This window comes from Hoplias malabaricus, chromosome 8, assembly GCF_029633855.1.
Source record: "Hoplias malabaricus isolate fHopMal1 chromosome 8, fHopMal1.hap1, whole genome shotgun sequence".
In the NCBI taxonomy this organism is placed as follows: Eukaryota; Metazoa; Chordata; class Actinopteri; order Characiformes; family Erythrinidae; genus Hoplias; species Hoplias malabaricus.
In genome coordinates, this window is record NC_089807.1 from 29,575,834 (window position 1) to 30,120,331 (window position 544,498).

The 544,498-nt window shown below is 38.0% G+C and overlaps 13 protein-coding genes across 18 annotated transcripts in view; 10 read left to right on the top strand and 3 right to left on the bottom strand.

Annotated features, from left to right (window-relative positions):
* Positions 1-1,801, top strand: part of csmd1a (CUB and Sushi multiple domains 1a) — a 603,150-nt gene extending 601,349 nt beyond the window's left edge. The window contains exon 71 of the mRNA XM_066678438.1: positions 1-1,801. This exon is cut by the window's left edge and continues 1,440 nt beyond it. The gene's annotated coding sequence lies outside the window, so the exon portion shown is untranslated.
* A 112,638-nt stretch (positions 1,802-114,439) lies between these two features.
* myom2b (myomesin 2b) lies at positions 114,440-151,873 on the bottom strand. Its single transcript, XM_066678872.1, has 36 exons — positions 151,770-151,873; positions 149,757-149,862; positions 149,097-149,154; positions 148,576-148,730; positions 147,683-147,769; positions 144,342-144,430; positions 143,030-143,080; positions 141,600-141,764; positions 141,032-141,193; positions 140,144-140,285; positions 139,266-139,465; positions 139,118-139,171; positions 137,282-137,409; positions 136,085-136,268; positions 135,108-135,282; positions 133,799-133,920; positions 129,210-129,397; positions 128,922-129,048; positions 128,306-128,484; positions 128,045-128,159; positions 127,255-127,417; positions 126,649-126,755; positions 125,986-126,030; positions 125,147-125,283; positions 124,674-124,818; positions 124,491-124,553; positions 123,369-123,436; positions 122,993-123,106; positions 120,794-120,881; positions 120,659-120,697; positions 119,737-119,842; positions 118,376-118,539; positions 117,431-117,467; positions 117,253-117,275; positions 117,100-117,155; positions 114,440-115,713 (listed from the first exon to the last, which is right to left on the bottom strand). The coding sequence occupies exons 2-36, from the start codon at positions 149,840-149,842 to the stop codon at positions 115,285-115,287; spliced, it is 4,251 nt and encodes a 1,416-aa protein (XP_066534969.1). The 5' UTR covers positions 149,843-149,862; positions 151,770-151,873; the 3' UTR covers positions 114,440-115,284.
* Positions 151,874-155,137: 3,264 nt separating this feature from the next.
* rnaset2 (ribonuclease T2) lies at positions 155,138-163,537 on the top strand. Its single transcript, XM_066679058.1, has 10 exons — positions 155,138-155,366; positions 158,594-158,665; positions 158,767-158,821; positions 158,963-159,012; positions 159,095-159,152; positions 159,510-159,574; positions 159,705-159,818; positions 160,193-160,238; positions 160,826-160,900; positions 162,116-163,537. Exons 2-10 carry the CDS (start codon positions 158,598-158,600, stop codon positions 162,329-162,331), a joined length of 747 nt encoding a protein of 248 aa, XP_066535155.1. The 5' UTR covers positions 155,138-155,366; positions 158,594-158,597; the 3' UTR covers positions 162,332-163,537.
* Positions 163,538-183,654: 20,117 nt separating this feature from the next.
* On the top strand, positions 183,655-245,793 carry rps6ka2 (ribosomal protein S6 kinase, polypeptide 2). The gene is made up of 21 exons (XM_066678551.1): positions 183,655-184,031; positions 208,685-208,801; positions 209,222-209,303; positions 216,052-216,132; positions 216,516-216,595; positions 221,469-221,575; positions 224,003-224,040; positions 224,132-224,274; positions 225,448-225,518; positions 225,634-225,722; positions 228,875-228,939; positions 230,366-230,468; positions 231,963-232,093; positions 234,166-234,291; positions 234,502-234,591; positions 236,486-236,644; positions 238,641-238,802; positions 239,091-239,167; positions 241,867-241,984; positions 242,098-242,235; positions 244,645-245,793. Exons 1-21 carry the CDS (start codon positions 183,933-183,935, stop codon positions 244,768-244,770), a joined length of 2,202 nt encoding a protein of 733 aa, XP_066534648.1. The 5' UTR covers positions 183,655-183,932; the 3' UTR covers positions 244,771-245,793.
* A 3,796-nt stretch (positions 245,794-249,589) lies between these two features.
* Positions 249,590-274,748, top strand: sft2d1 (SFT2 domain containing 1). Its single transcript, XM_066678963.1, has 8 exons — positions 249,590-249,742; positions 255,553-255,639; positions 260,808-260,890; positions 265,246-265,327; positions 266,324-266,359; positions 266,487-266,545; positions 269,615-269,644; positions 273,026-274,748. Exons 1-8 carry the CDS (start codon positions 249,677-249,679, stop codon positions 273,063-273,065), a joined length of 483 nt encoding a protein of 160 aa, XP_066535060.1. The 5' UTR covers positions 249,590-249,676; the 3' UTR covers positions 273,066-274,748.
* Positions 274,749-276,853: 2,105 nt separating this feature from the next.
* On the top strand, positions 276,854-279,463 carry prr18 (proline rich 18). Its single transcript, XM_066679174.1, has one exon. It carries the CDS (start codon positions 277,112-277,114, stop codon positions 277,862-277,864), a length of 753 nt encoding a protein of 250 aa, XP_066535271.1. The 5' UTR covers positions 276,854-277,111; the 3' UTR covers positions 277,865-279,463.
* Positions 279,464-290,245: 10,782 nt separating this feature from the next.
* si:ch211-130h14.4 (uncharacterized) lies at positions 290,246-307,772 on the top strand. 3 transcript variants are annotated; one of them, XM_066680031.1, is made up of 12 exons: positions 290,246-290,521; positions 293,476-293,631; positions 296,582-296,695; positions 297,234-297,360; positions 297,688-297,803; positions 303,176-303,280; positions 305,700-305,786; positions 306,711-306,814; positions 306,908-306,968; positions 307,129-307,277; positions 307,350-307,449; positions 307,547-307,772. In XM_066680031.1, exons 1-12 carry the CDS (start codon positions 290,501-290,503, stop codon positions 307,589-307,591), a joined length of 1,185 nt encoding a protein of 394 aa, XP_066536128.1. In that variant the 5' UTR covers positions 290,246-290,500; the 3' UTR covers positions 307,592-307,772. The 3 variants fall into 3 exon arrangements, with proteins under 3 accessions (XP_066536128.1, XP_066536129.1, XP_066536130.1); XM_066680032.1 differs by having other exon boundaries at positions 303,179-303,280; XM_066680033.1 differs by having other exon boundaries at positions 296,600-296,695.
* An 859-nt stretch (positions 307,773-308,631) lies between these two features.
* tbxtb (T-box transcription factor Tb) lies at positions 308,632-314,165 on the top strand. The gene is made up of 8 exons (XM_066679486.1): positions 308,632-308,975; positions 309,841-310,105; positions 310,592-310,726; positions 310,935-310,996; positions 311,127-311,188; positions 311,571-311,747; positions 312,337-312,469; positions 313,078-314,165. Exons 1-8 carry the CDS (start codon positions 308,773-308,775, stop codon positions 313,346-313,348), a joined length of 1,308 nt encoding a protein of 435 aa, XP_066535583.1. The 5' UTR covers positions 308,632-308,772; the 3' UTR covers positions 313,349-314,165.
* Positions 314,166-330,001: 15,836 nt separating this feature from the next.
* pde10a (phosphodiesterase 10A) lies at positions 330,002-474,579 on the top strand. 3 transcript variants are annotated; one of them, XM_066679545.1, is made up of 22 exons: positions 330,002-330,115; positions 424,676-424,807; positions 442,963-442,991; positions 446,916-447,036; positions 448,407-448,456; positions 449,661-449,801; positions 450,243-450,398; positions 452,403-452,453; positions 453,845-453,903; positions 454,602-454,653; positions 458,314-458,456; positions 460,011-460,103; positions 461,952-462,138; positions 462,997-463,139; positions 464,636-464,719; positions 465,508-465,658; positions 466,340-466,495; positions 468,445-468,617; positions 471,006-471,117; positions 471,226-471,306; positions 471,437-471,525; positions 474,142-474,579. In XM_066679545.1, exons 1-22 carry the CDS (start codon positions 330,037-330,039, stop codon positions 474,263-474,265), a joined length of 2,406 nt encoding a protein of 801 aa, XP_066535642.1. In that variant the 5' UTR covers positions 330,002-330,036; the 3' UTR covers positions 474,266-474,579. The 3 variants fall into 3 exon arrangements, with proteins under 3 accessions (XP_066535642.1, XP_066535643.1, XP_066535644.1); XM_066679546.1 differs by lacking the exon at positions 330,002-330,115 and adding an exon at positions 386,325-386,805; XM_066679547.1 differs by lacking the exon at positions 330,002-330,115 and having other exon boundaries at positions 446,885-447,036.
* Positions 474,580-478,484: 3,905 nt separating this feature from the next.
* Positions 478,485-487,035, top strand: LOC136706088 (uncharacterized protein C6orf118-like). Its single transcript, XM_066680013.1, has 10 exons — positions 478,485-478,514; positions 479,602-480,242; positions 481,675-481,797; positions 481,988-482,047; positions 482,441-482,553; positions 482,655-482,713; positions 484,052-484,302; positions 484,406-484,459; positions 485,971-486,032; positions 486,151-487,035. Exons 2-10 carry the CDS (start codon positions 479,610-479,612, stop codon positions 486,194-486,196), a joined length of 1,401 nt encoding a protein of 466 aa, XP_066536110.1. The 5' UTR covers positions 478,485-478,514; positions 479,602-479,609; the 3' UTR covers positions 486,197-487,035.
* A 2,800-nt stretch (positions 487,036-489,835) lies between these two features.
* Positions 489,836-497,585, top strand: pla2g12b (phospholipase A2, group XIIB). 2 transcript variants are annotated; one of them, XM_066679281.1, is made up of 4 exons: positions 489,836-490,197; positions 492,374-492,462; positions 493,423-493,588; positions 494,525-497,585. In XM_066679281.1, exons 1-4 carry the CDS (start codon positions 489,873-489,875, stop codon positions 494,641-494,643), a joined length of 699 nt encoding a protein of 232 aa, XP_066535378.1. In that variant the 5' UTR covers positions 489,836-489,872; the 3' UTR covers positions 494,644-497,585. The 2 variants fall into 2 exon arrangements, with proteins under 2 accessions (XP_066535378.1, XP_066535379.1); XM_066679282.1 differs by having other exon boundaries at positions 492,374-492,450.
* A 160-nt stretch (positions 497,586-497,745) lies between these two features.
* oit3 (oncoprotein induced transcript 3) lies at positions 497,746-512,174 on the bottom strand. Its single transcript, XM_066679920.1, has 9 exons — positions 512,035-512,174; positions 508,587-508,961; positions 508,384-508,497; positions 507,223-507,345; positions 505,729-505,851; positions 505,439-505,599; positions 504,038-504,456; positions 503,455-503,554; positions 497,746-498,392 (listed from the first exon to the last, which is right to left on the bottom strand). Exons 1-9 carry the CDS (start codon positions 512,108-512,110, stop codon positions 498,234-498,236), a joined length of 1,650 nt encoding a protein of 549 aa, XP_066536017.1. The 5' UTR covers positions 512,111-512,174; the 3' UTR covers positions 497,746-498,233.
* An 8,313-nt stretch (positions 512,175-520,487) lies between these two features.
* The window catches only part of mcu (mitochondrial calcium uniporter), a 94,257-nt gene continuing 70,246 nt past the window's right edge, over positions 520,488-544,498 (bottom strand). The window contains exons 3-9 of the mRNA XM_066678909.1: positions 540,530-540,593; positions 531,635-531,805; positions 529,790-529,894; positions 529,515-529,675; positions 528,143-528,346; positions 526,715-526,831; positions 520,488-526,172 (exon numbers count right to left, since the gene is read on the bottom strand). Of these exons, the coding sequence (XP_066535006.1) occupies positions 526,092-526,172; positions 526,715-526,831; positions 528,143-528,346; positions 529,515-529,675; positions 529,790-529,894; positions 531,635-531,805; positions 540,530-540,593 (903 nt within the window). The 3' untranslated portion in view covers positions 520,488-526,091. The remainder of the gene's footprint in view (positions 526,173-526,714; positions 526,832-528,142; positions 528,347-529,514; positions 529,676-529,789; positions 529,895-531,634; positions 531,806-540,529; positions 540,594-544,498) is intronic.

Sequence of the window (544,498 nt, forward strand, 5' to 3'; positions counted from 1 at the left end):
GAGGAATGCTGCACTTTGGTTAAATTACTGTTTTGTTTTTTTTCTGTTACTTTTTTCTGTAATCACACATTGTAGGCCAATCACATTCATCATCTGTTGATGCCTTTATGAGATTTTCCAAGGTGATTCTTTGTTTTTGTCATCTTCCTTCTCTTTTTGTAACAATTCATTCTTTGTCTCCTCCACGAACACCCCCCACCCCCTCTCTCACACACACACACACACACGCACACACAAACCACCATCACCGCCACCCACTACCCCGCACACACTTTTCGAAGCTTCAGCATCAGTGAGAGATGAAGATGAAATGTCCTCTGGAAGAAATACTGCCTTATTAATAGATTCATAAGCATGACAGGGCCGTTCTGATCCCCAGTGACCTGTATCATCATGTAGTTAAAGAGTCTAGGGCTTCTCGGGTGCATATTCACTGTGATTTTAATCTCATCCATTTGTTGGGGGTGTTTTCTGACCATGTTGACCATGTGCATGTTCTTCTTGTAATTGCTCACTTTTTTTGTTTGCTTTAATGTTTGTTTAATCTGCAGATCACCTGATGCAAGGTTTTAATGGCGTTTTAGGGACACTGTTAAAAATATAAGAATAAAGTCATAATATTTTGAATCTAAACAGTAAGAAATATTTACCAAAAAAGCTTTTTTTATTATTTTAAAATGATACTTTATTTTATGCAGTTAAATAATATACATTTTTCTCCAATAAAATTCTACTCATGAGATAAAGGATCAAATCGATGACTGAATAAATCAGATTATGCTCCATAGTTTGTCCTCCCCATATTAGATATGAAGTAGTAAAATAAAAGTAACTCTTGAGTATTTAGTATATACTAAGATGTGGACATGTTGACAGTTTATTCCAGGGATATAATGGCTTTACAATGACTATATTTTCACATAATATTATGATTTTTTTTTAAATACAGAAAATTCTTTATATCCTCAAAATAGTATGACTTTTTCTGGAAATGCATTATAGTCTATTTTTCAGCACTGTCTCTCAGACACCGTCATATAGTTTTTTTGTTTGTTTGTTTGTTTGTTTTTTAAAAACAATGTCATATGCACTGGCGCTCAACCACATCACTGGCTCACTATTGTACTACGTTTGCTTCAAAAACTCACAGATTTTCACACAGATTGTATTCTTAAAGAGTGTTGGCACACAACTGTGTAAAACCACTATATCTTGATAAAGTTTTCCTAAAATTCCTAGGATTCCGCTGTCAGATGGAAACATGTTAATGCACAAGTCTTTATCATGCTTTGTCATGCAAGTTCAAGTGGGCAATCCATAATGGTCTCTGATGGTCTATCATGGTCTTAGTTTCCGTCCCCCTTCTCACTATGAGCTTCATCTTATGATAACTGAGATAATCCACATCTTGCCTTTCTTCAGGCTTGCTGCAATAATGTCAATTTTTTTGTTTATCCATTTTTCTCCACCTCTGTAAAATAGTTTACCAACTTGACAAGCTGTAAAACTGCGTTCCCCCATCACGCTCTTCACTCCATCATTCTTCTCATGTGCTGCTGACTTGAAGTAGGTGCAAAAGAAAAATGTTTTTTTTGTACAGAAATATATTTTTTATGAGAAATTTGTAAAATTATTAAATATGCTGTACTTTTTTGATTAAATGTAGGTAAAATTGTTAAAATAAATGTTTTTACTGTATAAAATGTAAATTAATGGTTTATCTACCTATAAGTATATATCTATCTATGGTCAAACCATTTTCCAAGCCAATGTCAGTATGTACGAGCTTTTATGGCATATCTCGCTCGTATGTGTTCTTTGACGTGAGAGAAAATGAGAAACCCTAGAGAACTGTACTACAGATTGTTAAAAGACACATATTTTGAGAAATATTATTTCAGATAAATATTAAAGTATTTTAAAATATAGACGCACTTTTCTTTCCATTCTACCTCATGTTGTTCCAGGCGAGTAACAACCAGGTACTGTTAATACAACCTTTTATCAAACAACTTCTTAAACAACATTATGCCTCTGATCTAATACCAGCGAGTTTTATTCTCATTCGTTATCTTACTGTGTACGCATCTCCAAATGTTTCTGTACATCTTTCCACTCTATAAAATCCCCTTTATATTAGCTGCGCTCATTGCTCACATAGACTTTCAATGATGAACACTGTATAATCTCCATAGAAAAGGTTTTGAATAGAATGGGATGCTCTGGAGTAGCTGCACAAAAGTCTAATGTCACCCTGCACAGTGCCAATGAGAGTCTGCCAGTGGGGTGTAAGCCCCTCAGCAACAGCCTGTGGAGCACTCGCACTGTGTCCTCTAGAGAGCTGGAGCACCATTCAGTCCATTTGGTATTAGTTTCAGCAGTGTTTATGATCCAGAGCTCACCAATTATCATCAGTACCTGACCTCACTAATGTTTATGTAGCTGAATGCATTCAAACTGTCTTATAACTGCAAAGATTTCCTTAAAGATGTAGGGTTCTTATGCTTGATTCGACAAGAAACCCTGGTCAGGAAGACGTTAACAAACTGGTGGCTCTGTTGTATCAACTCTGTTCTTCTGCACGTACTGAAATGAAACCAAGGCTCAGAAGGTAAAGTGAAGACTGTCCACTTTAATCCAATTGTATTTATGTCCAGCTGACTGGCTTCTTGATGTTGCTTCATTCATTTATGCCCAAGAAGGTCAAAGTAATCCTTAACTGTTAAGACATGCAAATCTCATTATAGAGTAAGTTACCGAGTAGAATTTAAATATGGGTATCACTTACAATTCGAGCAATACGTATGCAAGGTTTAGGATCTCCTTTGTTCATTAAAGCCCAAATTACATATTTCTTAATGACTACAATATTCATTCATTCATCTACATGAAGTTTTACCTGTATTAGTACACACATATATAATTTTTGTGAAAGTTTCCTTATTAAATTGCAGTATAGGTTGAAGCAATACACAAAATACTGTTTTTTGTGCTGTAAATTTAACAATACACATTTCTTAGCATATAATAATTGTGCTTTTTATTATCGACAAAGAAGTTGTGTATGATTTTCATTCAACAAAGTTCCGGTTTTATGTCATGATGAATAAAGCATTGTTCACAGGGAACAGAATTTGGAGAAGTAGCTAATTTGGGTTTCCTGAACAAGGAAGGGACCAAACGGAACAAAATAGCATATCTAAAATATATGTTTTGAAGCATAAATAAAGGCAAAATCCCTTTTCTTGCAGGTTGTTCCTGTAATATGAAACATGGAGAGTGAGGAACTGTGAGCTCAAATATAACGTTCAGCATTTCCAGTGTTGGCTGAAGTAAGATATTACCCAAGAATAAACCTTCTCTGATTGTTTATTGTACTAGAGTCCAGTGCAGCCCTGTGACAGTAGAGTGACACAACGGTGCCCTTCTTCTGGAGAGATTTTACCTATTTTTCCTGCGCTAAACAAAACATTGCCTCCTGGGTTTATATGTCATATTTTAATAGTCTTGGACATGTTCACTATTCTAAAGCATTAAAGTTTTAAAGGTCAGGCTTATCTTTAACAAAAAGTCTCAAGCTGATTTAGTTTTACAGTACTGTAGGGCAGTATTCATAGGACTTAAATATTGCTTTTCTAGATCTCCAAAGCACTTTAAATATTTGCCTCAAACACCACCAGCATGCAGCCGCCCTGGATGATGCAAAGGCAGCCAATCCACACCAGTGCACTCTCCGCTGGCACTCACCACACATCACCTGTTGGAGGAGACTAGAGTAAATGATGCACAGAACATTATTTTGTAAGACAGTGGTGTGGACGTGTGGCAGCCTACAACTGTCTCACTAGTCTACTGATGATGTGACAACAAATTCTAAAGTAAACATTTGGTGAGGCCGTGTTGCAAGGTTTTTGACAGGACAAGCAACAGGAGCACAGCCAACCACAGAGAATCATTTACAAAAGAGCTGCAACTAGGTAGGTACTAAACATGACATCTTTATTGACTATTTGACACATTAACCAGAGTCTAGACTGATTTAAATTTTCTTTTTTTTAAGAAAATATAACTAAACTGAAGTCATTGCAGTCAGCACGGTGGTGCAGCAGGTAGTGTTGCAGTCACACAGCTCCAGGGTTCTGGAGGTTGTGGGTTCTAGTTCCGCTCCGGGTGACTGTCTGTGAGAAGTTGGTGTGTTCTCCCTGTGTCTGCGTGGGTTTCCTCCGGATGCTCCGGTTTCCTCCCATGGTCCAAAACTACATGTTGGTAGGTGGATTGGCGACTCAAAAGTGTCCTTAGGTCTCAGTTTGTGTCGCCCTTTTAAGGACTGGAGCCCCCTCCAGGGTGTGTTTCTGCCTTGTGCCCACTGATTCTTGGTAGGCTCTGGACCCACTGTGACCCTGAACTGGATAAGCGCTTACAGATAATGAATGAATGAGGAAATGAAAATTCTTTGGCTTTGTTTTTTGTCATGAACTACAAGCGTCAAAATTAAAATAAATTATGTGTTTAGATTTTCATTTGCACTGCAGTATTCAACAGATGAGAAAAATAAAATGAAACTGAAAAATGGATAAATAAAATTCTAAGTGACCATTTAAGATCTCCGTAGGCATTTTCACTGACAAATAGAAAATGAAAACAAAAAGTGACACCTACTACAAATTTATTTTTCATTTTCCAGTTTGCCTTTTACTATTTTAGCCTGAACAACATGAAAATATGTTGAATTTTAATTTTGGCAAGATATACCTTCCATACTGGTTAGCTAGGTGAACACATACAACTATGAAGAAAACTCCTGTGGCATAAAATATCATAAACAGCAGCTAATGTTTACGCCATGACAAGGCTATACACAGGATTTTGTGTATGCAGACAAACCAGCATAACACAAACAAAGCCCTCCCAGTCACCATAATGCTGTCAAATTAAATCAGACACTCTGCACTTTAACCTTATTGTTTTATTTCCAACGTGTTGGAGCACGGGGACACAACAGCATCACGGGCAAATTACTTGTAGTCTGCACTGTATGATCAACAGTGCACCTACACATTTAAAAGACTGCTTTAAATATCCCTGTTTAATCTCTCTGGATTTATTACAAACAAACCACTAGGGTTCTTATTGTTCTGCTCTTATTGAATTTGGCCTTTATTGTGTTCACAGTTGTTTATGCATCCTACATATTACACTTCCTCTTAATTACTTTAAACTGACTTCTCCCAGCTTTAGCCACTGCATATTTTCCTCACCAGTCAATGGTATTGATCTGAGGTAGCCTCCTTCTGCTGCAGCTGAGGGACCCCTGCTGATTCGTTCTGACTCTATACAGGTAATCACATACTGATTTTAAATGCCAGTGATACAGGCTTCTCAGCATGTTTTGATGAGTTGAGCAGCTTGTTATTATAGCTTTGTTGTAGAAAGACAAGGTTCTTACAAGTTGTAGCTGAAGATAAAGTAGTCCATAAAAAGTGTCCTTAAAGCTACATAATACTTTATTTATTATTATTATGAACAACACATGCTTTTACTCTGTCAGGGCAATTGAAACAAATGTTTTACTTGCTCAACCTGAATTTGCCATTGCTTCTAATGCCAAGTGTCAGCTAGGTTTGTATAAAGCCCCCAGGCATTGGACTGTGGATCAGTGCGACTGTGCACTCAAGAGCTAATCATCCAACATCAGCACCTGACCTCACTAATGCTCCTATGGACAAATGCCAACGAATTCTCAAAGCAATATAAAGCCTTCCCAGAAGAGTTTGAAGATCTTACTGCAGCAAAGAGGGACAAAGTCCATATTAATACCTTATTGATTTCAGAAGAAACATTGGAAAAGCAGGTATCCACAAACCTTTGGCCACATAATGTTTTGTTGTATCTGCAGGCATACAATGAGGAATTTAAAATCCTGATCTAATCATTTTCATAGGAGGTTACCAGAAATAAGCCCTTTGGTTCTTTAATGAAATAAAATTATCTTTTTTTAAATAAATACAAACAGGACAATTCTATTAAATTCAGATTTTCTAAATCATTTTTGCATAGCAGTAATATGTAGGTTTTATCTAAAGACTTAGAAGGGAGGTTTCCAGACTCGCAGCTATTGCAGTACACCTTGATAAATGTTTAATTAGGTCCCTGTCAGTTGTCATTAGAAGATTCTGTTGGCATCGAGTACCATGCAATTTCCCCATGTTTTCTTCAGTTATGTATTTGGAGAGAAACGCGGTTATTGTCTGAAACAGTATTTCATGTTTAAGCAAGAAAAGGAGAGTGTAACATTGTGCATTACAACTTCTGCCCACTGCTAACTTACTTTCAGCGTCCAGAAACAATTCTTCCAAACATGCATCTTGAAGTACTTTATTTTTGGTCTGTTTTAATTGACTTAAGATGTCTGCAGCTTAGGTTTCATTTGCTGGGTTTCTTTGCGTCTAAATCAACTCATTCATTCAACGAGTCATGTAATATACTGAAGGAGTGAAATGTAAGCTCTTGTAAGCACACACTAGTGTGGTTGTTAGGCACTGGGTGTACAAATCTGATAGTTTAGTTGTATTTTGTCACGTTTAAAAGAATGCATTCTAACCAGAGTTCAAAACTCACCACTTCGTTCCACATTAAATCGTGTAGCAATTTATATTACGGCCCTCCGATCCACATTAAACAGTGCTATAAAAGTGTCAGTGGTTTTCCCCACCCATCTAGGATAGGTGATTTGTCATAATAACATTTCTCGAAATACTTGTAACATCCCGATAGCAGCCAGTAAGTTTAAAGATCTGATGACATAAAGAAAGGTATTTGTTGTGTATAAGCCAAAAATAGCTAACTAGCAACTGTAAATATTTCATCCAATCATGTCTTTCGCACAGAAGAAGGATTGCATTTTGTGTGTGTGTATAAAAGTTAATTGTAGTTATGTAATGCCATCAGCTAACTATCTGTCTGTGATTATCTCGTGCGTAAACTACACTGTAGTGAGCGAGAGCTGGTTGATGGTATTTATCTTACGGGACTGTGACTCCATTGGCTGCACACTGAATGATGGACAGATAACTCTGGCTGCTAATTGGCTAAATAAAGGTGACTTTATTTCCAAGGGAGAGCTGCGTGTTTCTGTGTGTTTCAAACATAAGTGAACTTAAAAATATGTAACAAAACGCGTCCTGTATCAGTTCAAAAGGGAATGCATCTTTTAGAGTCCAAATATGAGATGATTCTGTATTTTATGGGATGGTTGGCAACGCTATGTGTATGTATTCTCTCAAGAAAGCAATACAGACCAATAACCAACGTCTGTATTTCAACCGTTGTTGAAAATGAATGAATTGGGTTGGCTAAAGAACATTCAGGGGCTCTACAGCTCCCTAAATAAGGTCTAACGACATCCATGTTTATAGGTACGACAAAGATTATTCTCTCTGCAGCGCTCTCTCTGTGTTTACTAATCTTCACTTTTAAATTGCTTTGGAAAGACTGCTGAAAGAATGGGGTGGGACTTTTTAGGAGGATTTTTTTCCAACCCCATTCCACTCACCATACAAAATCACCATAGTTTAAATCAAGACTTTCTTAGCTTCTTTCCACATTAAAGTTCCACTTTAAATGGTTTATATTTACATATAATGTCTGCTCTATGAGATATTTGAAATAAACCTGCCTCTTTTAATGTAAAGGAAAATGCTGGTCTCATTCCTCTGGTAATGCATCATTTGCAACACAATGCTCTAATTTTTTAATCAGACAAATCATTGAATTTCTTTGGTGTTTACATATTCTTTACCTAATTACTGCAAATGTTGTATAAATTCAGGAAAAGTTGTTATAAATTTTGCTAGCTCCTGCAGTGGAACACAACAGAATATCACTAAGTAAACATGTTGTTATTGATGCATTCACTCTCATTTAAAATGTAAGGAAATGTTAAAGTATTCCAAAGTATTCACAATGTGTTACTCACTTTGAATAATATAATGGTATACATTACCTACTACGCCTTAGGGCATGCATTTTGTATTCTGTAGTGGAATACAATTTAAATGTAATCCTCCCAACACTGTATATTTTTATGTATGAATTTATTTGATTATTTGTGCCATTATTTTTAGTAAATCTGACTCAAATCAGCTGAGCAATCAACACTGAACTATCTCATGATGTTTCCAGTGGCTTTGCAGGGTAAGAGGTGTGAATACATATCACAGAAGAACATACTTTGTTGGCTCATTCACCTGTATGACGGCTGTAAGTGTTCATGGCACACTTTGTTGATGATGCCACTTTCTTGTGATGGGAAACATCTCATTCCTGGCATGAGGAGGGGGGAAAAATCTATAATCAGTGTAATCAGTGGTGCATATTTAATTTCTCCTGCTTAGTCCATGTTTGCTGATTGTGGCTCCCATCCAATTTCCTGCTGATGTCCTCTCAGGCTTGTCATTAGCCGTGGTCGAGGGGCACACCTCTGGAGCTCATTAGCTTTAAACGCTAAACACTCGTTTCTACATAATCATGAGTAAACACAATCCACCCTGTGAGCTGCTCTGAGCCTGTTTACACCCTTTTGCCATTCCTGATTATTCACTCAATGTTCCTTTAATGCCTCAGCGAAACAAACCATAGCTCTCATTAGACAACAAGACTTGTAAATTTACTCCACAGTCAAGGGGCCTTTAGCAAAGACTTGCATCAACATGTGCAATCAGTTCTATGTGAAAAACAACACATTTACTAATTGAATTTGTATCACACAACAGAGTATATTTGACAAGTTTGATCTTTAGCCTGAGGTTTGATCATTCTGTACACTTTACTGTGGGTGCGGAGGCTACATAAACTATATTTACAGATGTCTACAGATACCCTTTGTTGACAAGTGTTCAGTTGCATATGCAATTTGTATCATCTCCATAGTAAAGTTCAGACAATAAAATGGAAAACCTACCCTCCTCCAAAAGTTACATAGTGCAGTGTCTGCAGTGCTGAGCCCAGAGTAGCAACAACAGAGGCTCTGTTCTCCATATTACAGGTCAGTGATGCAACTACTCTGAAAGACTATGAGATTCATATTTATAGCAACACACAATGTATAGTTTGTATACAAATAAAATATACATGCATGCATACATCACATATGCATAGCCTACATAGAATTTGTAACATGAAAACCTGACCTGGGTGACTTGAAAAAGTGTTTTAATCTTGTGCAATATTAACTGAATAAAGAGCAATACATTTAAAATGAAATGAATCAAATACTATTTTGATAAAAATAAATACATGCAATACAATACGTGTCAATAAATATATATGTAAATATAAAATATATAAAACAAGCAGAAAACATTTAAAAATCAATTATCACAAACTCTGCTGTAATATTAACATTTCTGTACTGAAAATATCTGCCCTTGCCTTTGTTACAAGTCCTTCTTTTCAGGGGACTTGCTTTTATTTATTTATTTATTTATTTATTATGTTTTTCCAAAGAAGTCTGCAGGGAGACCTTCTCCCCCCTGTAAAGTTCAGTCTTAGGAGCTTCTCATATAACCCCAAGCAAATGCAATCATGTTAATGTCTGTGCTCTGGGGTAGCCAATCCATTGTTTGAAAAAACACAAAAAGCTTATTTTTTGTATTATATTTTATTTCAATTTTCATTTCTATACTTTGAATCCATGGGCAGGAGTGTAGCTAAGCATTATTTCACATTGGATACAAGAGTGGTGTTACAGCTTTGATGATTAATTTTTGTTTCTTGTTCATTTATTTTCCTCCCCTATGTGACCTTATATTTCCTGACAAGTGTAAATATTATTTTTAAAGACTATTTTGTCTAGATCTTAAGTGAATAAAGAGCGCTCTTTTACTGCCACAGCATTGGCAGGACTCTGACACCTCTGACATATTTTTTTAGACTGAAAAGAATCTAAAACAACAAGACAAACTTCTCTGCTAGTATCTAGATGCTAAGTGTGCTGAAGAAGGCACATTGCAATGCTGTAAAATTCATTTTTCATGTAACATTCATATACTGAATTAATGAAATATTAATCTGAATCTATACAAACTTTTTTTTACATGAAACTTGATTTCTGAAAAGTTACTTTTAGTACATTGATAGTACACTGAATTAACAATACTTTTACTCAAGTTTGGTTTCCGACTACCTCTGCTTTTGTGAGGTTAGAATGATGACTTTTATTTATGAGTTTGTTACAATATTAATTTTGATTGTTCCGGAACAGGGCAAGAGGTCATGAACCACGGCGCATATCTTTTGGCTCATATCTCAAACAAAATCCACACTCAGCTCAGCTGCAGTACAAAAACTGCAAGGATTTCTGTTCCAATCCAATGCAGTGAAGCATCCAATCAGTAGATGCACATGGAAAAATAAGGGTCCACTGGAAAAAAAATGTGACTGTAGGAGGTGTCTTCTTAGTTTTTGAATGAAAAGGCAGTGGCCTACTTTCAACTGTGTCTGAAAAGTTTGCTATTTGGGAGAAGCTTTAGCAAAACTCGCTGCAGGGAAAACTTGTGCTTAAAAACGTTACTTGTAGCTATAGTGACAGTTACATCTGGTGTTCCTCATAAAACCTATCACACTTTGGCACGCTGGAAGAAGATCTGATTTTACACACTTTGACACCTCAGTTTGCCTTCCTGTCATTCACATGCTGCAGCATGCAAAATTGAGCTTCAGCATTTATAATTAAAATTAAACGACTTGCGTAAGTGCTCCATTAAAGAACTGCATCGGACTTTCAGACTCTTGTTTTCCATGAAGCTTCCCCCTAAATGAGCCACAGTGATAAAGTAAGCCCCCACCCCAACCTCTCTCTCTCTCTCTCTCTCTCTCTCTCTCTGTCCACTCTCACTGCAGATCAGATGACCACTCAGCATGACTGGCCACTGTGTGTCAGACTACAAATAATAGCTATAATTTTAACTGTTGCTGTCACTATGATTTATGCAAGCTGTGGTTTCTCAGGCCCCGTCCACACTTATCAGGATATTTTTAAAAAGAGGTTTTGGCCTGCGTTTTGGCCTCCCATCCACATGAAAACAGTGTTTTAGGTCACTGGAAACTGAGGTTTTCAAAATTGCTCTTCAAAGTGGAGATTTCTGAAAGCTCTTGTCAGTGGTGTGGTTTTTATGGGAAAAACAGGGCTTTTTGAAAACGCTAATGTCACACAGCATGCTTGTCTCTGGCTGAAATTCATTAACCATAAAAATACAATGTATACATGCAGATAGCACTAGATCTCAGATTTGCACATATGAATTAAATATAAATAACATAGTAGAAATATATAATGCACCATTAAGATCTAGAGTCAGTAATTTTATGACTTACGTAGTGCACTACTTAGGGAGAATGGAGTGATTTGGAATTAAATTACTGTGTTTTTCTCTTGCTTCATGTATTTATTTATTTATTTTTAAATGTCTCTCTTTAAGAGGCACAAAGCTCCCCTACTGGTTTGGTATGGTAATGTAACCATTTCCATATTCGTGGACAGGAATATTTTCAAAACTGAAATAAAAGGTATTGTGGCGTTTACATGTTGAAACAATCCAATAATTTACATTGGAATCAATCTAGTCTGAATTAATTTGTTTACATTTTAGACTGGATAGATGTGAATGGCTTTATATTAAGTCTTATCTCTTCACACTGGTGAAAGGATCCAGGAAGTAACATTTAGTTTTACAAAAGTTTTATTTACAAATAAAATGTATTTATATGTGTGTACAAAAGTAGTGTCGCTGAGACACAAATCAAGGATTCTGTGCTTGTGGGTTCAATTCTCACCTCAGGTCATTGTCTATGAGGGATTGTGTGTGTTTTCCCTGTGTCTGTGTGGATTTACTTCATGAGCTCTAGTTTCCTCCCACAATCAAATAAATGCCTGTTGGTAGTTGCACTGGCTGTGGATTTGGCCCACGTGTCTGCTATCTGGGTTGTAGACTCCTCACAACTAGAAGATGAATTTACTTCTATACAAGATATTACTGTCAGGATCTAACTGTCCGGATCTAAATCAACATGTAGTATTTTTACTAAATGGCCAAGTCACACAAAGTTTCTTCTAAAATCAAGGGTATCAATCAGTCTTTGTCAGTCTCAGTTTTTTGCCAGTGGTGTCTCCAGCACACCATTGTTGGAATACAGTCACAGCGAAAACAATGAAGGACATACGTTATATTTATTTGGGCAGGAATGTCAGCTTTCAAACTGTAGAAGTATGAGCAAACTGAGAGGATTCCATACAGAGACAAACTCAGCAAGGACACCAGGGACTGGTACCTAAATAACTGTTTTTCTTTATATGACCAGACCGTAAAGCTTCTGAACTTGCATTGCTGCCTCCAACTTTGTACTGGGACATTACCCACCACCTTGTTTAGGGTATAAGTGTGTCCACCTGTGAACAGTTTCCAAACAGTAAATCCCCTGAGTGATATGGATGGGTGCAGTTAAACCCCACTTCATCTCAACCCCAATGAATTGAAATTGTCCCACAGAATTCAGTTTTACTGCTCCACATCCCAGTGCTAGAGGGCTTAACTCTCTAGAAAATGCTTGCTTGGTTTGGGCATGGCACATTTGACAACTGTTCAGATACTCCGGAGTTATCCCATCTTTAGGCAGTGCTTTTTTTATGATGTGTGTGGTGTGTGTGTGTGTGTGAGAGAGAGAGAGTTTAAAGTGTTTTTTTTTTTTTTTTAGAATAGTGTAGAATGAAATTTAAAATATCTAATATTGTGTCAGGTTTTCAGCAGAAAATTATAGGCTGAGATTCTGTCTGTTAATTTCTGCAGAACAGGGCATTTCACACACTAATTACTCTGAATTAATTTGTTAATATCTGGCCATCTATTTATGAAGGTTATTTACCAAATTCACCCTTAAATCATATATCTATGCATTTCTGGATTTATTTTCTTTATTTATTGTGAGTAGTTATTGGATGGTTCCTTGCTGGGCTGGAAAATCATATCAGTGGTAAAGCGTAAAAGGAGCTGTGGCAGTGGCAAAAGAGGTGCCATGACTTACATCCATCACCAAGAAATCACAGGGTCAGATCTTCTTATGATACACCCAAGGATTACAATGAAATGTCAAAGACATGTTCCTTCTAATATTCCCAGTGCTGCTTTTTATGATTATATCCCCAAGCTGTTGTGTTAGGCTTTGGAGAAACCTTTAATGCCAGGGTGGAATCATTCCTTGATGGTTCTTTTCACAACCTTGAAAGGGCTCTTTTATGGAGAAACCTGAATACCCCAAGCATTTTTCCCCTCATAGGAGTATTGGAAAGGAAAAGATTTATGGTCTTATAGTGCTGCGTCACATAATTCTTTTCTGAGGCATACTTGTCAAATCTAATCTTTCTCCTTGACTATGTGGAGAAAGCAAAAATGGACCCTTTGTTGCTCTGGATATCACCACATAGAGAGTGTAGCACTATAACCCTTGTTAGAATTCCTGAGTAAAAAGCTATTATATTCATCTCTGCTCACTTCTTTAGTGTTCGTCTGAAATTCCAGTTTCCAGAGCAAAGTCACACGTACATGTTCATGTACTTAGCTGTGCTGACTGTGAGGAGTTGTGTTCCCCCTGTGTATGTGTGGGTTTCCTCCAGGTGCTCAGATTTACACCCACAGCCCAAAAGCACATTGTTGGTAGGCAGGATGACATGGTTGTTGACAAAAAAAGGGGGACAATAAAATAGTGTCATATTGACCGTTTTGGTAATACATTTACTTATTAATTATGTATTGGGGAATAAGGGCATCTTCATCTTACATTTAAGTCAATCATATCTACTTAGTAATGCCTTTGCTGTGTTTAATTTCATTTAGTTTTGTTGCTGTGCTGCTTTGTGACTGGCCATCCCTCTGACATTGGAGCTCAAAAGACCCAACATTTATTGATACTGATGTAATCAAATATGGGTGGCATGTTGACACAGCAGTTAGTGTCGCTGCCAAACATCTCCAAGGTCCTGGGGTTGTGAGTTCAAACCCTGCCTCAGGTCACTGTCTGTGAGGAGTTTGGTGTGTTCTCCCCATATTTGCGTGGGTTTCCTCTGGGTGAGCAGGGCTTCAAGAGTCTGCTTCAAGAGAGGGTTCAAGAGTCTGAACAAAGCACAGATTCTTGTCTTAATTACATTTTACAAAAATCCTAATTCTTCTTCAGATGAGGTCTGTAGAAAAGCTTTCATTACAAACGGCCAATGAAATGGCACACTTTATAATAGTGCAGTTTATGGGAAGGCTGCTAAACTCGCGCTCTGATGAGGAGATATTTTCCAAAAATTCAATTGGTCTTATAAAAGAGAATATCTGGCAGCATCATTTCAAAAGGTTTATATCATACCCCTTTCCTAGAAGTGCATTAGCTTCTCCTTTTGAGTAGTGCTTCTCAACAGCATACACAGAGTGTCTTTCTTTAGACCTTTTTCGTGTCTTGGATCTCGCTCCCTTTGAACTCTGGAGAGTGCTAGCTCTTCCTGTGTGAAAATTCTACAAAGTTGTATAAGGTCATTGCAGCCCAAGAGGGTGGTGATGGACAAATTTCTTATTTTCTGCTAAATAATAAATTACTTCTGAATTCTGAGTGTGCGGCTTACTCACACCCTTAGGGACTAGTGTTGTCACAATACAAAAATTATGACTTTCAATACAATACCTGCCTAAATATCTCAATATCGATATTGAAATGATACCATGGCAAGAGTAATGTACTTTCTCTACAAGCTGAGGGCGGTTGGCAAAATCGCTGGTATCTGCTTGTTAAGTGTGACGCCACACGTGACCTTTGCCATTTCTGGGTCTAATTATAACATCTGTTCCGTGTCATAGATTCATAAGACGTGTTTACTGTTCGAATAAAGCAGAATGCCTCAGTTCAGGAATTCAGAAAAAGGAATAAACTCAACATAAAAGGAAGCAAACATGTCTTTGGTAGCACTTTTTGCTCATTCTGATTTGTGTGAACTGCCGTGCAGACCGACTGTGCTGCTCCATCTCTGGAGGAGACGAGCCGTGTCAAGGGAGCAGAGTCTCCCAGAGCTCCGTCTCCGGGAACAGAGAAGCCGCGAAGAGAGAGCTGTCTCTCCTGCTCACGGTCAGTCCCGGTGTTCTGAGTTGTGCTATCGGATGATTCTTTTCTATAAAAAGTAGGTTTGTGCAAAGGTTTGTTCAGAAAGTCGCTGGCACTAGTTGAGTTTTTTTGTTTTACCGTGCAACACTTTTAGAAACAGTGCCTAATTTGTGCCTACACTCCGAAGTGTGTAAATTATGAAAACGAGTGGCATGTTAACAAGCACAATCAGAGAAATACACTTGTGAAAATGAATGTGAACCTCATTCAATTAAAATAACACTGTTTACAGTGCTTTAGTTAAAGAATTGTGTAAGTTCATGAAACATTTCTTTAAAAGAAAGGAATAATGTCATTTGAAGAGGAATAACTGGGTTGAATGAGTGCAGCTGGCAGTCTACAGCTTTATAGTTTTTCTTGTTAGTTTTTCTCAGTCAACTAAAGGCATCATGACCATGAATCAGTGCTGTCCAGACGGGGTCTGAAATCAGACAACAATTTAAAGAATGGCAACGGCGGTTCGAGGTTGATTTATTCAGCAGCAGTATAATCTGCATTATATGGAAGCTTCTGTTAATTTAGTAGAGTTATTTTTCAATAGAGCTCATGTTTGCTATCAATCCTTCTTAATACAAATGAAGACAGGGAGTGATAAACCAAGCAGAACTGTGAACAGATTTAGAAGAATGTGTTAGGTCCGTGCTTTTACTCTTTGAAGTTTTTAAATAGTTCTTCACTCGTGACTTGTTTATGTGGACGTTATAGTGTCTGTAAGTAACTATCCACTGAGAAATCAAATATAGCCCAAATATAGACAATTTCTGCCAAAAAACCTTGTCAAATTCAGTTGTACAACAGAGTACAGGCCCTTATGATTTATGTGAATTTTAAAAAAGCACATTTGTAATTTATATTTTATATTATTTAAGTATAATAATGCTTTTGAATTAAATTCTGAATGGTAAGAATGGTAGTAATTTCATTGTTAACTGAAAGAGGACTACTTTAAACAAGACTTCTCAGGAATTTCTCAGCTGAGGTTTGTCAGTTAAGGTTTTTACCCACAAGCCAGGGGCAGACTGGGACAAAAAATCGGCACTGGCATTTTGGACCAGACCGAACCACCACATTCAGAAACACACATCGTTTTGGTCTTTTTGGTCTTTTGAATGTGTATACCAACTGTGCAATTCTTTAAAACCATGGGCCTTACCAACATTAAATACTTCCAGAAAATGTCATTGATTAACACTATAAAAATGTATACTCCACCATTCAGAGTAATGAACATCACATAGACAATAGGCACAATTATATCATTTTAAAAAGTGTGATTTTCTATCATTTCTGAACATAGTCCCTAACCACCTACATTAAAACTACATAACAGGTTTTTCTAGGACCAAAAATAGCTTAGCCTTGGTCTAGCCTACTACTCACCCCACAAACAATAATAGTATAATAATGAAATTAGAATGCTGCCCGCTGACTTACAGTTATTGTTTGTGAATGATGATTTTAAAACGTGTTCTCACATTTAAGATTATGTAGTTCAGGATGGAAGACATAAGTACTAACTTCTCATCCAGTCAGTGTACACATTGTCTTCTAAATAGCCGCTACTGCTTAGGACGTTATTAGCTTATTTCACCTGCGTTTACAATACAAACTAACTTGATAGAACATTAGCCAAAATTGTTTTATTGACACTTTATCATTTTATCCGATTTACCATGGGGTTTGGGTTGCTTTATCCTACTCATTACATAGCCAAAGTGTTCTGAAAGCAGTACAACATACTGCAGGTTCTACTACTTCGAGTGCCACTGCCAGACCACCGATTTCACGACTACCGTTGTCATCAGCCACGGGAGCTGATGAAGGCACTGCTGTGGTATGTATGTAATTTTGACACATTTGGCAGCATTTGCTTGAAGTTTTTTCTTGCAGTTTCTCTGCACTTTTTCTCCATCTCAGAAGATAATGTTACGTTCATCCTACATTGCACTGCACACAGAACCAAAGGGAGGAGGTGTTTTATGAAGTTTCTTCCCTCTTAAATATTCCACAGTCAATAGAGTTGTTTTATTAAAAAATCGAATTGTTTAGGAACCACTGCAACTCATCAAACATGTAAAGTTACTTTCTGCTGATTCCAAACCTTCTCTGGCATTAACAGCTGCACAAAAACTGTGTGCCGGGAGCATAATGGCATAGGTTTCCATGGCCGAGAGGCTGTATTCAGGCCATCCATCACCAAGCACAATCCCGAACCTCAGATGGAGTGGTGTAAAGCACACCACCAGTGGACTCAGTAGTAGTGGAATAGTGGTCTGTGGAGTGACAAATCTGGCTTCTCCATCTTGCAATCTGTAGAAAGAGCCTGAGGATGGCAAATGTCAAGAGAATGTTACCTGCCTGACTGCACTCTGCCATCTGTAGAGTTTGGTAGAGGAGTGATAATGCAATGGAGCTGTTTTTCAGGAGTTGGCCTAAGCCTCTTAGTGCCCTAAAGAAACATTTTGGATGATTATATTCTTCCAAATTTGTAGGAACAGGAAAAGGAGAAGCCCCTTTTCTGTTTCAGGATCACTGTGCCCCAGTGCAAAAAGCCAGGTCTTGTAGAAAGCATTCCCAGAAGATTGGAAGCTGTTGTAGCTGCAGGGGAACTAACTTCACATTTAAAAAGGAATATCATTTAAGCTCCTGTAGGTTTAATGTGCAAGTGTCCCATTACTTTTGCCCATGTAGTGTATATCTCAGATCAATTACACTGGTGCATTTTAGTCATGTTTAGTCAGTTGATGGAAAACAGCAGCTGAACTGTGCTCTTAATTCATTACTTAGTTTATTTGGTGACTATTAATCATTCACACTTGCTAATGAGTATATATTTTGTTTTTGTTATTATTGATTGTCTTTTGTTTGATTGTTTTGTACTTGGAGGGATGGAACGTTTTGCACTGGTTGTCCCAGCTTTGATGCAGACTTAGTGTTATTTCGCTTCTCTTAATGAACCTCACATCATAATTAAAAAACTGCATACTAATGGTTATGTCTCAATTTACTTCATGAAGGATATTCTACCCAATTTACAATTTAAATTCAAATTTACTGTTCTTTTTTCTATCCTATTGTAATGATCATAATTATATCTTTTCCCTCTTCATCATTAGTAGCTTCCTTCAGTGATCTCTGTGACACAAGGGATGCACTTAATATTCATATCATTACTGTCTCCAAAATGGTAACTAATCAGGTGAAGTAAAACATTATAAACCTTCAATAGTAGTAGGACAAAGATCTCTCCTTATTATTATATTCTTTTCTTAATTTGGACTGTATTCATTGTTCAGAAACAGAACAGAACAGAACAGACACACCATATAAACAGGGCATAGTATGTATGAATGTGTCATGTGGAGTTACAAGTTATGATCACAATTTAAAATATTTGTTCATTCATTAACATGTCCAACAGGAGAGTATTTTCTGTTTTATTTGCTCAGAAATAAACCTAAATACACCAGCAGAAATATCCAGTTATCAGTTCAAATACCATATCATCAATATGTGTATACACACACACACATATTATATAATGTGTGTGTGTGTGTGTGTCTGTCTGTGTATACACATATAGATTATATGCTATTTGGAATGAATTTGCTGACATCACAAGGAATTGTTTAATATTTTCAGGACATTCAGTGAAGAGTGCTCCTGGAATTTCTCCCAGCATCCTGGATGCACCTCTCTGACCAATTTTGTAGCCTGACACATGGTGTGCAGGCTGCATTTTAAGGAAGCTACACCAAATTTGTGGTCAAAAAATGGAGGCTGGCCCTTCAAAGCAGAGGAAGAGCACGAGTGAAAGTTCCATCAAACAAATCATCATTGCACTTGTCAGTTCAAATGAACGAAGAGATGCCTCATGAAATAAGAGCAGTATTCTTGTTGATGCTGCTTCCTTTCATTTACTCCACAGATGTGAGGTGCTCAACCTTTTCATGTCGACCTACTTCAGCAACATCAATCTGAATTTGACCTCAGCAAGATGGATCTTTATCTCCTTTCCTCACCTTTTTTTTCCATCCCCTCCCCCACCCACAGTTATAGCCCAATGTCTAGCCTTGCTGAGGTATTGTTAGGTTGCAGAGTGCTTCTCTTTTTAACATTTTTTTCAATGGATAGGGCCTTTCTCTTGCTGCTTTCAGTCAAACCCAAATAATTTCACAGCATATTTTCACCATTAATATTTCCTAGTATAGCCCTACCTCTAGCAGCTGAATGAATTACAGTGGGGAGGAAAGCATCTGAAGCTTAATAAATAAAGCCCAATCCATGACATGGTGATTCTATTTTTCTAAGCAACCCAGAGTGTTTCTTTTCAGATTCTGTTGGGTATGGCAGCCAGCAGATTAGAGCAAACAAGGAAAGTGGTGAGTAAAACTTCACCGCATTGCCTCTTTCTCTGCATAAAACAAGCCTGCAGAGTAGCCCACTGCAGAGTGCTGTAAGCCATTGTGAAGATTAAAGAAATCTAGGCTAGCAAAAAAAATGTAGACGTGTTGGAATAAATATAAGTAATGCTGATAATCCTGCAAGGGTGTTCTTGTTACTTTCCACAGAGAAAAAAAATGATTAAGACTCAAACTTGAGCTGCAATCAAAGCATTGCTTATTTTGTTTGAACGTTTTCATGTTGGAAATGTAGCCCATTTAGCATTCAGCAAGTTTGCTGAATCTGAGACAAGAGATTTTGTTCATTTACTTTTGCTTCTCTGCAAAACACACATAAAAAAGGATTACCTTGAACAAGCCTTAGAATGTCCAAATGCAGATTTGACTGTCAAGGTTTTCAATCATCAGCCAGTCATCTAAACATGTACTAAACAAAAATATAAACGCAAAACTTTTGTTTGTTTGTTTTTTGCTCTGAACTCAAAGATCTAAGACTTTTTCTATGTACACAACAGGCCTTTTTCTCTTAAATATTGTTCACAAATTTGTCTAAATCTGTGTTAGTGAGCACTAATCCTTTGCAGAGATAATCCATCCACGTCACAGGTGTGGCATATCAAGATGCTGATTGGACAGCATGATCATCACCTCATGTTGCAGCATAATCTTTGCACAGCCATTGAAGAGGTATGGACCAACATTCCACAGGCCCTCTGAACCCCCAGAACCCCCAACACTGTAAAAGTAAATTGCACCTTGATATGCCACACCTGTGAGGTGGATGGATTATCTCAGCAAGTATCTCGGAGTAGTCCAGACTAACACTGATTTAGACAAATTTGTGAACGGTGTTGGAGAGAAAAAGGCGTTGCACAGAAAAAATCTTAGGTCTTTGAAGTCAGCTCATGAAAAATGGGAGCAAAATGAAGTGTTTTGGGCTTTATGTTTTGGATCATTGTCTTGTTGGAAGATAAAACTCCATCCCAGTCTCAGGTCTCTTGTAGACTCCAACAGGTTTTCTTCCAGTACGGTCCTGTATTTGGCCCCATCCATCTTCCCATCAATTTTGACCATCTTCCCTGTCCCTGCTGATGAAAAGCAGGCCACAACCATGTTTGACTGTGGGGATCGTGTGTTCAGGATGATGAGCTGTGTTGCTTTTACGCCAAACATATCGTTTTGCATTGTGGCCAAACACTTCGATTTTGGTTTCATCTGACCAGAGCACCTTCTTCCACATGTTTGGTGTGTCTCCCAGTGGCTTGTGGCAAACTTTAAATGAGACTTTTTATGGATATCTTTGAGAAATGGCTTTCTTCTTGCCACTCTTCCATAAAGGCCAGATTTGTGCAGTGTACGACTGATTGTTGTCCTATGGAAAGACTCTCCCACCTCAGCTGTAGATCTCTGCAGTTCATACAGGGTGATCATGGGCCTTTTTCCTGCATCTCTGATCAGTCTTCTCCTTGGTCGAGATGAAAATTTAGAGGGACGGCCGGGTCTTGGTAGATTTGCAGTGGTCTGATACTCCTTCCATTTCAATATGATTGCTTGCACATTGCTCCTTGGGATGTTTAAAGCTTGGGAAATATTTTTGTATCCAAATCCGGCTTTAAACTTCCCCACAAAAGTATCTCGGACCTGCCTGATGTGTTCCTTGGTCTTCATGATGCTCTCTGCGCTTTGAACAGAACCCTGAGACTATCACAGAGCAGGTGCATTTATACGGAGACTTGATTACACACAGGTGGATTCTATTTATCATCATCAGTCATTTGGGACAACATTGGATCATTCAGAGATCCTCACTGAACTTCTGCAGTGAGTTTGCTGCACTGAAAGTAAAGGGGCCAAATAATATTGCACGCCCCACTTTTCAGTTTTTTATTTGTTAATAAAGTTTGACACATCCAATAAATTTCATTCCACTTCTTGATTGTGTCCCACTTGTTGTTGATTCTTCACAAAATTTTTTTATTTTATATCTTTATGTTTAAAGCCTGAAATGTGTCAAAAGGTTGAAAAGTTCAAGGAATACTTTCGCAAGGCACTGTATGTGGTGAGGACTTAAAGATTTGCCAAGTCCAAAGTCTTTGTAGGACTGCATTGTGGTCACGAAGCGGAATTATATTTGTAATATGATTCTGACTACTGTATATAAGTAAATATGCTCATAATAAAATTCAACTCATACGGCACAGAATTATCATGCCCCATAAATCTTTCCCATGTCACACTTTTAAACTTAGTGGCCTCAAGTTATCTTGCCTTCTAGGTTTGCACACTGTTGATATCAGCAAAGTGTGGGCTTTGAGGATGACTGCAGGGATTAGTATGCTATTATAGGACTATATATTTTAATAGCCCAGTTACCCTGTCTTACTACTAAAAGACCTATGTTTCTCCGGTCCTGTATATTTTAGTGTTTTTGTGTTGTAATAAACCAACTTTAGCTCTTTAGTACACTGTGGGAATGTTATGAATTTAATCTACATTCATTACACATTTCTAATTGTTTCTCTTGAACTGTAAGGTTTTGTTTATTTATATATTTATTTTTTACATATTATGGTCAAGCAAATGCTATCTTATTAATCATAGCATCAGTTTCAACAAATCATACTCAGTTAAAGTTAATTAGTTTTAAGAATTACTGTGTTATTTGAACTAGGCAGTAGTGTTCATTTATCAAAAGAAATGTTGGGCACTGATGAAATATTAAAAAACAAATGCTGTGGACTGTAGAGATAGCTAATTTTACAATGTCTCCTGGTGAGTTTATTTTACCCTAGGGGCAACATAGAGCTTAAAAGTTTGATTATGACATTTTGTGAATCAGTTCAGAAACTTTCAAAGTTGAAGTGCACCAAAGAATCAATTATTTTTCCCATTCCTGCAAATTAACCTGAACGAGGGTACTCCACAAGTCTTTGAGCTTTGTATAAATGCGATGTTTCAGAGCTACTCACTTGAATTAAAAATTGTGCATCAAAGCAAACATTTTATTCTTGGCTCCTAGGGGCCCTCCGCTGAGAGGACCTGGACTGTCACTTCCAGTGTTACCCTCGTAGTGATGTCTCTGGTTGAGAGCCACATCTTTAGACGAATCTGAAATTTGAGTTTATTGCTTGCAGCATTTGGTTTTGTGGTGGCACATCTTCCAAACAGAATGAGGTAGCTTTAGAAGTGTAATGAATATGAAGTAAGGGCCGGGTTGCTGTGATTAGTTTTAAACTGCAGTGATTCTCCTCCTGCTTCAGGGAGTGCCCCCCACGCCCATCAGTGGGACTTTGTGTCCACAGCAATGTCTCAGAGCACAGCAAGGATCAAGCCAAGTAATCTTCAGTTGATTCGAGCATCCTTCCCTTTAAGATTCATTTCACATGCCTAAATGATTAAGCGTGAAAGGAGCTTAAAGATTCACTCCATTTTTTTTTCACACAGCAAATATTTGCTGCTAATCTGCAGATGCAATAATTATCACTTTTTTCCACCACAGTAACTTTAGTCAGAAAAGCTGATTTCGAGAAAACCAAGTCTTTATTGGGATTTAGCCTATTAAACTTCTAAAGTTGTAGCCAACTGAAATGGGTCAAATAATAAAATGGTCACAGTGCAGTGTGAATACACTGATGAGCAATCAAGCACTATCAGCTGTGACAGCTGAGTAAACCGAGGACAGAGTCACAACATTCAGCTCTCGAACATGCCTAAGAATACAGCCAAGTTAGATTGGAGTCCAGTCTGCTGCAAACAAATAAATGTTCTGCAGTGTCATCCAGTTACTTATTGTGGAACATTCCTTGGAACTACCTCCAGATATCTTAATAATTTAATAAGAATCTCACTCAAGTCATTAGAGTCAGCCCATAATGAAGACAAATTAAAGAACAGATCTCAAAAATGTCTCTGTAGTTTATCCTAGAGTACAATGTGATCAGATGGAAAGACAAAGGGAAATATAGCTCAAGACTAAAGATAGATTTCTCATCCAAGCCTCAGAAGCTTTCAAAGTTTCGATGCTGTAAATAACTTTTAATCTTTATCTGAGCTAAAAGTGTCTCATATCTCCTCTTTTTGTGATTCTATTATTTCGAAGGTGTTTTAGGAGAAGCATCATTTAAAAAAAAAAAAAAAGCAATAATCATTTTTGAAAAGCATTCACACTTGTTTAACTGCAACTGACACGAGACAAAGTATTACACTGCTGTATTGTCCCTGAATAAAACAGATTATACGTATTAGCTTGTGTACCCCACATAGGTTCAGGAATATGAGTCAAGAATATGTAAAGAGCATTCTTAACAATCACAAGGCTGACTTTATTGGTCATTGGTCTTACTCTGTTGGAGCTTTCTACTTGTTTGCATCAGAAAACCTTAGAAAGCTGACCAGCAGAAGTAACCTAGGGAGCATAAATGAGATAGCAAGCTAGCTCTGTCTGCCTGCCATTTTTTTGTTGTTTTTTTGTTTTTTTTGTTGTCAAAATGACAGAATATGTTAGAGGGAGTCAAAAGGATTGTTTATATTTTGGATAGCTGGTATGCTGACCAACACAAATAGCTAACTACAATATTTTCTCAATTTCCAGACTTATAAATTGTTTTATTGCCTATTTAAATTATTGAATGTACTGTGTGTAGAACTTCAGTTATGTCATTCAAAGTGTTTAAGATGAAAGGCTTATTATTATTTATTTACTGTGTTGAAACTGACAGGTTTTAGTAGGAATTTACTTATGTACAATGCAATGTCAGAAGCTAGACTAAATTATACCAGTTTCTTGTTTGGATATAAACTATGTCCTGCTGTCGTAATTTTTTATTTTATTTCAACCTGAGCCATCTATCCATCTTCTGAAAGTAATTCTGCATCCTGATCATTGTTGTGGTGGGACAGGAGCCTACACAGAACCATTGGGTGCAAGGAAGGAACACACCCTGGACACCATTGCAGCAACCTGAGCAAAGTAATCATTATTATACATGCTCTGACTGCCTGAGTCACATAGGTTGGAAACATAAAACCTGCTTTAGAACAAAACACTGCTTTTAAATATGTTTATTATATTTAACTATATTATTTGCAGCTTGCTCCCAAATTTTAAATCTTAGTTACAGTTCTAAAGCCAGAGCAAGCATTCAGAGCATGGCCTTTTCTGATGAGAGAAACAGTGAGAGATTAAGCCACAGCCTCTTAAGTACTGCTGCCATTGACACAACTGCCAATTTTGGTGTCACAATGCTGAAATGCCAGCATTGATTTTATTCAGGGAAGGAGAGAAGCAGAAGCCATGCACAAATGCTTTCCAGCACCGAGGAACACAAGGCTTTGTTGCCTCAAATCCATGTCCTTATTAACTCCTTATTAGCAAGTAAAGCACCAACTTCCAGGGCAACAGAAATTCAATGAAATGTCCCTGCAATATAGCACCGAGGCTCACTCTTCAAGAAAAAGCTTAAAAAGCACAGGGCTTAAAGTGTGTGGGGAAAATGTATGACTTTGGGTATTCTATTAATGAGTAGTCTTCACTATGACTTTTCATTTTCTACTATAGGCTGATTAATTTTCTGAAAACTCAGAATGTAATTTGAAGTTGTAGTTTTAATGAGTATCATGTTAAGTTGGAAGAAATTATTTTATTCTGTGCAATCAAAAGCAAGGATGATGAAATTCAAAAGGGCTTTTCTTTCTAGAGGGAACACTACACATAAAAGAACTGGTCATTTGCATGTGTAATAATGTCCATACTGAGGTGTGAAGGGATGTGTTATTAATTTTGAATCAGCTGATTACCCGTTTACCCCAAAGAAAAATGGTGTTTAAAATGCCGTTGGTGTTTTTCAGAATTTTTGATGGATTTCATGACATATTTACAGTTTCTTTATAATTAGATTATAATTATTCATTCATTCATTCATTATCTGTAAGTGCTTATCCAGTTCAGGGTCGCAGTGGGTCCAGAGCCTACTCAGAATTATTGGGCGCAAGGTGGGCATACACCCTGGAGGGGGCGCCAGTCCTTCACAGGGCAACACACACACACTTAAAACAATGTATTGGCGGCACGGTGGTGCAGCAGGTAGTGTCTCAGCCACACAGCTCCAGGGACCTGGAGGTTGTGGGTTCGATTCCCGCTCCGGGTGACTGTCTGTTGGTGTGTTCTCCCTGTGTCCGCGTGGGTTTCCTCCGGGTGCTCCGGTTTCCTCTCACAGTCCAAAAGCACACGTTGGTAGGTGAGTGTGTGTGAGTGAGTGTGTGTTGCCCTGTGAAGGACTGGCACCCTCTCCAGGGTGTATTCCCGCCTTGTGCCCAATGATTCCAGGTAGGCTCTGGACCCACTGTGACCCTGAACTGGATAATCGGTTACAGATAATGAAAGAAAAAAATGTATTGTCACCAGTCTAAAGTAATGTTTGAATATCGATTTGAAATGATATTTTGATCAAAAATTAAAAACTGTTTAGCCTAGATATTTTGTGTTTAATGAGAAGAAAACATTTTAATTTTTTTTAATTATCCATATTTATCCATATTGTCAACATTACAAAAAACAAAAAAATACTGACAAGGCTCTTGTAGGGTAAGTAATGATAATGTCTAATACATAAAATGTATGTGATTCTGGGTTCCAGTCACCACTACAGCAAAGAAATCACTAACTACTGGTCCCTAACTTGTATTATACTGCACAATCAAACTACTGGAAATTGCTTTATAAGAAATGCTAAAAACATGCTTTGTTTAAAAAAGGGAAGCCTGTGATTCATACCTCTGCCTTTTCTTACTGTATGTGCCTGTGGCTGCAGTGCCTTAAATTATGCTAGTGTACTGTACAGAAGCCAGTTCCATTGGATTTGATTTGATTTGAAGCATACTGTAGGTTGGAGTAGTACACCCCTCGATGACCTGAAAGACATTGGTATTCAATGCTGTATTTCTATAGATGCCAAGGGCAAAGTTCACATCTTCTTTCAACCCAGAATTCCACTGGATATCGCAGTGGCACTGAGTTCAGTTATATATTTTCAACATTCAGCATATCTGTATGATCAAACTAATGTCTTGTACATTGAATCACAAGAGGACTGCAAGTGAATTGTCTGAATCTGTTGCTAAGTAGTCTAGTTGTATTCCAGTTTAAAGAATTCCTCTCTGACAATAACTACCTCGCTAAAATACAGACACACAGCTTGTGGAGACAAAGTCATTTCACAGACTGCAATAATAAAAATCAAGCTGTCAGAGCTTTATAAAAAATAATCACATTGCAGATTTGCGTAATTTTACATATGATTTTTATTTTTACATTTTAGATTGCAACTCTATGAAGCTATTTAAGCTGTAGCCAGATGAGTTAAAATAGCACTGCTCCCCAAATTGTCATAAAAGAGCAACCATTGCCTCATGAGCTGCTGAATACTCTTCTCATATTGGTTCATTCTCAGACCACTGACATGAATTAAGGTATAGTTAATGTATGTGAATTTGATTGCATTTAGCCATAACAGCATCCCGGAGGTAATGCACTGACATTGAATGATTAGTTAATTCCAGTTCATCCCTGAGGTAATGGATGGCTCTTCATCTCTCCAGAAAATGCATGTCTACTGCTCCACAATTTAATGCAATTGGCCTTTAAATGCAGATGTCCCACAGCTTCAGCACATCACCTTAAAAAAGTCGACTTCACTAATGATAAGGGCTGTCTTCAGAATTGTGGCCATACTGTTATATATTAGTGATTAAAGGTGCACTGAGATTTTACAAATTGATATAGCGTCCAACAACTTATTTCAATGTAATGGTGTAGTGGAGTAAAGGTGTCCTGAGCAGTCCTGAGAAAGAAGCCACACTTTGCTCTGGTTTGCTGTTCTCAACCTTGTTTTCACCCTCAGGATGATAGACAGAGACCAGCACTGTCCACAAAGCTTACTCTAAACAAGATTCCACTAACAAATATTCAGGACAACACAGAGTGAGACAAGACAAGAATCAGCACTGGACTGACTTTTCCACCACGGAGAACACTAATGGTGCTTTTCCACCGCATGGGACCTGCTTGACTCAACTTGGCAGCTCAACACGCTTTTCCCTGGTCGCATTTCCACAGTTTACATGTCCCATGTAGTACCTACTTGGCTTGCTTTGTACAAGGCATGAACAGGGACAAAAACAGCACTCAGTTCCAGGAACCAAGGACCAGATTTGATTTCTTTTCTCTGACTCCCTTCATCAGGTAAATCCCTGCTTCACTCACTGCTGTGTGGTGGCGGACTGAGAGAGCGGATTTATATGTTCCACTTTAAATGCAGCTGCAGTTACACACTGTATAAACCACAAGCCTGAAATTAGCATCTTACCAGTTCTTTATTTAGAGTTCCTGTTCCACCTTAAAAGCTCCTGTAAATGAAACTTCTAACGTTACTGTCACCTGTGTTGTTTGTTTTCCATTCAGGGTGTTTACACAGCGCTTTATTTACCTCATATTTTTTCCTGTGCTCTAGCTCTATAGCAGCTTGGTTTTTCTACTCTCCCGGCTGAGGGTGAATGTATGTTTGTATCACCTATGCACCAGTGAGGAGAGCTCGGTCGTGCCTGTAAACCATGTGTGCTCTCTCACACCATCTCTGTACTGATTTCACACTGACAGAAAATGACTACATTCTGAGTCCCCTGAGCACAGCATGCTTGGTTTGTATCCCTTGTGTTGGTGATTGTGTGATGCAAAAGCACCAAGTAAATATGATATTTTATTATTGTAATGTTCCATGTTTGTTGTGAATGTTGAAATGTATTGAGTTAATGTGACTTTTTCAGCTTTTGCACTCAGCAATGAGAAGTTAAGGTGTGTCACTTGCGCTACCTCTGCTGGCAAAATCTGGGATAGTGCACCCTTTAAATATGTTCCTTAACTTGAGAATTAAACTAGAGGATTTTTCAAAATATTCTTCCTTATTTCTGTGCACAGATAATGAGTGCTTTTAAACTGTATGGAACTGAGCTTCAAGGTATTTTTGGAGGTGCAAGTTGCCATTGTTCATAAGATATTTTTGAACCATAACAACCCAGTGATTTTGATGAGCAGGCCTCTCATTATATAAACCCTGGCCAACCTTGTTCTCCCTTTTCAGATGCTGCCGCAGGGAGCACAGAGCTTTGTTAAGAGAGCAGTGACTAACATGGCTGACGGATCCTCAGCAGAGGTCACTAGTGACCTGCGCTACATTATTATGTCTGCTTCTCTCCGCTGGTCCATCGCTGGGCTATGTGATCGAGCTGAACTCAAACTGCTCCTGACAGTAAATGTGAGTTTAAAAGTACCAAGGGCAGGCGTGACCTGAATAGCGATGTGAAATCAGCATTGATTAGAGGGCCTGAGACACACCACCAAAAGCCCCTGAACATGGAATAACACAGGAAACATCGTTTCTGTCCTCACATGGACCAATACAGTGCTACATTCATCCTGGCTGAATGAAAGGGTCAGAAAAAATGTAGTACATGCCCATAAAGAGCACATGTCACATGGCCAAAAGCTTGAATTACCTCACCATTACTCCCTTAGCTTTAAAGGGCCCATAACCTACATACGCTAGAATTAAACAGGATGTTTTTGTTATTGCGCATTGAAGATCTAAATGCTTTAAACTTATGTTTAAGGGGCTGAATGCCCTCAAGCCCAACAGAAATGCTCCAACATTTAGTCTAAAACCTTCAGTGAGGGGAAGTACTCAAGAGTTACTGTAAGGCAAGAAAAACTCCAACCTTCAACCTTCAGAGGCAAAGTTGGATGAGATGTTCACAAACTTACAGTGTATGTAAATTAGTTCTTTCCTGATTAACTACCCAGCATTAAAAAGCAGTCTAGGCTGAAAAGCGTATTTTGCACAGTGAACAGGTGCTGCTTAAACGCTGTAGGCTGAGTAGCAGGATATATGTAAATGTTTTTTTTCTTATGACATTACAAGTACAACAAATTCAAAACAGGTTGTTTTGAAGTTTAGTTTCCATTAATGGATTAAATGCATAAGCTCAGATGTGAACAGTGTGTTCTGAACTATGAATGTTTTTCAGTTATCTGTCAGCTTTTAATTATTGTTACTAATAATTAATGTCAGTGTAGCAATGGCTAAAGCTTATTTTATACACTGAACGATCACTGGATTAGGAACACCTACCTTGTATCTACACTCACTGTCCATTCTCACAGCTCCACTGACCACACAGGAGCACTTTGTAATTACAGACTAGTCTACCTGTTGTTCTGCATACGTTTTCATATCCTCAACAGTCTGTGTTGGTCCTTCATCAATGGACACAGCATGCTGTTGGCTAGGTATTTTTTGTTAGTGTTCTCATTTCTCATCTCTATTCTCAGTCCAGCAGTGACACTGAGGGCTTTAAAAACTCCAGCAGCCCTGCTGTGTCCTGACCATTGAAGATCAGTGTGAAATGAAGATAGGAGAATATACAGAACAACAGGTGGATTATAGTTATACAATTTATACAATTTCTAGAACTACAAAGTGCTCCTGACCATGGTATATATATATATATATATGTGTGTGCTGACAAAAGACCAAGGAGGACAAAGATGTAGCAATAAGGCATATGATGTATTAGGAGGAGGATGTATTAAGAGTCCAGCCTATGAACTGTTATTGGCACAGAACAGTTCCTGCCAAGATAATTTAGAAAAGAGGCATATTATATTAACTTCCATAATAAAGCACGGATATCTATAATCTAAAAATATCTAAAAGTTTTAAAGATGAGTTTTATTTTTTTATCATTTTTTTCCTGACAGTGACAATTTACTGCAAAGTACATAAATATAGGTGTAACCACTGTGGGATGACCAGGAGTCAGTATATTACTCTCAGACGCCTTTAGGTCAAGGCCTAACTTTTACTCTTCTGAGGCAGCAGTATCTCTTCACTGATGCAAAACCCTAATATCATGCGCCATTGAGCTTACTTTGAATTTGCCGCAGTGGCAAAATTGTTTGTAATGGAAAAGTTACCAAAAGTTGTTGTGCATGATGTCTTAGGAGTGGGTATGAAGACTGATATTTTCTCTCCCTCAGTGTAGAATAACACCTCATCACGACCATTACGATTCGGTGGGCAAGTGCTTTATTTCCATCATTATCACTTTATTGTTTTTCGAGTGCTGTCAATCTTGCCAAACAGCCACGTTCAAGTTGCGTGTTGGAGTTCGACCTTCGTCTGCCATCATTTATTAAGTTGGGGAAGGTCTGCTTTCCTCTCAGCTGCTGCTTCACAATCTTTTCAATGATGCAATAGCAGTTTACTTCTTCTCAGACCTCCCCCGCCCCTTCCTTTTTTACCCATCTCATAATGACATCTGTGCTGGTCTTCCATAACACATAATTCAGTATGACTGATGTTCAAAAAAGAATGTCACATCTGCCAGGCTTTTAAATTGGCCTCCACGTGAGGGAATTCTAATGAGGTATTGTGCTGCGCTCTCATGGCCCACGCCTGATGCAGATGAGAGCTGACATGCGTTGCTGGAGGTGGAGAGGAGGGCTGGGGTGGTCTCCCGCAGGCTTTGACAGACATACGGATGGACAGATTGATGTGAATCCAGAAGATGATCTGCTCGTCTGTGTGCCACCAGCACCGCCTTAACTTCCAGGACTTTCTATAGACATGCTGAGTACAAGGGACAATAAAAACAACTCAGCTTATGAGTGCCAGAGGTAGTGGCATATGCTTGAATTATGTCAGTTACATTTTTTTAAAATAAATAATTTCTGTGAATCATAGTCAGGTCACATACATTTTCAGAAAATTTGTCACTGCAGTGGTACCTTTTGCTGCCTCTGTGATGATACCCTCAAGGGTACATATTTGTACTTCTAATTAGGGAACATAATTGTACCTTATTCGACAGTATTATAATTGTAGATTTTAAAATAGTGTTGGTTTCATACACTCATGAAGACCACAGGCTCATGTGCAGCTGTTCTAGAGATTAAGATTATACTGGCAACACTTTTCTATGGTATTTATGCAAGCAATGTGTAGTACACATCACTCATTAGCAGAGGTGTCTACAAATGTTTTGACCATATGGTGCCTATAGCATGCATCTTGATATGATTCTTCAACAATGTTTGTTTACTTCCCTGAATCATTAATGAAATATTACATGAGAAATATGCTCCCATTTCCACTAATGGACTTTTTCTTTTCAGCAAAAAAGTACTGGAAAATACTTGAATTGCCTGTGTTTGACTAAGGCTCTTGGTGTTGTTTTTTGTAAAACAAAACAGTTTCTCATACTGTGTGATGGACTCTATAATTAAGGCAAAATTGAGATCATGTAACAGCTCTCAGCATTTCATTGCAATACAGCTCATGATGTAAACACTTGCATGCTATCACAGAAATCTTCCCATAATAATTCAATTTCCATTATTAGAAACACGCAAGTAGCAGTACATGCTGTAAATATGCTGCTTTCACAGTTTTGCTCCTCGCTGCTGTAATTGGTGTAATTGCTGTAGCGCTGGTGTCAAACACAAGCCGAGCTACTGCGTGAACCAGCGACAGCTCATGGCAGATATTAATAACACCCTATCACTTACACACCACCGCAGCATCTCCATGGCAACCCTAAATCATTACACACCCTCCGCTCCATTCCATGTTTGGAGAGAAGAGATTCTGTGCTGCGTCACATCACTATGGCCTATGACTACAGAGCCATTAATACTAGCACATGCTTAGCTGATTGTAGGCAGTAATTATAATTGCATATGTAGCTGCTGTGGAACTTATTTTACGCAACAACATATGTTGTTATGTTTTATGTTATGTGTTATGTTATGTTTTTTTTGCCTTTGTACAGCTTTCAAATTCAGACAAAACTGTTATATGTAAAAGAAAAACAAACAAACAAACAAACAAATAAATAAATAAAGGTGGAATACAAATGTACAGCAATATTAGCCTGCCACTAATTTAACATACCTAACTAATCAACAATTTTTAAAGATGTTCTAAAGAAATAAGCATTATTCTAATTCTTCATTAAACACTGTAATGAAACTAAACAGTTTAACTGGCAAAGAAAAGCAAAGCACTTAAGAAAGTAGGTGTTTGAAGTGTTCATTTTCTCTACACCGACATCCCTTCTTCATTCATTCTGTAACCGCTTATCCAATTCAGGGTCGCGTTGGGTCCAGAGCCTACCTGGAATCATTGGGCACAAGGCGGGAATACACCCTGGAGGGGGCGCCAGTCCTTCACAGGGCACCACACACACTCACACATTCACACCAACGGACACTTTTGAGTCGCCAATCCACCTACCAACATGTGTTTTTGGACTGTGGGAGGAAACTTTAGCACCCGGAGGAAACCTACGCGGACACGGGGAGAACACACCAACTCCTCACAGACAGTCACCCAGACTGAGCGGGAATCGAACCCACAACCTCCAGGTCCCTGGAGCTGTGTGACTGCGATTACAGTAGCTGTAAGACACCCATCCCCCTTGGGGATGCAACCCCTACACCACCCCCTTCTTATTGAGAAATTTGTCTCAAAATACCTGACAAATGCGTAAATGTTAATCCACAACTTAAACACACAAATTTGATTCACTATTCACAAATAAATATATCCCAGTGTGTGTCTCATGGTCTGCAATTTGTAAAAATACAAATTAAAATCATATTTTTTTTTTTGCGTTTTTCATTTTAATATATAATCATTTTAAATGTACATTGCATATATGTGTAAAGTAACAGTTTCTAGTTTAAAATGTATTTATATTATTTAAGTGTTGAATCTGCATTTGATCTGATCTGATAATTCAGCTAAAAAATCAGGACTGGGAAAATGGTGTTTCCAGAGGAAGCCACAGTGTGGTGAAAGCTGAGTTGAGGTTTGCTGTCATAGTGCAGTAGATGAGGCCTTCTTCACAAACTCCTGTATGTATCACAACTTCAAAATTGAATAACCTGCACACCTGAAAACATCATGACATTTCTCCAGAGATGCATTTTAAACATGGAGTTGCAGAGTGTGACTCGAGTGATCAACCTCCTGTACTAAACCTTTCATGCCTCCACTGAACCAATGCACACAATTCCTGCACAGAAAGTTTACCTTTGACAAACTCAAACAACACATTGGCCTGTGCATGGACATGTATAGTATAACCTGTGGTATGATAGATAGATAGATAGATAGACAGACAGATAGATAGATACATACATACATACTTTATTGATCCCCAGGGGAAATTCAAGGTCTCAGTAGCTTACAGACTTACAGACATCACATACAACAATCACTAAACTGCAATGGACTAATAAAGTTTAAAAAAAAACAAAAAAACAAAAAAAACCTAAAACAAATATCAAAATGAAATACCCAAGAAGTTGTGCTTAAGAATAATCAATCAATCATCAGAATGATCAAACATAGCTGGCAAGAATCTGTGATACTGTGAGCAGCTGAGGATGATCTCTTGAGTGCAGCATATGGTTTAAAAGTTGAAAAAGTGTGGATATGACTGCCAGTACACTATTTTCAAGTTTCATTCTAACAGAAGATGTGTACTGAAAACACAAGCAATAATTTTCCTTCCACTGTCATATTTTTATTAATTAAATGTATTGGGTTAAACAGATAAAAAAGGTCAAATTTAATGTATATATTAAAATGTCAATTTTGCATATTTCCTCTTCAGGTGGATTTTTATTAATTTAAAAATTGCTATATTTTTTATTTTGCCTTTTTACTTAAGTAATTGTTTTGTACACTGTTGATTATGGAAGGTTATCAGTATTAAAATAAAAATGAAAATGTAATATGCAAAATGGCAATAAAATTCTAAGTTTGAATTTAAATGTCCCTTTCGTACATGCAAGTTTTATCTCAAAATTACAATTGAATAATTCCATTTAAATTTGCAATTTCATAGACTTCTATTGACATTTATGTTTTTTAACTGAAGCTATATTGTGCATGTTTACAACAAAATAAACAGCATAGAAAGTCATTATGAATATTTGTGTGAATAATTCTGGTACACTTTAGTCACCACAGTGTACAAAATGGTTTGTCACTGGGGTGGTATATAAAGCTAACGTTAATGATACATTTTAGCCTCGTATGGTTCCAAATATATTAACTAGCACAAAAACGTGACTACGTAAAAGAATACTGAAAGGTACTGTATTGTACCTAAAACAGGTACAGCCCCAGTGACAAGCTTTTGTACACTTTGTACTTTGTTCAAATCTGTACTTAATTTTTTTAGTAAATTCTTAGTAAATGTTTGTTTCATTTACATGTGTAATCGAATACAGAATATTAATTTTTTTATATTTTCATTATATATATATATATATATATATATATATATATATATATATATATATATATATATATTTTATTTTTTTTTTAAATACATGTAATGGTATGCCATATTTGAGTCACATATTTTGGGCTAATTACAAAAATTTGCAAATATGTTTATAAATATTTTGCTTTTACCTATGTGTGTAATGTTTTTTCCAACCGGGATTGTGAACTGACAGGTACAATTAAATACTAATAGAAGTGTTACATAATTGAAACTATTAAAAGAAATAATGGTTAAACCATTAGGAACCATTAAGTGCTAATGGGTTACATGATGGAAACTATTAGATGTAGACACCATTAAAAACCAGTCTGAACCATTAAATTCTTAATGGAATTTTCAACCTTAAAAAACGCTGATTGAACGACATTTAGGTATGTTACTTCAACATTGAAATAACGGCTTTAAAAGGACTTCTTTAATGTGTTTTTTTTAGTCGTCTTTTCAATGTCTGTGTTTGGACGTCTTTTCAACTTTCATTTTCAACCTTAAGAAAACGTTGATTAGACGACAGTCAAGTACGTTATTTCAACGTTGAATCAATGGCTAAATGTTTACTGGGTTTCTTCTAAAGTTGCATTTTTGGGCTTGCTTCATCTATAGAGATCATGTCCAAGAAAATAAGCCAAACATGTAATAATTCCATGGTATGGAAGTCATGTAATTACTGCATCATTTAAGGTGAAGCAGAAAATCCAAAGCTGGTGAATAAGGTGCCAACAGCTGGTGTTATTACGATGTCAGCGACTTTGCAACTTCCACCATTTCCTCCTGGGGGATCCCCAGGCGTTCCCAGGCCAGCCGGGAGATAATCCCTCCAGTGTGTCTTGGGTCTACCCCGGGGCCTCCTTCCAGTTGGTTGTGCCTGATATACCTCCAATGTGAGGCGTCCAGGAGGCATCCTCATCAGATGCCCAAACCATCTCAAATGGCTCCTCTCAATGCGAAGGAGCAGTGATTGAGGGTTGGCCCAGCAACCTAAATTCGGTCGATTGTATCCGCAATCTCATTCTTTCGGTCATTACCCAGAGCTCATGCACATAGGTGAGTGTGGGTATGTAGAGTGACTGATAAATTGGTAGCTTTGCTTTATGACTCAGCTCTCTCTTCATCACGACGGTCCGGTACAGTGACCTATGGTCAACCTCACGATCCCTTTTCCCATGACTTGTGAACAAGATCCTGAGATACTTGAACTCCTTCACTTGGGTTAGGTTCTCACTCCCTACCTGAAAGGAGCATGCCATCTGTTTCCGGGAGATAGCCATGGCCTCAGACTTGGAGGGCTTTTCTGACCGCTTCACACTCGGCTGCAAACTGCTCAAGTGAACATTGGAGGCTTCCGTACGAAGAAGCCAGAAAAAAAACTTCATTCGCAAACAACAGAGATGCCACTTCCAGAGCCCCTCGACAGAAGCCTTCCTGTCCCAAGCTACACCTCACCACCCTGTCCATGAATATATGAGGAACAGGAGGTTTGACTATCGGACCTTTCCACCTTTCCAGCATCCTGGCATAGACTTTCCCAGGGCAGCTAAGAAGTGTGGTGCCCCAATAATTGGCACAAATTCTCCAGTCCCCTATTTTAAAAATGGGAACCACGACCCCCGTTTGCCAATCCAAAGGCACAGTTCCCGATGTCCATGCAATATTGTCATTCCGGGGCTTTGCCAATGCAAAGCTTCTTAACCACTTCAGTGACTTCAGCCAAGGAAATGGAATCTGACACCCCAGACACTTCTGGCCCTAGCCATGCACAAGAGGCTTGTCTCATGGGTTTAGGAGATCCTTAAAGTGCTCTTTCCAATGCCCAACAATACGCTCAGCCAGGTTTTAGCATACTTACTGGCTCCACGGGTAGGTCGCGGTAACCCTCTTCCAGGCAGTGTAAACTTAGTTGTAACTGTAGTACTCATATGTATGCTTCTTGGATCATGCTTGTCTGGATCTACACTCCAGACCAACGACATAGCCCTGGAAGTCATTAGACCACACAAGCCCTTCCACCATGATAAGACCCCGATCCAGGAAGGGTAGGTCGCAGTAACCCTCTTCCAGGCAGGGTACACTTAGCTGTAACTGTAGTACTCATATGGATGCTTCTTGGATTGTGTTCGTCTGGATCTTCACTCCAGACCAACGACATAGCTCTGGAAGTCATTAGACCACACAAGCCTTTCTGCCGTGACAAGACCCTGATCCAGGAAGGGAAAATGTCATTTTGACTAGTCGAATTTGAATTTGAGATAACTTTTAATACTAATTCTGCAGCCAGGTACCGGCAAATCACCTTCAAATCATCTTAGCAATTCAGTCTCAAAAATACAAAACACATTGTGTCCGGTATCAGTCCAATACGCAACACGGCTTTTAGCGTCCAAATACGAATGATTTTAAAGTATTTTATTTGACAACCCTAGTCTGCAGCGCAATTAGGGAAGTACCTCTGGACTTTAACGTTGTTAAATTTAGGGCACCTTCAAAAGCATTCCACAGTGATTCCCCTGCTCCTAACTGTCTGTGATATTAAGCTGAATTCACTGCTTGGGCAGCTTTTTGTTAGAAATTCTACATTAAATTTTGCGTAGTTTTTTGCACATTAAAAGTTGGCCCCACACGTCCTAAAACAACAGTGGCGGTGGCTTGTTCGCCTGCTCTCCACATTTGTGGATCAGGCTGCATTTGTATTCAGAATCCAAAACCCACGAGAGGAAATGAACAAATTCACGTCACGGAAAACACATGACTGACTCCACAAAGATTCAACAATTTACAAATAAATTTTAAATTCAAGACCTTGACTTTACAAATATATGCAATGTAACTTTAACAAATCTGTTTATTTTCACATAAAATTGTGATATATCTATGAAAACCAAAAACATGTATTTATGAATGTAACTGTATTTGTACAAATTGCAGACTGTGAGACACAGATTGGGATGTGTTCATTTGAGAATAGTGAAACGTATTTGATACTTGTGTTCAATTTGTAGATTAACATTTAGATATTTGTAAAGTATTTTGAGACTAATCTCTCTCCATAAGAGCAGTGCTGTACTCGTACCACAATTAAAAAATCAATCACTATCCAATCACAGTCCTCCACCGAATTTGGGGCGTGGTTCATGGATTCCAGCGGTGTATCTAATGTGATATTTATGTATAAAGATTTACTTTGATTCTTAAAGTCAGACAGCTTTATTGTCGTCACAGAATAAAATTTAGTTTCTCCAGGACACAGCGCTAACATTGTTTCTGTCTAAAAGCCAGTTCCCAGCTCTGACCTGCTGCTCTCAGCGCTGCAGCAAAACAAAGCCCTGTAGGCGGGACTGAGACTCCAGTGGCCAAAACATTGACTGAAGGACAGAGAACGCTGGCTGCTCGTTGGATTAATAAAAGTGACGGTCAATGAGTAGTGCGTTCTCTGTTTAGGGTTGTGGAATATCCGCCCCTCCCTCCGGCTGAGGGAGAGCAGCGTGTCTCAAACAAATAATCCGTCACGACAGCCTCAAATCGCTTCAGTTTTTAACGCGGACTGTTTTTTTGTGCGGAACAGTAAGAAATGGGTGTGTCCGGGAACATGAACTTGCACGCCGGGAATTAGTTCTGGCTGACTGGCCTGCCTTGGCCCATATGGTTACGCCCCTGGCGCCCATGAACCACAGTCTTTATTAAAGAAGCCTTGAAGAACCATGCTCAAATTCGGTAGAGGACTGTGATTGGATAGTGATTGCTTTTCAATTGTGGAACGAGTACAGTGAACATGCGTAACCACCTATAGGCCAAGGCAGGCCAGTCAGCCAGAACTAATTCCCGGCGTGCAAGTTCATGTTCCCGGACACACTCATCTGAAATGCAATCCGGGCATTGCATTTTGTTTGGCATGTTCACAGCGCCACACAGTGGAATAAAATACAGTTGAGCTGATAGCAATTTTCGGCGGCACGGTGGCGCAGCAGGTAGTGTCGCAGTCACACAGCTCCAGGAACCTGGAGGTTGTGGGTTCAATTCCCACTCCAGGTGACTGTCTGTGAGGAGTTGGTGTGTTCTCCCCGTGTCCGCGTGGGTTTCCTCCGGGTGCTCCGGTTTCCTCCCACAGTCCAAAAACACGTTAGTAGGTGGATTGGCGACTCAAAAGTGTCTGTAGGTGAGTGTGTCTGTGTTGCCCTGTGAAGGACTGGCGCCCCCTCCAGGGTGTGTTCCAGCCTTGCGCCCAATGGTTCCTGGTGGACTCTGGACTCATGAATGAATAATTGCAATTTTCGGTGGTTTGAATTCTTTAAATGGAAATCGACATGTATTGTTTTTATTCTGGTAAGAGACAGAGTGACATTAAATCAATGTAATGAATATTTTTTTTTATTATGGCACGTTTTCCGGACGTCTGTATTTAAAATAATGCATTTCAATAAGACGTTTATTTGTGAAGTGCCTCACGATGTAAAGCAATACAGCTGTGTACTGATTATATTTCGAGATTATTGTATTAAATTCTGACACTAATTAAGCATCTAAGTCTTAAAATGCAAATCATCATGTATTGTTTTTCAGTAAAGAGGGCAAGCAATATGAAAACAATGGAATAGCGGTTTTGCTTTTGATTTTGGCACGTATTCTTAATGTTAGTTTGGAAAAGCAATGATGTGTGTGGACTGCATTTCACATTGTCCTATTTGGCACTAATTCCTCTCCATATGTATGAACTGGAACCCGTCACCCATCCCACCTCCTTGGCAAAACCTGCCTATCTGAATTTAAATTCCATTAAGATCAAGTAAATTAAGGACATACCACACTACAAGTGGGCCTGGGACAGCAACTATATTTTCAGAGCTTTTCTTTGGGATAATATTCAAACTGAAATCCTGCATGCATAAACCCCAGCACTTCAAAATGTTGAAGTTCCCATAACAAAGCTAATGATATTTTTCTATTGTGGAATACCATAATAAGTATTAATTAAACTTCACCAACATCATCTGCTTGAAGTAACACAGCTCCTGCGCCAATTGCACTGGCATCCACATCCAGACTGAATAGCCTTCAAAATTCAGAGCTGTTGAAAAAGGAGCATAGCACAGTTAAATCTTTCTTTTTGAACACTTTTCACCTAAGATAGAATGTTAAAATTAGTGGTGTGCACAGTACACAGTTTATTAATTTCAATCTTCTTTAAATTATCACTGCAAACTGTTGGTGAACAAAACATACTTTATAACCTCCTGTACATTTTACTTTAGGAAATTAATGAATAATACAAGCATATGCTGTGGGCTATTTCAGTGGAAGTCTGTGCAGTATCTTCCATTTTTGGCATTCTTCCATCTTGCTTTTCAATTCCTTTTCTAGAATCATATCAAGAGCCCTTCTTTGGCTGCTTTTAAGCATTCCCCCTTCAATTCAGCTGTATTCTGTCTAATCATGCCCAGTGAATGAATGATTTTCTCTCAGAGACTACGGTCAATCGTGAAGGCACACTTGCTTTCACTCTTGCTAAGATTCGGAGATCAGAAAAAGGCCAACAGATGGCAATCCTCAGTAACAACACCACAAAATATGCAACAGTCCTGCAACAATTGCCTCATGTATTAGTCTGTGAATCAAATAAGCTTCCTAGCAACAAAGACAAAGGTACCTTTCTTCACCCTGCCTAAGGCATGCTCAGCTGTAATCTACTTTCCACCTCTATATAGAGGGAAGCAGCATTAATGATTACTGACTACACTTTATCCTTTTATTTCAGTCTGACGCCAGAGCCATGACTTGAAGGTTATACGCCCATACATGGTTATGGCCTTGACTTCAGCTAAGTAGAACACAGTATTTATTCTTATTTTTTAATAATAATCTTTTAAGGTGCAGAAGAATGGTTCTTTATTTTTTTTTTCAAATAAAAAAGGAAACCAATATTAAAATCCATGACCCCGCAATAAATCATAATAACGATTTCATGTGTACACTTAATATTCATTAGGTTACCTTTATTCTGCTTGAAGATGAGACATTCATCAATGCCATAGCTGAGTCATGGTGATGGTGTCTTGCATTCATTTCAGTAGGAGAACTACAAGGTGAACACCATGTCCAAAAGTGTCCAGACCCATGGACACTTAATCACTATGCCTAATGCTAAGCATCAGCTAGAGGGATATAAAGCCCTACAGCACTGGGGTGTTGCAAAGTACATTTGTATTTCCTTACCTTCAGGTTGAGATTCTCATATCTGAATCAGATAGCTGAACAAAGTCTATTCGTCATTGTCTTGTTGTGCACGAACAATCCAAAAAGCCACCAGTATTCAAAGTGCTATCAGATGTTATGAGGTAATGTCTAGCTCTGCAAGACTAAAGATCACCGTGCTCAATGCTAAGTGTTAGCCAGAGGGTACAAAACCCACCAGTATTTTCTGGAGATACAATACACATTGTGTCTGGAGCTACAATATACAATACCTTCTGAGGATTTATGCTTGATATCCAGAGCTAATCATCCACCGTCAGTATCTGACCTCACTAATGCTCACATTAAATTAATGCCTTCAATCCAGGCAACAATTTTCCAACATCTAATGTAATTCCATTGCTGAAAGGATTGAGGCTTTTCCTGCAGCAAAGAGGGGACCAGTATTGCCTTTGAATGAACATGAAATATACCAGCATGTTGTATCTTTACTGTGATCTGTGCATACACAGTCAGCCTGCACGTATAACAGATGGTTTCTGTTGACCTCGAGGACAACTGCAAGCTGACGTTTGCCATTCTGTAATGAAACGAAAGGCGCAGTTGGCCTGAAAACATGCTGCTCTGTTTTGTGCTTTAGTTAAGCATGCACTGAAGTGCAGTGACACGTGCTGAGGTCTCCTATATTTGCTTCTTCTGTTACAAATAATCTGTGTTTGTATATGTCAGTCATGTTATAGCTAAAGGTCAAAGTAAGACATCAAACACATGTAAGCATGGTGTCGATTCAAGACGGAAAGTTTGGTATAATAGGATTTACAACCCTTATAGCATATTGACCTGCCTCTTTGAGCTATGGATATTCTTAAACAGTGTTTTAATCACAAAGCCAAACTTTGAATTTCAGAAAGTTCCAGAGAACAAGAGACTTTGATATATGGCCTTATGAGGCTTTAATAAAAGCACTTACGTGACTTTCAACAAGTTGCACTCTTAAAGGAATATTCCCAAATCAATGGTGTTATGTTATTCTTGTGGGGAAAATAAAGTGTTCTCCTACATTATGTTATTTTGGAACCATTTATTAATACAAAATCACAATTAATGGAAATTAATATGTAATTTAATTAATATGTAAAGACAACGTTCTTGATTTAAAAAAAAACACTTTTTATAAATTTCAGAAGATGTTTCCTCACCAATTGCTAGCTCTCAGGTTTGTTTAAGTACTGGAAACTTGTTTGATGTGTTTACAAAGCCCTAGTGTCCAAAAATGAGTGTCAGACATGCTAGTCTTCCTCATACCTCATGCATGCATCTGCCACAGACTAGACCTGATATGGCATCACAATACGTTTTTCTCAAAATTTATCACAATACATCCTTTAAAACTGTAGACTGAATACACCCAATGTTCAGTAATATATTTATATGCACGTTATTTACATGTACAATATTTATATGTATGCACGTTATGAACATTACTTAAATTCACAAGGAAATATTTACTGGAACTGGAACACTGGAACAATAAAATTTTCTTACCACAAAATTGTAATGATATTTATGTCTTGTGTCATGATAACATTCTTAGGGCATTACTATGGCGTCAAAGTACGTTCTAAAGTACTGAGAACCAAAAAACAGAATCCATAACCAATGAATTACGTTTTGTAATTGAGAAAACTTTTTCATTAATATTGAAAGTTATAAAAACAGGTTTGTAACGAATATAATTGTTCTGAATATAATAGTCTATTTTGACTTTAATGTTCTTGAAGAATCCGTTTTCGCCTTCATTCCGCCTTCATTCCGCCTTTTCTCTCTTGCGCTTCTCCGAGTCTCGCTTTCGCTTCCAGAAGTTTCTCACTTTTGACGGTGTCGGGATCTAGCCAGTCATTGGCTGCTGAAGTTGAGCCCCGCCCACCCAGCCAATTCTGCACAACCTAACCCTGATTGGAAAATGACTCACTGACTTAACGGTGTGTGCAGAATCGGCTGAGTGGGCGGGGCTTAACTTCAGCAGCCAATGACTGTCTAGATCCCGACCCCGTCAGAAGTCAAAAGCAAGAAACTTCTGGACGCGAAAGCGAGACTGAGAGAAGCGCAACCGAATGAAAGAGAAAACGGATTCTTCAAGAATATTAACCTCAAAATATACTATTATATACAGAAATGTTCTGTTTACCAACCTGCTTTATAACTCTCAATATTAATGAGAGTTTTCTGAATTATAAAGCGACATTTATTGGTATTTGGTTCTATTGTTTAGTTCTCTGGACTTTAGAACCCATTTTGACCCCATACTTTACTACTTCAAGCTTTTAAAGAAGCAGAAAGAGTAAAAAGATCTTAACAAAATTCTTAAAGGCCAGAGCCGACCCATAATCATTGAGTGCAAGGTCGAAAAACTTCCGCCCTTGGGACCCAATAAACAAGGAACGTCCCTGGATGTTCAAAATAGGTCTAAAAGTAGTCTGTCCGTCAAGGACATATTTTAAAATCCATCTTAAGTTCTCAAGTGGTGACCAATCGATAACGTCAGTGGACGTCCAAAATGCGTTTTATACAAGAAATTTATTTCGGGACCAATTATTAATGTCAATGGACGTCCACAATACGTCTAATAGTCGTCTTTTTAATGTCTGTGTTTGGACGTCTTTCCAACTTTCATTTTCAACCTTAAGAGTATATTGATTAGACGGCAGTCATTACGTTATTTCAACGTTGAATCAACGACTAAATGTTTACTGGGGAGTGTTTATTTAAGAGAAGCAGCCTGATCTAAGGCATCGCACCCGATAAAAGATTTGGGAGCGGAGAAAATAATTTATTGTGAGGAAAACCATGTTAGGCTACGAACAATGCTCTCGCAAACGGGAAACTATTTCCCGGGAGAAAAATACATTTTGCGTGAAGACAAACCCAGCGGGTTCCAACAGCGAGCGAGGGAAAGTTTTGCTGTGTTGTGACAGGGGGGTCTCCATACCAGATAAAGTACATCCCAAAACACAGAGGAGACTATAACAAATCTTATATATATATATATATATATATATATATATATATATATATATATATATATATATATATCAGAGGCGATTACTCTAAGACTGCAAAGGAAGCTCAGCTTCCCCTAAAATGTCAAAAAATAAGTGATCAAATATATACAGCGCACTCAACTTTTGTTCAGAATCAGCTTCTTATCACTGGTAAAGACGCGGCTTTCCCGCAGCTTAACAGTGCTTTAAACAGTGAGGACGCTGAACGTCCACAGACTTCAATTGCGAAGCAGCGAAGGGCAGCGAAATGAGACGAGCCATTGGATAAATGCTGGGCTTTGTCCCGCCCATCGGACGCTCAGCGTCTCTGGGGGTCTATGGGGCAGTGGGCTGGCCTCGGCTAGCACGGACGCTCAGCTTCTGTATGATGATTGGATGATCTCTCTGAGGCTGAATCCCTTTTTGATTGACAGCGAAATGAACGAATCAGCGATCTTTTGGTGTAAAGATCCGTGGGAGCATTACATTTTCGTTCTGTTCTGAGTTGAACCTGAGATTTTCTTAAACCTCTTAGCGGCATTTTCTTTGCTAAAAACGACAAGCGACAAATCGAACTTCTATTTCTGGTGGGTTTTTTTTGTAGCTGCTTGTGTTTGCAGACTGACTTCTTTCACTCTTTCTGACTTCTATCGCAGTTTCTTTCCAGCGGGTGCTGCTGAGCTCCTCCACCGTCACAAAGCACTCACAGGCGGACACACTTCACATGGGCCAAGGCCGTTTAAGCAGCTTAGCTCTGCTGGCCATTGAGAGGACACTAGTCAAGTCCCTGGAAAAGACGCCTTGTTGGTACGACAGGGTCTTAGATAATTTTCTTGAAAAGGAACGGAGGGGAGAATTTACGTATAAATAAACCGACACATTTTATAGGCCGAAATTGAGCTTCCCCTCCTTGAAAGACCAGCATCCGCCACTGATATATATATATATATATATATATATATATATATATATATATATGTAATACATACACACAAGCACTTAATTAGTGAATTAAAACTATTATAGTTTTGTTTACATTCTCGCGTTCATGTGGTCGCCTGTTCATTTGCCGTAAAGCATGAGTATACGCACCTGTAACGTGCAGCTGGAATAATCTGGAATAGAAATGAAAGTTTATTGAGATCGATTACCTAAAGTTTGTCATCGTTATCAAGCAAAAATTAATCACAAAACATATTGTTTTATCGCTCAGCACAACCACAGATAATTTTTTTTTAAATTCAGCACACCTGCAAAATGCATTATTAAAAGGGAGATTAGTCTTTAAACCTGGAAAGCCCACGCCTGAGACTATGTCATGGCTGTAAGAGGTGTCTATGAGGAGTTTGGTGTGTTTCACCGTGTTCTCGTGGGTTTCCTCCGGGTGCTCCGGTTTACTACCACAGTAGGTGTGAGTGTGTGAGTGAATGTGTAACTGTGTGTGTGTATTGCCCTTTGAAGGACTGGCGCCCCCTCCAGGGTGTATTCCAGCCTTTCGCCCAATGATTCCAGGTAGGCTCTGGACCCACCGCGACCCTGAACTGGATAAGTGGTTAAAGACAATGAATGAATGAATAAATGTAGGAGGTGTGTAAGATTGTTAACAATAGATGTTGTAATGGTTGCATATTTAATTTTAGCCGGAGTGCCCTTTTAAAAGAGAAATTTGCAGGCATGCCAATTCATGCATTTATAAATTAGCCGCTGTGCCACTGTATTTAGACAACAGTTTTAGATTGCTTAACTAATCATTTTTATGGTCATGAGGTATGCAATAATAACTAGCACAGCTCTTCAATCCTCTGATCAATGTCTCCTCTCATGTTTTTAAAACAGGTTTAAATCTAAATGTAAACTACCTTGGTTTAGCAGTGCTAAATTACAGATCAAATATTTGAAAAATGCTTGCAGCCAATTTAATACAAGTATGTGTGTCTTCTAACCTGTTATGATATGCTTATTAAACGCAAATGTCATGAGAAGGTTGTATGAGTACACAGTTCAACCTGTTTAAGCCAATTTTGGCTGTGTGGGCACTTATCATTCCTAAGATTGACATTTGCTCATCTGATATGCCATATTTTATTTGATGTCCTTGAACAAGATTAATGGGCTCATTGTCTCTGACAGCGTGACACCGGTACAGGTACATCTCGATAAATTAGTATATCTTCCAAAAGTTCATTTATTTCAGTAAGTCAATTCAACAAGTGAAAATCATATTATATCGATTAATTACAAACAGAGTTATCTATGCTGAAATTACTGAAATAAATTAACATTTTGATGATATTCTAATTTCCTGAGCCCCTGTACCTTCAGATTTTCAGATAATTTTTCTACATAAGCTTTTTTAAAGTGGGGGAGCAACTGAACAACAGATTTTGAGATGTTGAAGAAACAGGTTAATGTAATGGTGAAAGAATTATCAGCTCCCTTTCAACATTTTGATAACCCAAAGATATAAATGACTGTTTTTTGACTGGTGGGTCTTTGAGTGAAACCAAGGCCTACTACTTTCTTGTGGTCACTGACTCCACAAGTTGTGTTTTTAAAAGGAGAAAGTAGTCTAAATCACATTAATGAAAATTTGGGCCTATTTATAGAAAAAAAATCAAGCTTTGAAAAATGTAACAAAGTTTCTCCCTCTTCCACTGTTAAAAGAAAACTATTGGTGGGAAAAGACACGGAGTAGTCAAAAAAATATATGCTTAAACAGACAAAAAATTAAGAATAAATTGTTCTAAATCTGCTGTTCTCAGAACAATGGACTGGTCCCAGAGCCAAGACCTCAATTTATTTTATATATATTTCGGTTTACTTATATCAGGTGTGCACAACTCAAATCTTGGTGGGTTACTGTCTACCACAGGTTTGTTATTTTCCTGTTCAGACACACCCAATTCAACTCTGATATTATGAAAGTGACATAAATCACGAGAAATAGAAAATACCACCAGAAAATATGAACTAGACTGAACTTTGGGGATGTAAAGAAGCATGCCTGTATGTTTTTTGAAAAACTGAAAACAAGTCTCCTTGGAAGCTGTAATAAAGGCAAAGAGTGGACACAATCAGTAATGACAAATCTGATATCAGATCAAGTTTCTATGTTCTGTTCATTTATGTTGCTGAAATGTGACTAAATTGAACTCAAAATCAGCTTTGAGTGGAAATTATATATTAGAAATTAAATAATCAAATACCTTGTCCTTTCCATATAGATATGTTTCTAAGCTTAGCACAAAAAAGTAAAGAAATTAGTGTTTGGTACATTATTTCTATTTTATAACAATGCTCCTTGACAATAACATCTTATGCCATTGCAAAGCCGTTTCCCTTTTAAATGGTGCCATATTTGTAAGGAACATGCATTTCTGGGATGAGCAGTAGAGCTTAGTATGTGGGTTGCTCCCATGAAAAATTAGTCAAATCTTTACTGCCAATGCCAAACAGCTTATTTTGCTGTTGCTATTGACACTTGTTTTGAGCTTCTGGTACCCGCAGGTGCTGCAGCACCTGTGAGCATGGGTCCTGCTACAGTGGTCAGTAGGTGTCTGCCATGTTTGACTGATCTGGATAGGGCCCATGCAACTTCAAGCTGGTGTTCCGCAAAGAAAAAAATAAACAAATTTGCAGCATTATTTGGAGGAAGCCAAAATCCAAAATGAAGGCCAAGTTCCATATAATGGGGGATGTCAGAGAAAGGCTGCAAAGTGGGCGTCCCAAGAAGATGACACCCCAAGAAGATTGTTTCCTCAGGCTGTCCTAACACTGGTACTGCAGGCTGTCTTCTACAGATTTGCAGTCAAGGTTTGCAGGACAATATGGCCGACGGCTCTCTGCCCAGACAATCCGGAACAGTCTGCACGCAGCCAATCTCCTGTCTCATCAGACTGCCAGGAGGCCTGCCATGACTGCCCTTCACCGTCAGGCCTGTTTGCGCTGGTGTCTGCAACACGTGCACTGGAACCTGAACATGTGGTGGAACGTTATGTTCAGCAATGAGTCCAGTTTATGCCTATGGCAGTTGGATCATAAAGTGTGTCAAAGTGTGGAGAAGACCCAGAGAATTCTATGCTGATTGCCGCATCAATAAAGTTACATCTTTTGGTGGAGGCAGTGTGATGGTGTGGGGCGACCTCTCCCTCACTGGAAAAACGAGGCTTTTCAATGCAGAGAGATTTTGTGATGAAATTCTGCAACCAGTGGCAATCCCATATCTCCACAGTCTGGGACCGAACTCTATGCTCCAAGATGACAACACACGCCCCCTCCAGAGACTACCTCCAGAATTTGGAGTGGAGATAGAACAGCCTGCCAGCTCCTGACCTTAACCCCATTGAACACTTGTGGGATCAGCTTGGGGGTGGGATCAGCTTGTTGGCTGACTTGTGATAAATGCTGGTTAAAGAATGGGATGCCATCCCACAGCAGTGTGTGACCAGGCTGGTGACCAGCATAAAGAGGAGGTGCCAGGCTGTTGTGGCTGTGTAAGGTTCTTCCACATTCATCTCCTCCTGTTTATCTTCTCCAAGTTAACTAATTTAAAACGGATCCTTCATTCCATGCACTTGTATTTATTCATTTTTTATTATTTTTAAATAGGTAGTCTAATATAATCAATTATGTTAGTGAGGGCAGTGCCTTGGCTTGAGAACACCAGCTTGTTTGAGACAAAACAATATTTAGTTGGTAAATATAGAAAATAAATAACACATACATAGAGGTTTTTCTTTGTATTCTTCTATTAGGTGGGGGGGCATTGTGGGCAAGGACATAAGATACTTGTTACAACTCTGCCAATAAGAGATGCAACAGTTGGAATAACAGCTTGCATCCATATTGTTGCTGCCAAATTAACAAACTTGAGACATCAGAAACGATTAGATTTTCCAGACCCAATATTTGCATTTCAGAGATTTTTATTCTGATTCATTTTTATCCTTGTGAGTTGCAGCAGTATTAAGGCAAAAACTGTAGACAACGGGTATTATACAATTTTGCATTTATTTTCTAAATTTATAATCTCTTTTACTTTTATTTAAACAATAAATGATTGAAATGATAGTTCTCAGAGTATTAAATACTCAATACTAATCAACAAATGTAAAAGACATTTTTTTTCATCTTCTGTAACATTTTCATCCCAATCAGGATCATGTTGGGTTTGGAACAGCCAGGAAACTTTGTGCTCAAGTTAGGAACATATCCTGGACAGGGTGCCAGTGTTTTTTAATAAAATAAATTTTACAGTACTTGGGCAGAGCCACCCAAAATTCATTGCAGTTACTGATTTGTATACGTTACATTTTATTTAAATTTTAATCTCTTCTCTATACAGAAAATGTGTTTTATAAACTGTTACTCACAAATATAAGTTAAGATGTTTATATTTTTCTTTGTTTTTTTCTCAAAATTTCCAAAAGAAGCAGATTACTATATCAGTACCAATAACACTGCAGGGGATCTCTAAATATTCTGATTCTCAGATGTTTTCTCACTTTAATTTCAGAATTATTCCCACTTTTTCTCAGAATTATTTCGACTTTAATTTCTAAACGATTCTGAGTTTGTTTTCTTTTTTGAATATTTTTATCTGAATATTCTGACTATATTATCGGAATGTAGTAGCCCTAAAACTGCATCGTAGTAACAGTTTCTTGGATTCTGAGTTTGTTTTCTTTTTTGAATATTTTTATCTGAATATTCTGACTATATTATCGGAATGTAGTAGCCCTAAAACTGCATCGTAGTAACAGTTTCTTGGCTGTTACATGTCTTTTTAGAGCCAAAGGTTGAGTTGCTTCTCAAAGTGAAAGACAAAACACCTAATTTTTTTTCAGATGAAAAGCAAGATTATTTCTCAAAGATGACATCTTTAAATGCTCAAGTGACACATTTGGTGGTCTGCTAGGTCTTGTGTAGTTCACGTGTTTTTTGTTTTTTTTTTGTATGTTGGGCTTTGATATGTACCTTATTCTATTGGAACTTCTTGTATTGATTCACCTCTATATTTCCTACAGAATATATGGAGTTATTGACTTAATTGTGGCTTTAATGAGGCTTTATAAACTGTTGGTATTGTACAATATTTTTTATTGTTATGTTTGCTCTTACCTAGATTCTTGCTTTTGTAACTGTTATGATTGTTTCTGTCTGTGAGTCTAATGCTTTGGTGACTTGAGCATCACTCATTATAACCGGATTAGTGTTTAAAGAAGGTAGAAAAATATGGTGACTGTACCAAACCCAAAACTCAGGTTGGAGGCAGAGCTGTGGAGTGTCCGCTGTGTGGATAAGCACCTGATTGAGATGATGGAGGAGCTGTAATTAGTTGCTGATTTGAAGGTGTGTAAGAACAGAGCTAAAGCTAACAGTGCTGTGGAGGACTACTCTACAACTGGCTTTGGAAGTATACTCTTCAGGGTAACTGAAGAAATTCATTCAAGTATCTGGCCACTCAGAGTGTCACTTGATGCACTGTTCTGGTTGCCTGCTAATTGCTGTGCTATCAAAAGTGAGATGTTGCCTAATTAGCTGCAATTCTGTTGATTTGAAAGGCTTTTTTTTGCCTGTTTCTCTGTAGTGAAGACAGGTGTTGTTGTGGCAGACTATAAGTACTCTATAAGATTTTGGAAAAAATATTTGGCTGTAATAAGATCAGAATATCAAACTTAATAATTTAAGTGAAACATGGGGTTCATCTCTGAAATACTGCAACACAAACAAAATGCACATATTATTTACATAAACTTAATATCTAGGGGTTATTCCACAAAGCAGGATTTCTCAGTAACTGAGCTAGCATACATTTGAGGACTGTTCGTTAGGAATTTCTCAGCTCTATTCCTATTGGACTGACTTATTTTGGCTTAAGTTATCTTTGCGGAACAGCCCCCTGAATTGAAGTCCTGTACACAGATATGAAATTTGTTTAATACCCAGTAGCACTTAACTCCAACACTTCAAATAACTTTATGCTGTGATGAAAAAGTTTTCATTGTGTAAAATTATTTTTAAACTACCTCATTTACTACATTAGTTGAACACAGAAGCTGTCCTTCACATCGTATTCTAATGCCATGAAGAATGATCATACAAGCGCTCTAAAATTACTTGGAATAAAACCATTTTGCATTTACTTCCATTGAAAGTTAAGAAGAGGATTTCCTTCTTCTGTAAAGTTACTATATTGTGAGATATGTGTTTTTAATTGGACAGTGACAATGTATTGTTCATTTTCTTCATGGATTGCAGTCAAGTAATCTTTTTGGCGTGTGCGCCATATTGGGGACTAGTTGTCTGGTTTCAGAGCACTAATGTAAACAGATGGGAAAAACAGATAAATGTATAAACACAGATCCTCTCCCTGTGCTGGACAACACCCAAGTTTTACAACACCCAAAAGCACAGAGCCAACCTCCTCTTTGTGTCAGACAAAGGGTATCTTACTGTGTAATAATGAGGAAAAAAAAGAAGAAAAAAGTCGTTAAAATCTGTTAGCTAAATGAGCTAGCTAGTTATGGGATGTAATGAAAAACAGCTTCTTTCTGAATCTGTTTATTCATACACATTATAAACAGGCTTCAATTATCATTTATTTCACTCGAGTTTTGTTTTAGTGTGTAAAAAAACTACTTGTAAACACATGTAAATAAACCAGCAGGTATATGATCTGATCCCGCTATCCCTGCGCTCTGAAAATTGAAAAGATTCTTTAAGGATAATATTTCATCGTGACTGTCTGCCTAATTATTTCTCTGGTTTGGCTTATAGTATAATAAAGTAGTTCTTGTCTGAAAGTTTTGCGTTCAGAGAAAGATGTATCCACCACAGCGAAGCCGAGGCCGAATCCCAAATGTCACTCCGTAGGGCACAGTTGGTCATAAAATAACGGTTTGTGCACCCAAGGTTGTGTGTTGATTTTTTCTTTATTTTTTGTGAGCTATAAATTTCATATCTGAAGCAAATTTGAGCATCTAATTAATGTCCGAATTATTCGTTTTATTATGTTGTATTCCAAGTCGGATTACTCAGTGATTATTCGTCAGATTTTAATTATTATGGTGTGGTTTAATTGATGAGGACCTGCAGGTTGTTGTGGAATGTTTGTAAGTTAAAATACACGTAAGATAATATAACTGCCGGCTTTAAGCTTGGGGTGCATTAGATTAAATCTCAGTGATTACCTTATGTATATAAATCTTGAAAATATCAATAGAATATCACTGTGTTATATTGAGTGAATTAATTCACAGGCCAACCTATCAATTTAATTAAATTAATTTTGGTTTGGGCGGCACGGTGGTGCAGCAGGTGGGTTTCCTCCGGGTGCTCCGGTTTCCTCCCACAGTCCAAAAACACACGTTGGTAGGTGGATTGGCAACTCAAAAGTGTCCATAGGTGTGAGTGAATGTGTGTGTGTCTGTGTTGCCCTGTGAAGGACTGGTGCCCCCTCCAGGGTGTATTCCGCCTTGCGCCCAATGATTCCAGGTAGGCTCTGGACCCACCGCGAGCCTGAATTTGGATAAGCGGTTACAGATAATGAATGAATTAATTAATAATTTTGGTTTGTAATTGTGCACTGCAGATATATACAATAAAATTAATATATTTGTATATATTTTATTAATTCATATAAACGTTCCAGGTTTCAGGGATACATAAAAAATGGAGAGGTATAGGGGTCTGTGATGCAGATTCTCTGTAGGGTTTTGCCTAAGGCCTTGCTTTTGGGTAGAGTCATTAGAGAGTCAGTAGAGACCCAGACTTTCTTGTTTCTTGTACAGAGTACCCTTCAGAGCATCAAGAACATTAAGTTTTCAAGAACTGTAACGTGAGTATATCATTGTTGTCTGGCACTTCATGAAGATGAGAATCAAGTATTTGCGACCATGCAATTTTGAGCCAGAATGGGAAAAAGTCCCATATAACAATTTTTAAAAAAATATAACAACTTATAACAATTTTTAAACTACATTTTTAATCGTCTTTTTGATGCAAAATGATTAAATATGTTATTGAAAGGAAAGGTGGTGTGACATATATTTATTTATTTATTGTCAGTTATATAAAAGCTTGAGAAGATTCTTGTTTCTTGTTTTTATTAGATTTTAGGGTTAGGGTTACTAACATTTCTGCAAATGGGATTATGGGTCAGGATAATTGGAGCAACAGAATCTGGGTTAAGATCAGTGCAGCCACCTATATTGTAATTATATTTGCAATTTTAGGAAATACAAAGCAGATATGAGGCCAATGCTGCAATAATTATGTAGAAATGTTCATAGTCTGGGCGCCACGGTGGCGCAGCAGGTAGTATCGCAGTCACACAGTTCCATGTCCGCATTCCCCGTGTCCACGTGGGTTTCCTCCGGGTGCTCCGGTTTCCTCCCACAGTCCAAAAACACACGTTGGTAGGTGGATTGGCGACTAGGTGTGAGTGTGTGAGTGAATGTGTGACTGTGTGTGGTGCCCTGTGAAAATGTTCATAGTCTTACCTTGTTTGTAGTTACTGATAGCTAACAGTTCAAGGCTGATATTTAGACATAAGGTACTCTTATTCTCCAAGCATGTTGACTACTCATAGGGCCCCTACCAGCTTGGTAGGTTTATGTGATATTAGAGAAACTTATCAAATAGATGGAATTGGCTGTGAAAAAAATTGAGAGAACAATGGATATAAGAAAATATATTCTTCAAATGAAAGTTTATTTTTTTTTATGTAAGTAGGTGCAAATGGTTTCAAATGTGTGATTTTTTTCACTTTAAACAAGTAAGCAAAATATTAGGGAAAAAAGAAATAGAAATATCAGCCACCACTCAGTGTAGCTTGCAATGAATATTACATTATATCTCCCGTCATGTTGATTGTCTTTATCACTATGTACTCTTAAATAACCCGTTATACCTGTTGTGATGCTTGATCCTAATGAGAATCATTGTAGAATGACTCTGCTCATGTCCTTATAATTACAACTGATAGTACATGTTCTGGCCTAAGTCTTTCCTCTGAGGTTAGGCCTGGGGCTGTCCTTGGGCTTATGGAAAGAAGCCCTTAGTATTGCAATGGGTATCTAAGAACAAATTTGAGTATGTTTTACAAAGTCAGATTTAATTAACACAATCACTTTTTATGAACTGATGTTGTTTAGCAACATTTCAATTTGTGTTTCAATGTTACTTAATAATCACTGAAGTCTATCCTCCATATATTTAATTTCTAGTCACAAGATATTAATTTTTCAATTTCAATAATTCTCCATATTTCTCAGATTAGATATAAGATTTAAGGAAAGGGGTGAAGTCTAATATTTAAAAGGCAAGAAATGAAAAAAGAATAATAAACAAATCAAGATCCAAAAAGACAAACTTAAGTTTATATTAAGTTTATACATTTATATTTGAATTATAATAATTATAAATATATAAATTATAATAAAATCAAATTACACTGAATGTGGGGCTCCTAATAATTGTGCAACCTGTCCCCATCTGTTATTTTCAACTGTTACCTTTGAGAAATATGAGATAATCAAGCATTGTTGTTTCAGTTGTTTAAAGGAAAAAAAAATCTGAAAATATCCACAGTTGTTTCTGTCTATATTTCCACTTCCCGAAAACTTAACACTGTGGTGCTGAGTATCCATGAAGCTATTAATAAAAAAGTCAAAAAGAAAAAAAAAATTCAAATCAAACCAATGAACTGCTGATGTTCTCAGAACAAAGGACTTGTCACCCTCTGGGAGTCCAGACCTCAAAATAATGAAAGAATTTGGGGTTTATTTGGATTATAAGAAGCAGAAAAATGCAAAAAACATCTCAGACCAAACCTTAAAAGTGTGGAAAATCTCTTTGAAACTTAAGTCAAATCTCCTGAGGAAAAGGAAACCTGTAAAACGACTGTGTGGACACTCTAACTACTAAATGTTCATACATTTGTCTTTTGTAACAATGTCATCCTGGGTGCAAGGCAGAAACACAACCTGGATTTGGTGCTGGTCTGTCACAGGGTAACATTAATTCACCCAGTCATTCAAGTGTGTGTTTTTGATTTGTAGGAGAAAACTGGAACACCCAGAGAGAACCCATGCAGACACAAGGAGAACACACCAATCTCCTCACAGTGACCAGATGGGAGAGACAGGGCTCCAAGACCCTGGAGCTGTATAGCAACAAGACAAACTTTAGTAGCACCATTCCATCAATAGTTCATTCATTCATTCATTATCTGTAACCGTTTATCCAGTTCAGGGTTGCGGTGGGTCCAGAGCCTACCTGGAATCATTGGGCGCAAGGCGGGATTACATCCATCAGTAGTAAATAACTGAAATTATATCAAGTTGTTGAGGCTCCTGTGCAATTGTCTGTTCAATAAATTGTTATTTACCAGACTGAAAATATATGAACTTGGAAATGAAGGGTGTTTTTTTTTTTTGCTCAGTAGTGTAAATCATATTTAATAAACTTGTACTGACATAGTTAAGTAACATTGTTTTAAACCATCTGTTGTTGCAGAAATAGAACTCTGACAAGTGTGCAGTAATGCAGAGGATACATGAGACACAAGATTTGATTATACACTGCTAGAAGTCTGGAATATCTCTATTATGTAAGTGTGAAATCTTAATACTGTGAGCTATTTATTTTTTTAATTGGGCACTCCCTGTTACCATGACAACACACTTTCTGTTTGAAAGCAAACATGATTTCATGTGCTTTATGAGAAAGGAATTAAAGCTGGATGATGGAGAAAACACAAACGCTTGGTAACTGGAAACCTTGCTACTGGCGTGTTTGCACATACACATTGAATGGCTGCCCTGGCCACTGGGTTATGTGGCACAGACTATCTGTATGGGAATCATGTCTCCATGCAGACTCCAGTGCAGCCAGAATATATCTTTCTGCCTCAGTTATTCATTCTGCCAGGCCCAAAATTGAAGTCACCTCATTTGGGGGATGGGGAATAGATGGGCTATATAAGAGTACCTCTCCCCACAGGCCACAAGCTCTCTTTGAAGCAGCAAAGTCTTGAGTAAGGTGAGTTTTATATATATATATATAACCTTCAGGATACCTATGAGATAATTTTCACGATACATAGTGCAACACCAGGACAAAGTGGACAGCTGTCTCCACTCTGCATGTCACACATTTATCTTCTGATTTTTATTTTGTTTTAAAAAAAAGTCTGTTTAAAGATCTTTTCAACCACTTTGTCATTGTACGTCTACTTTTTCCAACACAAAGCCTAAGGGAAGTGTTTGAACAAATAAAGAGACTGCTGGATGAGTCAAGTTTCATAATTAAGATTTATTTATTTTTTACTTCGTCTTTCAGAGCCTTCTGAGTGGTCCGAAGGGGATCATTTTTGAGCAACACGAGACACATTTATAGTGGCCCCTTGATTTTCTGTCTGTTCAATGGCAAATGAGAGTACAAATTTCACAAATAGGCAGTGGGAAAAAAAATAATAGAACAGTCTGTCTCGGTCTCCGGAGGATGCGGTGATGGTGTAAAACCTTGGGAAAAAAGCAATAAAAGATCCCTCAGATTAGCTGTGAGGTGGAGCTGAAATTGAAATTGATCAACTATAGCAGCTATGAATCTGAAGCCAGGAGGGAATAAAACTCAGGGGCTGGAGTACAGTATGCCGAGGATTTCCTAGGGGCTTGCAATTTCCAGAAACCTTGATATTTTGTTATTGGACGAGCAGGAGATGGAAATATCTGTGTGTAATAAATTAACATGAGTGGCACATTCAGACAGACGCTGTCTGTTCTAACCAGATATAACCTAATTGTAACGCTAATTGTGTGTCATTTTCTTGCATTTTGGTCCATTACACAATATCTTACATTTTCAGTTCTTTGATTTTCTGTTAAGATATGATATTTTGTATGGATAATTTGACAGAATGTTTATATGAAAAACATACAGAAACATTTTTTCCATTTATACAGATAATATAAAAACAGTTGCCAAGTTTTAGAAATGAAATACAAAAATTTAGCTGAATTATTTGCTCATGCTCCACTTCATTGATGAAAGCGTGAATAAAAAAAAAAGTAAATAATACATATTATTTCATGTTAATCTTTTCCTAGCTTATGATGACTAGAAATTAAGCATTTTAATAAATGGGCTTTTTTTTATAGCTGGATTACTCATTCATACTCTGTCAAGCTTTGATTGTGGTATAATTCTAATGATTTTTTAAACAGCCTGGGCATAGAGCTCATAAACATAAGGTGGAGTAAAGAAAATAATAATAATAAAAAAAACACACATTTTCTCAATTTAAAAAAAAAGGACTTTTATGTTTGCATCTGGTTGTATAACATTGTAGCTATATAATATTATACTTTGTTAAGTATTATTTTGCTGATCATTAGAAGAAAAATCTATTTGTAGCTTTCAAAGCCTTGTGTATCTTCAAGTTAACTTTATGCTCCCCTTTATTCAATTTGATGTCAGGCTTCACTCAACAGATAAATCATTATCAGCAACGAGCCCTCTAAGCTCAGCAGCTCAACCCATCACTTCTGTAACACCCAGATATATAGAGTTTCATTTTTAGCCTCTCTTCTGACAGAACCCCACCTTAAACACATTCCCTGAGTGGATGGAGCTTTTGTTGAGCCTTCTTTTTTCTTTTCAGAAGTTTAGAATGCAAATGAACTAATGATATATTTGCTCATTTCATCCCCCTTTACAGATCTAATATGTGATAATACCTAGCTTTTTATGACTGTTGCAACATTTAGGTTGATTCCAATTTAAAGTCCATTTGCATTCAATCACATTTTTTCTAGATCTATCTGAGAAGACCCACTCAAGCAGTAATGCTAAATAACCATGCTGTGATTTAGAATAAGTTAATACATTTATGTTTTGAAACAATGCTGTTCAAAAATCCCACTGACTTTAAATCATGACTCAGTATGAGGCCAACGATATGGTATAAATGTATTCCTATGTAAACGTATTAGTGCTGCTCTGTCTGATCCACTTAATGATATTATGTGCCGTAAATGACAATATCTTACTAGTTTCTATTTTTAATTTAATAAATATAAACATTTTTTTTTACTATGCAGTGAAACTCTTTCAGAGTGGTAAACCCCTTCCCATCTTTACTTCTGAAAGACTCAGCCTCCATGATATGTCACTGACTTATTGACAATTAACCTCATTCTTCTTTATATAATTATTTATTTATTGTGGTCATACATTGTATTCATAACAAATGGCTTCTGACCTGTGCTGCTTCTAATGATACTCTGTTGACTTAAGCCCTTAAGTAAATAGATTGCAGTCTTTCTCCTTTTTGCCCGTTTATAAGCAATTTGGATTTCCAGATTGATCATATCAAGAGTAATCATCTTAGTGCTTGTGCATTTCTGTAAAGAGTGCTAGTGGATTTGGGGGATTTCACAGTGTACAATATGGGCATTTTAGTCCCCTTCTGCAAAATATGGCTTTGTTTATTTTAGCATTTTGTGCAAAATCAATTTTGGATTTCTTGTGTCTTCCAACCCACCCACACACCTTTGTGACCTGTCAGAAAAGAGATGTGGTAGTATTCCCAAAGCAGAGCCCTGTGTTGTGGGGAACAATAAAAAGACAATGATGTCCCCACTTTGCTCAACCTTTTTTCTTCTTTTTATTTATTTATTTATTTATTTTTTATTGAGATCCCTTGTCCTTAAGACATTGACCCTCTCCAGCCAAGGAGAGATTGACCGTTGTTCCATTTAAGCCACATATAAGTACAAAACTCCTCCATATATAAAGGACTAGTGTAATTTCAGACTGACTTTCAGGGGAATGGTTCACAAGCTTTCCAGACATCCATTCTTATACCCTCAATAAGCCACAGGCCACACTGCCCCCCAAAATTGTAAACAAACAAACAAAAAAAAAAAAGAATGATCACCATCATTTTTTTCCCCAGCCTGTATTTTAGAGGGTTCCAGATTAAGCAACTTTGACACTTTGGGCCAAAGGCAAGGTGAAATTCTGCCCACATATAATTTAGATGTATGTTCTATGTCATTGAGCTAAACCCTGTGCCAGTGTACTTGATTCTTATTTGGATTCTGTTCGATTCTCTTGAGCTTTTCTACTTTACTTTCTGTCAAAACACTTGAAAAAAATGAAATAAGTATATGGTGTCCATTCTTAATTTTAATGCCTTGCATGTCAAATGTCTGATTGATTTATGCATTTGATTTGAACATTAATTCCTGACTTTATTCATTTGAAACATACAAACCATGGAGTTAAATCCATAATCTGCCTTCTTTACTCAATTCATTTGTCGAAACCGCACAAACCACAAAGTTTACATCTGTTATCTGCTTCTCGCAGTACTCACTTCAGTGCATTTACACCTTTTTATAGTTTTTCAGAAAAAAAATTGTGTTGGCCAAGAGAGAGAGAGCGGAATTGCACCATATACGGCAGTGGCCAGAATTAGGGGACGGCTGGAGTTAGGGGAAAGACTGATACATAGTGTACGTCACAGATAATACAACAAATAATACAGACACTTATAAGATGCTAAATCGACAGGGAACCTTGAACCTTGTAGCTCACTATGCAACACATACAACATGCTACATGAGTGTACAAACCGTTATTTTCTGACTGAGAGTGCCCTATGGAGGGTGTATAGTGAGACATTTGGGTTTCAGCACCGTCTTTGTGGCAGTATGGATACCATTCCCACTGATCACTCACACATATACTGTCAAATGCAAATAGATCCTCATTCCCTATTTAATAAAGTACATAAGTAATTAAACTAGAATATATGTGTAGCTTATCCCACATATGAATAAGTATAAATTATGTTGTATTAAAATTATGTGGGGCAGCACGGTGGCGCAGCAGGTAGTGTTGCAGTCACACAGCTCCAGGGGCCTGGAGGTTGTGGGTTCGATTCCCACTCTGGGTGACTGTCTGTGAGGAGTTGGTGTGTTCTCCGGTTTCCTCCCACAGTCCAAAAACACATGTTGGTCGGTGGATTGGCGACTCCAAAGTGTCTGTAGGTGTGAATGTGTGTGTGTTGCCCTTTGAAGGACTGGCGCCCAATGATTCCAGGTAGGCTCTGGACCCACCGCGACCCTGAACTGGATAAGCGGTTACAGATAATGAATGAATGAAATTATATATCATAAAGTCAGTAATTTCATGGTTTTCATAGTACACTACATAGGGAGTATGGGGTGATTTGAGATTAAACCACCGTGCTTTTCATGTGGTGGTTTGAGGTCTTTCTCTAACAGGTATTATCGCCTCCTACTGGACTGACATGAGAATACAGCTGTTTTCGTATATGTCTTGATGGGGATGTTTTCAAATACGGAGAGAGGAAAATCTGTGTGAACGGTACCTCAGAGCACAAAGATAGGGGGATCAGATTATTTACCTGTATACGTGGAAAAGGCTGAGACAAAGGAATTTGTGACTTGTGTCTGTAGTCTTTTACAAACTAAACCAAAACACGAGTGAAATAAGGTGATTACTGAAACTTGTAAATGATCTGCGTCGGAATAATAGTCAGATAGAAAAGCAGAGAAACACATTAGAGATTGATTGCTTAAAGTTTTCTATTAGATCCTATGATGAAGATCTTTGATTAGTTTTTTTTCTCCTCATTATACTACAGTGTGATATTTTACACCCTGACACAGAGAGGAGGCAGGTTTCTGTGCTTCTGGGTGTTGTAAAACTCTCTCCAGTGCAGGGAGAATGCTGTGTAAAAACAGTTAAATTAATCTGTTTTTCCCATTTATTTACATTATTGTGGTGCTCTGAAACCAGACAGTCAGACCCATGCCAAAAGCATTACGTCACTGCAACCCATGAATGTTTTACTGAAGCACCTGCACTAGTTTAAATGCAACTACCACCGAGTTCTGGTTGTGATATTGTGTCTGGTTGTGATATTGTGATATTGTGTCTGGTTGTGTTTAAAGCTGTCAGCTTGCCTCCTGTCTATTATTCTTAATGGGAAGCACCACATGCTATTGCTTTATTAGAACCACTTTATTATTAAGTGTCATTTTCACTTGGTCCAAGACGTTTCTCATGTACTTGGATTCATTACATTTGCAAAGACACCAGAGACTTTTCCTGGTGGAGTACAGACTTGAAGGTGGTACGTGCCACTGTTAGCCAGATGACGTGCTGATAGCAATGTTTACAATGAAAGATCACAACTAATCTCGCCAATAGACAGGAAAGATTGTCTTCCTCAGCAGCAGCTGAGAACTAATCAGTTGGAGCAGCCTCTCATTTTGCATATGGATTCACGAACCCTCCACACGGTCCACTGGGGAGGTGCGTTTGGCTCAATTGTTAAGACAGCAGGCTTTCAAATCATCTCACAAGGCTTATGTGGAAAACAAAGGGGGATGTGATTCACAGTGGACAATAAGGAAACCAGTTGAGTCATAAATGAGCAGGAAAAATCTTTTCTTCTTTGGATGAAGGATTCTCATTTGATGCTCTTTTTAGCCAATAACTGTATGGCAAATGGTGACCACAAAGATATGTCCCTTTATAATCAGTAAAGTTTCACCCATTTAAATTGTGCAAACATTATAATTTTCAAAGAAAAACATTAAATGAAATGGGATTATGTGGAGTAGACATAGAGAGTATGACCATAAAGTCAAAGGGGTGTAAAGGCCCCACACCTTTGGACTGTGGAACAGTGAAAGCATGTTTTCTAGAGTGATGGAGCTACTTCTAATACCTCTGGGATGAGTTTGAGCTCTGATCTAAAATTTCTCACAGCAGTATCTCAACATCTAATGCAAAGCATTCCCATAAGTGTAAAAATGATCAAGAATTTTATAAATACCCTTCATTTCAGTCAAAATGTTAGGATGATCAGACGTTCTACCTGTGGGCCGTATTGTGTTCCTTACCTGCACTGCAATCTGCAGATGGATTTGGCACATGACTGTATAGGGAATAGGGATTTCGGGAACAAATATCAGTTTATAATTTCACTATTACTGACTATAACGTCTGACTGGCCTCCTTAAACCAAATCGGTGGGCTCAGAAGGCCCACATAATTGTGCTATCAAAAAGAGGGCTGTGATGACAGTCTGAACCTATCATCTATTCCAAAGTATTAGAAAAGGAACAAGAGTGTAAATGTGCAGCATGAATTGCTAAGTGAAGTGCTGTGGGCCACATATGCTTGGAACATTATCATTTCAGCTCATTTGATGTGAGTAACAGATTGTCCAAAAAAAAAGTGAGTTTCTTCTGCTAGTCATGGGAACAACCATTTTAGGTTTGTCTGGTTTCCATAGGGACTGCTAGGCCAGCACCCCCTGTACTGTCAGTATACATCTGAGGGGGGATTGACTTTGCCATGTCGCACCTGGGAGAAGCTCGTTCTCATCGTCTGAGGTTCCATATCACTGTGAATCCAGCCTAATGGAATCATTGGATGGAAATGGGTTCTGACTAAAGGACGGGTGGGGGGAAATATTGATAATCACTTTTGTTTTCTCACTGAGAAGCATGACACCGAGCGAATCGCATTTTCTATTACCGGTCTCCACCTGGCTCTATTATAACTGGACAGCAGGTGATAGGATATGCTTCTGAGGCACAGATAACTACTGCTCACGCTCTCTCTCCTATATGCTCCCTCTCTCTTTCGCACTCTATCTCTCTCACTCTGTCATGGTGTCTGTTGAAAGGGCCCAGCATAGTCCCAAATGGGCTTCGGACATACCTTTCAAAGGTGGGGGGATAAAGGATTGTAAATAATATGAACCCCCTTATTGCCTGACCCTGACAAAAAAGGCATTAACTGTCAGTGTAATATGTTGGGTCATTTAATTTCCCACTGCTTTCTGGGTCTCTCTTTCTCCTCCCCACATTTTGTTGTGCTTGAGTAATAAAAGATGACTTAACAATTCCTTTCCTCTTTCTCTAACTCCCTCTGTCCCTCACTCACAACACCACACTCCCCCTGCCCCACACTAAAGCACATTTTAAGGTGAGCAAGTACATAATTTGCCTGACTAGACATTCAATACAGAGAAATCTAGGGATCGTATTATTTAATTTCACGTATTGTAGCCCGACAGCAAACGGCTGTGCCTTCAAAACTCACGTTCATTAATTTCACTTAAAGCATGCTCAGCGTCTGGAACAAACATAATAAAAATCAATGGGACTGCAATGCAAATATTCCTATGATGAGACGGAGCGTACTAAACAGATTCACTTTCTCTAACTGGTCACAGAGTCGGGCATATGATTGCGAGTGTCAGTGTTTATTAATCAGTGAAGAGCCTCGTGTTTCCTCTGGTTAAGGTGATTCAGAACTCATATCGTAACTTAGGGAATGATGAGGCTCTTTGGAAGAAGGGAGCACCCTCAGTTAATGTTCCCTTGAGTGTCTGCAGTGTGCAATGTGAATGAATGCAAATAAAATGAGTCATATTCTTTCTGCGTTCAGTAATCTTAACACAGGCAGTTAGCCATGCTAACTAAAAATTTAGTACTGCATTATTCAAAGCTGCAAATACAAAAAGTTCTGTCTTTACTTTTCATGTAGAATTGTTTTAAAAAATGGGATATAGTAGAATTTAGATATTTTTAATCATAATGCATAGGTATTCATTCAGAAAATTGTGTAAGAAACTGACTGTGATTGAAGTTTAACTAATTTGTATGTTCTCATTTATCACTTGAATTACCACAGAAGCTCATTTGTAACTCAAGCTATTTAGATTTGTAGCACTTTCGGTATGTGTGCTCTTTCATGCAATTTGCAGTTTCCTGAATTTGGAGTCACTTTCACCTTAAGTAATCTGTAGCAGCCAAAATAAGTAAGTATTACCCACCTATGAAGCAGATGGTGAGCAATATCCTCATCTCTTTTGATGCTTTTTAATGTATGGAGGTCACTCCACACTTGTAACACATACATGCTGTTTCTCTGCTGTGGCTCAGCCAGCAATGCAAAGAGAAAAATGCATGAGCCAATTTGGACCGAGACATGTTATGTTCTCCATTTACCAAGCTGCGTACAAACACAGGAGCTTTTTTCAGCATGCAAACAAACGAGAGAACTAGCAAACAGTGAAACATTCTCTGAAATTTATTTTTTTGGATAATAATCATGAGCATTGCATTTAAAGCCTAATTTCTACCAAAATCTACCAAAAAAAAAAAAAAGAAAAACTCTGAGTGTGGTCATGATAGTGTCACTGCCAAACAAGTCCAGTGTCCTGTGGTTGTTGGTTGAATCCTCACCTTAGGTGAGGTAGATAACCCAAATGACTTTCAAATTGATTTTTTAAATATTTTTTCCACATATTGACCTTTCAGAATGCCAGGGTCTTTAAAGCAAAAGACATATTTAAAACATAATTTTAAATCAAAGTACTTTGTCCAACCTCCAAAGTCCCACATTCGAGCCTTGCAGTATATAACAGCATATTGTAGTGTTCAAGTACACCTGATTCTTTTTATGTTCTTTATAAAGCACGTAATAAGGGGTACTTCAGGAGTGGGGAGGCGGGGACAACAGAGCTTTTGAGTATAAAGGCGAGAGAAAAAAAAACACACAACTGGTTCCAGATGAGTACACCTGAGTACTTCTGAAGTCTAACGCACACAAAGCCTGACCTTCGTGTGCAATAACACTGAATGTTGCTTTTAAGTAACAGGCTAAATGAATCTGCGTCATCTTTTTATATATTTATTTATTTATTTTAATTATTTAACAATTTTACAAAAAAAATGATACAGGTTTTCAACCTCAGTTGAATAAATCTTACTTAAAAACAGCCTTTGAAATCATCTTGATGGCTATTTCCTTTTTTCTTTGTTTATTCGTCTGAGGCGAATATTTATTTATTTATTTGTTTTGGCTTTGGCTTTGTTTATTTGCTATGCATTATTGTTCACCTTGGTTATATATATATATATAAAAGTCACGATCCAATCAGTCATCTCTTCACACATGTGATGAAATATATTATGAAAGCAACCTTGGTGCAATGTTGAGAAATAGGAGACATGGGCGATCTGAGCTTGACATGTGCAGTTCTTCTCTCAGCAGGGAAGTCACATATTGATTTTATAAAGGGCTTTTTATTTGGTTTCACAGGGTAGTGGCCTACACAGTCAGGGCAGTGTAGAGAAGAGCTTGAAGGTTGACAAGTCCTTCCCCACAGGTCTGTCCTGGACAACCTGGGTGTGCTGTCAAATAACTCTGTCCGTATAATCTTCAGATGTTAATCGCTCTGGCAGAAAAACAACCAAAGACAAATATTTCTGGCTCTAAAAACATTCCAAAATACTACAGGTCTAGCGCACACACAGCAGAACCGACGGCCTTGCCCTTCATATTTTTTTTTGTTTCTTTATCACATTAAATGTTCAGATCTGGCCACAGAGTTTAGACATGCAAAGTGGCGTGGAATCTGTGTGCAAAAATGGGCAAAATTATTTATATGGTTGGGCTTTTTTAGGTTTTGTTAAGAAAAAAATCTAACCATCTGATGTAACTCCCTGCAATAGATTGCTGTCACTGAAAGTGACCTTTTCAAATCTGTCTAGAAGTACACTGTATGGTCAAAAGTTTTGAACACCTGCTCACACACCAGTTAGGTTATTTTCAAACATTTAAGGTGTTAATAGATCATTTGTCCCCTTTTTCTACACTAAAAGCGTATGCTCTACTGGGAAAGCTTTATAGTAGACGCTGCACCATTCTCAGTGAAGATTTAATGGCATTCAGCCTCAAGAGCATTAGTCAGATCAGGTACTGGTGTTGGGCGAGTACTTTTTGGATCACAAACATCACTCCAACTCATCCCAGTGGTGTTGGATGGTGCTCTATCAATCCAGATAACACAGTTACTGGAGTTCACAGCCCAGTGTCTGGGGGATTTATACCCATCTAACCGATGCTTTCCACTGAGCAAGGTGACATTTAGCTCATGTACGGCTGCTCCAGAGTGTGTGTACTGCATGCTGAATGAATATATACAGCAATCTGCACATGAACAAACTGTGTTTTGCATCCTGGACCACTATTTACTATAATCTGCTTTCGACTTTCTGCTCCACATAGTAGTATGCAAAATACCTTATGACACACAGCAGTTTCCTTTAGGCACCTTGTGAATTACTGCAGTTATTTGTGTCCATGCGTTATATTTAACTCACCATATTGCATTTAGGGATGTAGTATGACGTGAAGACAGCTTCATGCTGGAAAATTTGGCCAGAGTAGTTACATCATCCAGGTATCTTGAATATTCAGCTTGGACACACATTGCAGCACAATCAGTTTACAAGCGGTATGTAATAAGTTATTTAGAAGAGGGTTTTCGTCTAAAAGAAGTATTATCGTACAAGCTGTCTATCACTTGACCCAATCACAGGCAGTGCTCTGCTGAAAGTAAGCAAGTGGGGAATGCAATTTTACAGTTTGGCACATTGACTCTCACTGGAGCAGGCTGCCACGAGTCCAGAACCCCAGGGAGCGAGCAGATCCCTGCAGTAGTTCTCCAAAAGCATTTGAGTCAGTGTCCTGTAAATAAACGCCAGGCCTCAGCTCCACCCTCTGCTTCAGGAGCTGTGGATGTCCGCACAGCTTGCCATTGTCTTCCACTTGGCCTGCTAAGAGCTGGCAAATATGCAATTAAGTGTGGCTGCATACTCCTGTGAATTTCAACCCCTCTCTCTCTGTCTTCCACGCTATCAATGCAGCTGCATTTCCACATGACTTGTCAGCTTGATTAGGAGTCGATGAAAAGAGATGAACTCTGGGAATTTCGATCCCTGCTCTTCTCCACAAACAGCCCTGCCGTTTTGCATTCTTGCATCATATCCAGATTTTTTTAAATGCTTGAGGTCCCGCAGCATGTCTCACTATTCAGCAGGATTTTCTGTATTAACTCTTTGGCAGGGCAGGGCACATCCTTAGCTCAACACAACACAAGTTGTTTTTAACCACGGTGCCCAAGATGGTCCCATAGATGAAGGAAAAGGTTTTGAGGTGCTCTGCACAAAACGAGAATCAAAGCAATTTGGGATTAGACCCAGGAAGATCCGGATCACTAATGAGCACAATAACTTTCAGGCAGGTGCTGTGTTTGTTTGGTTGTGGCAGCGTGGAGACCACTGTGTCAACTGCCTCCAGGCTGTTCCATAGGGGCTCTGGATTTTTATTTTTTTTCACTTGTGTCATGCCTTAGCTTCAGTATAGCCTGTAGCCTTTTAGCCATTGGTATGCTGGAGGTTCTTGGTCTCGCAGTCCCGCTACTCTTCCCTCCAGATGCTCTCCACAGTTCACCAGCCTTCATAGCTACACAATGCATCCCTTCCAGGCTTCTCTTGGAGCAGAGTTCATTTTTTTATTATTATATTTTTTTAAGGAAAGGGCTTTCTCTACTCTCAGCTCACAGCTGCACTGAAGAGAGGTAACAAGGCTAGAGGAAAATGCACACTTCCCAACTGGCTACAGCTTGCCAGACTCTTGCTGTGGGGTGGCACAGGCATCCAAAGCATGGCATTATCTCAAGCTTTCACCAAACAATAAATCGGTGGAAGTTTTATCAAAGCACAAGGCTTGGGTGGCTTTGTTAAAGCTTTGTCATGTTCAGCCCAATCCCATATCCACTGGGCATTTTAAAATATATCTCAAACCCTTTACTGTCATTAACATACAACATTAATGATAATAATAATAACAATTATAATAATAAAAATGCATGGTTAGAGGTAATTGGTAATTTGTAAAGAACCTGAAGTCTGGAAGAGCTAATAATATTTCATAATGTAATGCGCACCTTCTGTATCCGAAGCCTCTTGGTCATGGGTTATTTAAGCCTCACACAAAAGCTGGAAACTTCAATATTATGAACTTCAATTGCAAACGAAGAGAGAAGAATCAGGAAAAAGTAAGTTGGCCAACATGATTCCAGAGTGATGGTCTGATACCCACAGCTGTATGTTCTATGCTCTAAGATATTTAGTATTTAATCATAACATATTCAAGATTCAAGAGGCTTTATTGTCATTTCAATTATATACAGATTACAAAGTGAGACGAAGCAATGAAACAAAGTGCACACAGGCAGACAGTACAACACAATCTGCACAAGATCTGCACAGGTAGCAGCCACAGAATGGGGCAACACACACTCACACCTACGGACACTTTTGAGTCACCAATCTACTTACCACCGTGTGTTTTTGAACCGTGGGAGGGCACCCGGAGGAAACCCATGTGGAGACGGGGAGAACACACCAAATTCCTCACAGATGGTCACCAGGACTGGGACTTGAACCCACAACCTCCAGGTCCCTGGAGCTGTGTGACTGCAACACTACCTGCAATGTGCCGCCCTAATAATAACAATATATTCAATTTAAACAGCACATTTCTCATACCCGAGGCCGCTTTACAATTCACAGTCTTTAAAACATAAATATATAAATGATTATTGGGGGAGATGGATGAAAACACGTAAACGGGTAGATTTTAAGCTGATCTTAAAAGAAGGAGAATGAGGGACAGAGGCAGAGAGACTGCAGAAATGTGTTTCCTAATTTGGAAGCTACAACACTAAAGGATATGGCTCCAGCAGGGATTTTTGGATTTTTGGTAAGAGGAGGGGCATCAGTGGACCTAAGCATGGGAGAGTAGAAATGCAGGAGTTCAGCAAAATATGGGTTACACCATGAGTGGCCAAACTATCAAACAAAAAGAGCCAGAAAAACAAACACATTACTATCAGGAGCCACAAATACTGTATTTGCACAAATAGTGCACACAACTACCATACTTAAACAACTTCTTATGACAATCACAAACCGAGACTAAACTGAGTTGAACCAACGGACCATTTTACTTTCTTGCAATTTTCATTTTTCAAATCAAACAAATGGCCAGAACAAAATGCATAAATTTAATCCCCACAACAAGCTCTGCATTAACATTTAATTAAAACTGTGTCAGAGCCAAAGTGTTATATGTGTGGCGTTCATGTTTTGTATTATGTTCGGTCCATGGAATTTTTTGATACCTGTCTTTGCAATTTGATTTATTTTTATGATTCTGGGGTGTACTGTCACTTTATAGCCGTGCAGCTTCAGGCTTAGCCTGAAGAGTGTGTGTGTGAAATCTGTTAGGAGATTTGGGCTTGGAGCAACACGGTTTTCTTACCATAATATCCATTTTTTACTTTTTGATGCTATACTGACTGAGCATACACACAAACCAATGTATAGGGTTGCCACCATTTCCATGTAACAACATTTGGAATCGTCATTTAAAATAAAATGCACCATACCTTTGTAAAAACTAGACTTGATTTGCATGCCATTTCACACGGCTCCTTACAGCCACGGCCTCTCACATATTATCAAGAAACGGCAAAGTCGTTAGTTAGTGTTAGTGATGTGGGTTTGGGAGGCGGGTCTCCTAGTAGAGAACGAGATCTTAACTGTTTGCGTACCAAATACATTGAATAGACAGCTATATGTTTTATTATGAAAAGAAGTGCAGCAGTTGTACAGGAAAAGAGCGGCCTGTGGCTCGTGAACCACTGGTTGGCCACCCCTGGATTATATAGAATGTTTACAGAAAGCCATTCTATTAAGTGATTTCCACTACTTTAAGGTGCACACATTACTGAAGTTCACACACAACTTGAATAATAAAATGAAATGGGACACTCAAGAAAGTAAGGGCAGTATACCCAGTGCCAAGCGCTGGGTGGAAGGGTATAAAATCCTCCAACACAGGGCTGTGGAACAGTGGAAATTATTTTTTTTTTCTAGAGTGGCTACATATCATTCAATAACTTTTCCGTAGTGTTTTGTGTTTGTGATTCAGAACTATACATCAGAAATATTCTCATGGCTAAATGCAACTAGTTCCTTACAGCAGCATTCCTATAGTAGTGTAAATCCTTCCCAGAAGAGTAGAGGCTTTTACTGCTGCAAAGGGGACAAGCTACCAATGAAACAAAATTTTAATTTCAGTTAAAATGTTGGATGAGCCGCACACGACAAATTTTTGGTCATGAAGTACAGGTATTCTTGATTGTGAGTATGCTAGTATTGATGCACGCAGTCAAAGCACTGTTGTAAAGACTTTTTAGACACAAAGCACTCAATGGAAAAGGCAGGCCACTTATTCTGTCCCAAAATGAATGCTCACTCACTCAGTTATGTATTGTACCACAGGGGGTGAAAATTCTCTCATACTCATTCACAATTAGGGCCTGTTCCACAAGGGGGTATTATTGTTCCAGATCTAAACATAGCACAAAATGTAAGAAAAATTGTTTTTAATAGATTATTTCTTTGTTGTAACAGTGCTTCTTGGCAATACATCTTATACCATTATTAGAAAGTCTGTTAATTTCCCTTTTAAATGGTGCCACATTTGTAGGGAACATGCATTTATGGGATGAGCAGTAGAGCTGAATATGTGGGTCTGCCACAGGCAAACAGCTTATTTTGTGTGATGGTGTGGAGCAGCATCTTTCTCACTGGAAAAAGCGGACTTGTCATCATTGGAGGCAATCTCAATGCAGAGAGATATCGATATGAAATTCTTCAGCCAGTGGCAATTCCATATCTCCACAGTCTGGGACTCCAGAATTTGGGAGTGGAAAGGAAGGAATGGCCCGCCAGCAGTCCTGACTTCAACCCCATTGAACACTTGTGGGATCAGCTTGGGCGTGCTGTTGGTGCCAGAGTGACCAACACAACTACATTGGCTGACTTGCTTTTGGTGCTTGGGTTTATCAGTGCACCGAGCCTGATGACAGCTACCACTTGGACTTGAGGTACTTGTGCTTGAGCTTGATGTTGGTGATATACACAATATATTTGATGGCTGGAGAGTAATATGCAAGTGTTGTTCATGAGTTGTTATAAAAGAGGATTTACATATACGAAAAGTGACATATGCTCTTATCCAAGTTTCCTTATCCTAGTTTCTTAATGGTGTTATAGATTTAGACTAATGGAATTTTAGGATTCTTGCCAAAGTCCAATTATTGTTGTAGTGTTGTGTGGTGAACATCCTCAAGCTGGGAATTGAACTCTAATCTGCTGTGCAATGGACAATGCTATACATTTATGCAGGTATATTTGTACAGGAAAACCCAGGTACATTACACCACCACACATTTATTAAATCATAATTAGGTCATATGGTTGTGGTACAACTGAAATCTCTTTTTGATTGGTCTCTTTTCAATACTCATCCTCAGATGATTGAGGCTTCACCAGCGATAAAACAAGCAGTCTGCTGATAACTATGAATTATATTATTATTATATAACTATTAATATCCGGTAACACTTGTGAAGAGTTTTTTTTACCCACCTCTGATTCTAGATGATGGATATATCAGCATACATTCTGAACAACATGGAATATGTCTCTGCATACAGTACCTCTTGTAGAGACTGAGCTTATTTTGATTTATTCAGGCCTGTGAATACTGTTCAACATGAAAGCTTCATTTTCTACCCACACATTACCAGTAGCCACAAGAATTGCAAAGGACAGAGTGGACTACATTTCAGTGCCGAATACAGCAATATGGCTTGCTTTGATAAAGAGGGAGCCACTAATCACTTAATCACTTATAGCTAGTTATACAGATGGATCGCATTCAAGAATGTCATCCAAGAATGGCTAGCAGAGTGTTCCCTACAGGCTGCATGCAGAGTCTGGCTAAGCTAGGCTTGCCCAGGCTTGTTAAACAATAAGAAAGGCTTTTTATTATTTCTCTGGTCCAAGGCTCTGTGCCGGTGTTCATTAGAGTGACACTGACTTTTGTGCGGACGGAGTAGAAATGAATGAGTCCCGCAGGGTGTGAGGAGACACTGCAGGATCTCGCTGCTTGTGAAGTTCTTACAGGAATGAACTTAACCTCTGTAATTGCTATGATAAATTCTTACCATGTACAACTGCATGATGAAGGAGGCGAGAAGGGGGAAAGGCCAGGTTATTTTCCTCATCCTCTCTCCCACTTGCTCTTTCTTCTCATTTTCTGCCATACTTACTTGTGTCAAAAAGCAGAAATTTCAGCTTTCCAGAGAGTTTCACGGTGAGAATGATATACGCTAGCGCGCCTGACCTTTTATTACAACACCAGTCCTAATTGCATTTAGAATAATTACACCACATAATCACTTTCATTGAGATCATGAATGCCATAATTAGAATGTGTAATTGACATGGTGAACAGAACAATGGGGTCTCTGTGAACCTGCTGCTGATTAGGATGCTCGCACTTTTCAATGGCCTTTAAAATTCTCTGAGTAAGGGAGTCTAAATATCAGTTCTGTTTTCCTCGGGTAACAGGAAGAAGCTACATGTGTTTGGCATATTGAACATTGGTTATTGTATGAATGCTGAAGATTAGGAGTGGTTTGTTTGTTAGGGCATTCAGGCACTGCACCACCAAAATGAAAGGGGTGATATTTTTCACATTCTACCACACTGTACCTGTTCTAGACAGTTTGTCTCGCTTATGAATATCATAGTCCCTTCAGCAGCAGTTATTTTTTTCAGTTTTTGTGTGATTTGCTTGAAAATTACTCAGATTGTGCTGGAAGACTTATGTTTTGTTTTGTTTTTCCTGAACTGTACATCACTACAATACAACATGTGAGTTAGCCCTAGCCCTCAAATTTCATCATAATAACCTAGTGCAGTGGTTCCCAAACGTGTTCTGCCATGCCCTCTTTGTAGATGAGTATATTTTCACGCCCTCTTTTTCACCCCAATATTGACACATCTACACATCTTTTATTTCCAAGCTCCATTGGAATTTATTTATACATTCATACAAAACTGCCACTACTTATAAAAAAACACAAAAATAAAGTGATTTTCTTTAACAGTCATTGTTAAACATATCTGCTTCTAGTTGCTTACCTGCACAAAAAATAAATTATAAAACAGCTTCCTGAGAGAAAAAGCCTAAAACCTGCACATTTGCACCTATAATTCCCACATCTCTTCAGTGACTGGTATGAGCTTGCTTTGAGATATGCCTCATCATACTTGTTTTCCCTTTGGAAGTTGTGGCTTGAGAAGTCTCATCATCTGCTGCATGTTTAGCTCTCCCAAAGTTGTCCATCTTTTGCTAGCAATGCTCAAACATGCATAGCATATTTGCCTTGCCACTCTTGCCTCCAACTTTGGGAACCACTGACCTAGTGTACAGTATATAGATAAAGAGAAAGCTTTATGTATGTACTCAATATACATAGCCTGTAAACATCCTGACTCAGATGTCTCAAATCTGATTCCCTCTAACTGATGTCAGTTAAGTCCAGCAAGTGTTAAATATTTTAATCTAAAGTTTTAAGCCAATGTTTACCCATCACAACATATATTAGTTTGAGTATATTGCAAGGGATGCCTATGCAATGTGTAGCAATAGCATCACAATGCAGTATTTTGTTCATATCATGCACCTTTACCTTGGGTTTGTGAAGCGTAAGTCTGTCAGCTGGATCAATGTGTCAGATCAGCTGAAAACTTCTCATGAAAAATTAATGAGAGAAATGGAGAGAGTGAAAAGAAAACAAGTAAGAGGCCTTGTAGTTTGAGATGGTTTGGCAGCTGTCAGTTAGTTAGTCTGTGGCAGTTCGGATACAATTCCGGAATGAGTTCAGTTTGATGGACATACTTTTAAAGGGTCACTGTTGTCTTGACATTTCTAGCTGTCATGACCTGAGCAATGATGTCTGGATTTGGGACAGTTTCCCACTGGATTTGAGTGGAGTGAGCCAGGTTGGTCATATGTACTGCAGACTGATAAATCTTGTGTCCTTCAGCCATAGATCATTAGAGGCCCGTAAGCTTTATATATTTATATGGTCTGAAAAATATCACAATTTTTTTTTTTAATTTATTATGAATACTTAAAAAGTAGGTCCAGATCTCAGTAGCTGAAACCTGAACTGCAATATCAAAATTGTATAAATGAAGAGAGAAATAGATATTTCACTTACATTCTCAGAATACATGCCCTGCACCAGGCTTTCAGCAAGTTACCTATAAAATATTCCTCCATCAGGCTCACAAACATTAGACCTATACACAGTCCTGAGATTCATCTGCTCATGGGAGGGAACAAAAGCACAACTAATGTTACAGTATGTACTGCATGTTAAAGTTACATAGTGCACCACTGAAATATACCAATTTAGTGTAGTAGGTGAACACACCACACTATGCACTATACAAAAACTACACTAATCATAAAACATGTCCAGTCACTTCCTGTGTGGTTTGGGCACCCCTGAATTTCTAAATGAAAAGATCCACACAAAACAAATTTTTTATTTGATTTTTACAAATTGTAATGCATGACATTGTTTGCGCATCATTTGTTTGCAACAATATTTAAATAAAATATGTTTGTGCAAAAGTTTCATCAGCCATTTAGTTGATCGACTAGTGCCTCTTTTTGCAAGGTCTCAGCACTTGATTGACCCATTTATGCCTTAGGCCAAGTCATAGTATTGTTCAATATTCCAGAGCATAATAAAGAATGTGACTCTTCAAACCTCCCAGGGTTTTTGCTTACACTCAACAGCCATGGTAATATCTTGGTGCCTGACTGAGGAGCTAAAACAAAATAAAGATATTTTATTTTTTGAAAGCATGAAAGATATAAGACCATATTAAAAAAATGTCATTAAGAAATAGAATTTAAGGGCAGAGAGAACTGTGAAAACCATCTCTGAAAGACATGATATACTGTCAAGTTTAGCAAAACAAAATTACCCACATCACTGTCCAGAATGGGGTGCAACCTTGGCCTAATCGTTAGAGGACCGGGCTTTATACCGGAAGGTAGCTGGTTCAATCCCCAGATGTGCCCTTGAGCAAGGCACTGACACCCCTCAAACCCTCCCCGTGCACCAGGATGGCTGACAGCTGATCTGCATGTGTGTTCACAGCCCATAGTGCACTAGAGTGTGTGTGTTCACTGCCACAGATTGGTTAATTTGTGGGTCGTTGTACAATGACAAATAATTGCACATTATTATTTAAAGAAAACATAGAAAGATTTGACTAGAATAGGAATAGTGGCCAACTATGCAGAGTTGTGGGACACAAATAGTAGGGCCATCAGATTTAAGTCACCAAAGATAGAAAAAGAGAAACATTAAAATCATAACATGTGGTGTTTTGAAGTAATGTGGTTGTCTGTGGCTATTGTGGAGTGGGGGGAAAAGGATTCTAAATTTTCAAGAATCCTGGAAAATGTCCCAAGGTCAATGTAGAAGAAAGCTAATTGAATATCAATATTATAATGAAAGAGGATAATCTGTAAATAGATATTAAACATTGCAAGTCTATAATTTTCTCTGAACAAGAAGCATTCTGACAAGAAAAGTGGAAAATTAGGAATAGAATTGCCAATTTAAGAATAGAAAAACTTTTAGTGGTCTACACACAATGTTCAAAAGAGGTTTAGCTATAAAGCTCACAGAGCACATGTCCTGTGTATTATATCTGTACAAAATTTTAAATTCAGCAAATAAAACCTGTGCACTGCTTATTACCTGCAGAGCTGAGGGTAACTTAAAATATATCAACAGATTCAAGTACTTTAATGTGACCAAACAGTCATTCCCAAACTTCATATGAAATATTACCACAAAAATATTACCTGTTTTTTTGCAATACACATGACGTATCTATTTATTGTTTATTTCTTTATTTAAGATCATTCTTTATCTACCCATCCAGCATGCAGTAGTTAAGCCCCAACTGTGCACAAATAGGTGATAAGGAGTGTTTCAACAAAAGCTGCTTTGTTAATGAGGCTATAGAATTGAGCCAGTTGGAGAATACCTGTAATTCATGGACTTGGCCAAAAGTATGGATACCCATGCATTACAAAAATATGGAAGATAAATCATATTCTTCACATTACACTAAAATTACACTAAACTTGGACAAGAGAAGAAGAAATGAAGAGTCTGATCTAGGTAAAGGCTATAAAATTGTGTCCAAAGAATTTGATTTCCCTGTCCTCACAGCCAATATAATGAAGACATTTAAGGCCCATGAGACTGTAGGCAACCTCCAGGGCTCTGGCCTCGAGTGGAATTTTGACCCGAGATTGAAGAGAAAGATTGGTCGAGTGGTGGAAAGGGAATCAATGAAAGCAGACCTTCAAGCTCAAAGTGCAACCACTTCAGGTTGTAACCCAGGTTGCTGTCTGAATGAAAATTGGCTCCATGGTAGAAGACCCAGGAAGATCCCACTATTAAGAGACAAGAAAAAAAATCCACTGTCCTTCTGGAACAACGTCAGCTAGAACACAGCTTCCCAGACAACAGACAACAATAGATGCAGTTACATTTGTTCAGCTTGCAGTAGCTTAGCCTTTCCCATTCACAATGATGTGTTGAGTGTTTTCACTTCTTGCAATTCACTTCACAATTGTAGATGTCATGCAGTGGTTGAGGCGAAATTACACAGAGGGTGGATACAGGTGCAGAGGTCGTTTGATTTAAACCAAGTTGGGTGATGAGAATCAGTGCAGAAATGCAGGAAACTAAATATAAATATAACCTGGAAACTAGAAACAAGTAACAAAAGTAAAAAAAACTAACCCTAACCCTGAAACTAATGCAGACACAAACTGATGTTCCGAGCTGGGAACACAATTAAGAGCCCAACAAAATGATTAACCTATAGGAAACAATCAGGGGGCACAGGAAAGGAATGATTTCATGAGAACATGATTAAGGAAAGGCAAACAGACGATTAATGGAAACAAAAAATGAGCAGAAACAAAACAAAACATGGCATAAGCACTGAACATATGACAAGTTGCTTTAATGAGACATGATGATTGATTAGGGAACCTATAATTATATGAGTCATGGCAGAACGACTCCCACACACACACACACACACACACACACACTAATGCACACCTTGGCAACAAACAGATTTTTGTAGTCAAAGTTTAAAAAATAAAAATGAATACCTTTTGAAAGGTGTAAATAAATATATTACTATACTGCATAGCTTATATTTTCATTAGATCATGTGATGTTTTAGTCAGACCTTTCTCACTAAAGAGCATATCACTACAACTACATCTGGCTTAAGGCTACGTTATATAGAGAAACAACGGTCTGCCTAGAGAATATATTTGGAATAGATGGTACTGATCACTGCTATAGAACAGAAAAGTGCTGATGCACATTAAATTAAGTATACACTCTACTCAAGCAGTTTTAACGCAACAAAACATCTTTTAGTGAAACTTATGCACTTGGTTTCAGCCTACTCTTTTCACTAACTTGCTTTTTTCCATTTAAAAGATGTGAGGTAAAGTAGGATACAGCTGTTTGGGTGCTGGATCATTTCCAGCACTGCAGTGATGGCTGTGTGATAGCACGTGTTGTGCGGGTACAAGAGGATCAGACACAGTTATAAAACTTTGTGCTCACCTGCCGCTGTATTTGATATATCTACTTTATTGTTCCATCTTGTAGATTTGGTTGTTTGTTCTCATTGCTTCAGTGACAGTGACATGGTGGTGGTGGTGGTGTGTTAGGGTGTGAGGTGGTATGATTGGATCAGACACAGCGGTGCTGCTGAAGTTTTTAAACCCCTCAGCGTCACTGCTGCAATAAATACAAAAACAAAAAATCCACTACACCATTAATACCTGCTCTGTGTTGGTCTGGTGAGAGTCCTGACCATTGAAGAACAGGGAGGAGCAACAGTCAGGGAAAACGTTATATTATAAAATAATTTAGATACTCCTTAGATGCTGCTTATCTGAGCATGAATTCAAGGCAAGGTTAAGGAAGGATGGCATTACATTCTCCCTAAGCCTCTATTTGACTGCAGTATGTCCTATCCATGATTTTAACTTGTTTCAAATTATAAACAAAATTTGGAATATAGTTTAAGGACACCAGTATTTATAGTCCATTATATTTAAAACTAAGTTAACATATAATAATATTTAAAATATTATTGCCATCCAAAGAAAAACGTTTATCTCCAAAAAGTAACATTATAGAAGAAGGAAAAAACCTTTTTAACTTTCAATAGAAGTCAGTGTATAAATATTTTATTCCAACTAAATTTGTAGCATTTTTATTAGCCCATTCATCATGACATTTTCACACAGTGTAAAGGACTGCTGCTGGGTACTGCAATAATGGAGATACATGTTTATTTCTTTGGACAGCAATGATAATATATATAAATTAAAAAATTTAACATGACAATATAACAACCTTATAAAATATTGAATACCGGCACTTTAATTCATTTTCATCCTATTAGCAATTATCTGCAGACTTTGTAATTTGTTGTCACTGTCAGTTAAACTCATCTAATTATTAAGGACCTCAGCGAGCTGGCTCTGGTGTTTTAGTGTGGGCAAACCACCAGATTAAGGGCTCTCAAGTATGGAATATATTGGATTAGACAGGAACTCCTACCTTATCACATCTGTAGTTATATCATTAGCTACAGTAAAAAGACAGGCTTGTATTTGAATGACCTTAAGTTCCATTATGGTTGCATAACTTGTTTAGAAAATACTGTAATCTGGTGCTAGGATCAGTCACTGCTTATGTATTCCAGCTCAGTACTGACCCTGTTAATATCTTTGAGGTGTTTGTTTTGACATGTAGTGAGTGTTGGGCTGGGCATTTCTCCCTGTGGCTATCCTACTTAACTTTCCAGAGCTCTGTGCTCACCCAGCCGCTTGTTAGAACACTGACGTACGCAAGTGCCATTTTGAAATTACACACATGACTAAAGGTTAAATGCAAATGCCAATTACCTTCACATAATCATGAAAGCAGTAATTATCTTGTTCTTAGCATTGCTTCAGTGGCATGCAGAGATTGAGCAGGTCTGCCATGCTGTAAGTGTACAGTCGATTATTTAATGATTTTTTTTCTTCCTTTCTTCTGCTGAGAAACCTATAAGTTTAATGTCTGGTGGGAAAACAGCTGGAGGCCATGGCAGATTATCAGGAGAGGGAATTGGGTGCTGATGAGGATGAACTGCGACTCCTAGAAAGGCGCACTCTTCAACTGCACTACGTCAACATTTGCTTTGAGGCGGTGCCCTTTGTTTATTTCTCTGTGTGTCTATATATTTGCTCTGGCTCAGAGTTTGCAGTTCATGAAGGTGGCAGCAGTTTTCTAGAGACAGAAGTGAGCCCCCAGGGCATGAGTGACTCTCATGGCTGTGTTTTCAACCACCCCACCAACACCACCACCACCACCACCCCAACTACCCCCACCCACCACCCACCCACCCACTCAGCAGGCCATCCAGCCAGGCTTGTCCTTGTCAGGGCCATGCTTATGCTTCAGCTAAGGGTAATACATAAACATTACCATAGCCTGCAGATGTTTATATGCTCAAAAATGAGGCATTAACAAAAAACAAACATTACACACACATGCATTCATACACTTCCCCCCTCAAATTATTCCTAATGTATTCATATATGTATTAGTCCATTTTTATAACCAACATCACCTTACGGTACTTCTCCAGAGGCCTGCAAAAAAAGGGATGTAAAAAAAAAGCATTATGTAGGTGAATAACTGCACTGTGATAATGATACACTTTCAGGTGTCCCAGAATACCACAAATCTCAACCTCATTGAGACAACTCTGCTTTTGGAGGTGCAGGATGCTTGGAACCAAGACTCGAAACTGCTTCAAGGAATAAAACTGAAACAAAATCTCACCTTTAATTATTTTTTGTCTGTTGCTTTACCCCCACCCCCTTATAGCCGTAGTCCACATTATTTAAACACAATTTTAATAATTACTATTAACAAAGGTGTATTAATGTAAAGCTTACATCCAAACTGATAGAATTTGAAACATCATACTCATTTTCAAAATTTCCTGGTGTTATCAAGACAACCTGAGCTAAAATCCGAAAGCCTAAAATTTTATCACAACATGGTACATAAGTATGTGTTGCACAGATTACCAGGCATGTGTTGGTAGCTATGATTGTAATGATTGAATTTCAATAAACAGGGACTTGCATTAAACCTTAGCAATGATGTCATAATGCCTGTATGTGGAACTCAAGCCCTAGGCATTTTTTTCTGTTTTAAAGAGAATGTGGAAATCTGTTATCAGACCCTGCACAAAGCAGGAATGTTCCAAGTTTTCTTATCCAGAGTAGAAATGTTAATCTGGGGCTGGTCACCCAATAACAGAACAATTTAAAATGGTTTTATTCTGTTTCTGAGTCCTGCTTAGAACTGAATTTAGCAGCCCTACTTGTTCTGTGAGCCATCAAGCCTTGGTTCGAATGAAAGAGTGTGAAAATGCCACTGCACTGTCCAGAGCATCGAACGCTACCTCAGATTTTAAAAACAGACCAGCCAACCATAAAACAGGGGGTAATGAGTGTGGCGAGTGTGCCAGCCATGAGGCCTGAGCGTTGCCTGAGTGGATAATGCAGTTATTAACCCGCCGACATTGGTGAATATTAACAACACTCGAGCCGGAAATTAGAAAGACCGTTTCCATAACTCAAGCCTGCACAGCACGCTGCAAAGAGTGACACCCCAATGTGTTTCTCCAAGGGAGAACAACAGAAGACGTGTAACCCAGCAAGGGGTGGGGAGTGGGTGATGGAAATAACCCTTCAACATCCCAAGAATTCACAGCTAAAACCTGCGCTAGTGCCTGGTGTCAAAATCTTCTGGTGGGTACTCAGTGTGACAGAGCCCCAGCGATCCAGAGGTTAATGCAGTTTCTAAGCTGTTATTGTTTTTGTTTTCACCTCTCAGCCACAATGCAACTTGGGACATATCAAACAGAGAGGAAAATAATGATGTTCAGTCATAACAACTAAACAGAAATTACATTGCTGGAATCGCAAGGCATGTTCCACTGATCACGCTCTTGCGAGACTTCTCACAAGTTATCTTTAGTTAAATACAGTCTATCTGCCATGCACAAAAACAACACACTCAGGATCTCTTGGCAAGAAAGAGCTGGCTATAAATTTAAAAGTAACAACTGGAAAGAAAGTAGTAAAATGTAAATAAATATACAACATTGATTTGCAAATCCTTTTTAGAGAACTTTATAACTGAACAATATTTGAAGGCTTATCAGTCTTAATTAGTAGATGCAGCAGTAATTTGTGACGAGGGTTCTCCAAAGAATTAGTGTCCATGTGATTATATTTATTACAAAACATGTCCGTTTTAATGCAGTGTTGTCTAAAGGCTCGAAAGTCACGTTATGGACTGCAGATGGTGAAATCATTAGATTCCTTGAAATTGTAAACAGTGTTCAAATATTTTCTCACATTTCTTTGCTATGTCATGGTAAGTGTGGGACAAACAGAGAATAGGAAGCAAATGCTGAGGTGAATATACATTTTAATAAATAAAATCAGTCAACATAAAGGTACTAAGACACACGGAATGACTGACCACTCAAAAACACTTAGAGAAACCTTAAATAGGCAGGATAAGGATCACCTGTGAACCGAGTCATATGGCCTTACTCGGCCACAGGTGGAGGGCCGTGACTAAGGGTAACATGAGGGAGAGAGAAAACCAAACCTATATAGAATGGGGAAGACCCTGTTAGCTAATCAAACCACAGCACATTCTTAGTCATATAAAAGATCACAAAGTCTCAGTTGTTTAAGTTCCGAGAGTACCACAAATTTACCTGTGGAAAGGTAAAATTAGGGTTAGTTACTGCACAGTCCTGAGTCTCGCATCACCATCTCCCATATATTTTGGAAATAGTTGCAGACATGAAATTTGGAATTGCCATTGTATTTGTAAATATCTGTCAGTTTGGTACAATTATACACTTCTGGGTGCAGTTTTAAATTCTTGGGAAAGAATATGCTGTATTCCAAAGCCATCAATATGCACAACGCGTAATGTTAGAGATTGTGTTATTGTGGAATTTAAGCAAATTGTTTAAACCAGGTCGGGTAAGCCTGGGGCCACCTCAGCTCGCTCAGGTTGCCCTGGGCTTCGGGGAAACTACTAGGATTCTCAATGACTGTGAAAAAAATCATCTGTTTGACCCTACTCTTTCCCCAGAGAACCATTTGGAAGATCACCTCATTCTCCTTGAGGTCTTTATCCTGGGTGACATTACACAGGTCCCCAATAGGAAGAACACGTCAGTATTCCCACTGGCCTTGCCCACACTGGGTAGAGCTTAAGGCATGCAGACAAAAAGCTCACCTAAAATGAAAATTATCTTGAATTTAACAAGATAGACATTTCTATCAAATGACCAGGATTCTCAATGAAGTCAGATATTTAAGAATTTTTTTTAGAGAAAAGTAGCTCCACAGAATACGTATCAGCAGAGAATGCAGACGTCTCTTTTCAACCATTTCCCAAAGCCTAAGCTCAATAGTCTGACCCTGCACTTCCTCCAGGGGACTGGTGTGGTGTTCCCAATTTGGGGGAAAGCCTCATTCTCCTTGATGTCTTTTGAAAAAGCTCATTCACACTCACTCACAGAACAAGTGATGCACTCTGGCCCAGAGTGGGCAGAGAGTGAGGCAAATTTGGGCTGGCCAACTAGCTGCTCTGGCTACAGTGGATGGAGCCTACCTGCAGTGGATAATCCCACTGGCCCTGCCCACACTGACAGAAGGCTCATCCAAAGTGAACATTCATTCATTCATTATCTGTATTATCCAATTCAGGGTCGTGGTTGGTCCAGAGCCTACCTGGAATCATTGGGCGCAAGGCGAGGAATACACCCTGGAGGGGGCACCAGTCCTTCACAGGGCAACACAGACCTCACACCTGCGGACACTTTGGAGTCACCAATCCATCTACCAACGTGTGTTTTTGGACCGTGGGAGGAAACCGGAGCTCCCGGAGGAAACCCACACAGACACGGGGAGAACACACCAACTCCTCACAGACAGTCACCCGGAGCGGGAATCGAACACACAACCTCCAGGTCCCTGGAGCTGTGTGACTGCGACACTACCTGCTGCACCACCGTGCCCAAAGTGAACAATCAAATGAATTCAATAAGATACAGTTTACTATCAAATGCCTAGGGTTCTCAATGACGGTGAAGAAATCAAAAAGACAGATATTTAAAGTATTTTTCAGCCTTAAAAACTTAAGTGATTCTTAAGAGATGTACCACCATTTTAAAGAATGCTAATATAAGCAAGGATTTCTGTCTCTGCCTAGTCGGGGGAATAAAGGTGGAATGTTTCACCTAGAAAGACAGAGGAAGTGACAGGATGTGTCCCCACCCCCTATAGTTTTAGTCTTGATACTCGCCGTAGTAAGTATGTTTATGCTTGTGTTGTTGCACTAGATAATCAGAGTGAATGCTCAAAGTGTGGTGAAGTGGGCTTCAGGATGTGAGTGTCACAGCAGCAACCTGAAGTTTGAATCAAAAGCTGAGCATTTATTAATGTAGCAGCTTTAGGCCCACCCTCCCCAGACCTAACAAGACAGGTGAAATGCCCCTACTCCTAGCCAAATAAGTAACTGGCCAAGAAATTACTTAAAGTTTGTAACAAATTAAATATATTATTCAAATTGTTCAAGTGCTTTTCTTTTCTTGTATTGTTCCAATTTTAGTTCAATAGGTATTTGTTTTGTAGTTAGCTCTAAAAAATAAATAAATTAAAATAGCTTTTCTCATAAAAATCGGAAGGTTTCAGTCACAATACTATGTATGTCATATAAATACAGTCAGGGCCTTACTCCCAAAGAAAACAAACATAAATCCTCTGCAAATGTTTGAAATTATAATGAATTATTCCACTCTTCAGCCCAGGCTGGAACACAATTACAGAATATAGAGCACTTGTTATTCACTGTAACAGTGGAATTACTGTGGGTTTAATCACTCTCCGATCCAGTTTAAAGTTATGAGGAACTCAGTCTCTGTGAGATAGCAATGAGAAGAACTTAAGTTATCAGTCTGTAATGGAGGGACAGATACTAGAAGATGTCTGTGTGGCAGGGTACTTCACCTTAACAGGGCTGATAGAAGAACGGCTGAAGAGAAAGGGTCCACTTTTATTTACGCTTGCTCTGGAATTGGCACACACCAAAGCATTTCCCTCTATGGCAACCATTCACAGGAGATTTTGAAGCATTAAGTCCTCCACTACTGCGACATAATACCTGAGTTCAATACAGTGAGCAGCCGACGAGTCTGCCTGAACCTCACAAAAGAGAGAGCAAATATGTTTCATCAGACTATGAAATATTACCACCTTTGAATTTGTAGCACTGATTTTTTTTGCACTGAAATTATGCATCTGAATTTTATTGCTTTTGAATTTAAGTCTTCAGATTTCCACCTCTGAATATTTTGCTTCACAGTTATGCATCTGAATATAATTGCTCTTGAATTGAACTTGTGAATTTAACAGTGAAAAGAACACCTTTTCATATTATCTATTATCTCTTTATTTTCAAAGTGTCTCAATCTGAAAGGCTCACTAAAGACACAATATAACAGACTAGTGATATCCTGAAGATGAAGAAATTTTATTTTCAGTAATTTGTGCTGTTGATTTAACAAATTCATGCAATCAAAGAGAATCTGAACAAAACATTGTTTTTCAAAATCACTCACACCTACTACTTTATAGAAAAGAAATTATCTTATATTTCTAATTTGTTTTATATATTTTTGTATTTATTGTGGTTATATATAACTTTATACAAGCACCATGCTCACTGAGAAGGCATTAGTTTAAAAAAAGTTATTATAAACAAAGTTATTTAGAAAACAAAGGAATTTTGAAACTGCGGCAATAATTTGGTCTGGTCCAATTTTGGAGGTTTGCATGCAATCATATAAATTTTTTGTGTTGTTCCGATACACACAAAGGAAATAAACATGTATAACAAAATGTGTAATTGGAATAATTTTCTGGGAGAAAAATTTCAGGGGTGCCAACAGTTTCGGCCATGGCCATATATCAGTCACACAGCTCCAGGGGCCTGGAGGTTATGGTTCGATTCCAGCTCCGGGTGACTGTCTGTGAGGAGTTGGTGTGTTCTCCCCGTGTCCGCGTGGGTTTCCTCCAGGTGCTCACGTTGCAGGTCGATTGGCGACTCGAAAGTGTCCGTAGGTGTGAGTGTGTGAGTGAATGTGTGTGTCTGTGTTGCCCTGTGAAGGACTGGCGTCCCCTCCAGGGTGTATTCCCGCCTTGCGCCCGATGATTCCAGGTAGGCTCTGGACCCCCCGCGACCCTAAATCGGATAAGCGGTTACAGATAATGGATGGATGGATATATATATATATATATATATATATATATATATATATATATATATATATATACAGGGGTTGGACAATGAAACTGAAACACCTGGTTTTAGACCACAATAATTTAATTATATAATAAAATAAACAAGTCCTGCACAGTGGTCAGAGGGATTTTAAGCCATTCTTCTTGCAGGATAGTGGCCAGGTCACTACGTGAGGCTGGTGGAGGAAAACATTTCCTGACTCGCTCCTCCAAAACACCCCAAAGTGGCTCAATAATATTTAGATCTGGTGACTGTGCAGGCCATGGGAGATGTTCAACTACACTTTCATGTTCATCAAACCAATCTTTCACCAGTCTTGCTGTGTGTACTGGTGCATTGTCATCCTGATACACAGCACCGCCTTCAGGATACAATGTTTGAACCATTGGATGCACATGGACTTACTGGTGCAATTAATGAAGATTGGCCACCAGGCTGGTCCAATTTAGCCATGAAACCTCCTGCACTAAAATGACAGGTATTTCAGTTTCATTGTGTAACCCCTGTATATATATATATTAAAGCTATGGTGCCACATCAATATTTCTTCGTTTCTTTGGGGGATCCAAGGTACACACATGCAGTCTACCTTAGATTTTAATTAAACTACACAGTAATTTATTTCCCTTATAAGCAGAGTAGGTAAAGGTTTTGTCTGTGATTGGTTTGTTTAGATATCTTTGGTCTTTTGGCATTTTGGCTTAATCCAAAACCCAACCAGAAGCCGCTTGGAAGTTAGATGAAATCCAGCTCTTTAGGTGGTCTTGTTTTCTACTCCTTTGGAGTTTTCAGATGTTCTTACAATTGCATTTATAGAGCAGTTGCACCAACATTCATTTTAATCAATCCAGACAGGCCAAGTTCATGGCCTGTTCATGATCAAATAAGAAGTGTGTATTGCTCTTTAACTATTCATTTAGTTTACTAACAACATTTGTTGCCTTATTTTTAACTTTTTCTTATTTGTTAGAAAAATTTGTTAGAGGAAAATAAAAATAATAATTTTATATATGACAAACTACCAACAAAATCATTGATTTGGGAGAAGAACACGGCAGCACAATAGACTGGGGATGACTCAGCCTATCTGTCTGCCTTGTGATAAAGCCATTCATTGTCTGTTTGTCTTTTGGAGCTGGGTCCAATGCAGGCTTGCCTTAGATGACCATTACACTCTTACAATGTGCTTGTGGAGTACAGGGAATCCTCCAGCCGGGCAGTAAACTGATCCTAATGCCATTGCTGTTTGCCGGGAATCATGAAGATGCAGAAATCAGCGAAAATGCCTGGCTCAGGCCGAATGGGGTTTAGATAAACCATCAGTGGTGGAGGAGATCCTAGGCATTATGCAGCCAGGCTCTGAGGATTGTGTGGGAGAAAGTGAGATGAGAATGTGTAAGAGATTCCAGCCTCTGCAATATTGTGTTTGGGAAATGCATAAGGCCTTCACTTCTTTTATATATGACTTTCCTCTGGAAAAGAATGAATTGTGGAAGTTAGCATAGCAGTTATGCTTGATTGCTTCATCAGTAGGCTAATCCAGCAATGGAATTAGATTACCACTGCCTTTAAAAGAGCCTACTGTTGGCACACAATTGCCAATCAATGCCTTCTTTCCCCACAGCCACAATCAAGTAAACATCGTGTCTTCACACATTCAGTCGTGCCTTAATCTTTCCAAAGACATTTAGCAGCGGACTAATGTGATAGCCTAGCGTTTCATAGCCTGTGAGTGTAGCTGTGTTTTGGGACTGGGGGATGGCATGCATCTTTTAGAAGTGCGTATTGTTCATGTCTTAGAAGCCCCTGGCTTTGGAGTTCATGTTTGCATTAGAGACCATTCAAAGAGCAGCAACAGTGCACACAACTATGTGTATTGCATAATGTGCCTGTGCTATCGTGGCGATGAGGTGGTGTTGGGGAAGGGAAGGAGGCGGGTGTGTTTTTTGTTTTGGATTTCTAAGTAGGACAACTGGCTGAACGGCTGATTTACCCACAGGTTTTACTGCCTCTTCCTCTCACTGTCCCTGTTCACCAGGGCCTGCGCTGCACACACATACGACCCACATTTCTCTTAATCCACCGTATTGTTTTGCCTGTGCAGGGGAATTACAGCAGGCACGGTGCTGCAAAAACAATGGCACACCATAGTCCTCATATCCGAAGGCCCAAACACTCCGCTGTGCTTTTTTTCCCCTTTATATTTTATCTCCATGCTGTTGGAAATCGTGGCCCAGATGAGGAGACTCCACTCACAGGAGAGCTCATTATTCCCCCTCTTTCTCTCTGGCTTCCAAGGCCAAAGCATTCCCTAATGTTCCGCTTCATTTCAGTTTAAGGAGTTCAATGGGCTCGCGTTTGTCTCTTGCACCCACATGCCCATATTGGAAAATCTGTCCGAGTCATATTTAATTTTAAACGTGTTGTAATAGTCTAGGTCAACATGAGGCATGCTGCTCTCAGCAAGGGCGACCAGGGAAGGTTATAACACAGGGTAAGCTGTAACACTTCCACTTATCGTTAGTTATTAATGGAGGTTAAATATTCTTACAGATATGGTCCAGATCCACAGGTTTTTGAATTTAATTTCAAGTCTGAAATGTATGCTAGATTCCTGGCCTTTGCACAGACAATCTGGAGGGCAGGGAGAAAGATAACCTGGACGTGAATTTAATTTTATTTAATTCTCACAGGCCAAGGAAGACAGTCTCTTATCCAGAGAGACTTATCCTACTTCACAGGAAAGCTAATGTAGTGTTAGGTGTCTTGCCCAAGGACCTTTAGAGATAGCAGAAAATTATGTTTCTGGCAAAGAGGGGGTCTCAACCCCATGCATAGTAACAATGTTATCCACCAAGTGAGATAGAACTGTCTTTAAGCATTGGCCTTCTTTAAGAAGTCCACATTGCCTTTCATAAGCCTATTTTCACAACAATGAAAAACATGGTTCAGGGATTTACTTGAACTCCATTATTTCAAACATGGTTAAACAACAACAATCAAATCAAATAATCAAATTCTATTTTTATAGTGCTTTTCACAACAGAAAGTTGTCACAAAGCAGCTTTACAGACATATGAGCAAGCCAAGGGCAGCAGTGGAAAGGACAAACTCCTTCAGCACACAAGGAAGAAACCTTGGGAGGAACCAAGAACCAAGAACCTGTCCTGTACAGAACTAAGAGAGAGAGAGAGAGAGAGAGAGAGAGAGAGAGAGAGAGCAGTCTGTGGTTAGTGGTTACCAGAAAGCTAACTTAAAAAAAATAAAAGCTGTAACTATGGTAGTACGACAGGATTAATACAAAGTAGTGATAATATACCAGCTATAACACCAGTACAGAAAGAGTAACCTGAAAGTGAGTGATTAACCAAAAGCTTGTGTGAAAAGGTAGGTTTTTCAATCTGGATTTAAAGATTGAGAGTGCGTCTGACCCCCCAACAATTGTAGATTGTGAGAAACCTTGAGATCTTATCATGCATCATGTAATGCATGTTTCTGTGACAGGTCAGAGTTGATAGAGGCCAGTTCTTAGAAAGAGCATCCAAGTGTGACAAAACCCACTCACGAGCTATATTCTCGTATTAGATTTGGTGAAACAAAATTTGACCAAAACAGTACTTGAATAGTGGTAGAAGCCTTAGAAAATAATGTTATTAATATTAGATATAGCCAAAAAAAATTGGTTTAAATTGAATAATGATTAATATTCAAGTTCGTCAGAATATATCTAACATTTTGCAGTGGGAAATTGTCAAAGTAAGCCTTCTTCCTATGACAACTGATCCCTAGATATTTGCTGATGTAAGTTTTCAGGATTGAATTATGAACTATAACCTACAGTAAAGTGTTACTAATGTTTGTAGTGAAGCTGCTTTCTGTTTCCTGCACTAAATGTGAGATGTCATTCTCTAGACTTGCTCCTAGACTATGGAATTCCCTCCCAACTGTGGTTAAACAATCTCCCTCTTTGTCCATATTCAAATCCAATCTTAAGTCTCACCTCTTCTCTCTTTGATTATGGCCACCCTTCAGCCTAACCTGCTAATTTTAGGTTCCTTGTAATAGTACTGCTGGTTTGATGTTTCTTTCTTTTGAACCTGTATTTTTTTTCTATATGTGTTGAATGTTTCTATACCAATGATTGTAAGCATCTTTGTATAATAATAATAATAATAATAATAATAATAATAATAATTATTATTATTATTATACTGACGTAAGTGCACAGGAGGGGTATAAAATGTAATTGCTTATTTTTTCCTGATATAATCCAGTACTCTGTAGGTAATACTTTTTTTTTTATTTGACACAAACTAAAGGCAGCCCACTTCTACACAATGGATGTTTTGAAACAACCCCATGTATTTCCTGCCAGTTCCCTTTACACACCACAGAATAAAATAAAACACAGATTAATAAATAGAACAAAGCAATGGCACACTGTGCTGCTGTTATTATATTTACCATCTCAGGGAATGAACAGTGTATTTAGCATCGATCCATTGAACTGATGGCATTCAGTCATTGCCGATGTGAAAGTCTATGGATTCTGCTTTTCAAAGTGCTTTTTAAAACATGGAAGCACATAAAACAGGCATACACTTAAGCAGACACATTAACAAAAAGCTTCTTCAGAAACTCCAAAAATATTGCGAATTTACTTGCAAACTCAAAAAGTTAATAATTAGAGGGAGCGGAACCAAACATGGAAGTGTAATTAACATCATTCTGAATGAAAGCTGAATACTAATTGGTTTCAGAAAGACAACTTGTTTTTGTGCCATTCAGGATTAATTGGATATCAAATATGAATTACAACAAAGATATTAATTTCCTCTGTGCCGTTACTCAGCTTTGATTCTTGGACAGATTGTGTGCTTCGCTTTCCTTAATGCTATTCTTTGCTGATGCTTGGCGTGTGGCATGCGGATGAGGTGCTTTCTCTGGCTGATGAATTACTAAAGGACTTGTATATAATTGAAGAGGTGTTCATTCTTTTCCTTTTTTTTTTGGTTAGTTCTGAGCCTTCATCTGCTCTGTCTGTATTTCACAAGGGACACCAGCATTATTTGCATCTTTCACGTTACTCTTCAAACAATGTTTATAGCGGAAATGGTTCAGTTTTGGTTCCGTTTATCTGTGTTTTGGGTGCAGTTGAGTTGAAGGGAGGGCAGTTAATGAGGTCTTCCTGGAACAGCATTATAAACGATGCTGTTACATTGCAGGCTGTTTACCTGGATGCCCACTGATTGTGATCCTCAGCGAGTCGATATCGTTCAGCTCTGTCTTCCACCGGTGTGCTCTTGAGCAAAGCATTTAACCTCCGTATGCTCCAGGGAGCCTGCAATAGGATGGACACCAAAGTGGGATACTTGCTCCTGTGTTTGTGGATCTGAGGTTATAAATCAGATAAACTGAATAATAACCTTACAATACTTATTTAATAGATGGTTTTGTAGTGTTTCCTTTGGAGCTGATTCTGTCTGTTAAAGTGTAAATATCATTTATTGTCCTTAGAAGGAGAATAATGAGTCTAACACACCCAGAGACTAGTGGCCAATTAAAGGAAAAACCCAAACAAAGAGCGGGAGGTCTGTATAAAAATGCAGGTCAATTCAGAAAATGTAAAAGGAGGTTCATTATTGGAGCATAGATTTCAGGAGTTTGTGTCCAGTGTTTCAAGTGGAATCTGCACTTAGAATCATAGAAGCAACACTAGTAAACAATGGAAAGTGCACATGTAATGACCATAAATCTTAGTGCAAAAAATAAAAAGAAAAGAAAAACATTTTTCAGGGGAATAAGAATGTCAGCATAAGACATGATCCAGAACTAGACTGTCATTCAGAAAAACCTACACTTCATACCACATACCACATATTTTGTAGCATTTCTAAGCTCTTCCTAAATAGCAATACTCCTATATCTATGCAGAAAATCAGATCAATTGTAAGTCCTTAAAGATCTAGGGCAGGTATTTGTCTTAAGAAAATAGTCTTAAATGTGATTTCTTAACTTTTAACTTTTTTTATTTTGTAACTTCATACTTAAGATAAAAGTTAAACAAATAAAAGAGAAATAGTTTTTTCTTAAAAATCAAGTATACTAAAACATTTTAATGCTTTGTTTGACTGCATTTACAAACAATTTTACAATCTTTATGTTTATCTTAGGATTCTTTGTAGGTTTTTTTTAGGAAAGCTTTAGTGTATGTAACCCAGATGTACTCTTATGGCCCGGTCACACTGTTTTATCAGTCATTTCTATGATGATCACTCCAATAGGCAAACTTTGCATATGTGGATTCCAGGGGAATAAAATTCGCCTGCGAATTTCGCATCGAGTCCAACTGTGGTGAAATTTTGACCCACAAATGCTTCTCTGGCTCTGTGATCTATGACGCATCTGTCTGTGCCAACATGGAGGAAGCACTGATTGTAACAGGTTTAAAACAGGAGATATTATTCAACATGTTTTGTGCAGATTGCAAATTACAATTCAAATTCAGTAGCTTTTATCCAAAATACATACCTATACATAAACATAGAGCAGTGTCTGTGTCAGTTTTATAATAGTCTTTCGACTCCATATATGATATATGATATAATGATATATGAATGTATTTAGAGCTCTTACTGCTATGCTGGCATTATTACTCTGAAACTACCAAACCAAAATGGAGGACTGTTCACACTGCTGATTTCTGTCCCGACCTTAGCCTCGCCCATTTGCGAGGCCAAGAGAAATGCAAAAACACAGTGTGATCAGGCCTTTAAAGTATGGGCACTCCAGCTTAGAAAAAATCACATGCATCCAATATCAAGTGCAATAAAGTACTTCTTTTATACAGTTATAGCACATAGAACACTACAAACACATGTGCTGGTCTATTTTAATATGCTGAATTTGAATATGTACATATTGAAACCTGTCTGATGGGGACAGTGTCAATATCTAATGATATACAAAAATAATGGTATAAGACTGGGTTTTGTATAATGAACAAAGTGTCTCCTCTTGTTAAATGTTACATTTGTCCATCATCTTAGGAGTACTTCCTACAATCTCAGGCGAGGAAACATGTCAGTCAAACTGTCTGATGTTCAAAAATCAATGATCTTTTTTTTTTTTTTATACCAGTAGTTTAATCACACACACTTGATGTCGAACTGCATCATTGAATTCACACGATACCACAAAAAAAAAGCTTTGCCAGGCAATCAAATTCTGTCTGACACAGCAGTATGACTGACACAACCGACAAAAAGTGTCAAGACATGTGCACAGAAAGACTTTGACAGACAAGATTCGTCAGCCTTTAAAAGATTGGTGAAAATGGCACCACTGGCTTTTGGCTTGAGTCCTCTCACACAGATTGGCAGCCCACATCAAAATCTGTGCTTGACAATGTTCAGCACTTTCTTAAACTTATATTTAGATTTAGATTAGACCACAAGTTTATAATTAATCTACAAACTGCATTACTTGACCACATAACATTACACTTCTTCTAATTAGTGGGATATTTTTCCTGCACATGTTTCTCTCTTTAACTGATGGGAAATTTTAAAAGACCTCCTTCAATGAAAATCAAGTGTTTCAACATTGTTAGCAAGCCTGTGTGGTGGTTTATACAGTTGAAAGCCTTTCCTGACAAGAATAAGCAGTCAGTTCCATGGTTGTGTATTTATTTATTTATTTATTTTTTACTTTGAAATGGAAGTGTTCCAACATTCAGTGTTTCTAATTTTATTAATATATTTGAAATATATGTTTGAAAAAAATTCTGAATTGTAGACTCTGCATTTTCTAGTGGATTTCTAGATCATAAGTGAATAACAGGTGGAATTATAAGGCTATGAAAAGGGACTGAGACACATGACATAAACCTCATATGCCTCTCACTGTGTGTAATTAGTGCATTTTTGTAACAGTCTACATTTTGTGTGAAGCTGACCAGTAGACACTTGTGAAGGTATGTTTTCAAAAGAGATCAGTAGAATTAAGGACAAATGTGATCTCTCTTCACAGTGCTCTGGCTCAAAAGGGGCCTCATTAGCAGAGATTGTTCTGAACAGTTTGATATGAAACATGGGGATTAAGTGCATTTTAAGATGAATTAGTTTCACAGGAGTAACAATAAAAAACACAATATATTTGAATTTATGTTTTTATGCACAACATGGTACACTATATTGCCAAAAGTTGTGGACACTTAGCATCTATTTCTTCTAAAATTAAGGGTATTAATGTACTTCTGGAGAATGACTGTTCTCACAGTAAATCAAACTCCACATAATATTTGAGTTCATTTAGAAGCTTTGAAATTTTTAAGGTGGTATGTTTAAGTAAGAAGCTGACTGTAGCTTGTTCGTTGGTATAGTTTTCTGTAAGATTTATTCACTATTTGAATTATCACAGAAACTCATTTGTAACTTGAGCTGTTTAGTTTTGTAGCCCTTTCAGTGGGTATTTACATTCAGGCAGTTTTTGTCTTCTGAATTTGGAGTCATTTCCTCCTTCCTCCTACGTAATGTAACAGTAACAGCACAAATAAGTGAATATTACCTGCCAATGGAACTTGAATAGAGCAATATCTTCATATCATTTCATGCAATGTTTGGAGTTCTCTCTGCCATTTCTCTGCCATGGCTGAAAGAAAGAGGAAGCGCCTGAGCCATTTCGTACTGAAATACTTACTTTGTTTTCTCATTTACAGCTGCGTATAAACAACAAAAGTTCTTCCAGCGCGCAAACAAACTGGAGAACTAGCAAATGGTGAGGAAATGTGCCTCTGAATCTAATAAGAAAATGTTTTGGATTAAAATCACAATCAACGCTTTTAAAATCAAGTATGTCCCTCTTTACTTCTGTAGAAGAATTTATAGTGTTCTGGTAAAGCTTTACACAAATAGCACTGAGAAACTTACCACAAACTAATAATTAGATAAAAATAATTGCAAAACTAGTACGGTTTCCATCACAGCTCCAAGATTCTGGGGTTCTGGGTTCATTCCTCAAATTCAGTCAGAGTTTGGTGTGTTCTCCTTGTGTTTGTGTGGGAGTCCTCTAGTTCTCTGGTTTCCTCCCACAGTTAAAAACATACGTTGTTAGGTGGACGGTCTATGCAAATTCCACGTGTATGATTGGCTGAACATATGATGCCCTGCAATGGATTGGTAAAAGTGTGATCTAATTGTTCTGTGTAGCTTCAGACTAGGGCTGGACAATTATTCAATATAAATCAATATATATTGCAATATAAAATATTTCAATTACAATATGTTTTTAAAAACATTTTTAATATTTCAATATACATTTTTACAGCATCTCTCATTGACTTTACATGATGTTTTCTTTCATTCTTTGCACTCAATTTTAAAGTTAGCTTAAAAATATTTATATACTGACAAAGCCAAGAGTTTTATGTTTGATGGTGATGTCATGTATCTCGCTTGTTCCTGGCAGATTTCCTGTGGCATTTCTATTGTTCATATCCATATCTGAATTATATCATATTAATATTAGGGTTGGGCGATATGACCAAAAAAACCTAAAATAAAAGACCTAAAAAGCCTAAATTATTGCGATATACGATACAATACAAAATATAATGTCAAAGTATTAGTGTTTATTTTTAACACCAATAAGAACATGCTGTATTATCCAACTCTAATTATCAAATTGTATATCTAAGAAATAAAGATGCCCATCAAGTTTTTTTGCCCCGATCCTGAGTCTTTAAATATTGAGTATCTGCTAATACTGAGTCCCTATCTGATACTTAAATTTTCCTAGATAGTACTGTTACACAGTGCACACTTCAAGTAAGCTCACATTAAGAAACTGCCTGCATGCAAGCTGCTGCATAATTTAAACAAATGGTGTCTTCACAAACTTTTTTAAATGCACTCAGAAGGAAATGTGCATATCCTCGGCGTACTCAATATAATGAATATTGAATATAGTCATTTTCAAAATCATGTAAAAAAAATATTGTGGAATGTGTCGATATATCCCCCAGCTTTATCATGAGCTGAAGTCATGTTCACGCGCCTACGTCAGGAGCTCGCGCTTACGTAACAATATTGTGATATGGCAAAATCTTATCGAATTAAAAAGCATACCAGTATTATCGTGAATGATATTATATCGCCCACCCCTAATTGATATATATTGTAGGTAAGCAACATCATCATCATGATATAGATTTTGATTGTATCGTCCAGCCCTACGTTGAACACTCTGCCATCCTGATCAGTATGAAGACGTTTCAGAAGATAAATGAATAATACTATTTCCAGCATAGGAGCTAGTTTTCTGCACAGTACTGAGAATGATAGTGGTTTTAAATGCATGAATAAATAAATCTGAATTGTGTGTCAGAATAGTAAAGAGAAGGAAAAAAACAACAGAGCCAAGTCTGCACTCTACAATATGATTGATTCCCTTGGCCACGTATCAAAGAGCAAATGATCACCTGAAGTGAACACTGGCCATTAGGTCCACTTGTGGGATGGGGCATCCTGGGCACCTGGAGTGGAGTCCCTTTGTTCTTGAAGTGAGAACGTGGACAGATTGGAGAGGCTGTAACCACGGGCAATTGGTGGTAATGGGCACCTGGCCAGGACAGACAGGAGGACAGGCTGTCCACTGGCTGCTGCGAGGGCACTGTTAGCTCTGACCAGGGGGTGGCCGCTCAGAGCTGGAGGCTGTGGACAGAGGCAGGACTGATTGGAACTCCCCTGAAGGCATTGCTTGTTTGTTGTTCCAGCAGGTGTGGTTGGCTCTGTTTACCACAGCACCAGGAAGCACAAGCAGCAGGGGCCCAGTAGTAAATACGGATTAAAGCATGTTCACTTGCCGCATGCTGGAATCTGCGATAATTCTTCATACGTTTGGGTTTATATCAGCATCCATTTAAAAACCTACAGAAATGCTTTGAAGCAATGTTGATAGTTTTGTTTTAATTATACGAACTATATATATATATATATATATATATATATATATATATATATATATATATATATATATTATTATTATATTATTATTATTCATGTCTTCAAGGATGAAAAGCATTTAGACTCTTACAGTCAAACATTGGTGGCACACAAATTACCAAATGAGGTCAAAAGGTTTGAAGAAACCACTTGAAATTAAATATTCATAATTCAGCTACTTTAAGATGCTCAATTGTGCGCATACAGCTTAATCAAATGCACACTATAATCCTCATAGAAAAGCATGAAATTAAATGAGATATTCTGGAGTAGCTGCATGAGCCTAAGGTCCCTGCACTGAATGCCAAGCGTTGGTGAGTGTGGTATAAAACCCAGCAGCATTAGGTTATAGAGCAGTGAAAGCTCACCTCCATCCCATAACAGTAGAATACGCTGGAGTGTTATTTATGATCCAGAACTAGTTATTAATAAATAGTAACTGATCTCACAGATGTTCTTGTGGCTGAATGTAATCAAATCCTCACAGAACTGTTCCTAAAGCTCTTACCCATGATAACAGAAAAATAAGCTGATTTCCACAAATATTTGACCATGTAATGTTGGCTTATCTGCCAAACTAGTGTAAGCTTAACTTTCCAGATCAAAGCTATTGACTAATTTGGTTCATTTTGTAATTCTCAGTGCAGATTTCTTTATGGAATGATAGCATACTCGTATGGCCAGTCACAAGCTGCAGGTCTGATTATGGATATTTCATGCATCAACAGGTGTTACATAGTTTTACATCAGTAATGATGCCATTTTCCAGCAGTTTATTAATATGAGAAGTAATTATAACTTCATTTCATATCTCAAACATACTGCTGGGATCTATCCATATTTGAATACAAATGTGGAAATGAATAGAAACAGGCTATAAAAAGTACTTACTAGTGCTTGTATTCTATCTGCTAAGCATATGTCCAAGTAACTACAAATGCAAATCAGTTTTGCAAGTTTGAAGACTATTGGTTTTCACAGTTCTCCCTAGTGTCCAGTAGATCTCAATACTGCAGGGTTTATCCATCCATCCATCCATTATCTGTAACCGCTTATCCAATTCAGGGTCGCGGGGGGTCCAGAGCCTACCTGGAATCATCGGGCGCAAGGCGGGAATACTGCAGGGTTTATGAAACCCTAAACTTACGTGTTCATGTTGATTATTGTCTCTCATGAGTTTCTCATGACCTTTAGATAGAAAATAAAGTTGAGATATTCACTTATAAGCATTTATATGCTACTTCTCATGACTGCTGTGATTCAATAATCAGTCTGACATAAGAATAATAGAGAAGAAATCACAAATTTATCTTTAAATATGTGTAAGAACAAACCTAGGATGAGGGACTAGGACATCATGAGCTTTAACAGCTTCTTGTTTGAAGCAAACACACTTAATTAAGATGGCTAGAAATGTAAACTGCTTATGATGTGGTAAAGCAAAATAAGTAGGCAGTTTTTCTCTTTTTTTTTTTTACTCTTCTGAGGAGGCTTTACATTTGATGTTGGAACATTGCTATGAGCATTTGTGATGTCAGGTTCTAATAATCATCTAGGGCAATTATAGAAGCTGTGCATGTACTTCTGAATGCCTGAGACAACAAAAAATGCAACTTAAATATAGCTGAGCATGCTGATTTAAAGATGTCTTTGGACACTATTTGAACCAGGCGTAGTGAAATTGTTCTCACAGTGGAGATAGTAAAGGGAATAAAAAAATACTGTACTACCAAATTCCTAGGTGTACTGTATAAAGTGCTTAGAAACTGTAAATATTAGTGCTGCATTCATAGCCTTTAGAACAGGGAACTAGTGTGTGGTTTGAGAGACTACAAAGCCTTGGAGTTTCAGTTTCTGAACAGAAACCATAGGGGTGTTCAGCTCTTAATGCTGTAAGTAACTTTACAAGGTAAATTTATAGTATGGTCATTACCGGTCATGTTTTATGTATAGCATCATTACATCTCACATACATTACAAGGTTTCTATCATTTAAGCTCTTTTAGCAGTCACATACAGCCAAAACAAAGTGATACTAATTGCACCTTCATTAAAAATGCATTTTGTACCTGAAATATTAAAACAAGGCAATTTTGGGGTATTTATTTATTTATTCATTCATTTGACATTCATTGCTGCCATTTAGTGACAGACAAAGCTTTGCATACAATGTACTGGGTTCCTTTTATTTATTTTGTGCAAATTGCACAGTGGCACTCCCTAAAGGCAGGAAATTAAATAAGTAGCTGATAAGTAAAACACTGTAGCTGTGCACTGTGCCGTGAATTGGAGGGTTCACTGAACCCGAAATGGTAATTTACATTTGGTCCAGGGCTCAGGAAGGAAAACGCTCACTTTTTTAAAAATGGTTGTATTTAAAGCCTTTTCCCCACATGTGTTCCCTGGTTATTCTAATCGATTCTGAACTGACACAAACATTCCTCTTTAATACAATCATTTATAAATCATATTCCGCCCTCCCTTTTTTGCTCCAGCATTTGCTCCTGGATGTACAGCGTAAGGTGTACAGCATACACCTTAATGCTGACCCATTGTATTACAACAGGAACTGCTGTTGGACATAAAGCTGGTTACATACTTCATTAGTGTATTTGAGTAAACAGAACATAGATTTGACTGACTAAAGTTTTAGTCTGCATGCATTTTCTCTACCTAAATCTGGGCATGCTTTTACAAGGGTGGTGTTTTTTTGTTTGTTTGTTTGTTTGTTTTTTGTTTTTCTTGGTCACCTTTTGTAGGCCTACAGATATACACATAACATATTCAACTAAATCCCCCATCCAGTCAACCAAAAAATAAATAATAAAATAATAATAATAATAAAAAGACAATTCATACATAATAATATATACAAACACATTAATGTCTCTTAAATTAATCCATTATAATATACAATCCCAGGTTTGGTTAATGTACTTATGTACAGCCTGGGCTATAGTCGCAATAATTCTTTTAATGTCTGTTACAAGCTTCAGGTATCTGTGTTTAAGCAGAACAAAGTTATACATTGTATTTCCAAAACATTTTTACACAACTATTCTTGGTGATTTCAGCTACTTTAAAATGCAACCCTTTGTGGACACAGATATTCAGTTGTTCACAAACAGTTTGTATAAGCTTTATAAAAACAAAATAGAATGCTCTAGAGAAGCTGTACATCAACTTAAGGTCACAATGCCGAATGGCAGGCATAGACTAATGTTACATAAATCCTGTAGCGTTGGAATTGCATTCTCTGGTGTGATTTGATCTCCATTCAGTTTATCTGGGATGAGGTTGAGTGGCATTTATAAGCTAGAACATAAAATGCATCATCATATTTGGCCTCAGTTATGTTCTTGTGGTTGATAGCCAACAAATTCAGACTCAATACTGGTTCTCCTCAGGGCTATGTGCTGAGCTCACTACTCTACACCCTTTACACCCACGACTGTGCCCCCATACACCCCAGCAACAGTATCATCAAGTTTGTGATGATGTCACCGTGGTGGGGCTCATCTTGGGTAGGGATGAGTCCACGTATCGGGACGAGATAGAGCAGCTGTTAGGGTGGTGTAACGACAACAACCTGATCCTGAACACCACCAAGACAAAGAAGATGATAGTAGATTACAGGTGGAATACAACAGACATGTGGCCCCTGTTCATCAGTGGGGACTGTGTAAAGAGAGTGTCCAACTTTCGCTTCCTTAACATCAAGGACAACCTGACATGGAACATTAATATCACAGCAGCTGTTAAGAAGGCACAGCAGAGACTGTATTTTCTGAGAGTGCTCAGGAACAATCACCTAACACAGAAACTCTTGGTATCCTTCGCTGCTCTGTTGAGAGCATTCTGACCTACTGTATGTGTGTGTGGTTTTCCAGCTGCACAACAGCAGAGAGGAAAATGCTCCATAGGGTCATCATCATAACTCAGAGGATTATTGGCTGCCTTCTCCCTTCCCTGGAGGACTTGTATAGTACTTGTTGCCTCAGGAAGGCACAGAATATTCTCAGGGACCCATCCCATCCCAGACACTCCCTTTTTGAGCTGCTACCCTCTGACAGACGTCACAGAGCATTGAGGACCAGATCAAGCAGACTAATAAACAGTTTTTATGCTAGAGCCACAATTGCACAACTGCAGAATGAAGATGAGCATTACATTGATTTATAAACTATTCATTTATTTGTTTAGTGTTATAAATGTTTAGTGTTAAAAGTCCCATCTGTGTTAATCTTTGCAGTTTAAGAAAGAATTGCATTTTTTCAATTTCGTTGTATTCAATTCAGATACTCATGAACATTTTGTAAAACCTAGGACGTAGACTTCCCAGAAAAGAGAAGACAGCATTAATAACTTTGATTTCAGATAATGCGTCAGGACCAGGTGGACTGAGGGAGGCGGGCGCAAATGCTATAACACAGATTTATTTAACTTAACAAAGATCCTTAGACAAAGACAGAGAACTAGACAGGGATACTTGGATATCGAGAGACCTAGAATGACAATAGAACCAACAGACTAAGAAGAGATACTAACAGACAGACTAAAAAGAGATACCACGGTGCAAACAGACTAGAGAGGGATACAGACAGACTAGAGATACAAACAGACTTGCGATACAGACTAGAAAGGTACAGAAGATACCAATAGACTAGAAAGAGACGCCAATGGACTAGAGAGAGAGAGAGAGAGAGAGAGAGAGAGAGAGACAGAAACAGACTAGAGGAAGTTAAGCAACAATATTAACAGGCTAGGGAGAAATACAGACAGGTATAACGGTAGAACAAAGGTACAAACAGGAACTGCCAGACTTGAGGGGACGGACGAAGGGAAAATGTCCAACCACCAAACACTAACACAAGGGAACTTAAACACACGCCACAGACAAGGAACACCTGAGACAGATAACGAGGGGGCAGGACCACAAAGGAGGCACAGTGAGAGGGTGGAGCACTTGTTGGGTAAAACAGACACAGGACAGTACAGTACAGGGCCAGGGCGTGACAATATGTTAAATGAGCAAGTGTCCACAAACTTTAGTGCTTTTGAAAAGAATACCACTTGGTGCTGACAAAGAGTTAAAAAAGCAAGATAAACCTAGGGGTGGTACCCAGGCTATGAATAAATTAAAAATCCCTGCAAATGATTTATGGTACATGACAAAGTGTTTAGCTGTTCTTAATTATCTATAATGTATATATTTACTCAGGACTGTGCTGTGGAAGCAGGTGGTTTGGAGCAGCTTTTGTGATCCAGATCTAATCATCCAAATTCAGTAGTGTTTTTTTCCCCTTAAAAACATCCAGAATATTGTCAGAATAACCACTGCATTACATATTATCTTTAGCAATAGATTTCATTCCATGATTTTCTCCACTAGACTGCATTGTACGCTGGTAAGAATATCAGCCGTACTGAGTATTACTGAAGAGATATTCTGTTTCAAGGGTTTCTGTTTTCTTAAAAGAAAAGTGAATGGGGGAGGGTTTAAAAAATGTTTGACCCTTGTATGTTGCCACTATGTCCTCCTGCATTATTACAGAAATCATTCTCCGAAACATTGAGCTGGGGCTTCATTTTTTGCTGTTGCTTTCTGTAGAGCCAGAGCCACATTACTGGCACTTGATTTTTGGCATATATCCAATACCATTCGTGGATCAAATCTACTGGAACACGTCAGGAGGGTGCACCACTGAACCACTGTTGATTCATTTAAATTGGTTTGAAATGCAGTTTGAAAGCTACTTGTGCCGGCAAAGCCCAAAATAAATTCCCCCAACCAGACCAAAAGTTGTGTGCCAAGAAGGACTCGCCTGTATGTGAGTACAAGATGTTCTCCCTCCCAGCAAGCATATCCATGCCAAGGTGCTGTCTTTAAGACCCACTGTTTTACAGCCTTTTTATCTGTAATTGTCTATAAAATATATAGATGGGTATTAATATGTCCATGGGGCTAGCATACTTTGTGTGCCTTCCTCTATTAATGAGAGCATTTCCACATTATGATCGGCTCTTCAATATTCCAATCATATTCTCCTCATTTCCTAATTTCGTTCAATGGTGAAATTTGCTCGGGGCAAGGTTGGTTCTTTTGAAAGTGGTCCTCTTTATGCAGTTCAGAGGAAAACGCCTATAATTTGGGGACTCAACACAATTTCCAAACGTTTAGCAGGCTACCATGACAGTGAAGTTTTTAGGCAACGTGACTGTAATTTGAATACGGCCCGATATTCCCCCAATTCTCCCTACAGTGGCTGTTAGCACTGGAAGTTTTAGTGTCTGATCTTTATAAATAATGTATAAGAAAGGCTGTTTTTTCAGCTCCAGAAAAGACAGCGTGCCTACTCTTTCAGGTTTAGCTGATTCATGGAGCCTTAGACCTGCTTCTAAATGTGTAACTGTCTACATATTCTTACTGGATCATTTGGTGTGACTCTGTTTTGGGAGCGCTGCTCTATCAATAGCCTTTGGTCAAAGATTGCAGCCTTGATGTCTCATGCTGTGTTTTTCATGTCACAACTTCAGCTCGGTTTTTTAACTAATAGCTTTAGTGCAGCTTTCTGTCCCACAGTACACCACACACACACACACACACACACACACACACACACACACACACACACACAAAAATAGTTATTTATGTACTTTCAGATTTCCACCTTTTTAAATTCATGAATCAAGAGAAGGGACAAAGATATTCCCCACAGAAAAGTTTGTTAGAACTGCAAGCAAGTCTTGTTTGTAACTAAATCCAGTGATACATTCTGAGATTCTGCTTATGCTGTGCCTCTGCTGTAGTAAAATAAAATATATTTATCAAGAGAATAAAATTATCTGTGCATTTTTTACTAGAGGAAATGACTTAACTATATGACAAAGATGACAAAACCATAGTCATCTGTTCAATTTCCTGATTCATTTCCTACAAAGCACTTACTTCAAGAACTTTGAGAAACACACTTTGTTTAGTACAGGCTCTTCCATGACTGATTTATGCATATAATCTGCATATGCATCGGAAATTGCTCAGTCAGCATTAATGTACATTAAATACCCAGTTAGAAACAGCTACATACTGCAGTGTTGCTTCAGTGATAAAAGTATGCACATGTGCATTAATAAGTGTCATTTTATTTATTGAATTGTGTTTGTACAAGCACCTTGAATGTGAATGGAAAGGTGCTGGAAAAGTTTATACAGTATTTATGTCTGTAACTGAAAGAAACATTCAATTACAGACACCTTGCACCCAGTGATTCCTGGGTAAGTACTGGACCCACCACGACCCTGAACTGGATAAGCAGTTACAATGAAAGATATATGAATAACACCTCCTTAATTTGTAGCATCAGTTTTTTTTCTTTGTTTATGTTATGTAAAAATGAATTCTAGATGTTTCAAAGACCAAGGCTTCACACTTATTTACTTATTCAGTGAAACAGCTCACTTAAAAAGAAGGCAGCTGTTTGACGCATTTATACCACTGTATTTCTTCATACTACTTCCTTTAGTTAGGGAACATAATTGAACCATATTCTATTAAACTTGTAAATTTTAAAATGGTATTAATTTCATACGCCCCATTTCATCTTTAGGGGTTATATATATATATATATATATATATATATATATATATATATATATATATATACAGGGGTTGGACAATGAAACTGAAACACTTGTCATTTTAGTGTGGGAGGTTTCATGGCTAAATTGGACCATCATTAATTGCACATTGCACCAGTAAGAGCAAGAGTGTGAAGGGTTAATTAACAGGGTAAGAGCACAGTTTTGCTCAAAATATTGCAACGCACACAACATTATGGGTGACATACCAGAGTTCAAAAGAGGACAAATTGTTGGTGCTGGCTCATCTGTGACCAAAACAGCAAGTCTTTGTGATGTATCAAGAGCCACAGTATCCAGGGTAATGTCAGCATACCACCAAGAAGGACAAAACACATCCAACAGGATTAACTGTGGACGCAAGAGGAAGCTGTCTGAAAGGGATGTCTGGGTGCTAACCCAGATTGTATCCAAAAAACATAAAACCACGGCTGCCCAAATCACGGCAGAATTAAATGTGCACCTCAACTCTCCTGTTTCCACCAGAACTGTCTGTCTGGAGCTCCACAGGGTCAATATACACGGCCGGGCTGCTATAGCCAAACCTTTGGTCACTCATGCCAATGCCAAACGTTGGTTTCAATGGTGCAAGGAGCGCAGATCTTGGGCTGTGGACAATGTGAAACATGTATTGTTCTCTGAACCTTTACTGTTTTCACCACATCTGGGAGAGTTACGGTGTGGAGAAGCCCCAAAGAAGCGTACCACCCAGACTGTTGCATGCCCAGAGTGATGCATGGGGGTGGATCAATGATGGTTTGGGCTGCCATATCATGGCATTCCCTTGGCCCAATACTTGTGCTAGATGGCTGCGTCACTGCCAAGAGTACCGAGGACCATGTGCATCCAATGGTTCAAACATTGTATCCTGAAGGCGGTGCTGTGTATCAGGATGACAATGCACCAATACACACAGCAAAACTGGTGAAAGATTGGTTTGATGAACATGAAAGTGAAGTTGAACACCTCCCATGGCCTGCACAGTCACCAGATCTAAATATTATTGAGCCACTTTGGGGTGTTTTGGAGGAGCGAGTCAGGAAATGTTTTCCTCCATCAGCATCACGTAGTGACCTGGTCACTATCCTGCAAGAAGTATGGCTTAAAATCCCTCTGACCACTGTGCAGGACTTGTATATGTCATTCCCAAGATGAATTGATGCTGTATTGGCTGCAAAAGGAGGCCCTACACCATATTAATAAATTATTATGGTCTAAAACCAGGTGTTTCAGTTTCATTGTCCAACCCCTGTATATATTATACAGTTCTATAATGAATGATTACAAATATTCACCTCACCTTCTGGAGAAGAGAATATAATGTAGCTTTAGGGAACTGGACTTTAAAACAACTGTTGTGACCAATAAGGTACTTCTACTGCATCTGTTTTTCTGAGAGTATAGGCTGTCCAACAAAAATTAAATGATTTTCAACAAAAGAGCATGTTTTGAATCTGAAATAATGTTTAAAGTAATAATAGCACTGTTATGCTTCTGTCATCCATGTGCTATGATGACGTCACAATATGTGACGTACAGTACCTTCCCCACTAAATGTTGAGATGGGAAACCTTCAAATTGACACCCTTCATCACTGAACTTCCATTTTATGTTTCAACTGTGGAAACTTTGACAGCTCTATTATTTCACTGTACCTTTTACACATTAACTCACCTTTTAGCGGTTTATATGTGGGGCTGTCTTCAGTCAGTGGGTGGGATGGTGTAGTTTGGTGTGTACTTATACTGTATGTATTTTAGATAAAAACCGGATTCCAAAAAAGTTGGGACACTAAACAAATTGTGAATAAAAACTGAATGCAATGATGTGGAGGTGCCAACATCTAACATTTTATTCAGAATAGAACACAAATCACAGATCAAAAGTTTAAACTGAGAGAATGTATCATTTTAAGGGGGAAATAGGTTGTTTCTAAATTTCATGGCGTCAACAAATCCCCAAAAATTTGGGACAAGGCCATTTTTTACCACTGTGTGGCATCCCCCCTTCTTCTTACAACACTCAACAGACGTCTGGGGACAGAGGAGACCAGTTTCTCAAGTTTAGAAATAGGAATGCTCTCCCATTCATGTCTCATACAGGCCTCTAACTGTTCAATCGTCTTGGGCTTTCTTTGTCGCACCTTCCCCTTTATGATGAGCCAAATGTTCTCTACAGGTGAAAGATCTGGACTGCAGGCTGGCCATTTCAGTACCCGGATCCTTCTCCTGCGTAGCCATGATGTTGTGATTGCTGCAGAATGTGGTCTGGCATTATCTTGTTGAAAAATGCAGGATCTTCCCTGAAAGAGATGACGTCTAGATGGGAGCATATGTTGTTCTAGAACCTGAACATAGTTCTCTGCATTAATGGTGCCTTTCCAGAAATGCAAGCTGCCCATGCCACAAGCACTCATGCAACCCCATACCATCAGTGATGCAGGCTTCTGAACGGAGCGTTGATAACAACTTGGGTTATCTTTGTCCTCTCTGGTCCGGATGACATGGCGTCCCAGTGTTCCATAAAGAACTTGCTTAGAAATGGCTTCCTCTTTGCACTGTAGAGTTTCAGCTGGCAACGGCGGATGGCACGGTGGTTTGTGTTCACTGACAATGCTTTCTGGAAGTATTCCTGAGCCCATTCTGTTATTTCCTTGACAGTGGCATTCCTGTTTGAGGTGCAGTGACGTTCAAGGGCCCGGAGATCACGAGCATCTAGTAGAGTTTTACGGCCTTGACCCTTACGCACAGCAATTGTTCCAGATTCTCTGAAACTTTTGATGATGTTATGCACGGTTGATGATGATATCTTAAAAGTCTTTGCTATTTTACGCTGGGTAACACCATTCTGGTATTGCTGCAATATCTTTCTGCGCAACAATGGTGGAATTGGTGATCCTCTTACCATCTTGGCTTCAGAGAGACACAGACACTCTGAGAAGCACGTTTTATACCCAATCATGTTGTCAATTGACCTCATTAGTGTTAATTGGTCTTCCAGCTGTTCGTTATATGCTCAGTTTCCTTTTTCCAGCCACTTATTGCTACTTGTCCCAACTTTTTTGGGATTTGTTGACACTGTGAAATTTTGAATCAACATGTTTTTCCTTTAAAGTGTTACATTTACTCAGATTAAACTTTTGATCTGTCATCTATGTTCTATAACGAATAAAATATTGACATTTGTCCTCTCCACATCATTGCATTCAGTTTTAATTCACAATTTGTTTAGTGTCCCAACTTTTTTGGAATCCGATTTGTACATATTGCAGCTGCTTCAAGGCACATGTTGGCACTCAACCTGGATTTGTATAGTTATTCACTAGAATTTGACTTGAAAACTTTATTGAAATCTACGAAGGCCATGACCCACAGACATCAGAGCCTGCATATTCTTGCTTGTTTGAGGGAATTTTATCCTTCACACTAGTTCTCAGTAAGTAAAGCACATACTTAATGGGATTCTGCATGACTGACATTGCCAGTCAAGAACACATTTAGGCCTTGAATTCTTCACAGTTGCTTCAGCAGCTTGTATTGGGCCATTATCTTACTGAAAGTAGAATCTGTTCTCAATGAATTTAGTGTTATTTTTCTTAGATCAGAGCAGTAATGGTGCTTTTTTTCACTTCAGATTTCGTCCTGCTGCTGCTCTGTCAGCATTCACGTCATCACTAAAGATGAGTGAACCCTGTTCCACTGACAGTCACAAATGCCAGTGCCTCCGCCCCCATGTTTCACAGACGAGGTGACATACTTTAGATCGTTTTCTGTTTCTTTTTTCTCTCTTTTCTTTCTGTCACTCTTGTACATGAAAGAGTACAGGTTAAACTTCATCTCAGTGATCCATAAGCCTGCCAGATCTCTACTGGACTTTTATATGCTTTTTAGCTAAGTGTAACCTGTCCATCCTGTTCTTGAAGATTCTTGGTGAGTTTTATTTAATCTTGTGAGGAAGCCTCTGAAGTCCTGCTTGTGTATTCTTCTCCTTGTGCTTTGGTGTGATAAATTTGTGCCTACACCCTGCATACTATTCTTGTTCTAAGTTTTTCTTTCTTATATTTATATATAAGAAATATTTTCTATAATGCTATAGGCCAGTTCCTGTTGCTAAGCTCATCCGTTGATTTTTGTGTCTTTGTGTCATTATTTCCATCCTAATGTTATTGGTGGATATATATATATATATATATATATATATATATATATATATATATATATATATATATATATATTGCCCAGTGATTCAAGGTAGGCTCCGGACCCACTGTGACTTTCACAGGATTAGGAACACCTTTGTATAATTGTAGTTCTGCAATTACAGACTCTAGTCTGTTTCTCTGCATACTTTCTGATCCCAATTTCACCCTGCTCTTCCATGGTCAGGACCGCCACAGAGCAGGTATGATTTGGGTAATGGATCATTCTCAGTGCTACAATGACAACAGTAGTGGTGTTTGTGTGTGTTGTGCCGGTACTGAATCAGACAAAGCTTGGTTGCTTGAGCTTTAAACCCCTCAGTGTCACTCCTGGATTGAGAATAGTCCACTAATAAAAAAAATATCGAGTGGTGTCCTGTGTCTACTGATGAAGGACTAGAGGTCAACCAACACAAAGTGTGGCACAACAGATGAGCTACTGTCACTGACTTTACATCTACAAGATGGACCAAAGGAGTATGTGTGTCTAAAAGTGGACAGTAATTGGACACAGTGTTTCAAAACTCCAGCAGCCTTGCTGTGTCTGATCCACTCGTACCAGTGCAACACTCACTACCACACCACCACCATGTCTTTGTCACTGCAGTGCTAAATATTATCCACCACTCAGATCATACCAGCGCTGTGGTGGTCCTGTGGGTGTCCAGACCATTAAAGAGCAGGGTGAAATGGGGGTAAGAAAGTATGCAGAGAAACAGGTGGACTACTGTCTGTAATTGTAGAATGTATGGTCAGTGGAGCTGATAAAATGGACAATGAGTGTAGAGGTACAAGATAGGTGTTCCTAATCCAGTGATTGTTCTTTGTATATAAATCTATCACCAAGGGAAGTTTTCCGCTATATTCTGTATATGGACTTGGCAGTATATTTAGAAAGTACAGCAATCATTACATATTAAATGACACACTTAAACTTTAAAAGGGGACACAATTATTTTTCCAGATTTTGAAATGCTACAGTAGTTTGTTGTTTTTGCACGTTTAGGCTCTGATTCTTGTTTATTCTACTCTTTCAGCCTCGTGATGAAAAGGTTAACTAGCACGGATGCTTCTCTGATTCTCATGTTGATCGTCAGCAAGAGACTCCAGATGTAAATGGCACTTTTGAAATCAACTATAGACCTTTTGTTTGCTCTCCTGTGCATAAACTAATGATGCCGAATCAACTGAGCAGTGAACTGTCTGCCTTCTATCGCTCCTCTGAAAAAGGACTATGTATAAAAGGGCTTCATTTCCTACTAGGTCCAGCCGATATGAACAAACATACCCTCTAACCAAAGTTGACAGTGTGTGCTTTAAATTCATAGTCATTGTTTCATTCCAGGTCCAGTGTGCTGGAGAACAGAGCCAAAGACATTGTGTCACAGTCCAAAACACTTAGTAACAGCACTGTATATGTGTGTTTATGGTGCTCTCTTCTGATAAATTCTGAGCTAAACATTGTGTCCACTCACTGTCCAATCTATTAAACACACCTACCTCATTGGTCCACCTTGTAGATGTGAAGTCAGAGACAGAATCCACCACCAATGTAAAACCTGCTTTGTTGTGGGCCTTTATAGGTCCGGAGCATCAAAGAACAGGGTGAAAATGAGCAAACAGGGTATGCAGAGCAATGGATGGACTAAAATCTTAAACCCGTAATACTACAACTCACTTCTGTCTGGTCAGCGGAGCTGAGAGAACGGACAGTCATATTCTAAACATTATTATTTATTCAACAGCCAAACAGTTGGACAGATGTTGAACAGGACTAGTTGTAGTTTCTGCTGGATATGAAGGCAGACAGTGTTGATGGAGTGATTTGATTAAGTTTGTCATTTGAAGAGAGTTCCTCTGTTGAGACCCTGAACATGGATGGCATCCAAGCTCTGAAAGCAAGCAGTGCATGGTGCTCCGTGTTGTTTTAGCGCTATAATGTACCCCTCTGATCAGCAAAAAACACATCAAGCTAAGAGCCTGCTTAGCTTAAACAGTCTGAAGCCTCCAATGCGACCTACATTTTAAGTGCGCTCAGGAACGGCTGGAAGAACTCTGCCATCCTTCTTCCATTCCACAGGATATCAGCTTATGCAAGCTCGTTATTATCAAATAACACTGATGTATTGGCTGGCATGTGCCAAGTCTTTGGGCCGCAACCTCCATTTCTCATATCCATTTCCTGTCACCGTTATTAAAAAGGTTTCTGAACACCTATCACAGAGGAGAGAGGGTATTAACCCCTGGTTCCTGGCCCTACTCCAGCCACAGGACGTGCTAACGTACTGACCATTCGTTCACCCCCCTGATGCAGTATCCATCACAGTTATGTACTTGATGTCCTTTGGCTTTGCTTTTTACATTGGCTGGAATATGCTTCAATAGCTCAGTGTATCATAATTGCCTATGAAAAAATATTGTTGACCATGGTGAAATAGCAGGTTTTGTTGATTTTCGAAGTGAAATTGGGCTAATTCTACAGAGAAAACTTATACTGATCGTTCATTTGTTTTCAAAAGTATTTAGTTCAACTGTGAAACTTGACTTTTGCAAATGTTAAGGGACTTTTTCCTCAGTAAATTAATCTCTGCCATTACATACAAACCTCAAAGGAATTTGTAGAAACGTTGCATCCTCTTCCCTCAAATCCAAGGCTGAAATGCCCTTGAGCAAGACACCAAAGTACCAACTGCTCTCTGGGCATCAAGGTGGCTGCCCACTGCTCTTTGTGTGTTCACTGTCCCTAATCACTCTTTTCTGTGTGTGTGTGTGTGTGTGTGTGTGTGTGTTTGGGTGGGCGTTTTCACTGCCAAAGATGTGTTAAATGCAGGGGTCAAAAATCATTGTACTGCTGTACAATGACATTAAGGCATGTTTCATGTTAAAACTGTATAAACATGCAAGTCACACCATTCTCGAACATTCCACTACAAGGTCAGTATAAACTGTATAAATGTAACATTTACACAAAGCTCAGGCTTTGCAAGAAAAGATGGGTCAAGGCTCTCAACTCTTCACAACGATATTTTTTTTTCAAAAAAGAACATTTCTCAGTACAAGGGTGCAATGATTTTGGTCTTTCACCATCTACCCTACACGATATTGTGAAAAGATTCTGTGAATCCAGAGAACTCTCAGTCCATGTAGGGCAAGGCCAGACACCTCTTTTGAATGTGCAGGACCTTTGAGCCCTCAGAAATCATTGCATGAGAAATATGATACTTCTGTGATAAATATATCCACACAAGCTCAGAAGTGCTTCAGTAAACTGTTATTACATAACACAGTCAGCCCCTGCATTAAGATATGCGACCTGAAACTGATAGGCGAAGAGAAAGCCTTACAGCAATTCTATGCAGAAATTATGTTGGGTTATTTGGGCCCAGACCTCTTCTAGGATGGTCCAAACGACAGTGGAAACACACACTCAGTTCAGTTGTGTCTAAGTTTCAGATTGTTTTCAGGGAAACAAAAAACAGATGTTAAGTCCTTTATACTTAAGACGAAAATAACTATGTACACTAGTATCAGCAAATATCTTGCATGGTTTGACTTCAACTTTTCCCGTATAAGTCCATTTCAAGAAGGAAATGCTAGGCATTATTTTGCCTGAACTGCATGTTTTCATGTATGGTTGTGTGTGTGTGTGTGTGTTTGTGTGTGTGGTCGGTCTCTTTGGCACATTATAAAGAGGAGAATCAGACAATGGTGAAAACTGACTGTTGAGCAGCTGAAATCTCATATCAAGCAAAAATGGGCTACACTTCCACTTGATTCATTCTATAAATTGTATTATTTTCAAATACTTAAAAAAATTAATCAAAAAGTTGATTTAACAGCAGTAAACATGCCTCTGTTCCAACTTTTAATGTTAAAGTTGTTCCCAGCACTAGATGTGCCGACTTACACAAAACAATTAGTTTGTCCATGGGTATTGAAACTTTTTCAGAAGCATAAATGTTGTTTTATATCTCTATGCCACAATGAATTGGTCCACGAGATCTTCAATTTCTTCCAAAAAGAAGACAACAGGTGATGTAGTAACAAGCTCATTCAAAACCAACACAGCTTCAGCTGCACAAATTGCGCAGGCCGTCTGAATAGGCAGATGGGACAAAGGGTGGTTGTTAAAATGTTCTCAACTAGACACGGGTACTTTAATTCATTTTGGTCTTTCAGTCGTTGCTCTCTGGTTCAACAAAATAAGCCCTTTCCATTTGGTTTCATTATTGCTTCTTCAGAATATAGAGTAAGTTAAAGAATGCGGCCTGGTAAATGGGGAGGTGGGGGTGGGGGATCTGACAGGCTTTGGCTACAGTATTACCAAGTTCATTTCTTTCTCCCCTTTCCTGCCGTCTACTGTTGTATTTATGAAACTCCAAATTTTTTTTTTCTGTTGGCATGGTTCTCTTGCTCTGTGTGGTGGAAGCTTGCGTATCTTCAAAGCACTTACACCCACTCCAAGATTATCTGCAAGTGCAAATGCCTGGTGTACTCAGCAATGATAACAATAGCAAACTTTGTACTTCAAAGTAATCTCAGATTCTACTTATTGAAAAGGTTCCTACACGCAGGAGCACACTTCTCCCAGAAATGCTTCTCCACTGTATGGTGCAATAAATCATAATCTATGATTGCATATGGCTGGTAGAGAACTCGTGGCATGGAATATAGAACATGGTCTCTTAAAATATAAAAGGATTCATTTCCATCCATGGCCAGTGTTCGCATGTAGGTTCCTGTCAAAATGCAAGCCAAGTGGGCTTGCACCACATGCACAGTTATTAATAACAATCATCCGAACAGCTGCATTTCCTGACATTTCAGAGCCTGTATGTATGTTTGTTTGTTTTTGTTTTTAACTTTGGTGCGGTCATGGTCTCCATAATGCTCAGACAGCGGGCGATTTTGAGAGATTCCCAGTCATGCGATGACTTAGTGTATTTGGAGAGGTATTTTGTCCACATCGCATAGTCGTGTGATTCACCTTCCCACAGCAAATCAATGTGTAAAATTGAGCACCATAATTTGGTGTCTGGGCTGCTTCTCCCATTGGTTCAATGGATTTTAGTATGCCTGGACTGCTCCTGCTGAGGCACCAGTGCCACCATGTGGCCGAATCTCCATCAGTGGTGCATACACTGTCACTGTCCTGCCAAGCATAACAGGTGCAACAATAGTCAATTCTCTAACATTGCTAACAAATTTGTTATGGAGAACAAGATCTAGCTCGAGTGAAAATGTAATCGATATTTTTCTGTCGGTTGAAACGATACATCATGAAGCGACATCTTGTAAACATGTCTGAAGGGAGGATTTATGGATCAGTCCGAGTTGCCATAGAAACCTATGACTTCCAAGCAAATCATTTCCAGTGATTAAATATGCATGATTTAATTAAAGTCACATTTGAAATCTAAACAAGTTCAATTTCCCTACATTTTAATTATTCTAATCAAATTCCTATTGAAGTGTGATGATTACTGGAGCCATTTCATCAGCAAAAAATGGGAGCAGCTTGAAAATAAAATATTTCCATTTGTGACTGCTTTGGAGTATTAAAGATCTGCAATCTGCAAAAAAAAAACTTCTAAAGGCGGGGAAGGCAAATAATGAAATGGCCGAATGAGAGCATGGCTGAAATGAATGTGCTTCCCTGTGACAGTGTTACTGAGGCCATTCTCCATAAAGCATAACCCAGGCAAACAAACCAAACTCACATGCTGGGCACTGAATTAGGGTTTCCAATGTATTCCATGCAAGCCATTCTGTATCCATGAATTGGAGGAACAGCTTGCGTGTGGGCATGGCAACGTGGCGGAAAAAGTGCTGATGCAATTCAGATAGGGCACGGCAGCTCCTCTAATCGCTTTCGTCCTTTATTGTTGCCATGCATTCAGGCACAGTGTGCAAGTGTGCATGTGCGTTTGTCGGGTAAACAACATAAGCACAGCGTGGTGGAAGTGATCTACATCTTTTTAATAACACAAAAGCTGGAGGAAAGTCAAGGAGGAAAGGAGAGGAGAGGGGAGGAGACAGAAGGGGGGTGGTGTGAGGAGATTTATTTGGAGTGGAGAAGGGGGCCTGGCTATGGCCTGAGCAAAAGCCCAATAGCTCCGGGGCCATCCATCCCCACTTACAGCAAACACCTCAGGATTCAGCTACCTAATTGAAAGTGCAGCTTTTAAAAAACACTGATTTAATAAACTAAACATCAAAAGCAGGGCCATTTTTCACCAAAGCACCTCCAGGGAGAGACAGTCAAATTCATTAGAGGCCCACTCCCGTTTAAGCAACCCAGATGACAAACTGTTTCACAATGTTGTTGTTTTTTTTCCCCCTTATGTACTGGAAGATACACTAACTATAACCTGACCCCGTCTCTCCAACTTTCTACTCTCTTTATTATTTTCTTTCATACAAAACTCAAACAGTGTCCTTGGTGAAAAATGGCATCAACTTTTTAACGTGACTTTCATTATTCTGTGGCACAAGGATTAATCCCTTAAACTCTAATGCTGCATTTATATGTTGGCACAGAAAAAACAAATAAGAAAAAAAGTCTGCATTTCATCACAGTAACCAGCAAAGGTACATGACATGGAGGCATGCAGCAGTGTGAGTATTTCCATAATGATCTCCGGTTTGCTGTTGATCAACTACTACCAACATGTAAATGCAGCATAAGGATGGATAAGTGGGTACAGTCTTCAATTCCTTACCTTTTACATAGTAAGTACTAAAAAACGAAGCCCTACTATTTCTAAGAAAATGGAGTTCAAGGGGTTAATCTTTATTCTTTTGCTGCTGTGCAGCAATATGTTAGCTCAGAGAAGGTTGTTTACTTTCTCCTGGACGGAGTCGGGGACTTGATGCCTCGGCTTGGGGCAGGAGACTTGGGGGCCTGAGCCGGGGCTGGAGATTTGGAAGAGGAGGTGCTTGCGGGTTTGTCAGCAGTGGGGATTATGATGGGCAGAGTCGGGGGCATGATCCTCTTGGGCGAGGCTGTGGGCTTGATTTCTGGGATCTTGTCTCCGTGCTTGTAGACGCTGACCACGATATCCACAGACTCGCCGCCGTATTTGTTGACCACGGACATGGTGAACTTGCCTGAGTCCTCCAGGGTCACACCCTTGATGGTGAGGCTGGCGAACTTGCCTGAGTCCAGCGAGATCACGTACTGGTCACCAGGCTCCACCTCCTGGTCGTTCTTGGACCAGGTCACCTGTGGCTTGGGGTCACCGCACACTGTGCAGGTCAGGCTCAGGGTCTACAGGAGAGCACAGCAGAGAGGGGGGGGTGTAGTAGACAATAGATGTGATTTGTTCTCTTGCAAGATGTCCTCAAAGGATAAAGCAGTACTTTCAAACCAAATCACTTTTTATCACATCTGTGGCATGCTGTTGTTCATCCCTGGAAACGCGTTTCAGATTTGGGTCTGCATAAAAGTAATTTACTGCAAGAGTGACTTTCCTCAATGTTCCTCAGTGAAGCAACCTCAGACAAAAACAGAGGCTGAAAAGGTGCCAAATTTCCTTCAAACTGGCAATCCATATCTCCACATTGAGCTCATATGTAGTAATTCTCTCCTAAAAGCCTCTTCTTCTAAATTCATTTTTATGTATGGCATAATACCACATTCTTAAATGCCTCAGTTTGACTTGGTGATAATATCACACTGTACTTCTTGTTTTGAAATATACAGAAATATACATAAATTCTCTAGCTGCAGCAATAGTGTGTATTTCTGCTTATACTGTTATAGTCTGCCATGCAATCAAGTGCTATATCTTCTTTTTGTACTTGCTTGTATATACTGTGTACGGTACGACCTTGACCAAGTTTCTGTCCAAGTGCCTCTCAGTAAACTTTAAAGCTACCAATGATTGGTAGTAGCAAACACTTCAACCTGTGTTCAGGACAAGATATAAACAAGATTGCTCATTTGGACTCATAATGGAAATGTGGACTTAAAGAATAATGCACCTGTTTCAGAAAGAGTGTAGCATCTATAAAAAGTACTCTCTAGCCTTAAGGGAGTTCTCAACAGAGCTTTGCTTAACGTGAAAGCCCTGCAAAGGTCCTGGATTGCCGGCTCCTTGCCTTTTAATGCAACCTGTAAGCCAAGGACCTACCGCATTCACTGGATCTGAAAGAAAGAAAAGGCACTGGGCACTTTCCACTGCCTGCCATTCAGGCAGATCACAAACCCGCCAATATTCCTCCCGAAGCTGAATAGATGACATTCCCACAGTCGCCTCCCTGCTGCTCCCCAACAGTGGATTATGAGGCTGGAGACAAAGCAGGGAGGCTCTAAAGCAGGATAGGAGGAATACCAAGCCCTCCAGCACACACTCTCCATGCAGAAAAAGAGGAGATGATCCTCTGCCCTGTCCACAGACCACCGCACACCATTCAAAATCACTCCATAAAGAGGCCCTGTGGCACCTCGGATCACTAATGCAACGGCATCAGCACTGCAGGGCCAACTTAATGGGCTGCAGAATGCAAGCAAACACAATTTGCCCTTAGCTAGTAATAGGCAGCTTTCATTCCACTGAAAGTATTTTTCTCCACAAATCTAAATGATCCCCATATTTGTACATTTTTGTAATGTTTACATTTACACTACACCCATGCAGAGGTGAATTCAAACCTTCTTTTCCATGATGGTGACAACATCTGGCAGACCACCAACCACTTTCCCGCGATCTGCAAAAGAAAACATCACACCGCAGTCAGGCTGGGATATAATTATGTATTAAAAAAGACCCCACTAAGCGCCACAGACTTGAATGAGCATACTCACTCTTTTCAGCATATGCTTCCGCTCTGAAAGGCAAGAGAAGAATGGCGTTGTTAGTGGGCTCATTAGCGCACGCTAATATTTTACCCACACGATGACATGCAGCACACATGCTCTGCATTGCTAAACATTTGGGAGAAAGCAGAGAACCAAGCAGCCTCCAAAACAATGATTATCTTACTTGAGTCTCTGGAACTCAGCATAGGCATTATCATAGGCTAGAAGGGGGAGGAGAAAGAATAGACAGAAGGAAGATAAAAGTTAACCGGGGACAAAACAAGGCACAGAGAAAAGACTATTTGGTGGCTGAAGCCCATGCTACACATGCTTCACGCTTGTCCTGAAAGAAAGTTTATATCTCATTATTTTAATAGCTTTGTTCCCATGTGTTGTATGGTACTGCTCTTTCTCCTCCTTGTAATTACTGTCTCTGCACAGACCGCATGACCTGTCAGACACCACACAGACGTTTGGTTATATTTGCTGTCCAACAGTTTGTTTACGAACTGCTGCCAAAGCCAGAATCTGCACCTTTTGATACTTCTGTTGCCGTTATTTCATCCCTGGATTTGCCCGATTATGCTGCCTGTGTGCGCAGCTGCGGCACTGGCCTTTCCTTTCAACTGCAAATCCAAGCAAGGCCCAATGCAGGGACAACCATAGGAGACATTTTGCGGAGGCGCATACACGCATTGCCCAACACATATCAGACATAAAAAAGGGAGTCCTGAAAGGTGAAGTTCTGTTGTTCCAAATCCATGAGCAAAATAACTCTGAAGTAATAAAAATTAACAAAATATTGCCATCTGATATAGAGCTTAGACCTGGGATTGGCTGGATGAGGTTAATATTGTGTTTGGAAGGGATATTAAAACCCTGTTCCTGGTGTAGGAGTGTTGTTTAAATTCATTACTATTATTATTCAAAGGTCAAAGAGTGTATCCAATTAAAACCTTCTGCTTGAGTTTGGCTTTAATTAGACATTTTTCCTTTGCCTAGAAGACTGCCATTGAAATGCATGGTTAATGTTCTGCTTTTTTGCAAATCAATTGAAATCGGGATTTTAAAGGATTAAGAAACAAAGGGATTAAAGAAGAACAATGTGTTCACTCCAAGCTTTGCTTACCTTGTCCAGAGAGTTCAAGAGAGTGAACATAGGTCTTTTCATCGTCTCTCATTTCAAAGGTGTACACACCCTTATCCTTTTCAGTTGGCTCCACTATCTCCAGGCTGGCCATGGCTGGAGTTCCGCCTATACGCATCTTTTCAGAAGTTGTGAGTTTAGTACCCCTGTTAAATGTAATGAGAAAATTGATGTGTTGTTATACATATATATTCACAGGGCAAAATCAAAGAGAAATCAAACAATTGTGGTAAAAATATAAAATAGATATTCTTCCATCAATCCACTGTGGGTCTGAAATGAACGTGAAGCAGTTAGTAAGAAACGGAAAACTACAGAAAGAATGAGAACAGTTTCTATAAATCACCAAAATTAGGCATTTGAGATTTTATGGGCCAAGTAGTCTAAATTTGTAAGTGATATTAAATTAATGGGAATTAAACTTCTAAACTCTGGAGATGTGGAAAAATATCCCTGACAATTTAGTTAAATATCTGCCAATAAGAATGGAAGCTGTCATCCATCCATGAAAAATGATTTTTGACACTTCTGTGAAATTTTGTGTTAAAGACATTTTCTGCATTCTTTCAAATACTGAAGAATAACTTAAAAGTAATTTGACTGGAAATGTAATAGAAGATTGGTATATGGTAGACAAAATTTTGCACAGAACTGTGACATGCCATCATAAAATAAAGCTTACATTTTTGTGTATGAGCAAAAGTTATAGTAGATCCAGTGAGCAGTTTGCTTCCCAAATTATAACGACTAATTTGCTTGGTAATCTTACATGCTGGGGTCAGTGAGTGCACAAGTAATTGTCAAAAAATGGAATAAGAAATCCTTTTTCTGTTAATGCCTTCTCTGTGCACATTTCTCAGCATGCATTGGAGGGCAGAAAAGACCCAGAACAGGCACTTTAAAATGTTAATGCAGGGATTAGAAGACCCACATACAAAGAACAAAAGTGGCCTGCATTAGACTACACATAAGATGAGGGGCAGGCAAAACTGCTGGGAGAAGCTCTGCCCTCTGAGTTAGTATTCTACATGCTACCCAATGTCCCCCAGGGCCATAGCATTAGGTAACTGTAAATCTGATAGATTTGTTTTGTATTGACAGAAGTGCAGAATCCTAGCTGTCTCTTGTCACTCGGCCTGGGTAATTTCCCATAGTTCAATAATCGTTTTCTAGCGGCGCGCACTAAAGCGACACAATTATAGACAAAAATCTCCAAATCATGTTTACATGCAGAGCCGCTGTCATGCTCAGGGCTGTGAGAAAGCATGTGTATTTCATTTCCATGGGTATTTCCATCACACCATTTCTAGGATTTCACTTCACAAGTGAGAAAATGTGCATACTTGTGCATCCAGGTGATCTTCATTTCATCAGTATAGTATTTCATATGGCACTGAAGCATGATGCCCTCAGCGGTGCACTGGATCACCAAACCGGCAGCACTGGGCCCTGTTTAAATCAAAGAAAAAGAGAGAAAGATTCCCTAAACTTCAGATTGGCTCCAGGTTTCTGTTACAGAATACGTCAGACCCAGTTTAAGTTGCACTGGGGAGGTTTCCAGCAGAGTAACTGGTGATTGGTTTGGGAAAAGGGGATTAGAGCTGGGATTTGGAAGGAGGAGGTGGACAAGTAATACTCCCACAAGTCAAAAAATGCTGCTAATGAGTGTCTCACAGTGACCAAAAATATTGGAAGCAAAGCCACTCTATGGTGTTATCCCTTTAGTGTTAATCTGAACTAATAAGTTTAATGCATGCGCTATGGAGTTTATGGGACACTGGGCTATTTATCACAGAGCCTGAGAGCAAGTACCAGGTTCCACACTGTTTAAATCATGTATCATGCATTTATGACAACAGCCAAGTATGGAGTAAGCAAGGAAGTAGGAAAATAAGCTTTAACTTTGTCTGGTCAGTGCTTGTGCATGAGGTTTTAAAAAGGCATTTAAAAAATTATCTTCTTTTTGCAAGACTCTGTGAGCTGGACACTCAGCAAAACTACCTCAGGAGCTGAAGCAGTTCTCCATCATGACTCGGCAGATGCTCTGCAACAACACTAAAGATGATATATAGGAAATCATAAAAGACTTAATAATCTGCATTCTAATTCTGCTTAAGATAGTCACTCTTTGTAGTCTTTGTATTGATGGATGGGGAGTAAAATCTGGGATCAATCAGAGATCGAAGGGTGCTTACACGCTGAATGCTGACTAGTTTTAGAGAGGACATGCAGCAGAGCATGCAAAAATGCTAATCCTGTACTTACCAGCCACACGTGAGAGCTGGTTTATGATGTTGTCGAAGACTGTGGGTGAGAGTACAGGCAAGGTGAGGTGACTTTCTGTGAGGCAAGAAGTATTCTAGAACTTTTGCTGCAATTTCAAAGCAAGAGCGCTATTACCTTTGCCGGAAATATCAACCTGAGACACATCTTGTCCTCTGTCGTCGCTGATAGTTGCTTTGTACACACCAACACTCTTCTTTGAGAACTGGAGGCAGGATTCCAGGAAACAAACAAACAAACACAGTGTTTTTGCTGAAATAGTGCAGTTGAGTACTTTTTCTGTGGTACGTTTACAATCCTCTTGCAAGGCAGCTCACTTTTGGAGTATTATAAGTCCTGCGCTTTCAGGCAGAACTTCAACATTTCAATGAAGTTTTTAGGCAGCAGCAGTTGTGGAGGCTGACACCACCCACTGATAGATTTTATAAGTGTTATGGTTTTTCCTGAAGCACAAACTTCAGCTCATTTTGAAATGTAAGATTAGGTTTTTTTGGGGTTTTTTTTTGTCACTGCAAGACTGCAAGTGAATAATCAGAATCACATTTATTTATCACATTTATTTTATGCCAGATAAAGTCCTGGTGCCAAATAAATAAAAATAAATAAAATAAAATAAATAGACTGATGAACGTGTCTGAAAAAAATGGTCTTCGTTTCTTCCCCCTCTGACGGTGCGGAGAAGCACAAAGGTATGCTGAAGCTCTTATTTCTGTATTACTGTATTGTAGAATAGTTACATTGTCATAGGTCTACTTGTATTTATTTGTGTTTGATCCTTTGCTTTGTGTTAACATTCATTTATTTATTTTACATTAGTTTGAGGAGATCTGTAATTTAATCTAACAGTCTGTAAGGAACATTTTCTCAAGAGATCCCTTTCATTTTATTGTTTGTGTACAGTCAGTTGTTATTATATGTAATATTTATCAGTCAAGCTAGTAGCAGTCTAGTTAGTCATATCTGGAACACTAGTACTACATATTAAAATTTTTGGTAGCACAACGAAAAGCACACAGTACATATTAAAGAGTATTCCTTCAGAAATATGCCATCTTTATGAGGTGATTGATGCAGAAATGTTTGAGAATTGACAAGATGTAGGACTATATATATTAATCAAATACTGATTCTGGAAACCATGTTTACATTAATCAAACTAGGGAAATAATTTAGTCACTCTGCATTAAAGGTGGTTTTGTTGCAATGTAATCCAACTGTAAAACCTGCACCTTCAGATACCTCTTTCAGCAAATTTCAGTGAAGCAATAAAAAGAATGGCATGTGTGAATAAATGCATTAATATTTATTATAATATTTAACATCATTCCCAGTGGCAATAGAAAAAATAAAATATCATCTTTTCGAATATTGACCATCAGTAGATGTGTGATTTGTTATTGCTAAAGCAGCACTGCAGACTCGAAGCAGTAATATGGTCTTTATTTCTGTGCCTTTTTGCTTAAAGGGACACTCCAAGCAAAATGAAAAATTTAACTACCACTACATCTGTTGTAAACAACCCTTCCTGCATCCTACAACAGTACTTGAGACGTCTCAAGTATTTGTGGAATACCACTATTGAGACTGTGTTTTGAATTTGGGAGAGTGTTTTGAAAAAATGTTTTGCTTGTTGCATCTAAAGGAACTGCTAAGGGTCTGAATAATTTATTGCCATATAACTGTATTTACACAAATGAAATTGTCATTCAAAGAGAAAATGGATTACTACTCAAAGAACGAATGACACCTCAGACAAAGGGGGCAAGAACTAAAAGTTAGAAAAAAGTTATCGAAATAATATTTGACTGAAGTAAGAGTTACTACTATTAGCTTGATTGTATTTATTAGCTGATTAATCAATGGATCAATTATGAGGCTTAAAGTCAGAACTGGATGGTGCATTTGTCTATATTATTAATGTCTGGTATTGTAGTGGGATTAAAGAAAAGAAGAAGATATTCGATACAGTTGTAAATTACATAACAGTAAGGCCCAGTGATGGAGTCCTGTACTATAGAGTAGAGCATAACACAACAAACTAAATATTAAGCTAAGTTTTTTGCTGGAGAGTCCAGTTATAGCCTGAACCAAAACCTCAAAGCAAAACCTTTAACAATCCTGCAGGAATAATAAATCCTGCAATTGCTCTAATTGTTTACACAATAGGGAAAATTAACTTTGAATCTGCTACATGTTCCTCAGTGTTGCTGCAACACTACCTCTCATAATACCTTCTGTGTTACTGGCTAAGCCCAGTAAGAACAAAGCTATTTTATTTCTGTTCTAGCTCAGTAGGGAGTGAAAGCATGATCTCACCAGAGACAGCGGGAGTTTGCAGACTCCGGAGCCGAGGTCGGCGGGCACCTCGGGAATCACTTCCACATCATCCTTAAACCAGTGGAACACCGACTCCTTCTTCAAATTAGCCACCTGAGGGGAGGGGAGGACACACATCAGGCAGTGAGCATGCGATGATGGAGCAAGCAGGAAATATGGCCATGCCGCCAATGCCATCTGTCAGCCCAGTTCCTCCAGCGCCTCTGAGCACCGAGCGACCACAATGATCTCTTTATGACAGAGATGAATGAAGCCTGGCGCGGTACTCATTTGGATTGGCGCTGGTGATAACCCGGCCCATTTGTTTGAGTTTGGCTGATCTAATTGTAGAAAGGACGAGCATTACTTCACTTGCCTTGCAGATGAGGCTGACGCTGGCATCATCCCCAACCTGGACTGACAAGAACTGGCTAAAATGAGGTCCTGTGCAGAGGGAGATTTTGTTTAGGTTTCCTTATGCATCAAATTTAGGGGTTTGTTCTCCTGAAAATGTCAACAACTATAAGCTACAGGAATATGAAGGTATTGTCACAATCACATCTGTGGAATACATTATGGGCCTTAATTTCTCTCATCAGCATGTTCAAAGTTCTCTTTAAAGGAGTTTAATGCTTCAGTTTGACAATTTCAGAGAATCTACTTGAATAAATTCATATAAATGTTTAAATAATAGTTTAAATAATAATTAAATGTAAATAAAGCATTTATTTACAGTGTGAACAATTATTCACACTGTAAATAGACTAACAAACATTGGTTTGATGACTTTTTTAAAGACTCCTAAAGCAAAAAAGAATTAACAATGGCCTGCAATTGTTTAGGACTGTCACAATAATGACATTATATACATATTGTACAATATATGGACTTTCCCCAGGAGTTCCTTGCTGACCTCAATATCACCTATTAAGTTTACTTGCATGTTTGTTTACTTAACAATTAACTTCAGCAATATTTTAGCCAGTCGGTCTGTTCTGTTCTCTTGGACTCTCTTGTCTCTCTGTTCTGGAGCAGTTTTGTCAATTTTTTTGAAAACAGTGGTTTTATTTTATTTATATTTATTAAGATATTTACACATATTTCATATTCTAATTCCAATGTCTGAATGTTTTCAATGACACATTTTTTTGCTGAACATTCATTATTCTTTAAATGTTTGCAATTGCATTACTCTGCTATTATAATTCTATCAATGCCACAAAATGGGCTTATAATTTCAGAAATGGATAATAATTTCAGTTATGGCTATTATTTCTGGGACAATATATTGACAACAATTAATAGCTACCGTGACAGGCATACAATGGTTATATGAAAAAATTTTGATGGTGCTCTAAATATGTTATGTCTAAATTACAGAGCACACAATATGTGTAAAAAGAGAGAAACAGAAGAGTGTTACTAAACCACAGATATATTTGTTCTAACACTATCTGCTTCTTTCAATGCGAATTGAATCCCATGTAGAGTTCTGTACCCTCTTTCACACGGATGTACTCTCTCCTCTGGTAATCAGCCTCTGCCAAGGCTGCCTTGAAGGCTGAAGCAAAAAAAAAAAGAGGAAGATATTGTTAAGGGTTAGTGAGACAAGCCTGGAGGAAGAACTCTGTATCTTAGATCATTTCGGGATAACCCCCAACAGCAGCTCAATGTGGCTCACCTTCTCCAATCAGCACTAGAGTAGACTGGCCCTTCGCTCTTCCATCCTGGATCTGCACAGTGTATGTCCCTTCGTTTTCTGCGGTGAAGTGATCTAGCACCATCTCGATAATGCCTGTGGCTACGTCGTGACTCATTTTAGTTTGCTGGAGAAGGAGGGGAAAAAAGAAAAAAAAGAAAGACACACAAATACTAAAGTAAATAGTTCTCTTTGGTGCCTTGAATAGAGGCAGCAGCAATGGGTGGCATTTTTATATCGTTGTTTTGATGGATTGAAATCTGTTTGTTTGACTCGTACTGACATTGTTTGCCAGTCAGACACATTTGGAGTAGTGCTGTGCAAAGTAGAGAGTGCTAGGGTCAACGTAATGTAAAACCCAAGGAAGATCTTGTCGAGAGCTCGTCGATTTACGTTGTTGTCACCACTATAGCTGTAGCTGTCACTACCACTTTGCCTGACGTTTGCTTCCTTACCTCACAGTTGACAAGTTCCTTGTTATTGGCAAAGAATTTGTAGGTCACAGCAGAAGAGATGCCCTCAGTTTGCAGCCAGAAGCGCACACGACCTCTCTCCAGAATCTTGTATGCCAACTCAGTCTTCAGAGGGATAACTGAGGCAGAAAGAGAGGTGGCCATGGTAACAGCGTGACTTTTTTGTGCTGTCATATATTTTCACATACATGACCTCATATAATACAAAACAAAAACTCAGCTTGTGCCTAATTCACACAGTATCTGAAAGGTGTTGCTAAAAATTCAGTACAGTTTAAAAGTTTTAAGCACCTGAGAAAATGAGATGTAAAAGCTATGTATTGGGGAAAAAAAGAAACAGACTAAAAACCCTAATATTAGAATAAAACCAATAACATTATTACAGTAAGTAGTGATATTCTGTGTCTGAATGTTTTGGTTTAACCCTTTCAGAATGTATCCTCCAGTATTATTTGAGGTTATCATCCATTAACTAGTTTTACCAGTTGATACTGGTAACAAATTCATGCTATCAAGGAAAAAAAAAAAAAATATATATATATATATATATATATATATATATATATATATATATATATATATATATATATTTGTTTTTGTATTTATTGTAATTTCCTAAAATTTTATAAAAGCACCACACTTATTGAGAAGATAAAGTATTTAAAATAATAAAAAGAAGAAGACTTTTACACAGTACTGCATAAGAAACTGAATCCCTGCCCCTAACTCCTATATGCTTGTGGATATGTTTTTGGGCACTGCTGAAATTAGCCAGCATAAAAATAGCAAGATACAAATAGTTTCAGTAGTCTGTTACTTACTCGGGTTGCGGATGTCGTAGCTAAGTGCTAGCATTTTCTCAAGCTCTGAAATGAAGGGAAAATGCACATTTAGATGAAGAGTTCCATCTAAGACAAATTCTGCACTGATGATATAAAATGTATACTTTTACTTAATAAAACACACACATGTCACTTTCACCATATGCTTTCTTGACACATGCCAATACTGAAAAATCAAAATGAAAAAATTTAAGTTGGCAATGAGGTTCTGTACAGTATGTGTAAATTTAAAACGTTGTGCAATTTTTGACAAGCTGAGATTTACTATTAAAGCACATATGAGCACTTATGAATTGCTTTACACAAGGGCAATGGATGCCAAATGAATAATGGTCCCACAGAGAGCTACAAAAACCTTTCATCTAAAAATATGCCTTTGCTAACTACTGTATTTGAAATGCATTTGACAACCACTAAGCTGAAGGAAACTGTGACTTTGACTGTGTCCTTGGCCTTTCAGATGATGTCATTTGTTCAGGTCAACAGCTGTGTAAGTGACATGTTGAGAGTTACTGCGCCTGGACCACATTAATAAGTAAGAAGAAAATCATAAGATATTAACAGCACAATCCAGGGTTTCAGGGTTATAAACTTCATAATACATTATAATTCTTCTATAATTATTTCATTAACTGGCCTCACCTTCTGCTGTGATCTTGTAACTGGCTGAAGCTCCTTCAGTGTTCGTGACAGAGACAGAGAAAGTGCCAACATCATCTTTATCTGGGCTCTTGAACAATAGAGTAGAGCTAGACGGATAAATGTAAGTAAGCAATACATTGCAGGTAAGGGGAACACTAAAGAAACAAATGCAATACAAGTTCTTTCAAGCTTAAATGTCCTATTGAGTAGGGCCTGGCCAATTTGAAACAAATAATGAGTACTGTTTTTAAGAAAGAAAATAATTTTTTAACACAAACTGATAATCAAAACTGAACAGACTGCAGTCGTTTTAGATAAACAGTGTTTTACTGACTGTCATGATTCAGTTCTTCTTTGTCACAATTGCTTCCCAAACAGCAGTAAATATTATAGGACTGATAGTAAATGGTCCAAGCTTTCCCCCCAAGCTGTTAAATTGATTTATTTTATTTTAAACACACTTTTTCCTACCAGTTTAATTGCAGCAAAATACCCTCTGCTGGCTAGGTTTCACACCAATGAACAGTTCAATGCACTTAGAATAGACCAGTAACATTAAGTCCTAGTGGCAAGGAACATCTTTGTTTGCTTGTTTTTTTCCCTTACTGATTTCCTGATGTTTTGACAGAGATTCCTTTGGAGAAGTCTGTGATTTCTTCATAGGACTTCTTCCACACAAAGTGTGAGGTCTCTGTAATCTGGCAGCTCTCGAAAGAGAGATAAATGTCGCCAGTCTCCTCATGCACACCACACTTGATTTCCTGAGCGCCTGCACACACAAAGCACGAGAAGAAGATGGTTTACGCAAAAGATGGCTGAAATCTGACACTATGTAAAAGAAGTATGGGACGGCCATGTTGGATTTATGGTATGGATACGACTGGATTATGGGTTAGTGTGCTTCCCACATCTGACTCCAACAGATTAGTTCATGCAAGGCTCTCCCTGTTCTCCCCTGTGAAATGCTGGGATGTTCTCACTCAGACGACCCCACAGTGCACTCTGCTGGCAGAAGACCAAAGAACCTATCTTTCCTCAACTATGAATGTTTCAGGCAGGCTCGAGATGAATCATCATCTCGTCTCGTCCGGCAGCTGGTTTTTTCTTATCGGCAGCCGGGCAGACAGCTGCTCCCTGTGCCACTTCAGAGCACCTCCCATAATGGGTCCTACACAGCAGAGCATAGCTCTCTTGCTCTCTCTATCTCTCTGTGCCCCAGCATGAGCATCTCTCAATTCAGCAGTCTCTTTTTCCTTTGCCTGAATCCATCAGTTCTCACTTGACGTTTGTCCATATGAACAGTAGTAGTGAATATGGAGGGTGGTTTGGTTGTGTGTGTGTGTGTGTGTGTGTGTGTGTGGGTGGGTGTGTGTGTGTGTGGGGGTGTGTGTGTCACCTGGCAGGGCCTTTGCACACACTGAGTCAGAGAGAGCTGAAGGTTTGCCAATGCCATGGGCATTCTCTGCTCGGACACGGAACACATACGATGATCCAGTCTCCAGGCTCTTCACCTGAGGATGACCCATCATTAATGTCATTAATGTTAATAAAGCAACTCAGGACGACACAGTCCTCACGCAGTACATTTTGACTACATGATGCAAAGTTTCAGACTCCAGCAGACTATTTGTGGGTACAGTTTTTCACCGATTTTTACCTTAAGGTAGCAGTGGTTGACAGCAGATGCATTGGCCGTTGTCCAGGTTCCGGTGCCCTTCTTGCACATGTCCACATAGTAACCAGTAACAGCACTTGCGCCAGTGTAGACTGGTGCCTTCCACTCCACAACCACTGAGTCATCTCTGATCTCAGTGAAGCTCAGGTCATATGCTGGACCTAGACAACATATTCATATTTTACTGCAACAAGTAAACCTAAAGAAGTGCATGTCTACAGAAAACATGCCAAATCCCCATACAAGCTTTCATTGTCCTCAAAAAACAATTATTTGTCCCCTCAAAAAATCTTGTGAGAAAAAGAGGTTTGTGACTATGTAGAAACTTTTAAAGGTTTACTATCAAAGTTCTATACAAGTTTAGCAATGAATGCTATAAAAGAGGAAGAAACTGGCTTAAAATGAGTCGCACAATTTATAACATCAAGCAGGGCATTTGTTTATCTGCCTTTAAAGTTTTTTTGTATTTTGTAAGTTTTTTGTACTTGATCCCATAGAGGTTACTGCTATTGCTAGCGGGGGAGAAATTAAATGTTGAAATTACATGTTTCTCACTTACAGCCAATAAAAATAAGTGAAACATACAGCTATTACATACCTGGCTCAGGCATGTTCCAGGCCTCACATTTGAATGGTGAACTAACAGCAGATGGTTCACTCAGCCCCACCAAATTGGCACCATACACTCTGAACTGATACACTGAGCCACAAGTCAGATTAGGAACCTGCAAAAACATGGGATCAAAACACTAGCTGTCATTCTAACCTCCCATTATACAGTCATAAAAACACTTTCTAAGTACCCCCAATAACATCTGGAGGCCATGACAGCGATAACACAAACAAAGTCATGACACGGTTGGTGATTCTGCAGCGCCAATGATACCTTGTATGTCCTGTCCTTAATGGGTGGTACATTGACCTCTTTCCATGCTTTCTTTGCCACGTTGCACTTGTCAATGTAATAGTTGGTGACCTCTGCACCTCCGGAGTGGGCGGGACATTTCCAGTTGAGCACCATGGATTCCCCGTCGCAGTGGAGAAGAGCGATGTCATAGGGAGGGGATGGGAGCTCTGTGGAGAAGATAGATGACTAGCTCTGCGTCTCCCCATTACTCACTGTCCACAGCAGCAGGGACCGCTCCAAGTATAGTGGCTATCTCTAGCTTTTAATAAAGCCAATTCACAGCCATTTATTGTCTGGCTTGGCTTATAATGTGAGAATGAATCATGGCAGATTTGATGCATTACATCTGCTGTTGTTACCAATTATGAATGTGAATTTGAGCTAGAAGTAATTCAACTTTCGAAAGTTTGTTACCATAAGTGACTGAGTATATTTGTTTGTAACAGCTACACTGTTATGAAATACATGTTGATAGACTTTATAGTCTTTCTGATATATCAGCTTTATTTTCTTCACAATGTACCCAGTATGGCTGTGCTGCATTACTTCTGTTTGTTAAACTTTACATGGTATCAGAAAAGTGTACATTCTTCTCCCCAAAATGTAACTTTTCAATTGCTCAGATCTACTTATTCATGTCTTATTCATGTTGCGAGCTTCAAAAAAAAAACAGCTTGGATGCTAAAGTTTCACAATTTCATAAAACTAAATAAAATACCAAGAACTACATTACCCTTAATGTGGTAAATAAACAGACTTTAATTTCAAAACTTTTGTGCCTGTCATTTTTACTGTGGTTATGCATGGTCATTACTGCATTCCTATTCTTCTGCAGTGGTGTCGACTTTGATATGGCCTCAAAAATGAACCTTCCATAATAGGAAAACCTTATGAACTCGGCAGGACAAAATAATGACTCCACTAAAGAACTGTGATTCACACTCCCCTCTGTAAATCTGCTCGGATTCACATTATGGAACATGTCTCACTGCCAGTATTTGTATCCCTGTGAAATACGTTTTGTAGATAACAGTATTTCATAATGTCACAGTGAAAGTAAGCCTATTTCAGATCATTTAAGAATCTGACTTAGTATTAGGCAAGTGTGTCATGCTTTTAGCAGTTTGCTAAATGTTAATTCAAGATATAGGTCTGAAACATCAAACATATATTGAGACTTCAAACGTATTTTGAGTGATACACCACTTTTGAGGTAAAAGAAAACTGACAGAAATTAGATTTTTCTTGGAACTCTTGCTTTAAGCACATTTCAACTGCCTACGTTCCAAAAATAAAAAGATTCCCTAGTGTGCTGCAGCCAGTTCAACATATTGGTATTGTTCATGCAGTGTGTATCTCGCACTCGACAGTACTGCCCAAACGTGTTCTATAAAGAGCATCCTATGAGGATTCAGCAGACAGCGAGCGTTCGCCCACGGCCTTTATACAGACTGTAAAGTGTTTTGTGATCCACTGTACGCCACAAAAGAAGCACCATCTCTGTTACTTCTGTTTGTTTAAGACAACTTTTTGTAAAGGCTAGCTGTACTGCTTTATGTAAAACATACAGCTCTAGCTAAACAGTTTTCCTGCTCTAGTAAGCTGGCAATACTCTGCTTTTAGGGGCTTTAGAAATATCGACACTGCAATTTTTATCTATTTTAAAATTTATGAAGTAAAACTTACAAATAACACCTGAACACATTTTGGAGATGGCTTTCCACAGTGATGTTTATGTGTGGTACAAGATTAAACTTCCAATTTAAACTCTTGTGGTGCTCCGGTTCACACAACCTGCTCAGGGGATTGTGGACAGAAAAAGTGCTCAGAACACAAGCAGAAATAGAAATTTCTTCTCCACAAACTTTTCCTACTGCTTACCAGTATTCTTGAACAAAACTCCCCAACATATAATGCTGCCTTCAAATACAGATAGCTGAAACTTAAAGCAATCTTTCCCCAGCCAACAAACATCTTACAAGAAATGTCTGCGAATGAAAAGCTGGAGGTTCAGATTAATTCCTGTTTTTGTGTTCTTGTTGCTGCTGGCTGCATCTCGATTGTGTCTCAGCAAATACCTAGCACTACCTGCTGTATCTAAAAGCATTATTTGGGGAGGGCTCTTAAAAACATATTAGTTGTTTTTGAAGAAGTGCACAAACAAATGTGTTGGATTCACTTGATTCCAATGTGTAGCTCATTTCCAGAAATATAAAAGCTATCTAAAAATTATGGGGTGGAATTTGGCAGTTTTTTGCACTGTTAGTTGTCATTACCTATTCATTTCACTGTAGGTATGGCTCGATGGGCAGGTTACCTGAGTGAGATTAATGGCGGAGAGACATAGTGCTGATCTGCACATCTGTGATGAAAGTTAAAGAATGGAATACTGGAGATATTGCTGAACCTAGAGACACTGGAACAGCAAACCCCATCATCCAATGCAGTATCACCTATGGTTAAAGTTATTAAACTAAATAGAGAACGGAAGTGCTGAAAGTCTACAAGCTGAGGGTGAGAGTGACACAGAACGAACTAAGACCACAGTAAACATTGGCGCTGCTTTTCAGACGTGGCGAAAACTCTCTGACCTGAGGAAGTTCAGTAATAATGCTGAGTTGATCTTTTTACTATTCAGCATGTACATTATGTTGGTGGTTTGCTACCAAAATATTCAGACAGATTATAATTGTTGTGGATTTTAATGTTATCCTTGTAATGTAATGCAGTTTACCCTTGTGAAATAGTTTCTAGCTGTTGCACTAAAATTTGCTGGCTAATTCACTAATATTAATCGATTACGTTGTTAAAAATGTCTTTTTTTTATCCTCTGTTGACTGGTAAGTCAGTCTGACAAGTTCTCCTGACTTTTAAGCTCCTTAGTCTGGACAGACCTCTGTCCACATACGTATGGCCTGGGGGCATGAACTGGGTTTTAGTACTGGCTTTTTCTCCCTTTTCTTCTTGGCCTTCCAGGCACCACGTCTGACGCCTGGTCAATTCGGAAAGCATCCAATATGCGACTTGGCTATATATTTTCCATAGTGAAATACAAAACAAATATTGCAAGAAAACTCATAAATCGACAGCACAACCCACATTACAAAATGTTTTTTCTGCATTTTGCATGTAATTGCAAATTTCCAACAGACTGCTAACCGATTTCTCAAATTTTCCAAATTATAGTGGTGCTTTAAGGCATGCAGCTTATGTAAAGGCTTTAGAAACTTTTGGCGCATTAGGCAACATTTGGTTAATTTTAAAAATTAAAGAATGCATCATAACCATTAATGGAGTAAATAATAACCATTTATGTATGTCTAATTACTTCTGGCAAGCTGTAATGGCATTGCTTTATGCTTGCTTAAAACAGTAATCTAATCACTCATTACATCTACATTACTTTCTAAAACTCACATCTGTAGCATGACAGACAAGCATATGAGAATATCCAGTAGTCATTTACAGGCCTATATTTAGAAAGAAATTGCTAATCACAGTAAATGTAAATGTTATGTCACTCTCCCTGCCTTGGAAGAAGACAGGCAGGTATGCTGATTAAATTTACAAATGTGTGCTGCTGTTTGAAAATCCACAAATTGATGCCTGGAAACATTTAAAACTGCAAACTGCTGCCTCAAAATATAATCATCAGACACTTTCAGGTTTCAGGTGGTATACAGAGATGGTATATACCGTGTTTCCCCGATAGTAAGACACCCCCGATAGTAAGACGCAGTGTGGGTTTCAGGGGGGGTCGGCTAATGTAAGACGTACCCCGAAAGTAAGACATAGTAAACTGTATGTTGGAAAAATATAAGCCATAGTACCGGTACCTTTTGCTGCATTAACTGCGGGATGCGGACGGATCTGGAGCGGAATGAGCGGAGGGATGTGGAGGCCGCGGGAGCAGCAGTAATGTTGTCCGTGGTCCAACACGCAGCCTCAGTGCCCTCATGTGCAGCCGCTGGTGGCCGCTCTGATTGGCATGGCCATGGTTGTCATGGAATAAATCTGTTTTATCTTCCAGTATAACATATTCAAACTGTTCGTTCTTACCGTTTCTCATTGTTTTACATGTTATACATGGAAATACCGTCATGATACGGTTGTAACAAGACATTCTTGGCACTTGCTTTTATAAAACTGTTTTATGGTGAATACCATACTGTTCAGGTTGTTAATAAATGTTAATTTTATGGTTAAAACAAAAATCGACATTTTTTACCAATATAAGACATACCCCGAAAGTAAGACATAGTGGGACTTTCGGGGGTAAAAAGAATGTAAGACACTGTCTTACTTTCGGGGAAACACGGTATATATATACCTAGATAACATGTACCACATATATATATATATATATATATATATATATATATATATGAAATTTATTATATTGCATCAGGCAAATGGTTTTTTTTGGACAGCCCACAATATTTCAGTTATATGGGAAATCTGTCAAAACGAAATTATGCACCCATTTATATCAAGTAAATTCCATGAGTCACATCTTTCAGTGCAGCAAGCCGATCTGTGTTTAGTATGAGATGTGGAGAGGAACGTACTGAGAGCAGCTCTGACAGAGAGTGGTGCAGATTCCTGCGACTCTTCGCTGAGCCCCAACTCGTTGATGGCCTGCACACGGAAAACATAGGTCTCACCTGTGGTCAGACCATGGACGACAAACCTGCGGGAAAACAAACAGCTCGTCTAAGGCTAAATCCACATTGGCTTCCTGCTGCCAAGAAAGCCCACAACTCTAGACAGGCTTTTCAACACTAGGAGCTGCACTAGATGACAAATGAGGAATCATTGAGGATTCTGGTCTCAGATCCAGTCAGAGTTTCCCCTCAGATGCTTCACAGCTAGAAGGCTGTATCACACTCATAAAACTCAAAATGGTGTTACCTGAGGTTCTTTTTTTCGGACACATACTGGTGATGTATGAGTCTTTCACCAAAGCTTCACCCCGGGTCACTAGCACTGGCAATTTTAGCCAACATAAATCAATATATAGATGGCCACAGCACTGTAAAACTGTTAGAACATTTTACTGATGGTAACAAAATGGGAAAACATTGTTCTAGGACTATTTTGGTGTTTGGTTTTGTCACTTATTTGAAGAAAATACCTAAGGTGGGGTGGGGACAATTAGGTCAAAAAGTGCTAGAAACCTAAGGTAGACATTTTTGGTGAAAAAATCTTCCATATCCACAGGGGGCTCTAGACATTGGCCCTATCATCAGGAGATAGTGTATTCAATCTTCTTTAATGTCTTAGCCATTAAAGACCAGGAGTCCAAGACAGCTTAACTGGCCAATTTCTTTTTGTCAGCAGGACCCTCTCACTATCAATCAGCGTGATACACACAAATGCTGGCATCTGTTAACTGACATAACAATATTGGGAAATTAGTGTTCTCCTTCAAGCATGTTTAGTAGCTTCACATGTGCCTTCACACTACAGTGTGAGTGGGAATGTTCCTTGCTTATCGCATGTATTAGCAGCAACTAGATTATGTGGAATAATAAAACCCATAGTTATCCCAGCCATCAACATGTTAACATGTAAAAAATAACACAGGTCAGTATATCTTACTTGAATTGAAGTGCAGAAATAATAGTAAAAATGTATATTATTTTAACTGATACAAGTGTTTGTGGGGGGCAGAATTTTATATTGTTTTTTTAACTATTTTATTATTATTTTAACTGATTAAATAATAGAATCCACCACATTTCCATTTCCTCAAACACAATAGCATCAGATAGTAATGATCTGCTGTGCTTGAGCAGGGAAATAACAATGGAGTGCTGGACCTCCAGAACCAGAACTGATGACCTCTGTGCTACTGTGTTTGGATATGGCACATACTTTGTCTTATTGTTGGGCTTGTGGTTAGCAGACATCCAGTCCTTTGATCCTTTAACACATGAATCGATGTAATATCCAATGAGATTGTTGGGCTCCTTTGGAGGAGCCCACTGGATCAGAACAGAGGTGTCTGTTTCTCTAGTAGCCACCACCTGACCAGGAGCCGAGGGCACACCTGAAGAAAAAGTTAACCTTAGTTGAGGTGTGATGTCACCCAATCCTGAAAAGATTTCCTAAAGACTTATACCACATGCATTTGTAAAACTCAGAGAAAAATCTACAGATCAATTATTGATAACAACATCAAAGACATGCCCTGAGTAAAGCTTCACTTCTCATCATGAAACAATCAAGGTTATCTGGCCACATATGCAATAACAGGAACCAGGCTTTACTGAGAGGAATAGAAAAGCATAGTGATTTGAAAGGTTTTGATGGAGGACCTGATGGAGGACCTGATCAAGGACCTGATGCTGCAAACAATTTACAAAAAAATGAGCAAACAATTTACAAACAGAACAAAAATAAACAAACCACAACAAAGGATATTACAAAGTAAACTAAGCACACAGAAATAACTCCTATAGTCATAAATTGTGAAGCAGTAAAGATCAGAAAAGGATATTTCTGGTGAGTGTCTATATATAAGTTCTGCTGAGGAATGCATAAATGCAAAGTTTGGGCACCCCTGGTAAAATACCAAGTTTGCTGATAAGTCTGTGAGCATAGAGATCTATAAGGCTCTCAGCATAATAGTATAAATATAATAGCAGGGTTACTATATTTTTTTGACATATTGAAAAGAAAAAAGAAAAGGAAAAAACATACAAATTGACCTGTGCAACACATACAATTTGTAATTTGACTGAGGTGCCCAAATCATTGCATATGCTTACGTTGCATATGACTACATTCAAACTGAAATAAGGATGTCTGGAGCTAAATTATTCTTATATGTTGCCATTAGATTTTCTTACCACGCAGTTCCTGAGTTTTGATTGGTTTGGTGGGCTCAGAGGGGTTGCTGGTGCCATACATGTTGGCGGATAGAACCTGGAACAGGTACTCCTTCCCCTCAGCCAGGTCAAAGACTCCATAGCGTGGAGAACGCACCGGCACTTTAGTGTTCACTCTCTGCCAGGATCCGCTGCCCACCTGAGACTGAAAAAAGCCATCCAAGAGCAATTTGTTACTTCACACAGCAATACCAGCCAACAAACAAGAAATTATTACATTAATTTAGGCCTCTTAATCCCTTTATGGGTAATTGCATCTGTCTTTAAAGTGTTAATGTCCAGAACAGGAGCGTTTTGATGATGGCTGTGTGAATTTTCTGGAGTGGATAGTAAGAACGTTAGATTAAGCCTCTGGACTCTAATGGTATGCGTCCAGTTGCACTTTTTCTCACCACATTTCACCACATCTTATGGCTCTGCTCACCATGTAGGTATTTCTCTGATGTCAGGGAAAGAAAATAAAGATCTGCTATGTTCTAATCAGAATGAGATAAGGCCAGTGTCCTCACATGGTTAAACACCATGTGGTTTCCTTAATCAACAAAATATACTTTGACTTGACTCAGAACTGTCAATTCAAAGTGCTATAACCACTTCCACTACAGCTGAGGTAGTATTAACCACACTGTAGGATCCACACCCATAGGGGTCAGGGTATGGCTCCATGAAAAGCAGCACAGAAGCTATTTATAGCACAGTCACGTTTGTAACACTATTTTTAATGCTCCTTTAAACTTTGAGACAAGTAGAACGTCTGAAGATCAGACTTGAAAATGTTTCATTTTAAACTTTAAACAAATGCAGTTCCTTATATAAAGAATACGTTCTTAATCATGCAATAACACAATTCCAAATGAAGAGTAGAGCAAATTGAGAGTATACAGTAAAAAATACAATTTAAAAAATTATATTGTAGTAACAAGCAGCTGAACTTCTTTAATTCAACTCCAGTTAACACCTTGAAAAATTGTTTAACCTATTGTTTATGATGAGTTGAATAAAACGAGTTAAATCTGCTTGCTACCACAGATGAACCTTTGTTTACAACGTTTGTACTGTATCAGGTTAATATGTGAGTGATAAGTCTAAAATGTACAAATCTAAAGGGAAAGAACTTGTGATAGTTGTGTTTGGTCTAAGAGATGCATTGAGTCTAACCTTTTCAATGTAATACCACATGGGGGCTTTGCTGTGGTAGTCTGGGGGGCTCCAACTGAGCACAACATATGTTCGGTCAGTCTCTGAGGCATAGACATTGGAGGGGGCTCCCGGAGCTGTTCCCTCAGCTGCAGCCAGACCACATCAAACAGAATTACTGTCCTTGCCAAAGAGTGTGTTTACGTTTCTCTCTCTCTCTCTCTCTCTCTCTCTCTCTCTCTCTCTCTCTCTCACACACACACACACACACACACACACACACACACACACACACACACACATATGTACACTAACACCTCTAGGGAATGTCCACCCAATGTCATCAGTACAGCTTTCAAAGATACTGAAACACACCCACATACCCATGCACACACATTTCTGACAAGGCTTGATGCGTTCAATTCCATCTGAAAAAGTGCCACAGATGGTTGGACATTCCTTTCCTGATGGAATTATCATCAAAAACTTCATCATCAGCACATCACAGATGAGAACCAATTATGGGCTTTTTTTCCTCTCTTTTCAAAAAACAAATCAGTGAAAAGGACAGTGCACAGCAAGTGAAAACTGACGACCACTGATATATAATTGCATGCATAAGAAATATCAAAACCTATAAAGCTGATTAAAAAAAAATAACAACATTTTTTGCATTTGTTATATACCTGATGTACAAAAGTCAGGTATTTTCAACATTTATATCACAATATGTTTCTTAATTTTGGTATATGTGATATAATTTTGATATTGATATGAACAATATATAAGTCACAGAATAACTGCTAAGAGAAAACAAGAAAGATGACATCACCGTCAAACATAAACCACTTTTAGATTTACTTTACCAATAATAATAATAATAATAATAATAATAAATAAATAAATGTTGCAAAATAAATAATTGTATGTCTGTAACTTATTAAAAAAGAGTTTACATTCAATAAAATTGAATGTACTGAGTGTTGCATGAAAAAAGAAGTGTGACAATCCATCTTCTTAAAAGAACTGGCAGATTCTCCGAGACACTCAGTAACACTACCATCTAATTTCTTTATAAAACTGTATAAACTGTACCTAGGACTAATATTTAAAAAAAAAAAAGGAGATGGACCTCACATATAATACTGACTGTCTATCGTTTATTACTGTTTACTGCACATTGTTGTCTTTTTCTTTAAAGTAATAAAGAATTAATTCCATTATTTTTTAAGTAATCTTTACATTCCAACATTTTTTGCATGTGGCTAAAACTTCTGCACAGAACTGTGTGTATATATATATATATATATATATATATATATATATATATATATTCATTTATTTATTTTTTCCCATTTCCAGTGTGAACTTCAAATATGTAACAACTTGTTTATATTTTCTGTCAGAAAATCTTTATTGTTAAAACAAAGCCTTGTATCTCCAAATTATGGAAATACCACAAAGCAATCTGTGCTCTGTGAACTACAGAATTAATACAGATGATTTAAATATAAATTATTCATGATTTTAAGTTTCCTTACTTTTCCAGAAGATATGAGGATTTAAGGGTTTAGATTTATAAGTGTATGAGTGTATGACCATATGAGGTTTTGTCCTAAGGGTAATAAGTTATAAGAAATTTACATATAAAGCTCAACAATTTTATATATTTTCTTCATTATATAATGCAACACTTATTACACTTTCTATTGTTTTCAGGAGAAAAATAACTTTAAAGGTATATTTTCATGTTCCATGCAAGCACATCCAACGATCTACTTTAGAGGTGTTCTGTTTCTAGATCAGTAGTGATTTTATAAGGCTGTAAAACTAAGAATAATGAAAAATGCACACTACCTTCAAGATCATCATGATAGCTCACTATGTCAAGTTTTCCACCAAGCCTCGTGGCTGTTCAAATGAAAGTTACAAGAGTCAGTTTTATATACAGAATATACATGCAGTAATTGGTTTATCAGGTTTTATAAATATTTGTATTTTTTACCGTAAAGTCTCTCGAACTCTGTAGGGTCCAGTGCAGCAATGGGTTCAGACATCCTGGAAGGCCTGCTGATGCCACGTGAGTTGACAGCACGCACACGGAAGTAATAGGAGTGTCCCTCAAACAGTCCAGACACGGGGTACTTACATATTTTGATGGGAGAATCATTACACTGCACCCAGTTCTCTGTTCCAACCTCACATCTGTCAGAGTTCAAGTGAGCAATAAAGTGAAAAGCACAAGAGATTATACTTTTTTTTAAATGCATGGCCATAACCATCCAGACTATCTTATCATTACCTCTGTGCAACAGACAACTGAAAGACAATTACTTTGCACTTGTAGACAATGGTACATAAAGTACAGCCTATTTTCAACCTCAGACAAAGGTGGTAAAAGTGGAACACCATTTACTCATAATTGCATGTCTAAGCGTTTCTTTACCTGGAATACAAGTTTTGCAGACAAGATTGCATTTCTGTAGTGGCACAGGCTTAAGTTGTACAGGGAAAAAGAATCACTCCATATACTAACGTGTGCACAAAAGATTCAAGGGAGAAAAAAAAATATGATGGCATAAGGAAACTTTTAAAGTTTGTACAGTTGCGATAAAATAACTATTATCTACAGTAGCCTGTAGTTATCTCCAAATTTCATGGCTTGGATTTTAGGATGTGGAAAATTAATAATTATAGTGGCACCATAGACTCATTTGAACCAAATAACATTTAAGCAAATGTTACTCTTTGAGATTGTTTTTGAAAGGGTCTCTTCAATGCATGCAAACACACACTGGAAGTGAAGAACAGATAAAGTCACCTCGCAGCAATTAGGCTGAGATTCACATAATATTTATCAGACATCTTAGACAGACCAATCACCTATCCACAAAATATCCAATGATGGGACCCTCAGTGGTGGTGTTGGGTGGCTTCCAGGACACGATAACATAATCTCTGTTAGCGTCATGGATTTTAATATCCATGGGGGCTCCAGGGGCCAAAGGAACTGGAGGAGGTCCATCTGTAACAGAGAATTACAATGTAAGAGTCTTGGCGTTGTATGGGAGATGGGGTTAATTTAATCAGTTTGATCAGTTTATTTAAAACACTTTTACTGTTTCTCACATTTTTCCTCAAATCCATCAGCTATCAGGACAAAAATACAGAAAAACCTCAGTATGGCAGAACTGGCTATTTTCATTTCTGCAATAATAGTGCTATCCCATTTGGAGCACTTGCAGCCTTTTCAAAGTAGCGCTTATGTACCATTAATGCAACCTATAAAGAGAACTGCATTAATGCAGGTTAGGCAGTCTCTTTATAGCTGTTTAGTAAACCTGGTCTAATATAGTCAATTTTATAAAGTCACTGTAATTCATTGCAGACTTAATCTTTAATTTCTTATGATGTTTAGCCTTTACACAGTTTTAAAGGTTTTTTAAACATGCCTCCAACAAGCTCCAGGTTTTGGAAAGGACTGCAGGGATTAGCATGCCTTTTGCAACAGTTTTGTTCAATTTGGTAAATAACTGTGTTACTGTCAGAAACAATAAAGTACATTAACAGTTCTACTTTGCATAATGCCGTGTAGAGAAATTAAATCTATTACTTGCATTGCATAATGAACTGGCTGATCAGCTACATTTGAGGCAAAGGGTAAAATGTGCATATTTGTTTTTTATCTGAAATCTCACTTTAGAAAATAAGGTGAGTGAAGTATAACATGAGAAAGTTTGTTTCAGGATCATCCAATCCAGAGTTCTCTACCTTCCACATAGACATAAGCCCTGTGGACTGCGTCCCCTCCCTTAGTCACCATCCGGAGGGTATAAAGACCCTCATCATCCTTGGCAAGTTGGGTCAGTGTGAGCTTAGCAACACCTCCACCAGACTCCATTTTCGCCCACTTCGATTCTTTCAAAAGGAGCTCTGGAAGTTAATAAATAAAGAAATATATAGCACGAGTGCGCGCACACACACATGCACACAAAAGAATACCATGCCTTTTGTGAGTGTAAATGAAAAACAACCCTTCCTTTAGAATATGTTTGCGATCCAGAACAGAGGTGTAATTTGATCATGTTTTTAGAACAGCAGGCCAGAGCCAACAATGTGAGTCACAGAAATGAGAAAAAGCTAAGTTCTCTGCTTTCGCCTTGAGCTTGGTCTGTACCTTATGAATAACAGTCCATAGACAATATATAAAATCTCACAGGAAATTAAAATAAAAACTGTAAAACCATTCGGTATCTAAAAGCAAATACTAAACATGAATGCTCTTCATCTTAAACATGTAACAAATGCAGATGTAGAATGGTTTAGTTTTTTATTTTACCGTCTCTGTACCACAGGGCGTCAGGCTGCAGATTGGCCAGATTGGGGCTTATGGTCATCTTACAGGCCAAAGTCACACAATCTCCCTCTTTGCCGAATGTAACTTTGAATGTCTCCAGAAAGGTAATGTTGATCTTTGTGTATTTAATCTCAGGTAATATTGCATCTGGACAAAGAAGTAAGAAAAAATTACTTATGTTACTTTAAGACATACAAATCAGCACTGTAAAATGGGAGTAAATTAGTTTACAGTCCCTACTTAAAGGTTTGTCCTACTTTACATGTTAAGGTGGCTAACTGGTATTCAATAACATCTAAGGCACAAGAGATATCACTGATGATGTTCACTGACTTTATGTTTAAAAAAAACACTAAAGAAGGAAAGTAAATATGAATCTTTCATCTGTGCTAAACAAAACTATAAAATATCCTGAAGAAACCAGGCATGTCAGATGAACAATTCTTAACTAAATAGGTAACTATAAATGATGGTCAAAAAATATAACAGAGATTGGCAAAAGAATGAAAGAGTACAATTGTAATGAGTTGCCTCTATAAACAAAGATCGGAACTCTCCAGACTACTGTCAGTATGTTGTATGGTTCCATATTTCAGGTAAAGTTGTAAAATAAAAAGCAGGATATTGATGCCTTTGGTGGACACTTTTACAACACTGTGAACAACATAATAAACAAACAAATGGGTAATGTTTATCCTACAGGCATTTATTATTTTAGCTATGAATCACTTGGCAACTATTATAGGTAGAACTGCATAATCCTGGAAAAAGCTCTCTCTCTCTCTCTATATATATATATAGCATATGAAAACCTGAAAAACTGAACTAATGCTGCACAGTACATTATTCATTCATTCAGTCATTGTCTGTAACCGCTTATACAGTTCAGGGTCATGGTGGGTCCAGGGCTACCTGGAATCACTAGGCACAAGGTGGACATGCTGCCGTGCACTACCTCTTGCGTCACTGTGCCGCCCAGCTATACATTAATGAGGAGATTTTTGGAGGATAATACAGTTTAATACTAGAGGTTAATGTTACTTTGATTGAACATCTGATTATTGTTTTCATATAACACTCTTCTAGAAATCTAGGCTAAAGTCAGCTTACAAAGTTTAACTGCGATTGGTGGACCACTGTGTATGCAAAGCCTGCATGTCAATCACTAGCAACAGCTCTGTTTATCCAAGAATATCCAGGATGTTATGCCATGTATCTATTTGACAGATTTTCTTGTTAGATTAGTCATGGAAAATGAGAAATTGCATGAGAAATTGCATATCCTGGAGTGTGACAAATGCATCTGCACACATCATGATGACGATTCTGAAATATCGTGCAGCCCTAATTATGAGACTATAATATATATTTTATTATCACTTAAAGAATTCCCAAAATACTTTCAAACTCACACTGGTAAGATGTCCAAGAATAAGGAGCTGACTTCTCCTCCTCTTTGGGCCCTAAAAAACAGAATTTTCCGTTATAGGATTGTATTAAAATTATTATACAGAGAATGCCCTCAAATTAATGGAAATGCTGGGAATTCAGCAAATCGAGCAGCACATATTTGGAAATTTGAAATTCTTATTTATTTGTTCCTTTGTATATTTATTTATATTTTTCAGTCTGAATTATGTTCATTCTTAAGTATGAATATATATTTTTGTGTACTACTGCCCTCTATCTCCCTTCTCTGGCCTGGTGCCTGCCAGCTAAAGTGACAGATCTGTACAGTTTGCATCCCCCTCTGTCATGTTAAGCTACTCAGTGGCATTACATCTGGCAAAAGCAAAAGTAAGGCCTCACAGTAAACTGATGTTTACCACTGTGTATGATCAGGGACATATCACTGAAAAGGTGAAATTAGAGATTACTAATGATTAGGTAGAAGATATGGCAAAAAAAAAGTTAATGGACCATAACAATTTTAACTATTATCTCATAACAATTTGTATCTCATAATGAATTTAATTACCTAATAATCTCTGACTTTCAATAATGAGATTTTGTCCTATCTCAAAACTATGAAAGGAAAGGAAAATTTCTTTAATTTTGTTTCAAAATGGACACACTGAATTTTGGTAATAAATAATTGCTAAATACTCTGTTACTTGAAGAAATAACTGCCAGATGAAGCAAAGCTAGAATAATCCACTACTGAACTGCAGAAATATATCCCTAAATTTATAAAGAATTTAAACCTTGATAGATAGGATATTCATGACTGATGTACTTGTATGAATTTGGTGGTCAGCCTCCCCAACCCAAGTCCTGTAATGTTTTAGCACTTTTCCTATTACTTTTTCTTTCGTGGCATATTCTGCAGTCATGCTACACCAGCACTTTCTTTCAAGCAACTGGTCTCTGTTTCTGTTCTGTTTTAGCCTCTTACAAAACTTTTCCACCAACTTTTTTTGACATGCCTTATTGCATTTTGTCTTGTTTTTTCTAGTTGCCACTATATGCACACCACTGAACAGTTTTGCATGTCACTGGAGAACACAAACTGCCGAGATCTGTCATATCAGCTGACAGATGCCAGTGCTTCCTATCACCATATAGTGTGGGTACAGGGTGCTCTCCTACATGGCCTATTGTGAGGCCAATTGTGCTCTCTAGGATTCCCAGCATTTTGAACCTACAATCTCCAGGTGATAGTTCCCACACTTAGACTGCTGACCTCTCAGTAGCCCCCAGACATACATTTCTAAATAGACTTACTTTTGACAATCACAGAAGCCTGAGAAGAGGCCTGGCCATGGGTGTTGGTGGCTACGGCTGTGTACATGGCAGTGTCCTCAATAGCACACCTGTATGAGGAACACACACAAAGATACTGAAAGTTTTATATTGTACTTCCACTCCCAGACACCACCCCAGGCTCAGATCAATATACAGCCCAATCAATAACAATTTCAATCTCTTTCGACTCATTAATCAATTGATAAATCTGCAAGCACAGCACAGTGTCTGCTGTGACTGGAAATATGGTGTGGTAATTTCCTAATTGACATTTGGGCAGCGCATGAAATCCCCCCCCACAACCACCTCCAGTCTGTAATGGATAAACTGTCTATGATCTAGTGCTAAGAGGTTCAGGGGGACATTGGCTGTGAGCATCAGAGTAGGCAGGACATGGGCAGCAGTGAGGCGTGAATGGCAAACATGTGAGACTTCTCAAAGAGAGAGAGAGAGAGAGAGTGACAGTAATGTGACCTTCAACCCGATGCTACTATTTTAAAGCAGACCCTGCTCTCAGTAGCACTCAAACTTCTCAGACAACACAACTGCTTTTGTGCACACAATATTAAAAGGTTTCTTTACTTATAGGAAGAAGAATGCTGAATGCCAAAGCTGCCTTTAAGAATCATGTATCTGCCATGGCAGGAGCAGACAGGGGTCGAGGTTTGAAGCTGTACCTCTGCAGGATTGACATGGATACGGAGAAAAGCAATACGCCGCTCTTTAAGGAGCTGCCAGGCTCGGGTGACACTGAGCTCAGCACTTGGGCATGAACAGCTGACAGGAGCCCAAGACATAGGCGGAGTCCTAGGCCAGGGCTTGGACTAAATTAGAAAGATGCTCACACGTGCTCACATTTCTCCTGGCTTCCTTTTGTGGAAAGCTCAGCAGTGTGCACATACAATGGCCCATATTCTAATATCTGTGCTTAGGTGTTTACATCTAAATGAATAAAATTATAAGGATTTTGGATGACTTATCCTTAGCTTGTATTCTCTAGAAAGATGCAGTTTAATTTGATACACAGATTTGTACATTTCTGAAACATTTAAAACAAATTTCATTTGATGTTTTAACACATATTCTACATAAAAAAAACATCAACAATGTGTTAACCACACTAGTTTGATTCTTGACCTAAAATGGTGCTCACTGAACTATGCCACTAGAGGTGGTACGCCATGTTATCAGTTTCAGCAGAGCTTTCTGTACCCATCCATGGGAACACACCAGACTCTTCTGAGACATTCACCCAACGTTGGGATACATCCCAGGACATCATGGAGCTGTGTGATAGCAACACTAACTATAGTGCAACCTTGTTAAAAATAGGCTCTGTTTTTTGAGTGAATGAACAAGCTCATTCAGAGCACAATTCAAGTAAAATCATGTGCATTGTGTATTTGTTAAAATGGATTAAAATACAAAGCACTTGTGTCTTATATTCCTATTTTTGCATTTTCTCATAAAATAATGGTGCTTTGCTAGATCCAATAAATGCCCTGTCATTTGAAGATAAATATGTTTATTAATTAAAAGATACAAGTAAATAAAATAGCCTTAAAGGGTTATTTACCTAATTATTTTCAGTATATTTAATTAATACCTTATATCTGACAGTATAGCTTTAACCTGAGGCTTTATACCTAAATGTGGGCTACAGTTTGGCCAAACATGAAAGTTCATCCAACTATACCATATTTCCCATATTTGTCTAGTGTGTTCTCCTTCTGTAAAAACTTCCTTTAAAAGGATTCATTGCAAAATTAGATGTTAATCCAGAGAACAAATGTTAGAAGTTCATTCATTGTCTGAAATCACTTATCCAGTTCATTGTTGCGATCGGTCAGCAGTCTACCTGCCTACCTAGAATCACTGGGCGCAAGGTGGGAACAAACCCTGGAGGGGGCATTTTTGAGACACCAATCCACCTACCAATGTGTGTTTTTGGACCGTGGGAGGAAATTGGAGCATCCGGAAGAAACCCATGCAGACACAGGGAGAACACACCAAACTCCTCACAGATCACCCGGAGCGGAATTGTATGTCCCTGGAGTTGTATGACTGTGACACTACCTGCTGCACCACCGTGTACATTATCTTTGTATATAGAACTTTCTATGTAATGTTTTTGGAGTCCTCTTCTGGTCATTAATTTAATACCTAAAAATATCATATTTTTTTTATCAGAATTAAAGATATATAAGTTCACTATTAAAAACAAAGGTGATACAAATGTTCTTTGAGCAATGCCTTAGAAGTACCAATTTTGGTTCCATAAAGAACCTTTTTGCTAATATGTTTAAATTGGTAAAGAACCTTAAGGATTTTTAAACCTATAAAAGTTTCTTCACACATGCATTTCCTAAACAAAAAGGTTATTTATGGAACCAGACATGGTTCTTGTATGGCATCCCTCAAATAATATTTTGTAGCACTTTTATTTTTAAAAGTCCATCCATCCATTATCTGTAATCGCTTATCCAATTTAGGGTCGCGGGGGGTCCAGAGCCTACCTGGAATCATCGGGCGCAAGGCAGGAATACACCCTGGAGGGGACGCCAGTCCTTCACAGGGCAACACAGACACACACACATACGGACACTTTCGAGTCGCCAATTCACCTGCAACGTGCGTTTTTGGACTGTGGGAGGAAACCCACACGGACACGGGGAGAACACACCAACTCCTCGAAGACAGTCACCCGGAGCTGGAATCGAACCCACAACCTCCAGGCCCCTGGAGCTGTGTGACTGCGACACTACCTGCTGCGCCACCGTGCCGCCCTACTTAGGTTTATATCATCAAAAAAAACAGACTTTCTGAATCAACCAATTTGAGTCTGTCTTTGAAACACTTCAGTTTCAAAGTGGAATAACTCAGGAATGTGGTTCACAGCTTTTTTCTCTCTCTTAAAGGTGAGGCTAGCAGAAATAAATGAATGTTGATAAGTAGATTCCAAATTTGATATATTGGGAAAATATGGGTCACATTTTTGATACAAGCTTATGAAAAACTATCCTAATAAAATGTAGAAATGAAAGCAAGGTAGAATAAGTGTTTGATAAAGTACAGTCTACTTAAAAGCATGAGTAATGAATTGGTACTTCCTGTAATTTCTAGCAGAATAAAATAAAGCATGTACTACTTCTATGCAGTATGTCTCCAACTATGTTCTAACAAATTTGAGTCTATGAAGGAATATAGCATTCCATTCAATGCAGGGTCATTATTCAAGCAACAGACCCTGTTTTATATACATTTGGCTATGATGGTTTAAACTTGCTGGTTGAAATAATTCAAGCTAATGTCTTAATTACTTCATGATTGTCAGGCTGTGAATTCCAACGCTGCTCTCCACAAAGTACTTTCCAGAAGAAACGTCCAAGAGGATATCATCTTTGAACCTGTCCAGAATCAGAAAGACCACAATTATAGGAGCAAGTAATGTGTTTTGCCAGCTTCTTCTATAAAGCTTCATTTAATTCAATATTACTATACAGATTTCTTAGTGCAACTGTAGACCCAATTTAAGTTTACTGTACATTAAGCACATTACTCTGACAGACTCTAGCTGTGCATTTCAGAAGAATTTTGTCATTTCTTTTGCTTGGGTGAGTTGGTGGGGAGGGGTTCACAGTGTGCAGTGGCACTTTGATTCACCAATGTCAAGCCTGCTCTATTTTGTGTGTTTGGGTAGTGATAATGCCATGCTGACAAGGCCTAGTCAGAAGTGTTCTGTGCCCTGGACCCGTCAGTCAATACAGCCCTCGTGTGATGGACCGTCGGCAGCTTGGCTTAAGTCCACCCGACAGAGCGCAACTGAAGAGGAGGATTGCTTGAGCTTCCTTTGCACTTCAGCTGTATGATATCTGAGTCACGTAGAAAGCATCAGCCCATATTAGCTTCAAGGACAACACAGACACTGCTAAATTACAGCTCAAAGGTTGGGAATTGCATCATATTAATGATTTGATATTTTCTGAATAGTCATATGCAAACATTTGGGTGAACATGGTCAAATGACATTGTGAGTAAGTCTCAAATCTCCACTGAGAACACATTTTTGCACATTTTAATTAACAATGACTGTTAATTTGCTTAGCATAATTAACATAAGGCATATGTTTACATATGTGTTTGTAAAGTGTTTTGACTTCATTGAAAACACTGATTCTAAGTATTTCAAAGGTGCACAGTTCCATGGACTCACCAATTGACATGTGGGGTTGGGTAACCCTCCACAGTGCAGAACAACTTCACAGATGTGTTCTCAAACACGGTATGTGACCTTAACCTAACCAAAAACTTGGGGCCCCTGATCATAGATGACTCCCGGATGTACTTTTCTGGGATCTTCTTCTCCACCTGTTAGGGATCAAGGATGTGGCATTCTGTGACATTATACCACTTCGCAAAAGTTCTGTTTACAAAAGTGAATGTTTCAAGAACAGAGTGAGTTTTATACAGAAACAGAGATTACACTTTAACCTTCACCTAAACCATTGGCAGGTCCAGGTTTCCATTTGTCATTTTCATTTCTGAAACTTAATATTAGCTCAGTTATAAATTGTCAGACTCTAAAGCAGGTTGTAAGTGTTGATATAAAGGCAATTATACAGGCAGGATCACTGTAATTAGAAATGGAAAGCTAGCAGATACCTAGTGCTCAAAAATATTTCCAAAACTTTTTGCTTTAATGTGTAGATGCAGATATTTAATAAAGGATCTTACCACTGTCTGGATGTTTTTCTCTGTTCTATATTCATATTTCACATCTTCAACTTTAGAGCTAAAAGCATAGAGATTCACATTCATTAAAATAGACAAGCAAATAATTGTTAGTCCACAAAAACTGCAAGTAAACTGAATAGACTTTGTGAATACATACAATAATCAGTAGTCATACAATTAAATGTTTTCTTTATAATATTTATAATAATTAATTTTCTCATATGTACCCATCAAACATTTTCAAACAAACTTTTCTTTCATTCTGTTTTAGAATCTACCTATATTGGCAGTTATAATCTCAAAACGAGTTATAACCATGACTTTAACCCACAAGTTTTTTCCTGCTGCCTACATTATTTTTTCATGCTGTGCACATTCTTAATACTGCTGCTAAGTGGAAACAGTCTGAGAGTTAAAAGGCAAAAAAAAAAAAAGCTGCCATCTTTTCTATCAATAACACTTATCCAGTTGCAAAGTGTACATGCTGTGATTCTAATTTCAAAAATCCAGTTGAACAAAACAACATTACTATTAATATGCCACACATAAGGACTATTAACTAAAGCTATGTGACTATTATAAACTAACATGTCTTTCATGGTATGTCCCCACTGGAAAAAAAACTGGCGATATTTATTTACCATGCATGGCCCCTCTTACCTGGAGTACTCTTTGACCACATATTTCGACTCTTTGCTTCGATAGTCTTCAGTGAAATGCTTGTGTCTGGCAACAACTGCAGCCATGTCTGACCACCTTTAAGGACCTAAGAATAAAAAGTCTGTAGTAAACATGTGCCCTGCAAAAACAATAGATTCAGTAACATTGTGAATGTACTAAATGCAAGCCAAAACATTTACAACCAATGTTTGTAAGACATTTTATTCTGCTGTAATTTATATTTTTGCACAGTTTATGTTTGCGATACATAAAGCTTAACAAAAAGATACATAAAGAGTTTCTATAGCATAGAATTAGATACCAAAGGTAATATCTGTTTCAAAGAAGTTTACAAATACACAAATACAGTTTTGGGTTAAAAAGGCTATATTATGGTATGTATATAATGTTACACATGTAGATAAAAAATCATGTGTCGAATTTCCCTAAATTAATTGGTTTCTGGTGCTTCTTAAAGGGGGCAGCACAGTGGCACAGCAGGTAGTGTCACACAGCCCTAGGGGCCTGGAGGTTGTGGGTTCGATTCCCGCTCCGGGTGACTGTCTGTGAGGAGTTGGTGTATTCTCCCCGTGTCTGCGTGGGTTTCCTCCGGGTGCTCCGGTTTCCTCCCACAGTCCAAAAACACACGTTGGTAGGTGGACTGCTGACTCAAAAGCGTCCGTAGGTGTGTGAATGTGTGTGTCTGTGTTGCCCTGTGAAGGACTGGCGCCCCCTCCAGGGTGTATTCCCCGCCTTGTGCCCAATGATTCCAGGTAGGGTATCATTAGGCTGTAGATCACTGATTTAACACAAACACACAATAGTATCAATCCATATTGTTTCTAGATTGAAGATGGGTTTCTGAAGTTTGAAAAAAAAAATTTCACATTTAAAAACTGTTGTTAATACTATGAATATAATCGTATTCATTCAATATAACATACCACGCTGAAATTTAGTCAAACAGAACTATTGATAATTCCTTTATATTAAAACATATTCACCAGGTTCTTTAAAATGTGGATTGATTCATAGTTTATTATCATACAATAAATTATCACCATATTGCCCAGCAATGTCATGGGTATGTAAACAAAGTTATCTAATCTTCACATTATTATTCAATTATTATACAAAGAATAAATTCATTATGGTCTGAAGTATGGCACACTCCAAAGAAACTTGACTCAAAATTCATTACAGGGATGGTGACAGGTACCGGGCGTTTTTATCTTCAAGTGAAAAAGTGAAAATCTGATTTCACTAAGCTCTATTCTCCATTCTCAGAATGCCCTGCCCTCTCTGGTCTAAAGCCTGTCTCAGACCATCACAAAGACTATCTGAAAAAAGCAACATGTTGCTTAGCATTTCTTGAAATAGCCTTTTGTTCAATAAGGTTTTAGAAACTCCTCTGTGTATTGTCCCTCTATGTATTGTCATATCAAACCCTGAATGACTTTACTATTAGGTTATATGTGTCTTCTGTGTTAAACATGTCTCTATTAAGTAGTTTTAGACTCTTTGAAGGCTACCTGAGGCTTCATCATCTGCAAGTTACATCACATACAGCTAACAAAGATCCAGAGGGGCTGAAAACTGATACAAGACACGGGCAGCCACCGCACTTGACCCAGAGCATGTTTAAAAAATAAACGTTTTTTAAAAAAGAAAAGTAACAGTCTTAAAAATGAATGTGACAAAAATAGGTCACCCACTCCATCAATTATTATCAATACTGTCTATTCACACATGAATAGGCCCATTTGATTAATCAGTCAGCAGCAGAGCTAAAAATATGAAGTAATAGAGTCTAATTAGCAGCTCGTATTCCACCGTTATTATCATCATCACAGTAATCATCGCCGTCATTAGCGTTTAGGCAAGAGAGGGCAAAGAGGGGTGTTGAGAAATAGTCCCCAACATCCTTCAGTATTCAGCTTAGAGAGTTCCCCTCAATAATATCTATACATCGCCCGTTTTAATATTTCAATTGCAGTTCAGCGGCACACTTACCCCTTGAGGAGCGGGACGCACAGCCAACGGTTCACAGTTCAGCCTCAGCTCGCCCTGCTCTCAGCAGCGGGGCAAAACCAAAATATTACCCCAGCGGAATGCACCCCATACATGGACACACACACGACTATATATAGCATTTACACTAACTTCCCACATTATTTCTCAACCAGACACGACACGGAGACATTTTACAACGTTTACAGAAAAACCGTGTTAACGGTTTGTTTCTTGTGTGAACGTTACACGGGTCATTTAGTTGTAACCTGCTCCAAGGTTAACTGTGTTTCTCCTACACCTGTACGATCCATGACTGTACATTTCGGTCATTTTCACAGGGTTCCAGTCTGCACTACTGGGTCAATTTATCTGTTAATGATCTGAAGGTCTGATAATCCCTTTGTCGATTGATTTGGATATGTTAGGGGGGAGGCACATTCCCCTAATTCTAACTTTAAAGAGCCCATATCATTGTAAACTCAACTTCCCTCATACTCAAGAGAGCCTAGTGTAATATGAAATATACATTAAATATAATAAACATTTTTCAAAATGCTGTTCATTTCCTGATCCATGTATAAAAAATGAACTGACCAATATTAAATGAACATATATTTTGTGATGTCATAAAAACATATATGAATACATCCGTTGGGCTGACAACAGTTTAGCCCCTCCCACTCATTAAAATTAAGGAGGGTATGCTGCAGGAACTGCTTTTTGAGAAATACAGCCAATCAAAACAGAGATTACTCACTCATACACACACACACACACACACACACACACAAAACTTTCCTTTAAGTGAGCTCAGTGGGAAATAATAAAATTCAAGACAAATTTCAAGATACAGCATCCAAGATTTCTGCAAGGCTATGCTAATTTATTAAGGATTTAAATGTGTTGATGTGTTGAATATTAATTTTAAAAAACAACAATGAATAGCATTAGTAGTAATAATAGTAATAATAATAATAAAACATGCCAAATGCATGAAAATATTCATGCACATGTATTAATGTACATTTTAATCCTTTTTGTTATGTCAGTTCTTCCTGCTAGTCTCACATTAGTTTCTTGAGATGTGCTCCTGAAGACAGCAATACTGTCGAGGCCTATTTTTAACAACATATTAAGTTCACAGGGACAGTAAGGGCGACACAGGGCCAGACCAGAGGTCTGTATGCTATGAACTCTATGCCTGTTCTAGTGTAATTCCAAAATTAGTTCACTCAGCTGATCGGATTGTCAGACAAATAAACTTAAACGGTCATAAAAACTTCTCATATTAGTGAACAGGGATCTGCAGAAAAAGACAGAGCAACAGTTGTTGTTTTTTTTTCCTGCATGAATAATGCTTTAAAACAGCTGTCATGTTTAACCAGATATAATTTGTTACAACATATTCAAAATGTTAGTGTGAAATTGTGACTTTAATTGCTTCACGGCACTGTGAAAGTAGTGAGATTCACATAGAAGAGGCACTATGTCTCATTCAGATAAGTCTAAAATATTTACTGTTATTCATGTAATTGTTTCAGTTCTTTTTACAGTTTTTTTTGTTTGTTTGTTTGTTTGTTTTTTTTGCAATACAATACTCAATAGTGTCCTGGGAGTCAACTAATTTTAGCAAGTTGTAAACAACAAATGAAGAAATATTAAAATCATAATATTCAGAGTTTCACTGAACCATAACTAGATTAGAAATATCTACAAAATATCTGCATTCATGTGAATCAGACACATGAATGTACACACAGGCAGTGCTGGTGGGGTTTTTAAAATCAAATCAAATCAAATCAAATTTATTTATATAGCGCTTTTCACAACTGATGTTGTCACAAAGTAGCTTCACAGAATTCCAGTAAGACAAAGTTTTTAAACCCCTTAGTGTTATTGTTGGGCAGAAAATAGTCCACAAACTAAAATCATCCAGCCAACAGGGTCGTGTGTCCATTAAAATGGACTAAATGACGACCAACACTGTGCAGGAACAGATGTGCTATTGTCTCTGACTTTATATCTTCAAGGTGAGCCAAAAAGGTAGGTGTCCCTAACAGAGTGGATAGTGAGAGAATACAGTGTTCAAAAACTCCAGCCACTGATCCTCTTGAAACACACATTAACACAACACCAACATGTCACTGTAGTGCTGAGAATGACCCACTCCCAAAATCATACGTGCTCTGTGATAGTTTGTTGAGGTTCTTACCATTGAAAGGCAGAGTGAAATTGGGGTAAGAAAGTGTGCAGAGAAACAAGTGGACTAGACTAGTGTGTAGGTCAGTAGAGCTGATGAAACTGACAATGTATATAGTTACAAAGTAGGCATTTCTAGGTGTTGTTATTATTATTATTATTATTATTATTATTATTATTATTATTATTTATTGGTGGCACGGTGACACAGCATGTAGTTTTGCAGACACATAGTTCCAGGGACCTGGAGGTTGTGGGTTCATGCCCTGCTAAGAGTGACTGTCTATGAGGGGTTTGGTGTGTTCCTCTTGGGTTTCCTCTGAGTGCTCCGGTTTCCTCCTACAGTCCAAAAACACATGTTTGTAGGTGGATTGGCCACTCAAAAGTGTCCATAGGTGTGAGTGTATGTCACCCTGTGAAGGATTGGCATCCCCTCCAGGGTGTGTTCCTGCCTTGCACCCAGTGATTCCGGGTAAGCTTTGGACAAACCTCGACCCTGAACTGGAAAAATGGTTACAGACAATGAATGAATGAATATTATAATTATTATTATCATTATATATTAATACTCCATTTGGTATTTGGTATATTAAAATATCCATGTGATGTTTTTAATATAGAAAGCATACAGAGTGTCCTAAGTTGTCAATACCATAAACCTAAGGGACAAATCTCTTCAACCTAAAATCTCTTCAAGTGAATGTGGGCATTAATATAGGTCCACACAGACTGAATGAAAGTAAAAGTGTAAAGTTAAAGCTAGACCAATTTATGTTTTTTTAAGGGTTTTAATTGATGACTAGAGAAGGCTTTAATAAATTCTTACATTTTTTGGGATCATGCATTTGAAAAATAACTACCTTTTTGGTATTTAGTTTATCTAGCTCTGAAAAAAAGCATTAATTCCCAACATGGCTGTATTTGTACATTGACAACTTTGTTTTATTTCTTTCATCTTTAATCCACAAAGTTGCTTTAGATTGAGGCAAAAATGTATGTCTGGCCCACTCCCAGAAGAAGCAGCACTGAATTATTCGGAATAATACGAATTGGACATAGAGCGATGGGCAGTAGATATATTGGCATATAAACCATAAAGATGGGTAGTATAAAAAAAAAAATCTCACGTGACAAAGACAGCGGTGTTCGTTCACGTGATCAGTGTCGCGCGCAGACTCAGTGTAAAGAGCGAAGCTCAACGTAAACATGTTCAGTCGGAAGTTTACTTCAGGGTTGAGAGCGAACATTACAGAGCTCTTTGAGGTTTAAGGAACTGAGGAGTTTCCTCGACTTTTTCCTGTAGTTATTGCCATATTTTCAGTGGTCAAAAAGTTTGACTTTAAAACAGTGCGACGAGTTTATGAACAACCGTGTGTTCATTTGAACAGAGACACCCAGGTGAGTTAAACCATATTCGCTTCTTCTGATATTTTCACTCTGATTGAGCTAAAATGTTTAATCTGAAATCCTGTACGTACTAACTAATTGCACTTATCATTAGCTCATTAGCACTCACTCATTAGCATTAGCTACAGTTTCTCTCAATTTACTCAGTAATTCCTACAGCTTATACCTTGAGAAACTCCAACTGTGTATCTGATGCTTAAATATAAACTCAATTTTCGTAAACAATGAAAAAAATAATTACCTAATATTCAACCTGTGGCTTGTTAACTAATTTAAACCTTTATTTTAACGTAAAAATACGCACTCACTTTTTTTGTAAATATATACAAATGTTGATGATTTCACCACACTTCAAAAATGTTTGTACTGTGTAGAGGTTTAACCTCACGGTTTGGTACAGTTTACAACAGAGGGGGGTAAACAATTAGCTAGGTTTGTTTTGAATTTAATCTGACTAGAAAGTTACACAGTCCCCCTGATGTAATACAGCCTGTGGTGTGTTAAATAACGTTAGCATTTCAATGTGTTTATACACACACACACACACTGTCTTTGTCAAATCCTCCCCGATTTCATGAGTTGATAAGGTATTTGAAAAATGCTTGTTAATTTTCAGTTTTATTAAGAGTATGTGAGAAAAGTTAGAGAGGAAACAGAGTAAACCTCAGACAATTCATTTCATATTAAAAGATTTAATTTAATGTTATTAATTTAATTAAAGTTTCCTTTATTTTATTAAACAGGAGTAATATATATTTGATTTAAAAAATACAGGACATTGCTGGAAACAAACTTATCAATAAATGGTTCCCTGTTTTATAGTATTTTAATACATTTACTGCATAACTTGGTATCTGGTTGCCATCTTTGACTTTAATAATCTGAATATTGTATGTAAACGTTTACAGAAAAGCTGTGGTTAACTGGTGTGTCCAGTGAGGATTATAAGGAGAGATGAGATGTTTTTGTTTTGTAAAAGAGCAGAAAGTTTAAAAACCTGTGGGCCACAGTCTTCAAATATTCATAAGACACTATTAAAAATCCTCTCATCCACTTTAAACATTTATGTTTAAGCATTTAACAAAACACTGTAAAGCTAAGCCCAGTTTCAGTTTTTAAGTCATTGTGTTGTAAACACCTAAAGACACAAGTGTCCCAATCTGCTCTTAATGCTCCAACCCCTTGAACACATGAACCCTCATGTTCCTTTTGCTCACCAATCAGCATCATCAAAGTGCACACTTCCAGGAAGCCCTTAGAGCTTAGGGTGCAAAAAGGGATGGGGGGAGAGATGTGTCACTCTCTACGTGCTTCAGCGAGAGGAATGGAAACTAGAAAGATAAGGGAGGGTTGGAGAAAAACAAGACAACACTTACCATAACAGTAGTCCTAAACCACTACAGTTCCCACAGTACCATGCAAATTCAACCGCTTACAGCTTAAGGATTCTCTTTTTCTTGACTGACCATTGAAGACAGGTCTGGACTCCTGGCAGGCCAGTAAAGCACCTGCACTCTGATTATGAAACAAAGCTGTTGTACCACATGCAAAATGAGGCTGGGATTGTCTTGCTGAAATAACAATGAAAATCCTAGAATAAATGATGTAATTCTCTTAAATCACAGTATATGCCTCAGCATTAAAGGTATGTTCACATATGAAAGTCACCCATGCCATTACCACTAATGCAGTGACAGACATTGGCTTTTGTTCCTTTCACAAAAAATAGTCTGGATGGTCCCTTTTGTCTTTGGCATGAACAACTATATTTGTGTACTTCTCTAAAACATGGACTCATCTGACCACTGCACATTTAAACTGTCCTTTGGAGAAAAGCTTGCACCAAGAAAACATTTTCGCATGGATTTGTACATTTATCCCGATTCCACAGCAAACTGTTTTAATCAACAACAGATTCTGAGGAATACTTTTGAGATTCTGAGGTGACTTTTTCTCACTCACTGCTGTCTGAAGGTCACATACATTCAACGTTTGTGTGTGGCCTTGCCCTTCATGAACTGAAATGTCTGAGATGTTTCAAAAATCAGATCTTTTAACAATACTATGTACAGAAACTTTTCACTGGAGTCATGAGATAGGCACCTCCCTTCACCGGTGTTTCGCTGAATTAAACCTACAACACCTGGAATTCTCAAAAACGTGGTCTGTCAGAACCACCCCCTTCAAGCTCACTTTACAGACCTATCATTTATCCAACCTCTTGCTTGTAGATCCATGTCACCTTCCCTGGTAACAGTTAATGCATGCTTAGTGCAATCAGTTCCATGTGGACCCTATGCTCTGCCTCGACAACCATACAAGCGAAACTCCTACATTACACCGCTACCAGTAAATATACATCTGCTTCCCTGGCGACAGTGCATATTTTAAACCTCTAAGTACTTTCTTATCCACTACAACTGCCAAAGAGCAAAGCACTTGATTTTGTCTCCACATGTAGTGTCCCTTTGCAAAAACTTAACTAACACGCTGACAAAATGTTCTACATCACATTCCTTACACACAATTTACAGATTACAGGTATCCACTATTTTATTGAACAAATATTAGGCAAATATGAAACATTTGTGTGTTTTAATTTATTGTTAATTATTTAATGGTTGTATAGTTTTTATTTACAAGTCCTTAGATTTGAACACATAAAACAACTTTTGTTTAAAGCATAGCTAGATTGGTATGTGTAAATAAATAAATGATCCACATGTAAGAACTGTTGCTCTAAGGGCTTTGTGTGAAAGAGCCTTTTAAAGAAACTTGCATAAATTTACGGGGTGGTGATAGGAACCTGATGTTAACAATCTCTACAACCTTCTTATTCAAAAATCAAGGTTTTGTGTCCTTGATCATAATAATCTCTGGCGTGGATATATAACATAATCCATTCCTTTTCATGCAAAAATACATTTCTTCAGTCATCTCTTCAAGTCTCTGGTTCCTATCTGCACCACAGTGAACATATGTTCACAGTGAGTGAAGCCTTTTACATTAAACCACACTGGCATTGTTTACATTTGAGTCATTGATTTATTTAATAATTACTGGAAAAAAATAAAAATTAATTAAGTTTTTTTTGTATCTGCAGCATATAACAATACATTTATCTGATTAAAGTTGGAATGCAAGTATTGTTTGAAAACCTGTCATTCTTTTTTCAACCTTTCAACCAATTTTAATTAATTAATTTATTTATTTTGTAGGAAAATGAAGTTACTTGGAACCCTCCTGTTTCTAGGATTTTTTGTTGTGATCTCAGAGCAGATGCATTCTCAGTAAGCTGGATTAAATTTGTTTGAAACTATCTTCAGTCATTCTGCTGTACCCCATGAACCTAAATGCTATTTATATTATAAATGAACTATGCTTCTTTCAGGCGTAATTGGACCAAACTCATCTTGACACACCACTGGCCAAAGACATTTTGTACGGTAGGAAACCACAGGTTTAAAACTTCAAAAGCTTTATTAAATATAAATGTAAACATTTTCACTCGTAGTGTAGTCTGCGTACATTGTACTAAATGACATAATCTTACAGATTAATAACATGAAAATATTTTGATTTCATAGATGGAACACTGTACTTCAAATATTAGCTACTGGACCTTGCATGGACTTTGGTAAGTAACCTCAGTTTTTAAATACATGTTAACTGCTGGAGTTCCAAACCTTATTCAGAAGAACAATGTATTTTTGTCACAGGCCAGATGTGGGGACTGGCTGCAACACATCGTGGCACTTTAATGCAAGTCTAATAGAGGTATGTAAATGAGGGGTGTGTGGGTTGTGATCAGGTGTAAAATACATCTGTGACTGGAGACATGAAGAACTTAGCTGTTCATCTGTGTCACTGTCTTTTTTTAATAGAAAGAGTCCATCAAAATTATATACCATAAATATTCATATTAATGTTACTTTTGACTCCTGTATTTATTAAAGAAAAGGAGCACTACAAATGGTGTATGTCTACTTTGATTTGCATAATATTTTAGACCATTTTTTTCTTATTTCATCCTTGTCATATATTCAATATCTGTGCTTTGCCTTATGACATTTGTCATAGTCTGATAATACTTAATTCTCAAATTTTCATGTTGTACTTTTGTCTGATTTTCAGGACTTAATGCCTGAAATGAAAACTTATTGGCCAGATCTTCTTAAACCTGCATCTACAACATTTTGGTATGAACTTGTAGCCCATTTGATTAATATTAACCACATTTCTCGTATGTAATCTTCTGTAATGGTATCATTGTGAGATATTATAACTACCCCAACTTTTACATTTAAGCATTTTTTTTCTTAAACTCAGGAAACATGAATGGCTGAAGCATGGAACTTGTGCTGCTAAAGACGAAGATTTAAACAGTCAGCACAAATACTTCAGCAAAGCTCTTGAGCTTTACCACAAGCTGGACCTTCATGGGTGAGTGAACAGTTCTGGTTCTTAAGAATATTGAGCTCTCATGACAATTTAAGAAACTTTGTTTACCTTCTCTCAGTCTGAATTAAGCAGTAAGTATTTATCAGTACAGACTTTGTGCCATTACTTCATTCAGCTGTAGTAATTATCTGCAGAATTGCACACAGTACTGTTAAGAAAAACTTAGTGAATATTAATAAGCAGTTTCACCCCATGCATTTGCTACAAAAGGTTAGGAAGTGATTCTAGGGAAATTTTGCAGTGCTTTGTGCCGTACATCTTCATTTCAATTAAGTCATTGCCCAGACGCTGAACAGAAACCAGGTCAGTGTTTATGCTGGGCTTAAAGTCATCAAACCAATTTTTTCTTATTTTAGACATCTGAAGAAGAGCCAAATCGTACCCTCTGAAAACTACTACAAGGTGAGAGAGAGAGGCTCCTCCTGCCCACTGTGATTATAATATCAATGGTCCTGTTTCTTGGTGCAGATGAATACCAAGTAGAACTTATAAATATTGTAGTCTGAACTTTGACAAGAAATGTAGTGTGGTCTGTTCTCAGTTGATATTCACATTTTAAATAATGCAAAAAGTAGGCACTGACGCCATTCTAAGCACCGTGGTTCAGTTGCATGAGCTGAATCCTGTGCGTTTTAAGGAACCAGTTGATGCCCAATTTTCCAGTAATAAAATAAGAAAACTTCAGTGTGAAAACTCCAAGGTGATTTTACGTGATAAAATTTGATTACTTTGGAAAAATACTCATACAGGAACTAACTTGATAATTACCCAATGTTCCGAGATTGTTCTTTGTATGATCATCAGTTTGAGGAATTATGAAAACAAAAGCAGAATAGCTGACAATGTACAAAGATATTGTGACTTATTGTTCCTGTTTGTCAGGTGATCATACATAGCCCTTGGTTGTTCAGTATATCAGTCATGAAATTTCAAGCTGTGGTCACACATCATGTGTTGTGTTTTTTTTTTTTTTTTTTTTTTTTTTAAAGCTTCAAGAATTTGAAGACAGCATCTTAAATTCTTATGGAGTACAACCAAAAATTCAGTGCGTTCTTCCAGGAAAGGTACGAATTACACATAATATATACAACAGGCACCAAAATCATACTACATGAACACATTAAAAAAAATATTGACGAACATAAAAATATTCAAACTTTTCATAGGCTTTGAAAGTGGAAGGTTTTATAGAAAAGCTGCTATGTGCCCAGTAAGGATTACTGTAATTCTACTACTAGTATTACAGCATACCTAAGATTGTGAATGGTTGCCATTGCTAGCTTGTAGCTCACACAACGTTGGAAATTAAACTAATCTGGTAATTGGATAAGCAAAGGCATTATTAACTTAACTGATGTTGAATTTGGTTGTGAACATTTTTTTAAAACCCACATGACTATTATTCTCGTCACTTTTCAAAACTGTTACAACCTTTTACTGGAAGTCATGCTTGAGGAGACTCATCTGTCAAAATACTGTATTACACAACTGCCTTAGGTAAAAAAAAAATGTATCCAAACACTCCTGTTTATAACTGCTTTCAGCTACTTTAAGGACTCACTGTGGAGTAAAAAACTTAATCGGCCAAACACAGCTTGAATAATCAGAAAACTATTAAATGAGGTATATTCTCTGCATCAGATGTACATGAGTACGTACTATGCTCAGTACCAAGTATAAACCAAACATAACATGAGTACTTGTTACTAGGCCAGTTTTGTGCACTTTACATATGGTATCCAGGACCTGACAGATTTGTAGTGTGCTTCAGATGTAAAAGAAAAAATGGGAAAGCAGGTAAAATTCAGAAATGCAGAATGACAAGTTTTGTCTGGTCAGCTCTATTCCATTTGTGGATATATATTTGTGATTATACACTTATACCTGCCAATCAAGCCTGCAACACAGTCTTAACAAAAAGTTGGTATAAAGGTATAGTGTTAATTTTGTGTCAAATGTTTTATATAAAATGATAAATATCTGCAAAGAAATTTGAAGAATTAAAAGAAAATTGTATTTGTGAATGCAAAAATAGAAAAAAAATTATTAAAAGAAAAGGCAACTTTGTTACTCTTTGCATTTATTTGATACATTATTTTGTTTGCATTTTGCTGATAATGATTTGCCTCTGGAATCTCATTTGCTACTTTTTCCCCCCGTGTGAGGGTTTGGAAGACAGCATTCACCTTGAACCCTTAAGTTTAACTGAGTTTGAGCTGGTGTTGTGAATTAGCCTTAACATCATTAAGGTAAACTGATATTTTTTGTGTGTTTTTAAGGGAGAAGAGTTCCAGACCGTGGGCCAGATAGAAATCTGTGTTGATAAGCAGTTCCAGCTGACTGATTGTGAGAAGGCAAATGAGAATCTTCAGCTCAGTCAAAATGAAGTTCTGCCTTTTGACCGCCTCAGCCACTCTGGTTTCACAGTGTGTGAGCACTCTTTGCCAGTCTACTATCCTCCATTAACAACGACAAAAGACAATGGCCTCTTTTAAGGCCTAGTGATTTGTAACACTTCATGTTCCTGTGATGCAATGGTTTTGAAATTTTGTAAAGCTGTTTGATCTCGTACTTCTCCAGCCTTTGCACATGGATCTTGGTCTTTTAGTGAACAGGATTTTCCTAAATATATTGTATTTTCTAGAAACAATCAATTTAATGTAACAGTTTACACATATTGCAGTTTACATGGGGCATATATTTTGTATGATTTTTATAGGTTATTACTTGCAAAAAAAAATCTTAAATGATGAAATGATGCATCTTGCACTGCAGACATGATGCATACAACAATGACATTCTAAGTCATTAGAGCATTAATTTCAAATGATTGACTCCAGAGAGGGTTCATTTGGCAATGGTGCCATAACTCTCTTTTTAAGACTTTTTATTATTATATTGATTTGATTGTTAGGCTTTTAAATTATATTAATTTTCAAAATGTACATTTCACTATCTTTTCTTTACACTTTTTATGTCTTATTTGAAGTTCCATTCACGTATCTGACCACTAGGTGGCAAAGTAGAGTAGTTGTGTGAATACAAGCGTTTAACACTAGAGGTCAGCAAGTGGCCTTCCAATATCTGCTCAGTGATCAGGCAGGATGCATTTTTAGGAACCAATGGGAGAGAAGCTAAGGCATAAATTCAAAATTAAGTGTATGGTTAAGTTGACTTCTCCTGTTTCTGGACTAATATTTGTTATTTGTCTAAGGTGCAATCTTGATATTTTAGAATAATTTAATTTAACATCTATAAATGAAATGCTTTCAATATTTTATACAGCGTTTTCTCTGTCAGCCATTTCAAAGAAAGCCATACATATGTTTCTTGTCTGAAAGATGTTTCTATCAACACTCTCTGGTGTTGTTTCTATGAGTACAGGACTTTTTTACAGTACAATCAATCAGTTAATGCAGACCTGTGGGCTTTACATTCAGCCAGCACTGCCAAACCGATTAAATGCAGCAATAATCTCTACCTCTCCAGTGGCAATTATTAATGTCACCTTATAGAAACCATTGGCCACTGAACTTGTCGGACCTTAGTTCCGAAATGTTAAACTCTGCTGGGAATGTTGACGACTCTTAATCCAGGGTTTTTTTTCTACATGAACTTTCTAATGTACATTTTATTGTTTTTCTGAGGAAAAGTAAAATGTAACTTATTGAAAAGCAATGGGTTTAAATAAATGAACTATGAGCCAATTCATGTTTTTATTATATAATATTTCATAAAGAAATTTCATACAAGTGATCCCTTTAAAGTGTGAAATACAAAATTTAATGAAGACACATGGCCCTGTTCAGAGTGTGTTCCTGCAGTGTGCCCAGAGATTTCAGGTCAAGGTTGAAGTACATGAACCCTATCATTCATTTAATCATTTTCTGTAATCGTTTCATCCTGTTCAGTGGGTCCAGTGCCTACAAAGAATCATTGGGTGCAAGGCAGGAACACACCCTAGACAGTACCAGGGCACCACACACTCATACGGTTCCTCAACCTTTCACATGGACGCTTTTGCACAGCCAAGCCACCAACATGTTTTTCAGATCATGCAAGGGAATCTGATATGGGGAGAACACACCAAGCTCCAAATATAGGTGTGGTTTGAACATTGGTTTACAGTTTTCATGACATCACAAAAACTAATTAGGCATACGGCAGTTGGTAAGTGTTTTTTTTTTTGTGGGTAACAGTGCAAGGAAGCCAGTCAGGTCAGAGCTCATTCACTGGTATTCATATTCACGGTACAGTAACTAACAACCTGTTTCATTTTTAAGAAATGAAAAGGTTAAAAAGTGGTAATGTAAAAATGAATTATGACTGATTTAGGTGCATACATCAACATAATCATAAGTATACCTCGGAAGAAAATTCTCCACATGAAAAAGCTGTGGGACAATTAAGATCTCTAACTCCATCGTGCTTGTGAATATTCCAATGCAGAGATAATAGTAATCAGAGTAATCAGTCTATGGTTATGTAATCATACATAATTTAATGTAATATAAACGGTATTTTAATGTTCAGAGGCCCCATTTTAATTTTAAGGTTTCATATATATATATATATATATATATGTATGCATGTGCAAAGGGTATATTCTTTATTTTGTTTAAAATAATAATAATAATATATTGTAAACATGATCGTCATCGACATGGAAAATACCACCAAAGTAAATGTGCAAATAAATTATTTAAAATATTTTTTTCATGATTCCCTGCCTATATAGAAAATACAAACTAACTATTAATGGTTACATAAAATAAGGGCAAAAAAATGTCTTTGATGTGAAGCAGTTCCTAACTGTGACTGAGTGGTGCCCCCTTATGGAGATCATTTACATCATATAAATATATATATATACATTGGGTCTTACTCGTTTGGCCATGAGAAACTGCTTGTGCTACTAGGAATGTTCCTGATCATACCAGTGACATCAGTGATAGCAGCCTTTAATAGCACAAAAGTGTTTGGCCTTCACTGCTGGGCTCTTTTACTGCAGTGTCCTTGACATGTGTCATCAAACCACTGAGCACTCAGAAGAGAGACAGTTTATTACTCCAGACATCGTGCTGTTTGTACTCAGCAAAGCAGGCAGTGTATATGAGCACAGTGTGGAGCATAATCCCCTGAAGTCTATACGTTCTCTTTATATGGTCCTAGAGTTTCCTAAAGTTAAATCAGTCCTTGGCTGCCATGGTAACCAGAAGGCAGAACTGTCTCCTAAGTTACATCATGAGAAATCTACATATTGTATGTGTGAGGAACAAGTTGCTTTGCCTGATATTAAAAACAAAACAAAAATTACATTTTTAAAGGGACCCTGTCTCTAAAACTTTGTACTATAAGCCAATTATGTAATATCCTGGAGTACGCTTTAACATAAGCTGACAAAGAAGGATGGCAATAAAATAGTAGAATGTGCAATGTATCAAGCAGCACGGTGGTTTGCATGTCGTTTTGCTGCCACACTTTGGGTCTCAAGGGATTTGAGTTTTGTTCACTGTCTATGAGGAGTTTGTTGTGTTTTCCCTATGTCTGCTTGGTTTTCCTCCAGGTGTTCCAGTTTCCTCCCACAATCTAAAAACACATTTTTGTAGGTTGATTGAATATGTAGATTGAAAGTGGCCAATCACTGAAAATAAAAGGCAGGAGTTTTTTTCCCTAACATTTTTTAAACATAGCAGAAAATAAGGGAAATTTCCTATTTATAGGTGAACACAAAACAAAGGGGCTCAGCACTGAAATGGCTGAGAGAGACCTCCAAACATTGAAAAGCATGAAACAAATGAGGATTGCTTTATTCCTGCTCCATGACTAATATTGATTGTTTTTGCTGTTTCTGATTACTTAAAATGGAACTGACACAAAATTTGGGAGAGGGCTAACTGCATGAAAGTATACATATATTGAAAGTGCTACAAAACTAAACAACTCAAATTACAAATTAGTTTCTGTGGTAATACAAACCATTAATAAAAACCTTACAGACAAGTTAAACAGTACCGCTTTAAAATAAGACTACTGTTACATTTAATGTGTAGTAAATTATTATTAATTACTTATAATGCATTTACAACCTAATTAATAACATTAATAAATAGATAAACCATTTTAAATCTTATTAGTGTAGTCTTACAAATTACTGTATAACTTCATTTCAGAGGCACTGGATGAGCAGGTGTCCTCAAATATTTGTCCGTATGAGAATACAAAAACGGCTACAGTATCATGCCCGTCCAAGGGTGCCATAAAACCTCTTAAAGAGGCTTCAAAACACCCCTACGCATGATTTGTTAATACCAAATCAGTCCATAGTCCTTATATAGTGCACTTTGCAGGTCATTCAATTACTAAATCTAGATTTTAATAGTGCATTATATATTTTAATACAGCATCATTTTTACTTATTCATATGTGGGAACTGGAAATCTGGGCTGCATGTACATTGAAGTATAATGACTTTTGTACTTCGCTATAGAGGGAGTGAGGAGGTATTTGAATTTCAGCCAGAAACACAAAAGCTGTGTGACGTCAGCATTTCCAAAAATATCCGTTTTCTTTTGTCCATATGAAAACAGTGACAACAACAATTTAAAAAAATGGTGAAGAGGGGCCAAAATAGACAAAATTTCAGTTTTTAAAAATAAGCAAATATGTGTGTGGACAGGGCCTAGGGCTTTGCTTCAATTCAGCTGACTGTAAATGACAGCTGCTGTTACCATAACTTGTTTACATAACACTGACTATTTTTGAAGGCCCATTTATTTATTTTCCCCCACCTTAGCACTTATGCTGGCTTGTAGTCTTCAAGACCAGAGGCCTGCCATGTGATCCATAACTGAAATGGGTCATCGCTGGCCTTCTTCTTCTGTCCATTCAGAGGTAGCTAGATGCAGCCCACTGGCTTTTATGCCATGTGAGCTGATGAGAGCTGGGCGGGGAGATAATGGCCATGGCTGAAAGCTGCTCTGGCTGCCTTTTGAAATCTCTTCTTGCCTCTCACTCACAGCTGAGTAGAGATTAAAGATATACTGCTCTATATCTGTGGCCATGAAGAGTGGGCTAGTGGAGGCCAGCCATGAGTCATCTCCAAGCCTTGAGTGGACCCAGTGGGGACTGCCATGTGGGATCGGAGCCGGTTTGGGTCAATATGGGGTCGCTGCCCATTTACAGTGATTTCATCCCTTTGATCGAATACTATTGAAAGCCTGAAGCCGACCAGGGGCTCCTCAGTTTATTAGAGGTCAGTCAGTCTGTGTGTCTTTGTTGGTAGGCAATTATGTTTGGCTGTGACTATGACTGCATACAATTGTTTCTGCAATATGTCTTCACTGGTGATCAGATAGTCTTGTCACAGATGTTAATTTTATAATCTGTTATTTATTTATGTAATATGCCATGCATACAGACATTAGTCAGTGTACACTTAAAGCAGTAAGAAATCAGTCTGCCCATTTGCACTGTGGCTGCCTTGAAAATCATGTTATGTTAACTGCCAAAAACAAGCAGCACTGAGAGAAGATGTCTTTAAAAAACAAAGGAAGAGTTTGATTATATATAGTGATTAACGTAATGATGATTCTGGATCAAATTCAAATTGAGGACATAGCTGATTGTTGGTGTTTTTGATTTAATAAAATAATGCTGACAATGCATCAGTGTTCTCCCTGTGTCAGCGTGGGTTTCCTCCGGGTGCTCTGGTTTCCTCCAACAGTCGAAAAAATAAACAAATAAACACTCATTGGTAGGTGAACTGGCAACTCAAAAGTGTCCACAGGGGTGTGTGTGTGTGTGTGTGTGAGCAAATATGCGAGTGTGTGTCACCCTTTGAAGAACTGGTACCCCCTCTAGGGTGTGTTCCTTCCTTGTGCCCAGTGATTCCAGGTAGGCTCGGGACCCATCGCAACCCTGAACTGGATAAGCAGTTACAGACAATTAATGAATGACAATGCATCAAAGACACACAGATATTCACTACAGATTCAAAGCTCTTGGACATAATTAAGTTTTTAAATAATGATGCATGTACATAATTTCTTTTAAAATACAGCAAAATTGACACTAATAACTCTAGGGTGCTGAGGGATAATGAATGTTTATGAAGATGATTACAATAGGAAGCGGTGACCTGGCTTTGTGGTAAACATCTGTCGCAATGCTCTATATTTTTCCCTCCGTTATTTGACCTGGCTTTGGTAATCACAGAACCTAGAAACCCTTTAATTCTTCCTGTGCTGCTTGAAAATCTAGTTAACCTCCGCTAATCCCTCTGCCATGAAACTACGGACAACGAGACAAAGCTTTTTAGCTTTTCCAACAAATCCTTCATTGAACTAGAAAATGGCACAAATTCATCACATCCAGGCTGACCACCACCCTGTCAGATCTCTCTATAAACCCTCTGTGCCCACTCACCCATGCTTGCTTCATTGCAGCGGCAAATATTGGAAGATTGCTAGGTGAGATTCATCCTGAGCCGAAACATGAAAATGATCATATTTGAAGATGTGCAATTATAGTTTGGCAGTGGTTCTAATGCTGTTTGCGTCTTCGACTGTATGTGCAGGCAGAGAGATAAGAGAGGAAGTGAGTAGGGAGAGGTTTTAGAATGTCAATGAGAATGTGAGGTGTCCCAGCTTTTCTGGGCGGGAGAAGGGGCGAGGGAGAGAGAGAGAGAGACTGCGGCAGACAGACTGAATTAAGCAGCACGGCTCCTGACACTCTCCTGTCTGATGGATTACTCTCAATATGAAAGGAAGCTCCAATGTAACTGTCTGACAAGATAGCCCTTATATGCTAGCGACTGACACAGCACAGAGAAAAACTATACACTGCCCTATCTTATTTGCCAGCTCACCGTTACTGCTCCTTCTGCCACTTATCATGTCACTCATCATTTGCATACATCAAAACAATATAGCTAAATCAAGTTTGCGGAAAATGTCATATATGCCCATATACCAGAATGATAGATCAGAGATAATGTTTTGTCTGCTGGGGTGGTTGGCTTCACAAATACTGTTACAAACCTGCTATGACCACTGCTCTGCATTAATACTACTTTTGGATGACTACCACCAGAGCTTAGTTAGATCGTGGCTTGTCATATCCTTGAAATTTTATAACAATGACAGAGCCATCTGATGTAATGAGCCCAAAAGAGAGCATTGTTGGCCTCTCTGTGTTTGTGTGGATTGAATGGTCCTCCCCATCTAATTTTTAATCCAATGGTAAGGCAGGGGACATAAAGCACTGAAAGTATATTAAACTAAGACAATACAATTGTTATCATATTTTTATTAAAGGAGAAAATACTGATATGTGTGGCTTATTTTGACCATTATCTCGCCGGTGATTCAATAGCCCTTTGTTTGAAGTGCGCCCCTGAAAAACCTCCATTTCAAGTGGTATAGCCCTCTCCCTCTGCCCAACAAGAATTAAGACACCCCACCCCTATATACAAAATGGGTTTACCCCTTAGTGTTCTGGCTAGAACTGCATTACATTCCAGAGATTAGGCTGACACAGTGTAGAGTTCTGTTTCAACCTACAGATTGTAGCTTTAACTATTCATCTATGGGTGTGTGGATGAATGGTCATCAGTAGAAAAAAGAAAAACACAAAAATGTATTGCTTATTATTGATTAATAATAATAAAATTTTAAATCAAATCAAGCTTGGTAACGATCGGGATAAAATCTTGGCTCCAATGTAAGTTGGCAATACTACAGCTCTTGCTCAGTTTTGTCACATCTTGACACTTTCTGGTTTGTTTTCCTCTTCCATGTGGCTCTGTCTGTTTGTTGTCATTCTTAGCTCCGCCCTCGTTTCACTCTTACCTCCGCCTCTTTTGTCATTGTCCCTCGTTATCTGTGTCAGGTGTGTCTAGTTAAGTTCGTTTATTTAAGCCCTCTTCCCTCACTTCCTGTTATCGGTCATTTTGTTTCATTGTGAATTGTGTTTGTGTTAGGTTTTGTTCATGTCTTGTTCTCTTGCTCGTACTGTTTCCCAATTGTTATCGTAGTCTTTGTTTCTCTAGCTCGTTTCTCGTTGTCTCCTGCCTGTTTCCTGCCCCAGTCTAGTAGTGTTATTTCGTGTTTCTACTCTAGTTCGTTTGTTTTTGTTATCTCTCTATTAAATCCTGTGTTGTAGCGAGTGTGTCCGCCTCCTTAAGATCTACTCCTCACGCCCCCGTGACAGAATGACCGATCAAAATAAGGACGCAGCCAACACAGCTCTATCCCTGGGTGAGACCATAAAGACCGCGGAGGATCTACTAAACTTAAGGACTGATGATCAGCCTACTGTTTTGCAATCGGTCATGGGAGTACCCAGCGAGTTTGAGAATGGACTCAACTACAAGGGATTTTTATTACAGTGCCGGCTATATTTTCAATTCTTGACCTCTCCTCCTCCACCTGAAATTGTCCAGGTCCTTTTTGTAAAATCCCTACTAAGAGGAGAGGCGTTGCACTGGGCAGAAAAATTTATAAAGGTAAAAGCCCTTGAACTCACGGTTGAGTCATTTTTAAATCTGATTGAGGAGAGATACTCACAACCTGCTCCCGAAGAATTTTCTGCTGGAACCCCTGCACACGAGGATGTCTCTGCAGGAACCCCAGCTCCAGAGAATTACCCCCTCAGGTCCGGGGAGATTTTTGGGGGGGGGTTATGGACAGGGGCTGTTAGCCTCATATCCCAGGACATGGGAGATGAGGCTAACAGGGGCGCATCTCCGGGGGAACTACGGTCAAAGAAGTCCCTCGAGAGTGCGTCCAAACCCGCTAAATCCACAACTCCTGCTCGGCGAGCAGCACGAGCACCTGCCTCGCTGGGCGTTTCAACTCCTGCTCCCGTAAGAGCGGCACCTCCGGCCGCGCCTGTCTTCCTGAGCGCGGTGCCTCCGGGCGCGCCTGTCTTCCTCAGCGCGGCGCCTCCGGCCACGCCTGTCTCCGTGGATGACGTCGCACATCCCTCTGCCTCAGTGGACGTCGTCGCAGATCCCTCTGCCTCAGTGGACGTCGTCGCAGTTCCGCCTGCCTCAGTGGACGTCGTCGCAGGACCGCCTGCCTCAGTGGACGTCGTCGCAGGGTCTCCAGTCTCCGTGAGTACGGCTCCCTCAGCCGCTCCTATCTCTGTGACTTTGGCTTTGGCCGTTTCTGCCCCTGAGACTGTGGCTACGGCCGTTTCTAATCCAGTGACTGTGGCTACGGCCGTTTCTAATCCAGTGACTGTGGCTACGGCCGTTTCTAATCCAGTGACTGTGGCTACGGCCGTTTCTAATCCAGTGACTGTGGCTACGGCCGTTTCTAATCCAGTGACTGTGCCTACGGCCGTTTCTAATCCAGTGACTGTGGCTCCGGCCATTTCTAATCCAGTGACTGTGGCTCCGGCCATTTCTGAACCTGTGACTGTGGCTCCGGCCTTCGAGGCCAATCCCCAGAACTGTACCCAGGCTGGCACCTTGGACAGTCCCACAGACACATGCCAGTCCTGGGTACCACCCAGTTGTTTTTGTTCCTGTATCTGTTCCTGTCTTGATTCCTGTTTCTCTTCTTGTCCCTGTGCCTGTGTCTGTTTTTGTTTCTGTTCCGGTCCCTGTCACCGTGTTCATCTCTATCCCTGTTAATGTCATGGTCCCTGTTCCCTTGCCTCAAGTCCAGTTTCCTAACTCTTTCCAGTTCCCAGTTAGATCCTCTGTCCAGTCTAAATGTCAGTACCCTGTTTCTGCTCCCGTCTTGTCCCAAGTCCAGTCACGTTTATCTGCTCCTGTTCTGTCTCAATCCCCGTTCAGTTTCCAACCTAAGTTCCAGCATCCTGTATTATCACGAGTCCCGTCTCCTCTTTCTAATCTTGTCCAGTGCCCATTTAAGTCCAGTCCCTTGTCACCAGTTCCATTTCCTGTCTTGTCCTGAGTCTTTTGGTTTCACGTTTGTTTTGTTTCTTCTGGCCCCCTCCTGCGCCAGCTCCTGGGGAATCTAGTTTTTCGCGCTCCAGGAGTTGCGCGTGTTGGGTGGGGCGTCTGTCACATCTTGACACTTTCTGGTTTGTTTTCCTCTTCCATGTGGCTCTGTCTGTTTGTTGTCATTCCTAGCTCCGCCCTCGTTTCACTCTTACCTCCGCCTCTTTTGTCATTGTCCCTCGTTATCTGTGTCAGGTGTGTCTAGTTAAGTTCATTTATTTAAGCCCTCTTCCCTCACTTCCTGTTATCGGTCATTTTGTTTCATTGTGAATTGTGTTTGTGTTAGGTTTTGTTCATGTCTTGTTCTCTTGCTCGTACTGTTTCCCAATTGTTATCGTAGTCTTTGTTTCTCTAGCTCGTTTCTCGTTGTAGCGAGTGTGTCCGCCTCCTTAAGATCTACTCCTCACGCCCCCGTGACAAGTTTTCTTAATGTCCGTCAATTTTATTGACTGATTAGTTTTTAGATAAATAGTTAACAATACAACTTTCTACTTAATTGTATACAACTATTAAAATACAAAATTAATGCAGCTCAGGTGATTGAGTAGTTTTTTATTTTTATTTTTTTCTAAGTGTCATGCTCTTGCCCTGATTCTTATTTTCCAGCTTTGTTTCCTGGTCATGTGCTTGAGAAGCATGTACTTGTTTTGTTTTGTCCTGGTTTTCATCCTTAGCTCCGCCCTAGCCCTGCCATTTAATCAGTGTCTACACTTGTGTCTCCTTTGTTGCCTCCCCCTCTCGTTTTCCTTCCCAGGTGTTCCTTGTCTGTGCTCTTGTTTATAAGCCCCCTGTTTCTGTCTCATTGTTGGTGTACATTAACCCTCCATACTTATCTGGCCTCTGGTCTGTCTGTACCTATCTGTACTCTGGTCTGTCTGTTTATTCCATGTGTTCTAAGTCTTGAGTAGTTTGAGTGTGTATTCTATTTAGGGCTTTGCCTTACTGTATCGTTCGCAATAATATTGATAAAACAATAGATAAAGTAATAAATAAAAGTCACTATTGTGATTATCGTGATATTCTGACTTGTTTACGTAATGACGTCATACACGTAACATGGCATACATTCATTATGTGAATAATTTAAGCACAGCAACATGCACGGTGGAAATTTGCTACGCATTTAAAGAATTTGCTCCTATTTGCTGCTATTTTATACAATGTCAAAATCTTGGTAAGTTACAGTTGTTTCCAAAATAAACAAATGCTAATTTATTTGGTGTTCCTTCTGAATGTTTGAATTGAATATTAATTGAATCTAATAAATAATAATATTTATCTTGCTGTAATAGTGTGTTCTGGAAATTAATAAAAATATTTTCAGTGTTTTTTCACCAAGAATATCGCCAAGAATATCGTTATCGCCAAAATACCCTAAAATATCATGATATTATTTTAGGGCCATACCACCCACCCCTAATTCTGTAAGCTTTTTTTTTCTTTTTTTTCTGTCCCAGTTCCCAATTCTTTCTATATGTTCTGTGTGTTTAGCCTTTGTTTACTGTTGACCTTTGTAGTTCTGTGTAGCTCTGTTTTAGTTCCTTTGTTTGTTTGTGATCCAGTTTTGTTATTTCTAGTGTTTGTTTGTTAGCATTTAGCCAGTTTGTCTCTTGTTTATTTCAGTTTAGGTCCATTGAATAATTTCTCTGTTTCTTGTTGTTTACCTCTTCCAGTCTGTTATCTATATATTATTTAGTTCCCTGATTTCCTTTCTTTAGTCATATTAGGTTCTTCCAGTCTTCAGTGTTTACTTTTGTCATGAGTTTGTGTTAGTCTTGCTTGGTTCTTTTGTTTCAATAAATATGTTATGGCATTTGTGTCTGCCTCCAACAGTCCACACACCATTAACTTTTAGTAACCAAAGTTACTAAACTCACAGAAGAGATAATAATGAACTAAGTCCTAAATAGCATTGCCACACATTTCTAGGGTTTGGTGTGTGAGGGTGCGTTTGCTCTGGGTGCTCCAGTTTCTTCCCACAAACCAAAAGCTCAAGTTGGTAGGTGGATTAGATGTATGAAATTGTCTACAGATGTAGGTGTTTGAGTGACTGGGTGAATGTGTGCTGCCCTGTAATGGCTGGGCACCCTGTCCGAGGTGTGTTTCTGCCGTGCACATAATTCCAGGTAGGCCTCAGGTACTGTGACTCTGATCACGATGAAGTGGTTACAGAAAATGATTGGATGACTAAGTAAAAAGCTTTCTAACTAGATTTTGAATGCTACCAATAACATTAATGCTCTGAACTTACCTTTCCTAAGTTGTCAGGGTTTTATGTTATGGCTGAAATAATCACAGGTCTTTACTGCACACATCAGCATTTCCTGCAGTAGCTGTAATCTCTCTGAGCTGAAGTTAAATTACAGAGCCTTCTTATCCCTGAACTTCTAGATGATTAGAATGTGACACCCCACTCCTTTCCCCTGGCCGCACTGCTCTGGAGGATTACACATAGGCCTAGAAGGCAAGATAAAAACACTTCACTCTGAGGACACTGCTGTATGTTAGAGTGGAGTGCATAGAAAGGTAAAGACACATTCTATAACGCACAGTTAAGCGATTATTTATCCCTACCACAGACTCTTACATAATCTCTCTGCTGGATCCCTGGTTCTTTGCAGCTAATTTCATTCTACTAATTGGCTTTACTTTGTCTAGAGTCTAGATACAAGAGTCTGAATGTATTTCCCAAGAGACTACATTTGATTGCATAAAGTCATATGGCTATTTTGATAGGCTTTCTATGAAGACACATTTAGATATCTGGAGTGCTCTGTTTCATTTTATAACAAATGCAAAGGTTGTTAAACTGACCCTGAGACAATAATGATTTTTTTAAATAGTTTAAAATTAACGTGCCATAAAATAAGCAGAATAATACGCACCTACTGTGTCAAACCACAACACAAACCCATTGTTCTGCTTCGCCGACAGTGTCTAAAGACTCCAATTGAAATAACATTTAATATCGCCTTTTTTATGTCCGCAATGTCAGAATATATTTATGGCTCCCCTAATGAAGCCAGATGGTACAACGTCTGAGAAAGGTTGCATGAGAGTATTGTTGTCATTGAGGGGCCTATGTCCAGCACCGTTTGGTCAATTTTTTTGCTCAAATGCTCTTGATTCAACAACAGATATCTTGCACCTAGATAAGAACACAAAGACCCAAACACAAACAACTGGTTCAACATTCAAAACAGATTGTGATTTTAATATCTGGCAATGACACAGACATCCATAACTACCCTCCCACTGTAAGTGTGCATAGGATCGTATTTCCCCTCTAATTACTCGGCCTGATGTTGTAGTTGATGCAACAGAACTGGCTGTTAGTTTTTTCTTCTAGGAGAAGAATTATTTTTCACATTAAATATCGTGGTATTTAATATTATATGATTGGGAAGCCTCCTGATAACATATTGCAGTGTGTGAATAGGTGGCCATAGGTACACACGATAAAGATATTTATATAGATAGATGCCAAAGATATTGATTGTTGCTCTTTAATAAATATTTGGCCTAACATAAATATATCGTATGTTAAAACCTTACAAGGATAGTTTAAATTTAATTGAAAGGGGTTAACATACATAATCTTGGTTGTATTTTGTCTTGATATATTTATCATTTCCTCTTAGTTGTTAGTATAGTGAAAGCAGAAAACAACATGAAACTGATAATTGTACCATTGACTTGCATACTGCTGTTACTAGCAAACCACTGTATTCCTCTAGCCTGTATTGTAGCTACACAGTGTGTTCAAGCTAACTATAATTTAAAATTCCAACTTTTCTGAGGTGCAGCCATTTCTGTAATCTATAATGTTTCTATAATCTCCCCAATAAAAACATGAAAAAATCTGGGATGATCTAGCGTGATGGAGCACCAGTTCGTATATGTGGGATAAGTTGGAGTGAATTTTGTGATCCAAAATTAATAAGCCATTATCAGTACCTAACCCCACTGATGCTATCATGGGTGAATTCAATCAAATATTCACTGTAATGTTCCACTATAAGGTCTTCTCATTAGAATTTGTCAGTTTAGCAAAGGGCAAATTCGCTATTTCAGACATTTTGGATAAGAAGTGTGCCGGTAGGGCAACATTCTGCACAAACCTTAGCTAATTTTTATAGAACAGAATCGCCGATAGCACGACTCGTTAGAACACCGGGACTGACCGTGAGTGGGAGACACAGCTCTGTCACCGCATGGCAGCTCAAATACATCAGAATGAGCTGCAAATATGCTAAAAGTGCTGCCAAAGACCCTTTGCTTCCTTTTATGTTGGATGTATTCCTTTTTCTGAATTCCTGAACTGAGATCATATAATTGATTGAGGCATTCAGCTTTATTCAAACAGTAAACATGTCTTATGAATCTATGACACCGGACGAAGGCTAGATCACGTGTGGCGTCACACTTAACAAACAGGTACCAGCGGAATTTGTAGAGAAAGTACATTACTTTTCCTGATGTTTCAGGTTTTTGCCATTGTATCCTTTCAGTATCTGTATCAAAATATTTAGACAAATATACCTTATCAAAAGTCATAATTTTGGCAACATTAGTCTTTACACTGATTCTGTTCTCTATTGTGAGACATTTGTGATCATATCTCACAATCACACAACAAATATGAATCATGCAGAGCAGAAATAGACACCACAAAACAACTGGTTTCTGGCCTCAATTACTATGATTTAAAATCACACATGAAACTAGAGCTAATTCAAGGTTGTGAAAAGAAGTCATGATGGAGCTCCTGCCATGTGGCAACACTTCGTCACTGGTGCCAGCAGCTGAGTTTCTTTGACACATCACTGATGACGGTGTCAGATGAATGACTGATACTCTTAGTTCCCCTACAGCGCTTGACTAATATTCACTGCCTTACATGAAAAGTCACTGCTTGTACACCACATCACTACACCCAATATACAGTCACTCTGAGTAATACTAAGTAACCATCCACAAATATCTAGTTTTAGTTTCTTCATACACTGTGTACTAAATATGAGCTCCCTCATAATTAGTGAATTCAGCTACACTATATGGCCAAAACATTGTGGACTTCTAATCCAACATTTCTTCTGAATTAAAGGAAATAAATAGGGTGTTTTTCCACTTTTGATGCAGCAACGGCTTCTATTCTTGAGGGAAGACTTTAGATGTATAAATGTTGGAAACATTCTGTGCTATTCTGATGGTAGTCATCCAAATCAGCATTTTGTGAAGCTACTCCAAAGTATCTCCTTATATCGGCAATGCTTTTTCTATGGGGATTATATGTCACAATTATTTGCCACAGAGGGTGCATCTTAAAGCAACCTGGTTCATTAATTTTAAAGGCTGTCCCAGAAGAGAAATAGGTATTGTAGTGCAAAAATACATTTCCAGTGGTGCACAAGATCCGTAGTCCAGCCTCCACTCTTAGTAATCAAGCTTTTAATCAGTTGAATGAGGACTGACTGTGGTGAAATAGATGAAATATATGGAGCAGCAGGTGAGAGATTAACTTAGCATATCAGAGCTTTACCTGCTCCTGAAAAGCAGCACATTATAAGCAAAAAACGGGACATAAACAATCACATGAAAGCCTTTAAACATATTATAATGATCCAGTTCAACAATATATGGCCAAATATAGGCCAAAAATGGGCCTATAGACATTTAATCGTTTTATCTGGATTATGACGCTGTTGCTGTCTGCTGAAATACTTTTTTTTAAACCAATTATTCTGAAAAACTGAATATGGAACAACTGAGCATGTGTGGACGGGAATCGGTAGATTTTCAGCCTAGAAATTGAAATGTGATTGATTGATTCTCCTTTTATTTGTTCAGTACTGTAAGTGAACCCTGACCAAATATACAATATATCTGGATCACCTTCTGTGTGGTGCCCTTTATCTGCTGCACTGTCTAAAGTTGAACTTCAGCCATACCATGTAGTGTACACCCATCTTAAACATGATTTAAGGGAGAATGCTTAGCAATAAATCTGTGAGACTTTCATGAGTTTTTTTTAAATGTTATAATTTAAATAAACAGATTCAGCTATTATTGGTCACCATCGGTATCAGACAATCAGAAAAACATCCTACTTATGTAGGTTTATTTATTTATTTATTTATGTAATTTTCAGTTTCTTGTAAAAAATAAAAGGGTAGTAATTTTTATATTTACTGTGGTTAAATTCAGTGATTTAACTCTATGATATTTTAATATTTTTGAGCATTAATTGTTCATTTGTTCATCAATTGTTCATAATTGTTTATTGTTCAGTGCCTGTATCCTTCATTCTCTCATAATGCATACTGTAAAAAAATCCGTACAATTTACAGTAAAAAACGGCAGCTGTGGTTGCCAAAGGTTCACTGTAAAATGTCAAAATGTACATGACATTAAAGTATTATTTTTGGCAACCATAAATTTTACATCCAAGAACTGTTTTGTTAACAGTATTTTTCAGTTAAAAAAAACAGGTATACACCATAAAAACCCCATTGTATTTACATAAAAAAATCAATGTTTTGCCATAAAATTAGCATTTATATAGTGTGACAAATGACACAATGCAGACTAAGATATAGCCATACCGCATCCCATATTCAGATTTTAAGTATTGGGGTGCCACACTCCAGCAGTCGGAACACAGGCTGATGGTGAACTTACCTGACCAACACATATATCATCACAAAATGCACAGACACACACAGAGACACACACACACACACACACAGACAAACAAATACACTCCAATCACTCCGATTCAACATAAAATCAAAAAGTTTCAAAGACAGAGAAAAACAAAGAAACTCCGAAAATCACAGAAAATATGGGGCAGCAAGGCATGCTGGGAGCTCCCTGATGAGTTTCAGCTCCTCCGAGTCCTTGGACACTTGTACCGTCCCTAATGGTTTGTGTTTAACAGTGAAATAATATATTTTTAACATTAAAGAGGTGTAAAAAATGAGTGTTTTGGGTGATTAAAGTATCAGCCAAATTAAAATTTGGAGGAGGACCAAGCCCGAAACTCCTTCATTTCAATCTCACGTCCTGTACATTCCTATTACTACTCTCTTATTCATTTGACACAGTTGCTATGCTGGTGGGGCAAGGAGTCTTCTCTCTTTCTATCAAAACATAGAACATGTCTTATATATTTTGTCTAATATTATATATATATACATATATTTCCATGCACATTCTTTCTAACAAAATCTAAATAAGCAAAAGAGTAGTATGTTTAGATTTTAACTTATTTCTCATTTATTTTCCTAAAAATTCCAGAACATGTAAAAATGAGGTTCTAGCAGCAATTTGGACATTGTTATCCATTAATTCTGAATTCTCCAGGTTTCCCACTCCCAAATTAAATGATTCTTTGCAACTCTCTGTGATTTTTCTTTTTTAAACTCCATTAATGATTTAACCCCTTTTTCTCAGGTTTAGAAACATGGCACAGATTGTTTAGTTATTTATAAAAGAGTTCTGTGACCCTTCTCAGGATTGTTTCCAGCTTTGGTTTCCTCCCTCAATCCAGAAACACAAGTTGGTCGGTAAATTGGCAGTGTGATATTGTCCATAGGTGTGAGTGTGTGAGTGATGGGAGGAGTATCTGATGTCCTCCGATGGACTGGCAGCGTTGCTTGTGTCCAACAATTCCAGGAAGACTTCAGACCAACTGTGATCCTGACCAGGATGAAGTGGTAACAGAAGGTAAGCAAAAAATACTAATTCTGTAACATTTTGTACTCTATATGTTACATTTTGCTTCTTGCTGATGGTTCTGGAAAAGGTATTTCCAATTAATATCAGATCTAATTATTTAGGAAAGCATTCCAGCTACAGATTGTGACTGTAGGTTATGTTTAGGATTAGTTTTTTAAAGAGGGGCAATTGCTTTTTTTATACACCTGAAGAGAAATAATCTTACCATTTTACAATTTTGATCTAAATATCATGAAACTTAAAGCACATGAACTATACAGCACTGTATTGTATATGAGCATTTAAAAAGCATGTATCATTTGTTGGTTACAAAACAACAGCCAGGAATGTATGTTTTTTTTTTTTAGAGAGAGAGTTTTTATAGAGGCCCATCCTAAGTTTCTTCGGAAATGAAGGGAATTATATGGAGTGTGGTACAGTATCAGCTTTTACTCTTCTCGAAAGGTCTTTACACAAGACAATCAAATATCTACTATGATTGCATTCAAATATAAGAACATTAGTGAGGTCAGGTACTAATTATTTAGTATTTGTTCTTGAGCATGAACATGGTTACAGCTCATTCTCAAAGATACTGAATGGAGCATCGTCCGTCCAGAGAACACAGTTCCACAGTGTGTGATTTGTGATTTGTGTGTGTGTGTGCACTCTCGCACATGCGAGCAATGGATGGTCAGCAAGCAATGTACGTTAAAGTAATTGACTTCATTAATTAGAAAGTAGTTAGAACACTGAAAAAGTAAAAAGTAGTTGGTATACTGCTGTGGGTAATACATTTGCCTTCTACCTAGGAAAATGGTGGTCAGTTTCCTGCTTGGTTAAGCACACCTATATAAACCAACTGTATAATTGTGTCTGTTTAATGTAATAAATCTAATGGTAGAAAAACGTTCATACATTTCCATGTAATTTAGTGTAAAGAGGTTTTATTAAAAAGCCCATTTATCATAACATTTTACACAGACCAAAGGGCAAATTTATGTTGATTTTTTTCCCCCAAGAGCAACAATATGTTAAACATGAATTCACTGGATTATGTTAAGCACTACATTTTTCTCAGTTGGCAATGTCCTCATCCCCATATGCTTATTGATCAGCTAATGTGTGTTGTGCAATCACTGGATAATCCCAAAGCTATCAAGGTTATTTAAGGCCATTGTTTTGTGTGAGTGAGTGAGTGTGTGTGTGTGTGTGTGTGTGTGTGTGTGTGTGTGTGTGTGTGTGTGTGTGTGTGTTTTAATATACCATGCTAGATTTAGTCATGTCCGGACACACATTGATCAGCTTGATTGATTGACACAGGTCTAGCTGCCCTGGCCAGATGCATCTGTCACATAATAATGAATGGTCTCATTACTCTTCAGGCCAGTTCTTCTTTAACCCATTATAAGGGGATATATGAAGGTTACGCTTCTCTCACCGCGATCTTATCTAACATTTTAAATAGTATTTCAGACTTGTTCATTTTGCTGCTTTACATATGAAACCAAAGAGGTGCATATATACAACCCTAGTGCAGGCTGGCCACTGGAACTTATGAAGTCTTAGATGTTTGTGATAGAGTCATATGCTAGATTTTAAACATTACTCCTCATATGGCATGGGTTATTGATTTTCTGAGTGAAAGAGAACATTTTGGGGGACAAATGCATATATTTTATTTTCCATATATTACATTTTATATGGTGCAATGCCCATTGGGCACAGAGTGACTTTGTGGAACTTGGCAGCGGAAACTGGTTCTTGGTACATGGAATGTAACCTCACTGGTGGGTGGGGGGGAGCCAGAGCTGGTGGTTGAGAGATACCAAGATATAGTTGAGCTCACCTCTACACAGTGTTGTCTCTGAAACCAAACTCCTTGATAGGGGTTTGTCTCTCTCCTAATCAGGAGTTGCTAAGGGTGAGAGGCACTGGGCGGGTGTGGAGATACTCACAAGTCCTTGGCTGGTGGCTGTGAAGTTGGAGTTTGTCCTGGTAAATGAGAAGGTCACCTCAATGCGGCTTCGGCTCACAGACAGGAAAACTTTGACTGTTGTGTGTGCATATCCACCCAACAGCAGTTCAGAGTATTTGGCTTTCTTGGAGATAATGAGTGGAGTTCTGGAGAGGATCCCAAGCACTGACTCTATTGTTTTGCTGAGGGACTTCAATGCTCACATTGGCAATGACTGGGAAACCTGGAGAGGAGTGATTGGGAGGATGGGCCTGACTGATCTGAACCCCAACTTCTGTGCTAGTCATAGTTTGTTCATAAGGAACACCATGTTAAAACACAAAGTGGCTTGTAAGTGTACTTGATACCAGAGCACTTTGGGCCAAAGGTCTGTGATCGACATTGTGGTCGTGTCTTCTAATTTGAGGCCACATGTTTTGGACACTCGGGTAAAGAGAGGTGCTGAGCTATCAACTGATCACCATCTGGTGATGATTTAGATCTGATGGTGGGGAAAGATGCCGTACAGACCTTGTAGGCCCAAACGTATAATTAGGGGGTACTGGGAAAGGCTGGCAGAAGACTCTGTCTGGAACGATTTCACCTCAGAGAGAACCTCTCACATGTTCCGGAGGAGTAAGGGGGCATGGAGTCTGAATGGACCCTGTTCCGGACTTTCATTGTGGAAGTGGCTGCATATAGCTGTGTCAAAGAGGTTCTAGAAAACACTCAGGCAACGAAATTTATATATTTATTGGCATTAGTGTAGTCAGGTTTGTGGTGTTGGATTATTAGTTTTGGTTAAAAAAATATTATGCCAACCCATCCCTAATGTGTTCCAAGGAAGAAAGTCATGCTGCCCCACAGCCTAGTGCTTGGAGAGGCTTTATAGGCCTATCCCCGTGGGGTGCAGAATGACATCTGAATCATAATATGTATCATTAGATGCTTGACACTGGTCATGATGACCTTAAGCTTGATTGTGGCTGCTCTTCTTTTGAGATTACACAAGTCGTTTGCCAGTGTTAGCAATGAGTCAACAAATAAGAAGCTGAATTTAGTAAATATATAGGTGGTTTACCAATTTACTTTGAGATATATATTGTATGTATTGTATGTATATGTATTGTATTGTATTCTTTTTATTGTGTTTATCCCCAGTGTCTCCACATTTCTTAGTTGTCTCCAGTTCCACACTTTCAGTAAATCTTCCCTGATTGGAAACACTGCCACCAGCCTCAGGAGGTTGGAGGTGAAGACGTGCTATCTCAGAGACACCCGAGGCTAATCTACTAATTTCTTCTGAACTGCTGCAGATGCAACACTACTGAACAGTTTTGCACATCAGAGAATAATGCATCTGTCGGAGCTGACAGAGTTGGCTAGTACACTATACACTAAAAACATTATGCACTAATATACTGTATAATTTATAATATGCAGTGATGAGGAACGGGGCTCATCCTATACCACCCAGAAAATGAGGCCAGTGTTGCTCACTATTATTCCCCACCCTTGGATGACTTATGGCTGAGGCATAATCTGGATTCAAACCTGGGATCTCCTGGTAATACAGCCATTGCTTAGCTGTGCCAGAGTGAAGCCCAATATGTTGTAACTGATTCAATCATTTATTGTCTGCAACCACGTATCCAATACAAGGTCGTGTTTGTTAACACTTATTGCAGAAATACATTATGTTAGTGTACACCTCACCTACTACACTCTAAAGCCCTGCTCTGAAAGTTGACAAGATTATTACATTAGGTTTCAGACAGAATCTGCCTGTCTGCGACTGTTTTTGAAACACTGCTGTTGCTCAGCCATGACGTTGACTGCTAATTTTATCTATATGTCTTCTACCATATGAAAAACACCACAAAAATACAATTATAACATTAACACAATTATATATATTTGCCCGAGGAAAACATAAAGCCCCTACCCACAAATGTAGACATCGGGGTAAATTCCTGTCCTGCCCTGCCCTAGGTAACCTGCTCACAAGTGTGAACTCCCATCCAATCGTGATGCAGGGGGCGGAGTCTGTGGGAGTGAGAGACAGGGCCGTGCTGTGATTGGTCGGGGGAGTGGCTCGGTCACTGAGAGAGAGCTGGAGGTGTTCAGTACACAGTGTGTGGCTTAGAGTCAGAGTGCGGAGACTCACTCACCCCCACAGAGGTGAACACTGGACACAAAGCCTCTCTCACATACCTGCGACACGGAGCTTTGCAAACACACCGAGGACTGAGGCCGCCGGGCTTGTGGTTTTGGGTTGTCCCTTGCCCTCGTTTTCCCCTGTACCCTGTTCATAACTCCGCGTTATGGATTAGTAGCCGAGAGGCTACTGTAAATCCCCTCACTGTTTGTGCGGCTGGTCTGGAATTAAGCCCAGGACAAAGGTAAACTGCCTTCAGGAGGAGAACGAAGCGGAATTGTGGACGCTATGGACACGAACATGAGGAAATTCACAGTGAGGAGGTGGTTTTCGGTTTACCTGCGAAAGAAGTCCCGCTCAAAAAGCTCCAGTCTCTGTAAACTAGAGGTGAGTGAATGTCTGTCATCCTCGGCGTTTGTTTCTGTGATATGCTGTAACCGCTGTAAGTTACGAGTTTGTTCCATTACAACAACACTGCGCACTGCGAAACAGCGTATTCCCAGGTTGTTGTATGAACTCTGCTGTGTTTATAGTGCGGTCTTCAGCGGGACTGAACTGAACGCTGAAGATAGGGCTGGGCGATACCAGTACATGTTATCGTGATGTATTTGCTCATATTGTGATTATCTAAGCATGTAATGGATATTGCCATTTCGATTAAATACTTAAAGACGTATCTAATCAGAACGACAGCTTCTGGAGTTGCAGGGAAACATGAATATGCAATGAGTCCCTCTTTCTGTCCATACCCTTCAGTGACTGGACTGCAGCTTGAAAATCATGCCCCACAAGTTGATGTGATTGGGTACTTAGCTTTATGATGTAAGAAAGCAAGGTTGACTGAATCTGCCTCTTTGAGACTGTCTTTGATACACGACAGATTCAAAGAAGAAATTATTTATCATGGCTCTGACTGCATATCTGGGGGTGGCACAGTGGCGCAGCAGTTAGTGTCGCAGTCACACTGCTCCAGAGACCTGCAGGTGGTGGGTTCAAGTCCTGCTCCGGGTCACTGTCTGTGAAGAGTTTGGTGTGTTCTCCCTGTGTCCACACGGGTTTCCTCCAGGTGCTCCGGTTTCCTCCCATGGTCCAAAAACACACGTTGGTAGGTAGATTGGTGACTCAAGTGTCCATACGTGTGAGTGTCTGAGTGAATGTGTGGGTGTGTGTTGCCCTGTGAAGGACAATCGCCTCCTCCAGGGTGTGTGGGCTCCAGACCCACCCTGAACCAGATAAGTGGTTTTCTAGCACAAACAACAGCTCTTGGAAATGCTAACGCAGTTAGAAATGTGATTTTCACTTGTCTTTAAAGTACACAAAACAACTGCATGTTTCATTACACGCAATTAGATCTTTTAAACAAATAGCATATTAATTATGTACCATTACTGTTTTGCTGGTAGATAATATCTGGTCCTCTTTATTAAATATGTATTGCATTTCTACGGTTGCAGAATATTTAAGTTTTGAGATATACACTGCTCAAAAAAAAAGTCAATCACACTTCTGTGAAATCGTCCTGTCCAGTTAGGAAGCAACACTTATTGTGAATCAATTTCACATGCTGTTGTGCAAATGGAACAGACAACAGGTAGAAATGAGAGGCAATTAGCAAGACAGACCCTATAAAGGTCACTTTTTTCATTTTGTCAGTGCTCTCACCCCTAGAGGCAGCATGAGGCAGTGTCTAAAACCCACAGAAGTTGCTCAGGTAGTGCAGCTCCTCCAGGATGTGTCCGTCAGCACAGTGTCCAGAGCATGGAGATACCAGGAGACAGGCCAGTACACCAGGAGATGTGGAGGGGGCTGTAGGACTGCTACCACGTCCTTTGTGCAAGGAGGAACAGGAGGAGCAGTGCCAGAGCCCTGCAAAATGACCTCCAGCAGGCCACAAGCCCCACAAGCTTATAGCCCAACACTTTGCAGAGCGAATGGCATTTGCCATAGAACATTGGCACCCAGTGCTCTTCACGAATGAGAGCAAGTTCACACTGAGCACATGTCACAGACATGACAGAGTCTGGAGACGCCGTGGAGAACGCTCTGCTGCCTGCAACATCCACCAGCATGACCAGTTTGGAAGTGGGTCAGTAAGGGTGTGGGGAGGCATTGCTTTGGAGGGCCATACAGCCCTCCATGAGCTAGCCAGAGGTACCCTGACTGCCATTAGGCACCGGGATAAGATCCTCAGACCCATTCTGAGAATACATGCTGGTGCAGTGGGCCCTGGATTCCTTCTGATGCATGACAATGCTAGGCCTCTTGTGGCTGAAGAGTGTCAGCAGTTACTGCATGATGAAGGCATTAATACTATGGATTGGCTGTCCATTCCCCAGACATGAATCCAATCAAGCACATCTGGGATATCATGTCTCATTCCATCCACCAATGCCACATTGCACCACAGACTGTCCAGGAAGGTCACACAGGCACGTGGAGGCCACACACACTTCTGAGCCTCATTTTAACTTGTCTTGAGGAAATTCCACTAACGTTGGGTCATCCTGTAATTTGATTTTCCGCCTTTATTTTGAGTAGGATTCCAAATCCAGACCTCCATGGGATTTGAATTTGAATTTACATTGATAATTTTTATGTTATTTTGTTCTCAAAGCATCCCACTATGTAGTAAATAAAGATTTTCAACTGGAATATTTAATGTATTGATATTTTTGTGTTAATAACTAGGATGTGTTATTTTAGTGTTCCCTTAATTTTTTTGAGCAGTATATAATAGCACCACGCCTTACTGTAAAATTAAATCAACAGTAGAATTTTTGCTGTGTGTGTGAGTTTGAATGTGCTGTGTTTTGCACTGTACTGCATTGTCATGCAGCGTCCCAGGGCCCATTGCTTATGTATCTGTGCGAAAACCTCACAGAACTTGAGTTAACTCCTCCATGCATAACTGACATAGACCATCTATATTAAGTTCTTTAAGCTATTTTTGTCTCTTTCCTTTATTCCTTCGTCTATAGCACCAGAGTATTTCTTCCACAGATGCAGCATTGCTTTACAAGCCTATAACATTACAAACTGATCGTACATAAGTTCCGCCCGTTCATGTTGAAATTACAAATTAAATGTATCAAAATTAACAATGCTCAATGGCTTTGGAATCCACGGCAGGTATTTGCATAAAAGTACAAGAGTTCTAAAGAGGGATGTGCTGTGAAATCTGATATTGGGTCTGGCAAATAAGTCCTTTGAAAAATTATTATTGGAATGGCATCAGACAGATGTTTAGGTTTGGCCCATATTTGAGGATATATTAATTGTACTCTGGAAGAGCAGAATGTGTAGAAGATAATGGACATTTTGTCGACTGTTAGTTCACTACGTTGTATGAACTCAGAAGCCGTTCTTAATATTGTGTGAAAATTAGGATAATCTGGTGACTTGCTGTTAAATAATAATCTAAAAAAATCAGTGTAAGTGCACTCTATATGTCTAGAAGATGGTAGGCAAATTAATGAATGCCTATTATAAGATGCACCCATTGTTATACAGATTTTTAATTGCATGCCCAGTTTTTTAATCTCCATACAAATACGCATTTCAGTGACAACTGTCAGCTAGAGGGATATATAATTATTGGGCTATGTACAGTACCTGTCCTCACTATTGTCCTTGTAGCTGAATATCTTCAGATCTTCACAAAAATGTTCCAACCTTTAGTCTTCCCAGGAATGCAGACGTTGACTGCACAAAAAGTCCTTCACAGGGCAACACAGACACACACATTCACTCACACCTTTGTTGCACCTGAGTTGCCAATCCACCTACCAACATGTGTTTTTGGACTGTGGGAGGAAACCGGAGCACCCGGAGGAAACCCACATGGACACGGGGAGAACACACCAACTCCTCACAGACAGTCACCCAGAGCGGGAATCGAACCCACAACCTCCAGGCCCCTGGAGCTGTGTGACTGCGACACTACCTGCTGCGCCACCGTGCCGCCCTGCTCTGACTAAATGTGCATTATAATTTCCTTTTTTATTACTGCAGACTTACTGCTGAATAATGAAGAGCATTATTGTATGTCATTCTGTAGCAGCAATCATAAATCAAGTGTGCAACATGTGCGTCTTTATAATCTGCCTCAGAGGCAGCAGAGTTGTATTGTGTAACATTTTTCAGCTTGCTCTGAGGCAGCAGTTGTAACTTAAGTTATTCGGAGTCTGCCTAAGAGGCAGCAGAGTATTATAACATTCTGTAACTTAAATTATACTCCATTCAAGCAAAACAACAACAAAACTTTGTTGGTTTATAGCACAGCATTTAAAAAATCTCTGCCCGATCACAATTATTCCCAAATTTTGGCTGGTAGCGAGTTACATTCATTTTGCCTCAAAAGCAGTGTTCTCTCCAGAACCATTTTGACTAGTGATTTGGCACCCGAGCTGCCACCACAAATCTGACCTTTTGAGGCATGGACTCTACAAGACATCTATAAAACCTCTGAATGTCCTGTGGTATCTAGAACCAAAACGTTCACAGCAGACCTTTTAATCCTGCAGCTTGAGAGGTGGGGCCTCTGTGGATCAGATATTTGATTGGACTAAGATTTGGGGAATTTAGAGGCAAGGACACTTTATCATGCTAAAATTGGACACAGTGATGCAGAAATACTTTTGCAACTAATGGGTGTACTTAGTCTGCAACACTATTTATGTAGGTGGTAGGGCTGGCCCTAAATATATGGATTATATTCCGTTTATAATTTTGAGATTTGAATATTCGTTTTTTTTTTTTTTTTTTTTTTTTTTTTTTTTTTTTTTTTTTTTTTGGATAAATGTGGCTATCGATAAAGGCAACCCTCCACGCCTCATGTATTCATTCTTGACAACATGAGTCTCAAAGCCTAACATACTAAAGCAACCTATTTACAACAAAGTACTGCAAAGCTACAGTTTATTTTGTCACCTCCACGGAGCTCTGGTTAATTCGTGTATACTCTGTGCCCTTAGTGGCACCATGTAGTGCACAAGTTAATGAACAACTCAATGAGTGAAGCCATGCTGGGAGCCACAATGCATCCTTAATTTTATAGTGTTTGTTGGGTATGTATTCGGTTTCTAATTTTGAGATTTGAATATTCATTTTTTTGGATATATATGGTTATCGCTAAAGGCAGCGCTCCACCACATTCCTCCAGTAGTAAAAAAAAGAAAAACACACACACAGTGCTCTCCCCAAACCATCCATTATCAGGCTCATCATAATAAACATCTTTGTGCAAGTGAAGCCTAAAACTGTCATATAAAACAGCCTAACATGCTAAAACAACACAATGAAGGGAGGTGACGCTACAGTTCATTTTGTCAGCTTTGCAAATTAAAATACGCCTAAATGTTTGGACTCTGTGTATTTTGGCAGAACAATGTGCAGTGCGTCGTCCACTGTCTTGACTCCTCGTAGTGTGTTTTGGTGCCATCTCTTCCCGAGCTAAATGACTCGCACGCAAATACGGCTGTCCTTTTGATATAAACATTAACATGTTTCATCAAGCCAGGCTAATGTTGTCCATTGCATCTGCTTCTGATGCTTCATGTCCGATGTAGACGTTTGTGTCATTGGAGAGGGTTCAGCATCAGACAGGTGTCTCTAGCCACACAGAAAACTGCAATACACTGTGTTCTGACACCTTTCTATCAGAGCCAGCATTAAAGTTTTAGCAGTTTGTGCAACGCTAGCCCTTCAGTGTGATTGGACCAGATGGACTAGCCTTCACCCCCACGCACATTAACTGACAACTGACCCCTATGTCGATGGTTCACTGATTTTTCCTCCTTAGACTTGTTGTTTTCAAGATCTTCTGACAATGTCATCGAACCATCACAGTTAGGCCTTTGTCTAAGTCATTCAGATCCTTGCACTTTTCAGTTTTTCCTTCTTCCTACTCTTCAGCTTCAAAAACTGACAGTTCACTTGTGGCCTAATATATCTCACTCCACTGAAATGGAAAAAAATAATGTTATTGTTATACAAAGCGATCTCCCATCAATGCTTTTAAAGTTGTGGCTGATCAGTGTATAAACTGAACTGAGTAGATAGGAGATTACATGTGCAGAGTCTAGTGCCCTGGACACAGTCACATTTTTTCTACCTGAATGCTCAAACGTCTGCCAACTCAGATGATCAGCCCTGACATACCTGCCTGGCAGTATTAAAAGTTAAGGCATCAGACTGCTCGAGTTCTATTTTGATGACCACATTTCAGCTGCCGAAGAGGGAAATGAAGTGGGACATTTGCGTTATGTTGTGTCCAGTCTCCTTCAAATTAGAAGTACTGCATAAATGGATCTAATTTTTTTCTAGATATTAACACAGACATTCTGTAGTGTGAGATGTGTTTATATTGTGAACCTTTTGTTTTTATAGTATTACAATTCATCATAGCTCCTGTGCTGAACCTACCCATTAGTCAAAATGTCAATTATGGAACACAGTGGGACTGAAATATTTTGTCCTCTGAACTGTGGCTGCCTGCATAATTTGTTTACTTGGGACAAACATTCCATTAACTCTGCCCTTTCATTGTGGTGTCATCTGTCCACTGTGGATATTTACATCAAGGTGAGTGCAGAAGTAATGAGATTTTTGTGCAGAAAGAGATACTGAGAGCGTATCTGTATGAATGTTGATTAATATTAATGAGTTTCATCAGATCTTCTTCTTGTGACTGGTGATTATTTTTATAAATATATCAAGTGACGTGTGATTGTAACATTGAATATTCTACTATATAGAAGTTCAAGGCCTAACATGATGTAGTAACAACACCGTTAAATGTCAAGCATATAAAGGCTCAAATAACCCTATCCATCTGGAGGGTGTCCTTGTATAATGGATCATCCACAAGTTTGCTGTGTAATGGTTATATATAGGTATGTTCTATGATATCAGACTCATAAGTGTGGACAGACAACTGCTGTCAAATTACTTCAGCTTCTGTAGTATTTAGTATCTGACAGTTGCCCATAGTAGGAGCTCTGTGATTATTTTCACCAAGTGTGCTAGTGCAGTTAGGATGCTAGCTTTAGCCGTATACAACTAAACTTATAGTACAAGTAATTTCAGTCTGCAGGAGAGTTAACTTGCTTGTACGTAGCATCGTTTATGTTTTGGCTGTTGAAAAAGCTAATTTTAACTTTTAGCTATCTAGGGCAAAATGTTCCTGGTTTGGAACTATTTTATTTGTAATAGTTGCATTTTGTAAAGCTTTTTTCTTTTCTTATAGAGAAATCTGCCTGGAACCAGAGTTCCTAATATGGACATGAAGCCATCTACAGAATAAGGCATAGAGCTACATTAGTGCTTTCCTAAATAAATTGCATGAAATCATGTTGATAATATATTCATTCATTCATTCATTCATTCATTATCTGTAACCGCTTATCCAGTTCAGCGTCGCGGTGGGTCCAGAGCCTACCTGGAATCATTGGGCGCAAGGCGGGAACACACCATGGAGTCCTTCACAGGGCAACATACACACAGTCACTCACACACTCGCACCTACAAGCAGTTTTGAGTCGCCAATCCACCTACCAACGTGTGTTTTTGGTCCCTGGAGCTGTGTGACTGGAGCTGTATGAATTATATATATTTTATATAATTATAATATATAATGTATTTTTTTTTTTTTTACAGTAAGCATTGCATTAATTTAGACAATCACATTATGATTGTTGAGGTTGATAAAGTTTCAATAAGTTTGAGCAGAAGAACAATTATTAAATTAAATATTATTTTTAATTAAAATTATTATTATTGTTCAGCCAAGCCATAATGAGCTTTTTCAGATCTCATAACTTGACTGTTTCAGAGGAAGTCTAGAATGCCTAGAGACTAAAAATGATTCAGTCTACCTTAGAGGCAAGGCTGCCTTCAGGCCGTTTGATTGTAGAGACTTCAGTATTCAGCACATCGCAGGGCCAAACTGCTGATGTCAGTGAACCCGAGGGACTGCTGAGGAGAAGAGGGTAACAGAGCAAATCCTGTACATAGGTTGCTGCACTTGGAAGACTTCCTCCCACAGCAGAATAGCAATGAGTGGGACAAAATTGTATTATGGACAGTACTGCCTCGTGGTTTCTTTGTTTATATCTTTTTTTGTCTTGTGCGTGAGTGTGAGTATGTGTGTGTGTGTATACACACTATAGTGCCAAAAGTATTCACTCACCCACCCCTGATTTCAGGTGTTCCTATCACTTCCATTTTTACAAGTATAACATCAAGCAACTAGGCATGCAGACTGCTTCAAAAATCCTTGTGAAAGAATGGGTCACTCTCAGGAGCTCAGTGAATTCCAGCATGGTACTGTGATAGGATTCCACCTGTGCAACAAGTCCCGTTGTGATATTTCCTCGCAACAAAATATTCCACATTCAACTGTCAGTGGTATTATAACAAAGTGGAAACAACTGGAAACAACAGCAGCTCAGCCACAAAATGTTAGGCCACATAAAATGACAGAGCAGGGTCTGCAGATATTGATGCGCATAATGCCTAGATGTCATCAAATTTCTGCAGAGGCAATCGCTACAGACCTCGCAACTTCATGTGGCTTTCAGATTAACTCAAGAACGTGCATAGAGAGCTTTGTGGCATGTGTTTCCATGTTTGAGCAGCTGCATCCAAGCCTTACATCACTAAGCACAATGCAAAGCGTCGGATGTAGTAGTGTAAAGCATGCTACTGGACTCTAGATGAGTCTGGGTTTGGCAGTTGCCAGGAGAACGGTACTTGTCTGACTGCATTGTACCAAGTGTAAAATTTGGTGGAAGAGGGATTATGATGTGTGGTTGTTTTTCAGTATTTCGGCTGCTTAGTTCCAGTGAAAGGAACTCTTGATGCTTCAGCATACAAAGAGATGCTCACAACTTTAAGGGAACAGTTTGTGGATGGTCCCTTCATTTTCCAACATGACTGTGCACCAGTGCACAAAGCAAGTTCCATAAAGATATGGATGAGTGAGTTAGGGATTAATTAATTTATTAATGAATTTGGGATGAATTAATGAATTAGAGACCTTCTCATCCAAAATCTGTGCCTGGCCTGACCTCACACACACACACACACACACATATATATTACAAAACCCAATATCTATAACCCAGGCATTTCATCTTTTGCCCATTCTCTCCTCTGAGTGTTCATGTTCATTTCTAGGTACAGGAAAATTGTGCAGCATTTATCTCTGGTTAAAGCTTTATGCTTTAAATAATACAATTTTCATGGTCAGCATGAACGATAGGCACATTTGTGATTTTATTGTTAACATCCAGAACTTAATCAAACTGAAAGCATCATAAAGCAGTTTAATATCATCCTGTGGGCTATCTTCGTCTTCCCTTGGGATGACCGGCAGTATTAGCCTGGAATATTTCCATTTTGTTATCCAACAGCTACTCCCGTGTGGAATAAAGTTTACAGCCTTCTACTTCTTTGTCTCCATGGCTCTTATATGCTAATGTTACCTTTATTTGGCTGACATTGAAAACGGTATCCCTGATGTCCCTGGGAGGCCTGATGAGTTGGAACTATGTTGCTTATGTTTCATTTACCAAATAAATCTCATGTCTCCATATTTTTGTTTTTGATTTTTTGATCAAGTTTGAGAGCACCTGCTGTCCTCAGCATGTGAAGTTGTCTTTTTTTCTGCTATCTGCTATTTTTATCTGTACCCTTTATACATTTTGGCAAATAAATATAGTTTTCAGCCAATGCTCATTAGATGCAAAAACCTGGCCCAGACACAGCATTAAAGTTAGACAAAGGATTTTTGAGGGAATGATTAGCTGCCAGATCACGACTAAATCAGTGGGCGTTTGTGGTTAGTAGCTTTGAAGCATGAAGGATTATTTGTCCTGCACATTACATGATATTTTTCATCCATTATCTGTAATAAATCAAGAATAAAGCATTTTTAAATGCTTTGAATACAATGAAAACATTGAGGTATTGGCACTATGAGCACAGCCAGTCTGAAAAGACAAAGCTAAGTTGCATCTTCTCCCCCTGGGAACTATCTCATTCTTTATGACTTAAATCAATACAAGGCCATGCTGTTGAATTTTACCAGCACACACACACACATTTACACTGGAGCATTCAGACCACTCTAGAGTTATCAAGATTTAAAGAGCAACAATGAGAGAGAAAATGGTAAGGGTATGTCTTTCAGTGAGTTTCCTAACATCAGTATTACCCTCTTTCAGCATTTCACACAAGGTCATCCACATTATGTGGTAGATTTCTGGCAAGAGTCGTACCGTAGCATTCAATATTAAAGCAGCAGTGATAGTTCAAGGTTGTTCAAGACTGTCAGTTCCTATATATTTCAAAATGCCTTCTCTTTTATTTTTACAATGCAGTGGAGGACTGACACTGAACAAACTAAGCTACATGTCTAAAAGGATATCTTCTGAAATCAGGAGTATTAATACAGAATTACGTCATACCTGCAGTAAAACCCTCTACTCCTGTGGGAAGACTTTACTCTGGATCAGGGATTACGAATAGGCGGCCCGCGGTTCCAATCTGGACACAGATGCTGTCCTATCCGGACATGGACCTGTAACTGATAAACTATTAAAAGCTGTTAAATATTTAGCAGAGATTTTTTGTTTTTAATTTTGTGACTCTTCTAGTCGTTACAGTTCAGCTTTAGCGCTCCAGGAAATTACCAGACTAATCACCAATCAGATCTGTGCAGGGCAGGGCTCCAGACACCACTGTCCTGGGGCCAGTAAAAATAGCCAGAGGGATGTTGTAAAAGCTCTTTTGGGATACTTTCAGGACGACCGTGCTGTGTGAGGTAATTACGGATTGAAATTCTCATAACGATGAACGTGGATTCCCATCCTTTAGCTTAAAGAGCCAATCAGCTTACTGTTAATTGAAAAAGTCCCACCCTCTAGCAATAAGAACCAGTCAGATTGCTAGTTGTGTAAAGCAGTACGTCAACTGCAACTAGTCATTAGGGATTTACATATGCATTTTATTTTCATTAAATCATTGGGGGTTTATGTAAATTCTAATTGAAATGAGAAAATGACATTTATTTACAGTATTTGTTATTTATAATATTTATAAATCTAAATATATTGAAAAGTAAGGGTAATTTTGTTGTAACTACATAAAATGTTGCTATATCTACAAGGCTATGTAGGCTATGTAATGCAGGTAATACATTATATTTCAGACCTTGGCTTGAGAAAATTTTCTCTAATTGGGCCTTAATGAATTTTAATTAATTACCCCTGCTCTAGATGGGAATATTTCTTGTGAGGAAGTGAGGATTTGATTGAATAAAGCCACATTACAATTATTGAGGTCAGGTACCGATGAAGAATTGTTCTGGATTAAAAAATACAACTTCATCTCCTTCTACTGGTATTGAATTGTTCTATGTTTTACGTCAGAGAACACAGCCCCTCTGCAACACAGCCCTTTTTGAGGCTGGGTTTATACCACTCCAGCCGACCCTTGACATTGAGCATGGTTACTGTAGGCTCCTGTGTAGATTTGCTATAGGCAGTGATTTTCTGTGGAGATTATTAGAGCTCTGTGTACCTGCTTCCTTTGGTTTTTGTAGTGTTTATCAGTAGGAAGTAAATTCAGTCCTACATTCTATTCCTATAATAAGCTTGTGTGTACAGAATTGTGAACACGCCAAGGGTTTGTGTAGTGTCTACACTCATATGCAAGAGTGTGTAATCAAGCATCTGGAGTGTTGAGCGATATATGCTGAGTGGAGTCACTACACGTAGCACTTGAATGAGTCATGCGGCTACGCTGACATAGGTTGCCTACTGCTCTCAGCTGGGTCCAGCTATTGAAACTAAAGGTCAAGGAAATAAATCTTGCCCAGAGAATAGAAGAAAAAGGGATATCATTGCTTGGAATAAGTAATACATTATCACATATTCCAACACACCAAGAGCAATTGGTCAAATTAAGTGTGTACACTGGGAAAGCCTTAGAGGTTGAATTAACCTCAGTGTACCCTTAAACTCAATTGAGAGTTAAATGGATTGAGAGAGAAAGAAGGTTCGGTGGTTTCTGCTCCTGTTTCCTGTGCTCAGTCTGCCAGCCTTAGGCTGTGGACACACAGCTAAATGCAGCAGCTACACCATATTGCATCAGGCATGCATTACAAGCTACTGCACTATAGCTTTGTGCTCTGGGTCTGCATTATGATATCCTGGCAGCAAGCATCATGTCTTGGCTCAGACAATAGAGAGAAGCGAGAGCTGTAGTTCAGTGCCAGTTAAAGGGAAAGACCCTTAGCACATTAACACATAGCACATTCTGTCTATGGTCCTATGCTACTGTAACTTCTAATATATGACTGTGTGAAGATATTATGTGGATGGACTAAATGGATTAGTGTTCGACCAATTTATTGGCCGGCTGATTTTTGGCATTTTTTATATAATCGGCATCGGCGGATATATTAGTGCAAGAGGCCGATATTTACACAATGCACACAGGTAATGCTGTGGGCAGCTCCGTCATTCTGGCTGTTAGAGCGCCCTTTGCGTCCATTTTGTCATCTTACAGACAGACATCATTGAGCACAAGTACAGGAGTACAAGCCTCCAACCTGTAGCTGCATGCTGTCTCATCAGAGAAAACGGTATGAATTATTTTCTCTTCTTCAGCTCTCACTATTTGTTACTGGCTGCTCTTTGTAACATACACTCAATAATCTGCATAATAAACGACTAAGTTGATAGTTGTAACCTAGAAACCCAGCATTATTTAGCCTCTTATTTCGCTCATTGGTCGGCAGCAACTATAAAAAAAAACACTCATTGTTGTAACCGTCCGTATATCTCAAGTACTACAGGTCCAAAGTCGACAGTTAATGTACCAAATTAAAGCCACTGATTTTCATTGATTTAATCATTTTATATATAATCTCACTGATAAATAAGTATTTTTGTTGTTATTGGAAATTGTTATGAAAAAACATTAGTGACAGTACAGATTTTCAGATTTTTCACGGCGCCATATTTGTGTAATGTGTACATATCATACACCAATTGAACGGTCAGACTCTCGGGATCATGAGGATATACACTAAAATATAGGACTAAGTCATTAAAGCTGAAAAAATAAGATAATCCAAACTTCAGGTTTCTTCCTCATCAGTGACAAAACCGCTGCTTCTCGGAGTCTGAAGAGCCCACAAGTGGCTCACACACAGTTAGCACAGCAGCGCTTACCTTAGATAAGCCCCTTCAAAACGAGACTAAATCTGAGTCAAACTTCTCCATCAAACCATTCGCGAGTAATCGTCATGTTTGTGTCAAGAGTACTGGCCAATAAATAGTACACCTTTTAAAAAAAATAATTAAAATAACATGATCCCCATCACACCTACTGCCACGTAGCTTAGGCTTTCAGCTTTCCAACGACATGTTAATCAAGTCTGTAGGCCAATCATGGGCAGAGTTATAGGGATGCACACCTAAGGAGGAGGGACAAGCGCAGCAGAGCGGATATGTTTTCAGCGCCTAACAGACCCAGACACGGCGAGAGAGACTCAAACGGTTCTGTTTGGCAGCCACAAGCTCCACAAACAGTAATCAAGTCAATAAACATGTTTCAAACGTAGATTTCTTTTACTAGTTACATTTGCCCCACTGAGAACATTTAAATGCAGCAGGGGGTGTGGGGAAGGTTGACTTGCTCTACAGCCAATCAGAGTGCAGCTTTCGCCTTTTAACACGTCAGTCATTTAAAGGAACACTGTTCTCGGTGAGAAACAAGTGTAAACATCAGAAATAAACTCAGTACATCAGAATAAATCACACCATACCTAAGGGTTTTTAACTGTTTGGTGAGGGGTAAATGGCCACTTGGTGAGGGACAAGAGACTAGTTTCTCATTGAAAGTAAAGAAAAACACTAAAATGTTGACATTAGGTCTAGATAAGATATATACACTGTATTTTTGCAGTAAAAGTCATAATTTTCCTTACAGAGAGCTTGGTGTCTAGATAGAGAGGCCATCTGTCCACTGTCTGCTCCAGCTTGAATAACTTCAAATCAGCAGGAGGTATCAACTCCAAATTTTACCTGATGAAAGTAGACCCCTGAAGACACACTTTTAAAAAGAAAAAAGTAATGGGACTCATGAACTCTTCAGTTTATAGTCACTAACATTTTATTTTTTTTTCAAAAATAAGACAAGCTGCTAAATTTTTTTTGTGGTTTCGAGCACTTCATATATATTTCAGGACCTCTAAATGTTTTTGGTTTTTTTTACAAATTTGAAGGGTTTCTGTAAAAATAAATCATGATAATGCCTCTAGTTTATTCACTGCCTGAGGAATGGGAATATCGGCTTTACATATCGGCCATCGGCCACTACTGCTGTCTAAAAATCAGCCATAAACAAACTCATATCGGTCGATCACTACAGTGGACACACAGCAACCCTTCTGAAAAAGAAGGAGTTGCAGAAAGAATGAATGTTTATGATTTGCTATGAAGTGGAATAGCCACATCAAATCCGAAGTGCTTAATTGTCCTGCAGGTGTTTAAAATCTCCCGTAGCACTGCTGTGATTGATCAACTTGAATCTCTGTAACACACCACCAACACATGACACTGTAGCACAGATGAGTCCATGTTTCAGCTTGTTTTTTGGAAAAAGAGACATTGGATTCTACATGTCAAAGATAAAGACCATCCAGACTTTTACCAATGAAAAGTGCTCAAATCTTATGAGAGAATCAGAAAATGGTGACCACAGACTTTTGAACATTTCGAGTCTAGTATAAAGCAAGAAAGGTCAAAAATATACCCAATTGCACAACTACAACAATAAGTATCTTTCGTTCCCAAACGGTTAAAAAGTAAAATTAAAGTAAAGATGATGTCACTCAGTGGTAACATGCCTCTGTATATATAGGAACAAATGGGATTTAAAAGTTGAAAATGGGATACTACCCCCTGAAAATGGGATTTTAGTTTTTGGGCGGCATGGTGGTGCAGCAGGTAGTGTCACAGTCACGCAGCTCCAGGGACCTGGAGGTTGTGGGTTTGAGTCCCGCTCCGGGTGACTGTCTGTGAGGAGTTTCGTGTGTTCTCCCCGTGTTGGTGTGGGTTTCCTCTGGGTGCTCTGGTTTCCTCCCAGAGTCCAAAAACACATGTTGGCAGGTGGATTGGCGACTCAAGTGTCCATAGGTGTGTGTGTGTATTGCCTTGTGAAGGACTCGTGCCCCCTCCAGGGTGTATCCCTGCCTTGTGCCCAATGATTCCAGGTAGGCTCTGGACTCGCCGTGACCCTGAACTGGATAAGCAATTACAGATAATGAATGACAGATTTCAGTTTTTATTGCAGTTTTAGAAAATGCCCCAACTTTTCTGCAAATGAGTTTGTAAAAAAAAACAAAGAGATGGTTTTAATATTTTGGCTGATCAGTGTATACACCCTGTATGTTAATATACGAATTTGTGGATACTATTTCTAGTGAGTGATTTCCACCAATTGAATGTGCAGCCATAACTCTCAAATGTGTTCAGCTGTGCACCCACAGCCTATTTAATCTCCATAGAAAATAATGTACAATGTGTGATGCTCTGGAGCAGCTACATATTAGCCTTAGGTTTCCATGCTCAGTGGTGGAACTCAATATTTTGACCTCAGAAATTACTGTGGCTAAGTGCAGTCAAATACTTACAGCATTCCAACACAGATCATTAGGGGTGGTTTCCCAGTGATTAAGCCAAGTCCTGTATAACACAATATTTCGTCTTTGAAAGTAGGATATACTCCAGGACTAGGCTTAATGTTGTAAAGAGTGCAAACTCACCATTAATGTCAGTAATTTCAGAAGAAACACTGAGATCCTATCTACAGAATTTTGGCAATTTAATGCATTTTTCCATATGCAGCACACACACACACAACAGAAAAAAATGTACATGTGCACAAATAAGATGAACCTCAGCAGAGCCCAATAGACCACAGCTACAATACAAAATGCAAAACACACTTGCAGTTAAACATGTAGCTTATAAAGATGGAGAACCATCTTGAAATGAGATGAAAATTTTAATTTCAAATTCACTGTCAAAACCAGTGCTCTCTACTTTTATCCTCAGTAAGCCTAAGCTTCATATGAGACTATTCATTACAGTGTACTCAGAGTTAATCTGTAGAGCAGGGATCAGAGCTTTATTGACTTTCTCTAGTGTAAGACTAGGTCATTTTCCTGTTAGTGCTAGCTATGACAACTCCCCACCTTCGCTAATTCTGTGCTGCAAATAATGTCTATTGGTCTTTAAATGGAAGTGGAAAAAAATTAAGCTTATACAGAAGTGCACTAAAAAGACTGGATAAATGGACAAAGGTGTGAAAAAGCTGCAGAATGAAGAGGAAAACCTATGGGGGAAATTTCACAGATATATTTCACAGAGATTTTTCCTTTAAGAAAAAGCCTTGGTAAAATGAATGCAGAATTGATTTTTGAAGTTACTCTACACTGTACAAAGCATAAACTCTGGGTTCTTTTTTCTCTTTAAAAATGCAAGTCCCTGGACTATTGTATGAATGGTCTGATTAGACTAATTAAATTTAGAAGCTTGTTGTGTTTATCATATTCTCCTCATTCTCTTCTCATATTGGTTTTTTTCCTCATGTATATAGTTAAATATAGACATTCATTATGTGTGTTAAATGTCAATTAGTGCTGGGACAAAGTATATCATAATATAGTCTTTTGTGATACGTTATCAATACACTGGCTTGATATTTATATTGATATTGATTTTATTGATATTGATACTTGATTTTATTTAAATATGCAGGTGCTGTAAACAGACTCCACATTCAGTTTGACTAACCAGAGTCACTATTCCATGACTGCATCTGGCAGCACTAATCAAATTAATAGATTAAATCTGTGGTGGTAAAAAAAAAAAAAAAAATTGAAAGGCTCACTTCAGCTTTTGCAGCACTGAAGGCACAACAAAACGGACAAAGACAATGTGTATTGCAAGAACTGCATGGTTAAAAAATGAAATACACAATTAGGGCAAGAAATACGCATGGCCAGCACAGAACAGTTGTGCTTTATGGCAGGTTATGGCTATTTTACATTGGAATGATGAGCCACTTAGACATGAACAAGCTGCACAAGTGGTATGTGTGTATGAGACATGAAGTATTGGTTGTCAGATTTTGTGAAAGTGACATAAATAAATAAAACATAATTTCTGCCATTTATGAGTGGTTTTATTGTCTTTAGTTACACAGCTATTGTGATTCCCACCTGGAATCATTGGGCGCATGGTGGGAATACACCCTGGAGGGGGCGCCAGTCCTTCACAGGGCAGCACAGACACACTCACGGACTCTTTTGAGTCACCAATCCACCTACCAACGTGTGTTTTTGGACTGTGGGAGGAAACCGGAGCACCCGGAGGAAACCCACGCGGACACGGGGAGAACACACCAACTCCTCACAGGCAGTCACCAGGAGCAGGAATCGAACCCACAACCTCCAGGCCCCTGGAGCTGTGTGACTGCGACACTACCTGCTGCGCCACCGTGCCACCATGCTGAAATACTTTGTGTTGTTAAATGTTAACATGCACTTTCTGAAGCTTCTTCAGTTTCCATTTTAATTTTTTTAAATGTTTATACTCAATTTCAATCCCCTTAATTCCACCCATTATACTCTTCTAATTATCTGACACATGCTTCCACTGAGACATGTTAAGCCTTTTCGACCTGCTGCTGACACAAGTATTTGGCATTTAAACGCATTTGGAGAGAACAGTAGCTGGCTCTGTTATGTTAGTTAAGAAGTGCATTTGTTAGCTTGCATCATGCTCATTGAAGGGAGGAACAAGGTGGTGTGCACAGAGAGCAAGGCCTCAGACAGCATCACTAGAGATCAAACTCCCAATGACTCCCAGTGACAGGCCAGACGTTTGTGCCACTCGGGAGTCTTTACATTACTCAAACAAGTCCAATTACTTGCTTCCTTTTTCCTTTTTTTTTTTTTTTCTCCGACGCTGTTATATCACATAAAACAGGGATGACATGGCCTCCAGCAAAGACTTTGTCACAGATTTAGCACTCACCTGTTCTGCACTTTTGGGATGACTACAAATTAATGAGTGGTTAATTTACAGGCTTACCCTGCTGATCTGCAACAGCTGCTGAACTGGACCACTCTGTTCCTCACATGCTGTCATGTTCTGGAGCTGAGGGTAATTAATAAACACTTCTTTGTCCTCTCTAACCCATTGGATTCCAAATATTTCTCATCACTTTTTCGTCTTTGGAAATGATTTGATTCTGTAATTTATTCAGACCGTGAAGTCTGAAATCAATATACTGAAATCATGGTAATGTGATTTTTCCAAGAAGACCCCAGGGAAATTTGACAGTGACAAACACCCAAGAGGGCAAAAAGAGAAAAGAACAACTAATAGAAAACACACACAGTTGTAAACAATACACAATAACTGTAAAAAAAAAACATCCATAAAATAGCCAAGTGAGAAGGCAGCTGTTGATTGTGGGCATCCCCCTCTGATCTATCCTCCTTTATTTTCTACCCTATGCTTACACAAAGCTCCATGTGTGTCACCTAACATAAGTGGTAAGTGATGATCAATATTGTGTGACAGTTACCTATCCACAATTTGGACATTTTGAAGTACAGTAGGTCTTCAAAACATGTTTCATTCTTTTAATTCCATATTACGGCTGCACATGCAGGTCTTCTTTGGTCACACATTGATTGGTCATCTGGATAATATCAGGTCACTCTTTGGGACCATTAACAATAAATTGTGGCTTAGATCTTATCCATAGTTATGCAAAATCCCATTCCAATTCCATTAGCCGCCTAAAACACAACCACTGGCATTGCTCAAATAAACCCCCCTAACCAATCTGTTATCTGTTCACATTATGTAATGTGGTCCAGGTTGTCACATGTTAGATTTGCACGGATATGTCACACTCATGCTTTCCAGCATGCGTTTCAGAGTCAGATTTAATATTAGTATTGAATTACTGTAGTTTGAATTACTGTACTGTGCAGAAAAGAATATGTATTTAAACTTAATCAGTTTGCCATATGGCAAGCATTTTAATCAACTGACACACAGTAGAGTCAGGTAGACTATTTTGGGAAACTGAAATCATTTTCTAAATATGTCATTTTTTTTCTGATCATATGGATCCCTGCTGCAGACTGTATTTATTTTTCTTACCAAGTGCATATTACACGGTGAGGCACACCTGCCTTCTCAATGGGTGTGAATAATTCAATATGTATACGTGAAAGCTATAATGTTATGAGTTTTACATGAAATGTTAAAATATAATAGTAAGCAGTAACATTGTGGAACTACATTATGTACTCTATGGTTTTACTACAATGGTATGCATCAATTTCATTGTCACTCTGTGGCTGATTGTCAACCAGGTTTTTCTTTTTTATGTTATCATTTGGGGTGGCACGGTGGCGCAGCAGGTAGTGTCGCAGTCACACAGCTCCAGGGACCTGGAGGTTGTGGGTTCAATTCCCGCTCTGGGGGACTGTCTGTGAGGAGTTGGTGTGTTCTCCCTGTGTTTGTGTAGGTTTCCCCTCCAGGGTGTATTCCTGCCTTGCGCCCAATGATTCCAGGTAGGCTCTGGACCCACCGCGACCCTGAATTGGATGAGTGGTTACAGATAATGAATGAATGAATGTTATCATTTGGTCATGATTTTGATGATCAAGAAGTAAAACAGGAAGTGCCTCAAAATTTCTTTAAGGAGCTTCACGCCTTCAGAGAATGCTGTTTTACTGCTCAACGTCCCAGTGTCATAGGAGAACTTTATACTCCTCTTGCTGATGTTTGGCATTGGACATGGAGATGTTAGGCTATGTGGCTGCACCAGAGTGTCTTATTTCATTGGTGTTGCTTTTCCATTTGTTCCATCAGTGTTGCACATTTGAACTCGTGTTTGTAATGAGTACACTTTTAAAGTAGCTGAATTTACAAATATCCACAAATGTTGGACATATCCGGCTGGTTTCCCAGACGAGGATTATCTTATCCTTATCCTCCTTTTAATGGAAAATGACAATTCAAAATGCTGTGTAGTCCAGGACTAGGTTTAATCACTGTGTGGGGAACCATGTCTAAATGTACAAGCTATAGTCCCTTCTGCAGCTGTGCATCAGCCACAGAGTTTTGAAATTAAACCTGTGCACAAGCTTGAAAACGTAGATGCTGAATCTTGCCATTTATAGCGCAGAAAAAGTTTTCTACAAGTGAAATAATAAGCAGAGTTTTCCTGCTCATGGCAAGAATAGAAAGAAAAGAGGGAAATAGATTTTGACATCCTCATGTGTGCTGCTGTATGCCATCTCTCTAAAACGTGCATGTAGAGGAACAGCTGGCTCTGCTGCCTGTTACACAACATTTGTCTCTATATCCCTAGCATGCACTTTACACTCCAAGCCTCAGGGGCATCTAGGGATTCATTGACACACCATTCAATTGCTTTTGTCGAATCGAAAATCTTCAGCTCGGAACTAATCTGATTTAGATGTTAAAATATTTGAATGTCCTTCAATGACACATTGGTTTATTTTTTAAAAGCTCATTCTCAAATTGTCTGTCTCTGGGATCAGCAATAATGGGCTTAATGCTGTATCAGATGTAATTGTAAATGATTATGAATATTTTTTTTTACTTTCTTTTCAAGGCATTGTCTAAGAACAATATATTTCACTATGAATATTGTTTCATGATTTTGTTTTTAAAGCTCTTTGAATCCATTGGATTTTAATCAAATTCAATGAATACATTTCATTATCTGATACCCCAGCTTTGTGAGGGACGATTCTGTAGCAGTTGAGCCAAATTAGGTGGATCAAGTCCATAAGGATTTGTGATGTGCTCATTATGAATATTCTCAGTGATATGGCAAATTAATTTATTTAAAACGGTTCAGGTAATTCAAGCGAATTATCATTTGACTTGACTGTATTGTCAGGTTGTGGTGATAGGGAAAAACAGAGCTGAATTATGAATTATTCAACAGCTTTGTGTTTGAGATGCAGCTGAAATGCCGACACGGACGCAGGTGTCTTTGTACGTGTTGAGTGTCTGGCCTGGGGTTTTTAGATGGGTGGCTGTTTGTCTTTCTTCAGGTAAAACAACACGAGTATGGTAATGATGTCTTGGTCCAGAAACTAACTTAGTAGGTACTTTATTCCAATTTCCTGTGTACTTATTGTAATGGTAATTAGTAATATATCTACAAACAGCAATCTTAGTAGTCCAATTATTCACAAAGAGTGAAAGTCAACTTTGTCATTCCATCTCACCACAGATGTAAAAGTTGGGAAAGTAAGAGCTCTTCCAATAAAAGTGTACTATTTAACACAGGAGTGCAGTGTAAAAAGTGTATTTACTAAAAATGCAGACAATAAACAATACAAAAACTGTTACAGCAACTATTCTATCCTCATTAACTATACTTAACATTATTCACAAGACAGTAGAGGCTACAAGACTGCAAGTAAACATGCCCAACATATGGACTGTTCTTGTTTCCCCTGTTGAACGGCTACAACCATGATTTGCAGGCTGCTTCTACATTAAGTATAGGGAATGAGTATATTAATTTTGCTTACTACTATTGTTATTACTACTACTACTACTAATAATAATAATAATAAGAAGAAGAAGACGAAGAAAAAGAAGAATGCATTTTCATAGTTGTTGTTTTTTTGTTTATTTTGTGCATTGGATAGGGGCAAAAGTTTTCTGATTACTAAGTTGTCTATCAGATGTTCACAGCATAGTCATCATTTTATTAAATCAGCTGTCATTAGACAGCCAGAGTTATGCAATGTTGTTCTATGTTATTAATTTTTTAGTGGGGCGTGAGATAAGCCGGTTTAAGAGGGCTTTTAGCTGTGTCAGCCACAGCAAGCCGGTTTCAATCAGCTGTGCTGCTCAGCGTTGGCAGTTGCATGTCGTCCTGGACACATGTCTGCAGCATGGTAGTAAGGCACTCCATTTGCAGCCACTGCCCCCTCCCACAAACACACACACACACACAAGGACAAATACATGTATACACACACACACACACACACGAGTGCCCGCCCACACACACTGTTCACTCCACTCTAGCCAAGGACACACTGAGAGACATGAATATAAACAAGGATCAAGATGCCTGCATCTAATGTTTTTAGATATTTAATATATTTAATGTAAAAAATTCAGGTGTTTTTTGCAGCTCACCCTTACTCATGACAGATAAGGACAGACACTAATTATATTTAGCACATCTAAAAATCTGATTTATTTTACACACAACCACAGCAATAAAATTACAGGGAGGTATTATGAAACAATCATGTTTTCAGTCCATTAGCGCATTCATTTTAAGATCTCAAGTGCATATGAACTCACAAATTGTGAAATAATATAATCCAGTCAGATTTTTGTGGACATCCTTAGTCAGAAAACATGGGATTAAATGAGCTGTTCTTCATTTTTTACTGATCCTGATTTTAAGTGTGATGATTTTAGAATGGTACTACTGTGGTTAAACAGTGTTAAACAGACACAACAAGTGAGGACAAATAAGCATAAAATGATGAAAACAAGTAATTAAATAAAGAGGTTTTGTGGGTTTGCTCCTCACTGTCCGGTTAGGGTGTACAGTGGCTCATTATCTTTTAAGGGAACAGGTGCACAAACTGCTCATTCTGAACAAGGCTGTTTACAAGGTGAGAATGATGGTTTGTGCTATTTTGACCAAAGCTTGTCAGAAATATTTCATTAAGACCACAGAAACTGTGTTAGTGGCAAGGGAGTGTAATTAGTTCCCTTTAAAGCCTTTAAATTTATTTTTATTGTTCATTTTTTCAACCAATACAACAGTCTTCTGTTACAATCATATCTCACCCAATCCAAGGTTCTTACTTTGACCCTTCCTCATACCAAAAAAAAAAAAAGTGTTAAAAGTAAGTAATAAAATGTTCCCAAATCCAGGCAAACTGTTCGTCTCAGACTGATATAATATTTTCTAGATTCAGAAAACACATCAGTTCGCCAAAAGACATCAGTGTGGGTGGGGAGGTAGAGTCTTTTAGCTAAAAGTAGAGCAGAATTAACTGCATCAGCCATCTAAGAGTTGAGAGTGGGGTGCTCTCTCCAAACCCCAAATAATGTAAGTGAAGGATAAGGTTTTATGTTGCTATCAAAGGTTTCAGATAGAGAGGTGAAAAAAGCCCTGCAAAAGCTTCTTTTATCTACACCCATTCTGTAAAATAACAGAATGTAGTCCATCTTTTGCTTTTCATATGTTGTTACCTGCTTTATTTTTTCAGCATCAGGACCAGCACAAAGCATGTAATATTGGGTGGTGGATAATGATGTGGTGGTGGTGTGTTAAGCAGCCTACACACTAGACATGGCAAAACAGGCGTGGGAGACACATACACATGCAGATCTTGTCAGTCTAGAAGGTGTGTACATGGCTGGAGGAGGGAAAGAATTTGTATAGTTTGAAATCCAGCAGGAAAGCAGGCATTTGACATTAAGACTTTAGGCTAGTTGTTGTGCAACACTAAGCTGACATAACAGATACAAAAACACACTGTGCCAGGCAGCTACACTGTGAATTTTTCTTTCCTCTGCCAATCTGGCATCATAAAGAACTGGGAAAGAATATACTGCTTAGTTTACTGATTAGCATTTCTCCATCTCCATCTTCAGCCTGTGCCTGCCCTTCCCCATTTCTACTGGTTTATATCATATCAGTATCTGTTGCAGCAGAAGTTGAAATGGTTTTAACTTTTTTTTTTTTTTTTTTTTTTTTTAAACATACAATGGACCTAATGGAGCTTCAGTACTGTAATGAATTCAGGGACAGAATATCTAACTCTCCATTAGCCTGTAGCTTGTAAGCCCACATACACCTTGTTTACACTGCTCTGGTGCGTCAAGGCAGCGTGTAGTATGCCATTTGGTTTCACTGGGATTCGTTGATTGCGTCAGATGCTGCCGTGCAGTGCATGACCGGTCTGGCATGTCGACTCTGGGGGATTCAATGCTGCAAAATGTTTATGCAAATGAATTAATCTTATGCAGTACATCTGTCCCATTAGAAAATAGTTGGGGTTTGCGCAAGTGTCCACAACGCAATGTGTGAAACTTTTGTTCCATTTTCCAACTTTCCAATAGAGCATTGAGGAAAAGCTTATTACCGTGGGTTTAGGATTCCCTGTAGATTTTGATCTGTCCCAAAATTACAGGAAAGGTTGCAGAGTATGCTGGAGCCTCAGATAGGTTTTGATAGCACATGATTCCAATTGGATGACAAAGGGAACATCTAGGCTCACATGTGGCCAGCTGATGAGGGGGAGCACATTCTTATTTGTTACGCCAAAGCAGCATAAATATAGTATTATTGGGTGTTGTGCTGGTAAGATTTTTAAACCATCAGTGTCACTGCTGGACTGAGAATATAACAACCAAATATATCCAGCCAACAGCATCCTGTGACCACTGATGCAGAATCAGCTGAGCTACTTTTACTGATTTTACATCTGCAAGGTGGATAAACAATGTAGTTTAGAATGGGTGTCTAGACTGGGTTGTTAGGGAGCGCAGTGTTTAAAAACCCCAGCAGCACTGCTGTGTCTGATCCACAAATGCAAACTTAACACATAAATATGCCACCACCAAATAAAAGAAACTGCACGGCAGAGAAAGGTCCACCATGCAAATAGCACCTGCTATTTATGCCTTTATGGTCAATAAAGCTGCTAAAATGCACATTGAGTGTAGAAATAATTAAATGACTTTAGGGTTATGGCTGACCTCTATAGGTTTTTAAGCATGCTGTGTAATTTAGCTGTTGTTAATCACAATAGAAACCCCTTTCTTAATATGCACACAGGTTTATGGTAGGAGTGTTTGTTTGTTTCCCTGCAGTCTCATGACTTGTATCTGTACCATTTGTTGCTTTCGCAGGATGACAGCATTCTGAAAGAGATTGACATAAGCAACCATGTGAAAGAAGGCTTCGAAAAAGCTGACCCCTCTCAGTTTGAGCTTCTGAAAGTACTAGGACAGGGATCCTATGGGAAGGTAAGGACAAAGTGTTAAATATATTTATTCTATTTTGATTATTTTTTTTTTTAACATTCTACACATTTAAATATATCCCCCTATTCAGTATACAGCAGTTTAACCCCTTCCATTTGAAATTTAACTTTATAAAGAGCAATCAGCCTTAACATTTTTTAAATTTCATGATACGTGGCAGCCAATTAGAACTGAAGTAATTTACATGTCTCCGTTATAAGCCAATTAACTATTTAATTTTTCAACTCAGTTTGGAAAATGATCATGTAAACTTCAGAGGAGTAAAATACAAGCAATGGCTATGATATGGCATATTTATATACTGAAATATTGCATTAAAACATTTTCATTAATGTTTTCATTAAAACCCTTGCTTCTGTGGGTGTATATTTTTTTTATTATGTTTTTTTCCCTCCCACACAGGTATTTCTGGTGAGAAAAATCAAAGGCTCTGACACTGGCCAGCTCTATGCTATGAAGGTGTTAAAAAAGGCAACTCTAAAAGGTAAAATTAGTGCTCCAGTTGTGTATGTTACATTGTAGAAAATATGCCTCCTGAGCATGTGCAAGTGAAATGCAAATCTTTAAACTGGGTTTGTACAGCTATAAACACTGCACTTAGCTTTTTAGCAGTGCATGTGTTAACCAATGACTCATAACTGGAGAACTGAGGAGCTCTAAATCTGCTTTTTAAAGAGGATCTGAATCATTGTGGGATTAGCACCTGAGAGATCCTATGCTCAAGCACCTGGGCCATCCTGCAACGTGGCCACTTTTTCTGCAGGGCGGCACTTACTGGCAATTAAAAGAGATGATGTCCAGTACATATAGATGTACTTGAAACAAAGTACAAATATATTTAAAGGGAACATCTATGATTGTGGGGAAATGCAGTTTTCCCTTGTTGTTTACATTCAGAAGCTCTGCATTTTTTAAGGTGAAACAGTGTGTTTGTGGGGGAAAAAATAAGTGATGTTTGTATGTGACTGAAATTTAACTTAAGTGTAAGTTTTTATTAATTCTTTATTAATTAATTTTATAGAACTTTCTGTAATGCAGCTAGCCGTCTCCCAAATTTTCCACCTTAAGTGATTCGAACCAGCAAAAACAAGTCAAAAATATAGCCGCAAGCGACAATTCCCGGGGTCCAAGCTGTATTCGCTCGTAGAAGAACAATGTGCTAGCATATGAGCTGTCCTGAGATAGTAGGGGCTTTTTGGGCAGTGTGTGTAGTGTTTGTAAGTTGTTCCATGCTGTACTGGCATCTCTTTGGAGGTGTAGCATGAGATTGAGGAGTAGCGGATGACAGAGACAGCATAGAGCACAGAAGTCACTCTGGAGTTGCACCCTGGTTTCTCACCCTAATGTTCAGGACCCAAAAACAGCAGATATGATGTGGAGTTGCTTGTACTGCAGTCAGTCATCAGTGGACAGAACACACTGTCTGCTGCATGTGTTTGGTTGTGGACTATTCTCTGTCCAGCAGTAATCCTGAGGGATTTACAACTCCAACACCTGAGTCATACCTGCAGTATGGGTGTCCAGACAATTGAAGACCAGGGTGAAAGCAAGCAATCTTTGCAGAGCAAGAGCATAGCATATGGCATTTCCTGATACAGGAGCCACACTTTAAGATAGATTTTGTAGTGGTTTTAAATATAATCATTGGTGTTCTGGTATCTCAGTAGAGTAGGATTGTAAGAAGAAGGGGTAGTAGATGAGTGGGTGAATTTCTGGTCTGCAGACAGGTGAACGTGGGGCTTTGGTAACACAGAGCACAGAACTGACTCTGGAATTTCACCCTGGATTCTGACCCAATGTTCAGGACCTCCACAAAGCAGATATGATTTGGGTGGTGGATAATTCTCAGCACTGCAGTGATACTAACATTGTGGCAGTGTGTGTAGTGCTCTTATGAGTGGATAAGACACAGCAGTGCTGCTAGAGATTTTAACATCTGTGTCAACTCACTGTCCACAATGAGGTACACCTACTTAACTGGTCAAACTTATAGACATGAATTCAGACAGTAGCTCATACATTCTCAGCACTGTAGTGACACTGACATTGTGGTGCTATGTCATTTTGTATTGTGCTCTAATGAGTGGATCAGAAAGAGCAGTGCTGCTGGATAATTTTAAAACCTGTGTCCACTCACTGTCTACACAGTTACACACACATACTCTGTTAGTCCAGATTATAGATAAAAAAGGCAGAGACAGTAGGTCATACATTTTCAGTATATCTGCTTTGTATGTGTCCTGACCATTGAAGAACATGTGAAAGGGAGCAATGAAAGTATGCAGAGCAAGAGGTGCACCCCTCTCTGTAGTTTTAGATCTACAAAGTGCTCCTGTGGACAGTGGAGCTGAAAACACGGACACTGAAAATAAAATGAGGTGGTCATGATGGCATTGTTGATTTGTTTAGATCTGCTTTCAAATGTCTGTGTCCTCTGGCCCTCTCTGACTGGCAGGGGGAGGGGAGGGGGAGAGGTGACAGTCTGTGTGTGAGGAGGAGAAGGAGGGGCTGAGGGGGGATTCTGCATAGAGAGAATCTGCAGGATGAGATGTAACAGACATATATTTGATCATGAACTAGTGCTTGGATCAAAAGCCAATATGGACATATGTGGTATCATGAGATTCATAAGAACCTGAATTTGAATAATTATCAACAAAATGTGGAACTTTCATTACTGTGTGATTACAGCCTCTGCTTTAATAGAGCTGTGCAGCTTGCCTTTGAAACACTATAACTCACAAATGCGTTAGTCATATGTTATGAAAATGCAAAATCTCCTTTCCCATGGTCTTTGGAATATACATGTCTCATCTTGCTGGTACTGCATCTCTAGGTGGCAGTGTAATCAATTATGAACCTATGCAACCAGTTGTTGTTTAATTGTAGCGCCCCCTTTCTGTGCAATGCGGGCATATTTAGCAGAGTACTTCAGAGTAATGACATATATATATGCACCAAGTTGTGTTCGATTTAGGTGAAGTTTGTTGTAGTTATAGCTCAAAGAGTGCATGGAGCCCCGCCCATGCATATTTGTTAAATTACTGCCACAACAGCGTGTCAAAAGTTCAAACTTTTGTGAATAATTATTGACCTACTGTCTATACAGATTGCAAAAATACCAGTTGTTTATTGATAAGACAAATTTCCAGGGAGGAGTACGAAAAGCTCCATTTTCATATACCTGACTATTGTGGATAAACTATGCATTTTTTGACAATAGTTGCAATTGCAAAGTTGTAAGACACTATGCAGAGTATGCAATAAAGCAAACTGCTTGTCAATATGTTTATATTTCGCTGAGATATTCCATATTTTCATGTAGAAAATTTGAATTGCGCCCCCTAGTGGCTATCGTAATAGAAATTGTTATGTACTTAGGAAGTGCTGCCATGGACATACCATGCAAGTGTCATGATGATAGGACCTTGTTAAGGTCATGAAACAGCTGCTGAAATTTGATTGGTTGATGGCGGCCATGTTTTGTTGCATATGACATCATCGTCATAGAATCTAAGTCAGCTCATCACCCACTACATGCATACCAATCGGCATGTCAATTGGACAATCCTGTGAAGTGTAACAATTTTTTTGCTGTTATAGCGCCCCCTAGGCTTGCAGTTCCACAGCCAAGTACTTATGGCTTCCAGCCCTTATAGGGATCGAGCATGTGAAGTATCGTAACATTCGGAGAAAGCGTTTGTGAGTTATAGCTGTGTTTGTGTGATTTTTGGAACGTAAGCTCAACCCCTGTATTTGGGTGGAGTCTGGAAGCCAAGCAGAGATGAAATTCCAACTTTTTTTGAATAATTATTAAAGTTCAGGTTCTTAGGATTCTGCTGATACCACATATGTCCATATTGGGTACATTTCCAGAGACTAGGTCGCACTCAAACATATGTGCGATTTTGCATATTATGCAAATTAGATCAAAATCTAAGTAGGCGGAGCTTATGGGTTCTTGAGGCTTTTTTGTAGGGTCTGACCTGAGGAATTAGGGAAAAAAAGAATTTCGTCTCTACGCCACACGGGGTAGGAGATATAGGGAGCGACGCGTTCCGCGTCGCTATAGCGCCACCATCAGGCTGATCGGGCTGATTCTTTGCGCCTGAGTAGCGGGAGGGTTTACCACCAGTTGACCAAACGACAAGTCTGTAGGACCTACGGTTTGGGCTGCCCATCGCGTTTCATCGGAGAAGAAGAAGAAGAAGAGGAAACAGACCAAAAACAATAGGGCTCCAGCACTTGCAGTGCTTGGACCCCTAATTACCCACCCATGGAGCAGGAACAGAGCAATGTCCTCATCTCGGTTTATGCTTTTCAAGTTTGGAGTTCTCTCAGTTGTCAAAAAATGAATAAAAATTTTAGATGCACTGAGCAGAGAGTAAAGCCTAGCATACTAGACCAAGACAATTTGTTTTGTTTTGCTCATTTACATACACTGGGGCTTTGTAAACACAGACCAATTTCGAGCATGCAAACAGGCTGGAGACCTAGCAAATGGTCTGAAATGTATAAACATTGTTTATTGATTAAAATCGTTAACGTTACTTTTAAAGATGCAAGCAGTATTTTTATTGTTAAATTAATATTCATAGTTCACTTATCAGATGTATGTTCCTAACTTGCCACTGGTTATAAGTCATTTAAGCCTTAATTTCTCATCCTTTGCTAGTCTGTCCTCCTATGGCTTTTTACTAAATAGGCATTAAGTAACTGCCTTTTTTTTCATGTACTTCAGATTTAAAATGCCTGTTATTGCTCCATTTAAAAGCAATTTGAGAACAAAATGAGCTTTAGAACAAATGCTGCTTTTCCATTCATATTCCAATTATTGAGTCACACTGTAATCAGAATAAACAATTTCTCTGCGCCTGAAAGTCATTATGCTGATTCAGTGTTTGTTTCAGAGGCAGAATACTCCACAACCTGTCCGCAACCCACGTAACTTGTAACCATGGTTACGTCTCGTAGTTTTTCTAGCATGGGACTTGACTTCAGCTGTTACTTTTGTACAAGTTCTTTGTGTACTTGAGTGAAAATGACACCACTGGTGAAAATGACACAGACAGCAAGTGCAGCATTCTGTCAGGAACATAAGCAGAACTGTGCCAAGAAAGTGCTGAGCCAATGCCCGGAACAACCATGTAACTAGATTACACCAGCTTCCATTCGTGCTCAGCTGAGTTAGCAGTTTTAGTTGGAGTGGTTTTATATGGCCAAGATGCATTACAAATTTCAAAGCCTTGAAGCACATTCAGAATATTACAGGTATTCTTTATGCAGGTTGTATGCTGCTAAGATTGTAATTCCTGAAAAGGCAGCACTGGTTAGAATGCAGCATTATTAAGTAAAGATATTGGTCCTCAGCTTTAGTATGAAGCTCTCAGGACCACCAAAGGAATGGTGTGGTGAAAATTCAAACATACACAGTTTTCTTAGCCCATAGATAGATAAAACATGTTCTCGGTCTTTTTCTTCTTAAGTGGGGCTGTAAGGCTCTGGTTTGTAGTAGGGCTGAATTATTCTGGGCGTGCAATTACAATTTTTTGGACCAGTACTGGGCAGCACGGTGGCGCAGTAGGTAGTGTCGCAGTCACACAGCTCCAGGGTCCTTGGGTTGTGGTTTCAAGTCCCGCTCCGGGTGACTGTCCTTGATGAGTTTGGTGTGTTCTCCTCGTTTCCACGTGGGTTTCCTCCGGGTGCTCCGGATTCCTCCCACGGTCCAAAAACACATGTTGGTAGGTGGATTGGCGACTCAAAAGTGTCCGTAGGTGTGTGTGTGTGTGTGTGTGTGTCGCCCTGCAAAGGACTGGCGCCCCCTTCAGGATGTGTTTCCTCTTTGCGCCTAGGGTAGGCTCCTACCACACTTTTTCCTTCCACTGATCTTTTCATTGATATGCTTGGATACAGCAGGAGGGTGTCAATGACTGTCTTCTGGACATCTGTCAAGTCAGTAGTCTTCTCCATGATTGTGTAGCAGGTGTTTTGTGTTGATTATTCTAATTTTCTGAGAAAAAATTCTGGGTTTTCATTGGCTGTAAGCCATCATCATTAACATTTAGAGAAATTAATGCTTGAAATAGATCACTGTGTTTGTAATGAATCTGAATTTGCAGGGGTAGAGGTTGGGGGCAGTGGTTTAGTGCTATTATGGGTGTGTAATTGGGTTAAACTTAAAACCTAATACACCATGGTTGATGATTGAGGCTATAATAAAAAATGAGTGATAGGAAAATTCCACTCTTGTAAATTGAGATAAAAAAAAAAAAACCTCTCAACCCTGACTGTATTCACTCTTTTGTTCTAAAAATACATACCCAGAATTTTTTTCAACCTCCTCTAACCACATACATGTCTTCAGTGAGGCCAAATTGTGAAGGTGGTTTAGCCCTGTGAAGGACTGGCGCCCCCCAGGGGGTGTTCCCGCCTTGCGCCCAATGATTCCAGGTAGGCTCTGGACCCACCGCGACCCTGAAACGGATAAGCGGTTATAGATAATGAATGAATGAATGTGGTTTAGGGCAGTGTTTTACCTACTCTGAGAATTGGGCTTCCTTTCATTTTCATGTGCATAAAAGAGGCATTCCTTCATTCATTGTTTGTCCAAAGCCTACCTATTATCACTTAAACACAAGCCCTTATAATCATACTAATTACCTCCCAGTATTGTGTCCCTGAGACAGGAACACAGTCTGGACTGGTCTCCAGTCTGTCACTGGGCATCACATGCTCACCTAATCATTCACACACAAATATGAACAGTTTTGCATAGCCTTTTCACCTAACCAACATGTTTTTGGGTTGTGGGAGGAACCAGAACACCTGAAGGAAATCAAATCAAGGGGGAGTCTATGTCATAGCTTGTACAACAGCTGAATCTCAAATATTTTCCTCCACCCTATGTAATACACAGTTTAGGTCATACAGTAACATCCTCTGCAGAATAAAAGTACACTGTATGTCAGATAAAAACATTTATACTGGGCTTTAAGCTTCCATCTCCCTGTCTAACATTTAGTGCACTGTGTGGGTGCAGTAGTGTTAGTTTTATAATCTGTGAAGTGCACTATAAAAGGAGCCACATTTGCAAATGGCTCCAGGCAGGAAAACTACACATACAACGCTTACACGGTTTCCCACCTGGGTCCCTGTCATGATCAAATGATCCAAACTGATGTGATTTTACTCTTATGTATAATAACCACTTTTTTTTTCTTTTTTCTTACCAGTGCGGGACAGGGTCCGATCTAAAATGGAGAGAGACATTCTTGCTGAAGTGAATCATCCTTTCATAGTCAAACTTCACTACGGTGAGCAACATCTATTTATTTACAGAAAGCCAATGAAATATTAAAACAAGCCTTACTTTCAGGTCTGTACTTTGGAATTACTGACACATATTAATGCGACTGTTATTATATTGTTAGTCGCTATTATGGTCCCATGATATATTTGACATTTAAATATAAGCAGGTGTAATGTATTAATAAACAGAACAGCTACAAAAAACAGCACTCGCAGTATGTTACGATGACAAATACTGGTCATGAATAGTCATTATGCATCCCCAGAGTTGCTGTATAAATGGATTTTGTCTGCATGCGTCAGTCGGGCACATTTAGCATTCCAGCCAAGTGTGAGGCAAGGAAGAATGCTGCTTTGATGTGACAGTTGTGTTTGTTGTTTCCCGCAGCCTTTCAGACAGAGGGAAAACTCTATCTAATCCTAGACTTCCTCCGAGGAGGTGATCTTTTCACCCGCCTCTCCAAAGAGGTCAGTTCATCTGAGGCATGAGTTTTATTTGAAACTGTCTGCCAATATTATCTTATTATTAAAGTAATATAACAGCTAATTTTTTATAATTAATCGGGTAAAAAGGTAATAAATGCCAGAGAATGATACAAAATTTGAAATGCAACATGCATCCCTTGTGTATCTTTTTGGATGCTTCTTGGATCATGCTTGTCTGGATCTACACTCCAGACCAACGACATAGCCCTGGAAGTCATTAGACCACACAAGCCCTTCCACCATGATAAGACCCCGATCCAGGAAGGGTAGGTCGCAGTAACCCTCTTCCAGGCAGGGTACACTTAGCTGTAACTGTAGTACTCATATGGATGCTTCTTGGATTGTGTTCGTCTGGATCTTCACTCCAGACCAACGACATAGCTCTGGAAGTCATTAGACCACACAAGCCTTTCTGCCGTGACAAGACCCTGATCCAGGAAGGGAAAATGTCATTTTGACTAGTCGAATTTGAATTTGAGATAACTTTTAATACTAATTCTGCAGCCAGGTACCGGCAAATCACCTTCAAATCATCTTAGCAATTCAGTCTCAAAAATACAAAACACATTGTGTCCGGTATCAGTCCAATACGCAACACGGCTTTTAGCGTCCAAATACGAATGATTTTAAAGTATTTTATTTGACAACCCTAGTCTGCAGCGCAATTAGGGAAGTACCTCTGGACTTTAACGTTGTTAAATTTAGGGCACCTTCAAAAGCATTCCACAGTGATTCCCCTGCTCCTAACTGTCTGTGATATTAAGCTGAATTCACTGCTTGGGCAGCTTTTTGTTAGAAATTCTACATTAAATTTTGCGTAGTTTTTTGCACATTAAAAGTTGGCCCCACACGTCCTAAAACAACAGTGGCGGTGGCTTGTTCGCCTGCTCTCCACATTTGTGGATCAGGCTGCATTTGTATTCAGAATCCAAAACCCACGAGAGGAAATGAACAAATTCACGTCACGGAAAACACATGACTGACTCCACAAAGATTCAACAATTTACAAATAAATTTTAAATTCAAGACCTTGACTTTACAAATATATGCAATGTAACTTTAACAAACATATATGAGTGAGCCTGAAAGCGAGCAAATTTTATTTTCATGGTGTGCATTTTGCCTTCCATAATAATGCAAATTCAGCTTAGTCAAAAAGTGTAATTAATCATCTTTAGAAAGTTCTTGTGGTGTTGTGATCAATTTTTCATTACACCTAATAGTGTATTTTTGTCAGTTTTTGGGTTATTTACAAACACCTTAATTTTTCTTTTAAATGTGCAAATAATGAATTGATGTGTAAAGTGTAATTATAATTAAAGATTCAAACACTCTCCCACTCTTTTGTTATTTTATAGTAACTGTTGCATAGTATTAATATGAGAATCCTCCTAGCTTAATAATGACTTATTATTATGCTTTGTTCATTATTGCTAACATCAAAAATCATAGTCTTTAATATGCCTAAACCAAGACTCACACATGATTTTGGGTACATAACAATATTATCTCCAAGAACAAGACAAAATGATGCACTTGCAGCACATTTTCCTTGATAGAACTCTGGGACAATGGAAGTGATGAATAAACTCTTATTGCATGCCATTTTGAGACTTAATTTTTAGGTTATTTATTGTTAAGTAAATTAACAATTGGCATTTTAATATAATATAAAATTACCATAAACATACAAAAGAACAGGAGATTGTTTGAATTTTGAATTGCAATTATATCCCAAATATATACCCAAATAAAACATTTAAAAATTATTTGTACATTTAGACTAATACTGCAGGCATTTTGAGAATTGCCAGTTTTAATCATTTATTTATTTATTTATTTTTGTTCCTGTCAATAGCAGCATTATCCACAAGCTAATATGGTAACCCAGAGCTATCATAATCACTATATGATACTAGTTAGGGCTGGGAGACTCTGGACTCTGCTTTGTTGTTGTTGTCTATTTGTGCTTTTTTTCCCCCATGTCTTTTTTTGTATTTTTCCATACTTTTATCAATTATGATCACTGCAGTTTACATGCATGTTCTTTTGTTATATAATTGTTATATATATATATAACTATAGGTCTACTGTATAGTTGAGTTTTTCATGACCTCCTTGGCAAGAACTGTCAAGCTGAAAGGGTGAAGGTTATCATATAATTCCACTGAGAGATTAGCTCTGCGTGCTTGGAAGAGAACGTTAACTGCCCAGCTTACAGACCCCTGTGTTGTCTACAATCACCCTGATCAAAGGGGAAAGAAGGAGAGCCATACTATCCATTCAGAAAGAAGGTCACTTTCTGTGTTCATTGGGACTCCTGGCCATGGATGGCCAAAGCATCACTTTGAGCTCATGATTATAAGTCTTTGATAATACTGTCATTTGGAAGGCATAAGAGAATCATTTTGTAAAATACAGTATGGTACCGTATGTGTGTGTTTTACAACCATGACCCAGTGAAAAGACGATTCTCAAATGGAGATTTATAACAATATCAACAGTGGGTAATTAAAAGCATGTCTGACAGCTATTCCTCCAATGAATTGACCCACCTCTCTGTAATTGGTACCACCAGTCCTTTGCTGTAGGTCTCCCTAATAGACTCTTTGATTCGCCTGATTGCATCACACACCATTCCTATCATCCAGATCCAATAGAAAGAATATGATTCTAGGATTTGTGCCTTTCTTACTTCAAAGCTTGAATGAAAGGTGGGGCAGTAATAGAGCAGCTGATGAAAGTTACTCAGAGGTATATGCACTTGCAGAATCAACTGCAGTTGATTGAATATTACGTGCTTTGTCATCAATATATCTATTATTACCAGGAAAAAACATGTATTTACATTGTATTATTTCAGCAGTGCAATGATGCATGTATGCCTGTTTGTTTACTTGTCTGGAGGATATTCTACACTTGGCACTCTTGGTACGGTTGCAAATCTGTCCTCTGTCTTTTTATAGAAATATTCATTCTCCCTGAATTATACATAAAAGTGGTCTAAATTAAAATTAAATTCCAGAAGTCCTTCTGTTTGCATGATTATTATTGAGGGTTAACAGCTCTTAAACTGCTCCATGTCTGAGACTAAGCAACAATGCTTTTCAAATGTGCATTTAATCACTGCAGAGGGCACTTAATCTAAAGTGAAGTACAGAGTTAACTGGCCAAGAATAACTTGTTGCCTTGGTGATATCATAGGAAATGTTAAGAGATGTTTTCGAATCTCCCGTAACATTGAGCTTTCAGATGTAATGAGGATTGCTAATATTAGATGTTATTCCTATCCTCAACTGTCAAATCCTTGTATTCTCTTATTCTTGTTGGTAACCTTAACCTCTTTTTAAACAAAGGCTCCAACTTCTATGAACTCTATATATTTATGAAAATATTGATCGGATATGATTCTGATATTGCAGTGCAGCTAGGTATTCTTTTAATAACCCTAGGTTTACTTCACTATGCTATCTGTACCATCTTAGCATGTGCTTCAGAGACCTTGTTTACCCAGAATTCCTATAGGAGACCCCTTCTTTACTGTGTTGCCTTTGGTTTTGCACTCCAAACGGACCTCAGAGATGTAGCCTTTATTGCATTCTGAGCCCAAGCTGAAAAGTGCTGAGATTTTCAGCTCTTATGCGGTAAACAGTTCACCCCCAAGTGTTCCTTAAGGCAAAGCTTTCCTCCAGACAATGATTAATGGGAGCCATTGGCCATTTTCATTCCCCCAGCTAAATTGGCCACTCTTCTGTTTTTTATCAATACTAGCTTCATGGCTGGCAAAATTCTCGATTGGTCAGATTGTGAAAGCTCCTCTGATTAATTGGTTTTATCGTTATGATGCATTTATTTTTATATATATATATATATATATATATATATATATATATATATATATATATATATATATATTCTCATTCATTGCCTGTAACCCCTTATCCAGTTCAGAGCAACGGTAGGTCTGACGCACCCCCAGAACACACCCTGGAGAGCGTGCCACTCCATCACATGGCAACACACTCACACATTCATGCACACACTCACACCTACGGTTGCCATATCTACCAACCTACCAATTTGTGTTTTGTGAAATGTAGAAGGAAACCTATATAGACAAGGGGATAAGACACCAAATTTCACACATACATTCATTTAAGGCAGGACTCAAACCCACAATCCCAGGACCCTGGGGCTGTTTAACAGCGACACTGCTTTTTGTTGATGCTATAATACATGAAATGTATTCATGAAAGGCTTTTTTTCACTAAGTAAGAATCGACTCCAGTACACCTGCTGATTATGGGGTCTCCCATTAGCATTATTTCAAATTCAAACCCTATCAAAGTAACAGCTGTTCATTGGATGAACTCCGATAACTTAATATGGTGTGGTTCACAAATCTTGGTTTCATCGTCTTCCTCTGAGCTAAGGTATGCTTCAAAGGTGGTAGACGTGAATTAATTACTGCCTGTGGTGGAGTCAGTCAGCTGCCAGCAGCAGCTGCCTTGCTCCTGCCTGGAACTTGTTACAATGTGTGCAAGCCAATTTTCTCTTCTCAATATGCCACTATCTATCCCCAGATGAAACCAGTGCAGAGGCTAAATAAATCTCCCCGTGGTTAAAATTAGGTGCATAGGGAACTGAATGCAAACTCAGACAAAAATAAAATATCTCTCAGTTTATACCTATATGCTACAGCAATATAAAGAGTAACAAGGTCAGAAATGTCGCTTATCAAGGCTTGGTAGTAAACCTTCATTTATACTGCATAAGCCACCCTTTCCCATTGAAATGCTTTAAAAAAGGTCTGCTGTTCTGCTTAATGATTTTCAGCTTGTCTTCTTCCTGACAGGTGATGTTTACTGAGGAAGATGTGAAGTTCTATCTGGCTGAGCTGGCTTTAGCTCTAGATCATCTTCACAGCCTGGGCATCATCTACCGTGACCTCAAGCCTGAAAAGTGAGTGAAACTTTTAAAACATGCTGTATTATTGTAAAAACTTATTGTGCCTGCTTCCCATCTACCATGGACTATCATCCACTTCCATTTAATTGCACCTTATCCACAATGTCTCTGGCCTGACTGATTTCCACTATTAAGGTCTGGTTGTATAGATTTCTTTTTTTCTATCTGGGATCACTTAGTACCTTAATGTGATTTAGGTCAAGTGTGTGGTAATCACAGTGCTGATTATTTAAATGAACAGAAATTAAGATTTGGTATTATTGCTCATGGGCTCCCCTTGTGTTACATCGAGTAATTCACTTTTACAGCACTATCTTGAAATAGAGAATGGGGTGATCTTCAAAGGTTACATAGTGGTGGTTCTGCATTGCTGAGCCCAGAGGCTCTGTTATTTTCTATCACAAGTCAGAGAAACATCACATTTGCTGTAATTTTAGGGTAAAAATACAATTTAATGTTACTTTAATGGGCACATATGAAAAATTCACTTTTTCAATTCAGTAGCGCGTTCGTTTGGGGATCAGGAGCTTTTACCAACAAGCAAACTGTGAAATAAAACGACCACATCAGTTTTTTTTGGCTGCCTTAGAAAACGTGATTAAAAGAAAAGTTCTGATTTTGTGTTGCATCATATGTTAAGTGCAACCCCAGCACTGAAAAGAAAGAGACACAAACGAATATGGTTTAAAAGAAACAGAGGCTCTGCTGCTCTCTCTTCACTGAAATTGGTCGTTCTGAATAGGGCAGTTTAATCAGGGAAGAATGAGGCTGTTCTGTTAGAACCTTGTGGTATTTTGAACAAAATATGCAACTGATATTTCATTAAGAACCCAGGGAGCTATTTTCACCAGTTTGAAAGAGGATACTATGTGCCATTTAGGTATATTAGGTAAGTTTCCAGTACTTTTGAACTGTATCAGTCTTGGATCTTTAGTGCAACTGATGATGCCAAAATGGGACATTAAAAATGTCTTTGCTCATCAGTTACATAAGCTACTTGTGGACTTGATGAAAATGGTGCATGATTTTTATTATTTTATTTTTTTCAAATTTTTATCTATTTTTTTTTTTTAGTTGAACTGTCACTTTAACAGCCTGCCACTCCAATCCACAATGTGACAGAGTGTGAACTACAGGCTGTCAGATGAAATCCCCGATATAATTACAGTCAGAACTTCAGATGAGGGAATATAATCATTCTGATTGCTGGATTTTCAGTGGGGTGGGAAAATGCACCCCATCCAGGTGCTATGGAGCAGTTAATGTAGCACCTGTGTACAGCTGGATTTAGAAGCATTGTCAAGTCCCCCCCCCCCCAGAGACAACTGAAACCTACGCTTTCCTCCTGTTCTGGCAGACAGTAACACACCACACACAGCTTCCTTTTCAGCTGAGCTCTACAGTTTGCTCCAACAATAGCAATGCCAGGCTGCCTTATATTTTGAATTGGCTCTCAAGAGAGAGGATCAACGAGAGATAATGAAGTGGTGCTCATTGAGAGTGCAAGGGAGACATCTCCTGCTCTTGCCTGTTTTCCCTGAAGGGGACATGGGGGATGAGGAGATGTGGCGCCATGGTAGGGCTTGGTGGAGAGCTGGACACTCTTCTCAGCGTGCTGCGAATGATTAATGACATGTAGCTAAAGGCAACTCACAGAACACCAGACTACTGCAAACACATCTTCAATCATTCCAGCTCACAAGAGTCTTGCCCAGCGTACCACAATCAGCAGGGAGGGATGTTTATAAAAGATGTGTTCAAATTGCATCACCAACAGGTTGAAAAGAGGTAGTAGCTGGCTTTAGATGTCTTGGGGAAATGTGTGTTAGCCTTCACCCTCTCGGCTTGGTAGAATACAAATATATATATTCATTCATTCATTATCTGTAACCGCTTATCCAGTTCAGAGTCGCGGTGGGTCCAGAGCCTACCTGGAATCATTGGGCGCAAGGCGGGAATACACCCTGGAGGGGGCGCCAGTCCTTCACAGGGCAACCCAGACACACACACATTCACTCACACCTACAGACACTTTTGAGTCGCCAATCCACCTACCAATGTGTGTTTTTGGACTGTGGGAAGAAACCGGAGCACCCGGAGGAAACCCACGCGGACACGGGGAGAACACACCAACTCCTCACAGACAGTCACCCGGAGCGGGAATCGAACCCACAACCTCCAGGTCCCTGGAGCTGTGTGACTGCGACACTACCTGCTGCGCCAATCATTCAATAAATGTTATTACTATGGACTTTTTTCTTACCCAGTAGACAAATAATTATTTGATACTGCTTAAATTAATTGAAAAAACCTCTACTTGTAGTTCAAATAGAAGCTTTTTTTTAATGTTTCTTCCACAGATTATTATGGATTTAGTTTTAAAATAAAATGCTGCAAATAAATATATTTCCTTATTTACAGCATTCTTCTTGATGAGGAAGGTCATATAAAGATCACTGGTAAGCAACATTTCCTTTGTTCTTTGTTCCATCACTTGATCAGAATTTTTAAATTTTTTTTACTTCTGAACTATCTCTCTTCCTCTTTCAGATTTTGGCCTTAGTAAAGAAGCAATAGATCATGACAAGCGTGCTTACTCCTTCTGTGGGACCATCGAGTACATGGCCCCAGAGGTCGTCAACAGAAGAGGACACACGCAGAGTGCTGACTGGTGGTCATTTGGAGTCCTTATGGTGAGTTATTCTGGAGGTAAAGAAGGTTCATTGCTCCAACATAAAAACTGAAGGGGTCTTGGGATGTTTCCTCAGAGTACAGTGGATCTTCCAGTTAACCTCATTCAGAAAAGCATGCTTTCTTTGGACTTCTTAAGTGATTTATTTATTTATTTTAGATGGTTAATGATTAAGATGTTTGAATGATTCAAATAATTCTTTCAGCGTGCTCATTTTCCTTTTATAATTAATGACTGACTTCAAGATTTTTCATTGCAGCTAACTGCAGGCTGAAATTGCAGCATTCTTGAAAAAGCAGACCTTGCAGGTTTTTAGACACAAATACAAATTCAGCATTTATATTTTTGATTGAGCAGCACATCAGTGTTAGTTTGTGTTTTACAAAAATAAAACCATGGCTGACATTTTTTTTTAAATTTTGCACCACTGCAAATGCCTAAAAAACACTAAAAGCTTAGATTGTTGTTTTGCACCTAGCTTGGCTGGAGTTAGGACATGCCCTTCGAGAATCCTCATCCTCGCCTTTCAAAGTCTTGACGACTTTGTGGCATTGTTGGGCCAAATTACATTTAATGCTACAGCACTGCAAATAAGATCAACAGCTCTCAATTGCAACAACAGCTTTTAAGCAGTTAGAAAAAATATATTTCAAAGTGTTTAAAATGCAGCCAGTGCTTCTCATTGCTTATGAAAATGAATGATGCACTGATTGCAATAACAAACTGATGATTTATATTATGTTAGATTCTAGGTAGTGTTTTATACTGTAATCAGATTCTCTATCACATGTGTATTATTTGTACCAACATCCATAAACTGCTGATGTCATTCTTCATCTCTTTGAAGATGGCATTGAAAAGCGAGTGGATAAATTTAGCAACAGCTCCATCGCACTGAGCACTGGCCCACCTCCAAGTATCCACAGTACAGTGCTGCCTGAAAATGTGCTCACTCACACACTCACTCACTCAGTCACTCACAGGGAAAAATAGATTACATAACTCCAAGCAGGGAGATATCACCGACTGAGCTGTTGCAATAACTGTTGCTCTGAAATGATGCTGAGTATATTATGTTATTATAACGTCTGTAAAAATTAAATAAATATATATAGAAATAACCCAAGCCTTCCATCTTCAAAGCCTGACACAGCTTTTACTCTCTCCCCCACAGTTTGAAATGCTGACTGGATCTCTGCCTTTTCAAGGCAAAGACCGCAAAGAGACCATGGCACTTATTCTCAAGTAAGATAGTTTAAACATTATTGGTAGTTCTGTTGTAGTTTTATTTTGGTTTTTTTTTTAAATACTAAGCAGGTGCCATTGAGGAAGATCTGTGATTAATATTTCTCTTTTTCAGGGCAAAGCTTGGCATGCCACAATTCTTAAGCCCAGAGGTGCAAAGCTTACTGCGTGCGCTCTTTAAAAGGAATCCATCCAACAGATTAGGTACAGTATCTGAAGTCTCTGACATTTTCTTCATGACAGAGATATGTGGGATTTATAAGAGGCAGTTGCCATATCCTGCTATTTCTCTCTGTTTTTAGAAGTCGCAGCTTGAACTCTATTTTTTTCTTCAGTATTATTGATGGAAGATAATTATATGATGGAAATATGATTAACAGAACCAGAAATGAAGTGAATATTCATAAAGAATGTCAACATTAATAAAAGTATTTAACTGCTACGTTTATTCTGGCAGTTATACCTGATATTTTTTTGATAGCTGTAGTTTTGCTAGTTTTACACCAACAGGTAAATGTGTGACACACACAATACAGCACTCCCAACCCAACAAATATTTTTCACTAGTAGTTTATTATTCACTAGTTGCTCACTCCAAGTTATGCATTTTAAAAGAGGTGTCCTAACAGTATCAAAATGTTGATCTGATGATAAAAGTACATGGAAAAAATATTTAATTTGTGTTAATTAAAATGAAAATATGCACATCCAGTGGAATGGTGACTAGAGTGGTTTCAGAAATAGGATTATTATAGTTTAAACTCTAAATGTGGATGATATGGACCATATTCTACTATTATGCACAATTTGTCAAACAATCTCTATTCCATAGTCACTGGTCAGTTTGTGACCACAGAACCATTTTGGCCAGATATTATTCGTTGGAAGATAAAGATAGCACCAATTTAATACAATGTATAAAATAACTATATGCAAAAAACTGGACCAAAGGAGGAATCTGATTCATTGCTGTAACAAATCAAACCTGAAATGGCACACACTCCCACTATGTTATGTGATTTTTGTGGCTTTGTATAATTTTTGTCTGAGGTATTAAAATATTTCAATAATTTGAGTATGATTGCCTACTTTTGGTGCTTATTTAGTTATTTCAGTGCTTATTTAGTTATGGCAATGGAGGTAGTAATTAGGGCCTCTAAGTGGGTTCTAGGCAGGGAAAGGTTGTATGACAGTACTCAGCTTCCCCTAATTAGGGCTTACTTGGATGACATGATGACGCTTACGACTACTGTGTCTTGCACATGGCGGTTGCTGGAGAAGTTAAATGATAATCTAAAGTTGGTTAGGCTGATAGTTAAACCAATCAGGTCTACAAGTCTGTCAATTGTCAAAGGAAAACGTGTGCAAGAAATGTTTTTGATGGAAGGAAAAATTATCCCTACAGTACTGGAGAGACCAGTGAAGAGTTTAAGTAGATGGTATAGTGCAGCGCTAAAAGATAAAGAACAAGTTTTGGGACTAAAAGCTGAACTGGCAAAGGCTGTTAATAGCATTGATAGATTGTGTTTGCCAAGGAAATTGAAATTATGGTGTCTGAAGTGTGGCTTACTGCCTCATATCAGGTGGCCATTGACAGATTATGATGTTTCAATCACAGAAGTAGAGAGGATGGAAAGGGTTATGAACAAGGCCATAATTAAGTGGCTAGGGGTGCCGAAGAAGCAAAAGATTTCCTGGCAAGAGTTGTGGGCAATGGAGGCAAGTCATATTAAGTTTTTGCTGGGAGAAACTTATGACATCCTTCCAACACTGCAAAATCTTGGAAAGTGGGTAGGTGAAGACCCTAAATGTAGATTATGTACAGGGGTTGGCACACTGAAACATATTCTATCAGCTTGTAAAACTAGTTTGTAACAGGGGAGGTATACATGGAGACATAATCAGGTGCTAAGGAGTTATCAGAAAAAGCTGAAAGGTGTAGTCAGTGGTTGTGGATAAGGAGAGCACATATTACTTGGGGAAATGCACTGTAGAGATGCTATTGGGATTGTTGATGATGTAGCATGTAAAGTTCACATGGAACTGGTGGCACTGGACATGCATTAACGGTATCAGTGGGGCTAGGTACAGCCTTAGCCACCAGGGAGGCCAGTGTGCATTTACGGTTGTTCATGGTAAAGGGTAAGGTAGGACTGTAAAGCTAGCTTAGAGTGGGGTGGGATGCCAGACTTCAATGTTGAGCATTCTGGAGGTGTTGTGGGCTTAATTCAGCGAAACACCAACGAGGGGAGGTGTCTGCCTGATGACCCCTGGGAAGAGCTAGTGATACAGTGGCTGGTTTGGATACTCATGGGCTGGAAGTTGTTAAGGATAACTGGTTGCTGATCGGATCATAAAATGGCCACAGCAACCTTAGTGTTGAGGTGTAGGATTCAAAAGGAATTTTGATGTCTAAAGGGTAGGAAGAGAGTGTGGTGGGCCCTATGTGAAGCTCTAATGGATTGGCTAATGGATGATAGGATATTTTACATCTTATCTTGTGTATAATTATAATATAATTTCTATTTAAAAAAAAACGGTCACTACACCAAATAATATGGTAATAGGAATGTTAATTACAAGACAGACATTTCTAATTAAGTGGGCAGTACGTTTATGCATGTCTTCTGCCAGTTGCTCATATCAATGTAGACATCTTTCTGGGACAGACCTGGCAGGGACGAATCTTATTTATGCCTTAGTAGATGATCTTCCTGGTGAATGACTGCAGGCAGTGGCGTCTAGTCTCTGATATAGCTTGTTTTTCTAAACTGTGATTGAATTCAAGTCACACTCTACATAATTCATGAAGCGGAGAGAAAATGTGCATGAGGTATACTGCTGTGTGCAGTCAGCCCTGTGCCAGCCTCGCATTAGCTATCTACTCATGTAGAGTTCCTCATTCACCTGCTACTAATACTCCATTGGGAGAGCCATAGTGATAGAAAAACACATATTAGGCTAAGCATACTGCTCAGGCTGTGGGGATTATTATCAAAGCATTTGCTGTAGGCAACTGAGAAGAGTCAGCACAGCTATGTTAATGTGGCTAAAGGTAAGCAATAGCTTTTGGCATCCTTTATGATACATTTTATGCCTAAAACTTGTAGCCGTATCCTATAAAGTGAACTCAGTGAACAAGAATTTTAAATGTTAGTAGGCTAACAAAATCCACCATCGGTAAAGAAATCAGGCCATGAAAATTCATCATCGGTACATCTCTACTATCTGCATGGCCTCTTGATATTAATTGGTATTGGTAATTGATATGAATTTGATAACGATCGTGTTATTGTAGTGGGTGTGTACACACTAGTATACCGTTTTGATGTTGCCCCTTTTCATTTTATCTGTAGGAGCTGGGCCTGATGGTGTGGAGGAAATCAAAAGGCATCACTTCTTTGCAACTATAGACTGGAATGTGAGTGTCCATTCTTGACTGCTGGAAAATGCTGTTTCAGTCTAACTGCATGTTCTTCCATAAGGATCTGATCAAGATTTTAAAAGATGGAAAATTCTGAAGATTTCTTTCTTCACCTCTCACTATCTCTCACTCTCTCTCTCTCTCTCTCTCTCTCTCTCTCTCTCTCTCTCTCATACACACACACACACACACACACGCACACAGATATATCTTACATAAACCTCTCACAGGAGGCCACACTCAGGGTGAATTGAGGACTGTGTATAGATTAGGAGTTGTATTCTGCATGATGAAATTCTGCAAGAAAGCACTCCTCCCTGTCTTTTTCTACATCCCAAATTACTGTTCCAATTCTTCTCTGAAACTTCTCTTGTTAAGCCTTAAAAACCAAGCTGTTTAAAATGAGTTTGAAGATGAACAATATCACAAAAGCTCTGTTCCAGTGGTGCAATAAGCCCTGCTGTCCTTTAGTGACATTAATAATGGAATAATGGGCATGTGTATAGGACAAGCATCATGGCCACCAGATTTAAAATGTCTTAAGACAGGCATGCAAGTCAGCTCCCCAGCTGAGTTCATAATACAACTCATCTGAAGAGTAAAGAAAGTCTTTTTAACTTGCACATTATATTTCCCCACAGGCAAGTAGTATTGATAAATTTAAAACATGATCAAAACTTCTCAAAGTTTTCCGTTCTCTTTTCATTGTGTTGTCAGAACATAACCTGTTGAGATAAACTGGTATTGTATACATGTGTAATTCAGTAACCACATTCTGCTGATCACCTATTAGCCTTGCTCTTCTAAAGTGGTAAAAATTGTAAAATTGAAGAAGTGTCAAAATTCCTTTATCTCATTCCTATCTTCATCTGTGGTGGAAAAACAACTGATGTGCTGTTGCCTTTCATCTCATAAGTTTGTTCAGGGACATGTTCACCCAGGCCTCAAATGATAACTCCGAAGCTTTGCCGATTGCAGATAGGCATTAATGTAACTTAAACGAGAATAAGCTAAAACTAAATGCATGAGAGTGTTATATTTACTTAAAGATTCAGTCATTACGAGACAAAACTTAGGCCAATTCTGCACATGAAGAATCTGCTCAGACCCAGTTCAAACCCAATGATTCTGGAGCCTGGTCAGGCCTGGATTAAGTAGCAGTCCTTTAGATCAAGTTGTTAGTTTCGACCTCAGACAATACTTTTGTCTCTATTTTGTTTCACCTACATGACACAAGCATTGGTCTGTTACTGAGATAGAGGCTATTAATTTCTAAGTGAAAATTGTCCAAAGAAGAAATTACTGAGACCATGCTAACTGACATCTGTCCTCAGTCTTGTTCCTATCATTTAATCTAACCAAGACTTTAAAGAACATTTTTGAAATGCTTTTTCTATATGTCTCTTTCTATGTCAATTAACAGAAATTATACAGAAAAGAAATCAAACCTCCATTCAAGCCTGCAGTGGGCAGACCAGAGGACACCTTCCATTTTGACCCTGAGTTCACCTCCCGTACTCCAACAGGTAAATGTTAAGTGGAGCTATGCCATATGTAATTTATACTTAATGTTTACTTCAGATGTTTGTTATATTAAACATGTGATTTCCATAGACTGGACAGAACTGTTTCAGACATTACATCATAGACCTCTCAAGATGTGTCATTACTTGGTAGCCAGCAACTTCACTGGTTGTCAAAAGACTTTCATGCAGTGTCATTTCAGTGTGCTCAAGTGTTAGCTTGCTTGTAGCATATATGTAGAGTTATTTATATTTCAACACAAATTACTTCACAATTCAGAGAAAGTCACTTTTTTTAAAAATGTGCCTTACATTTCTAAATATTATGTATGTTTTATGTAAATTTGGAATATTTATGTCTGTGGGACATGTTTTGAAAATGACATAATGTGAGCATGTGGCTGCCTACAAAACCGTCACTGTCAAAACATAACATAAGTTTTTTCCCTCAGCATAAAGTAAAAAACAACAAAACTTTACTTATTGTCTCTTTCAAATATGCAATACCTTCTGCAGTATTGTTTAAAATTTTATGGGGTTGTTTCTCACCCAGACAGGGATAAAGCCTAGTCCTGGACCACACAGCATTTTGTATTGTGATTTTTCCATTGAAAGAATAATATAGTCAAAGAATAGACATAATCTCTATCTGGGGAACCACTCCTATATCTTTTATTTCCAGATTGTGTAGTCTGCCAAAAAGTCTATTTGAGGTTATATCCATAAAACTGATAAATTACCATTTATCTACAAAATGTAAAAAATGTCTGAATTTTCAATTTTTTCTTAATTTTCCTTGACATGTTTATGTAACATGGACATATTACAATCACCTCGTTGATGCATCTTGTAAATCAGTAAATGTCTAAATGCTGCATTCATTATGCTACAAGTGTCTGATCTTGTTTTACTTTTCTTTTATCAAATGAGACTATTATGCTTCACTGTTTACATCTGTTAATATTATTTTCATGATGTATCACCAAAGTGTAATTGACAAGAATGTTTTTGTGACAATGTATTACACTGCCTATAGTGTCAAAATAATAAGATATGCAACGTGGTGGCATTGTGAATTAATACCATAAAGCCTATCCAAAACCGGGTAAAACAGGGTAATCTCTGGACAAATTTGATCCTGCTGAAAAACTAATACATAATTTTAGGACAGTACAGCAGCATTTTATTTCCATTACTCAATAGACCTTACGTGTACGAGTTTGCTTGAATTGACTCTGATGTAATAGTTTGGGTCTGACAAGTGCTAATAACATTAAAGCACCAGTCATGGTTTGGCTTTCATGACAAAAGCCAGCAGCCAGTTCAGGAAGAGCCTCTAGGCCAGAACTGTACAGTGAGAATGACCTTCTGAAAATCAATTCATACCACTTGCCATAGATCAATAGTGACTTTCCATCCATAGATAATTTGGGTCCTAGTTGCCATGCTGAGTGTGAGTGGTTTTTTTTCTTTTTTGGGTATGTTGTCTGCCCTCAGATTCACCTGGCGTTCCTCCCAGTGCTAATGCTCATCAGCTTTTCAGAGGCTTCAGCTTTGTAGCCACTAACCTGGGGCCGGAGCAGAATATAACAGATACCAGACAGAACTCAGTCAACCCTATAGTACAGGTGAGCCTGACTACATATACATAACTCTCACACATACAATTTAAGCTAAATTGTCTTTTTGATCCATTCATGTACAGGGAATATTTGAGTATTCATGCATTTTTGTGGTTCTCAGTCCAGATCAACATTTTATTGAGTAGAAGTTGGCACCTTAAACTGTGTGTACATTTGCAGTTGATTTCCTTAAAGGAAAAAATATGCAATTGCTGTAAAAACAGAACCTGGGACTATTCAGTCTATTGACATTGCCAGCTAGGAAAACATTTTGCACTTTTGGATGTATTTTTATTTTTATTTATTTAACCTTCATTTGACCAGGCAAGTCATTAAGAACAGCTTCTTATTTACAGTGGCAGCCTGTTGTTCCATTAGGAAATTTGCAGTCTTGGCGTGCCCTCCAGATATATTTTATGTATAACTCACAGTGGGCACCTTCTGTAAAGTATGTGATCTTACTTTTGGCATATTGTTCCTTTGCTGTCATTTTCCTTCACACTTCTTTTCCTAAATCAGAATATATTCTCTCTGTTCCTTCTTCAGTGAAAATACATTTTTCATGGAACTTTTGCCATTTATTACCGTATTTGTTTTTGATTTTATTTCTCTGTTGTGGAGCGTGCATGAGGGCTAAGGAGGGTGATAATGACCATTGTTCATTTTCCTCTCTTTGCATTATTGTTTTTTAAATATCAAATCATTTTGTCAGGTCATGTCTGAGCTGTTTGTATTGTGTTGTATGTGGGAAATGTAATATATTTGTAAAATATGTGAAATATTGGGCGACAATATCTAGGATATTATCCACTCAACATTCTAAACCAAGCTGTACTGTGATTTTTTCTTCTAACTGGAACACAGTTATGTAAAATGAAGCACATTTTAAAGTGGTAAGCACATTGGTTCCCATTTTCCACTTAAACCATAAACCATAGCATTTCAGAATGTTCTGCTTTCCTGTTGTGCTGCACTGCTTCTGGTTTAAGACAAGTCTGCATTAGTATTGTGCAGATAGGCTATCCAAGGCTAAGATATGTCCTCTTAATGCATTATATGCCTCTTTAATATTGAAGAATTATTTACATATACTACCACATCTACGCTCTTTGCAGTTTCCAATGCTATTCCCTTTACTTTAGCAAAGGGTTAGTAGTTATTGAATTAATAGAGCTTCCTGACATTCACTGATTCAGGCTTTGGCATACATTTGTTGAAAAAGTGAGGATTTAAAACAGCAGGTTTTAAGATCATTGATGCTATTTTATCACTATATTTTTAGGACTACTCAGCTTGGTTTGTCATTTTAATATGTCTGGCCTTCGTCTCTGGTCACTGTTCCTTTTTCAACCTTGGGTTAGCATTGCAGACACAGCATTTCCAGGCCTTATTCCACAGAGGCTCACTTGAGCATTCTACAGAAAAAAAAAGAAAAAAAAAACATATTCCTATTGCATAAGCTGATCTGATTCTGCCAGATGGATCTTGCCTAGGTGAGTAAATCCACTGAAGTGTGGTGGTGTGAATGCTATTGATTTGGGAGAACACTCTGGTCTCTTGGTGACAGACAGGGCCAGATGTTCTGGTCTGACATTGTGCTGAGGTTGTCTGTACACTTCTGTTGAACATAAACAACATGGGAATTTAAACCTCTGCCATGAATCTGTATCGATTTTTAGCTTGCCAGACTGAGCCTTGGATTCCCCTACAAAGGCTTGCATATTCTCTGTATTATTTGTTATTTTTTTTACTTCAAAAAAGAGTATTGTTTTGCTCAAGTTTTTCTATTCTGTCACTTCCAGTGAAACAAGGAAAGTGTTTGGATTTGAACTTTTATAAGAATTGAATGCCATATTCCGAAGGCATAATAACAATGATCAGTGTAAAACTGATGTAAAATCCTATGAATATGGAAGGATTAGAAGCTTTTTTTCAGTATGGGATTTAAAAATTATGACATTGACTGATGTAAAAATTCATGTGCAAGGGCATTGTTAGCAGAAAGTTTAATTTTTTTTTTTTGATACAACGATTAACTAATCCTCTGTGTTTTTTTTTTTTTTTTTGCTATTTTCCAGCAACTTCACGGTAACAACATCCATTTTACAGATGGCTATGAAATAAAGGAGGACATTGGCATTGGCTCATATTCAGTCTGCAAACGCTGCATCCACAGAATCACAAGTGTTGAATATGCGGTTAAAGTAAGGGAATTTTTTAATAAAAAAAAAAAAAATGTATGCTTTGAACCCCTCTGTTTGACAGAAGAGCCTACCAGCAGCATTGAAAAACTCCCATAGCCTTTAATGGCATTAATAATTTAATTTTACACTTTGCATACACTGAGTCGTGATATCACAGTTGTTTTCTGAGGCAGTGCTCTGACAGTCTTTGGGTTGTTTTTTTTTTTTCAGATCATTGACAAAGCTAAAAAGGACCCATCTGAGGAGATTGAGGTCCTTCTGCGATATGGACAGCACCCCAACATCATTACTTTGAAAGATGTGAGTAAAGTCTAAAGAAAAATGTTTATGTACTATCAAACTTTCGTGTTCCCCTGGCATAAGTCATACATTTTAATGACATAATATGTGCTTTATTTGTGTCTGCTGACCAGTGTCTCACCCAGTACTTTATTTCTCATACTCAAATTTGCATCCCATAGCATAAATGGGAGAAAAGCCAAAACATAAAATATTGCATGATTATTATCTTTTTTATGTTTAATTTTTAAATCTGGGGGATTTTTCTTAATATTTATGTTAACAAATAATATATATATATATTATTTTTTTTCTTTTTTTTCTGGTTGTTCTGTGATGTCAATATTGAAAAGTAAATGAGCTTGGTCATGGCAAAAACTACCCAGATTTAGTTTTCCTTTTTTCAAATTGTTTGATAGTGAAGTTCTGTGATGACTGACACAAAATCAAAAATCTAAAATAAAAATAGGAGGGTACAGAGGGTTCAGGGGATATTTGAAATAACACCTAATGTAAGTCATACATGGCTGCATTTATGCCTGGTTTCTATGTGTGTTTTAAAGCAGCTGGAAATGTACTTCCATTTTTGTCAATTCTGTTTACTACATCGTTTGAACACAGCATCTGTCTTTCACATTGTGTGAAAAATTTCACAATGAATGGACCAGTAGAACAGCTCCAAAATTACATTGATTTCCATTGAACGTTAAGAAGGTTTTTCTTCTCCTGTAAAATTACTATTTTGTAGATGTGTTTTATTTTGAACAGACGGTATTGTAATCCATATAACAGTCACCTTAAAGTTTACACTTGAGCTACTATAATGCATGTCACTTATGAATTCCACTGGAATACAGGAAATTTAAAGCAACATTTATGTCTGTGGGAAAACGCTGTTTTCTGGTTTGTTTATGTTCAGAAGCTCTGCCTCTTTTAAGGTGGAATGGTAAGTTTAGGGGAAAAAAGTTGTTTGTATGTGGCTAAATTTTAACCTATATGTAAAAACTAATTTGTAACTCGAGTCGTTCAGTTATATGGCACATTCGATCTGTTTTTCCTTTCATGTTAGTGCCCTCCTGAATATTCCATACACTATTGTCTGTTGGTACTAGACAATAGTACCAACCTATGGAACAGGAATAGAGCAATATCCTCATCTTGGTTCGTGCTTTTCAATGTTCATGCTTGGTTCATGCTTTTCAATGTCTCTTCAAAAACCTAAAAACCTCCAAATGTGATGAGAGAGAAAGCCTAACATACTGGACATAGATGACGTTTTCATTTTATTTTTTATTATTATTTTTTTAACACATTTATAGACACTGGGGTCTAATACACGTATTTTCAAGCATGCAAGCATACCTGAGAGCTAGCAAATGGTGAAGGAAATGGTGTTTTTTTTTATTAGAATTATGACTATTGCCTTTAATGGGCTCACCACTGGAAATTCACTGCTCTTATTTGGTTGTAAAGTGACAATACTCAGTTATCTCCCTTTTTTCCAACATATCATATTTCTCTCGTCCTGTAGAAATTGAACCAACAACATGTTTCCTAAACTAGGTTTCATGTTACCCTTTTTTCCCTTAGAAATCACTAAGATATAACATGATCTATTTTAATTGAAGCATATCACATCACAGTGATCAATCCCAAAAATTTTGAATCAACTGAAGAAGCCTTATAGGAACCACATTACTTAATGTTCATTCAACTCAGGTGCCTCATCTTCTCCAAGGTTCCAGAACAGTCCAGTCACTAAACCATTTGTCTGAACATGATGTTGCAGTTGCATAAGCCCTGCACTCTACTGGCTGGAATCTCTGAGTCTGTGTGCAGTGCTGCAAAGGGCCAGGGGCTAGAGAGAGAGAGACAGCAGAGAGAGATTAGAGAGAGCTGTATTCTTTTCTTGCAGGTTTATGATGATGGGAAGTATGTGTACCTGGTGATGGAACTGATGCGAGGAGGAGAGCTGCTGGACAGAATCCTGCGTCAGAAAGGCTTCTCAGAAAGAGAGGCTTCAGCCGTGCTGTGCACCATCACCAAGACTGTGGAATATCTACACTCACAGGGGGTCTGTTTTTCTCACTCTCTCATCTTACATACCCACTTCATATATATTCATGTTGACATAGGACATGCATTAAAACATTAATATGACTTTGTTTTGTTTTGGTTTTTTTTGACAAAAGTATAAACAAATATTTCCAGTGTTTTCTCAGAACAACTAGATTGTACTTTGTACATTGTAAATAAAAATATATTTAGAATTTCATGCCTGAAATACACTTACTAATTGTTAAAATTTTGCCAGTGGAAATTATGCTCATTCTGACTTGATAAAATACTGCTCATCAGTCCATGGTCACAGTAGCCTGATTCTCCACTTCATGATGTACTATAGGAGGTATATCTGGACTGCTGGCAGGCCAGTCAAACATAAGCACCCTGTATTTTCAAAGGCATGTTTTGTAGCACATGCAGAATTTTGCCTGGCATTGTCTTGCTGAAATTACCATGAACGTCCATAGAATTTATAAATGGTTTCTCATTTCATAACAGATTTCATGATACTTTTTTTATGCAGTGGCAGTCCTTATTAAGACATGCATTTTTTTTATTCTCCCAAGCCCATGTGGCTCTATTTATCAGGGAATTATGACAGTTCCTTATGCAGTGCCATCTGAGGGTTCAAAGGTCATGCTCATTCAACACTGCTGTCCAGTGGACCCTTATGGACTGGTATTTCTTTAGATTTCCTGAATCATTACCCAGCAGCCTTTGGTGAATATTCTTTTGGTGAATAATCTTTTATAGTCACCTGCTCATATTGTAATGCTACAAACCAGTGTGAAATAAACTTTCTATGAACTTTTCACTTTTATTTTGCCCTGTCCGTACATTTTTTTGGAGGTGCAGGCATCAGGCTTTTTATTTGTTTGTATTTAAACCATACAATCAAGTTGGGGAGTGGAATCTTTGGAAATCCTTTCTTTGTACTTTTGTCACTTAAATAAATGTTTAAGAGAATTAACAGATTCTTGTGTTTTGAGAAAAGGCCCCAAATTACCCCAGAAATCCACTATATTCCAGAAATAATCTGAATAACTGGGTGCAAGGCAGGAACACACCCTGGACAGGGCACCAGTCCTACCTTCACAGCACAGTCACTTACACACTCACATAGTCACAAATGTGGTAAATATAGTATGGATTGTGGGAGGAAACCGAAGCACCCAGAGGAAACTCACACAGATACATGTAGAACAAACTACAGTCTTATCACAACCCAAGGACCCTGGAGCTGTGTGGCTACGATGCTAGCTGTTGTGCCACCATGCCACCCAGAATGGATTTATTGCTGTCAGTAATTCATGAACATGGGCCATTCAATTTTAGCCATTTGCAAGAGTTATTTACAGGAAATAATTATTAATTTCCACCATTATTGTACTCTGAAAACAACACAAGCTACAGCTGTTTACACCTACATACATTTACTCCAAAAATACATTTACACATATTTTGAGTTACTGCCTTTGTTACTTTCTGCAATAAGATGGAGTGTTAGCATGAATCATCTGAATGTTGTGAAATTAAGTCACCATTTGAAAAGGGATATTTTGGATCATGCCAGCTGCCAGTTACACTACAAAATTAATTAACATCCTCATTAATTAATCAAAAGACAAAATATCGTGTAATAGAGCCAATGGAAAAAATATACTTAAAAACACTGCTCTTCTTAAAATAATTTGAAAAACTTATTCTCAGCTATATTGACAAGATGTATATTTTCCTACAGTGTTACATTCTTTTTGTTTTTAATCAATTGTTAATTATGGCAGCATACATTATATAGAAATGAGATGATGAATTTATGATTCATTGTTATTATGATTTGTGTGGTTAATTTGTATTGAACTCATATGGTTCAATCTGTAAATGTGGTGTCCTTCATATCTACTTAGTTAGTAACAACAGCTTGTTTTATATATGGTATGCATACATGTATTGCATCACTATTTTTCAGTTCATCCTCATTAATGTGGCTTTATGTTCCTGTCAAGGTCGTACATAGAGACCTAAAGCCTAGCAATATCCTGTATGTGGATGAGACGGGAGACCCAGAATCCATCAGGATCTGTGACTTTGGCTTTGCCAAACAGCTTCGAGCTGAAAATGGCCTCCTCATGACTCCCTGCTACACTGCCAACTTTGTGGCACCAGAGGTATAGAAATAACCAATTACTGCTCTTTCTAGTGCATATCTTTTATATGAGAACTAGAAACAACAAAAAAATAACAGAAAGCAACAATGTTTATTTAAATTTCAAAGTTTAGTCAATATTCCAGAAAGTAGGGACTTTTTTAGATTGTCAATCATGAAGAGAAGAATTTTGCTTTTTCTCCATTTTCTCCTTTTTAATGCATATTACAAAGTCCTAAATGTGTGTGTTTGATTTGTATTAAGCTGTGCCTTGTTATGCCCTGACATAAATATGCATTGTGTTTTGCAGGTTCTGAAGAAGCAGGGATATGATGCTGCTTGTGACATCTGGAGTCTAGGAATCTTACTCTATACCATGCTCGCAGGGTAACCTGACCTTGAAATCTTCTATTTCACATTAAAAATATTTAATAACTATTTAATAATTTATTTTCTTTATAAATTCTCTTATAATTCTCAGTAAGACAAAGCTATAACATATAGAGCATTGTTTTATATTTTCATGATGCACTGTGTGTTTATATAATTTGAGGCATTTTTGTAGGATGGGTGTAATGAATCAAAAAATAAGTTATAATAATACTTAATACTGTAATTTTTTTAAATACAATTCTGCAAATTATAATTTTGAAGTAGGGACAAAAGAGAAAGTCAAACAGTCAGTGACAAGAAGTACAAAATGGTAATCTTACTTTGAAATACATATTAGAGGTATATTCACTTCATCCTAAATAATGAACTCAGTATATCAATATTTGCTTCACAAGTTATATAATACACATTAATTGTTAAACATGATCATTAGTTTTGTCACTGCAAAAATATCTATCCTTCAATAAAACTGCATTTTGTTAAACAAATAGGTAAAGTTTTATTGTAATTAATTATTAACATAAATCATGAACATTTATTCAAGAAACAAAAAGAAAGAACTAATACAAATATTTTTTACTAGGCTCAAAATTGACAGTCAAATCACAGAACAAAATTATTTTTTAGTAATGGTGGAAGCGTTATTTTTCACTGGCAGCCAGTTCACGGACTGATAAATTTAGGGAAATGTTTGTAGTGCTTAACATAGCGTTGCTTGCAAGTGAAATCATATTTGTAAAATGTCCTCTGTGGCAAGTACACATACATAGTAGCCATAACAAAGTGTTCTTTAGTGTATTTCAGAAAAGGGTAGTGACACTTTTCACAGCATGAACTTCACTTTTAGCTCAGTTATCACTAAAGTACAGTTGCTGTTTAAAACGTCTTGTTTTATTAGTGGCAATAATGATAATGGTTATTCATGCATTCATTCATTAAACACTTATCCAGTTCTGGGTCACGGTGGGTCTGGAGTCTACCCAGAATCACTGGGCAAAAGGCAGGAACACAACCTGGGGGGGGCACACACTCACACATTCACTCACACACTCACATCTATGAACATTTTTGAGTCGCCAATCCACCTACCAACGTGTGTTTTTGGACTGTGGGAGGAAACCAGAGCACCCAGAGGAAACCCACACAGACACGGGGTTAACACACCAAACTCCTCACAGATAGTCACCAGGAGCGGGACTTGAACCCAGGATCCTGTAGCTGTGTGACTAATGTGTGTTAATAATAGATTTAAAAAATCCATTTCCAGTTGGGACACTTAAAATGCAGTGAACAAAATGTCATTTTGTAAATTCTCTCAAACATTTAACTCACAGAAGTATATATTATATAGGATGTTTTTTTAAAGCAGTTTTTTATTTTTCTTCTTATTTTTTTTAATCTCTAGCAGAAAATACTAGAATGAGGAGCCTTGCCTGGCAGCAGATGTAACCCCAGTCTGCTGTGTGGCCTCACTATGCTACATCAGCCCCTCTCTATTAATTCCACTGGCTAAAAAAATAATGAACATTTTTTCCAGCATTTACTACTTCCAATATGGCTGGCATATTGAACAATGACCATAGTCAATGAGCTCACAACTTAAACTTTACAAAAGAGTTTAATTATCACTGTGTGTTCACTACATGTGTTCACATGGGGGCTAGCCGTGGCCTGGTGGTTAGGGAACTGGACTTGTAACCGGAAGGCCCCCAGAGCCGGCAGGTCATGACTGAAGAGCCCTTGGGCAAGGCACCCCCAATCCCCAGCCGCTCCCCAGGCACCATGGCTAGGGCTGCCCACTGCTCCGAGCATGTGTGCTTACTGCCCCCTTGTGTTCACTAGTGTGTGTTTGTGTGTAAATGTGTTTCACTGCACAGATTGGTTTAAATGTAGAGAAAATTTTTCTCTGTGTGCATGCACAAGTACAGTGACCTAATAAAGTGATGTTAATTCTAATAGAAGTGAAACACATTTATACACACACACTAGTGAACACTAGGGGGCAGTAAGCATATAGATATAAAATATAAACATTCACCACTGTTCTACCAGTATCATGCAACAGTGATTTTCTGTCTGTCAAGGCTCATGACTGAAGTTTGAACTAGTAAAGTCTGTAATTCTACAGACTTTCACTCTTTTTTTGTACCCTTTTTTCGTAGCTCAGATATTTTGAAGTGTGTTCTCTCAAGTCAACAGCTTGGCCTCGTGGGAGGGATTCGGCCTCAGAGCTGTTCATGCAACACCTGTCCATACTTTAAATAAAATCCACCACTGACCCATCTTGCCGCAGTACAAACATGTGAAAACACTATTCAAAAGCTCTCTCCCTCCCACTTGCCATTCATACAAATTTCTGCAGCAGGGTCGGAGGGATTACAGGGGGAGCCCGGGTCAAGTCTGCAGCCAGCACACAGAGTAACTGCGCTATCGGGAATCGAGCCACACAAAAATTTAATGTTCCTGTCTGTTTGTTGAGCTTTAAATCTCTGTGTAATCAGGGCATCTGTAAAGCCACATTTCATCTCTCTCAACCTGGCCAAATGCAGCAGCTAAAAATAACACCTAGAAAATGGGCTTTAACGGGATAATAAAGAGAAGTGTTTTCTGTAATCTCTCTCACCTTGTTTTACCAGAATGTCTCAAGAAAATGTGGTTTCACACTCAACTTTTCACACACTGTCTCCCAACAGATTTACACCATTCGCTAACGGTCCCGATGACACTCCAGAGGAAATCTTGGCTCGAATTGGCAGTGGCAAATATGTCCTTTCTGGGGGCAACTGGGACACAGTATCTGATGCTGCTAAGGTTAGAGCATACTCGTCTGTGAACTATGTAAATTTTGTATACGTGCTACATTCCGTAAATGCACTGTGATTTAAATTACTCTAATTATTATTATTTGTTCTGTTCTTTTAAAGGACATTGTAACAAAAATGCTACACGTTGACCCTCACCAGAGACTAACCGCCCCTCTGGTCCTCCGGCACCCCTGGATCGTAAATCGAGATCAGCTGTCCCAGAGCCATCTCGTTCGACAGGACGCACAGTTGGTCAAGGTAAATCTCCTTGTGGATGTCACATTAAATCTTTATGGAAACCTGTGCCTTATTGCAAATTTATCAGTCATATTCTGGTGGAGACTCTGTAGAGAGGAGTGTAGTCAATCAGCATTATTTGATGTAAAGAGACTGTTGTATTTAGTTAATGAATTGAATTAGGTTTGTTAAATAAGGCAGACTGTGCAGTGCTTTGTGCCTTTCAACACTGGGGTCCAACACTCTTATATGACATTTGTGTCGCTAGTGAAATATAACAAGGTCCAATGTCGCCACCACATGGATGTCTAAAAAATGCATCTGTTTATAATGTCTCTGATATAATCTAAAAGGATATTAATCCAAAAGATACCAATCTAAAAGAAAATAAACAAAAACATTTGACATTATTCCTGTAGATCAGCCAAGACATGTTTGTTGTGCAAATATTGATTCCTCAGTTAGGCATTGTTACAAGGATACAAGGATAATGTTGCTAAAATATCCAAGGTAATAGATCTGTAGCTAAGCACTTAGGGCATCTACATTATTCAAAAGGTGTTTTTCACAGATATATTCTTATATGTATATATTTTATCCAGAGACATCCAAGGTTGCACGGACCCTTTAGTGCAAACAATGCATTTGTAATATAAACACAACTTTGCCTTGTAGCTGAACGCTGTGCCAGCCTTTTTAGACACCGGGTGTCGGCCAATATAGACTTGCAGTTGTAGTAGTTTGTATTTGAAAAATATATATTCAGTTTGAAAATGAAAGATGAAAGACCAGTATTTTTTTATATCAATAAACAACAGAAATAAGCTACATGCGAGTGACAGGAAGTCAATATTGGCTCAAAAGCTACACTTTTGAACAAATAAATTTGAACACCCAATATGTATCGGATGATCAACTTTGGGGTCAATGGAAAATGTAAATGTAAATTGGATTTTTCAACAGATTATTTTTTTAAAACACTGTTGGAGCAGAACTAGTTCTACCAGGTGAAGCTGTGTAATGGAATTTGTAATTGACTGACTGAATCATTCAGTATAACATATCTGTATAATTTCCCTCAAACTGCAACAGATTGCACAGATTGAAATGTCATAGCCCAGATGTTCACCCCAAACTGACGTGACAGGAACCAGAATTTTGTAGCAATAACATATCATCAAGGTTGATTTGAACAGGATTGCAATTACTGAGTGGGCTCTGGGTCCAGCCAATTACAGGGGGTCATTCACTCTGGAACTCTGATTGTCAGCCTTGTAACTACAGGCTGTAGGGTGACTGAGGTACAATGAATTAGTTAAGCTTCTTTGCCGTTATTAAAGAACTGCAGTATTAATAGAGGTACCTGGTTTCTGAATTAAAGTATTTAAATGAATCTACTTAATTTTAGGGATCTAAAATGTCAGTATAAGCAAAATGAGCATTGCAAATTCTATCTTCTGCCATCTGAAGCTGATAACTCTCTGGGAGGGTAGGATGGATCCCACCCCATCACTGTGCTTAGTTATGTCTGTCAGATGATGTGACAGATCCTGGCTGTTTGCTTTCTCATCCAGCACAATAAACTACTTTAGTTGCTGTTGGAAAAGGCACTGTGGGCTAATCTCACATGTATCTCACATGCTCACCCCAACCCTTTTGAAGTGCAATAAGGGGAGCTCACTGAAAGGGTGAAACTTGTAATAACTAATATTTGGACAGAACCTTCACCAAAACTTGGTAATATATATATATATATATATATATATATATATATATATATATATATATATAGTCCAATATCCAACTCACATTGGCAGCTTGTAAAAGAGGTTCAAATGAATTCAGAAGTTCATTGAATTGGTAGAGATGGATGGTGCAACAAGGAAGGAAAAAATGTTCCTGAAATTATGCATGAAGATGTGTTCAGACTCAATAACAACTACACACAAATACACGATGAGTAAACATTTCACGGGTGAGCCTTTGTAGTGGAAAACAAACCAGCCACCAAGGACCATAAAGCAAGCAGAACAGAGCAGAGTAAAGTATTGTACCATGCTGTGGAAAAGCACTGTAACTGTAAGCATCCTTTTGCCCTTTATCCAGTTAAATTCAATTTGGATTGACAGTGATCCCAAAGCGGTTTTCAATGTGGTGAAACTGGACTTTAAGCAGTGTTCAGCTTCAAACTGCAAATGATCAGACATTAGCAAAGCGAACCTTATCATATCAGAGAGGCGAGCTAAGCCGTGCTGCACAGTGGAATATAGTGACAAAAAAGTGCACATTGGCACATACTCTAAGTCAGCTTGAATAATGCAGCATCTATAACAACAGATGTGGAATTGTACTTGATGCCAATGTGAAGGGTGTTATGTTTTTTTAGCAGTGTGATGGGTCTATTAAACAGTGTATTGTTTGCCCTCTTAGGGGGCGATGGCTGCCACATACTCTGCTCTCAACCGGACGCCACAGGCTCCAAAGCTCGAGCCTGTCCTGTCCTCTTGCCTTGCTCAAAGGAGAGGCATGAAGAGACTAACATCCACTTGCCTGTAGCCCACCTTCCACGTACAGCGTCCCCTACATGCTGTGAAGATGTCCGAGAGCCCAGCCTTGGAGAAGGAAGCAGGCAGATCACAAGGGCAGAGAGCAAAGGAAACAACATGAGCGCTGAAGCTGAGCAGAGGCAGAATTTCACAATGGATTTGACCCCACGTATGCAGATTCAGGAAGCTCAGAGTAACACTGCTGCAAATATTAATGCTGAGGTCATTAATATTAAATCTAAAGCTCTTGCTGGATTTCTTTTGTGTCGCTGCTGTCAGGTATAGCTCAAACAGTGAAGAAGGGAGCTGAGCCTGTGCATTGTAGTAATGGAGCAAGACGTTAGGGTCAGTCATGGTACTAATCAAGAGCACAAATCTTGTCTTACAACCTGGTTGTGGTTGTTCAGAACTGTCTGGAAAAGCCATTCCTGCTTGCTGCACATTAAACATAGTACTGCTTTGGTAACACTGCTGCCATTCAGGGGTGTTGATGCATATACTTTGTATGTTTTTGTGAGCATGGTCTGGATGAGTTCTGAATAAGTTTGTCCACATGTTGATTTTCAGCTAAATATGACAGAAAGCAAAGTATTTGAGGGTTAGCGCGATAAAACATACTAATGTACGGACACTCAATGTGCTGAGCAGATATACCAGCATTATCAACTTTTTGTTTTATTTATTTAGTTATTTATTTATTTATTTTTACTAGAACTACTAACATGCATGCCATAGTGATTTTAAGAATGAAACAAAGAAATACCGTACATACTTCTGACTTGCTGCAGGAAGCACAATAAGCATTTTGAAATGAAACATTTTGAGAAGTTTTGAGACCTGCTTTACCCTTACTGTGTAATTCTCAGTTTTAGAATGTGGCTTCCTCGTCAACCAATTCTTTGTCTTATCTGCTTTTTTTTTTGTGGACCTCTGCCATGTAGAGATGATTTATGTAGTTGCAAAGATAATTCTGAAAAAAGGCATTAATATATGTATTTATTTATTTATTTATACATCTAGGGAATTCAGTGGTGTTTGGCTGTATGTTTTGCTCTGTTTGTCTATATATATATATATATATATATATATATATATATATATATATATATATATATATATATATATATATATATATATATATATATATAGGATCAAATTTGTTCATCTCTTTGAAGTGCACTTCATAAAGTTTTGCTTGATTGGGGGAGGTGGTAAGTGCCGCAGCTTTGCACTAACCTTTCCTGGCAGTTCTTGATAAACAGTAGGAGGAATATGCAGAAAAATTCAAAAGAATAGAAAATGAGTACAGTAGAGAATGTAAAATAAATGGACAAAGGCCACTGAATATAACTTAAATATTCATTGGTAGATGTCTAGTACAATACATAACACACACATTACATTATATTATTCCATAATATTATGTCCATCTCCTTGTTTCTACACTCACTGTCCATTCTCTCAGTTCTGCTGACAATACAGAAGCCTTTTGTAGTTATACATTTACAAATTGTAGTCCATCTGTTGCTCTGCATACATTGTTTGCCCTATTTCGCCCTATTCCTTAGTGGAAAGGAGCCCAACAGGAACTGCAATGACACTAACAAAGTGTGAGTTAATGTGTGTTGGGGGTATATGTAGACCAGACATAGCAATGCTGCTGGAGTTTTGAACACCTCAGTGTCAGTAATAGCCCACCACTCAAACAATATCCAGCCAACAGCATCCTGTGCCCACTGATGAAGGACTGTGCAGCAATAGATGAGCTACTGTATCTAACATTATATCTATAAGGTGAAATAACAAAATAGTTGTGTCCAATACAGTGGACAGTGTGTGGGCACAGTATTTAAAAACTCCAGCAACATTTCTGTGTCTGATCCACTCATAATAGCACAACACACACTAACACACCACCATCAAAAGAGGGTCACTGCAGCGCAAGTAAACCACTGAAACAATACCTGCTATGTGGTATTTTTTGGAGGTTTTTAATTACGTCATTGAAGTTGATCATTGAAGTACATGGGAAAGTAGGAATAAGGTATGCTGTGAAAAAGGCAGACTACAGTTTGTTACTATAGAATTAGAAAGTGCATCTAAATGGGAAGTGGACAGTGAGTGTAGAAATAAGAATGTGGCTTTAAATGTTTGGTTGATCTGTGAGTATTCAGATTACACATCCAACATTGTATCAGTTATTGTGCAGAGTATTTATATTATTTTATGTGAGATGAGGCCAGTCCATACATTCCCCTTAAACTTACATGAAACACAGCTTTAATAACAACATTATGATGTCAGACTATATCTTTCTTTTATCCGTTGCATTAACACATGCCTATATACTTTCATAAGCATTTGTAGCAGTCCCTCATAATGAATTTTAGGGTAGGAGTGCAGATAAACCTTGATTTTGTATAATCTATAATATGCACATTCAGTACAGGTAACGGTAATATTTTTGTACTACTGTGAAACTACTTTTGCAAAATGAAGCTTTGCAGGATGAGATTCTGCTGTGTTTCCTAAGGCCTTGATGGGACTACTTCAAAAATAAAAATGTGGCTTGATTTTTTTTTTTCTTCTTTTTATGTACAAGAACTTGCTTTGAACTTTTCTTCAGACTGTAGGCTGCCAACACTAACCTGCAAACTAAAATCAGTGGAGTAACAATATGACCCAGGTACTTTTTTTTTTTTTTTTTTCAATGAAAAACTAGCAGGACTGCTTGGGGAGCCACATAATTTTTTTGCTTTGTATTGGCTTGCATGCCAACCATTTCTAAATAAAACATATTGGAAAATTGTGTTGTCTGAGTTTATTGTAAATTGTGATTTTAATATATTTTGGTGATCATTAATATTCATTCAGGTTATTAAACGAAATCCCAACAAAAACCTCAACTGGCTCACAGTTGTAGCAACGCCTGTACTATCTTTAAAATTTATTTGGCCATTACTCTCTCAGAAACATATTCACTCATGTTTAGGAACTGCGCCACAAAGTTTTCTATTGCATGCTTATCTGAGGTGCACAAAGAGCAGATGTATGGAGAGAGATTAGTCTCAAAATACTTTACAAATGCGTAAATGTTAATCCACAAATAAAACACAAGTCACAAATATGTTTCACTGTTCAAAAATGAACACATCCCAATCTGTGTCTCACGGTCTGCAATTTGTACAAATAAAGTTACATTCATAAATACATTTTTTTGGTTTTCATAGATATGTCACCATTTTATGTGAAAATAAATACATTTGTTTACATTTACATTGAATATATTTGTAAAGTCTCGAATTTAAAATTTATTTGTAAAATTTTGAGACCTTCCATTCACATTTCATCGGATCTAAATACAAATGCAGCCTGATCCAGCCTTGAAAAAAAAAATTAAACCCTGAATCGGTGCACGAACCCATGGCATGTAGTTTCACATGATACAATTAATGATCACGAAAATTATGGATCCAGAGCGAGTGGAACTCCGCTGTGCCCTGGAGGCTCCATCGTGTTACGGCTCGGACTCGTACAAAAAACTAAAGCCTTATGCATCTCAGTCAGGGGCTGCGTCATGTCTGTGAATGCGTTTAATAAATAATTCATGCATAAGGCTTTAGTTTAAACACTAATCACACTGTGGTCCTGATGTGGAAGAGAACTGAGTGTTTATTCCTGAAATCTATACCATAGTTTGACTTCAGCAACACACTGCATTCCACAGTTACACCGTGTCTGCTCCATTACACGCAGCGAATTATTCCGAGATTTTTTTTTCTCTAAATTCTGACTTTAATCTCGGAATCTTGTTTTTTTTTTTCAACGCTGTGGCCCTAAAACTCCGTCGTAAGGACCAGTCTAGAATTAGCTCATATAAAAACACACATACATCCAGGCACTTGTAGACATGGGGGATTCCGGTGTTTTTTATGGAGTGGTGCAAGGCAACCATGAACGTTTAATGGATATTTAGGGCCATGGCATTAAAAAAAACAAGATTGCGAGAATAAAATCAGAATTCGGAGAATAATGTTAGAAAAATTCTGTGAAAAAAAGTCAGTATAATTCCGAGATTAAAGTCAGAATATTTAGAGAAACACTGTTTTGGGTTATTATTTATTGTAATATGTAGACAGACACAGTCTGTGTGCTATAGAGTGAGAGGTGAAAGAACAATTCAGCTCCACCCAGGAAGCATGGGAGAGTCTCATAACCGTCCTGTCAAGACGACCTCCAGTGGCCAAGCAGGCAAACAACAACGACAAACACAAGTTTTCTTCAGCATACAATGCACTTATGCTGAAGCCATTGCTAAAATGTTTATTCTTAATCATATTCTTCATATTTCACAGTTTATTCGTACATGTTAATAAAATATACATAAAATAAAATACTGCAACCATTCCTATAAATGCTGCTCTAATTTGTGCTAGTTAAACACTTAAGTGGAAACCGCGAGTAGTTTGAAGAATATAGGGTTTAACATCTGATGTGCTAAAAATATGTTGTGTGGTAAACAATTTGGGTCATTGTATTTTCCTGCGTAGCCATCGCTGGCATGAATAATTCTGCAGTGTCCGTCTGAATCTCGTCTGTGTCCCTGCTCCCTCCCTACGTAGTGCACTAATGAAAAACTGAATCCCCAACGTGCTGTGTATATAAAGGAAATATTATTGAATGATTAACAAAGAACGATCTGAAATTCGTCTATTTTACGTTTCATGTTTATGTCTTTGTATATGAGTGAAAAAGCCAAAATCTTCGTAGGTCAGACGAAGTGCACTATGTAGTGAACAGGGAGGGAGGTGTCGGTTCTCTCGCTGTTCTTGTAACGGGCCTCGTCTCATTTCTTCGGAGGGGGTTTGAGGAAGTGTCAAAGTGCTGTTAGAAAGTGAACTCAACTGAAATTCACCATGGATAAACTTCGCCGTGTGTTGAGCGGCCGAGAGGACAACGAGGAGCTCGGGCTTACGGCGCAGGTTAGTTTACAGGCAAATACCGACCGAGAGTGGCTGCTTGTTGTTAAGTGTTGAATGTTATTGTTTTGTGAAACTCGGATACCTTTATTCGCTAATTTCATTTTAGAATGACCCGTTCCACCTTAAATCGAGCAGCAGATATGGGCTGTGACCTGTGAGCGGTCGCGTTACGTATCGACAATCTCCTGCCTTATTTAAGGTGGAACGGAGAATACGAACTTCAGTCGTGTTCTTGAATCAAACACCATTAAACGTAAGCAGTTATTTAACAGATCACTGTTACAGTGCCATTCTTCGGATTAACCAGGCAAGACGTTTACTGACAAAACTGTTTGTACACGAAAAACTGGCTTAAGCCTTAGCTTTTACCCAGCTCTAATTCGAGCCTGCTTGTAGCCTTAGCTGTAGTACAACCGTCAAACCATTAACACTGAGCAACGTTAGAGATAACGACCTCTTATCGACAAAAAGTGGCATTCTCAAAATGTCTGCTTGTTCAGAATGTTTTCCCCGTTTACAGCGAAAGAAATTGCATTTTTGTTGTGTATTGCATAGATGTATGTTTTGGGAAATATTATATTAAAGTTTTCAGGGCTCTTGGCCCTTTAAGCCTTTTAAACACGTAGCACTAGCTATATTCATGTATAATAACGCAATTATTGTCTGTTTGGTTTTTACTGTCTGCTTGATACTAACATACATTTGTGTCACTAATATTTCATGCTTTCAGAGGATGGATCCTAAGAGGTAAGGTCATAGTGTCTAGATTAGTGTGAAAACTAGGGTTGTGGTGAAATGTGCATACTTAGAGATTTAGTAATTTATTTAGTTAGTTTTTCTTCAAAATGATGTGCTATAAACAATTATAAAGAACGTCATTCAGATTGATTTGAAGTGAAATATTCTGTTCTAGAGATAAGCTCAAGCTCAGAATCATTCACAGTTTAATAATGGGCAATACTGAAACAGTTTCCTCTGAAACAGGAAGGAATATGAGATTTCTCTGAATATGCTGCTGGTTCATCAAATTTTTAACTGTAATTTTGGAAAAAAAAGTGTATTTAAAGAGAAATATGAGACAGAAGTCAAAATATTCAGAACATACCAATTTTCAGATTTGTATTTATTTTCATTGCATATAGTCAGAAAAAGCTAAAATTCAGTGATCATGGATTGGGTGGGCTGTGGATCCACTGCACCTCTGAACTAAATAAGCACCTATAGCCTGAATGAGTGAATGCATACAGTGATCATAGATGTGCTGTAGACCACTGTCACCACTGTTGTTTAAAAAAAACTGTGTTGGTAAGCTACAATAAAACATTGTACATCAAAACACTCAAAAGGAATCCGCTTACATCTCAGTGCATATAGAAATTGTACATGTTCATCAGTGCTGAGGCACAAACAATGATGACAATTTATCCTTGGTAGATTTAATACTAGATAGAAACTTGATTTACTGTCAAATAAAATTCAAAGTTACAGTAGTAGCCTAGGTTAACTAGATGAAACACCTTCAGTACTGTATAACCTATATGAATTACCAGGCTGTACATATTCACTATAGACTAAATGCAACTAGAACTTTTTTGGGGGGGGAAAATAGTAAGTCACGATCAGAGCAAAATCAAAATCACACGTTTATTCTAGACACATGACATGCCTGACCAGGATTAAGCTCCTACAGAAGATGAATATGGGTGAACGATGATGCACAGATTTGTGCATGAATGCAAGTATTTACAATTTATTTGAAGTTAGGTCTCTTTAACATATAGTTAAGTAACAAGTAGTAAAATGCATAACATCTGATGCTCTTCACTATTAATTTGAAGGAGGTTAGTACTTACTTAGCTGTAGCACATGCAGCCTAATAGTAAAGGAATGACCTTGTATGGTCTTATGAATAAGAGCTTTGATGAAAAATCAGTGTTTAATATCTGTTTTGTCAGTGAGTTTCTGTACTGAATTATATTTATGAGCAGCACCAATAAAATAAAAAGTGATGAAAATACAAACCCCATTTCCAGAAAAATTGGGTCACTTTCTAAAAATAAAATATAAACTGAAATCTGTCACTTGAAACATTTTTTAACAGACAGAAGGACAAAGATTTTCAGTATTTCCAACAACAAACTTTAATTATATTTGTTAAATGTGAAAATATTTAAAAAAATTATACCAGTAACACATTTAAAAAAGCAATACTAGGTCGCATGCCTTTTCCTCTTAATTGTATATTTTAATTTCTGGGAATTGAAGATATTAATTGTTGCAGTTTTGGAAATGCGGTGGCCGACTTTTCTCAACGTATACAAGATTGGAGCTTCTCAGCCACCTGTGATTACCATTGTCTGATTCTCCTCTTCATGAAGTGCCATGCATTTTCAATAGGAGACAGATCTGGACTCAAAGGATGTCAGTCAAGCACACAGTCTATGTCTATGAAGCCGCTCTGTTCCTGGGAAAAGACGGCAATATATGTTTCTCCCAAATATAAATATATACCTTCAGATCACATTTACCTTTAAAAAGCTGCATATCTCTAATACTTTGGCTTGTAGAATCCAATGTCTGTTTTTCTCAAAAGCAAGCTGAAAAGCTGAGTGCTTTTCCATGCACTTAATAATGAGATAAGAGATTTGTTGGTGCTGCCCTTATAGCTTTGACTGTTTCTATTTTGTATTATTATTATTATTATTTTTTTATTATTATTATTATTAATTTGAACAGGCATCTGTTCTTGAACCCAACAAGAACAGGGTGCTGGATGCGTTTGCAGCAAGAAGGAGTGGTGGGAGCGAGTGGTTTTAGATACAGAATGGCAAGAGACCTATAGAATGTGTACACACATTCTATGCTCTGATCTGATTATGATTATGATCAGTTATTACATTTGATTATCACCAAATTAATTATGCAGATGTATACACTGTCTTGTGTCCATCACAGTAGCAGGATGATGTTTGGGCACAATCACCAGCAGCTTCTGTCCTTTGTCTTTACGCACCAGGATTTCTTGACTCCTTGTATCTTTTTTTAGAAGTGGTGAACAATATATCATCAGCTGTTATGCTATTTGCCAATATGTGAATTTTGGATTGGATATTGATATTGCAATATTATCAGATATTACAGCCAATAACTTGGCACTTTTGTGTTTGTGTATATGCACTGATACTTGTAACTACACAACTACATCTGCTGTGTGGATATTTTTCAGTTTCTGCAGAGAACCTCCTGAGACACTATGACAGATTTTGTTTTATTGTCAGTTTTTAGGGTACAAAAAACAGCAACACTTAGTGCATGTGTACACACACAAACACACACAGCAGGTTAAACAACAGACAAATACTGCCAACCACTACATTGCAGGAGCCCTTCTAATATAAAAAAAAAATTGTGAAAATTGACATTGAGTCACTCAGCATCTCAATTTATTCCTGAAACACAATGTAAAATTCTCTCTCCCTCTCCCTCCCATTCCCCCAGAACAAACCAAGTGGTGCACTAACCTCTCTAGAAACCATTCATGTGGAACAATCTTTCATAACGTGTTAACAAACTACACCTAATAAACTTAAAAAATACTATTAAAGACTAATGTAGAAATACTAGATAAAATGTTTGTCCCATGGTAACTTATGATAAAATGTAGTTGTTTTACTTTATCCAGTGTGAATTTGCTTTAAATTAAAAAAGATAAAATGTTCAATTATTGGTGTCGGTATCAGCTACACCAAGGTGCTAATTATTGGTAATTGTATAGACTCAAATACATCAATACTGGTGCATCCTCACTTATTTCCTCACAATATTTTAAACTTTAGAGAGTGAAAGGCTTCAGTTCATTGTGGTCTTGTACTACAAAAATATTCTGTGAACTGACTGACAATTCTCTCATGAAATCTGGCACAAAGTGGTGAACCACGACTGATTCTTCCTCGCAAAGGCTAAAGCTACATTCCATTCCACAGAGTCTTTAAGTAATGTGGTTGTATTCATTAATCATGTGATATTAGCTAAGGGAACTTTTAGTTGGTTAAATCCCTTCATTTGGAATGCCCTGCCAAATGTCATTGTGTAAAAGACAGCCTCACATTGACAACCATCTCTAAATGCTCCTCTGCTTTGTACAATAGTCGGCAAATTAATGAGCTGCATCTGTGCATCAGAAGTGCATGTAATATGGGAATAAATGTTTTTTGTTTTTTTTTTGTTTTTTTTTATGGACCTACAGCAAGTTTACTATGAAACACAACGACTGATTGTTCAACTTCACTGTCTACTTCCTCTGCAGTGACAACTATTACACAATACTCTTAATGGAGTCTGAAGTTCCTTTCGAACTGAATGCTTTCACTCTCTGCAGTTGGGAATCTCAAATTCCCTACTGGGTTGAATGGAATGCACATTAATACTTTATACTCAGTCTTGTAGATCTCACCTAATATCAGTTGAACTTGTAAAAATGGAACCTTCCTAAAGAGTGATACTTAAAACATATAATTTTCACAAGTAGTGTCGCAGTCACACAGCTCCAGGAGCCTGGAGGTTGTGGGTTCGATTCCCGCTCCGGGTGACTGTGAGGAGTTGGTGTGTTCTCCCCGTGTCCGCGTGGGTTTCCTCCAGGTGCTCCGGTTTCCTCCCACAGTCCAAAAAAACACATGTTGCAGGTGGATTGGCGACTCGAAAGTGTCCGTAGGTGTGTGTGTGTGTGAGTGAATGTGTGTGTGTCTGTGTTGCCCTGTGAAGGACTGGCGTCCCCTCCAGGGTGTATTCCAGCCTTGCGCCCAATGATTCCAGGTAGGCTCTGGACCCCCCGCGACCCTAAATTGGATAAGCGGTTACAGATAATGCATGGATGGATGTTTAGTTTGTCAATGAGAACATTGAAAATGTTTTCTTTGGACTTCAATCAACTAAATAAAAATTAAAGTGATATAACAAATTCCATATTATATTTTTTTTTCTGGAAATGGCATTTGTACAGTGTTTGGTAATTTTGTGTACTTTTAATCATTTATATCACTCTGTCTTTTCCAAGTAATTGTTGTAAGAATTCTTCCTATAGTGTCTGGTTAAAGTGTCCTGAAGTCTCGTAAGCAGAACTTGTGAGTTAAAAAATACTCATTAAAACACACCTTTATCTTGCAATTCTTGGATATATTCATAACTGCCCCACCCAGCATTACATCACAGCAACTGGCAGAACTTATCCCAAAATCTTGAAGAAGCACATAGAAAAGAGGTTAAGATAATACGGCTTGATTATTTTTATCAAAGTAGGATGCAGCATCATTTATCAAAAGGCTGCATATGAACCTAGACATCTGTGAATAAGATAATTACTGTGCATGCCCCTTGCAAATTGTGTTTCTCTCTGCATGGTTTGTTTCTTCATTCCTTTGCTCAGTCTATGTGTTATGTAAATATTTGACTGCCAGTACATTGCCAATGTTTGTGTCCTACAACTTCCCTATGCTATTGCCATTAGTTCTCTGCATTTTCTTTGTTTTGATGGAATGTTTAAAAAATTGTAGATGTGTTTATTGTACTTGGATTACTGAAAGACTTCAGGTGATATTGTGAAATGGGCCTAGCCTGAACAGAAGTTCTTATTTGGTTCTATATGAGTTAGATAAAGATAGGGTATTACATTATATTGCTTTGTATTGTATTTTATTGTATTATATTATACTGAATATTTTCCCTTTGTGTCAGCATACTCCATTTGGAAAGAGAGTCCATTGTGTAGCCTGGCAGAGTTGCACCATGTGATTTCCTTTCATTGTTTTTCACAGGTTCTAGATGCCAGCACACTCAGTTACGGCACACGAATCAAGTGGTTTGCAATATGTTTTGCCTCTGGGATTCTGTGTTCCATCCTCGTGAGTACTATTTCCCCCCCTTCCCCTTTACCCTTTTCCTTGAAGCAGTAGAGGGCAGCACATACAGACCAACACATGACACTTTTGCCTTGCAGGAAAACAAGAACCTACCAGAATGGAATGTATCTACATTCCCATTTTTCACATTAACAGCATATCTTTTGTGTATTTATTCAGTTTGCAGTTTTACAGCATCTTAAATTCAAAGTTCATAAAACATTTTTAAAAAATCCTGAGTGTTTTTTCTCACAATTTACTATCTCTCTCAGTCTATTTGCCTGCTCCAAACTGGTCCAAGGTGTTTATGAAGCCACAGTGTCTGTAAATGAGTTGAAATTAAAAAGTGTCTCGGTTAGGTATGCTAGGCTTTCTCTCTCTGCTCAAAGAAGTAAAACGGCATTTTGGAGTTTTTAGACAATGAAGATTCCTCCAAACGTAAAATAGCATGAGCCAAGATAAGGATATTGCTTTTAAATTTAAGAGAGCTCTAACTGCATGAAAGTAATCACAGATCTAAAGTGCTACATAACTAAATAACTCGAATAACATTCCACCTTTAAAAGACGTAGAGCTTCCAAATGTAAACAAACCAGAGAGAACAGTGTTTCCCCACAATCGTAGGCATTCCCTTTAAGCACTGACTGCCAGTTACTACAAGTGGCAGGTAACCATTACTTTATAATATATCCAACCTTTTTAATTGTAGTCTTTACATCGTTCGTAGATTTACAAGGGTATATTAAAGGAACACTAAGTAGTATTTTTACAATAAAATCAAAGCTCAATTCACTGCTTCACTGAACTGACTGTATTAAGGAGAAAAAATCCTATGTCTTGGCTACTCTCTTCTCAGCATTGCAGAAACTGCATTAGGTAACTTTTGGTAGAGTGTAGTAAACCACCCCCTTTCTCCATTTCAAGACAGTGCTCTAAATGTGAATTACACAATGCAACTCTTTTCAACTTAAATATCATTATATTTAACATATGGAATGCTTAAACCTGAGGCAGGGATCTCGGGTCCAGCAGAGTTTGGTGATTTGTGCCAGCACACCACTATACATAGCAGTTGGGTATATTTGAACAGGAAAATTTTCGAACTGTAAACGAACTCAACTGTAGTCCATGATTCTTCACCCTTCTGATAGATAACACGCTTGTTTTATCAGGACCGTTTTTTTTTTTTTTATTTATCGACTGTATATTCATCGATGATCATAGATGATTTAGATCTTTAATACTAGTAAATAATAATGCTCCATCTGATTGCTATGCCAACAGTAACAATTCTTAATCGATGTGTGTTATCAGTTCGCATTCATAAATGGATTCATAAATTATCTGTGTATAATATGAATGAATCCATCCCTGAAATGCTGATACCTTTTATATGGCTTAAGCCCTGTGTAGTGAACAATATTTGTCCTCAAACCTCTACACACAAGTACTGTGCAATATGTCTAACACCAATCCAGGTATATTCAACATTCACCTGCATGTCTCCTTTGTTAAAATTCAGTGCCATATTATTGTACCAAACATGTAGTTGCCTCACTCACGCTGTGCAATATGTAAGAAGCACTAAGTCATTTGAGCCACATCCTGCATGTCATTGTCAGTGCTGGCTGATGTGAACAGCACTGTGTGTATGGGTACAGGCAAAATGATGGCATACATATAAAGTCCTGTTTGAGAAGATCGGAGTCAAATTATGGCCAAAAAGGAAATCAGATTTGAGTCACTTCAGTCTGATAATGTGAATGTAGCCTTAGCCTTTCTTTGTTTACTTTTAATACAAGTCAGACTTCAGAAGGTTGTGGAAAATTAAGGCAACACTGAGGCAGCTCTATTTGCAATAGCTGACTGCTCTCAGCAGCAAGTTTAGCTTCAAGAGCTCCTGTAGCCTGTAGATATCTGGTACTTTTACTCAGTTCCCTGGTTCTTAGTTTGTTCTTTCAAACAAATGGAATAGTTTGACACTAACCCTAACCCTATTTCATTTAAATTTACTAAGAACTATGACAAGATTTGATAGTTGTCCCACAAAAAAAAAAAAAAAAAAAAATCTGTAAGGCATGCTTCATTAAAAGAGCACTATGTAATTTTTGGTGTTTTTGCTCCTTGGACTCCCCCAAGTGTAATGCATATTTACAGCACAGTATTGAAATCAATGGGAAGGGGGAGGGGATTGTTTCCAATACTCTTGGAAATAAAGGTATGGTACAGACACATTATTATTTAATTCTATATGTATATAAGTGTGTAAATATCCATTTAAAGGTACTACAGTGGTTTCAGAGTCTGTCTGTGTTCCCTAAATGTACATTACATTCTTCTCCAGGAGCAGGTTTCATTATAGAACTGTGTAAAATAAAAGAACATTAGTCCTGGGAGTGAAATGGGGTGTATGAAATCAACACAACTTAAATATCTATGAATGTTATAGAATATGGTACAATTATATTCCCTTACTAACTGTAATGAAAATATACCCTTGAGGGTATGACCACAGTGACAATATATACATAGTGCAGTTTCTTCATTGCTAAGCCCAGAGTAGCAACGACCGAGGATGTGTTCTCTCTATTACAGGTCAGTGGAGCATCACAATGATTTTAATGAATTAATTTTTTTTGTTTTTTAGTGTAAAACACTAAAATCATAGTGTTTTACAGTATTTTAACCTCATTCTTATAAACTTTATGTTTATAGATTTTATTAAGGAAAACAAATGGCCCAATATAGAGGAAGTTTAGAGAAATCAAATAAAAAAGAGCAATAATTTCTAAATATTTTTTTTTATTGCAGACAATTGCCTAGAAGAGGCATTTTCCCTTACTGATTGAGCCACTGACTGAGTAACTGACTGACTCATAGTGTTGAAACATGCATGTGCGTGTAGGAACTGTTAGATCAACCATATTTCACAGAGAGAACTTAAGGTGGTGCCTCTGTACTGTGTGTTGTTAGTTCAGCCATATTTCACATAGAGCTTTTCCACCAACAAGGAACAGGAATGGTTTCCACTGACATAAACTGGTCCACAAACCAGAAAAAAATTATTCCCAGCTGGAACCAAAGAAGAGTAGGTTCTTCAGCATGAACTGTGTCTGAATAATAGAAAAATAAGACAGGAACACGCTCCGTTTGTGTGTGTTTCTGGGGCTGTTTTAGGCGAGACACCATGTGCACGGAAAGAGCCCTCGCTTTCCGTTGCTTATCTACATTTCTCCATTGTTCATAAGCTCAGTAGGACAGCTTGGAACTGAGCAACATTTACACATGTATTGTATCTCACAGAGAGAGGAGGACTGCTGAATTTGTCTTATTTCACATGAGTGTGTGTCTTTGCCTGAAATATTGTAAAGGGAAATGGTGAGGAGACATTTTGTGCCATTAGTGTGTTTATAAATCTCCATATAGCTGCACACAGCCTCCTTAAACTTCACGTGCTTTACTCTATCCTGTTACATTAAATAAATAATTAATTGTAATTCTTAAAATCAAGAAAATGTTCTTGGTCTTCTTTGTTCTTTGGTGTTAGATCATCTAGTACTTATTTTTAAATAAAATTATCAAGAAAAACACTGATGTCTGTGTTATATATTATGAACAAAACGTTCTACTATTTTCATGTCTGCGTTAATTAGTCCTGCCCTCCATATTTTCTGTACAACACAATCACTTTATAAAAACCACATGTAAACAAAGACATTGATATGAAGCACCAAAGCTTCTTCAGACCTTCCAATGACAAGGGTATGTATTTTGGGCTTTCCTGTTTTTGAAATGCCAGAAGCGCCTCTGTGACAATGGCTATATGGCTCATGGCGGTCTGGCAAAACTAGGCTTGTTTTCCCAGTGTAGACCTGTTTGGCTCGGTTGGCTTGTGTGTTCTGTCTGCCTCGGACAGCCTCCTGATTTAATTACATATTTTGTAATTATGCATTGTAATTGTGCATTGTATGCAGTGTGAAAATTTGGCTCTGTTAAAATTAAAATAAGCATTCACTCTGCTTTGTGCTTCCATTGTAAGACACTGAAATCTATTTTAAGCTTTAAATAAAATCCAACCCAAATTCCAAAGGGCTTTGATGAGACAAAATTGTTACAATTACTTTTTAAAGCCAGGTTTCACAGCTACCCGTGTTCTCTTCATATATGGAATGGGACCAGTCCAAAGCACTATGGTTACCTGTGCAACAGCCTGTCAAGTAGCAAGGGCTTGGTAGGTCAGTTGGCTATGCAAAATTGTCACCTGTTGTGACTGAATGAGTGTGCAAGACCTATCCAGGTTGTGTTTTCTGCTTTGTGCTGTTGCCTCTCTCAAACAGATGATGAATGGTGAGCAATCTGGCCCTGATTGGCTGCCGCAGCCTCATCCATTGACCATTGATGGCTGACGTGACTCCCTATTGTTCCAAAGAATGTCTAAAAAAGAACTGAATTGATGCAAGTATGTAATTATGGAGTATCTGATTAATCTGATTAATCATTCAGACCTACTAGCTCAAATAGTGAGGTTTTCAGCCTAGATACAAAAGTGCCTGAAGTTGGGGCTCTTCAAATGTTCTGTGAACTTGTTCTATTTGAGAGCAGCATAATAGCTAAATTTTTTTCTTTAACTGAGACAGGACCAACATCAGAGATTTTTGCTTGGCTCATATTTCTGTAGCAATTCTCATAAATATGTGGTTCCTAAAGTATGAATAGATTTACAGACCAGTTACAATACTTAAGTCTATTCTGCAACAGATTGTAATGAAGTGTAAGGATTTAAGTCAACATTCTCTATAGGTGTGTGTCTAAGTGACTGGGAGAGTGTGTAGTGCACTGTGATGGACTGGTGCCCCATCCAGGGTGCTCGCCCCTCCCCACCCTTGTCTTCAGTGACATGGTTGTCCTCACAGTTTCTTTGTGGGTGCAAAACTCTTTCAGTGCCTAGCAACTTGTGAGAATTTGAGGCAAGAAAACATTGTCAGCAAACATTTAACAGAGCACGGAAGCATCTTTATAAATAAACTTGTTTATAGAGCATTTTTATGCACAGTCACATTGCCCTTTCATTGAGTTGGTTTCTTTGTAAGCAGTATTGGTGTAAGACCACTAGGTGGCAGAAAGCTACTAGATGTCTGTAAATAAATTACTTTTGTGTTATTTCCAAACAGGGCACTGCACTGCTGTTTTTGCCAAAAGGATTGAAATTGTTTGCAGTATTCTACACTTTAGGAAACGTTGCAGCTCTGGCAAGGTAAGTTTGGAGTGATCAAACCATTCTGTATGTGTAGTTTTTGATGCTTCATTCATCCCATTGAACATACTTCTGCATGGAAATCTTTTGAGACTCAGACATTGCTGCAACTAGTAGGAGCTGCAACTAAAACTCTTTGACACCAGCTGCAACAGTCTTTGACACCAGTATGTCACCTTCACAAATTTCAGAACACTCTTTGTTCGTGTGACTCATGATGGCCGTGTTGGCATTTCCTGATTGAGGCTTTAATCATTAATATGCTGCCTTTGAAATGAGTAAACCAGCATTCTTCTGTCTGTCTTTTTATGACAGGCCACTGTGTGATGGCTTTCTTTTGTTACTGTTGCATAAGTGTCCTAAGGTATGCGAAAGACCTTCGCCATGGAGACACAGGTCTTCAGTGCAGGTGACTGAGTAAAACGTGTTTAGTGTCCTCAGTGACCTGCAGTGATGGACCTGCTAAAACCTGCTGAGCAATTAAAGTTGACTGTGTTTGTTTCAGGCATTTTAGTAATGACCATGTAATCTGAATCTGGTTGCATAAGTAAAATTGCCAGGATTATTCTCCTAAAAACATGGATCTGGTTTTATAACTCTATCCTTGGGAACTCCACAGGGAGAGAATATAATGCTATTATTTTACCCTCCCTCAAGTCCACCTTAGAAAACAATCTTATGCAACGTGTGAAATTTATGGAGTGTTAATGTCACTTTCTACAAGAAACCAGCAAGAAGAATCACACACCCACTCTCACACACAGTCACAGTGCATGGATGTGTGAAATCTAAGACACGGTGGTTCAGTTAAGTCTTAAACAGAGCCGGGAGACTTTGTGTACCAGGGATGTTCTTGTCTTCTAATGTTTTTTAGGTTGCCATGAGATCTTGATCATTAGCTGCGTTCAGCTATAGCCAGACAAGTCTGTCCGGTTTTCTCACATCACTCTGAGATCAGATGAGGGAGTGGCTTGCCCTTATTATGCCAATGCTCCACTTTTTTCTGGTCCTTATTTTCCTGACTAAGGCGCCCACTTTATTTGGGTGTCTGCTCTCTTTGACTGAAAAAATAAATAAATCCACAGAGTTACACGTAAGTGGGCCATCTTAGTTTGATTATGCCTGTTATTTAGCATTCAGAACAGACATCGACCTGATCAAGTTCATTAATGGATGGCTAATCTTGCCTCTCATTCCTTTACTGGTCTGTTTACTGAGAGGTCTCACAGCTCCTCTCTCATATTCCTAAACAACATTTTTCTACCAGTTACTCAGCAGCCAATTGTTGATCTATGTCTTGACCACTATGAATTTGTAAACTGATTCAATTACTGAATATTAGAATTCAGGACATCAGTGAACCAAATCATATTACTTCAGTGCATCCTTATTCGTTCAATGCTCTCACTGTTAGGATTACATTGATGATGCTTATCTCACCACAATTTCATTTTCCCAGAATGGGTGTAACACTGTTTAAGGTCGATTTACATTCAGGTAATATTTTTTGTGCACATTGATGCAGAATTAAATTATGGTAAAGTGTGTGCAAGTATTGTGTATTTTTCGACAAATTGTCAGGACAATAAAATTGTCAGAGCTATCAAGCGGCTGTCTCTGAACCAGGAGGGAAACTGAACAAGAGAGTCTGAGTTTACGGGTTGTTGTGTGGATGAGTTTTTAACAGGCTGTGTAAAAGCAAAGTTAATGCATTTTATTAAAATAGCATGTGTGGCGCATGCATGTTCATGACAAAAGAAGCAAACTAGCTTAATTGTAACGGAAACTGTAACAATCAACTTGTAGCATACATATCTATCTATCTATCTATCTATCTATCTATCTATATAATTTTTTAAAGGTTCAAGCTAAGGTGTGTTGAAAACTTTTGCTGTTGTTTGGATTTTTCTTCTTCTTTTTATTATTTTTATTTATTTATTTATGTATGCATGCATGTATGTTAAAGCTCCTCGCAGGATCTCAGAAAACATCTGTTTTCCCAAGTACAAAATTCGGTTGCACCAAGGCAGCTTATAAACTAGATTTGTCATCTACCAGAAGGTCTTTGCTGTTGTGACACAGCATTGCTTTATCCAAGATGTTTTGCTGTCTGTTTGAGTTTGGAAAACTTAACAACTCAGGATTGACCGTTACATTACTCTGTTTAGTGCTCTTTCACTTTTGTTCCTTTACCAATTGCACAAATGCAATTACATATCAATTACGTAAAGCTTTCATATCACTTGATGCATGTTATAAAACTTATTCCAGTAACATTCAAAATTTCAAGTTCAACGAACCTCATAAACACAGTGAATCTTCTTAAAATGTGTGAACCTTGCTGCACTGGTTGGAACACAAGACCTGGCCTTTGAGGCAATTATTTTAAATCAGTTACAGAGAATCCAGAAAGAAGTGTAATCATTAGCCACAATTAGAGGATATAAAAAAAAAGTCCCAGAATTCCCCTGGCACCCATTTTCTCTGGGCCATGTTCAAAGTCAGCCAGCATGTTGCCCATTGTATTATATACTTTTTTCTGATCATATATCATTTTTAATGTGGCAGTGTTGCAGTTTTTTCTGCATAACGTTCACCTGTTTGTATTTTATCAGTAACCTAAAGCTTGCATTTTATACTTCTTGTTAGTTAGATGTTCAGAAAAGCAGTGGGGACAGATGTGAGGTGAGTGGGTTTATGTGACGTTCACTGAGACAGACCTTACCAGAAGGGGAATTTCTGTGTGTAGGAAGCATTGAGATCAATTTCTGCTTCTTCTTCTGTCCAGTATTGTATATGGAATATATTGATTCTGATATTTAGAGAAAAGCTTTTTAGTAGACCTTGTGTAAATTTTCTGCTCTGCTAACTGCCTCATTTTGCCTTATACACTGACTTGGTAATTATTTTCTGTGAGATTTTAGATGAGCAATGTGTAGGTTTATGAATGGTGCATCTTGTGTTATCTTCTAAAGATTAGAGATGACTCCTAAGGCCAGGTAGTCTAGACGCCAGCTCCTGTGTGTGACGTAAATTGTGTCACTCCTATAGTGGCTAGCTCATGCATTAGACGTCCTCTGATCTAATGAGTGGTTCAGTTGGCCTGTGTGACTAATACAGTTGGGTGATCCTCAGCCCCCCCAGGGTCCAGACCTTTGTCTTCTGTTCCCTTTCAGTGTAGAAGATAAAGCATGAAACACTATGCGTCAGTGTTGATGCTTGCTTTCTTTAATCAGATTTCTGGAAGTTTTATAGATTTTTTTTTTTTTTTTTTTTTTTACAGTCAATCTCTTGTATTGAGTTTTTTTTTAAGCAGTTTTCAGACATTAACTTGCTCTGTGTAAAAATGGATAGTGAAAACAGAGCTTTAGTAGTAAGTTTTTTTTTTTTGTTTGTTTTTTTTTACTAGTACCTGATGGCATGGTGACCCAATTAATATTGGTATAAATATATTTGATTAAATATTGTGCAATATTTGCAGTTGGTGCATTAAGGCCATGCATTCAGTAGCCTTAGTTCCCAGTTGCACTTATGATACTTGGAATTTCTAAATACCACATGGAATCATCTCAAAACGTTTTGTGCAACTTTGTCCAAAGCATAACTGCTCTGAATATGATGGTTTTTTTTTTGTTTGTTTGTTTTTGTTTTTTGGATAAACGGACTACTATAAGCTATGTGCTATGTATTGCAGCCCTGTCACATGTTCGTGAGTTTGTTAAAGTGGTCTGCGTGGATAAAAAATAATTTAATTAACAATTGCTTGTCAGTTTAGTCAACTGTACACTTTAATCATACTCAATAAAAAATAAGGATGTTGCCTCCATATAAGCTGAAATTGTGTGTGGAAAAATTAAAGAGTAGGGAAAGATTCTGAGCAAACTAAGTTGTAACATTTAAACTGACATATACTTTATCCGTTTTATTTATTTATTTTTTTAAAGCACCAGTTTTGAAATAACAATATGGTAATCAACAGTAACTCTTCATTTGAATAGTTAGTTACATTATGCATAAATGGTTAAATGAACTTGGAATTATCTGTTGAAATGAATGTGATTAATCTGGGCAATCATTACTAATTTTTTATATTCTATTTTTCCTATTTAGATTTGTTCTTTTGTGTCTCTTGCTGTCCCTCAATAACCTTTCAAATAATAATTTTAAAAAATGCCAGGTCAAATTTCAAGAGCCAGTTCAGGTTGAGGGTACAGTAGTTTACTAGTTTACTTTCAAGCTTAGTTTACTTAAAATTGCAGCCTACTTTTTTTTACAAATAAGTTTAAATCCCTGACATGTTTACACTGCAGGCACAGCATTTAACCTCAATGCTTTTTTCTGTCTGTTCCCTCCAGCACCTGTTTCCTCATGGGCCCACTGAAGCAACTGAAGCGCATGTTTGAACCAACCAGACTCATTGCCACCCTTGTCATGCTGGTGATGATCAAGCCAACTTCATTTGTTCTTTTCCACATCTGTCTGTCTGTATTTCTGGACAATACTAAAATACATTGACCTCATTACTCTTATATAGGAACAAAAACAAACAAAAAAAGACCTTGCAGTTTAAACCTTTTTAATGTTCCTCTTTATATAAAAATGTTTGTTGTATCGCAGAATTCTCAAGACATATTCTACTTTTTCTGTACTGATCCTTCAATCTCTAGTGACAGATTCCCTTGCATTTGTCCCATAAACTCCCATGCAGAGACCCTCCTTTCACATTGACTCTTAACATTAAAACACGACCAGTCTATGCATCTATCTCCAGCTGGTTTGACCCCAAAGGAGCAGTCGACTCATCCTCATTAAAGCCTTGGCTGTAACCGTAAAGAGGCTGAGCTTAGGCTGCCTGTGTCATTCTACTTTTTTAAATGCAGTCACACACACTCAGCTGCCACGAGGTCTTTTGGAGAGCTTCTGCAATCAAAGATCAAAGTTCTAAAACTGCTTAAGAACCCTTGGCGACATTCAGAGTATCTGTAGAGGGTTTTGTTAATCCCAAAGCAGTCAAAGCTAACTGCATGATACTTTCCCTTTCAGTCTGTTTCAGGTGTCACTGTGAAAAGCCAGTAGGGGTTCAAAAATGTAATCTATGTCCCAGAGCTATGTTTACACTATGACAGACCTGTTGATTGAATAGACATTTTTTAAATGTTAAATCAAACAACATGGGATTATCCCAGATTTCAAATCCCTGCCCCAAATGAAGTGTTTTGAATTTACTTTTTAATGAATGCCAGCTGTTAAACACCACATGCTGTTTTTTAAAAGATTACTGATTAGTCTGCTCATTTAATACAGAGATTGGATTAAAACATTACAGTCTTACACTGATTGAAATGATAATTTAATAAATTTCACATATATTGTGCTATAATCTGTCATCATGTTTGTGTGTTTTTTGTTTTTTGTTTTTTTTTCCCTCCCCAGCTTTGCCTTGCCCTGACATTATGTTCAGTGTTTTGGGTAAGCAGCTTTGTATAATGCGATAGTTTAACAAGCGAGCTGATTTCATAAGGAATATTTTCCTAGAGCTGTTGGTGCTTATGACTGGAAATGATAATCCTTCTTGTTTGTTTTCCTTTTTCAAAAGTGGGATAAAAAGGCGCTGGCTATCATCTTCTGCGTTTTACAGTTCTTGGCTATGACGTGGTAAGTTATGTTCATCTGCCTTGATGATTTTAACTTAGGATTTTATTGTTATGATGTTCCAATGATGTTGCAGAGACCATGAAAACAAACATTTTGATAAAAAAAAAACAAGAATTACTAATTAAAACCAAGGAAGGTTTGCTAAGAGGAACATTACACAAGCAGGTTGTAAATACAGTTCATGCCAAGTCTCAAGAAGTATAACACTTTATGGACTTCTCCATTACAAGATTGATGCCACTTGAAAACACCTTAGTTAAGGAAATAGCTAAAAAAAAAAAAAAAGTGTTGCTTTGAGGCAAATCAAATTGCTGACCCTGAAGTTGAAGTGTGGGTTTGAGAATGTGGCTGCGTGCATGTTTATCCGTGTGTTGTTGTCAAGTGTGAGGTTGGATTTACCATGCTAAATCCAGTTAGAGGGGTAAAGTCATGAGTTGCAGGCCATGCATGTTCGACCACTCTGTACTTCGTAGCCCTAAATCTACTTGGCAGCAACTTCTCCTCTTCTCTGGGCCACAGCCACCTGGAAGCTCCTGCAGCATGCAGGCACTGATAAGGTCTTAATTAAGCCCTGAGGTTTTCCATTAAACCCATGCTGCTGTGCTCATTGAGCAGGTCTTGGTTTATAGCAAATGAAGCAGAAGAAACTAAAATTCCAGCATTTGCCCAAGCTGAGTGATAGGACAGGCACAACAGGTGCTAAAAAGCTGGGGCAAAGGATAGAGATACATTACTCATTAGAACTCGGAGCTGTCTATTCCTACACATTATAAAAAATAACAGTAGCAGTTGAACTGGACAACAGACATCTTATTAAACCATCATGTTTAGTGCCAGTAATTTAACACCGTCAGCATATACTCCCCTAATTTGAGATAAATTGTATTTTGTTGTTTAATTTGTCAACTGTCAGCTTATTTGACTTTCAAATATAAATTGTCCAACATGAACCAGATTTAAAGATATAAACCCATTTGTTTATGTGCTCATCAGACCTGATCTATCTTATTTGAATGTTTGTGCGTTGTGCTTGATTGGACATTTCTATGGCTGTTAGTGGTTGTAACCCAAGTTAAATGGAGGGCAATAGTTTGGTGCAGCAGGAAGGGCCTCTCTGCACACGATTCTTTCCTATAGCTAAGTGTTGTAGAGGACATAGGCAGATGGGCAGCACCTCCGGCTCGGTAAAGCAGCTAAGCATATGCTTTAGCCCGGAGAACATAGCTAATCTGATCTCTATAAGCATCTCTTGACCCTTTCCACTGGCTGCAGGCACAGCACAGGTGTGACACAACAGAGAAGCAGTGACTGCTATAGTGAGAGGCAAAAGGCTAATTAGGTTTTTTTATTTCAGTTCCTTAGTATATATGTGTGTGTGGTGCCTTCACACGAGTCAGTGGGCCAGACTTTATTGGCCATAAAATTGTCGTCATTTTCACTGACGATACTTTGTTGTCCCCCCACCCCACCCCCCCCCGTGCTGTGACTCATATATCCCTACCAGGCTGCCATGCCAAGTATGGTCACCATGGCAACCACTTGTCACTCAGACACACACTGTCTCACTCCAACGGACCATACACACTTAATGACGAGCAGAGGCTTGTAGCCGTTCATCAGCACAGGAAGCATGCCTTCAGGTTGTTCATTTGTAACAACAGGAATTCCATACATGCCTGGAGAGTGCAGTCTGTTAATAGAGCATCTTTCTAACTTGACCAGCTGTTTTTAACATTTAACCAGCCGGTAGCCCATAAAACAGAAATACCTGTCATAGTCTGTCATAGTTACTTAATAGTTAATCATATTTGTTCCTTAAAATGAGATTTTGTTTCCATTTATAATGCAGTGGAGTTTTCTATTGTGACATGAATTGGCAGAAGAATTATCACCAGAATGTATTTATTATGTTCAGTAATTTAATAACATTATTTTCACTTTAACATTATATCCACTGGGGTCACCTGAAACATTAAAAGATTTTCTAGAGGAGATGCTGATTTTTTAATTAATAACACCCCATGAAAGTAGCAGGCGTTCCTCTATTATTGTAGCCTCGCACTGTCATACTACAGTATTTTGATAGGAACCGGATCTTTTCATATTGCTGATGTTTGTCAATTTGTTTCTCATTGATATATCCACAATCATAGTTCAGATTAGTCTCATGAATTACTGATATAGCCAACATCTGCACTGCATTTAAAAATGTTGATAAAGATTGTTTGAACCATACAAATATGGCAAATATGTTAATAGTATTTTTAAAATAAAAGTATACTGCTAGATTGTGGTGATCTGTACCAAATTGTTTTTAGTATCTGCTACTGATACCAACATTATTAAAAAACTATAATAATAATAATATTAATAATATATTTAAAAATGTATTAGTAATACCTACATTTTTATAATATTCACTAGTGTACACTTTCTATTTCAGGGCATATTTGTATATTTATATTTTCATGTAGTAATGTGTTTTTTTTTTGTTTTTTTTTTAATTAAAAATGACTTAGACTAATGAGTGGTTCATAGGTGTTGTCTGGTGCTTTCTCACAAAAGGTGCTTTCTCATAACAACATAACTAATATTTAGTACTTTATTAATATGCACGTATGTATAGTTGTTGTGCTTACCAGTGGTTGTCCTAAAACCCTGGGTCTGTTGTGTCAATGATTCTCATTCAGTTGATCCTTTTTTTCTGTTGGGGTCTTTAAACTGATTGATTCTGGAGCTCTTTCAATTAGTTTTACTAAATTTAGTTGAAGGTACATTGGCAGCTAAGTATTTTATGTAAGTGTGTTACATTAACATTTTCAATTCATTTAGTAGTCTTCACGTAACCCTTGTGTTTTGGATTAACTGTGGTGTTGTAATGGATTATTTGGCTCTAAAACCTATTACTACATATTCCATAAATATAATTCCCACCTGTGTGGGGACATCCAGTTCCAAATTATATACCCAGTTATGCTGAGTAAAACTGAACAATAGACATTTTTTTTCTCCTCTTAGAATGTGCAAAAATACATTAAATAATAATGTATTGGTCTTTTTATCTTACAGGTACAGCCTTTCATACATTCCTTTTGCACGGTAAGCTAAACAACATCCTCTTCTTATTTCTATGTTGTAGAGGTTTTTTGGGCTGCTCAGTTTTTCTTTATTCTTAATTTATTTTTGACTTTACATTACTTAACTGATACTTCAAGTAGTTATATTTTATGGGCAGTTATACTTAACAGATGAGACTGGATACAAAGATACAATTCAGACCAATACAGAATAACCATAAATGGCAGTGTGTGCTCTCTGGGTTTATTTTTTGAAGAGGGTGGCTAACTGAATGAAAACATGTTATTTATCCATGGCTTCGCGGCTGTAGTCCTTCACCATATGGCACTAATCCTCTCCTAGAGCACGCAGAGCTCCCAAAGCCATGCAAATAACTGCTTGTTTTTTGTTGTTTTTTCCCCTCTTCCCCCTTGAGCCCCATAGCTCTATTTGTTTAAATCCTTGATACAGAAGTCAAAAAGCCACCCCTTCTATTCTGGGAGCTCATCCAGTTGTGGGCTTCCCTAGCGACACTGTTTAGGTCCCTGCCTATGCCCATGAGATGTGTGATTAGACAATGGGCTGTTGTTTAGGCTTTGAAGGGTCTCATAACTTTAAAAGTGTAGATTAGTTTTAAGAATGTACATTTACCAACCACAAAACATTTCAATTCCATGGGATCTTTTGCAGAAATAAAGTGAAAATGTAAAATGGTTCCTAAATATTTACTGTTTTTAAAAGGATATATTTATGAAATAAAACCTTTTATGTGGAGGTTCTTCAAAGCAGAATATGAATGTTCACTAGGGAACCAGAAGTGGTTCTTCTAAGCCCCTGGTAGCTTTACTTTATTACCTGAAAATGTAGTATTTCCAGGGTCAGTGGCTGTTTTTGTGGGGGGGTTTTTTAATGCATAAAGCAAAAGCTGGTCCCCATCTGCATTTGTGTCTGGCGCCCTCACCCAGCCTAGGGTGCTTCACTGTGTGGGCTCCTAATACGCTCTGACAGCCGTAGAGCTCCTGAACCCCACCCCACGCCCTCAACTCCTGGCTCACTGTTTGGGGAGCCATGAGAGACATAGTGGTGGGTTTTTATTAAAGAGAGTCCGCTTTGTCTTATAAGGTGTTCCACATGATCAGTGTGTACTTACGATATTAATGTTTTAAATTTGCCTTCAGGATCTGTATACTAGTCTTCAATAGTTAGTTGAAAAGGCCACCAAATATGGAACGAAGATACATTAGATTAAAGAGTGCTATTAGGAAGCTGTAGCCTGTGGAATAGCATATATATGATGCCAGATGGACCCAGTCAGCCAAGTAGTTAGTATAATAATGTATAATCTTAAAATATATGTTTTGAAAATAATCAGACTGGTCATTTACTTGCAATGATTAGCCATTTCTAACCCTGGTTGTGGATAATAATGTGTTTTTTGTTGTGTGTTTAGTAGAATTGGTGGGATAACAGTCATACTGTATACCACTGTATTTAAAAATGTGGACTGTATCTCAAAAGGAGGGTGATGTGTGTGCTGTGTCCAATTTCTGTACTGTCTATAAGTGCAAGGCCAAAGATTAAATTTATGTGCATTTAAGAGAGCCAGAGTGGCAAGCTTCAGTTCACTGAAAAATGTGGCGTGTTGTTCTAAACCACAAGTGCCTGTTAGCTGGCCAGCTATGTTTTAAACAGTGTAGCGCCTGTCTTATTTAGCTTATTTCCCACGTCCTCTGTTCTTCCAGCATCAGTCACTGAAATTTGCACTTTCCGAAAACCCTTAACTGGATGCGCGCACACACACACACAAGGCTCAGCACAGCCCAACAGTGCACCCCCACCCCACAGTAATACTGTACACAAAGTTAATATTTTAAGATGGTGTGATGGTGTGAAAAATATGGATACCGTCCATTGCTACTGTCCAGACAGAACTTTGAATAATCACAGCTTTTAAATGGTGACCAGAAGACACGCTTACATTTAATCATTTAATCAAATAGCACTTTACAGATACATTGAAAAAATTCAGTTGTTATTTTGCTGTATTTCTGAGGTTTTCCCCCTTCTGTAGTTTCCTGGAATTAACTTGATTGTTTTTTTCTTCCTGTGTTTATTTAAAATGAGACACGCCCTTCGTACAGCATCTACTGCTGTTTGTCTAGTGGCTCCAAAGCCCCTCGGTTAAGATCCTTTTCATTGGGTTGTTATTGGATATGAGGGGACTAGGGGCTACGTCACAGGCTGTTGTTCAGCTGGCCCTGTGTTTTTGTACATGGAGCTCTTTCTTAATGAGAAAGAAGCTTTGCTCCCCACAGCCCCCACCTTCTCCTGCCTAGTCCAGGAAGTGGCAGCATCACTGCTTGCACTATAGCGTAGCCCCCTGTGGTGTGATCCCTTAACGTATTTCTCTCATCCACTTAATGTGTATTAAGTCCGGAATGTGGTTTTAGTCCCCCAACTTTACATTTAGGCTTATTCAGCTCCATGTGCATGCAGAGCTGTCCTCAACACTATGCAGCCAGGGGACCCATTGCCCATGGATTTCATCAGAATAACCCGGAACATGATCATCATTTATTCATTTGCTGGTTTTCAAAGCTAAGCACTAAAACAGTTCTCTGATGTGGTAGTTTACGAATGTGCATTTGACCTGAGGGAGAGTGGTGGGGGTGGGGGTGGGAGGGATATCATGTAGCATCTGATGCATCTGTAGGGATGATGTCACCAACCACTTCTCCAGAAGCCCCTCCTGCACTCCTCCCTCAGCTGAATTCTCCTCTCTTCTTTTTAACCTTCACTGTTTTCACACCTTATCCTCATTGAATGCTGAGCACCGGTGTAGTCTGCATAGCAACACATAGAGAGAGGCAGGGAGGGAAGGAGGGAGGGAAGGAGGGAGGGAGGGGGGGGGCAGGGTGGGGGGCAGATGTGCATGCAGAGGAAAAGAAGGCGCCGTGACCTTGTTCTGCTGTTGCCGTGGTGACTGTGATGGTTGCATCATCCCTCAGCCTTCATACCTGGTGTGATGGGCGGTGCATCCCTTTGTGAATGTGCCACATTCCCGCCAAAACAGAATAAAATATGCAGCAGCTCCACCCAGACACAACAAAGAAAGGAAATGGTCCAAGCACAATTGAGGATTTTGTCCTTGAGAAAACAATACTGTACTGAGAGCTTAATTGAATGAGCAAATCACAGAATGTTTTAATATTTTTATGCTTTATGATTTTGTCTTTATGCTGTTATAAAGATCATCATTTAGATTATTTTTGCTTTGCTCATACTTAAATATTTTTAAGATGACCAATAAATAAATAAATTAATAATTGTGTGTGTGTGTATACCTGCAAGGTTTCTATTCAGTCAGTGTATGTATTTTTCACAATAAATATGGTTTTGTTTTGTTTTTTTGTCTCCTTTCAGGGATGCAGTTATCAAGTGCTTCACCACCTGTTTGAGCTAAAACTGTTTTTATCACTACTGCCTTAATATGATGTCAGGTTATAATTTACAAGCTAAGAGTATATATGTAAAATATTTTATACGGAAGATTTCCTCACTGCCTTCTCTGACTTAATCAATCATACTTTCGTTTGTACTAATGATACAGTATAAAAATCTATTGTAGTTTATGTAGCGTAATATTTGCCTTTAATATAAACATGAATACTAATTTCTTTTTTTTTTTTTTTTGTCTCATATTTTGTTTTTCATGGTGTAAAAGCCTTGGTGAGTGAATGATGTTTATTATAAATTAATGTGTATTTAAGAAGAATTCTCAAATGTTTAAAGACAGATGGCTTGGTGCCAGGTGCCTTATTCTGCTGTCTTCATTTCCAGGTGTGAAAGTAATAATTGTAAGCATTAAATCTGTTCATTTTACAGAATATTTCAGTCATTACCAGAGGTATTGGTTTAACATGTATTGCACCTCACCTAATAAACTCATTCTCCAATATCTCCATTCATATTTGCCATCTGTTCTGTAATGCATCATTTACCATCATGCAGGCTGCTGAATATGACAGTTTTTCTGCTCTTTGTTTGGATGAGGGATCTATGAGAATGCAACAGACTGGCTGTGTCTCTGGTATGATGGTATGATATGATGGCGGCTTGGAGGTTGTCTGTCTGTATAATATCACCTGCAGCGCTCTTTCACATCACCCACACACAGAGTAAATGAGCAAACCTTCCTGTCCATTTGGTTTTCCCATTTTTTCTGTCTTATGGACTCAAATACCCCTATACTTTATTTATTTATTTATTTTCCCCCCCATATGTTTCAATATTACGTTCACTGCCTCCCTGCTGTGTTTGATGTAAACATGACCTAATAACCCAGTGTGGTGGATATTTGTTGTTGAATTGCTTAGGCTGGCAGTCTGAGTCCACAGCTGCGGTTGCCATGGTTACGACTGCACATGCACCATATCGGGCAGCCCTCCTCCACCAGCAAGTGTCAATGTGCACATCGCCAATCACATGCTTACCATTATGCTGATGGGACAGTACATCCAACAGTTGGTGCAGCTTCAACTGGGTCCGCTTACTTTTTATGGGGGTTAGGAAGGTTTTAATAGCTTTACAGCAAGCCCTTGTTTAAAAAAAAAAGTGTCTTTAAAAAGCTTTTACATACTTGAGAACCTAATCTCAAACAAAGGACTCTCAGCATTCAGTGCACATTGTGTGGTCTTAATTTTACCAGTTCAGTCCACTTTCAGCATTTATGTTATGGTGATGACAATATTAATATACATTTAATTTAGAGAGTCAAAAATGAACATACCCCAATCAGCCATAACAATAACATCTCTTTTCTATACTTGCTGTACATCCTCTCAGCTCCACTGTCCCTACAGGAGCTGAAACTTTTATAAGAGATGGTAGTTCTACACTTACAGACTGTAGTCTCCTTGTTGATCCGCATACTTTGTTAGGTGTTATTTGGGTTGTGGATCATACCCTCTGCAGCGACATGGATGTGGTGGTTGGGTGATTGCGTGTGTTCTGCTAGTACGAGTGGATCAGACAACAATTATAAATTGTTAAATAAAGTTGTTCTTTGTAGATTATCCATTAACAAAGTTTATATGCTTAACAGAACTTTAGCTTATTGCTAAACTGAGAAATCTGTAAAGCATTAAAATTATTTAATGAAGATTGCCTCTTCTAATACGTCAAATACCATGGCTTACACAGCAAAACAATATATTATGCTTATTGATTTTACAGTTATACATTAACTATTTTTATAAGGAATACTTTAAATAGATCAGGGATTCTTCTAATTTAATATCATTTTCTAATTTTTTTAACCATAACACAGCTGCTTCTAGAATTTCTAGTGAATCATTGTTTTTGGTGTCTTGTTTATAAACTTTCATTATCCATGGTATATTATAATTGTATAACAATAATATGACACCAGTGATTACAGAAATGAATGATATGTTAACATAAAACAGAATAGTATATAAATAAATAAATGCTTTTTTTTCTGTTATAGAATTAACAAAAATTTCATGTTGTTCAGCTTTAGTGTGTTTGCTGCTTTCATTAGAAACTTATTGAACATGATGTTTTTACATGACCTGATCAAAGTGCTAGTATTAGGAGAATTACTTTTTGTTTTTGAATGTGTTTTTAGCAGTGCTTTGTGTCCAATTATGAATAAATGATGTTATGAGTTGCTTGTGGATATAAAGTCAAATGTTTGGTAGGGGCAGAGTTCTACAGCAATTTACATTATCACGTTGATTTTAACTCAGCTCACAGTGGCTGAGCGACTTCACAACTGTCATCATGAAAGAAAAGCAATAAAGGATGAGAGCTTCAAATCAATACCACAGTGGGGCCAGACTGTCTTTAACCTTTACAGGGCAAGCTCAAGGTCAGTTGTGTACAACAAAATGCTTAATGACTAATGAGGCTTAATTTAAAAATTATATATATATATATATATATATATATATATATATATATATATATATATATATATATAATTGAAATAAAGGAAAACAAAACACTTCTTAAAATTGTTAGAATTTAATTATATTAATATTTTCCTAGATTAAATGTTGGAAAAATATTGAGTATAGTTACACATGTTAAATGAACCCCAAAAACCAAATAATTTTTAATTAAATATTTTGTTGCTCTATGAGAGTACTGAGACTACATTTGTGGGGAAGCGCGGTTCTGAAGCTCTGCCTTTTTTAAGGTGGAACGGTATGTTTGAGGGGAAAAAAATGTCTGTAAGTGGATGAAGTTGAACTTTTCTGTATGTTTTAATTCACCGAATTCACTTTATTATTTTTAACTTGAGTTGTTTCGTTGTTTAGCACTTTTAATGTAATGCAGTTAGCCATCTCTCAAGATTGAAGTCATTTCCATCTTAAGTAGGGTGACCAGACGTCCTCTTTTACCTGGACATGTCCTCTTTTTTAGATTAAAAAAAATGTCCGGGCTGAATTTCACAAACGTCCGGGATTTTGTTTTTCTAGAGCTTACATAGAATTTCGAGAAGTGTGTAGTTCACAAACTAGTCCCGCCCTCCCCTACTCCGTTTGGTTCGCTTGAGTGAGAAGGGGGCGTGGTGAAGTAGCCTAAAATCTTCTGATTGGACGTTCTCACTGTAGAGCTACCGTTATTGGTCGATAACCTTCTCTGTAAACATTTAATTGGTCAGTTTGCATGTCAGTAGTCCTTGTTTACGTCAGGCAAAGCTCATGTACCTACCCTCATATGGAGCAGCTATGCCGAAACGTAAATGTAACTTCTCGGGTGAATTAAAAAAAATTCCCATGTTTTGTGTGTCACCCTAATCTTAAGTGATCTGAAACAGCAAACGTAAGTCAATATTACCCACCTATGGAGCAGGAATAGAGCAATATCCTAATTTCAGTTCCTGCTTTTCAATGTTCTGACTTATTTCCGTTGTCTAAAATCTCCAGATTCCTTTGCCATGAGCAGAGAAGGTAAGAAATTCAAGCATATTATTTTTTTAGAGATTTAATGACATTTAAATTTACAGTTAAATGTAGCTTTGTAAACACATTATATTGGTTTCAAAAATGAAAACTGACTGGAGAATTTGCAAATAGTGATGAAGCATATTCTGAATTTAATTTTTTTTTTTTTTAATTAAAATTTTGAACTTGGCTTTTGACTGAGAGATGCTTGATCTAAAGTCATTCTGTTTTCTCTTATATGTTAAAAATTAATCGCATCACTACCTTTTTCACGCCCATTTAGCTGGTGATGTCATTTTGGTAGATTGCCCCTCTGCCATTGGACAGAGGAGATCGTATACCCCGCCCCTCTCTACTGACTCTATAAATTTTCGGTTGCGCGCGTTTCTGTGTGAGATTTCAGTGGAGACGGTGAGGGGGTTTCGCGGAGACACATTTGACTCGGTGACATGAATGGACGATTTTCAAGGTGAATTAACGAACTGACCGCTGGCTTACGATTTATTTTACACGCAGGTGTCTTGTGGTCTATAAGATGCCCTTTCCGCCTATAAACCTGCATTCTCCGGGGAAGGAACTCTTTAGGAAAAAGAAGCCGAGCTCCAGCGCCGTCCCTCCGCCGTCTCTGCTCGGACACAAACAAAAAACAAGGGCGGAGAAAGAGGACGCCGAGCAGGACAGCGGTAAACTGTCCACGTCCTGGCCCTCGGCAAACCTGAAGCAGCTGGGACGAAAACAACAACAGCTACAGCATCAACAGGCGGCTAAATTTTCGGCAGAGAGTGCGGCCCCGCTCCCGGAGGCAGACGGTAAGATGAAGGGCTCGTCCTGGAATGGTGTGAAGCCGGTGAGCGGCTCGTGTGAGAGCGAGCAGCGCTCGAGCTCAGGGGAGCTGCGCTTCTCCCTCAGCCTCACCCCCGAGGCCGTGCTCGTCCTCCAGAAACGGAACCTGGAGAAACAGATGCTCGCCAAGCAGCAGAAATGCTGCGGCTCCGCGGACTTCAGACACCGCCGGGTTTTCCCCTCAAAGCGACCTCAGGGCGGTTCTCGGGGGTCGGCGCCGGCCGCCAGGCCTCCGGAGGGACCCGCCGACATCAGCGCAATCGTGAAGATCTCACTCCTTAACGAGCAGCACAAGTACGACGACGTGGAGTACGAGGAGGAGGACGGAGATGTAGACGAAACCGTGGTGAGAAAATGTAAAGAGTGGCTAAAGGGCGTGGAGAGCGCCGCCGCCTTCAGTAAAGTGGATAAACTCTCGGCGCTGCCGCATCTCAAGAGCTGCTGATCCCCAGCGGTATCACTGAGACGACCAGCTCCACAGGGACACGATTTCAGCGCGTAGTGCAGGTGTAGCCTGCTGGAAACGGCTAAAGATGGAGTCACATTCACAGCTTCATCTTAAATGTTGCCGCAGTTTGTTAGATAATAATGGAGGATCTACAAACTCGAACGAAAAGCCCGTTTCAGCCTCATACGGCTCCGTTACTTCTCTCTGTGACTCATTTTCTTCTCCACACGCAGCGATGGATGCCGAACTGTTGTTCAGTTTTTATTTCTCTTTTGCACTTGCTAGAGATGGGGGTCGATTCCAGAGAGTCGGTTGTCTGATTCGGATCTTTGAGAGTCGACTCAGAAGTTTGACTCGATTCTATACAGAGGCGTTAAAAGGTGGAGAATTAGATTCTCTGTTATTGCATTCTACGCAGCGTGCCCACTTCTCCAATGTTTATAACCATGTGTCAGACTGTTTTTATTTTGGAAAAAGTTTAAAACTTGGCTTTGGAACAATGAGTATTGCCACATGAAGGCTCAGATATAAACATCAGATACGGTGTAATTTGCTCGAGTTAATTATAATAATCTAGACAGTTTTGGCTCTCCAAAGTGTCATATTACGCTCTATGACAACTTGAGTTTTAACAGCATAAAAATCTGAACACATGAAGATAAGATGCAAGAGAACCTTAGTCAATTATTCAGCAATTTATAAATGTATTAGGGTCCCCACATCTTGGAAGAGCTAAGAATTTATATCATAGTATTTCCAGAATTTGAGGGTAAAATAGATTTTTCCTGGAAATATTCAGTTAGTTAAAGGTGATTTAAAATTTTGCCTATTAAATCGCCACAATTGCATAATTTGACATGCTCGTTGCACTTTTAATTTTTAATATTAGCTGCTAATGTGACCTACCATACTTTTGTAGGTTGAATGCTAATAAACACATTGGCATTAATGTTAGCATATTTTAGTATTTTACTTAGTCTGGGTTATGGATTGTACAATGGATTTTAATGTTAAAAGGGTATTGGCAATGCATTAAGTTAATTTGACATTAGATGAAGCCTGCATCATTCATGGAATTGTCCTGGAAAGCTATTCCGTAAAAGGTTTGTGAACCATGTTTAAGCATTTCATGTTGTATGTAATCGTTTTGCCAAATCTCCAACATTGTGCTGTTTGGAATCAAGGAAAAAATGGCGACTCGACTCCATTGATTCCCATCACATTAAATCGACTCTTCTGGAATCGAGCAGTTCTAGCTCTCGCCTCTTTATGCACTCAGGTCCGACTCAGTACGGGTCTCGAACAGGCTCGCGCGCCTCAACCTGGTTTGACGGTGAATGGAAGCGCGTGACACTGATTGGACGACGAAGCTAAGTGGCAACCAATAAGCGTTCACTTTCTTTGTGCCAGAAAAAAAGACTCAAAGACAGCGATATCTGACAAAAAAAGGAAAACACGAGTTGTGTGTGACACGTACGAAATGTGTTTAAAGAAAGCAGCTTTGTACAGTATTTATTTTAAAACCTTAAACTGTATTTGGTTTGTGTTCGATATACTGTCATTTTTAAAGGTTTATAAGAAATAAAGCATAAAAATATCTTGAGGTTTTGTTTTCTTTTCTCGTTAGAATTCCGAAAGCAGTTTCTATGGAAACGTGTGAAGGTGTACACAGGGGTTTGTTGACTGGAGAAACACCACTCGTTTATTTGGTCTTTGCTCCAGTGGGACGCTGTTATAGAGTTAAATGCTCACTGGCCACTTTCTACATATTTAAAGACACTGGAAATAGACTTCACTAAACGTCTCAATGGAGATGTTTGGGCTTGCCTCGGTTAGTCTTTAATTAGTTTTGTGTTGGGGTTTGGAAGACCGTTTGAACAAGACATTTTTTTGCTTCTTCAGAATAAAAGCGCATAGTGATCATTGCGAATAACCTGCTACATGAAGGCTCAATGCTATTTTCATATGTGGAGCGCTGTTGATGTTCCCATGGGCTTTAAAGTTTAAAGGAAATCAAAATAAGCTGAAGCTGTATGAAAGAGCACTGAAGCTCGAGCTACGGTCTCCATGGCAACATGCTCCTCAGCATACACTTGATGTGAGAGTAAAGGTTGATTAAATTTACATCACCTGAATCGAGCAGATAGTCTGTTTTCAGTACGATCTGGTATACAGATTGACAAGTTTAGACTTAACAACTTGACATACAGATTAGAAATAGATGCTGGTCAAATTTGTATTTGTTGATATATTATGGCATGGGTCTGAGGGCTTTAAGTGTTTTATCTTTACCAGAACAGCTTTTAACAGCATGATGTTAAAAATATAAGATATTTTTGACTCTATCTCTTTCCCCACACTATTAACATTTTTTGTACCTTCTGAATTGAAAAGTTATGTGCTTTTATAAATAGATATTGATTAATTTACACCAGGATACTTAACTGCAATTTTACAATTTGAAAAGCTACCTGTTTTGATACTTACCCTTACTACTGAAGCTAGCGCTGTTGAAATATGAATAATATGAAGTATTTTTGCATTTTGAACTTACTGTTATTAATGTGTGTATATATATATATACACACACACACATACTCCTCTGGGTGAGGAGTTTGGTGTGTTCTCCCTGTGTCTGTGTGGGAACACACATTTGTAGGTGGATTGGCTACTCAAGAGTGTCTATAGGTGTGTGTGCTCCGGACCCACCGTGACCCTGAATTGGATAAGCGGTTATAGACAGTGAATGAATGAATGAATGAAACAGTTTGAAAAAACATTTGAAAAACTCCTAGACACATTGAAGCAGCTGCCCAAGAGCTGAAGGTCACCAGGCTTGGTGCCAAATGTGGCCTAGAGAGACATAAAGTTGCGTTCTCTGCTGTGATGGAGTACCATCCAAACCTTTTTAGAAGTTAGTTGGAATTAATTTAATGATTCACTACACATCATGCCAAATCAGTAACTGACATCACTCTTTTTTTTTGCTGAATACCAACAAATCCTCACAGTAAGGTTCCAATCTCAGGTGTGGATTCCTTTTGGAGGAACAGAGTTATATTCAATTATAGAAGAACTGTTGATGAACAGGCATCCACAAATGATTGGCCATGTAGTGTATATAAACGTAGTGTATATAAAAGTGACAGATATAATCAGTAAAAACAGCAGTTCCCAATGTGGGGGCCATGACTTGCACTGAGAATGCATTTTTACTATGAAGTACTACAGATACACCTCTGTAAGCATTGCCTGAGATCTACTCGAATGCAATAGTGTATTTAATCACCATAGCAATGCAAAAAAATAACTGTGATGAAGAAAAGTGTCTTAGTGTGAGGTCACAGCCGTGTCAGCTTCTAGACCCCCACCCATCAATTCCTGAGAACACCATGCGTACTTGTATGGAACTGTTGCATAAACCTTCTTCTGTGCGAACCCTCATTTGTCATATTGTTCCCACCAATGCCTGCACAACTGGTCCACACATTTCCTAGTTGGTGTGATTCATTTTGTGTTCAAATGTGAACACCTCGTACTATGGAGCCATTCACAGGGACTCTCTGTGTGGGGTAGCAGCTGTGGAGAGTGAGGGTCTGTTCAATTGGCTTACATCATCAGCAGACTCAAAAGCTCAATACTGTTGTGTTCCAGTCTTTCAGCAGAGATGAACTGGAATGGAAAAAGTACAAACAAATGAGTGGTGAAATGGTCACCTAGGTTACAACCAGCAATACTCTCTTTCTCTCTGTCTACCATCTAAACTTTTTTTTCCAGTGGTCACTTCATCTTTTCACACATTCAGTTTTGTTCCAACCCCATTCTTCGTATTTTATTACTTCTGTTTGATATTACTTCTGTTTCATAATCACTGGTGTTGGTAATGCGTGGTCTAGTAACTGACCTTGTTCTCATGCTTTCCTCTCAGAGTGCAGAAATGATTAATGGTGAATATGGTCAAGCCATTGCCCAAATCACTCATGACCCCATCTTTATGTTGCTTAGAGACAAGATATCTACATGACCCTTTTATAACATATACATTGCTGTGGTAATGAAACTGATAAATGCCTGTTTTTTTAATGTCCTTTGTGAGTGTCTACAAAGCCCAGACTTCCTAAACAGGATGGCTCAGTGAAATATGGGATTGTAGACATTCAGGTGCTGCCAGCCGGCTGTCTTTTTTTTCCTGAGGAGAACAAAGCAGACACCGATGGAGTCTGTTTGCTTTCTTAATAAGAAGATCTACTGCAACCTTCTTGTGTAGTAACCTATATACAGTCTTTTTACAGTCAGTTTGGAGAAAGGAGAAATTGCTTGTCTTTTTGAATTTCTAAGTAAAAATGAGTAAATATTCTCGAGTGACCAAACCTTAATACAATATTTTTGTCCTATTTCTATTTATTTGCCAAGTTTAACATAGAGATGTAAAAATACAGAAATTTTGCATAAAGATTTGCTTAAATCTGCACAGGATTTTTTTTACTGTAATGTATTAATACTGTAATGCACACATCCTCAGCAAAGAGGATGTGTGCATATTTTCTTGAGTACTATGAGTGCCCATAGTAATTCTTAATTGGCAATTATACTGGTCTAGAATGCAGAACAACTTGGATAATTGATACATCATATTTATTTTATTTTATTTATATGTACTATTTTTCCTTTGGGACCTTGAATAAAATGATTATTCTATTTCTATTGTTCAGTTTTTTGAAAATTTGCCTTTCAAACAAATTATTCAGTAACTACAAATAAAGTTTTGCTGTTATATGAGACAATAACTGAGTAACAAACGAGGCTATCGGCTTTGACATTTTAATACAAATATTTCTGAGTATCTAATAAAATTTAAGCTAATATGCCTTGCCATTTTGCATGCTGAGATACCAGTCAGCAACATAAAAAGCCCCAGACCAGCATGAAATTCTAGTTGGTTGATGCTAGTTGTTTGAGCATAGAGGGCAGTCCAATATCATTAAGTTCATGGGATTTTACCAAACAAATACACAGCCCTCACCACATCCAAACAAAGAATTAGAGACCACAGTCACTTATGAAGGGATGTTACCTTGGAAACCCAAAGAAGGAAGTCCAGCTACTTCTTGAATAGCTTCAAATCTGTTTTGTGTGGTCCAGTGTCCTGCAGTCTGTTAAATGGGAAACTATTCTTGGAAGTGGTCAGTGTGCAGTATGAAACCTGTGCTTGTAAAGGATGCTTGTAAAATTAAACTGGAAACTAGCCTGGGCTGCACAAAATGTTACCGTGGCTGTTCTGTTCCAAGGGTGATGAACCAAAGTTCTAAGAGGACATGTACAAAGACAATATAGGGAACATCTAGCTATATTTCATTTCTTTGTCTAGGGCTCCAAGAACAGTTCTTTGTTTAGTTTCCCAAAACCCTGCAGCACCAAGCATATGTATCAATTTACATATAATCTCTAGTTAAGTCCTACAAAAAGAGAACACATTGCATCTGTTGCAGCATCACTGTACTAAGTTCTCATTTACACAAACTGATTCTAAAACATTTCCCTCATTTTTGAAGTTATAAATATTATTACTATGGATTGTAACTTAGTGAGGTGAGGTACTATCACTGGATGATTAGTTCTGGATCACAAAAGCCATTCAAGCTCAACTTAAACATAACAGTGTAAAGCTTCATCAACAATTTCAATAATTTCTTCTTTTTGAGTTTGTGAAACTGTAAAGTTTTGATTTAGCAAGGTCCTGTGTGTGGTCAAAATAGCTATATATGATAGAATTAACTAAACCTAAATGTGGCATGATGTAGAACCAGTACAAAGCAATTTTCAGCCAAGATGGTGGATGGTCTGGGTTTCACTGCTTTTAGGGAATTTCATGTGGACAACAGGACCACATTGGGCACTGTCTTGAAGAGTTTGGTGTGTTCTCCCACAGTCCAAAATCTGGCAGGTGGACTGGCTGTGTCCATAGTCCATGAATTTATTTATTTATATATTTATTTATTTATTTATTTATTTAATTGTTAGATTGGTTAATGTTACTTAATAGTACTGAGTACCAGAGTACCAATAAAATAGTAGACACTTATAGTAAATGTAGATGCATACTTCTGATATTGGAGTTAAGGAACTTAATAATTAATAACTGATTGCCATCAATTTTTTGAGTTCAGCTAAATTATTCAGGTTTACAGTGTACACACACGTGAGGCTTCTGTTTGAGGATGCTTAATTTTGAAGTGTGATAAAATGCTGACACAAAAAACAAAAAAACAGCTTTTCTTGGCACCAGCGTAGGTGAAAAGCTATTGCTATTTGTGTCAGATTTTCTGGATCCAAACACTGTTCATTTTAAATTCATAACCCTTCTGGGTCTTTATTGGCCTGATCTCACATTCTGCTTATTATTAGTACATTTTTTTATATGTGACTGTTTTCGAGGCAAGCAGATTTCCATATAATCTGTTATTTATAAGATCAGTTGATTGCCTTATTCTAAGCCATCTGGTACACTCTGTCACATTTATAACTGTAGGCATGCATTTTATGCAAAAGATCTTTTGTGGCAGCTATGGTTAGGAGATGGCTGTTGCTGCCCCTGCTGACCCCAAGGACAACTCATGATCTGTTGCTGCATTGTAAGCAGCAGTATTACATAACAACAGGAGCATTCTACGGGGGGTGGAGGGTATGGGGGTGCTATTGTGTGTTCTAAGCAGCCTTGTGGAATTGTTTTCTGGGAAGCTAAAAGAAACTGACGTGGAGAAGAGCACGACAGAACACTTTCTTTCTCAGTCTTTCCTTCACAGGTTGAAAGAAGGGAAATTGGCCCTTTCTTGACGTCTGTGTGAACACCATGTCTGGGCAATTTGAGCATGATTACTGGCCTGTTCATGGCCAATCAAAGCGATTACTAACTAATGGGTTAGGGCGGGAGGCAGGAAGTCAGATGCCTCTTGTTACTTAACCAGCTTATATGTGGCATTTTTTTTTCTTTTTTCCCTCGAAAATAGGCCACACTGATAAAGCTGTGATGCAGACCAAGAAGCTGTAGGCAAGAAAAACCAAGAAAGCTGTTCTGCATTGTCGCTACAGCTGCTGATTCTGACTACATTAAAAAATCTGTTCAGTCAGGTACCAATCAAACATCCTCTAGTCAAATTGTTCATCTGCCCTTTATAGCACTCAGACCCCCAATATTAAATCACTCGTTAATTAATAGTCGAAATCCTTTTGGACCCAGCTGTCTAAGAATTAGCACAGTCATCACAGGCACATTTTTCAAAAGCTATGTAGCAAAATTAATTTATTTATGTTTTATATCATTTTATGTTCTGAGCTCCTAATAGTAAATTAAAAGGACAATAGCGTGTCTTACATTCAACAAAAATGTTTGCTTTTTTTATTATCATGAATGTTTTAGATTTTAGAAGTTTAGTTTATAAGTGCTTTTTCAAAAGCAGCACATGGTTATTTCATTTTAATTTGTTAAGGTGGGATAAAATGATCATGATATTATTTTTAAATACCCAGCTGTAGCATTCAATAATGTGTAGGATTGAACAGGACCCTACATTAATTTTATTTTTTTAGTCCCATTTTTTCAGATCTTCAAAAGATTTTCAAAAGTTTCAGGTATTTCGGAATAAATATTTCTATGTTGCCATCTACTGGACAAATGTTAGTATAGCCATTCATTAATGAAAAAAAAAAAAAAAAAATATATATATATATATATATATATATATATATAAGTGCTTATGAGAAGAGATTCTTCTTGCTTTTATAGACATTTTAAAATAAAAAAATTATGTTTTAATACAATGTAAGAACACTTGGACTGCTTTAATTCGGAATTCATAAAAACTCCTAATAATCATTGTTTTAAGGTGTCACAGTGGTGTAATACAGGTAGTGTTGTGTCACACAGCTCCAGGGTCCTGGTATGGGTTCAGTGCCCCACCTTGGAAGACCGTCTGTCGCTTCCTGTGTCTGACTGAGTTTCCTCTGGGTGCTTGGGTTTCCTCTCACAGTCCAAAAACCACATATTGGTAAGTCTATTGGCCATGCAAAACCTACCACAGTTGTAAGTGTGTGGTGTTCTGTCCCCTCCACTTGCATTCCAGTCCACTCCATTCAATTATTAAAGTGAATTCATTCAGGTATGAAAATAATTATTGTGCAATTCTATTGGTATATAGTGTGTAGTTTTAAAAATGGTTATATATATTGTATAATAATAATAATAATGCCATAAATCCCAAGCAGAAATATAGAAACACATGCCAGGATCAAAAGGTCACAAGTAAAACAAATTATATTTCTCCTTCAGCAGGATTTCATAGTAAATTATGTTCTGTTTTCGCTTGGTTTTTGAAAATCAGAATAAGACTGAACAATTGACGGGAAAAAAATTATATTTTTTTTGTCCTGTGACTAATTTAAATTGTGATTAAATTTAGGATCTAGCACTCACTTTTATAAAACATCTTTATTATAAATTAAATGATTACCCAGAAAACAATCAGTCATTGAATCACTGTTGAAGTGCTGTCTGATGTTGATTCCACATCATATTTTCATTCATTTATTCATCCATTCATTCATTGTCTGTAACCGCTTATCCAGTTCAGGGTCACAGTGGGTCCAGAGCCTACCTGGAATCATTGGGCACAAGGCGGGAATACACCGTGGAGGGGGCGCCAGTTCTTCACAGGGCAACACACACACTCACTCACACTCACATTGGACACTTTGGAGTAGCCAATCCACCTACCAACGTGTGTTTTTGAGGAGAACACACCAACTCCTCACAGACAGTCACCCGGAGCGGGACTTGGACCCTCAACCTTCAGGTCCCTGTAGCTGCGTGACTGCAACACAACCTGCTGCCCCACCGTGCCGCCCCTATCATATTTTACCCTGAATTAATAATTAAATTAAAAATTCTTACAAAAATATTATATTTCAATACAATACTATTTCATTCATTCATTATTTGTAACCAATTATCCACAATACTATTTCAACCTTTTAAAAACATATTACTGCAGTAAAATATGTTAAATCAACCCTACTTTATCTATAGCAAGGACTATTTTAAAAAGCGAAATAAGGACAGAATGGTGAAAAGAAACTTTTAATAAATAAAATATCTTATGCAAATCCAGAGCTTTACACAGGGCCTATCTCAATCTGTTCCTACCAGCAATCACAACATGTCTGTTATCATCTATCTTTGAAGACACACACACACACACACACATATTTATTGGTTATGGTGGCAAGAGAGTGAGCAAAGAAGCCCAGGCATCTCTGTCCCCTTCAACTTCCACCAGTTTCTCCTGGGGGATCCCTAGGCATTCCCAGGCCAGCTGGGAGATAAAATCCCTCCAGTATGTCATAGGTCTACTCCTGGGCCTCCTTTCAGTTGGACGTGCCTGGCATCCCATCCAGGGGGCATCCTTAACAGATGCCCGAACCACCTCAAATGGCTCCTCTCAACGTGTAGGAGCAGTGACTCTACTCCAAGCTCATCATCTGATCATGGAGAGTACGCCCAGCAACCCATTGAAGAAAACTCATTTCAGCCACTTGTATCCACTATTTTGTTCTTTTGGTCATTACCCAGAGCTCATGCACATAAATGAGAGTGGGTACGTAGACTGACTATTAAATTGAGAGCTTTGCTTTATGGCTCAGTTCTCTCTTTACCATGATGGTCCAGTACAGTGACCACATTACTGTAGATACTTCCTGCACCTAACAATCCCTTTTCCCATCACTTGTGAACAAGACCCCAAGATACTTGAACTCCTTCACTTGGGCTAGGTTCTCACCCCCTACCTGAAGGGACCATGTCATCTGTTTGCAAAAGAAGTGGCATGGCTTCAGACTTGGAGGTGAAGATCTGTATACCGACTGCTTCACACTCAGCTGCAAACCACTCAAGTGAACGCTGGAGGCCTCTGTGCAAAGAAGCCAGAAGAGCAACATCAAGAAATAGGAGATATGCGTCCTCCTGAGCCCACGCGACCACAAAATTTGATCATTGACCTATGGCCCAACATGATGTGGTACCAAGTACACTTATGAGCAAACTTGTGTTTTAACATGGTGTTCCTTATGAACAAACCATGACTAGAACCTAAGTCCAATAACATCACACTGCTCGGGTTCAGATCAGTCAGGCCATTCCTCCAATCACTCCTCTCCAGGTTTCCCAGTCATTGCCAACATGAGCATTGAAGTCCCTCAGCAAAACCATAGAGTCAGTGCATGGAATCTTCTCCAGGACTCTACTTACTACCTAAATAGGCAGAATACTCTGAACTGCTGTTGGGTGGATAAGCACACACAACAGTCAGAGTTTTCCTCTCTGCGAGCCGAAGCCACATTGCGGTGACCCTCTCGTTTACCAGGACAAACTCCAACTGCACAGCTGCCAGCTGGGGACCTGTGAGTATCCCCACACCCGCCCAGTGCCCTATACAACTTCTGAATAGAAGAGAGACCAACCCCTATCGAGGAGTCTGGTTTCAGAGCCCGCACTGTGTGTAGAGGTGAGCCCAACTATATCTAGCTGGTATATCTCAAACTCCCACACCAGCTCTGCCCCACCTCACCCCTTTTGCCCCTGCTGTGTGCCCAATGGGCATTACACCGCACCCCTAATCTGTATTTGGCAGGTGGTGGGCCCACATAATCTAACCAAGTTGCCTTTTTGGGCTGAGCTCAGCTGAGTATATGTGGGCTGCCTGGTCACCAGGCACTCACCATCGGACACTATTCCCAGGCCTTGTGAGGGCAGGCTACACTTTTTTCCTTCTCCTCCAACAATTTCTGGTGCTATACATGATGACATGAAGAAATTCCATGTGCCTCATGCAGCAGAGCTGTAGCTTGCTGCTCCTGCTAATAAAACAGACCCAGTAACCTTATCATCATGTTTTTTTAAGATACCATAATCACTATTTTATTCCATTATTATCATGTAATGTATGTATTTCTTGAGCTTGTACGCTTGACATTCAATTTGAGAAAGCTAACGTCCATTCAGTGTCAGTCTTTTAACTCAGCAGTACGTGGTTTGCCTTTGCTTATCAGAGTGATAGGAATTACTTGTGGTAGTTCATTTTATACCTGTTTCATTAATGAAATCCATACTGGACTAAACTAAGTTTATTGTGTGTAATTTTCATATCCATGTACCAAATGTTGGTTTCTTTGAGACTTATTTAATTTTACACCAGACAATACACTGCTTAAATCAGTGTAGTCTTTCCTCACCAGGACACGTAATTCAGTTTCCATTGCAGAGAGTGCACTGACATCATGTGTAGGCTGGTGGTGCATATGAGGCAGAGATTGTGCAACCAGACACTTCTTGAGATTCATTCATTCAGTCATTGTCTCTAACTGCTTATCCAGTTCAGGGTCACGGTGGGTCCGGAGCCTACCCAGAATCACTGGGCACAAGGTGGAACACACCCCGGAGGGGGCACCAGTTCTTTGCAGGGCAAGACACATTCACATATTCCCTCACACACTCATGCCTTCGGACATGCCTCATGACTTTTGAGTCACCAATCCACCTTCCAATGTGTGATTTTGGACTGTGGGACGAAACCGGAGCACCTGGAGGAAATCCACATGGACAAGGGGAGTGGGGCTCAAACGGACAACCGCAGGACCCTCGAGCTGTGTGACAGCGACACTACCTGCTGCGTCACCTTGCCGCCCTCCTTCTTGAGATTTCTGATGATAAATAAAATTGCTATATTTGAAAAAATCTCTTTTCATCTTTTTGCCTTAATTTTGATTTTTAACATTATCCTTGCTGTAGATAAAGTTTGATTTAACATTGATTTACCAGTTGGTTATCATATTTTACTGTAGTAATACATATTTAAGAGGTTGAAATAGTATTGAATTTCTGTTGAGTTTTTGTTAGAATTGCAAATGATTCAGCATTAAATCAGGGTTCAAAAGTGATGTAGAATCAACATTAGACTGCGACGCTTATTCAAAGATTTTGTTGTTGACAGACACTGATTCAGCGTGAGTTCAATGACTTCTATATGGGTAAATAAATTAATTAGAATGTTCATATGAAGTGTTTAAGAAAAGAAACACAATTGCAGGCTGGTATGTTGATTAGGGGTGGACAGAGATTTTTTTTTTATGTTTTTGAAAATTCATTTGCAGTTGAAGAAAGAAAACGTAGTTTAGGTCTCAAAATAAACATAAACTAAAAATAAAGCAGTGTCTAAAGCTCAATTGTTTTAATGTAAATGGTATGACAACAGCGCCATTGGCACTGTAAACGGACAACTCCTGGTAGCAGACTGTGGTCGTCGTTCTTGTTCAGTAGTGAAGGTAGGGGGTTGAATATTATTCTTCTGCAATTCCTAAGGAGAAATAGTAACTATAAAAGTAATTATATAAGTAAGAAATAAGAAGAAGACAAAAGGAATACATGAACTATTCCTCGACTCCTGCTAGCAACCGACAGTGTGTGTGCGTCCTTAGTAACAGCGTTGCGTAGGAGTCTCCAGAAAAACCTCCTCGTGTAAAACCAAAAATTCCAACAGAGTTACAGCTTCTGAAGCAGTCAGTCGAAAGACTGGAGCCTGCAAGATGAAGGAAACAGCTGTCGAGGTAAATAAAGCACATATTTATATTAAACGAATGGAACGAATCTCTTCTGTCCAAAACTAGCTAATATTCAGCTGTGTATTTGGCATTAAACGTGATTGCTAGCACATTCTGCCGCCTTGTTGCAAACTGTCGTCAAAATATCATCGCATTAATTTTCACAAGTTACATGAGTTCTGTTTATAATAACACAGGGACTGTTATCTAACTCCACATGTACTTTAAAGGACTGACTATATGTCTTAACAAACTATTACTCGTACAGTAATGAAAACATTTCCACAACTGGTATTTAGCTATGTTAAATTATGAATATATTAAACGTCATTGGGCCATCATGCCACAAAAAGGACTACCAGCAGACAATTTGCCATCAAATAAATGTAAACAGACGTAAATTTACTTTATAAAATGTAGGTAGCTGGCTTGACATATAGTAGAACTATTCAAAGAGGCAAGAAAACATGCAGGAACATTTTTGTTACTTGGCAACAGTCAAGTCTTACTCCCGATGAGGCACTATTTTTGTGGGTGGAGCAACATAATCTGTTGTAATTTACGCTCAACAATAATAAATGGTGCCTGTAAAATTATTTTAATATTATACTAAATATCCCTGATTCAAGTACCTTATTCATTCATATCTATACTAATATTTATTACAACAGTACTCCCTCTGGTGTTACACTTTTTAAATATAAATCACAAATCATAGGCTGCTGTCTTTTATTGATACCTTTGATTTGATTTTTCAGAGAGTTTTGCAGGACTTTCCATAATGTCCCTAAGCCTTTAGAAAACTATCCTACTGAAGACCTGTCATGGAGCCCTATTTTACACAGTTAGCAATTTGTACCTTCACAGGTTGTTTCTGAAACAGGTATAAACCTTCCTTGCATACCTGTCTCATAAGTCTGTGCATTAGGAGGCAGCATTTTGACATGAATCTAACTGTAACTGCGTCATGTCTGAAAAAAAGAAAAAACAATAATCCTTTTAATGATACAATATGTTATGACATTGCCAGGACACTGAAAGCTGACAATCAGTATAACATAAAAAACCCCCACAAATAGTCGTATTAAATTATTTAATCTAATAAGCTGTAGCAAATTTTACACATTTATAATTTTTGCTAATATTAAAACATGCTACCATTCAGGTGACTGCCCTCTGGTGACACTCTGTTTGACTGCTGTTCTCCCCATGTCTTACTCGTGTTTGTTTTTTTGTTTGTTTGTTTTTTTCTTAAGTTGTTTAGTTTGTAACTAACTCTGAAAAATTCTAAGTGCAGTGGGTTGGCTGCTGAGCTGCTGTCAGCTGTGACTTATGACCGGGGGGTCTGATTTCTTTGCCTCTGCTTGGCAGTTTGCTGCTTTTCAATGCAAATGCTTGCTGACCAGGGGGGCCTGTCTTTGTTGCTGTTTTTTTGTTTTGGTAGCTGCCAACCTGCCTTCATCACTCCTTTCAGCTGGGACTGTTGACTGAGGGAAGCTGTTGTAATCTCTGCTGCTGATGCATGCAATGAGATGCAGAGTTTTTGTGGATGGCCTGGTTTTTGTGTGGTTGCTCTTGACTCTTGACTCAGACCTGGACTGTGTAACGAAGGTAATGGCAGCCTTAAGCTACCCAGTAAAATCCTTGGTTTGTTACAGTAGTTTACGTTCAGATTGACACGCAGACTTGACACTTGTGGTGTAGACATATTGTGACTTGCTCCCTGACCTACTTTTTGAAAGAAGGAGGACCATCATAATAGAAAGAAACTCAAGCATCCCTAGCTGTTTGACGTGTGTGGCTGGAAGAGTGCTTCCAGGACACTGGAGAGGTTCTGTAACGGGAGAGACAGATTCATGCACTGGTCCTATTAAATGTCATTCATCTAAAGGGGTATTTACATACTGTGGACTTGTTCCAGCACAAGTGACAGCTCTGCCTACATCCAGAAGGCTCTGGAGAAAGCAAAGCACATACAGAACAAAGCACAAGAAGGAAATAATTCCTAATGGCTTACACCATTCCTCAAATACATGCCATCAGAGCCATGTATGCCAGAGCGCACATGGACAAGTCTCTAAAACAGTCGATGGCCACAACCACCTCCAGTTGCAAATTCACAGTGTTCAAGTTCAACTTTTCAGGTCTGACCTTATAACCTAGAGGGCCAAAAGGCCATGAAAAATTTTCTCCATGATGCTGGGAAACCAGGTCCCTGCATACTGGCTGCAGCCTTGGCTCCTCCAACAAGAGCTGGACTATCTTGGCCAGACATAGTCCCAGATTTGACTGACAACCTGGGAGGTAGACCCTCCACTCACCATAAATAAGATTCCCCCTGAAAAGGAGATTTACACCCACACTTCAGAAAGAGAGAGCACAGAAGTTTCTCTGATAGAGATATGACCCACATTTAGAGGTGATGTATTTTTTTCTGCTTGAAGGCAGAGTGCCTATATGCCATTTACAGTTCTGCATCCCTTGAGAGATGAATTAATCCTCAGTACATTTCTTGAATAAACCAAGCCCAGGTAGGTGCCTTCCACAACTGCAGGGCTACATTGCATTCTGCTGTCACCATGTTGAGCCTGCAAATGCTGCAACAAGGGCACAAGCAAAGGGGTTACACCCAGCTCTGTAACTGTCCCATCATCATCGGGCTGAGGGGAACAACCAACAAGGTACATGCTATTAGGCTCAAAAACGGCAGAGGCATGTCATGAATTGACTAAATAACTATGCACATCTTCTATATACAACGTAACACACACACACACACACATATATATATATATATATATATATATATATATATATATATATATATATATATATATATATATATATATATATATATATAATTTCAGGGATTAATCTCCATTGTCTTAGTTAATTCCTTGCAAATGAATGGTTGTATCATACTACGAGGTTGTTTTCTTCTGTATTTTTTTACCTTTTAGCGCCATCTAGAGACATACCGCCGGATCCACCAGCTGAGAGACAGACTATCTCAACGCTACGCAGAGTTGCTGAGAGAAAAGGTCCTCAGACAGAGACAAGAGATTAAACATCATGATTCGGTTGCTCTAAAAAACAGAGCAAGGCACAGTGAAGAGGTATCTCTTTCTATATACCAGTTCAAGTTTAGTATCAAATTCAAACATTTACCTAATGTTGAGGTCTGGGCTAAAGTTTGACCAGCCCAGTGTTCTGGGAACAACACCTGCTTTATTTAATGTGTAAATATTATTGTTCCTTGTCTATTCTTAGATGTTTCTCACCTTCTGTATGTTAAGCCATCTTTTTACACCCATTGTGCCAAGAGCCACAGGCTGTAAAACACCATGCATAACACAGAAGGGAGCAGAGAGTTTCATGACACGATGCACATACACAATGGAATAGAGAGCCATTTGAGAATCATCAAGAAAACTACACCATGAACCTTTAGTGCAACATAGAAATATTTTATCCAAGGGAACACATTTAGTACTTATTAAGGGAATACATCAGGACTGAGCTCCGCTATTAACATGGAGTTCCCTCAAATCCACAAATCAATTGCAGGGTACGGCCAGTAAGTGGCAGTAGACAAAAGAGTTTCAACCACTGCATTCACTAACTGTGGTGATGAAATACTGCATATTGTGATCTAATAAAATATATACTTTATGTCATCCAGAGCAATTATTGACTAAGAATTGATTGTACTTTGTATTAAAAATTAACCTCCCAAGAAAGTAAAGAAGACCCGGTTAGACACATTGGAGGGAACTATTACAGTTACATTTAAAGTTGTGCACAATGTTTTTTTCTAAAAGTTTTAAGTTCTAAAAGGTTAAGACTAGGGTTTAATTTTTATAGCAATCTAGACATATTTAGAACCTTTGTTTTGAAAGATGCTTTCTTTGAGGATGTATGCTTCTAAATATTTTTATGATACCTATAAATAGAGAACAAAGCAGTATTACTACATTTAAAAATAAGGAAACTTAAACTACAGACTCTAACCTATAGTTACTCTAAGTAAGTCTAAGGTCTGTGTAATGAATAAGTGTGTGTTTGTAGATTGTGACTGTAGGAACAAAAACAAAACACCATTTTTATGCTCTTTAGTAATTCATTTTATATTAATACTACTGCCAGCCCTTTACATGGTGACAACATTTAAGGACAAACAGACAAACAGAAAGTCCTATGGACTGCTCAGAACCTAATCTTATTATATTATGTTACATTGAACATCAAGCAATTTATTTCTTTTTAATGTAAAGTTGGTTTTATACCTAGATTAGACTCAACATTAAAATGATCACTTCCTTGGCATTGTCTACTGCATAAACTTTGCTTACCTCATAGGTGCACTTTGTATTTCTGCAATTACAGACTGCAGTCCCTCTTTTACTCTGTGTTGTATATATAAACCACTTAACATATATATAATTATAAATCTAAGCCTTTATTTTACAATCTTTATTTTTAAAAATGCACAGCACCAGACTGAGATAGTATTGAAAAGATTAAAGTCTTCCAGGTGAGGCTGAGTGATTTAGCTTTCGCTTGGACACAAAGAGTTCCTGCAGACTGCTGTACCCTTAGATCTTTCCGTTTATCCAGGACAGTTGTATATGGTAATGAAATCTTCAATGATCTGACACCTTCCCCCCTCTGAGTCTGCACCTCAATACACAACTGGTAGAATCAAAGCCTTTCGCTTTGTACCCCTACCTCACTCAACACACTAATACACACTCACACGCCCCACTCAAGCTGCAAAACAAAGTATCACCATCAGTCTCCATTTCCACCGATTCATTTCCTTTCATCCCACCTTCACTCAGGATGTGGTGAACAATTTAAATGTGTTAAAAAATTTTATCCGGTTGACCTCTAGAGCCTAGTCCATATGAAACTGAAAAATGTTGGAAATGTAATCAGATAAAGTATTATATAGTGTGATATTACATACTTTTGTGAATGTCCAGCATAAAGCATATTAATATGAACAGATTCAATTTGAGTGCATACTTTATGCTTATATGTGGTTTAACTTGTATTATAATGTAGTAAAAAGCATTTGTCATTAGTACTGTGTAACTGTCAGTGGAATGCTCTAAATTGTTAAGTTTTCATTCAAAACTAACATGAAGTAATTCAAAAAAGGAAACATTAATGTGTAAGAGAAAATTCTACAGCAGCCTCAACAAATGAGAAGTATTATCTGTTGATGATTTTAATACTTTTGTGGAGGGTTGGATATTCATTTGGATTTTTTTTTTGAGCTTCAAACTTGAAAACTTTTTTTTTTTTTCTTTTTACTTTCCCTTGTACTTAATAGTGGTTTTAAGTGCCAGTTAAATAAATGACGGAGGGTCTCTGACGTGTGCACAGTACTGTATGCCTTTACCTACGCAATGCTTTGAAGTGCAGGTAAGATGCTGTTTAGGCTGGGATGATTGAGGAAGCCCCCTGTTTTAATATGGGGGCTGGGAGCTGTTGGTGCAGACTTGTGATTGACTTTGATTTTGGCCGTCTGGCCAGAGGACAATGAGGGTGAGAGAGAGTGGTGGTGGGAGGCTGAGGTAAGGAGTCGGGGGTTGGCAGCTTTAGACAGATCCTGTCTTATCAATCTCCTCCTATAAAAGTGGGGCTTCTTCAGTGGGCTGTAATTGTCTCCCCTAATGACCCACACTGGAGAGGAGGACAAAGGCAGTGCTATAAAGGACTTTATGAGCCTGCCGGTAGGAAACCTTTGGTGGAAAGAAAAAGAAGAAAAAACTACTGAGCAAATGAAACTGCCCCGTTGTTTCCTCAGCCCAGGCCAAAAAAAGCCCCCCAATCGAGACTCCACGACGGGGCAGGACTAAAGCAGGCAGAGCCAAGGCCACCTGCTGAGGCCTAATTGGTCCCTGCTGCAGTTAATGGCTTCCTGTGGCTGCGTGTTTACTTCTCATTTGCTTTGGGTGCTGGGTTTCCCAGCCCTGCCACAAGACGAGGATCCTCCAAAAAGTTGCAGTGTTCTCACCTTGCCCGACTCTTTTATTCCTCTTTTGATGCTCTTTTCAGTTGTTTTCTTTTTTACAGAGAACAGGAAAGCTCACTGTCCACAAGCTCCCTGGTTCAACCCTTCAGCATGACGACACATACCTGAAGGCGTTACCCAAAACACGCCATTACCTGGTGAATCCCCCATATTACAAATTTTTATGCAACACAGGATCACATCCTTTTATTACTATCCAGTGGTTATAACATGAATAAGGTATACAACATACTGCATTACATTACACCGTATGTGACGCAGCATTAGGAGTCTTGAAAAGGGATTCAATGTGATTTTCCTGCCCAAGCTACACACTGTGCTGTTACCAACTCGTATTATTAGTCAAATTTAGTGCTCACCCTTCTACATATTATATTAACACATATATACTGTTTTTATATTCATAATTTAATACAGAATCTGGCCTAAGCATAAATTATGGCATTTGTCATATTTTATGATTTTCCAGTACATTAAATTCAACAAATAATTAGATATTCACAACATAAATTTATTTGCTTATCATTCACAATATAAACGTATTTAGGAAATCTACCCAGCATGTCATTTGAACAGGTGGGGTTTAAACTTTTACATACAATTTTATGAAACATGTAGCTAATCTTGTGTCTTTCTCTCATTGTCATTATCATTGTTGTGACCTTACACCAAGAGATCCTGGAGCTTGAGAGACTCTTGACACAGCGTGGCTTTCTTCGGGGTCTCAGGGAGCAGGAGGTGTTCAGATTCTGGGTGGACCAGCACAAAACAGTCAAACTAGAGAAACAGCTACAGCAAATGGGTGAGTGGAACCAGACTGTGGTATTTTTTCATGTAGAAATTAAGCTCAAGTATTTTTTTTCCAGTAGTTCAGCAGGACTATACGGTATAGGGCCAAAATACATATATATATATATATATATATATATGTGTGTGTATGTGTGTGTGTGTGTGTGTGTGTGTGTGTGTGTGTGTAGGCTTTGTTATGGAGAAATCAAGGCCAGAATGTCTTACAGTATAACCCTAGTTCCTACTGAGGATTTAATCAGAAATGTTTAGCAGTAATGACCTATGAGGTATTTATAAAATGAATTTATGTCCAAATCACACTGAAATTGCATGTTGCCAGTGTTTTCCAGCAAATCTGCCCCAGTGCTGAAGTTGGAAGACTTGTTGAAAGAGAAGCAAGAACCTCTGCCAAAGATACAAATCTCAAATGATGACAGCCCAGCCCGAGATGAACATGTGAGCATGTGTCATACCTCATATGTATTCTTAAAACTAACGCTGTACATTTTTTACTATTAATTTTAGCAAAGATGTCGAATTGTTTTCAAGACTTGCTTTAAGGATTTTCAAAGAAGTTTGCAGGGGTACATTTTTCCACATTTCCAAACATATTCATTCTTGAGAATTGGCAGCTTCTTCTTGCATTCTTTTTTACAATTTATTATCCTTGTAACATCTCCTTGAGTGCTCATGTTCTTTCAGACCTAGAATAGAGTTGGGTTTTTCAGATCCTAAGTTAGGGTGGAGCTTCACAAAAAACCTCACAGATGCGTAGTTTGCTGTGTGAAAACCCTCACTTCCTAAATGTCTCTGATGGACTAAATCTTATCCCTGATGCCTGTGGTGAGAGGAAACCAACAGAAGTGTCTGATTTCAGCTCTGTGTCCTCTGCCCTTGCTTTGCTCTGTTGGCTATGCACAAACACACCTTCTGCTGGAAGCTTGTTTAGCCTCAGCCCCATGGGAAGAGATGGTAGAGTACTAACGCAGCAGTGAGATGACCAAACAGACCCCCCCACACTCACCCCCTAGCTCACTCTCTGTTCACCACAGCACGGACAAACATCACCCAGGAGTGAATGTCTAATTCATTTCACATACAAAAGAGACAGACCAATTTGGCCTGGGATGCCACATCATGCCTGAGCTCAGGACCTGTTGTGGTCTGTTTGGAAAACTTTTTCACAGATATAGTAGGCCCTTTGAGCCTTCAGACTGACAAATAATCATATATACACCATTTACTCTTTACCACAAAAGTAATTGATATTTTTACAGGTCATTATTAATCCAACAACTGCTTAAGGCCCCTAGAAAACCTAGGAATAGAACTTTTTGTGAGCCCAAAGAACTGGGTTGAGAACCATTGTTCTAAATGACAGTAGGTCATACAGAGTAAGAAAGCACATAATCAAGTCTATCTGAGATTGACACTAATTCTAATCTAATCAAGTGTGTGATGTTTTAGCTGATCAGCATAGATTATGCTAATCTTTGGGACATAAACTATGACAATAGCATCAAGCATTATATCACAATACTTTAAGTGATACAATACTACAGTTTTTTTTTCCAGCAACGTGTATACTAGTATTGAGGTTTTAAGTGTAAACTTGGCACAGGTAATTAACTGTTGGTAAAGTGTAGTGGGTAACAAGGCAGATGAGGTACATTTCCCCAGTCAGGAAGAAACACCACCATCGCTAGGCTCATTACACTAAATTAGGCTTATTATGACAAATGCCATAAATGTAAATTGATAAATGCTTAAAAATACTATTAGGAGCGTATACTCATGCAATTACGGTAAATTAATTTAGCCTACCACATGGGCTTGAGAATTTAAGCAAAACTATAATACGTTTAATCCAAGTGCTTGTGTGTATGTATTAAATATACATTAAATATGTTATAGTTGCCTGTTCACAATGTTTTGGGGTGTATTTAGTGTGGTATGGTGACTGCCTGTCAGAACACAAGCGCAGAAACTTTCCCTCGTGCGCAGGGAGAGCACTGTTTGTTGCCTGACGTGGTTTTTCCTCAAACTAAATTATTTTACCCGCTCGCAAATTTTAAACTGGATCCAATACCGTAGATCAGACTGCTGCTCTTAATAAATAAACACTCTCAAGTGCAGAATTTTTCCAGCCTTGCGCCCAGTGATTCTGGGTAGGCCCTGGACCCAACACAACCCTGAACTGGATAAGGATTACAGACAATGAATGAATGAATTGTCCCACTGTTACCAGCCTTCCACTGTTCTAATGGGTTAAGTGCAATATGTTTACAGTTCAGCACTTTTATTTATTTTCTTATTTATTTATTATTATTTTAAATAAATCTTCTTAATCTATCTTTGCCCTCTTTCTGTTTTTTTTTAAAGTTTGAAGTGGTAATGCCCCAAGGACGTTTTCATGAAACAAGACATAAATAGCATACATTTTTTTGTGGTAAGGAAATTGTTATTTTTCCAGTGAAATATTTCCTAATGAATTTGAGTGCATACTCTGTGCACATATATAGGTTATGTCTGGATAATAAAAATGTAATATTGTAGAGTAAAGAACATTTGGTGTATTCAGTCTATGTTTTTAGAAGGATGTTCAAAATTTTAATATTGTGATAAATATCGAGATTAATAAATACAGAAAAACTTAATGATAACATGATAACGTGATAACATTTTTGGCCATATCTCCCAGCTCTATCTCTTACCCAGTATATTATTTCTGATGATCAACCATTTTCGGTCATCGACAACCAGGGATTTCTGGGCCTTCTTGATGTGTTAGAGCCCAATTATGAAATTCCTAGCCGTTAGTGTATAACAGACACTGTCTTACCAAAGATGCACAACACTGTGCAAATGCAAATGCTCATGTTACTAATTTATAGATAGATAAATACTTTATTGATCCCAGAGGGAAATTCAAATTATTGGCGATGTAATGTGGGAAAATGCTAAATAAATAATGGACACTTCCAGAAATTAACAATAAAGTTTTTAATAAAACAAAAATGTTTAAATTAATAAGTACACTATTACACAATACTCCTAGTTGCTTAATACTAAGAAAGTATTCATATCGACAAGTACAAAAATACGCATACTTGTACTTGGTTGGGAAATGGTATTTATGCATCTCTAGTTTTTAATATATGCACGCTCAGTCTTCTTTGGGTGAGTAATTTTTGGCACTTCTTTACCTCTATCGATTCTAAAGATAGAGGTTACAGACCTTGACTTTTATAGTCTTTCACACAAAGACATTGGGTGGGGATATGTTTTTGTAGAAGCTTTTCCAAAGATTTCAGAAGGTATAAAAAGAGCCTCCCTTTGCCCGCTGATCTAAACTGTTTTGTGGCTTGTTGTCTACAGTGGCGAACAGACGTGAAGTGGTCGGTCACTCTGGTGGCTGGCAAGCAGTTAAAACATGTTGACTAGTATGTTTGTGAGGGAGTGTTAGGCTGCTTTTCGAAGGCTCTGAATGCTTCAAGCGTTAGGAGAGCTAGATGACTTGTCCGTCTGTACAAATTCTCTCCCAACCATGGGCCTTCTGCACTGCACTGCCCTCTGCTACACAACATTCCCCATTGCCCTGAGAAAAAAATAACCTTACCCAATGTTCCTCATTGGCAACTGAGCTCAGAGGATGGGCAAATCTCAGCTTCTATAAGTTACATATCTAAGGAGCCAACAGCCATTCAATATGTCTCTATTTATTCATTATGCTGTGTTTATTTTCCATGAAAGACAGTGAGTCATGATGTCTCCTTGACCTGTTGAATTTCGCACATATTTATTTCCAGGATGGACGGGCAAACATGGCCGATCCTTGCTTCAGTCTGTCAGTTGCTGAGTTGAGTGGAAAAATAATAAGAGGTGGCTTAAATCATGTGCTGAAGCCATACAAAACAAAACAGTGGTACAAACAACAAATGCACTAAAAGCTTTGTCAGGGAATTTATATAAATGTTGTTGTCCATGCAAATGGACTTTTTTTTCAGATTCAGAATTGTGTGCAAAAATCTGGGCACATCTAGTCAAATTACATTAATTATTGATATTCTAAATGAAAGCAAGTAAACAAATTTCATGCAAATTATATATGGCATTTTTATAGTGATTTTCATGCATATGTTTTGTTTATTTATAGTCTATCATATTGGAGAAAAAAGACAAAAAGAACAGATAATTAGGCCAGTCCACAATTTTGCAATTATGTTAACTTAAGTATATTGTTAGCTAGCAATAAAATAAGCAGATGAACACTGGGATGTAACCATGTTTTTCACTTAGAAAATCAACAAAACGTGATTTGGCAGGTGTTGCCTGAACTTTTGCATATGACTGTAAAGCCGTATCTTTGACCTCCTATCTCTCCTTCTGTGTGGATGGGCTTGATACTGTGCCGCTAGTTGCTACATGCTGATGTGAGTAAACTGTGTCCCGCTCCAGTGCACTATGGAGGGCCAGTTTGCACCCAGCAGACAAAGTGTGTCCTCACCCGGGTGCGCAGTGTTATCGGGCGTGAGCCGGCCTGTGCTGAGGCTACTCTTGAGAAATAGCACATCATTAGGAATATATTAACAGCCCAACGCTTTCTCAGAGCCCCCACACACAGCACCAGCTTGAGGGGAACACGTAGGAAAATAGATAGTGGTCACCTGGACAGTGGACAGATGGAAATTGTTATGGAGCACTGGAGTGGAGGATTAGCTATGGAAACTACTCAGAGATTATTTTGTAATTAACTGCATTTACGTTTATTTTACACTGTGTATTGACAGTTTAAACTGTACTTCTGGCTTTTATTTTTAATTTTTGTATTTTTTGTATTATTAAATATACAATTCAGTAAACTGTTCATAAAAACACCAATCATAAAAATACCAACTTTAACACTTGTAGACTCATACATTAAACTGATTTATTAATGGAAAGCAGGTCTTCCAAACACAAATTCAGTCTGACTTACGTATTGTGCCAGTCATTGACCACCCCTCATGTTTTTTTCCAAGTTATTTATTTAGATTTATGTTTAAGCATCAGGAAAAATACAGTAACCAGTAACATAAATGATAAACCAATTTATCATTAAATTACACAGAAGCCTCAACATTTTTCTGTTGTTTATGACATTCACTCTTTGCCTTTATTACACTTTTTCCTGTTTTCAGTTTTCTGTCCATCCAAATAATCAAAAATATATTTAGTAATATTATTGAGGTCTTGACTTCACAAGACTGTAGTGGCCAGTACATTGGTCTTTTTTATTTTATTTATCTCCCTTTTATCAGTATTGCTTCTTGAGAGCTCTACATACTGTCTAAATTGTCCTCTCACACAGGAATGATGCACAGAAACATTTTTTTCGGATATAAAAGGAAAATCAAAAAAACTAAAACTTTTAAGCTTGTTTTCCTCTGATCCCTTAAAAAATGAAAACTTCAAATACGGTTTATCTTACCAGGTATTGCATGGTTGTCCTGTCTATCCACATTCAAAACAATAATCTAAAAGTATAGAAAGATTGGCCTTCCTCATACAACTGGATTATATTATATCTAATTAGAAATATCTCCTGAAAAATTAACAGATTTCTTCCTGCCCGTTTTGAGTGTTTACCAAATAAATGAAAGGCAGTCCCTGAAGTTTGTAGAACAGCGCTTTCTTATTTTTTATGGGCTCTTGTGCTTACATTATATTAGGGTAGAACACACCAAAATGATATTTAGGACATTTAACTAAAGAAAAAATAAATAAAATAGAAAAAACCTGTATCATGGGTTGTGGTTAATGATATATTTGTGTAATGTGTTGTCCAGCAGGCTGCAGTCTCAGAGAGTGGAGGAGGAGTGAAGGCTGACTCTCTTCGTCTCCAGGGTAAACAGAGTCAGGAGCAAGACCAAGCTGAGCTGAAATTTCCCAGCGTAAGTGTCAAAACCACATGAGCCATGATTGCAGTAAGAGGGGCCATAGACAGGCAAACACACCTGCAGGGGTCAACCCCGAACGCCCCTCTTTCACTCTCTCTCTCACACATACACACACACAAAACACACCTCTGCAGAGTGTTTCATCATTTTCAGCTTTTACAAAGTCATGCTGATTAGCATCCACACTGGATCATAGTGCATTTGAAGTACCTCATTTGAAGTAAAAAGCAGTGTTACTGAGTATGCTCACTTTGAGTGTGGATTTCCTCTTCTTTTTGTTTTGGAGTTTTGGAAAGCTGTACTTGTAAAGGTGCTAGTGACGACTACTTTTTGACAGGTTTTAGGCACTTAGTTTCTCACTACATCATAGTAACAAAGTCTTGAGTAGAAATAATTGAATTACCATTTGTAGCTTCTGGAAAATGTAATTATAACCCAATAACTTGGGTTACTAATTGGGAAAAATATTTGTGCCAGTTCTTTGATCCACAATATAAGGCTTAGACAAACAAAGGCTTAGATCCTTTGTTTTGATTCTGAATTAATTGGTCTTTTTATTGACGTTATGGTGACTATCACATTTTATATGTTATTTTACCAGTACATTAACTTGAAGACATGAGCTTTAAAATGTTAAGAAGAAAGTGGTATATTAATGTGATTTCAACAATGGTAAATGTTTGTACTGTTGCTTTAAGAAAGTAGAAACCTTACTTAAAAAGGAAGATACATTTTCTTAAGTTCTTAAGTTTTCTGAGTATTCTGATCCATTCATCATGACATTTTTAATATATTAAAAAATGTCTTATGGACCTTTACATAATTTTAAGGGACTAATAGCTGTCTGCTACATTACAATCAAACAGAATCAAATGAGATTTTTTATCCTGACAGATATTGCAGGAAAATACATTCTCTTGGAATTGTGAGCATAGAAAAAGACATTTCCCTCTGGGAAAGCAGTTTTTATATCATACACACACACACACACACACACATACAAACCTGTGGAAAGTGAGAGCGGCAGATGAGAGAGAGGAGGCTAAGAGACAGGATTGAGCAGTTCTGGAAAGCTCTGCACACACATGCGTGGGGTTCATCATCTTCGCACCTCCTCGCCAGAGTGGACGTGGACAAACACAGCAGAGCCTGGCCGAGCAGAGAGGAGGAGAGAGTAAACAGTGGTCAGACAGAGCTGGACAGGGCCAGAGGGTTCTGAGTGTTCAGCCCACTCACACTAAATTCACTCTGAATGTAATATACTTAAAAACTTTGTTTAATGAATAAAATGTTGTTTACAGTAAGTAAACAGACAATTCTTGTAGAACTGTTATTTGCTAAGTAAATTTTGCATACAAAAATATCCACTTGGAACAGAGATACCACACATCCATCACTGTTTATAACATGAATTTCTCAGCATTGAGAAGGGAGAATAAACTGCTTAAGTAGTAAAACTTAAGATTACTACTCGTAAATTAGCTTTAGTGTTAATATATTCTTATATACTGCACCCTTAAATCTGTGCTTTGGTGTGTGTGTGTTTGTGTGTGTGTGTGTGTGTGTGTGTGTGTGTGTATGGATTGGGAAACAACCACGTAATCTTGTAAACATGTAATCTTTTCTTACCCAGCCTTGGTAAAAACAATAATGTTTCCCGTAACACTGGCCTGAGAAATAATCTTCATTATTCCCAACATAATTTCCGAGCTGGTATTATGACAGTTTAAAATATAACAAATTCCACTATACCTCCTGGATTTAGAAAACAATCTGATTAAGTGTTGGAACCTGTATTTAATCATAATGATATGACGTCCTTTAACTAAAAATAGCTGATTATAAAGCTGTGTAGTTTCCAGTAATTATTATGAGGTCCAGTGGTCAAGGAAATATCAAATTACACTTTTGCCATGTTTTTATTACACCTTTACCTTGTTTTTTATTTTTTTATAATTTTGATAAAACAATCAAGAATCAGCAAAACAGATCTGAACCTGACAGTACACAATATCAGTAGTGTACATAACCTACATGAGATATTGCATATGGAATATTCTGTGCAGTGTTGCTAGTGTATGTGTGTGTGTGTGTGTGTGTCTGTGTGTGGACTGTGGGTTGTAGGTGTGTGAGTAGTCACTTCCATCAACAGCCCTCTTCCTTACTCCCTCCCCCTGACCTTCACACGGTGCTGTATGCATGTGCCCTGTGTGGAGTGAGACAGTTAGGCGCTGAGGATAACACCCAAAACTGTGAGAGATGACATGCTCCTCATCGCCTCTGAACCCTCCACTAATACCCTGTTACCATATCAACCCAATGCACAAAACTCTACAGAGCTTCCTATGCAATACTGCAGAAAGTGTGGCTAAATCAGCATTTAAAGTTCACTTTATTGCTTTTAACTCAACAGGTTTTCTCACAGGAGCTCAAGGTCCCCATGTTCTCCACTCTAAAGCCTGGATTTATGGATACATTCAAGACCAATGTTCTTCTTTTGGTATGGTTGGCATCCTGCTTCATACAAAAAAATGTATAATGAGTTAAAATAAGTCAGGAATAGAAAGAGAGAAAAATTTTCTTCCCCCACCTCTCACAAAGAAAAAATAAATAAATTGCCTTCTCCAGTGAATGTACCTGTTTGAATTATATTAATTCAGAGATCATTTGCCAGTTTTTAAAGTTTCTGAAAATATGATCATGCTTTAGCACAAACATTATTGAACAAATGACCACTTAAACTAAATTTATTATTATTAATATTTTTATTTTTATCTTAAGGCTTACTCCAATCAGTGACAACTACAAAACTAACACATTCATTATTTTATTTTATCTTATTTCCTATGCATTTTAACAAGTCAACTGCTTATTATGTTTTATGATGATTGGATATCTGGGACAATAGAATGGATCACAGATTGCTTAGAGTATAGCTTAAGTTCTTTCACAGTAAACAGGTTAAAACCCAATGTTTAATTCTTATATACTAAATTAGTTATAGACCACAATGGACGTTTACAGTGTCATTTGTTACTGTGCTTTATATGCAAATATAGCACCTTTCACTAAACTGTCCCAAACACACTGTATAGCTGTCCTGTCTAATTGTAGTAGTCATAGATGTTTTGACCTGCTGGCATGTCCAGGCTATTTAAAGTTTTTAAGGGTGTTAGGAAGAACTTAACATTTTGAGGATGTGACAGTTTATGACAATGGTTACATATAACGTACTTGGCAATGGGAGTGACAATATAAAGAACAGAAAAAACTTCTGATTTTAAGGAGTTTGTATATTAACTGGATCAGCGGATATTTATAATTTAATCACAATTTAATAGCAAGGTTCAGAGAATCTTGGTTTGCAAATATGGATATATCTGAATTAATTTATTTTTCCTTGTCATATCTGCTTTTCAAACAGAAAGTAAATGAGCCTCTTCATAAATCAAAGGCAGCCACTGTGACCCAGCAGAAGCTTCACCTCATGCACAGGCTCTCTCTCTCACACATGGCTTACACTCAAAGGTCAGTGAACCCTGGATAGAAGATAGAGGAGAAATATTATGCTATTTTTAATTAATTTACATAATTGTTGTTTTTTCATTTCTCCATGATCAGATTGCTGGACAAAAATGGACTTGCCCTGCAATATGATAAAGGATTCAGCATCAGTGAGCTGGTTAGTTTAACAGAATACAATTACCTTAAAACACACACATGATTTAGTAATATTAGACCATCTTTATTGATACAGTTTTTTTGTTCCAAATGATAACAGATAAGTATGCTAATATGCAAGACATTATCCCAAAATTTTGCTTTTGCATTTGACTAAACAGCTGGAGCATGTGTGTCAAAGAAAAGTCTCAACTGAAGAACCAATATATTCTAGAAAGCCACTTTCTCCACTGCTGTCTCCAAAGGACTACTCAAAAACTGAGTATCTAGAACAAGAGAAACTAGTCTTAGCATCTGACCAGGACACCAGGTAAGGACCAATAATTATCAGTACACACATCTCAGTTAACCTGGATGATACTCACAGTATTTCTTTCTGCAGTTCCCAAAAGTCTAAAGACGCTAAGGTGAACATCAGTGGAGCCTCTGACCCAGAGGTACCTCTCTGCATGGAGGACATTAACCCTTATAGTGTTTCACAAGTAAACAAACTTTGTATTCTGAGTGTCTCAGTTATCTATTTTATCTAATTAGTGTGGACTGTATTATTTTTTTTCAAACTAATATTATCTGTTCCAGGGGAAAGACTTCAGTGACAGGACATGGACAAATTATGTGTCCTGATTTCAGCTCTTCAGCACTTCTGTTCTGAACACATTTTATTAATTTTGTCCTTTTCATTTTATTAATCAAAGAATTATGCTTTATCATTTTTTCAAGATCAGTAGCAAGGTTATTGTCTTTCGTATATAGAATTCATTTAAACTGTAAAAACCTTTACCCAACTGTTTACTTTAAAACACAATTCAGATGTTGTTATTCGTTTTAAATGGATTTCAATAAATGTTCAACAAATGTTCCACATTCAATAAAAGATTTTATATTTTCATGACACTTATGTGTGTTATTGTACTAGATATACAATATTATTAAAAATGTAATCAAAAACGAATTTTATTCCATGGTGGTGTCGAAAATATTAATGCTTGTGCTGTTAAGCTATTAAACTACTGTGTAGGGGATGATGAAAAGTGATCTTAGATTTTAAAATGACAAAGAAGACTACAGCGCTGAGCAAGTTGTAATAAAAATAATTTCCAGAACATAATGTGTTTTAAATGTGGCGATAAGAACTCAGGGCAGATAACTTGATTTTGTAATATTCAAAAATTAATGTTAATACCTAATTATAAGTAGATGTTTATATTGTTCTTGTGATATACCACTGCTTTTTATCTTTATTTTTTTTCGTTTGATTTAAACGAATATACTCAACGTCTCTGAATTCGGAATTGTCCAAATAGTTTTAGCACTCACTGACTCTGAAAAAAATTCCAGCGTAAAAAAACAATGTATTATACTTCGTATACAGATTTTAATCCTACTTCAACTCCTTAAATCCTTTATTTAAATTATTTGTTATCAATTTATTTACATTAACAGTCCTCTTTTCTGCAGAAATAATCTGAACTCTGAAAGTGCGGATCAATCACTAAGGTTTTCGTCAGGAGCCGAGGCTAGAGGAGCCGGCGATAAGCGCGTGTTGATTGGCTAGAAAAGATTAGCACTTGATCCAATGAGGAGTGAGGCGGTACAAATCAAAGCATAGAAAGAGCCAATCAGCGAGCTCTCGGCGAAGCCGCGGTCCTGATGGTCTTCTTATAGAGGAGCAGCACGGAGGCCCAACAGTGTCACCCCTGACCTCGCCACTCGGAGTAACCCTAGAGAGAGTCACAGGCCCAGAGATTTAAACCTGGTTCAGGATTGGTATTTGTTTTTGCTGAGGAGATCCACTGTGCTACACAATGTCGTCCTCGTCAACCGTGACAGAGTGCGGCGGGAAGGCCCGGGTTGACCACCTCCTTAGCGCTGTGCAGAGCGAGCTACAGGCGGGCAGCGAGAAGGGAGACCCCACCGAAAGAGAGCTGAAGATCAGCCTGGACGATATGGAACTGTGGCAGAAATTCAGAGAGCTCACCAATGAGATGATAGTCACCAAGAACGGCAGGTAACTGAGATAACTCAGCTGTGTCCACTTACTCACAGTGGTCACTTTAAAACAGCCACAGCTTATTTACATGTTTCCACACAAATATAGTACACAAAAACTGGCTCAACTGAAAGACAGTGTCATGGCTGTGTTTTATGTGTAGTATTTTTGTAATAATTTGTTTATATATGTAACAATAGTTAAATACAGTGTTCAGTTCGACCAATTTTTACACTCAGTGTAAACAAAACTCGGGTTTAACTGACAATAAATCATTTGTTATATAATTCTTTTACCAATAAATTATAATTTCATTTTAGTTATCGTTTTATAATATATTTCTTATTGATAATTTGTCACATAATACTGTTGATGTTTACTAGATCATGACCTACTGTGACTGTGAAATTCGTTAAATGGAAATGGAAACTAAATCACAATTTACATTTTGAAGTGCAGAATGAAGGCCTGAATAAATACCACTAGAAACATATATATTTTTTCCCTTTTGCCCTTTGATTTGTCCTTAGATTTTGTGCTCTTTATATTTCAGTCAACTCTGATCTTGAAGGGCACATAAGATACTCTCCAAAATTGCTTATATTCAAACTAATTTATAGGGATTTTTGAGTATTTTATTAAGGATAATGTCATTTTCATATATGGGGTTCCAAATATAATTGACATGATTTAATTTCAGTTGTCTGAATTTCTGCAGCTTTTTGTGTTTCAGTATCAAGAAGATAAAAGAAAGTAATTGGTCAACATTCATTCAGTCCACTGTAATCAGTCTTGAGAGCGTGTTAGTGTGTAAGATGTATTTACTCTGCATTGATCGTTTTTGAGGTTCTGATGGTTTATGTGTTCCCCTCCTGTGCTAAAGGCGTATGTTCCCCGTGCTAAAAGTCAGTGTGTCTGGTCTGGATCCCACTGCCATGTACTCCCTGCTCCTGGACTTTGTAGCGGCAGACAGTCACAGGTGGAAATATGTGAATGGGGAGTGGGTTGCCGGTGGCCGGCCAGAGCCTCAGGGACCCAGCTGTGTGTACATGCATCCAGACTCACCCAATTTTGGAGCTCACTGGATGAAGGCCCCTGTCTCCTTCAGCAAAGTCAAACTCACCAACAAACTGAATGGAGGTGGTCAGGTGGGCATTACACACATTTACACAATGCACAGAGAAAAAAACTGTTTAATTACAGCCTAAGGCTTTTTATTAAATAATTACAATGTAATTAAACAGACTACAACAATTTAGTTATTTATTCTAAAGATATAGAAGTGTGCACTTCTGCAAATAGTATGCTGGTAGATCCTAAAAAATTGAGCTAATTAAGTATTCATATTCGTACACACACACACACACACACACACACATTGATCATTTGTAGAGAAGGATATTGGGTGCTTTATTATAAAATGTGACGATGCATGCACAAACTGGACTGTCCAGTTGCACCAGATATGTAAGTTGGCATATTTGTTTTTGAGCTGAAATATGATAAAAGAGCACCACGCATTGTATTGCTACAAAATAAAATATGCTAAAATTGCATCAATGTCTTGTAAAGAAATTCTCATTTCCTTATAGGTTATATGTACTTTGTTCATTAGATTTCTTGTTTCTTTTCAGATCATGTTAAATTCCTTGCACAAGTATGAGCCACGTATCCACATAGTGCGTGTTGGAGGGCCACAGAGAATGGTTACAAGTCACTCTTTCCCTGAAACACAGTTCATTGCAGTGACTGCATATCAGAATGAAGAAGTAAGTAATTTCAAGGATTATTATTCATTTAATAATAAAAGTAGGCTTACTGTACTGTAAATCATATTGTAAAAATAAAATAATATATATGGCATGTTGATATGAGAGTGTATTGTAGGCTGAAACCTTTACTAGATTAACAGACACTTACATGTGAATAATGCAAGAATATAGAAACATTTTTTCACAGTTCACGTACTTTTTTCAGATCACTGCCCTCAAAATAAAGTACAACCCATTTGCCAAAGCTTTCCTTGATGCCAAAGAAAGGTATGAACTTTGATTTCAGCAGCTCTCCACATATCTGTGCTTTATGGGTTGTGTTTGAATATAGAAGTTTCAATGTTTGTTATAAAGAAGACATGTGATTTTTATTTCATTCATTTTTTGTGTGTTGTAGAAGTGACCACAAGGAAGTAATAGATGACACAAGTGACAACCAACAGTCTGGCTACACTCAATGTAAGTTAAATTTTACTTACAGTTCCCAGACTTTACGTCATGCTTTAAATCTATTCAAAAACGTCCATATTTTTGAGCAGCACTATAATTGCATGGCTTAGTGGTTTACTAGTAGCACATTTCTGGCCTCACATATTTTAGCCCACTTGTTTTTCAGCCCACTTGCTCTAAATAATCACTTTATAGACAATACATTCCTGAACAGAAATAAATGTGTTGTAGTAGGAAATCACAAAGGTGTGTGGGGTAAGGCTTTTCCAGGACCAGAATAGGAACCTGTTAACATCAGATGTTGTTAAATCCCACTCTTCTTTAGTTAGGTTCTTTTGATTATGTGCTACCACATGTTTTAAACGTCCTTTTCTCTGGATTCTGTTTGTAGTGAGTGGCTGGTTTTTACCAGGATCAGGATCAATCTGTCCTCCGGCAAATCCTCACCCTCAGTTCAGTACCCCTCTGTCCATGTCCTCCTCTCACGGCTGTGAGCGCTATTCCACGTTGAGGAGTCACAGAGCTTCACCCTACCCCAGCCCTTATCCTCACAGGACAGCATCTCCCAGTAAGAACACACACACTCACCCTCATAGAGTCAGAAGGCATGGGGCCATCTCTTTTGTGTTATTTTTGTGAAACTACTTATATGCAATTAGAATAATTGCTAAATATAAATATAAACTAAATATAAATCTAAAATAAATCACAGCCTTGGTTTCCAAAAAGAAATGGTTTTGCCCTTTTAGTTTTTTATCTGTGATTTTGCAAAGAACATCTTACAAAATCCAAACTAGTTTTATTTACTCTTGTTTTTTCTGGTTTTCCTGTAAATTCAAGACTAATTTCTGAAATTAATTAATACATACGCATCCACACAATCTTAGTGGTCGTACCTTGGCTGCCTTGGGTCCATTCCGTTAATGAGAAACTCAAACAAGTGCCACTGAACAGAGAATGTCCCACATTCCTTCAGCCTTTGTGAATGTTAAAGCTCACAGTCATAAACAAGAGCAACTCTGTTGCAGAATGCCTAGATACCTGCGTTGGGTCTTGTGGTGATTGTTTAGCTAATCAGTCTTTACCTTTATGAAGAACATGTAAAGTTTTGTTGTTCTGTCATGCTGTATCCTTATTTTTTCTTTTATATTTTTTAGCTGGATACTCAGATAACCCCTCAGCATGTCTGTCTATGCTGCCATCCCATGAAAATTGGTCTAGTCTACAGATGTCCTCTCATTCCAGCATGGTCCCCATGGGCCAGCACTCTCCCCCCAGTTCCAACTCCAGGTCAGTAATTATTTTGTGCTCACACATACAAATTGGGCCACATGGGTCGCTCAACCAGTGTAAGTGTGTTATCTCTTTACTAGTTGTTAGTCATACAATGGGTGTTGTCATTATCAATTATTCAGAATGTATATGTCATGAATGTGGTTTTCTCAGCCACAAATCCTTTTATTTTGTTATTTACTCCAGCATACTACAGCACCAATTGTAGAAACACACACCAAACAAATGAAATTATACATTTTTAATGATAGGATCTTAACATCAGATCAATAAACTAAGAAAACATGTAAATTCTGCTTTAACAAAGCCACAAAAATCTTTCCTAAAATTAAGTTGTTTTCATTCAAATATGCCAAAACAAAATTGTATTAAAGACAAGGAGAACTAATAGCAGGGTTGTATGCAGTCCAGAGGTGAGCTGTGTATGGGAAGTATCAGACAAGGATGTTGCTTTGAAACATGGCTTCACATACTGTGGACCATTCTGTATAGCTCTTTAGAACTAAAGTATGTGTATACTGCTTGTGTCTGTATATTGTTATAAATGTTATGCCTTTGGAGTGCAGATCATTAACATCCTTGTCACATCCTTCTCTTTTCTGCAGTCAGTACACTAGCCTGTGGTCTGTGGGAAATGCCCCCCTGACTCCAGTCTCTCAGACTGGGGGGATGGTTAGCAGTCTCAGCTCTGGATTTCTCCGTGGCTCTTCCAGCCACTATGGCAGCCTTCCTCACCCTGGGGCAGCTCCCTCTACTGGATCCCCTCTGTACGACAGCACTCCCACCCACGAAGTCCATGAAATCTCTCCATATGACAGTTCTACCCACATGCGGCTACCCACTGCCTGGACGCCCATTACACCCCCTTCAATATAGAGCGCTACACACTGATTCTCCAGTGATCCCTCTGGCTTTTGAACTAGCACTCGATCTATGCAACAGCACCAAAGAATCCACATCTGGAGTCTTCTGGTTATTTGCATCAAATTAGGCAGAGAAAAAAAATAAAGGGGAGAGCAAAGCCAATGTAAACTGTACATAGAACTGCAGACTTTTTATCTTTATCTTTGACTTAATAATATTTTGCTGATTTTTTTAAAATATTATTCTGTATATCATTTATTTATAATTTTCTAATGTTAGGCATGAGTCATTTTGGTTTTATGCACAGAATCATTTGTACAAAGTGTAAATGTCAGTATTCTTAAAATTGATTTATATTTGGCTTCAGCATTAGTGGGTTCAGCATGAATACTTGACCTAATGCTTTTTATTTGTAACATCAATTAATCTTTGCTGCACCACTGCTACAGAGCTAATGAAATGCCATTAAAAAAAGAAATATTTAACTGTGCTACATGGTGTTTAGTGGTGGAAACCAAGTTCACAAGCAGTAATGAGTCTTTCACATGTGTATGATACAGCTGAAATGCCAGTCAGCAACAATGTTAAAATGACCTACTTGTTTCTTAATTCATTGTCCATTATATCAACACCAGGTGCACTTTGTAGTCTTACAATTACAGACTGTAGTCCATCTGGTTCTCTGCATTTTCCTTTCACCCTGTTATTTGATGGTCAGGACCCCCACATGACCTACACATAGCAGGTGTAATTTATGTAGTGGATCATTCTCAGTGCTGCAGTGACACTGACATGGTGGTGGTGTCTTAATACGTGCCGTATAACGTGCTGTATAAGTGGATTAGACACGGCAGTGCTGCTGGAGATTTTTTATGCAAACTCTGAGACTGTAGGTCATCTGTTGCTGCTGTTTGTGTTGGTTGTCTTCTAGTCCTTCATCAATGAGAACTAGATGCTATTGGCTATGTTTTTGATTGGACTATTCTCAGTTCAGCAGTGACTCCTGAGGGCTTTAAAAAACTAGAGCAGCACTAACATACTGTCAACAACTGATGCACCACTTGAGTCTGTGGTGGTCCTGTTGGGTTCCTGACAGAAGAAGGGTGAATTTTAGCTAGGACAAATATGCAGAGCAATGGAGTGTAGCTGTAAAACTGCAAGGTGCCATTTTATGGTGAGGGAAGCTGATAAAATGAATGTAAAGACAAGGAGGTCATTTTACTATTTTGCCAGATTTGTTTATCTAATATTACTTCTGAAATTAATGCTGTTAATTATGAATTTTGCAGCAGTATCCAATTCAGCTTTACTAGGAAGGCTTAAACTTTATGATGTTTGAACAATGCAGTGTGGCTTTAAGTCTCAACACCGTATGTGAGGTCAGGTATTGATGTTGGATGATTAATATACTCCAAATTATTTCCAAATATTTCAGAATTCTACTGTTCCTCATCCAATGCGAGGGGGCTGCATAAGTTCTCTTTGGGCATGATGTCACATTTGGCGGTGAGCAAACAGACACCTGTATCAGTAATTAGGGGCACTTCTAAGTCAGTCTGGATAATGTCCTATATTTTTCTACTAAATTAGAACAAAACTGGTGACACATGACCCATACTGCATATTTTTGAGGAAAAAAAGTGATCCAATGAGAAATACCGAAGAGTAATGAAAATGAGAAGGTAACAGCTGTAATGATAAATGCTAAATTTGGAACTGGTATAAGGAGAATTGTTTCTAACCATATAGGAGTAAATTTATGTAAGAATCAGAGCAAAATCAGATTCTGATTTCTGATTTACGCAGATCCCCTCCCCCCCCAAAAAAAACAGTGATTTGGCAGGAGCTTCTGATCCTCAAATGAATGTGCTATTGCACTGAAATGTGAGTTTTTTGAGCATACTGCACCCAAACAAATATTATTTATTCAGCCATGCTCTTTTCTTCAGTTGTCATTCTCTACCAACATCAAGACAGGTAAAATGCACCTTCCAAGGGTACAAGTTTATTTTAGTACACAATTTAAGGTGGAATGTAAAATCTGAATAAGAAGCTAACTTCAACATTGTGTCCACACTCACAGTCCACCAGCATGCCAAGCAGGCTTTTACTTGGTGATGAGCTAGATCGCCAGTGAAAGCATTCTGCCTGCAACAACTTAAAAGCAAACTATACTAATACACACTAAAACACAAATACAATAAAAAAAATCTAAAGGCTTGATCAGCAGCAAACCATCCCAAAATTACTCCATGTAGTATTGCTGAAATACTGAAATGGGCTGAAATTTCTTGAGTTATTTTACTAGGGTGGTAGTGAAATGTTATCCTGGAAGATTAGCACTTTCATTAAATAATTAAAGTAAAAAATAGTAAAAAAATAAATAAAATAGTAAAATAATTTTACCATTTATTCAAGGATTCATGGAATTTTATTGTCACTTCTTCTATATATCTAGGACACATGCGAATCGCAATGTTGTTTTTCTCTCACCTTATACACAGATTTACAGAGAGACATGTAGGTCAATAATATAATACAATAAAATGTAGAATGGGTGGGTGGGGGGGGGGCTTGGGGCGGGGGAGTGTAGACTAAAATATCAAACGTGCAAATAGATTTTAATTTTTGTAAACAAACATACATTTATTTCATTCATTTTCCTTCACATTTGAAAGCACCCATTAAAAACTTCAAATGCAAGCAGTCAAAATGCAAGCCAAACTGAACCAATTTATATTGTTTTTATTAAAATACCCAACCAAATTCTTTATTCCATCATTCTTTAATTAACATGGGTATGACTGTAATTTGTCTACCACACTTTCATATACTCAAGCATTTTTAAATGCTGATAAATGTTTACTTTGACTCAAGTATATTTTTGGGCCTATACCTACACTCTGAAAGTTGAAAAATGAAGAGTACGAATGAATTCAGATATTTGCCTAGTACTGTACAACAGCAGAATCTGTCACAAAAAATGTCTATAAACATTCAATTGACCTAATAATAAAACTATGCAGTGTCCCATTGGCCCAATACGGATGCTTGATGTAAACTGAGCACTCCTTATATATATATATATATATATATATATTAATTTTATTAATTTTCATCATTACGTTGACATCGCTAAATGATACATCTAAATGATACATATATCTATATATCTATATATATATATATATATATATATATATATAATGACACATAAGACATGTATCATTTAGCGATGTCAACGTAATGATGAAAATTAATAAAATGCAAGTTTAAAAAGTATTAATAAATCGACCTAATTAATTTTAAAACTAACATTAAGTAAGGGCTTTGAAAAAACTGATTTATTCATCAATTCTGCCCTCTGTAGCCCTCCTAATATAAGCACACAAATTCTAGTGTGCTTCCTTACCTTAGGAGGGCTACAGAGGGGAGAATTGATGAATAAATCATTTTTTTCAAAGCCTTTACTTAATGTAAGTTTATATATGTAATGTTAGTATATATATATATGGACACACACACATACGCACACAAACACACGGCTGTTTAAAATGTTTCTTTTTGAAACTGACTCAGAGCGTTTGAAGTCTCAGTTCGCGATTCTTCTCAGGACTTTTCATAGTTCACTTTGGCTGGTGTCTTTCAGCTTTGTTTACTCGTCTGTTATGAGCAAATTCCACTCACTTAAGTGAGGAATTGCATCAATCTGAAGGAGCTTAGAACAGACAGAGTTAGTTTAGTGAAGCACCTATGAACACACACGAGAGAATGTCGGAGTCACATTTTTAGAAAAGATTATGAAACTGTCTCAGTGCTTTCAATTCACACATCTCTGCGAGGAACATCAATCCTAACCGTTTAATTACCTGCGTTCTTTTAGTTTTCCCCCCCTCTTGAGTCGCGATAGACACTATACTAAACGAGAACCTGTTTTCGTGGTGTCACGACTCAATTGTCCACAAGGTGGCACTGAAAACTAGTTTAGAACAAGAACATCAACGCTGAAGAAAGCGCAGGTTTGTGTATACTGAAAGCCAGAGGTTTTGTTTGATGTTTTTTTAGTTTTAAAGTTGTTTAAAGTGCTGCTCAAATCAGACATCGTTTGAACACAGACAACCACCTGACAAAACAGGAAGACACACACTCAGAATTCATTTATACTGTGAAACGTTTAAAGGACACATATGCTACATTATTATAACAACATTGGCTTATGTAAGTTTATCTGGTATTTATTTTAACCCCCAAGGCCGGTGTAAAATGTGATAAATATTATTATTTTTACATTGTCTACTGAATATTCAGACCTATATAAAATGAACTAAAATGAGTAAAAATAATTACATTCCAGAGTCTTTCAGCAGTTAAATAGAGGTAAATAATTAAGTAGTTAAACATTTGTGTTTAGTTGTGTTTGTCCAGCCTTTGTTCTCTGGCTTTTAGGATTAAACGTTTTTTCTAACTTAGCCAGATTATACATGTAATATCTGTTTTGACATCTGGCAGAGGTCATGGAGTCTCATTTCAAAACTTATACAGAATAAAATACTCTTTAAACGAGACATTTTTTTTAAACAAAATCCCTTTGTCAGGGCCTGTGTATATTGCCTTTCACCAACCCATAAACTGTGGGTTGTCTCCTTGTCTGAGTCTGTCCAGTTACATTACTGTACCTGTTTTTATGTGAGAGCTGAGAAATTATGTTAAATAGACCAAAACGAGCATGAGTGTGGAGGGTACTGATTAAAAATTCTTAAAAAAAACTCTACGGGAAAATAGCAAAACAAATGAAAATACCTGAAAACTGAGCTCCTGCTCTTCACCCCTTATGAAGGAACTGGACCAGATACTGGCTCTATAACAATCTGAACAGGACTGTTTAGACATGGGTTGAAAGATGTTGTTTTGTTTTAACCTTGTAGTATTTTGCACAAAGAATATTAAATGTTTAATTGCCACAGCACCGCAACCCTAAAATGGATTTAAGGCAAAGAAGATGATGATGATGATAATTACCACAGCATGAAACTGCATTTATAAGTGGAGAAGTGGCATTTGTCCCCTTTAAGCCATAGACCAAATATGTGTAAAATGTATTACTTCACTTTAGTGTGAATGAATAAATTAATAAAATAAAAAAAAAGCTTTCTGTCAAGTTCAAGTATTTGCTGAGTTTTATTATATTGCCTGTTTCCTTGGTTGTTTTCATTCATTCATTCATTCATTCATTCATTCATTCATTGTATGTACATTGTATGTAACCACTTATTTAGTTCAGTGTCGCGGTGGGTCCGGAGCCCACCCGGAATCACTGGGGAAAAGGCAGGAATACACCCTGGAGGGGCCACCAGTTCTTCACAGGGTGACACACACATACACGTTCACTCACACTCTCACACCAACGTATGCTTTTGGAGCACCAGGAGGAAACCCACGCAGACATGCTGGAATTCACTGAGCTCCTGAGAGCGATCCATTTTTTCACAAATGATTTAGAAGCAGTCTGCATGCCTAGGTCTTTGGTTTTATATTATCACTTGTGGCCAAGGAAGTGATTGGAACACCCAAATTAAATCATTTGGATGGGTGAGTGAATACTTTTGTCAATATAATGTAGCTAAAAGCCATAACAGTGTTCCACTGGTGAGAAACCCACTAAAAACAAGAAACTCAATAATGAAAGATAGTGTTAACAGCAAACCAGCAGCAAATTCACATCATAAATCTTCCTTTATATTCAGTGATGTTTACACTAGACTACAGTGGCAAAGCATCATTTTTCAGCACACCCATGCTACCCATCACTCCATTCCCTCCAGTCCAGTTTACTCTTCCTGTTCACTCCAGTTCATTTCACTCCTTCCGTTCACATTACTATTTAGTATAAATAATGACTGCTTTAGGCCACTGTACAGTTGCTTTTTTTAAACTTTACTTTTTGACAAAGTTACCATAGATGTTTTTGCAGCATCTTGGGTAGTATTTATATGAAACAACAAGAGATCAGACTATGAAAAACTTTATTGTGTATCTATTCTGAACCATGATAGTCTCAAAATAATAAGAGTACAAGAGAAAAAAATGTAAGAAACCATGGCCTTGGTCTATTGTCTATGACAGAAGTGCACACAGAGACAATATCACTTGTTGTACACTGTAATAAATTGCTGTAATTTGTACAGTAAAATCATACAGTAAAGTACTGTTTGACAGTTTTACAGCATAAAATTGTAGAACACAGTGCATTGTGGGATGCCACATAAATAAATACTGTATATTTTACTGTAAATTGTAAGGAAAAACAGGCAGTACTGTTTTCCCTCGGAAGGAAGTGGAGTAAGATTACTGTCTAAATAAATGTGTGCATGCTCATATCTTTAAAGTAAATTTCATGAAATTGAATATGGTTTGCCTGCTCATAGAGTTTTAATTATTGATAGTGAACATGGGAATGTTTCTATTATCTGGCATTATAATTCAACCACAGAAAAATACATTATATGTTATATTTTAGATTAGTACAAAAATTTTTTAATGCTCCAAGCACATAAGCTTCATATTGCAAAAGCAGGAAAAATTACAATAAAACAAAATGACACATATAAAAAAAGACCAAAGTAAAATTAAATACAACTCAGATGATGTTCATTTTAATAAATGTGTACTAATAAATATAGTTATCAGCTGAACTGAAAATTTATAATTCTACACACCAGTGGTTCCAGACTTGCATTCTTCATGTTTTTCACTTATTAAATTTCATACTCTATAAGGCAGATACAATATGAAGGTTTCATATGAAAGCTGGAACTTTCCTCTTTCCATCAGAGCAGTATTATTATGTAAGATGTGGACAACTAATGAGGAATCAGCATCAATTATAAACACAAAAATAAAATGCAGAAATTTGAAAGGGAATGGAAATTAATAATCTGCACAAAAATGTCATCCAAATGTAATAAATCATTCATCAAGTCTATGGGCTGAAAACAAAACCCATTCAAAATTGTGGGGGAGATTCACAAAGACTGCAGCTGGAGTCAGTGCTTCAAGAACCACCATGCACAGATGTAAGCAAGACACGGGTTTCAGCTGTCGCATTCCTTGTGTCAAGCCACTCTTGATCAGAAGCGTCTCGCCTGGGCTAAAGACAAAAAGGACTGGGCTGCTGCTGAGTGGTCCAAAGTTATGTTCTCTGATGAAGTTAAATTTTGCATTTCCTTTAGAAATCAAGGTCCCAGAGTCTGGAGGAAGAGAGGATAGGCATAGAATCCACGTTGCTTGAGGTCCAGTGTAAAGTTTCCACAGTCAGTGATGGTTTGGGGTGCCATGTCATCTGCTTGTGTTGGTCCACTGTGTTTTCTGAGGTCCCAGGTCAAAGCAGCCGTCTACCAGGAAGTTTTAGAGCACTTCATGCTTCCTACTGCTGGCCAACTTTATGGAGATGCAGATTTCATTTTCCTGCACACAGTGCCAAAGCTACCAGTACCTGGTTTAAGGACCATGGTATCCCTGTTCTGAATTAGCCAGCAAACTCGCCTGACCTTAACCCCATAGAAAATCTATACCAATACGCCAGACCCAACAATGCAGAAGAGCATCCTGGGCTCCAGTAACACCTGAGTAGTGCCACAGACTGATCGACTCCATACCACACCGCATTGCTGCAGTAATTCAGGCAAAATGAGCTCCAAATAAGTATTCAGAGCTGTACATGCTCATAAAGGGACACCATAAGCTTTCATTTGATACGTCTCCCATCAGTCCCAACAAGACGTAGCACGCCACACATGCGCACTATATCGAATCGATTGGCCTTCTGCTTTATGCTTTTTGCCAGTGAGTCCAGTGACATATTTTTGACAATGTTTTCTCAATTACCACTAGGTGTTCATAATCTAGAAGTCGCACCATTTGTTAAACTAGTGAACGAGGCTTGGCATTGCTCATTTTCTTGTATTGATACATTGTTTGCGTGACTATATGTTGTATTATGGTAGTTCGTTTCTGAAACAGCCCGAAGGGAACGTTTTTAGTGCAATATATATAGTGTAGGTACCCAAGTTACGGCCACTTTAATTACTACAATATTGCATATATATATATATATTCTTGGTTTGTCCCGTGGTTGAACTGGCTAACGTTAGCTAGCTAGTTTCCTTCAACATAAACCATCCATCCATCCATCCATTATCTGTAACCGCTTATCCAATTTAGGGTCGCGGGGGGTCCAGAGCCTACCTGGAATCATCGGGCGCAAGGCGGGAATACACCCTGGAGGGGGCGCCAGTCCTTCACAGGGCAACATAAACCATTCACCATTTAATGCTAATAGGGGGTAAAGGTTCGATGAACGCGATTTATTGTTTTTAGCACAATTGTGTTTTTAATAGTTATGATGGATATTTTCAAAATACAGAGAGTTAATAACAAGAAATAACCATTTTAATTAATTTTAATTGAATTTTAACGGCAGTTCAGTGAAGGTAGTAGAGTACGGTGTTCGGAGGGAAAAAAGCTTACGTCCAACGAGACACGTCGTTAGTTTCACATATAAACTCCATTGAATTAATTAATTTGACTAAAGTATTTTAAAAGATTTGTTTAATTCCCTTGTTAATGTTCCCTTGTCAAGCATATGATTGCAAACTGTGCATCAGTGACAGTGATACACTTTTAGCCTTTACCCAGCATGAGGTTGCACTGAAATGCACCAAACCAAACATTTAGTTGTGGTATCCCAGAGTGTCCACGTTCATTTAGGAAATTTGCTGCTTTTAAGTCTCATTTGTATAGGGATCACAAGGAATATCAGAAATCTAGAAGGCACTCCCAGTTTCATTTTACAGATTCAAAATGACTGCCATATAGAAGGAGATCAGTTTGAATGTGACTACATAAAAGGTTTACTTTCTCAATTGAAAGACCATTTATAACAGTTGGAGAGTTGGAGGAGGTACCTTCTGTGCTTAATGTGAATGAAGCTTTCTTTTTCAAAAATGTAACACAAGTTTCAAGCCAATCTGTGGTTCCCCTTATCAGTAATTCAGACAATTTTTCCAAGAAATTCATGACCTTGGACAGTCTCATATATTTGCAAAGCCCTCTGAGAAAATAGCATTACTTGGACTGGATGACACTACCATAAAAATGTAATCAAAGAACTTGAAACAGAAGATTTTCTTGTAGCCAGCAATAGGCTTCTACAGACAGAGCAGCGCCGGAAGACAATGTTCAAAAACAGTTTTAACTATGTTGAAACAGTGCCATTATACTTAGACTTGAACAGCTTTTCAAAAGATTCAGTCAACAAACAGTATGAGAATGTACATTCTCGTATCTCAACCCTGATATTATGCAAGATATTTGGGATGGACATGTATCACAATATGAATTGTTTCAAACTGAAAGATTTGTCTTTAGCTCTGATACTTTACCAAGACTCATTTGAGATAGTAAATCCATTAGGTTCAGGGAAGAAAAGCACAAAGTGCTTGCAGATTTTTTTTTAACTCTAGGTGATATCCTGCCATACAACAGATGCAACATTGATCGTATGCAGCTTGTGCTTTTGTGCAGAGAACAAGATTTTAAATATTTTGAACAAGAAGCAGTATTCAGTCCACTGATAAAAGATTTTAAGCAGTTGGAGGACAATGGTATTGTCTTGATGGATGGTCATGTTCTGAGAGGTGGTTTATGTGCCATGGGGGGGGGGGGGGGGTAATCTAGGCTCTCACAACATTGGAGGCTTTGTGGAAAATTTTAGTAAGAGTTTTAGAAAGAGTATATTTTTGTAGATTTTGCAACGTTGACAGAAATGTTTCAGTCAAATCCTTTGAGAACTGTCAATTCATATCAACAGAATATACAGGATGGCCAAATGAATGATAAGGATAATACACTTGGTGTCAAATTTGATTTGGTTTTCAACCAGCTTAGGTATTTTCATGTGTGTCAGCCTGGTTTACCTCCTTGTCTGGGTCATGACCTATTTGAGGGTGTTATATCATTCGATCAAGCAATGTATATTAATCATGTGGTAGCTAGAGAAAAGCATTTTACTTACACAGAATTAAATTTGTGCATCAGTCAGTTTAAATATCTTGGTATAGATGCTAATTATAAACCTGCTGAAATTAGCCCAGGCAGTGAGAATTGGTCCAGACATGCAGTGCAAAACTGGTGTCTTTTGAGAATAATTCCTTTCTTAGTTGGGGATAGGATAGAAAATCCTGAAGACAGTGCAGCATGGCAGTTGATTTTGCTTTTGCAACAAATAGTGAATTACATATGCACATCTGTTATTACGTCAGATCAGGTGGCATATTTGAAAGTTCTCATTAATTAATATATCGATTTCAGAGCTCACACAGTTCCAGAGCAAAGCCAATGCCAAAGAACCATAATCTATGTCTTTACCCTGCTCTCAACATTAAATTGTGGACGTTATGTTTCAAAAGCAAGCACACTTTTCTTAAACAGTGCTCCAATATTGCACAATTTTAAAAAATCTATGTGCAACACTGGCAGAAAGGCATCAACTTCTTCAGGCCTATTTCAATGCTGGCAGTATATTTCCTCCCGAGATTCATGCTGACAAGGGAACTGAATTGTATTCCAGTGACTACAATGACAAAATCCAAAAGGCAGCATTTGCATTTCATTTTGAATCCAGCAATACAATTGCTGTTAATGGTGTAACTGTGAAAGGTACAAAGTACAAAAAGGGCATGTATATTGTCATTGGGAGGGAGGATGATGGAATTCTGCAGAAACTGCACTAGGTAATTTTGGAGGATTGTATGAAACCAACCCCCTCCCTCCCCTTTGATTTCTGTACAGTGCTTACACAGTGTGGTTTTAATGATATTGAAATGATTTTGTTCCAGCACTAGCTGTTGGTGATTAATTTTTAATTTAATGCACATTTTTACAAAACAACATTGTTAGTGTTATTGTTGTTTTTACTTGATTTCCTCTATATTTAAGACAATTTGTTACAAATGTTTTTGCATTATTAAAAACGTATCTTCCTTTATTGGCAACTTGAATTACCAAGTATATAGTGCAATAATTGTAATTACAGTTGGTTATTGTAAAAAATATTTATAGTAATATAATGTATATTTCTTGCTTTCAGTTACTGTAAAAAAACGGATAAATATCTGTAAATATTTTACAGCAAATTACTATTTTTAGAAAACAGTATTATGGTGTAATTTTTCATTACAGCGCATTACTGCAATTGTACAATCTTTTAATGGCAACTTTTTGCCAGTAACTTACTGTAAAATTTAGTCATTTTTTTTACAGTGTAGCCCAACTTCTTAATCAAAATGATCAAAATGACACAGAGAAAAATATTAAGATAAAATGGTGTTGTCTTATATCATGTGAGTTTTTGTCTTTGCCTGAAATATTGTAAAAGGAATACCTGGGAGACATTTGTTGTGGTCTGTGTGTTTGGTTGGTGTGTTTATAAAATTACATATAGCTGCACATAGCCTCCTTAAACATGTGCTTTACTCTAACCTATTATACTGAGTAAATAAGTAATTGCAATTATTAAAATCACCAAAATGTTCTTGGTCTAATTTGTTCTTTGGTGGTAGAGCATCTAGTATTTATTTTTAATTATTATTTTTATTTATGTACAAGAAAAACACTGATGCTGTTGTTATACAGGTGCTGATTATAAAATTAGAATCTCATGAAAAAGTTGATTAATTTCAGCAATTCCATTCAAAAAGTAAAACTTGTATATTATACTCATTTATTACACACAGACTGATATATTTCAAGTGTTTATTTCTTTTAGTTTAAAGATTATGAAACAAAACCAAGGATTTTGAGAAACAAAACCCATTCAAAATGTGGGGGAGATTCACAAAGACTGGACTGCAGCTGGAGTCAGTGCTTCAAGAACCACCATGTAAAGGCATGGGTTTCAGCTGTCGCATTCCTTGTGTCAAGCCACTCTTGAACAAGAGACAGCATCAGAAGTGTCTCGCCTGGGCTAAAGACAAAAAAAGACTGGACTACTGCTGAGTGGTCCAAAGTTACATTCTCTGATGAAAGTAAATTTTGCATTTCCTTTAAAATCAAGGTCCCAGAGTCTGGAGGAAGAGAGGAGAGGCACAGAATCCATGTTGCTTGAGGTCCATTGTAAAGTTTCCACAGTCAGTAATGGTTTGGGGTGCAATGTCATCTGCTGGTGTTGGTCCACTGTGTTTTCTGAGGTCCAAGGTCAACGCAGCTGTCTACCAGGAAGCTTTAGAGCACTTCATGCTTCTTGCTGCTGACCAACTTTATGGAGATGCAGATTTCATTTTCCTGCACACATTGCCAAAGCTACCAGTATCTGGTTTAAGGACCATGGTATCCCTGTTCTTAAATGGCCAGCAAACTCGCCTGACATTAACCCCATAGAAAATCTATGGGGTATTGTGAAGAGGAAGATGCCATATGCCAGACCCAACAATGCAGAAGAGCTGAAGGCCACTATCAGAGCAACCTGGGCTCCAATAACACCTGAGCAGTGTCACAGACTGATCGACTCCATGCCACGCCACATTGCTGTATTAATTCAGGCAAAGGGAGCTCCAACTAAGTATTCAGTGCTGTACATGCTCATACTTTTCATGTTCATACTTTTCAGTTGGCCAGCATTTCTAAAAATCCCTTTTTTTTTGCATTTGTCTTAAGTAATATTCTAATTTTCTGAGATTCTGAATTTGGGGTTTTAATTAGTTGTCATTTATAATCATTTAAAAGAGATAAACACTTGAAATAAATGCGTAATGAATGAGTTTCACTTTTTGAATGGAATTACTGAAATAAATACATTTTTTCACGATATTCTAATTTTATCACCAGCACCTGCATATTATGAACAAAACTTTATACTGCTTTTTTCATTTCTGCATTAATTAGTCCTGTCCTCCATATTTTCTTTACAACACAATCACTTTATAAAAAACACATGTAAACAAAGACATTCATATGAAGCACCAAAGCTTCTCCAGACCCTCCAATGACAAGGGTATGTATTTTGGGCTTTCCTGTTTTTAAAATGCCAGAAATACCTCTGTGGCTATATGGCTAATGGCAGTCCGGCAAAACTAGGTTTGCCCAGTTTTCTTTTTTCTTTGTTTGTTGACAAGATGATTGACTGTTTTTGTTTTTAAAGGCCAGGACTATTTCCTTAAACAGATGCCATGTCACACTTACTCTTTTTTCAGCTAGTGATCTGTATTCTCCTCCTTTATATGTCTTTGTGATATTATTAAGTATCATATATTATTGTAGGGGGATGTTAATATGTTATTGTTAAGGACTGGCACCAAGGTGTGTTCCTGCCTTGCGCTCATTGATTCTGTGTAGGCTTTGGACCCACCACAACCCATAACTGGGTAAGCAGTTACGTATAGTGAGTGATGAGATATATTATTATATAGTATGTATTTAACAGTTACAACTAATAAACGTTGATAAAGCAAACCCTAGCTGCATTTAAAATAACAGCCTAGTTTGGTAGACACCACAAAGTGAGTTCAGAGAACAGCCCATGGTTACAGAGAACGAGGAACTGAAAGAAAATGTTAAATATAATTGTGATAATAATTAAAGTCAGTCACTTGTACATACACTCTCAGAAGAAAATAAACTGTCACTGTGGTGGGTACATATTCAGTACTTTAGGTACTATATTGTACCATATTCTGTATTAACTGTAGATTTTTTAATTGAAGTTGCACTGATTTACTATGCCCAGATTCATCTCCATCACTTCACTTTTGTTATTTCACACATTTCTGTAATAAACTCTTACAGATTTGTTGTACATTTTAGCTTTAGTGACAATAATGATTAGTATCTAATTTCTGACACATACAATTTATTGCCTTTATTACTAGTACTTGACCTTTACCATACTTTATCCCCATACTCTGCTTTGTGTATTTGTAATGATTAATGTTATTTTTCCTACCTATCATCACCACTCCCCTTTGTAAATTTCCACATGTGGGTTTTTGGAACCCTGAAACCTGATCCTTATGGAAATGAAAGCAATTCTTATACAGTATGAACGCTGTACAGTAGACTGTGCATATCTCCAGGCTGCATCTGGACAAGAGGTTTAGCAGAGTATGCTGCTAGTGCACAACAAAGAACCTCAGTAAGTCGATGTGGTTAAAGTCTACTTTCTTCTTTTTCTTTTTCGTCTCGGGTTGCACTTAAATGAGAGAGAGTGCCTGCTTTTGGCTGGCGTTGAAAATCACTGAGATTTTTTTCTTTTTTTGGTAATAATCCCATTAGGATCCTCTGAGAAACCCCCCTCCCTCCTCCTGTCAAAGAGCGAGCATTGACGCAAGCAGCTTTGACGTCAGCAGCTGCAGTGAGCGTGTGTGTATGTGTGTGTGTGGAGGGGGGGGGAATGCGCACATACACACAGACACTCATACACACACACACACACTCACGACCAGGGCATTAGAGCAGAGCAGAGCGCTGGAGGGAATTAGCATCTGTCCAATTCCCCTCATATGGGCAAAGGCAGTGCCAAAAACTCGCTAAAAACAAAACGGGTTTCACTGGCGTGATTCAAATCCCGGATTAAAGAGGGAATCCTAAACGGTCTGCGGCTCTGCACACAGGCTCCATTCCCTCAGCAGCCTGCACACCATTCTTCTGCTACTAAAATCCCCCCTCGTTTCTGAATAAACAATCCTCCCTCACCAATCGATGGCTGAGCTGCTGAGTGCAGCCTGCTTCCTTCTGCATCTGCACCTTCACAAACTGACTCTCATTCAACAGGTGAGAGTGCTCATCTCCGGCTCAGCAGCGACAACCCGTCCAATAACTGCAGGGTCGTTAAATGGTGGTCTTTTAAACTGTATTCGGTGGTCTCCGAGACTGAAGTGGTGGTCTACAAAGGTGTAGACTAGTAGTGGTGGTCTGCAGCATACATTAGGCGAAGAGTCCTAAAAACAAGCTGCACCTTATTAATCTTGCTGCCACAGTTTCTCTCCTTTTGACTCGCTCCTTTAGACGTGGGCAGCATGGGGAGGTAGCATTAACCCAGCACCTCAGGAGTCAGTGTTGGTTTGTGAGGTCTTTCTCTGAATGTTCTTCAAGTGGAAACACTTCTAGGTCTGAGCAAGAGGCGCCAAAGACTAGAAAGCTCGTATGCGCCACAACATCTAAGAGCCCTGGATAGCACTTCTGAGACTGGTAAGACCAGATGGAAAAGCACAGAGAGATACACTTATTCAGGGTTTTCTTTGTGTCTGTTTTCTTGATTCAGATGTGTTGGCTACCTCGGCTCCACTTGAATACAAGGCAGCAGCACATTTCCTGCCACGCAGAAGAGAGTAAAAAAAAGTGAACGACATTTGTTGTGTGGATGTAACACACATGTAAATATGCTCATGTTGTAAGAAGCAGTTGAACTGGCTTTGTCAGCTCAGAGTTATGTATAATACTGTAATATTGGTTCAGCCGAGTTAAGTCCATGGCTTGTTATCACACTGCAGTGACTGTTTCAGTGGAAAGCACTTAAAAGTGTGGCGTACTTTTAGAAGCCACACAGTTTCTCAGCGTGACACACTGCAAAGTCTGTCTTTTGTCTCGGCTCTTGACGTTGTCCCTACAGACGTGTGCAGCACGTGAAGCCCGCCGCTGCTTGCGTAAATTCTCTCTCTCTCTCTCTCTTTTTTTCTTTCCCTTTATCTTTCACTGCCGTCTGGCTGCGCGTGCGGAGGAGGTTTGCTGACGTCACACGCCTGAATTGATGGTGGGGGTGATGAGGATGTGTGTAGGGGGGGTGGTGATGGAGGAAAAGTGAAGAGTCTCCTCTCTCTCCCGCACAAAACTAGACCAAGATAAACACAGGTATCCGCCGCGCGCGCAGCAGCTGGAACAAACCGACAAATAACAAACAAACAGCAGAGAGACACGGCTCACAGAGGGCACGCGGCTGCAAGCTGCCGACCAATGACAGCATGCGGATGCGCTCGAGCCACCGCCAGCTCCACAAGTTGGCCGAAGAGCGCGAGGAGGACGCGGGTGGCGATGAGAAAGGCTCAACAGCAGCGCATAGGACTCAAGACGAGTCCGAATGGCGTGGAGGGATGAGTCTGCACATCTGTAACAGGTGTTCCCGACGCTCCAGGTGTTTCCGGCGGTCGAGGGCACAGGAGATAAACCGCGTGAGGAACAGTGGGCTCAGATTTGAGGATGTGTGTTGTGGCTCCCGTGTGTCGAGTGCTGACCACTGACCAGTGAAGAAATGTCTGAGCTGTGGTCTCCCCAAACTTCGCCGAATTCAGAGCAGGATTTTCCCTCTTTCCCGCTGCGCTGTAATCCCGGAACCACGTGACCGCTCACGGCTGCTTTCAGCTTGAGATCCGAGCTCCAATCCACGTTTTTGGTGCGTGACTTTATTCTGCGGGCTGTTTTCTTCCCCACTGTGGCAGAAGCAAGTCGCCCATGCGCTCACCTCGCTCGTGCGTCCGCGCACCTGCCCGCTCCCGAGGCTGCGCGCGCGCGCTCCCGCCTGCCGTTTTTTCCCGCCAACCGGGCCAAGCGCGCGCTCCTCGATTCGCGAGAGTGAGAGAGAGAGAGCGAGAGTGAAAGAGCGAGAGCGTCAAGAAAAAAAAGTCGCACGCGATTGAAGCAGTATCTAGTCGCCCATGTCGAAGAAACGCAAAACTCCAGACGACGAAGGAGGTGGAGGAAGAGGAGGAGATCTGGCGAGCGTGGATGTCCAAGGTACGAACCTACAGTCGTGCACGGTGCCGGTCAGGGCTCCAGCGTTTTGGTTTGTGTGATGATGAATAGCTCATGCACACACAGATAAGGACGAGTTAATGATTGAGGGCAACGTTGCTTGCGTTTTGTTTTCCTCTACAGTGTCCTGCTTAATTACGTCATTCAGAGAACTCAGTCAAGGAGTACTCAATGCTGAGAAAGGTGAGAGTGAGAGAGACAGAGAGACGAGCTTACTGCTTGAGTATAGGCCTGCATTCAACTAAGAGGCTTTAAATGTGTCATAGTTCATGGATAGTCATAATGTTATGTACATTTTTTATTTTGCAGGACACAAATATTTACGGATTTGACAATTTACTGTTTTTCGAAAAACATTGCAATTTAAAGGTGTGCAATTTCAAGTTGTAAATGCTGCTGTTTTAAATATAGGAAAATTAAATAATGACACAAAGCTCCTTAGTTGCCACCATGAGGCTAACTATTCAGTGTAATGCAAGATTGGTTAGAAAAATGGCACCTTTTCCAAATTGTTCAACCATGATATTGGCAGTGCACTTCACGGGAGATATTACGAGGCTCAAGATCGCGTGGTAAATGTCCCCCACCTGCTCTTTCAGAATGATACAATTGTTTTTTTCATTTCCTTGGTTTGTCATAATCACCAATCTGGCACAAAGCTCACTGCTGAAATCCAGGATTCTCACAGAGCAAGCTGTGTTATCATTGTTTTAGGGCCAAATTTGAATGACAACACAGTGTACTTCACCAATTGCGTCCTATCCCCCTCCTCTTTTATTACACTGGCCCTGCGAAAGCCCAATCAAGGCTAGGCTGTTTAGGGCCAGCACAAGCAGTCCTCTCTCCAAGAGTCTCTCTGTGTGTGTGTGGAGGGGGGGTCCAGTTTTACTGTTTACACACAGAAGCAGGGATCCATTGGCGGTGTTGTTTGATGCAGAGCCAGAATGCGAGTTTCCCTTGGCTGGCTTGGGCAAGGGAAGTGGGCACTTCCTTTAGCCTCTAGAGCATGGCATCTGTGTCCAAGTGCTGCACAGGGTGGACAGTCCGAAATGTCTTTGTCCAAAAACAAGGCATATTCACAGTCAAAAGTAGGTCCATAATGCAGTACATATGCTATTGCTCTGAAGAAATAAAATGTTGCCTGGCATCAGAGTTCATTTTAATATTTCCTTTTCATTTTTTACAGCATTGTGGAACAAACAGTTCGCACTAGGCATATGACATTGTACTAAGCAGTTTTGCAAGTGCTAAAGCTACTGATGCCCCTCTGTTTCGAGCTTGCATTTTTCTCATCTGACCCTTCTTCTCTGTGATTTCTGTGGCCAGAGTAAGGAGAGGAGGCTTAGAAAGAGGGGCATTGAGATTCATATCAGGGACCACAAAGGCCTTTTTGTCTTTGCTGCTAGAGTGAAGGCTTGACCTGTCCATGAGGGGAATTCTCCCCAGGTTGTAACCCAGTGCATGCCACTCTGTTTCCCATCAAAACAGAAATGCGTTAGCATCCCATCTCAACCCTTTAGATGCTAAATCAACCCGAGTTCCTGCATGACTGCATGAAGTTTGATTCCTTAAACATTGTACATAGCAACTATTCATTCTTTAAGTTCAGCATGTTCACCAAATTGACTGAAGATTTGTTGTAGTTCACTCTACAAATTTCAGCTTACTTTTAATGTGTTTGGTATATTTGGGGAAAATATAATAAAGTAATTAATGAAATAAAAGAAGCATTGAAAGCACTAACACAAAAGCATCACAAGCACAGAGTTTGCTTTCATGTGTAACAAATATATGTTGGTTATTTTTTCTACACTTAAAGGTTTTCTTAACCTGGGAGTCATGAACATTTTGGGGGGAATTTGTGTGGCCTCAGGGCTGTCATGAGGGTGGTTCTACAAAAATTACACAAACAAATGCACCATTCTCCTGGATGTTTTTTGTTGTTTTGATTCTACAACGCACGAGTAGTTATCCTGTGCAGATCCACCAACCAGTTATCATTCCTCACTAAACTTTTTACACAAGCCTCAGAATGACAAAGAATTTAAATTTGCGTGTGCTCTTGGTACTGCTGCCACATAGGGTTTGTGTGACTCACTGTGCATCGGCTGCAATTTAAAACTTGCTGTACCTTATAGAAGGATTAATCATCAGTTGTTTCCTAAACTAGGAGATACTGAAAGATATTCTTCACCCACAGATGAGCCTTGGGCATACAAAACTAGTCAACAAGAACATAAACTAGTTGTTGCATTGTGGAACATTAGAATAGTTTGAAGGAGAAACATGCATTAGCAAAAATGCAGCCGCACAAAGTAAATAAAGGGGAACACAAGGCTAAACAGACTGTGGTAGTCTGGGAGTAATCAGAGATATATGTTATACATATAATATATCAAAATTTACTGTCAGCCGTAAAGCTGCATTGAAGTACCAAAAAAAAAATCTTTTGCAATAGATTCTCAAAATTTGCAATAGATTTGCAATAGATTGCAAAAGAGTTCTCAAAATGGAGACTCCACTGTTAACTGCTAACACTGGCATTTCCAAAATGGAGCACCCTTGTAACAGGCAGGCTAGGATCACAGAGTGCACTTATAGACAAAAGAAAAATGATGACTGAAAGTGAGTAGAACATATTTTCGTTGGCTTTACAGAGAAGTTTATGTTGTATATTATGGAACATCATTTTCAATGACTAATCATATTTAAAAAAAAAGTTATAAATGTGACACTAACCAATTTTCCTCACCCATGCTGTCTAACTAACAGTCCAAGTTCGAGACTTAGTTTTTCTAAGTCTGTAATATTATTACATTTTAATTTCTGGAAAATGCATTTTTCAACAACCTTACGCAACATCGTTTTCCATCAAGAGTTGCATTAATTTCTGTGCAGGATCATGTATTGAAGCAAATGACGGGTATGCGCCAATTGCTTTAGAATGGGGTAAATCTCGATCTATCAGACGTAAGGGCGATTTATACTTCTGTGGTGACTCGACGCAGATCCTATGCCGTAAGGCTACAGCATACATCTCTCGAAACAAAAATTGCGAGGGCCGGGCGGACTGAGAGCGCCTTCGCCTTCTTTGCAAGGTCGCATACTTTATGCTGCAGATGCTCTGAGAATTGCCCTACGCTGTTGTGAGCATTTATACTTCTGTGTTGGTGTCTGCGACGCGTGCAATTACACCGCCACTGCACTAGGGCTGAATCTCAAGGAAAGAAACAAATACAAAGCCTGCATGTTTTTCCGCGTGCTCCCACTTCTCGTAGAGTTATTTTTTATTTCAGACTTTTTATTTCAGTTTAACTTTCAGTTATTTTTTTTATCAGACTTTGAGCCCAGATTAACTTCATGCAAATGAATCCAGCCACCCAATCAGAAGACAGCTGGTGCTTGCCTAATAGGTGCAAACACCCACATGTGATTTAATTGAACGACGCAGGGAACACCTCTGTTCACGCCCACATTCGGCCAGTTGGAGAGGTTTAATATACGTTCACCTCCGTCAACGCACAGGAGCCGTGTAAATGCAGTATCAAGTCCAATTTATTTGTACGCGTCGACTACGCTGTAGCATACAGCCCAATTTATACTCCTGCGTCTACCCTGTGGCATAGCCTGACGCACACCTCTCTAGAAATGTAACTACGCGCCCCGTCGTCGCAGACCACAACGACTGTGATTGGCCAGAAATCAGAGAGACATTGTTTATGCAGAACCGAAGAAGTACAGGAACACGAACTCCTCTCGTCCACACACAGACAGCAGCTGATTTATAGCGAGATATTTCCTCAGACATGGTGTGGGCTTCAGGGATGAATAAAAATACTGAATAATGGAAAAACACAGAGGTCTCCAGGAAAAACAAATAGCGCAATGAGGAGTGATACTACGCGGGAAAAACGTGCCGGCTTTGTATTGGTTATTTTCTTAGCACCTCATGTAAACTCTGCTCGGTCCCGTACAACGACCTACTCCCTAAATGGTGTACTTAAAAAAAATGTAAAAGTAATTCTACTGCACCACTACATAGTGTACGTCAGAGAGTAGAGGGATATGTTTGAGATTCAGCCCTAGTGTTTTGGCGATATAATTGCAGAGCGCAGCAGAAACCAACGCAGAAATATAAACACAACGGCGTAGGCTCTGCGTCGAGTCAATGTAGAAGTATAAATTGGGCTTAACCCCTCCACAAATGTAACTACGCATTGTGTCGACGCACACCGCCATGACTTTAATTGGCCAGTAGTCGGACAAACATTGTTTATACAGTACCGAAGTACAGAAACATGAACTCTCCTCTACACACAGACAGCAGCGTTATTCACAGCGAGATGGTTTCCTCAGGCATGGTGTGAGGTTTAAGGTCATAAAAATGTTGAACAAATGAAAAATACAGAGGTCTCCGGGAAAAATAAATAATAAATAAATAAATAATGAATTGGCCTTTAATGACCTTTTTTGCAATATTCTAGAATACTTTAAAATATCCATCCATCCATCCATTATCTGTAACCGCTTATCCAATTTAGGGTCGCAGGGGGTCCAGAGCCTACCTGGAATCATCGGGCGCAAGGCAGGGAATACACCCTGGAGGGGACGCCAGTCCCTCACAGGGCAACACAGACACACACACACTCACACCTACACCTACGGACACTTTCGAGTCGCCAATCCACCTGCAACATGTGTTTTTGGACTGTGGGAGGAAACCGGAGCACCCGGAGGAAACCCACGCGGACACGGGGAGAACACACTTTAAAATATATTTAACTATTTTCTTTATTTTTCCCCTCACTAAGAAGCATTTTCCTACGGCCACACAGCTGTTTATTCAAAAGCATTTGAGACCTCTTCAATTGTTGGAAATGCTCTTTCTTTGAATATTACAAATAGCTATGAGTTCTCTTGTTAATTTTTAACCAATTTGACTCCAGCAAGTCTTTAAGTGTCATCCTATCAAAGTCAATTAAGATTTATTTCTGACCACATTCCTTCTGCAGAGTTCGTGGTTCTCCACTATACTTTTAGGTTTTAATAATGCCTAGGTCATTGCTCTGCCTAATTCCAGACATTTCTGCAAGCTCCTGTTTTCTTTGCTTTATGCAGGGCAGTAATCTGACCCTTCTGAAACACAGTGATTAATGTATGATAGCAACAAGTCTCAGGCCTCTGCCTTTGGATCTGGCAGGTGCTTTGATAATAAGACTCAGTTCTTGTAAGAGTCTTTGTGCACATAAGTGTATGTGTAATGTTTACCATAAGTCTGCTGAACTACAAATGGCTTCTCCAGTGTCACCGAAGCTTTCTCAGGCCTAACAGAGCACATAAGCCAACTGTCTCAGAGAGAACCAGCTTCACAATTCCATCATTTATTAATTATATTATTTTACATTAAACATCATTATTCTTTTTTAATTAATATATTAATTTATGTAATTCCATATTCAATAGTTACATCAATGCTAGCCATTTAGACCCATCAGAAGTTACTCACTGCATCACTTAGGGTTAAAAGATACACTTAAGTGTCTTTCAGTGTTTTGCTTAATGAAAATACCATGCTAATACACAACTAAAGCATATTGTGGTAGTGGAAGAATAGTGTTGAGTAAAATGGAAAGTGGCCAGTTCAGTTTTAACAGGGAAAATAAAAAATGCTAATAGTGGGGTACAGATTTACACAACTTGGATCATGGCACAGAATAACCTGCCACCCACAGAGGTAAGTTATGAGTTGAAGCGTATCTGAGGTAATGATTCTAACACTTTCAGTGGCATATGCTTAAAGAAGTCTAATTTTGTCCCTCCACCTCATTATGTTTTAATTTATTGTTCATCAGTGTTTTCTACAATGGAGTTAAGGGCGACAGCGTTAAGAAAAAAAAAAAAATAAGATTCAGAGAATAAAGTCAGAATTCTGAGAATATCCTTGGAATAATTCTGAGAAAAAATCTCAGAATAATTGAGTATTTATTGTTTATTAAATGCATCCACAAGACTCGATGCATAAGGCTGTAGTTTATTGTACGAGTCCGAGCCGTAACAGGATGGAGTCTCATGGGCACAGCGGAGTTCCACTCGCTCTGGATCCATAATTTTTGTGATTATTAATTGCATCATGTAAAACTACATGCCATGGGTTCGTGCACCGATTCAGGGTTTAAACACTAATCACACTGTGGTCCTGATGTGGAAGAGAACTGAGTGTTTATTTCTGAAGTCTATACCATAGTATGACTTCAGGAACATACTGCATTCCACAGTTACACTGTGTGTCTGCTCCATTATGCGCAGTGAATTATTCCGAGAATATTCTCAGAATTCTGACTTTATTCTCCGAATCTTTTTTTTTTTTTTTTTTTAACGCCGTGGCCCTAAAACTCCGTAGTAGATTTCTTGCTACAGTGTCACAAATGCATTATGCAAATTTCTACTAGCAGAAATCATCTCATTGTAACAAATAAATCCTGACTGATAGCCACTATAGAAACAAATTAATACAGACCTGAAATTCATCTTCAGCCAATAATATTGATTTTGACTTTGATCAGTGGATATGTTGGCTGTCTGGCTCCATTTACATAAGCCAGCTATTTTGTATATATATATATATATATATATATATATATATATATATATCAAAATGAGGGTGGCGTGTCAAATTTCGGTTCTGTGCTTTTAAAGTCGGCTAAAATGTTCATGTGCATTCAAGAGAGTCACGGTCTGAAAACAGGTGGAGAACACAAAAGCCCAGTAGCCCACCGCAGTTGTAAGTTTACCGGTGAGTTTGGGTTAAAAGAGAGAGAAAGAAACCTGTAAACAGACAAAATTCTCAGAAAATCCTTCACTTGACTTTGTGCTCACAGTTATATGGCTTTATCCTCTATATATGTGTTTTGAGCCTCAGTTCACTGAAAAATCTGCTGAGATGTGCTAAACCACAAGTTCCTGTTAGCACCAGCTGTGCTTGTAAAAAGTGTACACCGTCTTATTTTGCTTGATTTCGAACTTTTCTGTTTCTTCAGCACCAGTCACTGAAATTTGCTCTCCCAGAAACGGGTTTTTATCGTCAACACGTGTGTCATTGTGCACTGTCGGGCTGTGTTTAGCTTTTTTAATGTAATTAAAAAATGTCCAAACTTTTGACTGGTACTGTACATTCACAATATGTGGGAAATGGCTCAAGACAAAGGAAACCCTCCCAGAGTGAGTGTGTCCAAACACTTGACTGGTACTGTATATATTTGGTTCATCTGAGAAACATTGTTCAGCAATTCTTGTCTTGTAGTGATGGTAGAGGACCTCAGTCAAGTTTTGATGCAATTATCCTTGTTAGTGGGCAAATTAGAGCATGGACAACTGGACAATGATGATCAGTTTCAGAGAGATTAATCACGGGCTGCAGAGAGCTGAACGGTGAAATAGATGTTAATGCGTCAGTGTTGTATACCCTTCAAATCTGAGTCAGATGTGGCAGCAGACGGGTGAGACTGAAGTTGGATTCTTATTCGCATTTTCTGCCGATAACACAGATAGCATACAGACGTGGACTAATTTGTGGGTACATTCTCACAGAAACAATGCTTCATTCCTTCTGAAAAGTGATGAAATTACTAGCAATATTTTCATGTATAAATTAATTTCTTTGGTATGTCATGTAGTAAAGCAAGGCATGTTTGGATAAAAAGGTAAATCATTGTTTATTCTACAAAGATATTTCAAAATGTCCTGAACAGATGTGTTGGCACACCTAAAAAAACAAAGATAAATGACAGAATGATAGGAATATTTGAAATACTTTTCTTTAATTGGTGTCTTAAGATCAGCCATATGGCCTTTTTAAATGGAGAAAAAAGTCACTCTGCTGTTTGGTATCATAGTGTGCACCTCACTGAACCTGGAACAAAGAAAGCAAAAGAGAGAATTTTCTGAGGCGATCAGAAACAAATTTCTGTAGCATGTAAAGCATGTAAAAGTATATAAGAGCACCTCCAAGGTGCTTGGTGCTCCTGTGATTGCAGCTGCAAGTATTATTAAGAAGCTTAAGGTCCATGGGACCTTCCTAAATGCGGCTGCAACAAGAAAATTCACCTTAAATTGAACAGAAGGATGTGAAAGTATGAACCAAGGAAAATTCTCCAAAGAGATACAAGCTGAACTCGAATTGCATTAGCGACTGATTGAACCATCGTTGCTTTTTAAGTGACAGTGGGCTCCATGTAAGAAGACCCAGAAGGACTCCAGTATAGAAGGAAAAAACATATATATATTAAAAAAACAACCAAAAAAAAAAAAAAACAGATGGGAACTAAATTGCATATTGGCAAGTCACAATGCTTCTGGGAGAAAATTCTATGGACCGTGAGAAAACGTGGAGCTTGTGAAAATGAAGTTTTCAGAGAAAGGAACACTATACCAACTATGAAACATGCATTATACACAATATTTCCAAAAGTATTTGCTCACCCACCAAAATTATTTAAATTTTCAAATCTACCTAGGAATGCAGACTGCTTCTACAAACAGTTGTGAAAGAACGTGATATGATGCCACCTGTGCAACAAATCAAGTCGTGAAATTTCCTCGCTACTAAATATTCCACAGTTAACTGTCAGTTTTATTATAACAAAGTGGAAGTGATTGGGATTGACAGTAACTCAGCCACAAAGTAGTAGGCCATATAAAATGACAGCACAAAGTCAGCATATGCTGAGGAGCATAGTGTGCAGAGGTTGGCAACTTTCTGGAAAGTCAATTGCTACAGACCACCAAACTTCATGTAGCATTCAGATTAGCTCAAGTACGGTGCATAGAGAGCTTCATGGAACAGGTTTCCATGGCTGAGCAGTTGTATCCAAACCTTACATCAGCAAGCGCAATGCAAAGTATCGGATGCAGTGGTGTAAAGTATGCCAACACTGAACTCTAGGGCAGTAGAGATGGACATGTCTGGTTTTGGCAGTTGGTAAGAGAACAGTACATGTCTGACTACAAAGTGCAATGTGTAATGTTTGGTGGAGGTGGCATAACGATGTGGGATTGTTTTCCAGGAGTTGTGCTCAGCCCCTTATATTCAGTGAAAGGAACTCTTAATGCTGCAGCATGCTCCCAACTTTGTGGGAACAGTTTGGGAAAGGCCTCTTTCTGTTCCAACAATGCAAGGTCCATAAAGACATGGATGTGTGAGTTTGATTAGGAAGAACTTGACTGGCCTACATAGAGTCCTGACCTCAACCCGATCTAACACCTTTGGGATTAACAATGAGATGTCACTGAAGTTCATATGCATGCAAAGGCAGCTGTGCGAATAATTCTGGCAATAAAATGTGTACTGGAGCTGGTTTGCTATGTCTGGCACGTGTTGTCTTGAACCGTTGCCAGGAACAATAAAATCTCAAGACCATCAAAGTATTCTGGAATGAAGCATCCTGCCAAGTGTCAGAAATCTTTGTTTCAGTCATAGGTCATGTGTTCTCTGACAGGATAATGACCCCAAATACCCAGGTAAAAGCACTCAATGATAGCTAAAAACAAAACACTGGACTATTCTGCAGTGACTTTTATGAGCCCTGATCTGAATCCTGTCGAACATCTATGAAAAATGAACATTCCTCTAGAGAAGACACCTTTCAAACCTGAGACAGCTGGACCAGTTTCCTCAGGAAGGCTGAGCCACACTACTTGTTGACAGGTGCAGAATTGTCATTCAGAGCTACATAAAGCAATGTCTTATTTTCCTTCATACATTCATTGTCTGAAACCGATTATTCCTACCCGGAATCACTGGGCACAAGGCAGAAATACACCCTGGAGGGAGGTGCCAGTCAGCACAGGGCGACACACACTCACACATTCACTCGCACACTCACACCTATAGACACTTTTGAGTAGCCTATCCACCTACCAACATGTGTTTATGGATTGTGGGAGGAAACCCGGGTGGACACGGGAAGAACACACCAAACTCCTCACAGACAATCACCCTGGAGCTTTGTGACAGCGACACTACCTGTCATTTGTCATTTGATTTGTAGCCATGATTAAACAACAACTGGCACAACAACTAAGCCACAAGTGACAAATCGAGTTTAGATTTACTCAGTATTATGCAAATAATTATGACACAGTGAAGTGACATTCTATACCAGGGGAAATAAATTACAATTCATTAAGATCCAGTTAGAGAATTTTTTTTCCCAAGCCAAGGTCCAGAACATAACGAACTTGAGTTAATTAGTGCCATATTTTTTTCACTTAAATAGCCTTATAAATATAGCATAATTTTATGTAGTTAACAACGGAATGTCAAATCAAATTACACTCTCAATTACATTTCAATATATTTCAACAAGATTTATGTACAATTATAAATAACAAATGCTCTAAATAAAATGCCCATTTCTAATTTCAAGTAAAATTTACAAATAAAACAATAATTTTGAAAAAAATGCATGTTTTAAATAAACTCCCTGATGACTTTTGTAGTTGCAGTTGACTTTACTGCTTTTCCATAACCAGCTGTCTGATTGGTCCATTAACAGCAAGCTGATTGGGTATTTATGCTAAAGGACGGGACTTTATCCATAAACAGAATCCATACTGTGTTATGAGAATATTTCAACCAACATTTGTTCCCTTATTTTTAATGTTTCTGGTTTTACCTCACACTACACTGTCATCCCGAAAGTGTCTCAGAAGAGCTTTTTTCATGTCCCTTGCGCTATTTTTACTGGCCGCAGGACAGCAGTGTCTGGAGCCCTGCCCTGTGTGTGTCACTCATTTGAGTCACAGTTCGCATCATAATACACAATTCTGATTGGCTGAGTAGCCTCACATGTCATATTCAGAAATGCATGCCATTAGTTTGTGTGTTTCCTGAAGGACTAAAACGGAACCATAACGACTAGAAGAGTTACAACATTTAAACCAACACTCTGGTCAAAAACTGTGGAAAACAGCTCTTTATAATTTATCAGTTATACAGTCCAGGTCCAGACAAGACAGTGTCTGTTTCCGGACCCGGACCACAGTCCATCAATTCGTGACCCTTGTTCCATACGATCAGCTGGTGTGATGGTAAACATGGAAGAGGCTCATGTTATGCCACTGAGAGTGGGGAAGTGGGGAAAATTCATTCATTCATTATCTGTAAGCGCTTATCCAGTTCAGGGTCGCTGTGGGTCCAGAGCCTACCTGGAATCATTGGACGCAAGGCGGGAATACACCCTGGAGGGGGCGCCAGTCCTTCACAGGGCAACACAGACACACACACACATTCACTCACACACACACTCACACCTACGGACACTTTTGAGTCGCCAATCCATCTACCAACGTGTGTTTTTGGACTGTGGGAGGAAACCGGAGCACCCGGAGGAAACCCACGCAGACACGGGGAGAACACATCAAGTCCTCACAGACAGTCACCCAGAGCGGGAATCACACCCACAACCTCCAGGCCCCTGGAACTGTGTGACTGCGACACTACCTGCTGCACCACCGTGCCACAGTGGGGAAAATTGTTAGTTTTTTTAAGAAAAAAAGGGACATGCTGTTTACTGCTTGCTGCTGCATTACTTTATGAGTGATGCAAGCCCAGCACATGTTGTCTAGCTCCCCACACCCACTCTGAACCAGTCACACGATACTCAGAGAGAGGCCTGAACAATCACAAGCAAGATAGAAAAGGTGTCCATTAGATATTATTCATTCATTCATTCATCATCTGTAACCGCTTATCCAGTTCAGTGTTGCAGTGGGTCCAGAGCTTACCTGGAATCATTGGGCGCAAGGCGGGGATACACCCTGGAGGGGGCGACAGTCCTTCACAGGGCAACACAGACACACACACACACATTCGCTCACACCTACGGACACTTTTGAGTCGCCAATCCACCTACCAACGTGTGTTTTTGGACTGTGGGAGGAAACCGGAGCACCCGGAGGGAACACGGGGAGAACACACCAACTCCTCACAGACAGTCACCCGGAGTGGGAATCGAACCCACAACCTCCAGGTCCCTGGAGCTGTGTGATTACGACACTACCTGCTGTGCCACCGTGCCACCCCCCCATTAGACATTAATTATTATTATTATTATACATTACACCCTCCCCATCAACACAGATGTCCTCCAGACATCACAAGTAGCTCATTAATCTGCCACGTCCTCTTCCTTTCCAGTCCAGGTGCACCCAAACCAATCAAAGGGCATGACCAAGAACAATGTGCCCCTCTTCCACAGTCCATACATTGTATGCATTCACGTGTGAGAACACATTGTTAGCTCATTCAACATATAAAGAGTCTATAGAGTCTATAAATGTTGTAATAGTGTATATGTGAGTTTGTATGTGTGTGCATTCTGCTGCTTCAACAGTCCATGAATGTCATAATAGTGTGTATTGCCCCTTTCACACATTCATGGTAATGCAGAAATATGCATGTATGAACACGACCACAGGCAACATTCGTCTCGGACCTTACCTGGACTTTGTCCTCCTTGAGCCCTAGAAAATGTTCTCAGTAAAATCTGAGTCAACGCATGTGAGAACGGCGGGGGAAATGTTCCGGAGATTCTCCTGTACACGGGCACTCTGCGCCACATCTAAAACATGTGTTTCATCTCCCGCTGCAAGAGCGTAACCTGAGACAGAAAATCTCCCACTTTGAGCTGCATGTGTAAAGGCCCACTCTGGGACCTCTCCGGACCCGACACTCCAGAGTTTCTCTAGAAATTCTCCAGAGTGCATGTGTGAAAGGGACATTAGTGTGTGTCTGAGCACTCTGCTGGTTCCACAGTCCATGAGTGTTGTAGTAGTGTGCATGTGTGTGTGATACTTAATATATATATATATTAGCTAGGTTATACACAGGTGAGTACAGATTGGTCTTGTCGTAGAGGGTTGGTAGGGTTCATTCGTGCCCTCATTGTGCATGCATTGTGCATACATCATCAGGTGCAAGCAGATGCGGGTACTGTCATTGCCTAAGAGTAATACAAGGTAACAGGCTGGGTTACCAAGTTGATCGTAGGTTGGTACTCTTATTTCCCTTCAGTTTTGGTGCTCTTATTTCCCTTCTGGGTTGCTGATATTCTTTTTTCATTGCCCCTACATTTTCATTTGTGGCAGCAGACAGAGAAGGTGACGTGTACTCCTCCTGAGGCACTTTCCTGTTGAGACGCCAGTTCCCCTGGAGCAGTCATCTCTGGCCCATTGTTCTGATCTACTGTGTAAAATCTGTCTTGCATCTCTCTTAACTGGAGCAATTTTTCTGATTCAGCAGTTTGACTATCATTTCTGTATCAACCACTGCAGGTGTTCTTCAGCTCTGTCATTGCAATAGGACTGTAATATTGGTGCGTAGCAGTATTCAGAGTCATCAGAATCACTGTCAATCTCTGTGTTGTCTCTTGGTTTTCAGAGTTTGTTTGTGCATGTCTTCTTGCCTTTGATTTGGCTGTTTTGATTTTGAACTCCAATGGCATAAAGTCATTATAGAACTTCTAGCTTTCTTGTCGTGATTTCTCTTACCTCTCTCAGCTGATTTCTTGGCATTCTCTCTCACAATCTCATAGGCCTACTGCATGCCAGATTTCCATCTCCTCATGTACTCCTGATAATCACTCGTTCCACCTTCAGGAGAAACCAAACTTAAATGAGTAGTAATTGAAGATATTGTCAGCTACTGTTTTAGCAGATTTTGAGGTTGTGGCATAACTATGCACAAATGTGCAAAATGTGTGAAATGGTCAAGGACCACCAAGATGAGTTCATAACCACCTGAACATCCAAGTGGAGGAAATCGATTGACACCAGCTGAAATGGCTGAGTAGTGGGAATGATTCTCTTACCAACTGCCAAAACCATTCCTCAGTTTCTTCTGCTTTAAGCAGTTACATGGACAAGAAACATACTCAAGAACATGCTGAGCATCCTTTTGTAGGAGGTGTTTTCTAGACGCCTTGGTGGCCCATCCCATAATTCAGTTCCTTCAGGACCATTTCCTTGTATTGCTCTGGCAGCACCAGCTGTGTCCTTGTCACTGTCTTTTGTCGTAGGATGCCCTTTTCATTAATGGTAAGTCGTTTTCACTCACGAAGCAGACGTTTGCTCTGAAGGCTAAGGTTTCTTAACTGCTGACCAACAGGGTAAATGTTTGACTTCTTGCTCTCAAGCACTTGGCGAATATAATCATCACCCCGTTGAGCCCTGTATATTTCTTGTGATGACATGGGCTCTCACACTGATTCATGTAGCTGTTCATGCTTGGTGGATATAGCAAAGGACCATGTTGCACTGGAATCCAGAGCCTCTGTGAACATAATTGCTGCTTGTACTGTATGAGGTGATATTTCCTCTTTACACTCCCTCATCATATTTTGAACATCCACAGCCATTCGACCCGTGATGCTCTCAACTCTCCTACCATGTGAGGTGTCCTCTCTTTTAAAGCTCTCACTGCAATGGTGTCGACTGGATCTATTTTGCTGCCCACAGCAGACACAATACGCCCTAGATAACGCACCTTCTTTCTGAAAAATTCACATTTGCTTAACTTAAACTAGGCATTCTTCCAAACATCGCTGGAATGCAACTGGGGCATTCATTACACCAAACGGGATCCTGATCCATTCATAAAGGCCCTAAGGTGTGGTAAAAGCTGTCATTGGCCTGCTCTGTTCAGCCCTGATGGTAGGGTTTCCCTTGGTCTAATAAGGAAAACTAGAAAAATAGTCTTTCTGTTCAGTTCCTGGTAGTCAATGCACAAGTGCCGCGTTCCATCTTTTTTTCTAACACAGACCACACAAGATGCATAAGGGGAGTGTAATTTTGTTACCCAACCCTGTGCAATGAGGTCATGTAAACAGTCTTTCATCTCCTTGTATAATGACTTTGGTACACTCAAGTAAGCTTTTGCAACAGGCTCAGTATCTTTTAATGAGATGGTATTTTGCAGTCTGCTAATACAGCCAATGTCATTCTCTGATTTTGAAAATGAATTGGACTCTTCTCTAAGCATGTTCTGCACCACTTTTCACTCTGGAACATCAAGATGGCCCAAATCAACTGGAGGATCCCACACATCACCAGTTGTCTTAGCTTTCTCTACTCCCGCATGGTTTGCTGCAACCTGTACTGATGGGTGTAATCCCTCTAATATTGTTGCTGGATAAAGTGCCCGAATTGGCTGTTCGGCTCCAATGACCATCCTCCCAGGCAGCATAATATCATAATCTGTGGGATTCTGCACATTAACAGTAATAAATACCTTTGCATCCTTCCCTAACTTAACTAGTGCCTCTGGGAATTCAAATACATCCGGCCATTGTGGGTTGACAGCAGGCTCAAACAGCAATGTGGTCTCTTCTGGTAATGATCGTGTCTGTACATGACACTCAACCTGAAGAAAGGCGATCTTTGGTACATTGACAGCTTGTTTTGTTGTCAATATCATATTCAGCAATTCGGTCAAGGCTTGTTCATTGCTCAGCTTAAGAAAAGCAATCCTAACTCGTTGAGCTAGTTGTTTCTTGTTAGCTGCACTGTCTGGTTTTAATTCACTGTCCAATCACATTAGAGCCTATTATTGGTTGAGCTAGAGTACCATCTCACATTACAAGTGCAACCCCGGAAACCAGCTTAAAAGTCACTTTCACCCAGCCTTTGTAGGGCATACTTCCACCATTTGCTGCCACTACATTCAGTGTGTCTTCTGCATCCAAATTCTCAGAAAGGTCTGACACCTGGTAAGTGTGCTGTTTTCCACTCCTCATCTTTGATAGTTACCTGCGATCCAGAACCCCACAGTGCTCTGACTATTCGATCTTGGATATAGCAATCTAACAGATATCTCGTTCCAATTAATGAAACCGTTCTAACCCATTCTGACCTTCTGTGAATTTTTGTGTGAGTTATCATACAAGAGGGTAATGCACATTGTGTTGCACATGCTTGTGCTGTGCCATTGGTTAGCTTGACATGCCTCAGTTTGGTCAGTTTCCCCTTTTCTCAACAGTATACCCTCTTGGGACATTACTACGTAGTTTGTCACTCCCTGCCCCATGGAAATGACAGCCTTTGGTGTAAAGAAACATGCCTTGCTTGTCTTTGCCCTTTAGCTCGGCAACCAGCCATAAAGTGCTTGCTGCAATGACATCTGAAACAATACATACAGTCTTCCACAACTCCATGTTGCTGACAATTGAAACACCTTCTCTTTGGGCTGCGACACAGTGGCAGAAGAAAGAATTCTGGTGGGGCATATGTTGTATGGCAGGTCCTGAGATATGGGGTGGGTAGAATGCCTGTGGTAGACTTTGCGGCTGTTGATTTTGTCCTTGTGCTGAAGTTTTGTGAGTTGTTGTTTGTGGGGAGTAACAGGGCTGCTGAATAGATTACTTGATTTGTGACACCCCTGCTCTGAGCTCTTTCAACAAAGCCATGCTTGACTTAACCTCTTTTAAGCCCAGAAAGTACATCAGGATTTATCTTACATTGCTTTGGTTGATTTCCCTTTTCTTTTTCCATGACAGACATAATTTCTGAGTGTGTGGAGTGAACAGCAACACGTTGTTGGGGGATAACCATCTTTCATTTGCTATGCCTCTCAGTTTCACAGGCACATACAATGCTCAATCTTTCAAGCAAAAGCTCATCAGAAATATTGCTCTTTTTTAAATAAGGCTGAAGATCATAACGTGGTCATTATTGAAGGCCAGTTAGAATAGTGTGGAAGAACATGTTCTGTACTAGACCTGGATCATACTGTAACCCTGACTCAGACTCCTTTTGAAGCAAACAGAACCTTCTGTCTCAAATCCTAGCTCACCAATCTGGCCTGATATTTTAAACTCCTTGTGCCAAGAGGGGAATGCTTGAGACTGGGCAGCATTTTGATACATGTTACTACTGGTGTTTTTCTGAAGCTCTTTATTTTTTTCATCTCCACCTCAGCCCTTTTTTGCAAAGGTGAAAGCTGCAACCACATCTCCTCGATCTGTTTTAGAAGTTTACTATGCTCTGAAGTCTGTTCTTTCTTTTCTCTACTACACACACCTCACTTAGACCATGAAGCTCTAAGATTCTGTCTCCAAGACAGAGCAAATATGACATTCCCCCATCCTTAAGGCTTTCCAATTCATCTCTGTGCAAATGGTCATAAATCAATGTAACAAGAGACATCCTGTTTTTACCCACCACACACCAAATCTGGCCCTGCATTGGTCAAAATGTCACACAGTTCCACCAAATCTTCTCCAGACAGATGGCACAGATCTCCCAAGGTTTCCAGCTGCAGTTTCTCCAACTCTGTAGAATCCATCTTTACTTATAGTAATGCATGCAGTAATTAAAGATGGAAGTGGCGTTCTTAAAAGAGCAGTAACCACAGGTCTCCCGTTACCTTAGACCGGTCTCCTGCACTTTATACTGACTACAAACAAACACCTCCTTGGATAAGTTGAGGGGATAAATGACGGATTGGCTCAGCAATCCTCTGTGGTAGCTAACCCACGTAGCCTACTCATCCAAGCGGTGCCCCTGAGAATGGGGAAGTGTGAAAAATTGTTAGTTTTTTTAAGAAAACAATGGACATGCGGTTTAAGGCATGCTGATGCATTACTTTATGAGTGATACAAGCCCAGTGCACATTCTCTAGCTCCCCACACACACTCCGAACCAATCACACGGTACTCAGAGAGAGGCATGACTAATCACAAGCAAGAGCTCATATGGAGGGGGGTCCATTAAAGTGTTCATTATACAGTATACATTTTAGTTTTTTTAATGCACGTTACACTCATAACTGCTGTTTCTTGTTTTCCCAGTTTTGCACACATTCAAGAATGATTTGAATAAAAATGAAGGGTGGGAAAAACTTGCAAAATATAGACTTTGTTTTGACTATTACATTTCCTTGTTAGAAGGTGGACATTGCAAATGCCCAGATGTGACAATGCAATTAAGTGGCCTCAAATACACCCACAAGAGTTAAACTTAGTGCTATTTAAGTGACTTGTCACCAATGTTGCCAACTTAACCACTTTGTCGATATAATTAATGAGTATTCAAATCTAGCAACGTTCTCTGGTGTTATTGGAGACTTTAGGTGAGACTGACATGAAAGCACATATTGTTCTGCATTTACGGTCCTCCATGCACGGCGGGTGCTACTGTGAGCTCCTCCCCATCCCAAAACATTCACTGGCTGCTTGTCGCCAGCTAGTGTGAACATACGGAAGGTCTTTGGTCTCTAAACCCACTGGACTCTCAGTGTTAACAAATATAACATAATTTCCTTTTACACACACATTTTTAGAAGTGTTAATAAGAAAAATATGTTAGTGTTAAAGAGTGTAAACTTGTTAGCACACCTGCCTTGTTAAGACTTTAAGGTTGTGTGTTTGTATGTTACTGCAGTTTTTCACTCTATATAAAGTTTGTTTGTTGGCTCCTCCTTAAATGGGATGATCCTCTCTGATGAGGTAAGCTCTGCTTTGCAATAAGCTCACTATTTTAGAAATAATTCCGATGAAACGAAGGAGCTTTGTTGGCTGAAATGTGTGAAGTAATTCCTATTATGTATATGCAGGTATGTCCAGCTTTGAGGATTCCCATTGACAAGAGACCTTAAAAATGTTGTAAAGTTGTTTTTTTTTACAAGACGGGGGTCACATTATCAAGGATAATTTATACGGGTGAACATGCCAAATATTTGCATGTTAAGTTGAAATTATGTGCGTTAACACAGGGAATCCAAAATGTTTTTAGTCCAATCATGACAAGGTCATTTTCTTTGAATGGGTGATAAATGGAAAACATGCAGGGCACTTATTTAACGACATTATAAAGCTTTCATTAAAAAAAAAATTATAAACTCCAACCCAAAGGATTAATTAATGGGTGACATTAGGTCTAATAGCTGTCCCAACTGAATAGATAACAGTGAACGGTAGACAGGTTTAGGTCTACTCCCATATATGTATTTTTAAATAAATATTTTCGTTAATGATTGGCTCTTTTTTCGCTGCTTAAAAGGCGAAGGATCGTGGTTATAAGACACTTCTGTTACCATAGTGTCTGTGTGGTTTGAGCTCGGGTTTATTACAGAAAGTGAACTCAGATCTGAGGGAGTGTTGTGTGTGAGAGCACAGACAGATCACATTGTGGTTGCCACAGCGCTGACGTCACCGCGTTGGCACGGAGCCGCGCTGTGTGAACCGAGTCTGTGTGCGTGTGTGTCGGGAAAATCACGTAATGCAGACATAAGCTGGCGAGCACACTCTCATTGTGGGGACTTTTCTTTCTTGTTAGGACCACAACTACCCATAAAGTTTTTACATTAAAAGATTATTTAAGGCTGGTTTAGTGAAAGGGTTAATCATAGTACACATGGTTACGTAAATGCTAAGTCTCACCGACATTATTGGCAGTATATAATGTCCCCAGAATGCTTGAAAGCAGCTTGTGTTTGTGTGTGCGTGTGTGTGTGGCAGCTTCATAACAGAGAGCTCTTTGACCGAGTGAAAACAGGAACAAGAGGGTTACAGAGTTTCTGAATTCCATTATTTGTTTGAAGAAGATATTGTAGCAAAAAAACATACATTTACAAATATGTTGTCAAATAGCATTAAAATGGTTGTGTAGTGAAATGCTCAAAACATTCATCATTTTAAAATCCTTTGCAGTGAAACATGTATCAGTGTAGTCTGCCCGGACATAACTGTTTAGTGTTGAGTTGCACAATAAGTTAGAAAGAAATCCAGAAGTACCTCCATATATCATATCATTATGGTGGGGGTATAAACATATATATTTATTTATTTCAAATATGTAACATGGTGCGGTTAAAATGTACTTCTCAGGTCTGAATTGGAACCATGCATAAACATAAACTTAAAATGTACGCCTTACGCCTTCATTTAGATTTGATTGGGTTCCTCATTCTGTTGTAGCGTGTTTTATCGCGATAAGCTGTAAGATCCGAGCGCAGGGGATTATGGTAAGTGTAGTGTGAAACCACGTCGGTAAATCTCATATCTGAACACTAGATGGAGACAAAGTTATTACAAATATCACCCGAAATAACCGCACGAATATCATACAGTTTTCACTGCACAGTTACATTTGACTGCACAAGTTTGAGCGCTATTGGTTAATACTTTTTAAGTACAATGTAAGGACACACGGACTCTACACAGCACACTTTTTTTGCAGATTAGATATGTATATTTATATATATATATATGAATAATTTTATTTGTTATACTGAATACAAAATATAAAAGTATGGTCTGTGCACAAGGGACACAATTTTTAATTTATAATTTCAAAAATAATAAAGCTGTTACATAAAATTTAATTTAGAAAAATTACAATTACAAATATATTCTTTGTAGAGAATGTTGACTTTCAGCTCATGATGAGCTAAATAATAAGCTGAGGAGATGGATCAGGTTTGTTTGAGTACTAATTGAAGGCGGGGAACCTTAGGACTGAAGAAATCAATTTATGAAGCTCATAAATTGTATCACTTAAGTACATGTTAATAAATGGTCTATTAAGCAAAATCCCAAATAAATAACTAAATGATGGTGAAAGAAATTTACTGAAACTGAGTAATATAACCATAATTGAAATATTGACTCAGATTCTGTAACCCATCTCATTTCTGAAGAGAGAATGAAAAAAAAAGAAACAACTGAATAAAAGAAGCACAATGGCAGTTCTAAGTCCTGTAAAAGACTCTGTAAATCATCCTACATCTTCATACATTATACATACAAAATGTTTATTTATTTATAAACTGAAAATCAAAAGGGACTAAGGGTAAAAAAGAAGGAGAAGCTACTGATATTTAAGTACTATAAATATTTGAAAAACCTCAGTTAAAACTGGATTTATTTACAGGTTTAATAAAATGTCTTAAAGCTGTGTCCGACCGGCTTAAAAATGTCTTAAGTCTCAATCCATGAAAGCTTTAAACCAGTAAGAGACTATGAGTGTGTGTGTGTTTCACAAGTGAGAATTCAGGACAAAACCAGCAGGATCAGGATCTCGTGTGTGTTTGTGTCCACAGAGTTGAATTAGTATGTTCTGGAAGGATCTGATGACCTCACACATTACATTCCTGTCTCTTCTTTGTCACTTTGCTCAGAAATCTCTTCTCTATTGAGCCTTTCTTTTCATTTAAACAAAATATTTTTTTACATACATTTTTAAAGATCAAGATTTGAATTTAAAATTATGAAACATATTGTGTACTGATACCTCCTCCCACTGTTTATGTACTTCATAAAACTTAAGTGTTAATTCATTTTTATACTGGCAAAATTAACATGAATCTGTATAATTTTGCACCACCAAATACTATATTAATTAAGGAACCCCAAATGTTTAGAAGCAGCTTCAGAGTTCATTGTGCTCAGTGCTTTAACAGAATATTTACTCTGTTCAGCCTGTGTTATTGTGTTTAAATTAATTTTGATTCAATTATGAAGTTAAAGAAATTACAATTTGTGTGGACCAATGTACATTCATGTATGTTCTGGTGTCATGTTTTCCAAATTCTCAGTCATACACTCTCAGAAATACACACATTAAACTGGCATTGTGCTATAGACCTTTTTTAAAATATATTTTTATTGTTTATATTAAAGATATACATCTTAAGAAAATGTTTGAAATTACAAGTTTTCCCTTGGGGAAATAAATGTAATGTCATCTTAAAACATACAACTGGATCTTAAGACCACTGTTGTATCTTTGTACACTTTAGTGAACGCACAGTCCCTGTATGGTGTTGTTTATCTGACAGTGTACTGAATGGTATTCTTCATCATGATTATGACATGACTGTGATGTACATTTTAAGTGAATAAAAGAGATATATCTGAGGAGTTTACATATGAAACTGTCCACTTTCACGAAGGCTGGAAAAATTAGTAAGAAAAGCAGGAGATTAAAACACTTAATTAAAAAGAAAAATTAGAGAAAACGGGATTTCAGTCCTGGAGCAACACGCATGCAAGACCTGCTAGACCACACTCTGATAGGCAGGAATTTAATGTGTCATTTTTTAGAGAAAAAAGAAATTCCAGCACCTCACTGTGCGTCTTAGGAGATCTGGGTGCCTGCTGACCTTGAAAAACCTTTGACTTTATAAAAACTGGGGAGAAGAAATATAGTTTATTTATTTATGGACATTTTGGTTTAAATATTTAAAAAGGAACGTCTACAAATGTGAAGCACCACATCTTTTAAGATGGAATGGTGTTTTTGAAGGGAAAAAAACGATTGATGTTTGTATGTGGTTGAAATATAACTTGTAATGTTTTTATTCACTCTTTGAATTACCACAAAAACTCATTTGTAACTGGAGTTGTTTAGTTTTGTAGCAGCTTTGGTAATGCTGTTAGTCCCTCTCGAGTTTGAAGACGTCTCCACCTTAAGTGATCTGAAACAGCAACAATAAGTCAATATTATTCACCCATGAAGCAGGAATAGAGCAATATCCTCATTTCAGTTTGTGCTTTTCAATGTTTGGAGTTCTTCCTGTTGTCTAAAAAACTCTAGATGCCTCTGCCATGAACACAGAGAGAGAAATGTGTGTGTGTGTGTGTGTGTGAGAGAGAGAGAGAGAGAGAGAGAGAGAGAGAGAGAGAGAGAGAGAGACTAAAGGCTAAAGCCCAGCATACTAGTTCAAGACCGTTTGTTTTATTTTTTACTCATTTAGAAATACTGGGGCCTCGTAAACACATAAGAGCAGTTTCTAGCACGCAAGCAGACTGGCGACTTAGCAAAAGATAAGAAAACATCTGAATTGTATAAAAGTAATATTTTCAATATTTTGATTAAAATGTTTAACGTCACCTTTAGTTTATCCTGCATTCTTCAGTACATTTCCACTTATTTAACTCATTAATAATATTAATAATATTTAGACTTAAATACATAATAATATGAGTGAGTGTCTTTTTGCTAAAGTCTCAGACTCTGAAGTTCAGCTTTTGCCCTTGAAGGAGACATATGAATTATGTAATATAGCCCTGTTGTAAGTGAAAAAATTAATTGGAGCTTTTTTCTTGTAACTACAGTAATAGCCACTGTTCCTCAGATCAGTAAATTGTGACCTGGTCTCCCACACTGAAGCTTAATGGCTCACCACTGCCCTGACATTCTCTCTCTTCCTCTCTCTTCTCTCTGCCTTTCCTCATCCCCTCTTTTTCTAACAGCATAGTGAATACATACCTTCTATCCTGATATAGTTTGTTTGTTTTGATTAGTTTTTTGTTTTGTTTTGTTTTAGTTAGAGTAAGACTATTTCCTCCCTTCATTTCTTTTGTCTTGTGAAAGGGATATTTAATTGTCTTTAAATATTAAAAATTAAACTGTCGTAGCCATTCTCCATTCAGGGAAATCACAGCTTGGCACAGTACGTTAAATGCTAGTGAAAAAAATTTGTGAGAAGTCATACCTGTTTAATTATATGTTCAACACATTATATATTTTTCAAGATTATATTTTATTTGTGTTTTTTTTTGTATATATACACTCAAATTCCAAAAAAATTACAACAGGCAGGCTTACGTTTTCCCTCTGTGTTCCCTTACCTTTTAATTCATTCATTTGTTGATTTATTTGTTTGTTGTTGGGTTAAGGGCGGCACGGTGGCGCAGCAGGTAGTGTCGCAGTCAGACAGCTCCAGGGACCTGGAGGTTGTGGGTTTGATTCCCGCTCCGGGTGACTATCTGTGAGGAGTTGGTGTCTGTGACTGTCTATGAGGAGTTGGCGTGTTCTCCCCGTGTCCACGTGTGTGTATCTGTGTTGCCCTGTGAAGGACTGGCACCCGCTCCAGGATGTATTCCCGCCTTGCGCCCAATAATTCCAGGTAGGCTCTGGACCCACCGCGCCCCTAAACTGGATAAGTGGTTACAGATAATGAATGAATGAATGTTGTTGGGTTTTTTTTTTAAGTTTTGGGAAGATTTTCCCCTATTATTACTCGCTGCCTGTTCCACCCATCACGAGTCCCCCACAAATGCACACAGTGCCATCAGCCATCACCACCAAACAGCTTAACAAACCAGAGGAGAATGATACCCGCCCAGACCTGTCACATCAGCTGAGAGAGATAGTGAGGCTGGGGCCATCCAATTAAACCACAATGCAAGGTCAGTTGTGATCTCTAGCCTCAGGTAGATGGAGCATCTACAAGCTTTTATAGGTCCAACAATTTTCTCATTATACAAATCTTAAGCAAAGCAGCTGTACTGAAGTTTCTTGGTCCATTTTGCTTCTTGACCTTAACATAAAGAGATCACTGCTGATTTTCTGAATTTTATGATATGTTATGCCCTGTAGGGGGTGAAATACCTACTATACTGAGCCTTGACATTCTGTTGCTCTGAAAAGACTCTTTTATACCTAGCTTTGTTCACATTACTATATTAAGATGTTTTTTTCTGCATTTGACAGTGTTTCTAGTGTAAATTGTCTTTGCTCTTAAATTGTTTGAAATGTGTTGCATGATTCAACAAATCAAAATGAATGTGTGTAACAACAATCCATACAGGTGAATTCACAAATCAGATTTTTTTCAGGTTTTTTGGTATTGGGTTTATAGAAGTTTGGAGTGTAGCTATATGTAGTGTAGTTATATAGACCTTTTTTATGGAAGGCATTTTGTACTCACACTGTGTCTCACACTGGAGCACATTTACTTTCGAGAGCTTCTGGAAATACCAAAGTTGGGTCTTTTAAGGAGGTATGTTCAATGAAAGAAAAACAACTTATGTTTGTACGTGGCTGAAGTTGAACTTGTATGTAAGTTTTTATTCATTGTTTGCATTACCACAGAAACTCATTTGTAAGGAAACAAAGTGTAAATCATGAACATCACCTTTAACTACGAATAAGTGACATATCTCGCCAACAACCTCACACTGCTGTATTTTGTGGTTAAAGTTTGCTTTCTTCTATTAGTCCTTTTTGATTGAATTAGTTTCTTTTTCTGCTCGATCCATTCAAGCTATCCTCATCTGCTTTGATCCACTGTCCTATTGGGACAAGCTTATGGCATCATTAACGTTGATGAATAAGACTCATGCCGCAGATAACAGGAAAATAGATTTTAGAAACTATGTGCATACTCCTGGTTCACACAATGTGTAAAGTTACTGTATATATGTATACACAGTCTTATAAGAATATTATGACCATATTCTTGTTACTTTACTCTTCATTCTCTCAGCTTCACTATCCATGCAGGAGCACACTGTAGATTTACAGTCAAAGACTGTAGTCCATCTGTTGCTCTGCAAAATTTCTTTGCCCCTTTCACTCTGTTCTTCAATGGTCAGGACCTTCACATTACAACCAGAGGTCAGGCATGATTTGAGTGGTACATCATTATCAGCGCTGCAGTGACACTGACATGACACTGACAAATTTTAATAAACATAAATCTGTAATATTTAAATATATATCTTACTGGATAAGCCCACACATATGGGATACCATTTGTCCATTGAGCCAAAACCTTTTGTATATTGCGTGCGTGCCCACACATAAATAAATTACATGTTTATATGGCCCTAAAAATTGATATATATCTGAAGATGTATAAAGGCAAAACAAGCAAACAATGTTCTTCAACCACGATTCGCACCATTGATCTGGTACAGTTTTTATGCCGGATGCCCTTACTGACGTAATGCTCCCTATTTATCCGTGCTTTGTGAACGGCACTGCAACACGATGCATTCCAGTGAAAAGAAGCAAATAAAAAATAAAAAATTAAATTAGAAAAGATTAAGCATACATTTAGTGGATCAATTAAATAATGTTATAAAAATGGAAATCAGTGTTTACCCACTTTGAACGTATGCAAACACTCTCTATATAGAGTGTTATACATATATATTTATTTATTTATTTAATATTATTATTATTATTAGTAGTAGTAGTAGTAATAGTAGTATTACATATTTACTTTTAAACTTTGATTCAGTAATCCATTTATATGCCTCTTTTGAAATAAATGTCCAGAATTTTAAACATAAACTTGGATGTTTGTGTGGCATAGCACATTCACCAAATGTGCTCCAAAACAGCTGCCTTTAACTATGTGTCAGTGCTTAATCAAAAATGTTAATTTGTGCATCTGCATGTTGTGTGCATTCTGAAACTGTGATTGCTGAGTGAGCTCGAATTTAAACCTGAGAGTGTGTGCAGACTTTTGACAGCAGCATTTCTAATATGCATAACCTACGTTAATATGTAAGAATTACAAGCAGGTACAGGAGTTGTACCATCGGTTTCAATGATCATTTTCCTAGGTGTAATGTGTCATCATACCCCATAATACTTGTTTAAGTTTAGTGCATTTTAATGCATTATACTGCCTAAGAAAAATGTAGTTGAGTACATTTTTTTTGCATCCTTTTTTGATTGGTAGGACTAGGAGTATTCTCACCAGTAATAATGGAGTAATAATAAAAAGTTCAAATTTATTTTAGTTATTATTAGTTATATTTGCTGAAATGTACTTAAATTAATTGATTATTTAATTAGCTGGCTGTGTCTTACCTCATAATTTCCAATCCAATTCAACTATTTAAGAACTTAACAAGAATGGAAAAATCTATTTTATTGAAAAATTATTTGTTACAAAATGTAACAGTCCTTTTGTAACAGTCCTGCCACATCTTGAAAAACCCTTTCAGAATTTGCATCACATTTGCTGTTGCTTCAGTGTAAAGTTCATTCATTATCTGTATCCACTTATCCAGTTCAGGTTCGCGGTGGGTCCAGTCCTTCACAGGGCAACGCAGACACACACACATTCACTTACACACTCACACCTACGAACAATTTTGAGTCGCCGGGGGAAACCGGGGCCCCTGGAGGAAACCCACGCGGACACGGGGGAGAACACACCAACTCCTTACAGACAGTCACCCGGAGCGGGAATCGAACCCACAACCTCCAGGCCCCTAGAGCTGTGTGACTGCGACACTACCTGCTGCGCCACCGTGCCGCCTTCAGTATAATGTGCTGGAAGGATATAGTGACTATTGTGTGGACGTAGTGGATGAAACTACAGAAAATGGCCTCATGAATTTTGGGTTTTTGGCTCCTGGGAAACCAAATGAAAGGAGAGGGAGAATTGTGGTTTCCTACCCTCTTCCAAAATTTATGTAGTGTAGTTTCTGCAGGGCTGAGCCCAGATTATCAACATCAGAAGCTCTGTTCTAGACAAGCTCTTTCACAGTCCTCGTTGCTGACCATTACCAATAAATCCCCGTTACAAAACACTTGGGAAGTAGAAATGGGAGTGTGATTTTGACACACTTTGGCAGGTTTTGTTTGGTCTATAGATATTGTGTTCTTTGGAGAAGGATGGTGCATATAATTTTTGCACCTACAGACACACACCAAAATAATCACCCTTATTGTGCCAAAACAAATCTGAATATTCTACATAGCATATGCCATTATTATTTTCCCCTAATTATTATGAGTAAACACAAGATAAGATGTAAAATATCCTATGCCAATCCATTAGAGCTTCACATAGGGCCCACCCCCTCTCTTCCTACTGACAGCCACACAATTTCTATTGTTCCAATCCTACAGCTACACCCTACGGTTGCTGTGGCCATTTATGATCTGATCAGCAGCCAACTACCCTTAACATCAACGGTTACTCACTGAGCCCACCACATGAGTACACAAACCACCCACTGCATCAAAAGCTCTTCATAGGGGTCATCAGGTAGGCACCTCCCCTTGTCAGAGTTTCACTGAATTAAGCCCACAACACCTCTAGAAGGCTCAACAGTGAAGTCTGGCATCTCAGACCCGGCTCGTCCAAGCTTTCTTTACAGTCCTACCTTACCCTTAAGCATCAACAACTGTAAATTCACACTGGCCTCCCTGGTGGGGAGCATTTCAACAGTGACTGGCATCTCAACAGTGCATTTTCCCAACTAGTCTCTGTTCTCCTTATCCACAACCACTGACTAGACCTTTCAGCTGTTTCTGATAACTCCTTCACAGCTGCCCTTAGTCCGGCCCCTGATGCCGAACTGCACAAGCAGGGATGTGGCAGACTTGGCTACAAATCCCAAAACATGTGCCTGCCACCCGCGTTTCCTCACCTCAACCTCTAAGTCCGCATACTTCCGCATCTTCCGTTCAAATGCTTTGTATCCTGCATCCTCAAAAGGAACTGTTAACTCTATGAAATAAACTAACCGTTTAATTTCAGAGTACAACACCATATCTGGCCTCACTGTAGTTAATGCAATGCACTGTGGGACCTGCAGTTTTTTTTTACCTACGTCCACCAGCAATTTCCAATCTTGTACTTCACCCCATCTAGCAATATTTATAGCCTATGCACGTTCTTGAATATGTTCCCCCTCACACACAAACCTAATCGCTTTATTGCTACAACCACTCATCAATGCATTTATGTGTAAGAGTTTTCTGTCCAACAAACATGCTAAAACCTTTAGCACCTGATTATGACCCCATGTATACCTCCCCTGCAACAAACTAACCTTACAAGCTGATGGAATATACTTCAGCGTACCAACCCCTTTACATAACCCACAACTAGGGTCTTCACCTACCCACTGTCCAAGATTTTGGTGAGTTGGACGAACATCATAAGTTGCTCCAAGCAAAACTTAATACAACTTGCCTCCATCTCCCACAGTTCTTGCCAAGTGATCTTCCACTTCTCTAAATTCTCCCAGCAAAGCCACTGGCCTTGTTTTGCCTGTGATGCCGCTGTTGCACACCGTGCCTCCTCTTCCTGATTGCAAATAAATCTAGTCATCATTTGCCTTTTCTCTGGTGATGTGGCCTTACTAAACGCTTTCCACGAATTACTGACCTAGGCCCGCTCTTCAGCATTGAACTTTGTACATTCCTCAGCTCTAATGAGCTCCTGAATTACATGTATCATAAAACTCAGTGAGACCTGTAGAATTTGCAAATGCAATGATCTGAATATTCAAACAACTATAACAGTAGTTGTATGAACTCAATTTTGTTGAGCCTTTGTTCCATCACAAGCCTTTGTTCCATGGTATTTATGAATATTGTTTGTGTGCATCTTTTATGAAATATGTCATGTCCTATGTAGACTGTTTGTATTGTGTTATAATCGATAATCACTCATGTTTTTACAGTAAGGAAAATTGCTGTAAATTTACATATCACCCCAGCCTTGTTCAAATTTGAACAGAGCTGTAATTCATTCATTCATGATCCAAATAATAATAATTCATAATCCAAAGCATTATTATCTCCTATTCTACATCTTTACTGAATATTTCACTAAAGAATATTTGTTTTCAGTATAAAAAATGTAAATCTTTGACAGTTGTAAATATTGTATTGTATTATATATACGTATTATTTAAACCTTTGTGTGTTCTTATTTCTCAGAGATGCAAATAATTTTAAAAATTGTTTCTCATTTTTTACTCTTATTGCTACATTCAGAGAAATATATTAATCTTCCCAAAATATTAGAACATATTATCACAAATGCCAGTAACATTATACGATCTTTATGCACTCAAATGGTCAATATTTTCTGACATCTTCATTATTAACTAAACTGTAAATATTCTAATTTAGTTGTTTTTTTTCCAGTGTACCACAAAATCAAATCAACACATCAGAGATTAAAAGTGTCAGAGAGCATATAATGCTGCAGAGAACATATAATGCGTTTTTTATCCAACTAATCTTCTGTAAGCCTATCATATTTATTTGTTCTGAAAGGATAATGTGCAGAAAGGGGCAGATTTATTGAGCTGATTTCACGTTTGCTCTTCAGTACATAATGATTCAAGTTATTTTTATTGTTCAGGACAGAATAAAATAAACAAAATAAAAATTTAAATAATGTAATATATATACTAAAGTTGGCTGGGATATTTGTTCCTTTTCCCAACATAATAAAATTTCTCAGCTTATCAGCTAGTGAAAAACATGTATGGTTATATATCAAAATAAGTAATAATTTTTAACTATATATATATATATATATATATATATATATATATATATATATATATATATATATATATATACACACGTATATATATATTTTAGATGGCCTTCATGGATGCAACCAGGCGGCGGCTATGTGAAACGCATACAAGCTTAAAGCCTCTGTTTATTTTTCTCTCTCTCTCACTCACTCTTTTTCTTGCTCGCCCTCTGGGAGGCTGCTGACGTGTGTCACACTCATCATCATAATCAGCTCTCAGAGTTAATGAGGGCAAAGACTGAGGTTGGGAGCGGTCTCTGTGTGAAAAAATTCCAGGTCACTGGTCTCAGTGGATGAAATATATATATATATATATATATGTGTGTGTGTGTGTGTGTGTGTGTGTGTGTGTGTGTGTGTGTGTGAGAGAGAGAAAGCATATGTCCTGCCGAGTGTCTTAAGAGGGTACCATGATGACGTGAAACAAAATGTTTGGGGAAAAATGTGTTAGATGTTTTGTAAGGGAGTAATTAGCAAATTATGTTTTGCTTTCTATAGGCCCTGTGTAATTGGAACTCAGCCCAATGTCTCTCTGTTTACACATTCTGTTTTTAACTCCAAAAGAAAACAACCTTACTGGAGCTGTAAAACCATAAAAATAATTCATCATCCATCTGTATTTGTTATTAGACCTATATGACTGGACAAAAATGTCATAAAAGTATATTTATTATTTTTCAACAGTTAAACTTGAGCTTGAGCATAAAACTACACGAATGCAGACGAACAAAAATGTGAGAAAGCAGTTTTCAGATATCCTCACTGAGGTCCAGTTAGAATGTCACAGTTTAGCTTGTTACAGCATGGTTGTAATAGCTTTTACTTGCCAATGTTGAGTTTGTCATTGCCACCTGGAGTTTTGTTTTATATATTGATCTGTTGTCTACTAAAATTGTTACTGTTCTTATGTAAAGCTACTTTGTGACTAAATCAACTATAAAAAGCACAAATATTTAAACTTTAATTGTTTGATTGCAGTCACTTACATTTTTGTTGTCAAATTAACTTACCAACCTGTTTTAATTTTTTTCGACAATAATAATTATATATAATTATAATAATTTCAATATTGACACATGGAAATGAAAAAATAAGATTTTAAGGAAAAAAACAACAACACTTGAATGCTTGTTTTTGTTTCTCTTTTTTCCTCTTTATTAACTGGGTATGTGACTAATCTAACAAGGTGAGTCACTAGTTTGTTGTGTTTGCAGTCCTTTTTGGAGATTTGGAGATTGATTGTTTTGACAAATGTTTACAGTTGAATTTCAATTGATTATATATTATATATAATATATATATATATATTTTTTTTTTATTTTTTATTTTTTTTTTTTTCCCCACAGAGTAGTTCATGTATGGAAATATTAAATAACAATATGCTGTATAGTGTGACTGTTAATTTAGAATATCTTTCTCTTTTGTAATGCAATATTTTTAGCCATTTTTGTTTTTACTTGTTTAAGTGTTGTTTTCAACATTAATTTATGATCAAATATGACACCCAGAACTTTGCTTTCATAGACCCTCTCTATTTCAACATCATTAATCCTAATTTTAATATTTTTCTTGATTTGTCGACTTCCAAATATTATAAACTTTTTTTACTCAAATTCAAAGAAAACTTGTTAATATCAAACCATTTTTTAAACATTTTAAATTCCCATTCCTTTCTTGGGGGGAAGCCTTCTAGAGGTGTTGAGGACAGCATAACACAGATGAAGGGAGGTGCCTACCTGATGATACCAGAGGAGAGCTAGCAAAGTTGTGGTTGCTGGTAATAAGAGAGTGGGCTGGGCCCTGTGTATAGGTCTAGAAGAACAATCACCTTTAATAATTATCTTAGGGAAATTGCTTCACTACATTTAACCCATCTGTGGCAGTGAACACACAAACACACACTAGTGAGCCATTGTTCATACACACTAGAGTCAACAAACACACAACCAGAGCAGCAGGCTGCCAATGCCCTCAGCGCCCAGGGAGCAGTTTGGGGTTAGGTTCCTTGCTCAAGGGCACTTCATCTGTGAATGAGGTTTTTCCTTCCAGTCCTGGGAATTGGACTGTCTGCCATCAAGTTTCAAGCTCACTTCTCTAATCTTAAGGCCACAGCTGCCCCAAATGAATCAGCATAGGATATTTTACATCTTATGCTATTTATAAATACAATTACATGTTACATGTTGAAAGGGTGTAAACATTACTGCAAATTGTAATTTTGGAGCAGGTCCTGTGGAACAAGTGGAAAAAAAAAGTTACTGTTGAAAAGTGATAAGAACATTTGTGAATATGTGACCTGGTGTGATCACATTTTTTTATAAATGTACATGTGCACAATGCTTATGATATAAATCAACATAGAAACAAAATAGAATAGAATGGAAATAGAATAGATGAGTTGATTAGTGGAGTTGGATTTCTTTACATGTATAGATTACTGAATTTACTTAAAAACATTTAAATAACACAATTTAAAGTGAATTAAAATAATGTAGCAAAATACAAAGTGCTTTGTGTTGAAAAAAAGTGCTTCAGTTTGAAATACAAAGGGAAATAATATCTGAGCCTAAATGTTCAATGCAATTTAGCATTTTTATCACAATTGTAATAATTAGTTAAAATAATCACTACTGTCATTAAGCACAAATATTTTTTACTCATAGTATCATGTGTCTTCTATGAGGCCTTTGCTTTTATTTCTTTTTAAATCCTTTTCTTGACATAGCCAGACTGTGCAGGAACTTAATGAGTATGTTTCACTGGAAAGATTCAACAAATTGCCAAAACTTATTAGTCATAGACCATTTTTTTAAATTATTTTATCTTGGAAATATAAATAAAAAAATTCCAGAAACCTTAAGACAGAATCATTTAAATCGTGTATTTAAATAAAAAATGTACAAAGACAACTTTTTCAAATTTACAGTGTTGACACTGAACTTTTTTAATTGCTTTTTAAAAAATATTTGCCCAATTTGTAATTGACGCCAGCAACATGTTCCAAAAAAGGTTTGACAGGGCATATTTACCACTGTGTTGATTCAGCAATTCTTTTAACAATACACTGTAAACCTTTGGGAAACAAGGAGACAAATATCTGCAGTTTTTAAAATGCTTATACTTTTTTGCTTGATATAGGAATTCAGATGCTCAACAGCTTGTGTCTCTGTAACAGTATTTTTAATTTCATTCATTCATTCATTCATTCATTATCTGTAACCGCTTATCCAATTCAGGGTCACGTTGGGTCCAGAGCCTACCTGGAATCATTGGGCGCAAGGTACGGAATACACCCCGGAGGGGGCGCCAGTCCTTCACAGGGCAACACAGACACACACACACACACACCTATGGACACTTTGGAGTCACCAATCCACCTACCAACGTGTGTTTTTGGACTGTGGGAGGAAACCGGAGCACCCGGAGGAAACCCACGCAGACACGGGGAGAACACACCAACTCCTCACAGACAGTCACCCAGTGCGGGAATCAAACCCACAACCTCCAGGTCCCTGGAGCTGTGTGACTGCGACACTACCTTCTGCGCCACCGTGCCGCCCTTTTTAATTTCATAATGTGCTAAATATTTCAATGGGTATGAACCAGTTTAGCACCTCTTTTTAACCATAGAACAATGCGGTTATTTTCGATGCAGTATGTAGGTTGGCATTGTCTCTCTAAAATATGCAAGCCCTTCCCTAAAAAAGACAAGGAGTGGCTGGCAGCATATCTCTCCAAAACCTGTAAATATTGTTCAGCATTAACAGTGCCTTCACAGATGTGCAAGTAACCCATGACTTATGCACTAATGCACTCTATACCATGACGGATGCTGGCTTTTTAACTGTGTGCTTATTACAAGGCACATGGTCCCTCTCCTCCGTAGCCTGGAGGATGTGGCTTCCCTGATTTCCCCAAAAAAACTTTTGGACTACAGAACATGTTTTCACTTCAGTCAATCTTAAAGCTTGGCTCTAGAGAAGGTGATGTTTCAGGTTCCTGTATACATGTGTTTTTTTTTTTTCTTTGTCCATCCATCCATTGTCTAGTTATGCTGGTCCGGGTCGCGGGGGGAAGCAATTAGAGTAAAGAAACCCAGACCTCCCTTACCAGTCAAGACAAATAATCTCTCCAGTGTGTTGTGGGTCTTCCCTGGTGAACATGCTAGAAAAACTTCACCAGGAAGGCATCCAGGAGGAATTTGGACCAGATGCTCGAACCACCTCAACTGGTTTCTCCCAGATGTTCAAACTCCTAACCCTGTCTTTAGGGAGAGTCCAGACACCCTGCGTAGGAAACTCATCTCAACCAATTCTTCCCATCATCTCATTCATTTCATTCATTACCCACAGCTCATGACTATAGGTGAGGGTTGGGATTGAATGGTAAATCTCACTCTTGAACAAGACCCAGAGATACTTGCACTTGAGACAAGATCTCACTTCCAACCTGGAGAGAGTACTCCACTCTTTTACGACTGAGAACCATGGACTCGGATTTGGAGGTGCTGATTCTCATCCACGCCACTTCACACTTGGCTGCAAACTGGAGGTCCCAGCTCGACGAACCCAACAAGACGATATCATCTGCAAAAAGCAGACAAGGGATCCTGAGATAACCAAACCGGAATCCACCAAACTGGAGAAATTCTCTTGATAAACATTTATGAACAATGGCAGCCTTGACGGAGTCCAACTCTTGACTGGAAACCAGTCAGATTTACTGCCAACCATACAAACCTGCTCTGTTAATATAGGGACCCTATACTCCCAGAACACCCCCTGGATCTGAGGTTCAGCTATCAGCTGGACTCTCTTCTCCAGTACCCTTGCATAGACCTTATCTGAGGAGTGTGATACCCCTATAGTTGGAACACACCCTTTCGGTCTCCCTTCTTAAAAAGGGGAACCACCACCCCTGTCTGCCAATCCAGAGGCACTGCCCCTGATGTCCATGAGATGCTGCAAGATCACATCCACTCCCGGGGCCCTACCAGCAAGGAGTTTCCTGACTACCTCGGCGATCTCTGCCTGAGTGACAGACAAGCCCTTCCCAGGGTCCTCAAGTTCTGCTTCTCTATAGAAGACGTGGTGGTGGGATTGAGAATATCCTCAAAGTATTCCTTCCACCGCCTAATGACGTACCCAGTCGAGGTCAACAACTCCCTACGCCCACCATATACAGTGTTGGTGGAAAACTGCTTTCCCCTCCTGATTCGCATGATTGGAATCTTGTTGGAGCTGACTGAAAGTCTTTTTCCATTTTCTCACTGAACTCCTCCCACACCTCTGTGACAGCCCTTCGATACTTGTTCCTTGAGCCAGCCAGGCTCAATAAGAGTGCAGGGTCACAGAGTAGCGGGGACTGCCACCATGACAGGCACCGACAACCTTGTGGCCACAGCTCCAGTCAGCCACCTCAACAATGGAGGTCTGGAATATGGCCCATTCGGACTCAATGTCACCATTCTACCCCGGGATGCAGTCAAAGCTCTGTCGGGAGTTAAAGATCTTTCTGACAGGTTTTTCTGCTAAACATTCCCAGCAAACCCTCAGCACATGTCTGTCAGGTCAGGTCTGTCCCACATCTTTCCCCGCTATCTGATCCAACTCACCACTAGGTGGTGATCAGTTTACAGCCCATTGGAGAGTGGACCCATGTTGCTCCTTCAGACGAAGCCAGGCCGAACCCCATTAGTAAAAGTCCAGCCACCAGGTGCTCGCAGAGGAACCAAATCCTACTCCGGGCGAGGGTAACTGCCTTTGTACTTTTTTTCATCAGGGTCTCATGGATCACTCTTTGTCTGGCCCATCACCTAGGACCAATTTGCCTTGGGAGACAAACTGTGTTCACAGACACAGTATAATAGGAAGTGTTTCTGTGCCCATGCAGTGATTTCTTTTTTTATTTATATTTTACACAATGCCCCAACTTTATTTGGAAATTGGTATTGTATTTACATTACTCAAAATACATTACCACCATTCATCATTTTTTTATTTGTTTAGTTGTTTAATCCTTGGTGTGGTGGCGCAGCAGGTAGTGTTGCAGTCACACAGCTCCAGGGACCTGGAGGTTGTGGGTTCGATTCCTGCTCCGGGTGACTGTGAGAAGTTGGTGGGTTCTCCCTGTGTCTACGTGGGTTTCTTCCGGGTGCTCCGGTTTCCTCCCACAGTCCAAAAACACACATTGGTAGGTGGATTGGCGACTCAAAAAGTGTCCGTGAGTGTGTGTCACCCTGTGAAGGACTGTTGCCTCCTCCAGGGTGTATTCCTGCCTTGCGCCCAATAATTCCAGGTAGGCTCTGGACTCCCGGCAGCCCTGAATTGGATAAGCGGTTACAGATGAATGAATGAATGAATTAGTCCTTTTGGATTATAATTTTTAAACATTTCTATTTCCTGAATTTTTGATGTATTTATTAAAAATGGTTAATTTAATTTGATCAATTTTACATGATATATTTGTTCAAACTTTGAATAACTATTTTATTTTAAAATATCCTGGTGCAATTGCTGCATTAAAACAGTTTGTTAGACTAAGTGTGAACTCTCCCTTTCGAACTCTGGTTTACAGTAAATTTGTTTCTAAACAAACTCTCATGCAGTATGCACTGTCCCAAGATGTACCAGTAATCGCACCATGAGGGAACAGAGTGGGCTCAAAACAAACAATGAGCTGAGGACAAGCCTTCTAATGACATCTCTCTGTAGGAAACCTGCTTTGGTTTATGCATTGGTGAAATTTGTACTGTTTTGACGCCTTTATGCATTTTATCACCTCTCGTTGTGTTTCCACTTGGTAAAACTACTTCACACACAAGCCGGATAAGTGTAATAAGCCCAGCTGACAGCTTTAATGACTGACTTGAAAAATAAAAATCATACATGCGTCACTTCTCTTTTTAAAACTTCTTTTGGTTCAATTGTAAATGTGTCAGTTTGTCTCCAACAAATCCAGGGCTAAAATTTAACAATGTATCATCTTGTTTGGTCCAGACCCAGTCTTAAATATGGATTTAACTGAGGCAAGATTCTACCTTCTACCTTCTGTAACAAAACTTTTCAACATTTCAAAGCAAAGCATAAGAAATATACCACAAATGCCAGTAAAAGAAGACAACTCCAGTTCTACAGCAATTACATTTTCTTGCAGTTTTGCATTTGTGTACTGCTTACAATGTTACAGTTTTATTGACGGTCATTTAACTGATGTTAACAGCTCTTGTGAAAACGGCTCTTGTCCGTGTGTCCACCATTAAAAATGGAACACAGGTCTGCAGCTCAAACATTCTCTTCCTTCACTTCAACCCCAGTGCAACATTCCACTCCCATTCTATCATTGAACATGCTATTCATAAATATTTATTATGTTTCATCATTTCAGCCACAAGGTTTAACCTATTCTTAATAAGTATTCACAACATAGCCTGCTGTATGGGTAGCGGCATAATAAGTGAATTGTGTGTGCTAACTGTGTTATATTTCACCAAAGGAATAAATTGTCTGCAGTGAAGCTAGTTTGGTTTGTTAACAAGCTAACAAGAAACGTGCCATTTGAAAATGAAAAAGCTTGAAAGATGTTGTGATTCATATTAAAATTAATCATTGTCACTAATGCTATCAATTTACTTGCTGTCAATATTATCATTGTCAATATTAATGAATGCTGTAATTGATGACTATTGTTCAAATAAATAAAAGTGTAAATATCTCTGCAAATCTAAGCACAGTGTGAGACTTTACTTAGGTCTCCACTAAAACACCTCTAAAAATAGGAGACACATGAGCTTTAACAGGAGAAATATCTGAGAAACCAAAGATGTAAACTGAGGACTTCTTTGTCTTTTTAGTCTGAACTCATTGCTGTCTAAGAGAACCAACACATATTCATTTTCTATTTTTTTTCCTCTCTGGGCAAGGCAAATCTAAAAAAAGCACACTTGCCCTGGAGTTACCAGACTAATGTAGCTAATTCTACAATTATAACTAGTTCCAGTATTTCCAGTTATAATATCTAGTGGAATGAGGTACATTAGCCTGAGAGTTTCCAGTGCAAACATAAGGAAGCAAACTTGACACGACACACTTGTGGTGGAGCTACGAGGCTAATGTAGTTCATTTCCAAGCTTCCAATACCTGGCTGCTTTAGCTTTATACATGCAACACCATGTATAGAACAAATTTTTCTTCATATTTTGTTTACAAGGGGAAAAACACAAATGTATTTGCTGAACATTAATTGGTTTTGTATGAATGGCAGTTTGAAAATGTGCGTGCATTTGTACAGTTATATATTGAAGAGGCGTTTGTGTGTGTGTGTGTTGGAGCAGTAGAAGCTGCAATAGTGCGTGCCAGTTCCCTGTAGTGTGGTGGGGACAGGAGGCCCTGGCTGAGTGGCAGTAACAACGTCTCTCGTTCCAGCCTGCCCCATCTCTCACTGCATTGGCTGCAGCTCTGACGCAGATAGCCCCCCTCCTTCCTTACCCCATCCATCTATCCCTCCCTCCCCCGCTCCTTTTTCATCCTTTTTTTCTCTCCGTCACTGGCTTAGATGGGTTTTTGATTCATGTGCTTTCTGCAGTTCCTCCCAGTGCAACGTTCACCTCGCCTCATTTTTGTGCCTCTGCTTTTTCTCCTCTTTAACCTTTTTTTCATTCATTTATTCTATTTTTTTTAAGGTTACCCAAATATTTATTTTCTTCATCTTTTCATATCTCACTATCTTTGGGTCTTTGTGCTCAATTGCTGTTTATTTATTGATGACTTAGTAAGGGGTCCTGGGCGTTCCTTGTGAAAACGTGGGACTTAATGTAAAAAAGAAAGCATCTAATACAACACTAAAAAAAATATGGTTGCTTTAAGCTCCTTAAAGGGCTTGCAAATTGAGCTAAAATGTCTCTTATTTGCAAACACTCTAAATGGCCTAATCTCTTCCCTGCTTTTCGTATTTAACAAGAGTCGAGCAACTGCAGAGACTAACATTGAGAGTTGACCCCCCAGCTCTCATTACAGCACCTTCTGCTCATATGCTCTTTACAGCACACGCACATGCAGCACTTTAACGTTGACTCAGCGTCACTCTAATCTCCATATGCATCAGCAGTACGTCAGACCCATTAACCCACTCACTGTATTACCACATTTCAAAATGCCCTGTTTTTATTATAGGCTCTGTTTTTTCACAGTTTAAAAAATGTAAACACACACACACACACACACACACACACACACACAGAGCATGGGCTGCATGTCCCTGCAGTTATGCAGAAGCAATAGATGTGTGTCTAATGTGCTCCAAACTGGTGAAATATATTGCAAAATGATGAGAATGGTACACAGTTGCACTCTGCACACAAAGGCAGTTTCTACTATATTGAATTAGGCTTTGGTGTGTGTCTGTTTCTTGAGAACACAGTTTTTTTCTTTAGTTTTTTTGTTTTTGGTTTTTTTTTTAAGCTTTTTGGGAAGGGATATTTGCTCTTCTTCTCCTAGACTTTGTACAAAAGCAAGAGGCTAAGCGTTGGACTCCTAACAGGGAATTACTGTAGTTGCAATAGTCCCTATCAGAGCTGTGAACATGAGCATAACTTCCCTGAGCCCCAAGGGACCCGTTTTTTCATAGGCCTGTCTCTGACGTCAATGCTCCGGCTGTCCTGTGGATCGTCACAGCAGACGTTCAGAGAGAAAGAGGGAGAGAATGTGTGTGCGTGTGTGTGGGTTCCACACACAAAGACTACAGACTGCAGTGCAAGACTAACTTGCTGCAGCACACTTTAGGGAGGAGTTAACCAAAAGATGCATTTTAGCTACTGAGCAGTTGCTGTGTGTGGGAGATGTCTGACAGGATGTGCATGTATTTGGATCCAAATATAATGAGTGGACACAACTGCCTCATTTGAACAATGCGCACTGATGAAATATTTTTAGAATGAATTTAACATTACCATAAGCAAACCAAACATAATATCTTTCAAGATTTTTGTGTGTCTGTTTTTTATGTAAATGAAACATTGGTTATGAAGAAAACTTCAGTCTTACCGCTTTTATTTTGGAATGGCTATCTTTTAGCGAACGAATGAGCTAACCCTAATCCTAAACTTAACCCTAACCTTTCAGCCCACATTACTCAATAGTAGTTAAACAGAATCACAGCATTTCAGGCAAAGAGAGCCAGCAGTCTGGTTGTTCTGAGGATGAACATATTATTATGTCGATTTAAAATTTGAGGCAATTTCCATATTAGAACATTCATCATAATTATTACCACAGTTAAAAAAATGATAACATTTTGTTGATAATGCAAACACCATTTCCAGAAAAGTACAAAGAAAAGATTTTGGTAACACTCCTTTTTAATGTTGGCTTTTTAATGGTTAATTAACTTTTAGCAAACATTTAAAACACTATTAACAAGGAATTAACCATTACTCATTTAATAGTAACACACCAGTTGTCAGATACAATGCATTAATTAATAATATCATAAATATTTATGCATTATAATATTCAGTGGCATATGGTATGCTGACCTTAGAAAATACTTAAATCCAAACTTTTCTAATATGGTAAAAAGGTTAGTATGAACAATAGCATTAATGAGCACGTCCTATAGGTGAGTCATTTTTACACCTTGATATTAAAATAAACACACACTATACTCCTTGATATCTACAGTAATAGTGAATATGCCTTGGAGTGATTATTCTGAATATCTGTTATGTTGCTAGTATTTAATAATTCATTAATCTTAAATAAGTGACAATTAACGGCTTGCTAATCATTAATTAAAGGCTTGTTTATATTTAATAAACTGTTAAGATACAGACCTTAAACTGATCTGTTACCATACCATATTTTCACTGACCAAATTATAGGTGTTTTGTGAATATGCAAACATCTGCCAAAAAAAAATTTGGGATGGCACAAAATTAGTGTGAAAGGTTTATAGAAAAACAGTTTTGATGCATTATACTTTATGAAGATGAATACAAAAGGCATAACAGGAGCAGTTACAAAAAATATTTGCACGTAAAAATAGTTTGTTGCTCATCACTTTATTCATTCGAGGATTGGCAAATGTTTTAATGCAGGGCTGCAAATAGTTTATTATCTTTTATTATTTACAGTGTTGATGAAATTATTCAGGGAATCTGAATACCATGACGTGTGAGTTGCATATGTGAGTCTCCACTGATGTGGAGGCAAACACCCGGTTTGTAGGGAGACATATGCTGCTGTCACACAATGTCCCAGGAAGTCCATGGATTTTTTCCAGCAAGAAAATTCTGTATGTGCTACAACATGTCTGTGTAGACATAGAGTGTGGTTTGCTGACTTGCCTGAGGTCCAGATCTGTTTTCTGTGGTGCATCATGAAGAGGATAATGAAGCAACAGCAACCACAGACTGCTGAGCAGCTGATGTCCATAGAGAAAGAATGGGCAAAATGAAAATAATTAGTATCCTCCGTTCCCAAAAGATTAAACAATGTAATTAAAAGGAAAGGTAATGTAACGCAGTGGTAAACATTCATCTGGCCCAAATTTTTGGAGTGTGTTGCAGGCATCAAATTATATATAATGTTTTTATTTACAAATCACATGCGAGTTGTTATGTACAACAATGTAAATTTATTCTTTATGCTTTTGTCAACTAAATTAAGCTTAAAGCTTTAACTAATCACAGATACTTGATTTATTGGCATTTTACAAAAAACCCTGGATTTTCTGAAAATGTGCTTATAACAACAACAAAAACACCTTTATAGATAGAGCATAGATTAAAAGCAGCTCAAAATACTAGGTAAAAACAACAGGAGGGACTGAGTAAGAGAAGTCAAATTATAAACCAAAAAATAGGAAAGGAACAGATAATAGCACTGACAAATAATGGCTATATTAATAATATTAAAATTCGTGATATTGTAAGTAAATAAACACACAATAAAAATACAGCCAATACCAATAACAGCCTCTGTATTGATTATGGTACAAGCTTAATTGCTTTTTTGCTGATAGACATTTCTATGTTGCATCTGTTATGGCAATAAGAAGAGAAAGAACACAAACCATATTCATCGTGTCTGTGTTAACAATTTAATGCACTTCTGTTTCATATTTTTATAGTAACACAAAGTTTGGAATTGAAATTAACAGTATATGTATATTTTAAATGCTTCTATAGTTTACATACATAATAATTGTAATGCAGCTACATTGACAAGGAAACTCTTAGTTTACTTTGTATATGTTGCACATATATACATATTTAAAAATGGCAGCTATTCTTTATATTAGGCAAATTTGTCATGATATCATCATTTTCCATGGGGAACATTGCCACTGTTATTCCTGGGTGTACAGTCACTTCCTTTCTTTTGCCAATAAATAAAGATTACTAATGCTTACTTCACTGCTAACACAAGCATATAGGCAAAGCTATAGTTATTGAATTATAAATCACTTCCATATGTTCCTGCTTTCCATCCCCCACAGTTGCGCCCACCCTCTTGCAGAGCCCAGTTCCAGCCCTGCTCTTACACACCTGATTCAGTGTTTACCAGTGTCTGAGCATTATATCGCGGGGTTAATGCCAGAACAATGCTGTCCATAAACAGTATATTGTTAAACATTAGTAGACACTGGCTTGAGAACTATTTTTTTCTAAAACAAAAGTTATAAATTATTATTTATCAACCATTTGCTGCAGTAATAGCCTCTAATGTTCTGGAAACACTTTCCAATGAATACTGGGACATTTTCTGTGAGAGTTTTTAACAGAATTTAGCCACATGAACATCAGTGATTTTGTTAAAACAGTTATTGGTGAGCACTTTACTTTGTGAATCTTTTTGTTTTTCATTTTCTTTTTTCTTTTTTTTTACTTTTAGAGGCATGATTCTCATGACAAACAGCAAAAACATTCTTGATCACAGTATTACACTCTAATGCAGCAAAACTAGTTAGCAATATGTTTTAGTTTATCTTCATTTAGTTATTTTACTAAATTAATATACTCTACATCTGAAACATGAATTTCTTTACCTATACCTTTTTGTATACACAACACCAACAGAAGGATGTAGAAATTATATATTACACAACATGTTTCAAACAAGTTGGAACAGGGGCAAGAAAAGTCTGGTAAAATTGTATAATGCTACCTAAAAAATCACCTGGAGGTGATCTCACAAATAATTAGGTTAATTGGCAACAGGTCAATAACATGAATTGGTGTTAAAAATAGCATCCCAGAGAGGTTGTCTTTCAGAAGTTAAGACAAGCAGTGGTTCACCAGTCTGTGGTTTCACCATGTTGTTTGCATCAACTTCAAATTGGGCATATACAATTTTTGTACCAAGTATGGTTTAAAAGAGAAAGGAAATCTAACAGAACTGTGGCACAAAAATAAGGCCATAGATAGTGGACATTTCATACAAATTAGGTGCATTTATTTCTGCAACATCGCAGTCTGTTATCTATATTTTGTACAGCCTTGGAATGGGGTTGTGAGTGAAAGGTTAAATATATTTTAGAGAAATAGTTTTAGGAAAAAAAACGTTATGATACAATATGAAAATGATAATCAGGATCGCTGTAGTCATCTTAGTCGTGTTATAGTACATTCCACGTGTTAATGATAAGAATACTCCCTCCAACCTTTTTAAAGCATTTAAAGTATTAATTACTAGGGCTTGGACTTATTCAACTTCTGGCCTAGGAATGCATGTCTAAAATAATGACTTTTTTAAGCTAGTGCTGACAGAATGGAGTATCCTCATATAAAATTGCATTAGTCTTCTGCTTGATAATTTTTCAAAAGAAGAGTTATTCATCCTAACATTTCGCTAACACTGGAAGGGTAATTGTGTCTGTGAGAACGGCAAGTATTGGAGGATCACCGTTTTAACCTCAGCTCATACAACAGACCATTACATTACTCAGAAATAATGATACAGGGCAACACAAGTGAGGACAGGTTTAACATTTGCTGTGGGATTTCATGGATAATGTTAGGATCACAGTAGTATCAGATTGACTTCCATTATTCCAGAGAATACAGGTGCCATGATCCTTACAATAATTTCATACCCTTTATACCCATTGAACTACATTAAGGGCATGGTAACCTTTTGCTTATGTGAGGCTCCCAAGTCAGTCTGCAATTATTTTTCCTTAAACCTGGTATTTATTAGACCTTAGACCTCATGCATAAATTCAGATCTTTTATCATGTCACATTATAGTTGTGCTATTTAATGACCAAAACATATTATTATTATTATATATTAATTATTGTTTTATTCTTACATACAAGTACATTCCCCAATGGTAATATTCTCTATAAGCATAATAATCATAATTGTTTTCCATATATTAGAGACAATAAAGCTGGATGTAATTTCTGTGCAAAAATACTAAAGCTAATTGGAGAAGAAGTCTTTTTTGCATGTGCTGTTTAGATCCTACATATATTACAAGTAATAATTCGAGGAGTAATCTGCCAAACAAGCAAACAACAGCAACAAAAACACTTTAATATTTAATCTTTGTGACCTATGCTTAAATTTTGATAATTGTTTAAAAATACAGGAAACACAGTGGCACAGGTTGGACTGAATACGTCATTGGTGAAATAGGCAGGTTGAACTGAATTCACTATGGAATAATTTCAAAGATTAAAGGAATGCTTTGTTTGCAAATTCTGGCTCTGATTAGATCTTTATTTGAATTTTTATCTTACATTACTCTGTTTGTCTTTGCTAGTCATAAGCTGTCATCTAACTGATGTCTTGAGGAGGTTTGGTTGCAGTAGACACAAGGCTTTGTGAAAGTTAAACAGGGTAAAATGACAATATAACAATCGTCTCAACAGCAAATCCTCATTACGAGGCTCCACGTGGTGCTTAATAACAGGAAATGGGGGGCTATGACATAAAAGAGGTAAATGACATAAAATGGCTCTTTTATGTCACACTCAACAAAGGCCCGGCTAACATTTTCTGCTTTACGTTCTTTTAATGCATCAGGGCTGAGCAGTGGTGAGTTCTCACCCACATCACTTTTGCTCTGCTCTGATGTGGTCGCTCAGCTGTGTTATAGAGAAGATTCCTCCACACATGATTATTACCCTGTCATTCTCTTTGTAGCAACACTGCAGTACAGTTGACAGTGCAGTTATATGGCAGAGGCAAAGAGGTGCTGAAATGGTGAAAGATTGATTTAATATACATGTAAATGGCTCATGCTTTCTTTACTTTTAAGCTGCATGCGTAATGGTCTGACAGGTAGACTGCTATGGAGAATCTGTTGGGAACTTGTTTGTGCAGGACTTTGGAATTTTTGGCATTTGGCAGATATTCATATACAGCAACTTCCAGTTTAATAATTTTGCAGACATTGTTGCAAATGCAGTTAGGAGTCATTCCCAGGAACTCAATATTCCAGCCTGAGAGAATAATTGAACTCCAGCCTGCTTTGTTGAGGGCAGCAGGTTCCACTCTGCTAAATAAATATTTTGGAACATGTATAACTCTTAAGTTTTATCTCTACTTTATCACCATATTCTATCCTGAAGTTTCACTGTGAGTCAAATGGGAAAACCAAAATAGTTGTATAGCTTTAAGACAAATTATGTTGGCTCTTAAGTTTATTGTCCATGATAATGAGGAGCATTGGATGCATTTTTACATGGTCTATCCTTCTAGAATCTGATCTTCTTATTATGACAAGTGTTTGACATATAGTGTTTTATTTGCTAAGTTGGAGGTCAAACTCAAATAATTTCAAACTAGTTCAAACTAGTAACTTTATTAATGGTTCTAACAGCATTGAGAGTTGCTATTTAGACTTAAAGTACAGGTACATTTCAAAAAATTAGAATATATATATTCATTCATTCATTATCTGTAACCGCTTATCCAGTTCAGGGTTGCGGTGGGTCCAGAGCCTACCTGGAATCATTGGGCACAAGGCGGGAACACATCCTGGAGGGGGCGCCAGTCAAAAATTTAATTTATTTCAGTAATTCAATTTAAAAAGTGAAACCCATATAGATTAATTACAACCAGAGTGATTTCTTTTAATGTTGATAATTATAGCCTACAGCCAGTGAAAACCCAAAAGTCATTATCTTAGAAAATTAGAATAATCAACACAAAACAACTGCAAAGTTTTCCTAAGCATTTAAAATGGTCTCTTTGTCTGGTTCAGTAGGCTACACAATCATGGGGAAGACTGCTGACTTGACAGATGTCCAGAAGGCAGTTGCTGTATCCAAGCATATTAATGAAAAGTTTAGTGGGAGCAAACAGTGCGTTAGAAAAAGGTGCACAATCAACAGAGATAATAATTGCAGCCTTGAAAGGATTGTCAAGAAAATGCCTTTGAAAAATGTGGGGTAGATTCGCAAGGAGTGGACTGCTGCTGGAGTCAGTGCTTCAAGAGCCACCACACACAGATGTATCCAGGACATGGGCTACAACTGTTGCATTCCTTGTGTCAAGCCACTTATGACCCAGTGACAATGCCAGAGGTGTCTTACGTGGATCAAGGAGAAAAAGGACTGGACTGTTGCTCAGTGTCAAAAGTCTTGTTTTCTGATGAAAGTAAATATTGCATGTCATTTGGAAATCATGGTCCCCGAGTCTGGAGGAAAAGTGGTGAAGTACACAATCCAAGCTGCTTGAGTCTAGTGTGAAGTTTCCACCATCAGTGATGGTTTGGGCAGTCATGTTATCTGCTGGTGTTTGTCCACTGTGTTATATCAAGTCCAAAGTCAGTGCAGCCATCTACCAAGGAATTGTAGAGCACTTCATGCTTCCATCTGCTGACAAGTTTTATGGAGATACGGATTTCATTTTCCAGCAGAACTTGGCACCTGTCCACACTGCCAAAAAGTAAAAATACGCAGTTCAATAACCACAGTATCACTGTGCTTGATTTGCCAGCAAACCCGCTTGACCTAAACCCCATAGAGAATGTGGTATTAAGACGAGAAACACCAGACCCATCAATGCAGACAAGCTGAAGGCTGCTATCAAAACAACATGGGCTTCTATAACACCTCAGCATTACCACAGGCTGATTGCCTCCCTGCCACACCGCATTGATGCAGTAATTTATGCAAAATGAGCCTCAACCAAGTATTGAGTACATATACTGTAAGTACTTTTGAGTAGGCTAACTTTTCTGTATTAAAAATATTTTTTTAATTGATCTTATATAATATTATTTTTGGAGGTAATGGCTTTCAGGTTTTCATTGGCTGTAAGCCATGATCAAAATTAAAATAAATAAATGCTTGAAATAGATCACTCTGTAAGAGTTGAACTTTTTGAACTGAATTACTGAAATAAATTAACATTTTGAGATACACCTGTATACCTAATTTTGGCAGACTTTTACAACTGAACCACCTATATTTAAAAAATAATAGCTGTCCATATTACCCCATGCATAAATTCAGAACTGTTATCATTATGTGAAATTATAATGATGCTATATATTATTTACCCAAATGAGGCTTTTGAAGTATTAGGAAGTAATAAATTATTGTTCTATTCTTGCATACAAAACTACATTTATGTTACAGGGGTATGGGTCCAACAAGTAGGATTAGGGCCCCCAAATAGTTAGATAAATGACTGCTCATTAATCATAATAAATTATTTTTATTAGCATATCAGAGACAATAAAGTTCAATATAATTATATGCATTAAATAATTAATTAATTCCATCATTATCTGTAACCGCTTATCCAGTTCAAGGTCACGGTGGGTCCAGAGCCTGGAATCATTGGGCGCACATAGGAACTCACCCTGGAAGTGCCGGTCCTTCACAAGGCAACACACACACAGTTGCTCACACTGTCACTCACAGTTGCCAATCCACCTACCAACGTGTGTTTTTGGACTGTGGGAGGAAACCGGAGCACCTGGAGGAAACCCACGCGGACACGGGGAGAACACACCAAACTCCTCACAGTATAGGCATTTAATATGCATCAATTTTAGCAACTGTTAAAACCATTATCATTTCTCATGTTTATGTAAAATATAATAATATAAAGAATATTAATCTCAAATAATTTTATATTAAATGTTTTATTTTAAAATTAGTATTATGTATATAAAAATTATATTACTGCAAGGATATACTATAAAATAAGCATTACAGCATAGACAATGGTATACCATCAAAAGAAATGTAAACAGGAAAACTTTCAGCATATTTATGACAAGCATAACTGCAAATAAATTTTGTAGAAAATTAACTCAAATTTGATTTGCTTTGGCATATCCACATAAGAAACACCTGCCGCCAAACTGTCACTTTAATCTTAACAAAATTTAGTTCTGAAAAAAACTTCCTGAGCCTTAATCTATCATCCTCACTAGAAATGTCTAAATAAAATCAATATTTAAAACCAGATTTCAGAGAAATTTCTGATCTATTTTCCATTTTAATTAATCAGGGTTAACATTATTAGCCTGGTGTCTCTTCGGCAACCACTGCAAGCTGAAACACACACACACATACACTGCAAACTTGTCTTCCATTTTAGCTAAATATTTCAGTGCCTCTCAGATGAGTGAATAGTTCCACATAACAAAGAAAAAGTTTTCACTTGATGAGTTTATCCATTGCCTCGATACTTTAGTCTGAATGTACAGATGTGCCGACCAGTTGAAGAAATATTTCAGGGTTTTGGAAACTGTGTGGGGCCCCAAAGACGTCAATGGGACGTCAAAATGATACAGGAAATCCTTTGAATAAACCTCAGAGTTAAAAAAGACCAGTGGAACAGAAACCAAACCCCTGTGATAATTACAAAGGACTGCATGGCAAACTTCTGCATGTTTAAACAACCTACTGAAAGTCCTGGTGCAAGCAGAAGCAGATTAATAACACTGTGTGAGTCTGCAAGTTCCTGATCCGCATGAGCAGACCACAGTTTACACACAGTTTATTTCACTGGCCCGGGATGATCAATTGCACAAAAATAATCTTTATTTAGCTCAGAGGTATTAGCATGCCTTGGACTGTTAGACAAGCATATGCTGCCAGTCATTCCGTTTTAAAAAAAAGCACTTTGAATGGGTTCAGTGGGCAGCTGTGGCCTAAAGGTTAGTAAAGCAGGCTTGGGATGGGAAGGCTGCTGGTTTGATCCCCTTGACCATCAGGAAATTGAGGGCAGGGAGAATTGAAGGGACATGCTGTCTCCTCCCTCAACATCCATGCCTAAGTCAAGTCAAATTTACATATATAGCATTGTTTACAACCTGATGATGTCGAGAAAGATTAACTGAGAAATCCTTAATGGAAACCATGGGAACCAAGACTGCTGAAGGTGACATAGGGGCTCTGGTCAAAACCTTTGAAAAATTCTAATGCAAAGAACCTTAATTTAAAACTGCAAAGGTAGAAGCAGTCTTGCAGTCTGTTTAAGTCTTGTAGGCTTTTTGTAAAGGTCTGTGCTCAAATCAGTCTCATCATATATCCAAGTGTTAGTTCATCAGGATGACAAGTGCACAGATATGAAGTTGGAAATGTGAAGAGGAATTGAGGTGTGGAGTCTGGCAATATTGAGGGCAGAAAACTCAACTCAAAGTAGGTGAGCACGAGACCCTGATGGTCTGTCTTCCAGCAGAGTTACGCCAGACAGGAGGGTAGGCATTAACTCAAAAAAGAGTGGAGAGATGTCATTAGACTTGTATGGAGTATGGAGAGTAAGAATATATCTACATTAACTGAATCTAACTATAACATCTGATCTAAAAGGAGAAAACCAGAAGGTAACACAGACATAAGAGCACCCAGAAACACCCACATCCACTGGAACCACTGGGCGCAAGGTGAGATCACACCCCAGGAGAACAAACATCTCAGTTTTCTAAAATTCCCTATGTCAATGGACCCCTGGACCTACAACAATTATCTAAGGGGAAACAGTAATCATTAAAATTTCATAATCTTGCTGAAATAACCATGGACATCCTAAGATAAGATATCACCTTGATGGTAGCATATTGTTGCTGTCCAATTAAAAACATTTATCTCCATTTTTGTGGATGTTTAGTTTACTACATTATTTGAATAGAGCAGCTGTCATTTACATTGTCTGAAAAAATATTGATGAATGTACTGATAGAAATGCTCAAAGAATTACCTGGAACAGCATCTTTTTACACTGACTTCTATTGAAAGTATGAAGCTTTTTCCTTCTGTAAAGTTAATATTTTGAGAGGTACATGTGAAGGTACACTGTACATGAGGTACACTGAACAACATAAATTTCTCTAAAACTCCTTACACGTTAAAGGGGAAGTATATGATTGAGAGGAAATGCTGTTTTCTCTGGCTCAGCAACTTTTAAGGTGGAATGGTGTGTTTGAGGCAAAAAAAAAAGACATTTGTTTGTAACTTTTTGTAAGTTTTATTCATAGTTTGAATTACAACAGAAACTACTTTGTAATTTATGTTGCGTAGCACTTTCGGTAAAGCAGTTAACTGTCTCCCAAAATTGGAGACATTCCACCTTAAGTAATCTGAAACAGCAAAATTAACTCAATATTACCTACCTATGGAGCAGGAATAGAACAATATTCTCATCTCAGTTTGTGCTTTTTAATGTTTGGAGTTCTCTCCATTGTCTAAAAATTCCAAAATGCCATTTCTCTGCCATTAGCAGAGATAGAGGAAGCATAGTATTCCAGACCAAGGCACATTTTTTTTAATTCATTTACTGACACTGGCGCTTTGTGAAATATCAGACTGGTTTTGAGCACGCAAACAGACAGGAGAGCTAGCAAATGGTGAGGAATCGTCCTCAGGAATGTACAAAAAGTGTTTGATTAAAATCATGAACGTCACATTTAAGACCTTTTTTAATTATTAATACTATCTTAAATATATTGCTCTGCATTAATAAATATACCAGCCCTGATTCAAATTTGAAAATAGTTGGTGCAGATCATGTGTTATCTTTACAATTTACTCTGACTTATCACATTCTGCCAGCTGGTCAGCCAATGTTACCAAAATCAGAATCACTTTAATTGGAGTTAATTGGAGTTAGATAAAACCAGCAGGGTGCAGTTAGTCTTTAATACGCCTGCACATCAATGGTACCTTACTTTTTACAATTCTCTCACAAAGTTTGACATAAAGTGCTGAGCCATGACCATTTTTGTTTACACAAACTGAGCCTTTGACAACAGAACCTGCCATTTACAAAATTTCTTGACAAGCCGGTCTTTAGAAATGGTGTTATGCAAATTATGTAAAAAAAAACAGTTATGTAAATGAAACTTTGTTACATTAATTTTCAATCTTTAAAATGTTATTTCATTTTCTGTTATTTCTTTTCATTGCTATTTTGGAAGATTTGCTCTAACAGAAAAAAATTAAATCTAATTTAAATTGAAAATGCATTTTGTAGTTGGTTGAGCCTTGATTTTCTTGTTTTAGATTGCTTTCACCTCAAAACTTCTGTATCTTCACTGTTTCTTGGCTGTCTTGTGTCCACAGCATTTTAAGATCTAACCACACTTGTTAAATTATATTCAGTTCAAGGGAATGTTAAAAGGCTTTCCAAAATCTTCAGCTTGCCTTCGCCAAAATTTGCAGAATTTAGAATTTTATTTTGGATCACTGTCCTGTTGTAGAAATGTGACCAATAATGTTTGGTATGCCAATAGCTGCCACAGAGTAGCAGATTTAGGGCAGACATGGGCAGCCACCCAAGGAGGCTCTTTGCTGGGGGCAGCAGGGGCTGCCCACACACACACAAATTATAATACACATTGCTATAAGGCCATTCACACAATTTGTACAATATGTACAAAATATTGTGGGCACTTTGAGGTTGTATACATCCATTTCCGATGGCTACCCATCAACCTTGACCCTGCTCTAACCCTAAGCCTATGTGTAAGCTCCAAAATAACAGAAACAGTAAGATTTTCTGGGATGCACCCAAAAGAGTGTATAGCACCATTTCTGTAATAATTACATCAGAGAGTTCACCTGATTTAGCAAAACTGTGCTATCAGTGGATTGGACCTTGCTTAGTAATTGTAAAATAACTTTTCATCATCATGTATAAGTGTTACAAATATCTCAGGTGATCCTTATATATGCTTATAACATATTCCACTGAGAAGAATGAAAATATAACACAGCAACCTTAACAGATGGAAAATACTGCTCATTTATTCACACATACATGAAACATTATTGAAAGATTGCAGAGCTAGAGCTTCATTTTAATGTCAGCAGCCTACAGCACTTTCTAAAATGCCTCTGGATTGTGCTGATGTTATTTTACTGACTTCATACATTAACTTTGATGACGTTTTCATGCAGATGTGCGTACAAGCTATAACAGTAAAACAGTGCACCACCTCCCCTGTGCCAGGTAAACGTCTTATAGATTCTTTGCAGCCATATGGGCCTTTTTCTTCTCCTCTGTGGTCAGCCTGCCAGTCATTTTTATAGTCTTCAAAACAGACTTTTTTCAAAATGGACAGGGAATCCCTCCCTGGCTTTTCTTAATTATATTTTAGACAGTGAAAACAATAAGCTGAAAGCAATGTAATTTTATAGCCTTCTGCTTCTTTGTAGGCATCAGCTAGTTTCATTTTCTGAACTTCTATCAGCTGCTATGATGAGCTCAAAGTTGTTGTATGGAGGTGTATTTGGTGAAAACCCCTGAGCACATGTGACAGTGAAATGTGTATTTGTAGAAAATAGTCACACGTGTATCAATAACTTTGAAGTCACAGAGTATATCTCTTCAGGAGTTGCATACATGTAGAATTTTTTCCTCTCCCACAAATACAACTTAAGAGTTACACCTTTAGAAATTATTTTTATTGTAGGTGCACAAATCCAATTCTACACACACAAGTACAACAATATCATGCTCATCACAGTTTTGCTCCAGTTGCAGGGGGAAATATGGTGCAAAACACATTCACACACTCACATAAAACATGTACAAAAGTTTTTTGGGTGGGATATTTGTCTTGCACAGACACAAATCAATTAATACACCTGCGCGAACCTGTGGCTACGAGTCACAAATGGGGGGTTTTCTGCTCACACATAATTTCTGCGCACTCTCAGTTTTGCACCAAATATATCAGTCAGTAAAGTGCAAAACTAATTTGTGCATCTGTAGAGCTGGGGGGAGGGCACTGTTCAGAGATTGGAGAACCCTTCTGACCAATCAGAGGACTCGTTAAGCACATGTCAAATCCTGTTTTTGTGAGTGGGGGCCTCCTACAAAAAGCCTTCTCCAGAAAAAAAACAAGGAGGGCCTAGTGTCTGTGTAAAAAATGAAATAGGAAACTGGAAATTACTCTTTATCAGATTCTGATGGGAATATAAAGTGGTATAGAAATAAAACAGGGTAAGTTCTTTATGTGTTTCTGGGGCTGTGCTCTGGGTGCCTACTATGACAGACAAATATCCCCAAAAGGTTTGTAACTCACATTTCGCACAGATTGGTTAGCAAATGTTTTGTTGTACTTTTGTGTGTAGAATTGGATTTGTGAACCTACAATAAACTGTTAAGTATTTGTGGGAGAGGAAAAAAATCTACAGGTTTGTAACTCCTGAAGAGATTTTCTCTGTGACTTCAAATTTATTGTGTTACATGTGTAACTATTTTCAACAACTACACATTTCACTGTCACATGTGCTCAGGGGTTTTGCACCAAATATACCTTCACATTGTTGAGTGTTAGCAAAAGACTTGAAGAGTTAGAGAAATGTTACATTGTGGAATTATAGTTAGCTGACAGTTAATAATGATAATTATTGACCTGACTAATCAGTCAAAACAAGCCAGCTTGGCTTCAAATTTGAAAGGAATTCTTAATTTGCAATTGCACAGAAACTGTTTTATTTGTTTTCTATTTTAAAATTAATCTAATATAAATTAACTGTGTATTAGTGACACGTGCAAAGGTTGTATCATGGAATTCTCATTGGTTATAAAGCTGTTCTATTTGATTTTAACTTAAACTGAAAACAGCTATTTAATATTAAACAGAAATCTGTTTGCACACTTTGTCTTTAATATAGTTTCCATTTGTTTGAAAAAATTTGTTAATTCTTAGAATTTGTTTGCATTTTTTCCCCCTCACAACCCAAGTAATGTCATCTGGTGTAGTCTGGGCTCTGTCTAGTTTTAGTGTTGTAGTGAAAATGCGTTTCTCAAACACCTGACTTTTTCAGGTGATTTTGTCACTCACAAGCCTTACAAGGCTTTAATTGTTGGAGATTTCAAAGGTTATTTTGAATGGCCTACTTAAAATTGCGTTTGAATCTATTTTGGATACATTGTGTTTCATTCAGAATGTTACTGGGCTCACTCACAGTTACAGCTACACCTTGGATTTAGTACTGATGCTGGGTATTGAGACTCAGAATCTATTCATCCTCTCCTTACATGACTCCATCTCTGATCATTGTCTAATCATGTATGAAGTGGATCTCGAACATATCTGCCTACTACCTCACTATATTAGAAAGCTTACTATAACAACCTCAAAAGCCAGCGATTTTACTGACAATCTTCCTGACCTTACTACCACCTCTTTTCTAGCTCACTCTAAAGATCTTTTGCACGTAACAAACTATCTACATACAGTGCTATGTCGCAAGACAAACATGGATGTGGCAATAAAGATAAAAAAGAAGCATGCTCTGTGCATGGGACGTTGACCACAAACATATGCTAAAACAGGCGGTTTTGGTCTTGAACATAAATGCTAACACATGAAACTAGAATGTTTTTAATTGCATAGCAGCACAGCCTAGATAACTACACAAATTCTTAACCGAAATCAAATCATAAATTTCATCTACAGTGAAACTAACTGATAGCAATAAAGAAAACAGGTATTCCTTATGATTTTAGTAGCAATGTTTTTTTGAGATTTTTGATAAAATTCGACTGAAAATTCAGTCACTCCCAAACCACATCTTGTCTTATACATAAATGCCCCACTAGCCCTGAAGTACTCTTTGAGTACTTTACATAAGTCAGTGAATAATCAACGTCATCTAGACTTATTCTGTTGCTGTTTTGTTATTTGTTTTTGTTCCCACTGTCAAGCAAAAAAGGATGTGTCACCTTTTTGAGTCTTGGTTTCTCTCAAGGTTTCCTCTTCTCAAGTAATTACTTGGCCGGTGTGCATTGCTTTAAGAATAACTATCCTAATGCTTTAACTCGCCCTTGAACACAGTAGGCTAAATCTGAACAGGGAGATTTGTTTGCTAACTCTGGACGAATAAAAACCCAGCGGATGCGTTGTATTTCTGCAGTTATACATTGCTTTATGTTTTAATGTTAATGAAGTGGCTAGTAAAATGTATGATTATATAGGCTAAATTAATGCGAATGGCTTCTATTTCAAATGTATGCTGTCGTGTTTTAAATGCTTTTGGCGTTGTACGTGAAAAGTGAGAAAACTCATGATCATGAGTTGTTCATTCACTGAACGGCGTACGCATTCTCTCTCTCTCTCTCTCTCACACACACACACACATACACACACACACACATTCTGACGCGTGTTGACGTAAAGATCAGCATCAGAGCGCGCGCCCTGCTTCTAGCAGCGCGAGCAAACACTTTGATTTCTTACTTATGGCTCAATTTAATCGGACATGTTTGGGTGTGGCAAGTAAAGGGAAACGGTTTTATGTCCTAACGAGTGGTGCTATTTTGCAAAAATGCATTTTTACTATCACGCCTCAATGTTGTTTGGATCCATGAATGATTTCATTTTCCATTAGCTCAGAAACAGTTTTTTTCTTTGTGAGAGAAAATCGCCCATCACCATTTGTGTCAAAAATTTAGTAAACTGCGGCGTTTCATTAGGATCCTGCGAGTCTGTTCTCCTGCATTAGTGTCAAACAAGTCCGCAAAACGTCCTGCCTCACATATAAAGCGAGAGGAAGACCAACCCTGAGAAATCACTCCTCTCACTCCCCCAGCAGACCCCTGACTAAGAGGGAAAACCACACAAACACACACTCTCTCTCTCACTCACACACACACACACACACACACACACATACACAGCAGTGTGTCTCCGGAGGGCGGCTCCATCAGCAAGCAGCTCCGCGGAACCGCAACCGAGGAAAAGGCGCTGTGCCTCGGCGCGAGAGCCCAAACACTCTGCGGCTAGCACACAGCGCCGCTAGCAAACAGTCCGCGGTTTCCTCGCAACAACTCCGCTTACGTTTACACCCGTAGTTATTTAATTTTTTTTCTGTTCTGCCACGGAGAGGCGAGTCCTATCACTACGGAGAGAGAGGGAGTGTGTGAGAGAAAGAGAAGAGAGACAGGAAGAGAGCTCCACTCTCCTCTCCCTAGGACTAGCGGCGCATTTCTCGCCCGTATCGTGTCACTAACACTCACTCGGACTGCCTCCTGAACACAGCCGCGCTTCTTTCTCCTCTTCCCCCTCCTTCTTTTTTTGCTCTTTTTGGTCAGACATGGAAGATGGTCCGCCTTCAACAAGCTGTTTCAGAAGGCTCGCTGACTGTTTCCTCGGCTCAAGTAGGTACACTTTGTCTCACTTCACGCTTTATTTCTCTGTCCAGCAGCATCTGGTAAACGGCTTTTCTGCTGACGGCGGACTCTCAGTAACGTTAGACCAGGGAGAACAAAATAGTTGTTGTGTTTCAAATCTGTTGAGTTGCACGTGAATGAAATGTATCAGCACAATTAACCGGCGTTCATTTTACTGAGCTTTGCGAAGATTTGGCTTGGTGTAATTTAGCTATTACATGCGAGACTTTTCAGCGTGTATATGAATGTCCATTATTAATGTTAGCGTTTAACAAGTTTGTATGTAGCTAGAGTTCTAAGCTGAAGAGACATCGCCTGTTGTTTAGAAAGCATTATGAGTAACCGTTAAGATTTTTGTGTACTTCAGGTCAGGTACCATGCACAAAGTGTCATGTTAATGTGAACTCGACCGGGTGCAAGAACAGGGTGGAGACGTGTTTTAAATCCGAAGAAAACTCCACAATGTTTTAAGAACAAGGGAAGTTATTTAAGGAGCTGTGGAGAGGGTCCTGTCTGAGGTCCTGTAGGATGTTGGTGCAGGGGAATCTCTCTCTCTCTCTCTCTCTCTCTCTCTCTCTCTCTCTCTCTCTCTCTCTCTCTCTCTGTGTGTTTTCCGTTTTCTGCTGTATGTAGCCCAGCAGAATATGAATTGATCAGAGCACTGCGGTGTAGTAAGAAAGCCTCAGCATCGAAAGACAGCCACTGTACCGGGTGACTGCCAGCAGACACTGGCAGTGTGATTTTGCTGCTACTGTCATTTCTCGTTTAGAGTCCACCACACTGCTGAAGGGGTCTCTCCCAGAGGGGCGTTAATGATGTGTGTGTTTGTGAGGTCGTGCGTGTGTATGTATTTGTATGTGTGAGTGTGTGTTTGACATAAACGCCGCTAATTAACACTACAGCTCGGTTTTGGAGTAGTATTGATAATGCAGCTCCCTGGTCTGTGGAGCTGAATTTGTTGTAATACTAAACTGTTGAGTGAGTCTTTTTTTGGTCAGACCAACCACCAGACTTAGTTTAAGATCACTGCCTCAGACTATTGCTAAAAAACTTTATTAAAAAAATGAAATTGACTTTAGACCACTGCTTCATACATTGAAATATATATATATATATATATATATATAAAGATTACAAATAAATAAATACAATTGAGAAACCGTCAAAAGGTTGCTTGCTCAGCAAAGTTTTCGTTGAATTCTAGGTCTTCAGTCACACTATTTAATGTTTCAGTATTTCCCATGAGGCATTTTTAAAATCACTGCTTCTGTTGTCTGTTGAAATATGTTCATGCACATGAGATGTTTGTGGCATTGCAGATATTCAGGTGTTTAATAATAGTTGTATGCTATTAGTTGCCGTGTTATAACTGCCTTAGTCTTCACTACTGCAGCAAAGTTTACACAAAGTCCAAGGGCACCTTTACACAGCCTCTTGTTCACAGCCTCAGCCTCACACACACACACACACCCACATTCCTTTATGTTTCTGCATTTATTCACCCCTACTGAAATACACATTGTGATACTGTATACAGTACAAACTGTATTCTTGTTGCCACATAAAGGCAACATTGACGATTCTGAGGAAGTGCTGTTCTCTCTGGTTTATTTACATTCAGAAGCTCAACATCTTTGAAATTGGAATGCTATGTTTGGGGAAATAAAACTTCTGTTGTTTGTATGTGGCTTAAGTTGAATTTGTTTGTGTTTTTATAAACTGTTAGAAAAAAACAAATGTGTTTGAATTGTGCTGAAGGCTTCTCTAGAAACCACCAGATGCATTTTCTCTGCCGTGAGCAGAAAATAAGAGAGCCTAGCATATGTTTTTTAGCCATTTTATTGGCACTGGGTCTTCGTAAGCACATTGGGCCTGTTTCCAGCCTACAGACTGGAGAGTTAGCAAATGGTAAGGAAACCCCCTCAGAATTTTTTTAATAAATTAAATAATCACTTTTATTTGTTTAAAGAGGACAGACATTTAGTGTTCTAAATTGGCTGGTGGTTGTTTTGGATGAACATGTTTACATTACCCTCTATTCTGCTAAAATATGTGTTGTATTTCTCAGTCCTAATTCTAAGGTAAGTCTCATTTCTAGCTACTGCTTTTTTAATGAGTGCTTTGCAGCACATAGTTTTATCTAGAATATACCTTTATCCTTTGCATGCTGTGGGATTGCGTTATACTTAGGAGGAACATAGCCTTCAATTTGTTAACCAATTACATGTCTGTACTTTTCTGTATACATTTGAATTAAACATTTATCAGATTTCTAAACAAATTTTGAGGACAGTGTTTCAGTATTACATAGCTGTAAGTGGCAGATATATATGAACCTCTAGGTTTAGTAGGTAATTTGAAAGTGAAATTAGAGGCTGGTATTTCAGTCATTGGATGAGGTGTGAAGTGCCTTGTTATATTTAAAGAACATTTGTCAATCAAAGTTCAATATTTATGTGTCATGACACCAATATGGCAAAAAATAAATAAATAAAAGGCAGGTAGTGTCGCAGTCACACAGCTCCAGGGACCTGGAGGTTGTGGGTTCGATTCCCGCTCCGGGTGACTGTCTGTGAGGAGTTGGTGTTTTCTCCCCGTGTCCGCGTGGGTTTCCTCCGGGTCCAAAAACACACGTTGGTAGATGGGTTGGCGACTCAAAAGTGTCCGTAGGTGTGAGTGAATGTGTGTGTGTGTCTGTGTTGCCCTGTGAAGGACTGGCGCCCCCTCCAGGGTGTATTCCCGCCTTGCGCCCAATGATTCCAGGTAAGCTCTGGACCCACCGCGACCCTGAATTGGATAAGCAGTTACAGATAATGAATGAATGAAAAATAAATAAATAAATAAAAATCTGATTATCAGGTATGAACATTTTTAAAAAGTATCTAATGTGTTTGGACTTCACAAAATTCACAGTCAGACAGATTGTTTACTAATGATTCAAATTCAAGACCATTTTTATCTTGCCCAGGAGTGGTCAATTATCAAAGATCTCTACAAGAGCAAGGTGTGTAATAGTCCTCAAGATCACAAAAGGAACCTAGAGCAAATTCTAAGCAACTAAAAACCTTCCACACATAGGATATTTTTAATATCCTTGAGTCATTAGGGGAACACTGAACAACATTTGTGTCCATTGCAAGCTTGCATGGAGAAAGCTGCTGCTCTTAAAAACGAACATTGCTGCCCCTCTGCTATTTGCTAAATATCATGTGGACAAGCCAGAAAGTTATTGGAAAAGCATTCTGTCTGGAGAAAAAAAACCTTTTATTCTAGCATAAGACCTTTATTCCATGTGTGAAACTCTTCTACCAAAGAGTGGTTAAAGAATAATAAATGTAATGTTTCTAAATGTTCAGTTTAGATTTTGACTTTAATTCAAAGTAAATGTTGCACCTAAAGTGAGCAGTTCATGTCAGGGAACCCAAAACATCCCAGAGTTAAAGCTGTTCTCTAGGAATGGGCTAAAATTTCTCTATGCCTATATGCATGACTGATCAACAGTAACTGGAAAAGTTTAGTTGCAGGAATTGCTGCACAAGGGGTTGCTACCACATACTAAATGTAATGGTTCTCATACCATTTCCAGTCACAGATTTGTTCTGACCTATTCAATTATTTTCCTGAAAAAAATAAATGACCATATAGGGCCCTAATATTTTCATCCCATTTGTTTAATTCAGGTCCCTTAGTGTACTTTGAAGATCTGTGTGATTAACTTGTTGTTTTAGGTCATATATTTGCAGATATATAGAACATTTTAAAGGGTTCACAGTCTAGTTTATTTATTAATTACTACTTTGGCTGTCCTGATGATAACTTTGTATATTGCTACATTTTAGTTTTGTTTTTTTATTGGCTAAAATGGTGAATGACTTTGTGTTATGAAACTGATTTGCCTTGGTAAAGAGTGTTCTATATGTGTCTAGATCAATCAAAAGTTAAAATCCTCTGTGCAGTTTACTGCAGTTGAGTGACTACTGAATGTATTCATGTGACCTAATGACCTTCTTATTGTGGTCCATGTCCATGTTTGTGAGTACCTGGAAAAACTTATTTTGCATAGTGACAGCAAATCATCGCGGTTTGCTGAGACCCAAATGGGAAAAATAATTTTATGAGAGCTGATTCCATATATGCCAACTATAATCTGAGAGTATCTAAATAAATTTTTTTTTTGTTCCGGTAGAGCACAGATGAAAGCACAAACAAAAGGGATAAGACTGTGAGAGGTCAATATCTTACAAATCCTATAAATTAACAAGAATCATCTCATCTTTGTTTAGATCAGAGTGCGTACAGCTCCTGTAGTCTTACAAAATTACACAATTAACTGATTAATCTGTAGGACAGTAGTTCTGGACATAATAGCTTTTTCCCCTAAAATATATATGCTTTGAATTAGTGCAGGGAGATTCATTCATTCATTATCTGTAACCGCTTATCCAGTTCAGGGTCGCGGTGGGTCCAGAGCCTACCTGGAATCATTGGGCGCAAAGCTGGAATATACCCTGGAGGGGGCGCCAGTCCTTCACAGGGCAACACAGGTACACACACACATTCACTGACACCTACAGACACTTTTGAGCCGCCAAGCCACCTACCAACATGTGTTTTTGGACTGTGGGAGGAAACCGGTACAGTACATAGTACAGAACAGCCAACATTTTGGGCACTTAATCATTACTCAAACACACAACACAAATAAAAACTGTGATATTAAAATTGTTTTATTGTTTTCGTCAACATTTAAATTCCTATTTTGATGTTTAAATGAAAGAGAGATAAGTATGATTCCCTGACCCTTTTATCTGCATCATGTTTGTAAACAGAGCTCTGTTTGTCTGTATCATTCAGTAGAGGAGCTTGGACTGCCTCCCAAAGTAGCCACTCTCTCTACACAGTGCACATCACAGATACTAAATCTAAAAATACAGTGAGTATTCGACAGGGAAACTTGGACTCACTATAGCTTACACAAAATTATTTTCAACATACAACAGACTACATAAGACTCACACTACATAAGATGCACAAACAGTTATTTAATAACCAACTGTGCCCTACAGAGGGTGTAGGGAGACATTTGGGATTTGGCCTCTGCTTCACTGCGGCATGAAAACATCTCTCACTGATCACTCACATGTTCAGACTAGGAGAAGTATTTTATTAAAGGTGATATTCATGATTCTAATCAAAAAACACTTAAAACATTTTTGATGTTTCCTCACCAGTTGCTAGCTCTCCCGTTTTGTTTGCTGGAAACCTGTCTAATGTGTTTATGAAAGCCCAGTGTCTGTAAATTAGTAAAAAAAAAAAAAAAAAATAAATACATCTCAGCCCAGTATGCTAGGCCCCAATTATGACGTCCATGCTGAAAACATGATGTCACTGCAACCGATTAATAGCACAATTAACTGAACATTTAACAATGAATTAATTATAATAATAAAAAAAATGTATTAATTTTTTGTACTGTTAATATGCTCAATTGTTAAAGCTGGGAGGTATTTTTATTATTTATTTATACCCTCACCTCCCCAATGAAAAAGTACCTTTCTTTGTGCTTTTAAAATAATTGAAGACTCTCTCAAAAATCAATTGTTATTTATTGAATATTTTTAAGAACTTATATTAAAGCACACATCACATGAAATGAAAACGTTTAGAAAAGCCAAAAATAATCTGAATCTCATGAATTTCAAACAAATATTTGAAATAAAGTTCAGTTCAGATGCAGTGCAATTATTTGTCATTGTACAACATACAACAAAATATGTCCTCGGCATTTAACCTATCTGTGGACATGAACACACACACACTAGTGGCAGTGGGCAGCCATCCCCAGTGCCTGGAGAGTATTTGGGAGTTCAGAACATTGCTCAAAGGCACTTCAGCCATGGATGTTCCAATCGGTCCTGGGGATCGAACAGACAGCCTTCTGGTACCAAGCCCAGTCCACTAACCATTAGACCAAGGTTGCCCCCTTTTAAACTTTATAAATAATGTCATATGCAAAAATGTTGAGTCAGTTATTTATTTCCATATGCTTAAGTCCTGTTTATATTGTATAGTATTTTAAATGCTTGTGTTATGTAGAGCTGTTGTGGAGTGACTTGTTTTCGTTTTTTTAGTTATGCACTTTTCATAATTGTTCATACACAGCCCTGCTCCAAATTTTTATGAATCTGAAAGATCTAATTTGTAATTTTGAAGCTGAAGTCTTTAACTTGGGGATTAGTATAGCTAATCCCCAAAACAAAAATAAATTTTGTGAAAATGCTAATTAATTAATGAAAATATTCATATTGAACCACAAAATAGTAATATGAATACATTTCAAATCCATTATTAAAGAATCCCTTGGCTATTTAGATATTAATATACAAATTAAATGAACCTTGAGTAGCAGCTTCTGAATGTCCATTCATAGCAATCTGTTGACGTAGCTGTATTTTTATTTTTTACACTTTATGTACAGTTCTCATCAATTATTTACTGGGGATGGGTAGGTTTGTGGATGATGCAATTGCAGTGAGTAAGGTTTCACTTCTTGTTCAGGAAAGCGCTGTAAATGGAGACCAACCAAATCAGCATCAGTCAGCATTTTGCAACTACGGGCAGCCATCACAGTCAGTCACCAAGACAGCACACAGTGGATGTATGACACATTTTCAATTCCTGTATGTCATTTTTTTTTGCCAGTAAGGTCATACACTAGTTGTTCTAATGTTTCTGTGAGGTTTTAATTGCATCCAACCCCACAAACATAAATTAGGTTAGGTATACTCTAAACCCTAATGTTCAAAGTATTTATATGAATTGAGTGAGACTAACTTAAAATATAGTCAAATTTAACAAATTAAAACATTAGTTTCTCCTTTCTGAGCTTGTGAAACTGTATACTTTTGATGTAGCATAGCCCAGTTTGTGGTTTTAATTAAAAATAGCTGTATATGATAGATTTAACTGAGCTTAAATTTGTATTTTTTTTTGTCATGCATTAATTGAAGTAGTAGGCACTTAAAGTAGATGTGTATGCATACTTCTGAGATTTGAGTTTATGAACTTAAAAATATAGAATTTTACAGTGTTTTTTTTTTTAGCAGTTCCACATCAATTTATCCCAGAGCCATTGGATTGAAAGCAATCAGTGAAAGCAATATATGCGGCAGATATCACTCATTTGAAGGGGTGTCATTGACATATTGTGTACTATTACAGAGAGGTAAAACTTAAATTTCAGTTAACTCTTATCTCTTTGCAAGTGTTGCAAGTCACAATGTACCAAAAAACTGGACAATTATAATATACTCTTGAGCTGTCCTTTCACTTTTATCAACTCTGATCATCAACTAATGACATAAATTTCAGTTCACAGATAACTTCTTTTTAGTCAGTTTAACTTCTGTTAAAGTCTGTTTAGTCTCACATATGTGTAATATTATAGTCATAGATGATATAACCTAATAGGTATATTTAAAGAATAAGGTTAGCATATTTTATTGAATTCCCATTATATCACATGCTGGAGATATGTAAACATTTATTAAAGTTGTTTGATGGAAAATGCTCTGTGATAAACTCACTGAGTTGTTGTCAATGCTAGTGGTGGGAACCAAACATCTAAAGTGTTTAATAAAGAAATCTCACAAGATGTTATTACACGACATAGTTATGAATATGTTTCCTGCTGCCTGAGGCATTGTTTTGAAATATTTTAGTGGTTAGCATCATTTTAAAGCATTGTGGACAACAACATGCAGGGCATTTTATTGCTTTTTTTTTGCTTTTTTTTATTATCACCATACATCACAAGCTAAGATACATATCATGGCTGGGGTTCTTTCAGTACATTTGGGACCATACAAAACAGCTGCCATTGGGTTTTGGTACTGAACTGGTATTGAAGTATCGGTCCTTGTGATACTGTCCCTAATATATAAACCACATCAATACCAAAGTAAAAATAATAATATGAATTATTATGAAATATGCTTTTTCTATATTGCTTGTATTCATGTTATATAATGTTTAATTAGGATGAACAGACTTTGAAATTCATTCTGAGAAAGTTCCACCCCACATAATACATACACTCTGTAGTGGATTAACAAATTATGCATAGCAACAGATGGACTACTGTGTGTAATTGTAGAACTAAAGAAGATGAAACTGTATGGGAAGGAGAGCTTGTGAAATGAGTGTAGAAACAGTGTGTGTGTGCAGTAGTAAACATTTAATAGGATAAAATTATATTTTTAGAAACGGCTCATTAGGTTTAAACAGTGTGTATTTGTAGAAAAATCATGTCCATCCATTGTTTAATGTAAAACCAACCTGTTGGGTAGTATTTCAGGTCACATTTACAGTAGGAACGTGAAGAATATTTTGTGAGCAAAGATTTTGTGTAGCAGAGATTTGTATATTAATTGTAATTATTTATCTTTTTCAAATTCATTTTTCCCATATAAAATTATTTAATCTTGATGCCCAGGAGTCACCATAGAAATTATTTTAGAAATGACCATTTTTTAGGCCAAAATGGAACAGTTAAGAGGCTATATATTGTATAGTAAGATCAGTATTTAAAGGAGCAATCTATAATAATAGCAGTGGAGGGAGCTGTCTGCCTCCTCCCCCTCCTCCCCAGACATGAAGTGTGACCAGGTTGAACCAGAACTGGACGAACAAGCAAGAGACAAGTTTCAGAACTTGGACAATAATAGCTAAGAAGAATGTGCCATAATCAACATATTTACAGAGAAATGTGTTAATCATTTCACTAAAACATCTACCTACACAAAAAAGTAAATATGTAGCTGCCATTTCCCTGCATTTTCTAGCCTTCACTGTGTATCTTTACAATGAGCACAACCTCAATCATATATTACAAACGTGGTTTTGTTTGTTTGTTTGTTTTTAATGTACTATTTTATTTTAATCCATAGGCTAAATGATGACATCATACGTAGCCTATAAGCTTCTCATATTAAGAGAGGCTTAGTCAATAATGAGTCTTTAAACACTTTGTCCACTCACTGTGCACTCTTTTAGACACACCTAACTTGTTGGTCCACATTCTAGAGACAGAAGCTCTGATATGATGCGCAATCTCTGTTGGTCATCCTTGAATTCTTCATCAGTGGTCAATGGGTACCGCCCACAAGAAACAAACCCCCAATTTGTGGACATGCATATGTGGACCAAAACAAACATGGTAAAATCCAGAGTTTTATGTGAAACAGCAAAAATAAAGCATTGATATACACCTGTGGAGCAGGAATAGAGCAACATCTTCATATATTTTCCTTTCCTTTAACGTTCCGAGGACTCTCCACGTTCTTTGCCATCTCTCCTTAACGAAGAGTGCTGTGACATGTGGGGAATATAGACACGTTCGTCTGGTAGAATATGACTTGAATAATCTTTTAATTTGCACAGTGGGACTTATTCAAGAAACCATCTCTGCAGATCTATCTGTTAAATCCAGCAGCAGGGCAACATCAGAGGAATGAGTATCACAGAGCCTAAATTCTTATAATGAAATAATCTATGATTAAATGATTAAATGATTGACCAGTAGCAAGATTAACAAAAGTAAAATAATTTAGCAAACAATTGCTCTTTAGCTACTGGAAGGTGCTCTGTTTGTAAAATATATTTATTATTTATTTAATTTGTACATTTTAAATATTTTTTAATGTATTTTAATGAAAGTTCAGACATGTCAGATGAGACAGTGTCTTCTGGACATTAGCACACTTTTTATGTTTTCAGAAGTGGGTGTAAATTTTGTTCATACCTACGAACATTTTAAGATTACAAACATTTTGATGAACTCCAATGTTTACAAAAAAAATTGATTTATGAACGATGTACGTGCAAATATTTTCTGCATGCTTTCATGAATGAGGCCCAGTGTGCTCTGCAATAGACATGAAATTGTATTTAAATTTAATATCTTGATTATAGTGACCAAAATTATTACAGTTATCAGTATTAATGCAGTATTGTTAAAATGTGCTGAAAAGTTCAAAATGTAATTTACACAGACTTAAATAATTTCACCATGCTTTATATTATTTAACAAAAGTTAGCTTCCATTATATAGTCATTTAAATAAAATTTCAACAAAAATAGACCTAAAAGAACAATTAACTCTACAGTCCAATATTTCCTGCTTGCATTATGGAAAGCTGCAAAAGTCATGTGAGATTAAGATAATAATCATTGTGTTAGGGTTTATTTAACAGGTAATAAGTAAACATAACTATAAACCTCAGTCTTATTGTTCAGACAAAACTAAGGTCCTGTTTAAAGAGGCATGTATATATCAAACAGCTCCTAGTGCACATTGTAGATTTAAGATTTAAGATTTAAGGTGGAGCTTAATGTTAATGTTGGCTGCAGAATGTTATCAAGCACTGTTTAGGTAAAAAGAGTCTCCGAACATTTTTCTTAATTTAAGGTAGGGGTAGCGGGCTCTGATGTAATTTTAGCACCATATAAAGGCAGTATACATGATATTAGTCAAATAACACTTTTTATAAAATTCTAAGGATATTATCTCACCATTTGGAAGCTCTCCAGTCTGTTTGTGTGCTTGAAACTGGTCTGTGTTTACAAAGACCCAGCCTCTATAAATGGGTAAAAATGGATATTTCTCTCTCTGCTTATGACAGAACAAAGGCATTTTGGAGGTTTTAAAGAAAGAATAGACCTCCAGACGTTGAAAAGCAAGAAACAAGATGATGATATTACTGTATTCCTGCTCCATAGGTGGGTAATTGACTTATTTTTGCTGTATATGGATCTGACTCTAAATTTTGTAGAGCACAAACTACATGAACGTAAACACACGGCAAAAGTGCTACAAAACTAACCTTGAATAACAAATGAGTTTCTGTGGTAATTCAAACAGTGGATAAAAACTTACAGACAAGTTCCATTTCAGTCTCATACAAACAAAAGTTGTCCTTTCCCCAGCTCAAACACACCGTTCCACCTTAAAAAACACGTGGCACTTCTGAACATAAACAAAGCAGAGAACAGTGTTTCCTCACAATCGTATCTTTAAGCCTTTAAGACATAACAGAGCGTATCACCTTTTAAGTTGGAACAGGTGGTGAGTTTGAAATTCTGTCTAGACATCTCTTTGCTTGTGATCTTTTTTCTCAATAAAAAATAAACCTACACATTTCCACAGCTGCACGTTTTTATCAGAGCATAAACAGTTAGCTCATTACCTTATTACATTTTTTTTTCAGTCTTAAATAAAAATGGTATCTAAACCCACCCCCCAATCCTGATTTATCCTGAATCACACAAAAAAAATTCATCTCAAACGTAAAATGTATAAGTTGCAAATAAAATACCCAGTTCTGATGATTGTGCTCCATTACTTTTGTGACAGCTCAGTGCTCTGGACATTGTTCATGACTCTGGACATTGTTCATGGGTGCAACAAGCAATTTTGGCTTGCAATTTTTATTCTGCATGTGCTGAATATCACTCATATGAACACTTACATTGCTGAATAGCTTTGATATGATTAATTTCCTCTTTCATAATATTTAAGCAGATAGATAGATTTTGTTTGAACATCTGGACGTTTCTGTGACTTCAGCTGTTCTTGTTTATTAATATTAATAATAATAATAATAATAATAATGATTATTGCCCTCTGAAGGACTGCTGCCCCCTCCAGGCTGTATTCCCGCCTTGCGCAAAATGATTCCAGGTAGGCTCTGGACCCACCGCGACCCTGAACTGGACAAGTGGTTACAGATAATGAATGAATGAATGAAAGAATGAATAATGATTATTAATAATTATAATTTTTTTTTTAAATTAATCATTCACATTTCCTCATAAAGTGCACAAAAGTGCAGGTAGTGTTGCAGTCACACAGCTCCACTGTGGGCCTGGAGGTTGTGGGTTCGATTCCCGCTCCAGGTGACTGTCTGTGAGGAGTTGGTGTGTTCTCCCCGTGTCTGCGTGGGTTTCCTCCGAGTGCTCCGGTTTCCTCCCACAGTCCAAAAAACACACGTTGGTAGGTGGATTGGTGACTGAAAATTGTCCGTAGGTGTGAGTGTGTGAGTGAATGTGTGTGTGTCTGTGTTGCCCTGTGAAGGACTGGCGCCCCCTCCAGGGTGTATTCCTGCTTTGCGCCCAATTATTACAGGTAGGCTCTGGACCCACCGCGACCCTGAACTGGATAAGCGCTTACAGATAATGAATGAATGAATGATACAACTAATTTCTAAAAATAAATATTGAGCATTTAAATATCTAACAGCGATTGTGGAAAAGGGAAGCCCCTTTTCAGATACAACCACAGAACTAAATAGATCATGTGGTAAAAATATTGGTGAAATTCATTCTTATGTAAATATACATACAAGAAAACAGGCGATTTTGAGGTCAGCAAGAATTGGGATGAATCCAAAGAATTGAATTCAGGTGTTACAGTCACTTCCATGGCCATAGGTGTATAAAACCAAGTACTTAAGCATGCCGACTACTTCTAAAAATATTTGTGAAAGAATGGGTCGCTCTCAGGAGCTCAGTGAATTCCAGCATGATCACCTGATAGGATGCCACCTGTGCAACAAGTCCAATCATGAAATTTCCTTCCTACTAAATATCCCACAGTCAACTGTCAGTGGAACTATAGCAAAGTGGAAGCAATTGGGAACGTCAGCAACTCAGCCATGAAATGGTTGGCCATGTAAAGTTATAGAGCAGAATGAACAGGTTCTGAGTTGCTTAGTGAGCAGAGGTTGCCAACCTTCTGCATGTTCAGACCTTCAATTTTAATTTGGCCTACTGATAGTCTCCAGAACAGTGCATATAAAACTTCTGGCTGAGCAGCTACATTCAAGCCTTACATCACCAAGTACAATTCAAAGTGATGGATCACTGGACTCTAGAGCAGTAGGGAGTGTTCTCTGGAGTGATGAATCACTCTTCTCTGTCTGGCAATCCAATGTACAAGTCTGGGGTGGAGGGGATTATGGTGTGTATGGGGATTGCCCCCTCCTGTTCCAACATGATTGCGCACCAGTGCACAAAGCAAGGTCCATAAAGACATGGCCTACTTCTGAAAGAATGGTCAAAAATCCCCATAAACACACTAAACCTTGTGGAAAGCCTTCTTGAAGCTGCAAAGGGTGGTCCGACATCATATTAAAGAATGGGATTTCACTTACAGTCATGTCCGAAAGAGTTGGCCCCCGCAAGAAATTTTTCCAGAAAATTATTTTTGCAATTACACATTTTGTTATTCACATGTTTTTTTTTTATCTTTGTGTATTGGAACAACACAAAAAACAGAGAGAAAAAAGCCATAATTGATATAATTTCACGCAAAACTCCAAAAATAGGCCAGACAAAGTTATTGGCACCGTCAACTTAATATTTGGTTGCACACCCTTGGGAAAATATAACAAATCGATTGTTTCTTATAACCATCAACAAGTTTTTACACTTCTCAACTGGAATTTTGGACCTCTCTTCTTTTGCAAACTGCTCCAGATCTTTCATATTTGAATGGTGCCTTCTCCCAACAGCAATTTTAAGATCCCTCCACAGGTGTTCAATGGGATTTAGATCCGGACTCATTGCTGGTCACTTTAGAATTCTCCAGTGCTTTGTTTCCAGAGTGCTTTCTGAAGTATGTTTGGGGTCATTGTCCTGCTGGAAGACCCATCACCTAGGATGCAAACCCAGCTTTCTGACACCGGGCTCTACATTGCGACCCCAAATCCCTTACTAATCTTCAGATTTCATGATGCCTTGCACACAGTGAAGGCAGCCAGTGCCAGAGGCAATAAAATTACCCCAAAACATTTTTGAAACTCCCCCATATTAGTGATATTTTTCTTTGTAGGCCTCATTCAGCTTTCGGTAAATGTAAATGTGCTTTACTAAAAAGCTCTGCCTTGGTCTCATATGTCCACAAGACATTATTTTGGTTTACTCATGTACATTCATGTCAAACTGCAGACTTAGCTTTTTAAGTCTCTGTGTCAGCAATGATTACTCCACAGATACTCCTGGGCCTCTTCATTTCATTAAAATGTCGAAGGATAGTTTGCGCTGACAATGATGCACCCTGAACTTGCAGGACAGCTTGAATTTGTTTGGAAACTGATTGGGGCTGCTTATCCACCACTATCCTACGTTGCAGCCTTTCATCGGTTTTTCTCTTCCGTACACGTCCAGGGAGATTAGCTACAGTGCTATGGGTTGTAAACTTCTTGATTTTGTTGCGCAATGTGGACAAAATGAACATCAAGATCTCTGGAGATGGACTCGTAACCTTGAGATTGTTGATATTTTTCTGCAGTTTTGGTTCTAAGGTCCTCTTTTCCTCTTTCTGTTCGCCATGCTTAGTGATGCAGACACACAATGCAAAGATTGAGACAACTTCTCTCCTTTTTATCTGGTTTCAGGTGTAATTTTTATATTGCCCAAACCTGTTACTTGCCACAGGTAACTTTAAACAAGCATCACATGCTTGACACGAAGTTATTCACCCACAATTTTGAAAAGGTGCCAATAATTTTGTCCAGCCCATGAAATTATATAAAGGTTTTCTTTGTTTTTGTTTTGTTCCACTACACACAAAGGAAATAAACATGTGTATAACAAAATGTGTGTTATACAATTCATTCATTTTCTGGAAATATTTCAGGGGTGCCAACAGTTTTGGCTGTGACTATACATTCATATGAGTGAATGAGTGAATCCTTTTGGCCTAGTGTACCTGAATGGTTGACGTCTTTCCTAGATTTCTATTTCTGCAGTCTGAATTTTTAAGAAAGGTAATGTATGGGTCTAAATCTTTTAAATCTGTATATTCCATTGCCCAACAATATTAAGTTTATTAAAAAACATATAAATATAATAATAATATAAAATATTTAGATAAATATAATTAAAATAGTCAACATTCAGACAAATATAATTCATTTCTTTTGTCCATTTGTGCTCTGATTTCTTTTTTCTTTTTTTTCTTTTACTTTTTTTTGGCAAAGCAAACTAAACTGCTCTCCTTATCTTAATTTGAGGCTGTCACCATATTAATATTTTTTCCTAATAAAAACAGAGACAGATGCAGACTGGTGGACTATTAAATGGTTTGCACATGTATGTTTGGTTTTGGTTTGGTAGGGGCAAAAACTAAATCATTTTGTAATTAATTGATTATTTCATTTGGCTGAAATGCACATGCCTGCATGCTACTGAGATAAATATAACCACATTAACTCTGGTATACTTAGGAAAACTGTTGTTAATTGACACTGTCTGCCACTGCATTAAGAAATGTAACTTGAAATTATGTCATGCTGGAAGAAATCATAAATCATCAATACTATGCACAAATGCTGCTGACTTTACTGGGCCTGAGCTTATCTCTGATGGTCCAAAAGACAGTGGAAATGCATGCTGTGGTCAGATGTTTCTGTGATTCATCTTGTTTTTGGGAAAAAACAGATGTCAAGTTCTCCAGCCCATGACAAAATGACTATTCAGACTGTTATCTTTGAAAGGTACAAAGTCAAATGGTATGCAGAGGTCCATCAGTGCCCACAGAATGGGGGACTTCCATATGTACGCTATAATGCCAAAAGTATTTGTTCATCTGCCTTTGCATGCATATGGACTTGAATAACATCCCATTCTTAATCCATAGGGTTTAATATGATGTCTGCCCACTCTTTGCAGCTATAACAACTTCAACTCTTCTGGGATGGCTTTCCACAATGATTAGAAGGGTGATTATGGGAATTTTTGACCATTCTTCCAGAAGCAATATCTTAGGCATACATTATACTTTTTCTAGAGTTACACAGCCGGTGAGAAATGTAGGCCCAAAACATTTAAAATAATATGTCACAACACACAATAATTTATTTGGTTTTTCTGTAATAAAACAAATAAATGTAAGTTCACTTTTAATATTTTGGTCTGGATGTTCATTCTGAAGCACTGCAGTTCACAGCCAGCAGTTGCTCATAAGTCTCAGCCACAGACGCTCCTCCAACAAGTTGACAGAGTGTGATACATTCAGTGCACTAACCTAGCCTCACTGTCACGATTCTGATTGATTCCCTGTACATCCGCATATATGCACTTCTGTGTATTGTTTTGTACTGGTATTTGTCCAAATTGAATCATAAAGAATGCCTTTCTACACATCACACCAAAATAGCAGAGTTATGATTGGTCCTTTTGCATGTCAGTCAAGTTTATTTTCCTGCAGTAGTAGGCATTTCTGGGCCATGTTATGTGGTGAAAGGCATCAGACCCTCCCAAGAGAGTCTGGCAACGTGAGACTAGTTGCTCATTGGTTTGCAGTTACATTTAATCTAGAAAGGCCCTCAGCATTGAATTCACAAAGATGTTACATAAATAAACTTCCATTGCCTGGCGCTAGGAGCTCTACAACTGTGCGTTGCTGTTACACAGGAAATAGTTCACTGTGGTAGGATGAGCGAGTGATTATGGAGATTATTCCATGTTTTTTCACTTATGGAGTGCCTCTTCGGACACTGTAATGACCTTTTAAGACAAAATCTCAAGTTTTAAATGTTGTCATTCTCCAGGTGTTAACAATCAGTACAGAGCAGGTTGGGCTACCAGGGTAAACTTAGTTTTCTTTTTGATATCAGTCTTTGTCAATGACATACGATTTTTGCCCAAGACGTCACCAGATGCCATTATGGCAGTATAGTCACATTGAAAACAGCAAAAAAAAAAACAGCAAAAAAAAGAATATTCTTTTTTTTATACAACAGTGAGAGAAGTATAACTAGAGAAATATGAGCAAAGTGAGAGGACTCAACTTTGTTTCCAACTTTTTTTTTTAGCAATATTGCTCTGTATGACCAGACCTTAAAGGAGCAATATGTAGGATATTTACTGAAATTAGTCATAAAATGGCCAAGCTGTGTGATCATAGATTAAGGAAACAGTCAAAGCTAAAACACGGCTGCCTCTTACAGCATTGCTAAAGCAGTATATTCTCCTTGAGATGTGCCCAGTCTGGAGCAGAACTTGTAGGTCCCACCCTCTGAGGTCCTGCCTGTCATCCCGCCCTCTGTCTAACCATTTTACAGTCCACTGTGTGGCCAGGTCTACAAACAGAGTCTCGTAACCATGAAATGACCAAGTGAATAGAGTTAATGTTATATTTTACCAGACCCAGAAAGCCCTATATATCATGAGTTTTGTTTAGAAACTTAGCGCTAGCTTTGGCTTTGCATAGCTGTTTAATGTGGAAATAAGTATTCAATAAGAAGCTGGAGAACAAAGCAAATAAACTGACCCATTTAAGGTGAAACTAAATGATTGAATACGAAAATTGTGAATAATTGATTGAATAATACAATTGGTTTGTGTGATTTTAATACATAAAGTGGAATTAAAGTTGCACAAAGTAAAAAAGCTTTTAAATGCAGGAAAATGGCAGTGGCATGTTCACTTTTTTGCATAGGTTTTAGTGAATTGATGAACACTTTTCTGTGTAAATATGTTGATTATGGCACACTCTTCTTAGCTATTACGGCCCAAGCCCTTAAACTCATTTCTTGCTTGTTTGTTCAGTTTTCCTCAAACTTGCAACCTGTTCGAGCTTCTTGTCTGGGGAGGAGGGGGAGGAGGCAGACATCTCTCTCTACTTTTTTGAAACTGTATTATAATTCTGATTTTCTTATTGTCAATATTACAGATCCTTTAAATATGGAGTGCTGAAATTGCATTGCTTCCTCCAACCTCATACTTGGCTATTACCAACCATTTTGTAACCTGTCGTTAAAGATTTCTCTTGTTATAGTAAGGCTGTTCAAATGTTTCGCTGCAGCAAGAGATCAGCATCTGCAGAAAAGTTTGGACACCGGCATTAAAGCAAAATCTTACAAATTCATTACAAATTTAAGCTGTGGTGATGACAATGGTGATGTCATAGTGTATATTATCAAAACTTGACATAGTTTTAAACAGAGCCACTATATATGTATAATAATATATAATAATAATACATTTCACTCTGTTTATAAACCAGATTGGTTGCAACGAAAAAGAAATATTCAATATCTATTTAATTGGAAGATGACAAATTTTTTTGTAACTGATTAGTAGTAAGTACAGCCTCTGCACAGCTGATTAAACATAAGCCTCATATTTCTGAACAATCCTAATGTACAGTTACTCTGTGTTTCATAATATAAAATGTAAAACATCAAAATCCTGTGTAGACTGTGCAAATATTTGAACAACTTGAGTCGGTACTTGTTAACACTCACTTTGATAGAAATCACAGTTTGCCCACATTTTTTTTTAGCCAGCAAAAGCCTTCCTGCAGTTGGAATTTTCATCCAGTAATCTTTGTAGAATTAGTAGTTCTGAGATGTTCCTGGGTTGTCTTGAATCACAGTTATTTCAATGTAACTGTATCCAAAAAAGTCTTTTACAATGATTAAGGTCAGTAAGGACCATTCTCAAATTTCCGTTTGCATCTCCTCAGGTAGTCCATGGTGGATTTTGAAGTATGTTTTGGATCAGTATCCTGTTGTAGAAGATATCCACTTTTTCAACTTTAGCAGTTTATAGTTGGTTTGACATTTGCTTCCAGGATTTACTGGTATTTTGAAGAATTAATTCTTTCTTCCACTCTTGCAATATTGCCAATGACACTAACAGCAACACAACCCCAAAGCTAATAAATGGGCATGGTGTTCTTTTCATGAAATTAATTTCCTTCTTTCCTCCAAGCATACATTTGCTGATTGTGGCCATAGAGTTGTATTTTAACTTTATCAGTCCACAGACAATTTAGCCATTGTGAAATGTTATTTTGTCTGTTGCTTTTTTGCCATTTTGGCACCTGACAGACCTGAAGTTCTAGTTTCCCCGTGAAAGCATACATTCTATCTTCAGTATCAAGAACATTATCTGAAGTTTAACAATGTAATTAATAATTAATTTAAAATATATGCAAATGTTAGGATTCAGTAATTGCTGTTTTGTCATGTCCAGTAACTGAGAGTCAAAGAAGAGTCAGAAGACATGCACTATCAATATGAAAGTTCTCAAATCAGGCATTAAAATTATAAGAAAACAATGACAGAGGGTTAATACAACATTTCAGATCATTTTAATACTTACTGTTAAGAATGTGTATCTATGTATCTGTTCCATGTTGGTGTTCATTGTTTGAGGCTACTCCCGGTCATCACTAATATGATCCGACTGGCATTCCCAGGCGCAATTCGGCATCTAGAGAGTGCTTAACTCAATGAAGAAGGCTGTATTGTTATGCAGGAAACACTCATCTAAGACACTTCCTGGCCCAGCTGGATGTTATTTAATCATCAATGTGAATACCCTCTCACAAATACCCTCTCTCTCACTGGAGGACAGTCAATAAAGATGTTTCACATGATATACATTTGGCATTATGTGTGAAATCTAGAGTCTCTCAGAGATGAATGCTGAAGCATGCTTTGCAAACTTTATTACCAGACTTTAGAAATTCACAAACTATCAGTTAGACAAAAAAAAAATAATTATATATATATATATATATATATATATATATATATAATTTAGTATACATTGTACAAATACAAAGGCAATAGTTGTTTATTCCCCTTATTTTTCCCCTTTAAGGAACTTCTACCAAATGGAATTTGACCAGGGATAAGAGATTAGCCTCTTGAGCTATCTCTGGTTCAATTATTAGCTGTGACTGTAATGTTTATTAATGACTCTAAATGTCTCTAAATAAATTTCTAAAAGGGTAGTGTCAAATACTGGACAACTGAAAGAACTGTTTGAAATCTTTTCTACAGTGCAGTTGTTTGTATAAATAAGCAGCTCAGCCTTTCACATAGTCTTTGAAATGATCTTTACTTGAACATCTTTGTGCCCACTTGTCACAGTGCATGTGATTTGCTACATGATCTGCTGTCTGTAACACAATACTAACTCAGGATTTATTGAGACACAAAAATCAGTATAGCTACTTTGTGGAAGACAGGAATACAGCGGAAGCAGTTTTCTGCAGCAGCATACATGAATATTATACAAATTTTCATTTATTGCTTGGTATTAAAATAATATGAAATAAGTTGATCAAATATTGCTTTCTTTATAGATTATAATTACCGTAATGAAACATGCATTTAATAATGAAAATATCTCATTTTGATTTTGTCTTACAAAAATGGTGACAATAATTTAACTACAACTAGTTGTATTACTGAATTGCCTGGCCTCATATTGTTTTCTGATATTTTTCTTGTACATATCTGCTTGTATTGATAATTAGCCATTTTTGGAATGGGAACTGAATCTGAAATCTGATTTTATTTTTAGCAGCACACACATTTTAAAACAAAAAATAGAGCTGTTGAATGATTGTCTGAAAATTCTTATTATATACTTATCTTGAGACAATTTTATAGATTGGCATGGACAAGCTTGATGAGCATGTTCAGAGCATTTAACCACTGCTCACTTGGTCAGCACCTTTTTTTTTTTTTGATAAAGCAGTTGTGTAGACTTGTATCTCACCACCAGGCTCTTAGATATTCCCTTGTTCCTACCAGGTCCTTGTCCAGTCAGGCTCTCTGAAGGCTGTGAAAATGTCTGCTCTTCTCATCATTTGGTTTCCCGTGGTCCCATTGGACAGTTAGACTTTCGCATTCTCCAGATGTCTCAGAGTGAACTCTCCTGAGGGAGAGCTGCTGCTATCACTTCAAACGCCTGGATCACATTGCCTTAAGAGAGACATGAAAGAAGCAAAAAAAAAAAAAAAACTTAAAGGCAACGTACATGGTTGTTATCAAAAAAACTTTTTATAAATTTCAGATGTTCCCTCACCCTTTGCTAGCTCTTAGGTCTCATTGGGTTCTCAAAACTGGTTTGATGTGTTTACAATCCCCAGTATCAGTAAATGGCTAACAAAAAAAGGTATCCAGTATACTAGGCTTTCTCTCTTTTGGCTCATGGCAGTGAAATGGCATCGGGAGCGCTTTAGACAACAGGGAGAACTCCAAAATTTGAAAAACACAAACAGAGGGGAGGATATTACTTAATGTGGAAATATCTCAAAATTTGGGAGACTGCTAACTGCATAAAAGTAAGCATACCAAAAGTACTAGAAAATTAAACATCTTAAGTTACAAATGAGTTTCTGTGGTAGTTCAGTGAGTAAAATGTACAGATAAGTTCAGTTTCAACCATGTACAAACGAGTTTTTCCTCAAACATACTTTTCCACCTTACAAGATGCTGTGCCTCGAAACGTAAGCAAACCAGAGAAAAAGGCTTTTCCCCACAATCAAAGACATTCACCTTAAAAGACAAAATGCTATTAGCCATGATGCTGTTTGAATGTGCCTATTTTTTTATCTGAGAGTATACTGATGCACAATTTTACTTATTTGATTACTATGAGGTTACAAATAAACCATTAGCTATTTCAAATCATAGAGAAAGTGTAGCCAATTTATTGGTTTGTTTCTGTTGGTTCATTCTTAATGAAAGTTTCACAAGTGCAAAGGGTATCTATTTTGAAATGATGTAGAAAAATAACATTTAATAAAATAAAGAAAAAAGAAGATGCATGTCTGGGAAAAATGAAACATGAAATATACCCTTTACATACATTATGGGACAGTTTATATTTTATGTTTTATTTTTTCTTTAGTATGTTAAATTATACGTGAGTTTATTTTACATGATGGATTGCAGATTTCATACCTTTTAGTGACTGGTTTAACTAACATCAGTAATTTGCTAAATAATGACCAGCAATTGAGCAGTGTTGTTGGCTGATAAATTTCAGCTGTGCTGTAACTTTTGATGGAAAAGTTCAAATACAGCAACTCCCCACATGGAGTGAGCTGTGCAGCACGTCAGAGATTAGAGGCATATACAGTGTGGCAGCTTATCATTCTGAATAAGTTGGCTGTAGTTTTAAAAAGGGCAAGGCCTTCCTTTGTGGTCTGTAATCGTGGCCTTGGTGGCAAGGATTGTGGAGAGAAGAGAAGCCATGCCTTATCTCCATATAAGCTCACCTTTTATAGCTGTACGTTTTCCTCTTAATGAGCGCAGCCATGAGAGTGGAAATAATGCAAATTACCTTTCCATGGAAATCTACTTGTTTGTGTGTTTCCTTGTGCCGTCTGCATATTTTTACATATTTGTTCACACTTTTGTGTATGTGTGTGTGTTTGTGTGTGTGTGTGTGACAGAGAGAGAGAGGGGATACTGATGGAGACTGTGATACATTATCCAAAACTTTGTAGACATCTCTCAAATGAGTGAATTCAGCTTTTTTAAGGAGCATCCACTGCTGACAAAAGGGTTAAATTGTGCAGATACAGTGTGTATAACCCCATAAAAAGTCTAAAAACTCTATAAAAAGCAAAAATATGGGATGCTCTGGAGCAGCGACACATGAGTCTGACATTACCACATCTGATGCCAACCATAAAACAACAAATTTGAGCTATAGTTTTACAATATGGTTTTAACAGTAGTGCTACATTAAGACATGGGTACACTGTGTCCATATTGTTACGCACTGAATAGTGCCTTTTGTGGAGCATTTTGTTAAATGTAAGTGAAGGTGTGCGAGAGTCCCTATCCAGTTATGTGAGCTGCTTTGCATCTAAAAAGAACTATGAAGAGAATGTTTGGATATGGCACGATCTGTGCTACATCAAAAGTAATAAAAAAATAACTACTTCCATATTTTAATGTGCTTTAACGTAAAACTGAAATAAGTATAAAACTTTAATTATTCTGGCTCTAATTCTAATAATGTTCTAAATAATATTAACTAAAATTAATTGTTCAGTATTGTGGTGCCACAGGTAGCGTCATTGACACGCAGCTCCAGGCACTGGGATTGTGGGTTCGAGACCCACTCCAATGACTATGAGGAGTTTGGTGTGTTCTCCCTGTGTCCGTATAGGTTTCCTCCATGTGCTTCAGCTTCCTCCCATGGTCCAAAAACACATGTTGGTAGATGGATTGGCTATAAAAACTGTCCATAGTTGTGAGTGCGTTTTGCCCTGCAATGGACTGGCGCCCACTCTAGGGTGTGTTCCCACCTTGTGCCCAGTAATTCCGGGTAGGTTCCAGACCCACCTCAACACTGAACTGGATGAGCTGTTACATTGAATGAATGAATAAATGTTCCATATTATTTAAAACTGAAAAATCTGCAATCTTTAGTGTAGTGTAGTGAATTTTTAGGCCCCTGATGCATTTCATACACACACACACACACACACACACACACACACACACAAAACATTTAATATTATATAATTATTAAATATATATATATATTTGATTTCATTCCCCAACTACAACAATGAACAATTAGTGGGAACACCAAAGTAGCTTGCAGTGAAAACAGTGATGAACAACTCTGCAGGAGGGCTGAAAGTTTAATTGACTTTTTTTTTTGAAACTGCAGTTTGAAATGGTCCAATTTTCTAATCACAAGACATAGCATCAAAACAAATGTGGACAGCAATTGTATATTTTTTCTGGGCTGCATATAGTCAGCCACCGTTTCCCTTAAACACCATGGCTAGGAGCCCAGAGGCTCAAATTTATACATTTTAAAGAGGGTAAAGTTATGGACGATACAATACAATGTTTGAGGTATAGTACATTTTGGATTGTTTCAAGAATCCCATTGAAAATGAAATGGGTTTTACCCAATCATTGTATTATATACAGCAGTCCCATTACTGTTTATGGCTTGCATGAATTTTAGGCATGTAAGACAAATTATGGCTCAACTAGTAAGTTACAACATTTCTCCAAACAGAATGTAATGAAACGGAATCAGTTGAGTGAAATGTCAGAATACACAGTTATCCACCCCAAACGGCTGCAGTATGCATGTTATCCGTATGCATTCCAGGGTGAGGCTAAGCTCAAATGTTCAGCTAGTTCCTGTTGAACTGTGTCGTCATTCTCCAGTGTGTTGTGTTTTATTATTATTATTTTTTTTTTTTAGCCTAAAATGTATTGTAGTTGAGATAAGGCCTTTTATTGCTACGTCTTACACTGTTTCACATACAGACACACATCATTAGGTTAGCATTCATTGGACTGTAAATGACCTGCCCAAAGTGGTGTCTCGTGACTCCACCCTTGTGTATCTCCATGCTCCAATTTTCTAATAGCTATTCATTTGGGTTGCAGGGGTAACTGTCCTCCTGCATTCTCCTCCTGTTACTTTCTTTTGGATTGGCACAGGCAGCGTCCTTGCAGTGCTGCGGCCCTCCTGTAGATAAGATAAGAAACACATGCTCTTCCCACCTCCTGGCAAGGGAGTCCCAGGCGGACCTGCTGACGCACACAGCCCCCCCGCCCCCCCAGCTTTAACATCCCCCAGCCTAACACACACTCATGTCAGGCAAGTGAAAAGTAGTACCTTGGCAGACTGCCCTTGACTCTATGCCAGGAAGAGAACCGTTCAGGAAAAAAAAAGCCTTTTCTCTCTCTCTCTCTCTCTCTCTCTCTCTCTCTCTCTATTTCATAGTTTTTCTGACTTGTCTGGTTTTATATATTGCTGTTAAAAATATAGCTTTAAAGCAACTCCCCCTGGACATCATCAGCAATGTGAATCTGACCCCACACAAATGGCTCAACACTCTCCTCACCAAGTTCACCTCCTATCTAAAAGAGAAAAGCATAAGAAGTCTGCCATGAAGGAGTTCCTTTATTGTGCTCCTTTTCAGCATGTGCAAATTTAATTGACAGAGTAAGCCATATTTTCAGCTCAGTATGAATTATGCAGGGACACAAGGGAGAAATATGTTTGCTTTGAGCACTTGAGTTTACTTTTCCAATTGTTTCTACTTCTTCAATATAAAAAACCCCAAAAGAACAGTAGAGACATGCAGTCAGCAAATTGTAGCACAGCTCCTTCAAACTCAATCTTTGATGGATTTACACGTTTATTTAGCATTTGGCTTATGTGCTATCATTTTGTAAATAAATTATTTCTCCCGCTGTGCAGATGAAGTCATGTGCCGTTTTTGTGCATCTTCCAGCTGAATCTGAATTTGTTAAGGTTTGTGGGTATGGTGGTTTTAGAGGGATGTAGCAGATGATCCACAGATGAACTCGTCTTTATGAGAACTGGCGTTTGTTTAGAAGTGTAATAAAAAACCGAGCTTCAATAAATTGGCCCTGAATTTTGTAAATCATGTTAAGTAAACATTATACAGCTGCACCTCTGCAGTTTGACTGATGGACCACAACATTTTCAATAGTTGAGTGTACCGCTGGTCATTCTCAAGTTCTAAGCACAGTGTTATGACATTGTCACGGAAGGCCACAAGTCGCAGCAAAACGCTGACGTCCATGTCTTCCCTCTTGAGAACCATTGCTCTTTTACTCAAAGCGGAACTAAAAAAAAAATTAATGATGCTATCCAAACGTCCGGGGGGATCTGAGACTCTGCTGAACTGATCTAAAAAAAAAGTATAAAAAGAAGCAGCATTGTAGAATAAGGACAAATGCAGAAGTTAGGAAGGAAATGAGGCCTCCTCATTTTGGGATTTGTAAGAGGGGCTGCTGTCATATTAAGAGAGGCTTTCATCACAGTTAATGGGACCTGTGATTTTAGGTTCTGGAATCCAGCATAGTACATTTAACAAGAGACTAATAAAAGTGTGGAAAAGCAAGTACTGGATAGGGGTGCACCAGTATGGGAACAGTGGACTAATGTTGATATTCATGCATGTGTCTGATAATACTGACATCCACATGTATTAGCATTACAACCAATCTATGAAAATGAAAATGCATTAACAACATTAGAAATTTGTGTGGTTAATGCACTGGACAAACGTATTGGGACACACCTCCTAATCATTGAATAAATATTCAGTAAATTTGTCATACTGAGCATGTACAGCGGTTTTGATGCAGTAGTCCAAACACAGGAGGTATAAACAGACAGAGTTTGTGTCAGGTGTGTTGTGATGGGCATAATCAAGTCTACTCACTTTAAACGTGCACTGTTTATATAGTCAAATCAACTTACCACTGTACCATTAATGAGCAGCAGAATAAGTCTAATATTTAGCTAAAATATATCTGTGTTCCTAACACTTCTCTCTCAGCTGCTTTAAAATGTAAAAGCTAACACTAAACACAGAAAATGGTGACAATTTGCATTTACAGAAAATTATATTATGAGTTTCTGTGCCTTTGTTAATCAGGGAAAGGTGATCAAATAGAGAAATAAATCTCATTTGACATGTGGAACAGTAATATACATTTGATAAATCAACTGGACTAGAATGAAAATTAGACTCCTGTAATTCTCTTTATTTTATATTCTGTAAGTAAATATTTTATGTGTGTGTTTGTGTGTGTATTCTGTTCTGTAAGGGATTAAGCAAAATATGTGCACAATCATTTATTCACTGTTACTAAGATACATTTCTTTTTCTGTCAATACCACATTAAATGTGGTAAAATACATTTACAATACAGGTCTAATACATTTATTCTGAAAAAAAATAATGGTCTGGAAAGTTTTTGCTTGAGGGTTGCCTACCCCCATATTACACGTTTTTACATACTTACATTGCATGAACACTGTCTGAAAGATGATTCGGCTTTTTTCTTGTTTAACTGAGCAAGAGCAGTATTGCTTATGGTCTTAATCTGCTCATTCACCTGTGGTAGCATTGGCTTGGCTTTGTTGCGAGAGCTTCATGACCTAAAAGACCAGCTTTGTACAAGTTCATGATTCAAAAGCCAGCATTTGTAATGGTATGGGGTGACTTGTATATCTGTGAAGGCACCGTTAATGCTAAACAATATACAGGTTTTGAGACAATATGCTTTTTCAATCCAAGAGAATAATTCCAATTATAAATTAAGATAAGATTAAGACTGAGGTTTTTATATTTTCTCTCTACTCAATAATCAAAGGACATTTTGAAGCTTTTTTCCTTTTACATGCACACAAGCAATCAGAGCAAAAATGAGGCATATGTGCAGAGCACCATAGTAAACATTACCATGGCAACAAGCCTCTTAGGCCAGTCAGTGAGAGAATCAGCAGGGTGTTACCTGTTTTTAGTTGGTGTGTTTGTTTTTTAATAGCTTTAAAATGATTGCAAACTCAGCAAAATGTAATTAACATGCATATACTAAAGAAGGAGGCGGTGAAGATGTCATGTCTTACAAAATTCCATTAGTTAGATGCTAGTCCCACTCCCGATGACACAGAACATCTGAGAGAAAGTGCACAGTTGTAGGGGCTTCTGTAGACAATCTGGCAGCATCCGGGCCCTTTAAGAGGGATCCTTTTTTAGCTTATTTTTATTTATTATTATTATCTATTTATTATTGCCTCTGACTTTCCTCAAATCCTCACTGTAAAGACTGTTGAGAGAGAGACAGAATAAAGGAATTCATATATTTTGTGTTGGAAAAAAATATTTACAAATGACATTGCAATCATTTATGATTTTATGTGAGTTGATGAAAGATTATCTCTTCCATGCCGAACTCATCATTAGAGCCCCATTCCAGTAACAATGTGTGTTGGTTGCCTTGTACAAGTTGAGCTCATGAGTAGAACCAACATAAACTTTCTGATTGGGGAATGTAATCGGATACGAATGTTTACACCGCTAGAATCGGAATGGCCTCAATCAGGCTAATGCATTCCAGTTGATGTGTGTACATGGGAATATTATATTCCAAATGAGCTATTAGTCAGATTATTAACAGATTATCAGGCTGCATATAAAACTGTCTATTGTGTATTTCTGGGAATGCCTTACTTGTTTCAGTAAGACAAAGCAAATCCATATACTGCATTGATTACAATGGCATGGCTCCTTAGTAAAAGAGTCTAGCTAAACTAGTCCAGGCCTGAACTGTGTATTTAGTTCAGACCCGTCACTCATTGAAAACAATACGTGCATTATGAAAGTACAAATAATGAAATGGAGACCCCAACTTTTGAACAGCTATAATTCCATATCAAGCAAAATATGGGAAAACATTGTACTTTCATCACTGCAGCAACTGGTGTTCTCAGATCCCAAAAATATACAGTGTTGTTACAAGAGGTGATACAACACAGTGTAACGTTGCTGGCATCAAATGAACAAATGTTTTTCAAAACACTATAATCTTTCAATTCCAATATTTAAAATGTTGCCTATTTTCAATCAAATATAGGGTTAAATTATTTGAACATCATTGCATTCAGTTTTTAATTACATTTTGCACAGCATCCCAACTTGTTTTGAAATGTGTACTATTTACATAAAAAACAAAGAGGCACAATTTTCCTGCCCTTCTTTTGTGAACAGGTCCTTTTGCAACCCTAGGGTGTATGTGTGTGTGTGTGTGTGTGTTTTTATTTTAAAGAGAGAGGACAATACAATAGTGTCCTAGTGCATTCCCAAAAAGCGCAGCTTGCAGACTGTAACACAATTGGCAGGTCTTTTTGAGGCCGTTGCATGTGTCCAGACTTTCCCATGATCATTTCCCTTCACTCTCTCGTCCAAATCTGTCAAGACGAGTCCACACAACAGACAGTGTGAAAACAGCAAGCTTCCCAAGATGAGTGTGTCTGCTTAGTGGATGAATAAATAATAGGAACATGTCTGAAGAGGCCTGTGCTATGGCTCCATGTGGTCAAGACACAGAATTGCCCTTTGTGGCACAGTTTTGCACAAACAGAATTACGTAAAGCATAAAAAAAATATTGTCTCTTTTTTTCTTATTATTTGTAGCAGTACGTAATTTTCACAATGTAAACTGTATTGTTGGTTTTGTGCCTTGATACATTGATACTTCTATACAAATTTTTATTGTTGAATATAAATACCTCTTTTGTAGATGTATTTCTCATTTTAGTTTGTTCTCGTTAATGTGGACATATTATGGAAAAAACAATGACTTTTTTAATGTATTTTCACTATAATGTTTGTGAATAATAGAACCTCGTACTAATCTACAAACTGTTAAAGAAAACAATTTCTTTTAATCTGCCTTAGAAAACATGGGATGAGTCATTCTAATTTTGGAAATGTCCCCCACCCCATCGTCTGAGTCTCACCAGTCTCAGCACTGGAACCACATTTATGTGAAAGTTTAATGATGACCTTAAATGGAATAAAACAAACACAGCAAGCTTGGAGAAATTGTGTACTGATGAAATATGGTGAAAACCGGTGGAAATGGAAAATAAAAAGAGCTTCTGTTCCTCTGAGCTGTGGCTCGTTCTCATTTAAAGGAGCAGGTGCTATAACCAGTCATTCTTAACAGGGCTGTTTAGACAGGCTTTTATACTTTGTTATATTAGCCTCATAACTGCTCATCATTTAAATTTAGTACCTTCTGGTAATAACTCAGAGCAGCATAGCACAGTGCAGATCCAGGTTCAAGCCCTGTTCCGGATGCTCTGGCTTCACCCCATGGTCCAAAGAACACATTGGCAGGTGGATTAGATACTCAAAAGTGTCCAAATAATGTGAGTGTGTATGAGTGTATGTCGCCCTGTGAAGGACTGGTACCCCCCACCAGGACAAAATTATAAAAGAAACCTAGGCATACCAACAGCTTTTTGGTCAATTGGGAAATGTTCACATTTTGATATTTTGGTACACTATGGCTTTTATACACATGTTGTTAATATCTGTATTGGGTACTGTTACAAGAGATCATAAGTAACTTGCGTATATTCCTGCCTGTGTATATGACAGTTGGAATTTTACTTTTTATGGTGGTAAAATGGTACCAAGTCTCAAAACTGGACATTGTACTTGCAGTGTCCTGTGTAGTATATTTGTGTCCTGCTTATAATAGCAGGGCTGAAGTGGGAACAGAAAATGTAGAAAGAAAAGCAGTGAAGAGGCTTGGATCGTGTTGTGATCCCTGTCCTCATGTGATGCACCAGGGAGCTTTGATGATGTTACATGTGATTTGGCCACTAATATATTCTTTGAGCTAGTTGTCTTGCTAAAATACAAAGAACAAAAGGCAAAAATGCTGCCTGAACTTTGAAGGACTCTGAGCTGTTATCTCAGGGAGAAGTTGGCGCTCGTTTAAAAAAAAAATATGTAAAACCATGTGGTTATAAAGGGGACAGGCCTGAGCTGTCAGAAAAACGTTGATGCTCAAAGCCTGTTGAGGATATGTTGAAAAATGCAGAGATCTTTTTTTTTTGGGTTTAATTAAACCTTTACCAAAGAGAAACACACTTAAGCATGAGTGTGTGTTTTGGTGGCTGTGAATTAGTGATGTTTTTGACAGTTCTTCTGATAAGCAACTATTGTTTCATTTGCCTAAAACTGATTGTCATGTTATTAATGGAGAAGACCAAGAGGTCCTTTCCAGATATGCACGATGTTGAAATGAAACCTATTGTTATCCAAACCTTATTGGAATTACAGCTGTTCAGAGAGTCAGTTCTCATCCAGACAGGAACACCACTGCTATTCCAACAAACAATACAACCAAACACTGTTACAAGACCTAATGCTATGTTTACCTACCACTGACGGAGGCTCTCATAAAACATAAATATTTAAGGATATAGTTGGGATATATGTCATTAATCAAATAAGTAAAGTTATAAAGTAATTAATCAGTTATTTGTTTTAAATATTGTTGGAACTTGATCCATGCTGATATTTTAAAACCATCCGTCTTGTCTTACCTCATGTTTAAACTAAAGAAAAGCAAGTCCTGTGTGGAAGCACTTTGCGTTTTTCTTTTTTTTTTTTTTTTTTTTCTTTTTAATTATTTTATTTTATTTTATTTATTTATTTATTGATTGATTGATTTAGATGTTCATGTAATTTCATGTACCATCATTCATTTTACATGCTCACTTTACAGACACACTTTATATCTTTTAAACAAGCTGTGATTGTCACTGTATTTTTTAAGACTCATGTATGTAGATATAATCTGTTCTGATTGGCGTCATTATAACCTCTGCATAAATGGGCAGGGCAAATCTAGTGTAAACTGAAAAGACAGGTGTTTGTAAATATGTTTGTTTTTGTGACGTTATGACAGTTGCTAATTTAGTATATTTTCAGATCTCTTCAATTGTCAGTCCATTTTTGTTTATCATACTTTAAAAAAAAAACTTATTAAAAGGAGCCAGTTAAGGTAAAACAGTCCAAGCGAATGTCACACCCTCTATATTCAGCCCCTCGTCCATTCCTCTAAAACACAGAAAGAGGTGTGCACACTACGTATACATATACATACATACAATATAATTGTATACAGTAAAACCTGAATATCATTAAAACACTCATGTTTGTTCTTATTTAGTTAATTAATAAAGGTATATATGTCTTTCTCATTTGTGTGTGTTTGATCAGTATGTCTTATAACTCAAGAAAATCAGAAAATCATGTAAAATGATAAAATATTTTATTTCAGACTTGTGTAAATTATTATTGAAACAGTACAAATACAGTTTATACAGTCTAGTTGGTATTGCTCTCTTGGTCTAGTTCAGCACATGCAAGCACAATCATGGGGAAGACTGTTGACTTGACAGTCTTATGATCATCAACACCCTCCACAAGGAGGGAAAGCCACAGGGATTATTGCTGAAAATGTTGGCTCTTCATAGAGTGCTGTATTGAAGTTGTCTGGGAAGGGAAAATGTCTTAGGAAAAGGTATATGGGATGACTGCAACCTTGAGAGGATTGCCAAGAAAAGTCTGTTCAGCTTGGGAGAGCATCACAAGGAGTGGACTGAGGCTGGTGTCTGTGTATCAAGAGCCACCACACACATGCATCTCCAGGAGTCTACAATTGCAATATTCCTAATATGAATCCACTCTTAAATCAAAGACATCAGAAGTGTCTTACCTCAGCAAAGGGGAAAAACAATGGCTCAGTGTTCCAAAACCTGTTTTCAGATGAAAGTGATTTTTGCATTTAATTTAGAAATCAAGGTCCTAGAACCTAGAGAAGTGGAGGGGCTCAGAATCCAATGTGTCTGAAGTCCGTGAAGGTTTGTGGGTGCCGTATTATTTGCTGATGTTGGTTAACCGTTTTCATGTCCAAAGTCAAACAACAATCTAGCAGAAGATTTAAGAGCACTTCATGCTTCCATCTGCTGAAAAGCTTTATGGAGATGTCAGTTTCCTTAACCAGAAGGACTTAGCACATGACCGCTGTGTAAAACTTGCACCAAATGGTTTGCTGACTATGACTTTACTGTGCTTGACTGGTCATCCTACATTCCAGACATGAACTCCATAGGGCATATATGGGGTATTGTCAAGAGGAAGGTAAGAAACAGCTGACCCAGCAATACAGACAAGCTTAAGGCTACTATCAAAGCAATCTGGGCTTCAGTAACATCTCAGCAGTGACACAGGCGGATTTGTGGTAAAGTGACCATACTTGTCAGAGGCTGGGCTTTCCTGTATTTCACTTATTTTTGTTTTTATATTTTTTTTATATTGGATAATGTGTGCTGTTTAAAACAGGTGTTCAAAATCAGCGTTCTTGTTGCTGCAGTTATGTTTTTTGCACTGTAATTACTAAATGTAGTAATTTGCTCTTGAATGTTGCACAGCTTCACTGCATACATAAAATGACCACCCCAAGTGTAAAGGTAAAAGAGTTGACCTCAAGCATAACCCTGTGACACAGAGACATACAGCAAGAAGTGCCTACAAATATAGATGTATCACTGGGACAGTAAAAACAATTGATTAAAAGCAATTTATAAGAGTATGTTTAAAATTTCATTGTAAGATTGAGTTTTTTTTCGGTATCAGCCAAAATATAAATGTTTATTAATTTAAATTAGAATTTGCATTGAAATTCCATATAAGGGATGTATCCCTAGTCTTAATTCCATTTTCTAAATTAAGAAGATGAAGGAGGCGAGCAGCTCAGTTTACGCTACTCTGGCTTTGTCTTTGTGTGTGTCTCTGCATCATCCCCTCCGGTTTCTGATTTATTAAGCAGTGCACTCTGCCCATGTGCGTCAGCACTGGCTTGGGGAGTCTCGTGAGGCTCTCTCTGCTGCTGAAGAGCACCGTCTCATGTCTGGACAGCGTCAGGCGGCTGATCCCCAACACCCCCCCTCCCCACACACACACACAAAAAAAAGAAAAAAACAAAAAAAAAATGTCGCACACACACTCAGTCTCTGTGCAAGAATCTAAAGAACACAAACACACACACACATATATATATATATATATATATATATACACACACACACACACACACACACACACACACACACACACACACACAGTCTCTGTACAATAATCTAAAGAACAAACACACTCACACTTAGCCTCTGGAACAGCCCTACAAGGCAGAGCTGGGTTGAATATTTTGCTTATTTTTCCAAGCCTCGTTCTCTAGGCGGCAAGTGAAGATGTCTTTGGCGCATCTGTTTCGACTTTACTCTTCAAAGTGTGTAGCGTCTGCCGTCCTCATCTGTTTGGCTTTTGTTGTTGTTCACCAAAACAGTCTGTAACCCCTCGCTACCCTCGTCTGCACCATGGAGCTCCACAAATGTTCAGAAAAAAAAGAGGCAGCTTGGCCTTTCAGTGTCTGTTTCGATATGTGTGTGTGTGTTTGTGCGCAAGCGCGTTTGTGTCAGTGCATGTGTGTGTGTGTGTGTGTTCATATGAAACAACACATGCCTTCCAGCTGTGATTTCCTTCAGACTTGCACATGAAGTCAAGCAACACAAATGCCTTTAACTCTCTAACTATGCTATGGACGAGTTTACCTAAGTAAATAATACGAAGTTAAATGTGCCTGAGAAGACAATGCTACATCAGCTGAATATCAGATTTATTTTTGCAGTACTATAGAAAGATCAGAGACTACTTAATTGAAAAATAAGGTCAGAAACTCCCAACAATCCTACAAAATGTGGTAGATCATTGTCGGACACACATAAATCAGCATAAATTTATTTTGCCAGGTATGTTATACACATGGATACATTGGTATGTTATACACATGGATACACTCTTGGTGACTGTGTCTTGGCAAGTGTGAGTATGTCATTTAACATCCTGAACATGCAAAACATCAATTCAAACTATTTACAGTATTCAAATTAACAGCACTTTGTGTTTGTGTTGTCATGCATCTTGTATTGTGAAAATACAATTCAACTCCATGAGTTTGAAAATTATTGTTCTGTTATTAAGAAAATATAGTGAACAAAAACAGGAACAATTTGGTGTTCTCTGAACAATTGACTGTCCAATCCAGACCTAAGATGTAAATACGTAGAACTAAATAAATACATACATGCACATATAAAAAAAAATCTCTTTCTGTTTTAGGCAGCATGGTGGTGCAAGGGTCACTATAATGAGCTTGGTGTGTTCTCCTTGTGTCTGCATGGGTTTCTTCCAGGTGCTCTGGTTTTCACCCACAATCTTAAAACCCATGTTTGTAGGTAGACTGACTGTACGAAAGTGTCCGTAAGCTTGAGAGCTTGAGTGAGTGTGTGAGGCCCTGAGATGTACTGGTGCTCCATCCAGGGTGTGTCCCTGCCTTGCACCCAATGACTCTGCTAAGGACCCACTGACACTCTGGACAAGATGAATCGATTACAGATAATACATGAATGAATGTTTCTAGGGACTTTTTTTTCCCTGGTACTAAACAATTGGATTTGAAAGCCTATTTGCACCGCAAGTTAAACAAAAGAAGTAGGGTAACTATTTTTTTTCGTACATAAATGGTCAGGCAACATGTACTGACACTAAACACTTAAAGATGCCTGGGGAATTATCAGCTCCTGTCAAAATTTAATGAACAACACACACATTGAGAGACAGGATATATGGAGATGCTAATTAACTAGACCTTGCACTTGAATATGAGCTTCACTCCTGCTAGGGTTTCCCCCTGAAGCCAGTTAATCAGACAAGCTAAACAGGAGGAATGCCACCATCTTTTTTGGGAGTTGCTACCATGTTTTAAGGTCAGCCAATTTGACCATGATTCCCTCTGACCGCCCTCCCACTGCTATTCTTCCATTACAGCAAAGTTTACACACTCAGAATGGTGTTATGTAACAGGCCTGACAAAAAATGTAAGACACCAGCTACTTCCAAGCTGCCTCCTGTCCCTTTCAGCTAATAGGCAATAACATTTCTGTCTTATAATGAAGATTTTACATCTTCATGTCCCAAAGTATCTAGACACCTCTTTTAATTAGTGAATTCAGGTATTTGAAAATGCAAAACTTGCTGACACAGGGGCGCAATAGTGCACATACAACTTGGACATTCTTCGTAGAAATGTATTTTCAGTATAATGGGTTACTCAGGAGGAGCTACACAGGAGCCTATGGTCACCTTATACAATTGCAAATGTGGGGCAGAAGAGTATAAAGCCCCCCAGCATTGGGCTGCATAGCAGTGGAATTGCCTTCTCTGATGTGATCGATCACTATCCAGTCTCTTTGAGATAAGCTTTTGTGGCATTTTTATCCAAAAATGTCAATGTGATCTCAATTCCTGATCTCAACAATGCTCTAGTGTGGATGAATACAGTCAAATTCTCACCAAAGTGTTCCGGCATCTAGTTTAAAATCATTCTACAAGAGTAGAGGCTGTTACTGCAGCATAGGTAGAATAATTGTTAACATCCTTTATTTCAAAAGAAATTGTCTCTCCAAAGTCTTGGACACATGATGTACTTTTTATATGCATTTTCTTTTCCCCTTTTCATTTCCTTTAAATAAGCACAACATAATATTTTACCTTAAGATTACAGCTTCAAAATCATTGTGATGCTCCAGTGACTTGTAGTATAGAGAATAACTCTGTAGTTGCTACTCTGGGGTCACCATGACAGAAACTATACTATGTAAATTTTGGAGAAGGTTAGGAAAACAACCGCCCTCCGCATTTATTTAAGTACAATACTTTAAAAATGTATTAAATGAGGGGGAGCCCCAGTGAGGGAAAAATGAACCTAGTATTCCTTAACATGCAAAAGTGACTGACTCGACTGGCCCGGCATCAGAAATAGCCCTTTAAAAAAACCATTGCTAAATGTAATGAACTAAAATAAATTTCTGAACCTTAATGAAATTATATTCTGCTTATTTGTATTAAGATTTATTTATTTATTGCAAGGTGCACCAATTTGAATGTAAAGTTCCCCTGAATTTCATTCAGAGGACAAAAATCACCTCTTGAATATTATTCCTTCTTGAATCAACCCAATTCTTTGGCAGTTTTCCCTTGTACCTGATTAAGTTCTTTAATGCTGTGTAAAAGTGTGCTTTTCATTAACGAACAGCTGTACATTGACTCACATTGTGTCAGCTGTCTATAAGTTAGCGCCATGTTAACTTCTTAGCTGTCAGACTGTAGCCCTGCCTTCATGTGCTCGAAAAACAAACACATTCTAGTCAAAATAAAAATAGACGCAGGGAAACACAATACGGCCGATACATTACTATGGCTTCTCTACATTACATTGTTAATAGAAAAAGGATGGCTCCTACAGAGACTGGCCACATATGAGGATGGACGTCAGCATTGGCTCCCAGACACCACAGAGTGCATTAAAACTGTGCTCCAGTTCTACAAATGGCCACCCGCACCCACAGCATAGACAATAAACAGCAGCACTTAGCAAGCGCTCAAGGACCTAATTGCCTATTAAGCACAATGGAGTCATACGTCTTTCTTCCTGCGGGACCTCCTGCCTCCTGTTCCCTGGCGATACCACACTACAGTAAACACTCAGCCTTCATGCAAAGGGAGCATTCATATATTAGCATGTACAGCAATAGTGGTTCCAGAGAAATGGTTGAGACTGTTAAAAGTTGTGTCATTGTTTACTGCACATATTTCAAAGATAAAAATTTTATGTAATAAAATGTTATAATAAGACTAACTCAGCTTAATTACTATTGTTATTATAACTGCCCAGTTCTGTTATGTCAGGTACCCAAAGTTTGTTAGCACTGGCTAGCATTATGCTAGGTTCAGGGTATTCGGCCTATAAAGAGAAAAACAGTTTTGCTCTCTTGGACTCTCAGCCTCAGATGTTAGAGGCTTTAGTAGAGTTACATTATAAATAGTCTGTTGAGAGAGCCAACACTTAGACAGTTGTTACAGTTGTGGAGTTATTTTTGTGCCAAATGTCATAAAATTATACAATTTGCAAACATCTAAAAATGAAAAGAAAAATGTGAATGCAATATGTTGTGAATGCACAATATTTTTTCTTTGCATGAGTTCTAATGTAGGCTACCAAATCATTTTCCCTGATATGACACACGCACACACACACACACACACACACACACACACACACACACACACACATAAACTCAGGAAAGACTTGTTTATTAACTGATTCATTAGAACAGATGTTTGAGGGAAAATGATTGGGGGTACACCAGAGCTAAGATTAAGAACCACTGATCTAGCAACTAAACTTATTTATCACCTGACTAAAAGGAAAATAATAATAACTGGTCGTAAGAATTAAGCATAGAAAAAATGATTTCAGGCTCCATTTTTTGCCAGATTTCACAGGTTGTAGACTAGCTGCTACAACCTGTGCTTTCTCTCTACTGCTATTTTGGTTTACTTGACAGGTAAGACAGGTATATTGAGGCCACCTGCTACTTACACCTCTCAGTGTTCCTCTTACTTTGGAATTTAGACAAAACTTTACTTCATTTAACTTAAACCACAAGTAGCTCAGGGTGTGGTGTTCTTTCTATAATTGGTGCTTTTTAGTACAGACACTAAGGCCTCCCTCTCTCTCTTTCTCTGTTTTAGGTCTGACAGATGAGAAAGTGAAGGCCTACCTTTCCCTGCACCCCCAGATGCTGGATGAGTTTGTGCTGGAAAGTGTGAGTGCAGAGACAGTGGATAGATGGCTGAAAAGAAAGAACAGCAGCCGGCCTGCAGGTACGTTTATCCTGCCGAAACAAGCATCATGCTTAAGCAGGGTGTTTTTGTCAAATATATGCTCCTGTTCTGACTCACTTTTATGTTATGCTGCATTTTGGATGTGTGTTGGTAGTACCTTGTAAAAGTGTGACTGTAAAAGTGATTTTATAGACTAATCTTCAATACTTGTAAATTTAAATGTAGAGGTTTGGGAGAATAACTGATTTTAAACACTTGTCTGTCTGGGATTTCACATAAAAGTTTTAACATGCTCTATTTATGACATGGTCGATACATTTTATGTTTTTTGTTGATTTTAAACACTGAGCAGCTTGTGTTGTCTGGCCTTAGAGCATGACTTCCAAATGGAATCACACTGGTTGTGGGACGCAGTGCTGGCTGGGGGAGAAGCAGTGACATCACCACATCCGTTGGTGTTGGAACATGTGTGCACACTTACGTGATTCATTAAAAGAAAAGGACCAAATTGCATTTGAAATATATTTCACATCCTGTGAAAAGGGACATAGAATAACTTCCTCAAAATGCTAGATATATTGGATGAGTCAGTAGACATAAAACTGCTTTCAGTTTCAGAATTGAGTATATGCGATGATATGGAGACTATTGCATTTACGTGGGAAACTTTGACAGAGTACATGAACACACAGCATTTCCTCTCTGGGTTGAATCTGTATGTTTGTCTATGTGTGTGAGAGTAACCGAAGCCAACAAGAAACCGCAAGGGGGGATGGGAGAAGGCTGTGGAGAAAGAACACTAGTGAAAGCATGGAGGAAAGGGCCTGCTGGGTCCGTATGGGTCATTAGTGGTGTTTGAGAAGGCCTGGTTCGCACTGTGTGCTGCCCGCTCTGCCGGACCCTCCACATCCATCAAGAGCCACAGGGCTGGCGGCCAGCCCACACTCGGCCACTGACGTCAGAGCCAACCTCTAGGGGCACACAGACGGCCGGGAGGAGTGGAGGTGTTGGGAGGGGGGAAGGAGTAGGGGATGAATGTGTCGCATTTTGGAAATGTTTTTTGCATGAGTGCAGCAGTGGAGTGCAGGGCTTTGTGGCTGGCCGGCTGCTGCATTCTGACCGGCTCCGATACTTCACCACAGACAGAGAGGGTTGCTTCTAACCGGAGAGGGCAAACTGACCACCAGATTTCTGGAAAACCTGAGGCTGGGTCTGGCCTGAATTTATTACAATATGTATTTATAATAAGTGATTATAAAGAGTGTTAGCATTAAAGATGCTAGCCTATGGTATGTATGAATCAGCAATGAATAGAAGAGCAATGTAATTAGATATGAGTGAAGACAGACAATTAACAAATCTCACTTGACTCATTTAACAAATAATAATTCTATGTGTGGGGACAAATAGTTGATTTTAAACTAGATAGGGTAACTGTAAATAATGTGTCAGTAATTTTAAATATTATGTATATTAGGTATTTCATGGTAAATATCATGACTTAAAATGTACACATCTCATAAACCAGCAATGATTAGTTCTTCTAAGAATTTAAATCTTGCTGTAAAAAAACACAGCCTGATGGATACATTATTTGTTGCATGTCTTTGACAAAGAACAAACACAAACTGCAGGTTTCTATGTGGACTATACAATATTGTACATTTAAAATATAAATATGTGCCATACAGTTTGACTGGGCAATTTTTAATGTTTTAATTTTTCCAGGAGCTTAAATTATAAATAAACTTATAAATACTAAATTTTTAAAAACATTTTACTTAACTATATATAAAATGTATACTAAAGTAATGGGATAAAAACAGGTATATATTGGGATATATGTTTTAAATATTTGCACACTGTAGTTTGAATTTGAACACGGTGGTTTTCAGATGTTTGAGTGTCATCAGTCATTGCCATGGTTGAAGTATTGACCAGTTGGAATGAAATAGTCTAAAGAATCAGAGCGGATATTTCTCTGTCCAATTTTAGAGGCTATTCTTTAATGTGTGTTCATGCTGGGCCTGACATGTGAACATGGGCACAAATTTGTTGTAATTAAAATGCTATTAGCATGCAAAGAGGTCTCTGAATGACTTCCTGAACTAAGAACTGGCCCCAAACCCTTCAAGCAGGACAACACGTGATTCAGAAGGAATTCTACATCAAATCCTTCCACTTTCTGCCCCTCTGACAGCTTCAGGATGGCCAGATATGTGCATATAGGTTTATTAAAATCTCAGGAATAAATATGTAAAGAGATTGTTGATCTGCCACTTTCCAGTCAATACAGCCTTAAAGGTATTCATTTTTTTAGCATCAAGAAAAACCCCAGACATCCATTTTTATTTAGCAGAAATATATCCAGAAGCCTAAACAATTAGTTATACTATCAAATTATTCAGTATATTGTGTGCAGATCTTGAATCTATTAAAGTTTTCATTTTTTTCTAGGAGACTTCCATTGTTGGTTTAGCATATGTAATTGTTTGTCTATTTATTTCTGTTAGTATGACCTTCTTGACTATTGAGCATCCTTTCAGATCATTCATGTCTGTGAATTTTTTTTTTTTCGTCTGCCGTTTGGCCTCCCATCCACACAAAAATGGTATTTATTTCATTGAAAAAGGGTTTTACAATGCTCTCCAAGGTTGAGTTTTTTATTCAGTTCTCAGTGTTGTCATGTTTACAGGAAAAATTGAGCTTTTTTTTTTAAAAAAAAAACGGTGACTTCACTTTGTGGGCCTGTTCATGACTCTTCTATTTACATAAGCGGAGATTGTTAAGAATATGCTAAGTTTAGCTTTACATTTACATTACACTGTGCAGCAGAGGCAGCAGAATGTACTGAGGTCAGCCCACGAAACCAACACAGCTCAAGATCTATAGTAGTACACATGCTTATCTTACACATGCTTATCTCAGTTATCTGCTTCACCCTATGTTTTAATGTCAAATTGTATAAGGCCTTATCAGACTCTGCTGGACTGGCATAATCATTTCAGTGTTTTTAGTAGTTTTAGTATGTCTTGTGGATGTGGATATTTTTTATTTCTTTTTGATATAAAAAATTATTTTGAAAATGCAGACAAAAACCCCAGATCTATGTTGACAGGGTCTCAGACTAATAGCATCGAGGTGACTTCTAACAGTGGTAGGTTGAACAGAAACACAGATTGATAATTTTCACAGAGAAAATAATAATTAAATTTAATATCTCCAAAATGAAATTTTTGGTGGCCTACCAGGTTGTCATTTTTATATATCTATCTCATTAAGTTTTTTTTTTCTTGATGTGGAATCTCTTCTTTCTCATCACGTATTTTCTTTTGACTGTCCCTTTTATTGTGAAATTGGATTGTCTTTTTTTAATTACATCCTCCTGACAAGTTAAAAATGTATTCAATGGCTGTATTGACAGGTTTCTAATTTTGTGCACTATTGTGTATTTATTATGGAACGGATAAATAAACAAGGCCCAAGTAAAACAGATAACATGAACTAATGAAACTCTTCGAAGAACAGTGATTATGTGGATTTAAATGTGTACACTTTAAAATTACTAGGAGTATTTGTAGAATTATGTTATTATATACCACTAATTATTATATATAGCGGTCTTAATATTTTGTGGTTGTTTTTTTCCTGTACAGAAATAGAATTGCACTGCTTGATTAAGGTGCCAGTTATATTTTTCAATTCAGATTTTCTATGAGGATGATGGAACTGATGACCTATAGCTGAGTTTTTGAACTAGACATTGAGAAACTGTCTTTCTCTTATACATTCTTATATTCCTCATTTCAGACAAGATGGCAGTTGGTAAAGTGATGTGAAACTGTCAGTTTGTGATGTGTAGATGGTCACTTGGATGAGCAAAACCAGGGCTTACTCAGTGAAGTAAAAGAAACAGACAAGAAATTAGGAACAATTTTTTTTAAATGACTTCTCTTTCCGGGACAGACTGAAGTCACCCATTTGCTTGAGGTTGATGGTGTAGGTGTTGATGTACAAAGTAGGGTAACTGAAAAAATAGAAATAAATATTTCCTAAATTTTCACTGACATGACAGATGGTGCTTTGTAAATATAATCCATTTTAGAATTTGCTGAAGTGCAAAACACTAAAAAACATGGTAATATTGTAAGGATATGAATGTGTTACATCACCTTCTCTTTTAATTATAATTTTCTTAAATCATTTGGGAACTGAGAATACAAATTGTTGAATTGTGAAAATGGAATTTTTGCCCATCCTGTCTAGATACAATACATTGGCCACAACAGTCTAGCACACACACTGTGTCTATTAAGCCACACTGTTGTAGTACATGCAGAAAGAAGCCTAGCATTGTCTTGCTGAATAAACTCTTTCCCAAGGAAAAGATGTCACCTTGATGGCAGTATATTTCTCCCCAAAATCCCAAAATAAACTCCACATTACTGGTAGCTTCACACATATAAAATTCACTCATGCTGTGGGCAGTGATGCCATGTCAGATGTTGGCTTTTGCACTTTTCAATGATGAAATAATGTTTCAGAAAGGAGCTGACATTGCTGGCCAGCTAATAGGCATGTGTGGTTTAGCACACCACGGCAGAGGATTTTCCAGCAAACTGAGGCACAGATTACACATATTTAGAGGATAAAGCCTCATACCTGTGATCACAAAGTCAAGTGAAGTATGTTCTGAGTATTTTGTCTGTTTTAAGTTTCATATCCCTTATTAAATCCAAACTAATTGCTAGTCTTGCAACTGGGGTGGACTACAGGGCTTATGTTTTTTTCAACCCCCATTTTCAGTGTGACATCACCACTCAGTGAGCTCCCACTGTACCCCCTCCCTGTGGTTCTCTTACATGCATATGAATGAACTCGTGGATCATTCACATTTTTAAATATTATATCACCCTACCCTATACTGAGATATGGGCATACGTAACCAAAAACCCATGAACTACAACTGCAACAAGCTGACCTTACCTGACATGGGAGCACAACAATTACACAGGAGAATCCTTGGCTGTCTGGATGATGAAGACCTGTCTCATAAAGTTAATTAGCTAATTATATTAAAGGAGCATAGATTAAGGAAATGGACTAAGTTGATGCACTGGCATTCCTGATTGCATTGCTGAAGCAGTATTTTCTCTTTGAGAAGTGCTCAGTTCAGAGTGGAGCTTCAGTCTGAGATCCTGCCCTCTGTCCAGTCATATTACAGTCCAAACCCACCGGCGGGCCAGGTCCACCAACATAGTGTTATGCAGCTATGAAGTGAACAAGTGAACAGAGACAATGTTAGATTTTGCCAGACCCAAAAAGCCTCAGTGTCCTTCTAAAAATCTCCATATCCGATGTAAAAAGAGAGGAAATATTGGCCATGTGTTTGAAAGTTAGTGGCAGCTTAGAAGCAGCAAAACTATCAAGGCAGATCCTTAGTTGGCTTATTTTCTCCTGAACAGGTAACAGCAAGCCATTTCTGAAGAAAAGAAAAAAAAACAGAAGTACAGATGCCTAGCAGTAGATTAAGGGAGTTAATGTCATAGTTTTTGTGTTTCATATAAAGAAAGTGTGGCTTATATTTTGTGCAGTTTATAAAAAGGTGAATAACAAAATGTGTAAGTACCATAGTTTGTTATTTTAAAGAACCTGAGGCAGAGTAATGTGTGTTTCTCCATGGTGTGTGTGTTATAAACAAATTAAGGAGTTTGTGTTTGTAAAGCCTCACATATTCACCTATTTAAGTTGGAAGGGATAGCACAAACTCAATAATACACAGTAAATATAAGCGTTTCACTAGTAGGTAGGTGTTTTAGTGGCATAATGTACACCTTGTTGTGTGTTTTAAATGGATAAAATGGGAAATAAGTGTTTCCAAACATGTATTGTTTATAAACCCTAGAGCTGTATTTAGCTTCATATAGCCATATAAGATGGAAAGGAGTAAGAAGCTGGAGAATAATGCAAACAATACTCTTAAACTGTGATGTTTATGGTGGAACTAAATGCTTCAATAAGAAAATTGTGTATCAGCACAGATCTGCCTCCTAAAATGATATCTATGGAAGAAAATGATAATCTTCTCGTCTAGTCAAAATATTTAATGTGGATTTAGACAGCTTGTAAATGCTAGGAAAATGGCAGACACTCGTTTACTGAAATAATGAACACTTTTTGTGTAAATAGGTTGATTGTGGCACATTCTCTTTAGCTATGACAGGCCAAAGTTCTCTTGCTTGATTGTGTAAATTCAGTTTTTTGGCAACCTGATCGACCTTTGTGTCTGAGAAGAAGAGTGAGGAGGCAGAAAGATCTCTCCACTCTTGAAAATGTATTTTAGTTCTCATTTTACACGCTTCATGTCAATATTAGAGATACTCCTTTAAAGGCATTTTAATTCACATTATGAGCTAAGTTTTCTTTCTTTAAATATTTTTTTTCTTTATGAATTCTTCTCTCTTTTTTTAAGAAATATAAATGTAAATGTTAGATATACTATACAGCTGCATGGGAATAAAAAAAAGACCCAACAACAATGGGAATAGGGATTCCTTTACAATATTTCATGACAGATAAAGTCATATAGGGAGAGAGCTGGCCTCTCACAACACCATAGAGAGATGGTGACTTTTCTGAATTTCAAAAACAAAACTGTGATTGACATGTAGACTAATGTAGTTGCAACAGAGTGCATACCAACAAATTAACAAAGCACAGAATGTACTTTTAAGTCCTTGCCCTCTTGTTTATTTCTTTTACATTAAGAAGGACTATGATTTATTTGATTAAGGGAAAAATGCTTTAGTTTGTTTGTTTGTAGTTATTACTGCTTACTTTGTTTAGCTGTGCTTTCAAATATTGACATAAAATGGATATTGAAAGTTTTATTTATCTGTTGTGTCAACAGGAAAGTCCATTAAAAGACATATATTGAATAAATTATTCATACTGGTCTTTATAGTTTGGAAATGCCTAAAACACCTCAAGCCAAATGAAAAACCTGAAAGCTGTGTATGAAGTTTTTTTTATTATTATTTTTTTAGACATTATTATATTCTTAGTCGTACTCAGTTCTGGAACTTTTGACTGGTATTGTATGTTAGTAGTAGACGGCATCGAATGAATGAAAACCTATTGACAGTATATGTATGTAAGTCCTGGCATAATTTCTTGTGTGCGTATGTGTTTATGGAAAAGAAAAAGAAGAACTAAATCTCTGATAAATGTGGATGTTTTGTATCTTGTGACTTTACCTTCAATGCACATATTGGCAACTGCATTGGCTCTCTCTCGGGTTATGTAAACTCCAACATTAGAGTATAAAAACCAATTTTAACTGTTTCATTTTAGCATTTTTTCTTTGTGCCTGTGTGTGTGTGTGTGTATATGTGTGTGCACATGCAGTGTATATGACCCATTACAGTCTACAATTGAATAGATGTTTGCACAGAATATATGTGAAACCAGTTCATTTCATATTAAGGAATCATTTCAAATGAAATATGCTTTTAAATTTCCATTTCTGATAGTAATTTTTAGGTGGAGCGTTATCAAAAGCGTTTTATTCTTCCCGGTGATCTTATTAGAAACTTTGATGGACATATGAATAACTAATGGAAACAGGAGTTCTCTGAATTTTACAAATAACTATTTTGGCCTTTTTCCATATATATATTTTTCTTTTTATTTGTTGATGTGATTCAGGCCACAGAGCCACAGACAGACAGTGACAGGGTCATGATTCACTCTGTTTGTGTGCGTGTGTTTGTGTGTGCGTGTGTGTGTGCATGTGTGTGAGTAAGAAGGAAAGAATGAAATTTAAAACAGAGTGAGCATTTCTCTGTGTGTGTGTGTGTGTGTGTGTGTGTGTGTGTGTGTGTGTGTGAAGGTGAGGGAGAAAAAGGATGGACCTTGAATGTTGTGGAAGACCCTGAGATGGAGACTGGGTCAGTTGTGCTTCACCAGAGAGTCCAGATTTGAGTGTTTGGGATTTATCAGTTACCTCATATATGTGCGTTTGTGTGTTGTCCTCAGGGCTGATCTGGGGCATGGGGGCACTGACGTCTGCAAGACCTGGGGGTGCTTATTAGTCACAGCTAAACTGCCTGTGGACACACACACACACACTTACTTTACCAATACATTCAGTGGTTTATTGCATCCGACTCATTTTCAATAAAATTAGTAATAAATGTTATTTAAACTAAATATTATTTTGTGCTGCAATTATGTCTGTAAACTGTTAATCTACTGTAATCAATAATTGTTCTTTGTTTTAGGATTCAGACCTTATACTATAAAATCTAGTAACACAAAGGAACTGTAATTTGAATCACTGTCTGCCCTGTCATTTACAGAAAACTGAAATTTATATAGCAAAGTTAACCTTGAAAAACTGTAATGTACACTCTTTCTGTGCATTTTACTGTCTATGTAAATTTGTAAATATAGGTTTTGTTTCTTTGGGAAGGCTGTCCATTAAATTTCATTATACATTTTATAATGTCAGTAAAGTATGGAGAGAGATTAGTCTCATACTTTACTAATGCATAAATGTTAATCCACAAATTAAACACAAGTCACAAATATTTATCAATATTCACAAATGAATACATCCCAATCTGTGTCTCACAGTCTGCGGTTTGTACAAATACAGTGCAATTCATAAGTACATGAAATATATATATATATATATGAAAAACAAAAACATGTATTTATGAATGTAACTGTATTTTGAGACTAATCTCTCTCCATATCAAAGGCTCTCTTACGCTTAGTCTTACTTAGAAGCATGCAGTGAATGCCATTTAATCATATATTTCATTCAGCTGGCATTACAGGACATTCATTGCAGGCATGCATGTATAATAAAGAAGGAAACTTCCACGTCAGATGAGCTAATGCAAAAGCTGGACTAATATTAGATTCTGAGAAAGACTCTAGAATATATTTCAGCAAACTAATGAAGTAATGCAAAAATTACACTTTTGAGACACCAATCCACCTACCAATGTGTGTTTTTGAACCGTGGGAGGAAATCGGAGCACCCAGAGGAAACCCACACGGACACGGGGAGAACAAAGCAAACTCCTCACAGACAGTCACCCGGAGCGGGACTTGAACCCACAACCTCCAGGTTCATGGAGATGTGTGATATTATATGTCACTCAAAATGTAGACAAACAATAAACATGAATGGCCAGTGTGCAAAACATGTTCTGTTTTTCATGTACAGGGTGAGCCAAAAGTCACAGGACACCCTTTTATATTTTTGATATTCTACATGATCACTGTCCCATTGGAAAAATTTGCCCTTGATCCAATATGGCGGCTTAGGACATAGCCTAAAAGATAGGCCCATTACTCACCCATTACTTGTTGGGGTATTCAAAAAAAAGGGTGTCCTGTGACTTTGGCTCAACCTGTAGATAGAAACAAATGATAAAATACACAGAGAAAATAAAGGAAATAAGCGGACATGAAACACAAAGAGTGGATGGGTGCTTTAAAACGAGCTGCCACACATCATGTTTCCAGACATGTTTTCCTACCACATTTATGGTGTGAGCACTTATTCATTAAGGCAATTCAAATGATGAGGCTGACCTTCAGTTGACGAATGGATAGGACCTGAATATTGTTCGTTTTACATCAGTTCTATGAACTTTACAGTCGAACAGTTACAGTTAAGCCACTGTAAACTGTACACAGTTACTTTAGCACAACAAAAAATCTATATTGTCACATAAAGACAATCAGAATTGAAGCTGTCTTCCATTTAATTCACCAACACATTGTTTGCAGCACCAAACATTTAATGCAGCACATGCATTTTATATAATATCACCATTCCCAAGGTTTATAGTTTCATAACGACACTGGGGCACATATTAATCAATGTACAGCACATGACCACAATCTTGTCAAGGGAAATGATGTCCTCGCCTACACATGAGAGTACCATACTCAATACTGGTGTATTTTGTGCATATACATCCAACCACCCTCTCAACATCCCTGAGGTGAGCTTCAAAGTCTCACCATCTTTTGCATCTAGCTGGCAGTTTCCTCTTTTGAATACAGGGATAGTCACTTCTGCACATTTTTTCTAACACTGTCCCTGATTGTCGAATAAACGATCTGCCTACACCCAGTAACCTGGCAGTAATTTCTGAAGAAAAACACTGTTTTCAGACACATGCTTGTCACTGACATCTGTTCACTCATGGAGCTCACACCGAGCTCCATAGTTTTGTTTCCAAGCTGGAAAATGGAAAAAAACATTCTATTTGCAATGTTTTCCACTCCAGTGGGAACAATTGTGGCAGTTCATAACACACAACGTATTTGCCATTTCAACTCGTTTTTTTTGTAGTGTAATAATTGAACACCACCACAATATCCTCCTCATTCTCCAGTCTCTACCTTTGTCTGTTTTTCCCACAATGCCTTGCGTCTCTCACTTTGTCTGATGTCATGATCCCATTCTTTATAGTTTATTTACTTATCTCAGCATCTTTCTATAGTGTCATTTAACATTAGAAAAATAGTTGGTTCCGTAATTCCTCAGTCTGCAACTTAAATTATAAAACGGATCTGTTGTCATGCGTTTTCATTCATTGTCTGTAACTGCTTATCCAGTTCAGGATCACGGTGGGTCTGGAGCCTGCCCAGAATCACTGGGCGCAAGATGGGAAAACACCCCGGAGGGTCTGCTAGTATTTCACACACTCACACATTCACTCACACCTACAGACAATTTAGAGTCGCCAATCCACCTACCAACGTGTGTTTTTGGACTGTGGGAGGAAACCAGAGCAGCCGGAGGAAACCCACACTGACATGGGGAGAACACACCAAACTCCTCACAGACTTGAACCCACAACCTTCAGGTCCCTGGAGCTGTGTGACTGCAACATTACCTGCTGCGCCAATGTGTTGCCCACTTTTCATGCATTTTACAGATTAGGAAAATGTGAGTGATAATATATTAACATTATGATAACAAATGGTATCATAAGCAGTAAATTGAACAGTTGTCGTCAGATCTTATTGAACTGTGTTTTACCCAAGCGGAGGATTGAACATACATCCTCTGCATAAAAGGCATGGACTTTTTTTTTCAGTTAATATGACATATATGTACATAATTATGAAACAGGGCAATGAGTATTTTTCAGCACAAAGCTAAAAGTACAGAATTTGTATAAAAGTCGTATAATACCAAACATATTGAATATACTCACTTATTTACTGACACAAGCATATTTACTTCGGATTTTTTAAGGATGTAAGCAGTTGGAATTTTTAAGTCTAAAAAACAATGACAAGCGAAACAATTGGAGATGTCTGTTTTAGTACAACAAACACAATGAACTTGTGTTCTCTAGAAGCACATACTTGAGAAGACCTTTCTGAAGGTGTGACCTCACAAGAATAAATCTGTGATGCTGCAGTGAATGATGGGACAGTCATGAACAGATGCATTCTTGTTATTTTGGGCGAAGCGAGAAAATCATCCAGGTAATTTGACCATTCTTGGGGTTTGTGTTCTTGAGTACTGGAACGTAACTTCAGCAGTGGAAGATGACATCAAGCAAGAACACATTGAGAGATAGCTGTTATCCAACAGTGATCATTTCATAGGCCTGTATGCTTCTCTCTACATACTCGTGCCTAATCATACCTACTGCCTTTTTCATTGTTTCTGTTTTGTTTTAACAGAATGATTTTGATACCTTTTCTCAATGGAAGTAATTAACCTAAGATGATGAGTTGGTATATGTCTTGCCTGTTGCTGAAGCTGATGTCTGTCATTAACTGCAGCTCCACTGAGCCTAAGGGATTTAATTAAACTCACCTGGGAAGGAATTAAACAAGCTAATAAGTATGTTTAGGGCACACTGCTCATTTTGAGTAAGACTCAGACGTAACAAGTGTGGCCTATTTCCTGACTATGCACGGGTTCTTACAGGAACATATGTAAATTAAAGAGAGTTTACAAAGTAAAACCGCAAAGAGAAAACTGGGACAAAAAATGAATAGAATGGAATATAAATGAAAAACAAAAAATTGAAAATAAATGAAAAGACACAAAGAATAAAAACAAGGAAGAAGAAAAATAGGAATAGGACAGAATAGAAGATGAGAGGATTAAAGAATGAATCAAGAAATTGGACTGAGTGACCTGTTAACAAATGCAATAACATGAACGTGTGTTCAAGAGAAAACATTTGGTCTAGCTTACTGGGTGGTTGAAATGGCCCCATTCACCCCATCACACAAGCAAAGTGCTATTTCTTGGCTGACACAGCAGATCTGTGCATTTGGGGCTTTCTTCCAGCACGTTAAGCTGTCCAGAGTTGTGCTAGTAGTAGCTCAGAAAGAGGCATTTTCTGACTTCATATGTCTCAGAAGAAGCATGTACTTGCCTTCACCCTTCCAGGCTGATAGCATTGTATCATTAGACATATTTACATGAAGCCTGATTGTCTGTTAATAATCATACTAATAGGTCAATTAGAATATGTGTATATATACACCTCAATTGCAATCAAGTAGTCAAATTGAGGCCATTCCAAACACAATGTCTATTCAATTGAAAAAGATGTGTAATCCTTAGATAATCCTTTAAATAGAATAATACTACCCATGTGAATGTCTATAACTTATGACTTGTTTTTATTGATGCTAAATTGGTAGGAGTTAATGTGGTAATCTCTGCAAGAGCCTAGTGTGTACAAAACAATATAATCAGGCATTATTACTGAAATAAGGGCTCTTATGTTATAGTTTGCATGGACACTGCATTTTTACATCAGTTGGTATAAAATCTCTAATACAGTTGAGAAAGTAAACAGTGAAATTACTCTCTGAAGAATAGTGAAAGTAATTTTAAGTACACACTTAAAAATGATTCTTCTACAAAGGTTCTTTATTAAAGGAAATTGTTCTGTGTAGAACCCTGAATACTTAAAGTAGCTGTTGCATGATTAATGGGTTCTTTGCTTCAAGCTAGTAACCATAGAGGAACAGTTTTTGGTGCCTTATAGTAGGGGTGTGCGATATGACGATATCAGATTGTGAAGGATAAGAATTTGTCCATGATACACCATCACAGGGAAATGCATCACTGGTTTCTGCTAATACACATTCAGTCCACTGCAGTTCTTATAGGTTGGTTATAAACTGTGTACATATTACACATTAGTCAAATAGGCAAACTCTTGGGACAAAAAAAAACAAGAAAAAAAATGTGGCAACACAAATACACATATCTAAATACACTTGTTAATCAAACGGTTAAATAATGCAGAAATTTGGAATTTTACTTATTATGACGTTTTCTTCAAAGATCCTTTGCATTGCCTTGAGAGGTAATTTAAGGAATAAAATTGCCATGTTTTTATTCCAGGTTTAAGTTTTGTGGTTCAATCTAAGAAATATTTTTATTTCTAATGCATTTACTGCAAGGTAAACCCAGGTTAATTTCCTCTTTCGTGAAGTCCTCACCATGTTTCTAGCTTTTGGTGTACAGCTAAACATGTGTGTGCACACACCAACACAGAACCTTAGTGCCCTCAATCTGTGCACTCTACCTCACACTACCTTATAGCCTCCACCATTCAGCCATGACAAGGTAGACGAGAGAAAGAGCGAGAGGCAGAGGTTGGAGAGGCAGAAGGTGATGCTTTAGGCCAGGAAGGCAGCTGATGCTGTTTATTAGCTGTGTTTGGACGGCAGCCACAGCTACACAAAGAATGTCTTGTGTGGTGGAATCTGTTTACAGGGGCGAGATAAAGCTTTACCTGAAGGAGCAGAGGGAATTTATTTGTGTGGCACACACCCGCGTGGCACCAGTGGGCTTCTGCTACAACTACCCCTTCTATATATCCCCTATCCTAGTTGTACATGTTTGTGATTTTCTTCAGCTTTGCACAGGGTTTTTGAGGTCGGTGGAGCTAAAAATATTTGAAGCCTATAGTTTTATGTTGTAAAACTAAATTAACCCTTGTGTAACCAAATTAAAATAAGAAGTATTATGTCTTTAACATTGTGTAGGTTGCTGTTGATAACTTTCTGTCAGGGCCTGCACATGACTTCGTCCTCAGATCGATCAGCCGCTTGTCCAGTATTGGGTGTATTTAGCTGAGCTGACACAAGGGCTTTAAAGGTCCTCCCTTCTCTCTTTATCTATCCATCTATTTATCTATATATCTGTCTTCCCCTGCAGGGCTGTGTTGACACCATGTGCATGTTTGTCCCCGTCATCTATCATTGTGCAATATCACATGACCCTCTGTGGCAAAGAGAGAGTGAGAGAGATGCTATGCAAATCTGAACAGTCAGGCTGGGACAGGCCTGCTGTATTACATTTTCATTCATTTGAACAAGGACAGATTTCCCATCAGCCTCAGTGAGAGCATCAGCACAGAAAGTCTATGAAGTTATTATGCAGTAAATGTACATGCCACCTTTTGAGCCAAATTTATCTCACAAGGAATATATTTTATTTTCAACAATCATTATATTTGGCTAATATAGTCAAGAGCCTGTTTCAGTGATTGCAGTTTGTAACAAAAAAAAAAAAAGCTAATTTACTTATTTCTGTTTGGGCATACAACAAAATATAAATTCTGAATTCCAAGAAGATGCAATGTTGACTTTATTTTAAATCCATTATTGGTGTATGGTTATCAGGCTCACCCATTTTCAAAAAAGTGGGGATGCTGGGCAAAACGTCAATTAAAATTAAATGCAACAATGTGCAAACCATTTACAACCTCAATTCTAATGAAGTTGGGATGTTGTGTAAAACATAAATAAAAACAGAATACAATGATTTGCAAATTTTCAACCTATATTCAGTTGAATACACTACAAAGTCAAGAAATTTAATGTTCAAAGGGATACTTTATTTATTTATTTATTTTTTTGTAAATGCTCATTCATTTTGAATTTGAGGCCTGCAACATGTTCCAAAATTATTGGGACAGGGGCATGTTTACCACTGTGTTACATCACCTTTCCTTTTAACAATACTCAATAAGCTTTTGGTAATTGAAAACATTAATTGTGCAGCAGGTAGTGTCGCAGTCATACAGCTCCAGCGATGCGGAGGGTGTGTGTTCGAATCCTGCTCTGGGTGACTGTCTGTGAGGAGTTTGGTGTGTTCTCCTCGTGGGTTTGCTCTGGGTTCTCCCGTGTCCTCCCACGGTCCAAAAACACACATTGGTAGGTGGATTGGCAACTCACAAGTGTTCATAGGGGTGTGTGTGTTGCCCTGTGAAGAACTGCCACCCCCTCCAGGGTGTATTCCTGCCTTGTGCCCAATGATTCCAGGCCCACCGTGACCCTGAACTGGATAAACAGTTCAGATAATAAATAAATGAATGAATGAATTGCATGAGAGTGTGGGAGACAGGTCTGGACTGCAGGCAGGCCAGTCTAGTACCACTCTTTTACTACAAGGCCATACTGTTGTAACACGTGCAGAATGTGGCTTGGCATTGTCTTGCTGAAATAAGCAGGGGCGTCCCTGAAAAACACGTTGCTTGGATGGCAGCATATATTGCTCCAAAATGGTGCCTTCACAGATGTGCAAGTTAAAAATGCCATGGGCACTAACACAGCTCCATACTATCAGATATGCTGGCTTTTGAACTTTGCGCTGATAACAATCCGGACAGTCCTTTTCCTTTTGGGCCCGGAAGACACAATGCCAAAAACAATTTGAAATGTGGATTTGTCGGACCACAGGACACTTTTCCACTTTGCGTCAGTCCAGCTCAGATGAGCTCAGGCCCAGAGAAGCTGCCGACATTTCTGGGTGTTGTTGATTTGCATGGTAGAGTTTTAACTTGCACTTGTAGGTAGAGTGAGGAACAGTGTTCACTAACAATGGTTTTTTGAAGTGTTCCTGAGCCCATGTGGTAATATCCGTTACAGAATAATGTCAGTTTTTAATGCAGTGAGGGATTAAAGGTCATGGGCATTCCATGTCGGTTTTTGGTTTTGCAGCTTACTTACAGAGATTTCTCCAGATTCTCTGAATCTTTTGATGATATTATGGACTGTAGATGATGAAATCCCTAAATTCCTTGCAATTGTACGTTGAGCAACGTTGTTTTTAAACTGTTAGATGATTTGCTCACGCAGTTGTTCACAGAGTGGTGAACCTCACCCCATTCTTGCTTGTGAATGACTTAGTCCTTTAGGCATGCTCCCTTTATACCCAATCATGACATTCACCTGTTTCCCATTAACATGTTCACCTGTAGAATGTTCCAAACAGGTGTTTTTTGAGCATTCCTCAATTTTCCCAGTCTTTTGTTGACCCTGCCCAATAATGGAACATGTTGCAGGCCTCAAATTCAAAATGAGTGAATATTTGCAAAAACAAAAAATAAGGTTTATCCATTTGAACATTATATAACTTTTTAGTGAATAAGTCTTTGTAGTGAATTCAACTGAATATAAATTTAAAAAGATTTGCAAATCATCGTATTCTGTTTTTATTTATGTTTAACACAATGTCCCAACTTCATTGGAATTGGGGTTGTAAACCATATATATAAATGAAAATAGTACAAAGACAACACATTAAATGTTTAAATTGAGAAAAGTCCATTCATTCATTCATTATCTGTAACCGCTTATCCAGTTCAGGGTTGCGGTGGGTCCAGAGCTTACCTAGAATCATTGTGCGCAAGGTGGGAATACACCCTGGAGGGGGCGCCAGTCCTTCACAGGGCAACTAAGAAACGTTTTTTTTTTTTTTTTACGTAAAAGACACAAGAAAATTGACGGAATTTATGAGTAAATGAACATTCCCAAAAACTTTCTGTCAGACACTTCATAAACCCAGATTTTTATTAGAACATGAGTATGTTAGTTAATAAAAAATTTTTTAAATAAGCATTTGGAATGAGGAATCAAAGCAAAAAGCCTTAAAAAATCCCTACAGAAAAGCAAAAGAAAACAATGTTTCTGAGAAGAAATCAACATTTTAAAGAACTAATTGAAACCAGTAACTTATTTTCATTGTATGTATTTGTGTTACTCTTTATCCAGAACTGTCTAAAGGCTGTGTTATAATGTCTACTGAGTTACACAGTACTGTGCAAAATTTTAGGCACAGGATCTGCTGGACTCCCTTTTCAGAGCCAGTTCTAATATGGTATACAAATACAAAAGATTGGATTTTGATAGCTAACTAACCAGTGAGTCATCACTCTTAGCTAATAAACCAAACTTTTCTAATAAACCAAGTTCTCTGTGCAGAGCTTTCTGTTAAATCCACCAGAAGTGCAACATCAGCCATTTACACAGGTGGCTATTACAGACCCTTGAAATTTTATATTGCAATGATCCACATTAAGTAACTGTCTGAGCACATGACTAACAAAATAATTTAGCAAACAATTGTCCTTTAGCTTTTGGAAGTCGCTCTGAATAACAGGCTGTTTTATGAAACTTTGTTTGATTATTTATTTATCTATTTATTATTTCATTAATTAGTTTGTGCATTTTAATTCATTTTAATATCTTTAATTAAAGGTAAGTCAGGTCAGATGATACATCAGCGTCTTTCAGACATAACGCACACATTTTTTGTTTGTTATGTTTTGGTTTTCATTTCAAGAGGCATCTGTCTTTCCAGGAAATGTCATGTAATGGTTGTTTCACAAGTACAAGGTAGTCTCCAGACTGATAATTGTCATTCAAATGTTATGACAGAAACTACAAACTCATTAAAAGTGGAATTCTGACATTGATATTTTGGCAGAGATTATAATCATTGTCAGAGATTATAATCTCACCATGTGACACTGCTATAATTATTTTCTTAAGGCAAGACTTTCACTGACCAAAGGCTTTATTGTTTGTTTGTTTGTTTTAAGGGTATATGACTTAGCTTTTGCATTCCCAAAATAAGTAGGTCATACAGTGTCTTAAACCGCATCTGTCTGCAAGACCTTATACATGATGCAGTTTAAGCTGACTGAGAAAAGTTCTGGGATTTATGTTTTAATAAAATTTCTAACTAAAGAAGCAGAATTAATTCAGTAAAAATCACCTTCATGCATGAAAGTGTTTTATGACTATATGACAGTTTTTGTTGCTCCTTATAGAATACAGAAAAACAGCTCTTTTATGAATCCCTTTTTTTTTCCTTTGTCTCCTCACAGATGACCCTTCAACTAAAGAAGTCAGCAGGGTAAGTGAGGCAGCATTTTGTGGACAGAATTTCTGCTCTGTACGTGCCATCTTAGTAACTGTGTATTGTGTAAAGTTACTCAGGGTAAGGTAAAGCCCAGGGACAGCTATACATATAAATATAAATATAACACATCCTCTATCTTCCACATAGCAACAGGTCAAATGTTGTATCACAAATTATGATTTGATTGTAAAAAATTTTCATAGAACAAAGCTTCTATAAAATTTTAATGTGGTTAGAATATTTTAACAGTGGTTAGAATAAATACAATTTTTCTGAGATACTGTTATACACATATAACATTCAGGAGGCTGAGAAGTCAAAGAGAAAGAAAGGGGGAACGAGGTCTTAAAGAGCTCCTGTTTATGTGGCTAATATAGCATTTGTTCTCGTTATCTCTAAAACATCCCCGAAAGCTTTATGCACAAGGACAGTGAACGGGATCAGCAGAGCAAGAGATGATGTGTTAGGACTAAAAGAAATGAGGGGTGTGTGTGTGTGTGTGTGTGTGTGTTTTGTTGTATGACTTTAAAACTGAAATGCTACGATCTTTGTTTACTGTATTTACAATAATTTACAATTAATATAATAACTACATTTTGTTCAATATTTCAAGATGTTTTTAATTATTAAAATATCACTCCATAAAATTAAATGATTATTATTCATTTTCTTGTGTTTATTTAATTGCAATTGTATTAACATACCTGTAATATGAGGTATTCTAGATTCAGTTGATGCTGATATTTTTTGATGGTATATACAAACCCCATTTCCAAAGTTGTTACGTTTTGTGAAATGCAGTTAAAAAGAGTTTGTGATTGTTTAATTTTCTATAAGAGGAATGTTTACCACTGTGTTACATCACCTTTCCTTTAAATTACACTGTTGTGTACACATTTGGGAACTGAGGATACTAATGGATAAAGTCTTGCAAGTGGATTTCTTTGCCCAATCTGGCTTGATACACAACTTCACAGCTCAAACATGTGTGGTCACTCTTGCCTGATTCTGCTCTTCATGATGTGCTATTGGAGACAGATATTAACTTCAGGCAGGTCAGTCAAGCACACACAAAATGTGTCTACAAAGCCATGTTTTCGTAGCACATACAGAATGAGGACTAGTATTGTATTTCTGAACTAATAGACTTCCCAGGAAATTATTTTGTCTTGACGGCAGCATATGTCTCTCTAAAAACTGGCCTCCAAAAAAATGTCTCCAAATATGTTTGCCTTCACATCAATCCAATATGCTGCAAGTCACTTATACTGTGGCTACCTATGCCTAGGTTTCCTGAATCATTTCAAAATGTTAAGTATGTTAGATGTTAAAAGACCTGAAACCATTGAAGTCTTGCATTGAAAAATGTTCTGATTTAACTATTTGCCGTTGGTCTCATTAAGAGTTTCATATGGTGATGAGCCATGACTTATATTGCATGCAAAATCTGAGCTTTTGGTAAATGCTCATTTTATATTGAAGTGTGCAAATACTGTACAAAGATATATATTAAAAAGAGTAGTGCAATACAGAGATGAATTTTGATATTTAAACTGCATGTATAGATCAAGGATTCAAGATATTTTATTGCATTTTACAAAATGTCCAAACCTTTCTGAAAATGGGGTATATAGTTTATTCAGTATTTTTATTATTACTATTTCAGTTATTCTGGACTTTTCCTGAGGCTTTGCATGTTATTAAAACTGATTGGACTGGCGTTTTGCACAGGACTAGCATACTGAATTTATTTTAACATGTATATACTACTGAACTGAATAACTGAATAATTTGACTGATGCCAAACTTTTGAATGATAGAGTACATGTGGTAGTTGTGAAGGGGCATTTGTCCCAGTTGCATCACTTACGACCACACAAAGGATGATGGCCAAGTTGACCCTTCATACAGTGGCCTGAAATCCTAGGCCTGTTGTTATATAACCCTTATACAGGCTTGCTCTGTCAAAGACAGGACACTGTGAGCTGGGTAGGAGAAGATATATTTTCATCTAGTGAGGGAAGATTGGCTTGAGTAACAAGAATGAGACAATAGGGAGCTGAAACATGAATACAAGATAAATTATGTATAATACTTGCAATATAAAAACTGTAGTAATTGTTTTGGAAGATTTGTACATCCTCAGATATTACTGAATCTAAATACATTTACTCAATTACATTTCCACGAAAAGAAACGTGGAACTCCTTCTATTTTTAAAGTACCATGAGATTTTCAGGTAAATGTTGAAACGATGTATATAGGGTAAGGTTGTTAATAACCATGCAACAAAAACCTTTTAAACTCATTTTTAAAAAGACAACTATTAAATGCCTTCTTGGCCAGATATTCTCATTACTTTTCATTCAACTTTTTACACTAAACAATAACAATTTTATTTTATTTTCTGTTCACTCATACCAAAATACAAAACTGTGTTTAAATGACACCGGATAACACATGATCATAACAGAAACTGACAGGTATACATTATAACTTCTACATTTTAATATTACTAAATGCAATATTTTATTAACCAATATATATATATATATTTGATCTGGTTAATAAAATCCCTTCAAAAATATATATAAAGGAACAAGTCATCGCTGGGATTTGTTTACGCTGAAATCCTTACATTTTACATTACTGATTGATAAAATGATGCTGTAGGTAATGTAGGACAGTCCATTCAGAGAGTGGTTATTTTAAGTAACCCTCACTCTGGTGTTCTGGCTTCAATATATCTGGATATTTTACCTGTTTTCATACAGTGTTAAACAGAAAAGATGTGCAGATGAACTCCTCACGTTTCCAGTGTATTGGTGTGTGTTAGACACCAACTCGGCATTGTAAAATATTGAGCAAGGAATTAAAAGCTCATGAAATGTCTCCACACATGAAGAAGAGATTATGATTAAGCATTCTGTTAGAAACTCTCGTAATAAAATTCTGTAATGTTGAGCATAGCTCAGCTGCAGTCCATGGAGAATAGTGTTAAAGTAGTAGTGCAAAATGTGTCCCAATTCTGTTCTCAAATCTCTGACCCCTTGAACATTTGAACCCTTGAATCCTTTATGATCACCCTTTAAAAATTTCATTAAATGTCATGAAAGAGTACACTGCAAGGAAGGGTGTAGGGCTTGGGGCAAAAAATGGGAAGGGGAAAAGTGCATACAACAAAAGCCAAGTTGCAGGCATTTTTGGCAGGACACTTTTTTATGTCCCAAAAGGAGGACATGTCTAGGAAAAAGAGGATGTAAGCATTATGACTAATTTAAGTTAACAGTGCCAGTTAACAGATACCTGAGCTGACTTGTATTGTGCTTATGATGAGGGTAGGAGGGCGGTACTCATGACACCCAGAGAGAGTGGAGCGAATTGTGCTATCTTGGACTCCCAGACTTGGATGGCTGAGGCATCACCAGGGATAGAACGAGCGATTTTGTAATAATAGGGCCAGGTGTATTTTTAGTTCTCTTGTACTCGTCATTTCTGACAGTAGAAAATAATCAACAGAAATCTAATGAAATTAATAAACACTAAATGCAAAATAAATCTTAATGACATGTTAATCCTTATACTAATTCTCCTGCTAATTTTTTTTTACAATTATTATAAATATCATTAAGATATTTTATAATAAATTAATGTTTTGCATTTTTATATTCTTTTATTATGCGATAGACTATTTAAAATTTACATTTGTCAGCTCCAGCCCTTCTAAAACAAAAAGACTTGTGATATGCATGTCTGTATGTGACAGTAAGACCTGTTTGTTTGTGTGTTGGGGTGTGAGTGTATATGTGTGTCTGTGTGTGTGACTGTGGGTCGGGAGCTGTATTTGAGCAGAACACGTGGTTTGTGTGTCTGTGTGGGACGGCTAGTTGCATGGTGTGTGTCTCTTGTGTCCAGCAGTACCAGGACACTAACATGCAGGGCGTGGTTTATGAGCTTAATAGCTACATGGAGCAGAGACTGGACACAGGCGGAGACAACAAACTCCTGCTGTATGAGTTGTGCAACATCATCAAAACAGGTGAGGAACTCCCCACGCCACCCCTATTACACCAATGTCAAGTGAGTCTGATCAAAATAAAAAACTAACTCCACAAAAACATGTTTCAAAGTAAAACTTTCAAAATATTTCACCTTCAAGAGAGATTAGTCTGATTGCAACATTAAACTTTTTGTTGTTGTTGTTTTTTGTTTGTATTGCCTGCTTAGCAAACCCTAAAGAATGCAAATAAATTTGCCCATTAACATTTATATTCAAACAGAAAAATGGCAGTCCTGTTTAATTGATTCATATATTTAGCCATCAGCCGTGTCAGCAGCAAAGCTAAGAAAAGTTGAAAAAAAGGTTTACTTATCATTATATATTATATTATAATGGGTGTTAACAAATAGAGCTAAGCATTGGTTTGTTGAGTGTTGTGTCAGTTATTACTATACAAATAATGACTTACTATGCATTTCTCAAGAACCCTTGTTCTCGAATGAAGCAGTCCATTTTTATTTACACCTTAATGATTTAGTTGTGGTGAAATATTGCCATTGCATTTCAAACCAATTTGAAAATCTACTCGCCCCCAAACTCTAGTGATGAGTTTTGTGGACACACGCTTTTTGTGGTTTTCTCTTGTAATTAAAGAGCCAAATGGCCTCTACAATATGTCCCCATTAAGCCATAGATTATTCTCCTTGAGCACCAGTTAGATGAGTGTGCAGGTTAATGATGCAGCACAGAGAGAGAGTGTGCAGGGTGTTGGTATGGTTGACCCAGGTTAGCAGGCTCTGCCCCAGTGCATGTTTCTCTCTCTCTCTCACTCTCTATTTTTCTGTCTCTCTCTTCCTGGGTGAGCAGTGCACAGGCTGTCACATCTCATCCGCCCATGCCTTGTCAGCACTTTGTAGCACTGCAGAGCTCTCTCTCTCTCTCTCTCTCTCTCTCTCTCTCTCTCTCTCTCTCTCTCTCACAAACACACACACACACACACACACACACAGAGAGAGAGAGGGAGAGAAAGAGAGACCAGTACGCACACAAGTCTCTACTCGCTGCTAGGCATACACATGTATGTAGATATACAGTGAAACAAGCACTCCATACAAATAGCTGTGCTGACCACTCCTCACCCTCTTCAGTTCATAAACATGTGAAAAAGGGATAGAAATTTTCCCAAATTTTACTACTACTACGAAAAATAAACACACACACAGAAAATCTCTCTCTGCTCAATATCAAAAACTGTAGCATGAAATCTCTCACAAAAGAGCCAGACATGTGGGTTAACAGATTGCAGAATTTGCTCATGGGTAAATGTCCTCTTTTAAAAAAAGACTAATGTCCATCTCAAGCAGTCTGTTATACTTCAAGGGATTTTAATGGATTTTTTTCCCCCACAGCCACAAAAGCTGATGGTTTTGCACTTTACTTCCTTGGAGAATGCAACAATGTAAGTGACGCTACATTTGTTTCACATTTTTGCACTTATAATATTTAAAAAAATTTTCCCCATCACTTTAAAGCTGCTAATTTATATTTTTATGCTGAATGCCTATTATTCTTCTTAATAGTAATAATATAATAATAATAATAAGAAGAATGTACAATATGTAATTAATAATAATAATAATAAGAAGAAGAAGAAGAATGTACCATATGTAATTAATAATAATAATAATAATAATACCAATAATAATAGTAATAATAACAATAATAATAATAATAATAATATATTAATATATATATATTATCATGAATAATATAACATTTAAAAATTTAATTGCAATATCTTAATATATTAAAAATATTTAAACTTTTTTCAACTTTTAATTATCCACCTTGAGTACTTTTGGAACCCTGTTTTTATTTTATTTTATTTTATTTTATTTTTACTTTATCCTTAATGTATGTATGTGTTTAAATGCATCTGTTTTTTTTCATGAGTGCAGCAGGTAGTGTCACAGTCACACAGCTCCAGGGACCTGGAGGTTGTGGATTCAAGTCCCACTCTGGGTGACTGTCTGTGAGGAGTTTGGTGTGTTCTCGCAGTGTCCGCGTGGGTTTCCACCCATGTTTCAAAAACACATGATTGGCAATTCAAAAGTGTCCGTGGGTATGATTGAATTTGTGTGTGTGAGTGTGTCGCTCTATAAAGGACTGGCACCCCCTCCAGGGTGTGTTCTTGCCTTGTGCCCAATGATTCCAGGTAGGCTCTGGACCAATGAATTAATGTCTTTTTTATTTTTCTTATTTTTTTATCAAGCAGTTTTGACAAGTGAGCAATGACACATGGATTTTAAAGTTGAATCTTGATTTCTTGATAATGTCTTAATCTCTGCAACTTGTGCAGTATTTCTATAACATTAAACAAAGCATTTCATGTCATCATGTGCTTTACTTATTTGATGGTATTGTGAGCTCTGAGTGAGAGAACAGGAATGACTGCTGAGTGTCTATGTGATTATTATGAACTTGTCTACAATTTCATGTGATAAGGGCTCATATAGAAATTGTTGTTTCTATAATGTAATATCCCTTATACATTTGTGAATATACCAGGAGAGTATATGGAGCAGTTGCTGGGAAATACGATTGTTATCCTGATCTTTCTTTCTGAGGTAGTAATTATTATGCATTGTTTGTTTGTTTTTCAGAGCCTCTGTTTATTCACGCCAACAGGGGCAAAGGAGGGGTTTCCTGGGCTCATCCCCTCCGGTCCTATCACATTTGGGACCACCATTGCTGCTCACGTCGCCAAGACACGCAAGACACTACTCGTGGAAGACATCATGGGGGTACATCCATAACTTATTGTGTTATGCAATTTAAGCATCTTAAAGGACTAGATTGGCTAAAATATCTAAATGGTAGATTTGCTTAGTGGTCAGATTTTTTGTGGTTTGTGACAAACTGTAAAGTGGACAAGTGGCCTTATCATCCGGAGGTTGTGAGTTGTGTTTCTGATGAGGCTCTCAACCATCAGAGACCAGGAGAAAGGACAGTTGTTCTCGCTCTACCTGGATGGGTAAAATGGCTTTCTGGGCTCATCTTACATAGACTTAGATGGGTAGACAATGCAGTCTGTTACAGCAGGTAAAAGAGAATTATTCACAGGGCACAGGGATTCCAGCTATGCAATGAGGAAGCACTGCTTTAGGCAAGGCATGTGATGACCTCTGACATAAATATGCATTTCGAAAGTGATGACGTGTGTGTGTGTGTGTGTGTGTGTGCAGGATGAGAGGTTCCCTCATGGCACAGGGCAGGACTCAGGGATTCGTGTTCACTCTGTTCTGTGTCTCCCCATCCTCACCGCCATTGGTGACCTAATCGCCGTGCTGGAGCTGCACCGACACCTGGGAAGAGAGCCTTTCAACCTCAGTCATCAGGAGGTACCTTGTACTACAGAAGTATTACAGTAAACCACTTTCTACTAGTTGCATGGTTCTCACAGTAATTCACTACAGCCTTTTCCTCATATGCTTAGACAATTGGAATATAAATATATAAGGAGATACTAATTGCAATCTGACAGTAATTTTCTGTAATATATTAATAGGCAATCATTCTATACTGCAACTTTACACTTACCAGGACCTTAAGATTATTGATATAGCTGTATTCTACTGTACAGTTACACTAACAGAACGTAATTAATATACATTAATAAATAATATAAAGGCAAATTAGATTCACAACCTTTAATGTTTAAAAGGAGATGAAATCAGCTCACTCAAGACTAATAAAAAGTTTCACTTCAACAGTTCATGTTTGTCTTAGATATTTTGATCTCAAAGTTTAAGACTGAATGACTTAAAATATCATTGCTTTCTAAAGAACAATACATATTACCATTTTTGTCGATATTTAGTTTCCAACATCATTTGAACACAGCAGCTCTCCTTCAGATTTCTGAGAGCAAGCTTTTAAAATGAGAACTATAATACCGATTCAATACAGTGGCGAGAGCTGTCTGCCCCTACCCTCTGCCTCAGAGGCAAAGCTCAAGCAGTTTACACATTTGTGGAAAACTAAACGTACACGAATGAGTGCAAGTATGTGCCATAATCAAAAACAGAAAAGTGTACATCATTTCACTAAAACCTCTACCTATTCAAACTAAATACAAAAAATGAATGAGCATCCACCATTTTTCCTATATTTACAAGCTTTTACTTTCCATGCTCAAGACAAGGCTGTTATCTTCCCTTTTTATTTTTACATTTGACATATATGTAATTTTAGGAGAAAGATCTTTGGTTTCTTAGTCACCAGTTTTATATTCAAACGTTTAGTTACACCTTACAGGGTCAGTTTACAAATGTTATAACCATCATTCGCAAGCTTTCTACTAGAATTCTCTGTTGCACCTTAAAACTGCAACTATGTTAAGCTAACGATAGCATTAGCTTTTGAAACATATTTTTGAAACATCTCGTACTACACATTTTATCTGTTTAAAACACACAAACCAAGTGTACATTATGTCACTAAAACATCTACTTAACCTAATGAAAGTCTATATCTGTGTTTTTTTTGCCAACTTGAATTCTCCATTCCACCTTAAATAATCAAATATTCCATGCTTTTGAAGTTGAACACTTACTTCTTAAATTCTTTAAAACACACAAACACACACACACACACTTTAATTTACACACGTGCATCTGCATTATAATATTTCATGGGAAATAACTTGCTTACCTGATCAGGAGATAATTAGCCAACTCAGGGTCTGTCTTGTAATCTTGCTGCCTCCATCTTTCAGACACATGGCCAGTATTTGCTTTTGTTTCACTCCGTCTCTAGTCATGGAGATGTTTTAGAAGGGCACTGAGGCTTTTTAGGTCAGGTAAAATCTAACATTGTGTTCACTTGGTCACTTCATGGCTGAAGTATACTGTTTGTGTACCTGTCAACAAATGGGGGTGCTTTGTCGAAGGGAGAACAGGCTTCAGTACTCTCAGAGACAGCAGTACTTCAACTTGATCTATGATCACACACCCTGAATATGTTATGATTGAGTACAGTAAATATATTACAGTCTACTGCTTTTTTTCCTTCTATAAATTTGAATATTTTGAAGTTTCATGTTTTTTTTTGGACAGTGACTATATGTTTCTAAGACGAGTATAAACAGTGAATTTTATTTAGGCGGTTCTTCGTGGGCTGCTTGATAGACTTCTGAGTGTAAAAAATGTTAAAAGAGTAAGAAAAGAAGGGATCTTGGAGAAAATTTAACTATTAGATTGACTTATTTAATCATGAAATTTTTATATGTTTTGGCATCAACATTATTATTTGAACAATGTGAAAAAGTGAAAAAAAAAAACAGTCATTCTGTGATTTGACATCAACTGTCTAAGTGAATTGTTTCTTTTTCTTTTCACTTTCAGGTTGCCACAGCAAATTTGGCATGGGCTTCTGTAGCTATTCACCAAGTGCAGGTGAGAACAAACAGTATTTTGTAATTCCTACGTCACTGCAGGTGAACTGTGTAAAAGGTTGCCCAGCAAGCTCCTGCTGACGTGTGAAGTGCGGTATGTTTTGAAGGGTGAAATCCACAGTGGATGTGGTCTGGGCTGGTCTCGAAGCCCCAGTGTGAGCAACCAGACCATACATTCCACGCACAAAGGCACCACAGGGACATAATTATGACGCCGCAACCTTGTTTGCACATGAGCAGTCACTGGCAGCTTGAGACAGACAAGACTGGGATAGTGTCCCAGCACATAAGAGGGCCCAGAGCGTCTGTGTTTCAGTGTGGAACCCTCGAGAAAATCAAACTACAGGACAATGACCTGGTCTCAGTCTCATCTACACAGAAAACTGGAAAGGAAATGTTTTAATGAAATTCAAAGCACTTAAAGAAAGTATCAGTCAGGATCAGACGTGGTTATATTTAGTAACTGTATTAGAGCCTCCAAAGTATTAGCCTCGGCAGCAGACATACAAGCCTGTACTTAAACTGTTTTAAGTACAATTATGATGAATTTGTACATTCTTAAATATTCTTGAGGCATAATGCTTTTGCTTTTTCATTAGACAGTAAATCATCATTATTTAGTAACAGTAAACTATAAGTAACCAAGTCCTTTTGTTGTGTTTAATTTCACTGTTTTGCTGGTGTGCTGCATTGTTTTTTATTAGAAAAAAACATAAATAAATGACAAAAAATACTTTTTGTACTGCTGTTCTTGTACTTTTGCTCAAGTTGTGCTTTAATTGGTTACTTTTACTTATTTACTTTAGTAGTGTCTACTCCACAAAATGCACATTTCTGTTTCATTACAATATGTCTGCTACAGCTAATTAACGATTAAGCAAGCTCCGTGTGGCCTGAGTTAGCCTTTGCAGACTAGGGAAAAGACAAGTGTGTGGAGCATTTTGCTGCCATGAGTGGTACTGAAAATAGGGTACAAGGGGTATTAGAAACTAAATACTGACCCTTCATCTGTTTTCTTGTAACTAAGAACTATTTATTTACCCTATACTGGTAAAAAAAAGCCCCAAAATCCTTTAATCTGAAATATAAAGGATTTAATTTGAGGCTTTTTAAGTATATTGAACTAGTGTTTTTATTCTTTTGTATTTTAAAACAAATATCAATTCAACTATTCAATCCAAAGGCAGATTGTTTAACATTTAACAATTTTTGCATCACCTCTTTTCACTTTTCCAACAGACCTTTAGTTTGTTAGATAATTTGTGCATCTATGGAAAAGATCTGATGGTCTAGTACAACACAAACAAACTGAAACACATGGATTTTAATGAAGCAATGGTGAAGAATGAGAATGTTTTTTAGATTTTTAGATTTTTGTCCTTTTGCTTGCAGGTCTGCAGAGGTCTAGCCAAGCAGACAGAGCTCAATGACTTCCTTCTAGATGTGTCAAAGTAAGTGACTACATTGTGACTTTACATGTCCACTGATTGCAAAGCATATTTTTTAAAGTGTTATAAAGCAGTGAATATATGGCACAGGCTGTAGATATGGTGAAAATATCATTACATTACAGGACATATTCACAATATGTAATGTGCTCAGACACAAAACAAAAGTATTTTGCCAGTTCCACCTATTAGCTAGATAACCCCAAATCACTCAAATCTTGCAAGCTTACAAGCTAAGAGCGCCAATGTGGTTTCTCCAAAACTACTGCCACTGCTAACACATCACTAAATGGTTCAGCATGCTTGGAGGAGAACACTAACTTTTTTGGGGGAACAAATATCTGTTTACATACACCTGCATTGGCTAGCATCATTCATACTGAGTGGTGGGGGGAGAAAGAGGACCAACACTTTAACATTTGCATCACATAAACCTTTTTTGTTTGTTTGTTTGTTTGTTTGTTTTCGTAAGCTTAAGTTTCACATACTGTACTGCACAAAATAATAATATAAAATACTGCACAAAATAAAAATACAAAATCTAATACAAAATACTTAAATAAAATTATACTTGATATTTTGCATTCTTTAAGTAATACATTTTTAATATATTTTCCTTTAATATATTTATTAGGGCATCTCATACACATAAGTCAAAAGAAAAAACTAATTTCTATTCTTTTTCTGCCAACTCCTCACAGAACATACTTCGACAACATAGTGGCAATAGATTCTCTACTTGAACATATTATGGTGAGTATGTTTGGCTTTTTCTCAGTAGAGTCACATGCCTGATCATGAGGAGAAAACATGTTGTTCTTTTGTCGCTCATCTGTGTCACCATCACTGGTGAAAAATATGAGCAATGAAAGAGCTTTTCTCTCTTTTTTTTTTTTTGGTCCATGTTCGATGATAACCCTTTCTAGAAGCTGCTCATGCTCTTCCCCATGGGCTTTTATATAGCAGCATTTTTTTTTCTTGTTTGGGGCATGTGTACTTGCTGTCTTACTCTCTGACTTTCTTCTGATTTTGCTACTGTCCCTCATTCTCAGTTCCTTTTTTTGTCTCTGTCTGTTTTTCTCATGTTGCAGCTACTGAGGCATACACACAAGTTTGTTTTTATAGAGTGTCAGAACATGATGACATACATTTATGCTAAATATATACAGTGCTGTGCAATAGTGAAAAACCAAATAAGTGAAAATCTAAAGAAAATGATCCAATGTTATGAGCATAATTATAAAATTAATATATATAATGGTATAGATAGCCATAATGCAATTTCTAAAATGTAGTTAATGTAAAGTGATACATACAAACCCTTTTTTGTGTCTGCACTGTTTAGTTTTAGTTTGCTGCCTGTTGCTACTATAGAAAGGTGTAAATAGTGAGTTTAATGAGGAATAATGATTGATTGGTGTATCTGCAAAGAATAACTAATCATATCCAATAAATCATGTGGCATCAAACACCACTTCTTTCCACCCGTGCTATAGACTTTCTGTGCAAAAGTTTATTTTTAGTCAAACCACTCTCATGACACAGAGGGACCATGTAAAAACTCTAAGCAAATCCCAGGTTTAGAATCTCTGATCTAGATTAAACGAGACTTCTTAAAAACCAAGCTATGGATTTTAAAGGCTGTGTAGTGTTTGAGAAGCCATAGGAAAAGGAAATAGACAGAATATTTGCATATTAAGTTACTGGCTTATAGTGTTCTCAGAACATTGCCCTAGCCATCAGAGAGTAACCAAATATGTAACTAAAAATTTTTGATATGGCACTTTTTAAAGACAAATATTCTAAGTGATTCACTACAAATATTAATGAATTAAAAATGAAAGGAAATTAAACACACACACAGTTAAACTCATTACTTTAGATCATAACACTAGAGAACAAAATGGGGTTTTCCTGCATTTAAAAAAGTCTAATATCAACAGACCAAAGTTCAGGTCCCTTGTTCCTTTCAGCTTAGTTCTAGGAGCAACTAGCCATCTTTTATTAGAAGATCCCAGTGATCTGTTATGGGAAACCAGCAATTCACAAATGTATTCAGGCTTGTCACCATTTAAAGCATTTTAGATAAAAACCAATATTTTAAAATTGGGGAAAAGCCCAGAGTTCTACATCACTATATGTGCTTGGTATAGACTGGATAATGACAAGCAGAAACAAGTCTCTTGAAAATTATAGAAGCTAAGGCAAAATGGTGGCACACCAAATACTGAAAATGATGATGATGACGATGGTTGTGATTAATTTAATACATTGATGAAACAATCCTCAATTTGACACTACTGTATATAGAACAAAATAACAGTTGTGTTTCAATATTACAATGTGTAGCTCAGTATATACCATGTAAAAAAAAAAAAGTAAAATCATAAAACCTGATAAGCCCTGTTTTTCTTAGGGTTTTCTTGACCTTTTTGTCCTAAAACAAATACATAAATATACATACGCACACCAAGTATCAAATCACAGACCCCCATCTGCGTTGCTTCTACTGATCTAAGCAGCACAGAAAGTGATGTTGGCAAGTTAGCAAGAGGACAGACGAGGCCCCATCACACACTTGATTCATATCCTCCAGGAGCTAGAGCACCTGAAATTCTATTGGCTCAGTCTCTTCACTGGCATATGTAACAGCCCTCATTCACCCTTCAGAAAACCTTTAGCCACATACAAATCATTACCATAACAGACACAGATAAGAAAATTGTGTCAGACACAAGCCCAAGTTATGAAAATCAAGAAGGAATGAAACATTCCTTTAGCTGTGCCTCTCTCATACAAAAACATACCACAGGACTGTACAGAGGAGAAATACTGCCCCAGTGACATTTAATAATCCTTCCTCAAATGCTTAAACAAATGGGCTTATTTGTATTTTTAGGAATGCATCAAACTGTGTGAAACTCAGCTGTGACTCCCAGTACACCAATAAAAATACAGAGGCTCCCAAGGCATTTTTGGCCTTGATATACAGTTATATATAGGCCTGCGTGATATAACCAAAAATGTTATCATGATAAATGTTTCTATATTGATCGATATGAATATTTATAACAATATAAACTGAAACACTACGTTTAAATGTGTCTAAACCCAAGCAGAGACATTTCATGACCATTTCCTCCACACCAGCTGTAAATGAACATGTAAAAGCAGTCTCTCAGGGGACTGAATAATCATCTTTATGTGTTTATGTTGTTGTAGCTGATGCTAATTGAGTAGTTAGCCCTTTGACTACTCAAACTGATCTCACAATCACTCCACTGTGCTCAACTTTGCCATTTACAAACACTTTCATGATATTATTTAGTATGTAGCACTGTAAGATGTCCTCTGTGTAATATTGTGTTAAATTTTTTAATAGTATGCTGATCGCTAATTTAACTTTTCGGCTAAAGTTGCAGACAGATCACACCGCTGCTGACAAACACATGAATGGTTCATATTTTATTCACCGTGAATTAGTGTGCAGCACCATATTCCCACTCTTGGTCAGGACAGAGCATATACTGATAAAAGCTGCCCAACTTGCCAGCTGACCAGTTTTTATCTACATTCTTTCTCTTCCACACTCCACACTGTTCAAGAGTCAGCAGAACGCTACAAGAGATTGGATGTATGCCTATCATTTGTAGCATAGTGCATTATGAAGGGACTCCCCACTCTACGTCTGGCCTGCTTTCATACTGTTCAGGACCTGTGTGTGTTTACATCATCAGGCTGTAACTTTTAGTTTTGAATTAAGTGCTTTTGCAAAGACTTTTACAGAGACAAAAAGTTGCAAGCTTTAGCCAAAATGCTTCTTGCAAACTCTGCACCTCATCTCTCATCAGTAGAAAAGAGTGATCCCTTTGTGGCTAGGTTTGTTTGCAGTGAATTTGGGGTCAAGCATGTCTGGGCCCAGCATTTTGGATGCCTAGTATGAGTAGGCAGGAGGGTATGTTTTTGAAACCAAATGTTGTATATTCCTTTTGTGCTTCCCTGGCGATTTGCATTTAACACATTTAAGTGAAACTATCAAACTTTCTCTCAAACAATTTTCATAACATTATCAATGACATATATCACAATACTTATTGCTATTATTCTATCACCCAGGCCTTGTTCTAAGAATATTTTTTGTACAGTATCTTTACCTTTGGTGTAGGTTCTTTAAACTTAAAATCACACATATCACTCATATAAAAGTACAATTTAAAAATGACTTAAGTTTTTAGGGAACCAGAAAAAAATGTTTATCGCCAGTGGCAATGCTTCAAAGAACAATTTTTAGCAATTCTATTTTTAAGAATGTACTATTAAACTGTGGTTGGGTATGCTACAAAGTGAAGCTGAAATGTAAACAGGAACATAATGGATACTTGGTATAATTTGCTGTGCTCTCTTGTATTCCAGATATATGCAAAAAACTTGGTGAATGCAGACAGATGTGCCCTCTTCCAGGTGGATCACAATAACAAAGAACTGTACTCTGACCTGTTTGATATCGGGGAGGAGAATGAAGGAAAGCCGGTCTTTAGGAAAACCAAAGAAATCAGGTAAGCACCCAAAATGTCTTCCTTATCCTACACTACGTTGCCAATAGTATTCACTCACCCATCCAAATCATTGAATTCAAGAGTTCCAATCACTTCCATGGCCACACATGTATAAATCCAAGCACCTAGGCATGCAGACTGATTCGACAAACACTTGTGAAAGAACGGGTCACTCCCAGAAATGCAGTGAATTCCAGGGAGGTACCATGATAGGATGCCACCTTCATAACAAGTCGGGTCTTAAAATTTTCTCTCTACTAAATATTCCATAGTCAACTCTCAGTTATTATAACAAATTGTAAGCAATTGGGAATGACAGCCACAAAGTGGTAGGCCATGTAAAATCACAGAGCGTGTTCAGTGGATGCTGGGATGCATAGTGCACAGAGTCAATCCCTACAGATCACCAAACCTTATCTGGCCTTCAGATTAGCTCAAGATTAAGGCTCAATATGTAGAAAATATCACATCAAAATTTGTTAATATCTGCTCTTGTCAAAACAATGATTTCACTTCCTTTATTTGAGAAGTTTATGCTTGAAATATTTGCTTGAACCTAATAGGACCTGAAACGGTTCCAAATATGTGTGGATCTCGAGTCCTTTGTAATTTTCTATTGTACATTTTTACCAATTCTGAAACACAAAGGCTTCCCCTTTTTATTGAAAATAACTTAATCATATTTTGCATTGTATAAAAATATTGTAGTTGTTAATTGCTAAAATGGAATAAAATGTAGGGTGATTTTATTTTTCTATAGTTAATTTTATTATTGTGCATTGTCTTTGATGGTCTATTGCTGTAAAGATCTGCTGACTTTTCCTGGTCAGGGCTGCTCACACTATAACAGTGAGCAAACTCTTTAGTGGCCTACTGAGGCGCTAAGCCCTTAGCAATGTGGCATCGATGTGCATGTGACAGTGTTGAGTGTGTGAAATGAGTAATGAGATAAGCATAACCCCCTCCCTCTCCTGTGGGATGTAGTCACTATAACAGGGTGCTGACCTACTGCAGCTGCAGAGCAGTGTCCTAGCATGGCCTGAGCTTTGGCCTTTTTCACTATGTTCTGAAATTAATGCTCCTCACTACTGTGGAGAGTTCAGATTTATTTCACACCGTGAAATATATATATATATATATATATATATATATATATATATATATATTCTATAATAATCATATGAATTCTGAAAGATTTAGCTTTATTGAAAGAGACATTAACATCTCTTAATATAACTTAAAAACATAACATAAAAGTATTTTATATTTCTGTGGGGACATTCATTTGAAAATATTTACACATGTAAAGGATAGACAGTAAGCCAGTTTTAGCTATATTGTATAATTATTATTGTATTATATTTATTATAATTATTGTATAAATGTAGAATTAAGAATGTGTTATCTTAAAAAATTCTTACTTATGTAAAAATATACCACTTTTGTGGTTGGCCAATGAGAAAAGTAGGTGAGGTTAAGCTCAACTAAGCCCAGACAAACCTCTGCCACTGCTCTTGACAAAAATGAAATGAGACATTCTGTGTTTTGCCCTAGGTTTTCTATAGAGAAAGGCATTGCTGGTCAGGTAGCGCGAACAGGAGAGGTGCTGAATATTCCAGACGCCTATGCAGACCCACGCTTCAACAGGTAACACCCGTTTTAATTTGAAATGTATACGGTTATATAAACATGAAAATTATATACAAATATGTATACATGTGTACCTTAGAAGAAAGAAATATTCAGCATACTTATGTAATGAACTCAACTGTTTGTTTGCACTCTTAATCACATTATTATAGAATATAAATTAGTCGACAGTGTACACACTCTGGTAAATGTTAAAATGAACATGTTTAGATGAGATGTCATTAAACAATGAGCAGATGGTGCTGAGATTTAATCTAAACTCTTAGCAATAAAGCATGCTATATTAAGTCCAAAAAATTGTGTCGTTATCTTATTGTCTTATTGAAATTGGGCACAAAGCTTAATTTACAGTAAATAATTATGAGATAAATTTATTGCTCACAAAAGTTTTACTATGGCCCAAAAACAGCTCATTTGACACTTGTTTCAGAGTCATACATAATATCCAACTGGTTTTATACCTGTAACAGGTGAAAAAATAAATTGGGCCTGTTATAAAACATGTCTTCAGTATAATTTTTTTTCCATGTTGCCCTTCTTTATCTTCCCCACTAGCACTTCATAATGGGGTGTCACTATGTAAGAAGTTACGTTGGTGGCTGTGGAGGGCATTCTTAATCAGGAAAGGATATAAATACACAGGGAAAGCTCTTGCAGCTCTCAAGCCATAGCTGCAGCCATCATGGCTATGGATAATAGCTCTATTCACCTAATTTTGCTATCATGCTCTTTGTTTTGTTTTTAAGTTAACAGGCAAGGATAATGACAAAACCAAAAAAGTATGTCTATGATAAGCAGATGAAATAATACATATGCAGTATATATATATATATATATATATATGTACACTTAGCTCTACTGCTCATCCCACAAATGCATGTTCCTTATAAATGTGGCACCATTTAAAAGGGACATTAACAAGCTTTTCAACAATATGAGATTTATTATTAATAAGAAGCATTGTTACTACAAAGAATTAATCTACTAAACACAGATTTCCTTACTTTTTGTATGATGTTTATGTTAGATTAAGTTAGTTTTGTACTGAAAAAATACTGTATACCATCACAAAAATAAATACAGAAGATCTCTAAAGCAAAATATGGAGAACTAATATTAATGCATCACTGCGACTAGGAGAGGTTTGATTTAATTAAGAGAATATACCAATATGTATATAAAACAACATATTGTATTATATTAATATTATTTGTGTTTAATCTAATATTGCTCTTTTTCTGAGCAAATGTCCATATATTGTTTTTAAAATATAATAATCCTTTTTGCACTGTATTTTTACAGTGATCCTTTGTTAAAATTTTTAAAACATTTTATTGGATTAGAAAAAATGTTATCACCACATACAAAATAAATTGCAGATTAAAAAACTTTTTTTTCTGAAATCTATGGCTAGAACTTAACTCAACCTGTCAAAAATACGCGTGCACATATTTGTTTAAAGGCATGGTGTGAGACCAATAGCTTATATAAACAAAACTATGCTTTGTATGATGGAACATTTTGTAACTTTGGTATCATGTTTCCTACATACAACTGCATTGAGTTACAAGTTTTTAAGTCATATTTTGAAAGTCATTTTTATACCATTCCAGGGACAGCCCCAACATAGAAAAACTTCCTCATGTATGTGTAAGTGTAGGCTGATAGATCAAGGACTGGAGGCTAGAATGTATCATTCATTTGCATCTACCACCAAAACTGCTTTTCTTGCTCTGTTTGTTTCCTCTTGCCTATCGTGACTAAGTGTAAAATAATTTACATCTATTATTAAAGGTGCTTTTTCTGCTCTCTTTCCGCTTGCTCTGTCTTCCATTTTGTCCACAGAGAAGTGGACCTCTACACTGGCTACACGACACGGAACATCCTGTGCATGCCCATCGTCAGCCGAGGGACTGTAATAGGTGTTGTGCAGATGGTGAACAAATTGAGCGGAAGTGCCTTTACTAAAACGGATGAAAACAACTTTAAGATGTTTGCTGTCTTCTGTGCTCTGGCCTTACACTGTGCAAATGTGAGTGTCAGACTTGGTGGAATAGTTACTAGTCTAGTAATTATTAACTATTAATTAGTGACTATAATAGTTACTTACTTCCAGATGTCCATAAACATTTAGTAACATCGTACACTATATGAACAAAAAAAAAAACATTTACTTATCCAGCAGTTCTTAAGTGTATTCATGGGGAGCTTATACCCTACTTTGTAAGTAAGATTTTCTACTAGTAATATTTTGGAATGTTACTCAGAGGATACAATTGCTTTCAGACACTTAAACATATTATTCAGTGTGGAATGAATAGTTTTAGATTGAAAAACACAACTCCAGATCTTCTCAGAGGCATTGGATGGAGCTCTATACACACAATTGAGTGTCTGTACCTAGGAAGTTGCTGAATTTACTAGTTAAGTGGTGTCCACAACTGCTTTTGAGGTGATTTCTTGCATGCTATGTTTTTGTAATGTGTTTTGTTTGTTTGTTTTAGAATATAGCTATATTTGTTATATAAAAACAAGAACAAAGCTAGGATTATGCCTGGGATTTAATTTTGGCAAATTAAGGGGCAGTTTTGGAAGTAAATCTTTTAAACTAGTAAAAACATGACCCTTTCTTTAAAAGTATCAGTAACTGAGTATAAAAATATGCTAAAGCATAACTTTATATTTCTGTATTTCAGTTCCATAGGTGGGTAATATTGACATATTTTTGCTGTAGATGGAACTGACTTTAAATTTGGGAGAGTTTCAGTGGTAATTCATGCATTGAATAAAACCTATATGTTGGTCAAATTTTTTAAACAATACTGCAGTCATGTATGTGTACTTGTATAAATAACTGCTCACTTGTGATGTGGCAACTATGTGTGTGTAGATGTATCACCGGATCAGACATTCGGAGTGTATCTACAGGGTGACAATGGAAAAGCTTTCATACCACAGCATCTGCACATCAGAGGAATGGAAGACCTTATCACAGCTATCACTTCCTGACCCCATATACAAAGAGATTGAGCTGTGAGTGCGTATTATTTTTGTAGCAAATACAGTAATATTTAGTTACTACATTTTTTAAGCTGTATATCCTGGATCAGTTATAGGGTTATCAGTCACAGGTCCATGCACTTAGACAAAAAAAATCAAATTCAAGATTTTGCCATTTAAATTATTCTTATACTTTTCAATATAGGTAATTTATTTCCTAATTTATTATATTTATTTACTTACATGCAGTTCCTTTAAACTTGCCTTAACCCAAATAAATGTTTTTTTTTTTTTTCATAAAGGCTGCTTTTGCATAACAACAGTGTTTGAACTAAACCTTTATTCCTCATGTTGAAGAAGGTTGCACCCAAATTTACACATCCTGTGATAATGTATGCCAGAAAATGTATGCCATCCATGTAAGCCAGCGCTTTACTATGTAGTATATAAGCCGGGTGGTGCATGCTGGACATTTATGCTCTTGCTGGGAAATGAAGTACAGCATATTTTGTTCATTTTTTCTGACATCCTGAATTGTTTTCCTCACTGATCAACATTATTGGCTTCATCCTACGGAACTTCCTCAACCAGGGCTCCTTGACTGGATTTCCTCAATGACCATGCAGTTTTCTTGGTACACTGAAGGATACTGAATTGGCAAAGGTGTACCCCCAGACTGTAGGTGCTGATTCCTTAGATTTCAGCACTCAGTACTCTGAATGACCATAGCCAAATTCTGCAGACCACACACTGGCTAATCACTTCCACAGCTACTGAACATCTGGACCTGCCATTGCAGCTCTCTGCTGCTTTGACACTAGTTGGCTTCACCATATGGACTCTGTGTACATCAGGGCTCTGCTTTTGGTCTTTCCATTTTGTTTATGGTTAAATACAAATGTCATTTGGCTCCAGGTATGAGATGAAAACCTTTCCTACTTCTAGCTTGCACACATTCTTTCTCATTCTTCAGAGAAAGGCAAAGAATTCAAAGAATCACCTGCCATTGCCCACAATGCTAGCTATGGCAAAGTGGTGGCTTGGATACCCCTGAAATGTAGTCATTACACTCAAACGTCAGTGCTGTGTCACCCCATGCTCCTTGAACCCACAGCTAAGGAGGCTCTGAGGGCCTGCAAATAGCTGTGGATGGTCTTTGGATTTCTTTGTGACACCAACGATATTCATCATTCAATTATGTAGCACCGGCCTGGCAGTCATGATGTATAAAACATAACACTAGTTACAAATAGTGAATTGTTGATGATTGCTAGGTACCCTGGTCACTCAGGAAGAAGCAGGTCTCTTTAATCCAGTGCGCACCAGGCTTATATACCACTTGGTTAGGAGTTGGGTCATGGGTAATTTTAATTTCATATAGATACACTCTCAGAACATCCACTCTGTAGCACTGCTCTTGTGGTCCCTTTTCTTTTTACATAATCACAGGTAAATACATATTTAGCTGTAACACAACTTCAAAAATCATTCAGGCCATATAGTTCATTCAGTTTCCATTTGTTTCTCAGGTTCCACTTTGACATTAGTCCCCATGAGGAGCTCTGGCCTGCATTTTTTGTGTACATGATTCACAATTCTTGTGGGAAAACCAGGTGAGAATGACACCTCATGCCTTGCAAATCCCGAGACTTCATAACTGCTTCAGAGGCAGGTGTAAATGACACGAATGCCTTGGAATAAACACTGATATGTTTAGATAAAAAAGTAGTTAAAATACCTGGTTGTTTTCAGAATACCTATGAAAATGAGTAACACTCTGTGTTTGTCTATGATTGGTCATATATATATATATAACATGTGCCTCCAAATTAGTAATTTTACAGAAGAAGGCAAAACATTAAATTGAGGATCTGTAGCTTCAACCAATCCACACATGGGCTGCCTAAAGTTAAACAGAGTTAAACACTCTGAGTGTAGAGAGTGAAAATTAAAATGCAATATAATCAGGTAAGAATATCTAAGAAAAACAGTTTCTGTGCACTTTTTGCTGAAGTGAACAGTAGCCTCATTTAAAGCAAAAGGCACTGAAACCAGTAGTTTAGTCAGAGGAAGAAAAGTGCTGTGTTTGTTGTTCGTTACGTTATTTTGACAAAAGAATGCCACAGATGTCTCATTACGACCTGGGGGAACATTGTCAATTTGCAGGAAGCCCCCTTTAATCTATAAATCCTGTTCATATGAATGTATTTTATATTAACTTTATATTGCATGCCATTTTGATCATTCCTATTTGTGCATGTATTGTTACATGTTCATACAGGGTATTCAGCACCTGATGTATTCAAATGATGTAGAAAAAATTAAAATTGTAAAAATAGCCATACACGTTTTATCTTCTGAATATGTTTAATATCTAAACTGTTCTTTTGTATGTGTGTAGTTTTGAGCTAGAGAAACTTTGTCGCTTCACCATGTCGGTACGGAAGAATTATAGACGGGTTCCGTACCACAACTGGAAACATGCTGTGACGGTGGCCCACTGCATGTATGCCATCCTTCAGAAAACCTCTGGAATCTTCACTGAACTGGAGGTTAGTACATACACCTCTCCAAACTGGAGCCTGACTTGGCTGATCAACCTGATAAATATGAATAATTTGTGTATTTTATCAGTATCTGCATAGATTGTTTTGACAAATTATCAAACAGATTTCACACAGGAACACAGAAATGTGCACTTTGATATATGGATCATCACTGACCAATTAAAAACATATATCTCCTAAAATAGCAACTTTACAGGAGAAAGGAAAAAAGCTTTTATTTGAAACTTTCAATGGACGTAAAAATGTAAAAAGATTTTGAAGCATTTCTACTGGTCCATTCATCATGATGTTTTACCACAACATGAAGCACAGCCACTGTGTTCTAACAAAACAGTAACTAAAAATCCACAAAAATGGAGATTCATGTTTTTGATTACACTCAAACAATATATAAAATATTATATATTATTTGACTGTATGCTGTGCTTATTTATACAAATTGTATGATATTTAAGAATATGTTTTTCATTTGAATGAAAGAAATTAGACACCTGGGAAAATACACATTAGAATAAACAATTTTTATATTTTTAATTCTTATATGAACTAGAATTTTCTGGGGTTTTTTTTTTTTGTTTGTTTGTTTTGATGAACAGCATTCTCATATTTATTGAAGTGGGATTTTTGATTGCTTCTTTCTACCTACCCTGATACATATTCTCACAGAGGAAAGGCCTGTTGATAGCCTGCTTGTGTCATGACCTGGACCACCGAGGCTACAGCAACAGCTACCTGCAGAAGTTTGATCATCCACTGGCCGCCCTCTATTCCACATCCACCATGGAGCAGCACCATTTTTCCCAGACTGTTTCTATCCTGCAGGTAGAGCTCCCACAATCTGCTTCTATTTTCTCTGGGTTTCCTCTAGTGAATACACGGCTGCTCTAGCTGTGTCCTGACATCACCTCTCCTTCTGTCTCTCTCTCTCTCTCTCTCTCTCTCTATTTGGGGAGAGATTGGGGTGGATTAAAAATATAATTTTTGAATTGCATTAAGTAAATTTGCACTTATCTGGTCAGTTCTGATCAGTCAATAATTGGACATTAGACAGAGAATAGACTTATTGCATATTGCAATCTTACTAGTATCAGTTATGAAAAATCCAGTACTGCACTAACAAATAAAAATGTACAGTGGTATGAAAACGTTTGGGCATCCCTGATAATTATCATGATTTTCCTTTATAAATCATTGGTTGTTTGGATCAGCAATTTCAGTTAAATATATCATACAGCAGACGAACACAGTGATATTTGAGAAGTGAAATGACGTTTATAAGATTTATAGAAAGTGTGCAATAATTATTTAAACAAAATTAGGCGGGTGCATACATTTGGGTACCCTTGTCATTTTATTGATTTGAATACCATTTGCACTAATTACTGGAACGCTTCTAGGCACGGTTCTAGTTAAGGCCTGAAGTGGCAGGCCAAGAAAATCTCAGATAAGCAGAGGCGAAGGATGGTGAGAACAGTCATAGTCAACCCACAGACCAGCTCCAAAGACCTACAACATCATCATGCTGCAGATGGTGTAACTGTGCATCGTTCAACGATTCAGTGCATTTTGCACAAGGAGAGGCTGTATGGGAGAGTAATGCAGAAGAAGCCTTTTCTGCGCACATGCCACAAACAGAGCCGCTTGAGGTATGCTAAAGCACATTTAGATAGTTTAATTTTGGAAAAAGGTGCTGTGGACTGATGAAAATAAAATTTAGCTATTTGGACATAATGAGGGGTGGTATGCATGGCGAAAAAAGAACACAGCATTCCAAGACAAACTTGCTACCCACAGTAAAGTTTGGTGGCGGTTGGGGACTGTGTGGCCAGTGCAGGTACTGGGGATCTTGTTAAAGTTGAGGGTCGCATGGATTCCAGTCAATATCAGCAGATTCTTGAGAACAATGTTCAAGAATCAGTGACAAAGTTGAAGTTGCTGCAGAGGCTATTATTTCTGTGAAAGCAGGATCTACTAAATATTGATGGAATTTTTCTGTTGGGGTGCACAAGTTTATGCACCTGCCTAATTTAGTTTAAATAATTATTGCACACTTTCTGTAAGTGCTATAAACTTCATTTCACTTCTCAGATATCACTGTGTTCGTCTGCTATATGATATATTTAACTGAAATTGCTGATCCGAACAACCAATGATTTATAAAAGAAAAGCATGATAATTATCAGGGGTGCCCAAATGTTTTCATACCACTGTACTGTGAATTCTTGATAATTAACAAGAACATAGTATTATCTTTAAGTATTGTTAATTTGCTAACAGGATCTCAATCTATTTTGATATACAGGGGCAACATAAATCTTTAAAGATCAAGGAGGATCCTATTCTCTGATACAGGTGGACAATAAAGGGCAAATTCTCTTCATTTCCTTAGCACACTGATTGATGCCAGGTTAAGGATTCCGCAGTGTTTTCACATTTTATTCAGCTCATCAGCTAATTACTAAACTCTTTGCAAACTGGAGAAATCTTTAAAGATTAAATTTATTGCAAAAATAATACATTTATTCAGTTTTAATTAAATGTATTTAATGTATTTATATCATTCCTAACACTCACTTGAAGTCACAGACCACAGTCTGAACCAAAGTTTGATTCCTGCAGTTCCTTTATTACATTCAGATTCGAATGGGCCTGTTCTCAGCTGCTCACTCTTGGAAGAGGACTTCTATCGGCTTTGCAGCTGCCCTCCAGCTAAGCCGGATGCTTCCTAAGTGGAGCTTTTGCTTTTTTATTGATCTCTTTGTTTCCCATAGCTGGAAGGGCACAATATTTTCTCCAACCTGACTTCCACCGAGTACGAACAGGTACTGGAGATCATCCGCAAGGCCATCATCGCCACTGACTTGGCCCTCTACTTTGGCAACCGTAAGCAGCTGGCAGAACTGTTGAGCACAGGGGCATTGGACCTAAACAACCATGCTCACAGGTAACAGGTCATGCACTCTCCATACCACAGTCAAAACTAATATTGATACACTGAGAGGGCAGTTATACAAAATTGTCACTTCATTAGCTATACTTTCTTATATATACAATCATAGTTGTAAATTTGTTTTGAAAAGGGCTAAAGACAAGTATATGTAATATACTTGTATATTAAAAATATATAATAATTAGGGATGTCCTGATCCGATCTCAAAGATCTGTATTGGGGCCGATTTGATCTCAAAGATTGTTGTCGGGGCCAATCTCAGCATTCTTTTACTGATCTGTATCGCCTTATTGGGCTCAATCTTAAGTCAGATTTTCTGTTTCCTCTAGGTGGCAAGCTCATACTCCCTCCTCCTCCTGTTGCACGCTTTGTAAATGTTGTTGTGATCTGACTCTGCTGGCTACCGTAGCGGACACACACTTTTTTGTGTGTTCCGCACAAATGCACATTCCTGCATTCAGTTTCAGAGCTGGAGCATGGGGGCACGTCATTAGAGTCGCCAAGCCCCCCATATTTGGACACTAAATACCGTGTTGTATTTTGGACATATGTGCCACGGTTTTATCTCTCTTTTGAGGCAAGGCTGTTAAGACCATGATTACTTTGAGACACAATGTTCTCCCTCAGCCAGAGTGAGGGGTAGATTCTCCAGAACAGAGAACTTGCTTCTTATTGGTTGTCACTTTTATTAAGCCAATCAGCATCCAGAGTTAGCTATTCATCATTTAGTGCTGCAGCCAAATGAGTCAGAGTTCCGCCTACAAGGGTTTGTATTGCGGCAGCACTGAGAGAAACAAATCAGTGCTTAAGGATATATATCATATTTTAGCTTGCTAAGAAAGTACATTCAATTTTTTCCTCAACACTTCTGTGATGACAATAAAGCTGACTGACTGTTATAAAAAAAATAAGCAGCAGTTGGATGCAGGCAAATTATTTCTTAATGTGAGATATTCAGTGTCAAACAGATACACTGGGTGGATTTTACTTGACGTGTGCACTGTGGAAAATCTAAGTATTGGATCAGGATTCTGTATCAGGAGATACTCAATATTAAAAGACTCGGATTGAGATGGGGGCAAAAAAAAACTGATTGGGACTAGTAATAATAGTAACATGGCCAAATACACTGTTTGGACAGGTATCTTTGCTTTTTCTGGTCATGTTTCCCAACTATAGGATCAGATTGAACTTTGCTCTAGTTCTAGTTTCAGTTGCCTTTATAATAATAGCCACTTTTAATAGTTGCTGTTCTTCTGATATGAGCCACACTGAAACCAGCTAAAAATCCACAGCAAGACAGTGTCCATTGTCTGCTCCATGCACTCAGAAATAGGGAGGGGTTTATAACGTTAGCAGAGCTAGCATGACAGTGACAAAATTTACCCATTTCAGAAAATGGTGAGGACATGTATCCAATGTCCCTAATATAAATTGAGCCTACATCTAAATTCATTGACCCATCAATAACACTTGTAGATGTACGTTGTAGATTTAAAAATACTACTGTAGTGTAGTAAACTGTAGCCAATCAGTTTACTACACAATATATCATTCCCTCTCTACTCTTTAAAAAGGGGAGGTGATTACTACGTTACTTGGTTGGTTCCAACTTCTATGATATACAGCAGCATATGGGCTCCAGTCAGTAACGGTACACGGTAACGGTCAGTAAATGTTCTGGAGTTTACCCACAGAAGCTGTATGTGTCCATTTGTCATAGATTTTACATGACTAAAAATGTACCCTGGTAAATGCTCTGGGTTAAGTCAGAGTCAACAAATGTGCAAACACAGCTGCTAAAGTCTCTAAGAATTTGCTGAAACTCCTGCATGTTCTGCACAGACACTGTCCCATGCCTAAAGCACGCAAAGCATTTCCCTCTGTGTTCTACATGTCAACATCCCTAGACCTGATACTCTGGAGTTTCTCTAGAGTTTCTATGGAATTCATATGTGAAAGGGGCAATTCATATGTGTAAAAACATTAGATTATAGAATATCGCTAGATACTTCTTTACAGCTCGCTCTGGAAACATTATTTTGGTATCCACCAAACCCAGATTTGTCCATTAAGCTATTAGATAAAATGTAATTTGTCACTTCAGAGACTGATATCAATATAATCAGTCAGTATCAGTTTACACCACTTTTACAGGTGCTTGACAAAAAGTGTTTGTTGATCCTAGGCCTATATACAGAGTCTCAGTCATGGAAATCAATCCATGAAGCACTTCTTATGCTAATTCTACGATCTTCTGAAGTTCTATTCAATGATCTTGTGTGACCTATTGTTTAATGGCCGAGCTGTTTTTGCAAACCTCCTTCATTTTTAGGTTCATGAATGCTGTTGTAATCCTGATTTGTTGCTTGCCCATGGCAGAGACCGTGTAATTGGTCTGATGATGACGGCATGTGATCTCTGCTCTGTGACCAAACTGTGGCCTGTCACTCGCCTCACAGCCAACGACATCTACGCAGAGTTCTGGGCTGAGGTGAACTTCATTATATAATATGCTCAAATGAGATGGCTGTTTTATGAGAAAAGGGCAGAATATATAAAGCTCGATGGCACTTTCTCCTTGTCGTCTCTTCTTCATCAGGGGGATGAGATGAAGAAGATAGGAATGCAGCCCATTCCGATGATGGACAGGGATAAGAAGGATGAGGTTCCACAAGGACAGGTAAAGCAGCACCTACAGCAAACATTGAACAAAACACTGCCTCAGGACTTTACCATTGCCTTTAAAACCCTTATGTATCACACAAATAGGACAGGGGTGTCCAATAGTCCTGTGCTGTTTTTGATCTTAGGTGGGGTTTTATAATGCTGTGGCCATTCCTTGTTACACCACCTTAGTAGAGCTGTTCCCTCCCTCTGCTCCTCTTCTTGGTGCCTGCAGGTAAGTCTCTCATGCATCAATGACTTCAGAGTTAGAACTTCTTTGTATTGAAGAACAAATTTGTAATTGTATAAATTAACTTAAATTTAGTTAATAACTGCATTGTATATGAAGAAGGGACCTCAGATTAAACTCAGTGCACTCCTCCAGTTTGTGTGGTTGATGCTAAAAGTGTCAAGCTCAAGTGCAGCTTTGGCAGAATTTTGCTATCAATAATTTGCTTTTAATTTTGGGCTCAGCTGCAGATTCTTCTCTCTCGTTTTAGTATGTTGTCACAGAAATAAGCATCAAAAGCTTTAGGGGAAACTTTGACAATGGAAATGTTAATTAATATAATAATAACAGTGGGTATTACTAAGCAACAAGTCTAATATGACCACAGAAGAATTTAAGGGGATATTGGCTTAATGTGATCGATCAACTTCTTCTACTGTTGTGTCTTGTTAGGTAAAGTAAGGAATGCAAAAAGGAGGTTTTACCATCAGACTACATATTTAAACAGCTTCTATTTTAAACATGTACCTCTTTTCAAGTTGATTTTTCTCTTAATAGATACCCTGATGCAATATTAATTTGTAAATTTCAGCCACTGATGTCAGTGATGTCATAAGTAGGTCTAAATAGCCACATTTGATAGAAGGCAAATAGTTCTGATTGCAACTATCAAGAAATGCCATGTATGTGTATATCTTTTTTTTTTTTTACTTTGATTACAACAAGCAATACAACTTTTTATTTTCATAGAACCATAAAACATTCATTCATTTAAAAAGCAAACTGTAAAAAGACACCAACCTATGTGTTAACTGACATGGATTACAATGCTTATGTTCATGCTGGAAAGTAGTCTGTTCTACCCAGTTGTTTAAAATAGCATAGATGATTATCCGTCTCTGCTAGTGGGTTGTTGCAATTATGTGGTAAAAGAAAAATAAATACACTCCTGCTTAATTTCCATTAAGTTGTATCTGTTTATTTATTTGAGGAAGGGTTTGTTTGCTATTTCTAGTAGTCATTTCTTATTTGGTACTTCACATAAATGCACTGACATTCATTGCTGAAAATGGTACTAAATATCATTATTATAGTATTCTCCTTAGAATTGCAGTTATCTATGTGCAGATGTAGTTAAAACTCCAATCCTTATGAGAGATTTTGTAGTGTAAGACCAAGGGTGGTGTTAACTCTTTTGCTCCATGCCTAAAGTCTGTGTGACCGTGATTTGTGGGGAATGCAAACAAACATCCGGATGCATCAGACACTGGGTCCTGAGCTGCACTCTGAGCTCTGAGTAATGTGTGCAGATACTGACATGGATTGAAATTTTGGTCCCAAAAAAAATACAGTGGTAGGGCTTTTGTCTCACACTGACAAAGAGCCTAAACGTGAACCAGACCCAAACCCAACTACATTTTGACCAAATTCTACTAAATCCAGACCACAGGATTAATTTTAAGTACAGAATTGATGCAAATGCAACACAGTTCTTTCTGAAACTGACCCAAACCATCCCATCATCATTCAAACGTAACAGGAATGAACTGATTAACATTCAGTAAGAAAACGTAGTTTTTTATATATACTGATAAATTAATTATAAAAATATGAATTATACAAATTGTAAATAACACTTAATAAGAAAATAATCAGCTGTCCAAAAATAACATTTATATCCAGCTTTAAGTCGGTCTGTCTTCCATGTCCTTGAGTTTAACATAAGAGCAATTTGCTTAATTTTGCTCTGAGAGAGAAGATTTCTCTCAGCTTCTTCCCACTAGTCAACACAAGACTGGCTAACTTGGATGTTTCTTAGCTGAGAGAGTGGGCAGTATGAGAACAGTATGAGAACACCAGAGTTGTGTGAGTGTCTTTTCCTGAGGGTCTGGGTCATGGTGCCCTGGTTGTATTGCTGTCCTCGCTGTAGCTATAATCTCAGATGGTGTTTCAGGAACAAGACACGCACTCAGTCCTGCACGTTCACACATACTTGCCACACATTTTGTAAAAGACATGAGCTGTCACACATTTAGCACAGTGCTCTTAACACTTACACATCTAGGGATATTATTGTTATTTGACTATACATTACATAATGACACATAAGAACATAATGTAATTCTAGTTATGTAAAGAATTATATTAAATTTATCTTCTGTATTGGCAGATTTGACTTTTTACTCTGGTCATTTTATAAAATGATCAATATGGCAATAATGATTTTCATATTATTATGCAGTTCTGAAAATTATGTCATGAACATCATTATCAGTGTGAACAAATATTAAAGATGTCAGTGTTTGAAAAAACTGCCATCTCTGAAAAACACAAAACGAAGTATTAGCTGAAAGTTTAGTATTCACATTTTTGAATTTCCCTGTTTGTTTTATATGCTCTGAATGGATATTATGAGCTAACAATATACCTTTTATTATTTGCAGTAATTCAAGCTGTAAAAGTAATATAATATGTATATATATTATATTGCATATATAACATATATTTAAAGATATTCTAGTTTACGTATTTGTTTAAGTATATTTTTATTGGTAGAATGCTTTCTATGACTCTTAATATAAATGAAATTTTATTAAACTCTTCTCTTAATGGTGTCTGCAGAGATAACCTGGGTCAGTGGGAGAGTATAGTGCGAGGAGAGGAGGAGGCATCTGCCTGGGTGCCACCTGAAGAAAATGACCCGAGCCAGCTTTTGGAGAGTGGACCTGTAAAAGTGGACAACTGACCATAGCAGCAACTAGACCCTGCCAGAGACACTGGACTTCCTTTAGAACAGTTCCACTTCCCGTGGATTCAAGAGGGAGCAGAGGGGCCAGGCAGGAAAGGTGATATTTACCAAGCAACTGAAGAATTCTAAGAAAGATATTTAGAACTAAACATAGAGTTACCTCAGCGGGTGATGGAGGTGTAGAGCCCTGACCCTGATGGCTCTCATGGTCAGCAGCCAGGACCCGGGTCCTAGTCACCTCAAGCCTGCTTTTGATGGGAGCACTTTGGGTCAGAATTGGACTTCTTTAGCTTCAAGAGATTTCTTTTAGTGGGAGCTGTTTTTCTTTCTTTTTTAGGGGGAGTGGGGGGGGGGGGGGGGGCAGGAGTCAATTCCATTCTTGTGTTTTTTTTGTTTTTTTTTTCAGAAGTATTTTCTTTTCGTGGTCTTATATTTAAAGAGGCCTTAAAACCTGAACCTCCAGTTACAGCCAGTGCTCCATGACTTGTAACTGGTAAAGGGTTCAGGTCATGTGAAAATGGTACTTTAATCCTGCTGTGGTCGAAATATCCTACGCAGAACCTTTTTGGACGTTGTTGCTATTTTTTAAGAGAGACAAAAGGAATGTTTAGTGAAGGGGTAAGGCATGGACATATTCTGTTACTTTGTGCAAAGATGTTTTGCGGTACTTGAATGAAGAAATACAGCCTATTCTGTGTGGGGAGAAAAAACAAACAAACAAATACAAACCCTGCAGCATATCTGTCCAAAGCAAAGAGCTGTTGTGATGAAACAAGTTAGATAATTCTGAACCTTACTGGAGTCATACGAGAGCCACAATGTTCCTTCCCAAAATCTTTGACTGTCCATCCCGATGATGTATAAATCAGCTTTTGATCCTCAAAACTTAATATAGCTCGGACCTTAGGCGATCTATTAATTTCCAGAGTGAGTGCGGCAATGTTACTGTGGCCAACACACTAAAACAGCAAAGAGTAATGAGTGATTATTAATGGTTCTTAATGTCAAATGTGTAGTTTTTTAAACTGATACAATGGTTGCAAAATATTTGGCATACAAAGAATATCATGCACAAGATGAGCCATTAGCTATCGGTTGAAATTTGAACTTTGGGAGCAGAGAGGAAGTAAAGCTATTGTATATCTCAGAAAAAAAAAAAAAACAGAAAACAGTCTGTTTTTGTTTGCTAGCACTTTCCCCAAATCCCAAATGTTTTATTTCAAACACCACACAGATAAAAGATAAAAGCTCAAGCCTTATGTTTGGATCATTTTTAGATTTTGTTAACCTAACCTTACCTCCACAGCATTCAGTGCATCAATAGTGGAAAGTCCACAAGGAGAGAGATGGACGTAAATACCTGGATCTTTAATCTTTCTGCAATTTGTATCTATACAACTTTGTTAGAGGTTGTAGATTCAGTGAATTACCAACTAAATTAGAAATGCCAGTATGCAAAAATATGGGCACCCCTTACCAAATCATGTCATCTACAAATAATTTTATTAGCTGAGTTGGCTATATGAGGAGAAATTAATATATACTGTGGCCTGTGCCATGTTTTTCATTATGTCAAACTCAGCAAATAAATAGAAATATTTTCTAAAATTGTCATATATCAAGTTTGTTACCTGTAGAGGCAATGTTCACCTATGTTGGCTCAGAAAATCAACCAAACGTCATTTAACCAGAGGTACAACTGTAAGGGTGGATTAATATTGTTAGAAGTTTATCAGTGACCCCTCAGCAAAGCAAACGTCATATTCTTGTGGTCAAGCCACATTGTAGATGAAAGTGGAAACCTTTCCTGATATCATTTTCAGAGACTTAATACTAGCACATTGTGCTGGAATGAATCTTACATCAAAATTTAATCCATAAAGCTGTCGAGTAGAATTAAGATCTGAATTTTCCATTGAAGATGTAGCTAAACCATATAAACATATATGCATTCATTTATAAATAACACTTAGTATGTTTTTCCAGGTTACTAAAAATATTACTATAACTTATAAAAACACCCCGTTTGGATATTTAAATATCATGTGTAAGGCACTATCCTTTGAATTAATAGAAGAAAATAAGATGCATTTAATGAGTGACAAGGTGAATCCTAGGATTTCCCAAATGGTTTTCCCAGATTTGCATCATACTTCAGTTTGAATTTGCTGGAATTAGTTTGATCGTAGTTGTGTTTTTTCAGCCTGGAGGAAGCTGGGTTCTTAGATACAGGAAAGAGCCCTGAAAGCCTTCATGTAAACACAACAGGACTGATGAGTGATTCTAATCAATATGAAGGAAGATAGCTTAACAATGGTTTCTTGGGTACCAAAAGAGTACACAATCATATACGGTCCACTGTGTCCATTAGGAACAGTTTTCAATGAAGTACATCAAGCATGTGTGTAAATCTTTTAGTTTCATTTTTCCTTTATTTTTGTTCTATTTTGGCACATGTGCAATGTGTGTAGGACAGGTTCATGTTTGGGGACGTAAGCTACACTCTTATGGTGCTATCTTAGGCAGTCATGCACTTTCTGATCTTGTGTTTTTGTGTGTGACTGAATGCGTGCTTAGGGGTGTGTGTGTGTGTGTGTGTGTGTGTGTGTGTGTGTGTTTGTGCTAGCTTTTGGCCAATGCCATAATTCTCCCACACCCTTCCAGCTCCCAGACTTCTGAAAAAAAGAAGTCTAGAGTCAAGAGGAACTACACAGCATCACAAACCTTGATCACCAAGACCATACACAGTCCTGTTTTTCTCCCCTCATATGCACTATGTTTAGAGACTATTATTATTAGTGTTATTATAATAATAATAATTATTATTATTAAGGTTGCTATTATTATTATTGTTCCAATTATATTACTATTATCACAATTATCAGTGATTATTACATTGTTATTTTCTTAATTAGAATTCAATTTTAAATTAACTTATATTTTTTATACAAAATAAAAAGTTAGCATTTTTGTTTTTGTACAGAGCAAAAATTGTGCATCCTGAAGTGAATGGTCACGTAGACCCACTGCATTCTGTTACCCAAGGTAAATGAGGAATGTCTTGACTGTAAATATAAGAGCAGTTTTATTATATTTAATTTTATTAAATATTTCTGAAAAATGTCAAATTTGTGTGATATTCTCTGAAAATTTCTGTGGATTTTCTGTGGAAATGTTACTCAACATTCACTATATACTGTATGCGAACGACTGTCTCATGTCCTGGTACTTGATAGGTGCCTCCCTCTAGTGGAGTACGACTATACTACTACCGATAAACCAAAAAGCACTTAACATATTGAGTAGGTTTTAAACATACACGTTCATTTTGATTAAATCTTTTTTTAATATATAAAAAATCTAATTTGTTTTGTGTACTGTAAATCTATATTTGTTGGGCTTATCTTTTTCTTTTCACCTTCAATGCAACGTTGAGTCTTTATATTTGCAGCAATATTCTTTGAATTTGACTCTGCCACACAGTAATTACACTGTCCATGTCTGGATCATGAATTTTATTCAATTAGATAATTCAGTCAGGGAGGGAACTGTCTTTTACATACTATTTATGCAGAAATTTTAAATGCTAACTAGTTGATATCTGTATCACATAGCTCTTCATTAACACATTTTGCTGCAAGTAAATGTATTGCTAAATTCTTTCGATATTCTATTAAGTTCTAAATTTGTCTTGACCCACAATATCTGTCCAGAGACAGAAGCCATGCCATTCCAACCAGGCCTTTACTCACTTCTGTTCCTGGATTTACAGCTTGTCAACTGACCTTGATCAACTGATTACTAAAGTATTTAGTAAAAACTCTGCCGTTGTTTCACACAAACGAACAATTCGCGTACGCCACGACACTATCACTAGTCGACGTTTAATCTTTTGTTTAAACGGGATGAAACGGTGACTTGAAGGACTATTTTATGCTGAATTCCAAACTGTCCGTTATATAAATTAACTGTAAAATGTCGCTACAAAGATAAAATAAGGGGTAAACTGTGAATTGGAGTTTGTTCGCTTTGGCTAACTTTCTAATCTCGGAAACTCGGTGTTTTGTTAAAAAATGTTAGTTCCATTTAAATGTTAAAATGCCATCTACAGGCACCATAGTGTAACTGCAACTACTTTTAAAGTGGAAAGGACAATCAAAAAAATTGGCGAATCCAACAGCTTGGTGTTTCAAATTTGAGTCCGTCACTTCCTTAGCAACCAGTGTTTCTCGACTAAATCACAGAGGTAAGAGCGGGCTCGTCTATGCTTTTTATCTTCCAAATGAAGGGACTTAAAAACCGGACTTTTCTATCTATATAGTGAACAAAGAAGAGCACGCCGCGACACATTAATTACTTAAAAGTGCAAAATCACAACTTTGTACACTAAAGGACTTGTCACACTTCATAGTCATTTTTACTTCTTATTTAAACATACAATATTCCATAAAGTTTGTTATAGCAAAAAAAAAAAAAAAAAGGATTCTCTTGATATTTCATTGTCGATACACGCATTATGCAGGAACCTGCGTATAATATTTATAGGGACCTCAGGTCTTTGGCTCATCTATGGTGTAACTCATCTTTATAAAACTGAAAAGTATTATACTGATTGATTAATATTTGGGGGGAAAAATTTAACCTAAATTTAAGTACATTTATAAATACTTTACAGTGAAGAACATTTTTAAACCTCAGTTCAATATAATTTCTTCTATTTCTATTCATTTAATTCAATTTACATTTTCCTTTTTAATATTTTTCTTATGAATTAAACTTTGACACAAAGTTAGACTTAATACTACTACTAATAATAATTATAATATAATGTGCAATTAGTTGTCATTGTACAACATACAATAAAATATGTCTTCCACATTTAACCCATCTGTGGCAGTGAACACACACACACACTATTGCACTAGGGGCTGTGAACACACGCCCAGAGTGGCAGGGAGCCATCCCCGCGGAGCATTTGGGGGTTCAGTGCTTTGCTCAAGGGCACTTCAGCCATGGATGTTCCTGCTGGTCCTGCAGATCGAACTGGAAGCTTTCTGGTACCAAGCCCGGTTCTCTAACCATTGGGCCAAGGCTGCAAAAGCCCTTTATTTTGGTGAATTTGGAGAAAAAGCCATCCTATTGCTGTTCAGTTTACAGATGACTGAAAAGAGAAGAGGTGATCAGGGTCATATTCTACTTGAATCTGTGTTCGAATTTATCCCATAGCCTACTGTCCTCTTTATACCTTTTACTGGTTTATGGATATTTTAACACTGTAAAACTCACATTCATTAGTGAAGTGTCATATTAATTTCTGCTTGTTGACCCCACAGCTTTAGCCATGTCTGTATCAGGTAGAGAAAAGCCAAGGCTCTCAGACTTCCTGAGGGAGCGAAAGGATCTGCTGTTGTGTGCTGAGACGGGGAACAAAATGGACATCCATACATATAGCGCAGGTCATCTGGGGCCTTACAGCTTTAACCACAAACCTGTACAGTCTGAGTATCACAGGCCAATCTGGGAAAAATCTGTATATTTAAAGTCCAAATCCTCAGGCCTGTCTCCCCTTCAGGAAAGCAGGGACATAGAAGTTAATGTGGAAGAAATGAAAGATGCCTTGTTAAGCTTCACTATGTCCACCACACTACAGAATGTTCACAGTGGCACTGGATGTACCAGTATCACTGCATTGCCCAGAGTTGTGGATCCGCACAAGAAAAAGGTACTGGAAACGACAGAGCTTTTCCTCATGAAGCCAAGCAGCCTGAAGCAAGGTTCTGGTTCTTCCACTACAGAAGTGGACCAGGGTCGTTACTGGTTCACTCAGTCTTACCAAGCTGGACTCACCTGCAGTGACCAGCTGAGGCTGTGGAAGCAGTTTGACCGGCAGGTTGTGAGAAAGCAAGATTTGGTCATTCAGAACTGTCTGAGTGGCAGAGGGGCAGCGGAGCCACACCAGCGCAAACTCCTGGAGGTCAGTGCAGGCTTTTACCACTAAACTTTAGCACTGTCATGATTACTGAATGCTCAGTTTAACCAAAAAACCTTTTGAAGCATTGAACAGCACCCCCAGTAAGCAGTTTTGAACGTGTAACAATGCATTTCACAAGAGTTGCTTCATATCTAAAAAATTTCTCAGAGCAAAATTTACCTTCTCAGCAAACCAGCAAGTATCAGTTGGTAGTTTGTACAATATTAATGCAGATCTAATTATCTCTCTCTTACTGTAAGATACAGCCAAATAAACACATTGTACTGGAAGCGTTGTTCAACCAGGATCAGGACAGTGATGTCTGAGTAGAAAAAACTGCCTGGGATGTGTTTGTCTCTTCTCCATTTCTGACAGTAACATGCCAAATTTTGACTTGGTATTTGAAAATAGTGGTTTATTTTCTCAAACATTCTACTTTGTACACAAATTAACCATAATATGATGACCTACTCCTTGTTTCTACATTCATTGTCCATTCTCTCAGCTCCATTGACCCTACAGGAGGACTTTGCAAACTTTGTTTGCCCTTTTTCACTGTTCTTCAATGGTCAGGACCACCACAGAGCAGCTATGATTTGGGTGGCCGGTCATCCTCAGTGCTGCAGTTAAACTGATGTGGCGGTGGTGTTAATGTGCTGTGCTGTAACAAGTGAATCAGACACAGCACTGCTGCTGGAGTTTTTAAACATTGTGTCTACTCACAGTCCACTCTGTTAGATAAACCTACCTTTCTGACACACACTGTAAAATCAGAGAACGCAACCCATCTGTTGTTGCACAGTTTGTGTTAGGCGTCCTGTAGTCCTTCATCAGTGGACACAGGACACTGCTGGCTGGATATTTTTGGTTGGTGGACTTTTCTCAATCCAGCAGTAACACTAATGTGTTAAGAAACTCCAGCTGTTTCTGATCCACTTGTACCAGCACAACACCGACTAACACATCATCACCACATCAGTAATTGCAGCGCAGAGAATGATCCGCCATGAAAAATGATACTTGCTCTGTGGTGGTCCTCTGGGGGTGGACTACAGATGGACTATAGTTTGTAATTGTAGAATTGCAAAGTGCTCCTGAGGACAGTGAAGCTGAGAGAATGGACAGTGAGTGTAGAAACTAGGAGATAATTATAAAGTAATGGTTGATCTGTGTATATTTAAGTATTGAAATATTTTATTATTTATTTTATTTAAATATGGCACTTCAACATAGTTATATTCTCTAAAACAAAAAATAATAATTAATGACCTCCTGGAGAAATGCATTTAATGATTTTTTAACGATAATTTAATGATTGTAAAGTGTCTAAGGCTGTGGAAATTGCTGAATGACTGTTGCTCTGTATCCAGAAATAAACTCAGTAAAGTGTTGATTTGAAGTTCCACTTATAAATTAGTTCCTGCGTATGTGTCAGGAGCTGAGGAAAGTTCCTGTCTGTGGAGGCCCATGTAGAGAACGTCTCTCCATCTTCAGTGATGTGTTCAGTGACATCTGTGACAGCTCATCTGCGTTTGGCAGCATCCTTCGTGAAATCAAGGTGAGACGCTGTGAGAAGCTGTTTGTTCTCACTGAATATATGGACTCCAGTATACAGTGATTACACTACTGTAAATTACGTGGTCTTTAAAGACACCTAGGCTCCTTTGGAAACAATTACAGCTCTTTATTTCTGGCCAGTAAAACGGAGCATACATAAACCCTTCTTAAATCTTTTTCTTTATAACCAGACGGAGTATGATTTATACCTGGGCTCTGTCATTACCTCACACTCCCCCTTCACGAATTCGGTAAGAACATTGTACTTGAGAATTCTTTTTCAAGAGCTGACAAACTGACTTCTGTTTTCAGTTGTAGTAAACACCCCTGTTTAACTGCTGTTTATTTCCTATATTTAACCGTTTGGATTTGTGATAACAATTGGCATACAACTCTTACACTATTAATATAGCAGAACATGTCAAATACTGTACAGTGATAAAATGCTGCTCTACTGTAAATGGTATAATAAAGTCAGAAAATCCTCATAAGTATTTTTACAGGGTTGTGCTTTTATGAGATTTGTGAAATCATGTATGGCTTCTCGTTTATTTTGTTGTTGTCGGTGTGTGTGTGTGTGTGTGTGTGTGTGTGTGTGTGTGTGTGTGTGTGTGTGTGTGTGTGTGTGTGTGTGTGTGACATAGGCTGCATCTCTGCCCCTTGGATCGTTCTCAAAGACAGCCGAGTTAGAGGAAGCAGCGAGGCAGGTGTCATCACTGGAAGAGGGAGCGAGGAGAGCTCTGGAGGAGAATGATAGGTATCATTTTAGGATTCTGTCTGTTCTGAAATGACAAACACTACTCCGTGTTGTATTTTTGTGAAATAATCTTTGTTTCTCTGTTCCAATTTGCTCTTCAGGGTAAGAATAGAGTATGAGGATGCTCAAACCAAAGCCATGAAAAAACAAAAGGAATCAGGTACAGCAGCCAACGTAATATATATTCATATTCTGTCATCAAAGACAATGTGACACTCAGATTTGCCTAAGGACTAACACCATGGATTTCCCATTAAGAAGGAAATCACAAAACTTCTACACTTCTGTTAAGCCTTTGCTGTAAATGATGAAGACTAAATCTAACTAAACCCATTTACTGAAAGGCTACAGGCTAATTAGTTCTAAAATAACTAGATGTCTACAGTGCTGTGATTTATGCACTAGTCTCAAATTAGGTAAAACACTGCACCCAGAGGAACAATTCAAAACTAAAAAAAGCTAAATTAGTGATATGCTTTTAACCATTTCATATTCAAAGATTTCTGTATAATAAATATATTTTATATTACATTCGGTGTGGCTTTATGGTGCAACAGTTATTGTCGCTGTCGCACACTTCCAGTGTTCTGGATTTAAACCCCACATGGAATGTGATGACTGTGAGGACTCACAGTCCAAAAAACATGAAATGATAGATGGATTGGCTATTGAACGGTGTCTGTAGGTGTGATTGTGTGATGCCCTGGTGATGACTTGTGCCCTTCGCAAACAATGATTCCAGGAAGGCTTCTGACCCACGACCAAGAGGCAGCATACAGTGGATTACAGAAAACGAATAAATGACTTTCTGTTAAAATCAATGTCATGTACCATGCAATACCTCTGCTATTCACGAGGGGGCAGCAATACCCTGCTCATGATTTTACTACAGAGATCTGAACACAAAGAGTATTCAATATGCTTCTAAATATAAAGCTTAGTAAATCGTGCTTTGTTTGTATATTCCAATTATAGGGAAAGATTCTGATATAGTTTTATGTTATGTAAATGTTCGCAAATATCTCATTTACTACAGTCTCTTAAAGCAAAATCTGGAGGCTGTAGTTTCATTGGGGGATTGCAGGGGTCCATTAAAGTTGCAACAGAAGAATCTCAGAAGTGTTTAACTGATTATTTATTTTTGTATTTTTCATTACAATTCAGTCAACTCCAAATATATCTGAACAAAACTGATGTTTGTGTTTAAATAGTAGACTATGTTATGCATTACTACAAAAATATAATAAATGTCAACCATAAAGCCATAAACATACCATGCTTGATTAAGGAGTTATATGTAATGTCATTGAACAGTAGCATGTTTTTGTATGTGCAAATGTTCTTGCATGTGACATGGTTCTTGTTTATTAAGTTCAAGTGACCATAGGATGGAGGACACACTGTTTATCCACAAAGGAGGACTTAGACTAATAAAATTTGTCTTTAGAAGGACCATCAAAAATCTTCTTCATTGACTCTTCTTCATGTTATCAAACAGCCATTATATTGACACCTACTGTCAGGGTGTCAGGAAGATCAGATGGTGGTCAAAGTGTTCTGGCAGAAGGTGGGCTTCCAAATGTGAAAAAGAGTGAAACAGAGGTCTCCTCCATGGACAAGTTGGAGTGTAAGATGCAGCAGGTGTGGAGGATGTGGATAGAAGTGCAGAACTTACAGAAGGAGGTCAGAGAGACTATGGTTTCTACTGTTACTACCAGCTCTCTCCACGAATGCATTAGAGATACAGAGGTAACACAGCCTCAATATAGTACAGCATAAAGTGATCATAACATTGTGCCTTTGATAATGTAACAGTAAATGCAGATGTTTCATTATTTCATTCTATTTTTAGGCTGAAATCAAGCGCCTCATAGACTCAAATGAGCAACTGAGAAGCACCAAAAAGGCAAGTCTAGTTTTTTTTATCCTGTTTCCACCTCGTCTTGGTGAATCACCATTGGATGTTCTTTTACATCTTAAATATATAAAGTGTGTGTGTGTGTGTGTGTGTGTGTGTGTGTGTTTTACACTCACTGAAAAGTAAGTTTTTTCCTTCTCCAATAATTTTACTATATCAAAGATACAAAGATGCAATGTTAAATGTAAAAGAATTCACTTACTTAATTGGGATATATATATATATATATATATATATATATATATATATATATATATATATATACTTTTTTTTCATGCAGACAACTGTATAAAACATTAGAATAATTACAACTAAGCATTAATCAATTAAAAACACCTCAAACATTTTTAATTATTATTTACAGCTATCTAAACCTCTTTATATATTTATTTAAATTAATCAATAGAATTTAAACATGAATTGTAGGTGATACATTACGAATCTCTGGCCTTTTCCTACCGTATCTACAACAGTACTGGCACACACCATTGCGGCCTCCCATCAACTCCACAGAGTCAAAGATGCAATTCATTCATTATCCAGTTCAGGGTCACGGTGGGTCCATTGGGTGCAAGGCGGGAATACACCTTGGAGGGGGCGCCAGTCCTTCAGAGGGCAACACACACTCACTCACACCTATGGACACTTTTGAATCATCAATCACCTACTAAAGTGTGTTTTGGACTGTGGGAGGAAACCGGAGCACACAGAGGAAACCCACGCGGACACACCAAAAGTCCTCATTCCTCACAGACAGTCACCCGGAGCGGGAATCGAACCCACAACCTCCAGGTCCCTGGAGCTGTGTGACTGCAACACTACCTGCTGCACCACCGTGCCACCCCAAAAATGCAATGTTAAATGTAAAAGAATTCACTTACTTAATTGGGTGGTGCATGGTGGTGCAGCCTGTAGTGTCACAGTCACACTGCTCCAGGGACCTGTGTTTGTGGGTTTGAGTCCCGCTCTGAATGACTGTGAGGAGTGCATATATATATATAAAGTACTGTTTAAATTTAAGGTGAATGTTTTGTGAGTTAAAAAATACACAAATCAATAAAAACATTAAGATCCCGTTCCAAAATTAAATGTGGTCTTAATGACAATAAGACCACATTTAATTTTGGAATGGGATCTTAATTTTTTTATTGATTTGTGTATTTTTTTTATTGGCATTAATAAATTAATAATAACGGAACTTAAATTTCTTATACACCTTTAAAAAACAGACCTGTGGGTGGGTTCAGACTTCTTATCACCGCTTTATTTACTTAAAAAAAAAATTTCATCATTTTAAATTTTTGTCCGTGTACTTAATAATAAACCTTAGGATTCAGCCACTAAGACAGGCCTAAACGTTTAAGCTGATTGTTCTTCTGAGTGTGTATTTGAAATATATTGTGAGTTACCTAGCTTCCAAACTGATAATACTGATAATTCTAGTAGTATCTTCAGCTTCAATATTATCTTCAATATGGATGTCATTCATTTTTTTAAAGGAGCTTGAAGAAAACATCTCAAAGGTCTTGCACAGAGCAAAAATCAGTGAGAAGACCAAAGTGTATGTATTGCTTTGCACTCATTTTACAGACTAATGATCACAATTCTTAGCAATCATTTGCATGATTTAACCATTTCTGTGTTCACTCCATCACAAATCCTGTTGTTTTCCTTTTTAGGCAGGTCTGGGAGAAGATATGGGACACAGTGAATGGAGGTGTTTAGAACTTTTGATCAGTAGTTATTTCCTCTTATATTCCTCTTGAATGTTGAATCTGTGTTTAAACATCTCAGGAGGGAACTCTGTTTAGAGACCAAATAATCAGCTGCAGTGTACTAAGGTAATAAATAAACTTCATGTTCCTCAGGCATGTAGAGTAACATGCTTTTGTTCACCACTAGATCCGAGGACAGGATATGGTTTGTTGCTGTAATGTAAGCAGCAGAAGCTGTTGTTAGAGCTTGCGCTATACAGAATTGCAGCCTTGGGTTTTATGTTGAACATTCTGTAACCTTTGAACCATAGGCTAAAGCTATTGCCCAAAAAATATTTAATTGGACCAGGTAAGACAATACACTTGCAGACATTAGTACAGTGTAGAAACTCTATGGGCAGACCTTTCTCTACCAGTGGTTGTAGACTAGCATCAGATCATTCAAGAAGCAAAAGGTAAACCTAAACATTATTTCTGAAAAGCTATACCGTATACCAAGAAGTGGCAGCAATTATTTCAGATGTGTCAACTGTATATTTTGTAGGTATTTGCCTTGTATTTCACTATATTTTACTCTTATCATAGTATTTAATTTTCATGTGGGTTGGTGGGAGTGTGCATTCTCTACAGTTATGATAATGGTATATAGATTTATAAAACTGGGAGTAACCTGCATTTGCATTTTAATTGGGCAAGCAAGTCTACATTAAAGTGATTTTTTTGTGTATGTGTTTAAAATTTGCTTAATGGTAGCCAATTTTATATTAAGAAAGCAATGGTTGAATTGTAGCCTCTGGACCCACCGCGACCCTGAACTGGATAAGCGGTTATAGATAATGAATGAATGAATGGATGAATTGTGCATGTGAATACTTTGTTCACAGCTTGGTCGAAACGACTAACTGTTTGTAAACAATAAAAGGTGAAAGAGGAAGGCCTTTGACTTCTGTTTGCTTGCTAGCAGCTCTTGTTGCAACATTTCAGACACAGGAAGCCAACAATGTTCTTATTAATATAAAGTGTCTGAGCAAATCTGATAACAGGATTACAACATATATTTTATTTATTAATTAAAATTAGAGGCTGCCACCATTAAAAAAAAATCTATTTGCAAAGTATGGACCACTCCTGATGTGAGCAGGGCAGGGAAGGGGAACTCAGTTGGACTTGGGCTGGAGTACTGGCCAGCTTCTGCTGGTGAAGATTGAAGCCAGACCCCTATGGAAGCAAATAGTTGGAAACCTTTGCATTTGTAGCACTAAATGTTTTTTTGCACTGAAACTATGCATCTGAATTGCTCTTGAATAGAACTTGTGAATTTTCAAGAACACCTTTTCACTGTTATTATTCAAGGTTAATAAATTCAGATAAAAAAATCAAGCTCAAAAAATTCAAACTATATATTTCAAAGCTGCTCAAATTCGACAGCTCTACAGTCAGACCGTCCAGTCAGAAGATTTTAGGCTACTTTACCACGCCCCCTTCTCACTCAAGCGAACCAATCGGAGTAGAGGAGGGCGGGACTAGTTTGTGAATAAAACGCTTCTCCAAACTTTGTTAACTCTAGAAAAACAAAACCCCGGACGTTTGTGAAATTCCGCCCGGACATTTTTTTTAAGTCTAAAAAAGAGGACATGTCCGGGTAAAAGAGGTCGTCTGGTCACCTTAATTATCAATCAGCTGTGAGCTACGTTTCAGTGCCAGCAGTAATAATTGGTCAGAAAGCCAGTAAACAAGCTTATTCTTAAATCTACACTGCCTGTGTTTGACTATCTCAAATAAATGGTGTAAGATGGATACAAAAGCAGCATTTCATGAAATTTAGGATGCACTTTTCACTATATATACAGACAGACTGAATATTTTTTTAAATATTTACATAATCATATGTCAATCACGTTTTTAATCTTTATTATTATTGTTTCATCCATCACCAAGTTGTGTTCAACTTCTTAAAGAAAACATATTTCCCCAAGGAGATAATGTTGTATATTTCACACCGTCAGGTTCAGATGGTTTCTTACTGGCACTAATTAAAGTAAAACTTTTAGAATGCAGAGCTACAGTATATTAGTGCTAATTATATAGTGTGTTGTTTAAGATAAACTGGTTATCAGTCAAAAATTGGGTTTAAGTAAAGTTATTGATGGTGGTATGGTGGTGCAGCAGGTAGTGTTACTGTCACACAACTCCATGGTTTTGATGTATGTTCAAAGCCCATCTCCTATAATGTGTGTTCAATCCATGTTTTTCCAAGTGCCCTGTTTCCTCCCACAGTCCAACATCACACACTGGTAGAAGGACTGTTTATTCAAAAGTGTTCAAAGGTGTGAGCGTGTGATGTCCTGTGATGGGCTGGTGGCCCAACCAGGGACCCACCACAGGACCAAGCAATTAAGTGAATAAATAAAGGTATGATATCACCTCTCTTACACCATGGACTTTTGGAACCGGTGACATGTTGGGCATGAGGTTGAAGATGTCTGTGACTAATGGCGAATGTAGATGAGGACATGCTTCTTCAAGAGCTTAACCTTACTGCCACTTTATTAATACTGTTCTGAGGCCACGTTACAGATTATCATCAACTGTTTTTATGAGTTTATTGATTTAATCACCTTACATAAGATGAAATACCAAATTGCTTTGAAGTCACATTGCTTTAAATGAATCAGTTTATGGATATAGAACCTGGGGGCTGCCATGTTAAAAAATATTTTAGGTTTAATATAGAAGCAGTGACTTCCAGGCCTCAAGGTGTCAGCATATTTACAACATGATTAATTGCTCCATTGACAGTGTTTACCAGCTCCAGTTAATTTTTTTACTGTAAGTGTAATGAACTGTATGTTCAGTATATGGTTTGTATAAGGTATGTAGGTTCCTACTTATCCAGCAATTCAGAACATAGTCCTACAGTCCATTTCTGAGGACTTTATAACCCTTTAGCTGATGCTTGGCATTGACTTCACCTAGTGTTCATCTATTTTCAATGCTTTTCTAAAAAGATTTTTAAAAGCTTTATGTGTTCAACTCAACCCTGATGTCTGTAGTGGGACCTTACAAGAGCTGAAATTGCTATTTAGAACAAGTGTCTATACACATGTAAAATATTTATTTAGGTCTATAATTATTAATATACTAATACTAAATGATAATGTATGTTTGTTGCTGAATGTGTAGGTAACGTAATTAAGCAGCACTCTGTGTGGGCCTTTGGAGTATTTTTTGTTCATCCTTTCATTACTTTTTGCACTACAGACCACCTGTTTTAAATTTTTATTATAATTGTGTCTCCTAAATGTATAACTGATTAGTTTTAGATTCCAAAGACCCCAGCTTTTGTCAACAGTGTTCAGAGCATGAAAAAGGTGATGTGGTAATGGGATTAATTTGTGAGAAAGCATGTACTGTAGCATAAAGGGCGAAAGCAGAAAATATCAGATAACGAACGTGAAGAAAGGATTAAAAGCCTGAAGGCAGTCTTCTTTACTGAGAGACAGGGCGTGTTGCCCTTTAACCTTAGCGCCAGCCAGTGCCTCGCTGTCTGCTTGATCTAATCAGGGGTCAAAGTCCTGTCCACGAGGCATTATCAGCTGCAGGTTTGTTTGTGCTGCTCGCTGTATCGTCCTCTCACTCCACTGATTCTCGTTCTTCTCTCAGGATTTCAAGGGCCCCACAGCACTATGTTACCCCGCTGTGCTCTCCTGCTGCTGCTATGTCTGTCCACAGCCCTGGCTGTGGACCCTGCAGCTTCTGACCCGTTAGCAGCCGAAGCTTCAAATACGGACCCAGTGTTGGACCCTGTGGTGGGTAACACTATGCAGAACTCTCCTGTAGAAGAAGGACAGGCACAAGCCAAGCCTCAAGCCACACAGACTGAAGACGATGACTATGACTGGGGTTTCGGCTCCATCAGAGACAGTTTTCAGGCAGTTAATGGCTACTTTGACTCTGTGGTGGAGTTGATGGGAGGCCGCAATGGCGTGTGCCAGTACCGCTGCAGATACGGTAGGAAAAGGCCAGAGATTCTGAATGTATCACCTACAATTCATGTTTAAATGCTATTAATTAATTTACATAAATATAAATAAATAATATTTATAAAAATAATAATAAATATTTATAAGTTTGTTTTATAGGCACACACACTATATTAAAATCTTTCTTCTAATCTTAATGAACAGTTTCTATTTATCTGCTTAGCTAAATAAACTGTAAAATAATATGTACCATAAGTTTACACAGACCTAATTTCATGCTTCATTATTTTCCAGTATGTGAAATTCAGTAAAATAAATAAAAAATAAAACAGTGACTGTGCATTATATTGTGCTGGTCTCTACATAGGATGTGATTATTTTCAAAAATGGACTGGGGTGCCTATTTTGCATACAACTGCTTATAATGTTTCTGTATAAAGGTATAAAATAAATGACTCTTTGAAATAAATACAAATTAAATAATACTGTAAAAGTGATACAAATGTTTTATACATTCTTGATTTCTTGTGAGATCATTTTAAATGCACGGTTTAATCAAATGCAGCTAATTAAGATCTGCTTAGTTCCACCAACAACACATCTGATTATATATAATTAATATATGATTTAATGAGATACTGATCACTCAAACCAGGTACAAATCCTGGATCTCAAGGATCTGTTTGGAAAGGTATCAACTAATAACAGACATAGGGCAAAAATATAACATCTTCTCAACAAAAAACAAATAAGCTGCACACAGTTTATTTAACATTATATATATATATATATATATATATATATATATATATATATATATATAATTATTTTAATTGTTATTATATGTAATTATGAGCCAATATATAGTCCATATATAATAAAAATATTATTTATTCAAGTGGTATGAGACTTTTCCACAGTACAGTAGACTGCATACTGAAAGCAGGTGCAATAGCCCAGATTACTCAATGATATTTAGAATTAGATAAAAAGTTATTTTCAGTGTTCTCCCATCACCAAACCCAACTGAAACCTTATGTTGACAGAGTCATGACATGCTTCCAATGAGTGGTCTGCTTCTGCCTTCTCTCAATCACACCACTTCTCCCTGAACACACCTCAGTCATGTTAACAGATCTGCTATGGGAGGCTGCTTCAGGATTTTCAAACAGCTGGTCTCTTTAAGGATGAGCCATTTGGGCAAAATATAATATTGAGATTCTTCTGACTAATATTGTAAATACACTTTATTCTTTTTATTTATTTATTTATTTTTAATAGATTAAGCTCCGTAAAACCTCAATTCGCAGGATGACCAGACATCCTTTTTGAGCTTAATATAAAAATAAAAAGTTTAATATAAAAAGTGTATGATACAGTTAATAATTGAGGGAAACAATGGTCTAAGCATTTGCCTTTAGAAAGAGAGGCAGGACCTTCACTCTTCCCCATCACTCTGTGCAAAAAAAACAACATGCAAAGAGGTGGAAATCAAGAAAATGGAGCATGCAAAGATGGTGGCGCATGCACCATACAAAACCTGCTCTCTACCAATTAATAATATTGCTGACACCAATATATTTTTGAGAAACTGAGCCAATGGTAGTACGTATTACTCTGCAAGAGCTGTGAGCTTTCCGGAGACATTGTGTTAGTTACAGTTCAAAAAGATACAGTAGATGGAATCACTTGTCTCAGGGGATGTGCACTGGACTTCACTCTCCCGGCATGGAACCATTGTGTGATTAGAGGACTATAACTGGGTAAAATTCATGAAATATTGTCCTTCTATAAAATTGAAGTATTAATATGAAAATTAGGAATCATTTATCCCATTGCTTCTTTGGAATCCCAGAGATTGTTCTTATTTGAATCTCTGTTCAGGAGAATGTCAGTTTCAACTTTGATTAAACTGAGTTGCAATTGTGAAGACTTCAGGACAAAGTTCACTGATTGCTGATAGTCTCTTACTTGATGTGTCTTGGTGGGAACAGAAACTACTTTAGTGGTGATATATTTAATCTCTGATTGATACTTACAGTGCATATCATGATAAATCTCAGCTTACATCTACATACTGAAGACATATTTAGATTAACTCTTTTGCTGATCACTCTGTAGATGTCACCCATATAACGATCACAGTTCTTATGCTTATGTAGAAGCTTATGTAATGATCAGTGTAATGGTTATTTTTTTTTCAGGTAAAGCTCCTCAAACCCGTCCAGGTTACCAGATTCCTGAACCCAATGGCTGCACATCCTCTCTGCTTGGTTTCCAGGTACCGGAAAGTGTATGTGTCTCCTAAAGTATTATTAACACAAACTAACAATCCAACTAACAACATCAGTGTACATATTAAGCCTTGTTAACATTAAAATTAAACATGCGGAATGTGCCAAATGGTCTTACATTGTAAGATGGTAAATAATAAGTGTATTTAAAAAGAGTGTGTTTTTTTTCTTCTCAATTGTCCTTTAACCCACATTAACCAATTAAACAATGCTTAATGTATGGTATCATCATGTGCACTGATCATGATTTGTTTGTATTACTGGAATATATTTTGCAGCAGAAGTAGTGTACACATATCTGGAGGTTTATAGAAAACAAATATATCTCCAAACTTTAAAAATCATGAACTGAGATGAGGATATTGCTCTATTCCTGCTCCATAGATGGGAAATATTGACTTATTTTTGCTGTAGATGAAACCGACTTTAAATTTGGGAGAGCACTAACCTCATGAAAATAATCACTTCCCGAAGTTGAGTAACAAATTGTGGTTATTCAAAGTGTGAATAACACTTGCAGACAATTTTAAACCTTTAAATCTATTTTTAAAGAAATTAACTATATGTCACTATTTGGCATCAAGGACTGAGTCCAAGAGAGCCTGAATTGTCTTGCTCTCTCTGGGTGGATAGAATGGGCTGCTGTATGCCCTCATCACAAGCACAGTGCTATTAAGCAACATAATTATATTATAAAAATATTAATGCAACATAACAGATCTGTGCAGTTAGTGTTCTCCTCCAAGCACATGCTGCTGTAGAGTGGCACTGTGTTGGCAGCAGTTTTTGAAAACAAGCAGTAGTTGCCTTCACATGTCTCAGAAGATGCATGTTTTTCGAGATGTCAGTATTTGCATTTGATAAGCAGATCATGGTCAGATGTTTGAGAATAATGGCTATGCTCTGCCAAACAGAAATAACACCAGCATTAGCTAACTCCACAAACCATTCCTCCATAGTTTGACATGGGCATCCCGGCCATGACCAAGTGCTGTAACCAGCTGGACATATGTTATGACACCTGTGGATCCAACAAGTATCGCTGTGACACCAAGTTCCGCTGGTGCCTCCACGGCATCTGCAGTGACCTCAAGAAGAGTCTAGGCTTTGTGTCCAAGGTAGAAGGTGAGAATGACACTCAAGCACACACTCATGACCCATGACTCACTCACATTCACTTTGGTGCCCAGCTGAGAACACCATATGTCCCAACATTTGTGTTTTCCCTGTATAATAAATGAATTTAGACATTAAGGTGTGGACAGTAAGTTATGCACTTATATCTTGTGTAATCTGTATATAAAAGCAGGAAATATGATGCTGCTGCAGCTTCACTTAAGCCTACGTTCACCATGCTCAATGCCAAGTGTGTTTTAGAAATGTATAAAGCTCCACCCACTCAACCACTTGGCGGGGTTTGGGCAGGCTTTTATGGGAGTAGTGTTTGTGATCTAATACTAATCATCCAGCCTGTGGACTAAAGCTCTTGTGGCAGAATGCCATCAGATCCTCACCGAAATGTATTTATGTCTAATGTAAAGTCTTCTTAGGAAAATAGAAGACATTACTTCAGCAATGGGAGACATTTTCATTATAAATATTGGATGAGCTGGTGTATGCTATCGTTTGTCCATGTATATTAAACAAGGCTTTTATGAGTTACTGCACTGTCTTTGGTAGAGTTGCCTTTATATTCTAGTATTACTGCTCTTCAGTGTGTTCCTCTCTTTGCAAATCAGCACTTATCTGCAAATGCTTTCTCTTATAATTCCCTCTCTCAGCATCAGAAAATAACAAGGCCTAGAGGCAACAATGCCACTGAAGGCTAAGTGCCTCTACAGGCACTAAATGTAGTATGCACTTACTCACCAGTATGTAACCGATTTAGAGAATATTAAAATGAGTCCAGTGAGTTCACTACAGAAAATACAATATAGTAAAAGTAAAGGAGTTCCTGGATGAACCCAGCTGTGACTGTATTAAAATGTTTGCTTAATAAACTGGAAAACTGAGATCATTTTCCTAACTGACATAGTACTGTGTGACTTTTCTTATTCTCAGCTTGTGAGACGTTTGCGGACACTATGTACAACACGGTGTGGACTCTGGGCTGCAGACCCTACATGAACAGCCAGAGGGCGGCGTGTGTGTGTGAGGGAGAGGAGAAGGACGAACTGTAAAAAGCAAGACCAAACCAGTAGGACACATGACCTCAAAACCCCTGCAGACTGATCCAGCACAGGCTCAGTGGACTCCCGAAGAGAAACAGTCTGAAAGACTCATTCTGAGCCAGTAGGAACATGTGCTCAAAACCCAGAGTCCTAGACTTTCCTCTCTAGTGTTATATATGTAGTTATAGATATAGGATCTGATTCTGTGTGCCTTAAAATAGTTTCATAGTACTATAATACACCCATAAGGCTCCTATGTAAAGCACTGTCTGTGTTAATAGTTTTTATGATTCTATAATACATGACACTTTTGATAAACATTTTGATAAATTTTCCCTGATACATAAGTTATAATCATTCTGAAAGGAACGTAACCAGATGAAAGTTGTGTAACTGTGGTTGAGCGCTGCCTAAACTGTATGTTATCTGAAAGTATATAATATATCCATAATTTATTACAGTGTAACGCTGTCTTCCAAATGACTTGTGTTAGGCTTGTTTCACACACAACATTTTACATGATCAAGGCATATCAGACAATGCCCTCTAGTCCTAATTATTTACAATATTCTACTGTTGTAGACAAAGCCCAGGCTTGAAATGGCACTTCACATTGAGTAAATCTCCCATGAGATTTTGGCTCTTGGTCATCCAACATTTCTTCTAACAGTGTAGATAGGGATTAATAGGGAGTAACTACATCCACCATTTCAGATGATGCTTTACACTAGATTTTAGAACATTTGCTGTGATGATTTGATTGCACAAACACCACTACAAATTATCCCAAAATATTTTTCCAAAACCCAGTAGTGAAGGGATTTAAACTTCTCTAGCTGATGTCTGACACTGAGCGTGACCCCTAACTTATGTGCAGCTTTTCTTGAGTGTCCCATGCTATCAGCATGTTGTGTGCAACTGAATGTGTCAGCAGCAGATGCATCACAAGATAGCTGCGTTCACTCATTATTAGGGGTGTCTACAAATCTTGGACATACTTTTGGACTTGTTGGTTGGTAAACCAATAATTAAAAAAATATATATATATCAGATAATGTAACTGAAAGAAATAGACCTTTATCTTATTTATTTTGAGTTTATTTGATTTTACAGTTCAGTATTACAAGTGTATATCATTTCAAATAACAAACATCATTTCCAGAAAAGTTGGGGCACTTTCTAAAATTGCAATTAAAAACTAAAAAAACCTATAATTTGTTAAATCAGTTGTCATTTTATTTAACTGCTAAAAGTAAATATGTTCATTGTTTTCATGACAAACCTCACTTGTTTTCTTTTTTTTTACATTTAGAAAATTAAAAACAAACAAACAAACAGTAGAATGTGATGCCTGCAACACTCAGGAACTGAAGCAATGTTAGACTGGAAAGGTTTTAGAAGTAGTAACACTACTGGAAGGTTCCAATAGGTCATCATGACTGTGTATAAAAGGAGCATCCACCAAAAGCTTTGGTTCACCACTTTGTGCCAAACTTTCTGAGAGAATTGACAGTCCAAGTTTCTCAGTGCAAAATTTCAAAGAAATATTATTTTACAGTTCATCATTTCACAAAATGATTCAGGGAAATACTGGTATCATTGTTCAAAACCCAGACTCTGTGATGGCAAGGGTTTTCCTCAGCATCCACGGCAGGGGTAATTTGAATAAATGTGAAGGTACCATTGATACAGAGGCTTATACTGGCTTTTTCGAGAGCCAGGTTTCTGAGAAGAACTCATCTTCTCCCAGGAACTCCATGCCTGTTTCAGCAAGACAATGCCAGGCCTCATTCTGTATGAGTTACAAGAATATGGCTTCATAGACACAGAGTGGGTGTGCTTGAATAGGGTGCCTGCCGTCTAGATCTTTTTCCAATTGAAAATGTATGGCACATCAGCAAAAGGAGAATCAGACAACACTGACCACAGACAGTTGAGTAGACGATTGATGTATTATTGCATACATCAAGAATGGGCAAACAATCTGTTTGCAAAACTGCAATAAAATGTATCTTTAACCTCAAACAATTAAAAAGTACAGTTAAAAGTAAAGATGTGACTCAGTGATAAACATGTCTCTGCCCTTAATGAGAAACCTGAACATTGAATTAAGAATTAATAGAATAAAGTTCTTTGTTGAAATCACTGAAAAGATGTCCATTGTCTTTTAATCTGTTAAGTAAAGTTTCAAGTGAATTAACAAATTGCAGATTTCAGGTTTTATTGCATTTTTAGAAAGTGTCCCAGTTTTTCTGCAAATGGGGTTTGTGGTTACTGTTTAAGGTTTAAAATGAAAAAAGAAAATGAAACAAGAAGCTTGTACACTTTTTTGGTATTTTTCTATTCTAGCAGCAAGTACAGTGTGCTACACTTTCATGCTGTGACTCACAAGGGAACTCATTGCTATGAAAAGTAAAATCAGGGCTGGACATTCAGAATTGGAAGATATATATGAATACAAAACAAAACAAAAAAATCAATTAATAAATATATAAATACATTTTTTTCCATTTAAAGGTTGCTGCCAAAGTAATTTAACTTGGGGAAATGTATCATTATTTTTTATTATTTTTCTTAATATTATAGTTTCCTTATGGGGAAAAACCTTGTGTCTCAGAAAGGGTAAAAAAGGGAAGGGAAAGAACTTATGGGAAAACGTTTTGATTCCATTGGAGCATTTCTGTTGCTATAGTAATGAAGGCATGCTTATAGGGTAATGCACCGCTGGATTATTCTGATTATGTTAAAAAATGAGAAATGTCACCAAAGGAAATACAAGGTTTTATATGACATTAATATTTGTTATTCTATTCTGTAATATAGAAAGTACATTTAAGTATATGTCATCAGATCTTAAAACACACATTAAATACTAAACTGATATTAATGTTTTATTGGCAATTACATTGGGAATGTTTCTTTAATAACTATTCTTAGCCTTTTTTTCAATATAAGCTATTTGGTCAGAAAAGTTTGGTGACTAATTTTCAGATATGAGGCATTTTGGATAGTTAAATCATATATTATTTTACATTTTTATGTTTATCCACAACTGTTATATTATTAACAGTATATATTATTATATATAATACTGGCAGAATATTACAGTCCATATATTCGTTAAACATTATATACAAAAGGAATCAATGTCCCTGCTCTGCCTGTTGTGCCACTGTGCCACCACATTTGTTATGTGTTAGAAGGTTTGCAGAGAATTTGTTCAGTCATTTTTACTGAGGAAATCATCAAAACGGTTGTGGAGCACAAAACACAGTGGAACAACAAGTAGTGTCGCTGTCACACAGTTCCAGGGTCTTGGGGGTGCTCCGGTTTCTTTCCACAGTCCAAAAACAAATGTTGGTAGGTGTGAGTGACTATGTGACTGTGTGGTGCCCTGTGATGGACTGGTGACCTTTCCAGAGTGTGTTCTCGCCATGTGCCCAGTGATTCTGGGTAGGCAACAGACCTTACCAGGTTTTACAAATAACTGTATGTCATCGCTGTGTGAGGGTTTTATGAGTCTGAGTAATGTGTTTCATTTGGATTGGGTGAATGGTTGTACAGTGACGGTGAACTGTGGAGTGTGTTACTGTGATGGGTTAGGGGTCTGGCAGTATGAAGATGGGTCTGCTGGTCACTGTGTGTTTTTCCTGGTGCTGCTCAGTCCAGATTTCTCTCCTCAGTCGTTTGCGGCATCCTTGTGCACATCGCGACTCTCCCTGACCACACACCAACACCCGACAGTGCAGATACACCTCCTACACACGCACACACACACACACACACACACACACATATATATATATATATATATATATATATATATATATATATATATATATATATATATAAACACACAAGTAATCAAAACCTCATACAATATCCTATGAAAAATGACACCCATGCTAAAATGACAAGCTTTGCTGTCTTTATGAATGAAAATACAAGCACATCCTATGTGTGTTTCTTTGCACATTTTAATGCAGATACATATTTTTCTTTTTTGCTCTATTCTTAGTTTAACATATTTCAGAAAACAACAAACTCCGGCATGTGCCATAGTGGCTGCACTATGCTTGTTTCCTCTGTGTTAAATTCAGCAAAAATAAAACAGTATTTGTGTATTAAGGTTCAGAAGTGTGTTCTCTGTAGGGAATGGGTGAACTGAATGTTTTGTGAGAAAGTAGCAAAATGTTTGACCAAGGTCATCCAAGCCTCTGCACACAGCTACATGCAATATCAGATCACAAAGTCTTGCCTGCTTCAGCCAAACCGACTTAAAACTAGAAATTAGAGGTGTTCCTGTTATCAATGTAAGAACGACCTGCCAATCTGTTACATACTTGCCCCACCGTGGTGCTACAGGAGCCTCTAGAGTTAGAGTTTCTATATTAAAGTCCAAAACACCTCTTTGGACACTTTTTATGAGAATTTCTATTTAAAAAACTAATAATGCTATTTTAAAATTTACTTCTACCTGCATGACTTGTGAATTCATAAAGTGAATTGTATCTTTATGAAATATTGATTAATCCAACAAATGGAAAATACAGGTTTCGGGCTTCTTCCAAGGAAGAGGATGAATTGTTTTTTTATACTTGGTTTTGTTTATAACATTTGATTTCTTTTTGGGGCAAAATATAAACACATACAGCCCAGACGAATAGCTTTAGATATAAGTTTCAGGGTGCTCAATGATTTCATGTTCACACAAACACAACTATAATGGTCAACCAAAACATTCAAACCTCCTTTCTAATAATGTGTAGGCCACAGTCGTGCTGCCAAAACAGCTCTGGACTGTCAAGACATGAACTTCACAAGACCTTGGAAAGTGTCCTGTGACACCAAGCACCAGCAGCAGATCTTTTAAGTAGTTTAAGTTGTGAGGTGGATGCTCTATGGATCAGACTTCTAGATCTAGGGAATTTTAATGCTATATCTATGCCTCATACTCTTTCCTGAACAATGTTTACAGTGTGGAAGGATGCATTATTATGCTGAAATTGGACACTGCCATGAGGGAATACTGTTGCCACTTGGTCTGCAACAATGTTTATGTGGGTGGTGCCTATCAAATTAGCATCCATAAATGCCAGGTCCCAAGGTTTCCCTGCATTGTCGAGAGCATCCTCCACTAGCATGTCTTCTTCCCATAGTGCAACCAGGTGTCAACTCAAATCTAAATAAGTGAAGCACATGCCCCTGGTTGTCCATGAGATTTAAAAAAAAAATACCTTCTTCTATTACTCTCTTGTCCAGTTCTGATGGTCACGTGCCTTGACAGCATTAGCACAGGAGCATTAGGCAGATACACTGTATGATCAGACACCTTCATAACATAATCATAATCAAAATCAAATCACACTTAATAGGTACTAGCCACTGCATACTGGGACACCCCCAGACCTGAAATATAGCAAGGTTATGGACCAGTCATCCAGCTTTAGCAATTTGGCCTTTGTCAAAATCACGCAGACCCTTACATTTGCCCATTTTCATTTTTCCAACTCATCAACTTTAAGAACGTTCACTTGCTGCCCATTCCACCCCTGACAGGTAATGAGTGTAATGAGATGATCAATGTAATCGATTATCTGCGCTGATGATGTAGCTCTCTGTATCCACCCCCCGTCTGGATGTTGTCCTACACCTAACTTCTATTTCTCTGTCTGCCGTGTTGTTATAAACGCCTGTCCTTTCACGTGCACAATATTGCTAAAACCTAACTCTATCTCTAAATGTGCTCTTAAATATCTCACTTATCTCACTACATTTCAATCTCTAGCTTCCTGGACTGCAGCAAATCTCAACTTGTTCTTCTTCCTGTCACAAATTTTGCTGCTCACCTTCTTACTCTTACTCGGATCACCTTGTACCCAAAACCTTCACTGATTTCCTATAAAGTACAGCATATATCTCAACATCCTTCTGCTCACATACAAAGCTATCAAAAATCTGCACCTTCTGATCTGTCCGATCTTCTCTGTAAACTCATTTGTACTCTCAGGTCTTCTTCAGCTGGGTTTTCACTCTTCCTTCATCTAACCTTCATAGTCTCTTTACTCAAGCATTTTCCAGATTTGCTCTATATCTCTGAAACTCTCTTTTACAATATTTTTCTCTTTCAATGTTCTTCATCATCATCATCATTATTAATATTTTATATTCAAAGATTCTATAGTAAAGGCATTTGTTCTGTATAAAGTCATGGACACTCAAAGAACCATAAGAATGTTTCTTTGACTTTGACAAACCAAAATGTTTCTTTGACTTTGTATTTGATGGAAACATGTGGCTCTCTGCAGCACTGATCCAATAAGTAAAGGAGCCAAGCAGCTCGCTTGTTACCAATGATTTCAATATTTCTCAAAATCTTAATATGGCTTTTAGGTTTTGGTCTGGGGCTCCATATCCCTACTGTTTTAGAGACAGGAGCCTGGTTTTGTATGTAGCCCATTGTCAAAATTAATTTTTTCTCAAAATATGGTGGGTTTAAAAATAAAATACACAAAGATAATATCTTTGAATGTGGTATTTTTAGAGGCTCTAATTTGCATATATACTTTTAAGAAAATTACTAATTACATATGTATATTTTTGATTTGGTGAGTGTGGTGATTAATGAAGGGCATGGGAGTGAAAGGGTTAAATAATTTGGGGGAATTATTGAGGAGAGAGGGCATGGAGAGAAAACAGAGAGAGGAGCTTTACTGGACTTATTACTGACATACAGTAGTGTGCAGAAGTCTTAGGCACCTAAGATTATATATATTTAAACTAATGCCTTCTCAGTGAGTGTGGTGCTTGTATAAATTTATATATAATCAAAGTAAATACAAATAATAATAATAATATAAAACAAATAAAAAATATAAGATAATTTCTTTTCTATAAAGTAGTAGGTGTGAGTGATTTTGAAGAACAATGTTTTGTTCAGATTTTTCTTGATTTCATGAATTTGTTTAATCAACAGCACACATTATTTAAAATAATTATTTATTAACTGCTAAAACTAGGTATTGGATGATAACCTCAAACAATACGGACTGCCACGAGGAGAGATTTGGAAAAAGTTAAACCAACACATTCACACAGAATATCACACACTGGAATAATGTTATTTCATTTTATTCTAATGTTGGGCATTATTTGTTGTTTGTTTGTTTGTTTTAAGCAAATAAACACTTACTGCTCAGATAAATAGTTTTTAAATCTCAATCCCTGGTGCCTAAAAATTTTGCACAGTACTGTACATTTACCATGTTGTCTATTATTTTTTAAGTTAGATTGTTGAACTAACTACTGGCAATGTACTTGGAGAGACGGGACACATCTGCTCTAGGTTTCAGGCTGGTCTCATCTTCTGGACTGTTAGCAGAGAGCCTGCTGAGTTGAATGTTTCTGCACAGACTCTACTGGAGGGCTGACATAGTTCACTGTAACATTGTGTCTGGTGGACATTTTCTGAGCTAAAGTTCACTGTAAGAAATATTCCCAGACAGCAGTCTGAGATGCCGGAGACGTTCCAATTTCATCTGCCTCCACTGGAGTAACTCTCTCTAGACTCCCCACCCCAAAGCCCTGCCCAGCTATTGAGAACTGAGTAAGTGTAAATGTTCTACTTTGTGCTGCCAAGGATGCCATTTTAGGCCATGCATCACACAAAGCCTCGCCTGGGCTTACCCATTATTTTACCGGACAGGCACATTTTTGACTTTTGCCCACTTAAAGGTGACATTCACGATTGTATTCAAAAAATACTTTCCTCACCATTTGCTAGCTCTCCAAACTATTTGTGTGCTTGAAACCTGTCTAATATATTTACGAAGGCCCCAGTGTCTGTAAATAAGTAAAAGAACAAACTGTCTAGGTCGGGTATGCTAGGCTTTACTCTCTGTCTGTGCTCATAGCAGAGGCATCTGGAGTTTTTTAGACAATGGAGAGACCTCCAAATATTGAAAAGCACAAACTGTGATGAGGATACTGCTCTGTTCCTTCTCCATAGGTGGGTAACATTGATTTATTTTTGCTATTTCAGATCACATAAGGTTGAAATATCTCCAAATTCTGGAAACAGCTAACTGCATTAGTGAAAATCCTACAACTAAACAACTCACGTTACAAATGAGTTTCTATAATTCAAACAGTGAATTAAACCTTACAGACAAGTTATACTTCAGCCACGTACATACAAACATTCAGGGTTTATTTCACCTTAAACTGGAGCTTCTGAGTGAAAACAACCAGAGAGATCTACATTTCCCCATAGTCATAGACAGCGAGCATATATCTGTCCACTGGCTTAAAGAAAGGTTGGCACCCCACTGACTGTAGACCATTGCTGGTCCCCCAATGGACTTTTCAGATTACTATTCAGTTCTGTGTATAAGGTCTAACTAGGTTTTAATATACACAAACTGATTTTAAATTCACAGAGACTATTATTCTGTAAATAAACTATTACAAATATTACCAACAGCTATGACAGATACAATAATGAGCCTGATATAAAATTATTAGGTTGAAAATTTTAACACTGTGCTTGATTAAATTTATTTACTAAGCTAATTTACAAGGAATAAAAAGAGAATGTAATGAAGGAAATATCCTGGACTCTAAATGGAAAAAAATTGTCCATCCAGAATACTCTGCAAAATGCCAACTTTGCCCTCAGTGGAACAAACGTGGATGTTGTTTTCTTGCTATCAGGGATATTAGACTAAAAGTGTACACATGTCAGGATATATAGAATATCAATAACATTTGTTAGTGTAAGGACAGGATAAACATACTCTCTGTTCAGCTGATTTTACTCACTCTGTTGTCCTTCCCGACAAACTTGAAGACGGTGACCTGGTAGTGTTTGGAGAGTTGGTCTTTAGCTGAGAGTTGACGCACTGTTTCATCAGAAATGCAGCTGAAAAAGGGAGATTAAATGAATATGGTATTCCAGTATTTCCCAGATGTTTCAGCTACATATTCCTCTTAGTTTGTTGGTCAGTTTGTTTTACAGCACACACATCCGAACTATTGTGTAAAACCATATGCTACATATCACATTAACTCCAAAACTATTTTAAACTATTTATATCCGCTCAAAAGTCAGAGACCACCGAGATCAGCCGCAGATGTCTGGTGTGTTGTGGACCATATCTAGGCCAAATCAACATTTGGCCCACACAGCATGTGCCATAACACATGTGAAGCCCGGCTCAGGATATTTGGACCACATCTGACCCACACAACTCTTGCCAGTGCTGTAGCAGGGCCGTGAATGCCAAAGTGGGCCAAATTTGTCTGCCACCTAGGAGTTCATAAATAAGTGGTTTTTACTGACGTTTCCAGAGTACTGTAAGTGTGCAGGGTTGTGGTGGACAGTGAGACATGATGAATAACTGACCCGTCTTTGATGAGGTAGTATTTGATGGGCTGGTCAGCTTTGGGTCCTGGAGTAGCAAAGCAGCTTTCCACCATTGCGAGTAGTCCATCCACTCGCTCACGTGGCTCTACGCTGAAGAAGAGCGAGTCCCTCAGGTGCAGTTCTGGGGGTTGTCTGTATGGCTCTGAGAACGCAGCACTGTGGAAGAGCTCCAGAGTGAAGCGAAACTCCCCCTGACTATGGCCTGACAGCTCCAGAGCCCCACTGCGCGCACTCGCCACAAACCCATCAGACACCTCATACTGACCTGGGAACTCACAGCTCACTGGCAGCAGCAGCTTACTGGTGCGGACGATCAGGTCTCCAGAGTCGGTTGGACCCGGAGTGGACCTGGGTAAACCCGTCACCAGATTAGTGCCCACTATCTTATCATCTATCACCTGTACATGGGGGTGGAAGAGATGAGAAGGAGAGAAACATTAAATTAGTATATGGGGAGTGGAAGATGGAGAGTGAGGATGATGATGATGAGGATGAAAGAATAAGAGGATAAAGTTGGAGGGGCAATGAGAGGCGAAAGGGAAAATGGGAAGAGAGGAATAGATGATGGGAAGAAAGGATGGCTTAAAGAGAGGGGACAGAGAGAAAGTAGGGAGAAGAGCATATGGGAAGATATGAAGAAATAGACACCAGATAAAGTAAGGAGAGATGGGAAAGGGAGAGACAAGGAGAGGGGGGAGCCGACTGAGAGAGTTTGAAGGGAGCATGACAGACAATCATAATTCATTTCAAGGCTCAAGTGGTTTTTCATATGTGGTATCGCAAGATTTAAAGAAATGTTAATATTGCTCTATTACGATCTGCTTTATTAACTACAGCCAACACTGAATGAGAAATTGGGAACTGTCAGTGTGGTAAGGTTTCTCCACTTTCTGCTAAATCTCTCATCCATTTCATTAGAATGCACTGCAGAATATAGTGTGAATCAACCATTGCAGAACACATTAACTCTTAAACCCCAGTAAGTGAAATATGATCTACACCAGTGTAAAGATGCTTTGATACTGCATTTGACTTCAGTCATATTTTAGTAACAGATCTGAAGTCCAAAATTCTTTTAGTAATATTTATTAACTACAGCTTTATTGTATGTACAAATAGTTTATTTTAATATATATTTAAAAAGTAATCTTACAAATTCTCAGTGCAATAACACATTCTCAACTTCTCAAGCCTAATCTGCAAAGCTTTATAATGAATAAACATTGGAGAGCAGTGAGTGTTATCCCATTTACTCTTACAGTAGCAGCGTACATTTGCCTGAAGCATGTAGCATTCCTAAGTAGGTCTCCAACACTGAGCATGTTCTATGATAAATGATTGTGATTAGTAGTTGGTGGGCTTCTCCTTGGTGGTCCTCACCTTTACCACGGTCCCACATGTCTTCAAGCTGAAGTGCAGGTTGATGTGAGTGCCGTTAGAAACCCCCCGGCATGAAGAGTTAGACAGGAATAGCTCAAGCCCACCCACAAGGTCTTTGGGAACAGAAACCTCAATAGAGCTGGGGTCACACTGCACAGGGACTATGAATAACATACACACACAGACAAGGTCATACATGAGTTTCAAATATTTGCTGTATATACGTACATACACATACACATGTGGACAGCAGAAGAGATGTGTGAAATGGGAAGTGGACTGAATCTGACCCTGGCAGGTGCGCTTGTCCTCTGCGAGGGTCAGGCCTCTGGGACAGTGGCAGTAATACGAGTCTTGCTCCTCAGAGCAGCCATGACTACAGCCTCCATTCACATTGTGACAGCCTGCTATATCTGTATACAACACACCTTAAGATTAACTGCACACACTCAAACAGCACAACATGAATCATACACACACAGAACACAACATGCTGTTAAATTTTGTACAGGAAAAAACAATTAGTTAGATTTAACCTCAAATGCTGATCAGCGAAAATCAGTTTACTTCCTTAGTTTTATATTGCAGATAAAAAGTTCAAAGCAGCTACCAATTACAAAGTTGGGACATTCTGTAAAAAGCAAGAAAAACACAGACTGGACTGCTGCAGTCCAGGTCTGATGCCTATTGCAGTACCCATCAAAAGTTTGGACACACCCACTCAGGGAGGGTTTCCTTTGTTTTGGGCCATTTTCCACATATTGTGAATGTACAGTACCAGTCAAAAGTTTAGACGTCTTCTCATTCAATGATTTTTATTTGTTTTTTTTTATTATTTTCTACATTGTAAATGAATATGGAAGACATTAAATCTATGAAGGAATGCATATAGAATTACGTAGTAAACAAAAAAGTGTTAAACAAACCAGAATATGTTTTATATTTTATATTCTTCAAAGTAGCCACCTTTTGTTTTGATGACAGCTTTGCAAACTCTTGTCGTTCTCTCAGTCAGCTTCATGTGGTCCTCACCTGGAATGGTTTTTAGTGAACAGCCGTGGCCTCCTCAAGAGTAAATTTGTAGAACTGTTCGCCTTCTTAATGTTTTTGAGAACATAACATGGCTTGTGCAGAGGTAGGGGCTGGTACACAGTTCTATACAGAGAATAGCCCTATTCCACCAATGACTAATGAGAAGATGTATCCAAACATTTGACCGGCACTGTACATATCTTGGAGGGAAGAAACAGACAACGGTGACAACAGACTCTTGAGTAACTGAAGATTAGTATCAACAAAGACGGGCAAAAAAAAAAATATCCACTTAAAAACTGCATCAAGCAGTATCCTAAATTCCCAAATGATTAAAATATTAAATTAAATGAATGTTGAAGAAACACAGTGGTACAAAATACATTTATCCTATATTTATGTGTTGTAGGCATTACATTTTAAATTTGTTTATATTTACAAAGTGCAATCAGGTTTGTCATTATTTATCTTTACACATTCCAACTATCCAAAGAAACACTTAGTTCTCAAGAGTGCTGCGCTTAGGTTTAAGGCGAGGGCTGGGCTTAGGATTTGGGCTAAGGTTATGGATAGGGTCAAAAGTTTGTGCTATCTTTTAAAAATTTCTGAAGTGTCTGGAATTTGATTCCATAATTTTATACTTGCACTACAATTCAAATATGGCTAACAAATAAAGCAATATTATGCATCTCTAAAAGCCACTACAACATATTAAGGTGTCTCCTGGTTTTTCACCAAACCATAGCTCTCACCTTTGCAGGTACGACCATCGGAGTCCAGCACACGTCCAGAACCACATTCACATTTCCATGAGCCTTTGGTGTTCACACACACCTCAGCACAGCCTCCTTTCCCATTTTCACATTCATTCACATCTTTCACACATACCACGCAACCCAGAAAAAGCAAAGATTACAGAAAAGAAATTGCACCGTGAATGAACTCAGTGCTAAACAATCACACGGCACTGATATGGCATTAGCAATAAATGATAGATGATTACCCAAGAATTTACAAAGATACAATGAAAAATTAAAGAATGTGCAGAGAAAGAGAGGGAGAAGGAGAGGAGGATGGAAATAGGCATCAGTTTGAAAAGTTGGGTACCAATTATATAATGACACGGATTTAAAAGAACAAGTCTCATTCCTAATTAGTTGGAAGTCACTGTGTAATTTCTCCAATCTTCATATATGTGACTTGCCCTCTCCCTATCCCCCTTGTCTGTGTTAATACCTGCTGCTGTCAGTTTGTGGACAAGCATTATTTTCACATCCGTCTCTATAGCTTAGGCAAATATCGATTACATCAATGATAAATGATTCCCAGAACATGTCTCTCAGGTTTACACCATATAGAGCATGCAGTTAGTGCTGTAGTAATAAGGGTCCTTCACACTAACTTTTCACCAGTAATTGTATCTAACAGATCTAACAATTTAATGACATTCATAGCAATTACAATAATTTATTATGTATTAATTTACACATTCTGCACTCTTTAGTTCCATCTGGTTTATTTGTAGATATACAAATGCACTGTTCAAAAATATATTTGAATTTTGTACTATAGAATTACAGTACAATTGTCAATGGACAAGGCCTTTTCACGAGGGGAAAGTCATGGCTAGGAACATAAACATAAACAGGGAAACAAAACCTCAACCAAAGGATAAGGCAGTCACCTGATAAAAATCATGTAAACATACTGTTCAATACAGTTCTGTTTGTTAGCTATATATTATTAGTAGCTAAGCTACCTGCAAAAAAAGTTACTGTTAGTTTTAGGGGATATTTTGGGCATGATATCAGAACACACTGGTGTAATTATTCTGAGCTTGATTTCACCTTCAACTTGCTAAGACTGCAAAGATGCTTAAACATACTAAACTACCCCAAAGCTCTTTGACTCACCTAGACATGTCTGAGCATCTGGTCCCAGCACAGTCCCAGCAGGACAGCGACACTCGGGCTCCAGGGGACAGTCGGGACCACTGCAGTCCACCTCATCACAGATGTCATAGAAGTCTGTATATACAAACACACCATGCTCACAATTTGGGCAATTACCTCAGAGAAGACGTCACCCAGACAGAAATGTAAACAGACAGCCTTACGTCCACAGTACACATGGAAGCACACAGAGGGTCTCGGCAGGCGGTAGACATAGTAACCCTTGGCACAGGCTTTCACATCCACTGTCCCCTGCCAGTGGCAACAGTCATCATTGAAGCTGGCACATGTGGGCATTGTAACGATGCCATCGGCGGGCTGTGGGTGACTTCCGTTCAGCCAGATGGGTGCGTGTGTGCCACAGTGGTTCTCCTCTATGCAGAAGGTGGGCATGGCATCGCCAGCCATACCTGTGAAGCGGTACCACTCACCAGACACGTGGCGGTCACAGAGAGGAACGCCTGCTGAGTTGTTAACATGGTAGTCAGTGCTTCTCCAGGGCTCATTCAAACTGATATAGGCCTGGCAAGGGTCTGGGACTGAGCAAGAAAAGGAAGAAGTTCCAGGTAAGGGATAATATGGAATAATATAAGAGAGTAAGACTAACCTGAATATTTTGGCATATTCTTTTCCTAGGCCATAGCTTACCACTTGGGTGATACTATCAAGGCTACAGCTTAGTTCAGGAACACAGTGATTGTACATAATGATCTTTCATTATATAAGATAAACCAGAAAATAAATCCACATAGTAAACTGTGGAATGAATCCAAAGTATCTCATAAATCAGTGGTTGCCAAAATGTGGGGGCACGGGAGGTGCTACTGCAGGGGGTGCGGCAAGGCAAATGAGCTACGTATGTTTGAGCACTGCTAGCAAAAGATGGCCACCTTGTGAGAGCTAAAGGTGCAGCAGATGATGAGTTTTCACAAGCCACAACTTGGAGGAAACAACAAAAGGAAAAAAAAGAAAATATGACGAGGCACATCTCAAAGCAAACTCACACCAGTCACTGAAGAGATGCAGGGATTAAGTGTGTCATTGTTGCAGAACAAATGTGCAGGCTTTAGGCTTTTTCTCTCAGGAAGCTGTTTTATAATTTATTTTTGTGCAGGGAAGGAATTAGGAGCAAATATGTTTAACAATGACTTAAGCACAATTATTTTAGTTTAGATTTTATTTTCTATGAGTAGATGCAGTTTTGAATTAATGTATAAATAAATTCCAGTGGAGCTTGGAAGTAAAAGATGTGTACATGTGTCAATATGGGGGGGGATATTCTCATCTACAAAATGGGGGCATGGCAGAAATTGTGTGGGAAGCACTGCCATAAATAGAAATCCTGAAAGACTCCTCATATAAAGTGTGCCATCAAGCAGAGAAGGATGAATGAACTGTCCAGAGGATGATTATCGGCCAGTGAGTGAGCATGAAACAAGCCCTGTCTTGTTAAATCAGATTTGCCAATGTAGAATCTTTTGCACTTTGTTCGGCTGAGCAGATTTCAGACACAGCCTCAATTCAGAGAGTAAACAAACAGCACTGGAGAGTCGATATCCCACTCTCCCTTTCTCCAAACTAATTAGGAATGCAAAGAGAAGCTGCCGCATGATACAAGAATGGTCATGAATAGTGAAGGCTGCAGTGAACTGGATGGAGTGATGAACACATCATGCTAGTTGAATATAAGGCATGGAAGAATGATCTTTTTTTTTTCAGGGGTGCATAGTAAGTAAACATTCTTTCCAGAATGTCTTCAACCACTCTCCACTCTTGGCTTCTCTAAACATCCCAAACCTCAGAGGTGTCAGGGCAGTTAAAACAAAACTCTGATTTTGTCACCTCTGCATTAGTTCAATACGAAAGGCTCTATAAGAGCAATCTTTGATTACAGCCTTATAACACTAATAACCTTATGCACTAAGGCAAAAAAAAAAAAAAACTCCCCTGAATACTAATAGACCTGTCATGATCATGAAATTTTAGCTAAAGTCTAATTGCCATAAATAACTGAAAATAGAGATTAAGTTTCATGTCTCATAGGAACCATGTGTTTGCCTCCTTCTCCCAGCCTGATAGCACATTGTGATTGGGGTGAAACTGGCAATGACTAATTAAGTGGAAAACTTTAGAAAATGTTTTTAAGAAGTCCGTACAGCAAATATTTGGCAGCCATATTGCCAGTTCCCAGGGGAGTTATTTACCAATCTTTCAAAAATAGCTTATTTTTTTCTTTGAACAAAAAAGAGCTATGAACACTAAACAGTGTTTAAACACAGCAATGGAAAAAAACACCACAACAATGGGTGCCTCTCAGAAGTAAATCCTGCCTTGATTTACTGTGTTGACTAAAGTGTAGGACTTTCTCTGAAAACACAGTTCAAGGTTTTGCATTTTCACACTAACTTTTATAAACCAGTGACTTGACTTGTTTTCTAGAATATCTCAGCTAGCTGGCAAATGACAGAACAAACAAACTTACCTGCTGCTGCCCTTACATGTCAGAAGTGGCAACTTGTCCATGATCCAAAATATGTAAATAAATTAATTTTCTGCTACTTCTCTTTTTTATTATCTCAGTGTACTCTATGAACACATAATAAACATACATGGGGAATCTAGTAAATGAGGAATAGCATAAATAACTGATGAGTTTAAATAGTGGTGAACAGCAAATTTTGTATGAACTTAGACAGGCCTTGCCATGCAGTAAATACAAATCCACCTCTGTTCAATGGTGGGGAAAAAAAACAACAAATATTTCCTCCTTCGTCCTTGAATTCAATCTTATGGTTGGAAACAGGTGAAACAAGGCGTGTCCCTCTTACAGATAAGTCTATCTCTTTAGGATGTTCTGCTATTGCAGGAAGGATTGGAGGCCAAGGATCACCGGGGATGCAGGTCAAGGCAACATACTATAAACAAGATTCCTAAAAATTGCCAGTATAAATCATTTTAATCTTCTTCCTTTCCATTTGCTGCACAGACATATCCAAGCAGTCAAAACGTCTCGTTTTACTGTTTGAACCAAGAAAATCATTGACATCTTCCAGCCAGTACCATTGAACACTAGAGTCAGTCTGATAACAGCAGGCTGAGGAAGATCACCCATAGGCATATCATTTAATATACTATATGTTATATACATACTATATACATACACTATATGTCAGAACATGTTATATGTACAATTAACAAATTCAGCTATTTAATGTGAACCCACTGGTGCGAACACCACCCGTATAACGTCTATAGTAAATATAAACAAAGAGGACTGAGCATAAATTATCATGCCCGATGCCAAGTGTTGACTAAGGCAAAAACCTTGGGCTGTGAAGCAGTCGAACAGAGCAGGTTTTCTACACAGCTGGAAGGTTTTGCATCCCCTTTGCAGATGCTTGGCCTTGAACATAGTGACATAATGCTCATAGACATTTGTGCATATATAAGTACATATATTCTGTTACCTCCCAACCCTGCAGTCCACTTTCTCACCCAGTCATGTTTGTAACATTTTGATTGTGTAAATTGCAAAAATTAACATTTAGATTTAAAAGAGGATCCAAGAATTCATAGTTGATAAGCAGTACAGATTATAAGCTGAGCACTTACCTATGCCCTGAGCAGTGAACACAGTTTGGAGGGTGTTCAGTACCAGGAACATATAAACCAGCAAAGACAGATCCATGACCTTAGATCCAAACAGGCTTCAGTGTGCTCGATCAGCTGTAGCTTCTGTGAGGATTTTAGGGTTTGGGCTAGGTCTTTAATACTGGAATCTATTATCTCAGTGCCTCTCAGAGGGCTGAGCATGAATTATAGCTTGAGTTACAGTATTTGTGTACGTTGTGGCACAGTGGACAGTGCATCTGTCTCCCCTTGGCCTCTTGTCCTGACCCCTGCCTGTGACACACACCCCTCCGGCCAGTGACAAGACCATCCTCTCATTGTTTCTGACACCAGCTTATCCTAAAAATCCTGTGGCCCCTCCAAACACAAGCACATCTTTTCCCTGATGTATGCAAAGTTTAGACACCCCTGGTAAAATGATGAAATTACATATTATTGCGAAGCATTGCGGACACTTCTTATACTGAGTGGTACTGGAGCCTTCCTCTGTTCTCTGGAATGATGGAGCACCATCCATTTAACTTTGAGTTGTAGTGGAATTTGTAATCCTAAACTAATTATCCAACATCAGTATCTACCCTCACTCATTTGTATGGCCATCAAATCCTCACAGAAATGTTTTAACATCTAATTTAAATCACTCACAGAAAAGCTAAATGTCATACTGCAGCAAAGGGAAAAACACACCTGTTAATGGCAATGTCTACGATTGTGGGAAAACGCTGTTCTGTTGTTTGTTTACATTTAGAGGCTCTGCCTCTTAAGAAGGAATGGTATCTTTGAGAGGGAAGGAAATTCTGTTGTTTGAACGTGGCTGAATTTGAACTTGGCTGTAAGTTTTTTTCAGAAATCCATTTGTAAATCGAGTTCTTTAGTTTTGTCACACTTTCAGTCTGTGTATACTTTCATGCGGTTAGCACTCTCGCAAATTTAGAGTCAGTTCCATCTACAGCAAAAATAAATCAATATCATCCTCCTACTGAGCAGGAATAGAACAATATCCTTATCTCAGTTCATGCTTTTCCATGTTTGAAGGTATATTCCTTGTCTAAAAACCTAGAGAGAATGAAAGCCTAGCATACAAGACTGAGACACTTTGTTTTAAACATTTATAGACACTAGGGTTCTGTAACACATTAGACCATTTTCAGGTATGCAAACAGATGGTGAGATAACATTCTCAGAATTGTATAAAATGTGCTTGCTGATTAAAATCTTGAATGTTACCTTTAATACCCTTAATTGTAGAAAAAGATGTTGACAGGAGCCCAGAATTTCTTTGTTAATTCAATGTAGCCAATCAAGTCTCACGATGGAGGTTGATTGTAATCGAAAGAACTATTATAACCAATGCTGTGAGTAGCCAGTGGGCTCTTTCTCTGATTTTCTTTAAGAATCCTTCAGTGATCACTAATACTGCACCCAGCCAACTCTGCAGTTTCAAATGAAGTGTTGGCAGCAAAGACCTAATGCAGGCAGATTTTGCCTTTATTTAATTAAATTAATTGCTTCTTTAATCAATAAAACCATTAAGAGACATGAGCTGGAATGTGTCAAGATTCTTATGAGGTTACCACACACTACTCAAAGGCAACAGATTAACCTTTGCACTAGACAGAAGGTGTTAAACCAAGCACTTAGTCAGAACAAATAACAGAGATGCAGGAGGACATGGGATCTCTTCAGCCCTGTGGAGTGTGGCATCACCCATTTACTGAAAAGGCAACAGCTTAACCTTTGCACCAGACAGAGGGTGTTAAACCAAGCACTTAGTCAGGACAAATAACAGAGATGCAGGAGGACATGGGATCGCTTTAGCCCCACAGGGCTGTGGGGCATCACCCATTTACTGAAAAGGCATCTATTTCACATTATAAGAATGTCCAAAACTTTCCACGTAGTATGAGAACCTGTTGATGCTCACTATAAACTCTGCTTTTATCAGGTAGGAAGCAGACGACAGGAAGGACAAGGGGGTTGAGGATGCAGATTTGACAAAGTCAAGGCCTGGCTGTTTAGTTCTGACATAAACATGGGAACCATTAACAAGTTCAGTTTGTCACTGAACACAAAGCCATGTTTTTCAGGCAGGTGGTGGGTCAGAATACCCTTTATTCACACCGATGGCCAGGCATAAATATGTAAGGGACATAATTTACCCCTTTCCCACAATTAAACAATGTGGGGTATTAATATAACTCAAGGATCAAACAACAGATCATTATTTTTTCATCTCTCCAAACAGACCTTTGCTCCATTCAACCTCCTGTTTGTGCTCTTACCTAAAAGCCATTCGAGCGCTGTAATCGGGGACTCAGATGAGGAGGCAGTACAATTTTGGAGTTGCCTTCCATCTACATAAGATGCAGCACAGCATTTATGTCCCCGTTAAATGCCAAGTCCACCAACAGTACACAGTCTTTAAACAAAAACACAAAGTGTGATTGATGTAAAAAGATAAACTCTTTTATGGAACAGTTCCTACGTGTATGTGTGAAATTGTGTGCCTTGCGCTGTTCCTACTAGCCAGCTGCTATCTCTATAACCTGAAAGAGATAGGGAAGTAAAAAGAGATTTTGAGATTTGTTTGTTTTGAGATTGAGCAAACATCTACCACTCTAATATTGTACATATATATATATACATATACATATATATATATATATATATATATATATATATATATATATATATATATATATATGTTTATATATATATATGTTTATATATATATAATATATATATATAAACATTTCAAAAGACTGTAAAATGAATGGAGTAGAAGGCAGTAAAACTGGACTTACCTGTCTCATGAACCTTCTGGTGGTGAAAAGCAGCTCATAGTAGATAAGCCAGTGAGGCTGTTCCTCAAACAGGGAGTTGTTGGGGTGCATATTCACTGTCTGCTGATGTTTCACACTGTAAAGCCTCCCTGTGTGGTAAAAATAACCTGCACCGATCGCCTAGGAAACAAGAAAGAAACAGTGGTTGAACAGGATACTGGATAAGGACATTGACCTCAGTTTGGCAGGCTGGGGTTGTAAAAAATTAAAACCTATTGTTTTATTATAAAATATAATTAAGAAGACCTGAAAGCTAACAAATAGCAGTTTGAAACCATGGGTGAAACCCTTAGGACAGGTGCTTTTAACCTACATGGACAGCATTGTGGATAATCTAAACATAAACAAAGCTGATATTTATAGCATAGTGCTACCATCTGAAGGTTTTTTTTTTCGTAAGGAAAGGTTGACTTTGTTTTTTATTCTTTTTCCCTTTCAATCTGGGGAGGTTTTCTCTCTGTGAAATCAAATGAATGTTTTCTGCCCCAAAGGTCCAAAATGATAATGGATCAATGAATGGGGCAAAATCCTGCTGACAACTTTTCCAAATCATATAAGAATATTCTGACAAAGTCTACATTAAAAAAAGGAAGCCTGATCTCCCTGAGGGCCTTTCTACAGAAATAGTAGACATTTTTTTTATCATAATGCCACAATAGCACAAACATCAGTGCTGTGTGGGTGTGTATTACTAACAGGGATCTTCTTGCAAAATAAATATAGTAGCAGATAAAAGTTGTTGTGTTGCGTGAATGTAGCTACCTTGCAGACGGAAACGCTGTCATCATTAGCGCTGCGCACTTCCACATCCATTCTATCCATGAGACCCTCCAGCTGCTCCCTCACGTCTTATGCTCGCTTCATTGATCGGAACTGAATGAAATTCTTGAAACACCACTCTCCGTCCACTGTCTCACACATTTAATTATATTAAACTTCAGGGATAACAGAAGGAAGCACTACAATATTTTTTAATGTAAGACTGATGTCTATTACACAATCTGGAACATGACAATTCATGCAAATCTTTGTAGTTTCAATCAATTATTTGACAGACGGGCATAAAGTAACATTTACAAAAACACTGAAAAAGTGCTGGTGGCGCAGCAGGTAGTGTCTCAGTCACACAGCTCCAAGGACCTGGAGGTTGTGGGTTTGATTCCCGCTCCGGGTGACTGTCTGTGAGGAGTTGGTGTGTTCTCCCCGTGTCCGTGTGGGTTTCCTCCGGGTGCTCTGATTTCCTCCCACAGTCCAAAAACACACGTTGGTAGGTGGATTGGCAACTCAAAAAGTGTCCGTGAATGTGTGTGTCTGGATAAGCAGTTACAGATAATGAATGAATGAATTAAAGTACTGAAAATAAAGTTATATCAGATAAGAAATTAAATTTGGTTTGGTTCACTCTGATTTTATTAATAAATAATGAGTGAAACTGTCAAAATACAAAAGAACCCATATTCTATATCACTCTTACATTCTCTTCATCCTTTGTATCGACTTTGTATGACTGCTTTGTATTTTATTCTCTCTTCAATATTGGTCATTGTAACTGATCTCTGTTCTGACTGGTTGCTTTGTATTGTGCCTAGTTCAAAAAGTGTTGGAAACACTATAATTTCAGTGTGAAGGGGCAGCATAAATTGCTGTAAACTGAATAGGCAGATTTTATTTTATTTTTTTAATGCAATGGTTGGTGTTACGTCACAAAAACGAGACTTTAGATTATATTATATATATATATATATATATATATATATATATATATATATATATATATATATATATATATATATTGTATACAATCATACAAAACTCTACAGACCTTTTAAGAGGCCCTTTAGTGTCTTAGTGAAAACTTCTAATGAAAGTTTCTTGAAGCTCCACATACTGAGAACTTAATCTGGAATAAACTAAAATATTTATTGGTTTATGCAGCTGCTATTCTTAAGTAATACTTGTCTTAAGAGAACTGTAAAACTGTAACCGTAATAAATAATAATGTCAGTGAAGCTTTAGATATTGGCATTTGTGAGGCATTTAAAATTCTTACTATATTCTTGAAACAAAATTAGTAAAAAGTAAAAAAAAAATTATTTAAAGAACATAATGATGTACAGGTTCAGACTCAATGCCAGGCAGTGATCTTACTTAATGCACCAGCATTATACTATTTTGGTGATCAACTCTGACACTCAGTCTCAGCTATTCAGCTACACAGCATTCAGTGGCACAGAAATATATATATATATATATTCATTCATTCATTCATTCATTCATTATCTGTAACCGCTTATCCAATTCAGGGTCGCGGTGGGTCCAGAGCCTACCTGGAATCATTGGGCGCAAGGAGGGGAATACACCCTGGAGGGGGCGCCAGTCCTTCACAGGGCAACACACACACTCACACACACTCATTAACACCTATGGACACTTTGGAGTCACCAATCCACCTACCAACGTGTGGTTTTGGACTGTGGGAGGAAACCGGAGCACCCGGAGGAAACCCACACGGACACGGGGAGAACACACCAACTCCTCACAGACAGTCACCCAGAGCGGGAATCGAACCCACAACCTCCAGGTCCCTGGAGCGGAGAGATAGAGAGAGAAAGAGAGAGATCTTTGAGCCAAGCCTTCTACACCTTGTAAAAGCTCACAGCCTCAATTTCTTTTTAAATTTTATGCCTAAATGGCATAACAGCAGAATTATTAATGATACTGAAGCATAACCATCTCAATAAGCATATAACTATAACTTTGTAGAACACCTTGACCAAATCTACTTCAAATATCAAGTATTAATAGTGAGATTTTCTCTGCTCTGCACTTGATATTGATACATTCACATACATTAACTCTAAAAAGGTGTGGCAGTGATTATGGATGTTTAGTTCCATTAGGATCACATGCCACTCCAACTCATCCCGCTATATATTGAATGGGGCTACATCCAACCATATAATGCAGTTTCCTTGTTTCACAGCTCAATAATTCATACTCTGCTAGCAGAGACTAGATATGGGGCATGTTGAATTTAAGTTGATGTGTGCCTATACACAGTCTGTGCAAAATTGTGTGCAATTTACTGTAGTGGAAATCACTCATTAGAAGAGGTGTCTACAAACCTTTAGACATGCAGTGAATACTTGGTATTGTGCACTGTAATATTTGTTAGGCAGACTGACCTGTCCTGTACGGAAAACAAGAATGTCCACTGGAGGCTCCGCGATATAATTCTGCAGCACAGATACCACACATGCATCAAGATATTCAGCCTCTGGAGCCTGTGGAACAACAATAACACAAATATTCTTTGTGAACATACTCATATTAGGATTGGATATCAGTCCCGATATTAACAATATGAGCTGGATCAGCTATCGGATAAATAGGCCAATCCATGAGACCGATATTTTGAATTGCGCTAAAAGTCAGTGCCGGATCAGAGCATGCTGGCGTCTGGTGACTGCTGCTTCTAGCCTATCTCACTCCTGCTTTGTTTTTTGTTCAGTTGTGTTTAATTTATGACTGTCTGTCTATGTGGGCAACTGGTTTCTCTGATGCTGGCCAGGTGTTAGCTGTTTGCTATCTCTGATGCTACTGACTGTCCTGCTGACCTATGTCCATCACTACTCTCTGCACCTTCCTGCCTGTCTTTGCCGTTTCTCTTGGCTGGGACTGTACAGGGTGGGCCATTGATATGGATACACCGTAATAAAATGGGAATGATTGGTGATATTAACTTCCTGTTGGTGGCACATTAGTATATGGGAGGGGGAAAACTTTTCAAGATGGGTGGTGACCATGGCGGCCATTTTGAAGTCTGTCATTTTGGATCCAAGATTTGTTTTTTCAATGGGAAGAGGGTCATGTGACACATGAAACTTATTGGGAATTTCACAAGAAAAACAATCGTGTGCTTGGTTTTAACATAACTGTATACGTGTATATATGTGTATGTATATAAATATATATATACACACATCGAGAGAGAGAGAGAAAGAGACAGACAATATTCAGACATTAACTGCCTGTGTACACATAAAATCTTTGTGTAAAAGACCTTGGATCAAGTTAACAAAAACAAATAAACATTGAAATAATTATATTTTATTTAATACATGTAAAACTGCAATCATGAACTGGATAAGATAATTACAGGTAATAAATGAATGAATGAATAATAAAGTTAAAGTGTATGCAATAAATTACTAAATATTTTATTGAATGTCTGATGATTTTTAGAGCATTCAGGCGTTGCTTATACAAACTCAATTATGCTTCTTTTCTTTGCAGTATACAAAGCAACATGCAATGTGACTTGCGCAGTTCATATTAAACCATACTGAAAAAACATCAGGTATTGTGAGTGCACAAGAAAAAATTTTGTCCATATTCTGGAACATTCTGTTTGGCTCCTTGCTGTACCTTGACCCCATCCTAACCTTGATTTTCAACGTATAAAATCAAGGCACAATGTATCATATTTAAAGAGCACTTGGAGTGTACAGATAGAGGTCCCTTGGAGTATAAAACCCTGGGAATGCAAAACCCTGTGTCCACTTACTGTCCATTCCTATCACATTGATCCATCTTGTAGATGTCAGAGGTAGTTTATCTGCTGCTTCACAGTTTGTGTTGGTGGTCCTCCTTCATCAAGCGACACAGGATGTTATTGGCTGGATGGTTGACGGACTGTTCTCAGTCCAGCAGAGACATTGAGGGGCATAAAAACCCCTGCAGCACTTGTCTGATCCACTTGTACATGCACAATACACCACCACATAATACTACTACTACTACTACTACTAATAATAATAATGTTACATGTATGTTGCACCGTTCTAATACCCAAGGTTACTTTACTTTCATCAGAGAACATAACTTTGGACCGCTCAGCAGCAGGAATTACTGAAATTAACTTTTTCATGATATTCTAATTTTATGACCAGCACTTGTATACCATGCTGTTTTCGACAGACACATCTTATTTGGATCTGAAAATCTGTCACAGATGTCTTTTGTGACTGACTCGATTAACCTTGAGTTCTAAATCCTTTCTGGAATAAATAAGCAATTTCTCACCACTGCAGAAACAGCTTCTAGTTTTCTGGGATGACTTTCCACTAGATGGTGGAATATTTCTCTGAGGATCCGACTGCTTAGTCCAGGGACTTAAGTTGGATGATTATTTAAGTGTTAAAAATACCACTCCAACTCATCCCAGGGGCATTCTTACTCACTCCAGAGAACAGTTCCACTGCATCACTGGGATTCTTTATTCCCATCTAGTCAACAGTTGGCATTTGGCATGGTGACTAAGTCTCATGCACATTATGATCAGTGTTGACCTATGGTGAGTCCAGAAGCTGAGAGACACTAAACCCCTGTGTCAGCAGTGGGTGTTCTTAAAGCAATAGAATGTCTTCTTATTGGAAGGGCTGCCTGCATATTTCTTGATACTACTTGATTTAATTTTTATCATTTCATCATAATATTATTTACTACATAGTACATAGGCCTTCAACCTGTTTTTTCTCCACACAGGTGAATTAAAAATAACCCAGACTTTTGGTTCCAAAACTGGATAGGTATTTATTGATAACTGAATTACATTTCTCTTTTATACACATTTCATAAATGATACAGGAGTTTACATTTTCATTTTTATAGTCTTCCAACATTACAGCATCCACTGCCAATGGAAAAAACCCAGAACAAACAAAAAAGATTTGATTAGGGAACTGATGGGATTGCTCTGATGTCTCTTGCAGTTTTTGTTTTTCCAAACGTAAATTTTTATCTTGAGTGAACATGATAAAAATGTAAAAGACTGCACATATCATGAACGAAATCCTTGTGATACTGGAGACTGAAGAGGGAGAGAGGGAGAGAGGGAGAGAGAGAGAGAGAGGGGTGGCTGGATGTTGGCTGCCCTCTTACAAGGACAGATTTAAAGAATGTAGGGGAAGGAAAAATTGCACCAAGTCCTCAACAACCAAAAATCAGATCTCTGCAATTTATTTTTTTTTGGGTCATTTCTATATAATTTTCCCATGTAAACATACATTCATGCAACACCCGCTTTAGAATAATTTCCATATATTAGATATACTCTTGTAAAAAACAAACTAAAAGAAAAACCCAACAATGAAAAAATATAAAAAAAAAACAGATGTAGTAAAAAGGATTGATGGTGATCAGCATTGCGGCAACCGAAAGGAGCAAGTGAGGATGGATTTGGTATCAGCTTATCAGGTCGTTCCAGGCGATGAAAGAGGAGTGTTTTTTGGACAAAAGCACATCAGTGTCTTTACGTGTTTTTTCATTCTGGGGCATGCACCTGCATACAAGGATTTATGACTATTGATGGTATGTGAAGTGAGGGGGTGAGAGGCACAAAAAGAGATTGATTTACATTAATTGGTCAGGATCAGTATGGATTAGAATTTCTCTCAAATAAACCTGTTGGTTTGCACTTTGCCTTTACAAAGATGTATACAAACACAGTTACAGTTTCTCAGCTTTATGCTGTCGACAAAACCACGCATTAATAGAGCTGCAGCCTATCCATCCAATCTACTCAGTGAGAGACTAATGAACCCTTTTCAGATCCAGCTAATCACAGAAGACAATATCATTACTATTAAAACCCAAGGCTTAATAAGTAGCCACCCCAAAACTGTTCTTTAGGACCTTTTCCACAGAAGAACCACTTCAGGTTCCAGGTAGAGAGTATCTGAACATCCAAATATGTTTCCGGCGTTTGGCAGCACTCTTATCCAAAGTGATTTATAATTTTAATGATACATGATTTTAATTTAATTTTAGACATATTTAAATATCATGTCTCTTGCCCAGGGACTCTTACAGGTGTTGTGTGGCATTCCTGCCTGGGGTAAGAGACCTGGTCTGCCAGGTGGAAAGTGTAGTGCTGCTATGCTAACACAGCTGCCTGTATAAATGTAGATGAAGTAGCAAAGAAAAGCCTGCAGTGTCATCGTCTCACTCTATCAAACTCAACACCAATTAAAACCAAGCAGTCCACTAGCATACTACATTATTACTGAGCTTAAGCTTCCTTATCTTCTGCAGTTTCTCATGACCGAACATGATCTTGTAAAGAGAATGTGTCCAGACAACCATGAGGAATTTTTTGTCTAAATGTGGATGTGAAGAAAGGCTCATTAGAATGGGAGGAAAAACAAGCTGGACCACAAAGCAGAGGGTGATGGTGCGTTTGTCCACACTTGTCCAGTGGACAGTCATCCTGTTGTTAGCCCATGGATGTAACACAAATCAAGTATTTAGAAGCATGCAGCATAAGCAGTGGACACATTAAATGCTGTTAAATATAAAATAACTCTCTTGCAAAAATGAAAAAAAAAAAAGTTAGCAAATGAAAGCATTTCCTTAGCTAGCTAACTAGCGTGTACCCTTAGCTAGCATATACCCTTGTTAGCAACAACATCTAGCCTAAGGACACTGGTTTGTGGCTGTTCTTACACTGAAACAATTCAAATGTCAGACATTGCTGGGTATATTCCTTCAGAAATGAAGTGCACATTTACTCCTGAACATCCACAATCCTTCAGTGTTTACCTTTCCTACCCTTGACATTACAAGGTTCATTTCATGGAGGGGGTGACATTTATCTGGTGAAAGAGGCATTCCTTACATCAAGGACAGCAACCACAACTGATCTGCTCTGGAGGGTTCACACTATAGAAGATGTAAAATCATGAGACATTCTTTGTTGTCTCTTTTACCTCTTGTTTTATTTATTTCTTTTTTAATCTGCTTATGGCTAAGAGATGCTGAACAGCAACAGCACAGTGTCCGGAAAAAATGCTGTGCTACCTAGCAATTTTTTAAACATGTATAGGCAATTTATTTGCTATTATAATGTAGCAAATGCGGTGCTGCTAGCAAAAACAAGCCTGTGAACTTCAAAGGCCAGCCTATTACATCTGCATATTTGAAGCTTATAAATCACAGAGAAAATGTATTATTTCCTTTATGTGTTGCAGTTTTACAGACAGTTGGTTTACACCTCCTGCTATAGAGAGTTCATGCAGGGCATCATATTTGCCATCAGCTGTAGCCTTTGCATTGTGTTTGAGGGCAAAGCCTCATGAAATAACTCTAAATGGACTCTTTCTCAACTGGACATTATTGTGCAAGCGCAATCTCTTCACTATAACACCTAAGGCTGCTCTTCTTGGTATTAGACCGTTGTGCAAACAGTTAGCAAAATGCACCAACTGAAAACCAAGACATAAAGGTGCTCCCCCAGCCTCATTACAACAGGTAATCAAGAAATCAGAAAGATAATGACTCTGGATATTAGCATAGCATTCTCATCACCACTCAATGTCTATTAATTTGAAGAAAGCAGCTTGCAAGAGCATGTTGGTGATAAGATGAAGTCATGTCTTAATGAATGTGTCTGAATGAGTATTGGACAAATAGGGAAGAACACAATACCAGAATCCATGCTTTACAGCTCCAAACCTGGAGGGCTTTATCTAATCACAGTTTTGTGATTTCTCTGCTCAGATAACTTTAATTCAACTCAGCAGTTAGTTCCTGGGTTTAACACACTGCCAAAAAGCATTTGTTGCATTATTCCAAAAAATATTTTTTTTTAGTTCCTTAAAAACATTAGTGGATAATTCAGTAAAGAATGACTTTTAAAAACTATTTCCAACCGTAATGAACCTCCACATAATTTAAAGCTTCCTGGAAAAATCTTCAAATTGATATTGAAACTTTACATCTGCAATAGCACGGCCCAAAAACGCTTTAGTTAGAGTTAGAGCATGGCAATCACTAACGTCTGCTAGATTTCAGCCCTCCAAGACCAAAGTTGGACACACCTTCCAAAATCCAGAATTCCTATTTCTCTGTAAGAGTTTTTTATGAAAATATGCTATGAAAAAAGTCACTCAAACCATTTGCAAAGAGAGGGTAAGTTCATAAACTGGATTCAAACAGATCCTTATTTGAGCTGGAGGAACGTTTTGGGTTCGTCTGTTCACCTGGGTCCATTTAAAACCCCTGCCCTTCCCACAGTTTCTACTGCTTCAAAAGGCATTTGCTCTACTGCCTGTCTGCTAAAAACATCACTGGTTTAATAGACGGGAGGATGCAACAGTCACGCGCTACAGCATGCTGTAAAAAAGTGTGCGAGAAACCCACTAATTCTAGGATCTAATATATTACACAGTTCTCTCCATGTACCGCTATATTCTTGGCATACAGAGTATATGTGCATCTGAAAAAAAAGGTCGTGCTCACTGATGTTTGGGCTTCTTTTTTCTTCCTTTCCTTTTTTTTAGTTCCTTTAAGTAGTCCTAAATATCTTTCACTTCAGCAGCCCTTAGTCCTGAAGGGTGGGCACATCTGTCTCGTGGGGGGCTGAGGCTGAGAGACAGAGCAGCAGGAGTGGCCGTGCAGGAGCATAGCAGAGCCCTGACCAGCACTCTGCACGGGGGTGCTGTGAGGCACTGTGGGTAACGTAGTTTATTTTTTCCTACAAAGACAAAGAACCAAGCTTCCAAATATGTAATCCTCTGCTAAATCACCATGCTGTTTCCAAGCAACTGCGCACATGTTGGTTTGGAATTCATGTCACCATCTACATAGACTGCGACGAGTAAACAGCGTGTGGGTAAGGGTTGATATAATGTCAGTAGCCATATGCATGAGGACGTGGAACTGACCTGCTGTGGCATCTTTAAGATACTAAAGATACTGCTCTTGATGTAGAGTCGTATGCAAAAGTTTTAATACCTCTGGTCAGCTGAGAATTTAGAGCACATTTTCTTTTTATTGTTTGAGGTGAACCTATTGGAAGAAAAAAAAACTAGATTCCATTATTGCACAGGCCACATATTCTGTTTAATTTACCTACATGAATATCTTAAATTCAGCAAATAAATTAAATTATGATACAATAAAATGTGCACACAGGTGTTCTTTGTGTACTTAATTTGCTTGGGGCATCCAAACCTTTGCATACGACTGCCAATATATAATGTGTGACAAGATGATTAAAAATATCAACTCCTCCTCCAGTAAGAAACAAAAATGTAGATTCTAGTCATTCTCTTCAATATTTTTCTCACCCATCATAACAAATATAATATGGCTTTTAAAATAAAAAGTGCCAAAATTGATTTACTGTTTTTGTGTTTTGTTGGATTTTTTTTAACTTTTTCTTTTATCTTTCTTTTCTTTTTTTATTATTATGTTTTTATTTTTTTTGGAATAATAGAACACACAGTGATGTTTAGCCGGTATATCTCTGGTCTGCAGCCAGAAACAGGTCCTTAAAGGAAGTGATGACCCCGTTGTTCTCCTTTCACACACACAGTAGCAGCAGCTGTGTGGATAAACTCCTTGTGTAGCTCACTGTTTGCACGTCACACAACAGACAGCTGTGAGATGGGTCCAGAACAAGCCGTCCAGCACCTGAATATCCCTCATCGACACATCCCCACACTGGAAAAAAGGCCTAGGATCTTTTCTGTAGGCATGTTCAACTTCTCTTTAAAAAAAACACAGTGTCTACCCAAAGAGCTGAGTAGAGTTCTTAGGCTTTACAAGTGCTGTGCCACAGAGCTTATGTGTGCAAATGTCTTTTTGATTACTGTTTCTTTATTTTTCCATGTCCCATGCAGGGAGCGGGGTCACTGTCCGTTGGAGATCTAGTGTCCAAATCCAGCTGTCACTTCCTGTTAGGCATCAGAGTTTTCCTGCAGGCTGCTGTTGTTCTCTCTCGGTCCTGTAAGCGTTACCAGAGCTCACAGGGCTGCAGGCACAATGAGTATCATCGCCCTCCAGCACCAGAGAGGTTTCAGGTTTCTTTCTTTCTTTCTGTTGATTTCCTTTCCATCCCCTCCTCCTCTGCTTTTGTCATGTTTACTCAGTACTTAAAAAACAAAAAACCCTCAAGAACAAAAATTATAATAATTAAAAACCTCCAAAGATCATTTGGAGATGAGATGTAGAGACAGAGAAACAGAGAGATAGATAGATAGATAGATAGATAGATAGAAGTGGTGGAGGGGAAAATATTAATAACAAATAACCAAAAATGGGAAATTGGAAGAAGGAAGGTGGACGGAAAAATGGGGAGAGAGAGAGACAGAGATAAGGAGGGAGGAGGAAGGGAGGCTTTCACTCTTCCCGTCAATCTTTGTTATCGCTGATCTGCTGGATGGGGAGGTGCAGCTGGAGAGGATCTCTCAGACGCTTCAGGTCCAACTCCGCCTGAGAGAGAAAAATCATTTATTTTTATACACAGAAGAAACTGACCACTTGCACAAACCTGAGAAAAGTTTGACTCCCAAAGTTTATATCTATCAAACTTTCAGGACAAACTACATGTATCATCTGTAACCCTGAAATACATTACGCAGTTCAGAAACACAAGAAACATCTAGAAGCACAAGTTCATCTGACATTTCAACAATAAACTGGGTTTACATCACGTTCAGTGTAAATGCGCATGTTTGAAAACTATATGAATTTATGCTCATTTACAGCAAGTGGCTTATTGCAGCATTGTTAATAGGATGTGTTCGTTTGAGCATGAGATATTTATAAAAGCTTTAATAAAACAACAAAGTGGCATGTGTATGAAATGAATATTTAATATTTATAGTCACACACAATATTTTTATTGTAAATGTGAACACTGTATAGTTCTGTTTAATCCAATGCAGTGTAACTTACTTTAAAGCCACCATTTACATATATTTTATTAGTAAATGGTCAGTGGTAAGTGGTTTTGTGTATGTGTATCAGCACACCTCAGCAATAGCGTCCTTCAGTTTGTTGTATTTTTCAATGTCAAAGCGTGTCCTCTTCACCCCCTTGTGGAAGAACAGCAGATACTGCCTGTCTCTAGCATCAGGGTAAATATACTCCTGTAGGAGAGAACAAACACAGAGAATAAACAGAGAGAGGTCAGACAAGAGCCTTCTCTAAGAAATTCATTACTACTCTCAAGGCCAACATGGGAAAAGGGAAAAAAATGTCTAAATGCATCTATGGAAACTCAACACTCTTGTATGCAGTACTACTGTACTCTTGTATGCAGGAGCAACTTTGTTTCAGTAACACTGATGTAGGGTAGTGGTGGTGTGTTTGATGCATTGGTATGAGTGGATAAGACACAGCAGTGCTGCTGAAGTTTTTAAAAACTCACTGTCTGCTCTATTGGATACACCTCTCTTGTTGGTTCACCTTGTAGATACAAAGTCAATGGGAAGTAGTTTTATATTTTATATACAGTACCAGTCAAATGTTTGGACACACCCACTCAGGGAGAGTTTCCTTAGTTTTGGGCCATTTCCCACATATTGTGAATGTACAGTACCAGTCAAAAGTTTGGACATCATCTCATTCAATGTTTTTTCTTAGTTTTTTATTATTTTCAGCATTGTAAATGAATACAGAAGACATTAAGTCTATGAAGACTTTATATTCTTCAAACTAGCCACCTTTTGCTTTGATGACAGCTTTGCACACCCTTGGGGTTCTCTCAATCAGCTTCATAAGGTCAACACCTGGAATGGTTTTTAGTGAACAGCCGTGATCTTGTCAAGAGTTAATTTGTAGAACTGCTCGCCTTCTTAATGTGTTTGAGACCATAAGATGGGCTGTGCAGCTGCGGGGCTGGTACAAAGTTCTATACAGTGAATAGCCCTATTCCACCAATGAGTAATGAGAAAATGTGTCCTGGTATATATATATATATACACACACACACACACACACACATACATGTTCGCTCTCATGAGGTAAATGAGTAAAAGGGGATGTCGCTCAAGTCTCTGAAGGTGTCAGTGAAATTACAAAATACTTTTTGTGAGAACTCAAAGTCGCTATTGTGCCTATTAATGTTTGAATAAGTGAATGAGTTTATTGGAATTTGCTTAATACTAATGATTGAGTAACGTAAATCATATATGTGAAATATGCAAACATTCATTAAACCCAAAATAACATTGTTTGATGCCTTCTATCAAAAATAAGGCAGTCAGTAAAGCATGTCTTCAGTTCATTAGGCTATATTTTTCCAATTTACTGTGCGCTCAAGCAGAAAAATATTTATCTAAAAAAGTTGCCAATAAACAGTGCTATTAAAAATATATTGCTGAAATATGGTTCTTCGTTGCAAACACACCTATTAACATTAGAGTTTAACTGTGTGTCAGTGATGCTGAATGACTTACCTGGCGTGTGAGCACAAAGTAGGCATACATGGCCATGGCTGTGCCATAGGTAATGAAGTAGGTGACAGGTTCCATGATATCCCATGAGTATTCCCACCAGGTGAGCCGGGCCAACACACCAAACTGAGTAGCCATGTATGCCATACCCCCCCAAAGCACCCAGGTGGTCCTGCGCTCTGCCTTCTTACTAAGCTCTTCCTTCACCTGAAACAAACGGTCATGTAACTATAAAAGGAGATAAACACGGACAAATTCTTTTAATTCTGAATTAAATCTTAAAATGGTCGCTTTCTCAACTCAAATACTGGAATAGAGATTCCACAATGGACATTCAAATCACAATAGTGTGCATCAGCTTACAAGAGAGGAACTGTTTTATTGATGTTAGTAAATAGATGTGATCATTTCATCAGTCTCTGGTGAATTGTATGTTGATTTTACATGTAATTTTAGTTTTGTAATGGTTCAGTGGTTTAGTCGGGTATTAAAGGCGATGTTCACGATTGTAATAAAAAAACAACACTTTTTTATAAAATTCAGATGATGTTTCCTCACCATTTGCTAGCTCCCCAATCTGTTTGCATGCTGGAAATAGGCCTAATAGGCTTACAAAACCTAGTGTCAGAAAACGATTAAAGAACAAAGTGGCTCAGTCAGACATGCTAGGCTTGCTCTCTCTCTGCTCATGAAAAGAGATGAGGAAATTGCTTTAGTCCTGCTCCAAAGGTGGATATCAAATTTTTTAGGTAGGAACCCACTCTAAATTTGTGAGTCTGCTAACGGCACTAAAGTAAAGAACTACAACTCTGAACATCTCGAGTTACAAATTATTTTCTGTGGTAATCCAAACAGTGAATAAAAACATCAACTTCAGCCACATATAAACAGTCATTTTCCTCCTCAAACATACTATTCCACTTTAAAAGACACTGAGATTCTGAACATAAACCAGATAAACTGCAGCTCCCCACAATCGTTGAGGTTGCCTTTAACAAGCACTGTTAAGAACACTATTTAGAAAAGGTTTTAGATGCCCCTTAATTTGTGAACATACTTTTAAATGTACCCATGGTGAACAGATGTATAATCTCAGTAGAGACCATAAAATAGGATGCTGTGGAGCAAAAGAACAAGTGTATGGTCACCATGTTAAATGCCATGGCTAGAGGGATATAAACCATAGAATTGGGTTGTGGTGGTACTTCCATCTCAGTTTCATTATTCTCTAGTGATATACGCACCACTGCATCATGTCCTTGTCTACCTGGCACACAATCTAAAATGTCTGCCTACAGCCTGAATGTGACAAATTACACAGGATCAGACGTTATTTATAGAGCTCTCACAGACAACACACATCCTGGAAGGGCACCTTTTCTAGTGGGCGCAGCTGGGAGTTGAGATCCTCCAATCGTCCAATCAGCTCTCTCTCTTTGCTGAGCTGGTGCTCTTCTATACGCAAGGTGGTATAGAGCTGCTGCACCAGAAACTTCACGTCATTCAACCGCTCGGCTTCCTCATGGGCCATTAGCTCTGAGACACATACATATTATTAGCATGCGATAGCAAGATATAAATAATCCAAAGACACTGAAGCATTTCAAGCATTCCCACTTTACATCCCAGAATTTTTTACTAAACTCTCACCTCTTCTGGGTGGCCGCACCAGATGTGTAGTGTCATTAATGACCAGCTTGAAATCATCCAGCAGCAGGATATCAATCCCTGTAGAGGACGCTATCCTTGCTCCATCTACACACACACAGAATTATCCAAAGGGGGTGGTTGAGGAGGAGTGTGAAAAGGGAGAAATTGGTGGTGCTCCAATTGCAATCTTTCCTCTGGCATGGCTTTGGTAAATGGTGGCTATTCTCAGCACTTCTCATGCTCCACTGCTAATGCCACATAAGGGCACTTGTCATAAAATGAAACATTTTCTAATTTGAGAGGGAGAGTGGCTGGTGTAATCTTCTGTCCAGAGTCCACAGTGGAGTGGAGACTCAAGTGGTTCTCACTCTGGAATAATTGAGCCCATGTAGCTGTGGATGTCGTGCGCTATGCAATTAATTCTACGAGGATCACACTGAGCACTGAAACAGAGTCAAACCAGTGCTAGAACCCATTCATGGAGTAGACTGTTATATGACAAGCTATACTTGTATTCCATCCCTCTAATCTACTGTTAGAGCTCAATCTCCCACTGGGCAATTTCTCTTGAACCTTAATTTAATCGATGAATATATAAAGAAAGTATTTTCAATTTTTTACTTACTAAACTGACTGTATATTGTAAAGGTAAAAAAGAAATCGCATTCAACACAGAGAAAAGCTGGTAGAGAGGATGTTTATCACTGTGTTACCTCACCTTTTAATTACACTTTAATTATTTGGAAAATGAGGATACTAATTGTCACTATTAGGCTATTTTTATTTTAGCTGCTCAATACTCTCTGGTCATCACTGTCTAATTCTTCTCTCCATGTTGCACCAAAGGAAACAAATGAGGACTGCAGTCAGGCACACCATCTGTGCTTATGATACCATGCTGTTGTAGCACCTACAGAATAAGGAACAGGCACTGTCTTGCTGAAAAAACCATGAACTTCCCAGAAAAAGACGTTACTTTGATGGCAGCCTATGCCTCTCTAAAATTCAACATAAATGCTACTTTCACACCTGAATTATTCAATCAAGTTTTAAAAATAAATGTTCTCTTTGAATTGCCTGAAAATCCTCTCTAAGGTTGGGTACAAGTTTTGAGAGAAGTTTCTTCAAACAAAGCCTCTCCTGCACTAAATCTCCTCTAAAGTTTTTCTGCCTCTCTGTGGACAGCAACGTGGCCATATCAAGTACTTGATCGTATTAGGTTTTTTTTTCTAATAACAGAAAACCCTGTTATTACCCAGCATATTTAATATAATGTCACTGGGGAGCTGAAATACAAATATTCCTACACTTAAGTAACTGTTGTGCTCTCAGCTGATCTCATAACATCCACCATCTTAATAACAAAACTCACAAAACCCTGAAAACTGGAAACCCATTAGACTTACTAATGTAGTATTACTTTTGGAAGTAGTATCTTATAGTTTCTGTTGCTCGAACTGTAACAAAACAGTCATTAGTTTAGATGTAGGCCTCATCGTACATAGTGACACTTTGGGTGACAATAGCCAAGAACTCGCCTTAATGACAGCTCCAATCATTAGGCAAAGGTTATACCTTACACCAGAAATAGTTCTCATTCATTGTATTCCACTTTGTGACCACTTTGGTGCTTTATATCTGAGATGAACACAATGCTGACATTCCTAAATTCTACGTTATACATTTACAGTTACAGTTCTTTCCAAACATATAACTGAAATTCTTGTTATATCTCATGTCTTGGTATGCTGGTGTTATGGAACTGAACTGAATCCGTAGGTCCGTTTGCATAGGTTGACTAGAATAAGTGTTTAAAATGTTTATTGTGTATGTCTGTACTCCTACCGATGGAGTAGATGGCGACTCTGTCGATTCCCCGGTCCTCAGCCTGTAGCTGCTGGAGTAACACTCCAACGCTGTCGCTGAGTGGTTTCAGGGTGAACTGACAGCGCTCCCGTCGAGATGGCAGCCTCACTGAGACCACTGGCAGGCCATTCTGGTACACCACTGTCACCTCTTATAACACACAAACACACACAATCTTTAGGTGTCTAACCAATTAACACAGTTACACTGGCCACACTGTTAGTTATTGCTGTTTCTTAATGATTAATGATGGGGCACCACACCGTCTAGCTTCATGATCAATTGACAAAGCCTCTAAACTTCAGGTTGACAACTGAAGATTTCCTTCTAAATTATGAGACAGAGCCAATAAAGTTTTGTGCCTGACAGCAGTTTTGTTTCCCTGGCTTTATGACTGAAATAATTGTATCTAGACGCAGCCTGAGCACGGAGGCTGTACCCCGGACCACCAGTAGGGTGCAATGTGGCTGTAACAGTGTTTCAGAAGGAGCATATTCTTGAAACATTTATCCTACTCACTCTAGTACTGCAGTACTGGATGTGGCTGACCAGTGCTTCAAAACCTTGTTTGTGTATAGTATTATCTGATAAAAATCTTAAGGCTATAAGCCTTGTCATGAAAGATAAGAAGCCCATGCAGAAACCTAGAATGCAGATTACCATCCCTCAAACCATTTTTAACTAATTCTTTGTTACCTGCGATTTATACCTGAACAAAGAAATTCAACATCATCCTCTTCTCAATTAAAAGATATACATCAATTCAATTATTCAATTCAACAAAACTAAGCGATAAGGGATTTTAAAGATCAAAGTACTTTGCAGTAACTTAACATTAGACATATTTCTCTGAGAGCAAAACAACTTTTCAAGATAATGCAGTTACCACTTGAGAACCATAAACAATATATTTGTAGTGTGAATTTTTACGACGATAACTTATGGGTCAAATATAGTCAGCACTGTCTGTGCTACATTTTAAGCATGTATACTGACTGCATTAGTATCCAATAATAAACACAGAAGCACTCTGAACATATGTTTGTGCATGTGAATGAGCCTACATAATGGATTTGTACTTTCAAATCCTGTTTTGCCTGACAGCATTGCATTACATATCTTTTTTTTATGAAAGCCCATTTCCACAACAAAAAATAAAAATGTAAAGAAAAACAGCATTTTTGTTCATTATCAAGTAATTTGCTCTCTCAGTATTTTGAGATACTATGTCAAATATAGTAAAATAAAATAGTATCTCAAAGTTTTGACATAATATCTCATTCTGTGATACTAACCCATTACTTGGAGAAAGTATTTAATTATTCTGAGATAGTATCTTATTATTCTGAGACAATATATCATTATGGGCGGCACGGTGGTGCAGCAGGTAGTGTCGCAGTCACACAGCTCCAGGGGCCTGGAGGTTGTGGGTTCGATTCCCGCTCCGGGTGACTGTCTGTGAGGAGTTGGTGTGTTCTCCCCGTGTCCGAGTGGGTATCCTAAGGGTGCTCCGGTTTCCTCCCACAGTCTCAAAAGTTTCCTCTCACGACTCAAAAGTTTCCGTAGGTGTGAGTGAGTGTGTGTCTGTGTTGTCCTGTGAAGGACTGGCGCCCCCTCCAGGGTGTATTCCTGCCTTGCGCCCAATGATTCCAGGTAGGCTCTGGACCCATCGCGACCCTGAACTGGATAAGCGGTTACAGATAATGAATGAATGAAAGTATATCGGTATATTGAGACCTTGAAATACTGAGATACTATCTCAATATTTTGATATCCTACCTCATTATTTTCAAATACTATGTCAATATTTTGAGATACACATTATTTCAATCATCTCAGTATTTGGAGTATAAATAATGAGATAATATCTCAAAATTATGAGACAGCAACAGGCTTATTTGTATGTATTTGATATGGTAGAAACAGGCTTCCATATATTTCCCCTACTAAGGCATTGAAGTACAGTAGAAATATAGGTTAAAACTCCTAATATGCCTTAAAAGCCCACTTGGAAATTGTTTTGGAAAAAGCTAGTGAAATATAATACAAATGCAGGTAATCTTATACAGTATGCAGATTATTTTTTTTGTTACGTTTGTTGTGTGTTTAAAGCCAAAACAGGTTCTATAGTCGTCCTAGATATTTGCAGTTTTCATTGCTTTGTGGAAGGGGGAAAACATAACACCATTTTGTACCAGATAGCACACTAGCTAACTAACTTAACTCATCAAAAGATTAAAAATACAATTGTGAACACAATTATATAAGACACTTATAACTCAGGTACAGTAGTTTCTATATGAAATGACTAACTGGTGAAATTTTGCTTGTGATGTGTGACTGGGCAAGTATTTTGGTATATTTGTATCAATGTGGACAGACAGTTCTGAACATAAATCTACATGAAAACTATGGATTAAAAGTGTCTTGGGGAAAAAAAATTATTTGAGATGGTCACTGTGTATTTAGATCTATCTGTTGCCAATTTCCTCAAACAGCAAAACTTTAATATATAATTGTAAGCAGGGCACTGTAAGGCTTTTCCCCTGAATTCTGCATTGTCACATTAAAACAATCTTCAGTCAAAACCACCATCTCATTCAAATATATCCAGTGCATCTCTAGGTTTAGAAAACAAAATAAAAGCCTTGGTGTATTGTATAAAATGCATGGTCTGCACAGGTGGTAAAACCAAGCACCCTAATGGTATTTTGCTTGGCTATGATTTTGTTCAGATTTAGCGGACCTATATGCCTAAAGAGTGGGCCCACTGCTTTGGAGAAGAAGTTGGAACTTGATCACTGAATTTCCATATTTATAAGAAACTGCATAGTGCCAGTAAAACACCTCAAGTGCTTCAGAATTACTTTTATTTCATTATAGAAAGTGACCTTAGAAGAATTGATCATGATGCATATTCCTGAGAGGAGGCACATCTTGGAGGCAACACCAGGGCAGTTTTGAAATGAAAGTCTGGCCTCCGAGAGCATCACACTCATGATTAGAACCGTCTGTCTGCTGTGTGTCAGCTTTAAATCATGTCCTTAAGTTCAGCTGGAGTCTGGACCTTCTGGATGGTTGGTATTTCCTATGGGGATTGTGCTTTGCCATTTACATACAGCTCAATTATAGCCCCCATTAGACTTAATGAGGAATCGTTTCAGGGAATTGTATTCTTTAGCACAGAGGTCTGGGGGATAAAATATGGCCATCTCAGAAGGCTCTTCAGAACAGATGGCTTCATGACGGAAGTGTAATTTTTATAAGGAGCATGTAAGGAACGTGTGCACAGCTACAGTCACATGTGGAGTCTAGGGCTGTGCCATGTCATATCGTTCAGGATAATATCGTCATAAAACAATAAAAACTCAATATTGTGATAATAATGCTGTTCTAATTTGTTTACTTAATGACATCATGCAGTTACACATAATATGGAATAAGTTCTTTACATGAGTCATTTAGACACAGTGAAATACGGTGAAAAGTGGCTCTGAAGTGAAGGAATTTAGCCCTAAATAAAGGGAGTGACATCAATAATCTGGAGGTGGTTCAGTTACAAAATATCAGATGTACAATAAACCATGGTGTTATGTAAGAAGTGAAAGAAGCCTATAAAAACAGAAGGGGAAGCACAACTAATCTGTTTCACCACCTCAAGCAGAAGCACCTGGTTGAGGACGAGGAAAATTAAAAATGCCGTTAGAAGACTTCAGCAGCCAATGAACTCTAACCCTTAGCAGATAAACTACACTCAGCAGGGCAACTGTTCTTTATTTGTTTAGTTATTTATTGTGAAGCGTTTATTGTGAAGGTTACTTTTGTATAGTTGTTTACGTTTGCTGTTTATATTCACACATTAAAATTTCTGCACTTTGGTTGTGTGATAAATTATATGCTACACTATTTTTTACAAAAACAGAATTAACAGAATGTTAATGTTTACAATATAACCAAATGTTTACAGTCACTTGTGAATGTTTGAAACTTTTACCTATGTAGTAAAATAAAATTTTGAATAAATAAAACAATTTAACATAAATCATATAAATAAAATATATTTAATTTATTCAAATTAATTATAATAATTATTAAATGACATTTTGTTGCAATAGTGTGTTTTTAAAATTAATAAAATTATATTTCACTGTTTTCTGTCATATCACCAAGAATATCACCAAAATACCCTGAAAATATTGTAATATTTCTTTAGACATTAGCCCATGCTCCACCACAGTGGCCAAAGCCCAGGAGCCGACAATGCACCTCATTGCTGATCCAGGATTTACACCACAGAAATATTTTTTGTAAGTGTTTGAGTCCTGACTACTGAAGAACAGGGTTAATAAACTGGTCAATGACTGTAGAAACAAGGCCAATTTAATGTTATGGCTGACGGGTGTTTTATATACATAGAATAACTAGGGGGTCATTTTCTATATTCCTAAATGGAGGCAACGACTTTAAAACTTCAGTATGTTAAATAATATATACATATTTAAATTGCCATTGGTTTCCAAACGCAAAAAATCTTATGAAACTGGCTATAAATTAGCTCACTCTCATACTAGCACACATAGGAACTGCACCACAAGAGGCACTATTTTAGATTCATACTGATTCAAGTTTAGGAACTGCCTGATGAGGAAGTGCTATTAAGTGCTAGCCATCAAAAACTCTTTATGCCCTTGTTTTCATATTGGCTGGATCACCTTCACCTTACACAACACCTCCTCCACTGTTATTGCTTTTTTTCCTTTCACTGCCAGAAGGCTTCCTCTCCTTATTCTCTCCCCTGTGTCTGCCCCTAGAGGCTGATTTCACTGTTTTAATGGCAGAGCTATTAAAATCCACTTCAGAACTGTCCCCTGCTAAACCCACTATGCAGCACAGCTCTGCTTTCGGTGTGCACCAAAATCTGAGCAAATCTTATACTAGCAGATTGTTAAACATCCTTCCACAATACTAAGATTAATGTGACTCAACATGTACTGGATGCCTCAATACCAGCTTAATGGTTCACTCAGTTCAGATATCCAGTATCACTTAAGTTGAGTAGTAGGAATCGTCAACATTGTAGCTGTGCTTCTAACACAGCTCACTGAACTAAAAATGAACTGCTGCCCTAAATTCTGAGAGCTTAGGAAAGACATGATGAGAAAAGTTAACATAAAATACAATCTGTGAATCGCTGCTGATTTTAATTATGAATGATGCTCAAAAAGGGAAATAATGCCGTTTTTGTTTCAGAAGTGGAAAAGAATGTGAGCAGAGAGAGTCGAATCCAGAGTCAATAGTGGTAAACACTGAATAAAGAATTTCAGTATGATCCTCAGATATATGTACTTCTCTCTGAAGTACACGTGGTTTTACAGGTATTTATTTTACTCTAAAGCACTGTGTTTATTTACACCATAAGCACTGGTCTTACATTATTCCCAAATTAAAGTAGGAATGAGGAGTTAACTGTGAAAGAGTTGAGATATTGACTCTGATGTGTCTGAGAGTCGTGTTGACTCTAGGCAAGTGACTCACTCTGAAAGCTGAAACAATAAAAGAAAATCAACTAGGTTGAAGCTGACTGATGCAACTGATATCCACCAATGCTTATTTACATTTTAAGTAATGAAACAACTGAAAATTTTCTGGATCTTAAATCTGATATTGTGCTGCCCAAACATCAGAGAAAATCATTGAAAAATAACACATTTCTGTAGCTCTAAATGACATTTCTGCACCTGTCAACAGGTAGAGTCTTCCTGAGGAGACTTGTCTAGCTGTCTCAGGTTTGAAGGGTGTCTTCTCCAGAAGCATGTTTCAGCTCTTTTCGTAGATGTTTGACAGGGTTCAAATCAGGGCCCATTGAAGGCCATTTCAGAATAGTCCAGTGTTTTGGTTTTAGCCATCGTTAAGTGCTTTTACCTGTGTGTTTTGGGTCATTATCCTGTCAGAGAACACATGACCCATGACTGAAACAGAGATTTCTGACACTTGGCAATATGTTTTGTATCAGAATACCTTCTTAGTCTTGAGATTTCATTCCTACAACGGTTCAAGACAACATGTGCCAGAAAAAGCAAACCAGCCCTCCTCCGTGTTTCACGGTAGGTCTAGTGTTCTTTTCTCTGAAAGCTTTTTTTTTTGGTCTGTGCACATAGCACTGATGCGACTTGCCAAACAAAAGCTCCAGTTTGTGCTCATCTGTCCAAAAGAATGTTCTCCCAGTAGTATTGTGGCTTGTTAATATGTATTTTAGAAAATTCCAGTCCGTTTTTGCTTTAACAGTGGAGTCCTTCTGTGTCTTCTTCCATGGGGCCCACTGTCACTTAAAAAGCAATAGATGGTTCAATCAGATGCTAATGGAATTTGACCTTGGAGTTCAGCTTGTATCTCTTTAGATGTTTTCCTTGGTTCTTTCATTCACATTATTCTTCTGTTCTATTTAGGGTAATTTTTCTTGGTGCAGCTGCGTCTAGGGTGGCTGGCTACAGTCCCATTGACCTTAAGCCTCTTAATATTTGCAACTGTAATCACAGTAGCACCAGTTTTGAGATGGTCTTATAGGCTTTACCTTTAACATGCCTGTTTAGAATGTTCTTTCTCATCTCATCAGTCAATTCTACATTTTGCTTTTTCTGTCCCAGGTTCAGTGTGATGTACAGGATGATACCAAACAGTAGTTTTCTCTGTTAAAATTGGCTGCAAGGCTGATTATATATATTTCTAAAACTGAAGGCATGAGTGATAATAATTAAAGGAAATTAATTAGTTTCAAATATTACTATTATGCATTTTTAATAATTAATAATATTAATATATTTAATAATTGCATGTATTTATAGCACGGAAGCATGGGAAGTCACGGTGGTGCAGCAGGTAGTGTCGCAGTCACACAGCTCCAGGGGCCTGGAGGTTGTGGGTTCGATACCCGCTCCGGGTGACTGTCTGTGAGGAGTTGGCCTGTTCTCCCCGTGTCTGCGTGGGTTTCCTCCGGGTGCTCCGGTTTCCTCCCACGGTCCAAAAACACACGTTGGTAGGTGGATTGGTGACTCAAAAGTGTCCATAGGTGTGAGGGTGAGTGTGAATGTGTGTGTGTCTGTGTTGCCCTGTGAAGGACTGGCGCCCCCTCCAGGGTGTATTCCTTCCTTGCGCCCAATGATTCCAGGTAGGCTCTGGACCCACCGCGACCCTGAACTGGATAAGCGGTTAAAGATAATGAATGAATGAATGAATGTATTTATTTATAGCTTATATGTTTTTATCTTGGGGTGCCAACCAATATGTTCTATCTTTGTAGAATAAGTAATGATTTATCTCTTAATGATTTATCAAATGCATGCTTTGTTTACTCTGTGACGTACCAAAGGCATGAGTTTCTACATGAGAACACTGCTTGTAACTTCAACACAGTTCAGGAGGAATGAAACTATGTTTCAGCATGTTGAAGGGTACCACCAAATTTACCCATGACTTCATGTATGTAGTTGTGAAAAGAAGTTCACCCAAACAGAAGAGGAGCTGAGTGCAGCTCTAGTGCACAACCACAACATTACATTTGCAAACACAAAATCCTTTTCACATATCTGAAAATCCACTCTATATTTCTGAAAGATTTTACACATTTTAACATAGTGAATTTGCTTTAAATGTAAATGCAGTCTTATACACAGCTACAAATCTCACTCGATTTGTGAATTGCTTTTTAACCCATTGAATCCATATGTATAGACACTGGCCACTGGCAAGCCATTTTCAGTGAACCCATGTTTAACAGAGGGTTTTCCCATTAATGGCCCTGGTGTTTGCTTCCCACTAATTTCTGTTAATAAGACAACAATCTGCCTGCCAAAAGCAGCACAATTAAGCTCTCAAGTGGGCGAAATAGCATGCGCTCCAAAGTACTGGTGTTGTTAATGTAACCAAGGCACTTATCATTAGTTAATTGGCTAAACTGAAAAAGAAGCAGAACTGAAGTGTAGCATAAACTCACAACTCAACATTGGCTGAATGTTTAGACAAGTGTAGTGTTTTCCAGCTCCTCATGCTGACTGAGCCTGTCATGGCGTAGTAGCCCAGGAATAACGAAACCATTCCAGTGATGGAAGAAACTACATATGTCAGACAGCTCACCCATGTTGGGGGATGTAACGTAAAAATGCAAGTTCATTACAAATGGATAGTTACATCTCTTACTTTGTAATGGGTTTCGTTTATTGAAACTACTTTCTTCAGGGAAATTTCATCCAAATGAAAGTACAAATGAATACCATAAATATGAATTGAAAGAAACACCTATTTACAGCAATCATATGTCACTGAATGTGAACAAAACACAGACAGGTATATTTGATTCAGAAAGCTAGAAACAAGACAGAGGAAACAGTCACCTTCATGAATAAAACAATGTAAGGATTACAAAGCTGTTCCTAACTGAAAATATGGTCTGTTTAGGTGAAGTCTGTGCTCTGTATTCTCCAACACAGTGAATCTATATTAATTAAATTCATATGAGCAGGATTATAAGATTTAATGGATTGTTCACAGAGTTTAGACAGCATTTCCCAGACTCACTGTGCACCGCATACCTTCACAATCAAAATCATGCAGTCAGGTACAGGGACTAAGGATTAGGATTATGCACTCTGAAATGCTCAGTAACTATTAATGTAGACTAATGCAGAATTAGGAGCCTCTACTACTCTATTCTACTGCTGTAGCGTGTTTCTTGCCCAGGCTGGGAATCAAACCCTGGCCAAACTGTTAATAAATTCTTTCCCAAGGTGGGAATCCAACAGTGTTGCTCATTGATACACATTGTTTATTCTCTCTCTCTCTCACACACAGACACACACACAGACACAGATTTTCTCTCACCTTCAGGAGCAGCAGGGGAACACAGCAGTCTCTGAGCTTGCCATGCGGGAGTACCCTTCCAGCCCTGCGGAAAGAGAAACACAGGAGGTCTCTTACTGGCTGATTCATAAATGGAATTACAGCACAGCATTCGTTTGACCAATTAAATGTTGCAGAGTCAGACACATTCATACTGACTCTGCGTGTAAACTGTCGCCTCTGAGAGAATTCTTCGTTGTGGTTAAAGCTTTTTTGTTTGTGCCAAATCAGGCTGCAGATGGGCATTCCCTCACTGAGGTTGCTGTAGCGCCTCTGTTTGCGTGGTTACAGTCCTGCGGATTTCCATCAAGAGCAAATTTTTCCAAATGGTGACTGGAGGGTTTTTGCAGACACAGTTCACGAGTGCACAAGCACACAAATACACACACTGTTTGATCATGGAAACTATGAAGAACAGAGCTCATTTATTTAGCTACGCTATATTTAACCCAGCCTCTCAGTCCATGAGCGAAGAAATTCTTTTTCTCTGGGGATTGTTACTTTAAATGAGAATGTAAGAAACTACAATATGTAATTGTGCAACAGTCAATGATAATATTGTTGGTTATGTGCTTATTAATAGCTCCATATTGCTTTGTACTCAACAGGGTTGAATCGCGAGAGATGCCCAGTACAGCTGACTATATGTTGCAGGAAAGACATTAAATTAGTTCCAGAGGATTCCTGTTGAGTCAGGGAAAAAGAATAGTGAGGACTTTAAATAGGGGAGGGGGAGGGGAATATGAGAGAGAGAGAGAGAGAGAGAGAGAGAGAGAGCGAGAGAGAGAGAGACATAAAGGACAAAGGAGGGTTATGGGAAACCATCATGCTTCCAACCCCATTCATGTAGAGTAACACACATACACACACAATTTTGACATTCTGATGTTTCTGCAGTAAAACCCTTCCAGGGGGGAACCACACTGAACAGACGGAAAACACCTCATGTTTTCCACTGAGCTGAGAGAGAGAGAGAGAGAGAGAGAGAGAGAGAGAGAGAGAGAGAGAGAGAATGCTAAAGGGGAGGGGTGCTGATGTGGAGGAGATATCTGGGTATTCTAAGTAGGAGCCGTCTGTAAGTTCACATGAAAACAGCTAAATGTAGCAGTTACACACACGCACACACAATATTCAGTGATAAGCAGGAGCCAGGCCATTTTTCATTTCAAACTAACAGAGAAATGTCCACTCCAAATCCCAGACTGAATGTCATTGAATATGTTTGCAGTTTTTTATTTTGGAACTTTGAGGGTGTAGTAAATTAACCCCTAAAACTGTGATGGCAGGAATTGACCACATTGGTCTCACCTTTTCTACAGTTCCTATACAGTTTGTATGGTTCATGATTTCTACATCATACTCAGTCTGATCAAACTGTGGTCTACTTTGTATAATACCTGCAAAACATTTTTTGTTTGGTTTCGAGATGAAATAATACCACCTTTGTTCTTCCTGTATGTCAGTGCGTCTGTTGAATGGAGAGCAGTGGTTTGCTACTGGTATTATCAGGACACACATCTGCTTTAAATAGGTCTGCAACAACCCACCCATCCCTCACATGTAACCACGCATTCTACTTTGAAACAACCAACCTGAGCTGGCAGAGGCGTGAAAAAATATGTATTAATAATAATAATAATAATAATAATAATAATAATAATAATAAAATACTGTTTACATGGGAAGACATTTATTTAATTAATTTATTCATTTATTTTTTATTGTAATGCTTCCTTGTGAATCCCTGTAGAGGACTACAGTAAAGCATTCATTTTTAAATAGGGAAATATACCAGTATAAACGGGCATGTGATGATCTCTCTCATGATTCTCACAAAGGTGAAACCACAAAATAGAAATGACTAGTGGACTCAAGAGCTCAAACTACCCTCCAAAACTAAAAACAGAACAGCATTTTAAACAAATCAAATACAGATATTCATGAATAAGTGCATTTTTTGTAGTTAATCAAATTATTATTAACTATTCCTGTTTGACCTTAAAAGTGTTTCTTATATCTAATACATTTTTGTTAAATTCAGCTGCTTAAATGTTTTGTTAAATTTAGCTGTAAATGGGGAACAAACAAAGTGCCTCAGACAGAGAAACAACACGGATGGAGGTAGGGGGGAGGCAGGGAGGCAAGCCCAGTGTCATTGCTTTGGCAATGATCCTGCAGGAATTGGTGGATCTGAGCTTCTGAAGCTGTTTTTAGTGTTGAGATCAAATGTAGATTTGTTATACAGAATCTTATACAGTAACTTGTCCATTTTAAACACAGTGCAATGGGTTATGGTTACATCTCTGGACCATAAACCTCACTAAAACACATTTATTACTTTTAATTATTTAGTAACATCATGAGAAAGCAGGGTGGTGTTTCATCAGAGCGTGGGTACCATGTTCCAAAGTGTATAAATTACCTTTACAGTCTACAGCTGGTTCCCTGCTCATATCCTCTCGTTCGCTTTTATTCTTCTTATAACTGAGGTTCTTGAGGAGCTATCCACTTTGCTGATATACCTGTTAGTTTGATGCTCATTGATTTATACATAAGTGTCCTGAAAGCACCGGATGGTGTTCTCTGCCAATGCTGTGGTTACTCCTTTAAGAACCATTTTAAAGCTTTGTTTGGACTAAAGAGCTACTATCACAGATTTTATAATAGTAAAATCAGCAGCCAGGCGCAACTACATGTAGTTTCATCCATCCATCCATCTACCTACCTATCTATCTCATTTTTATTATAGTATTATTTATTCTTATTTTAGTGTATTTCATTATATAAGAGAACAAAATAACATAGGAAACTGTTAAACTGGATTAACATCCACCTGTCAAAAACACACACACACACACACACACACACACACACACACACACACACACACACACACACACACACACACACACACACACACACACACACACAGAGAGAGAGAGAGATCTACAGCCACACAAGTGCCTCTCCATCATAAAATCAGTCAGTAAATCAGAAACAGAGCTATGCAGCATTTTGCTGACAGATGGTGTTAATTCCTAGGACAGGATAGAGGTGTGTGTGAGAGTCTGGTAAAGCTGTGTGCCGTTAAGGAGTGTGTTGGGGTGCTGTGGCGGCCCGGTTGTTGACTGCGGATTTCAGGAGAAAACCAGCATTAATTAGTGATGAAGAGTTAACGAGCCGATCTCCCTGCAGTGAGCCATGTCAGCTTTCACGCTCGCTCAAAGCTTTCAGCACAACACAGCAGGAAACAGCATGTACACACACACACAAAATAGTCAGGTATTAATTTACGTGTTTAAGAATTTCAACATATCATCCAATGATATGATATTCAGACATGAACGTAAGACATGTAAGATATTACATTTCAACACTACTATAAATCAAACACCCATTACTCTAAATGTACTCTACCACCACCAAAGCAACATAACAATCACGGTTTACCAAGCTCTGGGCACCTTTTTTGATATTCAGAAAATTAATTGTGCTGAATTATTAAGCTCCTTATAATATATAAAAATATATATATAGGCCTTTATATAGTTTCAGTCAGTTTAATGTATTATTAGTGAACAAGAGGGTAAACAATTTCTGTACTGGTCTAAGTGCTGCATATTGTAAAGAAATGTGTATCTGCTGGCAAGTCGACTTAAAATGAAGCTTCTGAGCAAAGAAAGCTGACACATCAAAAATGCTTCAGAACAAATGATGGTGTTGTTTGAGAAAGTTAAAAGTGATTAAATGCAGTACTAGGATGTGGGGTAATGGCATTTCATGACTCAGCAGCAACAGCTAATGAAACCTATTGAGCAACGCCAAGTGATACTGTACCAGAAAGAATATCAGAGGCAACAGCAAATGATGGGGAAAGAAAACTTTACTAGACTTTTAGACTGTTAACACACACACAAAATAACCTTTTTTTTTTTTTTTTTAAATAACTCA

Coding starts and splice junctions, on each gene's coding strand:
- pde10a (XM_066679545.1), top strand. CDS start 330,037: ATGTCGAAGAAACGCAAAACTCCAGACGACGAAGGAGGTGGAGGAAGA. Junction 448,457..449,660: donor TCCTTGGAGAATGCAACAAT/GTAAGTGACGCT, acceptor TTTGTTTTTCAG/AGCCTCTGTTTATTCACGCC. Junction 466,496..468,444: donor AGACTGTTTCTATCCTGCAG/GTAGAGCTCCCA, acceptor TGTTTCCCATAG/CTGGAAGGGCACAATATTTT.
- pla2g12b (XM_066679281.1), top strand. CDS start 489,873: ATGTTACCCCGCTGTGCTCTCCTGCTGCTGCTATGTCTGTCCACAGCC. Junction 490,198..492,373: donor CCAGTACCGCTGCAGATACG/GTAGGAAAAGGC, acceptor TTTTTTTTTCAG/GTAAAGCTCCTCAAACCCGT. Junction 493,589..494,524: donor CTTTGTGTCCAAGGTAGAAG/GTGAGAATGACA, acceptor TCTTATTCTCAG/CTTGTGAGACGTTTGCGGAC.
- prr18 (XM_066679174.1), top strand. CDS start 277,112: ATGCCCTTTCCGCCTATAAACCTGCATTCTCCGGGGAAGGAACTCTTT.
- LOC136706088 (XM_066680013.1), top strand. CDS start 479,610: ATGTCTGTATCAGGTAGAGAAAAGCCAAGGCTCTCAGACTTCCTGAGG. Junction 480,243..481,674: donor ACCAGCGCAAACTCCTGGAG/GTCAGTGCAGGC, acceptor CGTATGTGTCAG/GAGCTGAGGAAAGTTCCTGT. Junction 484,460..485,970: donor AACTGAGAAGCACCAAAAAG/GCAAGTCTAGTT, acceptor ATTTTTTTAAAG/GAGCTTGAAGAAAACATCTC.
- rps6ka2 (XM_066678551.1), top strand. CDS start 183,933: ATGGACACGAACATGAGGAAATTCACAGTGAGGAGGTGGTTTTCGGTT. Junction 221,576..224,002: donor CGTGACCTCAAGCCTGAAAA/GTGAGTGAAACT, acceptor CCTTATTTACAG/CATTCTTCTTGATGAGGAAG. Junction 241,985..242,097: donor CAGTATCTGATGCTGCTAAG/GTTAGAGCATAC, acceptor GTTCTTTTAAAG/GACATTGTAACAAAAATGCT.
- rnaset2 (XM_066679058.1), top strand. CDS start 158,598: ATGAAGTTACTTGGAACCCTCCTGTTTCTAGGATTTTTTGTTGTGATC. Junction 158,822..158,962: donor GGCCAAAGACATTTTGTACG/GTAGGAAACCAC, acceptor TTGATTTCATAG/ATGGAACACTGTACTTCAAA. Junction 159,575..159,704: donor CCTGCATCTACAACATTTTG/GTATGAACTTGT, acceptor TCTTAAACTCAG/GAAACATGAATGGCTGAAGC.
- myom2b (XM_066678872.1), bottom strand. CDS start 149,842: ATGGCTGCAGTTGTTGCCAGACACAAGCATTTCACTGAAGACTATCGA. Junction 139,466..140,143: donor ATTGGATATTTTGTGGATAG/GTGATTGGTCTG, acceptor GAACTCTGACAG/ATGTGAGGTTGGAACAGAGA. Junction 129,049..129,209: donor TTAAGGACAGGACATACAAG/GTATCATTGGCG, acceptor ATGTTTTTGCAG/GTTCCTAATCTGACTTGTGG.
- sft2d1 (XM_066678963.1), top strand. CDS start 249,677: ATGGATAAACTTCGCCGTGTGTTGAGCGGCCGAGAGGACAACGAGGAG. Junction 265,328..266,323: donor TTGCCACCCTTGTCATGCTG/GTGATGATCAAG, acceptor TTCCCTCCCCAG/CTTTGCCTTGCCCTGACATT. Junction 266,360..266,486: donor CATTATGTTCAGTGTTTTGG/GTAAGCAGCTTT, acceptor CTTTTTCAAAAG/TGGGATAAAAAGGCGCTGGC.
- tbxtb (XM_066679486.1), top strand. CDS start 308,773: ATGTCGTCCTCGTCAACCGTGACAGAGTGCGGCGGGAAGGCCCGGGTT. Junction 310,727..310,934: donor CTGCATATCAGAATGAAGAA/GTAAGTAATTTC, acceptor TACTTTTTTCAG/ATCACTGCCCTCAAAATAAA. Junction 310,997..311,126: donor TTCCTTGATGCCAAAGAAAG/GTATGAACTTTG, acceptor TGTGTGTTGTAG/AAGTGACCACAAGGAAGTAA.
- oit3 (XM_066679920.1), bottom strand. CDS start 512,110: ATGGATCTGTCTTTGCTGGTTTATATGTTCCTGGTACTGAACACCCTC. Junction 508,498..508,586: donor CTTCCATGTGTACTGTGGAC/GTAAGGCTGTCT, acceptor TTGTATATACAG/ACTTCTATGACATCTGTGAT. Junction 504,457..505,438: donor CATGTGGGACCGTGGTAAAG/GTGAGGACCACC, acceptor CCCCATGTACAG/GTGATAGATGATAAGATAGT.
- si:ch211-130h14.4 (XM_066680031.1), top strand. CDS start 290,501: ATGAAGGAAACAGCTGTCGAG. Junction 297,361..297,687: donor GAAACAGCTACAGCAAATGG/GTGAGTGGAACC, acceptor GCATGTTGCCAG/TGTTTTCCAGCAAATCTGCC. Junction 306,815..306,907: donor CACATGGCTTACACTCAAAG/GTCAGTGAACCC, acceptor CTCCATGATCAG/ATTGCTGGACAAAAATGGAC.